The 541,773-nt window shown below is 40.5% G+C and overlaps 3 protein-coding genes, 3 long non-coding RNA genes and 3 pseudogenes across 50 annotated transcripts, besides 28 other annotated features; 6 read left to right on the top strand and 3 right to left on the bottom strand.

Moving 5' to 3' along the window:
• Positions 247-981: an enhancer, noted in NCBI's record as "OCT4-NANOG-H3K27ac hESC enhancer chr1:227038591-227039325 (GRCh37/hg19 assembly coordinates)". NCBI's record gives its function as "activates a minimal SCP1, AML or CMV promoter by ChIP-STARR-seq in primed H9 embryonic stem cells {active_cell/tissue: H9 hESC(primed)}" and the evidence as "EXISTENCE:reporter gene assay evidence [ECO:0000049][PMID:30033119]".
• Positions 8,360-19,907, bottom strand: LOC105373119 (uncharacterized). Its single transcript, XR_949226.4, has 3 exons — positions 19,719-19,907; positions 10,906-11,074; positions 8,360-9,793 (listed from the first exon to the last, which is right to left on the bottom strand). It is a non-coding gene; the product is annotated as an uncharacterized LOC105373119 (long non-coding RNA).
• Positions 12,731-13,279: an enhancer, noted in NCBI's record as "OCT4-NANOG hESC enhancer chr1:227051075-227051623 (GRCh37/hg19 assembly coordinates)". NCBI's record gives its function as "activates a minimal SCP1, AML or CMV promoter by ChIP-STARR-seq in naive H9 embryonic stem cells {active_cell/tissue: H9 hESC(naive)}" and the evidence as "EXISTENCE:reporter gene assay evidence [ECO:0000049][PMID:30033119]".
• Positions 19,776-20,375: a silencer, noted in NCBI's record as "silent region_1893". NCBI's record gives its function as "represses an Ori minimal core promoter by ATAC-STARR-seq in GM12878 lymphoblastoid cells {active_cell/tissue: GM12878}" and the evidence as "EXISTENCE:reporter gene assay evidence [ECO:0000049][PMID:35858748]".
• PSEN2 (presenilin 2) lies at positions 19,973-53,025 on the top strand. 11 transcript variants are annotated; one of them, XR_007061980.1, is made up of 15 exons: positions 19,973-20,006; positions 20,619-20,761; positions 24,722-24,907; positions 31,245-31,405; positions 33,062-33,276; positions 34,895-35,036; positions 37,448-37,515; positions 38,186-38,406; positions 39,392-39,490; positions 40,635-40,718; positions 41,100-41,201; positions 47,077-47,186; positions 47,696-47,803; positions 48,672-48,912; positions 52,859-53,025. XR_007061980.1 is itself a non-coding variant. In XM_047425596.1 (13 exons), the coding sequence occupies exons 4-13, from the start codon at positions 31,265-31,267 to the stop codon at positions 44,934-44,936; spliced, it is 1,347 nt and encodes a 448-aa protein (XP_047281552.1). In that variant the 5' UTR covers positions 19,973-20,006; positions 20,619-20,761; positions 24,722-24,907; positions 29,826-31,264; the 3' UTR covers positions 44,937-45,455. The 11 variants fall into 11 exon arrangements, 8 of the variants coding, with proteins under 8 accessions (XP_047281552.1, XP_047281553.1, NP_000438.2 ...); XR_007061979.1 differs by having other exon boundaries at positions 47,696-48,912; XM_047425596.1 differs by lacking the exons at positions 47,077-47,186; positions 47,696-47,803; positions 48,672-48,912; positions 52,859-53,025 and adding exons at positions 43,364-43,482; positions 44,781-45,455 and having other exon boundaries at positions 29,826-31,405.
• Positions 20,386-20,435: a silencer, noted in NCBI's record as "silent region_1894". NCBI's record gives its function as "represses an Ori minimal core promoter by ATAC-STARR-seq in GM12878 lymphoblastoid cells {active_cell/tissue: GM12878}" and the evidence as "EXISTENCE:reporter gene assay evidence [ECO:0000049][PMID:35858748]".
• Positions 31,511-31,711: a silencer, noted in NCBI's record as "peak736 fragment used in MPRA reporter construct". NCBI's record gives its function as "represses an SCP1 promoter by STARR-seq MPRAs in K562 erythroleukemia cells {active_cell/tissue: K562}" and the evidence as "EXISTENCE:reporter gene assay evidence [ECO:0000049][PMID:32103011]".
• Positions 32,231-32,390: an enhancer, noted in NCBI's record as "active region_2673". NCBI's record gives its function as "activates an Ori minimal core promoter by ATAC-STARR-seq in GM12878 lymphoblastoid cells {active_cell/tissue: GM12878}" and the evidence as "EXISTENCE:reporter gene assay evidence [ECO:0000049][PMID:35858748]".
• Positions 45,251-45,482: a silencer, noted in NCBI's record as "fragment chr1:227083595-227083826 (GRCh37/hg19 assembly coordinates)". NCBI's record gives its function as "represses an EF-1alpha promoter that drives an FKBP-Casp9 reporter gene in an ReSE screen in K562 erythroleukemia cells {active_cell/tissue: K562}" and the evidence as "EXISTENCE:reporter gene assay evidence [ECO:0000049][PMID:32094911]".
• On the top strand, positions 60,019-71,555 carry LOC107985354 (uncharacterized). 2 transcript variants are annotated; one of them, XR_001738506.2, is made up of 3 exons: positions 60,019-60,114; positions 62,660-67,017; positions 68,118-71,555. It is a non-coding gene; the product is annotated as an uncharacterized LOC107985354 (long non-coding RNA). The 2 variants fall into 2 exon arrangements; XR_007066910.1 differs by lacking the exon at positions 60,019-60,114 and having other exon boundaries at positions 61,634-67,017.
• Positions 88,321-89,012: an enhancer, noted in NCBI's record as "H3K27ac-H3K4me1 hESC enhancer chr1:227126665-227127356 (GRCh37/hg19 assembly coordinates)". NCBI's record gives its function as "activates a minimal SCP1, AML or CMV promoter by ChIP-STARR-seq in primed H9 embryonic stem cells {active_cell/tissue: H9 hESC(primed)}" and the evidence as "EXISTENCE:reporter gene assay evidence [ECO:0000049][PMID:30033119]".
• Positions 88,321-89,086: a biological region, named in NCBI's record as "H3K27ac-H3K4me1 hESC enhancer GRCh37_chr1:227126665-227127356".
• Positions 88,747-88,796: an enhancer, noted in NCBI's record as "active region_2674". NCBI's record gives its function as "activates an Ori minimal core promoter by ATAC-STARR-seq in GM12878 lymphoblastoid cells {active_cell/tissue: GM12878}" and the evidence as "EXISTENCE:reporter gene assay evidence [ECO:0000049][PMID:35858748]".
• Positions 88,987-89,086: an enhancer, noted in NCBI's record as "active region_2675". NCBI's record gives its function as "activates an Ori minimal core promoter by ATAC-STARR-seq in GM12878 lymphoblastoid cells {active_cell/tissue: GM12878}" and the evidence as "EXISTENCE:reporter gene assay evidence [ECO:0000049][PMID:35858748]".
• Positions 89,357-89,666: a silencer, noted in NCBI's record as "silent region_1895". NCBI's record gives its function as "represses an Ori minimal core promoter by ATAC-STARR-seq in GM12878 lymphoblastoid cells {active_cell/tissue: GM12878}" and the evidence as "EXISTENCE:reporter gene assay evidence [ECO:0000049][PMID:35858748]".
• Positions 89,651-136,901, top strand: COQ8A (coenzyme Q8A). Of its 10 annotated transcripts, none has more exons than XM_047425732.1 (17): positions 89,651-89,756; positions 89,838-89,937; positions 90,159-90,264; positions 110,734-110,919; positions 114,357-114,767; positions 115,028-115,094; positions 126,806-126,880; positions 131,384-131,506; positions 132,035-132,120; positions 132,251-132,391; positions 132,909-132,990; positions 133,118-133,211; positions 133,451-133,592; positions 133,905-134,012; positions 134,233-134,298; positions 134,611-134,697; positions 135,810-136,901. In XM_047425732.1, the coding sequence occupies exons 4-17, from the start codon at positions 110,743-110,745 to the stop codon at positions 136,092-136,094; spliced, it is 1,944 nt and encodes a 647-aa protein (XP_047281688.1). In that variant the 5' UTR covers positions 89,651-89,756; positions 89,838-89,937; positions 90,159-90,264; positions 110,734-110,742; the 3' UTR covers positions 136,095-136,901. The 10 variants fall into 10 exon arrangements, with proteins under 10 accessions (XP_047281688.1, XP_011542541.1, XP_047281701.1 ...); XM_011544239.3 differs by having other exon boundaries at positions 89,866-89,937; XM_047425745.1 differs by having other exon boundaries at positions 89,838-90,264.
• Positions 89,717-89,876: a silencer, noted in NCBI's record as "silent region_1896". NCBI's record gives its function as "represses an Ori minimal core promoter by ATAC-STARR-seq in GM12878 lymphoblastoid cells {active_cell/tissue: GM12878}" and the evidence as "EXISTENCE:reporter gene assay evidence [ECO:0000049][PMID:35858748]".
• Positions 100,625-101,124: an enhancer, noted in NCBI's record as "H3K4me1 hESC enhancer chr1:227138969-227139468 (GRCh37/hg19 assembly coordinates)". NCBI's record gives its function as "activates a minimal SCP1, AML or CMV promoter by ChIP-STARR-seq in naive H9 embryonic stem cells {active_cell/tissue: H9 hESC(naive)}" and the evidence as "EXISTENCE:reporter gene assay evidence [ECO:0000049][PMID:30033119]".
• Positions 121,191-121,391: a silencer, noted in NCBI's record as "peak738 fragment used in MPRA reporter construct". NCBI's record gives its function as "represses an SCP1 promoter by STARR-seq MPRAs in K562 erythroleukemia cells {active_cell/tissue: K562}" and the evidence as "EXISTENCE:reporter gene assay evidence [ECO:0000049][PMID:32103011]".
• Positions 123,185-123,798: an enhancer, noted in NCBI's record as "H3K4me1 hESC enhancer chr1:227161529-227162142 (GRCh37/hg19 assembly coordinates)". NCBI's record gives its function as "activates a minimal SCP1, AML or CMV promoter by ChIP-STARR-seq in naive H9 embryonic stem cells {active_cell/tissue: H9 hESC(naive)}" and the evidence as "EXISTENCE:reporter gene assay evidence [ECO:0000049][PMID:30033119]".
• Positions 128,002-128,750: an enhancer, noted in NCBI's record as "H3K4me1 hESC enhancer chr1:227166346-227167094 (GRCh37/hg19 assembly coordinates)". NCBI's record gives its function as "activates a minimal SCP1, AML or CMV promoter by ChIP-STARR-seq in naive H9 embryonic stem cells {active_cell/tissue: H9 hESC(naive)}" and the evidence as "EXISTENCE:reporter gene assay evidence [ECO:0000049][PMID:30033119]".
• Positions 133,903-134,081: a silencer, noted in NCBI's record as "fragment chr1:227172247-227172425 (GRCh37/hg19 assembly coordinates)". NCBI's record gives its function as "represses an EF-1alpha promoter that drives an FKBP-Casp9 reporter gene in an ReSE screen in K562 erythroleukemia cells {active_cell/tissue: K562}" and the evidence as "EXISTENCE:reporter gene assay evidence [ECO:0000049][PMID:32094911]".
• CDC42BPA (CDC42 binding protein kinase alpha) lies at positions 139,215-467,849 on the bottom strand. 25 transcript variants are annotated; one of them, NM_001387550.1, is made up of 40 exons: positions 466,362-467,849; positions 403,421-403,512; positions 362,493-362,576; positions 348,914-349,009; positions 343,143-343,291; positions 309,900-309,993; positions 296,716-296,916; positions 294,846-295,094; positions 292,302-292,381; positions 288,933-289,099; positions 278,466-278,588; positions 269,161-269,294; positions 262,028-262,270; positions 261,669-261,779; positions 250,349-250,596; positions 241,243-241,348; positions 230,250-230,374; positions 223,616-223,721; positions 223,221-223,369; positions 221,565-221,656; positions 219,134-219,210; positions 218,011-218,058; positions 208,730-208,768; positions 201,238-201,342; positions 197,284-197,367; positions 189,488-189,593; positions 184,828-184,964; positions 184,012-184,151; positions 182,691-182,772; positions 180,655-180,871; positions 179,765-179,827; positions 178,014-178,607; positions 175,412-175,509; positions 172,620-172,704; positions 166,284-166,407; positions 165,437-165,554; positions 160,235-160,420; positions 154,351-154,468; positions 144,180-144,337; positions 139,222-143,756 (listed from the first exon to the last, which is right to left on the bottom strand). In NM_001387550.1, exons 1-40 carry the CDS (start codon positions 466,537-466,539, stop codon positions 143,625-143,627), a joined length of 5,538 nt encoding a protein of 1,845 aa, NP_001374479.1. In that variant the 5' UTR covers positions 466,540-467,849; the 3' UTR covers positions 139,222-143,624. The 25 variants fall into 25 exon arrangements, with proteins under 25 accessions (NP_001352940.1, NP_001374479.1, XP_047288302.1 ...); XM_047432346.1 differs by lacking the exon at positions 466,362-467,849 and adding an exon at positions 368,620-368,777 and having other exon boundaries at positions 403,421-403,513; XM_017002580.3 differs by lacking the exon at positions 403,421-403,512.
• Positions 139,875-139,954: an enhancer, noted in NCBI's record as "active region_2676". NCBI's record gives its function as "activates an Ori minimal core promoter by ATAC-STARR-seq in GM12878 lymphoblastoid cells {active_cell/tissue: GM12878}" and the evidence as "EXISTENCE:reporter gene assay evidence [ECO:0000049][PMID:35858748]".
• Positions 141,949-143,148: an enhancer, noted in NCBI's record as "BRD4-independent group 4 enhancer chr1:227180293-227181492 (GRCh37/hg19 assembly coordinates)". NCBI's record gives its function as "activates an origin of replication core promoter dependent on BRD2, P300/CBP, MED14 and CDK7 cofactors, and independent of BRD4, by STARR-seq in HCT116 cells {active_cell/tissue: HCT116}" and the evidence as "EXISTENCE:reporter gene assay evidence [ECO:0000049][PMID:35650434]".
• Positions 142,711-142,911: a silencer, noted in NCBI's record as "peak740 fragment used in MPRA reporter construct". NCBI's record gives its function as "represses an SCP1 promoter by STARR-seq MPRAs in K562 erythroleukemia cells {active_cell/tissue: K562}" and the evidence as "EXISTENCE:reporter gene assay evidence [ECO:0000049][PMID:32103011]".
• Positions 144,026-144,172: a silencer, noted in NCBI's record as "fragment chr1:227182370-227182516 (GRCh37/hg19 assembly coordinates)". NCBI's record gives its function as "represses an EF-1alpha promoter that drives an FKBP-Casp9 reporter gene in an ReSE screen in HepG2 liver carcinoma cells {active_cell/tissue: HepG2}" and the evidence as "EXISTENCE:reporter gene assay evidence [ECO:0000049][PMID:32094911]".
• Positions 221,554-222,137: an enhancer, noted in NCBI's record as "NANOG hESC enhancer chr1:227259898-227260481 (GRCh37/hg19 assembly coordinates)". NCBI's record gives its function as "activates a minimal SCP1, AML or CMV promoter by ChIP-STARR-seq in naive H9 embryonic stem cells {active_cell/tissue: H9 hESC(naive)}" and the evidence as "EXISTENCE:reporter gene assay evidence [ECO:0000049][PMID:30033119]".
• Positions 271,181-271,330: a silencer, noted in NCBI's record as "fragment chr1:227309525-227309674 (GRCh37/hg19 assembly coordinates)". NCBI's record gives its function as "represses an EF-1alpha promoter that drives an FKBP-Casp9 reporter gene in an ReSE screen in phorbol 12-myristate 13-acetate-treated (for megakaryocytic differentiation) K562 erythroleukemia cells {active_cell/tissue: K562(+PMA)}" and the evidence as "EXISTENCE:reporter gene assay evidence [ECO:0000049][PMID:32094911]".
• Positions 363,231-363,431: a silencer, noted in NCBI's record as "peak741 fragment used in MPRA reporter construct". NCBI's record gives its function as "represses an SCP1 promoter by STARR-seq MPRAs in K562 erythroleukemia cells {active_cell/tissue: K562}" and the evidence as "EXISTENCE:reporter gene assay evidence [ECO:0000049][PMID:32103011]".
• LOC100418874 (cathepsin B pseudogene) lies at positions 383,548-384,711 on the top strand (annotated as a pseudogene).
• Positions 412,683-414,547, bottom strand: UBA5P1 (UBA5 pseudogene 1; annotated as a pseudogene).
• LOC100271842 (phosphatidylinositol 4-kinase type 2 beta pseudogene) lies at positions 427,802-428,880 on the top strand (annotated as a pseudogene).
• A 99-nt stretch (positions 467,850-467,948) lies between the features above and the next one.
• On the top strand, positions 467,949-469,418 carry LOC124904531 (uncharacterized). Its single transcript, XR_007066911.1, has 2 exons — positions 467,949-468,355; positions 468,471-469,418. It is a non-coding gene; the product is annotated as an uncharacterized LOC124904531 (long non-coding RNA).
• Positions 505,327-506,012: an enhancer, noted in NCBI's record as "OCT4-NANOG-H3K27ac hESC enhancer chr1:227543671-227544356 (GRCh37/hg19 assembly coordinates)". NCBI's record gives its function as "activates a minimal SCP1, AML or CMV promoter by ChIP-STARR-seq in naive H9 embryonic stem cells {active_cell/tissue: H9 hESC(naive)}" and the evidence as "EXISTENCE:reporter gene assay evidence [ECO:0000049][PMID:30033119]".
• Positions 506,013-506,696: an enhancer, noted in NCBI's record as "OCT4-NANOG-H3K27ac hESC enhancer chr1:227544357-227545040 (GRCh37/hg19 assembly coordinates)". NCBI's record gives its function as "activates a minimal SCP1, AML or CMV promoter by ChIP-STARR-seq in primed H9 embryonic stem cells {active_cell/tissue: H9 hESC(primed)}" and the evidence as "EXISTENCE:reporter gene assay evidence [ECO:0000049][PMID:30033119]".
• Positions 538,194-538,954: an enhancer, noted in NCBI's record as "H3K27ac-H3K4me1 hESC enhancer chr1:227576538-227577298 (GRCh37/hg19 assembly coordinates)". NCBI's record gives its function as "activates a minimal SCP1, AML or CMV promoter by ChIP-STARR-seq in primed H9 embryonic stem cells {active_cell/tissue: H9 hESC(primed)}" and the evidence as "EXISTENCE:reporter gene assay evidence [ECO:0000049][PMID:30033119]".

A 541,773-nucleotide genomic window follows, 5' to 3' on the forward strand; every position in this document is an offset into this window, starting at 1 on the left:
ATAAATAGATATTGTAGGAAAACCAAGTGTGTCCTTTAAAAAAATAGGTGAATAAGTTTTGTCTAATTCAGTTTATTTAAAGGTTATGTATAAAACAAGGTAAAAGGAACCAGGAAATAAAAAAATATGTAAAGAAAGTTATAAAAATAAAGAGGTATTTTTTGCGGTTAGAAACCTTAAAGAGAAATAATTTTATATGAGAAAGAATCTTGTATGGTAAATTTAGTCCTAAAATAAAATGACTGGTTGTTTAAGAAGGAGGGATATTCAGGATAAATCAGGAAGTATAAGTGTCAGAGGCATGTGAACCAGAGCAACTCCATCTTGAATAAGAGCTGGATATAATGAGGTAGAAACCTACTAGGCTGCATTCCCAGATGGTTAAGGCATTCTAAGTCACAGGATGAGATAGGAGGTCAGCACAAGATACAGGACATAAAGACCTTGCTGATAAAACAGGTTGCAGTAAAGAAGCCGGCCAAAACCCACCAAAAACAAGATGGCCATGCTATCTTGCTACACTCTGACCAGCGCCATGACAGTTTACAAATGCCATGGCAACATCAGGAAGTTACCCTATATGGTCTAAAAATGGGAGGCATGAATAATCCACCCTTGTTTAGCATATCATCAAGAAATAACCATAAGAATGGGCAACCAGCACCCCTTGGGGCTGCTAAGTCTATGGAGTAGCCATTCTTTTGTTCCTTTACTTTCTTAATAAACTTGCTTTCACTTTACTCTACGGATTCGCCCTGAATTCTTTCTTGCACGAGATCCAAGTACCTTCTCTTGAGGTCTGGATTGGGACTCCTTTCCTGTAACCCAAGTATGTCATGAACAGTCAGTGTAAATCACAAGATGATTTATTTTTTAAAAAAATGTTAATATGGATCAAATTGTCATATTATTATCAAGTTTCGGTTTGCTTAGAAAAAAACTGAGAAAAAAATTTTTCTAAATTAAGGTTATTATATCCATGTACCTCCTTGTATGTGCTTTTAAAGTCCTTGTGACATTGAGTAACAGGGATTCAACTCCTGGGTCTAAAAAGGACACCAAGTCCTGCTAAATCTTAAACACTGACAGCCAATTAAAGCCCTATCTTCAGGCCCTGTAGAAGATGCCAATCAAAATAAACTGCATTCTTGAGACACAGGGCAAGAAATTAAAGCTATTCAACTCCTCAAGGCCCAGGGACTATCGCAGAAGAGGTGGGCACGTATGATTGTGAGGGCTGATTTTGAAAGGTAAAATAAGTTCAGGTTTTCTATAAATTAATCATTAATGTTAAAGGCACACAGATGCAAAACCAGCATATGGTCCCCTGTGTCAGATTAACAAGGGTTTTTTTTTTTTTTTTTTTTTTTTTTGAGATGGAGTCTTGCTTTGTCTCCCAGGCTGGATGGAGTGCAATGGCCTCATCTCAGCTCACTGCAACCTCTGCCTCCTGGGTTCAAGCGGTTCTTCTGCCTCAGCCTCCTGAGTAGCTGGGATTACAGGCACGTGCCATCACACTCGGCTAATTTTTATATTTTTAGTAGAGATGGGGTTTCACCATGTTGGCCAGGCTTGTCTCGAACTCCTGACCTCAGGTGATCCGCCTGCCTTGGCCTCCCAAAGTGCTGGGATTACAGGCATGAGCCACCGTGACTGCCCTAACAAGGTTTTCTTGAAGTATTAACCAACTCCTTAATAAAGGTTGTAAAGGTTATAAAAGGCTTATGGAAGCTATATCATATGGTCAAGATTAAAATTTTATAGATTATTTATAAAATTTTGAAAAACAAATTTAATTGGCTTCATGCTGTTTTTATTAGGGCTTATGATTTGGAAAATTAAGTCTCCTCTCTCAAAGATAAAGGTTTTTGCTTTTTTTTGAAATCCTTGAGTTATCACTTTGGTTAAATAAATGACTTATTTTACAATGACCTGTGAACCTATTTTGTGATATCAAATGTTTAAAACCTTTGATATTTGACAAATTCTCCAAAATCAAATTATAAATTATATCTTTTTCTGACCTAATTAATCTTTTAAGATATTAGGCTCCCTAAAGTCCAGAAAATAGAAGTCCAAAATTTGGCTTATTTGGTACAAAAATTATACAGGAAGCATTATCAAATATGAAATTGTGTTGGGTTTTCTTTGGGTTATATTTGTATAAATATGTTATTGGTATATGTTCTAAAATTATGGGAAACTCCTGTAATTCTGACATAACAGTATATATTATCAGTAATAATCATAATTGTTATGTTAAAATTATTGTGTGCCACAGAGGTAACAAATTTCCTCATTAATTGTGTCTTTGATTGTGGCTGCCCTAAAACTTTCATCATCCATGGACAATTGTCCTGTTTTGGTCCTCTTTAGAAGGTAGTTTTATAATCAGCTATACAATTCTAACAAGTGCTCTTGAATGCACGTTTCTGATAACTTTGGAGATTGTGACATCAGAATAGAGGAAAAACTTTCAGGACTCATGGAGAGCTAAAATGTTTACGAGTATCAAGCAGAACAGGAATTAACAGCATGGTCTGAACTAATCTTTTTGACTTTTTGCTTAAAATGTTTGCTGATCCTAAAATCACAAGCATTCCTATACACCAATAACAGATAAACAGAGAGCCAAATCATTAGTGAACTCCCATTCACAATTGCTACAAAGAGAAAAAAATACCTAGGAATCCAACTTACAAGGGATGCGAAGGACCTCTTCAAGGAGAATTACAAACCACTGCTCAACGAAAAAAAAGAGGACACAAACAAATGGAAGGACATTCCATGCTTATGGATAGGAAGAATCAATATCCTGAAAATGGCCATACTGCCCAAGGTAATTTATAGATTCAGTGCCATCCCCATCAAGCTACCAATGACTTTCTTCACAGAATTGGAAAAAACTACTTTAAAGTTCATATGGAACCAAAAAACAGGCTGCATTGCCAAGACAATTCTAAGCAAAAAGAACAAAGCTGGAGGCATCATGCTACCTAACTTCAAACTATACTACAAGGCTACAGTAACCAAAACAGCATGGTACTGGTACCAAAACAGAGATATAGACCAATGGAACAGAACAGAGGCCTCAGAAATAACACCACACATCCACAACCATCTGATCTTTGACAAATCTGACAAAAACAAGAAATGGGGAAAGGGTTCCCTATTTAATAAATGGTGCTGGGAAAACTGGCTAGCCATATGTGGAAAGCTGAAACTGGATCCCTTCCTTACACCTTATACAAAAATTAATTCAAGATGGATTAAAGACTTAAATGTTAAACCTAAAACCATAAAAACTCTAAAAGAAAACCTAGGCAATACCATTCAGGACATAGGCATGGGCAAGGACTTCATGATTAAAACACCAAGAGCAATGGCAACAAAAGCCAAAATAGACAAATGGAATCTAATTAAACGAAAGAGCTTCTGCACGGCAAAAGAAACTACCATCAGAGTGAACAGGCAACCTACAGAATGAGGGAAAATTTTTGCAATCTACCCATCTGACAAAGGGCTAATATCCAGAATCTACAAAGAACTTAAACAAATTTATAAGAAAAAAACAAACAACCCCAGCAAAAAGTGGGCAAAGGATATGAACAGACACTTCTCAAAAGAAGATATTTATGCAGCCAACAGACACATGAAAAAATGCTCATCATCACTGGTCATCAGAGAAATGCAAATCAAAACCACAATGAAAAACCATCTCATGCCAGTTAGAATGGCGATCATTAAAAAGTCAGGAAATGACAGATGCTGGAGAGGATGTGGAGAAATAGGAACGCTTTTACACTGTTGGTGAGAGTGTAAATTAGTTCAACCATTGTGGAGGACAGTGGGGTGATTCCTCAAGGATCTAGAACTAGAAATACCATTTGACCCAGCGATCCCATTACTGGGTATATACCCAAAGGATTATAAATCATGCTACAGTAAAAACACATGCACACGTATGTTTATTGTGGCACTATTCACAATAGCTAAGACTTGGAACCAACCCAAATGTCCATCAATGATAGACTGGATTAAGAAAATGTGGCACATATACACCAGGGAATACTATGCAGCCATAAAAAAGGATGAGTTCATGTCCTCTGAATGGACATGGATGGAGCTGGAAACCATCATTCTCAGCAAACTGTCACAAGGACAGAAAACCAAACACCACTTGTTCTCACTCATAGGTAGGAATTGAACAATGAGAACATTTGGACACAGGGTGGGGAACATCACACATTGGGGCCTGTTGGGGTTTGGAGGGCTGGGGGAGGGATAGATAGCATTAGGAGAAACACCTAATGTAAATGACGAGTTGATGGGTGCAGCAAACCAACATGGCACATGTATACCTATGTAACAAACATGCACGTTGTGCACATGTACCCTAGAACTTAAAGTATTAAAAAAAAAAGTTAGCTGATCCTTTGTTTTTTCTGAGTCTAAAACTTTTCTTTTGAGCTATCGACAGCTTTTAACAATTTAGTATATTCTCATGAACAAAATTTGGGGCATATTTGTTTCTCTCTACTTGATATCTACAGAATTTGGAAACTATGAGTATTCGTAACTTATGGCAATACAGTTATTTGCATAAGTGCAATAAAAATCTGTTTTCATTTGTAACAGGACACAATTGGAGAAACTGGTTATTTTACCAAGGCTTTGACTGGAATAGTGTACTTTCCTTTAAGGAATCAACTTGGCTTATGGAGGAAATAAAGCCCGTGGCAAAACTGGCCTCATATTTTGTGTACGCAGTGCCTGTACAAGGTTTCTGACCTGTGGTAAGTAAAGAATGTCACTTTCTAACAAGTCCAGAAGCCCCAGGTTTATCTTGGAACCTCAACAGGAGAGGAAATTCACCCAACTCATTGATATTTGATGCGCAAATCCACGACTGGGCTTGGCTTTAAAAAAGTCTTATCTGATATCCCTTCTGTGGAACAAAGTTCCATCAAAGCCAATTAAAAAACTATTAAAAAATAATTATTCTTGCTGCACTGTATACAAATAATTAGGCCAAGTATAATAAGGCAAACCAGTCCTACCATGATTTGTCTTCAGCAAGGGAAACTGGAGAGAGAAAACTTATGTTTCAAAAAGTATAGTACACCTGTTGTTAGATTCTAATCCTGCCTAATGTTTTTCAATTTTTATTATTTCTACAGTTTGGGTTGAATTCTAAATTTTTTCTTGGCTACAAGTCTTCAAAATAATGTTTTCAATTATTTTTTCTTTTTTTCCTTCTTTTTTTCCCATTTTTCCTAATTGGGAATCACTGAAAGCTAAGCTGTGCTTTCTTAAAGCCCTGCGAACTGAAACTAGAGAACTTAAACTTCAGAAGAAAATAACAGCAACCTATTTACATACATAAGACACTTTCATACCTGCCTACTGATGTATAGACTTCAGAGGAATGTGGCCTGTATCAATTTTGCAGGATTGTTCTTTTGTTTGTTGTTGTTTTTCTCCCTTCCTCCTCCTATTTTCTCTTCAGAGGACACTAGACTTCACAATCTGCTAAAAATGAGCTTTCAGCACCTGCTCGTCTAGGAATAAACCATCCCAGCCATGAGAGATCAGATGAAACCTGAGACCAGAGACTCATTTTCTTGCAAAATGCTTTCTCGAAAAGATTTTAGAAAAGTTGGGAAATGTGAAAGGAAAGTATCTTGGGCCCCTTCAAGCTGGGAACCACTCAGGGCAAATCTGCCTCCCATTCTCTTCAAAGACATCCCTCTGCTCACAGAGATAGATGCATATTCTGATTACCTGCTTTGGAAAGACTTATCAAAAACTCAAAAGAATGCAACTGCTTATGTTTCACCCTATGTGTGACCTGGAAGCTCCTTCCCCACTTTGAGTCTTCCTGCCTTTGCTTCAAGTTGTGCTGCCTTTCCAGACCAACCAATGTACTTCTTACATATATTGATTGATGTTTCATGTCTCCCTAAAATATATAAATACTGGAACAATCTCTGCTTTGTGTAAATCTGGTTTAATTTGATTCTTTGTGTTAGCTCAGAAAATATTTATAGTAAATACCGAAATGGGGCGAACATCTTTATCATAAAAAGTTAACATAAATTACTAAGAAAAGCATCAAGAAACCAAAATATACACAGGTGAGGGCCATGATGGGTCTTTCACAAAGGAGAACATGAAACTGGTAAGCAAACATAGGAAAAATTCATACTTCCTAGTATTCAATGGAAATTAAAACACTGAGGTTTTTATGAATCTTTCAAATGAGCAGTTTTATAAAAAACTGAAACATTTAATAATGGCCGGGATAGAGACACTCTCATATCCTCCTGCAGGGGAGTAAACCTTAATTCAAGTCTTTTGAAAAGCAGTTTGAGAATATACTTCAAAAGCCCCATGCGACATAAGAAAAAATATATTGATCTCTGCCCCCAATTCCTGATACATATCTAAAACCCCTAGAATTTCCTGGGTGATAGAAGGATCTTTTGTTCTAATGAGGTGACTCTTGGTGGGCTCCTGGGTGGGCACCTGGCACCAGAAAGACCAAGACATGGTTAGGAGCTTGGAACTTTCAGCCCTATCCCCCCATCCTCAAGGGAGGAGAGTGAGGCTGGAGACTGAATGCACAATGGATCATGCCTATGAACTGAAGCCTACACCAAAATCCCTAATCTGCAGAGTTCCAAGAGCTTCCAGGATGCTCAACACATCCACGTGCCAGGAGGGCGGTGTACCCCAACTCCATGGAGACAGAAGCTCCTGTGCTCAGGACCCTTCCCACCTCACCCTAGGCACCTCTCCATCTGGCTGTACATCTGAATCCTTTCTACAAAACCAGGAGACGTAAGTAATGTTTCCCCTGACTTCTGTGAGCTGTTACAGCAAACTCTCAAACCTGAAGAGGAGGCTGTGGGAACCGCCAATTTGTAGTCAAGTTGGTCAGAAGTAGCAGAGGCCTGTGTCTTATGCTTGGCTCTGAAGTATGGGCAGTCTGTGGGGCCTGTGAGGTGTGCACTAACTCCAGGTAGGTAGTGTCAGAATTGAACTGAATGTCAGGACACCCAACTGGTGTACAGAGAGTTGAAGAAATGATTAAGAGTGGGGAAAATCCCCATACGGTTGGTCAGAAGTGTTTTGAGTAGAAAAACAGTGTTTTTATAGACCCCGATAATTTTACTTTGGCAGATTTAGAAAGAAATCTAAATACGGAAAAAGAAATCTATGGCCTAAAATTTTTTTAACTGGAAATAATCTTTAATAAGCACAACAGTGAGTATATGGTTATAGTGTGGTGTATCTATTCTTTGGAATACTTTTTCACTATTTCTTTTTTTTTGAGACGGAGTCTCACTGTGTCACCCAGGCTGGAGTGCAATGGTGTGATCTCGGCTCACTGCAACCTCTGCCTCCTGGGTTCAAGCAATTCTCCTGCCTCAGCCTCCTGAGTAGCTGGGACTACAGGCACGTGCCACCACGCCCAGCTAATTTTTTGTATTTTTAGTAGAGACGGGGTTCCACTGTGTTAGCCAGCATAGTCTCAATCTCCTTGATATCATGGTCTGCCCGCCTCAGCCTCCCAAACTGCTGGGATTACAGGCGTGAGCCACTGTGCCCAGCTCTCTTACATTATTTCAAATAATGTTTTAAAGACTACACAATAATACATGCATAAAATGCAATGTCAAGGGGGAAAGGCAGGCTACAAAATGCTCTACATACTGTATTTTTGATAAAGGTTGAAAGGAAATGCACCAAAATATTATTATTGGTCATCTTTGGAAGATGAAACTATTATTTTCTTCTTTATACTGCTTAGGATATCTAAGTTTTTGTTGTTGTTGTTGCTTTTTTTTTGAGACGGAGTCTTACTCTGTTGCCCAGGCTGGAGTGCAGTGGCGCGATCTCGGCTCACTACGACCTCCGCCTCCTGGGTTCAAGCAGTTCTCCTGCCTTAGCCTCCTGAGTAGCTGGGATTACTGGCATGCACCACCATGCCCAGCTAATTTTTGTATTTTTAGTAGAGACGGTTTCACCATGTTGGTCAGGCTGGTATCTAATTCCTGACCTCGTGATCCGCCCACCTGGCCTCCCAAAATGCTGGGATAACAGGCGTGAGCCACCGCACCCAGCTCTTTTTTTTTTTTTTTTTTTTCTTTTTGAGACAGCGTCTCGCTCTGTCGCCCAGGCTGGAGTGCAGTGGTGTGATCCCGGCTCACTGCAATCTCTGCCTCCCAGGCTCAAGTGATTCTCCTGCCTCAGCCTCCCGAGTAGCTGGGACTACAGGCATGTGCCACCACACCAGGCTAATTTTGTATTTTTAGTAGAGACGAGGTTTCACCATGTTGGCCAGGCTGGTCTCAAACTCCTGACCTTGTGATCCGCTCACCTTGGCCTCCCAAAGTGCTGGGTTATAGGTGTGAGCCACTGCACCTGGCCTAGAATATCTAAGTTTTCTTTAATGAATGTGTATCGCTTTACCATAGAAACAAAATCTGTAAAGCCAGAAAAAATCATGAATGCTAATTAGCGTAATACAATATTATCTTATAATTTAGATGTGGAAGCAAACAAAATGTAATGAAACTAAAAGTGTTATCCAGATGTATGCATTACTTCTTTTCTCTCCACTGTCAACAAAGTAATTTCTGGCTAAGTGGGAATAACCATCTGAGAGCTACTACTTCCCTTCATAAATCAACATGTGTATAGTAGCACACAGAACCCAAGAAAATGCAGAGAAAGCCAAGGAATTTTTAAAAGAAAAACATTTGCCAAATTGTCTACAAAGTACGTGTTGTGAATTTCATAAATCTCGTTAGAATATGACAATAAAGTGTGTGTGCACATCTTTGCAATGGTTTACAGAAACAGACACCAAAATGCTAAGCCCATGCACTACACATCATAGAAATATGGAATGAAGGTGGAGATGTCCTTAGATAAAATGGCATAAATAAGCAGTTCTCAAAGTGTGGTCTGCAGACCCCCAGGGTCTGTGTGGGCAAAATGGTTTTCATAATAATATTAAGACTTTGTTATCACTCATTTTCACTATGTTGATATGTGCACTGATGGAACAAAATCAGTGTTGGGTAAAACTGCTGACGCCTTAGCATGAACAAACTCTGTGACGCCAAACAGAGTAGTCGATGCTGCATTCTTCACTGCTATGATATTGGTGATTTTTTTAAAATGGCAGTCTCAGTTGAGAATGTACTTAATAAAGCAGTAAAAATTATTATTATTTTTTTTTATTTTATTTTTTTTTTTGAGACGGAGTCTCGCTCTGTCGCCCAGGCCGGACTGCGGACTGCAGTGGCGCAATCTCGGCTCACTGCAAGCTCTGCTTCCCGGGTTCACGCCATTCTCCTGCCTCAGCCTCCCGAGTAGCTGGGACTACAGGCGCCTGCCACCGCGCCCGGCTAATTTTTTGTATTTTTAGTAGAGACGGGGTTTCACCTTGTTAGCCAGGATGGTCTCGATCTCCTGACCTCGTGATCCACCCACCTCGGCCTCCCAAAGTGCTGGGATTACAGGCGTGAGCAGTAAAAATTATTAATTCCATCTAATCTCTGCCCTTGATCCTGTACTGTTTTTAATATTGTGTGTGATGCCACGGGACGTAGGCATAAAGCATTTCTGCTACAATTTGAAGTATCTTGGTTGTCTCCAAGAAAAGCACTTACGTCATTTTGTGAGTCGTAACCTGTACTGTTTTTTGCATAGAGCACCATCTTGAAAATATGACGGACAACCTGAAGTGATTCAGACTTGTGTATTTGGCAGACATTTTCTGAAAAATGAACAAAGTGAGCCTGTCACTTCAAGGGAAACAACTGATGCTATTTGTTGCCAATGATAAAATTTGAGCTTTCAAATGAAAGTGAGAATTCTGGAAAACTTGTATCTGCCATTATGAGTTTAATAGCTTCTCTGTATCTTTGGATAAGATTGACATTAATGAATGTGATCTTTTTTATCTTGTATAATGAAATGTGTCAACAGTTGGAAGATCTGCATAACTTAGTGAATCAGTGTTTTCCAAATGACCAGTACATCATGTTACAAAATAATGCATAAGTAAAAGATCCATTCAAATTGCAAGATGGGCCAATGGGTATTAATGTAACAGATATGAAAAGTTTGTTGATATGATTTCATGTTCTACATTGCAACTAAACTTTAAGAAATTACAACTGTTAAATTTGGTGTTATATCAAAGAATAATCCACAATGATCTGAAAAGGCTATTAAAATACTCCTATGGTTTTCAACTATAAATCTACATAAGGCCAAATTTTCTTCATATACTTCAACCAAAGCATCATATCACAACAGACTGAATGCAGAAGCAGGTGCAAGAATCCAACGGTCTTTGGTTTAGCCAGACACTAAAGAGATTTGTAAAATTGTTGGATTAATTTTTCCTTTTTCTTTGAGACAGCGTCTCTGTCCGTCACCCAGGCTGGAGTGCAATGGCGTGATCTCAGCTCACTGTAACCACTGACTCCCGGGTTAGAGTGATTCTCCTGCCTCAGCCTCCTGAGTAGCTGGGATTGCAGGCATGCGCCACCACACCCAGCTAATTTTTGTATTTTTAGTAGAGACAAGGTTTCACCATGTTGGCCAGGCTGGTCTTGAACTTCTGACCACAAGCAATCCACCCAACCTGGCCTCTCAAAATGCTGGGATTACAGGTGTGAGCCATTGCACCTGGCCTTGTATTAGTTTTTCTATTGCTACCATTAAAAATTACCACAAACCACAGTGGCTTAACAACACAAATTTATTCTCGTACAGCTCCGTAGGTCCGCTGTGTGACATGGGTTCTCACTGAGCTACCATCAAGGTATCCCAGAGCTGTGTTCCCTTTTGGAGGCTCTAATGAAGAATCTGTTTCCTTACCTTTTCTAGCTTCTGGAGGTCCTGTTCATTCCTTAGCTCTTGACTCCATCCTCAATCTTCAAGGCCAGCAATAGTGCATCTCCCTCTGAGCCTTCACTGTCACATCTCCCTCTCACCAGTTGGAAAAGGTTTTCCATTTTTCAGGAGCTGATGATTAGATTGGGTCCACCTGGATAATGAAAGATAATCTCCCATCTCAAAATCGTTAACCCTAATCATATCTGTAATGTCCCTTTTGCCACGTAAAATAACATGTTTTATAGGTTCAGAGTATTAAGGTGTGGACAGAATTGAGGGCCATAACTGCTCACCATGAATGTGAAACAGTACCATTCTTCCCACTAAATTTGTTTGCAAAATAGATTTTTCATTAGAATGTCATATCTTAACACATAATGGGTTTGTCATTCTAAAGTGAGTGAATATTTTTAAAAAATTTCTCAGTTTTGCTTTCTAACATGGTATCTTGGTCCACTTAATGTTGCTGTAACAGAATACCTGAGGCTGGGTAATTTATAAAGAAAAGAGGTTTTTTTGGCTTATGATTCTGGAGCTGGAAGTTCAAGAAGCACGGCGCCCACATCTGCCTGGCCTCTGGTGAGGGCTTCCCGCTGCATCATAACATGGTGGAGAAGCAGAAGGAGAAGCAGGCATGTACAAAAAAGGGACCAAAAACAAGGAGCAGCTTTGCGTTATAACAACCCACTATCATGGTAACTAGTTCAGTTCTGCAAGAACTAGCCGGGTCTCACAAGAAGTCCATCTTAACGAGCTAATCACCTCTGATACGCCCCACCTCCCAACACCGCTACACTGGCAATTCAAGGTGAGTTTTCACAGGGACAAACCACATCCAAACCACAGCATATGGTTAAGTATTGGTAAACATAAACCACATAAACAAAAGCTTTTGGAGTTCTGAATTAGTTTTAACAGAGTATAGAGGTTATGAAGCCAAGAAGGTTGAGGATTGCTGGCTTAAATTTTTGAAATGGTAAGAGCAGACCCATCCTAAGAGTGTCTCAAAATCACATAAACATCCTCCATGGAAAGATGAAATCATCCCATAATACAGAGAAAATGCTGGAAAAATGTGGTGGTAAGTGTCATTAGGTGAGTTGACCAGAATCTTTCAGATGATTGGTGCCAACTCCCAGACACACTGGCAAAAGCTCTAGCAAAGAAAGAGCTGCTTTAAGGTGTCCTTTAAGCATCCCTTCTGTCCCCAGTGTCACACATGACTGGCAAACCCTAGGGATGTGTCCCTAGTGCCTATGCTATGGCTGGGTTTCATGCATGTCGGACTGACCTTGCCCTGGAACCCTACTGGTGAGACTATTGTTGACATGGAATGTGGTTCTGCATGGCTCAAAAGAAACTACTTCAGGCTCACTCCATGGCAATCTTATGTCAGATATTGCTAGCACTTATCTACTCTTCTTTTTTTAGAGACAGAGGTCTCACTATGTTGCCCAGGCTGGACTCAAACTCCTAAGCTCAAGTGATCCTCCCACCTCAGACTCCTAAGTAGCTGGAACTTACAGGCATGAGTCACCACACTTGGCTTCATCTACTCTTCTATTTTTTTTTTCATGTGAAGCAAGGCTTCCAAATTTGTGAACAATAATATAGTCTATCATTTCAATGTCAAACAAAACCAAACAAAGCTCCTACCTCAAATGAGAAGAGAAGTAGGAGAAGGAAGACAACTAAAATTTGTAGAGTGCCTGCCATAATCCTGTCATTTTGACTGGTTTCTCTTTAATTCTCTCTATAAACCTCTGAGAGATATCATCCTATCCTCTCACAGGTGGGAAAACTGAGGCCCAGCAAGGTTAAGAAATCACCCTGGGTCAGGCAACAAATAAGTAGAAGAGACAGATTTCAGACCTGGGTCCATCTGGTTCTAACATTCACACGGGTTCCGTTCCCCCACGCTGTCTGCTAAGCAGTGTTGGGACCCTAGAGTGTGTTAAAAGAAAACACCATGCTCTGAACACCAAAACCCGAAGAGAGGCCATCCCTCCTGAACTGAGGCCAGGCCCAGGAAGAAGTTTACTCATCCCTCACAAATCAGCATGTGAAAAGCAGCTGACGACCTCAAAGGAAAACCACAAAGGGAATGAATTCATCAAAGATCCCTCAGCCACAGCCCCAGTGCATGCACTGCCATGGGACCTTCAAAGTGAAGGAGAGGGCCAGCCACTGCATTGGGCCAGAGGGACTTGAGTTCCACATCTGGTTCTGCTACTCATTATCCAAGCACAATTGGGAAACAATTTTGTCTTTGTAAACCTCCATTTTCCCATGTGTAAAAAAGCAATAATGCCCTCCTCTCCCTGAGTTCCTCCAAGAATTAAAATAAGGAATCCAAGACAGAGACAAGACACTCATGGGTAGTGAGAGAGACAAGTGAAGAAGACCCTCCTGATAACTCCCAGTAAACGCTGTGCAAAGAAATGGAAGCAGAGAGAGCTGCATGGCATTGAGCATAGCTAGTGGGGCATACAGCGTAGGAGGAATGTGGCTGGAAAGGCCGTGTGTGCAAGCAAGCTTTGATTTAACTGTATGTGAGGGAATCACAAAATTACAATGGCTTAAACAAGATAAAAGTGGTTTTCCCTCCATGAAACCAAGTAAGGAATTAGGCAATGCCAAGCTAGTGGCTCCACAATTGAGGACACAGCTCCTTCCATTTTGTGGCTTCACCGTCCTCATGGTCTTCATGGCCCAGCATGGCTACCTGAGCTCTGGCTATCATCTCCATATTCTCGAAAGGAAGCAGAATGACAAAAAAGACATGCCTCTTCTCCTTCCATCCGATTACCTGGAACTTAGTTACAGGGCTTCACCTAAAATAGTCTGAGGGATTTCTGAGTGCAGTGGCTTATGGGCAGTTGTCCATGTACCTAGGATTCAGGGAGAGGACTAAACATTCCTCATGTAGCTTGCTGGTGCCAGGGTGAGCAATATGGACTTTGTTCTCAAGTAATTGTGATTGTGCATTTTGACATGCCTGGCAGTTCCCTGGGGGACTGGTGCAGAGGCTTGTCTTTTCTTCAACCCCTCAGGCTGGTGCACCTCCCCAGGTGGCATCTTGTTTGTTTTTGAGACAGAGATTCACTCTCGTCACCCAGGTTGGAGTGCAATGGCACGATCTCAGCTCACTGCAACGGCACGATCTCAGCTCACTGCAACCTCCGCCTCCTGAGTTCAGGCAATTCTCCAGCCTCAGCCTCCCAAGTTGCTGGGATTACAGGCGCCCACCACCATGCCTGCCTAATTTTTGTATTTTTAATACAGACGGGGTTTTACCATGTTGGGCAGGTGGGTCTCAAACTCCTGAGCTCAGGTGATCCACCCACCTTGGCCTCCCAAAGTGCTGGGATTACAGATGTGAGCCACCGTGCCCAGCCTGTTGAAAACATTTAAAGACATAAACTCCCCATAGCTGTCTGGAGCAAGGGACAGCAGATGGGTCATGCAGCACATAGACCAAAAATCCTGGGAAGGAGGACGCTGAGGAGGAAGATGCTTGGGGAAAGAAGGTCGTTGAAGGGCTACTGCATATACCAGGGAACCCAGGCTGCAATGCACATGTCCAGGGCTGGACACATGCTCAGAAAAGATCTAAGAGGACCCTAGGCTTGCACCTGTGGCTGATCTTTGTATTCCATGCAAGCAGGAGGTAAAGTCTAGGGAAAATGGAAAGAGTGGCTTGGCTAAGTGTCTAAGGAATGCCTCAGCTCAGAGCCAATCTGCCAAGATCAGAAGATTTTTCTTTTGTGTTTGGTCCAGGTGTTTTTAGTCCAGGTATTTAAGGAAATCTGTGTCAACTGTGGCTGACCACTGAGGTAACAGATCAAAGACTTCAGTGTCTACATATAAAGAATGCAGTCTGCAAAAATCATATGGAAATGTCACTAAACAAAGAAGACTGCAGCCCTTAATAAGCAATAACAGCAAATCTTGCAAAGGGCAAAGAATCTGATTTCCAGAGTTATCACATTATAATATTCAAAATGACCAGTTTTTTTCTTTCAATCAGCTTCCTCAGGTTGAAATGTCGTTTTTAACAGCAGCAAAAAAAATTAGAAGGCATACCAAGAAAAAAAGAAAAGTATAACCCATTCACAGGAAAAAGAAACTGACAGAAGCCATCCGTGAGGAAGCCTAGACATTGAACTTGCCAGGCAAAGAGGGCTGGACTGTTCAGCCCTACCCCTTGACCTCCTGGGTCAATGATTTTATGGCCAATGATGTTGATCAATCAATGGTGCCTACGCAATAAAACTTCCATAAACACCCCCAAATGGCTACGTCTGGGGAGCTTCTGCTAACTTCAGGTACATATTATCAGAATTGAATTGAATTGTAGGACACACACTTGGTGTCTGGAGAATTGTTTTTGTGTGGAATAAAAAAACCACACACTTGGTGTCAGAAGTGTTGTGAGAAAAAATAGTTCAGAGAAGTATTCCCTCCTCTTCTATTTCTTAGTAGAGTTTGAGAATTGGTGTTAATTTTTCTTTAAAGGTTTGGCAGAAAATTCACCAAGCTGAAGCCATCTGGTCCTGCTTTAGGGGAGGTTTTTGATTACTGATTCAACCTTTTTTTTTTTTGTTTGTTTTTGAGATGGAGTCTCGCTCTGTCACCCAGACTGGAATGCAGTGGCTCAATCTCGGCTCACTGCAAGCTCCGCCTCCCGGGTTCATGCCATTCTCCCGACTCAGCCTCCTGAGTAGCTGGGACTACAGGCGCCTGCCACCACACCCGGCTTTTTTTTTTTTTTTTTTAGTAGAGATGGGGTTTCACCGTGTTAGCCAGGATGGTCTCAATCTCCTGACCTCGTGATCTGCTGGTCTCAATCTCCTGACCTCGTGATCTGCCCGTCTCAGCCTCCCAAAGTGCTGGGATTACAGGCTTGAGCCATCGTGCCTGGCCTTACTGATTCAACCTCTTATTGGATTCAATCTCTTTACTTTTCCTAGCTTGTTCAGATTTATTTCTTCCTGAGTCAGTTTTGGTCATTTGTGTACAGTTGTTCACAGTATTCACTTAAAATGCTTTTTTTTTTTTTTCCTGTAAGGTCCATAGTGATGCCCCTACTTTCATGTCTGATTTTAGTTATTTGCATCTTTACTCTTTATTTCTCAGTCTAGCTAAAGATTTGTCAGTGTTGTTCATCTTTTCAAAATTTTCATTTCAGCTATTGTACTTTTCAGCTCCAGAATTTTGATTTGGTTTATTTTTCATAATTTGTCTCTTTGCTGATATTCTGTTTATACATTTATTGTTTACCTGGCTTCCTTTAGTTCTTTGTCCATGGTTTCCTTTAGTTAGTTAAGCATATTTAAGACCATTTAAATAAACGTTTAAGTAAACTTTTAAACATTTAAATAAAAGTCTTTGTCTAGCAAGTTCAATGTCTAGGCCTCCCCAGGGATGGTTTCTATCAATTTCTTTTTCCTGTGAATGGGTTGTACTTTTCTTTTTTCTTGGTATGCTTCCTATTTTATTTATTTATTTACTTTTTGGTTAAAAACTGGGCACTTCGGGCCTGGCATGGTGGCTCACGCCTGTAATCCCAGCACTTTGGGATGCCGAGGTGGGTGGGTCACAAGGTCAGGCATTCGAGACCATCCTGGCCAACATAATGAAACCCTGTCTCTACTAAAAATACAAAAAATTAGCTGGGTGTGGTGGTGGGTGCCTGTAATCCCAGCAACTCGGAAGGCTGAGGCAGGAGAATCGCTTGAACCTGGGAGGTGGAGGTTGCAGGCTGCTGAGATCGCGCCACTGCACTCCAGCCCTGGTGACAGTGGGAGTCTCTGTCTCAAAAAAAAAAAAAAAAACAAAAACTGGGCACTTCAACCTGAAAAAGCTGATTGAAAGAAAAAAAAACCTGGGCATTTTGAATATTATAATGTGGTAACTCTGGAAATCAGATCCTGTTAATGCTTATTAAGGGCTGCAGTCTTCTGTTTGTTTAGATCATGCCTTAGTCTTTCTGGCCACCAGCCCCTATCCTGAAGCTAGTCAGGGGTCCCCAGCCACCAGTCATTTCATTAGCATACCAACAACATTCATCACACCTGAGATTCCAAAGGTTTTAGAAGCTTGTGCCAGGAACGGGGATAAAGACCAAATATTTATTTTTATTATATCACAACTTCCTAACTCATTTATTGAGTCATTATGCTTCACCTTAGGGCATATGCAGCCTCTTCACATTAGGGGAAATTCAGCCTATCAAGTGCAACACTGAAAGCTAAATAACAACAACACAACAACAACCAATCAGGGATGGGCGCGGTGGCTCATGCCTGTAATCTAATCCCAGCACTTCAGGAGACCGAAGCGGGAGGGTCACTTCAGGTCAGGAATTCGAGACCACCCTGGTCAACATGGCAAAAACCCCCTCTCTACTAAAATTACAAAAATTAGCTGGGCAGGGTGGCACATACCTGTAATTCCAGCTAACTTGGGAGGCTGAGGCAAGAGAATCACTTGAACTTGGGAGGCAGAGGTTGCAGTGATCTGAGATCGTGCCACTGCACTCCAGCCTGGGCGAAAAAGCAAGACCCTGTTTCAAAACAACAACAACAACAAACCAGGTTGGGGAGTTATTTCCCAGGAATTCTGTAGCAAGGGCTCATATGCATCAGTTAGAGTTGGACTTTGTGACCTTCAGGTGTCCTTCCTTTTCCAAGAATCGATTATTTTTATAATTCTGTTAAATGTAATTAATTTCTCAAATTTATCAAAGATCATTATTTGGACCATTATTTTCTTAGCCAAAATGCTGGCCTGCCCCAGTTCCATCCAGGGTTAATCTGCATTTAAACAGCTCTTTGAAAATATTTGGTTTTCCCCATCCATCTATGGCCAATTGATTTTTGACAAGAAGCCAAGACAATTCAATAGGAAAAGGACAATCTCTTCAACGAATGGTGCTGGGACAACTAGAAGTCCACATGCAAAACAATGAACTTGGACCCTAACCTCACACTACATACAAAAATTATCTTAAAATGGATCAACAACCTAAATATAGGAGCTAAAACTATAAAACTCTTAGAAGAAAACACAGGAGTAAATCTTCACAACCTTGGATTTGACAATGATATCTCACACAGGACACCAAATGCACAAACAACAAAAGAAAAAACAGTTAAGCTGAAGTTCATCAAAATTAAAGTTTTATGTGCATGAAAGGACATCAGAAAGTGAAAAAGACAATTACAGAATGGGAGAGAAATATTTGCAAAGCATATATCTGATAAGGGTCTAGTGTCCAGAATATATAAAGAACTCTTACAACCCAACAACAAAAAGACAACCCAATTTTAAAATGGGCAAAGGACTTGAATAGGCATGTCTCCAAAGAAGATATACAGATGGCCAACAAACACATGAAAAGGAGAATGCTTAATAGCATTAGTTATTAGGAAAATGTAAACCAAAACCAGAATGAGGTACCGCTGCACACCTACTAGGATAACAATAAAATGGAAAATAACAAGTGTTGGTGAGGATGTGGAGAAATTGGGATCCTGTACATTGCTGGTAGGAATATAAAATGGTTCAGCCATCGTGGAAACCACTTGGGGTTCCCCAAATAGTTAAACACTGAAGGCTGGGCACGGTGGCTCATGCCTATAATCCAGCACTGTGGGAGGCCAAGGCAGGCAGATAACTTGAGTTCAGGATCAAGACCAGCCTGGCCAACATGGGGAAACCCCATCTCTACTAAAAATACAAAAATTAGCCAGATGTGGTGGCACACACCTGTAACTCCAGCTACTCAGGAGGCCGAGGCAAGATAATTGCTCGAACCTGGGAGGCAGAGGTTGCAGTGAGCCAAGATTGCGGCCACTGCACTCTAGGCTGGGCAACAGAGCAAGGCTCTGTCTCAAAAAAAAAAAAAAATTGAATTACCATGCGATCCAACAATTCAACCCCTATGTATGTACCCTCCCCAAATAAAAATGGGCTCTCAAACAAATACATGTACATGCATGTTCATGGTAGCATTATTCACAAAGCCAAAAGATGCAAACAGCCCCAATGTCCATAGATGAATAAACTGTGGCATACATGATACACACACACACACGCACACACATATACATATACACACACAAACACTATTCAGTCATAAAAAGGAATAAAGTCTGTTACATGCTACCTGAGGATGAACCTCGAAAACATGCTAAGTGAAAGACACAAAAGTCCACACACTGTGATTCCGTTTATATGAAGTATCTAAAGTAAGTAAATATAGAGACAGAAGTAGACTGGTAATTGCCAGGGGCTGGGGGGGAAGAGGGCATTGGGAAGAAACTTCTCAATGGGTATGGGGTTTTTCTTTCGGAATGAGGAAAATGTTTTGGAACTAGACAGAGGTGGTGGTTGCACAGCATTGTGAATTCACTAAATGCCACTGAAATGCCCACTTTAAAATGGTAAATTTTATGTTATGTGAATTTCACCTTAAGTTAAAAAAAAAAAAGTAAAACTACTCAGACAACGCCAAATTATTGACAATCTCAACCTACCCCACAGACCCCAAATCCTGGAACCACAACCCCCTAGGCCAATTCTCAGGTCAGGCAGCAATTTATTCCTGTTCAATTTTATGCAGAGCTCCTGGTGGCTCTGAAGCGCCCTAGGGAACAGACCAGGAACATTCTCATGGTGTTAGCTCACATTGGGCCATTAGTGCTCCTTTAATGTGAGAACAACCGGGAGGAGGAGGGGATGTGGACCCAAAACTACAAGAAAGAGTGTCCTCGAAGCCTATGTCCTACCGCCCCACGCTGCTGCCAGGCCCGCAGGAAGATGACAGGCCCGGCCTCCACTCCTTCTAAGGTCGTCGCTTAGTTCCGACGTCGGGATGACCCTGTCATCCACGCGGCGTGAAGGCCACCCTCCCCGCGCGCCCGGGACTCCAGGTGGGGCCCCAGTGGACGAGGGAACGCGGCGTCGCCCACCGGGCGTGGCCTGGGCGGGCGTGGGGCGGGGCCTGGGCCGGCGCCGGGTCCGGCCGGGCGCTCAGCCAGCTGCGTAAACTCCGCTGGAGCGCGGCGGCAGAGCAGGTGAGCGGGCGGTGCCGGGGGGTGCCCAGGCCAGGGCCCTGTCGCCTGCGGCGCTGAGGGCCCGGGGTGGGGCTGCGCCCTGAGGGCCCTGCCCTGCCCTCCGCACGCCTCTGGCCACGGTCCCTTCCCCGGCTGTGGGTCTGCGGCCCCTGCGTGCGCAGCGCTCCTGGCCTCTGCGGCCAGCGCGGGGGCGGAGAGAGGAGAGTGCCCGGCAGGCGGCGGCTGGGCCGGCCCGGAACTGGGTCGTGGAAGGATCGCGGGGAGCGGCCCTCAGGCCTTCGGCCTCACTGCGTCCCCACTTCCCTGCGCCCGCCTGCCGCCGAGCCCCGGCTGGGGGTGGGCGCGGCGCGAGCGGTTAAAGGGCCGGTGCATTTAAAGGAGCGGTGCACGTGGGTCTCTGAGGCGTGTAGCAGGCGGGGGCGTTTTGTTCTTCTTCTCTCTCGCCGGAGACCTCCGTTGCGCCGAGTCCATTCGGCCTCTAGCACCGGGTCCTGGGCATGCTTTCCCCGGGAAGGAGGCGCGCGGGGGCTCTGCCCGCACGTGAGGGGCAGGGCCGCAGGCTCAAGCCTAGAGCCGGTTTCTGTTAGCAGCGGTGTTTGGCTGTTTTATCAGGCATTTCCAGCAGTGAGGAGACAGCCAGAAGCAAGCTTTTGGAGCTGAAGGAACCTGAGACAGAAGCTAGTCCCCCCTCTGAATTTTACTGATGAAGAAACTGAGGCCACAGAGCTAAAGTGACTTTTCCCAAGGTCGCCCAGGTACGATATAGCAGAGCCAGGCTTCGACCCCAGTGTCCTGGCTTCTAGATCTGCTGTCCATCCCTCCGAGCAGACCTCACCCCTGTTTATTGCCTTAATAAGTATTCCCTTTGAAAGGTATGAACGGTGTTGAGTGAAGTAACTGCATCCCTATTTACAAATGGAGAACCTGAGAGCATTCCATAGAGACGATTGTAGACTAACTTAACTCAGAAGCGACAGCCTGGGGTTGCCAAGGCTGTCTACGAAGTAACTTGATTAGGACCGACCCCAGCTTCCAGTAAGGAAGCCTCTGATGCCTCTGTAGCCAATTCTGCAGACACCTGAGCCTCCAAGGCCTTCAGCCAAGACCTTTGGCGGTAATTGGAGTCTCGGGATAAGCTGCTTCAGGTGTGTGAGCCTCAGGTTCTTCTCTCCTGAATGTGGTTGTGGGCAGCCGGTGACTGGCGCAGGTGCAGAAGGGGCCTGGTTCTTGGCCCCACCTCAGAGCTGCGTCCTCACGACGCCCACGTTGAGCCTTGGGTTCCAGGGCAGAGACTGGAGTGAGGGCTTGGGGGCATGTTGCTTTGAAGTGGGATGGATGTATCAGGTTTTTGGGGAAAACTCTGTACCCTTTGGTGTTGAAGTGCCCATGTGCCAAGTCTTGAGTCCAGCATGTTCACATGTGGGGAGTGAGTGGCTTGTTCCTGTCTATTTGAAAGAGCAGCAAGGAGGAGGAGGAGCAAGGGCTAGGGGCTGCTGCTGGGGTGCCTGGAGCTGTGGTGCATAATGTCACACCTGTCTCCCCTCCGTAGCTGCTCACCGTCCCCCCAAGGGGGGTTTGCCTCTTGCCTACTTTGGCCTTTCTCTGTTATCGATGTTAATAATGACATATATCTCGCTTATGAGTTGGTCATAATAAAAAGCTATCTTGTACAGAATATTAGAATTTAAGATCTTAAGAATTTCAATGACACTGAAATAGTTTATTATTACCTTTTTACAGAAGAGGAAACAAGTTCAGGGAGTTAAGCAGCTAGTCCAGTTATGTGGCTTCAGTGCTTTAAGCACCAGGATTTGAACATAGCTGGCTACACTGTCTTTATCTCTTGAGTTTTTGCGCAGGAGGTTCCTGTATTCAACTCCTACCCGTGTCTCTCCACTACTGCTGGGAAAGTTTTGTGGAGTCCCCATGAGCAACTTCCTGACAAACAAACAAAATTTTTTTAAAGAAACCAAAGCAGTGTGTGTAGGTCACATGCAGTGTGTCTAATGAAAACATCTCTGGCGGGTTTTCAGCTGTTGCTTTGACTTTCGGACACTGTTTAGTTGGGGACTGATAAGACAGCAAATATTTCTGCAAGTATTCCCACCTGTTCTATTCCCAGCTGCCACAGCTGCGGAAAGGCGGGGGTGAGGCTGAGAGGCCCCGAGAGGAACATTTTCCACTGGGCTCCAATCCTGGAGATGGGATGACCATCATGTTAATGTCTGGAGAAAAGAATGATTTCAGGCTGGGTGCTGTGGCTCATGTCTGTAATCCCAGCACTTTGGGAGGCCGAGGTGGGTGGATCACCTGAGGTCGGAAGTTTGAGACCAGCCTGACCAACATGGAGAAACCCCATCTTTACTAAAAATACAAAATTAGCCGGGCGTGGTGGCACATGCCTGTAATCCCAGCTACTCAGGAGGCTGAGGCAGGAGAATCGCTTGAACCCAGGAGGCGGAGGTTGCAGTGAGCCGAGATCGGGCCATGGCACTCCAGCCTGGGCAACAAGAGCAAAACTCCATCTCAAAAAAAAAAAAATGGTTTCACATCAGTCCTCAGGAAAGATCAGATGTCAGTGAGGGAGATCATTTCTTGAGAGCCTCTTCACTGAGTGGGAGAATGGGCTGCTTGTTCATCTTTGTGAAAATTCTAGAACGGGAAGAACAATTCAAAGGGTGTCCACCATTCTGCTGTACCTTAACCAGAAACTTACTGGACTCTTTTTAAAATAAAAGTAATTCATGTTTATTCTAGAAAATTAGGGAAAAAAAATTTTTTTTGAGATGGAGTTTCACTCTTGTTGCCCAGGCTGGAGTGCGATGGTATGATCTCAGCTAACTGCAACCTCTGCTTGCCGGGTTCTAGCGACTCTCCTGCCTCAGCCTCCTGGGTAGCTGGGATTACAGGTGCCTGCCACCACTCCCAGCTAATTTTTGTATTTTTATTAGAGGCGGGGTTTCACCATGTTGGCCAGGCTGGTCTCAAACTCCTGACCTCAGGTGATCCGCCAACCTTGGCCTCCCAAAATGCTGGTATTACAAGCATAAGCCATTGCGCTGGGCTGAGATAACCACTCTTAACATGCATTTCCTTCCACACTGTTCACATATGCATATTTATCTATTAAAACAATAGAGGGAGGGAACCGTAGGTGAAGTTTGTGTATCCTGTTTTTTCTGTTATGCCTTCAGAATTTTCCTTTTATTGAGTACTCATGGAAAAGCAGATTTGATGGCTGTGTAGAGCATTTGAATTATTTATCCTACCAGTCCCACAGCAGGACACTTTCCCACCCTCCCTTTTGCCCCAGAGAAGCAGTGCCCTCTGTCCTCCCCATGCCCATATGTGGGCACTCCCCACCATGGAGCCAAACCTACCTGGGCAAGTAGCAGAGGGAGAGCAGAGTGAGCCCTGGGGGCAGGAGAGAGACTTGAGAGTTTTGAGGTGACAGATGAGCTGGTGAGTGAGTGATTAGGGAGCATTTCTTGACACATACCTGCCCGTGGTGAAGGCATGTGTCTTGTGAGTGTGCTCCCAGAAAGCCTGTGTAGTGTGTGGTGGGCCTGCCTGTGTGACCAAACCCTGGCCACTGGGTACGTGACCCTCACAAGTGCTGACTGGGCTGAGAAGAGCTCCTTGATGGGCAGTTTGGAGACTTGAGTTGTAACTGTGGCTTTTGGCCATGGGACATTAACTGATTACTTTTGCCCCTCTAGGCTTCAGTTGTCCTTAATTATAATACAGGGAGCTGACTAGGTGGCGTTGATGGCCTTTACGGTCCTTGCCAGCTCTGACATTGTCCTATGGATATGTCCTTTCATTTGATAATATGTTTACGTGGCCATAGTGCCTGGGGCTGGGCCGGGAATGGAAACTTGATCTCTGGGGCCTGGCCTTTGAAGCCAGTTCATGTGTCTGGTGGTTCAGCAGATCCGTAACTTTCCAAGAGGCACATCCATAGGCTACCGTGTCCTTTCTCACTGTGTCCCTCCTCCATTTCATCTTCTTTATAACTACGACTTATTGAACATCTACTGTGTGCTGGACACTTTACAGGTTATCTCTAGGTTTTACGATAATCTTGCAAGGTATGCCTGTTCTGCTTTTTACAGCAGAGGAAATGAGCTGTGTCAGATTAGACTGTCTGAGGCCTCTTGGCCAGGGAGTATGTGGTTCAAATCACATAGGCAGGCGATCTGAACCCTGTCAGTCTCCAAAGCCTCTGCTTTTGACCGCTGACTTGCTGCTGCTTGTTTAAAAATAAATGTGTTTCTGGAGCCTACTCCAGAGGGGCGTGCTAGGGGCTCCCTCTCCCACTTCCCCACAAACCACCCTTTTCCCTGGCTGCTTCAGGAAATGAGAGAACTCTGCCTGGGCCCCAGGCACTTCTGAGTGGGACAGGGCTGTTAGAGGTAAGTCTAGAGCCTGGCCCAAAATTCAGGAGGCCCCATCAGAGGGCCCCTGGGGCCTGTGGTCCGGGAGGGTGGTAGGGCAGTACCTCACTTCCCTTTGAGACTCAGGCCCCAGCTCTGGCTTAGGCCAGGGAGAACCATCCCCAAGTGGTATGTGTTACTATATGAGCTGAGATGGATGGTCAGCTGGACCAAATACATAGTCGGGTACCCAGGGCCAGGGGGAGGAAGGTGAGCAGGGAAGCTGTGGGCAATTGTCTGGGTATCACCTGACCTTAGCAAACTCTTCCTTGTTTTAAGCGAGGACGTGGGACTTCTCAGACGTCAGGAGAGTGATGTGAGGGAGCTGTGTGACCATAGAAAGTGACGTGTTAAAAACCAGCGCTGCCCTCTTTGAAAGCCAGGGAGCATCATTCATTTAGCCTGCTGAGAAGAAGAAACCAAGTGTCCGGGATTCAGACCTCTCTGCGGCCCCAAGTGTTCGTGGTAAGTGCAGTGACTCCCAACCTGCTTTTGAACCCTCTTTTTCCATTAGGATTTTCTCCGTGGAGGCAGATTTCCATGGGAGTTTGCTGTGGCATTTTGAAATCTGTTTCTTACCTAGTTCCATTGGCCTTAAATGTTAAGGCCAAAGCCTTTACATTTCTCTGTAATGAAAAGAAGGTCGAGGAAATTGGGTCATTGGGTTTCCATAATGATTGCAGGAACTGCTGACACAAGCACGGCTGGGGAGATTCTCTAGGTCAGACTCCCTTGGTTTGGCTAATTCAGCAGTTTGATCCCATTCAGCTGATTAATGGGAATGTGCAGTGGCTTCTTTGGATGTTTGATTTTGCATCCTAATCCAAAGCAGCTATCAGCCTCAGCACTTCCTTGTTGGAAGGCTTTCCAGAACGTAGTCTATGTTGGACACTTCCTTCTGCCTCTCTGCATTTTCCTGCCACTTCTCTAGAGAATGGGGTGCAGGGGGTGGGAGACGGGGAAAGCTGGTCGCTGAGTGGCTGATGGGACTTGACATCACCCAGCCCCACCCCCACCTGCCCGTGAGTCAGCCTCCGGGGAGAGTTCATCGCGTCACCGGCACTCTAATGTGGACAGACACCTAGCAGTGTTGTTTATCTGCACACGTTTGGGTGGTGATTTTTCCCTCCAAGGATTTCAGAGCACCAGCAGGCTTCAGAGCAGACTTAGGTGGCTTGCAAAGCAGGCCCTCAGGAATTCAGAGGGTAGCAGAAGTCCATCCCAGATGCTCTGTTTTCCTTCAGGAGCTAGGTAAATCAGAGGGGCTGAGGGACAAATGAAAAAAGTTACAGCCTTTGAGTCCCATCTGCTCCTCCTGGCCAATGAGAGGGGATCTGGGAGGGGCAGATGTAGAGGAAAATCTGTCTAAATGTTGATGCTCGTTATTTTCCTTTAAAGAATTAATAGCCTAAAATAAACCCTACAGATACAGTCTGTGTTTATTATGGCGACTTAGAGAAATGCAGAAAAATATCAAGAAAATAAAAACCACTCTTGGTTCTACCATGCAAAGATAATCATCTTTAATGTTTTGTAATATTTCCGATCTTTTATATACATACATTTTATAAGGACATTCAGATGATCAGGTTCGTAAAGTTTTATGTTCGGTTAAATTTAACAGCGTGTCATTGTTCAGGTTATTAAATGTTTGAAATAAGATTTTTGGTGGTCCTGTCACAGTCTCCATGAAGTAGCATTTCAGGATCGAAAGGTATGCTGTGTTTAAAGTGTTGATTCTTACTCCTTTCAGTTAAGGCCAGTGCAGTTTGTCCAGGTAGTGACTGAGACCCAGTTTTTCCACACTCTCCTCCGCAGTGGGCATTGTTTTGGGCCTTTTTCAGCCCAAGAGCTCTCTTCTCCCCATGCCGCTCTGCTGGTCTGAGATTTTTCCACTCCTCCTCCTCCCTAGTTGCTCTCTGACCAGACTCTAGGTATTCAGGAGAAAGTGTTCATTGTCTCACTCTCTCATGTGGCAATCAAGTAGTGCCAAGCAGTGAGAGGGTGAAGGTGGGTGGGTGAGGGACACTCACCTTGCTGAGAAAGGGCCCCAGCCTGTTCGGGTGATTATAAAGCAGAGACAGTGCCAGGAAAAGTCTGACACTGGCTGAGAATCACCCGGGGACCAACCATCCCGAATGCGGATCCCTGACACTGGGTGAGGATGGAGCTTGGAGATCTGCATTGTTAATAAGCAGCCTAGCAGAGTGGTGAAGAGTCCAGACACACTACCTAGGTCCAAGGGTAACCTTGAGCTAATTACTTTTTGAGCCTCTGTTTCCTCATCAGTACCATGGGGAAGAATAGTAGCACCTTGCTCCAGGATGTTTAGTGCCGGCTAAGGGCTCAGCAGGTGCTGGTCCATCTCCACCAGCCCCCAGTGGCCTGGGCCACCTTTGAGAAACAGTGATCCTAAGGGATTCAGCATTTCCTAAGTTGGTGCCTCCCACCTGTCACCCCCACCCCACCAGGCTAGGAGGGTTGTGATTAGAGGGTGCCCTTGCTGTGACAGCTGAGACTAGCTCTTCCCTGATTATTCCTTAATGACAGCTCTCTCCTTCCCTGCTTTCTTGAAGTCTTGGTCCTCGTTGTTGTGGGCACAGCTTCAGGGGAGGCCTTGGAGGAATTTTTGAAAGTGGAATGAGGGAAGCAGCCTGCTCAAGGGAACACTTGTTTTCTGGTGAGGAGGCCGCATGTATGAATGACGTTTGTGGGTTAGAAAGCATGTTTTGTAGTTTTTCCTTGTTTCTTCCTGAAGACATGTCAGGTCTTGATGAGACCGGGCCTGGGCACAGGGCAGGCAGTCAGCGAGTGTGGATGATGACGACAGTGGTCACCAGGTCACTGTCTAGACCAGGTCACTGTCTAGCGCAGTGTCACATGGAAAGGGTATGGTCCTTTAACCCTACCCTCCCCAGCACAACTATCACAGATGTCAGGGAACCTCTGCTCACAGAACTGCTTTCCAGGGATTGTCTTTTTTTTCTTTTTCTTTTTCTTTCTTTTTTTTTTGAGACAGAGTCTCACTCTGTCGCCCAGGCTGAAGTGCAGTGGTGCGATCTCAGCTCACTGCAGCCTCCGCCTCCTGGGTTCAAGTGATTATCTTGCTACAGCCTTCTGAGTAGCTGGGATTACAGGTGCCTGCCACCATGTCCAGCTAATTTTTGTATTTTTATTAGAGACGGGGTTTCCCCATGTTGGCTAGGCTGGTCTTGAACTCCTGACCTCAGGTGATCTGCCCACCTCAGACAGGCATGAGCACCGCACCCAGCCCCAGGGAGCGTCTTATTAGTGGTTGGCAACTGAATGGAGACGTGGGAATTGTAAGGAACTGATTCTACTTGATCCTGGGTCCCCTGCTTCTCCATCTTCACCCACCCATCAGCTCCCTTTCTCCTTTAAACAGGCACCTTTGCTCTCTGCTTATCCATTTTTGTTGTGCATTGCTATTTGGGAGCCTAAGAAACACAACATCCTCTGAATGCTCCAGCTGTTGTGGGTCTGAAGGGTGAGCCTGCCCTCTGTCATTGGAGGCTGCAGCCTGTGGCTTTTTAGGTACAGGGACTCCCAGAACTGCTCCTCCAGTCATAGCAGAGATAAATCACAGGAGCTTAAGAGGCATGGGAAGAACAGAGGGAGGAGATCGTAGCTTCCCTGTTCATTCACACCCAAAACAAAACTGTCATACTAGAAAAGGAGGTATTAAAAGAGCCACCTGTACAGCCTCGTATCTCATCCAGCACACTGCTGCAGATGGAATATTATGATTTAGCTTGAGAAAATGCAGCAACTCTTTGTTGTGGTGCCCCTCTTTGAGTAAGAGTGAATTCCCCATTGCCAGAGTGGATAGTGAGGGAAACCCTGGGTCCAGGCAGGAGTCTGTTTAGGATTTATCTAGTGAGGCTGAGCCAGAGGAGGACCTTACAGTTTTTTCTCTTCAATTTCTTTTATTTATTTATTTATTTTTGTAGAGATGGGGTTTTGCCATGTTACCCAGGCTGGTCTTGAACTCCTGGGCTCAAGCGATCTGTCTGCCTCAGCCTCCCAAACTGTTGGGATTACAGGCGTGAGCCGAGCCACCATACCCGGCCCTTCTCCTGCATTTCCACCTGATAATTTCTCTCATTTCCATAGATGATGAAGGAACTAAAGCCAAGAACTTTCCAAGGTCCTGCAGCTCTTTGGGGGATGTGAAGCTGTGCTCTATTTGTATGGATTTTGCTGGTTCCCAGAACTTCCCTGTGGCCCTGGGGCCTAGTCTGAGGGTACTCTGAGTGAAGAGGGAGGAGGGCCCACACCTCTTCTGCAAAGGCTGCTTTTGTAAAGTTCACTTCAGTTCACATCTTCCTCCTGGTCAGAAAGCTTCGGGGGCTCTCCTCTGCTGCATTAAGCTCTTACTCCTCCATCAGGCACCAAACTCCTCCCTGGCATGGCCCATCCTACCAGGTCCCCACACTTGAGCCACATCCAATTGCTCGATATTATCAGGATAGGTTATGTTATGTTCCCAACTCATATGTTTACTTAAGTGGTTACCTCTTTCCAGAATGAGCCCCCTCCTCCAAACTCTGCCTGGTGAAATATTCCTAACCTTTGCAGCTTCACATCCCTCTTACTTCTTGTGACCTGAGGCATCTACTCCTGACAACTGATAGACTGTGTCCCCTCCTGTCGGGTGCATTGTCCTTGTCACTACCCTCCTGGCTTTTAGCTGGCTTTGCTTCCCGCTGTTGTTACTCCTGTACTTGTCTCATCTATCCTAAACAGAAGGTGCTGCAGGCTGGGGAGTTTGTTCATGTTGAAATCCCTGTGATGGAGGTGAGCAGAGGCAGTCTCTGCCTGTGCCTCTTATTTGGGGATGAAGTTAAAGTCCCTGTAGGAATAATCCAGGCCATAGCCGGGGTTGCTGTCTTCAGAAAGAAGGGCAGCCACAGGTCTTGTTAAGGGGATTGAAATTGGCTGACTTGGTGGAAGGAACCTGCCTGCTTTGTTTAAAAACCACATATAGCTGAGTGTAGTGGTTCACACTCTGTAATACCAGTGCTTTGGGAGGCTGAGGCAGGAGGATCACTTGAGGCCAGGAGTTTGAGACTAGCTTGGGCAACAACGTGAGACCCTCATTTCTACAAAATATTTTAAAAATTAGCCTAGTATGGTGGCGTGCATCTGCAGCCCTAGCTACTGAGGAGGCTGAAGTGGGAGAATTGCTTGAACCCAGGAGTTCAAGGCTGCAGTGAGCTATGATTGCACCACTGTACTCCAACGTAAGTGACCAGTGAGACCCTGTCTCTAGAAATAAAAATAAAAAAAATCACATATATTGTGGGGTGACTTACTTGGAGACGAACTTTCAGCAGAGCGCACACCTGCTATCCCTGCCCAGGGTGTGAAGCTCAGCCCTGAGGGTCTCTGGACAGCGATCACTCAGCCTCTGGACAGCGATCACTCAGCCTCTGGACAGACAGCGATCACTCAGCCTCTGGACAGCGATCACTCAGCCTCTGGACAGCGATCACTCAGCCTCTGGACAGCGATAACTCAGCCTCTGTCCCCGTCTGAGATGTTGGCAGGGACTGTCAGATTTGCCAGGCATTGTTTGAAGTTCTTCCCAGCCCAGAAACCTGCATGTGTAGATTTTGGTACACTGGGTCCCCCACTTGGTACTACTGTGTGAAACCCCACTTGGCACTGTTTTAGGGGGCAGGCTTCCCTCCTGTCCCCTTGGCCTTGGCCTTCCCCTGGGTCCCGCCCTCAGTGGCACTTCCCCACCTCACACGTCTGCTCTCATGGCTTAGGTCTCCACTTCTAACCTCAGGAGACCTGGTCCTCAGACACCTCCCAGACAGCTTCCCCATTTTATCCCATAGACACTCAAAGGGTGAAATTCATGGTCTTTCCCGAGACTCTCTTCTCCGGTCTTCCCTGTCTTAGTCCCCACCTGGCTGCCATTCTAGACTGTGTTTTCTCTCCTGCGTCAGGTCCTGCCCTTGACCTCTTGACCCCTTCTGGACTCTGCCCTCACTTGCATCCATCCTGCTGCTGTCCTCAGCTCTCCTCACCTGCCACAGTTGTCTCTGGGGGTCACTTTCCCTCTCTGGTCAGTGGCCAGACTGACTTTTATAAACCTGGTTCAGATCTTGTCTGTCAAGATTGTCCTCAGGGTGATGTGTGTCTCCTTAACATGGTGCCTGAGACCCTGATCATCTCCACTGCCCGCCCCACAGTGTGAGGCCCTCACTGGAACATTGTGCCTTCTGCCCTTCCCTCCTCCTGGGAAAACCAGTCTCCATCAGATAGGCTCTTCTCTAGAAAACATTCGTGATCTCTGAGATTTGGTTCCACTTTTGTGCTTCTGCACCTACCATCAAACACCCGGATTGTATCATTTGTCACATTAGATGATTTTTGTTTTGTTTTAAGACAAGGGTGTTTCTTACTCATCTTTTTATCCCCAGAGCCCAGCATGATCTTTGGTGCATAATAGATGCACCACAGATGTTTGCTGATTGAATGAATGAGCACACTGACAGTTTGGAGCTGCCCTGACTTTCGTGGCTATGCGTTTTGCCCCCTGGGATGTGAGTCACCTCAGGCCAGCCCCAGGCAAGGCCGCTGCTGCCTCCATGGTAACTCTCAAGGCCTCTTGTTTTATGGCAGTCGTTTGATTGACAGGCATCTCTTGGAAGCTTTTGGGGCAGGACTTGTGTCCAAGTCTCCAGGTCGCCTCCAGCCACCCCCTGAGTCCTCCACTGCCTTTGTCTCACAGGAAAGTGGAACAAGGTCCTTGTGCTCCTTTTTCCAGGTGCTTCCAGAGGCAGGGCTATGCTCACATTCATGGCCTCTGACAGCGAGGAAGAAGTGTGTGATGAGCGGACGTCCCTAATGTCGGCTGAGAGCCCCACGCCGCGCTCCTGCCAGGAGGGCAGGCAGGGCCCAGAGGATGGAGAGAACACTGCCCAGTGGGTAGGTCCCACCAGCAGCTGGGGGCCTTCAAACAGGTCCCTGCGGCTACTGTACCTTACAGATGAAAACCAGACATTCATTCCCTGATGCGGGAGGGAGAAGGGAAGTAATGATGAGGATTGGCCGAAAAGGTGGGTGGCTGGCCATGATGGACCTTCCATCTGCAGGGTTTCATAGGACTGCGCATTCACAGCCAGAGATGGACTTGGCAGTGGGCTGAAGGACGCTGTCCACTCTGCCACCTTGGGTTTACCTCTCTCATGCAGGTCACTGTTTCCACTGTAATAGGAGAGTTTGTTTGGATGCCTGGGTGCTAGGACAGGTAACACAGAAGCTTAGGATGGTAGCAGGGGAAGCATTTTTTGGCAGATGGCCAGACATGGTAAGTGTGAGAGGAGTCTGCCTGATACACGATTGACTTTTGAGCTGGGGATATTTGGGCTTCACTGTGATCATTCAGCCCCCAGGGGAGGAGATTGTAACGTTAGAAAGAGTAGGATATCGTTGGGAGAGCCACTTAGTTGTGTCCTTTCTCTCCCGATCAGGGCAGAACATCTGAATTTGCCTGAACCCTGTTCTCTGTTTTGCCCATTATAGAATTAAAAAATGTCTCTGTGTGGACTGTTTTCTTGCAGCCAGTCTTAATCCTGCTTGCTGAAATTTGAGCTCACTTCTCCATGTTCTCCTTGAGAACGGAACCATCGTCCCTAAGCCCTGAGTGAAATCACACCAGCTTAAGGCCACTGCTCTGCCACTCCTCAGCCTTTTCTTGTTTGTTATCTCCGGGAAGTTTTGTACACTTTGGTTGTTTCAGTTTCTGTTCATGAGTAGTCTTCTTTCTTGGCTGAACGTCTAGATTGGGACTCTCTCTGCAGAGAACCGGTACTGAAGCAACTGTCATTTTCAGTTTTTGTTTCATTTGGCTTTTTCTTTAGCTGTTCACCTCATTAGCAAGGCAGCCCATGACCTTGACTTGCCACAGTTCCAAAACACAAATTCTTACAGATCGGTTTGTGCTAGTGTCTGGCAGGTGTCCTGCCCTCCCTCGTTACCTCCTCATTTGTGCCTGCCCACCTTCCCAGAGCCTGCGTCTTCTCAGATGCTTAACACCTGTTTAGCCTCTCTAGTTCAGAGCTACAAATTTACATGCTTGATTCTGTGGGGCAGAAAGTTCAAAGTAATTTCTTCCTCTGCAAATTCCCAGTATCTTAGTCACACGCAAAGAGAGTGTCCCTGTGCACTGACTCCTCTAGCTAGTGATTTGTCAGCCAAAAATGTTTATTTATCTCCTGGCCTGTTTCCTCCCATATCAGTATGGCCACATGAACAGAATTGAGTGACCTCCTGAGTCCCTGTATTAGGAAGGGGAAAGATCTTTTGATTCATTAACCATTAAGTTGATTCATTAACCATTAAGTCTTGGGCCTGCAGACCATAGCAACCTTCCTTCCTTCATTTATGGTGCTTCATCCAGCTCCAAATCTTCTCTACTTTGTCCTCACAAACTTTTCATATGCCCTAGTAGCTCATAGACTGCTCCTTATATCTGGAAAGCAACATTCAAACTTCTCATTTCTGGTTCCAAAAATCCGTGCATTACATGGATAGGCTGCCGTGGGGGACATTCTGCGGCCCTCACGATGTGGTTTCCCACAGAGAAGCCAGGAGAACGAGGAGGACGGTGAGGAGGACCCTGACCGCTATGTCTGTAGTGGGGTTCCCGGGCGGCCGCCAGGCCTGGAGGAAGAGCTGACCCTCAAATACGGAGCGAAGCACGTGATCATGCTGTTTGTGCCTGTCACTCTGTGCATGATCGTGGTGGTAGCCACCATCAAGTCTGTGCGCTTCTACACAGAGAAGAATGGACAGCTGTGAGTTGGGGGGCTGGGGGGAGCAGGGTGGGGTGAGGGCTGAGTTGCCAGGGGGTGGGGGGCGCAGCAGCCTGTGTTGGTCACTGTACCTGCAGCTCCACACCAGCAGCGGTAAAGAGCAGGGATGAAGAACCGCCCAGGTTCATGGCCTGGCTCACTGCCTCCTGGATTGTGACCTACTTGGGCATGCTTTTAACATCCCTATGCCTCAGCTTCCTTGTTCGTATAATGGGTTGATAACGCAGTTACTGGGAGAATTAAGTGAGTTAATATGAGTGAAGGGCTTAGAAGAGTGTCTACTGCACGTGAGTGCTCAGGCAAGCTGGATCCTGCTGCAGAAAGCAAGCTCTTGATCCTGGGCATGGCTGTGCCACTGATCCCTGTGTGACTGCAAACAAATCACTTCCTCTCTGAGTCTCTGCTTCCCTGAATGTGAAACAAGGTGGTTGGACCAGATATTTCTCAGCTCACTTCCAGCCTTGTGAGGAAGACTTATAAAGCCTTTCGTTTATTTTAGTAAAATACATGCAGAGGCAGCAGCGTAGAAAAATGAGAAGCTTCCTCCACTTCTTCCCCCTCCCCTTTCTGTGGTCCTCACTGCTAAGCACCTTCTGTAAACTTTTTTTTTTTTTTTTAAAGTTAGGGATTTTTGTTTCATTTCGTGTGTGTTGGTTTTTTTTGTTGTTGTTGTTTCTTTTAAAGAAAGGAATAAGGCCAGGTGTGGTGTCTCATGCCTGTAATCCCAGCACTTTGGGAGACTGAGGTGAGAGGATTATTTGAGCCCAGGAGTTTGAGACCAGCCTGGGAAATGTGGCGAGACCCTGTCTGTACAAAAAATGCAAAAATTAGCCAGGTGTGGTGGTACATGCCTGTAGTCTCAGCTACTTGGGAGACTGAGGTGGAAGAACACCTGAGCCCAGAAGTCGAGGCTGCAGTGAGCCATGATTGCGCCACTGCACTGCAGCCTCAGCAACAGAGTGAGACCCTGTCTCAAAATTTTTTTAAAAAATTAAAAAAGAAGTAGAGTCCCATCCTCAGAAAGCTTATAGTGTGTGGGGGATTCAGCGCAGAACAGGTGAAAGCATGGAGAGAATGCAGCCAGCGGTTTGTTTGCAGCAGTCCAGGCTGGGAAGAGTGAGGTTTGAGTGAATTGCTTCCTGTGTCTGCTTCCTGAGCTTATGAGCTGCAAGGACAGCAGTTGCTTCAGCGGATGGGGGTCGGGTAGTAGCAGGTGGAGGAGTGCTGGGCTGGGTGGAGCTGGTGGAGAGGTGTGGGTGGGTGGGGGAATGAGAACTGGATGGGTGAGAGAAGTGCCTAGGGAGCCTTTAATCCCTGTGGGGGTGGGGAAAGCAGCAGGGAGGTCATCTAGCCCTCGTCCTCACTGCTGCACTGGGCCCAGTTGGCAGGCTGAGAGCCACAGGTCTGTGGTCAGGGTGCCAGGAAATGAGCTGGAGGACAGGAACTGCTCATGGGGATGGTGCCCGCACTCCATCAGGGCAGCATGTGGGCAGCATGGGCATCCCAGGCACCTCCCCTAGCAGGTCCAGAATCACTCAAGGTGGGGAGCCTCGAGGAGCAGTCAGGGCCGGGAGCATCAGCCCTTTGCCTTCTCCCTCAGCATCTACACGCCATTCACTGAGGACACACCCTCGGTGGGCCAGCGCCTCCTCAACTCCGTGCTGAACACCCTCATCATGATCAGCGTCATCGTGGTTATGACCATCTTCTTGGTGGTGCTCTACAAGTACCGCTGCTACAAGGTGAGGCCCTGGCCCTGCCCTCCAGCCACGCTTCTCTCCGTCTGCCCCACACCATGGCGGCAGGGCCCGTGAAACAGCCGCCTTTAGAAAAACACAAATTAGAGGAAAATAGACCCAGATTTTTTGTACTCCTCCCCACCCCATCCTGTCTCCCACCGTGGATGACCTAATACTGTTGTCTTTTATTTTTATTTATTTTCTTTTTCTTGAAACATGGTCTCACTCCATTGCCCAGGCTGGAGTGCAGTGGTGCGATCATGACTCACTGCAGCCTCAACCTCCTGGGCTCAAGTTCTCCCACCCAGCCCCTCAAGTAGCTAGGACTACAGGTTTGCACCACCATACCTGGCTAATTAAAAAATTTTTTTTTGTGCAGGCTAGATCTCACAGTGTTGCCCAGGCTGGTCTCAAACTCCTGGACTCAAGTGATCTCCCACCTTGGCCTCCCAAAGTTCTGGGATTACATGTGTGAGCCATTGCATCCAGCCTGTTGTCTTTTAAATTTACACATTATCCCACTTGAGTTCCTCATTGCAGTGTTCCAAGCATCATTTCTCATATTTCAAAGTTAATTTTGTTTTGCTTCTCTTTCTGAAGTTCTATTTTAGGCTCCCCTCACCCCGATACTTCCCCTGAAGATTTATTTTTAGTTTTCCTTTTCCTTTTCGGGCAAGGATGTGCAGAGGCCATGCTGAGGTCTTGCAGCCCTGGGAGACTTTTGGGTTGTAGCTGCCTATAGCTGCCGAGTAGCCCCAGGGAGTAGTGGAAGGGCAGATCCCATCTGGCCAGAATCATGGGCACTGCCTGTCCCCAAAGATGCCATAAGCTTTTAGACAGCGGCTTCAGGCTTTTCTCCCAGGTAAGGGGTTGAACCCCTAACGATGGAAAGGAAATTAAGCTGGGCATTACCTATTTTAAAACTGTTTACACACAGGTGCCTCACAGCATTTTTTGTTCAGGCCGCTGCCATCCATGGAGCAGGTAGATAGAAGTGCAGAGTGCCCAGGCTAGAGGGATGGGACAGGGACAGTGCAGGGAGGGAGCTGAGCCCCCTTCCAGCGGGGGCAGCAGAGGGGAAAGCCATGGGAGGGGCTGCAGGATGTGTCCTGAGCTGAAGCTTATCAACAAGTAATGAGTACCAGCTGGGCATTGTGGTGCACGCCTGTGGTCCCAACTACTTGGGAGACTGAGGCAGGAGGATCGCCTGACCCCAGGAGTTCAAGTCTAGCCTGGGCAATGTAAGACCCTGTCTCTAAAAAAATAATAATAAAATAAGTAACAATTACCTGTGTAACTGTGACGAGGCAGGGTTTGAACATTGCCGCTGGGAGGTTGGCAGATGGTGGGAAGCAGGGTGGAGGGCTGCTGGTTTGGAGCAGAGGATACAGATTGCATGGGGTCAAGCTAGAAATTGCGTGGCAGATGTGAAGAGCTGGCCCCACTGCGGGCAGTAGGTGTCTGGTGGCCAGTCCCAGAGGCTGTGAAGAGGGGCTCAGCCATCTGTCTAGTAGGGCTTCCTTGGAGGTTCCACGATACAGGCAGATGGTGGTGGCCCGGGCAGCCAGGTGGTGGCTGGGATGAAGAGGGTTGGCAGGTCCCAGAGGCAGCCCCTTCCCCTTTTGGCTGTGTGTGCAGCAGGGCCGTGGAGGCTGCTTTTAGTCCAGGTAGACCAGGGCCACGCTGAGGTCCCAGTGGGCTGAGCTGGTGACTGATGAGTTGGTCCTCAGGGGTGAGGCTGGTGGGAAGTGATGTCACTGTCCCGCCGATGGCCAGCTAAGGGACTGGGTTAGGATCAGCCCCCTCTTGTCCTTCACTCTCCCATCCTTGGCCAGGAGAAGAGGAACAGGTCTTTCTGAGGACCTGCTTGTAGACCTTTGGGTAGGAGGGGACTTCCCAGGTTCTCTGTTGAGGCCACTCTATCTAAAATAGCACCCCAGTGAGTCTCCTATCACTGTATCCTAACATTATTTTCTCCATGGCCCTCATCATTACCTGCTGATATACTGTATGTTTGTCTATATGTCATCTAACACCCCTCACACTGGAACACAATGCCCGTGGGCAGAGACTTTGCTAGCCTTGGTTCCAGAGCCTAGAACAGTGCCTGGCAAGTAGGAGACACCCAGCATTACCTTTCTAAGTGAACCAGTAGAGATGGGGGGAGACCGCAAGGCTATGCCGGCAGACCTGAGGGAGTCCTGTCTGCATGCGCTGCAGGATGACCTGAGGGGAACTCCTTGGACTTCTGTGCCCTCTTTATCTGTAAGGTGGCCACCTGATCCCTTCCAGCGTAGGCATGAAGTAGCCTAATGAAGAGCATTCAGGCTTGGGTATCAGTCTCAGGATCCTGGGGGCCTTAGAATTTGTGGCGCTTGGGGACACCTTGTGATCGTGCAATTTCTGTTGTCTAGTTCATCCATGGCTGGTTGATCATGTCTTCACTGATGCTGCTGTTCCTCTTCACCTATATCTACCTTGGGTAAGTGACAGATAAGCAGCAGGGTCCCTGGGAGCCCCTCTCCATGTGGCACAAGTGGACATGGGCATGAGGACCTGGGCGGGGAAAGATGACCATCGAGCTCCAGTCTTCCCCAGTGCCAGCCGTTTTGGGAACCCAGGCCTCCGTCGCCCTCTCTCATGGCCTTGACACAGGGGAGTGGAAGTGGGGCTGCATGGTGGACCACATGTTTCTGTCTCGTTCCTGATTTAAAATGAACCCTTCATGGAGAAGGCTCTCTGTGAACCCCAGGGGGATAGAAACCCCCCAAAATTTACATTCTGATTTTTAGGCTAGGCCTGGGTACTTTCTGGTTTGTGGGAAAAATTATCTGTTCTATCGCCCCTTGATTTGGGATATCAGCCTGACCCAGGGGCCCAAAGAGACTGGGAGGACAAGAGAAAACACTTTCCCAAGGACCTTTCCATGTGCACAGGGTCTTCCAGGTCATGCCCATGCACATTTCTGTGATCTGTTCCAAGCATCCCCACCTTGTTTTAGAAAATGCTGCAAATGGTAAATTGTAAGGACAGTGAAGGTCGGGGAAGGAAATGTTAGTAAAGAGGGCCAGGTTGGGACTGAATGGTGGTAAACTGCTAGGCTGTAATGCCTCCACTGAGTCCCAGTCACAGGCTCCACCTTGGTCCTGCAGGGAAGTGCTCAAGACCTACAATGTGGCCATGGACTACCCCACCCTCTTGCTGACTGTCTGGAACTTCGGGGCAGTGGGCATGGTGTGCATCCACTGGAAGGGCCCTCTGGTGCTGCAGCAGGCCTACCTCATCATGATCAGTGCGCTCATGGCCCTAGTGTTCATCAAGTACCTCCCAGAGTGGTCCGCGTGGGTCATCCTGGGCGCCATCTCTGTGTATGGTAGGTGGGCAGCAAGGCTGGTGGGGGCAGTGGGGGCGATGTCCAGGGCCAAATCGTCCCCAGTGCTGCACAAGGAGGGCAGGTGCTGAAGGGCTTGCATCCCTTTCTGCAGAGGCCTGGGTGGGATCCCTCCTGAGAGAGTCGCCTTTGTAAAACAGAGGGGGGTCCACTATTTCTGGAACACTCCTGGTGGTCTAGATAAAACGCAGTAGTCACTGAGCTCCTCATTTACTTTTTTTTTTTTTGAGATGGAGTCTTGCTCTGTCGCCCAGGCTGGAGTGTAGTGGCGCCATCTTGGCTGACTGCAACCTCCGCCTCCCGGGTTCAAGTGATTCTCCTGCCTCAGCCTCCTGAGTAGATAGGATTATAGGCATGTGCCACCACGCTGGGCTAATTTTTGTATTTTTAGTAGAGATGGGGTTTCACCATGTTGGCCAGGCTGATCTCGAACTCCTGACCTTGTGATCGGCCCGCCTCAGCCTCCCAAAGTACTGGGATTACAGGCATGAGCCACTACACCCAGCCTCATTTTCCATTATTACTGCTATGCTGATTGAGCAAGTGCACTGTTAAGCACTGGACACGCTGTAAGTGATTTGTTCATCAAGACAGTCCTTTGGGTACCATGCATATACATAACCCCAAATGTTAGCTGCTATTTGATATTAGCATGATTATCATTGCCAGTATTGTTACTTCCATTTTAAGGTTAAAGAATTGGAGGCTCAGAGAAGTGGGACTCCCCAGCCTGGCCACCGCGTCTCGGGTGCACAGCTCCTCCATGCTTGCAGTTGCCTGCGAGGCCCTACTCTGGCTCACACCAGGGCCTGCTCTAAGTTGTGACTGGAGAATGAGAATTTGGGATGCCAGCCCAGAGGCAAGGCATGCTCTGAGAGCTCCACCCGGGGCTCCTGTGCTACAGGGCAGGCTCTTCTTCAGGGGGCTGCCCGGGGATAGTTTGACAAGGATGTCTCTGTCTTCCTAGATCTCGTGGCTGTGCTGTGTCCCAAAGGGCCTCTGAGAATGCTGGTAGAAACTGCCCAGGAGAGAAATGAGCCCATATTCCCTGCCCTGATATACTCATGTGAGTGAGCCCCCCGTGCCTCTGCCTGACTCGGGGTCAGCAGGCAGCCTGTGGGGGGACAGGGGCCTGCTTCCTGGCCGTGGCTTTCAGAGTTGACTGGGCGATCCCAGGAGGGTCTCCACTTTCAGAAGCCAGGGAGGGCAGTATCTTGTTATTACACAGTAAGAAGCTTAGAAAGTTAGGACAGGAAGCAGGCATCTGCTGGGATGTGCTGCAGTCCCTGACTTCATCCCGTCCATCCTCCAGCGGCATGCTGCGGTGCAGGTTGCATTCCTGTGATCCCGCAGCCACCCCTCAGCTCTCCAGGCTCTTGAGAAGGGACTTTGGAGAGGGATTCTTCAGGGCAGGGGGTCGGGGAGCAAGGAGCTTCTGGGCTTCCTTGACAGCAGCGTGGCTGATTGGCATTAATCCTAACTGAAGGGAAGGCACACGGGATGGCCCCTGGCCTCGGGGTCAATGTGTAGAGATTTGGACTTACACATGCAGTCAACAAAGGCACATCAAGTCCCCATTTTGTGACAGGCACTGTGCTAGGCATTGGGGGACCCAGCAGGAAAGAAGACCACAGGGTCCCAGGCCTCATGGAGCTCACGGCCCTGTGATTGTGATGCCCTCGGTCTGTTGATGGCGGGGCTTAAATAGCCTGAATTTCTGGAGCTCTGGCGTCTGCAAGGTGGCCTGGGAAAGAGTTTATGGAACAGCTACAGAGTTCTAGGTACCTTCATGCAGTTGAGGATTCGAGCCCGTAGAGGAGAATCGCCTGCAGCGTGGCCCCACGGGAAAGCACATTCCAGGCGCATTCCGAGGATGAGCGGAGACCATGTATGGAAAGGTAGTGCCAGGACTGTCATGAGTGTCCCAGGGCTCGGGGGATTCACCCGTGAACTGTGAGGTCTTGGCTCTGATAGACCTGGTTCTTATGCTTTAGGAGGGGAGACAAACAGTAACAGAATAGACAAATGCAAGAGAGAGTGACTCTGGACCCCTCCCACAACGGCCTCCTAACAATGGAGCATGAGCAGATACCTGCAGGATGGAGGGTCCTGTGCAGGCTTTCTGGGACGCAGACTGGCCACCTCCCCCAGGCCCTGCAGGCAGCCACTGTTAGCACCGCCTGAGATGTGAACCTTTTCTCCTCCCCCAGCTGCCATGGTGTGGACGGTTGGCATGGCGAAGCTGGACCCCTCCTCTCAGGGTGCCCTCCAGCTCCCCTACGACCCGGAGATGGGTGAGTATCTTGGGGAGCTAACAGCCTCTCATCACTGGGGGGCAGCTCCCTACCTGCACCCAGCTCTGCTCGGCCTGGCTTCCCTGAGAGGCATGAGTTCAGGAGGGGCAGAGGGAAAGGTCCGTTGAAAACCAGCCGGACACATGCGGCTTGAAGATTCAGCAAGTGTTGGACCCTCGGTCCTCTGCCAGCCTCTGTTGCATCGTTCTGCTGGGCGTGGGTGGGTGGAGTGGGGGAAGCCCTGGTGTCAGGTGCTGGTGCTCAGGGGGACCCCTTCTTGGAGCTTTGTTCCCTGGTAACACTCTGACCAGCTGTTGTTTCTCTCTCTTGTTGTCCCCTCCTCACGGTGATGACGGACATCTTCTCTTCCTGGACACCCAGAAGAAGACTCCTATGACAGTTTTGGGGAGCCTTCATACCCCGAAGTCTTTGAGCCTCCCTTGACTGGCTACCCAGGGGAGGAGCTGGAGGAAGAGGAGGAAAGTAAGGTGCCCATGTTCACACGGCCTGCTTCAGCCTACGGCGGGAGCGGAGACAGAGGGTGGAGGCTCCCTGCAGCCTGGGTGGAGGAGGGCATGAGGGGAGGGGCCCCTTTTCCCATCAGAGGCATCTCTGTGAAAGTAGAAGATGCCTGCAGCGCTGGGGTCTTCTCAGCAGGCCCCATGTAGTTGTCCGGCATGTATTGAGTATGGGCCACGTGCCCGTGCTGTGCTGGGTGAGGCCCAGCCCTGGTGGGACCCACAGGCTAAGGAGACACGGGCAGTAATCACATAGACTGAGAAGCCAAGGACTATGAAGGGGGCCATGGGGTTGGGGAGGGGCGGCAGGAGAGCATGCCACGGGGCTTCTTGACCTGGTTGGCAGGGGTGAGAGAAAGTCAGCTGAGGAAGTAACTGCTGAGCTGAGCTCTGAAGGTTGAGTCACAGCAGTCACTAGAGGAGAGGAGCACAGGGTGGGGAGCATTTCCTGACAGACAGACTCAGGAATCAGAGGAAGCCGGGGCGGGATGCAGAGAGCAGAAGTGTGGGAGAGCCTTGCAAACAGGCCTGGAGACATGCGAAGATAGGAGTTCATCCTGGCGTCAGTACACGGTGCCTGCCTAACACCCAATGCCAGCCCACTGCTGCGTGCCAGGCAGCACCCTGGAGCAGGGAGATGCTGCACTGTCGTAACAGCCCCTGCCTTGAGAGGTGCCTTACGGGAGCAGCCTGGTGACAGTGGCTTGGCATACAGGACTCCAGTGACACGGGAGGGGCAAGCTAGGGAAAGATCACTCTGCGGTGGGTCTGGAAGGAGGAGCAGGTGCGCACCCTCCAGGCAGGCTTGGGGGAGGTATTTATTCCAAGGCCAACTGGTGTGCTGCAGACCAGGAGTTAGCACAGATCCCACGGGGCCCGCAGGACTGGCCTCCCTCCAGACACCAGCCACAAGCTCTAGAGGGTCTAGATGCCACTTGTGCTTCTGACCGGCTGCAAATTTAGGGCTCCCATGACCCCCTTAGGTTCAATAACTTGCTAGAATGACTCACAGAACTCAGGAAAGCACTACACTTAAAATTGCAGTTTGTTTTTTGTTGTCGTTTTGTTTTGGAGACAGGGTCTCGCTCTGTTGCCCAGGCTGGAGTGCAGTAGCACGATTGTGGCTCACTGCAACCTTGACTTCCTGGGCTCAAGTGATCCTCCCACCTTGGCCTCCTGAGTAGCTGGGATTACAGGCACGTGCTACCACACCTGGCTCATTTATATTTTTAGTAGAGACAAGGTTTTGACTTGTTGCCCGGGCTGGTTTCGAACTCCTGGGCTCAAGTGATCCACCTGCCTTGGCCTTCCAAAGTACTGGGATTATAGGTCTGAGCCACAGCACCCGGCCAAAATTAGTTTTATTATAAGAGATGCAACTCAGGACCAGCCAAATGAAGAGACAGTGAAGAAGTAATGCTGATGGATCACACCTGGTGGGGGAAGGAGGACAGCTGGGGCCAGGAGCAGGAGGGACACCTGCAGGGCTGGAAGGGCAGGGGAGGTGGGCCTCCATGGTTTGTGTTTATTGCATAACCATTTTTATTGTCTACAGTGAGCAAAGTTATCCTATAAACAAGTGTCAGGGACCATTGCACTAAAGAAAACAAACGAGAGCATTTTGGAAGCTCTAATTTCCTGATCAGTAATGGGTAGACTAATTCCCAGTTATATTTACCTGTTGTAAGGTGAAAGGTTCTTCAGAGGACCTCTGTCTTGGTGTTATATGGGCTTTTGAATGTACTGAAATTAAATTCCCTAAAAATCTGTGATTCAGACTTCATACTAAATTGTACAGCAGTGCCCAGCCCAAGGCCTTGCATTTCTATTTGTTGTTTTCTTTACTCTCTAAGTGCCCAACACTGGTTTTACCTGAGTTTCAGAACTGCCCGCTTTTCTCTGCCCAGGTTGTAAGTCACCCAGTCCACAGGTGTCCCCTGCTTTCCCACTGGCCACTGATTTGGGGAGGCAGCTGTCCATGTCCCCAGTCCACATCTTAGCTTCTAGAGGCCAGGTGGGGTGGGCTGGGCTGGGCAAGAGCAGCTGGGCCTTCTGGGCCAGAGTTTCTCTTCTTTTTCCATTCTGTGCACGCCTCTTCAGTACGGGTTACTGTCTCTCCTCACACAGGGGGCGTGAAGCTTGGCCTCGGGGACTTCATCTTCTACAGTGTGCTGGTGGGCAAGGCGGCTGCCACGGGCAGCGGGGACTGGAATACCACGCTGGCCTGCTTCGTGGCCATCCTCATTGTGAGTGGCTGGGGATGCGTCCAGCTGCCTCGTGGTGGGGGCCCCCAGGGTCCTCATTGTGGTGGGGGCAGGTCTCAGGATCCCTAGGGATTTTTCATTTCTTCTCTTCCCTCTGAGGGACAAGAGCAGGGAGCGGGGCTGGAAGGGTCAGCTTGAGACCAAGGCTCACAGGAGGTGTGCTCGCCCCTAGGTGGGCTCCAGCCTGTGGAGGACAGTGCAGGGGAGGGTGAGGAGTGTACCGGCCCCAGCGTGGCTGAGCACACAGCCTCCAGGCCGAGGACCCAGCTGACAGCTTTGCGCAGTGATGATACCCTCGAGGTGGTTGTGATGACATCAGATTTGCAGAAAAGAAAATTGCTTAAGGGCCTTGCCCATGGGCGCAAAGCTAGTGAGGACCATGTTTTCCCCCTCCTCCATGCCATTGGGACACCACAGGGTCTGAATCTGGGGCACTAGGGGTGGCCCCGTTACTGTGAACCACAGCAGTGAAATGTGGAGGCCCTGTAGTCAGTTAACGTGACCAGATACACATAATGGGGAGACGTCCTGCCGTGACTTCATCTCAGAGATTTCGCTGTCACGTTAGAGGAGGAGGAGCGTCTGAGCCGTGCGCTTGGCATCTGCCCCTTAGTGAAAACCCTGGGCATGGCATGATTAAGGTTGATGCTCCAGTGTCCAGAAGGTTTTCTTTTTGCCCACAAGTATATCAGGGATGGGATGGTGGACCCAGGCTCCTCCACCACCAGACTGCCTTACCTGAGCCCTGCTGGCCCCAAAGATATAGAAGGCACCCTGGTTCCCTGTGCTCACCTGGACCACTGCCTGCATCAGCTGGGTCAGGGGAGGATGGGCAGCCCCCACACCTGCTTCCCAGGGGCAGGTTGCCTGGCGGCTCTGATTCCCTTGGTGCCAGCTGCTGAGAACCTTACTGCCATTTCAGTTGAGCCCACCTAGCTCTCATATAAATACATGTTCCCTGAGGGCATCTTACCATCCCATGTGACCACTCCAGCCAGACAGGGGAGGCAGCACGGCCTCGGGGCACAGCACTGCTCCAGGAGTCAGGAGGCCTGCCTTCTGGTTCACTCACTAACAGGTGAGGTGATCTAATGGGGGTGAGAACTTCTGCCCTTAACACCTCAAGAGCTGTTGCAGGACCAGGGAAGATAATGGGGTGTCTAGCGCCGTTATCCGACTGGTCCTCGAACAAGCTCCTGTGCCCAGGGACTAGACCATGACTCACAGCTCCTGTCCACACCAGGGATCACCACGCTCACCCTCCCCTCCATGTCCTGCAGGGCTTGTGTCTGACCCTCCTGCTGCTTGCTGTGTTCAAGAAGGCGCTGCCCGCCCTCCCCATCTCCATCACGTTCGGGCTCATCTTTTACTTCTCCACGGACAACCTGGTGCGGCCGTTCATGGACACCCTGGCCTCCCATCAGCTCTACATCTGAGGGACATGGTGTGCCACAGGCTGCAAGCTGCAGGGAATTTTCATTGGATGCAGTTGTATAGTTTTACACTCTAGTGCCATATATTTTTAAGACTTTTCTTTCCTTAAAAAATAAAGTACGTGTTTACTTGGTGAGGAGGAGGCAGAACCAGCTCTTTGGTGCCAGCTGTTTCATCACCAGACTTTGGCTCCCGCTTTGGGGAGCGCCTCGCTTCACGGACAGGAAGCACAGCAGGTTTATCCAGATGAACTGAGAAGGTCAGATTAGGGCGGGGAGAAGAGCATCCGGCATGAGGGCTGAGATGCGCAAAGAGTGTGCTCGGGAGTGGCCCCTGGCACCTGGGTGCTCTGGCTGGAGAGGAAAAGCCAGTTCCCTACGAGGAGTGTTCCCAATGCTTTGTCCATGATGTCCTTGTTATTTTATTGCCTTTAGAAACTGAGTCCTGTTCTTGTTACGGCAGTCACACTGCTGGGAAGTGGCTTAATAGTAATATCAATAAATAGATGAGTCCTGTTAGAATCTTGGAGTTTGGTCCGTTGTAAATGTTGACCCCTCTCCCTGCATCTTGGGCACCCCTGGGATAACTTGTGCTGTGAGCCCAGGATGGAGGCAGTTTGCCCTGTTTGAAGGAACTTTTAATGATCTCGCCTCTCTGCACACATTTCTTTAACTAGAAAGTTTCCTAAGCAAAGGAGTTAGGAGAGCAGGGTGGCCTGACATCTGCCAGCCCTGAGCTGTAAGGCTGTGGATGCTGAGCAGGTCCCTGGACTCAGTTGTGCACGGTGGCACAGACACTGCCAGGTGGTTGCCAAAACATCCAGTGGTTCCTTCAGCAAGTGTTCACCCTCTGCAGAAGCCTGTGAGGGCCTGAGCTCAGAAACCACTCTCCTTTCCTTCTCTGGCTTTGGCCCTGGGCACTGTGGTGGGAGAGTGGACAGTTTGGCTTTGCCTTCTCTGTACATCAATCATGGGTTGCAAAGAGAATCTCAGAAGTGCCTCTTCCTGAGCACAGTGGCTCACACCTGTAATCCCAATACTTCGGGAGGTCGAGTCGGAAGGATCACTTGAGCCCAGGAGTTTGAGACCAGCCGGGGCAACATAGTGAGACTTTGTACAAAAAAAAATTTAAAAATTAGCCAAGCATGGTGGCATGCATCTGTAGTCTCAGCTACTCTGGAGGCTGAGGTGGGAGGATCACTTAAGCCCAGGAGGCTGAGGCTGCAATGAGCCGAGATCAAGCAGGTGTTAGGTATATCAGACAGCTGAGAAGACGCAAGTGTGCCCTGGGGTTCAAACTGGTACCCCTGTCTCCCTGTTCCAGGAATAACATGAGTGCCGGGACAATGCATCTTTATTATGAGAGGAATGAGAATTGTGTATCTTGACATTTGACAGGAGCTTGCTTTCCCCCAGGCTGTTTGAGGAAGGGCAGAGGAAAATGTGGTGCCCTAAGAAGGAAGGACAGAGGAGGCCGAACACTGGCGGGTGGAATCCCACTGATTAGTAGTGCAGGTCAGAGACCTGGGATGGGGGGCATTGCCGTCATGGAAGCCACAGCGGGGAGCGGGTAAAGCAGACAGGGATGGTCCCTGATGGTGACAACTCGCAAGAGGTTAAGGGGAAAGAAAAACTGAAAAGCTTATTCAATTTGGCAATTATGGCAGTGTTTATCTTCAGAAGAGCAGTTTTAGGGTGGGGTTTCCAAAGATGGGATTGGACATATATTTTGAATCATTAAGCTTGAGGTCTTTCAAAGGCCTGGCCAAGGGTTGCTGGGTGGAGACCACATTCAGAGGTAAAGGCAGAAATTGGGGGCCCTTAAGTAGACAGCGAGGGAGGAAGAAATGAAGGGGCCTGGTGATGGTTAGGGTGAAGTGTTAAGACTGAGAAAACAAGGACATGTGAGAAGACGAGGGAAGAGCATTGGAGAGAACAAAGACACTGGAGGAGATGCTACTTGGAGGTCCCCAGAGAGCAGGGAGACAAATGAACCCAGAACACAAATGGCAAAGAAGAAAAATGAGAGAATTTGTAAAAGACAGCATTCGAACATGCCGAACAAGAGCAGGGTACTGGTGTTCAAACACCTGTATCTCCCCCGTGTAACCCGTCAACTAATATCTTTCCATATTTGCTCCAGATTTGTCTTTAGAAATAAAACCCACGTTCTGAAGTCCTGTTTGTATGTGGCCCCAGTCCTGTTGCCTCCGCCTCCTGTCCTGAAGTCGATTTCTGCCCTTCTCATCTATGGTTAGTTTTGTTTTGTATGTTGGCATGTTTTCTTAACTTTACAGAAATGGTATCATACTGTACATATTTGATAATTTTTTAAAATATTGCATTCTGGAGGCATGTATAAATGTAGCTCCAGTTCATTTATTTTATTTATTTTTTGAGATGGAGTTTTGCTCTTGTCACCCAGGCTAGAGTGCAATGGCGTGATGTTGGCTCACTGCAACCTCTGCCTCCTGGGTTCAAGCAATTCTCCTGTCTCAATTTCCTGAGTAGCTGGGATTACAGTTGCCCGCCACCATGCCTGGCTAATTTTGTATTTTAGTAGAGACGGGGTTTCACCACGTTAGCCAGGCTGGTCTCAAACTCCTGACTGCAGGTGATCCACGCACCTTGGCCTCCAAAAGTGCTGGGATTACAGGCGTGAGCCACCGTGCCCAGCCCAGTTATTTTAACTATTGTATAGTGTTCCATTGTATGAGTTCTACTGTTTATATGCTATTGATCGACCTGTAGGGGTTTTGCAGTGTTTCTGTATTACAGCTGTGCTGCAGTGAGCATCCCATCACATTGTGTGGATTTGAGGAAGTATTGGAATTCCCCCAATTGACTGGACATTCCCAATTACCCTCCAAGTATGTGTCTGTTTATCCTTCCATCCGCAATCTGAGAGTTCCCCAACTCTATAATACTTGGTGTCATCAGACTTTTCATCTTGTCTGATTGGATGGGTGTCATTTCCTTTAGGTTTTATAATTATCTTTTCATATGTGTATTGGCTGTACAAGGTTCCTTCTCTGTTCATTATTATTAATTTTTTTAGACAGAGTCTCGCGCTGTCGCCCAGGCTGGAGTGCAGCAGCGTGATCTTGGCTCACTGCAAGCTCCGCCTCCCGGGTTCATGCCATTCTCCTGCCTCAGCCTCCTGAGTAGCTGGGATTACAGGTGCCTGCCATCACGCCCGGCTAGTTTTTTTGTATTTTGAGTAGAGATGGGGTTTCACCGTGTTAGCCAGGAGGGTCTCGATCTCCTGACCTCGTGATCCACCCGCCTCGGCCTCCCAAAGTGCTGGGATTACAGGTGTGAGTCACTGCGCCCAGCCCAAGTTTCCTTCTCTGTTACTTGTTCATATCCTCTGCCCATTTTTCACTTGGATTTTTTGTCTTACGGATATTTAAGCCTCTTAAAATATATATTCTGGAGAGATGCTAATCTTTGATTAATTATATGCATTGCAAATGTCTGGTACATTGTGGCTTGCCTCTCTTCCCTGCCTTTAGGAGTGTTTTGCTGGACCCAAGTAATTTTTAAATGTTAATGTTATTAAATCTATCAGTTTTTTGCTTGTATGGCTTATGCCATTGAATCTTGTTTTAAGAGATCCTTCCCTACCCTCAAGGTTTTCTAAATTTTTATTTTCATAATAAGATTTTTAGTTCATCTGAAATGTATTTTTATGATTGTATTTAGTAGGGACCTAATTTTGTTTTTCTTTGTAACCAGGTGTCCCAGCACTGTTTACTGAACAGTCTCTCCTTTCTCGCTGGTCTGTAGAACTCTCCTGACATATACCAAGTTTCCATAAGTGGGTGGATGGGTTCCTGAGCTCTCTACTGTTAATAGAACTTGCTCTCTCGCAGGCCAATGCCTCACCAGGTGATTGAAGCAGAGAAACTTAGGTGGTGAAAGGAGAAGATGGGGCCTGTCCTGAGAGTTTCTGTTCCTGAGATGCTAGAGGCAGAGGGTATGTAAATCTGAAGTTACACTGGATCTCCTAAAACAGTATAAAGCTACAGAAGTATAATAGTGTGGAATGGTGGTGGGAGTCAGTAAGGGTTAGGTCACTGCAGTGGTTTAAACAAGATGGGCTAGAATCCTTTCACAGGCACAGGCAGCTTGGAGAGGGTGCAATAGTGCATGGTATCAGGGGTCAGATGCCTCTTTTTCCTTTGAGATCAGTAAGTGGCTTTCACCTCATGACCTAGGCTGGCTGCTGTGTGCTAGCCGTCAAGTCACACTCCATCCAGCATGAAAGGAGGTTAGAAAAGGGTGCATTTCCTCTTCTTAAAAACATGTCTCAAAGTTGCACACAGCACTTTTGCCTATATTCAATTGGCCATTAGTCCCACGGCCATACCTGTCTGAGACTGAGAGACTGGGAAATGTCTTTATTTCAAGTGGCCATATATCCACCTAAACAAGATAAGGGATACGTGGTTATGGCGTGTCTTTTGGTTTACCAATGCAGATAATGAAGTTACCAAAACAATGAGAAAATGGGGTCGTGAGGGATCATGTGAATCACAAGCTGATGTCTTCAAAGACGGTGGAAATGGGCCCCGGGAGGCAGCAGATGACAGCAGTGGGGATTAAGGTAGACCTCCATCCTGGGGTTAAAATGAGGGGAAGGTGATGGAGCTGGACCAGCAGTCAGAATGGTCAGTGGTTAGGAGACCCTCTGCCCCCCACCGCTGCCACCATTGGCTCTCTACAGAATGCCTGCGAGTGGCTTAGAGTGACCAAGGATGAGGTGCAGATCCATGTGCACCCCCCTGCCCCCTCTGTGGACAATTTTCATGCCTGACAGCACAGTCTATGTGGATTGCAAGCCGATGAAACTATGCAAAGTAGAAGCATGCCTGCAGTTTGTGATTCGGTGATGTGTTTTATGCTTATGTGAGTCGAATGGGGCGGCAGGGTCCTGTGGTCACCCGCTGAGAAGGAAGGGTCCTGTAACCACTGCCTTTCTTTCAGCTACTTGAGAAAGGTGTTGTGAGGGACCGTGGATTTTGGGACAGCTTTGAATGGTGGTAGGGAGGAAGGGTCCGGTCTGAGTGAATGGCCAGAAAGCTGTGGGGAAGCTTTTAGGACATTGGCCAAGAGCTCCCTGAAGGCAGCCAGGGAGATACTTGTCAGTACATGTGACTAATGGCCAACTGAATATAAGCAGAAGTGCTGTGTTGCTGTGTGCAACACTGGACACCTTAGGAAGGACCTCGAGACAGTGGTTGTGGACTCTGTAGAGAGTAACAGTGACAGTAGCAAACCCTTACCCAGTGCCAACCTTGTGCTAGGCTCGCACTAAATGAGTTTACCTTCAATTCTCGTAACAATAGGAGGTAACTACTATTCTAATTTCCATTTTATAGATGAGGAAACTAAGGCACAGAGATCACTGACTTGCCCAAAATCAAGCAGGGAGTAGTTAGTATATAAGCCCACGGTATGTGGTTTGTAGAATAGGTGCTCTTGACTAGCAGAAATAGGTCCTCCCTGCAGTGTGTAATTGATAACAAGCATGGGCTGCCATCTTCCTGTCGAGGCCACTCAAAACACCCAACAGGCTACGCACGGTGGCTCACACCTGTAATCCCAGCACTGTGGGAGGCCGAGGTGGGCGGGTCACCTGAGGTCAGGAGTTCGAGACCAGCCTGGCCGACATGGTGAAACTCCGTCTCTACTAACAGTACAAAAATTAGCTGGGCGTGGTGGCGGGCACCTGTAATCCCAGCTACTCAGGAGGCTGAGACAGAAGAATCACTTGAACCAGGGAGGCAGAGGTTGCAGTGAGACAAGATCACGCCATTGCACTCCAGCCTGTGTGACAAAAGCGAAACTGTCTCAAAAAAAAAAAAAAAAAAAGTATGATTTTATAATCCCAGCACCTTGGGAGGCTGAGTCGTGAGAATCACTTGAGCCCAGGAGTTTAAGACCAATCTAGGCAACATGGCAAGACCCCATCTCTGCCAAAAATAAAAAATAGTCTAATTTTAGCTATTCATGTGTGTGTGAAGTGGTGTCTCTTCGTGGCTTTGATCTGCATTTCCCTAATGCTGACTAATGACGTTGGGCACCTGTTCATGTGCTTACTGGTCAGATATCTTTCTTTTGTTACATTTTATTAAGTTTTAAAATTTAAAGTCAAAGATTTCCCTATGAGAATGACTTTTAAAATGACCAAAAAGGGGAAGATAACATTAATTCTTGAAGAGAAGGCCTCTGAGAAAAATACAGTTGTAGCAAGCTGCTACTTTGCAAATGACCCATGCATTTTAATTTTCCCCTAAGGAAGGCCAAGGAAGAGTCTTATCACCTCAGGGCAGGAGATGTAGGGACTTGGGTCATTTAATAAGAGTGGTAGGTTTGAAAACTCAAACCCAGAAGACTCCTTAGAGTTTCTCCCAGGAGGTAGGGAAGGGGCCGCATCCATGGAGAGAGGAGGATGTGACTTAGAGCAGTGGTCCCCAATCTTTAGGGACCAGGGACTGGTGTCATGGTAGACAGTTTTTCCACAGATAGGGGTTGGGGGGATGATTTGGAGCTGAAACTGCTCCACCTCAGGTCATCAGGCATTAGATTCTCATGTGGAGTGTGCCACTTAGATCCTTGGCGTGCACAGTTCACAATGGGGTTCGAGGTCCTATGAGAATCCGATGCCACTGATTTGACAGGAGGCGGAGCTCAGGTGGTAATGCTCATCTCCACCGCTTACCACCTGCTGTGCAGCCTGGTTCCTAATAGGCTATAGACTGGTACTGGTCCATGGCCTGGGGGTTGGGGACCCCTGATTTAGAGGAAGTAAGGGCATGGCTTACCGTGGGCCCTGGGGTGTTCTGGGAATGGGGAGGATGGAGAGAAGAGAGGAGGTAGGGAAGACCTCCCCTTGCTCCCCATTTGGGATTTGGGGAGAAAGTCAGGTCTCAGGCTCAACAGTACCTGATCCTGTACCATCTTCCAAAGGGAAGTCAGTGGGGTTGGAAGGTAGGCAGGGGTTATCTTCTCTGAGCCACGGCACAAGACAGAAGTTTCCCACCATTCCTGAGGGGGCAGGTGGTAGGTCCCCAAGCAGAGAGCCAGCAGTCCCTCTCTGAGGCCTGCAATGGAATGGGGTGGGGTGTCCACTGAGCCAAGGGTCTGTCAGTGAGAGCTGGGGAGGCTGGGCTGGCTTGCAAGCACCTGTTATAACCAAACCAGGAAATCAGGTTCCGAGTCTTGCCAGCAAGGGCCTACAGCTGCCAGCAGAGATGGACAGCCAGGAGACCCCAATTGGCCACCCAGAGCCACCCTCCTCTGCCTACCCCACCCTCCAGTACTCCAGAGCCTACTCGGAGGGGAACAGAAACCTGAGAGGCTGAACACACACACATGGAGAAACAAACGTAGTAAAATATTTGGGGAATCAGGAAGAATTATTTGTACTATTCCTGCAACCTTTCTATAGGCTTGAAATTATCAAAATAAATTTTTAAAAATTGTAATAACATTCTCATACTAAAACACTGAGTTTTTTTCTTTCATTTTTTGATTTTTTCTTTTTGACTCCAGCATGACTTACTCTAACAATGGGTGGTCTCGATTTTGAAATACTTTCTTCTCCAAGCCTTTCATGACACCCTGTCTCTGTTGGTTCTGAAAATGTTGGATTTTGTCTCAGCCCTTGCTTCTGGAAACAGCCAAGGTTAAGAAAACCCCCCATGCTTTGTGTTCTAGCAGACAGCTTCCTGCAAAGAGCCATCTTCCCAGAGCACTTAGGCCTCTTAGATGTCTCCCTTGTTTAATTATGACAAGAGCACACACACAGACCCTCCAAATTCCCATTCTTAGTCTTCTAAATGATTAGCTGAGCTGCTTTTCCCCACTGATTAATCGGAATAAAATGCTCATTAACCAAACTTCCCTCCTTTCCCCAGGTCCCTAAACTTTCCTGAGTCGGCAGACATCCCCTCTGGAGAAGAGGTTGGCCCCAGAGTCGAACATCCTCTGATCTACCTGATCCTGCTGCCCTTCCATTCCACTTCCCCACATCTGTTCTTTCTGGTCGTGTTTACTCCCCTATTAAAAAAACAAAACCAGAAAACGTGTTTGCCTAGATCTTGAGACTCTGGAAGATCTTAACAGTCAGAGGTTCCCCCTATTTGCAATGATCTCCTTTCCTGCCCCTTCCTATCCTTGCAATAATCCTTTTGAATAAAGTCTCTCCTTACTAAATCCAGTTCCTAAAAATTAATTTTTTTAGAGACAGTGTCTCGCTTTGTCACCCAGGCTGGAATGCAGTGGCATGATCATAGCTCACTGCAACCTCGAATTCCTGGGCTCAAGCAATCCTCCTGCCTCAACTGAGGCTACATGCATGCACCATCATGCCTTGCTAATTTTTTTTAATTTTTGTCGAGACAGGGTCTTGCTATATTGCCCAGGCTGGTCTGGAACTCCTGGCCTTAAGTGATTGTCCAGCCTCAACCTCCCAAAGCGCTGGGATTCAAGCATGAACCACCGCACCCAGCTCCAATTTTATTTTGTTTGGCAGTTTCCTCCTACTCTTCTTCCCTCCTCCTGCTCATTCCTTGGCCATTTTCCAGCTGCTGCTCTGCTTTTACCCTAGATGCACATTTTCAGGGCTCAGTTCTCATTCCTCTTCTCTGCTTGCTCCTCCTCTCTTCCCAGTGTGATCCTATCCATTCACGTGGCTTTCACAAGCGAGTTGCCTTCCCCAGTATCCCTCCTAGCAGATCCTGCTGTGCTCAGGGTGTCCTCCTGCATATTTAGCACTGCTCACCTCCCAGGGTCCTGGGCACTTAGGAGTGGCCATGTGACTCAGCTCTGCCAAAGTCTAGTGCTTGGGTCTTCCAGAAAAGCTATTGTTCTCCTGGTTTTAAAGGCGGGGAGGGGCGCCTCAGCCATAATCTGCCATTTTTTCCTTGCATGGGACACAGATGTGATGCTTTGAGATGTCACAGCTGCTTAGCGACCACCAGGATGAAAGCCGCAGGCAAAGCGTGTATGACAGAGAAGGAAACCACAAGTAGCTGCCCCAGCCACCCCTGGACTTCTTTTCTGTTTGTTTGTTTGTTTGTTTTGAAATGGAGTCTCACTCTGTCACCCAGGCTGGAGTGTAGTGGTGCCATCTTGGCTCACTGCAACCTCTGCCTCCTGGGTTCAAGCGATTATCCTGCCTCAGCCTCCCGAGTAGCTGGGACTACAGGCACAAGCCATCATGCCCTGCTAATTTTTGTATTTTTAGAGAGATGGGGTTTCACCATGTTGGCCAGGCTGGTCTGGAACTCCTGACCTCAAGTGATTCACCCACCTAGGTCTCCTAAAAGTGCTGGGATTACAGGCTTGAGCCACCGTGCCTGGCCTGGTCTTCTTTTATGTTATTAATAGAAACCCCTATCTGGTTAAACTATTATAGTTGGGTTTCTAGTACGTGCAGCCACATGCAAGCCTGACCTACCTTTCAGTCAGACATCTCTGCTCACTTGGTATCTCTTCCACTTAGGTGTCTCAAAACACTGTTCTTCTCTCCCACCAACACCCCAAATCTGCTCCTCCAGTGTTTAACACCCCCAAAAAGCTTGTCTAAGTAGTTTCTCCAGAATTCTTCTTAGAAAGGGAGCTACTGCTGGGCGCAGTGGCTCACGCCTGTAATCCCAGCACTTTGGGAGGCCAAGGTGGATGGATCACCTGAGGTCAGGAGTTCGAGACCAGCCTGGTCAACATGGTGAAACCCTGTCTCTACTAAAAATACAAAAATTAGCCGGGCATGGTGGCACATGCCTGTAATCCCAGCTACTAGGGAGGCTGAGGCAGGAGAATCGCTTGAACCCGGGAGGTGGAGGTTGCAGTGAGCTGAGATCACACCATTGCACTCCAGCCTGGGTGACAATAATGAAACTCCATCTCAAAAAAAAAAAAAGCTGTATTTATTTAAGAAAACATCTTGATGAGAAGCATCAAGTAAAAGGTGAAGCCCTAAGGGCATGTATCAGAAAATTAAATGAATAGATACACTGCTTTGTATTGGAACAAGATTTTGAGGCTAGGGGATGTAAGGAGAAGAAAGTGTTTCTTGTAGCTGGATATTGCAATAATTTCACATCTGTTTCCAGGTAAATAAGCTGGGAGCAGAATTCATCCCTTTTCTCTTGTAGCAATGCAGCCATTCGTTCCTCATTGCATTCCTCATTATCTTGGGATGCATCTTAAGCAATGGCAACAGAGTTCTCCAAAGCTTCATCCTTGGTGGGAATAGCGTCTCCATCCCTGAGTCACAGGTGGTGGTTTTCTCAGACACTGCATCATCACAAACCATGAACTTTCACCCCTGCATGGGACGGTGATCACTCACCCCCTCCCACAAAAGGACATGGTGCCATAGTCACTTACATATTCCTTCTGAGGGTATGTTCTGTGCATCCCCACTGCTGGTACCAAATCTGCCTGCCTTCATTGGATTAGAAGGAGCAGAAAGCCACTTAGACTGCCTTAGGGAAACACAAGATTATTACGCACCTGTTAAATATATTTTTCTATTTATAACTCTCGCTTTTTAAAAGGGTCCTGTTTGGTGGCTTTTCTTCTACTAAGCACAGGGTCTGGTTAAGCAAGGGGAGCTGAATGTCTCTGTATGATAATACTTGGGGAGGGATTTGGCCTCCACTTGATATAGAAGGAAAAGGAGCCAATAGGAGGCAGGTGGCCACATACTATGATGTAACCTCGCCCCCAAGAGCCCCCAGAACCTTTGATCAGGTCAGTCCAACTCTGAAATAGTGACTATTCACAGAGAACTCACAGAGTCAGGGATGTGGATTTGATTCTTACTCATCCATCTTGCTCACCATTCCCTGTGCCTTGAAATCTGAATATTTGAGTCTTTATTCAGATCTTGGAAATTTTCTCCCCTTATTTATTTTCTCTGTTTTCTCTTTTTGAGATTCCCTCAAGACTGGTGTCAGATCTCAGAACTTGTTTTTTAGTGTCTCTTCAGTGTTGTCTCCTACTCTCCATCCCTTTGTCTTTTCCCTGCTCTGTATGCTAGGATTTTTCTTCTAGCCTTTTTAGATTTTATTTTTTGACAATCTTGTTTGTTTTTTTTTTAATTTCCAAAAACTCATGATCTTTACTTGCTCCTCTCTCATAGCTGTTATTTTTGATGGAGGCAATATCTTCTCAGCTCTTACTGAGAAACGAGTAATTCTTGAAAGGTTTTCTATTTGATTAATTGTCTCAGTTTTCTTTAGCCTTTTTGTTTATCTGTTCATCTTAGGTCCTTTTATTTCTTATATAACTCTTTGAAAATGGCTGATGATCCTTGCTTGACTGTTCACATTTATGAATGAAGAACTAGACTAGGTGTCTGGAGTTACTTTCCTTGGCAGATGTCAGTCTGGTGGTGGGTTAAAGTATTATCCAGTAAATATTCATTCCCTTGCCTGCTGGCCTCATGAGGGAAGCCTGATCCCAGGCCATGTCCTCTCACCCCTCTTCGGTGTTCTCTGTGGTGCATGGGAACTGCCTGCACTCAGTTCCTGTTCAGCTCTGCTGCTGGGGGACCAAATTGAAACAGGACATGCCCCAGTTTAGCCAATGTCACCCTCTACTAATTACCATCTCATTCAGCTAAGAAAATGTATCTTCCGGCCAGGTGCAGTGGCTCATGCCTGTAATCCCAGCACTTTAGAAGGCCGAGGCGGACGGATCACCTGAGCTCAGGAGTTTGAGACCAGCCTGGCCAACATGGTGAAACCCCATCTCTACTGAAAATACAAAAATTAGCTGTGGCCAGGCACGGTGGCTCATGCCGATAATCCCAACACTTTGGGAAGCCAAGGTGGTGGATCACAAGGTCAGGAGATTGGGACCATCCCGGTCAACATGGTGAAACCCCATCTGTACTAAAAATACAAAAATTAGCTGGGTGTGGTGGTGTGCTTCTGTAGTCCCAGCTACTCAGGAGGCTGAGGCAGGAGAATTGCTGGAACCTGGGAGGCAGAGGTTGCAGCAAGCTGAGATTGCACCACTGCACTCCTGGCAACAGAGCGAGACTCTCAAAAAAAAAAAATTAGTCGGGCATGGTGATGGACACCTGTAATCCCAGCTACTTGGGAAGCTGAGGCAGGAAAATCACTTGAACCCAGGGAGTGGAGGTTGCAGTGAGCAGAGATGGCGCCACTGCACTCAGGCCAGGGAGACAACATGAGACTCTGTCTCAAAAAAAAGAAAATGTATCTTTCTAAAGTATGTGTGTGTGTGCGTGCGTGCGTGTGTGTGATAGTCCCTTATAGTGACAGTTTCCTAGCAAAACAAAAGAGAAACATAATAAAATGTGTGGGAATTTGGTGTCTAGAAAGCTAAGTTATATTCTGCTATCAATAGCCATAACCATCTGGTCAGTTCACTTCTGTGGGCCTGTTTCTCATATTTATAAAGTGAAGGGTTTAAAACACATTCATGATTCCCAAACTAGGGATTTGGAGAGTAGTAAAGATTATCCAAATAGTCTTATAATAGTTTTTAAGAGCTATGACAAGGCCACTCAAGCTATTAGCTGATTACTGCAGGGAATGGAGGAGTGGAGCAGAATATGGTGCCGGGCAAAGAACACAGAACTCTTGGCATGTGGAAGGTGGGCCCTGGAGCACCTGCTGAGCTCCCCGCTCAGCCCCAGCTATAGGACCTTCAGCCGACTGTCCCAGGCTCAGCACCATGTGCCTTGAGGGTAGGGCAGAGGGGCTTAGGGGGCTCAGCCAGCAGTCACCACAGATGTAATCTTCCAGGGATATGCTCTGAGCTTGGGAGGAAATTCACTTCTTCATGCCGGGGAACGTATGACCCACTTTGGTGTATTCCAGGCAATGTGGAGATACAGAAATGAAAAGACTCAGTTCTCAAGGGGCTTGAAGTCTGATTCGCTGAAATAATTTTTAGTTTCCAGAACCACAAGACAGACCCAAGAGGGCTGTGTTGGCAAAACAAATGGCAGAGTGGAGCTGGCCAGAGGCATCTGTGCGTGGCGACTCCAAGAGAGCACCCGACTCCAGATGGCGACACTGCAGGATGGAGCGGGGCATGCCTGCAGACAGGTGTCAGGTGCGAAAAACAGAACAACCGGACGCTTCTGGCTGCAAGGACCTGAAGCCTTAGGGGGTGATATTGGTTAAACTGAGGTAGGCCTTGTGTTAATAGGGTCTCCACCTGACTTTGTCAGTTTATTTTCTCACTGACAAGAAGTGGAGTAGGGTGGCTCTGGGTTTGATTTATCCAGCAGTTCAATTCCATCTTTGATTTTTTTTTTTCCATTCTTTCCATTTTCCTCTCTGGCATTCTTTCCTCTCCCGCATTCTCACTTACATAAAGCCAAGTGCAGGGGGAGAGAGAGGAGAGAGACTCTTCCTGTGTCATTTTTTTAAGGTCAATGAAAACCATTCTTAGGAGCCCCTGGGCAGATTTCTCCCTGAATCTCATTGGCCAGAACTGTGTCACATCCCCATGCCTAAGCCAATCACTGGCAATGGGTGTGGGATAGTTGTGGCCAGCCTGGACCCATCAGAATGTAACCCTGAGTCTCAAGGGGGAGAGTGGATGCCAGAATGAAATCAGAGTTCCATCCACTTTCCATTAGAAAGAAAAGAATGGGAGAGGAGCAGAGAAGGCTCCAGACAGACAACTAACAGTGTTTGATACAATAACTTTCTTATGTTTCTGTAACTTAAGGTCCATTTTGTCTATTGCTAGCATATATAAGCTTAATGCCTGCTAGATTCTGTTGTTTACACTGTCCTCTTCTCCCTGGAGTAGTACCGAGGGTGAGGGAGCCTGTGGCCTCTGTAATATCAGGACATAGAGGATAGGGTTGCCGGGGGGCACATGTGGTCCCTTGATTGCCACGTTTCTATTTTGGTTTCTTTTCTTTAAAAGAAAACTTCTTTTATTTTATAGATAAGGTCTCATTCTCTCACCCAGGGTGGAGTGCAGTGGCGTGATCTCGGCCTACTGCAGCCTTGGCCTCCCAGGCTCAAGCAATCCTTCCACCTTAGCCTCTTGAGTAGCTGGAACTACAGGTGCACACCACCGTGCCAGGCTAATTTTTTATTTTTATTTTTTGTAGAGACGGGGTCTTGCTGTATTGCCCAGGCTAGATTTGAACTCCTGGCCTGAAGTAATCCTCCCACCTTGGCCTCCCAAAGTTCTGGGACTACAGGTATGAGCCACCATGCCCAGCCCTAAAAAAATTGTTGATTGTGGTAAACACATAGCATAAAATTTACCATTGTAACCATTTTTAAGTGTACAGATAATAGTGTTAAGTATATTCATATTGTTGTGAAACAGATCTCCAGAACTTTTTCATCTTGTAATATGAAATCCTACACCCATTGAACAACTTCCCATTCTCCCCTGCAACCCCCACAAGCCCCTGGCAACCACAATTCTATTTTCTCTTTCTATTAGTTTGACTACTCTAGATACCTCATGTAAGTGGAATCATACAGTATTTGTCTTTTTGTGACTGGCCCTATTTCACTTAGCATAATGCATAATGTCCTCAAGCTTCACGCATGTTGTAGCATGTGACAGGACTTCCTTCGTTTTTAAGGCGGAACAATATTCCATTGTATGTTTATACCATATTTTGTTCATCTAATCCTCCATCAGTGGACATTTGGGTTGCTTGTACCTCTTGGCTATTGTGGATAATGCTGTTCTAAACATGGGTGAGCTAATATCTTTGAGATCCTGCTTTCAATTTAGATGTATGAGATTTCTGGGTCATAAGATTTAATTTTTTGAGAAACCACCATGCTGTTTCTTTACAGTGGCTACGTCATCTTACCTTCCCCCCAACAGTGTACAAGGATTCCAATTTCCCCACATCCTTGCCAACATTTGTTATTTTCTGGTTTTTTTTGATAGTGGCAATCCTAATAGGTGTGAGGTGGTATCTCATTGTGGTTTCATGAGGTTTAAGTTGAGCATCTTTTCATATGCTTTTAGACCATTCGTATATATCTTCTTTGGAGAAATGTGTGGTGCAATCTTGGTTCACTGCAACTTCCACCTCCTGAGTTCCAGCAATTCTCCAGTCTCAGCCTCTCGAGTAGCTGGGATTACAGGCATGTGCCACCATGCCTGGCCATCTTCGCTCTTGAGCACCTGTGTCATGGTAGGTCAAGGACCCCTGACAGTCAGGGTCCCAGGCAGGAGGGGGCACATCCCTTCTATTATCTTGGATTCTACCACCCCCTTAGAGGGAGACTACAGACCCCCGGACTCTTCCCAGAGACCCATTGCCAGCACTTCATTCTGTTGATCTCCTCTTGCACTTCTGCCTCCCCCAGCCTGGAAAGAGTTTTAAACATCTTGTCCCTGGCAAGGAAACCCTGGCTCAGCCAGTATTCTTACCTAATTTTTCTGCCTCGTGTCCAAAGTGCAGCTGTATTAAATGTATTAAATAAAAGGAAAAACTTGGGCCAGAAGCGGTGGCTCATGGCCAGCACTTTAGGAGGCCAAGGTAGGTGGATCATCTGAGGTCAGGAGTTCGAGACCAGCCTGGCCAACATGGTGAAATGCCGTCTGTACTAAAAATACAAAAATTAGCCAGGTGTGGTGGTGTGCACCTGTAATCCCAGCTACTCAGGAGGCTGAGGCTGGAGAATTGCTTGAACCCGGGAGGCAGAGGTTGCAGTGAGCTGAGATCATGCCACTGCACTCCAGCCTGGGTAACAGATGGAGACTCCGTCTCAAAAAAAGAAAAAAAAAGAAAAAGTTGGAGGGCTTTACCATTTCTGCTGGGAAGTCTGGAGCAAAGGCCACTGGCAGTGCCACTCAGCTTGAACATAGTGAGGGTGGGTGGGAGGGCAGGAATACAGTGTTCCTTCACCAGGTTGCAGGTGGGCATCGACCTCTTGGTGGTCTGGCGCAGCCTCCCTGCCTGGGGCCGTCTGCCTTGGGCTCGTCACTGCCCAAGGATCAGATGAGCTGCTGGAGGAGGACCCTGAGCCAGAGTTAGTTCTTAGCTTAAACTCTACAGCCGTGCTTCTCAAAGTGTGGTCCTGGGGGCCCATGAAGTCAAAACTATTTTGTAATAAAACTACATTACCTTACCATTCTCCTTCTATTACAAGTGTACACAGGAGTTGTCCAGAAGCTGCATGATACGATATGTGATATCACAAGGGATTGACTCCAAAAGCAGGTCGGAGAATCCAGCTGTCTTCTTCTTCTTCTTCTTTTTTTTTTTTTTGTGGAGACAGAGTTTTGCTCTATTGCCCAGGCTGGAGTGCAGTGGTGCGATCTCAGCTCACTGCAACTTCTGCCTCCTGGGTTCAAGCAATTCTCCTGCCTCAGCCACCAGAGTAGCTGGAATTACAGGCACGCGCCACCACACCTGGCTAATTGTGTAGTTTTAGTAGAGATGGGGTTTCACCATGTTGGTCAGGCTGGTCTTGAACTCCTGACTTCAGGTGATCTGCCAGCCTTGGCCTCCCAAAGTGGTGGGATTACCGATGTGAGCCACCGTGCCCGACCTCACCTCCTGGGTTTTCAGCAATTCTCTCTGCCTCAGCCTCCCAAGTAGCTAGGATTACAGGTGCCCGCCACCATGCCTGGCTAATTTTTGTGTTTTTAATAGAGACGGGGTTTTGCCATGTTGGCCAGGCTGGTCTTGAACTTCTGACCTCAGGTGATCCACCCACCTGGGCCTCCCAAAGTGCTGGGATTACAGGCGTGAGCCACTGTGCCTGGCCGAATCCAGCTCTCTTCTATTAAGATATTCTTTTTATTCTAGTAAAGAGAATTGCAAAAATGTAAACAAATGCCAGTCTTCATGAAAGGTTTTTGGTTTGTAAAAATATAGCTATTTTCAAAAAACTTATTTATGTTAAAATGAAATGTTTATTTTTGTTATTTTTTAAAAAGTTGATACATAAATAAAATTCTCAGTTGTAATTTCTCAACAGGATAGAGCTAACCCACATAACAAAAGGTCTTTGCAGTCCTCAGTAAGTTTTACAAGTTTAAAGGGGTCCTGAGACCAAAACGTTTGAGGACCACTGTCCCTCCGGAAGGCTGCGGCTTTCTTCTGGTGGCTTTACACTTCTGCTGTCCTTCAGCCACGTCCCTTTCGCGTCTCCAGGGACTCCTCCATTTGCCTTGAATTTCTCCTGTTAGCTCCACTCCAGGGTGGCCACATGAGGGCAGCCGATTCCGCCCTGAGCCCTTGCGGGGGCCTCAAGCACAGGTGTTCACCAGGTCAGCCTTCAGCATCCAGTTCCTACCGAGTCCCTGGCTGGTGGTACTGGAGAAGCAAAGACGATAAACCAGGTCCTTGTTCTGTGGGAGGCTCAGGCCTCCTGTTCTCTCCCTCCCAGGGGCCAGGAGAGAGGCCCCAGCCAGAGCCTGAGCACATCATAGGGTTGACATGTTTGGTGAATGAACATTATCTCTGTGTTGTGCAGAGCTGAGCATAGAACTCCATCTTCTAGATCCTGAACTTTAACCTGGAAGGGTTAGGCCTTCTTGCCATTGCCTGCAGGGAGAGGTGAGCACCCTAGAACACTTACTGTTCGGGAGCACGTGGTTCTCATGCAGTAAAGTGAGAAGGGGAGAGGAGGCACCTTTTCTCTAGTCTTGGATTAAGGTGGAAGTAAAGGGCATATGTGAAGTTTTTCCCAAAACTAAGGCCTCATTTATTTTTTATTTTTTATCAGAACAAGTCATGGACATCTCTAGCAATGAAAGCAAAGCCCTGCAGTCATTTAACATAGACATACTCTCTACATCCTGTTAGCCAGCGGCTCCTACGACTTCTCCCAACAATCTTAAAGCAACCTGGCATGAAGGAGCTGGCTCAAATGCTGGTCAGTGGAAAGGGCATAAGCTCTGAAGTCACAACACAAGGGTTCAAATCCGACCCTCCCGGCTCCTGGTCTGTGCTCTCTCCCCCTTACTGTAATGCCAACTTCACTTTGGTTTTTACCCCTGCAAATATTCATCATTGTGTTGAGTCAACACAATGATACATAAAAAATCAGCAGTCTCTGATAAAGTGTGGCCTACTGGTTAAGAGGAGCAGGGCTTTGAAAGGATAGCCAAGGTAACACTCCTGGTTCCACCATGTGTTAGCTGTGTAACCTCGGGCAAGCTGCTTAACCTCTCTGAGTCTCAATTTTCTCAACTGTAGAAAGCAGACATAATATTACAGGGTTGCTGAGAGAATAATATGACATTAGGTTTCTAAAGTGCTTAATTCAGTACCTGGCTCATAGTAAGTGCTCAATAAACACCAGTTATAAACATCACTGCATTTGAAATTCACAGCTTTTTCAAAGTTAGAGTCAGAAAGAATTTCAGAAGTCCTGTAATTCAATGTTTTCCAAAGTGTGTTCAAAACACTCACTTCCCTCAAGATGCTCCATGAAAAAGGGTTCTGTGGCCAAATATGATGGGTTGTATATTAAAGCCTCAGAGAAGCCACAGAGTAAAGAAACCTGTTGAACTTTGATTACTCCAACCTTTATCAAATGGATTTGACTGTAGAACCCTCTTCACACATCACTTTTTAACTTCCAGGTTGCTGGTAGACAGAGCTCAGTCATTAACCATCATTAAGAATCATAACAAATACTGGATAACATTTATGGAGGGTTTGCTCTATGCCAGGCACTGTGATATGCACAAGGCATGTATTATCTCACTTTATTCATAACAACACTAAGAAGTAGTGCTATCATCTTTTACGGATGAAAAAATAGGCTTAGAAGACTAAGTAACTTGGCCAAGGTCACATACCAAGAAATCGTCAGCATGCAAACTCAGGTTGGCCTGGCTCTGGAATTCAGCCTTGCCACCTCCCTGTATGGTTTCCGCAGCCCACTGCATTACCCCTGACTGTTGGACAGTCCTTCCTTGTATTGAGCTGAAATCCAATTCCAGTTCCAATCACACTGTTTCTCCAGGGTGCACATAAATATATGGTGAAATGTATTATTTAGTTTCAATTCTAAATATCCTTTATTTGTCATTGTTTCTCGAATTGTATTTATTCTGTTCCCTTTTCTCTTGACTTGCTCAAGTACTTCAGCATTTCATTTGGACTAAAAAACTCAACACAATTCTGTCTGCTTTCTTATAGTATGATATTTTCATTTTTAGGAAGTGACACATTATCAAAACCCATAAGAACTAAATTTTTTTAAGAGGGGGAAAAAGACAAGGTCAGGAGGCTGAGGTGGGAGGATCGCTTGAGCCCAGGAGTTCGAGACCAGCCTGGGCAACAGAGTGAGACCCTGTCTCTACAAACACCACCACCACCAACAAAAAAAAAATTAGTTGGGCATGGTGGCACATGCCTGTGGCACATGCCTACTCAGGAGCCTGAGGTGGGAGAGTCACTTGAGCCCAAGAGGTCGAGGCTATTAGTGAGCCATGATCACACCACTGCACTCCAGCCTGGGCAACAGAGCAAGACCCCATCAAAAAAGAAAGTTTTAGATGTATACAATAACTAAGTTATTTTCCCTGCAGGAATTTTGATAACAAAGTTGTCTTTTATAGCTCTAGTAGTATTGCTGTAAAGCTATAAAAGTACCTCTGGCTTTTGCCCAAGTGTAGTAGTGTCTGTCTCTCTCTCTGTCTCTCCATAGCAGCACATTGTTAACTGTTTCTTACCAGTAGCACTACTTTCATTACTTTTATGACTCATTGTCTCCCTTATTTAGTAAACAAAGTATACAGCCACTAAAAGCAAGTAGCTGGGCTATTCACAGCAGCTTCTCCCCCATACACTGTGGTAGTTCCTAACTACAATCTGTTTGTGTCCAATAGCAGTTCCTAGTGATGCAAATAGTACTTTCCATTTAAACAATTTCATTATAGCCAATTCTAGTTCTGAAAATACCACTGGAAGAAAAACACTTGAGTTCTCAGTATGGTTTGACCAATATAGCTTGGAACTATCACTTTCCTTGTTCTGAACATTATACTTCACTAGTTCAGCTCGAGATCTCATTATTTTGGGTAACTGCATTACCCTATACCTGCTTGTGGAGTTTGTCTCCAACCAATTAATTTTCCCCTACAATTCTGCTATACATCAGCAGTTGTATTTTGGAGCCCACGTGAAAGGAAACTATACTTACATCTGTTCCAGTTCATCTGTTTAGGTCTGGCTCGTTGTTCAGCCTGTGACAATCATCTGGGAGTGGCGATCATTCTCCTTCAGCCCATGTCCTCTGTGAAACTGATAAACCTGCCCTAGAGCAGCACTTTCCAACAGAATGTTCTGTGAACATGGAAATATACCAGATCTATGCTGTCCAATATGGTAGCCACTAGCCACATGCAGGTTTTGAGCACTTGAAATTAGGCTCATGCAACTGGGAACTTAATTTTAAATTGTCTTTAATTTTAATTAATTTAAATAATCCCATATGGCTAATAGATATCATACTGGACAGTGTCGTAGCTCTAGATGTTTACCTGAAATGCAGGTAAAAATATTAAGTAGAACAGGGACCTGCTTCTGTCCCTGGAGTCCAAACTCTGGACTGGGGATGGCCATTCAAGGATTATCAACCACCTGTGTTTATAATAACTCGGTGCACAATTTTATCCACCAGCGTATATGAGTATCAGTGAAGGACTTTGTCAAATGCCTTGTAAAAAGCAAGATGGCCTAGAAATATGTGGCACTGCCCTGCTCTACCAGCCTCATGATTTTTTTTTCCTAGAAAATAGGGTGTGTTTTTTTTTCTATTTGTAGAAGTCATACATACCTACTGTGGCAAAATGCAGGAAAGTACCTAGAGGAAATTAACAATGACCAAAATTCTGCCATCTTGAGATAACTACTGTTAACATTTCAGCATTTTTCTTTCAGCTTTTTTTCTGTGTTGGTATTTTTCACATCACTGAAATCATACCTTCTCTGTTACCTCCTGTTTTTTTTAATTTAAAAAAATTAAAAAAAATTTAATCGACAAAAATATATATGTTTATCATGTACAACATGCTGTTACACTGTGGAATGGCTAAATCAAGTTAATAAGCACACACATTACTTCACATATATATCATTTTTTTGTAGTAAGGACACTTAAAACCTACTCAGCAATTTTCAGTACAATAAATTGTTATTAACTGTAGTTACATAAACCAAAAATAAAATTCTAAGGCCCTGCAACCATCTGAAAGGATCCCTCCTCCTGGCTAGGGCATTCCAAAGTTAGCCTAAAAACTGGTTCAGGCCATGATGGGAAAGGAGGGTCGGACATGCCTCATTATACTCTTCTGCCTTTGGGATTTCAGGAAAAGCTGACGAGCATTTAACATCAACACAGGACCTTAAGTCCGCTAAGAAACATTTACAATCTCTTCTCTGTGAAGCTTGCAACCTGAAGGCTTCACCTGCATGATCAAACTTTGGTCTCCACAACCCCTTATCATAATCCAGACATTCCTTTCTATTCATAATAACTCTTTCAACCAATTGCCAATCAAAAGTTTTAAATCTACATAGAACCTAGAATTCCCCTCACTTCAAATTGTCCCACCTTTCTGGACTGAAGCAATGTATATCTTACATTTTTATGTCTCATGTCTCTAAAATGTATAAAGAAGGTTGTGCCCCGACCACCCTGGGGACATGTTCTGAGGGTCTCCTGAGGGCTGTGTCTTGGGTCATTGGTCACTCATATTTGGCTCAGGATAAATCTCTTCAAATATTTTACAGAGTCTGACTCTTTTTGTCCACAACACCATGTGGTACAATAGATCTCTTGAACTCATCCCGCTTATCTAACTGAAATCTTGTATCCTTTTACTAACACCTTTCCAACCCTTGCCTCCCAGTCCCTGGCACCCACCACTCTGCACTCCGCTTCTACGAATTTAATGTGTTTTCTCGTTTGTTTGTTTTTTGTTTTTTTTCTGAGATGGCGTCTCACTCTTGTTGCCCAGGCTGGAGTGCAATGGTGCGATTTGGCTCACTGTGGCCTCTGCCTCCCGGGTTCAAGCGATTCTCCTGCCTCAGCCTCCCATACCAGTTCAACTTTTTCAGATTCCACGTGTAAGTAAGATCATGCAGTGTCTGTCTTTCTGTGCCTGGCTTATTTCACTTAATATAATGCCTCCAGGTTCATCCATGTTGTTGGAAATGACAGGATTTCCTTCTTTTCTAAGGCTGAATAGTATTCCATTGTGTGTATATACCACAGTTTCTTTATCCATTCATGCACTGATGAACACCTAAGTTGATTCCATTTTTGGCCATTGTGAATAATGCTGTAATGAATGTGGGAGTGCCGATATCTCTTGGACATACTGATTTCATTTTCTTTGTATGTGTATATATTATAGTAGCGGAATTGCTGGATCATATGGTAGTCCTGTTTTTAATTTCTGCTTTTTATATTTTCTTTATATTTTAAAAATTTTAAGAATTTTTATAAGTATTTCTTACATTATTAAATACTCTTTGAAAACAATCTTGAAGGCTGTATCAATGGTTAATAATTTGCATAGCAATTCCCCTGTTGCTGTACTTTCAGCTTGTATCTAAGTTTTTGCTATTACAAATAAAACTGTGCTGAATATCTTCTTGTACAAAATAACTTCCTGAAGGTGTATTATTAAAACTAAGAATATGAACATTGTTGAGGCTAACTCTTCTGAAAGAGGAAATAAGGTTATCCTGGACCACATGCTGGCTCTTAGTGGCCAATTCTTTCCCTTCTGAATATTCAAGGCCACCCATTTCATCCTCTCTTTTAGCCACTCATCCCATATTAATGTCAAGCTCACCTTAATATACTTTTTAGATTCTAATTTCTTAGCCTTTTTGAAAATCAGGAAGACATTGCCTGCCTCGTCAGTCTTCCAGCAATATTTCTGTTCATGAAGGTTTCTTAAAAATGAAGTCTCCTGATCTGTGAGCTCCCTCAGTAGCCTTGAATATGACATTTACAGGTCAGAAGACCTGAGTTGTTCTGAGGCAGCAGGGTGCTTTCTTACTGCCTCCTCCTGTGCTTGGAGCTTCAATTTCTCTTTCCAATAGTGCTCTTCAACTTTCCACCCTGACCGTAATTCTCTTTAATAAGGGAAACCACAGGAGTGTGTGGCAGAGAATATCAGCGCTGGGCAAAACTCATGCTCTCCTCTACTTCCCAGGCACACAGCTGGGGGACATCTCCCAGACTCCCCTGCAGCCAGCTGTGGCTATGTCATTGAGGGCCAGCCAGTGAAGCGTGGGCAGAAGTGATGTGTGCCTCTGCCGGCCTGGCCATTAAGACCCCCGCATGGAGTGGAGACGACACCCAGGGCGACCTTGGAAGTGGCATGATGAAGAGACCAGAGCTTTTGTGGAGCAGTAGTGCGGAGGAGGAGCACCTGCTGAACCACTCACTCCCCGACAGTTGTGTTGGATTGTGGACCTGTTTTCTCTTTGCCCACTCTGGGCTCATTTGCAATTATAACCTCGTTGCTTCTGCTTGAGCTATCTTTCCTTTGTCTTGGATCATGGGATCAAGCATGCGTAATTTTTCTCCAAATACCTTGGGATTCTTCTTCCTAACTCTTGGTACAGAGTCCAGCTGTCCCAGGCTCCTGGATGACAGGGAGCTTTCTCTCACTCTCATCTGACCAACAGGTTCCCCTAGCGGTACATAATTAGATCCAAAATGGTGCTTCTCTTTATCATTTTCTCTGCTTTCTGAGAAATGGAATTGTCATTTTGGCAAGAATTTGGCAGAAATTGTATTTCAGATTTTAATACAATTGAGAAAAAACCATTCATAACCACAGTTGTCTGGTACGTAATGAAGGTAGATCTTGCCGAATGGAACATCCTTCTCTGCAACTTGGTGGGTTTGAATGGCTGAGTTTGGCAGAAGGAATGGTAGAGAAATAGATGACTCTACAGAATAAATGGGGAAGGATTTGGAGTTCTGGAAGCAATATAAAAGGGAAGGGGTAAAGAGGAGAGATGGGAAGATGAGGAGCCAGCTGGATCACTCTGTAAGGGGAGCTAGCCTAAAATCCTAATGGGACCGGATGGCTCAAGAGCTTTTGAGAACACTGGTGTCCAATATTTCATTTGAAGTTGTTGAGTAGATCTCCTCCACTCCCCTGAGGGGTTGGTGCCAGGCTGGACAGGGACAGCACACAGATGGTGAGACAGCCCACAAGCTGAATTCTCCACTTGCAGAGGCTGAGAACCAGCGATGACTGTAAATGTGAGTCTCTGCCCGCCTTCTGCCCTGGCCTCCCTCCTGAGAACTGGCCAGACTTTTGAGGAGGAATTTAGACTTCCAAAGGGTGGAGAATAGAAGTTTCATCCAGTCTTATCTAGGGAAGCTCCCGCTGACATCCAAATTACATAATAAACACGGCCAGTAAAATACTACTGCTACTACTATCATAAAATAAAATAAGGAATTAAGTAGATAGGTCAGGAATTTGGCCCCTTAAAACACTGAGGCCAGAGAGATTACACAGTGTGCCTCAGGGATGTTTTGCTCTGTTCTCAGGTTATCTGGCTCCTATTCCTTGTGTCCTCAGTCCTTGCCTGGGAAGAGAGTGCAGTGAGCAGGGTAGCTCCTCACCCCCTCTCCTCAGGTACCAGGTGCTCCTGGGCCCTCAAGGGCTCAGCTCTTCCCTCCGCAGCTCCTGCAGGGGCTGTTGGGTTTATCAGAGACTGGTTCTGTCAAAGAGCTGAGCTCAGGGGAACATTTTGGGGGAGTGAGGTTCCTACCACCTTGGAGATAGCTTTTTCCAAACAAGGGGAAGCATTTGAGAAATATGTTCATTAGTAAGTTCGTCAGTGGTCATAAAGATATTTTGTCTGATGGCAGAAGGCCTGAATCTTTGTTCCCATAAAAGACTTACTCCTCTAACCAGAAGAATAAACGAAAGGTGGTGAGACACTGGGGACATCTGGGCAGCCATGGAGAAAGAGTTTGTGGATCTGACCCACTGTTCTCCTCTTGTCCAGATAAGGACGTGTGTTTGTGTGTTGACTGGTGAGGACAGGAGGAGGTTTCCTGAGTGCAGAGTGCCAAAGCACAAAGCCTGAGATAAAAAGGCATAAATAGACCTAGAGCCTGACCCAGAGCCAGGCCCAGTGTCCTTGGGCTGGTAGGACTTGCAGGCCAGGTCCCAGATGGGGAGGGGGTACTGGGGCTGAGCAGCTGCTATGGAAATTTCCATGGGCTGTACACCAGCTCTTGGTAAGCTCTTGCACTCAGCATGGCATGGGGAGGACATGGGTTATGAAAGAGGCACAAGACTTAGTCCAAGCTTATAAGGAGCTAGGCCTCTAGAGAAAAAACTCAGGCTTGCCAAAGCAGCAAGTAAACAAACAGGTTGGAAAATTTTGAAACAAAGTTGTAAATAAGGTCAAGGCATGGAACCAGTCAAGAAAAGTCAATATCGTATTCCAGTTATTAGAACCTCATTTCACCTTCTAAGGACAATGTTGAAAATACAAACTTCACATTAAGATAAAAATGGGTTTTATTACTTTAAATACTAATAAAGAGGTGACAATATATTAGTTTTTTAAAGAAAAAACTTTTTATAATTAATTGCCACTTGCCAGAGTTTGAGATTTTCTTAAGAATTCAGGTTAAACTTACAAAATCATTTTTAATACAGAAATCAATGAAAAATGATCCAAAGACATTAGTTTCATGCATTGGTAATCGTTACCAAAAGCCTTACAGTGTGCAATTTTGTAAAGTCAATGTTGCAACTATCCCAGGAATTGGAGGTCTGTGTTTTTCCCCTCTCTAGTAAGATTCAGGTCGTGTGTGTGTGTGTGTACAAGTGTGTTCACACGTGTGCATGTGCAATGTATGAACCCACAATGCTGACCATAATGCTGGACTCCCAATGCACTGGTTAGGATGCCTTTGCTTGTATTTAAAGAAGCCATGAAGAGGACATATTAGTTCACATGGCTGAAAAGTTAAGTGTTAGGGCAGCCTTCTAATAAGCTTTAATCAGGGCTCCAGTTCCATTTCTAATTCTGTCTGCCTTGCCCTGTTGTGGCCAGATTCCTTTTCGGGCTGGCTTATTCACAGTTGCAAGATGTCTGTGAACAGCAACTCAGCCAACAACAACTCGTCTAAGGAGAGAGGAGCTATTGTTTCCTACAGCCGTTGCATAGAAGTCCTGAGCTTCCTTCTGATTGGACCACCCCAGGACCAGTCATTGAGGGCGTGCCATGTGCTGACTGGCTGAGATTCAAAAACCTATCATCTTGTCAAGTGGATTGGGATTGACTTATATCGGGGGCATGATATGGTTTGGTTGTGTCCCCACCCAAATCTCATCTTGAGTTGTAGCTCCCATCCCACGTGTCATGGGAGGGAACTGGTGGGAGGTAATTGAATCATGGAGAGGGTCTTTTCCATGCTGTTCTTGTGACAGTGAATAAGTCTCATGAGAGCTGATGGTTTTATAAACGGGAGTTCCTCTGCACAAACTCTCTTGCCTGCCACTGTGTAAGACATGACTTTGCTCCTCATTCTCCTTCTGCCATGATTGTGAGGCCTCCCACGCCGTGTGGAGCTGTGAATCAATTAAACCTCTTTCCTTTATAAATTACCCAGTCTCGGGTATGTCTTTAGTAGCAGCATGAGAACAGACTAATATGGTAAATTGGTACCAGTAGTGGGGTGCTGCTGTAAAGATACCCAAAAATGTGGAAGCGACTTTGGAACTGAGTAACAGGCAGAGGTTGGAACAGTTTGGAGGGCTTGGAACTTCCTAGAGACTTGTTGAATAGCTTTGACCAAAATGCTGATAGTGATATGGACAAGTAACATCTAGGCTGAGGTGGTCTCAGATGGAAATGAGGAACGTGTTGGGAACTGGAGTAAAGGTCACTGTTGCTATGCAAAGTGGCTGGTGGCATTTTGTCCCTGCCATAGAGATATGTGGAACTTTGAACTTGAGAGAAATGATCTGGGGTATATCTGGCAGAAAAAATTTCTAAGTGGCAAAGTGATCGAGAGGAAGCAGAGCATAAAAGTTCGGAAAATTTGCAGCCTGGTGATTCCATAGAAAAGAAAAACCCATTTTCTGGGGAGAAATTCAAGCCAGCTGCAGAAATTTGCACAAGTAACAAGGAGCCCAATGTTAATCACTAAGACCCCACCCAAATCTCTTCTTGAATTGTAGCTCCCATAATTCTCACATGTCATGGGAGGAACCTGGTGGGAGGTAACTGAATCATGGGGGCGGGTCTTTCCCGTACTGTTCACCTCTTGAGATCTGATAGTTTTATAAAGGGGAGTTCTGCACAAGCTCTTTTGCCTGCCCTCATGTAAGACATGACTGCTTCTCATTGGCCTTCCACCATAATTGTGAGGCCTTTGCAGCCATGTGGAACTGTGAGTGCATTAAAACTCTTTCCTTTATAAATTACCCAGTCTCGGTTAGCAGCGTGAGAACAAACTAATAGAGGGCACCACCCCTAGAGCTGGGTGAGACCAATGCCACTCAAATTGATGGTGACTACACAATGGGGAGGAGAATGGGTGATAAACATTCCCAATGTCTACCACACCTTGGTAGCCATTTAAACTTTTTTTTTATTTAAAGCGTACTGTCTAGGTTTAAGGTACTGTAAGAGATATAAAGATACACAGTTGACAATCTATTAGATATAAAAAGACAAGCTGACAAATAACTACAATACACTATTATTAGGTGTAATGTAAAAATGACACATGTAAATGCTAAAACGAAGTACAGTAAATGTAAAGGAGAGAGACAGATTGTTTCTGAGGTGATCAGAGAGGTGTCGCATAGCAAATAACACTGGAATTAGGTCTTAAAGAGTGAGTGGGATTTTAATTATTATATGGGAGGCAGGGGAGCTTTAAGAGTAAAGCCCCAGAGGCAGAAAGCCAAGGGAAGAGTTGGAGAAATGGCCCAGGTAAGTTGGAGCACAAGTTCTAGAAGTTGCTGCTAAGGCAAGAAATGTTTCCCCAATACAAAGATATCTCAGAGTTCAGATAACACCTGAGGAACTAGGATAATAAAGTCAGGGTGCAAGGTGAATATGTCTTTATTTTCTCCCATAAAGAAACCTGGCTTAAGCCTCCATTTACCTGATTAGTGGGAAATTCAGTATCTCCTTCGTGGGGCTCCCCCAACTCCTTGTGTTCAACCCAACGCTTTACACAGTCCAAAGAGGGAGCAGGGCCAGTCTGACTTTCACATGCAGGCAGAGGCCACTGGTCTCTTGTCAGTCTGGTGGACAACACGCATCCCCAGGTCTCTGTGGCTTCTCAGGGAGGACAGTATCACTCATGTCACTTTGAACTTGGTCGTGAGTGTTCCTTTTCAGGATCCAGGGCCATTATCTCAGAGCTCTGCCCTTCAGTTAAATTCAGTTTCCCCATTTGCCAAGTCACTCGCTGTCCCAAGGACTTTGGATAAGAAGTAGCTTGGGATATCCATGTGGATGCAGAATTCTTTCATTTATTTATTTATTTAGAGACAGTGTCTCACTCTGATGGAGTGCAGTGGTATGATCCCAGCTCACTGTAACCTCTGCCTCCTGGGTTCAAGTGATTCTCCTGCCTCAGCCTCCTAAGTAACTGGGACTATAGGTGCCCGCCAGCATACCCAGCTGATTTTTATATTTGTAGTAGAGATGGGCTGGCTCATCTGGCCAGGCTGGTCTCAAACTCCTGACCTCAGGTGATCCTCCCACCTCAGCCTGCCAAAGTGCTGAGATTACAAGTGTGAGCCACTGCGCCTGGGCCTGGATGCAGAATTCCTATCCTCTGTTCCTCCCTGGGATCCACCGCACCCCAGAAAGTGGGAGATTTTCCTTGCTGGCTGTCCCCCAACCCCCCTATGGGCTTCCCCCTTGTGCACCCTTTCCTGGCCACACATACCCCCCTGGGGTTCGTGGGGTGGAGGCACCTCTCTGAAATGCTTGGCATCTTTCTCTGGTGCAAGGAAAGAAAATAAAACCCAAAGTTCAGACACCACTGGGACATTCTATTCTACTTGGATTTATAGGTCCACGCCTCTTAGTCTCTTCCAGGATTGCTTATTTCACCCAAGGGAGCCAGGCCCTCCTGTGCTCTTTTATTAAAATTTCATATTAACATTTAACCTTCTTGGTCATTGGCAAAATCTGTGTCCTTAGTCTGTCCTCACCTTGAAGTTGAAATTCTTTTATTTGCAGCCACTTAGACCCTGCCTTGATGGCATTTCCTGCCCACAGCAGGCTCTGAACTAAGTCTTGCTGTCTGTTTTGGACACATGGTGACTCTCTTTCTGAGATGGAGTCTCGCTTTGTCGCCCAGGCTGGAGTGCAGTGGCACGATCTTGGCTCACTGCAACCTCTGCTTCCCAGGTTCAAGTGATTCTTCTACCTCAGTCTCCCGAGTAGCTGGAAGTGCAGGCGCATGCCACCACACCCAGCTAATTTTTGTATTTTTAGTAGAGATGGGGTTTCACCATATTGGCCAGGATGGTCTTGAACTCCTGACCTTGTGATCCGCCTGCCTCGGCCTCCCAAAGTGCTGGGATTACAGGTGTGAGCCACTACGCCCGGCCAGTGACTCTCTTTTCTAAACTCCCCTTCACAATTTTGCTCTCTTCACCCTGCTTCTGTATACTCACAAGGAAGTGGGTAACAGATTGTCGGAATTAGGCTCGGCTCATGGTTTGCAGCTTCTCGCCTGTTTGCTGCTTCTCTAGTTTAAAAACTTGGGGTTCCAAATGTGGAAATTACTCCAAAACTTAGGTGAATTAGAAACAAGTATCCAGTGACTGTCTGAGGGAGAACAAAGTAAAATACATATTCAGCAACTAGGCAAGTAGGATGGCTTCCCCAATACAGTAGAGCATTTAAGAACTGGAGAATGGGGTGCTGAGAAGAATGTATATTCTGTTGATTTGGGGTGGAGAGTTCTGTAGATGTCTATTAAGTCCGCTTGGTGCAGAGCTGAATTCAATTCCTGGGTATCCTTGTTAACTTTCTGTTTCGTTGATCTGTCTAATGTTGACAGTGGGGTGTTAAAGTCTCCCATTATTATTGTGTGGGAGTCTAAGTCTCTTTGTAGGTCTGTAAAGGACTTGCTTTATGAATCTGGGTGCTCCTGTATTCGGTGCATATATATTTAGGATAGTTAGCTCTTCTTGTTGAATTGATCCCTTTACCATTATGTAATGGCCTTCTTTGTCTCTTTTGATCTTTGTTGGTTTAAAGTCTGTTTTTATCAGAGACTAGGATTGCAACCCCTGCCTTTTTTTGTTTTCCATTTGCTTGGTAGATCTTCCTCCATCCCTTTATTTTGAGCCTATGTGCATCTCTGCATGTGAGATGGGTCTCCTGAATACAGCACATTGATGGATCTTGACTATCCAATTTGCCAGTCTGTGTCTTTTAATTGGAGCATTTAGCCCATTTACATTTAAGGTTAATATTGTTATGTGTGAATTTGATCCTGTCATTATGATGTTAGCTGGTTATTTTGCTCGTTAGTTGATGCAATTTCTTCCCAGCATCGATGGTCTTTACAATTTGGCATGTTTTTGCAGTGGCTGGTACCAGTTGTTCCTTTGCATGTTTAGTGCTTCCTTCAGGAGCTCTTGTAAGGCAGGCCTGGTGGTGACAAAATCTCTCAGCATTTGCTTGTCTGTAAAGGATTTTATTTCTCTTTCACTTATGAAGCTTAGTTTGGCTGGATATGAAATTCTGGGTTGAAAATTCTTTTCTTTAAGAATGTTGAATATTGGCCCCCACTCTCTTCTGGCTTATAGAGTTTCTGCTGAGAGATCAGCTGTTAGTCTGATGGGCTTCCCTTTGTGGGTAACCTGACTTTTCTCTCTGGCTGCCCTTAACATTTTTTCCTTCATTTCAACTTTAGTGAATCTGACAATTATGTGTCTTGGAGTTGCTCTTCTCGAGGAGTATCTTTGTGGCGTTCTCTGTATTTCCTGAATTTAAATGTTGGCCTGCCTTGCTAGGTTGGGGAAGTTCTCCTGGATATATCCTGCAGAGTGTTTTCCAACTTGGTTCCATTCTCCCCGTCACTTTCAGGTACACCAATCAGACGTAGATTTGGTCTTTTCACATAGTCCCATATTTTTTGGAGGCTTTGTTGGCTTCTTTTTACTCTTTTTTCTCTATACTTCTCTTCTGGCTTCATTTAATTCATTTGATCTTCAATCACTGATACCCTTTCTTCCAGTTGATCGAATCGGGCTACTGAAATTGACCACATAGTTGGAAGTAAAGTACTCCTCAGCAAATGTAAAAGAACAGAATTTATAACAAACTGTCTTTCAGACCACAGTGCAATCAAACTAGAACTCAGGATTAAGAAACTCAAAACCGCTCAACTACATGGAAACTGAACAATCTGATCCTGAATGACTACTGGGTACATAACGAAATGAAGGCAGAAATAAAGATGTTCTTTGAAACCAACGAGAACAAAGACACAACATACCAGAATCTCTGGGACACATTCAAAGCAGTGCATAGAAGGAAATTTATAGCACTAAATGCCCACAAGAGAAAGCAGGAAAGATCTAAAATTGACACCCTAACATCACGATTAAAAGAACTAGAGAAGCAAGAACAAACACATTCAAAAGCTAGCAGAAGGCAAGAAATAACTAAGATCAGAGCAGAACTGAAGGAAATAGAGACACAAAAAACCCTTCAAAAAATTAATGAATCCAGGAGCTGGTTTTGTGAAAAGATCAACAAAATTGATAGACTGCTAGCAAGACTAATAAAGAAGAAAAGAGAGAAGAATCAAATAGACGCAATAAAAAATGGCAAAGGGGATATCACCACTGATCCCACAGAAATACAAACTACCATCAGAGAATACTATAAACACCTCTATGCAAATAAACTAGAAAATCTAGAAGAAATGGATAAATTCCCCGACACATACACTCTCCCAAGACTAAACCAGGAAGAAGTTGAATCTCTGAATAGACCAATAACAGGCTCTGAAATTGAGGCAATAATTAATAGCTTACCAACCAGAAAAAGTCCAGGACCAGATGGATTCACAGCCGAATTCTACCAGAGATACAAGGAGGAGCTGGTACCATTACTTCTGAAACTATTCCAATCAATAGAAAAAGAGGGAATCCTCCCTAACTCATTTTATGAGGCCAGCATCATCCTGATACCAAAGCCTGGCAGAGACACAACAAAAAAAGAGAATTTTAGACCAATATCCCTGATGAACATCAACGGAAAAATCCTCAATAAAATACTGGCAAACCGAATCCAGCAGCACATCAAAAAGCTTATCCACCATGATCAAATGGGCTTCATCCCTGGGATGCAAGGCTGGTTCAACATACGAAAATCAATAAACGTAATCCAGCATATAAACAGAACCAAAGACAAAAACCACATGATTATCTCAATAGATGCAGAAAAGGCCTTTGACAAAATTCAACAGCTCTTCATGCTAAAAACTCGCAATAAATTAGCTATTGATGGAACGTATCTCAAAATAATAAGAGCTATCTATGACAAACCCACAGCCAATATCATACTGAATGGGCAAAAACTGGAAGCATTCCCTTCAAAAACTGGCACAAGACAGGGATGCCCTCTCTCACCACTCCTATTAAACATAGTGTTGGAAGTTCTGGCCAGGGCAATCAGGCAGGAGAAAGAAATAAAGGTTATTCAGTTAGGAAAAGAGGAAGTCAAATTGTCCCTGACATGATTGTATATCTAGAAAACCCCATCGTCTCAGCCCAAAATCTCCTTAAGCTGATAAGCAACTTCAGCAAAGTCTCAGGATACAAAATCAATGTGCAAAAATCACAAACATTCTTATACACCAATAACAGACAAACAGAGAGCCAAATCATGAGTGAACTCCCATTCACAATGGCTTCAAAGAGAATAAAATACCTAGGAATCCAACCTACAAGGGATGTGAAGGGCCTCCTCAAGGAGAACTACAAACCACTGCTCAATGAAATAAAAGAGGACACAAACAAATGGAAGAATATTCCATGCTCATGTATAGGAAGAATCAATATCGTGAAAATGGCCATACTGCCTGAGGTAATTTATAGATTCAATGCCATTCCCATCAAGCTACCAATGACTTTCTTCACAGAATTGGAAAAAACTACTTGAAAGTTCATATGGAACCAAAAAAGAGCCTGCATTGCCAAGTCAATCTTAAGCCAAAAGAACAAAGCTGGAGGCATCATGCTACCTGACTTCAAACTATACTACAAGGCTACGGTGACCAAAACAGCATGGTACTGGTACCAAAACAGAGATATAGACCAATGGAACAGAACAGAGCCCTCAGAAATAATGCCGCATATCTACAACTATCTGATCTTTGACAAACCTGACAAAAACAAGAAATGGGGAAAGGATTCCCTATTTAATAAATGGTGCTGGGAAAACTGGCTAGCCATATGTAGAAAGCTGAAACTGGATCCCTTCCTTACACCTTATACAAAAATTAATTCAAGATGGATTAAAGACTTAAATGTTAGACCTAAAACCGTAAAAACCGTAGAAGAAAACCTAGGCAATACCATTCAGGACATAGGCATGGGCAAGGACTTCATGTCTAAAACACCAAAAGCAATGGCAACAAAAGCCAAGATTGACAAACGGGATCTAATTAAACTAAAGAGCTTCTGCACAGCAAAAGAAACTACCATCAGAGTGAACAGGCAACCTACAGAATGGGAGAAAATTTTTGCAATCTACTCATCTGACAAAGGGCTAATATCCAGAATCTACAAAGAACTCAAACAAATTTACAAGAAAAAAACAACCCCATCAAAAAGTGGGCGAAGGATATGAACAGACACTTCTCAAAAGAAGACATTTATGCAGCCAACAGGCGCATAAAAAAATGCTCATCATCACTGGCCATCAGAGAAATGCAAATCAAAACCACAATGAGATACCATCTCACACTAGTTAGAATGGCGATCATTAAAAAGTCAGGAAGCAACAGGTGCTGGAGAGGATGTGGAGAAATAGGAACACTTTTATACTGTTGGTGGGACTGTAAACCAGTTCAACCATTGTGGAAGTCGGTGTGGCGATTCCTCAAGGATCTAGACCTAGAAATACCATTTGACCCAGCCATCCCATTACTAGGCATATACCCAAAGGATTATAATTCATGCTACTATAGAGACACATGCACACAAATGTTTATTGTGGCACTATTCACAATAGCAAAGACTTGGAACCAACCCAAATGTCCATCAGTGATAGACTGGATTAAGAAAATGTGGCATATATACACCATGGAATACTATGCAGCCACAAAAAGTATGAGTTCATGTCCTTTGTAGGACATGGATGAAGCTGGAAACCATCATTCTCAGCAAACTATTGCAAGGACAAAAAACCAAACACTGTATGTTCTCACTTACAGGTGGGAATTGAACAATGAGAACACTTGGACACAGGAAGAGGAACATCACACACCAGGGCCTGTCATGGGGTGGGGGGAGGGGGGAGGGATAGCATTAGGAGATATACCTAATGTAAATGATGAGTTAATGGGTGCAGCACACCAACATGGCACATGTATACATATGTAACAAACCTGCATGTTGTGCACATGTACCCTAGAACTTAAAGTATAAAAAAAAAAAAGGAACAGGAGAATGAACTATTTTTTTTAGAAATGGAGCCTCACTCACTCTGTCACTCAGGCTGGAGTACTGTGACATGATCTTAGCTCACTGCAGCCTCCACCTCTTGGGCTCTTGGGCTCAAGTGATTCTCCTGCCTCAGCCTCCCAAGTAGCTAGGACCATGCGCCACCATGCCTGGCTGATTTTTTGTATTTTTAGTAGAGACAGGGTTTCACCATGATGGCCAGGCTGGTCTAGAATCCCTGACCTCAGGTGATCTGCCCGCCTCGGCCTCCCAAAATGCTGGGATTACCGGCGTGAGCCACAGCGTCTGGCCCTATATGCTTTTTTCAATTCAATGGCTACTTGCCTAATTTTGAATGGCCAAAATAACCTTCCAGTTATTTTCCCTTAATGGAATCAACCTAGAATAGTTGCCTGGGGAGAGGGAGCTGGGGGGCAGTGATTGGAAAGAGACATGAGGGAACTTTTTGGAGGGATAAAATTGTTCTATATTTTGATTTAGGTGTTAGTTACAGGATATTTTCATTTGTAAAATTTATGAACTGTAGACCTTAGATCTGTGCATTTTACCATATATAAATTATATCTCAATTTAAGCATAGAAAAAGTAAACCAATGATTGTGATATACTTGGCTAATGTCCATATGCTACAGTGTGTTGAAAAGAAAAATAATACCCTATTGAGAAGGTAGACATGTACTGCAAGCATAAGCTATGAAAACAGAGAAAAGCCGCAGACATTGTTAACGGACTGAGCTGGGATGTTTCCAGTTGTGGGGATTCTGAGCCTCTTTTGTAATGTGCTTAATCACTTCTAATTGTACAGTCAGCTAATTACAGTAATTAGTCTTGCCTTAGTTCAACAGAGTTGAACTAAGTCATTCTCTTAGCGGGACTGGGTTGAATTTTCCTGCATCTAGCGACTTCCTCAGATTGTGGCCTGCAATGGTGCATTCCCGGGGCTCAAGAAGTGATCTGTTTGTGCTGGGTTTTCACCACTGGGTGTTTGAGGGGTGAGGGATGTGACTAATCATGGAGCCAGTGAGTCACGCGTGTCAGGCCTCTGAGCACAGCAAGAGCTCTTTGGGCTCTGCACTGGCACCACTCTCGGCGTACTGACCCAGCCTTGCTTAGGTCCAAGTCAATCACATTGTTTTTTTTTTTTTTTGAGACAGAGTCTCACTCTGTCACCCAGGCTGGAGTGCAGTGGCATGATCTTGGCTCACTGCAAGCTCTGCCTCCCGGGTTCATGCCATTCTCCTACCTCAGCCTCCCAAATAGCTGGGACTACAGGTGCCCACCACCACACCCAGCTAATTTTTTTGTATTTTTCAGTAGAGACTGGTTTCACCATGTTAGCCAGGATGGTCTCGATCTCCTGACCTTGTGATCTGCCCGCCTCGGCCTCCCGAAGTGCTGGGATTACAGACGTGAGCCGCCACGCTTGGCCGTCAATCACATTTTGAAAACAGACAGGGTTATTTACTGCAGCACCGTTTGTAATACCAAAATAATAGAAACAGTCTGTAGGACAGGAGACTGGTTAAATAAATTATGGTTCATTCATATAATACTGACAAAAAGAATGAGGATGCTCTCTATGTACTGATCTGGAAAGAGCTTCAAACTATATTGTTACATGAAAAAAAAGAACTGAATGCATAGTAAGGCCATTTGTATAAAATATAAAAGTATAGGTTTGTATTTGCTTGTTTATGTATAAAGAAACTGAAAAGAGATAAGAAACAATAACAGGGAAGATGTTTATGTGGGAGGGCAAGGGAATTTGGGGCATGAAAGTTGGGAAGTGGGTGGGAAAGGGATGGAATTAGGCAAGACTTCACTGCAAACCTTTATAAAATAGATGTTTAAATATTCAAATGAATGTGTTATTACCTAATGAAACATTGAAATCAATTAATTAAAATGTACAAGAGTTTTTTTTTTTTTTTTTTTTTTTTTTGAGACTGAGTCTCGCTCTGTCACCCAGGCTGGAGTGCAGTGGCATGATCTTGGCTCACTACAAGCTCTGCCTCCCAGGTTCATGCCATTCTCCTGCCTCAGCCTCCCGAGTAGCTGGGACTACAGGTGCCTGCCACCACGCCCGGCTAATTTTTTTTTTGTATTTTTAGTAGAGATGGGATTTCACCGTGTTAGCCAGGATGGTTTTGATCTCCTGACCTTGTGATCTGCCCACCTCAGCCTCCCCAAGTGCTGGGATTACAGGCGTGAGCCACCGCGCCTGGCCAAGAGTTTTTAAAAATAGAAAAAAGTTTTAGGGGAAGAAGAAATCCAGTGATCACATAATCTAACATTTCCCAAATAGTGGTTTTTAAAGGTATAATGAGAAATTTGTGTATTTAAAACAATAGTGGGCAGGCCTGGTGGCTCACACCTATACTTTGGGAGGCAGAGGCAGACAGATCAATTGAGCCCAGGAGTTTGAGACCAGCCAGGGCAACATAGTGAGACTCTGTCTTGACAAAAAAAATTAAAATAAAATAGTCGAGTATGGTAGTGCTTGCCTGTAGTCCCAGCTATTCAGGAGGCTGAGGTGGGAGGATCACTTGAGCCCAGGAGGTTCAGGCTGTAGTGAGCCATGACTGTGCTACTGCACTCCGTCCAGCCTGGGTGACAGTGAGACCCTGTCTCGAAAAATAAAATAAAGCAATAGTGGAATCTGTTTTGACTCCTACTTTCTTATATTTAATGCATAATTGTTTCTTTTTGAGATGGAGTTTCGCTCTCGTTGACTAGGTTGGAGTGCAATGGTGCAATCTGGGCTCACTGCAATCTCCACCTCCTAAGTTCAAGCGATTCTCCTTCCTCAGCCTCCCAAGTAGCTGAAGTAGCTAGGATTACAGGCATGCACCACCACGCCTGGCTAAATTTGTATTTTTAGTAGAGACGGGGTTTCATCATTTTGGTCAGGCTGGTCTTGAACTCCTGACCTCAGGTGATAGACCTGCCTCGGCCTCCCAAAGTGCTCGGATTATAGGCATGAGCCACTGTACCCGGCCCATAGAATAATTTTTAAGCAATTGTTTTCCCATTATGACAAAACTCTGAGAGTTCCTGGGGTGTGGAGTGGACACAGTAGACAGCCATGGAGAGCAGGTGTCCAGGCTGTGACTTGGTTGATTAAGGATCTTTCTGCTTGAAAACACCTCTTCTTGTGCTTGTACAGTTATAATTTGTTTTTATTCTTTTTTTTTTTTTTGAGATGGATTCTCACTCTGTAGCCCAGGCTGGAGTGCGGTGGTGTGATCTCAGCTCACTGCAACCTCCGCCTCCCAGGTTGAAGTGATTCTCCTGCCTCAGCCTCTGGAGTAGCTGGGATTACAGGTATGCACCACTATGCCTGGCTCATTTTTTTTTTTTTTTTAGTAGAGACAGGGTTTTGCCATGTTGGCCAGGCTGGTCTTGAACTCCTGACCTCAGGTATTCCACCCACCTCAGCCTCCCAAAGTGCTGGGATTACAGGCGTGAGCCACTGTGCCCGGCCTGTTTTTATTCTTAACCATGTTTAATTAATGCCCCAAATGGCCCAAGAATCAAAAAGAATCTTGCTGTTGAACACAGCTAGGTAATGTGGAGCATGAAAATTATTATTCTACAAATATGCTTCAGGACTTTTTCTCCAGATCTGAAAACTGTGATTAATCAACTTCTCATATAGAAAATTCAGCCCTTCCACTTTAGAATCTATTGTTAATGAGAAAATATTGCAACCAGTGTATAAAATGATTTTCCAGGTATTATAAATGAAGACTACATTTGATGTGTCATTTATAAATAAAAGATGAAATTATTAAAGTTAACTAGTTGATTTTGGGTGTGCAAAATGTGAGAATTTCATATATGTATATTATCTGTGGAGCAGTAACATCATGATGACTTTACAAATTAGGAAAGTCACTAAACAAAGAACAACTATAACAAGGAGCAATAACTACAAACCCTGGGGAGGGAGTAGAGTCTGATTTCCAGAGATGTACATTATATTATTTAAAATGTCCAGTTTTCAACAAAAAGTATGAGACATGCAAAGATACAAGAAAGTATGGCCCATGCACAGGGGAAAATGCAATCAATAGGAACACAGATAATGTCTCTGCCATTAGATTTATTAGACAAAGACTTTAAGTCAGCTACTTTAAATATATTCAAAGAAATAAATGAAACCATGTCTAAAGAACAAAATAAAAGTATAAAAATTTTGTCTCACAAAATAGGGAATATCAATAAAAACATATAAATTATTTTTAAGATCATCGAACAGGTATTCTGGAGTTGAAAAATATAATAACTGAAATGAAAAATCTAGTGGGGCTCAACAGCACATTTGAGCAGGCTGGAGAAAGAATAAGCAAAATTGAAAATGGGTCAATTGAGATTATCCAGTTTGAGGAACAGAAAAAAAAAGAATGAAGGGAAAAAATGAACAGAGCCTCAAAAATCTGTGGGTTCCATCAAGCATACAAACATACTTATAATGGGAGTCCCAGAAGGAGAAGGAGAGAAAAAGGACAGAAAGAATATTTGAAGAAGTAGAAAAGAACTTCCAATTTTGATAAAAAGTACAAATAAGCATGTCCAAGAAGCACACTGAACTTCAAATAGGATAAACTCAGAGATTCACACCTAGACACATGATAATCAAACTGTTGAAAGCCAAAGGCAAAGAGAGGGTCTTGAAATCAGCAAAAAAACAAAAAAACCAACTCACCGTGTATCAGGATTCTCAATAAGATTAACATTTGATCTCTGGAGGCCAAGAAGGCTATGATATGACATAAAATGCTACAGAAAAAAAAAAAAACAAACATACCTGTCAACTAAGCATTCTATATCCAGCAAAAGAATCCCTCAGAAATAAAGGAGAAATCAAGGCATTCCTAGATAAACAAAGTGAGGAAATTCATCACTTAGCAAATCTTCCCTGTAAGAAATAAAAGGTGCTCTTCGGGCTGAAAGGACTTGAGGCATTAAGTCAAATTCACATGAAATGAAGAATACTGGTAAAGGAAATTACATAGGTAAATATAAAAGGCAGCATAAATATGCAATAATTATAAACGTGATGGGCATATAATGGATAAAAATGTAATCTGTAGGACAGTAACAGCACAAAAGAGGGGAGAATGGAGCTATATAGGAGCAAAGCTTTTGTATATTATTGAAATTAAGTTGCCATTAATCCAAACTAGAATGTTATAAGATGTTCATTATAATCCCCAGGGCAACCCATAAGAAAGAGGGAGGAGTGATCAACTGTGTCAAATGTAGCTGATAGTTTAAGATGAGATCTGAGAATGACTATTTCATTGGGCAACAGAAAGGTCACTGATGAGCAGTTTTAGGGGAATGGTGGGGACAGGTGGCAAACCTGACTAGATTGCTTTAGGTAGAATAGGAGGAAAGGAAGTGGAGATAATGAATATGGATAATTATTCCAGGAATTTTGCTGAAAATGAGGGCAACGAGAATGGAGGTGAGCGCAGGAGATTTTTCAACGGGTTTGTTTGCTCATGGGAATGCAGCAGGGAAAAACTGATTGTCTCCTCTGTCACTGTTATTAAGGGAGAAGTTTGAAGATCAGAGGAAAGTTATTGGAACATCATACTTTTCACCCTAAAGTCCCAGGCACAGGAATCTTTGGTTATTGGGAAAATACACACAAACACACATTTGTTTGAGTGGGTTTATATTACATAATACTGTACTCACAGATACATTTTAAAAAAATATCTTAACTAAGATGGCAGTATATGATCATTAACTAATACTTTCAGGCACAACAATCAGAGTGAGGTACTCCATGAATGAAATCTATGTTTCAAATGTTTTCTTGATAATTTTGGATTTTATTCAAAATTTGAAAGGCTGTGTTCTTATCAGCTACAGTTAGATCTATCCTTGCCCTTGCCTTGTACTGAGGTTAACAAGAATAGTAATGACTGTTCTTCACTGTTTTATTTTTTATTTTTTAATTTTTTTTGAGACGGACTCTCGCTGTCACCCAGGCTGGAGTGCAGTGGCGTGATCTCGGCTCACTGCAGGCTCTGCCCCACGGGGTTCACGCGATTCTCCTGCCTCAGCCTCCCAAGTAGCTGGGACTACAGGTGCCCGCCACCTCACCCGGCTAATTTTTTGTATTTTTAGTAGAGACGGGGTTTCACCGTGTTAGCCAGAATGGTCTCGATCTCCTGACCTCGTGATCCGCCTGCCTCGGCCTCCCAAAGTGCTGGGATTACAGGCGTGAGCCACCGCGCCCGGCCTATTCACTGTTTTCTTCTTGTTCACCCTGCCCACATTATTAGTGTTATCTTCAGGCTGGGTGTTCTTTGCAGATACCTTTTTTTTTTTTTTTTTTTTTTTTTTTGAGACGGAGTCTCGCTCTGTCGCCCAGGCTGGAGTGCAGTGGCGCGATCTCGGCTCACTGCAAGCTCCGCCTCCCGGGTTCACGCCATTCTCCTGCCTCAGCCTCCCGAGTAGCTGGGACTACAGGCGCCCGCTACCACGCCCGGCTAATTTTTTGTATTTTTAGTAGAGACGGGGTTTCACCGTGTTAGCCAGGATGGTCTCGATCTCCTGACCTCGTGATCCGCCCGCCTCGGCCTCCCAAAGTGCCTTGTTTTTTTAAAAAAACTTTTTATTATAGAGAATTGGAAACATATATAGGCAATAATATAATGAACCCCCCGTAGACTCATCATTCATCTTCCACTATTATCAACTTGTTACCAACAAAGCTGGTCCCCCATAAAATGGAGTCTTTCCCTCTTTGGTGTCCCAAAGCCAATTTGGAAAAACAAAAGCAAGTGTCAAGCAGTGCAGGCCTTGTTGGATGGCCAGGGAATTGAGAAGCAGGAGCTTGGTTCATGAATTAACTTCTCAGCTTGTGAAAGTCAGGAAGTCACAAATATAGGGCCTCTTTAATGAAGGGGTTGGGTATTAAAAGCTAGGGGATAATATTCATGTCTTTTTTGGGAATGGACAGAGAACTTCTCAAAACTAGAGTATTGCCTTCCTTTTTTTTTGTCCTTTTATGGTTTCCTTTGGTCATTGTCATGGTGATTATCAACTGTCACGGTGCTGGTGGGAATGTCATTTAGCATGGAAAGTAGATTATAATGAAGTTAGAAGTTCTTCAGAGGTCAAGTGAGCTGCCTTCTTGGATCTCAGTGTTTGGTCATGTGGGGCACCTTCTGACCACAGGTATCCTGTTTCCTAAAGGTAAGCCAGGGTAGAAATTCACCTGTCACATAGGCATGTAATGTAAAGAAACCCATGGCCTGTTCACTTCCCCCGTCCTGTAATATTTTGAAGATGATCCCATATATAATATTATTACATCTGATAATGTGTATCTCTAAAACATAACGACTCTCTTAAAAAATCTAACTATAATCCCATTATCACACTTGAAAAATAATTTGCAGGGAAAATCTTTGCACTAAAAGCCAGGTCAAGAAAGAAAGAAATGTGTCTTTAGTATAATAAAGCTGAGGTCATTATTTCACAGGGAGTAAGGTCAAAGTCGTATTAATTTGAGGAAGATCCTGTCTTTGCATAGACTAGCTGGAGGTCATTTCTCTAGTAAATCAGACTGGCAGTCCTTGAAGAAAAACTAATGTTTGTGGTGGTGGGTTATGCTTGTCTTCAAGGTACTTTAGGAGAGAAGCTGGCCTTGGCATTGCTGGTGGAGTGGGACTGAGCTAGCATGGAAGCCACCAATTCCTGCCCCATGTTTGTGAAACTGAAGCACCACATCCTTCCCCCACTTAGCAGAAGCAGGAGTTGATGACAATCACATTCTCATCCAGCTGAAATCTGATGGGCTAGAGTTCGTAAGATTCAGGAAGTAACGAACCAGGAACTCTCTTATTCCATGGACTGTGGTCTGGGTCAGTAGGCTGGGAGAGCTTGGAGGAAACAGGGAGGGAACAGCATAACCGTGTAAGGGAACAGTTACTGTAGGAGGAAGCAACGGCCACCCTTGAAAGGCCTTGAGGCTTGGTCTTTTTCTCCTATGTGGAGAAAGGGAGCCAGCTGACCTAATCAAGGCAAGTTGTCAACTGTTTGGGGCAGTTACTTGAAACTTTAGCCAAAATAACTCCTTAATTGTCCTTTAAAATTTACTTTGTATTTAGTGTGGTGGAGATGGGGGAGGCAGAACATGGACTGCGGGGAGGGCATGTGAATGTGCAGAGAGGAGCACCCAACAGCCGACCAGTGCCCAGCCACAGACGCCACAAGGCACAGTCTCCATTCTCCTTGGAAGAAAGGCCTCCCCTACCCCTAGGAAGAACGGAGCCTGACACAGAGCTTGTGTTCGCCCATATCACACACACTTAGAATTCTGTTCTTGGGAACTCAGGCAGATCTCTGGGGAGCCGATGGGGGACTGTGAAATTAGGTTCACTTCTGGATTTCATTATAATAAAGCAGGCCCCTATCCCCAATTTTAGGCATCAACATAGAACAGCTAACTTTAAATTTTTCCAAGTGATAATATAAAACAAACGACTTTCAATTAAGTTAAATGTCAATATTTGTGAACCGAAAAGTACCTGTATCAGTTTAGAAATTTATGTTGCGAAGGTGAAGGACTCGCGCCCAGAAGACAGGTCTGTGCCTTTCTCCAAAGATGATTTTGAGGGCTTCAATATTTAAAGGGGAAAAGCAGGCTGGAGGGGGAAGATGGAAGGTATGTTCACATTATTGAAGCCACATGTTGCGATAAAGGGAGCAGGTAGGGCAACAGTTATGTATTTGGCGCTCAGTAAATCGGCACTTTACACAAGATAAGGTGAACATAGAGTGGAGATACTTCACCTTTAATCTGTAGCTATCTGCTTAGGAACAAAAGGAAAGGCAGTTGCATGACTCAGCTTTCAGTTTAATTTTTTTTCCTTTTGGCAGAGTGAATTTTCGTTTCACAATACCAAAAAAAAAAAAAAAAAAAAAGCGGGGGGAGGCTCAGAATAAGGAACAATCCTTTGGCTTGAGTATTTCATTTCATGAAAAACTAAATTGTTATTTCTTTTTTCCACAAGAACGATTAACAGAGCTGCAGACCAGTGTTTGGGGTCATCTGAGTGGAAATTGTCGAGCCGACTTTGGCTCATACGTTCCTTTTCTCGTTAAGGAGGGAGTGACGGGGCAAATCTGCGTGCTGCTGGTGGCGGTGCCTCCCAGGGCTGCTCGGCGGGGACGCCGAGGGCTGCACCCGAGCTCCATCCCGTGTTGGCTGCGCGCCCTCCAAAACCCCGGCTGTCAGCGACTGCGGGCACCTGCACGCCGACGAGACCGGCGGGCGGACAGCGACTCCGGTGAGGGTACTATCTCTCTACCCTCGGGGCGCGGGTGGCAGAGGCTTCCTGTTTTGAGGATGGCGCCACACAAAACAAGCATCCTTAGCCTGAAGGGCCCCGGCCGAAGGGCCGGAAGTGGAAGTGCGCGGCCTTGCCCGCCGCGTTTCCCCTCCTCGGAGTGCTTTTTGTGGACCCTGGGCAAGGGGCTCTTGCTACATAGAGAGGAGCAAAGAACAGGCATCGCCCGGTCCTTAAAGCGGCGGCACCCTCCACGCCCCGCAGTCGCGTCTGCTTGGTCCACAGCCTCCCCTCCCAGGCCCGCGCAGAGGCCCAGCAAGCACCAGTCTGGAGGCAACAAGCACGCAGGGGTGCCTTTGCGGCCACGCACACTGCATCGCAGTGAAAAAGGCTCCCGTTCTCAAGGCGCATGCGCGCAGGCCAGCAACTCCAAAGCCAGGCCTCCAGCCCCGGTTTGCTAGAGAGAAAGGTAGCCGGGAGGTGGGGAAAAGGAGAACAGGAGGGCCCTGTCCGCTAAGGTAGCCTCCCATTGGCTCCTCTTGCTCCGCTCTCGGTCGCGATTGGCTACGGGCCGGGAGCACGGGCCGAGCACGCTCCCACGCGCAGAGCGGCATTCGGCAGGCGGACGGCGGTGCAGCCAATGGGAGCGGCCCGCGGGGCGGGGCTTGTGAGCTGGGGCTCCCCCGGAGCGGGCGAGTTGGTAAACAGATCCGGAGCGCGTGGCGGGCGTCAGCGCGGTGGCCAGCGCGCAGAGGCGGGCGCGGAGGCGGCTAGAAGGTGACCGCGGATCCCAGCTTCCTGCAGCCAGGTAAGGCTGCCACCCGCCGGCCCGCCGCGTGCCCAGGCGCCGTCTGGCTGCGGCCAGAGCTGGGGTCAACACCCACCTCAGCCCTTCTTGCATTCTCTTCATGTGACAGCGCAGCTTCCCCGCGAGTTTCGCTGGCCGCGAGCCTCAGGTCCGGACGCAGTGGGGGCGCCTCAGTTGCAGGGTGGGTCCTCTGCAGCCGTCTCACGTCCCTGGGTCCACCTCAGCCCCTCGTTCCTGCTTCGGGGAGGAGACGAGGGCCACGTGCAGAGCCTTGGGTCCCTGGAACACGCCCGCTGCTTGCCCGACCGCCTTCCCGCTGCCGAATGCCCGTTGCCCATGCCCTTTGGTCGCCAATACAGCTTTGATGCTTCGCTTTCTAATAATGTTGTTCTTCACTCCCAGACCCCCTTGCACTGTGTGTCTGGGGCTCTAGGCTCGTTGCCGCTGGCTGCAGGTTTGGGTGAGAACTTTGACTTCCTTGGCTGGAGCCAGCTGTTGGGCTTCGCAGGTGGGAATTTTGTGTGAACTTGGGACAGGGGATCCTTTTTGATCCTTTCTTCCTTTCGCTTTTCTTTGGCCTTTCCTCTTCTCCAAACTCTGGGGGGTCTTGTGAGTGGTTTGGGCTTACTCCCCTAAACTCGAACCTTTCCGAGGCTCATTCTCACCCATTGCACAGAGGTAACAGCCCCTCTGCCAAACCCTCTTTGGGCGATGGGGAGTGCTGCAGGGGCAGGTTTGGGTGTTGGGACTCCCCATTTGGGTGAGAGATGTCAGGTTCCTGAAGGGTGAGAGGCTTGTGTGCAGTCTTCCAGCCTGAGTCGGGCCTACAGCCTGTTGAAAAACTTGTGCACGTTCACTTGGGCCTTGGATCTACGTGACAGGATTGAGTAGCTGGTCATGCCAGGCCTACCTGATTGCCAAAGGATTTGAACATTCCTTGATGCCAGCCTGCCAGTTGTCACGCTGTGGATGGGTAGGTCATCCTGGCAGGAGGGCTCTTGGGAGACTCTTCTTTTGGAGGAAGGCCTTTCTCCCGAGGAGAGACAAAAGGGGAGCTACAGGAGCAGCATCTGTAAGACTCAGGCGGCTGGGTGCGGTGGCTCACGCCTGTAATCCCAGCACTTTGGGAGTCCGAGGCGGGTGGATCACCGTAGGTCAGGAGTTCGAGACCAGCCTGGCCAAAATGGTGAAACCCCGTCTCTACCGAAAAAAAAAAAATACGAAAATTAGCCGGATGTGGTGGCGGGCGCCTATAATCCCAGCTACTCAGGAGGCTGAGGTGGGAGAATTGCTTGAACCTGGGAGGCAGAGGTTGCAGTGAGCCAAGATGGCGCCAGTGCACTCCCCTCTGGGCAACAGAGCGAGACTCAATCTCAAAAAAAAAAAAAAAAGGCTCAGGCAATGGCTTAGAGTGTTTTGTTCAGCCTTGCAAATGGTGCGGACTATGCAGAATCGTAATGATTTGGGGCCTAATGTTGAGCAACTCAAAGGAAAAGTGAACCAGGCAGAATGGGCACCTCCCTCAGAGCCAGTGTGTTATCTAAGACAAAGTTTTTCAACCTGTGGACTAATGACATTTTGGACCCATAATTCTTCGTTGTGGGAGACCTGGCCTATACATTGTAGGATGTGTAGCAGTATCCCTGGCTTCTGTCTACTAGACTAGCACCGCTCCCCACCCCTTCTAGCCGTTGTGACCATCAAAAGTGTTTCCAGACATTGCCACGTGTCCCCTGGAGGGCAAAATCTCCCTTGATTGAGAACCACTGAGGTAAAACTCTAAAAAGAGTTGTCCTGTGCTGCCAGGGGTCCCTCTGGGACCTGCCCGTGAGTAGGTGAGAGGTTTAGGCAAAGGGTAGTGTTATGCCTCCTGCCCTAACCCAGTGGTAAAAGCCATGTAGATTGGGCTACCTGTGCACCTAGGAGGGCAGAGGCAAAACCTGCAAGCAGAAAGTTAGGAGGTAGACACCCATGGGCATGTACTGTGCCTGCTAAATGTGTGGCAGTGACTGGCTGGGTTGGGGGTGCTGGAGAATTAGAAGACTGGTAGCTTCTCGGGGATACTGCAAGACTAGGGGATTTGCACATGAATAACTATGGGCCAGTTTTAAAATAGGAAACATGCTTAAGCTGAGTGCTGGCACAAAGGCTAACTCAGCTATCCACAAGTGGTTCTTCAAGGAGATGCTTTATTCATCCTCACTTTTTGCTCAGACAGCTCTGTGTCTTGTGATGTGGGAGGGGCTGGGCCTGCATCTTCAGGGAGTGAGTGGCTGGGTGCATTTCAAACATACGTATGTGTATTTTTACACAGCAGCGTGGACATGGGTATGATTTGTGGAGTTCTTTTGTAGTTGCTTGAAGCATCAGTGTCAAGGTCAGTGAACCTTTTCTTTTTCTTTTCTCCTTTGGTCAGCCTGCTCACCAAAGAGACATATTTACGTGTGTGTGGAGAAAGATGCTTTACTTCTGAGTCTAAATTTTGCCTTCAGTGTAATCCAGAATTTATGCCCCAAATTTCTAAGTCCCAAACTGATTGGCACGCAGAAAAACTGAAAAACAGGGATTTCTTGCACAGGGCAAGGAAAACCATCCTAAGCCTATTCAGTGAGTTTCTTTTTCTTGCTGTTTTGATCCTGTGGGGATGTATCAGGATTTTCCTGTAACACTCCTTGGTCAGTTAGGGGATCTTTTGGGTGCCCTTTGTTGCCTGTAGAAAAGGATCAGGAAGGAAGGTCACTTCTCCTTTCTCAAAGAGAATTTTAAAGAAGGCTATTATTGGGAAGCTCAAAACTTGGCAGGATAATTTTCCAGTAAGAACCATGGACACTGAGTCATTATCTTTGTCCGTTGAAACAAGAGCTGTGTGCAAAATTAGACAGGAATATTTAGACAGAGAGTTGTCTTGATTTGACAGTGGCATCTGGAGATACTTCTGTCATTCCTGTTAAGCAACAGCCAGGAACTCGGGAGAGCCAGTGGAAAGGAGAGCTGGTGGGAGTGAGTGAGTTCGAGGGTCCTGCTCTTTCTGGAGTTGCACATATGGAGGGGTGGGAGCCCCACGGAGGTGGTTTGTGAGAAGTGAGGATGGCCCGAGTCCCCAAGGGGAGATAGAACTGAAGGCATGGATTCAAAGAAATTTATGCAGGTGGAATTTCTAGACTGACTACCTGACTGGATATATGGCTGAGATTTCTAATCAGGGGGAGGAGCTGGTTGATGGAGGAAGAGCTGGTTTGGGAGAAGGTGGTCATCTTAGTTTTAGACATGATGGGAGCCTATGGGACTTCTTTCCATCCTGTTTGATATAATTTGCATACGGTAAATTCATCCTTCTTAGTGTGCAGTTCTGCGCAGTTTGACAAACGCACATAGTCACATAACCCCTACCACAATCAAGCTATAGAACAATTTCATCACCCTCCGAAATTTCCCTGCACCCCTTTCCAGTTGCCTGTGGGTCTTTGAAGTGGTGATGCGGTATGTGTGTGTGTAACTTGGTTTGTTCTGGAAATGGGTTCGGTTGTTGAGAGGTCCTGCCTGGCCTGAGTGTGGGGAGGCATCAGTGCAGAGCCTGTGGAGGGGCTCTGGCACCCCAGGAGCCAGTGCAGATGGCAGGGAGGCAGGGGTGTCGAGGACCAGCCTGGGAACTCCCAGGCCTTGGAGTAGGTGGAGAAAGAGGAGCTGGGGGAGGAAGCTGAGGAGGTGAGGCCAGAGAGGAGGGAGGAGGGAGGGCTTCTGGGAAGAGTGTGGGGCCAGCAGGGAACACTGTGGGGCAGGGGGTGGCTGAGGAGACCCACTGGCTTGAGCCCTCAGGTGTCACAGAGGGGCAGCTTGGGGTTGGGGCCAGAAAGTGTGTGCCGAGGGAGCAGGGAAGATGGCAAGTGCACTCCATCCTTGGGAGATGGTAGCCATGTCCAGAGGGTGGAGGAGAAGCAGAGCCTATGGGAGGTTTATTTAAATGTTTGGTACAGGAGAGCAGAGAGTGGGCTTGTGGGCTTCAGGGGAGGGCTTTTATGATTGAAGGCAAAAGAAAAAAATAGGTCAGGGGCAAGGTCTTGTTGCGGGAAGGAGGAGGGATGGTCAGTGTGGGAGGAGATTGGACAGAGGCAGGGGAAGGGTCTGAGAGATGTGGCCAAGAATGTGCGGGCCCTCCTATCTGGTTGCCCCCATTTCTGGAGTAACAAAGGTCCGCTAAAGAGGGGTCGAGGCCTTCTGTTTAATGTGAGAGGGCCAGGGGTGGGGGCTTGAAGAGCCTTAGGTGCCTCAGCATCCTTTGAGGAGTTGTACCCTGAGAGAGAGAGAGAGAGAGAGAGAGAGAGAGAGAGAGAGAGAGAGAGAGAGAGAGAGTGAGAGAGAGAGAGTGAGAGAGAGAGAGTGAGAGAGAGAGAGTGTGTGTGTATGTGTAGAAGGGAGGCAGGAAGGTAGGTGTTTCCGGGTCATTTGGAAAAGCCCAGTCCCTTATCTCTCCCTACCTCTGCACCGTCCACTGGAATTTTCCATTTCCCAGAGGTGTGTTTCCTGAGAGACAGAGAGGCTGTAGCGCCCCTCTCTGCCTTTCTGAAGACAGCAGGGTTGGTCTGCCTCTTACCTCTCACTATTTCATAGAATCTCTAGAAGGATCAGTATCTGCGTTGTTTTGAGCATTACTCTTTCTAGACCCCGTTACATCCCAGCTTTCAGAACAGCCCTGTGTGTGCTCTCCTTGCTGACTTTCTGCACTCCAGGGATGCATGGCCCTTTCCTAATCTCTGGGAACTAGACCTCCTCCAGGTCAGTCGCCTCACTTACACATGAGGAAATGAGAAAACGCAGGCCCCAAGAGGAGAAGCGGTGTGCCTGAGGTCACCCGCGCTTGGTGGCCTTGCTGTTGGTCCTCCCCGTCGGCCCTCATCACAATATATGCGGTGTCATCTGGGAACTGGAGGACCTGGTGGCAAGTCCCTGCTGTTCACGGGGCTGGATGAGGGGTCCTGGGGACAGTCCACATGAAAAGAAATGTTAAAGTTCAAGCTCAGAGCCTGGGCCCCAGCCCAGTGTTTGTTCTGTGCTTGGCACATTTTTTGTTTGGCACTGATACTGGCTCAGAGGAGGGTAAAAGTAAGAGTCGATTGCCCGGTAAGCTGAAGGTGGTTACTGTTTGACACGTGCTTGAGCAAACATCTCTAATCTTCCCGAGATTGAAAAAATCCTGTGGCTCTTGCTCCCTAAGGTGTTTACAGCCAGCATGTGGTCAAGGGTTGGACATTGTGCTGCCGCGATGCCTGTTGTAGCTGCTGTTTACACCTGCTTGGTGCTCACGGTTCATGGGCCAGGGCTGATTGGCCTGCTGAGGAACAGCTGCCTGCTGGCTTCAGCCCCTCCTCTTTTCCCTCAGTCTTAGACAGGGACGGGGGTGACGCAGAGGAAGCAGTAGCAGTGACTGCGTCCCCTGCTCCCTCCCTGGGTCTGTGTGCCCACCATGAGCGGGATTATGAAGCTGGCTTGGAAACTCATCTGGCTTTTGCTCCTGTAAAAATCACTTTTTGAACAGGGTGCTGCTGCCATTTCTGTGGCTGTGCATGTTGGGGATTCAGGTTCCCCTGGTGCTCAGCCTCCTCGGTGGTCTCTTCAGTCCTGGGCTCTCGATGAGGGAGCTCAGGAAGCCACGGAGCCTGGGTGCCTGGGTCCTGCCTCACTGACTCATAATGCTAATAAACTCGTGTGTATGAGGACAGTGCCAGACCCCGTTGGGGGTACAGAACTGGGAAAGAGAGGGCCCCTCCCTCCGGAGCTTACCTTGCAGTAAGGGAAATGGGACAGGCACACACAGAGTCATACAGGGCATGGCGAGGTGACCTTAGGCCATTAAGAGATGAGGGAGTTTAGAGGAAAGGAGATGACTTGCCTATGGAGGGGTTTACCAGTCCAGCAGGGTGGCCAAGATTCCAGCAGGGGAAATGATATTCCATGGGGAGGAGGGAGCAGGATGTGGAAGCTGGAAAACCTGTGTGGGTGTTGGGCGGGGCCGGGGGTCCATTCTGGCTGAAGCGTTGGGGCACGGAGGCATCTAGCGAGAGGTATCGCTGCAGAGGTGTCTGGGGCTCCACAGTGAAGGGCCTTGCTGGCCAGGCCAGACCAGGGAGAGTGGAGATCAGCAAGGAGATGGCCACCTCTCCTGGGTCTGTGGTCCCCTTGCACCCTGCTGAGCCTCTTCTCATTTCTCGTTGCGTGTGTGGTTGTTGTCTGTCTAGGATTGCCCCTTGTCTGGGTTAACTGGGTGATTTTAAAAGCTATCGAGGTTTTACATACACATGTAGTGCCTAAGGGTTGTGTGTGACCTCAGGGCAGAACATGTTTATTTAACTTCCATACCAGTGATGTGTGCATGTCCACACCTGGCCTGTGTGTGGCATTTGGAGGTGATGCTAATAAAGGTTGGTGCTGGTGTTGAGTGTGGCAAGACTGAGGGCCGTGTGCCCGATGGCTCCTCCTAGCTCTTGCACACCCAGAGGCAGTCTTCAGTGTAGGGCGTCTGCCTCTTTCCACTATTTATGTTTAAGATCAAACTGGCTCTGGAACCAAGCTTTGCCTCTAGTGGGTAGGATCACTGGTGCTGAGAATTGTGATACCCTCAGTCCTGGCAGCTGACAAACTTTCCAGAGCAGGGAGTTTGGCCAGATGGCCTTTGAGAGCCCAGCTGGCCCCAGAATTTTTATGACTCAATTTTCTGTAACCAGGAAGACACATTTCAGGATGTAAACCTTGCTGATGTCTCATATTGAGTGACTATTGATTTAACAAAAAAGGAGTTATTGATTTGGGGCAGTGTTCTTCTCTGCTATCTCTCAGCTTCCTAGGCAGTAAGAAGAAAGGACTGGAGCCTGAGTCAGACAGGTGTGGAAGGGTCCAGCATCCCACAGCTTTGGCCCTTAGGAGATTGCTCAGCCTTGATGAGCTTTAATTATCCTATCAATGAGTGGGGATAATACCTCACCAGGTCTTTGTAAGAACTAGAGGTAATATAAAGTGACAGGCAGACAGAGGGGAATAATAAATGGTAGCTGTTCTTGTTATTATTCCTATTTCATTGAGATATTAAACCTGAAGTAAAAGTGTTTTGAAAGATTAAGAATATAAAACCGAGGCCAGGCACGGTGACTCACACCTATAATCCCAGCACTTTGGGAGGCCGAGGTGGGCAGATCACTTGAGGTCGGGGGTTCGAGACCAGCCTGAGCAACATGGTGAAACCCTGTCTCTACTAAAAATACAAACAAATTAGCCAGGTGTGGTGGTACCCACCTGTAGTCCTAGCTACTCAGGATAATCACCTGTGCCTGGGGAGGTTGAGGCTGCAGTGAGCTGTGATCATGCCACTGAATTCCAACCTAGGCAACAGTAAGACCCTGTCTCAAAAAAATATATATATATATATATCTATCTGCCTGGCATGTAGTATGGGCCCAATATAGAGAAAGTCAACAGGACTCCGTCATTAAGAACAGGAATGCACTGAGCTGTCTGTGGGGTAGTCTACCACCCAGCTTGGTGCCTCGCACTTGGTTGGCATTCAGTAGTATTTGTGGAGTGACCAAAGTTAATTTAGAAGAATGGTCTGGAAATTATTCTAGAATACAGCCCCTCTCCCCAACCCAAGGATCTGCTTTAATTTCCTATGGCTGTTGTGATAAATTACCACAAAGTTTGTGGCTCAAAGCATCATAAATGTATGATCTTACAGTTCTGGAGGTTAGAAGTCTGAAATTGGTCTCACTAGGCTAGAATCAAGGTATCAGCTGGGCTGGTTCATTTCTGGAGGCTCAAGGGCAGGACCCGACCCCTTGCCTTTTCCAGCCTAGAGGCTGCCTGCATTCCTTGGCTTGTGGCCTCTTCCTCACAATGGCATCACTCCAGCCTCACTTCTGTCTCCCATCACCTCGTTCTGACTCTGCCCTGCCTGCCTCCCTCTTATATGGGCCCTTGTGATTACATTGGGCCCACCTGGATAATCCCCCATCTCAGGATCCCTGACTTCATCATATCTGCAAAGTCCCATTTGCAGGTAACATTCACAGGTTCTGGGGATTGTGGTATGGGTATCTTTGAGACACCATTATTCAGCCTACCACAGCCACCCACAGTATTTTGGCCAGATTTAAAGACAACCCTGTAAGCGTCTGAAAGAAACGTTGAAAGAAACCCTTCAACCTCAACTTTAGGATCCTTAATTACCTTCCTGGGTGGCAGTGGTTCGTGAATTCAGTCAACGCTTGCGCTTGTAATTTGTGTGGGTGGATCACTCTGTGTGTGTGGGTGGAGTGGGAAGAGTCAGAGTTGTCTGAGACAAGAGCCTCCCACAAGGAGCTTATAGTTTGAAGAGAAGAGAGGTCCATGTGCAAGAAGAAGAGTAACTTACAATGTAGGAATCTGACCAGCAAGTTAGATCAGCTGTCAGGAGAACGTAAATATGGAAGAGCTGGGAATCAAGGGCCTGAATAGGAATACGTTCTTGAATTTATATGGTGCTTTAACACATTTCAAAGTATATCCACCCACCCCTCCATTTATATTGGACAATATAATAACTTATACCATCATTTCGAGGAGAGGAAACAGGTCAGAGATGGTTCGAGAATATGCCTGGAGCAGCCCAGCTGGTCAGGGCAGAGCTGATTCCCAGCCCCAAGGCCCCAAGGCCCTCACCCTTGGCTAATGGGTGGGTTTTCAGACGTACAGAGATGAAGGGGCGAGCGGGCCTGCCTGAGAAAGTAGGACCTGCAGAGTGGAGTGCGCTCACATGGCTCGCGCGTAGCTGGAGGCTGGAAAGGAGGCCGGGGGCCTGATTTCGATGCCTGGGACTTCAGGCGCAGGAGTTTGGGTTTTATATATATGTCTACATACATGTCTACAGGTAGAGGAGCCATTTGAGCAACGCGTTGGCATGATGAACGTGGGTTTTTTTATAGGGAGAGGAATCTGGCAGGAGAGTGTTCCATGGCTCGGAGCTGGGGAGCTTGTGGGAGTTAGAGGGGTTTTCTTCCCAACTGCCTCTCCCTGAATGTACCTGGACAAAAGCCTCCCATGCTGTTTTCTCCTTTAAGGTGAAGTGGTAAGGAATACCAGTGGACATTTGTGTCCCTGGTTTCGAAGCAGGCTGCCAGCACTTTGGACTGCCTCTCCTGAATGATGCCTCATACCACAGCACTAAATAAACCACACTGGTCCTCCCCAGCCCAGCCTTCCTCCCAACTCAGGTATGAGACTGTGCCTGGCAGGAACAACTGCGGGTTATCCAGACTGATCCCATTCACCCTAACCGTTGGTCTCACCAAGTCTGAACTTCATTCCAGAATGTCTGTGTGCTTGCAATACTACTACTAATAATAATGGCATTAGCTAATGGTTTTTAAGCACCTACTATATGTCCTGAATGCTGTTACATGGATTTATCCAGTCCTTTCAAGAACAGATGAGGAAACTGAGGCACAAAGATAAGCTCACATGACTTGATTTAGGTCACACTAGCAAGTCAGTGGCAGAGTCATGATGTGAACCCAGATCACCTAACCTCAGAGCATCTTAACCATGTCACCAGTATCACTTCCTGAGCCAAATATTTTAATTTAAATGTTTTAAGCAGTAAACTTCACTAGGTTTTTAGTCAGAAAACTAAATTGCCATCAGGACCTTGCGCTTGGCTGGTTGGCCTTTAAAAGCCTTGTGTGTCATCGGCTATATCAACTCACAGAGTGGGAGAGGCTGCTTGGGACCCTCTGTTGCCTGCCTGTGGTTGGAGCTCTGAGCCCATGCAGGTTCGCTCACAGTGTTGGGTCCTTCTCTGGACTATCATCAGAGGCTGGAACTTTGCCTTCTGCTGCTTTTATATCACCCCCAACCCTGCCCAGCTCCCAACCCAGTGCTCACCACAGGGCAACTCACCCAGGGAATCCTAAGAATATCTTAATCTTCCAATGGATGGAGAATGGAGGTTTGCAGCCTGGGACATCAAAAACACACTGTTTTGCTCTTTTTCTCCTCTTACCTGTTAAACAGGTTGCCTAGCTCCTGAGCCATGATGGATCCAGGTCCCAGCTTTACTTCTTAAAAGCTGTGTGACTTCGGGCAAATTACTTAACCACTCTGTGCCTTAGCACCCTCATCTGTAAAATGGGCATAATTTACCTTTTGAAAATGATTGAGTTAATACATCTTTGTGCTAAGTAGAACACTGAGCCCAGAGCCTGGCATATACTAAACCCAGCAAAAGCAGCTGTAGTTATCATTGGCATGGTGGGCTGGTTCTGCTGCTCACAAAATGAAAACATCTGTGAAACTGGTTTCATTCATGGGGGAGAATGTCAGTGCCTAGTTGCTTGCTTTTTTTTTTAAGAAAAAATTAGCAGTATGGGATTCAGTGCCTGCTTTCAACAAGCTCTTGTTTATGTTATTAGCACAAGAATGTATAATTTTTAAACAGTTCAAAGAAAAACCCCAGTAGTCTGGGAGCAACTTTCAAGGGAACTTGAAGTCCTTAGCCTAGAAGGCAAGTTGAGCCCTGGAAACTCCCTTTCTTACAAGGCATGACCCACTGGGACATCCAGAGGCTGTGGGTACAGACCTGTGTGAGGGCCATGGTGAGCTCAGACCTCTCTGCCGGGGCAGACAGGCCAGCGTATGTGGCTCACCAGGAGGCCACCAACGCCCTGCAGTCAGAAGGGACTCTATGTGGGGCATGGGGTGGAGGCAGCAGCGTGCGTCCCTGTCTGCCTCTGTGTCTCCCCTGACCACCCCCTGACCCCACACCCACGTCAGTGCTTGCCTTGCAAGGGGGTTCTTGTAAAGGAGGCTGAGAAAGTGGAGGGATGAAGGAATGATTAGATGGTGGATGATTTTATATCAGCCCAAGCCCAAGCCGTGGACCAACAACGTGGAGGGGAATGCGGGTGTCTGCAGTTAGGCTGTGAGCCTCCTGAAGCGACAGGAGGAGGGAGGAGAGCTGTACAGAAAGTTGGCATTGGACAACCCCTCCCAGCCCCCCAGGCCTGTCCCTTCATGAGCAGTACTTAGGGGCCACCCTGGCCTGGATAATACAGTACCAGGTGGCTTGCCTTTCTCTGGCTTCACCTGGGGGCCTGTGGGTGTTGGGCAGCTCTGTGTCTGGCGAGGTGAGCCCATTTCTCAGGGTCAGGAGCAGAACTATAATGGGGGGGTCCTTGCCCCAACACGAGCCTTATTGGGGTGTTCTCATTCAACTCTGGTGACCTTCCAAATTTCCTGGGACAGCTGTGGTTTTTACTCTTGCCCTAGAATATGAGTCGACAAATAGTAAATATTTTGGGCTTTATGGGTCATAGATCTTTCTTGCAACTGCTGAACTTTGCTGTTGTAGCCAAAAAAGAAAAAAAAAAGAAAGCAGCTAGGGACAATACATATGTAAACGAATGAGCTATACGTAATCTATAAATGGGTGAGCAGGCTGTGTTCCAATAAAACTTTATTGACAAAAAAGCAAGCAGTAGGACTGGATTTGGCTTGAGGACCATGGTTTGCTAACCCCTGCCCTGGAAGGACACTAATTATGTGTCTTAATTTTTGTTGCAAAAGATGTGGTCACTGCACCTACTACCCAGTTCTAAACTAGGATCCTGTTTTTTTGAGGATCGGGGGTAAGCACCCTTTCATTATTTCCGTCTTTTAACCCAGAGGCCAACATTAGGGAAGGCAGGCAGACCCGCTGCTTGTTCCAAGTGATTTTTTTCCCCACTGTCCCGAGAAGGGCAGTTGAGCCTCTCTCTCCAAATTGGAGGTGCCACTTTCCATCCGCCTGGTGGCCTGTTAGGAGCAGTTGTCTTCTGATGAAGGACAGTGGCTAAACAAGGAGAGGCAATGTTTATGCCATTCCAATCTGCTGCCTAACCCTTGCCCGTTCTGCTATGGACAAGCACTTAGGGGATGGGGAATACATTTGTGTGCTTGCTTACTTTTTAAAATTTTAATAAAAGATATTTAAGATTATTTTTATTTTATTTATCTTTTATTTTATTTTTTTTGAGACAGGTCTTCTTGCTCTGTTACCCAGGCTGGAGTGCAGTCGTGTGATCATAGCTCACTGCAGCCTCAAATCCCTGGGCTCAAGCGATCCTCCCACCTCAGCCTTCTGAGTAGCTGGGACTACAGGTGCAGCACCACGCCTGGCTAATTTTTTTGTTTGTAGAGATGGGGATGTCCCTGTGTTTCCCGGGTTGGTCTTAAACTCCTGGCTTCAAGCAATCTTCCCACCTTGGCCTTCCAAAGTGCTGGGATTACAGGCGTGTGCCGCTTCACCCAACCTGATATTATTTTTATAACATTTATTTTCTATTGTAAAAGTAGTTCATGTTCTTTGTAGAATATTTTAGAAAATATAGATACAGGTACAAAGGCTGTATCTATATACAAATCTTTCTATAAAGAAAGATTTGTCTTCCCACCACTGCATGAAAAGCAACGTTCCTGTTTTTGCTTCCTGTCACCTCCCTCCCTTTCTTCTCTCCTTTCCTGCTCCAAAAGGAAAGATGATAGTTTTGTGACCTGCTTTTTATTTCCCGGGAATATATAATAATACACTTTCTTATTTGTCAGTAAACACCTTTCACAGTGTTATTTTATTTTATTTATTTATTTTTTGAGATGGAGTCTGGCTCTGTCTCCCAGGCTGGAGTGCAGTGGCATGATCTTGGCTCACTGCAGCTTCCGCCTCCTGGTTTCAAGCCATCCTCCTGCTTCAGCCTCCCGAGTAGCTGGGATTACAGGCGCATGCCACCACGCTTGGATAACTTTCGTATTTTTAGTAGAGATGGGGTTTCACCATGTTGGTTAGGCTGGTCTTGAACTCCTGACTTCGTGATCCACCAGCCTTGGCCTCCCAAGGTGCTGGGATTACAGGCATGAGCCACTGTGCCTGGCCCACAGTGTCATTTTCAATGACTATGTGGAATGCCCTCCTATGACTATTCCACCGTTTAGCTAACTAATCTTAGGCAAGGTTGTGATGTTTACATTCTTGTAGTGAATGTTCACATCTGTTTTTAGGGAGATGTAATTTGACAGGTTTTGCCAGGCAGGGCCTGAGGAGAAGGGGAGAGGGGACTTCCTGGAAGATGTGCTCTTTGGGGCCAGCTCTGAGAGCCCAGCCCTGGGGTAGACTCTTGAGTACAGGCTCCTGGGCTCCCGCTGTGAAGGTCTCACTCAGCAGGCCTGTGCTGGGGCTCACTGACGGGGGAAGGACGGAGGCTTTTTTCCCTCTTTCTCATCTCCTGGGTTCTTCATGTGTTCAGTTGTCTTTGAAAACTGGTAGCAGGTGAGGATATTTCAGGACCTACTGACAGAGACCCTGAAGCTGGACCTCGCGAGATAGAAGCCGGGAGTTGCCCGAGATGTTTGAGTGATGCTCCCTGGTGTGTGATCATAAAGACTGAGGTGAAGGTTACATCTAAAGAGACTCATGGAGTTTGGTTCAGAAGTTTGAAGTCTTTGCCCCAACACATACATTCTTGTGAGTCCTTGGAGGAAACAGTCAATTGTTTTCTTTTTCTAAGAGTAAAAAAGGAAAAATTTCAAGGACGTAAAGGAATGTTTCAGTGCCCACACAGGCTAGAAATTGAGAATGTTCATGCCCAAAGTGAAAAGACAGTTCCTGGCTGGGAGGGGGGCAGAAGGCCACTGCCAGCCCCTCAGGGTATCCTGAATATCATTAAACAGTCCTTGCCAAAGCATCCTTGAATTGACAGTCTTGAGAGCCTTTGGAGGTCTGCTCTGTGGGTCACGGTCTCTAAGCTCATTCACTTTTGATTTCCTTTTTCTGTTTCTTGAAGAATAATGGAAAAAGAAGGGGCAGGTGGAAGACTTCCGCCTAAGGGCAAAGCCAGACTCTTGGGAAGAGGGTTTCAGGGGGAGACTCTTAGGAAAGGGTCTCTGTGGAGGCATCCTGCCTGGCCATAGGCATGGGCCACCTCTGCTCCCCTTCCCTCTCTTCCTCCAGAACCGGGGTTCTCAAAGTAAGTTCCTGGGACCTGCAGTGTCAGCAGCACCTGGGAACTTGTTAGAGATGCAGATTCCCGGGCCCCACCCCAGACCTGCTGAGACGGAACCCTTAGGGGTGTGGCCCAGCACTCTGGACTCGTCTTAAGGTGATTGAGACGTTCGCAGCAGCTTGAGGACCAGTGCCTCAGACCAGCCTCCTGAGAGGCCCTTGATTCTGTATGTGGAGTAAAAGTTGCCAGCAAGTGTGAGCCAGCCAGAGAATAGCAGGCTTTCTCAAACTTTGGAGGGACCAGCTGAGTTCATTTCCTTTGGCAAATATTAATGACCTGTCTGCTCAATCCTGAGCATGGTGTTCGGTGCTGGAGAGAGGAAGACAGATGTGGTCCTTGTCCTATGGCTGATGGTCCTTGTAGTCCTTGTCCTGTGGCTGATATCCGACTGGGGAGAGAGTTAGGCAGATTCAGGAAGTGGTCACTGCTGTGCTGGAGGGGATGGGCACAGGGTGCTGGGAGGCATGTTGGGGAAGCCTTCCCAGAAGAGGTGATGTTGGTGCTGAGATCCGGGAGGAGGAGAGGAGGTGTGCCCCCTCTGCACAGGCCTGCAGGAGGAAGCCTCTCTGGTTCCAGGAGTGGGTTGGCCTGGCTGGAACCTAAAGGCAGTGGAGGGAAGGGCAGAGCCATGGTGAACGGTTGCTGCATCACCCAGTGGGAATATCAGATGCTTGAGGGCAAGGGAGGAGGCTTGAAAGAAGCGTATGGTGGCCACATTCCTCAGGGTGGGAGCCCTGGGAGGATGAGGTGTGGGTGGTAAGGTCAGTTTGGGACGTACTTCCTATAGGAGGTACCTATAGGTGGTTGGGGTGCTAGGCTTGCAGCAGACAGCTGCCCTGGGGAAGGCTTCTCAGCGTGGACTCTCCCTGACTCCCACTCTCCCTGGCTCCCGCTTTTCCTGGTTCACTCTCCCTGGCTCCCACTCTCCCTGGCTCCCACTCTCCCTGGCTGCCACTCTCCCTGGCTGCCACTCTCCCTGGTTCACACTCTCCTTGGCTGCCACTCTCCCTGGCTCCTACTCTCCCTGGCTGCCACTCTCTCTGGCTGCCACTCCCTGGTTCACACTCTCCCTGGCTCCCACTCTCCCTGGTTCACACTCTCCCTGGCTCCCACTCCCTGGGTTCACACTCTCCCTGGCTGTCACTCCCTGGTTCACACTCTCCCTGGCTCCCATTCTCCCTGGCTCCCACTCTCCCTGGTTCCCATTCTCCCTGGTTCCCGCTCTCCCTGGCTCCCACTCTCCCTGGCTCCCACTCCCTGGTTCACACTCTCCCTGGCTCCCACTCTCCCTGGTTCACACTCTCCCTGGCTCCCACTCCCTGGTTCACACTCTCCCTGGCTCCCACTCTCCCTGGTTCACACTCTCCCTGGCTCCCACTCCCTGGTTCACACTCTCCCTGGCTCTCACTCTCCCTGGTTCACACTCTCCCTGGCTGCCACTCTCCCTGGCTGCCACTCCCTGGTTCACACTCTCCCTGGTTCCCATTCTCCCTGGTTCCCGCTCTCCCTGATTCACACTCTCCCTGGCTGCCACTCCCTGGTTCACACTCTCCCTGGCTCCCACTCTCCCTGGTTCACACTCTCCCTGGCTCTCACTCTCCCTGGCTCCCACTCTCCCTGGTTCCCACTCTCCCTGGTTCACACTCTCCCTGGCTCTCACTCTCCCTGGTTCACACTCTCCCTGGTTCCCATTCTCCCTGGTTCACACTCTCCCTGGTTCCCGCTCTCCCTGATTCACACTCTCCCTGGCTGCCACTCTCCCTGGCTGCCACTCCCTGGTTCACACTCTCCCTGGCTCCCACTCTCCCTGGTTCACACTCTCCCTGGCTTCCACTCTCCCTGGTTCACACTCTCCCTGGCTCTCACTCTCCCTGGTTCACACTCTCCCTGGCTCCCACTCTCCCTGGTTCCCACTCTCCGTGGTTCACACTCTCCCTGGTTCCCATTCTCCCTGGTTCCCGCTCTCCCTGATTCACACTCTCCCTGGCTGCCACTCTCCCTGGCTGCCACTCCCTGGTTCACACTCTCCCTGGCTCCCACTCTCCCTGGTTCACACTCTCCCTGGCTCCCACTCCCTGGTTCACACTCTCCCTGGCTCCCACTCTCCCTGGTTCACACTCTCCCTGGCTCCCACTCCCTGGTTCACACTCTCCCTGGCTCTCACTCTCCCTGGTTCACACTCTCCCTGGCTGCCACTCTCCCTGGCTGCCACTCCCTGGTTCACACTCTCCCTGGCTCCCACTCTCCCTGGTTCACACTCTCCCTGGCTGCCACTCCCTGGTTCACACTCTCCCTGGCTGCCACTCCCTGGTTCACACTCTCCCTGGCTCCCACTCTCCCTCGTTCACACTCTCCCTGGCTGCCACTCCCTGGTTCACACTCTCCCTGGCTCTCACTCTCCCTGGTTCACACTCTCCCTGGCTCCCACTCTCCCTGGTTCACACTCTCCCTGGCTCCCACTCCCTGGTTCACACTCTCCCTGGCTCTCACTCTCCCTGGTTCACACTCTCCCTGGCTGCCACTCTCCCTGGCTGCCACTCCCTGGTTCACACTCTCCCTGGCTGCCACTCCCTCGTTCACACTCTCCCTGGCTCCCACTCTCCCTGATTCACACTCTCCCTGGCTGCCACTCCCTGGTTCACACTCTCCCTGGCTCTCACTCTCCCTGGTTCACACTTTCCCTGGCTCCTGCTCTCCCTGGCTTCCGCTCTCCCTGGCTTCTGCTCTCCCTGACTCCCGCTCTCCCTGGCTCCTACTCTCCCTGGTTCACACTCTCCCTAGTTCACACTCTCCCTGGCTCCTACTCTCCCAGATTCACACTCTCCCTGCCCCCCCCCCCCCACCTCCCTGGTTCACACTTTGCCCAGAAGAAAGGCTTTTTGTGCCACTTGCTTCTAGCTTCTTATACCAGTCATGTCTAGGCTTTGGTGGCAGATATGACTGCAAGAGACTTCAGGACAGTGGGTCCTTGGCTTTTAGAACAGACACCATGCTTTGCTGGGGAGGAGCTGGTTTATAATGCTGTGCTCTGTATTTACGGAGGAGATTGAACAGTGGCTTGGTAATGCAGATGACGTCCCTGGCCTGCTGTCATAGAGGAGATGAGTGACAGACAGTGAGTTTTGGCTGTGAAGGGGGGACTTGGAGTGTATAAGGGATCCTCAGAGTAAAATTCCTTCCTTCTGGTGGGTCCTGAGTGGACAGTGTGTGATAATCTCATCTGCCGTCTGTCAGGATTGACTGTTGAATTCATTTTTAAAAAGGACACAACTCATTTTCCTATTGATATATCTTCTTGTATCTGGCCGGTTAGACAGCCCGTGGGGGTGTCTTTTGGTTTTGGAGACTAGATTTGAAGGTCCCCATGACCCAAATAATTTCCAGCTCGTGTGCAGGTCAGGATCCCCGAGTCGGAGCCTTGTCTCCAGCATGAGTGAGACGGTGTCCCTGAAAGGTCAGAGAGTGAAAGTTTGGCCAGAAAACACCCTCCTGTGGTGGGAACACAGCCTTGTGCAGCTTTCCTAACCCCTGTCCGTGGGGTTGGGAAGCTGCATTTATCACGGTTCTTTTTCTCTCTAGACACTTCAATAAAGACATTTATTTACTTTAATCGTGATCCCAACTCCATCGTGCTCAACTAGTCACCGAACCAGCATCAACTCCATTAATAGTCCTAATAATAAAGCCCCTCAGATGTCAATATTTGATCCTCATGTTTCAGGATACTCCTCAGTAGCCATCGCCATAGTATAGCCAAAAATAACCGTCATGCCACCCAAATAAATAAAAAAGACTATCAACCCCACAAAAGCCCGTTAGAGCAGGTTAGCACATTAGGACCAGAAAAGGGGTCTGATGAGGCACCCAGAGCCCTTCCGTACTGAGCTACTGAGGAGGGGGGAAGAGGTTGAGCCACACGCTGGGCAGCGGCAGCTGGTGGGTATGGGCCTGGAGTCTCACGTCCCGGCTCCAGGTCGTCGCTTCCACTCTGCCTCCGATCCTGGCGTGTCAGCATCAGTTGGCCCCTAGCTGTCTCCCTGGTGTCTGTGCCCATTATAGAGGTACGGGCATGCCACGCTGCCATGAGCCCTGGGCCAGGGCAGGTTCATCGGGGCCTGCAGGAACTAGCCCAGAGCCCTGGGAGAGGTCAGTGAACTTGTGTTGAAGGAACCTCCGGTTGACTTTTTATTTTGGTTTCATGCCTGGCTAGTGGACACTCCCAAACATGAGCACCTGTCTCCCACCCCCACTGCTTTATCATTTATGGTCACTCTTTTGGCTGCCCCTCCTCAGAGGAGAGCAGGCAGGCACACGGAGGCCTTCAGGAGGCTGCTGTACCAAGGAGGCACAGAGCCCAAACACTTCATTTCAGTTACTCACAGGCGAGACCCCCAAAACGTGCTCATGGAGCAGCAGGAAGAAGTAGGGTAGGTGGGAGACTGGTGTTCCTAGCGAGGGCCTGGTACTTGCAGATGAAGTCACGGTGCTGATAGGATTTTTAACTTGTGTATTACATGGTTTGAGGGCTTTTATTTCTTTAAAATCATGATGAAAATACCTCCTGGTGTAGCTGTGTGCCTGGTTCTTGGTACACCCCTGGAAGGGATTTGCAGCGAAATTGTGGGATCGTTGAATTATGAGGCACTTTGGGATTGTGGTGCATTAGAAGTAGGATTTTAAGACCTAAGTTTTGAAAACAGAAGGTGAGAAAAGTTCTGGACAGATGTTTCCTTCTGGTAGTTATTCCCCTTCCCTCCTTTCTACTTCTGTGAGAGCGTAGACTCCCTTGCAGAAAAATACCTGGTCTTAAGCTGGCATGGTGGTGCAGGCCTGTAATTCCAGCTGCTTGAGAGCCTGAGGTGGGAGGATCAGTTGAGCCTTGGAATTTGAGGCTGTAGGGTGCCATGATTATGCCTGTGAACAGCCTTGACACTCCAGCCCGGGCAACATAGTGAGACCCCTCTCTTAAAAAAAAAAAAAGTACCTGATGTTGATGAGGTGTGAAGGGTTCACTTTGCATGGTAAGGGGAGGTGTGGGTGTGGCCCCTAAACAGTAGGTCAGCGATATTTGTCAAAGGGGGGTGGGTACAGGCTGTGGTTTTGAAATGAGTCTACATGTTAGTCTGCTCACAAATGACAGACTGTGTTTATTAGCAGCATCTGTTTATTAGCAGTCTGTGTTTATTGATTTGAGAAGAACAGGTTTTGCATCCCAGTATGCAGGACCACATATCTATGGGGTATTTCCCCTATTGGGCCCTCCTTCCAGCGGAGTGGGTGCTCACCATCTCTGCTTCCTGGCTCTGGCGCCACTGTCTAGGGTGGGGCTTGGCACCAGTTGGGAGTTCACTGGGTATGTAGGATGCAACTGTTTAGGTAGGAAGAAAGACACAACCAAGTACTGTTCAGTGTGTACTTTTTTAGATGGCTTATATATTTGCCACTTTGAAAGTAGGACAAGTGAACTAAGAAAGCTACCCACAGTGCTCCTTGATGCTTCCTTTTTGATTCTGCATCATGTGGTAGTGCTTGGTGGTGTTGGTGCTTGGTGGTGGTGTTGGTGCTTGGTGGTGGTGGTGGTAGTGGTACTTGGTGGTGGTGGTACTTGGTGGTAGTGGTGGTACTTGGTGGTGGTGGTGGTGATGGTACTTGGTGGTGGTGGTGGTAGTGGTACTTGGTGGTGGTGGTACTTGGTGGTAGTGGTGGTACTTGGTGGTGGTGGTGGTGATGGTACTTGTGGTGGTGGTACTTGGTGGTGGTGGTGGTGGTGATGGTACTTGGTGGTGGTGGTCCTTGGTGGTGGTGGTGGTGGTACTTGGTGGCGGTGGTACTTGGTGGTGGTACTTGGTGGTGGTGGCGGTACTTGGTGGTGGTATCAGTGGTACTTGGTGGTGGTGGTGGTGGTGCTTGGTGGTGGTGGTGGTACTTGGTGGTGTCAGTGGTGGTACTTGGTGGTGGCGGTGGTACTTGGTGGTGGTACTTGGTGGTACTTGGTGGTGGTGGCAGTACTTGGTGGTGGTGGCAGTGGTACTTGGTGGTGGTGGTGGTGCTTGGTGGTGGTGGTGGTGCTTGGTGGTGGTGGTTGTACTTGGTGGTGGTGTCAATGGTACTTGGTGGTGGTGGTGGTGCTTGGTGGTGGTGGTGGCGGCAGTGGCGGTGGTGATGGTGGTGGTGGTGGTGGTGGTGGTAGTGGTGCTTGGTGGTGGTGGTGGTTGTTCATTTCTTTTGAATGGTGGTTAGGATCTTCCAAATTATTGCACTGTGGGTCTGGACTGCAGTTTGAAAACATTGGTTTGGTGAATAGTTGAAGCTGAGGGTGGGCTGACCCTGAGGGGTCAGGGAGGGGCTCTGGTTGTCCCTTGGTCTATGGATATCCGTCACAGGCCTCACTGGGCAGAGCAATGGTGGCTGGGCAGGGACAGGCAGCCTCAGCCCCTGTGGGTTTGGGTTGGAGCACCAATGCCGTGAGTGGTCCCTTGGACCTTGCAGGGAAGTTCTTTGGGAATTGGATGCTCCTCTCCCAACAGGCAGTTTTGGTCCAGAGGGATGAACCCTAGACTGGGAGTCTGTGCGCCTGACTCAAGTCCTGGTTCTGCTGCGAATCATGAATCACGCCACCTGTCTGTGCCTCAGGTTTTCCGTAGGGTGCTTGTGAGGCCCAGGTGAGGAAATGTGTGGGAAGCAGCAAGCACACCGCACCACTGACTCAACGGCCTTTATTCTGCTCCATTCCCCTGGAGTGTCCAGAGTCACGTGGAGCCTCCCTTGAGCCCTGGGCCCTTTCTTATCTCTTAGCAGAAGGGGAGATCAGTGGAAAAACCAGCCCTCTGGACCTTCTGCTCAGAGTTTGGTGTGGAGTTGGTAGTGTGGGTTTGGCCTGCAGAGGCCTGGGGCCTCCCCTGACTTGGCCTCCTCTCTTCCAGCCCTGAAGGATGGCTGCCATATTGGGAGACACCATCATGGTGGCTAAAGGCCTTGTCAAGCTGACCCAGGCGGCCGTGGAAACCCACCTGCAGCACTTGGGCATCGGAGGGGAGCTGATCATGGCGGCCAGGGCCCTGCAGTCCACGGCTGTGGAGCAGATTGGCATGTTCTTGGGGAAGGTGCAGGTAAGGGGGCCTGGCAGTGGGAGGGGTGCTGGCAGGAAGAGGGTGGGACCTGGAGCTCTGGGGGAGACCAAGGGCTGTGACCATGGCAACTGGTCTTTGGTGGCCAGGGCCTGAGGGCCCACCAGCTAATGTGTCCCACGGTCCTTCCAGGGTGGGACAGGGCCCCTGTGTGAGGCTGTGGCAACTATAACAGAATTCCATAGACTGGTGGCTTAAACAATGCACGCTTATTTCTCAAAGTTCTAAAGACTGGAAAGTCCAATATTAAGGTGCCAGAAGATTCAGTGTCTGGTGAGGGCCTGTTTCCTAATCCATAGATGGCCATCTTCTCACTGTGTCCTCATGGGGCAGGAGGAGGGCAAGGCTGCTCTCTAGGGCCTGTGTTATGAGGGCACCAATCCCATTGAGGAGGGCTTCATTCTCATGACTTAATTACTTCCCAAAGGCCCCACCTCCCAATACTATCACACTAGGGGCTAGGTTTCAGTGTGTGCACTTTGGAGACACACAATGCAGTTTTTACTGGGGCCCATGTGTCCATCAGCCTGGCTCAGCCTTCGAAGGCCCTTCCCACTGAGCCTGCTGAGCCTCCGCCAAGGCCTGGCCTCATTTTTCTCCTTCAGTTTGCTGAGGGTCTCTGCACTCCTGACTGGGGGCCCTCCTTTCCTTGGTGGCAGCTGGCACAGCCCTTCCAAGAACAGCTTCATCTCCAGCCTCTCTCTCATCCCTGTGCCATCTAGGGGAGGAGATGACCTTTTGTGCCAAGGTCCAGGAAGCCTTGATGTCTTACCTCCAAGGGGTGATTTTCAGTGAAATCGTGTGCTGGAGAGGTGACTATAGACAGGGCTGGCTACAGCAGAGCACGGCCCACCATGGCGTCACCTTGCACAGTTGCCAGCAGCTTCCCTGACAGTCAAGGAGACAGGGTGGGGGGTGTTTGTGTGCCTGTTGCGCGTGTGCACCTGTGTGTGTGCGCTTAGGCATGTGTGCATTGGAGGTTGTGTCGCAGCTTCTCTCCTTCCACGTCTGTTCTGTGGATGGCTGATTTCTGGACAAAGGTCACCGCCCTCCTGCAGGCTGTGAGGCCGTCGCAGCCCCCAGGCATCTCAGTCTCAGGTTTAGGACCTGCAGGCCCTTCCCTGCCGCTCTGGGAGGATCCCACAGTGATACAGTGGCTGTCACCAAGCATACCTGCCTTTAATGTTCAGAAGTCCTCACACCTGTGCTCTCCCCCGAGCCTCACCACTGTCCTGGGATGGGGGCCAGCCTGGACCATCACACCCATTTCTCAGATGAGGAAACTGAGGTGAAGCAATTTGCTGCAGGACTCATAACGAGTGACAGGACCAGAATTCTTGTCCCCTCCCAGCCTGGACTCCATGCTCTTGCCCTCCCCTTGCCTGATTTGGTGCCTGAGTGTGGGGCCTCGGCCTCGCTCTTGGGTGTTTTGCCTGTGGGACACTCAGAAAGTGAGGTTGCCCAGCTCACTTGGGCCTGCCCAGGAGTGGGACAGCCTGGACAGGCCTTAGCCCTAATGGCGAGCAGGGCCTCCTACTCGGGCACTCTCCAACCCTCTGCTCCCAAAGCATGTCTGGAAGGGGCAGGGCTTCCCCATCAGTCACTCGGAGGTAGGGCTGAGTGACGAGCCACACCACCCAGGAGGCACGGGAGCAGGGTAGGCACCGGAGCAGGGTGGCTGCCCGCAGTGCGCTGCCATTCACTCCCTCAGTGCTTCGCTTTTCCGTGTCTCCCTTCTCGCGAGGGGAGGAAGGTCACGGACTCCAGGATCCTGTCTCCCTCCAGCCCCTCAAGGTTGCTTCCACATTCATTCAGCAGATACTTACTGAGTCCGGGTCCCTTCGGGGCCCTGGGGACCCCCCCACTGGCCTTGGGCTTCCACAGTGACACCGACAGGTGTTAGTAGCACAGGGCCAGGGGACCATCATGGGAGTGATGGGGCAGAAGGAGGGCCCTGCCCAGGCTCCCTCACTGTCAAGCCTTCCCTGGGGGCTCTGTGAATTTAAATATGACTTCTGTGGTTTTTTATTTTTTATTTTTTTGAGATGGAGTCTTGCTCCATTGCTCAGGCTAGAGTGCAGTGGCGCAATCTCTGCTCACTGCAACCTCCGCCTCCCAGGTTCAAGCGATTCTCCTGCCTCAGCCTCCTGAGTAGCTGGGATTACAGGTGCCTGCCACCACGCCTGGCTAATTTTTGTATTTTTAGTAGAGATGGGGTTTCGCCATGTTGGCCAGGCTGGTCTCGAACTCCTGACCTCAGGTGATCTGCCTGCTTCATCCTCCCAAAGTGCTGGGATTACAGGTGTGAGCCATCGCACTGGCATAAATACAACTTGTTTCTACTCTGAGAGTAGTGCCACAGCCAGCAGGGCCAGCCTGGGTGTTGGATCCCGGCTCTGTCATTTGCTGCCTGGTGACCTTCACCAGCACATCAGCCGTCTTTGCCTCAGTTTCCTGTTTTTGAAATGAGTGTAACAGCCTGTCTCTCTCCTCCCTCCCATCCTGTGACATCTTAGACAGCAGAACGTGAGGCTTGGGTATCCTGCTGTCTGCATACCCTGCGCATTTCATTTGTTTCAGTTGAAGCCGAGAATCCAGGCCACTGGTCTCCCTCTAGAAGCCGGTGCTGTTCTAATTATAGGCTCCTGGGTGCTGTTTCCTGGCCCTGTCTGTGGCCTCCAGTAACTGTGACTGTGAGGAGCCCTATTTTCAGATGAGGAAGTAGCAGAGAAGGGTCAGGAGCTCACTCAAGGTCACTCCTGGTTCAGAAGCAGAAAGGACCTGGGCCCGAAGCTCAGGCCTTGGTGACCATCACAAAGAAAACATGGCGTATCCTCTCCCCTGCCCCTCCATTTCCCTGTACCCTGAGCTCTTAGGGACGGCCAGGCCTGGTCCTGGTTGTAACCACCTCTCCAGTGAGGATCTCTTACATGCATACCCCGGCTGGTGGGTGGCATCCATGTCTGCAGTAAGCTGTGGGCTTAGGTGGGCCCGTCGGTGTGCTTCCCTCACCCCTTGCTGGCCTTAGGCTGTGTGTTCACCTCTCAGAGCTTTCCCTGTCTTTTGCGCCCTGGTTTACCATCTCCAAAGCCCTGGAGGCCTTCTTGGCCCTGTTTTATAGGTGAGGAACCCGCTGCGGGCGTAGTGTGCACTTGGCCTGGCCCCGGCTGGGCACACAGTAGGTGCTCAGTGTCCCACCTAGGACCACACAGCAGAGCCCCAACAGAAGCAGGGCTGGAGCCCAGGTCCCGGCTCCCAGGCTGGGAAGGGTGCCGGGCCTCAGGTGCAGCACTGTGCCACCTCTGGAGGTGGGAGGGGGCGGGATGCTGGTGGTGTGCTGTCCTGGGCAGCAGGGGACAGGCAGGGAGGAGCTCCTGGCTCGCTCTTGCTCTCCTAATGCTGGCCTTTGCTCCCTGCAGGGTCAGGATAAACATGAAGAATATTTTGCTGAGAACTTCGGCGGCCCAGAAGGGGAGTTCCACTTCTCAGTCCCGCATGCAGCCGGAGCCTCCACAGACTTCTCTTCAGCCTCCGCTCCCGACCAGTCAGCGCCCCCATCCCTGGGTCATGCCCACAGCGAGGGCCCAGCTCCTGCCTACGTGGCCAGTGGACCCTTTAGAGAAGCCGGGTTCCCCGGCCAGGCCTCCTCCCCTCTGGGCAGGGCCAACGGGAGGCTCTTTGCAAACCCCAGAGACTCATTCTCTGCCATGGGCTTTCAGCGAAGGTTCTTCCACCAGGACCAATCCCCTGTTGGGGGCCTCACAGCCGAGGACATTGAGAAGGCCCGGCAGGCTAAGGCTCGCCCCGAGAACAAGCAGCACAAACAGACGGTGCGTATGGGAGGCCCCTGGAGGGCCGAGGTAGCTGCCACCCACAGCAGTGATGGCCTTGGGCTCTGCTCTAGGGACTTTTCCTGGGTGCTGTGGTCTGGGGTTTTTAGGAGCGTGGTGGCCTTCTCTTGGTGGAGTGTGCTGTCAGGCGGAGCTGCTGACTGTGGGGTGGAGAGGAGATGTGGGGGCAACAGGAGCCTCTGAAGGTTGGTCCTGTCCCCTTGGCTGATTCCACAGGTCTCTTTCTCGTCTCCCTCCAGCTCAGCGAGCATGCCCGGGAGCGGAAGGTGCCTGTGACGAGGATTGGCCGGCTGGCCAACTTCGGAGGTAAGGTGGCTGTGTGCCCCTGGACTGCCTCACCTGCCCTGCCTGGGCACCACGCTGCGGCCTGCATGGAGGTGGGGACCCAGCAATATCCCGGGGAGGGCGTTGGGGGAGCAGGTGGCGGTGGCCGCCCCTGCATGAGCTTTTGGGGAGCTGGAGTTTTTCATGGGAGGATGATTCAGTTACTGGATTCCAGCTCTGCCTGGCTCTCCCCTGCGGGTTGGTACAGGGCCGATGCTGTGCCAGGAGCTGAGTTTGGATTGCCCGGCAGGCCTCGCCTGGAGGCGGTGTCTGCAGCATCTCTGTTTCACCCCTGCCTCAGGTTCACTACCAGTCGGCTGCTTTGGAGGCCTCTCAGGAAGGAGGCTGGGCAGTGAGGAAAAGCTCTTCCCTGGGGCTGTTCAGCAACTCAGCAGGGCTTTCTTTCCCCCTGGGACCAGACATTTAGGGAGCCCATTTGCTGGGTCCCCACAGGCCTGCGGCTCATGAGTGGAGTGACAAGATGCCATGGCCTCCAGCTGCTGCTGTTTAAAGCCGTTTGTCTGTACTTTGGGGGGTTGAGTTGTCATTGTGCCCAGTACACATGCGCTCTTTTTATAGAAGTTGAAGGGTGATTTTATAGTGAAGGTTTATAGCAGTTGTGTCTGCTTTGATGGCATCATGTTTGTCATGCTGCTGCTAATGCGCTGGCCCAGATGTTCCTGTTAAAGTGCCATCTCCTTTGCTGTGGTACACTCTAAGTTAGTTACTGGGATTGCATTTCTTTAACACTCAGCTGTCCTCAGTAGGTTCTCCAGGTGATATAATTAATGGAAGCCACAGTTTTGGTGGCTTGATTTGGACCCTGACCTTGGGTGAGTGGTTAGTTCCAGGGCTGTAGGCAGCAGAGGTCTGAGTGGTCCATGATGGTGCTGGTGCTGGGTGGGGCATGGAGATGCACTCTCATGGGTCTGCCTGTCTCTTTGCTGGTTTATGTTTTTCCTCCCATACACCATCCATCATACATGCTGTTCCTCCGCTCCTGCCTATTCTCTTTTGGAAACCCCATCCTACTTGTTCAAGACTGGTTCTGGGCAGAGGCTCACGTACTGTGCTCCCCGAGAGCCTGGTATTCTGGGAGCTGCGTAATGTGTGTGGGTTCTGACATTGAATGATGGCTGGCCCCCCTCTCCAAGGTGCTGAGCAGACTTGGTTAACTGGATAGAATTTTCTCAGCAGTAAGGTTTTCTTTCATAATTTTTACCTTAATATTTGGCATCCACTGTACTTAGCCATTCAGGAATTTAGTATGAAGTGTCATCTATGTGACAGCCAAGAGTATTTGCTTATTTCCTTTTCCTGGGGTAACATTTCAAGCAGTCCCTCATAGAATATCACACCTCCCTGAGTTCTGCTGTCAGAATGAGTTTGAGAATCACTGCCTTGGTGGCCTCTAGTGGTCCTTATCCCCTGGAAGACTTGGCATGTTACTTGCTTTGCACATTGGCTTGTCATTGGGTAACATGTATTATTTCTTATTAAAATATTGAATGGAGGCTGTCTTCTTTCCCCATGATATTGAGGGCAGGAGCTACCCTGTTTTCACATCGGTACCTTTTCTCTGTCCCCTCCCTCTTCCTTTCACTCTAGACTCTTGGTGAGCCTGTCCCTGGAAGGCTGAGTTTGACGTGTTTCAGGACTGGTGCAGTCCTCACTTCGGAGTCTTTGTGGGGTGGGGAGAAGCGGTAGAGCTAATGCAGGCTGTTAGGGAAAAGTGGTCAGAATGAAAGTCTTGATGGTGAATTAGAATCTGGTGGAGCACCACGAAGTCCTGGCGAAGGAGGCAGTAGTCAGACCCTTTTGGGTGACGGGTTAAGGAAGACAGAGACTGATGTGGAAGGGGTTATATATAGGAAGATGTGTAGGAAGAAAAAGGTAGAGAGCTCTCCTCAGAGGGTGGGGGATTATGGGTAGCCAGAGGGAGCCTGGGTTAGTGGAGTTGAAGCCCTAGTCTTGGGTGCTTTGTAGCATCAGAAGCCTCTGGAGCCTTTGCTGACACCTGCCTGATGTACGGAGCCATCTGTGGGTGTCTGTGTGCTGGAGGATTGCCCACAGCTATGATTCAGAGATGCTCATGTTGTTGCCCAAGCAATTGACAGATGATGTTTCAGGCTTGGAGATGGCAGGATGGGAGCAAAGAGAAGCCAGGTCAGGAAAGAACGTGCCGTTCTGGCCCTAGTGGGGAATTCTGGGCCTTCTGGCTCACCCAGTTGAACCTTTCAAACTGTAGGTTATGACCCTTTAGTAACTGTGAAATTAATTTAATGCATCAGGATCAGCATATAAAAAACAAGTTAACTGTAATCTCAGCACTTTGGGAGGCCGAGGTGGGAGAATCACCTGAGGTCAGGAGTTTGAGACCAGCCTGGCCAACATGGTGAAACCCCAATTCCTACTAAAAAAATACAAAAATTAGCTAGGTGTGGTGGCATGTGACTGTAATCCCAGCTACTCGGGAGGCTGAGGCACAAGAATTGCTTGAGCCCAGGAGGGAGAGGTTGCAGTGAGCTGAGATTGCGCCACTGCACTCCAGTGGGGGCGACAGAGTGAGACTCTGTCTCAAAAAACAAGTTAAACAGAATGGAATTCAATAGAAAAGATTAGAATTAATATCGTACATCCTTACAATGAACTATACACATGGCAAGATATTTTAGTTTCAGAGACATACATACTATTTAAGTATGTTCTTCACTACAATGTGAAATATATAGCTTACTGGTGGGTCATCATCCAAACAGTTTGTAGTTGCACTGTTGCGCTTTGTTCTCCTAGAAAATACCTCTAGCCTTTCTTCCCTTCATGGAGGAAAGGTGTTTTTCAGGTGCAGACTGACAGACTTTAGGAAGTTTTTACACGGGGTTATGAAGGAAAGGGATTGCTCTAGGTCTCAGGGAGGTAGGGCTGCTGCAGGGACCCAGACGGGTTTTCAGCGAGGTTGGCAGTAGGTATTCAGCTATATAGAAGTGGAAGTCAAGGACTTTCCAATTCCAGGGGCTCATTTTGATGCTGAAATGGGGGCGGGGCATGAGTCCTAAGTCCAATTTGGCTATGGGACATTATGACTGTGATGCTATGGGCAGGATGATCTGTGGATATTAGATTTTCTTAAAGAGTGGTGTGAAAGAAAGGGTCATATATTGGATATGGGGTCAGAACTGAACTTTAGTTCATCATAATAGCTGTCCTTTGATTACAACTGTGCTTCCAGTGTGACCTTGGGCTCTACCGTGGTTTTCTCTTTTGTAAAATAAGGGTCTTGCCGTTGATTCCAAATGGGAATATTTTGGTAAATGTTCCATGTTTACCTGAAAATAATTCATGTTGAGTGCAGTGATCCGTCTATCTAGTCTGGTTTATTATTCATATTGATCAGATTTTTAAGTGATTTTGGTTTGCTTATTCAATAAGCTATCGAGAGAGGCATTAAAAAGTCTGCTATGATTGTGGATTTACCTACTTTTAGTCTATTGACTTGTGCTTTATATGGTTTGAAGCTATGTTATTTGTTGCCTACAGATTCAGAATTCTTTTTTTTTGTTTGAGACAGAGTCTTGCTCTGTCGCCCAGGCTGGAGTGCAGTGGCACAATCTTGGCTCACTGCAACTTCTGCCTCCTGGGTTCAAGTGATTCTCCTGCCTCAGCCTCCCGAGTAGCTGAGACTACACGTGCGTGATAAGTCTCGATCTCCTGACCTCATGATCCGCCCGCCTCGGCCTCCTAAAGTGCTAGGATTACAGGCGTGAGCCACCGCGCCCGGCCAGATTTAGAATTCTTCTTATATCCTCCTAGGGATTGACCCTTCATTCTTATGTTATGCCTCTTTTCATCTCTGTGAAAGTCCTCATTGTCTGATATTACTATAGCTACATTCCAGCTTTGTTTTGGGTAATGTTTGCATGTTACCTTTTTTTTTTCCCCTGTACTTTCAACTTTTAAAATGTCCTTATGTTTAATGCATATCTATGAGCAGCATATATAGTTGGTTTTTTGTGTGTTTTAAGTGTAGACTGATAATCTTACAATGAGAATATTTAGTCCATTTACATTTAAATGCAATTGTGGATGTATTGGAGTTTATATCTACTACCTTAGTTTTTGTTTGTTTACTATTTGACCTGTCTGTTATGTCCCCCTTTTTCTCACCTGTTTTGCCTTCTTTTAAATTAATCAAGGACTTAAAATTATAGTCATGCGTCTCTCTTTTTTTTTGGAGACAGTCTCGCTCGGTCACCCAGGCTGGAGTGCAGCGGCGTGATCTCGGCTCACAGCAACCTCAGGCAATTCCCATGCCTCAGCCACTCGAATAGCTGGAATTACAGGTGTGTGCTGCCATGCCCGGCTAATTTTTGTAGTTTTAGCGGAGACAGGGTTTTGCCATGTTGGCCAGGCTGTTCTTGAACTCCTGGCCTCAAGTGATCCACCTGCCTCAACCTTCCAAAGTGCTGGGATTAAAGGCATGAGCCACCGCACCTGGCCCTCATGTGTGTCTTAACAAGGATTCAGTCCGAGAAATGTGTCGTTAGGCAGTTTCATCATTGTGTGAACATCATAGAGTGTACTTACACAAACCTAGATGGTATAGCCTGCTACATGCCTAGGCTGTATGGCATAGCCTGTTGCTCCTAGGCTACAAACCTTTACAACATGTTACTGTACTGAATACAGTAGATAACTGTAATACAACGGTATTTGTGTACCTAAACATAGAAAAGGTATAGTAAAAATATGATACAATCTATCACTGTCGTATATGCAGTCCGTTGACTGAAATGTTACATGATGCGTGACCGTGCATGTTCTCTCTTTGTTAGCTCTTATGTTTTACATTCCTTTACGGTTCTTTTGGTGATCACTCTTGAGATTACAGCACGCATCTTGACTTATTACAATATAAAAATAAGTGATTATTTTTACTACTTCTCCAATGATGCTAATACCTTAGAACACTTTTTAGATATTAAGATATATTAAACACCACAAGAATTATTTCTTTGTACAGCCCATATGAATTTAGATTTACCCACATATTTGCCCTTTTTTGTGTTTCTTTCTTCCTGCATTTCTATAATTTTATTTGGTATAATTTTCTTTTTCTCTGAGGAACTCTCCTCTCTCTTACAGTGTAGTCTGTTAATCATGAATTCTTTTAGTTTTTATTTATTTTTTATTGATTTATTTTTTGAGATGAAGTTTTGCTCTTGTCACCCAGGCTGGAGTGCAATGGCGTGATCTCGACTCACTGCAACCTCTGCCTCCCGGGTTCAGGTGATTCTCCTGCCTCAGCCTCCTGAGTAGCTGGGATTACAGGTGCATGCCACCACACCCAGCTAATTTTTGTATTTTTAGCAGAGATGGGGTTTTGCCATGTTGGCCAGGCTGATCTCGAACTCCTGACCTCAGGTGATCCACCCACCTCTGCCTCCCAAAGTGCTGGGATTACAGGCATGAGCCACCACACCCGACCTAGTTTTTATTTTTTTGAAAATGTCATTATAGCTGGGCACGGTGGCTCATGCCTGTAATCCCAGCACTTTGGGAGGTCAGGGTGGGTGGATCATGAGGTCAAGAGATCGAGACGATCCTGGCTAACACGGTGAAACCCCATCTCTACTAAAAGTACAAAAAGTTAGCTGGGCGTGGTGGTGGGTACCTGTAATCCCAGCTACTTGGGAGGCTGAGGCAGGAGAATCACTTGAACTGGGGAGGTGGAGGTTGCAGTGAGCCAAGATGGCGGCGTTGCACTCCAGCCTGGATGACAGCTCCATCTCAAAAAGAAAAAGAAAAAAAAGAAAAAAGAGAATATATCATCATACTTTATTTTTTTAAGGTATTTTTGCTGGGTAGAATATTCGATGTTGAAAATGTGTTTCCTTTGATCACTTTAATAATATTCCTCTATTGTTTTCTTACTTTGATTGTTTTTTTGAAAATGTGGCTATCAGTTATATTGCTGCTTCTTTGAAAGTTATGTCTTATTTCTTTTCTCTGGCTGCTTTTACGATTTCCTTTTTGTTTTTGTTCTCTAGCAGTTTGACTGTGACATGCTTGAGTGTGGTTTGCTTTGTATTTATTCTGCTTGGGGTTTACAGAGCATCTTGAACTGTGGCTTCCATCAGTTTTGGAAAATTTTGATCATTTCTTCAAATACTGTATCTGTACTATTCTCTCCTCTCTTTCTGGGACTCCAATTACACATATGTTAGATCTTTTCCCTCTGTCCCCTGTGTCTCCTTTGCTCTTTTCTGTATTTTCCATGCCTTTTTCCATTTATCCTTCAGTCTTGCAGGTTTAGAGGAGATGACTTATCTCCTCTGTACCTATACATTGAGAAATGGACACCTACAGAAGTGAGACTTTAATGGATAGAGGAGGCACTAGAGAAGACTTGCCAGAAGGAGTTGAGCACTGCTTTGTGCATAGCTCTGTGGTGGTTCCTGGGGCCTTCACACAGGAACTTACAATCCACATCATTAAGGCAGAAGGGGAGAGAGGAAAAGGGGAGAGAGGAAGACAGGAAACAAAAAGTAAAGAAAGAGGAAGCAATAATATTATTTGATTCTGTGTAGAAAGGATTTTGAAATTTGACCTGTGAAAACAAGGAGATGCTCATATGAGAAAAAGCAGGTCAGTGGGCCAGGAATGAAGAGTAGAGGGAATGGACCTTTGGGTATCCTATTATTTTTAAAAGGTAAAAGGTTGGGGGTCCCTTACTCCCAGAAAAATACTTTGCTTTTAAATATAGCTTATGAGACTCTATTGGGTTTCCTAAGAGGTAAGGTAACTCTCTTATGTTAGAAAACAGGCATTGCTTAGGCTGTTGGCTCTTGTTGCTTAATTTCCCAAAGATGCCAGTACACTTCGGATACTGTTAATACACCAGCAGCAAAGCTCTCTCTGGGACCATTGTGCCCCATCCCCCCAAACTTTTGTGTCCCTCATCTCAGTGGTAAAATTTAAAACAAACATTGGGTGAATGGGCTTGGGGTGGTTATTTTTAAAATTTTGCATGTAAGGACATTTAAAACAAAGCACCACTTTATACCATCACTTTATTTATCTTTTCAAAAGGACATTTTAACAGTGCAAAAGTATAAAGTACGTGCTTTAAGACAGAGGAGAATAAATGGAATAACTTAGTTTTGTGAAAGACTCACAGTATCACTTGGTTTCTGGACACGGTTCGAGACCTGGCTGTGGCTTGCTGTGGCCTTGAGAGCCATCCCACAGCAGCAATGCTGTTGGACCCTTTGGCTGGGACCTTCAGGACCCCCTGCAACAGCACTGTGTGCCCTAACCTGCTGGCATGATGCCCCTTTGTTGACAGGGCTGCATACAAGGCCAGCGACAAGTGGCAGGCAGTGACGCCAGCCTGATTTGCTGAGGGCACACGCCATGCTTCCTGCAGTGCCAGTGCTCTTCTGGGTCCACTTTGCAGCAGGATAGATGTGTTCTAGATCCAAGAGTTCTGCACCCTCAGCAGGGGTGCGGGAGTGTAGTTTTTTGCCTTCTCAGGAGCCTCCTTGGAAAGGGGCTTTTCTGTGTATTTCAGGAGCTCTGTGTTGGAGATGAGAGAGGTTCTTATTCTCTCCTGTTACAGATGAGGAAGCTGAGCCAAGAAGAAGCATATGGCCCAGGGCCATATGGTTATTTGTGACATCCCTGGGACTAGAGCCCAGGCCTCTGTGGTGTGTGTGGAAGTCTGAGCCTGGCCAGGCTCTGTAATTAGGCCCCAGAGGGGCTATAGGGCTTCCCTTCCCCCACCAGTCCAGTTCTGGGAACAGAGGGACAGATCCTGAGAACCTGTGAGAGCAGCCGCTAGGAACTCCTCTCGCCTTCCCGTGCCCCTTCCTGCCATGCTGGGGGCTGCAGCCCCCTCCCCAGGCCCCCTGTCCTCCCCTGAGGCTGGGGGCAGCTGGAGGATGCCAGGTGGTGATAGAGAAAGACTGAACACTGGGGATTCAGGAACACCTTGAAGCAAAGGGAAGCCTCCTGGGCTGCTGCATTTTCTGTGGGGATTTCTTGTCTATTAGATGAGGATTGTTGGATGCCTCAGTAAAAGCTGGGCTTAGCGCAGCGCCTGGTTTATAGTTTGCTGCTGTTTAGCTGTATCTTTACCCCTTGCTGGTAGAGAAACTCCCCCGAGCCCTTCTCTGTAAACAGGCCTAGTTTCTGGCAGGTAAAGCCAAAGCCCCAAGGAACTTTACTTACTCACCCCTGCCCTTAAGCACTTTTCACCCAGCCTGCTAGGAAGGGCCCTGTTTGTTGGAAGTTGTTTGATGTTTTGCTTTTTTTAACCTCCTGGTGTCCATCTGGGCAGAAGCCGAGTGACTGCCCACAGGAGGGCCCTGTTTGGCTCTGATGACCTCCTAGAGGGACTTTTGGGAGGATGGGGCCTTGTGGGGGACTGGGCTCCAGAAGTCATAGGAGGTTGGCCTGCAGCCTGTGTTCCTGCCTGGGGGAGAGCCTGCCCCTCCCTCCCCTGTCATTCCTTCATTGCATAACTTCTCTCGGAGAAACATGTCAGAAGCTTTCCTGGAACAGGCCAGGAGGGAAGCAAGGCTGCTCACAGTGGCTTTAGAGCCTGGAGCTTGTGCTGGGGCTGGTTTTCCTCCAGGACGACCTTGCTGGCCACGTGGGCCAAGCCGGGGGCGCTCTTAGAATGTGGATCTGAGCAGGGAGAGGTGTGAGGTGTCCTGAGGGCTGTGGGGGTGCCGAGTGGGGTCCCACGAGGACCCGGGGAGTGCCGGCTGAGGTGCTCATCTTCTGGAGTTGCCTCCAGTGCTGGCTGGTTCTAATGGAGGGCAGAGGCTGGCCTGGGTTCCTGAGCAATGCGCTGAGTCTGGGGCGGGAGGGCCTCAGTTTATTCTGGGTTCACTGGTGCAGGAGCTCGTGAGGCCAAGGTCAGGGTTGCTGGCCAGCTGGGCTGGTTTCTGTCCCCTGGGGAGCCTGCCTGTCTGTCAGTGGGCAGCGCCTTGGCCTGGCACTGGGCTGGTCGGTCCTGAGGGACGTGTGGGGCCTGAGGCCTCCTCTGTGGAATGTTCTTTTGGTCATTTGTTTAATAACAGGTCCTTGCCAGTGGAGAGCTGTGTGCCTGAAAGTGGCCAGAGAACAGTTTGAGGGGGGTCCTGATGGAGGGTGATGAGGGGGACACACCTCTGCCTGCAGAAGGAGGAGCTCAATGTGGCCCACCCTACAGCTGTGGCATCTCCGGTAACCTGTGGATCCACCTGCCCCTCTCGTGGGCTTGTCTCTGGACTTGCTTCAGGCAGAGAAGAATCCAGACACAGAGAGACATTGGTGAAGGTCACTGCAGTGCACAGGCTAATGTTGCCTGTCTCCGTTTATTTCGCTAAGTCAGATCGTGTGCTCGAGTGCTGGCAGGGCAGAGGTGGGCAGGCATCAGGGAGTTAATGTTTAAACGGGGACTGTGTCTCCCAGCTCTGAGCCCAGGGCTTTCTACAGCGAGAGAAAGAGCTGATGTACCTGCCAGGCACCCCCATCCCAACACAGCAGACATCTGTACCATGTGTGTTGTCACTCCTGAGGGCCAGGAGGCTCAGCTTATCCTGCCCCATGCTGCCCAGTACGGAGCCGCCAGCCGCACGGGGCCTTGGAAATGCGGCTGGTCCACAGTGGGATGTGCTGAGTATAAAACACACATGGTGTTTGGAGACTTTGTGCACACACACAAGTGCAAAATATCTCTAATAATATTTATTTTGATTACTTGTTGAAATGATAACATTTTGGGTATATTAAGTAAATTATACTATTAGAATTCATTTTGCATGTTTCTTCTTGCCTTTTTCAGTGTGGCTGCTAGAAAAGTAACAATTATATGTGTGGCTTGCCTTCTATTTCTTTTGTTCTGCGCCGGCCCAGCCTTTTTGAATAGAGTCACGAGAACAACAGCAGCTGCTTGTGTGGCCTTTGTGTGTTCCTGGCCCGGCGAGTGCTCTACTCACGCCCGCACGACAGCCTGTGAGGCAGGGGCTGCCCAGACTGCTGGGGACGTGGAGGGTGCACTGTTGCCCAGGTGTGGGTAAAAATGTATCGCAAAAACATTTTTTTAAAAATTGAGTTGTCTTCTTTTTAGTTTTAAAATGTACTTTTCATTAAATTTTCAACAAGTTCTGTATTTTTCATAAAAGTCATGCATAATCACTGTAGAGAATTTGGAAACATGCAAGCAGATGCCAGTTTCCTTGCGCCTTAAACAGAGCGTCCTGGTGTGAGCCCTCTCCCCCAACAGCCCCCTGCTGCGATGTTGCCTGGCTGCCGGGCAGTGGGGCTGTGGCGCTGCGATGTTGTCTGACTGCGGGGCTGTGGGACTGCGATGTTGCCTGGCTGTGGGGCTGCGGGACTGCGGGGCTGTGGGACTGCGATGTTGCCTGGCTGCGGGGCTGCGGGACTGCGGGGCTGTGGGACTGCGATGTTGCCTGGCTGCGGGGCTGTGGGACTGCGGGGCTGTGGGACTGCGATGTTGCCTGGCTGCGGGGCTGCAGGGCTGCGGGACTGCGGGGCTGTGGGACTGCGATGTTGCCGGGCTGCGGGGCTGCGGGACTGCGGGGCTGTGGGACTGCGATGTTGCCTGGCTGCGGGGCTGTGGGACTGCGGGGCTGTGGGACTGCGATGTTGCCTGGCTTCGGGGCTGCGGGGCTGCGGGGCTGCGATGTTGCCCGGGTGCGGGGTGCGGGGCTCTCCGAGGCCGGCTCATCGTGCGGCCGCTCTGGTCTCAGCCCTGCCGGCCATGGTCACCGTGCCCAGCCAGGTGCTCTTCACCCTCTTTCTGCTCACCCATGCCTACCCGGAAAGCCAGCTACAGCTGGGTATAAAGGAAGAGAATACTGGCCCTGGGTGAGGTGTGGCATTAGTGGCACCTTCTGGGCTCCTGGGCAGGGGTGGGGAGTGGCTTTCTTGAGCAGCTGGGATCATTCATTGACTGATTTTTGGATAAATGAGGTGTTAGTGGACCTTGATTCGGAAGATTGTGAAAGAGGATAATGGGAAGGCCTGGCACCCCACGGTCCTCAGATGTCAGTGTTTGCCAGCCCCGCAGAAAGGGCAAGGTGGGCGAGAGGGCCTTCCATTACCCAGCGAGGGCTGCGCCTGAGCCCCGCGAGTTCCCCTGGCTTGGATTAGGGGGAGCCAAAAGTGTTCTCACTCTCACCACCAAGTGCTTTGTATGCCTGTGGCAACACCTTTCCTGTTCCAGTGAATTAGGGAAGTCTAGGTGATGGGAGGCTCTTCAGACAGACCTGAAGCGGGTGGTTGTGTTCTCAGGGTGCCCTGTGTGGTCGGGGTGACGTTGGTCTGTGGACCATCCCTGGTCCGTCTTCCCATTTGTGCTGGGTCCTTCCCAGGTGCTTCCCAGCTGGCATTACTTTGGGGTGTCCGTGTGCCCGTGAGCCTGTGAATTATCAAAGGTGATGGTGTGGAGTGGGGGATTCCTGAATCTTTTTCACTGAAACACCTACCTCGAGCCAAATGTTCTCTTAAAACAACAGGTGGCATCTCCCACCTTGTTCCCCACTTTTCAAAATGCTGGTGTGGCAGCGAGGGCCCCTGGTGCAAGCGGTGTCTGTGTGGTGCTGCCCCAGGCCTTGTGGGTGGGCGAGCGGGTGGCCCCAGCCCTGCGTGAGCACTGAGTGCCCGCCCCCTCCTCCTTGCAGGTCTGGCCGTGGGCCTGGGCTTCGGGGCACTGGCAGAGGTCGCCAAGAAGAGCCTGCGCTCCGAGGACCCCTCAGGTGAGCCGGGCCCTTCAGTGGGAGGGGCAGGGTGGGCCCCGGGAGGGTTGAGCCTGTCAGCCCCCAGCCCCACCTGTGCTCTGGGAGTGTCAGCCAGCTGGGCCGCATTTGCATGGGGTTCCACGTAAGTGGCGTCCCTGGGGTGATGAGGCTGTTCATACAGACAGATTGACCTGCTTTAGAGGGGGTGAGGCTGGAGGCCCTTCCTCCTCCCAGCCCAAAGTGGCCACCCAGCCCCTTCTTTTTGGCTGCCTGCACATCCACACGCCTTCTGCACACCTGGACACCTTACACACCCCCTGCACACCCACTGAACACCCACACACAACCCCTGCACACCCACCGAACACCCGCAGACCTTACCCCTTCCACACCCAGCGAACACGCGCACACCTTACACACCCCTTGCCCACCCACCAAACACCCGCACCTTACATACCCCTTGCACACCCACTGAACACCCACACACCTCCTTATACCTCCTGCACACCCACCGAACACCCACAGACCTTACACACCCCTTGCACACCCACCGAACACCCGCACACCTTACCCCTGCACACCCACCGAACACCCGCACACGTCACACACCCCCTGCACACCCACCAAACACCCACACATCTTACCCTCCACACACCCACGCACCTTTTTACATCCTCCACACACCCACCTCATACCTGCACACCTCCTTACACACCCTCTACACACCCACCACACACACCTGCTTACACAGCCTCCGCACCCACTGAACACCCGCACACCTCCTTACACACCCTCCACCCACCCACCACACACCTGCACACCTCTTTATCCTCCACCCACCCTCCACCCACCCGAACACCTCCTTACACACCCTCCACATACCCTCCAAACACCCGCACACCTTGCACACCCTCCACACACCCACCTCTCACCCACACACCTCCTTACACACCCTCCACACCCACCAAATACCTGCACACCTCCTTACACATCCTCCACACACCCACCGAACACCCACTGAACACTGCACCTCCTTACCCTCCACACACCCCCCACAGCCACACACCACCTTACACACTCTCCACACACTCTACCCTCTACACACCCGCCCACCTTACACTCCACACACCCGCCCACCTCCTTACCCTCCACACACCTGCCCACCTCCTTACACACCCTCCACACACCTGCACACCTCCTTACATCTTCCACACACCCACCTCATACCTGCACACCTCCTTACACACCCACCTCACACCCGCATACCTCCGTACACACCCACCTCTCACCCGCACAGCTCCTTACACACCCTCCATGCACACACCTCCTTACACACCCACCTCATACCTGCACACCACCTTACACACCCTCCACACACCCACCAATCACCCACTGAACACTGCACCTCCTTACCCCTCCACACACCCACCACACACCCACACACCTTACCCTCCACACACCCGCACACCTCCTTGTAAACCCACCTTTTGCTGCTGCCCTGCTCTCTGGAAGTCGCTGGTCTGGCCGGGTCAGGTGTGGCTGGGGACAGGCGAGGTGTGCAGGCAGACCCTGCAGGCTTCTCCTCACCAGCTTAGTAACCTGGGGAGGCTGTAGTCTATGCAGAGGCACCTCACCTCTGACGTGAAGGTCACAGCCAGGGTCAGGCAGGTGGTCAGGTCAGGACACTCATCCCACTGAGGTTGGTGGCCCGCTGTGGCCGGGCCCTCTGTGGAGAGGTCCTGCGAACGGACCACGCTGAGGCTTTGGGCATTCGTGCTGCTGTGATGAGGAGTGGGGCGCACTGAGTCCCTGCCGCCTTCTGCCTGTGAACACCAGGCCGGGCTCCTCCTCAGGCCTCTTCAGGCACGGGGGGCGGGCCAGGTAGGTGCGAGGTCAGCCCAGCAGGGGCTTTCCTGTTAGTGGGGCCTGGGGTGTGGAGAGCAGTGCCAAGGGAACCGTCTGCGTGTGGATCTTCCTCAATGCCTCTGGAGTTCTGGGCCAAGTCCCCTGGCCCCGGCCCATTCAGGGAATGTCAGCTCATTCTGGTATCACGCCCTTCCACCCCCGTCCATGGGGACCCCCAGAGACACCCAGTGTCTGGCCACACTGCAGCCCTCACAGCCCTGTCTTCCAGCCTGGGCTAGCCTCCTTTGGGGGCCCTGCCAGTCCCCGGACAGCCCCCCTTCACCCACCAACGCTGCCTTCTGGGGCAAGGGCACTAGTCCATCCCACAGGCCCGGACTGAGTCCTGGGGACACGGGCGGCATGCACGTCCTTGGAAGGGGCTGAGGACGGAGGGCTTAGCAAGGGTATTTTTAGCGTTGGTGCTGACACTCTCTGGGAAATGAAGCCTGGGTTTCTCTGGAAGGAGAAGCCAGCCTTCCCCTACTGTCCCCTACTGTCCTCTCCAAAGCTGGCTGTTCTCCAGACTACCTCATCCAAGCAGGGAAGAGGCCAGGCTGGCTTCACAGTTACAGCTAGTGTCCTTTGTCAGGGACAGTGGTGACCCCAGGCTGGGGGTTAAGGGGCCCAGGCATTGTTAGCCCTGAGAGGGGGACCCGAGGCTTAGGCTGGAGTGGGGTGGCCCTGGGCAGCCCCAAACTGTGCTCCAGCTTCCTGACCAGGCCCTGGCACCCTCTGGACTGGAGGACACCGGCCACCCTGGCTGAGCTCTGCCCTGGAAGGACCTTTCCTGAGCTGGGGGCACACTGCCGTAGCCCTGGGCCCATCCCCACTTGCCAGGTCATTCTCACAGCCAGCCCTGCCTGGGTGGGGGACATACCTCCAGCCTGTGGCATTGACCAGCTTTGCCAATGGGCTACCTGGGAAAGCCCGGATTGGGCCAGGCACCGTTCCCATCTCTCAGGAGTGCTGCTGCTAGCCTAGGCCTACTCTGTGTGTCATGAGGAGACAGACTGTCCCTCCTCTGGCCTGGGGCAGTGGCCTCTCCTCAAGGTTTGCCTCTCTGCCTGCCCCTCCCCAGGGACCCAGGCCCAAGCCCCCAGCCCACAAGTACCACAGGCCTAGGGGGCAGAGGGGACATTGACTGCCTTTCCTTTGGTGCTGGCGTCTGCTGCTGCCTAAGGCAAGGGGGTGGCCGAGGGACCCTTCTGGGCCCAGCCCTCTTGGACTCGCTCTGCCCATGGGTCATAGCTCAGCCTCCCAGGGCAGCTCAGCCTCTTCCCGCAGAGCTAACATCTCCCACCTTCACAGGTCCCTTCCTGCTGTCTGGGACCCTGGAGTGAGCCTGGCCCCTTTCCACGTAGCTGCCTGCATGTGTGGGCAGATGCGGGTCTTCTCCGAGGCTCCTCTTCCGGGCCCGCAGGGCCTCCATTCTCAGGGCGGCCCGCCCCACCCTGGTTTCTCAGGGGCCAGGCTGCACCCGGCTCCGGGGCAGAGGGCAGTGGCACGGTCACCTCTCTCTTCCCCTGCTGGGGACCTGGCTCCGTGCCACCCGAGCGCTGTGCCAGGCCTGAAGTGATTTGAACTGAGGCAAATGCTGGGTGCTGTGGGGGCCAGAGAGGAGGAAGCCGCACTGCGACCTCTTGGGGCTTGAGATCTAACTAGATTCACAGGACAGAAGGCAGGAGAAGCTCCGAATGTCACAAGGGCTGGAGGCCCGGCGACAAGGGGTGCTGAGGAACTCAGGGAAGGTGGAAAGACTTGGAGCCCCAGATCCCTGCTCAGGCCTCTGTCTGCCTCTGGATAGGGGCACCTCCATGTCTAGGCAGCACTGAACTGATGGCCCAGGATAGGGGGGAAGCTAGAGAGGACCCAGCAGCCCTGGGCCACACGCCTGCTGGCAGTTGACTTAGCCGGCCTTCTGCTGCTCCTGAGTCGCGGCCCTCAGCCCTCCCCTTGGTGGACTGGAAAAAGGCCACCTGCACCCTTGGGGTCACTGCATGCTCATCACTGGCCAGCTGGCTGCACTGAGCTGCAGGGGGCCTCTGTGGGTGGACGGGAGAGACGGGCACCCCTGGGCTGTGCTGCCCTTGGCCTGAGCGCCGTTCCCTTGAGGACAGCCCTCTGGCTGAAGCCACTTGGCCCCATGTGCAAATGCATGCCGACCCCACAGGTGCAGCGGGCCTTTGTGCAGTGCCCTGGGTGGGGGTGCACAGGGCAAAGGCTCGGCACCTCCTCACCTGGGGTCCTCTGGGTCCCTACATCCCTCTTGGTTCCCACTCCCACGCCCCTTCCAGCCACAGGCAGCACCATGGCCCTGTCACGGCCCGCCAGGTCCCCATATGGAAGGGAGAGGCCCTTTGTGTGTGTGCGTTTGTGTGTGCACATATGTACGTGTGCATGCCTGTGTGTATTGGGAGGCGCTGGCGTAGGGCCTGGGCATGTGGCTCACACAGGCTTGGGGAGGTGGACATGGAACAGTAGTTAGTTATGTTGCTGGTTTTATGGACGCCTGGGAGGAAGGACATTGTCTGAGCCTCCGTCTGTATCAGGTGGGGCTTGCCATCCCACTCCCAGACCCCCCCGAGTGCCGTGGTGACCCCTCTTGCCCGCCCACAGGGAAGAAGGCCGTGCTGGGTTCCAGTCCTTTCCTGTCCGAGGCCAATGCAGAGCGGATCGTGCGCACGCTCTGCAAGGTGCGTGGTGCGGCACTCAAGCTGGGCCAGATGCTGAGCATCCAGGGTGAGTGGGCGCGGGGGCTGCTGCCCCGGGACTGCGTGGGCTGCTGGGGGGGTCAACTTCCAGGGCCGGGAGCAGTGGCCCCACCAAAGCTCAGTGGGCAAGATGTGAGCAGGCTGGGGAGAGATCTTAGAAGATAATAGGCCTGGTCTCCAGACGGGTGGCTCTGGGTCCAAAGAAACACATGGAATAAAGAGCAGAGAGGAAAAATTGCTCTCTACAGGTGGTCAGAACACAGGTCATTTCAACATTTTACTATGTTTTATTTTCCAAATTTCTTTTGTAATTATGAAAAACTCTGCATGTTGAGTGTAAAAAGCCCACCTTCTCAGGTCACTGGGCGGAGGCTGGGGCTCCCGGGAAGCTGAGTGGCCGAGGGCGTGTGTGCGAGGGCTCCTGTCTTTCTGGCCTCACCCGTGCTCCTGGTGGGGAGGGTGTGGTGGCCAGGGCATCCCAGGAGTGTGCCCGCCCAGGTCCTGGGCGCACACTTTAATCCCCAGGTTCGCCCTGTGTCATTCTCCTGCCTTCCAGATGATGCCTTTATCAACCCCCACCTGGCTAAGATCTTCGAGCGGGTGCGGCAGAGCGCGGACTTCATGCCACTGAAGCAGATGATGGTGAGGAGCCAGGGGCTCTGCCCACTCTCTGTGGCCTCGGCCCCCACTGGGTGGAGGGGACAGACTTGGGGCTTCTCCCGGTGGCCCAGGCAGGGCATGCTCAGAGCCCCTCCCTGGCCCTGCCCTTCAGAAAACTCTCAACAACGACCTGGGCCCCAACTGGCGGGACAAGTTGGAATACTTCGAGGAGCGGCCCTTCGCCGCCGCATCCATTGGGCAGGTGCACTTGGCCCGAATGAAGGGCGGCCGCGAGGTGGCCATGAAGATCCAGGTAGGCGGCCTGATGCGCAGTGCCTGTCCCTATGGGGGCTGCAAGGGGCAGAGCTGGGGCCTGGCTCATGGAGGCCTCTACACCCCACGTCCCGCAGGGCACCCTCTCTCCTGGCAGGGCCATATGTGGTGTCTTCTGGCCCCAGTGCCTGGACGGCACCAGAAGCTTGGGAAGTATTTGCTAAATGAGTGACTTTGGGGGCACAGAGGGGCCCCCAGCAAGCTTGATTTGGGGTGGGCAAGGACAGGGGACAAGTGATTGCTTTTTGGGGCCAGAGCTGGTGGGAGGGTGGCCGTGAGCTGTTCCCAGGGGTGAGGTGAGGCAGGAGTAGGTGGACAACGAGGCTGTGATGGGGTCCAGGTCACGGCAGCATGGCTGGGTCTTAGCTCTGGTTCTCCAGGGTGTGGGCTGGGGCCAGGACACAGCTGGGAAGCCAGTTGGGGGTTGGGGGAGTGCCCCAGGCAGGGCCCACCCGTCTCCCTGGGCTAACTCCCCTGCCTCACCCATACCCCCACAGTACCCTGGCGTGGCCCAGAGCATCAACAGTGATGTCAACAACCTCATGGCCGTGTTGAACATGAGCAACATGCTTCCAGAAGGTCTGAGGCTAGGTGGTTGGGTCAAGGGCAGGAGTGGGTGGCAGGCATCTGTGTTGGGTTCTGGGGACCAGAGGGGGTCCTCCCTGCAGAGCCCCCTTCCTCGCTGATGCCCTCCTCCCTGGCCCAGGCCTGTTCCCCGAGCACCTGATCGACGTGCTGAGGCGGGAGCTGGCCCTGGAGTGTGACTACCAGCGAGAGGCCGCCTGTGCCCGCAAGTTCAGGTGTGGCCCCCGGCCGGGCCCCTTGCGTGTTTGCACCAGGGAGGCAGAAGGGACCATGTTCAGCAGCTGGTGAAGGCCCCTCCAGCTCTGAGGGGCAGAGGGCTGGGGTTGCAGCCTGGGCCGAGGCCATATCCTGCCTGGGGTGAAGGAGGGCCCTCTGCCTGGTTGGGGGGTGTGTGTGGGGGGGGGGACGGTGTGGAGGGCCTGTGGCTAGGGCGTGACCTCCCTCCCCTACCCAGGGACCTGCTGAAGGGCCACCCCTTCTTCTATGTGCCTGAGATTGTGGATGAGCTCTGCAGCCCACATGTGCTGACCACAGAGCTGGTGTCTGGCTTCCCCCTGGACCAGGCCGAAGGGCTCAGCCAGGAGATTCGGAACGAGGTTTGTCTGTGCCAGCAGACAGGTGGGGCCAGGGTGGCCCTGCTGTGTGGCTGTTTGGTGACCTAATAGTGTGAGCTGGGGACTTGGAGCCCTGAGGTGCTCCCTGGGGGTGAGGGGCAGTGAAGTAGCACCAGTGGGACTTAGGGGGACACAGGGGAGCTGCTGCCTTCCCTGGCCCAAGTAACACTGGGAATCAAACAGTCCCTAGGGTAGGGTGGGTAAAACAGGAGGCAGGGGCTTCTCTGGCCCCAGTCTCCCAGGGCACCAGGCAGTGTGGTGCTGCCTGACACAGACCCTTCGCGCTGTCCACAGATCTGCTACAACATCCTGGTTCTGTGCCTGAGGGAGCTGTTCGAGTTCCACTTCATGCAAACAGACCCCAACTGGTCCAACTTCTTCTATGACCCCCAGCAGCACAAGGTGAGCCCCAGGGTGGGGGCACCCGCAGCCAGGCCTGAGAGCTTCTCCGAATGGGGCACGTGAGGCCCTGGACTGCCCCTTGTCCTGGGAAAGTCAGCAGAGAGCTCAGGGCTCTGGGAGTGGGGATCCTCACTGCCCTCTGTTGCACCCCCTTCCCGGCCCCACACACCCGCACCATGGAGCACCAGGGCCAAACTTCTCCTGGTGTCTCTGTCCCCAGGTGGCTCTTTTGGATTTTGGGGCAACGCGGGAATATGACAGATCCTTCACCGACCTCTACATTCAGGTAACTGGAGAGGGGCCCTGGCCTTGGTCCATGTTTTTCTGAGGCTGGGACAGGATGCTGGGGGACTCGGGGTAGGGAGAATGACTGGGTTCCTGCCCTTGTGTCCCCATCTGCGCTGCCTGCCCCTCAGGTCTGGTGACAGCAGGCAGTTAGGCTGACAGCTGCCAGGCGTGGTGTCACAGCACTGGCCGGGGGCCCTGTGCAGGGAGAGGATGAGGGTGGGGTGGGCTCGGGTGTGGCACTTGGCTCCCTGGGATGTCGGGAGCTGAGCTTTTCATGCTGCCCACGGTCCCCTCCTGTGCCTCTCCCCAGATCATCAGGGCTGCTGCCGACAGGGACAGGGAGACTGTGCGGGCGAAATCCATAGAGATGAAGTTCCTCACCGGCTACGAGGTCAAGGTGAGCAGGGTTGCGGGGGATCCCCTGGGCCTGCTGACCCAGGGCCCGGCTCCCTGTGTAAGAATGGATGAAAGCACAGGGGGCAGCTGCCCTCAAGGGGCCCCCAGAGCCCGGGCCTCCTTGGGCACGGTCTGAAAGCTGGGGCCCACCCCGGCCCATGCTGCCCTGCTGAGCGTGAGATTTTCCGAGTGGGCCAGTGAGTTGGGGACTTGTCGTGAAGCTCTTGTTTCTGCCTCTCACTCTTGCCCACTTAGGGCTTGGGGTTGGGCCTCGATTGAGCCAACGTGCAGAGCAAGTGGGAAGGGAAGCCCCAGCCCTCCCCTCATCGAGCCTCCCTGGGGGGAGTTGGAAGAAACCTTAGAAGCCTTTTAAATAAAGGGGAACGGTCTGTGCTGGTGCCGCCTGAAGCCACCCACAAAGTGGCATTTTCCGCTTGCTGCTTGACAGTGGGGAAGGAGTTAAAGAAATCCAGGTCAAGCCTTGGGTCTGCCGTCTCATAGGAGTGTCATTTGAGGCTTGTCAGTATCTCTGAGCCCCCCTTATCTCAGCTGTAAGCGCTCAGCGGGCAGCAGCTCTCTCCCGCCTCTTCCTTATGGCCACTCGCACTGACTCGATTCCTGGCCGCCCCGTCCCTCTGACCACCTTGGGCTGTCCCTGGCGGCAGCTCCTCTCCCCTGCTCTGCTGGCGGCGGCTTCCTTAGGTTGCTAGTTCCCGTGGGCAGACACACGGCTGCTGGGTGTGTCTTGGGTGGACTCTGGCAGGCTCAGACACGCATGGTGGGAGGCCCTGCCAGCTTAGGCCCACGGACTCTGTTCTTTTTGGCCAGAACAGTGTTTTGTTAAAACTCTGTATGAGTGCCACGAGGCGGGACGCATCCTCTGCACTCTGCCACAGGCCCCGCCACTCCCTTTTGTATCACATCAGCCCAGTCCATGTTACCCTCGTGTTCCCGGCCCCTGTGGGTTTGAGTTTATGCCCATTACCATGATGTAATCCAGTTTACAGCAGAGCTTTGAATGAGAACTCAGCGCCCCGGGCACTGTGGGAGGAACCCGGGCTGGTGGAGGGCTCTGGTGTCTCGCCGCCATTTATCCTTCCTCTCTTGCCCCAGGTCATGGAAGACGCCCACTTGGATGCCATCCTCATCCTGGGGGAGGCCTTCGCCTCTGATGAGCCTTTTGATTTTGGCACTCAGAGCACCACCGAGAAGATCCACAACCTGATTCCCGTCATGCTGAGGCACCGTCTCGTCCCCCCACCCGAGGAAACCTACTCCCTGCACAGGAAGATGGGGGGCTCCTTCCTCATCTGCTCCAAGCTGAAGGCCCGCTTCCCCTGCAAGGCCATGTTCGAGGAGGCCTACAGCAACTACTGCAAGAGGCAGGCCCAGCAGTAGGGCTGCGGGCCACGCCCAGGCCGGCTCCGCGGGAACTCTCTCCCTCAGACAGGCCAAAAACCAGTAGCGAGGTCGTGGTGATGCTCTTTTTAACTCCTTTGCCCAATAAGGGGGGTGGCTGCCTGGAGCCCCGTAGCCAGCGCTTTCCACGGTTTCTGTTGCTAAATGGTTGTAGGGTGAGAAGTGCAAGAATGAAGATGAAGCCCCACTGCTCGGTCAGTCTGCCTCCGTGTGTCCTCTGAAATAAGCAGATGAAGATGAAAGGGCAACTTTGTTTTCTTCTTTTTCCTGATGTGAATGTTAAGCAGAAGGGAGAGAGTCCTTACTCCCTTCCAATCTCTGTTCAGTGCAAAACCCAGAAACATGAACAGATACGATTGTGGGATTTTATCATCTGTGTAGTAGGTGTGTGTATGTGTTTCTAGAGTGAGATTTGTGTTTTCTGCCCTTTTCCTCTCCAGCCGATGGGCTGGAGCTGGGAGAGGTGCTGAGCTAACAGTGCCAACAAGTGCTCCTTAAGCCTGCGAGGCCCAGGCCTGTGGGGCTGGTTCTCACCTTTGACAGCTGAATGTTCCTAAAGAACTGCTGCCCCACAGTGAGGGTGGGAGCAGCGGAACAGGGAATGCCAGACACAGGCTCGCTGCTGCTGGAAGGCGGGGTGGGACTTCCTTCCTCTGTCCGGAGAGGCACAGGTGTCACCAGTTCCAGCCAAAGGCTCCTCACAGGCGCTGTGAATTTTTGTACAAGTCTTGTAATTATCGAATCAACAACTTGTTTCAATTTAATAAAAATGCTCATGGGAAGTGCTTTGGCGCGTGTACCCTCTTCTGTATTCTGGAGAATGACGACCCGTATCTTCTAGCTCGTGGTGGTGGTTCTTTTCTGACCTGACGGTCAGCAGGTTCAGTGTCACAGCCCATTTGCAAGGGTTGGGACTGGTTCAGCGTGAGGCCCTTGGCCCTGAACCTGGAAGGCTCAGCCCCGTTCCCTGTAAGAAGGGAGGTGGGAGGGGTGGAGAACAGGAGGAGAGGTTGCGGTGTCACTGCCCCAGCCCCCGGGAGGCTGTACCACACTGCTGAAGCTGCTGTACCTGGTGATGGTGGCAACTGGGAGGACAGTGACACCTGCCAGCACGGCTGATGCCAGGTCTGCATCACAGTGAGACGTCTCCTCTCTAGACATCAGCTGCAGTTGAGGACCACGTCCTGAAAAGTGGCTTTTCCTGGGGCCAGACTGATTCCTAGATAACAGGACACACTGGACACTGAGCTGGGGCCCTTTCTACGGACCTGTGAGCAGTTGAAAGTGCATCTGCAGAATGCACAGGCCCAAAAGAGGCTTTGAGAGGTATAGGCTTTCAGGGTTCTTAAAGAAAGAAAATATAGTTTCTGAAATTTGGGATTGCCGAGTAGCAGACCCAGTGGGCTCCGGGACAGGATGGAGAGGCCTGGGTGGCGTCCGTGAGGCTGCCTGGCTAGCAGCGGCGCCCAGCACCACTGTCAGATCCCTGGCTGAAACTCTTGTGGCCCTCTTCTTAAGGGTATTTGCTGTTGTCTAGCAAACTCCTCTGCAGCACTCAGATCTGAAGCCATCGCCCTGCAGAGTAAACAGCAGGGGAAGAACCCAGGCCAGCCCCAGCCAGGGCTCTCACAGTCTCCTCTTCCTCTTGAACAACAAGCCAAACAAGTCAAGCAGCAGCATGCGGGGGGAAGGGAGAGGAGAACAACAGCAGCCAGCATTTGCTTCCCCAGGAACCACGACCATAACTGCTGGAACAGGAGAAGTTTTCTAAGGGAAAACTGGAATGTGGTTTGTGTGTCCTAAGTCTGAGAGCCGGCTGAGAACTAGAGCCCTCCCTGTGAAGACAGTGGGGATCACTGGATTGCAAATGACTTTAATCCCCAAGTAAAGCTGGCTCTGAAGCTGGCCACACATACTTATTCTTTTGTACCTATTTTGATTTTTACAGTATTGTGATGAATGACTCCCCGTGCTCACCCATTCACACTGAGACATGGGGCATGAGAACATGGCAAATCATGGCTTGATTTTCCCAGGGTCTGTGTCTTCGTGTCCCTAACATCTAGTGAAGGGCTGGACACCACACAACAAAAAAATATTTGTTACTGTAGGCTTTGGCGGTTACTCATAAGGACAAAACACTAAACCATAGGCTAGAAGTTAGATTCTGAGTGCATTAACTCCTGACACTCCAAGTGGGCCTTTTTACAGAGGGAAAAAAAAAAAAAGAGGCCCAGAGGTTAAGTGGCAGAATGAGGATTTGGAACAAGACAGTCTAGTCTTACAGTCTACACTAAGGGGACCAAACGAAGGGCTGGCAAACTATGATGGTCCAAGGGCCAAATCTGGCCCACTGCATTTTTGTAAGTTTTATTGGGGCACAGCCACTCTCGTTTATGTACGTAGCAGGCTAAGACTGTTTTTGCACTGAAATGCCAGAGCCGGGGAGCTGCAGCAAACTATATACACAAAGGCACAAGGATTTCTTAACTGGTCCTGGACAGAAAAGGGTTGCCAAGCCCTGTTCTAAAGCACTGCACAGCTGACACTACAGTAAACCAACATAACAGTATCAGCCACAAATGTCAATTCCATGGGCCATTGGAACCGGAAGTATTCTCCGAATAACTACTTAGCTGCCACCAGTTCAGGAGTTCCTTTAACCCCACCCCTGGACCTTCCCTGTATGTTCTTAGATGAACCATTCTAACTCCAGAAAAGCAGTAACAGTCCGTCTTGTTTAAGTGACACAAAATCAAACTGCTCCCACATTCACACTGTCAGGGCCACTCAGGAAACCTCACGCAGCCAGGGTTTGGTCTTGTGGACCGAAGTAACAGCAACAGCGAAGTTCTGGCCAGAAGAGGGGAGTTGAAAGCTTCAGGAGAATTGAACATCATTCTTACCCGAGCTAAGGAAGAAATTAAGAAAGTCCTAGATTAAACCACAGGGGCAAACTAACCCCATGTCCTTTTACGGCATAAAGAAGCAGCCTGGATGAGGAAGGAGGCCAGCAGAAAGAAGAGAAGTGACAGGCGGAGAGGTGGCACCTTTCTCTATTTCTCAGACTTTCAAGTGGGGGGAAAAGAGACAAAATACTCAATGCTAACAGTTCTCTGTTTTATTGCAATACAGCAAAGTCTGGTTAATATTAAGTGATATCAACATAAAGTATTGGTGAGGAGTCTTTTGTGACATTTTTTACCATCCCACCTTAAATATTTCTGTGCAAAAGAATCCACATCATTGTTTGGTAGCAGAGGATCTCTTAAAAAGTTCCCTAAGACACTGAGGGCATAAAACCAAACAAAATAAAATAAGGAGTGATAGGCTAAAGCAGTATCTTCCCCTCCATCCACATTTGTCAGCATTATATTCTAACCAAAAAATGATCACACCAGGCCATGCAAAACTGTACAATATTACGAGAAAAACCCTAAAAAATTTATAAAATGAATGATATTACACTATCAAATAAAAAGACAAGTCATTTTGTTTTCATGAGATTTCAAGGTTGATTTGAGTCAGCTTCCCCCGGAACTGCACGGTGTCCTGTGTGGGGAGGGCCCAGCGTGCTGCCAGTGCTGGGGGGCAGGGCTTACACTCCTTATCTAGCAGAAGTGCACAGAGAACTCTGGACTTGAGTAACAAAGTCATAAGGAAAGAGATTTTAAAATGGGCTCCATGAAATGCAGCTCATCTAGTTCAGGGCTGGGCCAGAGAGACGGGGGAGTGGAGTGCCCAATTCATTCCCTGTTGTGCTCACCAGACATGGGCTACGGCAAAGTCTGCTCTGAGCGCCCCTCTGTCTAGATTGGATGGGGAGCCTTAGGCTTGGCAAGGCCTACCTGCTGGGAGACTGCAGTGGTTGTGATCCCGGCCAAAGGCGGCAAATGGCCCTGCTGCGTCTGTGGTTTTGACCTCTGCTCACCCCTGCTCTGGCTTTTCCTTAATGATACCTGAGATGCCACATAAATGTAACCAGTCTTTCTCAGAAATAGACGTGGCCACTAAGTAACAAAATGACATAATTCTAACCTATGGAAGGAGAGAGAGGCTGAGAGCTAGCCAGGAATGATAGATTGTTGCTGTAAACATGACAGGAATTTCAGATTCTCCCCTGAAATGTGAGTACAATAATTGGCTGGAAAACCAAATAGATGGGCTCCTTTTAGTTGTATCTCATAGCCTTAAAGCTGTGCTCCCTAGGAAATAACAGAAATCACTAAGTGTGTTGGGGATGTGTATAAATACATACATAATAACAAAAAATGTAAGATCTACTTTAGCAATCATTTGACAAGAAGCAAGACTTTTGTTTTTGGCAAAAAGAATATATATGTATGTAATTTTAAATACCCAAAGCACAAACATGATTAGTCAGAATTTGAGGGTAGATAACTTGGCTGGACATAGATAGCACCAAATACTAACACAGATAGACTATCCCAGAAATGCCTCTGAATGTATTTTTTCTATTGAGAAACAGGTTTCTGCTGCCATATACGTTTTTAAAATGTCCTGCATGAAAACAAAAGAAAACTTCAGATAGTAATAAAATACTTTATCTGTGAGCTGTGCTACTGACTCCTCTGAATGGTCATTATGTTTTCTTTGCCTAGAACCCACTCCCTGTCTTTTCACATCATTCTTCTCAGAAGCTTCTGGAGGTAACAGGCTTCATATTTAAGGGTGGGATAAACCCAGTAGGATGACCGTTATTTTGGGAAAACCCTCCCCAAAACTATTCCCCCTGGCAGTGTTTCTCTCCTAAAGCCCTGCTTTTAGAATCTGCACGCATTCGGGACTGCTCTATTATGACTGATGAGATTACTTGCCATTGCAGTGGAAAAATCAAAGAGTGCCATGGTGCAATCCATGGGGTGAATATGGACAAGTCGCCCAGTTAGCCTGGCAACCTAGACAAGCCTCAGTAGCTCTCTCTCTCTGCCCTGTTGGGAGGCTGAAGAGTATGACCCATAGCAGTGGAGCTAGACTTTAGGTAGGGTTATTATTTTGATCTTAAAAGCATCCTTTGCAAAATAAGCACCTATAAGCAACAAAAATTCATAATTACTTGTCAAAGCTACAAACTAATGGCTTATGTCAAGTCCTGTTAATCTCGGCTTGGGATGGCCTCCTCCCTGCCTGAGAAGAGAAGGGAGAGAGGAGAAGGCAAGGGGAAAGGGAAGAGGAGGATGGGGAGGGTGGGGATGGGGAGGGTGGGAAGAGTGAGGAGGAGAGGAGGGGAGGGTGGGGAGAGTGAGGAGGGTGGGGAGAGTGAGGAGGGTGGGGAGAGTGGGGAGGAGAGGAGAGAAGGGTGGACAGAAGGGGTGCGAGCTGGTCACGAGCACCAAGCAGGGGGCCGGCTGGCTGACTCCCTTCTCTCACGTGAGGTGCTGAGGACAAGGATCTACCAAGTCATATGACAATGATCCAACTAAAGGGCCAACCCTTGGTATTCAGGTGAGAAAAGTATTTTTATACTTCATTCTAAAAAGCAGAAAGATTTGGGAGATTAGAACTGTGCTGTGAATTACACCCATCCAAAATAAAATATAATCAAATCTGAGCTGGCACCAAACTCAGAATGTTTAAATGTCAAAGCTGTTACATGAAAATTCCCGATTATAGGTGCTTACAATGGAATCCCCAGCAGGATCCTTTCTTCCCTCACTGCATCTCAGAACCTTCTCCACACAGCAGCATCACCTGGAAACAGCCTCAGCTCCCTGCACATGCCGCAGGCCAGCATGGTGGCCACCTCAGTGACACGCAGGTCACCTCAGTGACACAGACGTGGAGTCACAGACAGCAGCAGTGAAATGATGGCCTTAAACACTGCAACTCAGGTTAGCAACTGCAGGAAAACTTTCTTCATTTTCACTGAATTTTAAAGAGAGAATCCTGTCTCTATTTCTCAGAGAAACTTAGGTGAAAAGTAAAAGAGAGGCAAAATCTCTTTCCTTCATGAGATACTTTTATTTTTATCTCTTTCTCTACTCATGTGCTTAACTGGTGAAATGATTCTGTAGAAATAGATCCTTCTGATTCTGCATCTCATTTCCTTATGGCAACTACAACAGGAGGAATCCAGCTGGAAATGCCACTAACCCCACAATCCAGCACCTGAGAGAGGAAGCCAGTCGGAGCGCCGTGCTGGGCTCACTCACTCTGGCCTGCGCACTGGGGTTGTCACATCCATTTTCCACTGGCTATGGGGAATAATATTTGGTTAAGGCTGTTGAAGCCCTTGCTTTTGAGGTTTTACATTATTTGGTAATGAAAGCCGTTTTTTCTTCCTTCCCCAGGCTTATGTGAAGAAGCCCACGCCCACTCTCAACAAAACAGACTCCTCCTTGGGAAGCATCTCCAGCCCTGGGACAGACACCTCGCTGTGACTTAGGGAGGGACAGGATTAGCCCAGGAATAAAAGCATTTTTAGAAATTGTTTTCTGCACCTTCAGAAGCTACAACACTCCTTGTAACCTTTCAGATGGAAGGGATCAGAGGTGACAGAATCGTGTATTTCTACATTTATCTGCGGAAGATAAAATACAATAAAAAGTGAGAAGTGTTCAAATTCCACCACTAGGAAAAGAAACATCTTGGGTAGAGATGAGTTCGCCTTTTGCTGCTGCTGCTGAAGTGGCTTCAAATGTTAAAGCTCTGGTGCCCAGGGCATGCCCCAAACCAGCAAAACCTGGCTCTGCAAGTGTTTTCTACAGCTCCCCAGGTGACTAGAGCCTATGACCAGTTTGAGGACAGGGCAATAAAGGGAACTCTGATTTCTCTCGCTCTCTCTCTACAAATGTGAGCTTGAGGCCTTTCCACCCTTTACATTACATTACAGACAAGAAACAACATATTTCTTTAAATTAAATCATCTCTCTTATATATGCATCCATCTTTTGTTGAATACAAGAGGCTCCTTTTAAATATATACATTCAGTACTTCTACATTTATGTATTCATTTAAACTCTGTACTGTAGTAAAATATGCATTGTTTTAATTCATAAGGATTTCCTGGCAACAATCAGGTTGATACTCACTGCGTTTGCTGATTAAGAGCTTAGTGAGCCACTCCAGGGACCAATTCTCCCTTCTGGATGCGGAGAAGCCCATGAGCTATTTTAGGACTATAATGAGACTCTACTGTGAAAGCAAAATCTGTCTAATCTTATTCTTATCACTTACATTTGTGTAATCTGTCTATTTAAGCTACCTTTGGGAGTAGGGGTAAAATGTTACTGAAAGCAACTCTAAGTGCATGGAATGAAATCAACGTTAATCTAAGCTGCTACGGAAAGTCTGTCTTTGTTGTTGCTGTTAGGCTGGGGGCGTGGATCTGAGAGTCGTGTCGTCAGAACTCCTGAATCCCTGTCCTGCTACTGCTGCCAGCCCCTGGTGGCTTTCAGGCCGAGCAGGCGAGGTGGAGGGAAGAGATGAAAGTGAGAGGAGGCGAGTGGCAGGGAGCGGAGAGCGAGAGGTCCCAGTGCTGAGGCAGCTCACGGGTCCCAGCTCCCGCGGTCAGTGCTCTCCAGGGAGAGGCTCTTGGTTTTTCGGGGTGAAGCTGGGCTTGGGGGGCTGCTTAGGTTGGAACTGTTGGAAGCTGTGGAATGCCTCGGAGAGTCAGAGTCCTGTAAGGCCCAAAGTAAAACATTAATGAGAAGGAGGGGGAGAAAGGGAGGCAGAAGGGGCTCAGATTACCACCGCCCCCTCCAGCCACCCTGACCAAATAACCCCATGGGGCGGCCTCACTGTCGGTATAAAGCCCCTTCTATGAGCTGAGGAAGAGGCACGGAACATACAAGCTCCGTCCTTTCTGTAGGCCTTTACAGATGATGGTATTTTCACACAAAAGCCAGAAGTCTGAATGCCTCTGGGAAAACTGCAGTTTGCAGCCCGAGTGACTGGCCTAGCTGCCCGCTGGCCAAGAGTGAATGCTGGCCCCTGACCCCGAACCCTGCTGCAGCTGAGGCCAATCCCAAGGTGGTGGGATTGCCTGGGAAGATGCCCTAGTCTTTCTGATACATGACGTCTCCGGAACCCTGCCCACTCACCTCTCCGTCAAAGTCCCTCGCTGGGGCATCACTTCCTTGGTCCATGCCTCCAGAGGACAAAGAGCCCTCTGACGGGGAGGGCATGGGCTGCCGCTTGGCACTGTAGCTTCCTCCAGAGAATTCCCTCTTTAATGCGCTGCCATTCTGTGCGGATGACCCTACAGTACATCATGCAGGCAAAATTTTACATATGCAGAGGGGACAATACTCTAGAAAGCACACAGACTGCTGAGCTGACAGGCCATCCTTTGCAGGCCCCAGACCACTCCTCCCCTGAAGCGCAGTAAGTCCAACTGTAGTACCTTTGCCCTGAGCTCAACCCCGAATCCAGCAATCTCACTCGCTGTTCCTGTCCACCCCAGCCACGGGGACTCCCGGTGAGCGAGCACTCTCTAGGCTGTGCCATCTGCCCCAATGCCCTGCTTGTTAACAATTCCCCAGAATCCCTCAAGTCTCCACCTGCCTGGTGCTGCCTTGCACATCTTTCCCAGCCACTGACGGCTCCCAGCCATCTTTCACACATCTCTTTCATGGCATTTATGAAGTCATGTTATCATCATGTGCCTGTCATTCTCCCAATAGATGAGGTGTCTTTGCCTCTCCAGGGCCTAGCACAGAACATGGCACACGGCAGGCTCAAAACAGATGCGCTAAATGAGGAAGCTCGGTTGTACCATCCCGAGAGAGGCCATGCCACTCAATGAAGAAATATCGCTTATCTTCTAGAAAATTTTCATAAAACCATAAAGAAAACATAAAAGTACTTTTACTTCACAGGGCAAAGAGCCTGAGATGTAAAATAAAAGTGAGGTTTTCTTCAAACTCACTCTCTATTTTGTTCTCAGAGTTGGGGTAGGTAACAGTGGACCAGCAGCATTCACAGGAAGAAAAGGGAAGACCCAGAACACCCTGGGGAATCTCGGGGCTATTGTCAGTACCTATTTAAAGCTCTTAGCATTCCCTACTATGACAAGGTTTTTGCTTAAACATGCCTTCATCGTGCTGAGTTTCAGTATTAGGATGATTGGTCCAAAAGACTGTGTTGAGGTTTTAGCACAACTCTAAGGTACAGGTTGTGCTTGTTTCAACTTTTTGCGGGTTTAACATGTCTCAATTGTTTTTCACATTAAGAATTCAGTGAAAAATGTCAAAAAATGATAGTTTAAAGCAGCACATTTATCTAATGACCACCAAAATACACAAGCGTTCATAAATAAACTGAACAAGAGCCTGCCTGGGCAGACTCTGTCCTTGGTAATCCCCCTTCCACCTCCCTTCCTCAGCTTCTTTGCGAAGCCCCTGGGCTGCAGTCACAGGCTCGCTGGCATTTCCTCGACACTGGAACTGACTGACTGCAGATCAGCAACACTGGTGGTTTACTGTTTAGCGTATGATGGAGCTTGACAAACACCAATGCCCAGCCCTATCCCAGAACAATTTGCAGAGTTTCTGACTTAACTTTAAAAGTCCTCCTGTCATTTTTGCACATTGATTTTGTAACCTGAGACTTTGCTGAAGTTGCTTGTCAGCTTAAGGAGATTTTGGACTGAGATGAAGGGGTTTTCTAATACAATCATGTCACCTGCAGACAGAGACAATTTGACTTCCTCTCTTCCTATCTGAATACCCTTTATTTCCTTCTCTTGTCTGGTTGCCCTGGCCAGAACTTCCAATACTATGTTGAATAGGAGTGGTGAGAGAGGGCATCCTTGTCTGGTTGCAGTTTTCAAAGGGAATGCTTCCAGCTTTTGCCCATTCGGTATGATATTGGCTGTGGGTTTGTCATAAATAGCTATTATTTTGAGATACGTTCCATCAATACCTAGTTTATTGAGTTTTTAGTATAAAGGTGTTGAATTTTATCAAAGGCCTTTTCTGCATCTATTGAGATAATCATGTGGTTTTTGTCACTGGTTCTGTTTATGTGATGGATTACGTTTATTGACTTGCGTATGTGGAACCAGTCTTGCATCTCAGGGATGAAGCCGACTTGATCGTGGTGGATAAGCTTTTTGATGTGCTGCTGGAATGTTTGCTAGTATTTAATTGAGGATTTTCGCATCAATGTTCATCAGGGATATTGGCTTGAAATTTTCTTTTTTTGCTGTGTCTTTGCTAGGTTTTGGTATCAGGATGATGCTGGCCTCATAAAATGAGTTAGGGAGGAGTCCCTCTTTTTCTATTGTTTGGAATAGTTTCAGAAGGAATGGTATCAGCTCCTCTTTGTACCTCTGGTAGAATTCGGCTGTGAATCTGCCTGGTCCTGCCTTTTTTTAGCTGGTAGGCTATTAATTACTGCCTCAATTTCAGAACTTGTTATTGGTATATTCAGGGATTCAACTTCTTCCTGGTTTAGACTTGGGAAGGTGTATGTGTCCAGGAATTTATCCATTTCTTCTAGATTTTCTATTTTATTTCTGTAGAGGTGTTTATAGTATTCTTTGATGGTAGTTTCTATTTCTGTGGGATCAGTGGTGATCTCCCCTTTATCATTTTTTTATTATGTCTATTTGATTCTTCTCTCTTTTCTTATTAGTCTGGCTAGCGGCCTATTTTGTTAATCTTTTCAAAAAACCAGCTCCTGGAATCACTGATTTTTTGAAGGGTTTTTCGTGTCTCTATCTCCTTCAGTTCTGCTCTGATCTTAGTTATTTCTTGTCTTATGCTAGCTTTTGAATGTGTTTGCTCTTGCTTCTCTAGTTCTTTTAATTGTGATGTTAGGGTGTCGATTTTAGATCTTTCCCGCTTTCTCCTGTGGGCATTTAGTGCTATAAATTTCCCTCTAAACATTGCTTTAGCTGTGTCTCAAGAGATTCTGGTATGTTGTGTCTTTGTTCTCATTGGTCTTAAAGAACTTATTTATTTCTGCCTTCATTTCGTTATTTACCCAGTAGTCATTCAAGAGCAGGTTGTTCAGTTTCCAAGTAGTTGTGCGGTTTTGAGTGAGTTTCTTAATCCTGAGTTCTAATTTGATTGCACTGTGGTCTGAGAGACTTATAATTTCCATTCCTTTGCATTTGGTGAGGAGTGTTTTACTTCCAATTATGTGGTCAGTTTTAGAATAAGTGTGATGTGGTGCTGAGAAGAATGTATATTCCGTGGATTTGGGGTGGAGAGTTCTGTAGGTGTGTATTAGGTCCGCTTGAACCAGTGTGCAAAAATCACAAGCATTCCTACACACCAATAATAGAGAGCCAAATCATGAGTGAACTCCCATTACAATTGCTACAAACAGAATAAAATACCTAGGAATCCAACTTACAAGGGATGTGAAGGACCTCTTCAAGGAAAACTACAAACCACTGGTCAAGGAAACAAGAGAGGACACAAACAAATGGAAAAACATTCCATGCTTATGGATAGGAAGAATCAATATCATGAAAATGGCCATAATGCCCAAAGTAATTTATAGATTTAATGTTATCCCCATCAAGCTACCAATGATTTTCTTCACAGAATTAGAAAAAACTACTTTAAATTTCATATGGAACCAAAAAATAGCCTGTATAGCCAAGACAATCCTAAGCAAAAAGAACAAAGCTGGAGGCATGATACTACCTGATTTCAAACTATACTACAAGGCTACAGTAACCAAAACAACAAGGTACTGGTACCAAAACAGAGATATAGACCAATGGAACACAATAGAGGCCTCAGAAGTAATGCCACGTATCTACAACCATCTGATCTTTGACAAACCTGACAAAAACAAGCAACGGGGAAAGGATTCCCTATTTAATAAATGGTGTTGGGAAAACTGGCTAGCCATATGCAGAAAACTGAAATTGGACCCCTTCCTTACACCTTATGCAAAAATTAACTCAAGATGGATTAAAGATTTAAACATAAGATCTAAAACCATAAAAATCCTAGAAGAAAACCTAGGCAATACCATCGAGGACACAGGCATGGGCAAGGACTTCATGACTACAACACCAAAAGCAATGGCAACAAAAGCCAAAATTGGCAAATGGGATCTAATTAAACTAAAGAGCTTCTGCACAGCAAAAGAAACTACCATCAGAGAGAACAGGCAACCTACAGAATGGGAGAAAAGTTTTGCCATCTATCCATCTGACAAAGGGCTAATATCCAGAATCTACAAGGAACTTAAACAAATTTACAAGAAAAAAAACCAACCCCATCAAAAAGTGGGTGAAGAATATGAACAGACACTTCTCAAAAGAAGACATTTATGCGGCCAAGAAACATACAAAAAAAAGCTCATCATCACTGGTCATTAGAGAAATGCAAATCAAAACCACAATGAGATAGCATCTCATGCCAGTTAGAATGGTGATCATTAAAAAATCAGGAAACAACAGATTCTGGAGAGGATGTGGAGAAATAGGAACACTTTTTTTTTTTTTTTGAGACACAGCCTTGTTCTGTTGCCCAGGCTGGAGTGCAGTGGCGTGATCTCAGCTCACTGCAAGCTCTGCCTCCCAGATTCACGCCATTCTCCTGCCTCAGCCTCTCGAGTGGCTGGGACTACAGGCGCCCGCCACCATGCCCAGCTAATTTTTTGAATTTTTAGTAGAGACAGGTTTTCACCATCTTAGCAAGGATGGTCTCGATCTCCTGACCTCGTGATCCACCCACCTCAGCCTCCCAAAGTGCTGGGATTATAGGCCTGAGCCACCGCGCCCAGCCTAGGAATGCTTTTACACTGTTGGTGGGAGTATAAGTTAGTTCAACCATTGTGGAAGACAGTGTGGCGATTCCTCAAGGATCTAGAACCAGAAATACCATTTGACCCAGCAATCCCATTATTGGGTATATACTCAAAGGATTATAAATCATTCTACTATAAAGACACATGCACACGTATGTTTATTGCAGCACTATTCACCATAGCAAAGATTTGGAACCAACCCAAATACCCATCAATGATAGACTGGATAAAGAAAATGTGGCACATATACACCATGGAATACTATGCAACCATAAAAAAGGATGAGTTCATGTCCTTTACAGGGACATGGATGAAGCTGGAAACAATCATTCTCAGCAAACTAACACAGGAACAGAAAACCAAACACCGCATGTTCTCATTCATAAGTGGGAGTTGAACAATGAGAATACCCAGACACAGGGAGGGGAATATCACACACTGGGGCCTGTTGGGGGGTGGGGGGTTAGGGGAGGGATAGCATTAAGAGAAATACCTAATGTAGATGACGGGTTGATGGGTGCAGCAAACTACCATGGCACATGTATACCTATGTAACAAACCTGCATGTTCTACACATGTATCCCAGAACTTAAAGTATAATAATAATAATAATAATAATAATAATAATAATAATAATAAGCTCTCCTGATGATTCCAGAAGGCCCCTCGGACTGAGAATCACTGACAACCTCACTCCTCAGGAGACACGTTTCCCCTAACACTCCATCCCCACCACTGGGTTTCTCCACATGCACTGGTCTTCATTTGTTGACATATTTCTTGGGAAATATACTCTTTACTTTTTTGATGTGGAACGTGTGTCTCCTTAGATTACGAGCTAATTGAACGCCATAAAATATTTTTTGAGTTTTCTTCCAATTCCTTGTCTAGTTTAGTGCTCAGTTCAAAAAATAATGAAAAAATTACTTTAACATTTTGTTATTCTGCACAGAAAGTCAAACTGCCAGAGACTTCCACTGCTCTGCTTACTAATGGTGTGACCTTAAGCAAGTTATTTTACCTTCCTGAGTTTCCATTTTCTTCACCTTTAGGTAAAAAAATAAATTCTACCTTACAGGACTTTGTGGGAACAACTCACCACTCAATGCATGGAGAGTAACATGCAAGACAGAAGGTGTGTGCTGGCCCACACTGTGCTTCTGGTCTTTTCACTGCCTCCCTCCTTCCTAGTGATCATTTATAGAGCAGATAACTGAACTGAATCCCACCCCAGTGATTTCCAGTATGTTTTTTTCACTTTTAAACTTCAGGAATTTTTCTTTTCAAAGAAAGGTTACATTCAAACACTACAACCTTTAAAAAAAAAAAAAAATCAAGGCAGGGCTGTTTTGATTGAACAGCAAAAGGAGCCTGGGGACCCTCTGGCCTGAGACCACATACTGTACTCAGGATACAGCCCCTTCCAGAGAGTTTTAAGTGGTGACTCTGGGGACTGGGCCCTAAATCTCTTGGGGATGAGCAATATCCAACCTCTGCATGACTTCCAGGAGGGTCTGGGAGGCTCCCAGTGAGCCCCTACTGCTGACAGGAGCGGGTCTCATTCCTCAGGTGAACTAGGAAGGAGGGAAGGAAGCATGGTGAGCACCGCTGTTTCAATCTGACTTTGCATCATGAAATCGTTGAGTCTGGCTGTGGAAGATCCTGTGCTTCTTGCTGTAGAGACTGAACATAGTTGGCCTGTTCCTCTCTTGGCTGGCTGTCCTTCTGGAAACATTTTATATGAGCTGGGCTAGTCTTGAAGCCAGCAGGAGGCACTCTAAACACCAGATGCCCCTTGGCATTCCCGAGAGGGTCTTTCCTCTTATATCTTTACTGGACAAGCAGCTGGTAACCAGGGACATAAAAAAGGCCAAACTCAATGAATGCGTTAAGGGCCTTGACAAGAACGCCAGGCCAGCTCCAGTCTGTCGTTTGCATGCCATCAGCAGTGATATGGGAGCCTCACTTCAGCACTTCTAAGGAGATGGGCTGTCTTGGCTCTTTAAATCTTTGCAGTTTAGGGCCTATCTTTATCTGCAATTCCACAAATCCAAAAGTGCTGAAAACCAAAAGTTTTTTCACAAGCTTGATGCAAATTCATGTGATGACAAAACCTAATGTGAACTGGGCTGGGCGCGGTGGGTCACGCCTGTAATCCCAGCACTTTGGGAGGCTGAGGCGGGCAGATTACCTGAGGTCGGGAGTTCAAGAGCAGCCTGGCCAACATGGTGAAACCCCGTCTCTACTAAAAATACAGAAATTGGCTGGGTGTGATGGCACCCACCTGTAGTCCCAGCTACTCGGGAGGCTGAGGCAGGAGAATTGCTTGAACCTGGGAGGCAGAGGTTTCAGTGAGCCAAGATCGTGCCACTGCACTCGAGCTTGGCCAACAGAGTGAGACTCTGTCTCAAAAAAAACAAAAACAAAAAACAAAAAACAAAAACGCAAAACCAAAACAAAAAACAAAACAACAACAAAACCCAAAAAAATCCTGGAGGCCGATTTTAGGCTTTATTTATAAAGACTACATTTATTCCTATATTTACAGTGTAAACAGTCATAACTTTTGCTGTGTAAGTATTAATGTGTTCGTGGGAACTTAATGTGTTTGTTTGTCATGGATCTTGCTGGGAATATAACATAATATATGGTAGATCCCTTTCTAAAACATAAAAACATTCTGGCCTCAAGGGTTTCAGGTAAGGAATTATGGACCATCACTTAATTCCTAAAGTTGTAAAACCTTTGTAACTGACTTCTAGATAACTTATAGTTAGTAACAGCTTACATCAATCATCAAATCTAGCTATCGCTAATAAAAAGATTAATAAAAGTGGTTGTCATTTTCCCACTTGGCAAGATTTTTTCATTGTGGTCAGGGCTACATACTGGGTACAGATGATGTTAGGAGATAATGGCAAGAAAGTTGCAAACTGTACATTTCAACATCTTCTTGTCAATTGAAAGCTCCTTGAAAGCATGCTCTATGTCTGTAGCCAGGCTCCAAGATGATCGTCCCTTCTAGTATTCACTCGTATGTAGTCCCTTCCCACACAGTACCAGGGCTGGTCTGTGTGATCAACAGCATACTGAAGAAGTGGTGATACAGCACTCCTGAGGTTAGGTAGAACACTGCTGCTTCTGTCTCTCTGATCACTTGCCCTGGAGGAAGCCTGCAGCCAGGCCATAAGGACACTCAGGCACTGGGTATGGAGAGGCCCACATTGGCAAAAACGGGAAGCCTCCAACCAACAGTCAGTGAGGAACTCAGACGTGTCCACAACCACATGGGTGAGCCAGGAAACTGATTCCCTAGTCACAGCTGAGTCTTGAGGTGACTGTGGCCCCAGCAGACAGCTCAACTGCAATCTGATGAGAAACCCTGAACCAGAGCCATCCAGTCTATGATGTTCCCAGATTCCTGACCCTGAGGCAGTGTGAGATAATAAATGTTTGCTATTTTAAGCTATGAGATAATAAATGTTTGCTATTTTAAAGCTCCTAATTTGTGGGATAATTTCTTATGCAGCAAGAGATAACTAATACAGCATCATTCATCTTTATGTCGTCAGAATCTAAAAAAAAAATACCTGGGCACAAATTGGGTGCCAAAATCAGTATTTGCTGAATGAAGAGCAAATGAATGGAGGAAACTCAATCTGCATCAGAAGACTTGAATTCAAAATATGTAACATTCGAGAATAGAAGGGAACAAGTAAGTTTTCTGACTCAATGACTTTTAAATGTGAAATTGGATTTAGTGCAGTTACTTTCTCTTAAAGTTCATTTGCATGGAGGTGAAAAAAGGTTTCACTAAGTTGCACCTGGTACACTTGGGGACTGCACTTACGCTGGCACACTCGATCGACACTCTCTCTGATCTCCAAGCAAGTACCATGCTCCCGGGAAAGCACACACTTGAGAAAGTTACAGAAAAGCAACCTTCAGCCAAGAACATTCTTCCCCAAGTGAAGCTACAATGATCACTTGATAATCTACAATCGCACTGCTTATAATCCAGGAAATATCTTAGATCGCAGTGAATTTGACGGGAGTAAAATTTACTTTTTTAAATCAGCCAGATGTCCCATCTGTACATTTCTCTCATTTTGAGGTAAGTAGCCTTTAGCATCTTTGTATAATTTTATTCAGGCAGACAATATCTTTTTACACACCTTTCCTCCCCCACCAAAAAGCTGCTCCGCGACAGTAGCTGAACCTAAGTGCACCATGGAGCACAGTTTTTTCTCTCTATGGTCCCTTAGCTCAAGGTTCTAGTTTTAAAGTGTAAAAAAAGAGATGCTGCAGTTCCGAGTACAGTTAAAAACAAAAAACAAACAAACAAAAAAAACGGAGAGAGAGACTAATAAAGACTGTGAGACACCTGAAAGCAGGTACTAGGTCATGTATGTATTTTTACCCCCAGCACCTCAGCAGAAGAGTTGGTATCTAATGGAACCTCAAACATGTGTACTGCATGAATGTTATCTTTATTGTAGTAAAGGGTATATTCTTGAATCCATTCCTGGCCTTCTTTCAGTGAATCAAACAGATACATTTTTTTTTTTTTTTTGCTACCTCGGGACCTTTGGACATGCGTGGAATGTCCTGCCTCAGCCCCTTCTTAAACGGTGGTAAATGGGAGTAAATGGTATCATACTAAGGCCCTAGCAGGAAGTCTGGGAGTCATCTTTAACTCTCTCCCTTACTTTTCCATGACTAATTCATCATCAAGTCTTACTGCTTTTAACTCTGAAAATATATCTGGAGAATCTACCATCTTCTCTCCTTCTGCCCCTGCTGCATCCCAAGCCCTCATTGGTTTCCATTGGGACCACTCTAGGAGTCTCCTATCTGGATGCTGGCTTCCACTCTTCCTGCCTCTAGTCCATTCTCCACTTGGCAGCCCGCAGGATTGTTTTAAGAATGTAAATTGAAAGAAAATTCTTCCCTACTTAAAAGTCTTCCTTTTCCTTTTGAATAAAGTAAAAAATGTCTTACCTTGGTCTTCAAGTCCCTGCTGGTCTGACCCTTACCTGCTACCCCGCTCTAATTTTTGTTACTTCCTCACCACTACCATGTAGCCATACTAGCCTTCTTTCAGTTAACCAAACATTACTCAAACATGACTCCACCTCTAGGGAGTGATTTTCCTAATTATTCTGCCAAGTAGGGATTCATCCCTAACAGCTACCCCTTGTTATTCTCTATTAATGTATGCTGTTTACTTCCTTCAGAGCCTTTATCATCACAATTTGTAATCATATTTGTCTGTCTCCCAGATGGCCTGTACACTCTAGAAGGACTCTGGGACTATTTTCTTAACAACTGCATTTGTGCCTATTAGGCATTACCCAGCAGGGTCTGAGACACTGCAGCCACTTGAGAATGCAATGGGCACACGTAAGTGAAGGACATGTCACCCACGGGACAGGAGGGGAGGGAGCTGGGGGTCACCCTGTCTCAGAGGCACCTTCCTGTAGCCCCGGCACTTACTTGCTGACAAGCCACTGCTAGCACTCATGGAGCGGCCTGGCTCAGGGCGGGATTTGGTGATAGATGGAATACTGACTGAGCCACTGAATACTGTCCGACTTTCCTGAGGCCGAGGGTTCTATAAACAAAAGCGAGAGAGACATCCTTTAGCCAGAAAGAAACTGATTTTTCTGCAGAGATGTCTATTTTTCACTATAATTACCAAGAAATAAAATCATCTTGACCAGAATGACACAGAGTAAGGAATGGCAGATTATATAGTCTTTCCCACCCACAAAAGTAATAAAACCCTAACATGAAGTAAATCTCATCCTAATCAGGAATAAGTACTTATACTTACTGAAATACTTATCAGTAAAAAACAGCATTTTTTTGTTTGTAAACACAGTAAGTAAAAGCTATATGGTTAGATGTGACAGTGAATTGTAGAATTACATGGACATTTGCCGATAACTGAAAGCTTTTACTATGTATGACATTTTTATTTGCTTAACAGCTGATACGTCCATTTGGAGAAAATTCTACTAAAATTATATTCTTCTCAAGAAAATGTTTTATTGATGTGATACCAAATGTGCCATTTATAAGTTCACACCCCAGTCACCAGGCATCTTTACTGACTCACACCAATAGTAGTACTGGGATTAGAAATAAGACGCTGCAATACTCACAACCTAGGTGAAGTTAGTTAATTTGGGAATATTAGTTTGAAAACTAATTTCTGATGTAAATGGTCTGGATTTGATTTCAAAGAGTTTATAAACAGGTTTATATACATTTACTTGGAAGATTTACCTACTCCTTATTGATATTTCCATTTAATTATTGAATGATTTTAGTGTGTGAGGTAGGAAAATAGGCCACAGAATGTTTTGCAAATCACACACGCCTAAAGGATAGCCACATAGGTGGTGTGCAGGGTGAGCTGTCTGATTACGGTTGAGAACAGAAAGCATGCTGCCTCCCCAAAGGCCCCAATCTTTTTCAGACCAGGAGGATGAGATGTTGGGGCTGACACAAGTCCAGAGGAGGGAAAAATATTTTAATATTCTTTATAAATCCTGGAGAAGACAAATTACATATACCATGTTATTAACATCTTTTAACACTCATAAGGCTTTTCTCCATTTCTTCACATAATCCCAGCCTCATGTAAGCATCTTCTGATGCAAATGGTCTGGATTTGATTTCTTACAATTTATAAACAGATTTATATGTATTTACTTAGAAGATTTATCTACTCCTTATTGATTTTTCTTTCATAGCTACAAAAATGATGGTAATCTTACTAGCCTATTGTCAGCCAGCCTCTCCTTCATTGGCTGTTTGTGAGGGTGTGCCATAAAGGCAGCATGGTGGCTGTGAGCACAGGCTATGGAGGGATTTGGCCCACTACTCACATCTGTGCTGCACAGCTGACTGACAGCAGGGCTTGGGGTTGCTAAACTCTGTGCCCCAGTTCCCTCAGCTGTATTATGAGGATAAGAACTGCCTCCTGGGGCTTGTCTGAGGATGAAGCTAATTACACTAGCAAAAAGCAAGCATGTAGCCCAGTCCCACTATGTGCCTTTCTTTCCTCATGAGTATGAGTAACAACCTCATACAGCCATCTGCAGTATCACTTTCAAACCTCCTTTTAGTCACATCGAAACAGCCATTCTGGCCAGGCACGGTGGCTCAGGCCTGTAATCCCAGCACTTTGGGAGACTGAGGTGGGCAGATCACGAGGTCAGGAATTCGAGACCAGCCTGGCTAATATGGTGAAACCCCGTCTCTACTATAAATACAAAAAAATTAGCTGGGTTTGGTGGCACATGCCTGTAGTCCCAGCTACTCGGGAGTCTGAGGCAGGAGAATCACTTGAATCTGGGAGGTGGAGGTTGCTGGAGGAGCCAAGATCACGCCACTGCACTCCGGCCTGGGCGTGCACTCACTCTGCAGAGTGAGACTCCGTCTCAACAACAACAACAACAACAACAACAACAACAACAACAACAACCCCCCAGCAATTCTGCTTGGTGGTGGGGGGATCACAAATTTTACATGTGTTAAACAATACCTTAACTCTATAATGGAAATGCAATGAAAAAAAATCACACATTAAAAGCAGTAAAAAATTCAAGTTTTGTGACTTTTCCAAAGGATCAATTTGTTAAGTAAAGCCAAATAGTTTAATTCCAAGTTAAACTATAACATGCAACTTTCCTTTGAAAACAGATGTTCTCTTCATAGAATGCTATAGGCTACCATTACTATAGGGTAATCCTTTATCTTTTCTACATCATCAGAAAATCACACAGATAGTAATAGCCACTAAGACATAACAAGATGTGACTGGAAGATATATTTATTAACCTGGTGTTCTCTCAGTGCTAACTAGTTCATTAAAATTGTTTGCTTTTTTTCTGATTATAAAGGTAATACTCATGAACTGTAGAATATATAATGAAATTATAAGAGACCAAAAAAGTCACCTGTGAATTCACCAGATACTAATAACAATTTGATGTGTTTCCTATCTTTTCTTCCAACATAATTTAAGAGTTGATGATACTGTATCATGCTATTTTCAAATGCAACAGAACACCAAGCTAACTAGTGTATTTTTAAAAAAATGTTACAACTGTCTGCCTAATTTTGCTGTTTCAAAAACACAATCTTTTCTCATCATTTCGGGCTCAGAAAATATTACTCTTTCTTCTAGTAGCTTAACATAGAGAATACAATAGGGAAATTTATCCACATACCTGCCATACATTGATAAACTTTGTGGTATGACTTATGTTTATTCATGACTTATGCTATTTAACGTTAATAGAAATCTATCTTACCTAAATGGTTTTACAAGTTTCAGCAAGAGAAAAGGCCTAAATGCTTAAACTACATTTTACATATTTTACTAAACGTCCTCATACTTGCCCTTTAAACATAGAAACCCAGGGGAACACTGTTGGTAGGCACACCCTCCTCCACACTCACCACCTCAGGGTCCTCAGCTTTTGGGCTGACAGTTCAGTTTGTCCTGGTTATAAGCAGGCATATGGTTCCCTAGCCTCAGTTCTTTAGTCATCTTATAATTTCTTATACTGACTGTTATTACAACAACACTAAACTCTCCAGCACCTAAAATAGTTAGGTGCTGAAAGATATTTGCTGAATAAATAAATGGAAAATGAATAGATTATATCTGCAATCCTAATTTTCTAATTTGAGTATTGAGATTAATTCAGTTGGCAATGTAATTTCAAAATATGATCCTTTCTGTAAAACAGTGTTTAGTTAATATTGATTTGAAGTTACAGGCCTGTGTGTGTTTTAAAGATACAAAATAACATTTTATGCAAACACTTAAAAGATGACTATCTTCTTTGCTATAATATGGTATAGATTAAATAATTTAACACAGAATACAATGAAATCAGCACAAATACTTAAGGCTTTTGAGGTTAAAAGAAACAAGCAATAAAGAAATGTACTAATGTGGCTAAAAAATATTTTTAAGTTATAATAAAAGTCTAGAACTGGAAACTGAGTTCCCAGTTGCCATGCAATTGTGAAACTCACTCCAAGGAGAGGTTAGAGCTCAGAGAAAGTTTGCAGCACTGAGCTTTCCTACATGCACCTGAAATGCCTGAGAAAAGGTTATGGCAAAACAACTAAAAAAGGGCCAAAGCCAGCACTCAGGAAAACATGCATTAATACCACTTGAAAAGCTCCAAAGCATACATTTTGAAGAATCGCACATACTGAAAGTTGGCAACTAGTTGGCCCCAAATTTAACTGCTGCCATCTACATGCCATCTACATCAATTTGGTTCATCTACCAAATTTGCAAAGTCCATGTAATTCTTGGTGCGTTATTTAAAGCAAATGCTTTTTTTTTCTCTAAGAAAATAAAAAAATTAAAATGGAAATAGTCAATGCTAGCAATTCAACAGACACATATACAAGAGCAACCCTGTAAGACGCAAGCAGCATGTGAACAATGCAGCAAAGAAAAGCTCAAAGGAGATGGGAATATCCGTTTCAGGCTATACATTTTTTTATTGTTTTTCTGTAAACCTTAAGATACATTGATGTTGTCCTTTCCTATAAAACAAACCTATCCTAGAATAAATAGCAAAAATTAAGGCTACAAACTGTATCTGAAACTTAGTAACAACTTAGTAGCTTTATTACTTAGGCTGAAGTAATAAAGGAATGACAAAAAAAAGTTTTGTTAAAAAACAGTTTATCATTCAGTCCGCTAGAGTTAAATAAACTTCATTATAAAGTGACAAGTAACCTAAGCCTCTGGTCCTTTCAAGGTACAAATATGTATAAGATTAGGGTGAGACTTTCATTTGATGGCACAGTATTTCTAGTTATAGATGACTAACTAAAGCAACATTTCCATGGTCTTTTATATGAAAAGTTATTATTATTATTATTTTGAGACATAGCCTTTCTCTATCACCTAAGCTGGAGTGCAGTGGTGCAATCACGGCTCTCTGCAACTTCGACCTCCCAGGCGCAAGTGATCTTCTCCCCTCAGCCTCCCAAGTAGCTGGGACCACAGGCATGTGCCACCACATCCAACTAATTTTTTTATTTTTATTTTTTGTAGAAATGGGGTCTCGCTATGGTTGCCCAGGCTTGTCTCAAACTCCTAGGCTCAAGTGGTCCTCCTGCCTCAGCCTCCCAAAGTGCTGGGATTACATGTATGAGCCATCATGCCCAGTGAAAAGTTCCTGATTAACATATACAAAATTCCTCTGGAATCCACTCCCTGCAGTCTAAGCAAACTCAGGCTTATTTTATCGTGGTTAATTTAATTTTGTCAGATAAGATATTTAAGTGATATAATAATTTAAATGTCAGTAACATTTAAAACATTATAATTTAGAATAATTTTATAATACAAACAACAAAAAATAAACTTCCCATCCTACAGCTAATTTTCTAATTGGAAAATTTCTACATATATAAATACAAAAATTGATCTACTATTGTTGTAAGTTAGGGGACATTATGGGAAGTGGTTTGCATGATACAATATAAACATTTTATTACCTGCAAAACTAACTTCAGAAAATGTTCCCTTGAAGTTACTGTAAGCATACACCACTTGATGGACATATGAATATTCAGCTTTAATGGCCACCAGCTCTCCACCCTACTGCAAAGCCACTGGTAGCAAAAATACAAGCTGAATGGAAGAGACCAACAGCAGCTGCCACAATCCTTCAGAATACAGCATGCTTTTTAAATTTTCCTCTTTCTTTGCTTTAGTTTTCTTACCTTGGATCCTGGTTGGAATTACATGCATTTCAGTAACTCAAAGATTAGTAAAATCTAACTTATTTTTGGAATTTTTGTTACTCATTAATATTAATTTTTTAACTTTTCACTTTGGAGATTTTTAAGCTTTTCAAAAAGGGGTTTATTGTAGATAGGTCTGTGGATGGGTTCTACCACAGACTTTAACCTCACTAAATATAAAACATTTCACTGAATTGAACTGGTTATAGGGTAAGGAGCTAAAAAATTCAGAAATTCTGGGAGCCCTTTCCTGTTTGTTTTAACAGAATAGAGAGCTATTTCTTACAATGGGAAAAACTTTTATTAAACATAGATAAATCTTTAATACTGTGTTTCAAAAATGAAAATTGAAATCTTCCCTATTCCTCCATCTTCTTCCTCAAAAGAAGAAACAAAATAGAAATGGGAAAGAAGAGGAAGATACATGGAGGAAGAGGAAGAGGAGAAGTTTGGCAGAAGAGAAATAGGCCAAAGGAAAAGGTTCACAAGATGGCACCATTTCAGCGGTGTTACTTATTAAGCCAGGCAAAAGGAAATCCATACATGGTTAGTGAAAGTTAACACCTGACTCAGCTGTTCATACCCTCAGAGTCATAAAGCTTGGTGTACCAGGGACAGAGCGCAGAGACGGGGAATATTCAGGGTTTATGGAATCAGGAGAGAGAAATTTTTCAGCAGAATTAACAGTCATGTGATAGATGTGTTCAAAGTTGATCGGAGAGGAGATCAGACCGGAGTGATGATGAGGGGATGGATAAGGGAAACCTGGCTATCAAAAACAAAAGAAAGATGAAAAAAGGCAATAAGGTGATGAAAATGGATTCACATTTCACAAAACATGCACACAGAACAAATGGAATAGTATCTGATATCAGAGCTGAATCCTTAATGAAATACTTTTAGGTCTTAGAAAGTTAAATTTTGTAATACTCTTGCCAGTTACTTAAATAGTTGATTTGCAAAAGATCATTCTTTTTTATAAAATTATTCTTTAATTAAAATAAGTAAGGAGAAATTGGACTTTCAGAGATACAAGACTTTCAGAGTTTAGTTCAGTATTTTCTTATGTAATAACACAATCAAAATATGGCAAAAATCTATCAAAAACATTAAGGATAGAAAAAGCAAGAAACAAGCAAGAACATGAACAAGTGAACCTACAACAGCTTCTAAATAGACGTGTTATGAAACTGTTTCTTTAGAAATCTAAAACCATGTAAAAGCATTCCCTGATAATGTGTTTGTTTTTACTGATTTTATTTCCTTATAACAGTTAACCATGGAATATACTAATTATTGGTTTACCTTTAAGCAGCCCAAGCTTATCTCCATTTAGACACCCAAAAAGAACATGTTTGTTTTCTTAACAAGGTAAAAATCTTCCCTTCAATGTTCAGGTATATTTTTTAAAAATGAAATAATGTAATATCAAAGATATAGAAAAAAGCTTTTGAATCCAAGGACTATTTTTAGAGATAAAAGAACTACTTCCGATTACGCAGGAACTATCACTCAGTAGCCAGTCACCTTCTCTAATGGGAATTTTCAAGATTCAGTTCTTGAAGAACAGTTATGTTTCCAGAAAACATGATCCCTTCATTAGAGGCAGAGGGTGAATGGCGTGTTGGAGAGAGTGCTAACTGAATCCAGCATGGAATTCACGTTCCCATGAGCTGAGATGAACCTGCTTTGTAAAAAGATTGCATAAATTACCTAGCCTTAGAAGAAAGGCTCTTCTGTAAGGTCTTGTTTTTATTCTAGATATATGAATAAAATCAGTACCCTCTGAGGTTGTACTGACGTACATGAAACTTTGACTTTAAGAAGCAAAATTACATCTTAAAGCTCCAGGATGTCACTAAGCTCGAAAATATACTTTTATTAACAATTTTAGTAATGGATAAAAAGCTAGGAGAAATGTAATGTGCTAAAAATAAGTCTTCTAGAGGTAAAGTATTATTCTTGCATCCAAATTAGAGAAAAATTTGTTCTTTATCACAAATAGCAACCATGTATTAAAACGGTAAATTATTTTAAAAATTCAAGAAAATGAATATAGCATCTATTTATAAGCCACACACACCATCTTATATTAATGCTTATATTGTCTTGGCTCACTTAGATACAAATAAAGGTTTGCATCTGATAGAGGAATATGACTCCCTTAGCCTCACTTCTCCTTCCACATTCAAAAAGCAAACAATTCTGTTTCAAGAACATCTTGCACAAAAGCAACAGAATTAAATTTCTAAAGACATACAATAAACTTTCTAAGCTTATAAGTATTTCACAGGAAAGCAATACTGATTTGAATAAATTAAAATATAAAAATGTCTGGGACACATGCTCTCTGAATAGATGACAACATGTGGCTTTGGTATTTAAAAACATATATGTTAACTTTAGATAAATTTAATTCATCTTTATTTTATGAGACAGTTTGTAATAATTCCATTTCAATGGAAAGAACATATTAACAACTGAGAATACATTAAAATATCACAAGCTTTTCAATAGATACATACACAAGTACAGGCATGCATATTATTATTATTTTCAGACATGCATATTATTGTATTTACTAGTGTCTACTCTGAGATAAAGATGGTTCCGGGCACAAAGTAAGTGCTCAATAAATATTTGTTAGATGATTAAATGGATGCCTATAAAAAAGCCCCAGGTTATATGTCCTTTGGTAGTGAAATAGAAAAAAGTCATGTGACAATAAAATCTGGTTGTGAAGAAGAGGAATTCAGACAGATAAAATCTTTGATGCATACTACATGTACAGGTGAAGAAACAGGTTTCAAAAATTTACACCAACTTCTTGTCCTGGAAATACAAAAGCACTTACGTGATAAGAAAACATTAAAGCAATGAAAGGTACATTAAAAACTGAAATGCAATGAGAGGGCAAAAAGTCACTTGTGTTAATGCCAAAAAGAACGATTATCATGTGTTAACAAAATCAGGTGACAACAAACACTAAAAACCAAGCAGTCTAATGATTCTGTGGAAAATGCTATCTTCACTTGTTTTGCTTATCAATATAGACCTTATTTTGAACAAAAAATAAGATACAGATTTTTTCTTTTTATCTCTTTTTTTTTCTTAAAGTGGTGGAAGGAAGAGGGAAGAAAATGTAGAGGAGGGATCTCTGATAAAAAAAGTTCTTATAATGTTTGAAATCTGACATTTTGGCATCAAGGTGCATAGTCTTATTGGATATGAAGGTCTGAAAGAACTCTGGAACATTAGCAAACTGATTTTTCACCTGATGGCAGAAGGATACTAAGCAGAGTAACATTCTGTTAAACACTGTAGTATGCGGGCTAGAATAGAATGTCTACAAACATTTTCTATACTACTTCTAGCTACATTGTTGGAATGTATGAGATAAAAACATTCTTTTCTGTGTAAAATGAAACAAAAGTGTAAAAAATTTAAATTTTAAAAGACTATCTATTAAAACCTTGTAACTACTGAAATAATTTTATATTTGCTGATGTTTTGCTTTGCAACTTACATATTTGAAATTTGTATCCTGCTACCCCTACATAATTCTAACTACATATTATGTATTGAAAAAACTACTAACTCAATTTAAAAAGTTTAATTAAAATACTACACAGCACTTGACTTATCAAATATAAGTCATAAATATATTCACATTTCAATTGTTTATCACAATTTAAAAAATTCTTTACGGTATTTTGTGCCTGACATCCCACCTTCCATAAGGAAAAACAACATGCTTTGGACTCTATAGTTATGCTATGTTTACTTCTGAGGTTAAAGGAAAACCAGACTCAGGACTTTAAGCAAATGTTCCTAATGGGAAAAGGATGGAGAGAAATCTGAGATCTCACTCCCAGAAAAAGGTTGAAAAAAAAATAGTATAGCTTTTAAACATGATAGAAAAGTATAATAGTTTTAATATTTAATGTGCTTGACCTGAAAATTTTTAAAAGTACTATATCAAGATAAGCTGTAATCTAGTTTTTGCACTTTTTAAATATTTACTCAGCACAGCCAACCCTATTCCAAAAACATAAGTGATTAATGAGGCTGGTTTGAACTCCACAAAGAAAAGTATATTACTATGAATATATAATAATATTTTGATATTATTGGTAATGGTAATAAGAATGTCACATTCATTCATAAGCAAGCAGAGCCAACTGATGAACTGAGATATTTACAATGAAGAACTCAGACTTGAATGCAGATATGTTTTCTTCCCATGAAATAAATGCAAACCTCCCTTTAAAAGGCGTTTTTTTTAATTTAAAGAAACTTGACTGCACACCGAATTATATTATCAATCAATTTCTCTGTCAGTGATAGATGTTTATATCTTCTATCACTGTAGTGTTGATAATGTGGTTAATTAAGACAGATTTCCTTAGAGAGCAATTTGGGTCAAGATTCACAAATCATCTCCCAAATGGCCATGAAATATGAATTATACTTAAAATTCTGCGCAAAATTTAGCAGCTATCACTACCAATCAAAAGGGTCATTTTTAAAGTTTTAATAGTATGCTGAGAGAACTATGGTACTGAAATGTACAGAGCCTGGCTAATTCCACTAATATTCTTAATTTAAACATGACCGGTCTGAGAGCCTAATCTTCATATTGTTAAAACAGAATAGTTCTCCAATGTTGTACTTTTTTTTCTTTTTTTGAGATAGGGTCTTGCTCAGTTGCCCAATGCAACGGCAATCATAGCTCCCCGCAGCCTCAAACTCCTGGGCTCAAGTAACCCTCCCACCTTAGCCTCCCGAGTAACCAGGACTACAGGCACACATTACCATGACCAGCAATGTTTTTATAGAAATGGGGTCTTGGTCAGTCTTGGTGGCTCACGCCTGTAATCCCAGCACTTTCAGAGGCCAAGGTGGGTGGACCGCAAGGTCAGGGTTCGAGACCAGCCTGACCAACATGGTGAAACCCCATCTCTACTAAAAATACAAAATTAGCTGGGCATGGTGGTGGGTGCCTGTAATCCCAGCTACTCAGGAGGCTGAAGCAGGAGAATCACTTGAACCTGGGAGGCAAAGGTTGCAGTGAGCCGAGATCACACCATTGCACTCCAGCCTGGGTGATAGAATGAGACTCCATCTCAAAAAAAGAAAAAAAAGAAATGGGGTCTTGCTTATGTTGCCTGGGCTGGTCTTGAACTCCTGGCCTCAGCAATCCTCATGCCTTGGCCTCACAAAGTGCTGGGATTACAGGCATGAGCCACTACACCTGGCCTATGTTATACTTTTTCACGTACAACTGACCAGGTAACATGTTTGTAAATGGGCAAAGGAAAACGATTTAATTTCACAACTGTCGGAGAGATGTGACCATTAATAACCAAGCTAATGTGGTTCTCTGGGAAGAAGGAAAAAAAAAGAGTAGGCCAAATATCTGTATTGATTTGCTAACACGTAGTGAAATTTTAGTGATTTGGTAACCACATTCCAAATGTGGTATAGAACCTCTCCGAATTTGGTAGTTTCTTCCACCACCAATAGTAAACCTAGGCATGGGAGAAATTCTCCAATATGGAACTAAGTAAGAACCTGATTTGTTTGGCTTTTGACAGATGTCTAAATTTTATGTTTTGTTCATCAGGTATGTCATCATGTATCTTAGACATATTGTGGTATACTGAGAGAAACATTTCCTCATTACTTTCACATATCCTTTGAAGTCTACCCATGTATTTAAGCCTATGTATTTATACTCCCCCCACACCCGCCCTTTTTTACACTCACTCTTAATTCCTCTTACCATGGGCAGATCTTTCAGGATCTGTATTCCATCTCCAGGACCCATGTGTGCTATGTGATTAAAATTAGTTGGATTAGAAATTAATTTATTTCTCATTTCTGGATCTCGTAGCATTTCCCTGTAAGACAAGGCATCTGTTTAGATACTTTTTCCACAGTTAATTTATGTAGCTTATGAAAAAAATTAAGCTTAATTTTCTTAATAAAAATACAACTGTTAAATCACATTAATAAGAATATAGAGTAACAGAATATACTCAATTAAAAATGTACTTCCTTAGAATATTTTGTTTTAAATTTTAAAAGATCTTACGATTTTAGGTGGAATAGTAGAGGATCTTTTTAAATACTTAAGACATCAAAGAAGCTCTACTTTGTTTTACATATAATTCTGAACATTTTATGTATCTCTTTAAAAATGATTGGTAACACTTTAGAAACGGTCTTATATATAACTGTAAATACTACAGTCCTACTTCTGTTTGCTCATGAAGAGAGTAGTTAGTCTGAACTTCTTAGACATATACAGGTTTACTGTATGCACAGCTATGTCCTATGCTTATACTGTAGAAAGGTACACAATCCAAAAATATGACTATTCCATATACATAGAGAAGTGAATGAAGTGAATAAAAATATGGTACTTTAATCCAGTGCATACTCACAATTTTGAGAATATTAATTAAAATGACACTGAGAAGTTACATTCATTATTGCAGTTTTTGACACCACAGATCAATGAGATTTTCAGATACCCAATTTTCCTTCCAAATCAAATATAGTATCATCACCGAGTAGTCCTTGATGGTACAAGCAAGCATGGATGATACTACAGGTTAAGTATCTACCTCCTCTGCTGCATCCTTTCCTCTTCTGGGACTCTGAAGGAATAACGCCGCTTATTGTTAATGTTTCTAACCATTTGTTTCCGACTATTATCTGATGTTTCAGGTACTACCAGTTCGTCCCCTTCTGTTAAAATAAAAATACAAACGATAATGATGTTCTTTAAACTGTTAAAATGCTTTTTATCTATTAACCTCCAAGACAGTACAAACATTGATAGTACAAGTACATGCAATTCTGGTTTTTAAATGTTGTGTTGATAACCCAGTAAATAATATTTAACAGAACCTATGTAAACAGATAATATGCTGAAAGTAAACATAGCTTACAAAATATACTTTCACTTTTACTTGATTATAAACACAGTAGGACATAATTTTACTAGAAGAAAACTGCAGTTGCCTTGGTGTTCTGTCACTAATCAGCCACCCCACCCCAGTATCTCAATACTATATTTTCTCTCCCTCCAGGTATTGATTTCAATGGCTTAGGGTGTTGTTAAAGAGCTACTACTGTTACCCTGAACAGTAATCAGGCATAAATGGTAAGCCTGATTTACCATAAGTGGTAAATAACAATTACAACTATCTTTACATAATAAAAAAATTTCCTTTGCAAGGTTCAGTCTATGAGATACGGAGTAAAAAGAAGGAGCTGTGCTTCCACTACCCTTCCTTTATAAAAGGTAAGAATCTGTCGCTATTTTTCCTCTTCTGATCTTGGGGGTAGATGATGTTTAATCATATACACCTAGCAACCCAGTGATAGTCTTATCCGATGTCAGTTTTAATATCTAGAAGTAAACAAAACTGTCTGCCAGGGACTCCCAAAACATGCTGGGCTGTGTGAAAATAAGAAAAAAATAGACAACTGTATCCATATAACACAACAAATGGTGTCATTATCTAAATAAGATAAGGAAAAAGAGCAAAGTTTAGAAATTTTCAACACCCAAAAAGCTGAAGTGAGAAGGAGGAGGTGAGAAGAAGCCAAACGAGCCTAGAAGAAAACAAAGGTGATAATTAGCAGAAATGCAACATGATCCTCGTGGCATAATCATATGGCTTAGGCAGACTGCTTTCCTAACAGTAAATATTTTAAAAATAGAATTATTATTATTATTATTATTATTATTTATTTGAGGCAGGGTCTTGCTCTGTTGCCCAGGCTGAAGTGTAGTGGCACCATGATAGCTCACTGCAGCCTCGACCTCCTGGGCTCAAGTGATCCTCCTGTCTTGGCCTCCCAAAGAGCTGGGATTACAGGCACATGCGCCACCATGCCCAGCCAAAGAACAGAATTTTTGAAGTGAATGAGAATGTGGGACACAAATTTGGAATTTGAGAATTATGAGGGTAAAGCAGGTCTTGGAGACTCAGGGTGGCAATGGGAGATTTTGGACAGGCAGAGGGTTGCAGGAACACTTTGACCTCTTAAGAAATGATGGAGAAAGCAAAACACAGAAAAAGAAAGGACCTCTTGAGATGGGCTTTCCTTCCTTTGTCAAAGAAAAAGACAACTACATTAAAATTTTGTCAGGTCCCTCTTCTCCAAGATCTACCTCTACTCTTAGCCTAGAGTAGAAAGATGAAAAAGCATGGGAAAAGACAAGTCAGAATAGGTTTTGTCTTATAGACACATAGTGGGTATGAACACATTTATGACCAGCATAGTCACACACAGTGAGAATAAGGTGGAGCCAATCTTATACAAATATGTGGAGTTCCTCTAAGAAACAGAATACAGGCATACCTTGGAAAAAGTGCAGGTTCAATTTGAGACCACATAATAAAACAAATATCAAAATAAAGCAAGTCACACTATTTTTTTGGTCTTCCAGTGCATATACATTATGTTTACATTATACTGTAGTCTGTTAAGTGTGCAACAGTACGTGTCTAAAAAAAATACATACCATAATTTAAAAATGCTTTATTGCCAAAAATGCTAACAATCATCTTCACCTTCATGAGTCATATTCTTGTTGATAGTTGGAGGGTCTTACCTCGATGTGGATAAGCTGCTGACTGAGCAGGGTGGTGGCTGCTGAAGGCTGGAATGGCTGTGGCAATTTCTTAAAGTGAGACATCAATAAAGTTTGCCACACTAACTCCTCCTTTCACAAAAGATGGTTCTCCATAGCATAATGATGCTGTTTGGTAACATTTTACCCACAGTAGAATTCCTTTCAAAACTGGAGTGAATCCTCTCAAACCCTGCCTCTGCCCTATCACCTTAGTGTATGTAATATTGTAAATATTTTCTTGTTTTTTCAACAATGTTCTTAACATCTTCACCATGAGTAGATTCCATTTCAAGAAACCATTTTTTTTTGCTTACCCATGAGATACAACACCTCATCCAATCAAATTTATCATGCGATTGCAGCAATTCAGTCTCCACTTCTAATTCTAGTAGTTCTCTTGCTCTTTTCACCACATCTGTAGTTATTTCCTTCACTGATTTCTGGAACCTCTAAAAGTCATCTATGAGGGCTGGAATCTGCTTCTTCCAAACTCCTGTGAATGATGGTATTTTGACCTCCTCCCATGAATCACATACGTTCTTAATGGCATCTAGAATGGTGAATCCTTTTCAGAAGGTTTTCAATCTATTTTGCCCAGATTCATCAGAGGAATAACTATCTGTGGCAGCTATGGCCTTATGAAATGTGTTTCTTAAATGATCAGACTTGAAAGTCAAAATTACTCCTTTATCCATGGGCTACAGAATGGATGCTGTGTTAGCAGACGTGAAAATATCATCAATCTCCTTGTACATCTCCATCAGAGATTTTGGGTGACTTAGGTGCATTGTCAATGAGCAGTAATATTTTGAAAGAAGTATTACTTTTCTGAGCAGTAGATCTCAACAGTGGGCTTAAAATTTTCAGTGACATCCTGTAAACAGATGTGTTGCCATCCAGACTTTGTTGTTCTGCTTATAAAATACAGGCAGAGTAGAGTTACCATAATTCTTTTTTTTTTTTGAGATGGAGTTTCGCCCTTGTTGCCCAGGCTGGAGTGCAACTGCACAATCTCAGCTCACCGCAACCTCCACCTCCCAGGTTCAAGCGATTCTCCTGCCTCAGCCTCCCAAGTAGCTGGGATTACAGGCATGTGCCACCACAGCTGGCTAATTTTGTATTTTTAATAGAGACAGAGTTTCTCCATGTTGGCCAGGCTGGTCTCGAACTCCTGACCTCAGGTGATCTGCCTGCCTCAGCCTCCCAAAGTGCTGGGATTACAGGTGTGAGCCACCATGCCCAACCGAGTTACTGTAACTCTTAAGGGCCTAGGATTTTTTCAAATGGTAAATGAGTACTGGCTTCAACGTAAAGCCACAAGCTGCATTAATTCCTAACAAGAGTCAGCCTGTCCTTTGAAGCCAGACATTGACTTCTCTCTAGCTATGAAAGTCCTAGATGACATCTTCTTCCTACAGAAGTCTGTTTTAGCTAAACTGAATTTCGTATTGTTCAGTGTAGCCACCTTCATCAATTATCTTGGCTATGTCTTCTGGATAAATTGCTGAGCTTGTACATCAATACTTGCTGTTTCACCTTGCATTTTTATGTTATGGAGATGGCTTCCTTCCTTAAATCTCATAAGCCAAACTCTGCTAGCTTCTTTTCTTCTGCAGGTTCCTGATAGCTCTCAGCTTTTACAGAATTGAAGAGAAAGCTTTGCTCTGGATTAGGCTTTGGCTTAAGGGAATGTTGCGGCTGACAGTCTCTCCAGATCACTAAAACTTTCTTTGTAACAGCAATAAGGTTGTTTCACTTTCTTATCATTCATGTGTTCTCTGTAACAGCACTTTATTTCTTTCAAGAACTTTTCCTTTGCACTCATGACTTGGCTAACTGTTGCAAGAGGCCTAGCTTGCAGCCTATCTCGACTTTCAATATGCCTTCCTCATTAAGTTTAATCATTTCTAGCTTTTGATTTAAAGTAAGAGATGTGCGACTCTTCAGTTGAACACTTAAGAGTCTATTGCAGGGCTATTAATTGGGCTATTTCACTATTGTTGGTTCTCAGAGAATAGAGAGGCCCAATGAGAGGGAGGGAGACCAGGGAACAGCTGCTTGGTGGAACAGTCAGAACACACACATTTATCAATTAAGTTTGGCATCTTATATGGGCATGGTTTGTGGCACCCCAAAACAATTACAATAACCTCAAATTTGGATCACTGATCACAGATCACCGTAACAGACAGAATAACAGTGAAAAAGTTTGAAATATTGCAAGAATTACCAAAATGTGAAACAGAGACATGAAGTCAACACGCGCTGTTGGGAAAATGGCACTGAGACTTACTAGAGGCAGGGTTACCATAAACCTGCGACTTGTAAACAATGTAGTATCTGTGGAGCACGATAAAGTGGCACACAATAAAATGGGGGTATGCCTGTATAAAACTAAGTATGGGTCTTGGAAGTGAAGCATCTAAAGCTTACATTTCATTAACTTCACGGGGTATCCATCTCTAAATGAGAATCACTTCTAAAACCTGAATATACTTTCTTAAGTCATAATGGAGTCTTACCATAGACTTCTGCTATATTCACCAGCCTGTTCACCAAGAAACCTCTGGTTCCAAGACAATGTACCAATGCACTGAACCAGAAATCAAGCAATTTTGTGTATTCCAGTACTTAATAACACAAAAACACACCAACAAAATAAAACAAAACCAACAAAAATAATCACAGAAAAACTTCTGATGGATTTTTTTTTTGATAGTAGAAAACACAAATTTATTAGAGGAATATGGGGTAGGTGGGAGAAAACCATTAAGATAATAATTTCATGGCCAGGCGCGGTGGCTCACGCCTGTAATCCCAGCACTTTGAGAGGCCAAGGTGGGTGGGACACGAGGTCAGGAGATGGAGATCATCCTGGCCAACATGGTGAAACCCCGTCTCTACTAAAAATACAAAAAAATTAGCTGGGCATGGTGGTGCGTGCCTGTAATCCCAGCTACTCAGGAGGCTGAGGCAGGAGAATCGCTTGAACCCAGGAGGCAGAGGTTGCAGTGAGCTGAGATGGTGCCACTGCACTCCAGCCTCGCAACAGAGCGAGACTCCGTCTCCCCCGCAAAAAAAAAATAAAATAAAAATAAAAATTAACTACCCCAAAATAATGGGTCTAAACATTTTAATGTGTTTTCTTGAAGCCAGTATTTTTACTTATATTTGTCTACTTAAAATTATTTTAAATACTGGCCAGGCGTGATGGCTCAGGCCTATAATCCCAGTACTTTGGGAGGCTGAGGCAGGTGGATCATTTGAGGTCAGGAGTTCAAGACCAGCCTGGCCAACATGGTGAAACTCCATCTCTACTAAAAATACAAAAAATTAGCTGGGTGTGGTGGTGCATACCTATAATCCTAGCTACTCAGCAAGCTGAGGTGCAAGGATCACTTGAACCCAGGAGAAGGAGGATGCAGTGAGCCAAGATTGTGCCACTGCACTATAGCCTGGGCAACAGAGTGAGACTCCCGTCTCAAAAAAAAAAAATTATTTAAAATACATAATGTACTGTAAATACATCCTCGCTAACAGACTTGCCATAACAGATCAGAAATTTACAAATACTTCTATTATATAGAAATTTGCTGCTATGACACAAAAATGACTTTATTATATAGAAGAGGGCACTATAATAATGTTCGTTAAAAGTGAGACTTTAACTGTTTGGACACCCTGACAGGCAAACAACATTTAATTCTATGTGAACAGTCTCCCTGGCATTTTATGTGTGGTATGTAATGACATGTGTGACCTCAATATTTTGGTCACTGACCAAATATCCTCCCCTCCTGTCTGTAACACTCTGGGTCTCTACTCCCTCTCCTGATTCCAGGCACTCCCATGACTCTCCTCTCTTTCCTGCTTCTTCCTATGCTGACATCACCACTTTCGAAGTGCTAGGCCCTGTACACTGGCAGAAGATATGTTCCTGAAGACATATTCCTCAACTCTAGATGAGTGTTTATAATTTTAATGTTACAAATTTTGGTTAGGTTCTACAATATTGAAAATACAGAAGACATAATCAGCTACACTTTCTCTACTTACTCAGGTACTCCACAGAAAAATAACAAGGTACATCAGAATCAAATACTTAAGTGAGCTTAAACAGAACGACTTTTTGCCCAGTAATTTATTCTAATATATTAAGAATGTGATAGTGGCCAACATCATAGACTTGGAGTAAGATACACCTGTGTTGAAATCTGGACTCTGGCACTTATTATTAATGTGACCTTGGGCAGTTAGCTTAGAAATAATATTTCCAATGAAGCTATCCCTATGAATATATGTATTTTCTTACCTGCCATCTTATTTTTGAAATATATTAATCTAATGGTCTCCAACCCTAAAAGATTTAATGATCCTTCATTGTTTAAGGGTCGAACCTAAAATAAAAGACAAAATTAGTATTTCAACAAAACCTTTAAAAATTAAATTATAAAACTTTTGTCCTGCTTATAAAGCACACCTTATTAAGACTTCTCATTTATCTACTTCAAAATGCAGCCCTCTCAGAAAAATCAACAATAATTCTGACTGGAAAGGTATAATACTATCTAATTTGAACAAACAAACTTGCAATGATAATATTTTAAAGGAAGGCTATCCTAAGCAAATGAACAAATAAGTAGAAATACATTTAAACCTTAGACTTTTTAAAGCCATTAATGACCCAACAGTTATACTAAGCAGATATCAACACAGCTGATTTATGAATTCTTACTATCAAAAACTAAATGCATACATATGATGGAGATGGAAGGGTAGATCACTGGGGAAAGGAGGGACTGTCAATAAATAGTGATTGAGCAACTGGTTATACGGAACCAAGCATGAATTCCAGTTGGATTAAAAACATAAACGTAATAGGCTAAGCTTTACAATGTTTGGAGGCTGGGTATATACATTTAAAAAAGATTTTTTAAAAAAGGTAAAATGTTTGGAGGAGAATAGAATGTATCTTATGACCTTAAGGTAGGAAAGAGTTTCTTAAACAAGAGAAAAAAGACAAACATAAAGGAAAAGAAAGATACATTTAACTACATTAAAATTAGTAACTTCTGTTCAGCCAAATACAAATGAATGAATAGGTCACAAAGAAGAAAAAGATTTACATATCCATTATTAGCCAGTATCCACAATGTATAAAGAATTTCAATAAATAAGAAAAATATGGCCAATCCAATAGCAAAATGAGCAAAAAGCATGACCAGGCATTTTATGGAAGAGGAAATATGAATGATGAATAAACACACAAAAGACTTTCAACTACACAGTTAATTAGCAACATGCAAACTGAAACTTCAATGAAATACTACTTTGTAACCATTTACAAAACCTATGAATCCTGACAATGGAAAGTACTAGGATGTTGATAAGAATTCCTTTATGCTGTTGATGGGAGTATTGGTTGGTACAATTACTTTGGAAAATAATATGACACTATCTCATAAAGCTGACTGAACTCCCTATGTCCCATCAATTCTGCTCCTAGGTATATGACTCAAACTCCTGAAAACTATTCCAAAAAACAGATGCAGCAACATCACAATTGCAAAAAGCTAGTAAATAATTCAATGTCCCCCAGTCAGGGAACAGACAGTAGTGCTAAGTTCACCCAACAGAATATTTTATAGTACTGAAAGCAATAAACTATATGGTATATATAACAACATGAACGAATGAGACTCAGTGGATGAGTAAAGAAAGCAAGATAGAAAATGACTATATATTATAACATTTTCATAAAGCTCAAAACCAAGCAAAACTGAAAGATATATTATTTAGGGATACTTAAATATGCAAAAATTCTGTATTTTAAGAAAAGCAAAGGAATGATAAGCACAACATGACGCAGTTTGCAGTTATATGAGTGATGTTCTGATTCTCAGGTTAGGAGGTAGGTTCATGAGTGATCAGTTTATTATTATCTTTCACAAAGGCCATATATCTATTCTTTCACATACATTGCAAAAATTACATGATAAAAATCAAATAGGGCTGAGTGCAGTGGATCATGCCTGTAATTCCAGCACCGTGGGAGGCCGAGGCGGGCAGATCACTTGAGGTAAGAAGTTCGAGGCCAGCCTGGCCAACATGGTGAAACCCTGTCTCTACTAAAAACACAAAAATTAGCAGGGCATGGTGGTGTACACCTGTAGTCCCAGCTACTCTGGAGGCAGAGGTGGGAGAATTGCTTGAACCCAGGAGATGGAGGCTGCAGTGAGCTGATATCATGTCACTGCACTCCAGGTTGGATGACAGAGCGAGACCCTGTCTCAAAAACAAAAACAAAACAAAAAAATCCACAGAAAAGTAATAATGACCAATCCAAATTTACAAACTAGAGTATATTTTAGTTGCTTTAGATAATCTGGCAGTATTTACAAGAGCTTTTTAAACTGCTATTATGATTTTAAATGGGTGCTAATTTTGAAATATGATCTAAGCTACTTTCACATATTCTCTAAACCCTGTCCCCCAACTAATCATACATGCTATATATATATCACATCTATCTATATGAAACTATTGCTCTTCATTTTTGCAAACTAGCAGTTCTATAATTGTAAAAATTCTCTTTGTTATGGAAACAGGATTATATATTAAGAAAAATATTATGTTTTATTAGGAATATATGAAATATTTATTTTTCAATTATGGACACTTAAACAGTTTTGGTTCTAAGTTTAATTACTTTTCTAGCCTTTTAAATCTGTCCTCACAGGATTAAACACTGGGTGAATGACAGTTATAATTCATAATAATCATGTACTCTCTCAGAGCTCCTTAATCCAAAAGTAGAAGATAACACTGACATTTTAAGTTGTAGGATATATTCTAGTTGTTCATAATAATAACAATCATACTTTGCATAAACCAAATATAGTAAAATTAGTATGGTTTTAGTGAGGCATAAGGAAATTAACCAACTTTATTTCTGTTTCTATTTTCTCACTCTTAGCTAAGTCCCAAACTGCCAATTACACATTCCAGAAAATGTTGAATTAATAAAAAAAAAATTACTATGTAGTAATTTAGTGTTTTCACTTATACTCAGTTGGCTTAGCCCACATTTTAATGTTAAATTACCTTTTTGAGAGGAAGAGTCTGAATCCATTCCATGGAGTTCACATCAAAGATATCAACTGCATTTTCACTGTACACCGAGAGATATGGTGCATTGTAACCTGGGAGAAGGGAAGGGGGGGCAGCTTGCGGATTACTTTTAACTATTAAACCCCAAATATTTTGAAAGGTCTACACTAAATAACTGTAGAGTGGAATCCCACCCAAATCCTATGGGGCTATCATATAGTAGCCAAATCAAAACATTTTTGAAGCAAACAGAACATATATCGTAAATGAGGAACTGGTATACCATGATTCAGATTATATAGCCGTTATAATATAGACGGATTCTGTAAACACCAGGGGTATACTATTTCTTTGCCCAACATGAGTTCTATAAAGGAATTTCATTATATTTGAACTATTTGATTCCTAAAAGTAGTTAAGTTATTGACAGTGAATCAAACTTAGAAAGCAGAGAAATCTTCAGGTAAGTGTTCTAGTCCCTGTTAAGAATGTATAATAAAGCACTGTAGCACAGTTACATGAATAGGGTAGATGCTCAATATACACTTGTTGAAAGAATGAATATCAACAAATGGTGACACAAGCAAAGAAAGATTCAATGGTTTACTTAAACTAAGGTTACAAAGGGAATTATTGAAAGAGCTACACAAAAAAGTCAGACATTCCAACTCTGACTCTACATTAGAATAATCATAATTATTATCTGATTCAGTTACAAGACAGCATTTATTCCACTGATGAGTATGAGAGTGTGTGTGGGTTTGTGTTTTTAGAGATAAGGTCTCACTGTATTGCCTAGGCTGGAGTGCAATGGCATGATCATAGCTCAAGTGATCCTCCTACCTCAGCCTCTTGGGTAGTTGGGACAACAGGCATGCAACCACTACACCTGGCTAATTAAAGAAAATTTTTTATAGAGACAGGTTCTCGCTATGTTGCCCAAGTTGGCCTCGAACTTCTGGCCTCAAGCGATCCTCCTGCCTCAGCCTCCTGAAGTGCTGGGATTACAGGTGTAAGCCACTGTGCCCACCTAAGACCATATTTTTCAGAAGAAACAAAATATTAAAAATAGTTAATTCCCAAGATCTGCAGTTGAAAAGCTGGAAAGACAAAAAACAACAACAATAACAACAAAAAATAGTTAAGTCGTTCATCCCAGGATGGAGGGTGGGGGAAAAAAAAGTCTGGATGGGTAGAACTAGAGGTATTTTTCTTTTGTCCTGTTCACGCAGACTTTCTGATTTTTCTGTAATGAGCATGGGTTGCCCTCCCAAACTTTCTCGCACTGAACCTTTAAACTTGACTAGACCCATACCCATCACTCCTCCTCCTACCTTGTTACAAATGAAGAGGTTTTACTCCTCCTGCCCCCAAGTAATTCTTGCACCTGTCTTCTGAATTTTGTCCTCTCTGGCCTTCTTGGCGGTCTTACTCTATTTCCCATATAGACAACTTTTCCATGTAGTTCCCTAGGGTTTTTTTTCCCTTCAGCATTTTAACATGCTCAAGTATTTTTCATTAAAAACAAAACAGTTTGGATGAAATACTTCTATGTGCTTCTACAGAACTCTCTACTTCTGCTATCATAGCACTTACACTCTACTGCAACTACTTGCTTTATCACGAATCTTTTCCACTGCACCCCATGCTCTGTGGGGTTAAGACTGTATCTATTTTACTCATTGCTGTTAACTCATATTCAATGGCACATATTCAATAATAATTGGATTATTTTCAATAACCAAAGTATTCTATAATTAAAAGTATTCAATGAGTCTGGGTGTGGTGAGTCAAGCCTATAATCTCAGTGCTTTGGGAAGCCAAGTTGGGAGGATTGCTTGAGGACAAGAATTTGAGACCAGCCTGAACAACTAATGAGACCATCTCTACAAAAACAAAAAATAAAAACATAAGCTGGGTGTGGTGGTGTGCACCTGCTGTCCCAGCTACTCGGGAGGCTGAAGTAGGAGGACTGCTTCAGTGTAAGAGTTGGAGGCTGCAGTGGGCTGTGACGATACCACTGTACTCTATCCTGGGTGACAGAGCAAGACTCCATCTCTCAAAAAAAAAAAAAAGTATTCAATAATTTATTATGTCTTAATATTTCTTGAAGGGGTAAAATAAGCAATTATAAATATCTACCCATCTAGATAAAAGTGGAAAACTGAAAAAACACCTCTTATAGATGTTACATTATACCTTTACATACCTGATTAAATAACTCACTTAGTAACTACTTCTCCAGAATAAGTTCTGTGAAACACTGATGCTTACAAGCACCATATTTTGGGGGACCATGAGATAACAATTCTGGGTTATTTCAAAATATGATGTGGGGTAAAAAATCCATCTTAGTGAAATATTCCACAGAAAGATGTTTTGTTTAAATTACGTGCATGCTAATGCTGGCCCTGTTTGCCCAGGCCTAACTACATATGGTTTTTACATCAACAACATAATCAATACTGAGGAAAAGCATTAAGAATGACTTTTTTAAAAAACTGTTATCAACAATGACAACATTTGGGAGACGAAGTAGAAGGGAAAAGGAAGAAGAGATATAAAGATAAGACAGCCGTAAGAAAGAGAATCTTACAACAAGAGGAAGGATTTGCTGGCCACATCAATTCCTGTTGTCTAGATCTTCGGCCCTGGCAGTCAGTGTATATCCCAATGCTGTTAAAACACAGCAGATATTCTTTACTGGAGATCTCAACTGCGCAGATAGCATCCATTGGTTGATGTGCAATAAATGATAGTGTATGGTCATTTGAATGGAGCATACTGTATGGATTTCCTTCTCCATTCAAGGGGTATCTTAGAAATCCTGACTGGAATCCCACACAGAGTTGTTCACTGAAGATTGCCATCCACTGGACATTATATGGGACTTGAATTTCTTTAAATTTTCTGTGACGGGTCTTGCTCTGAAATAGTTCATAACAGAGGACCTGCCTTTTCATAGCCACACACAGGCATGTGAGAGCTCCATGGCGCACCTTTCCAGAAGTTACGGTTTGACACCCTTTAGTTTCTGACAGCTTGTAAAAATCGGTCTCTCGCCCATCCAATGCTGACATAGGAAAAAGTCGTACATGACGATTTCGTCCTGAGATCACAGCAACAAGCTGATCATTTGGAATGAGTTCAATCTGATGAATCTTCTTATTGTCACCAACTCTAATAATTTCTAAACACAGAAAGAATAATAAATCAAAATATAGTTTTATTGATTAATCATATCCCAATTATACTCAAAAGGATGTAAGTCAACTTACAGATGCACATACGGAAGAATAAGACATCAGAAGTCACAGGAAAAAAAGATTATCCAACCCATCATAAGATAATTTAACTCACCTATAGTACGTATTAAATTTGAGTCCTGAGATTTCTGGCAGCCAAGGCAAACCCCAAAGGATTCTTGTGTAAAAGTATGCCAAATCTTCAAGGAAACTTTTCTACTGGCACTAAATTCTAGGGAACGTCACCATAGGATTCCCATTTTTAAAAACAGAGAACTTATTTTTCAGAAGTTTTTATATGGCTAACAATGCATTGTTTTCCCATGATCTAAGTTGACATAAAGATAAAACTTAGAATACTGTATTTATGAATACCAAGTTATATTGGTTTCTCTTTATTTCACCCAGCATTTAGTTTTTCCCTAGAAGAAAAACCTCCAAACAAACACATTTTAATAGCTGTTGCCTCTTCTGGTACTAATAGAACAATGTGAAAATCAAGTTGTATATATTTTTTTTCATGTTCCATCTTTAGAAATGCAATCTGGGCTGGGCGCAGTGGCTCATGCTTATAATCTCAGCACTTTGGGAGGCCAAGGCGGGTGGATCACCTGAGGTTGGGAGTTCGAGACCAACCTGGCCAACATGGAGAAACCTCATCTCTACTAAAAATACAAAATTAGCCGGGCGTGGTGGTGCATGCCTGTAATCCCAGCTACTGGGAGGCTGAGGCAGGAGAATCTCTTGAACCCAGGAGGCGGAGGCTGCAATGAGCCGAGTTCGTGCCACTGCACTCCAGCCTGGGCAGCAAGAGTGAAACTCTGTCTCCAAAAAAAAAAAAAGAAATGCAATCTGAGTTCGTACAGAACTGTTAAATAAAATGATACAAGAAAGACAATACATATTTGAAGTTTTAAACCTCAGGGGGATTATAGAAATTTAAAAATAATCTTTTAATTTATAAACGTCAAATTAGGTCTGGAAAATTTTAGTCGCAGGATAAATAAGAGCAAATCCTGCTCTTTGTAGAATTTAGAATCTACAGTTTAAATTTTTTTAACACGATTTAAAATTACTCCAAAAAAAAAAAGTTTTCTCTTACCATCTTTGGTGACATGTACAACAAATAACCCTTCTTCGTTTCCCAAAGCAATTCTTTCATGATCTATGTAAGACATGAATGTGAAAGATTTTTATTAGGAAAAAAACCATGTAATGCTAATAAACCAGATGATAAGAACATTTGGTGCAAAAAATGGAAATAAAATGAATTACAATAACAGTTTACACTATTTCCTTTCAGATTATACTGGTAAATCTCTCATGTCTTCTAAAATAGAACAATTATTAAAGAATAATCCATATCAATACTTACAAAAAGAAGTAAATGTTTAATAAATGATGAAACAAAATGAAAAACCTAAGTTGTTCTACACTTATTGTTTTGGGAGGTAAAAATTGTGAATGGCATTTGAACCATACTCATTGAACTTTTCAGTATTTATGGAAAGTAACAAAAGAGTTAGATGCATACACAGGAATACAGCAAAAATTTAAACCTCCAGACACAGAAACTGCCATTTGTTAAGGGGATTTCTTTCTTATGCAGGGCACTCTGTGTTATGTATTCCATCTTATTTAAACTTCCCAATAACCTCAGCAAGGTAATTACCATCTGTATTTTATATATTAAACTCTAAGAAACTAACTTGTTCTAAATCACACAAGCAGAAAATAGATTAGTAGGCTAATGCTTAGCACTGTTGTTTTTTCAGGAAAAAAAAGGCACTTTGAAAGTGTATTTATACTCCTGTTTACTGAAAAACAAAGATCTGATATAGGTCTCATTCATTCAGTAAACATGTACTGAGCATTTATGATATGATGCACAGTATGTTGGACACTGGGGATTCCTAGATGAAAGCCAATCCCTGTTCTCAAGGTAGATTAGTAAACAATGATAATAATATGATAAATGTTATAAATTCATACCTATGATTGCGGCTGCCTGGGTTGTTTTAATGAGGGGTAGAGTGCTGTCATAAGCCTCTTTGGGAACATAGACTGAGCGGTCTCTGAATTTGTTTTTCTTCAAAATCTTGTGCAATTCACTCAGCACTCCCACCCACTTATTCTTCTCATTCTCAGTGTCTGCTAGCATCAGGATTGAACATTTGTTATTAGATGCTGAGAGCTGGGAAGCTGTGACCTAGAACAATTTAATCAATATTCATGATATTAGAAAACAGACACCCTTTATGCTAGTTTCATGATTATGTTAGTTTGCTTAGCACTCACCAATAAAATAAGCATTCATTAAATGATACCATTACTGGAGTTCAGCTATTCCTAATCAGAATAACTACCTTTAGCACTAGAATACATGACAAAGCAAAGGTGGCAGACACCATTTGAAATGTTAGTATCATTTTCATTTTCCTTCTGTAAAAGTGCCAGAACACTATCACTAAAGAGGCATTAAATATATAACAACAACAACAACAACTGACATTTATTGAGTAAATACTGAGCACCAGGTAGATCTAAGCACTTTACAAGTATTAACTCATTTAACTCTGTTAACATCGTCATGATTTAGGATGTACTGTCATTATATCCTTATTTTATATATGAAAAAAATGGTGATGCAAAGAAATTAAATCATTTCTCCAAGGACATACAACTACAAGTCTGGGATCTTGTGCCCATGCTCTTAAGCGCCACACCATACTGACTTGTGACTTGTTTTAAGGTCAGAAGTGCTCAGAAATATATTCTCTGTTACTTCACAACAATAACTCGCATTATCATTAAGATTTGACCATTTAAATTAATATTTAAATGAAGGTTTATCATTATACAAACAACACTATCAGAGCAGTTTTAAATTTTACCTATATGAATTCCTTATCATAAGTAAAGAATTCCTTATTAAGTAGCAGTGACAATAAACTCACACTATGAAAATCAGTTATAGATAAGTGGGCCTCTGTAGGCTCCCTTGGTGGCTGGGAGGAAAATAAATAGTTGTCAGTCTGGGAACTAAGAGACTAAGTATAATCTTTGCCTGACCTTCCTTAGATACAAGATTCATAGACAAATATAGGGAGATAGGCATAACAATTGGGCAGTAGTTTTTTTTTTTAACCTCTATTGTCTTAATTTACCCACTCAAGATTGCATCGTGGCAAGGGCCTCCAAAGACGCCTACCAACAAGTCCTCCTAAGGAATTCCATTCTTCTCATCAAGAGGTGGAGTCTATTTCCCCTCCCCTTAAATCTGGGCTGACCTCATGACTTGCTTTGACCAACAGAATGCAGAAGGGTTATTATACCTGTTTTGGGCCTAGTCCTCAAAGGGCCTGGCAGCTTATTTTGCTCTCTTAGAAGCCAGCCACTGGGAGCTCAGCCAGCCTACCTGACGACCAGAGACCACATGGAGGGAGTTCACAAAGAGGAGAACTGAGATCACCCAGCTAACAGCCAGCACCCAGATGTAAGAGCAAGGTCATTAGATGTTCTGGTCCCAAATGAGCTGAATGCAGTCACATCAGTGACACTAGCGGACACCACAAGAACTGTACAGCTGGTCCACAGAATAGTGAAAAATAGTAAATCACTGTTGGTTTAAGCTACTAAGTTTTGGAATGGCTGTTACAAAGCAGTAAGTAACAAACGCATTAATTTTTCAAGACAGACATTTTTATTTTTTTAAAAACTTGAGAAACCTCACACTTATCTAATTTTCCATGTGGTAGTATTTATTTAAAAATTGAATTGGAACTAAAAAATATTATCTACCAGGAAGCATATTTTATAAGCCATATATTGATGCTTTCTCCAGGTCTTTCACTAATTAAATACTTAGCACCAATTTTCTATACCTTCAAGTACTGGATGATATGGAATATATAAAAGAATATAAGATTTGGTTTTACTTATAGTGAATTTATGATTTATATAGGGAGGCAAAATATACTCATTAAAAACACATAATTCAGTGATCAAATTACAGCATACACACTTACCCTAAATATACAGGGTATATCTTTCCGACTTGCATGGATAACATCAGAAGCCAAGACTGAACTCACAGAAAATTCTTCATCCCTGAACGAAAAGCAAAGCATTAAAAGTTACTATATGTGGCTATGTGTGTGTGGTTTGGGGTGTGTATCCAAATAACACATACCCAAAGCTTAACTGCACCAAACACCCAAATTTAATTTTTTAAAAAAATTAATTTTCCCCCATTGTAATTAATAGTGCCCCAAATAATTTATCAAGAATAACTTCCTAGTGGCACATTATACAAGAGCTAGAAATCATTGCTGGCTTACCCACAGTCACAAGGCCAGTTAAGTATACACGTAGAACTGGGATTTGAACCCTGGTAGGTCTCTGGAGCCTCCAGTGGACCCTCTTGCCTCCCATAATAAATCTTAAGTACCCTCAACCCAGCTCATGTTATATTTTATTGTTCCTTCAACATCTACAACGTATTTCCTCCACAATAATTTCTTGTGATTCCCTTAATTTTGTTGTTGGTACCATGACTCCCTTAGTCTTACAGGCTTGACACCTTAGTCCTATTTGTGATTCTTTTCCCTATCTATATTCAGTCCCTTAGTAGGTTCTATCAGATTTTTCTTGCCAATATTTCTTGCATCTATCCTGTCATGTTCCATATTTGTAGGGGAAGATAATGCGTTTGAGATGCCAATGTGAAGTGCCAATTTGAGTCACAGCTAGAAATTCCGGTTTTGAGCAATGGATGGATATATCTGAACTGGAGATACAAGTCTGGGAGTCATCAATGCAGAGGAGATGGCTGAAGCTGTGAGTAAATATGATCACTCAAGGATAGTGCCTGGAGTTAGGAGAAAAGGTAAAGGAGAGAGAACTAAGGAACACAGGAAGAATCTGAAAAATGAGACCAGAAGTGTTCAAGGGCTGTACTTACTTAAATGTTTACTGATTATGTTTTCCAGAAGCCTTTCTGATTTTTATTTTCTTTCCTCACATTGAAATTATACTCTAAGCCTTTAGGTGATGTGATAATATAAACTTCACATGGTAGGCCTCCATTACCCCATTTACACAGGTCTTTGGGACACCAACTTCTTTTTCCTTAACTCCTAGCCCCTCACACTCAACACACATACCAACCTGTCCTATAAATACACCTTACTTCCTATTTTCAATTCTGTTTCTATAGCAATATTAGCAAATTAGAAAATACGAAATTAGTTCATTTAAATAAACCATGGCAACACAATTTTTGAAAATCAGAAACTTTAAAATTCCTATGTTGCAATGATACAAATAATTTTACCTTCAAACTCTTACCTCATGTCAATCACTTGACTAATGACAACACTGGGCTGAGATGCTTTTCCTTCAGCAATATCGTACAGAAAGAGTTTGAAGTCACACACTATAGCCAGTGCTCTCTGCCACCCTTTCTTCACTCCAGCTGGCTTAGGAATCTTAGTTTTGTTTTAGACAGACAAACAGCCAAAACAACTCAAATGAAAATATCCCTTAAATTACATATGTAATTGCATGGTGAAGACCTACAGATAATGTACACGTTTTATAAGTCTGCCATTCTGGTTGGTAAAGTAGCAGATGAGACACATATCATTAAGCTATGAGAAAATGTGAGAACACATTCTTCAAATACAGAATGACTTTTTATTCTGAGAAACATTTTAATGGTACCATTTTAACTTTCACTCATATTTCATTAAAATAACACTCATGGGTTTCTTTCTAAATAGCATAAAAGTCAAACTTGGTGTAAGATGAAGTTCAGCTTACATTGTAAATACTACCCAAGATAACAAGACTATGCCTTAATAGCTCATAATTCATAACCATATGCCACCTCTCTTGCAAGAGCAGGGGCCACAAACTCCTTTATGAAGATTTCATCACAAGATAGGAACAATATGGAAAAACTTGAGACATTTTATAACTTATTTCCATGTAAAAGCTAGGTTTTTGTTTGCAAATCATTATTCTAGATGAAATAAAATTATTAGATGAATTTTATTCATTTAATTTTCCATCAAGAACTATCCTCTTAAACTAACTGGATTTGATTTTAATTCATTAATAAATCTTAAAGGATTAATCTAAACCCAACTTAATCATACTTACCCTGACATGACCTTCATATGCTGTTCCTATTCCTTTCTGAGGATCTATACCCAGGGGACCTTTTGTCTGTTCAGGAGGAACTGGACAAGTGGTTGGAGCTTTGTTTACACAAGTTATATGGCATGAGAATCCACACACTTTTAGAGGGAAAAAAGAAACGTTTGATAAAAATTCATTTTAACAAAAAGAAAATTCGTAACACTCACTGCATACAAGATGCTATGTTAGATGAATGCTTATCTCCAATTTTATTTTAAATAACTGTTTTATCATTTGGGTAGCTGATTCATTTGCTTACCAATGACAATTTTAATGAGACATAGTAAATATTTAAAAAATTACTTGTATTACTGCTGTTCTGTATTGACATTAGTGATCAAAAAAAGAAGCAACAGACGAAGCATCTAACCTTGTGAATAAAATGATTGATTTAGATTTTCTAAAAGAGTGGTTTCTAGAGTTTTTTGCTCTTCATCCCACTGCAACTTGGTATCTGCCTTGAAATTTCTGTTGCAAGGGTCACTAGTGGGCATTAAGCTACCTGACATCTTCGGTTTGGCAAACTCTACCAATCCTTGAAAATGGAGTTTTTCAATGACTAAAAAAGTACAAGTTAAAGGTAAATTTTAGGAGTTATTATTACATATACTTAAACTACTACTAAAATAACAATAGTTAACTTTATGGAGTGCTTTTTATTTTTCTATAACAATCTAAGAGAGGTACAGTTACCATCTCTATAAATGGACTACATATCACTGATGGATACTGTGAAACCAGCAGAGAGGCAAGATGACAAAAATCATCCAAACATCTCAATGCACTTTATTTATTTATTAAAGAGAAGGTCTTGCTATGTTGCCCAGGCTGGCCTCAAAATGATCCTCCTGTCTTAGCCTCCTGAGTAGTTGGGACTATAGGCATGAGTCATCACACACAACTTCAATTCACTTTTTTTTTTTTTTTTTTTTTTTTTGAGACGGAGTCTCGCTCTGTCGCCCAGGCTGGAGTGCGGTGGTGCAATCTCGGCTCACTGCAGGCTCCGCCCCCCGGGGTTCACGCCATTCTCCTGCCTCAGCCTCCCAAGCAGCTGGGACTACAGGCGCCCGCCACCTTGCCCGGCTAATTTTCTGTATTTTTAGTAGAGACGGGGTTTCACCGTGTTAGCCAGGATGGTCTCGATCTCCTGACCTCGTGATCCGCCCGCCTGGGCCTCCCAAAGTGCTGAGATTACAGGCGTTGAGCCACCGCGCCCGGCCTTCAATTCAGTTTTAAGTGGAGTATCTAGCAAGTTATGATTTGTTTTACTTACAAGCAAAGGGCAGTGGAAGCAACAAAATAAGTATCCTATACTGGATCTAATTCCAACCAACCACAAGGAAAGGAACATGACAGGAATCTTTAGAAGCTGGAACCACATTATTACAACATTTACAAAAGCCTGGCAGACAAAGGCTAGGAACAGTCTCATGAGTCCCCATAGCTTCATAAAGTAGGCTTCAAAGGGTCTGAAGAAAAGATAGGCACAATTTCACAGCAAAAGACTCTAGAAGGGAAGAGAGTCTGAGAAGACCTCAAAAATTCCTACTATGAATTGCAAGTAATTGTGGTGCATAAAAAATGACATGGGACTTAAAGCCAGGTAGCTGGCCAGGATTCTTTCTGATAAACAAATTTTAAAATGACATACCATTACTGGCTAAGTTCCAAAATGAAACAAAGCTTGAAAACTACAAATTTTCTCCTTCTTTGCCTTCAGTCACACCTTCCTAGTCAACAATACAGGCGATTCCTTCTCAGGTTAACTTGGCTATCTTTTCCTGTTGCCTTCCCTTAACTATGTAAGAGACTCATGTACTTGCTCTCTTCTCAATCTACATGTACTTCCTGGATGTCATTCATGTTTATAACTTAATACACTCCTAGCTCTTAAATCTCTGCTTTCTTAACCCTGAACATTTTATTTGGCTTTAAACACACATATCTAATGGATTAGTTAAAATACTGCAATCTGGATCTTTCACTTTAGCTGTGAGAACTAACCAAACAGAATGCACTGCCTTAAGATGTTATTAATTTCCCTCTTACTCAAAGTACTCAGATACAGGCTAACTACAAGTCTATTATAAAGGAAACACATGCATCTGATGGGGATGGGCTACATTTCCTTTAAGGTCCCTTCCCATTCTAACAGCAGAAGAGACAGGAAATGGCAACTAGTATTAGAATTTGAGTTAGCAACTATTTTCTTGTCTTTTTCATAAGATACATCAATATGAGAGATCTTCAGAATGTTCATGGAAAATGCATATTATGGAAAAACTATGCATGGATTTAAAATTTTCTTTTGCACCAAAATAAATGCATACTAACTTGTTATAATATGTCTGAAAAGGATCTAGTTTGAGGCACTAAGAAGAATGAGACATCAATTTGAAAAGAGCCCCTATCAGAACAACATGAATTCTGCTAAAATTAAGTAAGAACAAATATAAAATTTACAATGAAGCTTGGGTGAAATCATTGATGCTTTACAAAAAGTTTATGGGGACAATGCCTGATATGGTTTGGCTGTGTTCCTACCCAAATCTCATCTTGAATTGTAGCTCCCATAATTCCCATGTGTCATGGGAGGGACACAGTGGGAGGTAATTGAATCATGGGGGCAGGTCTCTCTGTGCTGCTCTGGTGATAGTGATTAAGTCTCGTGAAATCTGATGGTTTTATAAAGGGGAGTTCCCCTGCACATGCTCTCTTGCCTGCCGACATGTAAGACGTGACTTTGCTCCTCTTTCACCTTCCACCATGATTGTGAGGCCTCCCCAGTCATGTGGAACTGAGTCAATTAAACCTCTTTCCTTTATAAATTATGCAGTCTTGGGTATATCTTTATTAGCAATGTGAGAAGAGACAAATACAATGCCTTAAAGAAATCAGCAGTTTACAAATGGATAACTCATTTTAAGAAGGGATAAGATGATGTCAAAGATGAAACCTGCAGTAGCAAACCTTCCACATTAATTTGCCAGGGAAAAAATTAATCTTGTTCATGCTCTGTCTGAAGAGGACTGATGAATAACAGCACAAACAACAGCCAATACCACAGACATCTCAATTGGTTCAGCTTACACAATTCTGACCAAAAATGAATGCTGAGCAAACTTCCTACTTGTTGGGTGCCAAAACCACTGCACCCAGATCAGCTACAGAATGTTCAACGGAAATTTTAAACAAGTGGGATCAAGATCCTGAAGGATTTCTTTGAAGAACAGCAGCAGGAGATGCAACATGGCTTTACCAGTATGATCCTGAAGACAAAGCACAATCAAAGCAATGGCTACCAAGAGGTGGAAGTGGTCCAGTCACAGCAAAAGTGGACCAGTCAAGAGCAAAGGTCATGGCAATAGTTTTTTGGGATGCTTGAGGCATTTTGCTTGTTGGCTTTCTAGAGAGCCAAACGATGATAGCACCTGTTTATAATGAGAGTGTTTTGAGAAATATAGCCAAAGCTTTAGCAGAAAAACGCCTGGGAAAAGCTTCACCAGAGTCCTTCTTCACCATGACAATGCTCCTCCTGCTCAGTCCTCTCATCAGACAACAGCAATTTTGTGAGTGTTTCCATGGGAAATCATTAGGCATCCACCTTACAGTCCTGATTTGGTTCCTTCTGACTTTTTTGTTTCTGAATTTCAAAAAGTCTTTAAGGGCACCCATCTTTCTTCAGTTAATAATGTAAAGGAGACTAGACTGACATGGTTACATTCTCAGGACCCTCTGTTCTTCAGGGATGGACTAAATGGGTGGTATAATTGCTTACAAAGTTGTCTTGAACTTAATGGAGCTTATGCTAAAAAAAAAGTTTATATTGTTTATTTTTATTTTTAAATTCTACTTTTCCACAAGCTTTTTGAAGTCCCCTCATATAAGGTAGTGTTGTAATGACAAATTTCATTTGATTTTTTAAAAAAGTATTCTTCTGAAACATTTAAAAAAATATATGTTCCATTATAATTTAAACCATTTTCACTTCAGAGGTCCTAGGAAAAATAAAGGAATACCCAAACAAATATACTTTCTTTTCTGTTCACATGACCCCTGACCCTCTCTCCTTCATCACTCAGAATGTGCGCTCTATGAGGGTAGGATCTATGCCTTTCCCCTATCCACTATTATGTCCCCAGTGCCTAGAAGTACAGTGGGTGTTCCATAAACATGTGATGAATAAATCATGGATGTTAGGGGAAAAAAAAAAACCTCTGCTATTAATACAGGAATAAAATATCTTTCAGACATAGTGGCAGACATTTAATATTTCTGAAAAGGTTCCCACACTGTCTACTTTTTAATAACAATTTCTCTAATAAATTAAACAAGGTTAAAATTCAATGAATTTTCTTCTGTCAGGTTAATGTTTTTTGGCAGGGACTACAAATTTAATAACAAAACAAAGACAAATGAACCATATTTAAATATATTGCCCCTGAAAAATATGTCTAGTTTCTCGAACATTCAACAGACAACACAGATTATTTCCATTCCTGTTATGCAAAAAAGCAAATGATTAAGTAAAACAAACATTTATACACCTTTGAAAGAGAATCAACTTATTTGATTACAATTTAGATAGTGAAGTCACATTTTCTTTCCTTTGTGTTCTTACCTTCACATGAACAGCCCTGTCTTATTAAACCCACCATCAAGGAGGTACACTGATGACACTTGGTAGGAGTAGTAAAAGATTTTACAAAAAACTGGTGAGTCTTGCGCTGCAAAACAAATTGATAAAAAAACACACAGATTGTTTAAAAGATTTCCATAATGTGAGTCCTTATGCCCCATACCACTTTCTAGAATGTTTTCTAAATAGGAATAGAATGAATTATTTCCATTTCTCATTACATCTTCTTATAGTTTATGGTCTTTAAACATTTTTATTAGGTAATTTGAACTGGACTAAGCTAAAATAATTAAGAAGTTAAATGATAATTGCTCTTCAATGCCATTTTAAAAGTATATAAAATAAACAATAGCTTTTTTGGGGGGCTCATAAATCTTAGCTTCAGAATTTTAATAAATTATCCAAATTATTGTTCAGCAAATAGTTAAGTAAAATATTGCATATTTATACTGATACAAATATAGGATTTTAATATGCTTTATACCTTCTTAGGAAAAAGAGTTATTTAAAATTATTGTTTCTACTGTAAATCATGCATTTCTCTTTCTGGGACCAAGGACAAATAATATGCTTCACGAATCAGTTTCCTCCTATGGAAAGAGGCAGTATAACACTTGAGCAGATAAGAATACACAAATATTATTCCAGAGACAGATGGCAGATTGAAATTTCTTATTGAATACACCATAGTTAAAGGTATCTTAGTCTTACCTGATTTACATGGTGGTAAGCAAATGTAGATTTTATCTCTTTGGAATATTCCTTTGTTTTCCAAATTAATTCTCTTAGCATGTTTTAACAATAAATGATGTATAATAAATAACCTTTCATTCTGTTGTGTGAACTTAGGAAAAAATTACTAAATTCCTCTCTGTCTCACTTTCCTTATCTACAAAACAGGATAAATAATAGTATCTACCTAACGGAGTGGTTAAATGAGTATTAATATAAACAAAGCCTTTCAAACAGTACCTGGTACATACTAAGTACTCAAAAAAAAATAATTTCAACTCTTATTTTAGATTTGTGGGTACACGTGCAGGTTTGTTACCTGAGTATATTATATGATGCTGAAGTTTAGGGCATGACCGATCCATATTACCCAGGTACTGAGCACAGTACCCAATTTTTTAGCCCTGGCACCCCTCCCTCCTTCCCCTTCTCTAGTAGTCCCCAGAGTCTTTTGTTGCCATCTTTATGTCCATGGGTACCCAATGTTATTTGAATTTTGCTATTTTTTTCTCTTGTAAATGTGTGATTGATTTAAACTACTAAGAACTCTACTCCATATTCTAATAAATTATGAATACTGATTTTAAAAGGTTATCAAGTAGCATTTATTTCAGTAGACACTAACATATGAACAAAAAACTAAAGGGAATATTTGAAGCTTTAAAATTCAAGTTAAAAATAAATCTTGTTCTTTTCAACTGGGATATATGATTTGTACACTACAAAAGAAATTAAAAAAATAGAAGTAGATTATCTTTTTACATAGAAAAACCTGACTACCAGCATTAGTCAGAGAATGGGGTGAGAGTCTCAAATTTAGAGTGGTCATGAGCTCTGGTCCAACCTCAAAGCATTGTGTTCTAGAAGTTCCTCACGATCTTTTGGTCAGTTTCAAAGCAGCACTAGGATTTGACTCTAAGTAGAACACAGTCTATCTTATTACTAACTCTGCAACTGCTCCTATAGCTTCTGAGTCCCAGTCAGGGTACAGACACTGTACCAGTACTTTACATAATTCATCTTATTTCATGCAAATAACCACCTTGGAAAGATAGATATTATTTCCTTATATGAAGGAATCTATTAAAATCATAAAATTTTGCTCTTTCTCCTGTATACTACTTTTTAATTTTTGGCTCTTTGAGAAACTATTATGAGTAAATTTTCTAGTGCTAACTTTTTCAATTGTTCAAAATGCATTAATGCAAAAGACGTGAAGTTATTTTACTGGTTAGTCCTAGAGGCTTTGAATACAAAGAAGGAAAAATTAATCAACTGCTCTAAGTAGGTTCATGTTTTTCTTCTTCTAAACAGTAACAAGACATACCTGAAACAGTAGCAATGAAACAACTCTAGGGTTGACAAATTTATTAGTAATTCTCCATAATACCTCCCGAATTGCACATATACATATATGATATATATATATATATATCATACACTTCCTCTCCAGCAAGAGATCTATTCAGGATGTCACAATTCTGAGTATGACAGCAGGGAAAAATATAACAACCCAGTGTTTTGGCTGAGCATTAATTTTAGGTAATAAATCATCCAACTGGTAGGTGCTGGTTAAATTATAGGAGAGGTTGTGTAATCCACTACTAAAGATTAACGGGTTTATATTTCACTAATCTCCACTAAGGATAGTATAACATAACATAATTAAAGATCGTTATTCTGAGGCCATCAATCTTTAGGTAATACACAATAGGATTTTGTTTTTGTTTTGGTGTGAAAATGTATAAAGAAAGACACAGGAATGATCGATCTTAGAGTCTAGATTCCTTGGCTTCTAATATCCCTGTTTCCTGCCTCCTGGTCAATATTTGATATCTAATACTTCCCTTTGTGGACAGCTGGAAGAAGAGAAAAAAATGAAAAGAAAAAAATCTAGTAAGAAAGGTATTAAAGTATGGACTAAAATTAGAATTTTAGATTATGTGATCATTTGGAGTAGAAAGAATTAACCATAACCTCAAATTTCAAAGTGGTGATTAGAAAGAGTTCTTTTCTACTCTGATTTTTTCTGTGTTGTAGATTTTAAGCTACACATTGGAGAAAGTAAAATGTTTTTAATAGAAGATGTAAGAGCCAAGTAGAACCAAGTACAACTCTTGGTGAAAGCTTAAAAATTTACTGTAGATAATTAAACTTTTACCACTAATAAATGACAAGTCAAAGAGTATCTCACACAACCCTTTCTTTTTTACAAAAAATTTTAAAATGTTTTAAAGAAATTAAATTTTCTGGCCAGGCACGGTACCTTATGCCCGTAATCCCAAGCACTTTGGGAGGCCAAGGAGGGCGGATCACGAGGTCCAGAGATCGAGACCATCCCAGCCAACATGGTGAAACCCCGTCTCTATTAAAAATACAAAAATTAGCTGGGCATGGTGGCATGCGCCTATAGTCCCAGCTACTCGGGAGGCTGAGGCAGGAGAACTGCTTAAACCTGGTAGGCAGAGGCTGCAGCGAGCTGAGATCACGCCACTGCACTCCGGCCTGGCGACAAAACGAGACTTCGTCTCAAAAAAAAAAAAAAAAAAATTTAATTTTCTTTTTAAAAATATTTTTTCTTCCCTTTTAAAATTTCTATTTTGAGATAATTATAGATTCACTTCTCTATCTTTTAAAAAACATGAAATAAATTTTATTTCTTGGGGAGAAATATTAGGTGCAACAAACTAAGTTAATATTTAATTCATAAAATAATATCAGCTTGATAGAAGCCTCACTCTAGTTTTATTTTGTCTTATTTTGCCTTTTCATCCTTGATGATCCAATACCTTGGACATGTATATATCTTTATAAATTAGATAGTCTGAGTATGTGTTTTTAATTTATATAAATGTGTTTCTGTTATATATCAATTACATTTTAGGAATCTTTCCCCTATTTCCAACTCCCTACTGCCATAAAAAATACAGTAATAAACATCTTCATCATGTTGCCTAATGAATCTGTATGGAGGTTTTTGTAAAGGAAAGAGATTTTTCTGATGAAATGAGATTGCTGAGTCATACAGCTTACGTATGACTCTACACTGTCTAGGTTCTCTCCAGAATGGCTGTACCCGTTTATACTTCCAGTATCCACGTGTGAAGCTGCCTGTTTCTCCACATCCATGACGTCATCTTACTTAATTTTATCTTGATTTTGAATAGAAAGTGATAGTAATTCTAAAATTAAATTTTAAAAATTTCTCCAATGATTAATGAAGTTGGACATTTCTTCACATGCTTGTTGACCATCAGGATTTCGTCTTCTGGGAATTATTTATATCACTTGCCAATCTTTCAATGGGATTTCTAGTCTTTTTCATATGGAGTTGCAGGAGTTTCTTATGTATTTTAGAAATAAGCCTCTTATTAGTGGTAAACATTGCAGATATCTTCCACTAGTCTGTCATCATCTGTTAACAATGCTTTCACTGTAAAAGCATTTTTAATTTTGATATAAAGCCCACGAATATTTTCACCTTATGCTTGTGATTTGAGATCTTATATTTATTCCCAGTCACAAAAAATTTTTCTACATTTTCTGTTTTAAATTTTTAAAATCAAATTAATACATACACATGGTTGAAAAAGTAAAATGGTATTACAATGCTTATGACAAAATCAGAAGTATTCCTCCTACTTCCTACAGGCAATTTCATTTAACTCTCCTTTTTTAAAAGCTATTTCCCTCCTTCTGTAATAGGTATCTATATGGGCGGGGCAGAGCTGGGGTGGAAAGCCTATACTACAGTTTTTTGATTTGAGACGTTATCTGTTCACTTCCTGCTATGGTAGAGAAGGATATGGCCCTTTTACACTATCTACTCCCTTTTTTCATTTTTCCCAATATTGTTATAGTAGTTTTAGCTTAAAATTTATATGTAATGTCTAAGTTATTATGACTAGAGAATCATTATTCACTAATAAGAAGTACACTATGGTTATCATCTTACTTGTATAACCTCATGATTTTTCTAAAATTAATAGTTCCCCTCCCACCCTCGACTTTTACCTTTCTGTATCTCTATCACTAAATCTTCCAGACTCTTCTAAGGAACTGTAAAATCCCCTGGAATCTATTTACCACATGGTCAAACACACTGGAAGCCTTTCAGCCCCCTTACCCCTTTCTATTGACCTGAAGACAACCCTGCTGAAGCCCTCTGGTTTCCTATTCCAGTCTTTCTCTTAACCGGTCTGTGTACAATTCCTTCTTCTATAGACCTCATGTCTCTCTTTCCTTGTCCCCTTCCTTGTTCTGGTAGAACTAATTAAGTTTCCTTAGAAAGTAGCACATGGGTGATAAAAATTTCTTTGAGATCTGGAATTTCTCAAAATGCAATTTTTTCCCCCCTGCAACTCGATGGGACATTTGACAGGGAATCAAAAATTCTAGCTTGAAATCATTTTACCTTCTAACTATTCTTTTCATTTTGCCTTGGGTAAGTATGTCATTTCAATTCCTGAATATGTGGATGTGATCTTTTTTAAATCTCCTTAAAGGTTTAAAAAGTTCTATCTTTGGTATCTTGAAAACTCACACAATGATGTGACTGGGGACAGGTATTTGTCATCCACTAGTGCTAGTAGGCACTGATGGAACTGTGCAATCTGGAAACATGTCTTTTAGTTACAGGAAAAAGTCTTTTACTTACTTGATAATTTCCTTCCTTTTCTTTTTTCTGTCTTCCCTTTCAGGAACTTCTACTTGTTGGATATGGATTTCTCATATTTTCTTTTCCTAATTTCTACCTGATTTTTTGCAATATTTTCTAAGAGAATTCTCAAATTTATCTTGTGACTCATCTACTGAATTTAAAAAATATTTATCATATTTTCTTTAACTTGAGACTTCTTGTTCTCATATTGCTCTGTTTCTTTCTGCTTTTTGCATTGTCCCTTTTTCCTTCAACAAAAACAGGAAATATTTATCTTTTTCTTTGAGACAGGGTCTCACCATGTCACTGAGGCTGGAGTTTAGTGGTGCGATCTCAGCTCACTGCAGCCTTGACCTCCCAGGCTCAAGTGATCCTCCCTCCTCAACCCCCAAGTAGCTGGCACTATAGGTGCACATCACCACGCCTGGCTAATTTTTGTATTTTTCATATAGACAGGGTTTTGCCATGCTGCCCAGGTAGGTCTCGAACTCCTGGGCTCAAGCAATCAGCCCGCCTAAGCCTCCCAAAATGCTGGCATTACAGGTGTGAGCCACCACGTATCCCTGATCTTTTTCCTTTGTTAGATAATTTTGAAATGTCTACTGACTGTTGGGAATCTTAACATTTTTAAGAGTCAGTAAAAAAGCTAAAGAGATTTTGTGTCTATCTATGTGTCCACATGAGAGCAAACATATGATGTGCTTGTTAAGAAAGGACCTAGCCATCTCATTAGGGAGCCCCAAATGACATTATCGATAGGTCTTTTCTGGGCCATTCAGTGGACCCGAGGATCCACTGATATCCTCTCCAAGCAGAGTGGGGAGGAGGAGGCTACAGTCCCAAGAGTCAGTATTCTGGGAGCTAAGCAGAGGAAAGGATTTGAAGTCTCGCCATTCAGTACATGGACTTTTGCCAAATCTCAACTATTTGTGGTTTTGCACTTCTTTCTCTCACCAACCAGTGAGCCTGGTTGGTGCCCTTAAATTTGTGATCTCTTTGGTTTAATTACTTCACAAAATTAACGTATTGCTGAGTTGGGGTAGTTGTCTGGTTTTCAGAACTGGTATAACACTTTATGTGGACTTTGAATCAATTCTCTAATTTACTCTAGACTCCTGCTTCACTCTTGCCTCTCAAAGTACTTGGTGTCTTATCATTTTGGTTGTCTGAAGCTTGTTCTCTAGCACATTGCTTGAGAAGGGGTATGGGAACAGTATTTCCTGAGCTCTTGCATGTTCTTAATAGTTTTCTGTGGCCTTCATTTTTGGAGTATGCTTTACTATCCTTAAAATATTAAATCCTTAAAAATCTTTCACTTGTACTTTCCTTGGGTATCTTAAATGTGTTATTTCACTGCTGTTGTTTTTAGCATACTGTTACTATGAAAAAATCTGATGATAATCTCATTTTCTTTCCCCTTTAAGTGACATATTTTTTGCCTGAATGCCCAATATTTTTCCTTTTATTTATAAACCTTTAGTTTACTAGAGTGTTTTCTTTTGGTTGGGTTGTCATATATCTTAACTTTCCTGTTTTTCATCTTATCTTCCCTCCTACTAACTTGTTTTTCTGTGATATCCATTTTACCCCTTCTACTATTAAAGTCATCTATTTAGTTATTTCAGCAGTTATGTTTTCATGTCAAGTATTCCCAATTTATTTTTCTTCCTAACTACCTTATCCTGCCTCATGTTACCAACATACTTCTTATCTCTTTAAGGATATTTTTTATGTTTATTTTAAATTCATGTTCTATCTGGCCTTAAAATTTTGCTTTATCTGGGCACAGGTTATTTCAGTTTGTCTTTCTTCTATATCAGTTATATTTTTTGTATATTTTTTCAGGTCTATTGACCTCTCTCTCTCATTTTGTGGTTTATCCAAGGTTTATGTTCTGGAGAGGCAGATCATTCAGTTTTCCAATTTCTGGAATTTCTTTGTGGGAGCTTGAGACAAGCAACTAAATCTTCTCATTCTACCATATGTAATACTTCAGTCATATTTATGTCAAATAGAATGGGAAAAAAAAGTCCACCTGAATTTTTCACTAAACGTTTTTCTTTCTCACTGGTTTATTGATTTCAGTCTCAGATTCTTCCACAAGTGGCCTCAACTTAATGCCTTACTGAGGCATATACTGCTTAGAGGAAGTGCTACTTCTTATTATAACAGACTTCAAAACATTGAATTTAAGAAGATGAAAAAGTGCTGTACGCTCTCCCTACCTTTCCTATTGGTGATTATTTGCATTCACACATAATTTATTTTATAAGTTTTTCTGTTTGTAAATTTGAAGAAATAATATCAAAAAAATCACAGCAAATGCATAGAGCAGATAAAATTCATTTTTTTTGGAACACACTATGCTTATAACTAGATTGAGTACCTTAGGTGGAAAGCCAGTTGAACCAGGACATCCTTTTTTCCTTAAGGTTGGTGTGTGAACTGAAAGTGGAGTGGAGTCTACAGTCTGAACCCAGGAGCAAAAAAGGAAATAAATGTCATGAAACACTCCATTAATTTCAAATATAACTAGAAAGAAGCCAAAATAAATAAAACAAAACATCAATAAGGCAAAAAGTTCTACTAATTAATAATAAAGAAAACCTCAATAAAGCTAAAATTCTCATAGTGTTGATAATTTAAATCTCTGCCTGCAATATCTACGAATGAAATATTTGTTCAATTAGTAAGTTACTTTAGTCTGGAAATATAAAAATAAATCATTTGGATCAAATGATTCAAATAAAAAAAGCCATAGCATGTGGCCTACATAAATATGAGGATATTAATTTTTACATTCATCTGAATTTGCCATATTCTAAAAAGTATCTCAAAATGATTTATAATAAAATATTTAGAAGATTCTTTTAACTACTCAACTTTCATACATAGAACATATATTACATATATAGAACACAGCTCTGGATGTGAATACATAGACAGAGACTGACACTGGGATTTTTGTGCAGAAATTAATTTCCAAAGAAGGGAATTATTTAATTTTATTGTAATTATTTAATATTATTGGAATTCTGACTTTAATACAAATTTAGTCACATACCATATCTTTCTTAGGTAGCTATGTAAAATATGGTCTTCTTTTATGGGGTTTTATTGTAATATTATTTCTTTGAATGCAAAGAACCAATCATTCCACTGGATGTTATTATGGGGAAAAAAGAGCCACTGCTTAATCAGCAAAGTAGTGAGAAAAAAAAAAAAAAAAAAGACATGGAAAGTAACTTCCTTTCAGGATGCCAAGCAAAAAAATAAAAGGAAAACGCTAGTCTTTGTATAAAGAACAGAATATTTTAAAATATTATAAGAAAAATGGATGGTCCTTTCTTTGCTGTTATTATACAACCTCATCTTTGTTGTTACTATACAACAATCTATCTTTGTTACCATACAACCTCCAAAAACAGAATATTTTATAAGCACTACAGCCTTAAAACAAAATTCAGTTGAGTTTCTCAGAGTTTTCTGTTTGTGAGTTTAGCTCTAATTTAGATTTTATTTACTTTTAAATAGCTTGAAAAAGTTTTAAACCAAACTTATAATTTAACATTTGAAAAGATACATATGAAAGATAAAAGAGAGGAACACTGAAAATCTATACAAAAGTTAATAAAAAACAATAGGAAACAAAGTCGTCAAATTTACATAGAAAGTCCAAAGGTTATTAGAATTAAAAAAAATTAAGCAAGGGTGCTGGATACAAGATCTAGAGTTTATAAAGACAAGGCAATGCACAGTAAGAAAATGTATTTAAAAAGAATCCCAGTCACCACAGCAACAAAAAATTTAAGGTACCTAGGAACAAATCTAACAAGCAATATGAAATACACTGAAAATAATGAAACTTTATTGAAGGATATAAGAGAATCCCTAATATGTATACCATGTTCATAGATGGAATACCCAGTATCATGAAAGATGTCAATTCTCCTCAAATAGATCTATACATTAATGCAATTCCAATCAAAAGCCCCATGTGAAATTTGACAAGCTGACCTTAAAAGTAATATGAAAAACTAAAAGGTCAAGAAGAAAAGGAAGAAGGTATGTGGGATGGCTCACCATACCAGGTATCAGGAATTATTTTAGAGTGAAAGTAATTGTAATTAAGACAATTTACTGCCAATGCAGGAAAAACCAAAAGAACAATGGAAAAGAATTGAGAGTATCCAAACAGATCCATGCATATAAAGCAGAAATAGCCATTACAAATCGATGGGGGGAAATATAGCAGGGTCACTTGTTCACATGGGAAAAAGACATTAGAAGCCCATTTCCCATTATACATAACAATATATATCAGTTTGATTAAGGTCCTAAACAAGTAAAAGCAAAATTTAAAAACTTTTAGAAGAAAATATAGAAGAAAATCTTTATAATCTCTGCATAGAGAACTGTTTTAAAAAGACATAAAAAGCAGAAGTCATAAAGAAAAAGACTGATAAATCTGACTATTTTAAAATCAAAACTTTTGCAAGACAAAAAGACACCACAAATAAAATTTTAAAATAAGCCACAGACTGGGAGAAAATATTTGCAATGCATATAGCTAGCAAAGAATTAGTATCTAGAGTATATAATGAACACAAAAAGCTATAAGAAAAATGATTCAATAGAACAACAAAGGACACAAACAGGCAAATCATCAATGGTCAATAAACATACAAAAAGATGCTGAATAACACTAGAAAACAGATGTAATACAAAAATGACACTTAATACCCATCAAGCTGGCAAAAGTTAATGTGTGACTGTGAGGTGAGGATGTGGGGAAATGGGGAACTCACACACACTGCTGGGGGAGTGAAAATTGGTCCAACCACTGTGGAAAACAATTTGGCAAGATCCAGTTAAACTTGAAAATGCATATAACATACAACTCAGTAATTCCACTAAGTATACATGCCAAACAAACTCTGTACATTTGCAAAAACAGATATTAGGATATTAATTTCAGCACTGATAATAATGAAAAATTGGAAACAACCTAAATATCCAACTGCAGGAGAATGGATAAGTAGTTGTGGTATATGCCACAGTTATAATGAATGAACTAAATGAACACATATCTGTAGGAATAAACCTGAAAAGCAGACTTCTGAATGAAAAAAATTACAGAAGGATACAGGTAATATTTATGTAAATTATAAACACATAATAAGCACTACTATGTATCATTTGTGGATACAAATGAAATGAACATCTAAAACCAAGAAAGGGAAGATGCACATCAGCTTCAGGATATTTAGATATGTCTGGGAAAGAAGAGTGGGGAACGGTATACACGAGGATGTTTCAACTGTTTCTGAAATATTTTTGAATAAAAACCTGAAAAACAAGCAAAATTTTCGTATCTGTTTAATCTGTGGGTGATATTTACATGGGTGTTTATATTCTCTGAATGCTTGAAATATTTTATCATTAAAACAAAAATGTATAATCTCAAAATATTAAAACAATTATAACTAAAAACACAAGAGGGTCTCATTAACTTAAACAATTTGGGGGAGTCTGTCACAGAGTTGGAAAAATCAAGTCAGAACCTGACTACAACCTCACACTTCACTTCAGACAACTCTTCAGATTGGACTATCTGCTTCTATTGGAATGCTAGACACAGCTCTGGAGATTTAAGAAAAGGAAAGCAAAGGAGCTTTGTCTGAATCCTGATGCTGAATGAAGAACCAGAGCTGATCTTAAGGTAGGATGGTATGGACTGAGGTACAGCATTCTTTTGACTTGTGGAAGAAATGATCTCTGTTAAGAAAATTGGCCTATTGGCTATTTAAAACCATTGATTGACATGAAGTGTAAACACAACACAGTTTTTTTTGCACTATTAAATGTCAGGATTTAGTTGACTGTTACCAATTTAGCAGTTAGAATGAACTATTCAGTTGCCAGAAGTGGCTATTTTATTTTTCAGCTCTATTTATGATGTAACAGGTTAGTTATATCATGACCTATTACATTTATTAGAAGAATTAAAATATGAGAATGGCACCTGCACTGCCATTTGCCTAGAGTTTCTAATAATTCAAAAATTTACATAATTAATCTTCTGTTCTACATGGTTCTCTAATTAAAATAAAGACTATCTTTCTAGTTAGTTTTGTCTATTTCAGATTGACTATTTGAGGACAATGTGCTCTTTAGTTTTTTACTTCTACCTACATTATCAGTTAAATGTAATGATCTCCAATAGACTGTAACTTATTACATATTTGGTTAAGAGGAGAGAGACAGACTTGTTTTATTCAATTCCCTCTTTTCTGACACAAGTGAAAAGTTGGGGAGCAGGGATGCTCCAATAAGGCACCTTAACTGGCTCAGCTTCACTAGATGTGGAAGGAGATGTGGACCGTGACTGGATGTGAAACTTGACGCTCGGGTTCCATACATATGTGTTCTCAACGGGATCAGTCTAGGAAAATAAGTCGGGAAAAATAAAAACCCAAAAAATCACTTTTCAACAATGTGCAGGCTTAGCAAATTTCTGTAAGGCATGATTATGACAACATTTCTTGAGAAAGGAGGATAACAAACTTTAGTTTGAATATTCACGTTAGGGATACATCATTATACAAAAGCATAACCACTACCTTTAATGTAAACAAGGATTGACAGAATAGTTAACCAAAGGCTCCTCCCTGATCTTCACTGTTGATCTGTTACTTTGAGCCCTGGTCCTACTGCACATTCTATGTTGGTATTCCACATGGAACTTTTTATTTCACAAAAGGAATCATACATGTGAAATAAATGCCGGGTACTTAATAGAGATACATACGGCAGATTAAAGATAACTTTGTCCTTGATAAGAATGAAGTTTGGTCTTTTACTACTCATTAACTGAAAGTAAAAAAAACCTAACCTATCAGTTTTGTGCAGGACACTAAAGTAAGTCTTCCCTTTATTTTGCATCAGTAGAAAAACCAGCACTTATATTCAGTCGCATCCTTTTACACCAAGTATTTTTAGAAATTAAAAATGCTTTGGGTTAAAATTTAGCATAAAAGATCTTATGAACCATACTGATTGAACCATACTAGTCTGTATGGCAAGTTTCAGAGTTACTAGGATTGAGTTTTTAAAATGAAAGGACAATGAAGGTAATTTGGAAAAGTGGTTCAGGAACTTACTTTGAATATGTTGTACAGCAAAACAATGTTTAGATCAGAAATCACAAATCATAAAAACACCATCAGTTTAAGAATTTAAACATGAACTTATAATTATTTTCCTTTGTTCTTACTATGGCTATATTTTAGAGGGAAGACATGATGATAACGTATCCCTTAGAAATGCCACTGCTGAAAGAGTCAGGTGCAGTTGAGACTGCTGGCAAAGTAGAACTATTAAAACAATGAATTAAAATACAATGCCCTTGTACTCAAAACTAAGTGAAAAGCAAAATTTCACTTTGAATGAATGATAAATAATTGAGAGTAGAAACACTTGGAAAAGAAGGTTCCCCTAGAAATTAACTTCATAGATTTGTTTTTAGCTCAACAGAACTCTGGGCATGTGGCTTCAATCTCTAAGGGCACAAATTGTTTTCTCAAGTTGGGGATATTTTCCTATTGATAATTAATGTAGAATACTATCAGCAATGTATGATATGTTGCATATGTTAAAAACAGTCAACTTCTGTTCAATGTGGAGAATTTAAAACATCTGGCAAGTGTATGGGAAGAATAGGCTAGCAGGCTGGGAAACACTATCGTGCCCTCCATTGGTGCCCACCTACGGCCTTCCTGGGTGGTGGGCATGGAAAGGTATTCTGGTAACCACAAAGCCACCACCAGGCCATAAACTTTCAGCTACTGGATTTGGGAGGAGTAGGGAGAAGAAGGGTGAAGGCATTAGGGGTCTTGGAGCAGCAACCACTTACCAACTGCTAGGATACTCAATATTTAAAAAACTGGGCCACTGAACTAAAGCTTACCAGCTGAATATCAGCTCTGTACATGTGATGTGGCTGATTTCATGAAACTAGTATGCCTTGTGAAGTTGGAGAGCCAGGCCTGTATCCCAACTCAAGTCCAAATTCAGCACTATTTTTGTCCTACCAGAGGCATCTCCACAGCAGAGTAATTTACTCAAAGTAATTTAATAATCAAGGAGGCTAAGTTATATTATTTCCTTTCCTGATAGTAAATTTTGACCAGGAAAAGAAAAAGTAGAAGAAAATGGGACTCAAGACACATTTTGGCCCAGTTTACAATTTTATTCAGGGACAGCCATGGAGAAAGTAATCAGTTTAGATTATAAATATGAAATATGACTCTGAGTTGGGAATATGGCAGAAATGTCTTTTAGTTTCTAAAAATCTCCTCCTCCTAGTTTTCATAAGATTATACACATTGCAAGAATTAGGTGTCCATGGAGAGGGGCTTTAGTTAAAATGGAACTGAGAAGCAAAGCAGAATTGATACATTTTATACCAGTAAGAACTTAAAACTGACTGAAATGTCATCTCAAGAAGTTTTAAGGTATCTAAGTAGGGGACTTTCTATGTGTAAGAAACTGAGCCATCTTAAGAAAATTGTAAAGTTTCTGACCTGTTGCAAAAGGCTTTATTTAGCCCCACAGCTTGACAGAAAGACACAAAATGCGAAGTTCCTGTGTGAAAGGTAATGCTGTGTATATGTGAATAGCTGATATAACGGCTTTGTATTATCTGGGTTTGATTATTTCAAAAACTCTTTAAAAATGGGAAAGGCCAAGTATTTGCTGTTTGCAATAGCACTGGTTGAAATTTTACAGCAGGTCTGCTCTTTGAGCTGTTTAAACACATGCTGACAGAAGTTGGGCATACTGTCTTCTACTTTCTCGCATTAAAATTAGAAAATACTGCCTTAAGCCATTTTGTCAGTATATGGACTAATGGAAGGTTATATCATGAAATCAGTGAACCTAAAAAGCAGGGCTTTCTCTAGTCCCAGAGCTGGTTGTTAAAACATTTACCAGCATGTTTGCTGATCCTATGAAAATGTGGTATTATGACAGTGGGATATTGGAGAAAGGAAAAATACACTATCAATTTAATTTGCAACTACACAAATTAGTAACTCTTTTCTTGAGGCTTTTAACACACACCTCTTGGCTCCTCTGTCAAGTCTTATTCTCCTAACTAGTTTTTCTCCAACAATAAAAATGAAAGAGAATATGGATATGGACAAATTTAAAAGTGATTTTCTTTGCTGAATGAGGTAAAAGGTGGTTATTCAGAAATAGAAAATATTTAATTTAAATGAAAATATTTAATTGTAATAAAGTAGAATAATGAAATTTACCATACTAGCTTTTTAGAACTATATACTCTTAAATAAAAATCAATTTCAGAGTTTAAACAAAATCAAGTAATTTTTCCTATAAAAAATATTAAAAATAAGTGAAAATACTGAAATATTTTGAGATGGTATTAGGCATATTAAAAAGTTGAACTATGCCATTTATAGTGATAGTCATATCTTTAATTTTAAAAACCTATGAATATAATAATTAAAATTTAAAAATTACCACTTTACTTTCAAAGTGTGTTTCTTTTAAAGACAAAGGACAAAGCTTGGTAAAGGTGAATAAACTCAGGGCAAAAACCATTTCAAATATAAAAAAAAATGTCCAGGCCTTTTAAATGAAACTAATGCTAATAACATTAATAGATTTAAGTATTTCATTTCTCGGTTACCGCCAGTGTAAACAATATCTCAAAAGTGTTACACCACAAATCACTTATTTTCTTTATTCAAGTTTTAATTATCGCCAACCAGACTGGAATTTTCAGGAAGTTACTAATTTTAACCACAATTAAATGCCTACCAATGCATTTATAATTAATGGCTTATTCTATCCACTAAAAAGCAATTAATTCTATTAAACTTTCAGAATATTCAATGAATACATGCTGGCATTTAAAGACAGCCTATGATTCAGTTTAATTATGAATTGGCAATGACTCTGATATAGTATAGCAGCAAAGCAACTGATTAATACCATTAGTTATTTTATTACAAAGTATTTTAAAACCTTAAAAACAAACATAATCATTATTAATATTTTAGCCATGGAAGTTAAAATATTCTTTTTGTCATTTTTTATGTGCTAAAATACTATAGCATTAAGTATAATAATGCAGCAAAAGCTAATAAACATACATAAGTAGCAGAGATATTATAAATTCAATATAAGAAATATCTTTAAGTAAATGCAATTTTTTTTTGTTAGCTAATTTTCTTTTCCTAAGTAAACATACTTTAAGGTGTTACTCTGACGAACAGTCATTAGAAACATCTACTATATTTCAGTATCATTTTACTTAATGCTCTGTTAAAAAAAAAAAGAGGAAAAGCTGAATATTAGTGGTACTGTCCATACTGCAAAACATTTTAATGCAAAATGTTCATAATGGTCCCTGAAGCTGTTAGGATTTTTCTACTAAAAGATCCTCAAATGTATTTTTACAGTAGTACATTTAAAAAGGTCCCCCCGCCGCCCAGGATCACAGAACTGGTTTTTAGATGACCCACTTATCAAGAATTCCTCAAATTATGGACAGCATGGTTTTCCTATAAATAATAAAAATAACTAAAACCACTCATCTTGAATATGTATCAACAGGCCTTTTCTACTGCCTAAATAATTACAGATTTGCACAAGTAACAACCCCTCTCATAAGAAACCTTGCTTCAAAGTAAAAAACACCAAGATGTGATATGGATTATATATGGTCAACCTACTAAAAACTAGCTTGCATCTAACAAGTTGTTTGTTATTGGTAAACATAAACTGTAAGTTAAAAAGTCCCAGTTTCTTTTCTTTTCTTTTCTTTTTTTTTTTTGAGACAAGGTCTTTCTCTCTTGCCCTGGGATGTAGGGCAGTGGCACAATCACGGGTCACTACAGCCTTGAATTCTTGAGCCGAACTGATCCTCCTACCTCAGCCTCTAGAGTAGCTGTGAACACAGGCATGTGCCACTATGCCTGGCTAATTTTTAAAAAATTTTTTTGTAGAGGCAGGGTCTCCCTATGTTGCCCAGGATGGTCTCAAACCCTGGGCTCAAGCGATTCTCCCGCCTTGGCCTCCCAAAGTGCTGGGATTACAGGCGTGAGCTACCATGCCTGGCCAAAATCCAGTTTCTATCAATTTTCTTTATCCTCTAGCTAGAAGTATTTTGAAAACAAAGTAGAAGGTAATTTAATATTTTGTATTGAGAACAAGTATAAACTCAAATCTTTTAGTGATATATTTATTTCTGTTAATTGAACTTATGATACAAAAACAGTATTACAGAAGTACTATATCATTTGGAAAACAGTAAATACATTTTATTGCGCTAGAACAAATCCTAACAAATGACTAAAGGTTGTGACCAGTAAGGGTAAGCTTACTAGTTATACATAATGCACCTTGTTTCCCTTTAAGAAAATTTATTCTCAAGTTATTTTCAATATACTGATTGGAATATCTAGTCTGGAGAATTTACACATATTCTAAGAAAACATAAGAGAAAGTTAAGCCATACGTGGGCTATAAAATCTCTGCTCCAAACTCTAAATGAACAATCTGAAATAATACATTCAGTGTTTCTCACTATTAATGAAAGCACTGTGGAAATCTCTCTCATCATTTGTATTTGGACATTAACAATACTATCAATAAAAACTTTTTCTTCTACTATACTTAATACTATTTATAAAGAAAATCATTCAAACTGTAAATGAGGTTTAATAGCATACTAGAAACAAGAATGCAAGAAACATTATTTTGTAATACTACCTCATTCATATGACATTTCATAGTTAATTTTAAATTTATTAAAATACTGCATATTTTCTTGTCTAAAAACATGGTATATAACATAAAATCTTATGCTACTGTTACAACAGAGGCCATTGTTAAGAATGGTAACTGCATGTGTCCTACTGAAATACACTGATGTCCCAGGGAACACTGAGGTTCTACACTATACCACTGAGATGCTTCTATTTAACAGCTGAGTAATTTGTAATTCTTCAAGCATCTTCACAGGCACTATTACTTTTCAGTGGCTGACTTTTTTTGTGAGATACTTAACCAAAGAAAAATTGAAGGAGGCCAGGAAAGCAGATAACCAAGCCTATTATATCTACGTTTAAAATAATCATATGTAATAATAAGTCAATAGATTATGGTTAATTATAGTTTATTCATATCTCATAGAATAAAGACATAGAATTAAGGAGAGACCTTATAACAGCTATTTCCCTCCAAAATTTTTTTCTTATTTCAAGATTCACAAAAAATGTTCTAGGTGTCCAAGGCCCCAGAAAGTCTGCAAGGCAAGTGAGACATAATTAATCCATAATAAAATGAGAGAAACAAATCCTAAATTATAACCTTATTGAAAAAACAGCAAGTAGTTAAAAATTTAGTCAATTCACGGGCTGGTGATTTGACCCTAATATAACTGGGCACACAACATATTGGTTTTCCCTTCTAGAGGTTATGTAATGTAATCAACATATATTCAGATTCATTTGATAAATCCAAATATCTAATGGTTTTAAGTCTCTACAAGTTTCAAAATAATCAAGCAATCAGTTGAACTAGTAATCTTTCATAAACACAATAATTAATGAGATATCACTTGAATGCAGTTCTACTGGCCATAGTACAGGTATCTGAAATGCTTATTCATTATTAAGCTGTAATCCGAAAATATTATATATGCTATATTAGAGTTATTCATGTTTATTTTACAACCAACCCTCCAACATACCAGAAAGACAGGACCACAGGAAGCAGCAGGCCACCCCTACTGCTTCCCATGCCTACCACAAACCACAGAATTCCCTCATCTAGAACTTTCCGAGTCTAAGAATTCGGAATGTAAAGTGTTGATCAGTCTCCACGGAGATGACTGGTGAACATTACGAATTTGTATCCATCACTGACTTTCCTTTTGAATGTTACTATTTTACATAGTATATGAAAATCCCAACACTGTCAGCTACCCTGTCGCTTTTCAAATAGGGAGTATGTATGTGTGTTTATGACTAGTGTTGGGATGTGGCTGGTTTAGAAAAATTCCATCTCTGGGCATGTCAGAATCTTGTAGCACAGAGGTAGTGGCTGACTCATTTCAAGTTGAGAAACACAGAGCTAGGATTAGTATAGGAAGATATTTACAGTTTGTTAATAATACATATATAAATAATGTTACTGATATTTTTTAAATCTTGGAATTATCTTAGAATAGAAAGGCTTTATTATTAACATTATTTCCTCAGATCTAGATAATTAGTTTGGGAGATTCCTCTGAACTACATTAAAAAAAAAAAAACAAGATTTCTCTAGAACTGATTTACATAAATTATAGTCAATAAGATGTATAATTTGTTCCAAATCATTTTTGAATGTTGTACAACATGAATGATCAAGTTTTCTTTCTACATAATTAAAATCTCTAAGAAACAATCTACATACTTGCTTACAAAAGATTCTTAGGAGCTCATGTACTTTGACTACTTAGAAGGCATACTTTAGGATCACTTTTCCCCTTGATCAAACTAAAAAAGATATCATTTTAGTAGTTTGGTTATAGTGATTTATATGAACATTCCTAAAGCTTTGCGGCCAAAGCCAAAAAAAAAACATAAACAAAAACATAAAAGCAGCACAGCAACAGCAGGAGCAGCAGCACAAAGCATGCAATAGATGTAATAATATACCACAAAAACATTAACAGGTTCCGCAATCACAGGCAAAAGGATGAGAGAGGGGTAAAAGGCCTCAGGATGGGTACATAAAGTGCAAAAGTCTCTTACACGTCTGCCTTTGCTAGCTGGAGTACAGGATGGAGAGCGCTTCAACAGAGAAAGGAGAATAGGACATGTTACAAATATTTACACACATAAGACTCTCAAGGACTACTATTGTATTAACAGACAAAGTATATAAACATACATATAAAGCCACAGTTTTGGATAGGTTGAATGTACATGTATTTTTAGGAAAAACTGGAGGATAGGATGGTAAAGAAACAGTTGTTTGGACTACGTCTAAGGTTGACAAACTTTTCACTGGCCCATGTACAGTGACCCACAAAATAAGCCTTCATCAAGTGATAGACAATTTCTTTTCTGGAAAGGTTGGCAGTAGCAGACTGGAACAAATGAGAACAAAAAGGATCTAGATATTTCTGATTTAGTGCTGGCAAACATTCAATAAAATAATGAACTAGCCTGGCGTTAGACATTTACCTAGTAAATTTTTACTCTTTTCAAAAATGATTCTTTTAAATGACAAGGGCTAAGTTAGGATTTCAGAATTAATGATAATAAATTAAAATTAAAAGTTATTTGAACAATACTCCATCCTGACTCAACTTCAGCCATAGTCAAAAGAGGGACTTTCACCTTTCTAACATTAAAGAATTAAGTAATTAGGAAAAAAGGAACAATTATCTCAAAAAGTTTTTTTTTGTTTTTTTTTTTTTTTTTTGAGACGGGAGTCTCGCTCTGTCGCCCAGGCTGGAGTGCAGTGGCGCAATCTTGGCTCACTGCAAGCTCCACCTCCTGGGTTCATGCCATTCTCCTACCTCAGCCTCCTGAGTAGCTGGGATTACAGGTGCCCACCACCACGCCCGGCTAATTTTTTGTATTTTTAATAGAGACGGGGTTTCACCATGTTAGCCAGGATGGTCTCGATCTCCTGACCTCGTGATCCACCCACCTTGGCCTCCCAATCAAAATATTTTTGTGATGCTCCAGCAGTAGAGCTTCACTAATATGAACCATATCTACTTCGGCAATTTCTAACATTCAGTGCAACCTAACATTTGTTGTGAGCTCACAATACGTTGGATACTAAGCCGACTTTGCAAGGGATTGAAAGATAAACAAGACATGGAAGTTCACAGACTGGTAGAGAAGACATCATGCCAGCAACAATGTGACAAATGCTATCACTGAGATATGTACAAGGTTTGTATGGGAACCTAGAGGAGGGACAGAGAAGATTTTCTTGGGGACCTAGAGGAGGGAACTTATAGACTAGGTCTACAGGAGTTATAGAAGATTTAAGAAAAAAGGAAAAGTTCAAGAATGAGAAACACTACCAAAAATTCAGTATTAGTGTTACAATAACTCTGGCAGGTAAGTAAATAGGTACTTTTTTTTTTTTTTTTTTTTTTTTGAGACAGAGTCTTGCTCTGTCACCCAGGTGGATGCAGTGGTGCGATCTCGGCTCACTGCAACCTCTACCTCCCAGGTTCAAGTGATTCTCCTCCCTCAGACTCCCGAGTAGCTGTGATTACAAGTGCGCGCCACCATGCCCGGCTAATTTTTGTATTTTTAGTAGAGATGGGGTTTCACCATGTTGGCCAGGCTGGTCTCGAACTCCTGACCTAAGTGATCCGCCTGCCTCGGCCTCCCAAAGTGCTGGGATTACAGGTGTGAACCACCGCGCCTGGCCAGAAATATTCTTTCTTTCCATAGGAAATGGAATGGAAGATAACTTGAACACTGTGTCCTGCAGAGTTAATAGTAAACCAGGATTAGAAGGCCCGGAGAGTTCTAAAGAAGTTTTTCCATTATGGAGGCTAAAGTCTCAGGTTCAAACCTAGTTACTTTTCCTCAGTTATTAATGGGAAGAACCTCTCTCATTCCTTCTTGCCCCCAAAACCAAACAACCAAACAATAAACAAATCAACTCCAACTCTTCCTCTAGCTATCATCTATCTCCCTTCTTCCTTAATAATCATAATAACATTTATTATGTGCAGAGTATATGCAGATCGTTTTCCAAAGTGCTTTACATATATGAATTATTTTAATTCTCACAGAAACCCTATAAGGTAGGAATTATGATCCTCATTTTAAAGATGTAGAAGATGGATCAACTTGCCTAAGGTTATAAAACTATTAAGTGGTAGAGCCAGGATTCAAAACTTCCTCAGCCAGATTTCTGAAAAATGGTATACAAATGCCGTCTGTATTTTCTAAACTCCCAATTAACTTCTAATACAGTGCAATTCAGATTCTGCTTTGATCTGATACTCAGGTCAGTATTTCTGGTTTGTCCTATCTGACCAACCACCTCTGCCATACCATCACACTGACCATTCCCCTCCTTAAAATTATCTGCTCTTCTAGTTTTTCTGACAGGTACTTTCCTAAGTAACCACATACTTCTCAACGATTGCTTTCTTAGCTTTTGTGGAGTCCTATTCCTTCACCCTTTCTTCAATGGAGATTCCAGGTTTCTGTCCTTGGCTCACTGCTACAATCTGCCCCTTGGGGAATCTCATCCACTTTCAACTCTGATTATTTCCAAATCTCTGTTGCCAGTCCACTCCTCTTCCTTAAACTCCTGACGCATATATTAAATATCTGACTGTCTGCTGGACATCTCCAACTGGATGTCCCTTAGGAATCTCAAACTTAACTTGTCCAAAATGAAGCTGTCACCTTTCTCTTCTGTTAAATCTTTTAATAATTATTACATATGGGACTGATTAAACCTAAGCTCTGTAATATGAAGTATAAAGTTGAGAAACATAGACCCTTATTCTGGCCTTTGCCCATGTCTTCATACTCATTTCTCAATCCCTTCCTCACCCTTTTTGTTTGCCAAGCAAGGGACAATTCTAACTAAATTGAAATCTCCCTCTGTCCACAATCCCGTAACTCCCTGCTCCCTCCCCCCGCAAGTTCGCTCTGCCTGTCTAGAATATACTCCTCTTATGTAGTTGTTTTATGATTTTGCTGAACATACTCATCTGTGAAGACCCAGCTCAGGCATTATTTCCTTTAATAAGCTTTTCTGGATCCTCCTGGTTCAATCAGAAATCTCTCTTCTTTGTATTCCCATGATATACGATCTTTATCTTTTATTACTATATTTCCCACATGGTGTTATAGTTATCTGGTTATATATTTGTCTTTCCAATTAGACTGTCAGGGCAGGAAATATTGTATTATGCTTAAGGGCAGGAAATATTACGCTTAAGGGCAGGAAGTATTGTATTTTGCTTAGCATAAGACTTCAAACTTAAATATTCTCAATAAATATTGAATGAATCCTTCTGAATGTCCATAGTACTTAGCCTAGGTATTTCTCATGGCATTTATTGCTTTCCACATTGCATAGTGTGTAACTATATAATTATTTTTCTAATTATAAAATAAGTACTTTGAGGTCCATTTCCACATCTGCTTTGTCTTTGTATCCATTATGCCCAGTATATTACCACCCATGTAAAAAGTGCTAAAATGTTTAACATAAAAAAAAAAAAAACTTTTTTGGCTATCTCTACTTCTAGACTAGAGTCTGGAGTATGCTAAAACCATGGAAAAGAGCATGAATATCTCAAAATAAATATATTATCACTATACTAAAAACAAGTTAAAATGTCTCCCGAAACTATCTTTGAAAATGAAGGACAATACATTTTCTAAGCCAATACCATTTAAAGCTAATAATGATACTATCACCACAGCAATGATTTCTTACCAAAGTGTTTACTTAGAAATTGTCTAATTTTTATGTTTTCAATATTGTTACGTTTTCAACTATTTTTATGTTTTCAACAGAAAAGGTGAGTTAGAGGAAAACACACCCACACACTTTCTCTCTCATATATACCTACACACACTGTGGTTTTTATAAACACTGAAATTGAATTCATGGCAAACACTATAAACCAGCACCTTGTCTTAATGTGCAACCAAATACCACTTTAAAACATGTATTTCATATATAGGTCCATGACATGCCAACAAAACTTTAAGACTGAATATGAAGGTATGCACACAAGCAGAAACCAAAAGAAATAATCTCAGGAGTACATAATTTGGCTAATAGTTTTTAAGGTTCAATTAATCCTAGAGGTCTTATTTAATAAAATACCAAAGAAGAAATGGACTATGTAATCATGGTTCTTTCTCTTTAGATTGTCTAAATATATTATTATATTATATATGCGATAAAATACGTAATATATACAATTATATTCAACATAATATATTGCCTAAGTTGAGGAAAAAATGCATGTAACTTTCTGAAATATGCAATCTTCAGGTAGGGTTGTGGTGAATATGTGGATAGAAATTGTAAAAACAAGAATTGAATGAGCAAATTTCAGGAATGCCAAAGAAGCTAGGTCTGATTTTGGTCATAGGACTAAAAATCTTTAAAATGTATGTTTTAAAACTCTATTTCCTACCAATTCTCACATACAATTGACCATTCCCCCAAGTATCGCTGAAACTATGCTGCCAAGCCTCAGATTTCTGTAAAAGCCTCGGATTTCTGTAACTGATTGTAACAGAATGTAAAAGAAGCTGGGAGATAAAACCATGTGAAATCAAGAGATAAATTAAAGAAGTTAGAAGCCATGACTGAAATTAAATATTTTGAAGCATCTTAGTAAGATGTTATACAAGGTTAAAATCAAGTCCAGAACTCAGCCTGCCAATGTTGTCAGACTACTTGCTTTTCTTATATGCCAGAATATAAGAATGGAAAACAATATTAGGGGGACCAGACTGTTGGGCTATAGATACTATCTCTGTTTCTCTGTGTCTGACCTTTATATTCCCGAGCTTAATCCTTGATTTACTCTTTCATCAGTATATCAGAGTAAGAAAACTCTGAAAAACCAAGTTGAGTACATTCTCATTTTCCAGGCAAATGGGCAATTTCTATTTTTGTGAACTGGGACTAAATGAACAAAGTGTAGAATTGTAATTTAATCAAATTCAAAACTTACTTAGCACATATTTAATATATGACAATACGTTTCTCAAATATAAAGAGCAAGCAGCTAATTTATATGATTGTAATTAGTATTATCTATAATACTCTCAAGCCAAGCTTTTTCAGGTTCGGCTGAAAAGAAAATGAACTGAAGAGAGTATAGGAAGTTGCTACAAGCTTGGTGTGATGATCCCTGGATCTGTTACTATTGGGATGAAGGGAATAGATGGGGGAAAGAAATGGGAAAATCTAAGCAGCTGAGCTCCATTTGCTCCTCACCCTGTTTATTACCTAGAGAAAGAGGCTGGGGCTAACATGGACTAGACAGTCCAAGACTGGGCATGCACGGTTGAAGGAAAAGATGAGGGTAGAAGTGGGAATAATTTCTACAGCAGAAGGGATCTTGGTATCTCTGTTCTACTGCTTTCTTAATAGGTTGAATGGAAATGCCTTTCTCAAGAGACCACTTATCAAAGTAGTTTCAATTTCTTTTAAAATTAACTCAAACCCAGTCAGGCATGGTGGCTCATGCCTGTAATCCCAGCACTTTGGGAGGCCGAGGTGGGCAGATCACGAAGTCAGGAGATCAAGACCATCCTGGCTAACACGGTGAAACCCCATCTCTACTAAAAATACAAAAAATTAGCCGGGCGTGGTGGTGGGCACCTGTGGTCCCAGCTACTCGGGAGGCTGAGGCAGGAGAATGGCGTGAACCCGGGAGGCGGAGCTTGCAGTGAGCTGAGATCGCGCCACTGCACTCCAGCCTGTGTGAGAGAGCGAGACTCCATCTCAAAATAAATAAATAAATAAATAAATAAATTAACTCAAACCCTTCTTTATCTGTCCTAAAGAATATTTTACATAACAATGTATCACCACACTGTCCTAATCCCCAAAGATTGAGAACTTTAAAAAAGTCACTCTTAAAAATGGGAGAGTAACCTATCCACTCTTAATAACAGAAGAGTGCTGTAATGGTTAAAACAACTGGATTAAATACTTTCTAAGGTTTTCTCCTTCAAAACTCTATGATTCTACATGTAGAAAAGCCCAAATGCCTACATTCCCCCAAGTTAGAGAAGCAGAGAGTGTTGAGAATATGCTCTGCTCTGCCTGGTTGCCTCCTTTCATTTTCCCAGAGGGAAGGGAATGACTGGTATTACATATATTTCTTCTCTTCAAAGCTACTCTTACACATACAAGTATTGGCCAAACAATGTGACTTAAAAAGGAAAGCATGTTGCTCCGAACATCTTCCCATTGTGCCAAAAATTCCAGCATTCATTTGAATTTTGAGTTAACAGGCAAAACATGTGGAGGAAAAAATAGGGATGGGAACATTTTAACTTAAAACCGTACTGTTTTAAATAAAGTAACTACACTTAGAGGCCTGTGTGGAAGGGTAAAAGTAGGAGTAAAGAAGGTAACTTTGGAGGAGGAGAGGCACTGGTGGTAAAGCTCCAACAAATCAGAGGGCAGCATGAGAACACTGGGTTCCCAGAGACAGAGGGAGAAGAATGATAATATGTTGATACCAAAGGACTTGATTCCTGCAATTCTAGTCAATACTAGTCTTATTCCCTTCTATACGTACAAGTTCCAGCTGCAATTCAAACTTTAGGTCTTCAACATAATCTCCTCTATAGCAACGAGACAGAAAACAAAAAAGAATGTCCAGAAGGATGTGTACTACTCATTAGAGCCTTACCGCAAAGGGCAGGCATATAAGCATCAAGCACAATATAACTAGATTTGGCACAGAGAACAACAGAGACCTGATTTGCTCCTTAAGAATCCAAGTGCAGCCGGGCGTGGTGGCTCACGCCTGTAATCCCAGCACTTTGAGAGGTTGAGACGGGCGGATCATGAGGTCAGGAGTTCAAGAGCAGCCTGGCCAACATGGTGAAAGCCCGTCTCTACTAAAAATACAAAAATTAGCTAGGCACGGGGGGCATGCACCTGTAGTCCCAGCTACTTGGGAGGCTGAGGCAGGAGAATCGCTTGAACCTGGGACGCAGAGGTTGCAGTGAGCTGAGATCGTGTCACCGCACTCCAGCCTGGTGACAGGGTGAAACTCTGTCTCAAAAAAAAAAACAAAAACAAAAACAAAAAAAGAATCCAAGTTCCTAGCAGAAAAAGAGCTACAGAAGAACTTGAGCGTTATGCGAAATATCTTGGATGCTGAACTCAAGTATGTCAAAGATTGAATACTGCTGTTCAAAACATCATTCTGCTATGACTTTGAGGATCAAATGAATGAATGATAACTCTGGGAAGGGAGATCATAGGTACAAACTCTAAAGAGAAACACAAAGTTTGTGCCATAAAATATTGGTGGTGGATAGATGACTGAGTGATGAAGAGCTAAGAAAGCATTTAAGTGAAACTGAACTGATGGATGAGAAAAGAAGCTAAAGAGAATACAGAAAGGGAGGGAACCAGCTTATTAAAAGTAATAAGGGCATTATTACTGACGGCATTACATACACTGTTTCCTTAAATCTTCAAACAACATTATGAGATTAGTTATATTATTATTACTATTTGCCTGATGAGCAAATTTAGGGTGTAGAAAGGTTAATTTCTTCCAAACCATACACCTAGAAAGTTGTACAGGCAGGATTTGTGCCTGCTTATGCACTTAACCAATAAATTGGGAGAATGGAGCTTAGAAAGCACATGAGTGGGAAATCATGCCTTTTAGGAGGTGGAATATAAATAAAAGATTTGGCAGCTCTTGTGAACTCAGTTCCTTTTTACTTCATACTAGGAGTTCCCTTGCAGTGCAATAAAATTTACTTTTATATTTATACTGAGCTCATGTTGCATTAATAGAGGGTAGAAGATGAGAAAGGATATTCCTGGAGGAAAAGTAACACTGGGAAATGGCTGCGGGGTGCTCAGGCATTACAGGTGGGTGGCAGCAGTGGCAGAGTGCCTGTGAGAGCAGAAACAAGCTGAGGACCTGGCTGGGGTGTGCATTCCTGAAAGGTCTGCTGAGAAGACCTCATGTATTTGCCAAAATACATACTGCTCTTAGGTTTTACAATCAAATATATGTACATTTTTTTTTTGTGACAGGAAAAGGGATGGAGAGAAGTTTGTTAGAAATAAAAAGGTTTTCTAGTGGAAAGAACAACCAAAATAATTTACTCAAACTTCCTTCCCTTTCTTTTTTAAGGTGAATAATATCTGTATGGAAATATCATATTGAATATTTTAACATCCTGAGCAGCAGATTATAACATGCAATACCACTGTACACGAGGAGAGTTCTCTTTTTATCACACTATAGAGTTAACCAGAGTAATTATTTGTTTTGAGAATAGCAAAACACTTTGTTTAGAATGAAAATGTGCAAACTTCAGTATAAATATTCCAAGCATATTCAAAATCACTTTTTTGTTCAATAATTTTTAAACATCTAGATCAAGAAGTTCCTTTAGCAGAACATTATGCTAACTACTCTTCTGACTATAAGTATCCTAACAAAACAGAAAGAATAAAACATTAAAAAATCTCCCGATTTAAAAAACAATTCTATGCACAATATTTGCATTTGAATCCATTTTATTTCCCCATTTCTGTAAAGACTATTCAACAGGATAATAAATGCTTTAGGACAAGAATTACTGTGCATTTAATGTGGAATAGAGAGAATGTTATGCCAGGTAGTAAAGAGAATGAATGATACACATTTAACAGGAACTTCTAAATTATTAAATTGATAGAATTCAGGAGAGAAAGTGATAATGCAGTCAATTTATAGTGCATATAGTGAATATGTTAACTAAAATCACTTTGCACATTAGAAGAGAAATTCTGTCAGCATTAGAAATAAATCAATTAAACATTGATTTATTTTAAAATCAGTACTCTATTATTGTCATACAATAAAACCTACTGGAGAAATTAATTAAAAGTAATTTTTTTTTATTATACCACCAGAGGTTTATTTTTAACCAACATAGAAATTAAACAGTAAAGTGCTGAAAAGAAAAGGGAAAAGTAAAATAGAAATCGCCAGGAAAAATAAAAATAAGCAATTATTTATATATATATAAAAAATAATTAAATAAGCATTCTAGTTTTAGAATTCTTACAAAGACTGAAAATACTGGGATTCTACAACAGTCAAAGCATTTTTGAAAGTAAATTTTTACTTCATTATGTTTAATACTGATAAATCCTTCATTATATTTAAGATAAGAAAGAAGCATATTTTGGCTCACATAAATTTTCAAATGTGGTATTTCTAAAACTGACTGCATTACTAGGCAAATTCTTCAAATCAATTCACTGATCTTTTTTACTGAAGGATGCATTGGTTTGAAAATCAAAGACTTACGTCATCCAAAAAATCAATCAGTGAAGATGAGGAAGAAGAAAAGGAATCCTATTTAACGAATACAGCAATAAAAAAATAGAAAATATGGATGAAGCAATTTAATAAGAATAATAAATCAAAAACTTTGTAAAACAATTGAAAGGCAAATGACATTAATTCAAATAAATAAATGAGAAAAGCAGTCACTATCATTGTTCTTGAGAAACTTAAGAGATTCATTAATTACTTTTTAAAGAGTGATTATTTTTCCTTTTCCTAAAGGAACGAAACACAATTCACATACTGTGCCCAAAATGTAATAAAATGAAGCTCATGACAAATAATTAATAATCAAATTAAATGTAAGTACTTTTGAAGTAACAACTAAAAGTAAGCAATGGAATTCCTGAGGCTTCTAATTCTTCCCACTGGAATGTAAGTTCTAGTGGGAAGGACTTTGTCTATTTTGGTCACTACTATATCTCCAGCACTTACAACAGTGCCTTGCACAAAGCTACATGATTATTATTTGTTCAATAAAGATATAATCACACTTAAATTTACTGAGACAAAAATATACTTGATAACAGTAAGTTGATTTTTTTAAAGCAAAGAATTTAAATACCAACGAATGATCAAGAGTTACATAATCACAATTTCATTACTGTGTGATATGCCTAACAGAGTCTATGTAACACCTTTTAACAAAAGCACTTCTTACTGTATAGTTTTTAAAAGATGAATTGATTTGAAATAAGAACCAGCAATACCTTATTGTCAGCTTTGACATTTTCTCACTTTTTATTGTGGCACTATGCTTTGGAGAATAAAAAAATTGTCAAATTATTTCAAAAGTTGGGATTTGTTCTGCTCTTAATGTTTCTTAAGGGAGATGAAATTGCTTTTAAATCTTATAATGACTCTCATGATTAAATCTTTCTTAGATGTTTTGTTAAACAGAGGTGGGATTATAGTCTCCATAAGAATGCAGAACATATTCCTCTGCTAATATGTTTTTGTTTATTTAAGATTCTAGGTCCTCTGATGTGGGAAGCAATAAAATGGTTTTATTATAAGTGAACTTTAAATTACAAAGTGAATTTTAAATTGACCCCAGAGGATATGTGACATGTTTAATACTTACTTCAAATTGATCCAGAGCATCGGTAGGCGTATTCAAAAATGCCAAGAAAGAATGCTGTGAGTCTTGGTGCTCTATACCTAGAAGACAGCAGCAACTTTTTTTAAGGCTACAACAATTAAAATTGATTTTAATGGATAACCTTCCCTGTCTGAATCTACTAAAAGCAGTTCACAAACTACTGTATTTCAAAGTTGATCACTATAATTAACTCTACATTTAAACAAAACTAAAATACACTAGTGTTTCCTAGAATATCACTTAATAGTTCAATTACATCAGTTTCCATGAAATGCTTATTTATGTTACTGAGTTTCTTTCTTTTTGTGTATAGTAAATAATAAAAAACCACATTAAATCTTTTGGTAGGCTTGAGAGAATTTAAAAATAGGAGTCTGTTTATATCTGATTTTTCTAAGCTAATTCAACACCAAACAGGCTTATGTTTTGAAATACTCTTATCAAAGCACAGAGTATGCACTAATAAGAATAATCCTTTATAAGAAATTAATGCAGTGATGAAACAAATACACTTAATTACAAAAAAACTGCCAATCTGATTTCAGGTATTTTTTTATTGACAGGATGAAGACTCCAAACCCCAGTTTTTCTCAGATGAATTTTTAAAAATTCATACATATCTCTTGACTATGGCATTAACTTTAAATGCACAATTTCCCAAGTAATTCTTACAACATACAAATAAAAATACTAGGTAGAAAAAAACCAGAAAACAGCCAATCCCACATTTTTCACTTCCATATCCTTAGGAATTGACATCAGCTGATTTGTGTTTTTCATATTACTATCTAATAATATAACACAGTTATCAGGTAAGGCAGTATGTTCAGAAATTCATTCAAATATTGAGAGTGTGCCAGACACTGTCCTAGAGACTTGGGGAAATAATAGTAAATGAAGCATTAAAAACATCCTTGCCCTCATACTGTAAATATCACATTATATTACTGAAGTAGTAGTATACATTATGTTATACAATAAAATTTTGTTCTGCAATATTCAAAATCCAAATTAAAAAGCTGTGGTAAACATGCCTTCAGTGATAAACTTAAGTCTCTTTCAAGTTTAGGTCTATTCTAAAAATGATGCAATCAATGTCATCTGGCGTGCAAGTCATATTCTGCACTAGTCTCTCTCCTATTTGCCATTAGGGCCACGAGTTGTCCATGTCTTACGAATTCTTTTTCTTTTCCTCACTAAATAATGTATCTTCTTTCAAATTTCCATTAATTAAAACCTAGCTTGATTTTCATTTTGGCATGATGGCTTGTGCTCCTAATCTGAATTACTATTCACTTTTTCTGGGCTCCTTCCTTTTGTTGTTAATTAAGAAATTCAATCCACAAGAATTTATTGAGCATCGACTATTTGTAAAGGCTTTTTCTTGTTAGCTTCTTTATGTGATTACTCTCTGTTCTCTATCATTTTACATGCAGATGCAGAGACTCCACCAGTTTTATCTCACTGTGTTGCATGGCTGAGAAATGATAGGAAAGCACTTAGACCTAATAAAAAGCCCATTAACGAGTTCAGTATTCAGTGATGGCCTTTGTCAGGAAAATCAATTTCAAATAAATGTATATAAGATATCCCTTTATTTTAAAAATATCTGAATTTCTTTTTATTAAATCTTCACTTTCTTAACATCCACATTAAGGAAAGTTTAAGAAGTTCATGTAATACAGCTATGAAGCACTCTGACTAAGCTTTCACATGAATGGAAAAATGTTCAAGTAAAGTTTTCAAGAAAATGGTAATAAATCCGGGATATCCTACAGGACAAGCAATTTAAGTGTCAAACTGGAAGAAGACATTAAAATGCCCCCCAAAATTTTCCTTACTGAATTGCTCCATTAATACTAAATTAATCTTCAGCTATTTCATACATTGTTTCCTCAACTACCCTGAAAGTGAATCCCACCCCCCCCCCCCCAATTTTTATACATTCTAGGCACATAAAAAGTGCTAGGAAATACTTGTTCAAGTACCCTTACCAAGTTCTGGATGTTAACACACATTGCCACTGTCAGAGTGATAACCTCATATCATAGCATTTGAGAATATTATAAAGTACATTATAAAATAAAATTTTTTTCCAATCACAAAAATGTTATTCATGAAGTAGTCCACTGCACTGAAAAAAAACGTCAAATTTATGGCAAAGTGTCTTTTTCTGTTACTATGAAATCATTAAACAATGCATATTAAGTAAAACAAAATGACTCAGAGGTCAGTCTTCCAAATGTGTGTGTATGCACATGCATCATATATACACACGTATATTCATAAATGAGTGCCAGAATTGCTTATGTCAACAATTCTCCCACCTATGCAATGAATTGATTCTTCTGTAATAAAATATATTTATAACATAACAGTAAGTCCTGAGTGAGGCAAACACACACTCCCATACCCTTTTCAGATCTAAGCTCTTCAGTGTCCTTTATCAGCTGTTCGATTTCTGAGAGTAGTTCCAAGTTCTTCTTCTCTGAATCTTTTAGTTTACTTAAATAAGGAGAAAAAAGGAAAAATGTCATTAATTTTTATTGCTGGTTAGTGAGCCATCTTGGATGTAGCCAAACTTACTTGGTTTAAATGTCAGGCATGGTAAATTAGGGGACTATAAATTACTGCGGGAAGAACAAATACAGCTTGCTACCTACTTTCATGTAGATTAACAGTTTTACTAGAACACAGCCAATCTCATTCATTTAAGTATTGACTATGGCTGCTTTTACACTACAATAGCAGAGATGAGAAGCTGTGATGGAAGCTAATCAAAGCCTAAAATATTTACTAAATGAACCTTTACAGAAAACATTTGTGGACCCTGAACTAAATTATTAAATTTAAAAATGTTACAAAATCAAAGGTTAATTTTAGAATTCTGTTAGACTTTGTTAGATATTATACCATTACAGGCAACCATGAAAGTGGAGCACATACAGGAGTAAGTTTATAATTTTTCAAACTGGCTCATCTTCCTGACTTATGAACAATATGTAAACTCATCTGTCCTAGGCATAAGGAGAAAAGATATTACTTATTTCAAATTACAACACAGAGAATGATATTCATTAGCTCTTTATGCTGGGATCAATTCACTTTCTCCAGAAAAAGTTTTCCCCTCCTCAATGCCACATAAGCACATTTAAGTAAAACATACAATGTCTGCATTATTTATAGCAAAAAGCTTATAAACCAAAAGTTTATAATCCAACAGAAGTATCATGTATCTGGCCTTTGATTTGATTAAAAAGATAAACAATTGCAGTTTAAGGACTATGACTACACACCATTAAAAACTGAATTCATGGGCCTGCATTTCTTTTCAGGCTTTTGGAACTTTTGGTATTCTCAGCAGTCAATGGATTTTCGTATTTGTAGTTTCACTTGTGATGTGAAGTTTCTATTGTTCCTCTATGTCACTTAAACTGGCTTATTTTGAACCATGTTTATAATCAGTCTAACTGTGAATCATTTATGTATTCAGAGTATGATTCACTCTAGTGTTGTGACCAGAATTGACGAAATGTGTTCATTAGCTAACTGCTTCAGAGACTGTGGGATACACTTTTTCTAAATACATAAAGAAACATGAAAAACAATAATTATACTTAAAAGATATTATATCATTATGAAATTTGCCATCAATAGAATTTTCATTTATAAAAGACCTATGGTAGAGGCCACAATTTTCAAATGATTATATTTTGTTCTCACCATATGTTGTATTATTATACAAATATAATATTCCTAAACATGAGAGAATTTTAGGTTTAATAAAATTTGAGAGTCAACTAAATTTTATGAGGAAAATTAAATAATGGAATATTATTTAATACTATTAATTCTACTTTATGGACAAGCCAGAGGAAAACAAGGCTATATTAAAACCTCATCACTATCTACAAGGCTTAAAAGCATCTAGTTATTTTCAAATCTTTGTAACATATTTGGCCATCATTTTTCTAAAAGCAAGCAATGGAAACTAAACATGTAACTTCTCTCCAAATAATTATGACAAACTTAGAAATTATTCTAGTGGGACTATATGATTCAATCTTACCATTCTGTTATGATATTAGATGCTTTAACTTTATTCAACTCTTCTTGGATGGCCTGTTTGGCTCTTATTTCTGCATCCAGAGCCGACTGCAACTCCAGTCTAGCTGACATATCCAGTTTCGCAAAACGACGCATTTTCCAGGGCATATCCTATGAAATAATGACTGTGTTTTTAGTTCCATCCTATTTTTAACATTTAAATTATTATAGTTAACCAGCTGTGTGTTATGTTTTTCTAAACTGGAAAAGACCCAAACTAATAGTTTTCTCATAAAAAACTCTTTAGTAGGCTCAAAGTCTAAACAAACTGATATAAGTAATTGGATTTATTATAGTGTTTTTTAAATCTCTTTTTTCTAATATGATAAGCCTCCATGCAAAATCATAGAAGCTTACTGTTGCTCGTGTACCCAAGCTGGAATTTCTTAATGCCTCCAATTCTTCAGTCATTTTAGAAGCTAAGGCCTGAAGATACCCTCGTGCATCCTTTTCATCGCTGACCCTAGAATATATAAAGACAAAGTACAAAAGTAAAACAAAAAAGCTTCAGTGCAATATATGTTATTTTAAAGCTTCCTAAAGAAATAAGTGGTAGGAAATTCAAAGATAGTCTTAAATAATTTCTTTGAAAAGGTCTACCATAGTATACTACCTGTCAACAACTGGGAAGAGGTTTATGGAACTGTTCTTTTATGTACATGGTAGAGCAGGTGATGTTTACAAAAGTCCAAGTTACTCATAGCTGATACATTATTAAAACTTCACCCTTGAAACACAGAATTAACACTCTTTAAATCTAACAATTAACACAGATGCACAAATGTGTGAGGTTTTCTAAATAATAAGATTTCTCAATTGGATTCTGCCATTTTATATCATAAAAACAACATACCATTCTTAAAACTGAAGTGTATATTAAATTTAGAAAGTTTAATGTAGGATATTCTGCAAAAATCAGGGTTATATTGTAATTAAGCTCTTCTGTTTTCTGAAATGATCAATAAAATAACAAAGAGGGAAGATTAAAGTCTACCAAAACCTAATTTCTACTTACTGTCTTAAGGCTATCTAGCTAACGATACAATTATAATTTTAGACAGAAAGTTTTCAAATTATATTTAGTAAGACAAATTCCACATTTTAGAATTTCTCAAGAAAACGTCTGCATTTCTTACACTTCCCTCAAGTGGGGAGAAGGTGAGGGGAGGAGTCCAGCATATCTACAAGAATCTAAAAAAGAAGGTCCTATTCTCAGGAAGAATGAAAACCACTGGTATACAGAAAGCCATACTGCACAAACAAAAAAAATGGAGTTGAAATTTGCAATGCTCACAAGTGTATTCTAAACACACTTTGGGGAAGACAATTTGTCTTTGTGCAGGCTGGTTGTCTTCAGATAAAATCCAGGTCACTGAAGCTATGAGGAAAGTATATTTCAGGTAAATCAGCATGTATCCGATGCATACAGCAGACATGTTTAACTCCTGAGCTCTGCTTTAGTATCTCTTAGAATGTAAACTCCTGAGGAGTCAAATTTATATATATCTTAAAGAGGCCCTTTAAAAGAGGCTTGTTGCTCTCTCCTCTTAGATGGGAGATTGTCTTTGGAGTATAAGCAAAAGAAAATATGGAGATGCAATAAAACCATGGTAAGGGACAGTTACACATTCCTAGGCTCTATCTACATGTACACATTTTTATTGCCTGTTAAAGAAAAATGGTTTTGGAAATTATTTTAAGAATGTTTGTGTAGCAAGGGTTGTGTCCTTCTAAAATTCTTTGACTACAAGTGACTGTAATCTTTTCATTTAATTACCTGATCTATAGTGTAGAGAATAAATTGGGATGAAGGAAGATTATCTTTTTTAGAATACAAAAAAGATACTTATATAGTAACAATAAAGAAAACTGTATTATCCTTTAAGTGCCCAGGCTAACAGGTCTCACCTAGTGCTGGTTTAGTATCTACCATGGCTCAGAGATCTTAGTTTATGCACATTTCCAAGAAACTGTGAAGTCCAATGTGTTTAATTAACTTTGGAAATCAACCTCTTGTAAACTGACTTTAAGTTATTTGGAATTTTATATGACAATCTCTTTTTTCTAACTTTGCTTTTTATTTACATGTTGAACACATTACATGTTGAACACATTTATTTACATGTTGAACACCTTACAACTGCAGTCTTCCACTAATTCCTAACTTTTGATTAAACCTATTTCTCTTTTTCTTGGCTATAGAGAATTACTGGTTTGGAGGGCAACTCATGCCATTTAAGTTCCACTGTACTCTAAGTCTCACACAACTCCTTCTCATAATCATTGCTATTTGTCTATTTTTCCACCTCATTAAAAAAAAATCTTACTTTCTCCAACCCCACCACTATCTTTCTCTCTTATTTATTTATTTTTTTGAGAGAGTCTTGCTCCGTTGCCCATGCTAAAGTACAGTGGCACAATCTCAGCTCACTGCAACTTCCGTCTCCTGGGTTCAAGCAATTCTCCTACCTCAGCCTCCCTAGTAGCTGGGATTACTGGCACATGCCACCACGCCTGGCTAATTTTTGTATTTTTAGTAGAGATGAGGCTTAGCCACGTTGGCCAGGCTGGTCTTGAACTCCTGACCTCAGGTGATCCACCCGCCTCAGCCTCCCAAAGTGCTGGGATTACAGGCGTGAGCCACCGCACCTGGCCCCAACACTATCTCTTGCTCCTTGCTTGTAGGCCATTTGGTTAAGTTTATTCATATTCATTCTCTTAACTTTTAAAACCAGTTTTAGAGGTAGGTGTCTTATCTTTTATTTGGCTAAATCATTCAAATATTTCTTAATAACAGTTATTATTACTATACATAATCACCCTCCCTACTACACCTCATATTTTCAATTTCATTATTTCCATTGGTTCCTTTAAACATGTACAAACTCTACCAAATCCAAAAGTTCCCTGTCCTCCTCACTGACAAATCCCCAAACATCCCATTTTCCCTCTTTCATTGTTACACTCCATACGTGTAATTGCTCTAGTATTAAACCCTCCATTCACTACTCTATACTTCCCGAAGTCTAATTCCTGCCTCAACTATTTTGCTGAAGCTAATCTGTTAAAACTCAACTACAGAAGGCCAACTTAGATCTATGTGTTCTCTTGGCACATTTAATCCTTCCCTTCCAAGTTCTCTCAAATGATCAATTAGTTAATACTTATTAAATACTATTGCATTGGGCATATTGAGAAGACAAATAAGGGACAGTTCCTGAAAAGTTGGGGCATATATAGTAATTAGGAACTTTGATTCTTAAGTCATATAGACCTGGTTTCAAATCCTAGCTCTGGTGCTTACCAGCTGTGTAACTTTGGGCAAATTACTTCTCTTTGTTATCCCACTTATAAAATGGGGATAGTAAAAATATCTATCTCACAGGACCGGTGTAATAACTAAATAAGAATACATGTGAATTTCCAGCCTAATGACCAGAACACTCTTATGTTTTAATCAATAGAAGCTATTACTATACACAAATGAGCATTACTGAATGAGGAATGTTTCAAATATGTGAGTGGATTTAAATAAAGAGAGACAAAGGTTTCATTACTGAAACGCTTTGTAATTATTAAACCCTTCTCCTGGTTCTCCTCTACAGAGCTGTTTCATCTAGCTTTTATAATATAGCCCTTACCATCCTCCTTCTTTCTTGTCTCCTTAAAAAGATCTCAACCACTTCACTGGCCTTATTCACAAGGAATTTAATTCCCAAATTTACATTTCTAATCCTAATCTTTATGTTAGTTTTTCAAAAGCATGAGAAATCTCTACTAAGATGTCTCAGGATCACCTCAGTCTTACCAACAAACAAAATAAAATAACAGCTAAAATTGATTGTATCATCTTCCCCAAGGGTGGTTACCCCTCTTAACTTTCCTACTTCAATGATGCCATCATTTTCTTAACCTCCTTAACTCACAATTCAGGAATACTAATTTCTCCTCATCTCTTGCCCTTCATTTGTAAATAGTATTAAGTCCTATAGAGTTTTCTTTCACAATGTCTCCTGCATTTGTTCACTTTATTTCCAACATTACCTTCTACTTCATTCTGAACATTACTGTTAAGAGCTATTTGCCTAATCATCATTTTAATTAACACCATTACCTTTGAAAAACCTTCTCCATCTTACAAATAAGTGAAGGTAAAATTCTTACCTAGTATTCATGACAACTGTGTTGCAGTAACTTTATTACTCTTATTTCCTACTATTCTTTTACAAAAATTCTCCAATTTGGTCAAACTAGGTGTAGGATATTTTACTAAACTCAGGGTTTTCAGAACACACAGTCTAGTTTAACTGATTATTCCCACCCTTCTTGAGCAACTAGTCTGAGATAATTTTCTCAACACTACATTCTTATTTTTAAAAAGTCAGTATCTATTCAATATGTAAGGCATTTATATTTAAGTCTCATAAGTTATCTCCAGCTCTGGTCAAAATAGTTTTTAAACTTTAAATGTTTAGTTACAAGTTACTTAAAGAAAAGTACTACATTTATAGATCTCTGTATCTCTTATTGTACCAGAAGAATGCCTTATGTGAGGAAAACACATTTAAAAAATAAATCTTATGGACTAGCCTATTAATCTAACCTCTCTTTGTAATATTATTTCAAAGAGAAAACGTGAAGTCCTCTGATGAGCCAATGGCGAGAAGGAAGGTTCCTACTCTAACGGCGGTGAGAAGATGTCCTTGCTCTAAAAGAGTTTCTGATGAAAGGGATATTTCATAGCAAAAGAGAGAGGAGGTGGAGTTCAAGAGCCATTAGAAGTGACTTCGTAAAAGGTTTTATATACTGCAGTGTTTGTTTTGTATTAAAACTGTTCATTTGTCCCAGGAAACATTTAAAGTGCTATATGTCATGAGGTCCTATAATCTTGTTTGAGCATTACCTCATTTTTCAAAAGAAGGTTGAGTATTCCTAATCTGAAAATCCAAAATCTGAAATGCCTCCAAATCTGGAACTTTTTGAGTACTGACAAGATGCTTAAATTTTTGGATTAGGGATGCTGAACTGTTAAGTATAACGCAAACTTCCCAAAATCCAAAAGAAATCCAAAATACTTCCGGTCCCAAGCATTTTGAATAAGGAATACTCAATCTGTAAACTAAACTCAAAAAATGAAAATAACTCAGTCTTCTGACCTTTATAAACTTGGATATTGTATCTCACAGAGTTAACTTTGAAGTGGTAAGAAAGTTGAACAGGGAATATATATTTTACTTTTTCCCTTTGGGTATTTGCCAATCTGCTATCTATTACTCCATTTCTAAATAAAAAGTAGGGTTAATAACAGCTTTCATGCAAAGTGACTTCCTCGTATTTCTGATTTCTGCATATTTCGTTTGAATGTGAAAAGTGTATAGTGAGTGTTTTGTGGCATCATATAAAACTTTCATCTTCACCCTTTCTATTAACCCTTTCTACAAAGCCCACATTGAAAGCTTCCTTCCATTACTAGCACCACTTCCCATTCCAGCTGAACTCATCATGCCAGACACTTGAAAAAATCAGTAGTCTAGTATCACAGGTTTTGACTCTGTCTTCTGAAGTCATTTTCAGCTCCTCCTTACATATATATTTGATAACATAAAAATGGAATCACAAATATCAAGTCATAATTTTTGATATTATAAACTTGGTTAAACATTAAAATGGATTTTGCTTCAGAAATGCAGACTTGATGATATAGATATAAATTAATGAACCAATAACTGTACTGTCTAGAACCCAAATAAATTTCCACAATCTGCATATTCCCTTTATATGCACTGAATAGAAACATTATAAGCATTAAGAGCTCTTAATGGAAAAACATTTGAACCAAAATATGCATACAGGAATTAAAATTCCCTACAAATGACTGATCTATAAATATATGATGAAACTATAGGCTGGGTATCCTTTACATGAAATGCTTGAGACCAAAAGTATTTTGGATTTCAGGTTTTTTTTTTAAATTTTGGAATACCTGAATATACATAATGAGATTATCTTGGGGATGGGACCCAAGACAAAACACAAAATTTGTGTTTTATATACATCTTATAAACATAGCCTGAAGGTTAACTTTTTACAATGTTTTATAATAATTTCTTGTGTATGAAACAACATTTTGACTGTGACCCATCACAAAGTCATGTCTAAAATTTTCTACTTGTGGTGTCACGTCAGCACTCATAAAGTTTCACGTTTTGAAGCATTTCAGATTTCAGATTTTCAGATTAGGAATGCTCAACCTGTATTTGTTTTGATATAAATTAAACACCTACCATTTGCCAAAATGGATTTCAAAAGTTAAATAAATATAAAAAGTTAAGTTACCTATTTTTACTTGGAAATACAGTCTTCATTAGATTCTACTTTCCCCATGTATTATTAAAATATGAAATTTTTTTACCAGCACCAGAATAATCGTTTAATAAATGAATATGAAGGTTACTAAGATGAATATTCCAAACTAAATCCCAAGAGCTTAAGAAAGAGCTGATAAAACTAAAATGTAACCATTTAAGGTTTTAAAAATGCCATGTGTGAATTAATCTGGTATAATCATGATACAAGATAACAGTACAGTATCTTTAGCTTCTAAGTTTTTTTTGCAGGCCTTCCATTTCTTAAAATACTCACAAATACAGGACTTTTGGTCTTAGAAAGAAACATCCATAGGTAGCAGATGAATTCCAACTTTGACTCTGAAGGTGGTAACATTTTCTTAGAAAGTAATAATAATCAGATTTCAATGAAGCTGTGTTAAATGCTGGTATGGGACATTTGTTAGAGTTAGGGAACAGAGGAATGTAACAGAAAACACAGTAGAACACAACAGATCAGTAATAAAACTGTGCTTTTCAGAGTAACTTATTTATCACATCTGACAAATGAGATAAAAACCATTATTAGTAGCCACCTGGAATTCATACCAACTTGGCCACATACTCACAATCATCCACAAAAAAACGTTTAAAAGAGCACTCACCACTGAATTATTTCTGTGATTTGGGCTTCCCAATGTGCAACTGATTCTTTCTTGTCTGCTAGATCTTTAACCTCTTCTTCTAACTGCTGGTTGTGTATACTTAAGTTCTCATACAAAGTAGTAAGCTGAAAGATAGTTTTAAGACATGCATGACTTTTAGGACCAAGAATTCGAGGTGTTCAGACAGGTATTGTCAAATTTGATTACTCAACATCATCTACCCAAAAATGCCTGTCTTATTATAATAATCCCTTTTGCTCACTGAATTTGGATATCAAGTACTCTGAATTCTCCTGCTACCTTTGCTTTTCCCTTACAACCTACAGTGACTTGGTTCTGTGAACATTCTCTACTTGGCTTAAGAATTGCCCATTTCTGTTGGTAATAGCTTTTTTTTTTCTCCAAAAATGTCTTTATGTCATTTTTTCTTTAAAATAGCATGTAATTTCAAGCATATACAGAAAAGGAAAATAAAAATGAATTCCCATGAGCCCCACTACCTAATTTCAACAATGATTACTTCAACATCAATCTTGTTTCACTTGTACGCCTGTTCTCTCTCTCTTTTTTTTTTTTTCAGACAGAGTTTTGCACTTGTTGCCCAGGCTAGAGTACAATGGCACATTCTCAACTCACTGCAACTTCTGCCTCCCGGGTTCAAGCGATTCTCCTGTCTCAGCCTCCCCAGTAGCTGGGATTACAGATGTGCGCCATCACGCCCGGCTAATTTTTTGTCTTTTTAGTAGAGATGGGGTTTCACCATGTTGGTCAGGCTGGTCTCAAACTCCTGACCTCAGATGATAAGCCCACCTCGGCCTCCCAAAGTGCTAGGATTACAGGTGTGAGCCACCACGCCTGGCCTATACGCCTGTTCTCTTATCCCCTCCTCCTGTACTATTCGGGAACAAATACTAGACATCATACAATGTTATCCATACATATCACTGTATGTATCTCTAAAGAATAAGGATCTCTCTTTTAAAATATAACCACGATAGCATCATACTACAAATTTCACAAATTTCCTAATATCACATAAATAGTAATAGTTCAAGTTTCCAGTTACTTCAACATATCACAAAACTTGTTTATTAAACTGAATCATGATACCAATAAGAAAACCCAGCTTAATGGCTGGATATATGTTTTTTTTGAGACAGGGTTTCACTCTGTCACCCAGGCTGGAGTGCAGTGGTGTGATCTCAGCTTATTACAACCTCCACCTCCTAGGCTCAAGCAATCCTCCCACTTCAGCCTCCCTAGTAGCTGGGATTACAGCTAAAAAAAATTAGTATCCAGCTAATTTTTTATTTTTTTATTTTTTAAATTTTTTTGTACAGATGGGGTCTTGGCATGTTGCCCAAGCTGGTCTCAAGATTCCTGGGCTCAAGCCATCTGCCCGCTGTGGCCTCCCAAATTACTGTGATTACAGGCATGCACCAGCATGCCTGGCCCGATACATCTTTTAAGTCTATTTTATTTATAGGTTCCCCTGCAACACCTTTATTTTTCTTTTGACTTGAAGAATGCAGGTTGTCCTGGCTGGGCACGGTGGCTCACACCTGTAATCCCAGCACTTTGGGAGGCTGAGACGGGTGGATCACGAGGTCAGGAGATCGAGGCCATCCTAGGTAACACAGTGAAACCCCGTCTCTACTAAAAATAAAAAAAAATTAGCCAGACGTGGTGGCATGTGCCTGTAGTCCCAGCTACTCAGGAGGCTGAGGCAGGATAATTGCTTGAACCCGGTAGGTGGAGTTTGCAGTGAGCTGAGATTGCGTCACTGCACTGCAGCCTGGGTGACAGAATGAGACTCTGTCTCAAAAAAAAAAAAAAAAAAAAAAAAAAAGAATGTAGGTTGTCCTGCAGTTTTCCACATTCTGAATTTTTGCCTTCATTTCTGGAAGGCATTTTTTGCTGTAAATAACACTGTAAGTTGGCAGTTATTTTACTATAGCACTTTTAGGACATTCTTTTTCTTCTGAATTCCGTTTTTAATTTTTCTGTTGGGAGGTCAGTTTTCAGTTGAAGTTTCATGCCTTTGAACGTAATGTGTCTTTCTTCTCTGGTTGCTTTTAGAATTTTATGTTGGTTGGTTTCTGGCCGCTTTTCTAGGATTTGTCTAAGTGGGGTCTGATTTCTATTAATTATTTCACTTTTAGGGTTTGTGGTATTTCTTGAATTTGTGGCTAAATGTTTCTCATAGGTTTGGAAAAATTCTGGGCCATAAACACTCTTCAAATATTGCACTGCCACCATCTCTCTCCTTGCCTTTTGGGAAACCAATTATTTGTATGTTAGAACTTTTCATCACATCCTCTATGTCTTAGATCCTCCTTTCTATATTTTCTATTCTTTTTAATCCCTGACTACACTTTAGTCTAAAAAATTTTTTTTTAACATATGCAGTCCTTTTCTTTGTTTCTCTCCAATCTGTTTTTAAAATGTTCTATTGAGTCTTTTAGTTATTTAATTTTTTGCTCCTGGAAATTCTATTTGACAGTTTTGTATAGATTCCAGTTGTTTGCTGAAATCCTTCATATGTCTACTTTCTTGAACAAATCACACGATTAAAGTCCATTCATAAAAATTTCATACTGCGAACTCCTGCGGGTCTGTTTCTACTGACTGCCTGGTTTTTATTTTCCCTTTTTTGATTTTGTTTTTGCTGTTGAATTTTTCTCTTGGTTTTCAATGATTTGGTTGTGTTTGCTGATATGCCTGGTAATTTTTTACTGCATGCCACATATCGTGTATACAAACTTTAGATAATTTTAAGACTCTGGATAATATCTTCCTCCACAGAGTATTTACTTTTACTTTTGGTAGGCAATCAGAGTAAAGATAGATCAAAGATTGAAATACTTGGAGACTGGGTTTCAGTCACTGAGGACTCATGTTTCTTACTCACCCTTACTCCTAAAATGTAGGCTTTCAATGGGTTCAACTGAAAGTTTGAATTATTTACTAAAGATCCTGCAACTTGATAGGCAATGCACTTCCATTTTTCTCTCTCCAGCCTTGTAAAACTGTGGAATACCATGTTCAACTTCCTAGATTCTGAGGTTTTTCTGCTTTCATATCTGCAAATGCCTAAAGAGGAAAAGTGGCACTAAATGTTGGGCTCACTGCTCTGTACTATTCTTCTCTTTAGGATCTTGGTCAGTAAAGTCCTGGTTTCCTTGTTGTCACTCCAATGACTTCTTACAGATGAATACTGTAAGTGGTATTCATATAGTATTATTTTTAAAATCCAGCTTTATAGCTCTTCTTGGTGAGGTGGTAGGATGTAAGCTAATCTGTCACAGAAGCAAAAAGTTCTTGCTTTAAGTTTTTAGAAAATTCATGAAAAAGGCTGGGTGTGGTGGCTCACGCCTGCAATCCCAACACTTTGGGAGGCCAAGGTGGGAGGATCACCTGAGGTTAGGAGTTTGAGACCAGCCTGGCCAACATGGTAAAACCCCATCTCTACTAAAAATAAAAAAATTAGATGGGTGTGGTGGCACATGCCTTTAATCCCAGCTACTTGGGAGGCTGAGGCAGGAAAATCGCTTGAACTCAGGAGGCGGAGGTTGCAACGAGCAGAGATAGTGCCACTGCACTCCAGCCTGGGCAGCAGAGTGAGACTTCATCTCAAAAAAAAAAAAAAAAAATTTTTTTTTCATGAAAAAATATTTGCATACTACTTTATTTCAGAGCTACATTTTTTTCTGATAAATGGTCTCACCTGCTATTTATTACCACTCCTTTCTTCCTTTTTTGTATGTTTGTAGAGATACCGTGCTAGTTTCTTCTTGATTACTCAACTTTGATGAAGGTGAGTTGCTCCTAGAGGATCTATTTACAGGTTTTTAGGGATAAAAGGGCCATGTGATTGTCAACTTGACTGGTCCACAAGGTGCCTAGACATTGGGTCAAACATTATTCTGGGTAGGTCTGTGAGGGTGTCTCTGCGTAACACTTGAATTGGGAGAGTGAGAGAAGAACCCCCTCCCTAATGTATGTGAGCCCCATGTGATCAACTAAAGGCCTGAACAGAACAAAAAGGCTGAATGCACCAATAGTAGGGGGGAACATCAGCTGTGACATCAGCTTCTCCTGCCTTCAGACCTGAAACGAGGCAGAAGCTTTTCCTGAATGTTAAGCTTGCCAAGCTTTGGGACTGGAACTACAAAATATACTCTCCTGGGTCTCCAGCTTGCCCAATGCAGATCTCGGGACTTGTCAGCCTATATAATCACTTGAGCCAATTCCTTATAATCTCCCCTGCTCCCAACACACATACATATACCACCTCCCACCCCCCACATACACTCACTCTATTGGTTCTGTTTCTCTGTGGAACCCTAACTAATACAGGCCACAACCATGTTCTAAGTCAAGGGTCTGCAAACTTTTCCAGTAAAGAACCAGATGCAAGTATTTTCACCTCTGTGGGCCACATAAAATCTCACATCATCGTCATCTTCTTTTTAAAAATAGCCATTTAAAAATGTAAAGATCATTTTTATTCTGTGGGTCAGACAAAAACAATCTGGGAGCTAGATTTGGCCAGAGGCCATAGTTTGCCAACTCTCAATTCTAAGCTATTAGGAATTCTACTGATGACACAGGATTTTATTGGTGTGCATTTTGAACCTGTATTTCTGTGCAGAGATAGGCAATTTTGGCACAAATCACAAAGCAAAGTTTCATTTCTTCCCCTCTGGCAAAACAACAACAACAAATTGTTTTATGCATATAGAGTTTGTCTGTAATACCCCATTTAATCCTACCTCCAACCTCCTTGTCTTCCCAAAAGGAAATGAGATCCAGGGAAGCTATCACTCACTGCTGGCACACACTGATTTGCCTATTGCAAACAAGAGATTTAAGTTTGTACCTTAGGGTGTGCCATTTGCCTCTGAAAATATAGTTTACCAGTTTTTTTTCACACTTTTACTGAGGTATAATTTATATAACATAAAATTCACCCATTATAAGTGTATACTTGAATGATTTTTAGCAAACTTCAACAGTTGTACAGTGATTGCTACAATCCAGTTTTGGAACACTTCTAATACTCAAGAAATATCCCCATGCCTATTTATAATTGATCTTGGTCCGCACTCTGATTTCTCTAGGCATCACTGACCTGCTTTCTGTTTCTGTAGAAACATTTTCTGAAATCTTCTATCAATGAAATAACAGAATATGCAGTCTTTTGTATTGGACTTCTTTCACTTAGATTATTGAAGTTGAACCTCAATACTGTTGCATGCATCAGAATTTCACTCCTTTTTACTGCTGAGTGGTATTCTAGTATATGGGTATGATATGCTTTGTTTATCATGCACCATTGATAAACATTTGTACTGTTTCCAGTTGTTTACTATTATGAGAATATTATGCTATGAAAATTCATATGTAAGTCTTAAGGGGACTATGCTTTCAATTCTTTTCAGTAAATAGGAGAATTGCCAGGTTGTATGGTAAGTATATGTTTAACTTTTTGAGAATTTTTGGAACTATTTTCTACAAGTGCTATGCCATTTTATACTCCTATGAGCAGTGTGTAAGTTCTAGTTCCTCCATATCATCATCAATAGTTGATACGGTCACGCCAATTGATTACAGCCATTCTCGAGGGTATACAGCAGTATCTTGCTGTGGTTTTAAGTGGCATTCTCCTAATGACGATCATCTTTTCATGTGCTTATTTGTTATTCATGTATCATCTTTCATGAAATGTCTATTCGGCTTTGTTACCCATTAAAACACTGAGTTGTTTATATTTTAAGAGGTTTTTTTTTCCTTTTTTTTTTTTTGAGACAGGGTCAAACTCTGGGTAGTGGTGTCATCTCCACTCACTGCAGCCTTGACTTCCTGGACTCACATAAATCCTCCCGTTTTAGCCTTCCAGGTAACTGGGACTACAGGCATGCACCACCTCACCCAGCTAATATTTAAAAAAGATTTTGTGTAGAGATAAGGTCTCACCATATTTCCCAGATTGGTTTTGAACTCCTGGGCTTAAGTGATCCTCATGCCTTAGACTCCCAAAGTGCTGGGATTATAGGTATGAACCACCACGTCCACCTTAAGAGTTCTTTACATATTATGAATACAAGTCTTTTTTCAGATAAATGATTTGGAAATATTTCCTCCCCATCTGTGCACGTCTTTTCATTTTCTTAATGTTCTTTTTAAATTTTGATGCTCAATTTATCATTACTCTTCTCTCATGCACTGTGCTTTTAATGTCATTATCTTGACATTTTTAACCCTGAATCACAAAGACTTTCTCCTATGCTTACCTTTTATATTTCAGATTGTGATCCACTTTGAGTTAATTTTTGTATAAGGTATGAGGTAAGGATCCAAGTTCATTTTTTCTCACATATGGATATCCAATTGTTCCAGTACTATATGAAAAGATTATCCTTTTTCCATTGAATTGCCTTGGCACTTATGCAGAAAATCAACTGACCATAAATGTAAGAACTTATTTTTGGACTCTTCGTTTCATTATGCCAGTACTACATGTTTTTGATTACTGCATTTTTATAGCAAGTATTAAAATTACATAGTGTTAATCCTCCGACTTCTAACTTTACTCAAAATATCTGAACTATTCTTGGTCTTTTCTATTCCTCTATAAGTTTAAGGGTAAGCTTGTGAATTCCAACAAAAAGCCTACCAGAATTTTGATAGGGATGTCCCAAAACCTATAGATCAATTTGGGGAGAATTGCTATCCCAACAATATTGAGTCTTCCAATCCATTAACATAGTTTATCTCTCCATTTGTTCAGATAGTCCTTAATTTATCTTAGCAGTATTCTGTAGCTGTCATCTTCCTCTGGTTAACTCCAAGACTTCTGAAATGATTGTTTTTGACAATTGCATTTGCTTTTTAGTATTTTTTTAGAAGATTAATCAATTTCTTCATATTAGCATAGCCAGAAGTCTATCAGCTGTTTTTGAGAGTTGTATGTGCAGCATCTTCTCTTACATTAATTCCTGCACTAATATCCATTTTGGATTACCATTATTTTTTATAGCCCTTCCACATTTGTGGTTGGGGTTTCAGTTGGAGATTTGCAAGAGAAGGAGGAAAATGCAAACTCTGCACTGTCATATTACAACAGTGACAAGCAGTTTTCAATAGATTGCTTAATGTATGTGGAATCGGTTAGAAAAAAGTTAATCTTTGCATTATTACCAAATAAAAGCATGGACTCCGGAGCCCGACTACCTGTACTCAAATCCTACTTCTTATTCTTGTGATTGGGAAAGTAGTTTAACCCTTCTTTGACTTAGTTTCCTGATCTATAAAATGGCAAGAACAAAAGGGTACACCTTAGAGAGTTATTGTGAAAATTAAATGAGTTATATGAAGTAATTCCAAAGATGACCTGCACATAGTAAATTTTAAGTATTAGTTCATTTTTCATGTTTGAAAATGAGGTTTTACTATTTGTACATTGACACATTTGACTTATAAGAAGACTACATAGGAATACGAAAAAATGCTCTTAACATTTTAAGTGAAAAGGCAGATTAGTAAGTGGATTGTATACATGATTGCAATTATGTAATAATAAGGATATACCTGGAAAGGAACATACAAAATTAAAATACCTGTTTTGTGGTGATCACATTATGGGTAACTTTCATGTTAAATATTTTCCACATTTTTTGAAAATATTTTAAAAACAAAACAAGTTTTAAAAACAAATTACAACTTTTCTTACTGTAAACAATTAATTTTACTCACTGGCATAAATGGCTGATTTTTAAAAATTTGTTATGAGATTGAAGGAAACCAGATGGCTAATTATATTTGCAATGATATATATATATATTTTTTGAGACAGACTGTCGCTCTGTCGCTCAGTCTGGAGTGCAGTGGTGCGATCTCGGCTCACTGCTACCTCCACCTCCTGGGTTCAAGTGATTCTCCTGCCTCAGCCTCCCTAGTAGATGAGACTACAGGCACGTGCCACCGCACCCGGTTAATTTTTGTATTTTTAGTAGAGATGGGGTTTCTCCACGTTGGCCAGGCTGGTCTCAAACTCCTGACGTCAAGCGATCTGCCCGCCTCGGACTCCCAAAGTGCTGGGATTACAGGTGTGAGCCACTGTGCCCAGCTGGCAATGAATTATCTTTTAATAGAAGGTGGGGTTTATAAGATTTACAAAAATGTCATCTAATTTTTAAAAATTTATTTAAACGTTTTTATTTTTGGAATTTAAAAACGTGAAAATCTGTAATATGTACCTTTCAAAATTAACCTAATAATTGCTTTCTGACTTCTAGATCTGTAATTCTGTCAAGAAGAGATCCAGTTCTCTTCAAGCTGGTTCCCAATGGAACAGTTGGTGTAGCAATGGCAAATGCTTCTGTGGTCATCCTTGGGGAAACTACCCACTTCTAACCAAATTGGAAAATGAATAAATGGAAAGTGAAGATGTACAGTGAAGTTCAGCTTATCACTACTGAGACAGACAGAATTAAAAAGGGAAAGGTAGACTGAGAATTAGGAAGAGAGAGATGCAAAAATTGAACAAAAGTTTGAGAAACAGAGCAGAGGTTCAAATGGAAATAGAGATTCCAGATCTCTCCCATTTCTTCAGGAATAAATACTGCCCTGTAACCACTGGACATTAAATATTTACCTACCATATGAATTTGCTCTTAAGGTGCTACTCATATCCTACCTATCTTTCAATTTAGCAAGAATGGGTAATTCCGTTTTTTTTTTTTTTTTTTTTTTTTAAAAACAAACTATCCTTCAGGCCTCATCAAGGAGGCTTCATTACATATACTAGGCCTAAGTATGTCCATTTCTCATGGATGTATTAGACTGCAACACAATTTTAATCAAATGAGAAGTTTTGAAAAATTCTCTCTAAATATGTATTTTGGATAAACTCAGCAGAAATGTATGGCTAACAATGAAATTAAACCAATAATTGAATGCAAAAATTTGATCTACATTCAAGTTATTTTCCAATACAATTTTTCTTAAAATGTAATAACATCTTTTAGTAGGTAACTCAACAGAATCTTAAAATTCTGTCTTATAGGACAAAATGACATTAAATTTTGTAATCAAATTAGTCAACACATGAAATAACAATTATTGACCTGCTTGGATAAAGTTCAAATATTGTTAGTCTTATTTCAATGGAAATAACTGTTAAAGTTCATGCACTATTCATGGCTTAAAAAATCAATTTATATTACTTACTGTTCAGCCACTTCCTACAATGTTTGTGTATGTTAGCTTTACAAGACTTTATGATGTGAACAGTATTCTTTCTCAAGTAGTTTTCAACTAGTCATTTTTTAAAGGCTTAGAAAACAAGCAGTCATTTAAAAAATGTTTTAAATACTTATTTAGCATTTTAAATGCTGAATAATCATGGGGAAAATAGTGAGAAATACAGAGCTATACAGAAAACAAAAGGAAGAGTCTCTATTTTACAAGTCAAGGTCTTTCAGTCTGTTATTGGAATAACTAATAATTGAACATAATATTTTTATTGGAGGAAAATACTAGATATCATTATAAAATACAATTAACCAGCCCTTATTATTTAAATTTAAGTAGAATTATTAAAACTTCTGGGCTGGGCGCAGTGGCTCATGTGGCCAGGCATGGTGGCTCACGCCTGTAATCCCAGCATTTTGGGAGGCTGAGGTGGGCGGATTGCTTGAGGTCAGGAGTTCAAGACCAGCCTGGCCAACACGGTGAAATTCCAACTCTACTAAAAGTACAAACATTAGCTGGGTGTGGTGGTGTGCGCCTGTAGTCCCAGCAACTCAGGAGGCTGAGGCAGGAGAATTGTTTGAACCCAGGAGGCGGAAGTTGCAGTGAGACGAGATTGCACCACCGCACTCCAGCCTGGGCGACAGAGCGAGACTGTATCAAAACAAACAAACAATAAACTTCTGGTTAATATTAGGATTTTTACAACTGCTTGCTAGGAATTAGCACAAGAAATGCAGAATGGTGGGAAGTTGGGAAATTTGAGATACTAAGTGGGAAAAAAATTCCTTTAAGTATTTGAAATTTTGTTCATGAATATGGCTACTTCTCAGTTCAATACATGATTCTGTATGCAAGCTAGAAATCAGGCTGAGATGGTTTCTTTAGATATCACCTACCCCTGGTATCATTTCTAGCTTTACTAGTTCTTCTTTGTGAATATGAATCAGCTGTTACAATTTCTCCAGGTTTGGCCTAATTGTCCCTGTTCTTGCCAAGGGACAGCCTTAACTTGGCCTGAACTTATTAGCCATCCGTGACGGGGTAAACGATGAATATATGAAAAAAAAGAGTAAGAAAGAGAACAGATGGTGATATGACTTCAATGTCTGTCTCCTTCGAATCTCAGGTTGAAATGTGATTCCCAGTGTTGGAGGTGGGGCCTGGGGGGAGGTGACTGGATCAGGAGGGCAGGCCCCTCATGAATGGTTTAGCATCATCCCCTTGGTGATAAGTGAGTTCTCACTGAGATCCGGTTGTTCAAAAGTGTGTGCACCTCCCCAGTCTCTCTCTTGCTCCCTCCCTTGCCCTTGCACCTTCTGCCATGATTGGAAGCTTCCTGAGACTCTCACCAGAAGTAGATGCTGGCACCACACTTCCTGTACAACCTGCAGAACCATAAGCCAAAATAAATCTATTTTATTTGTAAATTACCCAGTCTCAGGTATTCCTTTATAGTAACCCCAAAATGGACTAATTGGATGGAGAGTGAAATAAATAAGAGGCTCAAAAAAATATATGGGACAAAGAATAAAAGGAGATAAGCAAAACTCTCTCTTCAGAAGACTCCTATCAGATTATTATAACAAAGAATTGCATATATCATAGAAGCAACATAACTCAGGAGAAAGACTATTAAACAAAAATGTATGTCAAATATAAAGTTATACCCACAATTCCTATCAGTGTTGAACATCTAGCATGTACTACTCAATTAATATGAGATTAAATCACTCACCTTATCAAGTTCACTCGTCAGCTTTTTATTTTCTTCAGTTAACAACACTTTTTCTCGTTCATATTGTTGTTTGAACTCACTTTCAAATTCCTCCCTTTCACTTTGACTAACACAATTCAAAACACAAAAGGAAAAAGGGGAATTAAAGGTCATTTGAAAACTTGAAATTATTTTTCCAATAGTTACATAAAACACAAAATATCAGATTGAACTGCAGAAATGTTGTCCCCATAGAATACAGCTTGTTTATATATAATGACAGGCCTGGTGAAAGCATGTTCCAGGAATTTATATTACAATAATACTGATTTGTTCATTCATTTACCAACTATTTATGGAGTGCTTACTAGGTGCCAAGGAATTGTTGCAGGTCTTGACAGCTACTGCTCTCACAGAGCTTATATTCTGGTAGAGGCAGACTGCCAATGAAGAGTGAGTAAAATGAACTAATTTCAGATAATAAGTTCTAAATTGTATATATATGGCAATGCAAAAAGTATTTGGGAGAGGGTGGCTACTTTAGATTATATAGTCAGAGAACGTACATCAAGGTTGATAATGGACCAAAATGAAAATAATAATTGCCATTTGCTTCACATGCATTACGTTCTATCCAAAGGCAAATTAGTTTGAGACCAAATTAGATACTTTTCTTTGTGTATTTCCACCACAATATTCTTACAAAATACAAAGTTGCTGGGCCCTTATTTAGTATTAGGCCAGAGCCACTTCCTAGTGTTATCAATTTGATTAACAATAGTATTCCAAACATTTTGTTCATAATTAGAATTTATGAGTTCAGAAATTTTAAAAAATTTACTTCGAAATAATTTCATTATTATTAGCAAAGTTACAAGAATAGTACAAAGAATTTTTGTATACTCTTAACCCAGATTCCCCAATTGTAAATATTTTACTGCATTTTCTCTATTATTGTGTATATACCGATTTTATTAGTGTTCTTCAGAACCACTGAGAGGCAGCTAGCTGCAGATATTATGCCCTATTACCCCTAAATACTCCAGTGTGTATCTTTCAAAGTCAAGGACACTCTACCATAATCACGAAGCAATCCTCTCAATTTAAAAAAATCAACATTACTAGAACACTTACCATCTGAATTCACAGACACAATTCAAGTTATCCCTACCATGTCTCCTTTTCTTATGAAGCCCAGGATCCAACTGAGAAACATGTGTTGCATTTAGTAGTCATGTCTCTTCAATTTTCCTTGGTCTAGAACAGTTCCTCAGTCTTCCCTATCTCTCACAACAGTTTTATAATGTATAGGTCTCTAATTATGTACAGTGACACTCAACCTGGGGCCATCTGATGTTTATGACTAGTCTCAAAGAATTCATTTTTGGCTGGAATACCACAAGAACAATGTTTCTCAGTGCATCCCATCAGAAGGTGCAAAATGTTGATCTGCACAACACTGACCAAACCTCTTAGGCTAAGGGTGTGGATTCAGAATGAGTGCAGTCCCCAAGACATGAGATGTGAGAAAGAAAAGAAACTTTTTATGAGAAATGCGAGCCCCTTTAAATTAGCAGGGCCAGACAGGCACTGAAATGTGACTGCAGTCACATCTTATTCTCCCAGTTGAGCTAAGTAATCTACCAGCTATGTGGACTCCAGACTGAGTGTCACCAATAGCTATAAATTAACCCAACAATGCCATATTCTGGACACCATAACTCATACCCTATAGTTCAACAATGTACAGCCAATCATTAATCAATGTTATTTCTGCAAACCAGTGAGAACTCCTGACCAAAGACTTTTGTATGTTCCCTCTCCTGATTTTTCTTTAAAAACCTGAGCCTCTTTTTTGTTCTCTGGAGCACTTCTCTGTGTTTCCTGGGCTGCAGTCCTCAACCTTGGCCCAAATAAACTCTATATTAATTTTGTCTCAGTTTCTGTCTTTTGGACAACATATTGGAACCTTCAGGCAGCAAAAGACAGTGCTGAGAACTCTGAACTCTCGTATTGCTTCAAACCTCTGCAGGTAGAAGCAATCTCATCCCCTTCCTCAAAGCAGCTATAACCTGAGGCAACCAACCTGTTTTTGCATAAATCATTTATTAACTTCACCTGAAATAGTTACATCAAAAAGGGAGGCCAACTATCTTTAACACCTACCCAATCACTTGTCATTGTCTTCAGGCCTATGATGACAGTTAAGATCACAGCAGAGACTAGATATAAAAGCAATGAAGGTGTTAAAGCATTTTGGCAATTTATATTGGAAGGAGTATGGGCAGCATACAGAAATGAATTCTAAGAGCTGAGAAAGAAAATAAACTTTTTTTATCTGAGGAATGTGAGACCATTTAAATTATCAGGCCCAGAGAGGTATTTAAAATGTGAGAGCAGTCACATCTCACTCCCACCTTGAGCTAAATAATCACCTCTTGAGGCCACTTGCTATGTGGGCTCTAAACTGATGCCAAGTAGCCATAAAATGCCATACACTGGAGACCATGACTCACACGCTATAGTTCAACAATGAATAGCCAGTCACTAATCAATGTTATTTTGTAAACCAGTGAAAATGCCTGTCAAACAACTTTGTATCAGCCCAGCCCTTGCCTCCTTTTGCTTTTAAAACCCTACTTGTAACAAAGACCTAATGGAGCACTCCTCAAGGTAACCTGGAAGTGTGTTCCTGGCAGCTGTCCTCACTTTGGCTCAAACAAACTCTTTAAACATATCCTGTGCCTCAGCTTCTTCCTTCAGGTCAGAAGGGTGTTACCCCAAGGTGGGTAAATAAAAAATTAAATACAGCCAAATTTATCAAATGCACATACTCATCTAGGATTTGTGGTTTAATGTGTTGACTCAATATTCAGGTGTAGTTTTTCACTGCTAGGCTGAGTAATTGAAGCCTGGACTTTGGACCCAATAGTGGCCTACAGTCAATTAGCTCGAGATATTTGACTTACTGAGCATAAAGGGTCTACTGGCTCAAAGAGATGAGAATGTCAGAGTGGACCTATTATGTGCAACCTGGTCAGCCACCCACAAAGCACTCCTTTCACCAAGGCATTAATAAATACACCAGTGAGAGGGCACATTAGCATCCTGGAGAAACACTATGGTAGGTGTCTTCAGATGACAGTCTGCAAATGACAGCAGAAAATGCCAGAATGGAACTGCATTGCCTGATTTTATTGAAAATAACAGTATTCCAGATTGGCTATTGCACCATCTGCTTTACTTATAGCCTGATGCTTCCAAATCCTCATCCTTTCCCTTAAAATTAAAAGTCACACTCATTTACTTTTAATGAGTTCAATGAACGTATACTTAATAACATCTATTTGTGTTTCATTTGGAAATCTGAGGAAAACATCTGTGATGTGTAGACTTCCTATGCTCACCTTATTTGATTATGTATATACTAGAAAGCATGGTGAAAGGAGAGGTTAGGGAAAGAGGATATATGAACCACAAAATGATTCCTTGTTCTCAACCCTAGATTGTATTAAAAGTTCAATTAAATTTCCAACAGTTCTATCAATACTTTCAGCCATTCCTTCTTACATCTACATATATACACATTATTATTATAATATTACAAAGCTTATTTAAAATGATAGTTCTGTGGATCATGATGACTTATTTACCCTTAGAAGTAAACACAGTTTTAATAAGACTTAAAAAATCTTCTAAGGAAAAAAGGGGAATAAGTTCTTTGGTTTTTTTTTTTTTTTTTTTGAGACAAGAGTCTCACTCTGTATCCCAGGCTGGAGTGCAGTGGTGCGATCTCAGCTCACTGCAATCTCCGCCTTTCAGGTTCAAGCAATTCTCTAGCCTCAGCCTCTGGAGTAGCTGGGATTACAGGCACATGCCACTGTGTCTGGCTAATTTTTGTATTTTCAGTAGAGATGGGGTTTTACAATATTGGCCAGGCTGGTCTCGAACTCCTGACCTCAGGTGATCCGCCCGCCTCAGCCTCCCAAAGTGCTCAGATTACAGGCATGGGCCACCGTGCCCAGCAAGGAATAAGTTTTTGAAGACTATATTGTTATGTGACAAACAGGCATATATCTACAGCAATTTGATGGATGCTATAGGATGTTAGCAATAAATGAAATTCCATGTGGATCAGTTCTGGGTAATTTTATATGATTGCTTTCTGGTGAACAAACAATGTAAGTAATGGTTGATCTTAAAAGTGTAATCTTAAAAATCTCCTACATAACATTATTGAAGATAAATTATAATTTAAATGACAAATTCAAGGAAAATAAGCCAACCTCCATCTCCAAGCAAATTTGTCACTTCACTACTATCTATAGACAGATGTTAAATTTAGTTATGTTTAGGAAGCTTTCCTAACACAGAAGCAACTTCAATAAAAAAACTGCAAAGACTTTCAGAAAAATATGTACACAAATAAATTGAGTAAAATTTTCATGTAAAACCATTCTTTTTCCTGTTAGCATTAAACAAGCTTAAGTCTCTTCCATATTAAAAATAAAGAAACTCTCCCCATACCCTGTGTCACAATTCATTTCCTAAATCCTTGTCTTCCCACTCACTGGTAAGCATCCTGAAACAGATTCTGTAACTACTTTTTCATCGCTTAGTTGCTCTCCACCACACCAAAATCTGGCTTCTGCCTCCACCATCTCAAGAAAACAGCTCTCTCAAAACTCAACACTGCCTGTGATTACATCCAACCTGCTGGCCACTTTTGACAGTGTTGTCCACTCTTGCCCTCTTGACATGCTGTCTGGCTTTGACTTCAGGGATCCCATGCTCTCCTAGTTTTAGTCTACATTCCTGGCTTCTTTTCAGCTGTCTTTGTGACTCTTCCATCCTTCCTGTAAATATCAATGCTCCTCAGTATTCTGTCTTAGGTGCTGTCTCTTCCCTCTCTACACATGCTGCCTGAGTTAGCTCATCAATGACACCAGCTGGTTTTATTTATGTATTCAGCTGATGATCTCTGAATCTACACTTGAAGCTTTTGTGGCCTTCAAACTGACCTGACATCTCCACAAAGATGTCTTCCAAGCACCACAAGTTCAATATGCCCAACTCAACAAGAGAGCTCAACACACAGACAAGTTCCCACCACCCCATCTATGTCCATATACTCTACTTTCTCTTTTCATGATAGGTTAAAAAAAACAAAACAGGATCGAGTAAGGCCAACCCCTTCATTATGAACATCCTCAAGTACTTTGCTCCAGTACTTTCCTCCTCTCCTCTCTCCTCCAATCATCTATAATTTCTATCAGATTACAAGCATGCTGTTATTTTTTCCATCTTAAAACACACACACACACCCACACAACAAAGTACAATAGTTTTACCTCTATGTTCTGCCTCTAACTGCTCTCCTTCCAGTCTCTTTTGATCCTACTGTGGGGTCTCTGCCTCTACTTTTCCACAAAATTGTTCTTATCAAAGGCACCAATGACCTTCATATTGCTATTGCTAAACTCAATGTCATTATTTAGTCCTTATCTCATTTGATTCAGAACTCATTTTATTTGACATGCTGACAGACTTTATATGCTTTCTTCACTTGGTTTCCAGTGTTACAGTAGGCAGTCAGGCAGACATAAGCAGGACAGGAGGACACCCCCAACCAGGAATGGCCACATCAGGTGATGATCAGGTGGTTGTTAAACTGTCTCTCTAAAATAATAATTGGTCACACCTGGTGCCAGGAAAAGGCAGTCTACCACTAGATAGAAAAGCCTGAAACTGGTGATCAGCAGCTTCCCAATAAGACTCAGGAGTTAGGCAAGTGGGCTCAAGCATGCACACTAAGAGGCAAAATGGTGGAGTTTAACTGGTGGCATATGACCTTCTTCTAGGAGCACTCAACCAGTCAGGGAAGAATGCCTCAAATGAGCACGTGTACAACTTCAGTAAACACACTGTGCATGCAGCCCCTCCCAAGTGCTGGTAGGTCACTGTGCATGTGGACAGCCCACCCCAAGGGAAGAATCAGAGAAGGGATGCAACCCCACAGAAGCATGCCAAGTCAAAGGTTAAACACCAAGTCAAAGGTTAAATCATACACTTGAATCTCTCAAGTCACCCACTTAGCCCAATTCCAAGTGTACTTTGCTTCCTTTTATTCCTGTTCTAAAGCTTTTTAACAAACTTTCACTCCTGTTCTAAAACTTGCCTCAGTCTCTCCCTGTCTTATGCCCCTTGGTCTAATTCTTTATTCTGAGGAGGCAAGAATTGAGGCTGCTGCAAACACATATGGATTCGGCGCTGCTAACACAAGGACACTAAATTTGCCTGTTATTATGCTGTCATTCTCACTGCCCTTTCTCTATCCACTCTGCTGGTTCCTCATCATCTCTTGACTTCCAAAAATTGGAGTACCCCAAGGCTCAGTTCTAAGAAATTTTTTTCTATCTATATCCATTCACTAAGTGTTTTCATACAGTCTCAGAGGTTTAAATGCCATGGAAGTGATAAATATTCTCAGGATTTTACCTCCTGCCCCCAAATCCAGGCTGGTCTATACATCAGCCTATTTGACATCTCCAACTGAATGTCTAATAAGCATCTCAACTGTAACTGTTTAAAATGAGCTCTTTCTGTTTATGAAAGAGTCTTGTCAGGGGAAAAAATGTGCCCTTGATAACACTCCCAATCCCAAACTTGCCTCTCCTGTAGTCGTCCTTTCTAGTAATATATTCTCCCAACTGCTTGGACCAAAAACCTTAGTATCATCCTTGAGTCTTCCTTTTTCTCCCTCATCCCATACCTAGTCCATCAATACATTGCTATCTTTACCTTTAAAGATCATTAAAATTCAAACCCTTCTTATCCCTTTTGCCACTACTCTAGGCCAAAGCCACTGTCATCTTCTGCTTGGATTACTTCAATCGTCTTCTAAGTGGTCTCATCACTTTTGCTCTTACCTAATTCAGACTACTCTTAACCTAGTATTCAGAGTGATCCTATTAAAACACAAATCAGTTGTCACTTTTCTGCTCAGAATTCTACAATATAGTCATGTAATGCATAATGACATTTTGATCAACTATGGACTGCCATTAGTCCATAATGCATTAGTCCATAACTGCGTAAATTTTTCAACTTTATTATAATCTTATGGGAACACTATGTGGTGTTGAAAAATTCCTATTACCTGTGATATTGTAACTGTTTTAAGTACTAATGTAAAGCATTACTCACGTGTATGTGGTGATGTCAGTGTAAACAAACCTACTGTGCTGTCGGCAGTATAAAAGTATAGCACATACAATTATGTACAGTACCTAATACTTAATAATAAATGACTGTGTTACTGGTTTATATATTTACTATACTTCGTATCGTTATCTTAGAGTATACAGCTTCTACTTAATATTTTTTTAAAAGTTAACTGTAAAACAACCTCAGGCAGGTCCTTCAGGAAGTATTCCCGAAGAAGGCACTGTTGTCATAGGAAATGACAATTTCATGTATGTAACTGTCCCTGAAGACCTTCTAGTTGTGACTCACCGAGAGCAACTTCCAGTCCTGTAAGCTTCATTCATGGTAAGTGCCTTATATAGGTGTACCCTTTTTAAAAAAAATCTTGTATATAATCATATAACAATACCTTTCTCAGAAAATATCCCTGGTGTTAAGCAATGCATGACTGTAATTCCCTGCAATAGTTTTACTCAGAATAAGAAACTATGCATCCACTAAATATGACTTACAAGGCTTTACATGATGTGGCCCCCTGTTGCCTCCTCTCTCGTCTCTACTATTCTTTTCCCATCATTCTACTTGAGCCACAATGGCCTCCTCACTATTTTGTAAAAAACTTATTCTTCTCCATGTAGAATGCTCTTTTCACACATCTGTATAAACATCTCTTCTTGTTTTAATCTTTAACTAAGAAATCAATCACCTTCTCAGTATAGTTTTCCCTGGCCATCCTGTATTTATATAATTTAACCCTCCCTTGAATGCTTCATAGAACGGATTTCCTCTTACTTTTTTGTTCTTAGCATTTATCATTATCTAATGTATTCTATGTTTTACTTATAGAAAGTTCTATGGGACAGGAATTTTTTTCATTGTTATTGTCTTTTTGTACCAGTCCCTACAACAGTGCGTCAGATATGGTAGGTTAAAAAATATTACTGAATGAATAAATGCACCAAATTGAATAAATTTGGGCTTCCAATATAAGCTGAGAATGACAATAACATATATTCAGTTGCCTGAAATCTAGAAAGCTGAGTATAACTGATAATTTCTCCTGCTCCCTCATTTCTCACAGCTGCTTATTACGTTCTCCAGGTTCTATCTTCTTAGTAGATGGAATCCATCCACTTCTCTCCATCTTCACTATCACCACCTGAGGCCCACACCTCATCTCTCGCAGCTGGATTCCTACCTCCAGCCTGCTCCTCCCACTTCACTCTCCACACAGTAGCAAGAGTGGTGATTCAAAAATGTAAATATAATCATGTCACCTTTCTTCAATGGCCTGAGGATAATGTGCAAATGCCTTGTATTCTGTCATGACTTTGCCTCTATTTTACTTTCCAGCTTCATTTCTCACCACTCTCATCTATTTATGTTTCAGTCATAGTAAACAGCTATCATTTTCTGAATGTGGCATGTCCCCCTTTTCCTTTAGATCTTAGCACATCCTCCCTGGACACTCCTCCCTAGCTACTTCTTTCTTACTAATTATATCTCAGCTTAGAAGTTTATCGTTTCTTTCTTTCTTTTTTTCCCTGGTAGAGATAGGGTTTTACTATGTTGCCTGGGCTGGGCTTGAACTCCTGGGCTCAAGTAAGCCTCCTTCCTCAGCCTCTTAAGTAGCTCAGATTATAGGTGTGTGTGTGTGTCTGCCATCATACCCAGCTAGTGTGTGTGTGTGTGTGTGTGTGTGTGTGTGCGTGTGCCATCATACCCAGCTAGAAGTAATTTTGTTCAGAATTATCATCCCATTTGCTTTTCTATCATGCTGTATTATAATTTTCTATCTGCCAATCCTGACTTTGGTCTCCTTTAGGTCTAGGATATGTTTATTGTCTATGTATCTCCAATACTTGACACATAACAGGTACTCAGTAAGTATTTACTGTATAGTAAATAATGTGATTCTTACCTTTCTCTTCTGGTTTTTTCCAATTTGTCTTTTAAAATCATAATTTCTTTGTTGAGAGCAAGTTGCTGACCTTCTGAATCATGCAGTTCTTTCTTAAGATTTTTTATTTCATTTGCATGTATTCCTTCTCTTTTAGATAATTCTTCTTCATAAAAGATACTTTTCTTTTCCAAATCAGTCTTTAGTTTGGTTATCTCTTGCTGATGTTCTATGCTGCATACTCCTGGTGAGTAACTAATTTGTTTTTGCTATAGAAATAATAACAAAAGATTAGTGCATCTACAAGAATAATAAAATATTTAAATAACTTCTTTCTGTAATATAAATGAGTATTCATATAACTGCATTTTTTGTACATCCTAACAAAAATAAAATTCTATGTTAAATCTACTAACTTTTTGCCTGCCATATATTGCAAATATTTTCCTCAGTTTACATTCCTTAATAGTCTGTCTTTGTTGCTGTTTTTAAAAAGTTTTCTTCACACAAAGATTACATATTTATTCAAATTTTTGGCTGGGACTTACATGATTTCTTGCTTTACATTTAAATTTCTAATTTATTTACAATTATTGTTGGTGTATGGAGTGAGAGAAAAATCTAACTGCATCCTAAATCTGATGAAGAACTGATAAAAAGTTTTAAGGATATCTGTGTCTTAAAAAAATTAAAATGGGCAAAGGAATGGTAGAGTAGAATGTACAAAAATAAAGACAGAAACCTTTTGCAATAGTCCTGTGAGAAATGGCAAAGGTCTAAACTAACATCTCCTTCATATCTACACTAGAAAAAAAACGGTAGGTCTCTTCACTTTTAGGTATGATTAAGAAGGAGAAGAAATTGGGTTGAAATCTACCTTTTTAGAAATAAGGCTGAAATATCCTCTCAGTAATAAGAAAGAAAAGAAAATGTAAAGTCCAAAGATTCTTCCAGGTACTGCCTAAAGGGTAAACAGAAACATACAGACTACAGATTATGACTGTAAGATTTCCTAAGCTTTGTAATTTTCCAAAGGTCATTAATTTGTTATATCTTATCTGTCTCCCCAGTTGCAATAAAACTTTTAAAACTAAAAGAATCTATGCACTTAAGTTTAGGGACAACAAAGAATCAAGATCTGGAGGTCACTGTATTCTTTTTTGAAGTCAGTCATAAGGGCAATAAAAACTGGTAAGCGTAGTTGACTTAAAGTAGAAGGAAAAATACCCTGACTCCTTCATGTTTGAAGTATATAATTTAAAAAGAGCAAAGGAAGTGATGTGGGCCAGAGAAATAGCCCTGGCGTGTCCACTGCAATATTAACCATTTATCGAAAAAATACTTTTCATGTGCCAGATCCAGATCGTCCAATGGTTTATGAGGCAGCCTAACATGCAAAAGTCTGCTTAACTTGAGAAGAACCAGAGCAAGGCAGATTCTTGCTCTGAAGCATCGCTATGAAAATGAGAACTAAATTGACATCTGTGGCACTTACCACTGACCCGTACTATTCTTGCATTTTTCTAACTACTTAAAGAAAAGAACACTTTTAGTTTGATGTTCTGTTTATTGTGATGACTGTTGGGATGGCAGCAGCATGTACAGTAAGTTTCAAGAAAAAAAAATTCCCCTGAAATCAAAACCTAACAAAGATACCAACAATTATGGTTACAGATGCATATCACTTATTGATAAGAATGTGAAAAGCCAAATAGAACACAAATGATATTATTAAACCATCTGTAAAAAAGAAAAACCTACCAAGAAATAATAGGTTTTATTGCAGACACCGAAGATAATTTAATGTCAGCAAACTTATTAATAAATGTGTCATAAAATGAATTATTTTAATAGATTAAATTTTAAAATCCAAATGATAATCTCAGTATGTAAAAATCCAAATGATAATCTCAGTATGTACCCCTACCCAATAGCATTTTATAAAATCCAGTAATAATTCCAAATACTACTCTAAGTCCCACAATAAAACCATTACATAAAAAAAACCAGTAATTCTTTTAATTTAAAAGTATCCATTTTGAGCTATCAAAATACTATTTACGTGAAACATCAGAGATACATCGAGTAAATTCAGAAATATCAACAAAAAGGATGTCTTCCATTACCACTCTTATGCGACATTCATTTCAGACCAACATATAAAATTGTCTCTCTGACCAACATGTAAAATAGTTAAAAAAATGAATATTGTAAAGAAAAATAACATATTTATCATTTCTATTTAATTGTTCACCCAGAAAATACAAATAAATCTAGTGAAATGTGTTAGAATTGATAGTTGAGTAAAGCAATAGCATATAAGATAAACACAAATCAATACTTCCAGATATTAAAATAAGCAATAAACATAACAAAAATTTCATTGTTAATTGAAGGATAATAGTGAGAAATTTCTGATTTATATGAGAAACCTACAAGTCTTGAAACAAAGTATTTAAAAGGGAAGATTAAATGTACATATTCAATATTTTTCATGTTATCTTCCACATAATTCTAATTAAAAGTTCTTTATAAATGTGGAGATAGAAGGGCATGGAGACATGTTTCTACTCCGTGGATAAGAATAAACTGGTAAAAATGTCAAAGAAAATACCAAGGGGTGCATGGGAAAATATACTTTTCAAATATTAAAACATACTATAACTCTTTACTAAAGTATCACTATGACAGATCTGCTCCCCGAAATAATTTAATTCAATATATGAGACATCTTCAGTCATTGGGTAAGGCAATGATTAATAAATGAAATTGGAATCACCAGCTAGCAATAAAATAACAAAAATCAATCTCATGTCATACCATTTAGCAAAACAAACTCCTAATAGATTAAACAGTTAATTATTTTTAGACCCAACAAACATCCAAAAGAAAGCAGAATTAAATACTTATCAAAACTCTGAGAGAAGGACAAGCCAAGCTTTGAAGCGACAGAAGAAACACTGAGAAAAACCAACAAATCTTCTATAATTTTAAAAAGAAACAAGATCAAAATTAAGGGATACATGATAAATTGGTTAAATAGTTGCTGAAAACACTTCAAAAAGTAAAATTTTTACTGTGCAGAGAGTTTTATGAATTGGTAAGAAAAACATTAAGACTACTAAATTAAATTAGCAAATAAAGAGAGAATTTATGAACAGAAAATATTATTAATAAAACAATCCACTAATAAACCAAGAAATAAAGAGGTACAACTTTTTTGGCCTCTCGTATTTGCAAAGATTTGTGGGATTTATCACATAAATTAGCCTTAAAATAATCGCTAACTTCGTTTCTGGGTGCCTGTTCTAAGAAAATGATACAGAAAAAGCAGTGCATAAAGGTGTTTTTGGCAATTATAATACTGCAAAGAATTTTTAAAGGTAACAATAGAAAATTGGTTATGCGGATAGTCTTCTTGAATTATTTATAATCACTAAAATTATGTTTGTGATAATTTTGTAATAACAAATAGAAATAACTAGGTATGTGAAAATTCTTCTTGAACTACTTAAAATCATTAAAATTATGTTTGTGACAATTTGGTAATGAAAGTAAAAATGCTTATTACACTATTAAGTGAAAAATGTAAGTGTATGGGTTGAACTGTATTACCTTCAAATTCCTATGTTGAAGCCCTAACCACCAGTACTTCAGAATGTAACCTTATTTTAAAATATGGTTTTAAGAGGTAAATCGAATCAAAACGGTAAGGCACACCCCTAATTCATTAAGACTGCGTCCTTATAAAAGGAGAAATCTGGACACAGACACACAGGGAGAACTCCATGTGAACATGAAAGCAGAGATCAGGGTGATGTATCTTACAAGCCAAGCAATACCAAAGACTGTCAGCATGCCACCAGAAGCCAACCATACCAATATCTTGATTTTGAACTTCTAGCCTCCAGAACTGAGACAGTTCTGTGTTTTAAGCCACCCAGTGTGTGGTACTTCACAACAGCATCCCCAACAAACTAACACAATAGGGAAAAAAAAATACCTCTAGTAACATCACAGCATCATATATAACAACTTAAAAGTTTTCTTTAAAAATTTTTTTTATTGAAATGTGATTCACATATCATACAAATCACTCATTTAAAAGTGTAAAATTCAATTATCTTGTTATACTGCATTAATAGTTTTTAAGTGGTAAAACAACATACAACAAAATTTTCCATTTTAACCATTCTACATGCACAATTCAATGGCATTAATTACATTTGCAATGCTATATAAATATCACCAGTATCTATTTCCAAAATTTTTTCATCATTCCAACAAAAAATTCTGTAACCATTAAGAATTAACTCCCTGTTCCCCACTCCACCCAAACCCTGGTAACCTCTATTCTACTTTGTATCTGTGAATTTGCCTATTCTCTTTTTTTTTTTTTTTTTTTTTTTGAGACAGGGTCTCACTCTGTTGTCCAGGCTGGAGTACACTGGCACAATCATGACTCACTGCAGCCTCGACCTCAAGCAATCTTCCCACCTCAGCCTCCTGAGTAGCTGGGACTACAGGCATCTACCACCATGCCCAGCTAATTTCTTAATTTTCTGTAGAGATGGGGTCTCACTCTGTTGCCCAGGCTGGTTTTGAACTCCTGGGCTCAAGTAATCCTCCTGCTTCGGCCTCCCAAAGTGCTGGGATTACAGTCATGAGCCACTGCATCGGGCCTGAATTTGCCTATTCTAAATTATTTCATATAAGTGGAATCATATAGTATTTGTCCTGTTGTGTCTGGCTTCTTTTACTTAGTACGTTTTCGAGATTTAGCCATGTTGTAGCATGTATCATGACTTCATTCCTTTTCATAGATAAATGATACTCCATTGTATTTATATACCACATTTTCTTTATCCATCTGTTGATGAACACTTGGATTGTTTCCACCTTTTGGCTACTGCAATAATACTTCAATAAACACTTGTGTAAAGCATCTATTAGAGTTCCTATGTTCAAATATTTTGGGTATATACCTAGGAGTGGAATGGCTGGATCATGTGGTAGTTCTGTTTGACTTTTTGAGGAACCACCACATTGTTTCAAAAGTGGCTACATTATTTTATACTTTCTTTAGCAACATATAAGGGTTCCAATTCTCTACCTTCTTGTTAAGACCTACTTTCTTTTTCTTTCTTTTTAATTTTAGCTATCCCAGTACATATGAAGTGGTATCTCATTTTGGTTTTAATTTGAATTCTCCTAGTGATTAGTAATGTTGAGCATTTTTTAATTTGCTTATTGACCATTTATATATATCTTCTCTGGAGAAATGTCTATTCAAGTCTTTTGCCCATTTTTTGATTGAGTTGTCTTTCTGTTGTTGAGCTGTAGTTCTTCATATAATCTGGATATTAAATTGTTATCACATATATGATTTGCAAATATTTTCTTGCATCCCTTAAGCTGTCTTTTTACTTTCTTAATAATGTCCTTTGATACCATACACATTAAGTTTTAATTTTGATAAAGCCCAATTTATACTTTTTTTGTTATTTATGCATCTATATTAATAAGAAACGTTGGTCTGTAATTTTGTGATTTTTTTGTCTGGCTCTGGTATTCAGGGTAATGCCAGCTTCACAGAATCAGTTAGGAAGTGTTTCCTCCTCTTCTATTTTAAAAAGAGTTTGAGAAGGATTGGTGTTAATTCTTCTTTCAGTATTATTTCTAAGAATCCATTATCAAATCCAAGGTCTCTTGAGTTTTATAGTTGTAGCTGTAAGATTTCAGTTGCTGATCCAATTTGAGTTAATTTGTATAACTGGTGTGATGCAGGTGACCAATTTCATTCTTTTGTAGGTTAATATTCAGTTGTCCCAAAACATCTGTAGAAACTATTCTTTCCCCATTGAATGGACTTAGTACATTTGTCAAAAATTAATTGACCATAGATACATGCATTTATTTCTGTATTCTTAATTATATTTTATTGGTCTGTATGTCTATCCTTATGACAGTACCACATTGTTTTGATTACTGTAACTTTGTAGTAAGTTCTGAAGTATGACTCCTCCAACTTTGTCCTTTTTTTATGATTGTTTTGGCTGTCCAGGTCCTTTGCAATTCCATATGAATTTGAGGATCAGCTTTTTATTTCTGCAAAAAAGACTTTGAATTTTGATAGGGACTGAATTGAAGCTGTACATAACTTTAGGTAGTAGTACTGCATCTTAACAATATTAAATCCCACTATTCATAAACATGAGATGTCTTTCCATTTATTTAGATTTTCTTTAATTCCTTTCAGCAATGTTTTGTCATTTTTAGTTGGATAAATGTGTCCCAAGGGATTTTATTCCTTTAGATGCAATTGTTAAGTGGAATTGCTTTCTTAACATTCTTTGCAGACTGTTCGTGCTGCCTTATAGAAACACAACTGATTGCTATGTGTTGATCTTGCAGCCTGGAACTTGGGTGAATTTATTTTAAGCTCAAGTCTCAAGTACCTTTCCTTTTGAGACAGGGTCTCACTCTGTCACCCAGGCTGGAATGCAGTGGCCCAATCATGGCTCACTGAAGTCTCGACCTCCGAAGTCTCAGGTGATCCTCCTGCCTCAGCCCCCAGAGTAGCTGGGACGACAGGTGCCTTCTCAAAAAAGAGTTTGGGAAGGATTGCTGTTAATTTTTCTTTAAGTGTTTGGTTCAATTCAGCAGTGAAGTGGTGTGGTCTTGGACTTTTCTTTGTTAGAAGGTGGCCTGTCTTTTTTTAACAAGCCGCTGGAGTGGGGTTGTGGAGTGCAGGAGGGTCTGTCAGAAGGTTTTTGATTACTGATTCAATGTCTTTACTTGTTATAGGTCTGCAGAGATTTTCTATTTTGCCATGAGTCATACTGGGTTATTTGTATCCTTCTAAGAATTTGTCCATTTCATCTAGGTTATCTACTCTGTGGGCATACAGTTGTTCCTCTTATAATTCTTTTGTTTTCTGTTGGTCAGTAATAAAATTTTCCCTTATACTTCTGATTTTAGTTATTTGCAACATCTCTCTCTCTTTAGCTCTTTTTATTGGGAAGGGGTCAGTCTAATTAAAGGCTGTCAATTTTGTTGACTTCTAACCAACTAACTTTTTGTTTTATTGATTCTATTATTTTCTAGTCTTTATTTTATTTAGCTGTGCTCTACTCTTTATTATTTCATTCCTTCTGCTATCTTTGGATTCAGTTTGCTCTTCTTTTTCTAGTACCTTAAGATATAAAGTTAGGTTAGTGATTTTTACTTTCTTCCCTTTTAGTCCTTCCTTTTAATACAGGCATTTATAGTTACAAATTTCTCTCTTGAGCACTGCCTTTATGGCATCTGTAAGTTCTGGTGTATTGTATTTTCATTTTCATTCACGTATTTTCTAATTTCCCTGGTGATTTATTCTTTGACCTATGGTTGCTTAAGAGTGTGTTCATTGATTTCCACATATTTTTGAGCATTCCAGGTTTTTTTTTTCCCTGTAATTGATTTCTAGCTCCATTCCATTGTGGTTGGAGATGATACCTCATACGACTTCAATCTTCTTCCATTTACTAAAATGTTTTTTGGCCTAACATGTGGTCTATCCTGGAGAATCTGCCATGTGTACTTTAAAAGAATGTATATTTTGCTGTTGTTGGGTGAAAAGTTCTATATATGGTTGTCTCTCAGTATCCATAGGGCACTGATTCCAGGACCCTACTTGAATACCTAAAATCCACGGATGCTCAAGTCTCATATATACAATGGTACAGTGTTTGCATACAACCTACACACATCCTCCCATATACTTTAAATCACCTCTAGATTACAGTCACATATTGCTAAACGACAGGGATATATTCTGAGAAATGCATCTCATTAGGTGATTTTGTCCTTGTGTGAACATAAGTTGTACTTCCACAAACCTAGATGGTACAGCCTACTACACACCTAGGCTATATGGTATAGCCTATTGCTCCCAGGTTACAAACCTGTACAGTATGGTACTGTCCTGAATACTGCAGGGAACTGTAACACAACAGTAAACACTTGTGTCTCTAAATATAGAAAAGATACAGTAAAAACATCATATAAAAGATAAAAAAGGTATGTCGCATATAAATATGGTATAAAAGTAAGGTATAAAAAATAAAAAATGGTATGTCATATAGAGCATTATGAATGGAACTTAACAGGACTGGAAATTGGCCTGGATGAGTTAGTGACTGGTGAGTGAACATGAAGGCCTAGGACATTACTGTACACTACTGGAGACCTGATAGATAAACACTTTATACTTAGGCTACACTATTTTTAAAATTTTACTTATCCAATAAAAAACTTGGCTTACTATACCTTTATAAGCTATTTACTATTTTAAAACTTTCTGAACTCTTCTGTAGTAACACTTAAAATACAAACACATTGTACAGATGTACAAAAATGTATCTTTTTTTTTGAGACAGAGTCTCACTCTGTCACCCAGGCTGGAGTGCAGTGACTCAATCTCAGCTTACTGCAATCTCTGCCTCCCAGGTCCAGGCGATTCTCGTGCCTCAGCCACCAGAGTAGCTGGGATTACAGGCATGCGCCACCACGTTCAGCTAATTTTTGTATTTTTAGTAGAGACGGGGTTTCACTATGTTGGCCAGGCTGGTCTCAAACTCCTGGCCTCCAGTGATCCACCTACCTCAGCCTCCCAAAGTGCTGGGATTACAGGTGTGAGCCACCGCACCTGGCTATCTTTCTTTATATCCATTTTCTATAAGCTTTTTTCTATTTGTAAAATTTTTATTTGTTTTACTTTTGAAACATTTTTGTTAAAAATTAAGACACAAACACACACATTAATATAGGGTTTACACAGGGTCAAGATCATCAAGACGTTACTAGATGATAGGAATTTTTCCAACTCCGTTATACTCTTAAGGGACCATTGTTGTATATGCAGTCTGTGGCTGATCAAAACGTCACGATCTCTACTTACAATACCTAATGTGATATAAATGCTATATAAGTAGGTTTTACATTTGGAACAATGACAAGAAAAATCATCTGTACATGTTCGGTACAAATGCACCCATCTAATTTTCTTCCTCCAAATATTTTTGATCCATGGTTGGTTGAATCCACGAATGCAGAACTCATGGATATGAAGGGCTGACTCTGTATCTGTTAGGTCTAGTTGGTTATAGTGGTGTTCACAACCTCAATATCCTTATTGATCTTGTGTGCATATGTTCTATCCATTATTAGAAGTGAGATATTGAAGTCCTTAACTCTTTTTGTAGGGCTATTTCTCTCTTTAAGTCTGTCAAAAGTATTCTCAATGAAGTGAAGATTCCTACAATCTTTAAAAGGGCCAAAATATGTTTTAACCCTTTACTACATGCCAGGTTCTGGTCTATACATGTTAAATGCATTAACTTATTTACTAGGTAGGTGTTATATTATCTCAAATTTCTAAATGACACAGAGATGTGTTTGGCAAGTAGGTAAACATGATACAGAGTCTCCAATGAAGTAATGTTTATTGTAGAAAAAAATAAAAAGCAAACCATTAGATAAATCATGTGAATGAAAGTTAGAAAACCTGGGTTTACATTGTACTCTATCACTTATGACTCTAAAATATTTAACTCTTCTGACCCTCAATTTTCTCAAATAAAAATAATGCCTAAGATTTCTTCCAGTTTGTACTTTATTATTCTTATCATCCAAAGCACCCAGAATAGTGCTGGAAACAAAGCAGGCCCTGACTGAAAAGTATCTGGGATGGTGATGTAATTACTTCTACATACTAATCCTGCTCTAGAGGTATATAGAAGACACATCTCTACTTCGTAAAGCTAACCAGGACTATGAATTCATGATGAACTAAAACTCCCAAAACAAAAACAAGAATAAAATCAAGAGTTTATATTTCTATTTACAGCAAAGGAATTTGACTTGCAACCACTGAAATTCAATTGTCAGACAAAGTAAGCTCTGACCAATTCTACCACATGATTCATTCATTAACTTAACAGGTTTATTAAACAAGTATTCAATATCTGGTCCTTTGCCAGGGCCAAATTAACAATATAACTGTCTGTGTTTTCAATAAGCTAGGTCACAGTTTAGTTGGAAATATACAGATTTGCAAATAAATAATTACAATAAGAGCTAAGCTACAGGTATTAACAGAATTCCAAGAAGCAGTACAGGAGTATGTAGATTTTAAGGAGTATGATTCTTACATGTTATGGATAATTAGACACTAGACTAAGCATGGTCCTAAAAGAAGTAGGTGAAATGGGGGCTGACAGATATAGCAGAGAAAACAGGATGGAAAAAGTTTCCAGTCAAAAAAGATAAAAGGCAGATACCACACTCAGACTATTACTTAGTATGGTAAAAATATCACGTCAATTTGATCTTAATTCACTCACTGTAATATACATAATACTATTATACTAACAGTTACTGAACACTTATAATGTGTCAGCTTACAAATGTATGTATGTACTCGTGACATGAAATAGTTTTATAGAGGAGAAAATTAAAGTATAATGAGGTTAAATGTTGTTTTGTTTTGTTTAAGACGGAGTTTCGCTCTTGCCCAGGCTGGAGTGCAATAGTGCGATCTAGGCTCACTGCAACCTCCACCTCCCGGGTTCAAGCAATTCTCCTGCCTCAGCCTCCTCAGTAGCTGGGATTACAGGCGTGCGCACCATGCCTGGCTAATTTTGTATTTTTAGTAGAGATGGGGTTTCGCCATGTTGGTCAGGCTGGTCTCGAACTCCTGACCTCAAGTGATCTGCCCATCCCGGCCTCCCAAAGTGTTGGGATTACAGGCGTGAGCCACTGTGCCCGGCCCCATAATGTTCTGTCCAATGTTACATGTTACACAGCAAGTAACTGGTGAAAGCAAGAAGTTAAGAATAGGTAGTCTAACTCCAGAACGGCTCAAGAATTTCCCTTGCAAAGCACCTTCTGCTGAGATGTTTTAGACTATGCCCATTATCATCTTATCCTAACAGACACAAGTGTCTGCAAAGCTACCCCTGAGCTTCTCCTGAGTCATTTATGAGATATATAGAGGGTCTGGATATCTAACCATGACTCCCATGCAGATTACCAGTACATCTTGTGTAGGTCTGCATAAACATTCTAACTCCCTCCTGATAGATTCATATTTCCCACTAAACATAGTCCTCCATTTTCTTCAGCATAATTAAGAAATCTGTATTAGCTTCCTACTGGTAAGAACGAGAATTATGAATAGTAGGTTTGAAGAAAGGCTAGTTTTCACTGCACACCGAATACAGTATACAAGCTAACACTCCTAACAAGCCTAAAGAGAAGAAAATCAATTAAGCTTCATAAATGTGAAGTCAAAAGATACCTTCAGTCCCTCCAATTCATTTTCCAGTTGCTTAGAATAGTGCTCACTCTGTTCACGTAGCTTCCTGTCTTTAGATGCTTCAGCAGCTAGAGCTTCTGTATGAACTTCCAGCTTTAAAACAGAATGAAAAATGCAGATTTCACGGTTATAATTTTTTTCCAAACAAAACATTTATCCCAATGAGAATTTACCTTGTAACAGGAAGATAATTCAAATGTTTAAATCCATATTAAATAATATTAATGAACTATAAAAATAACTTTAGAAATATTTTAAAAATTATATATTATATTACTAGTCTCAAAAAGCAGCTTTAATCACTATCCCATGGGCACTACAAAATTTGCCTGACTACTAACCTCTTTTTTGGCTCTTTCTGTTCTGCGCAGTTCTTGCCTTAAGCTTTCAACTTTTTGCATCACCAGGTCCACCTCTTCTTCCTTATCTCGGACATGGCGAGCAAGTTTCTGTTTTTGGGTGTGCAATTCTGTTAGCCGCTCATTGATCTCCATGAATTCCTGCATGGCCAGTTTCCTCTGACAGTGTGCGTCTTTCAGCTCTTTGGATTGGTTTTTTAATCGCTCACTAGCCTGGACTAGTTCCTACAGTTTTGTAAAAAGAATATAAGTTACCAATTCTGCAACCTAGAGACCAAATTTGGCCATCAGAATAGCTATCATTAAGTCAAGAAGAGCCAAAATTATTCACCTTAGGACAAATTAAAAGAAATAAACTACTTCTGAACAGATATTAACGGCATGGTGTCCTGATATAGTCTCAATTCCTTATGCTAATACAGTAAATGCACAGGAGCTGCTGATTTAACCTTATAGTACCTTAGTTTCCACAAATGAGGAAAAAGTTTAGGAATAAACGATATGATGGTCAAAATAAATATTTGTGAAATTTAATAAATATGTGTGAGGTTGTTTTCATAAAAAACAAGTGTTGCCCTTGACATGGAGGCTACGCCTCAAGCCAGAAGCAAGGAGATAGAAACTAAACCGGAGACTCCCTAATTAAAATGAGAAACTTAGAGGAGAGCTAAAGTGGACTCAGGGCAGTACCACTACCTGCCTCCCAGCAAAAGGAAATGCAAATTTTCTTTGGGGGAAAGAAGTGCAATGAAATCTGAATTTTTCACATATTAAGAACAAACAAGAATGAGCTCACAACCACAGATTCCAAAATACTCAAAGAACAAAGCACCACAATCAAACAACAAAAACAATAAAAATAAACATCAAAGGTATCTTGGTATTAAAATCATTAGATATCAACACAAAATTGCTACATATGAAATATTTCAAGGAATAAAGGATGAAATAATAAAAACAAAAAAATGACAAAAGGCTATTAAAAATGACCAAGCAGATTTATAGAAGAACTGTATGGAACATTTAGAAATAGAAAACATAAGGCCAGGCACAGTTGCTCTCATCTATAATCCCAGCACTTTGGGAGGCTGAGGCAGGAGGATTGCTTGAGCCAAGGAGTTCAAGATCAGCCTAGGCGACATTGTGAGACCTTATCTCTACAAAAAATAACAATGTAAAAAAAAAAAAAAAGGCCAGGTATGGTGGTATGCACCTATAGTCGTAGCTACTAAGGTGGGAAGATGACTTGAGCCTGGGAGGCTGAGGCTGCAGGGAGCTGAGATCACTCCATTGCACTCTAGCTTGGGCAATACAGTGAGACTCCAACTCAAAAAAAAAGAAAAGAAAAGAAGTGAAAAAATATAAATGTTAAAATTAAAGACATGCATCCATCACCACAGGAAGCTCTACATTTATGAATCAAGAAAAAATTTAGAAAACCCAAACCAGAAGTGTTCAAAAAATGACGCTGGGTAATACCAAAGAGAAATAAAAGACCGTAAAGAAATCAGAGGGAAAGAAAGACAAATCACCTATTCCCCATCCTCAAATAAGGCGGGGAGGAGGAAAATTAGACTAAGAACAGACACTGAAGAAGTAACAACAGCAACAGAAACAGGGTAAAATATTTTCAAAGATATGAGAAGATAATTAAAATTATATACCCCAAAAATTACTTTTCAAGTCTGAGGCTTCATATAAACAAAACTGACAGAGCTTACCATAATCAGATCTGCACTAAAGGAACCAGTAAAGCTTTATTTCAGGAAAAAAAAAAAAAAGATTTTAGAGATCTAATGCAAGAGAAATGAAGAGCTAATAAAATGGTTAACATGAATGTGAATGTAAACAAATGTGTATATAAGATTATACTATAAAAATGTTAACTTTGTACAGTAAACAAAAGATAACAGCTAAAATACTGGCCAATAACAACACATAAAGCTGTAAAGAGGTAATACAGCTTGAATAATCCAAAAAATTTGAAATCTGAAATGTTTCAAAATCCAAAACATTTTGAGTGCCAACATGATGTTCAAAGGAAATGCTCACTGGAGCATTTCAGATTTTGGATTTTCAGGTTAGAAATACTCAATTGGTATAATGCAAATATTCCAAAATCCAAATGCTGGTCCCAAGCATTTCAGATAAGGGATACTCAATCTGTAAAATTAAACGTCTTTAAATTGTTTGTGGGAAATAGTTTTAGGATATTTAACTTAAACTTAAACTTGGTTAATACACATGGTAGAAGCCAAGAGTAACCACCAAAAGACTAGAGAGTAAACTAAAATGTCAACAACAACAACAACAAATTTCAGTGAAGAAGAAATGATTTTGCAAACAAAAAGAGTTCTGGAGACTGCTGCACAAGAATGTAAATACACTTAACATTACTTAACTGTGCACTTGAAAATTGTTTAGATGGTAATTTTATGTTATACGTATTTTACCACAGTTAAAAACTTTTGAGAAGGGAAGAAAGGAAATAAAAAGCAGCATGCAAAAATCATGACAAACAGAAAAAAAGATAGTAGAAACACATCCATATACATTAGTAACCAGTTAAAGGCCATCTATTATACTGGATTAAGAAATGAAATCTTGACTTCAGTAGAAAAAGTATTACTAAGGATAAGGAATATCACTACATAATGATAAAATTCAATACACTAAGAAGAAATATTATCCTAAACTTTTGTGCCTTCTATAAGAGAGTCTCAAAATCATTAAAAAGAAACTGTTAGAACTTCAGAGAAAAATTGGTAAACATCACTATAATGAAAAATTTTAATTTCTTAGTCATTAATAGATAAACCAGGTAGGCAAAAAAAAAAAAATAGTGAATATAAAGACGATCTGAAAAGCTTCATACACAGAAGCTTGCTCTCTAAATTGGAACACGAACTATTTTCAAGAACACACATTGAATGTTTTAAAAATGGAACAGGCTACGCCATGAAGCAAGTCTCAGTAGATTTCAAAGAACAGATACCACGTAGAGCAAGTTCTGTAATGACACTGCAACTAAATTAGAAGTCAACAAAAAAAGATAAAACTCCATATATTGAAAATTTTAAAAGATACTTATAAATAACTCATTGGTCCGTGAGAAAAAGCAGGAATGCAATTCAACTCTTTCTATGGACCAGTATAATCTGAATATCAAAAAAAAGAAAAGAGGAAAAAAAAAAACACGTCAATCTCACTTATAAAAAACAGTGAAAACCCTTTTTGAAAATTAGTAAATCAGTTCCAGTGATATATAAAGTAGATATGCATGAAGTCTGGAGCTAAACTCCTTGTGCTGAAAATCTAGCTCCACCACTTTCTATTTCTATGACCTTGAGCAAGTGAACTAACTTCTCTGTGCTTGGTCTCACCATTCATAAAATGAGAATAACACCTAACTCATGGGGCTGTGATGGAGATTAAATAATTTAATATATGTAAAGCATTCACAACAGTGCTATTAGAACAGATATTTGCTACATAAATGTTATCTATACTATCACAGTATTATAAGAAATTTGGGCTTAACCCAGAAATATAACAGTGGCTTAATATTAGAAAAAGTCTACAAACGTAGTTCACCACACCAACTTATTAAAGGACAAGAATCATATAATCATATCAATAGAGCACAGAAGGGCACATTTAATAAAGTCAGTATCCATTCTAAATAAAAGGTATTAACAAAATAGGAATAGAAGGTAACTTCTTTAACCTGATAAAAATTATTTATTAAAAACTTACAGCAAACATTATTAGCGATGAAATATCAGAGGCAGTTTCTTTAAAATCGGGGAACAAGATGGGGATGCCTGCTATTATCATTTCTAGTCAACACTGTACTGAGGTTCTAGCTAATACAGTAAAACAAGAAAAGAAATGAAAGTCTTTTCTGTATGAAATTTTATGGAAGAACATTTTAAAAGAACTTTAAATATATGGAGAGATATCATGTTTACAAATAAAAAGACTTTAGGAATGCAGAGAAACTTTTATGTTTTTGCAGCTGGTCCCTTTTGAACAAATTTTACCGAAACCTGGGCTAAATGAAAGTCTTAAAAAGTAACTTATAACTGATTTAGTAGTGAGAAAACTAAGAGATTTACCTTCTGGAGGTTATGTGTTTACATTTCAAGGTGGGGTGGGAGAGAGTAGGAGCCTGGACCAAGGGGGCTTCCTTTGATGGAGCAGGAGACTCTGGGCTTATATTTCCAGAGGGAATATTTATCTATATTCCAAAGGGTTAGAGAAAGAACCCAAGATCCTTCTCTTTAGATTTCCAAGGAACTCTCTCAGAACAGGAGAAAGCAGGAAGCAGTTGCTTCTTTCCTCTATATAAGCACCTGCATAAATGTTTTCAAGGCTCCTCATTTACAACACAGACTCCTTATGTGTAGGGTTTTATCCTGCCAGCTCTCAGGGTATTTCTCTTGGGGTAAGACTTGGCACAGAAGGGAGCCATGTAGTTATTCTTTGCTGTATGTAAGTAATAACAATCCGTTCTATTCTGGAAATCTGTGTGTATATTCAGAAAAATAGTAATAAATATAGATAGTAAGAACTTAAAGACAATATTGTAATGATGTTAATTCTCCCTAAATTGACCTATAAATTCAGTGCATTTTTTTCCCCCTGAGATAGGGTCTTGCTCTGTTGATCAGGCTGGAGTGCAGTGACATGATCATGGCTCACTGCAGCCTCAATCTACCAGGCTCAAGTGAACCTCCTGCCTCAGCATCCTGAGCAGCTGGGATGACAGGTGTGCACCACCCAGCTAACTTTTTTATTTTTTGTAGAGACTGGGTCTCATTCTGTTGTTGCCTAGGCTGGTCTCAAACTCCTGGACTCAAGTGATCCTCCTGCCTCAGCCTCTCAAAAGTGCCAGGATTACAAGCATAAGTCACCATGCCCAGCTGATTAAATGCAGTTTTAATCAAAATTCCATCTTCACAGTTTTCAAAAAATAGTTGAGATACAGACCTAAAAATTTAAAACTTTAAGATAAAAATTTAGGAGAATTTTTTAAAATCTCAGATTTTTTATACAAGACAGCAAATACACTAACCATAAAAATATTGATAAATCTGGCCACAACAAACCTAAGAACACTTTTTAATAAAAAGATTCCTAAAAGCAAAAAGATAAGCCACTGAGAGATATTTGTAACACATATAACTCACAAAAGATTAGAATGCCCAAATATTTCCAAGAATTCTTATAACCAGTAAGAAAAAAACCCAACAGAAAAATATACAAAAGATATTAAGAAGCATTTCACAAAAGAAATGTAAACGACAATAGACCCATGTGAAGATACTTGACCTCATTACTAATTAGAGAAATGCAAATTAAGACCACAACCAAACATTTTCTAAAACCTAAAATCTCAATTTAGACTAGATTGGCCAAAAGTAATAAATCTGGAAATATGAACACAGAAACTCTACACTACTCGTGGAAATGGAAGTTGGTATGCTAGAAAACAGTTTGGCATTATAAAAAATCAGAATATTTGCTAACTCAATCAAAAAATGGGCAAAGGACCTCAGTGGACATTTCTCTAAGACGACATACAAATGGCCAATAGGTATATGAAAAAGTATTCAACATCACTAGTCATAAGAGAAGTAAACATCAAAACCATAATGAGCTGTCACTTCACATCTATTGGAATGGCTATTTTTTTTAAAAGACAAAGGATAACAAGTGTTGGCAAGGAATGTGGAGAAAAATCATTTTCTACTGCCTATAGGATATTAAGCAAATCACTCAAAGTCCTTTATTGGTATAATCTGTTTCTTTTCGTCAGCACTATCATCTTCTCAAAATATATAAAAAGGATTTTTAATACTAAAACATTAAAAATTGGTGACCACCTGTCACTATAAATCTAGCTATCTGATTTTCATCCTCTTTCCAAAGGGTTAGAGAAAGAATCCAAGATCCTTCTCTTTAGATTTCCAAGGAAATCGCTCAGAAGAGTAGAAAGCAGGAAGCATAACGCCGATTATGTTAACTAAATTTGGCTGAGTAATCCTACCAATAAAAATGGTAAACCATTAATATTACTATAATATTATTAAAGCAAATAGAACACTAACAGTTTTAAATGACAAATATTATTAAATTGGCAATGAATTTAAATGGACCTATACAAAAAAATTGCTTGAAACCTCATTAAGCAGAAAGTAAAAATGTACTGGTCTATTTCAATCTATTCTTTAATAGCGTTCTCTTTTAGTCCTTTTGATTAGTTTCATCAGCTAAAGGTTATTTGTTTTATTTTTAATTCCCTCCATCTCCTTCCTGGCACCAAGACTTTCAAATCTTCCCCAGGAGGACTTCATTCATTCTATATTATCAGTGCATTATATTAATATATTACATCATTGAATACAACTTATGCTATGCCACAAACTACTGATTTCTTGTTTGCAATGGCTAGTATTAGTCCCAACATTTTTCTATTTGTTAATGAAAGTCACGGTGCTTAGCAGCATGTGGTTCAAGAAAAGTGTTTTCTCTAGTGCTTGAATATTATTTACCCTATTGGGCTGTGTTACAGAGGCTTAGCTATCAATAAATTTTTTTGATGTTTAAAATAATGTTTAAATGTTTCACAAAGTTCTTATGAAAATAACTTTAGCTTATTTACCCCTGCTGCTTTGAAAGATAAAAACTGACATTTAAAACAAATCACCAAATAAATTTTAAATTATAATATTTTAAGAATGTTCATATCAGTAAGTTATAATGAAAATATGCCTGTATTTTAAATTTTTTCTATAGATGCTAAACAGTTTCTACTATTTTCTTATTTCTTCATGTTTCTTTTTCAATAACATTCTTTTAATCTAGTCCTTTGACTATTAACTTTCTAAAAGAACAAAAGATTCTGAACTTTCAAGCTTCAACAAAGTTTCTTAATTTCTAGCTACTAACCAAATAACATACACCAAAATAATCCTAAATTTTTAGACCAACTTTTAAGAAGATAAAATATACTATGTATTATTGTAATTCATTATGAATGCTTTCAGTATTCTTATTATACAAGATTCAAAATAGAGAAAAAGCTTTAATGATCTAGTCACATATTTTACCTTATTTAGATCTTCTCTTTCTTGTTGTAACGTTTTGATTTGTTTTTCATAAGCCTTGATTTGTCTAAAAGCATCATCTAGTTCTTGCCTCACAGCATTAGCTTCTTCAAGTTGCTGTTCCAAATGACTTGATTCTAAAAACAAAAGACAATGTTTCTTTTACTATTTGTATAAAAGCAAATGATTGAACCTAAGGTAAAACAACTAAAATTTTTTTTAAAATTGGTATTTTCAATTTAGTGTTAGATCTGACAGTGTATACCAGTATGACTCTTGACAAATTAAATGCATTATCAGTTCACTGTAAAGACGGTGAATGGTGTATGCCAGTGTGAAGATGTGCAACAATGCCTTACATACTCATTAGGAAAAAAAAAAAAAGCATGCTTCCAAAAACAGCACCTTCGGAAAAATTAAAAATTTAAAACTAACAAGCAACAATAAAACCAACCAAAAAAAGGGCAAGTTTTACTGCAGTGTTGGTAAGCATCCTAGTGCTGATGTTAGTCAAATTACCGTGTAAGACGGTTTTGATTCTAACAGGGTGGTTCCAAATCACTCAGTCTAGTTTCACCACTATTTATCTGAAGAATAAACTCTGATTTCTAAAGAGCAAATATCTGAAAAACTCCTGATCTAAATCAATTCTCCTATTTTTCAGATGAAGAAACTCAGGGAGTTGAATAATTTGCCTACAGTCACATTGCAAAATGTGTATCAGAGCTAAGACTAGAGCCCAGGAAATCTTGCACTGACTTTTCCACCTTACAAGATAATGTTATTAAATAATGTTTAACATTCTCAGATAAGAGGGGCTTTTAAGAAACAACATTATTGATTTTAACCTATGCCTCAAAATGTAATAAATTGATAGGAAATGTTCCTGGTATCAAAAGTAAACTAGTAAAGAATTGAAGTCAGTGATACAGAGAAATCTAAACAACACTCATTATCGGTTCTGCTCTGGATATTTTCTGTTCTTTACACATTATTACTCTAAGTCAGCAATACCCAACCTTTTTGGCACCAGGGACCAGTTTTGTGGAAGACAATTTTTCCACAGCCCAGGAGTCCGGGAGATGGTTTCGGGATGAAACTGTTCTACCTCAGATCATCAGGCATTAGTCAGATTCTCATAAGAGGCATGCAACCTAGATCCCTCGCATGAGCAGTTCACAATAGGGTTCACGGTCCCATGAGAATCTAATGCCACCGCTGATCTGACAGGAGGTGGAGCTCAGGCGCTAATGCTCACTCACCTGCCATTCACCTCCTGCTGTGCGGCCCAGTCTGCTGGTACCAGTTTGTCGCCCGAGAATTGGGGATCTCTGCTCTAAGTAACATCCCCAGACAAGTGACATGAGCATCCCCTAGGAACTTAGATATGGAGAATCTCAAGCCCCAGTCAAGACCTAATGAAGCAGAATCTATACAGTATCCTCAAGTCATTCATTTGTACATTAATGTGTGGGAACCAGTGCACAAAGTGTTGTATATTGTTGAGACTGATGCTTTCAATAAATGAAGCAGTGTTAATATGTTAGTCCTATTGGGAAGAGCAATTCACTTGTGTAGATGAATCCTGGAGTCTAAAAATTACTTAAATGTATTAGTGTATCATGCATTGTATAGTTCTACATTCCATAAATAACTGATATCAGTGCAATAAATTGATAGATTTAAAACCTACTTTGAAAGTATAGTTATTAATAGCATAGTTAACTTTTGAAGATGTAAAGTTGTATTAACTGGTTTTCATAGTATCTGAACAGTATCAATTAATGAATGCTTATGTGAAGAAAACTAAAAATCATAGGGTGTTTAATCTTAATCATGGTGTTTAGTCTTATATTCAGAAAACTGTATTTTATCACTTTATCAAATTTTGGCATTTCATATGGGAATATTTCTATTTAAATCAATTTCTTTCAAACACATTTAAATATTTTCTAGTTTAAGTTTTTAACATTTTTAGGATACCAACAATTTCTTTTTTTTCTTTTTTTTTTTTTTTGGAGACGGAGTCTTGCTCTATCACCCAGGCTGGAGAGCTATGGTGTGATATCGGCTCACTGCAACCTCCGCCTTCCAGGTTCAAGCAATTCTCCTGCCTCAGCCTCCCGAGCAGCTGGGATTACAGACACTCGCCACCACGTCTGGCTAATTCTTGTATTTTTAGTAGAGATGGGGTTTCACCATGTTGACCAGGCTGGTCTCAAACTCCTGACCTCAGGTGATCCGCCCGCCTCAGCCTCCCAAAGTGCTGGGATTACAGGCATGAGCCACTGCCCCTTGCCCGGATTTCAACAATTTCTAAAGTAAATATTAATTTACTTTTGTTATTTCTCATAATTAAGAGTAAAAATGTAGCCTGTAAGGCAGCTGACTTCTGTCACTTCCTGGTTCATTTTAATCTAATCTTATGGTTAAGGAAAATCAATTTAGAGTAGCAATATAGTACATTTAGTAATCCATTCTGAGCACACTTTCTTTCTTCTACTTCTGAAGTGTTCTTCTCTAACATGTTGTTTTTTCAGAAATTATTGTTACTGACTTATTTCAACAGCTCTGAGAAACAAAAAATTCAGTATTTCATAAAATTTCTCTACCATATAAAGTTTGTAACAGATGATATCACAGGGGATAGCTTCTAAAAGCTTTAAGGATATTTTTACTGATTTGTTTCAATATAGTGTTAATTTCAGTTCTCACCACAGCCATTTCATTCTGGCTGCTTTGCAATGGAGTTGTTAGAGAATATATGTCAAATTTCCCTGTTTTATACTTCAGTCACTTTTCAAAAGTGAAAAAAGCTCAAAACATTCATTTAAACAACAGTATGTGAATTATGAGAAGTAAAAAATAATGTACTAGATTAAGAAGTGTTGGAAAAGATAACCCCTCCCCTAATATTTAATAAAATCCTCCATTATGGAGAGAAACACAGCACTTGTAATTTGGAAAACACAGAATGTTGCATTCCCAAAAGATGAAAACCCCATATCACGAAAAATCCAGAATGCTCTGAACTTTGGTCAAATACTATAAAATGAGTAAGGCAGCAGAGCCTTTACTTTCACTACAACAAATAGCAAATATGGCTATAATTCTGAAAGAAATCCAGAGACTATTATAAATACCCAACACAATTAGCCATGACATTTAGATAAAGTTGTTAAAAACTAATTATAGTGAACAAATAGAAAAAGCTGTACTAGGCCGGGCACCATGGTTCATGCCTGTAATCCTAGCACTTTGGGAGGCCGAGGCTGGCAGATCACCTTAGGCCAGGGGTTCAAGACCAGCCCGGCTAACATGGTGAAACCCCATCTCTACTAGTATTACAACAATTAGCCAGGTGTGGCGCACACCTATAAACTCAGCTACTCGAGAAGGGCTGAGGCGGGAGAATCACTTGAACCTAGGAGGCGGAGGCTGCAGTGAGCCAAGATTGCATCGCTGCACTCCAGCCTGGGTGACAGAATGAGACTCTGTCTCAAAAGAAAAAACAGTACTACGAAACTGGGTTAGCTGATACCAACTAAATGGTTCTTAGCTCACGGGTGCTATTTAGGACTATAAAATTCAACTTGTTAGTAATGAGGACTTAATGAAGGCATCATACATATGGGGTTATTTTCTTGGCACTGTATGGCATGGAAGAGAAATATAAAACATGGAATCTGTCTTGAAGGAGGTAAGTTAGACAACAGCAACACTCTTTAAAAAAATAATAAAGTAGAAAATCAAATGCAAATTGTGTGGCAGGCTGTATGTGCTATAGGAATTGAGGTCAAAAAATGGGCATGATTAAAGCAGTATTCAAAGTGGAACACTATAAACTGGAAAGGAGTTAAGACTAGACCCAGTGGGAGGTTGGCAGAATAACCAAAACATCTCCCTGATCCACAAGATGGATAGTTTCATTTTTCCCATTATGTAACTCTTCTGAGATGCGAAGAAACTTTATTTCTAATTATAATCAGTAAAAATAGGCTCCTTTATTATCAATGCCCCTATTCACAGGAGGTAGGGAGGGGAGAGAGAGAGAGAGTGTGTGTGTGTTAGTTTGGGGTTGGAGAAACAGAAACAGTACACAGAGGCACATATCCCCAACCTCAAGGCAACATAAGAACGAGAGTCTCAGAAGTACATTATAGATTATAATAAATTTTTCATTTAGGAGACAAAAAAATTCTATTTTCTCATACAAAAATATTAAATGAGGTATGAATTTTTTATTTAAAAAAATTTTATTTTTGTCTGCAGATACTCAACAAATATATATATAGTGTCAGTTATACAATACTGGCAATAAGCTTGGCACTAGGAATATAGTGGGAAAACCTACTATAACCTACCCCTAACCTTTAGAAGCTCAGAGTATGGTAAAGAAGCAAATATTAAAAAGAAGTTGTCAATAATTATAAAACTGTCGCATTTTTTTCCAGAAACTTAAAAATATTGGAGAACACTGCTGCTGGGAAACACAAGAGAAACAGTCATTAATGGTGGGTATTTGTATACACAAAGACTTTGCTCAAGAAGTATCTGGAGGAATGACAGATTGAAGGTATTTTTTCTTTGGAGGTATATTTTTTTTCTTCAGAGGTATATATTATTCAGAGGTATGTATTTTTCTTTGGAGGTATATATTTTTTCTTTGAAGGTATATATATTTTTTTCTTCAGAGCCAAATTAAAGTTGGGGCTACTCATCAGGCAGGTCCTAAGGGGAGACTTCAATTTGTATTTTTTTAAAAAAAGGGAAGGAAAGAAAGAAAGGGTAGGAAAAAAACAGTATGTGAAGGAAGTGGAGCATCACTGGGTGATTCAGCATGGCTGGAATCACTGGGCAAGGAAGTAGTAACAAGAGACAAAGCTCGAGAGGCAAATACATGCATAATAATGAAGGGCCTTGTATTAGAATTGAGAAATTTCTACTTTATCCTGGAGGCAATGAGGATCCACTGAAGATAGGTATGTTGAAGCTGTGACCTCAACAGACTTATACTTTAAAAGCTTACTCTGGAGACTTCAAGTTCTGGGAAGAAGGAATAGATATATTTCCCATTCTTCCCATTTTAAGTATAACTTAAAACCCTAAGACATTATACATAAAACAAACATAAGACGACTCCGAAATGTGAAGAAAAAAACTTCCTCAGGACACTGGGACCTGATAAACAACATAACGGTGAGTTTTCTGGGGTTTCTTCTTGGTTCATATATCCCAGAATTAGAACTAAAGAAGATGGTAACCCATAAATGACAACAGCTGTAAAGAGAAAAAGCCCCAACAAAAGCCTGCTCTTTCTAGCCAAAGGATTAGGAAAGGGGTAGACCAGAAAGACAGACAACTCACAGAAAGTAACAATTCTACTTGAGATAAACATCACAGAAAAAAAAAAACTGGCCCCATGTCACCAATGTCAACAATGGACAAGTGCAGGGGGAGCTAGATTTCCAACCTCATGAGGCTATAATGAGATGCTCAAACACATCTGCAAGAGTGGTGTCAGAAAAATGCTGGGTGTGGTTACTCATCCCAAAAATCCCAGCACTTTGGAAAGCTGAGGAGGGCGAATCACTTGAGGACAGGAGTTTGAGACCAGCCCAGGCAACACAGCGAGACCCCGTCTCTACTAAAAATACAAAAAATTAGCTGGGTGTGGTCCCAGCTACTCAGGAGGATGAGGCACAAGAATTGCTTGAACCTGGGAGATGGTAGTTGCAGTGAGCTGAGATCGCGTCACTGCACTCCAGCCTGGGGAACAGAGTGAGACTCTGTCTACAAATTAAAAAAAAAAAAAAAAAAAAGAGTGATGTCAGAAAAAGACAGGACATTAACCCTCACTGGCTGACAACAAGCCTCTCCTCACACATTGTCAGTAGAAACCACACGGGGAACCTGGACTTCTACCTCCAACCTGGGTTGGGTTTCGGATCCAAAGCATACTGTATTTTCAATCTCTATTTGGTTGGGAAAAAAATCTGCATATAAGTGGATCCACACAGTTCAAATCCATGTTGCTCAAGGATCAACTGTATTTACAAATTTACAGCATATTTAATTTTACTTTAAAATAAATCATAAATTTATAATAAATGTATAATTTTATAATAATTTTATGTTGCCTCAGCATCCACTTTGAATGCAGGTTTAGCTTTCTTGTTTCAGAGGCAGGGTTTAGTCACTCTTGATGCAGTTTCCAGTTCTACACCACACCCAAGGGGCTCAAGCAGGAGACATCTCTCCCACCTAGCAGACTGGGATCCTGCCTTCCAGCTGCCTCCTCTAAGGGGACCATTCAAGCACTGGCTTACAAACTTAAAGTGACCTACACCCTATTCCCTAATATATACTGCTAGTTGCCATGCTCTCCTGCTCAAAGTTCTCTGTCTGCCTGCACTCCCTGACCTCCAGGTGTGTGGCCTCCAGGGGTGCCACGTGCCACAAGGTAAGTACTAAAAACTCTTAAATGTTCACATCGAGGTTGTCATTGACACTGTACCAGCAATCTGACTCCTGACTGCAAGGTTGCTTCAGAAAGGATGCATGCAGGTGGATCCCCTGCTGGTACTCTTTTGTTCAGGCCTCTGGTGGCTGCTGGTGACAGGAGCCACCAGCTACGTTGACAGAGAAAACAGGCAGTACAAGAAAGGAAGGAAGGAAGGAAGGAAGGAAGGAAGGAAGGAAGGAAGGAAGGAAGGAAGGTAAGAAAGGAAAAAGAAGAAAAAAAAGGAAAACTAAAGACTAATATCCTTCATGTATATAGATGCAAAAATCCTTAAAAATATATTAGGAATGGAATTCAGCAATATATAAAAATAATTGTACACCATGACCATGGTTTACAACAGGGATGTATGGCTGGTTCAATACTTTAAAATCAACCAATGTAATTCACCATATTAACAGGTTATTTTTTGAAAATCGTATGTTCATATCAATTGATACAGAAAAAGAATCTGACAAAATTCAGCACCCATTAATGATTTTAAAAACCCTTAGAAGTACAGAAACAGAGGAAAATGAATGCTTTTCCCCAAGATTAAGAAGCTAGAATGTTCTTCTCATCATTCTTCTTTTAACACAGTGCTGCAAGTTCTTGCAATAAGGCAAGAAAAGGAAACAAAAAGCATATAGATCAGAAAGGGAGAAATAAAACTGTTCCCACCTGCAGGTGACATGATTGTCAGAATTAAAAATCCCAAAGAATCTATTTTTTAAAAACCCTCCTAGAACTAATAAGTGAGTTCAGCAACACTATAGAATACAAAATAAACATATAAAAATCAACTATATTTCTATATATTACAATAAACACATGAACAATAAAATTAAAAATACGATACCATTTGGAATTGCTCAGAAAATGAAATTACTTATTATTATTCTATATATACTGGGTTAGACATCAACAAAGGTTTCCTTTGGATAGTGCCAGAACATTATTGTGAATGACAGCAAAACGTTTTAATATTTAAAAATTCAGCTCTTACATAGAGCTAACAAAGAAGCTCACAACTATTTTAGTGAATGACATAACAACTAGATTGTTGATTTGAATATTTTACATCAATACCATCTATTTCAAGGCAGTTTTAAAATTAATTAGCAAGCTTTCAAAAGCTACTGCCATTCAAAGCCACATTCTACTATTAAAAAGAGGAGAGATATGCTTATGAATAAGTTTTCCAAATCGATATCGCTTCTCTGAAGACGAATCACTGACCATTCTAGCTGGTCTTCTGTTCTACTGCTTTTTTAGTGTCATACAACTCTAACACAGACATTCAGTGGCACTCTTAATGTTATTGTTGGTACCAAAGCAAACTCCATGATTCACTTATCATGTTCCCAATCTACAATAACTTACTTTTGGAAAGATAAAGTAACAGAGATTAGATATATAGATATTTCTTAGGAGGAGAGCCTCTTAAAAACACAAAATAGCATTCATAAATTATGCTCAAAACTAAGATCTCCATATATTTAATATAAACAAAGTATTAATATGGCATTTTAAATAGTCATTTTTATAAAAGATGCTACATTAGATTATTTCTTCTCTTTCACTTATTTTTGCCTAAAACTACCTTTCTGGAGAGGCCTCACCATTCTCGTTAAAATAGTACCTTCTGCTCTCTCTCCCTATCCCTCTGCTTATTCAGATCATGTAATGCCTCTAAACCCTGCGAAAAACTGCCATTTCATTCTGAGTAAAAACCAAAGACCTTACAACAATCAGTAAGGCTCTACTGATCAGGCAACAAGCCCATTTCACCCCTTTAGTTCTCATTTCCTTCCATTCTCCCTGCCTGCTCATTCTGCTCTAGCCATCCAGTACTCTCTGTTTTACTTGAACACCTGGGGCACATTTGATTTTAGAGTTTTTGCACCGGCTAGTCCTTCTGCCTGGAACACATATTTTGCAGATAACTGTATGGCTAACCCCCTTGCCTTCTTTAAATTTTTGCTAACATGTCACCTTCTCAGTCAGGCCTACCCCTGGAGCACTATATTTAAAATGATAAAACTCCTCATTTTGCACATCTGACTAATTCTCCTTATTCTATTCTTATTTTTAAAGCACTTATTACCTTCCAACATATTGTATCATTTACAAAGTTATATATTTACTGGTTTCTGTTTTCTGTCCTTTACCCAGGCCAAAGCAAAGAATTTTTGTTTAGTCTGTTTTGCTTAATGTTGAATCCCAAGAGCCTAAAACAACACCTGCTACATAGTAGGTGCTCAATATATTTATTGAAAAAATGCAATAAATGAATAATAGGTATACGAACACTTGTCAAATTTAGTTTTAATCTCAGTAATACACTGAAAAAATAATTGCATTAACAAAGAAAATAAATTTTCTTGATGCCTGTATACATGCACTCTGCTTGTCTCTAGTGTCCTTCTTCCTCACTCCTAACTCACCTTTTCCTCTCCTCACAAATATGCTTTGCCAGACAAATTCCAAAATGAATAGGCCTTCCAAAAAAGCCATCCTTGTTCACGTAAGTCTGTGTCAGGTGATCCTCCTATGTACTCTCCACGTACCTCCATTTATTTTTCCTGATAGCCTTTTCATATGTATTGCAATAACTGTTTATCTGTTTCCCAGACCAAAATGTGAACTCCTTGAGAGCAGAACCCATTCTTATTTGCCCTTCCCTGACTAGCATGCAACTCACATCACATAACACAGACAGGTTCTCAATAGATGTTTTTTGTGTGAATAAACCATTTTTTAAACATTTCCTAAATTGAATTAACAGTGAATCACAGATATTTACCTGTTACTTGTTTTCTTAGTTTTTCAATTTCTTCTTTTAAGTTTTTTATTTCTAAATCTTTGCTTGCTGTTAGTGGACCATCAACAGTTGAATACTGCAGAGCTTGGACAGTCTGTGTTGACTCTTTAAAAAAAAGGATAAAAGAAATAAAAATATCACCATACTCTAAATTCTTAAAACTAATAACATTATTTTTTTGGAGAGAAATTCTTATACAATTTTATAGAACAAAACATCTACTCACTGACAAAAAGCATGTGAATACTCAAAAATTAAGTCATAAAAAATCAGACCAGGCATGGTAATCCCAGCACTTTGGGAGGCCAAAGTGGGAGGATCACTTGAGTACAGGAGTATGAGACCAGACTGGGCAACAGAATGACACCCTTTCTCTACAAAAGATATAAAAATTGGCAGGGCATGGTGGCACATGCCTGAAGTCCCGCTACTCAGGAGGCTCAGATGGGAGAATTGCTTGAGCCCCGGAGGTTGAGGTGGTAGTGAGCCTTGATCATGGCACTGTACTCCATCCTGGGAGACAAAGTGAGACTGTATCTCAAAAAAAAAAAAAAAAAAAAAAAAAAAATCCACTGCATATATATATATACAAAAGAATCCACCTTCTAATAATTTTTGGTTTTAAATACTATTGGCGTACTCTGCCAATGAATCAACTACATAGCTCCTTTTTCTCCTAGTAGGAACATCACCATGTGATAACTCAAAAGCCTGGTATGTCAGTCAGATGCTATACGAAGAACTGAATCTGGTTTACAAATGGAGAGTTAGGCATGTTAATATACATATGCAGAAATGCTGGCCTTCCAAATTTTATGTCTGAAAGTTGAGGCCCAGCTACAGGTAACCATGGCTCAACAATTTAGCTAAAATATTTAGTTAAAATAGAAAATATTAATTTATCTTGCACTTCTAATTAAAAAATACAAGGTTTTAAAAAAACAATAACTCTATTGAGGCTTATTCCCAGATATCATCAAAAGACATGGAACAAAGAAAACATTTTTTACCATTTTACATCAGAAATGAAATTGCCCTTTGTTCTAAAATAGGTATTCTGCTATTTATGGAGGGATTCTCACATAATAAGTCTCTCCCTTACCATAATTCTTTATGAGTTAGTGCAAATCATTACTGATTACTTTGTGTGTGCATATGTACGTGTGTGTGTGTGTAAACCATAATCCCTATATGTTTGGCAGTCAATAAATATTTGTTAATTTGAATTAAAGGTATAAGATATACTAGATTGTGCATCTGATGTTGATTTTCTGCATCCTATAAGTATTTCTTATACATTTCTTTCTCTTTGGGTTCAAAACATACTAAAAACTGGTCCTTTCCGTATTTATTATTTTGAAAAGAACATCCATTGTTTTTATTTTTTAAGACATCTAAATTGGGGGTAGAAAATGGGGAGACATAAAAATACCCAATGCAGGGGAGGTGTAGGTGCGGTGGCTCATGCCTGTAATCCCAGCGCTTTGGGAGGCCAAGGCAGATGAATCACCTGAGGTTGGGAGTTTGAGATCAGCCTGGCCAACATGGTGAAACCCCGTCTCTACTAAAAATACAAAAATTAGCCACGCATGGTGGTGCATGCCTGTAATACCAGCTACTCGGGAGGCTGAGGCAGGAGAAACGCTTGAACCTGGGAGGCAGAGGTTGCAGTGAGCTGAGATCATGCCACTACACCCAGCCTGGGTGATAGATCGAGACTCTGTCTCAAAAAAAAACAAACAAACAAAAGACCAAAGAATACCAAATGGACATTAATAGGAGCTACTTTTCCTCCTGTACCCCACCTACCACAGGTATGAAGGTGGGGCAGGCATCCTCGCTCATTATTGCCACCTCTTTCCTCAAAATTCCTAGGTCTACTGAAATGACCATTTCCTGCTTATGTGGTTATCCACTTGTCTTCCCTATCTTACTCTTTTTTAAATAAGGATTTTACATGTTGTTCTCTGCTGTTCTTTCCATTACTACTCTTCTTATTATTCTTAGTAACTTTAACATCAAAATAGATAATCCATCTAACACTGACTTCTGAGGCACATAAATCCCCTACGGCAGATACTGCTTGTTTTTACCCGACATCTATTCATCTCTTCTGTCTTGTGAACCAAATTCAATTATCAGGCTACAGTGTGCACATGTAAGGTGGGCCCAGTCAAAACTGGCTGGTTTAAGTTAATCATAATAATTCCATTCTACATTGCAAGTGTTGGTCAAGAATTAGGTATGTGACCTAGTTAGAACTTAAATGGTACCTTGAGAAGAAGTCCACTAGGGGGCTTCAGGGAGAGGTTTTAATCTCCCATTAAATGAAAGATGTATGAAACTAAATGAATCTTTCCACTTTCTGGGTCTCTGGATATGTGCAGATATGAAGATGGAATTCTTGGTGTACTCTGCCAATGAATCTACTTAGCTCCTTTTTGTCCTAGCAGGGAACATCACCGTGTGATAAATGAAATGCCTGGTATGTCTGTCAGATGATATATGAAGAACTGAATCTGGTGTATGAAGGGAGGTCTTACCTTCCAAAGTTTACATCTGAAAGTTGAGGCTTACAATATTGTGGAATCATGTAAGGAAAGCCAAGAAATTAATAGGGAAGCTACCCTAAAATTGGCACTGAAACCATTTACTTCTGACTTAAGTGAGAAAATAAATCCATATTATTTAAGAATTCTCACATCTGCAGCCCAAAACAATCTAGCTGATAGACTTCTCTCCAGCATAACCATCAGATTAACTGGCCACATCCTAAACTAGTGGTTCTCTACTGCAGGTGGTACCATCACCTTATGTAAGGGGACAGGAGAACGGGAGTCAGTTGTTGACACAGCACATGAGGAGACTGCTACAAGCATTTAACATCTGGAAACTCAGAATGTTCAATATCTCAGAGTGTGAAACTCTCTCTCATGTGAAAAAATTACCTCACCCCAAATGCTTGTGGTTCACCAATTAAGAAATTCAACCCTCTCCCTCTCCCTCTCCCTCTCCCCACGGTCTTCCTCTCCCTCTCTTTCCACGGTCTCCCTCTGATGCCGAGCCAAAGCTGGAGAGTACTGCTACCATCTCGGCTCACTGCAACCTCCCTGCCTGATTCTCCTGCCTCAGCCTGCCGAGTGCCTCAGGCGCGCCGCCACACCTGACTGGTTTTCGTATTTTTTTGGTGGAGACGGGGTTTCGCTGTGTTGGCCGGGCTGGTCTCCAGCTCCTAACCGCGAGTGATCCGCCAGCCTCGGCCTCCCGAGGTGCCGGGATTGCAGACGGAGTCTCGTTCACTCAGTGCTCAATGGTGCCCAGGCTGGAGTGCAGTGGCGTGATCTCGGCTCGCTACAACATCTACCTCCCAGCCGCCTGCCTTGGCCTCCCAAAGAGCCGAGATTGCAGCCTCTGCCTGGCTGCCACCCCGTCTGGGAAGTGAGGAGCGTCTCTGCCTGGCCGCCCATCGTCTGGGATGTGAGGAGCCCCTCTGCCTGGCTGCCCAGTCTGGAAAGTGAGGATCGTCTCTGCCCGGCCGCCATCCCATCTAGGAAGTGAGGAGCGCCTCTTCCCCACCACCATCCCATCTAGGAAGTGAGGAGCGTCTCTGCCCGCCCGCCCATCGTCTGGGATGTGGAGAGCGCCTCTGCCCCGCCGCCCCGTCTGGGATGTGAGGAGCGCCTCTGCCCGGCCGCAACCCCGTCTGGGAGGTGAGGAGCGTCTCTGCCCGGCCGCCCCGTCTGAGAAGTGAGGAGACCCTCTGCCTGGCAACCGCCCCGACTGAGAGGTGAGGAGCCCCTCCGCCCGGCAGCCGCCCTGTCTGAGAAGTGAGGAGCCCCGCCGTCCGGCAGCCACCCCGTCTGGGAAGTGAGGAGCATCTCCGCCCGGCAGCCACCCCGTCCGGGAGGGAGGTGGGGGTCAGCCCCCACCAGGCCAGCCGCCCCGTCCGGGAGGGAGGTGGGGGGGTCAGCCCCCCGCCCGGCCAGCCGCCCTGTCCGGGAGGCGAGGGGCACCTCTGCCCGGCCACCCCTACTGGGAACTGAGGAACCCCTCTGCCTGGCCGGCTGCCCCGTCTGGGAGGGAGGTGGGGGGGTCAGCCCCCCGCCCGGCCAGCTGCCCCGTCTGGGAGGTGAGGGGCGCCTCTGCCCGGCCGCCCCTACTGGGAAGTGAGGAGCCCCTCTGCCCGGCCAGCCGCCCAGTCCGGGAGGAGGTGGGGGCGGACAGCCCCCCGCCTGGCCAGCTGCCCCATCCGGGAGGTGAGGGGCGCTTCTGCCCGGCCGCCCCTACTGGGAAGTGAGGAGCCCCTCTGCCCGGCCACGACCCCATCTGGGAGGTGTACCCAACAGCTCATTGAGAACGGGCCATGATGACAATGGCGGTTTTGTGGAATAGAAAGGGGGGAAGGGTGGGGAAAAGATTGAGAAATCGGATGGTTGCCGTGTCTGTGCAGAGAGAAGTAGACATGGGAGACTTTTCATTTTGTTCTGTACTAAGAAAAATTCTTCTGCCTTGGGATCCTATTGATCTGTGACCTTACCCCCAACCCTGTGCTCTCTGAAACATGTGCTGTGTCCACTCAGGGTTAAATGGATTAAGGGCGGTGCAAGATGTGCTTTGTTAAACAGATGCTTGAAGGCAGCATGCTCGTTGAGAGTCATCACCACTCCCTAATCTTAAGTACCCAGGGACACAAACACTGCGGAAGGCCGCAGGGTCCTCTGCCTAGGAAAACCAGAGACCTTTGTTCACTTGTTTATCTGCTGACATTCCCTCCACTATTGTCCTATGACCCTGCCCAATCCCCCTCTGCGAGAAACACCCAAGAATGATCAATAAAAAAATAAATGAATAAATAAATAAATAAATAAATAAAAAAGAAATTCAACTATACACTTTGTCATTATCAATAACTGCATGGCCTCCAAAATCATCTCTCTCATCTGTACAGCTTACTACTCTAGGGACCACTTCAACAATTTTTCATTCCAACCAGAAATGCCAATCAATGTGTTCCTAACATTTTCCATTTTTTTCCTCTTTACTTTCTTACTTACCCTGGTTAGATTCTTTGGTCCATCACTGTTTTGCAAATACCTTCAATTTCTTTACCCTTCTCTCCTCCATTGTACTTATTCTAGAAGGCCCTCTATCTTGGATAATTTCTACTCTCCTCCTACTGTATGATTTTACCCAAGTAGCTGAAAATGGCTGAAAAAAATACACAGTCATTTAAAACTCATGATTACTGAACTTAAATAACTTGGAAATATCTGGCGATCCTAAACTATTTCCCTAGCTCATTTACTCTTTTCGTCTCCATACTGACCATTTCACATTTTCTCTTTTTCTTGTCAAATATCTAATATCTCCTCTACCTTCCTAACTCTCAGTGGATGACCCTACTTTGTATGTGATTTATTGTCTGTCTCCTCAAAACAGAATGCAAACATAACAAGGGGAGGTATTTTTGCCTTTATCTGCTTTTTATTACATTCCTGGTCATGGGCAGTACAGCTCCTGGGCTGTTTGATACTCAATAAACAGCTAATAAATGAATGAATCAGTTTAAATGTTAATCTATGTCACTGCTATGAAACAAGTATTCATACCAAAAGGCAATGATCTTACATTTTTGTTCACTTTGCTCTGTGCAAACGATACTACACATGTAAAAATACCAAGAACAAATTAAAGAATTCAAAACATTTAAAAAAAACCCAAAACATAGGAAATTCTTAGTCATAAGGGGATGGACTAGGAAGCAACAGGTCACTGCTTTGTTTCTCCTGCCGTAGAAAGTAAAAATTCAATACATAATTTGAGAAAATCTTATTTTTAAAAACATCTTTGGTTTATTTTACTTAGTTCTCTTTGCTTTTTCAGTTGGAGTTGGGAAAGTGAGCCAGGGAAGTGAGGCATTCTGAGGTGAAGAGGCTATTACAACTGCTTCTTACCTGGAAGCCTTATCCATTTCTGTGAGTGTACTTAGGTCAAGCCTGGCCTTTAAATTGAGAGATAACATGCTGGAAAGAAAAACCACTGAAGCTTCTGGAGGATGTGTGGGGATGGTGCAACAATTTGGAAATCTCAAAGTCCCTAAGCATATGGTGCTTTTATTCCCATGGTATATTTTAATTGATGTACTTGGGGGCTGCATGGGAAGTTAGGGAGCTTTGAAAAGTCAGACAGAAATCTCCGATAGTACAGAATTATTTCAGAGACAAAGAGCTGCTTGAGGAAGAGAATCTGCTTCAAATACATGGCCAGTCTCTTCATCAAGACACCAAATTTGGAAATGGTATAGGGCAGAAGGCTGAAGAACAGAATAAATCTCCCATAGTTTAGGAAGTGAAGGAGAAAGAGGCCCAACTAGGCTCTATCCAGCTCCCGATTCTGGGCATTTGAAATCAAAGGTAGGGTTGAGTCTAATTAAAAATGCAATTTAGGGGCAGGCACAGTGGCTCTTGCCTGTAATCCCAGCACTTAGGGAGGCTGAGACGGGCGGATCACGAGGTCAGGAGATCGAGACTATCCTGGCTTACATGGTGAAACCTTGTCTCTACTAAAAATACAAAAAATTAGCCAGGCATGGTGGCACGTGCCTGTAGTCCCAGTTACTCAGGAGGCTGAGGCAGGAGAATTGCTTGAACCTGGGAGGCGGAGGTTGCAGTGAACCGAGATCACACCACTGCACTCCAGCCTGGGCGACAGAGCGAGACTCTGTCTCCCAAAAAAAAAAAAAAAAAAAAAAAAAAAAAAAAAAAAAAAAAAAAAAAGCAATTTAGTCTTGTCCAAGCTCAATTCTTGATGGAATGAAAAGGGAGAAACCTCTCTGGGGCAAAAATAATATAAACTTCCTTCTCTGTGTTATTTTTATTCATGACATCTTTCACATGAGACATTTGGAAAAGCAGAAAAGCATGACAAATGAAAGAAAAAAACAGAAAGGCAGGCTCGCAGAAGATTCAGTTGTTGAAAGTAACAGATAAGGACCTCAAAATATTAAAATGTTAAAGAAAACAGAGAAAAAAATACATAAAAATATGGGGAAATTTCAACAGAAAACTGAAACTGAGAGAATCAAATGAATAATCCTTAACTAAAAAAGACAATATCTGAAATTAAGACTAATTAGATGGACTTAACAGCAAAATGGATAAAGCAGAAGCCAGAACTAGTGAACCTGAAGGCAGATCAATAGAAAATATCTTAATGAAGCACACAAAAAACAGAAAGAACGGAAGGAACAGAACAGAGCATAAAGGAAATGTGAGATACCATCTAACATATACACAATTACAGTCCCAGAAGGAGAGGAGAAAGTGCATGAGGCAAAATAATATCTACAGAGATTATGGCTTAGAATTTTGCAAAACTGATAAAAGACATCAAAGAAAATTGCAAAAGCTCAATGAATCTCAACCAGGATTTTCTGTTCACATAAAGAAAGCGACACGTACGTGAATCACAGTCCAACTATTTGAAATTGAAGTTAAGGACATAATACTGAAAGCAGCCAGAAGGGAAAACATACACATTACATTCAAGAGCTTAAGATTAACAGCTGGCTTCTCAAGAAATATTATGGAAGTTATTATAGAAAACAATGAAATAATACAGTAGAGCTCTGAAAGAAAAAGCTGCCAAGCTAGAATTCTAACCCAGCACAAGTATTCTTCAAAAATGAAGGTAAAAATAAAGACATTTTCAGATCAACAAAATCCTATCAAGAATTTGTCACAACACATTCACATTACAAGAAAACAATAAAGGAAGTTTTTTAGGCTAAAGAAAAATGATTCCAGATAGAAACATGGATCACTAGGGAGAAATAAAAAGCACCAAACGGGTAAATATATGGGTAAATAAAAAGATACTTAAAATTAATGAGTAAAGAAAACATAAAGCAACAATGGAGTAAAAGTGTATTAAAAGATTTATAACACAGATTAAAGTAAACTATGTAACAACAGTCATACAAGGAGTTGTCTAAAGGTTTCTACGTTGTTTGTGAAGTAGTAACATACAAATTATTAAGAAAAAGATATATAAAGACCTAATAGAAAAATGGGCAAGAACCTCGAACCAAAACTTCACAAGACTAGATATCCAAATGGATAGTAAATACATGAAAAGATATTCAACCTCATTATTCATCAGGGAAATGCAAATTAAAATCATGGCAGAACATCACTATACTTCTACCAGAATGGCTACAAGTGAAAAACGCGGACGATAAGTTCTGGTGAGGAGTTGAAGACAGTAGAACTCATACATTATTAGTAGAACTATATATTGGTATAGTCACTTTAGAAAACTCTTTGAAAATATCTTCTAAAGCTGAAAATCCTCTACTATATGGCCCAGAAATTGTACTCCCAGGTATATATCTGAGAGAAATAGTACATAGGACCACCAAAATAAATAGATAAGTATATTTGCACGAACTTTACTCACAGTAGTCAACATCTGGAAATAACCCAAATATTTACCAACAACAGACTGGGTAATTTTTTATTGCTGATATACAATGAAATACTAAACAGCAGTACAAAAAAAAAAAGAGCAAACTGCTGATATATACAAAACATGGGTGAATTTCAAAAAACAAGTGAAAGATGCCATACACAAAAGAGAATATACTGTATGATACCATTTATATGAAGATCAAAAACCGGTAAAAATTCATTAATGGTGAAACAACTTAGGATGATGTTTATTTCATAGTGGTAGGTTACAAACTGGGAAGGGACATGTGAGGACTTTACCCTATGCTGGACATATTCTACACATGAATATGGGTGAAGGTTACATCAGTGTATACATATACAAATATTTATTAGGCTTATACTTAAAAGTAGAATGCTTGCACACTTTGCTATATGTGTATCACCACAGGAAAAAAAAGAAACAGAAAAATTTCAGTCACAAAAGGGAAGTAATTCATATGCAGAGATCTTAACAACTTACGGAAAAACAGAAAATAGTCCATTCTATTGATGTCTACACAGCCTTTTTCTCTACTGGGCCTCTAAAAGTATGACAGTAAAGTTTTGTGATTGTAAAACTTTGATTAGTTACAAAAGTTCCTGATTATTTGTCCATAAATACATTCCTTCATTCACAAAATATGTAAGTAAAATATGTTACATCCTTTATTTTAGAGAAAAAAGCAGAAAAAGGAGACAGTAGTACTGGGGATATATATATGATTAAATTATAAATAGGATGGTCAGGAAAACCTTCACTGAAGGCCTCATTCAATTAGAGACTTGCTTCAAATAGAGAATATTCTAACATTCAAAGGTCGAAGAGTTAAGGAAAACTTAGCAAAGGAGACTGGGAAGGACAGGTTTATGAGGAAAAAGAAAACCAGGAGATAAAGTGCCCCAGAAGCCAAAAAAAAAAAAAGAGAGCGTTATCAGAAGGAATAAAAGGTCCATAGGGTCAAATATTGCTGATAGGTTAAAAGGTGAAGACAGAAATCATCACTGGATTTTACAACACAGGATAGGGAAATAGACTAGGGGAAATAGCATGAAGAGCTGACTTGAGGTGAGTGTCTGTGAATCTGAATTAATATTAGTCAGCACGTTGTGGGTGTTTTAAGCAAGCTGTCTTCAGCTGGATAGTTGAAGATACAAAGTTGTATTCAAACACAGTTGGGGTTCTGCCAAAGGTATTTGACAAAGAGAAAGAGGAACAATAGATTTGAAGGTATATGCCAGGGTATGACTATGGCTGACCAGAGAACGAAAAATGAGGGTATAAATAGCAGAGTTAAACGGTGATAGACTTGTAGGTAACGGTGGCAGTGAAGAAATACTGGAGTTAAGGGGTCAGAGAGAGAGCACTAAAAATTATGAGCAGGAGATTATAAAAGATTTGCTGGAAACTGCGATTAAAGAAGAGTTTTAGGTATTGTAATCTTAAGACATATCTTATTACCATAGGATGGACTGGATGAAACCAGGTGGAGTAAACAATCACTGAAGGTGAAGACTCAAGAAACTCACTCAGAATCTTAAAAAGTTTATGTGTATGTGCATTTTAAAATCACCAAATATGGCAGAAGCAATGCTGCAGAGAATGACAGTGTGAAAGGAGCTAGAGCTCTTAAAGATTGAGCAAATAATATAGGAAAAGTCATTAAAGTGCTATAACGAAGTGAGGAGGGTCCCATTTCCCCATCCCCAAAGGTATTCCCACACATTTTTATAAACATAAATATGTACCCACAGGAGACCAAAGCTATTTTGTTGTTGTTTACTATTAACTGTGTGATTTTACATAAATGGTATTATGCTGTGTTCTGCATACATCTCTACAACTTGATTTTTCACCACTTAAAATAATTTTTTTCAAAGATAAAACAACCACTTATAATAAACAGCTCATAACACTGTGAGTACAATTCAAAAAGTGAAAATATATTTAAAATATATTTACCTTGAAGTTTTCTACTGAGTTCAAGTTTTTCTTGCTCAAGGCGCTTAATTCTTCTTTCATAAGCTTCAGTTGCTAAGTTGTTGTCTAGAGTCCTCTGAACATTAACATCAAGATCCAGTGAGGTGGGACCAGCCGTAACTCTTAAACAGCTCCGATCAGAAAGTACACTGAAGAAAAGAAAAAAAAATGTAGGTTCATACTGTGATAAAAAGCTTGAAGAAAAACGTTAACATTTTTTAAAAATTGTTTTTAACTGACTCCACATTTATGGCAAAAACATTTTTAAATTGCTCATTTAAAACACAGATCTGAATATCTTGCAGTTAGCCAGCTGGAATAATTATAAAAATTTGTTTGCAAAATCACCATAAACTGTTTTTAGAAGCATTTTAAAAAATGAAAACCTAAAATCCCCCAAATTATTATGATTTTAAAAACCCCACAAATTATAAAATTAAGTTTGCTGAAGGGTTACTGGTAGTTTAAAACAATTTGACCACCTAGGTGAAACAGTAGTAGTCAAAAGCACCAACCACGGCCCTCTTTACTAGAATTTGAAATTCAAAAGCAAGTTTCTGTCTTTAATTCAATACAATTTAAATAAAAATGCTGAAACTGCTGGACATTTGGTGGTGAACAAAACAGACAAAAATCCTTGCCCATATAGAGCTTATATTCCAGTGACTGAGACAGAAATAAAGAAAATAATGGAGATATTCATTACATTAGAAAATGTTAAATGCTAAGGAGAAAACATAAAGCAGGAAAGGGAGAAATAAAGTATTGAAGAGGAGGAAATAAAAATTTAGATAAAGAAGTTAGGAAAGCTGTCACTGCTAAAGTAACTTTGGAAAAAGCTAAGTAAGGGTGAGGGGACCAGTTAAGGGAATATCAAAAGAAAGAATGTTCCAAGCAGATGAAACAGAAGTACTAAAGCCCCGAGACAAGAGTATGTCTGGCATGTTCACAGCCCAGAAAGGAGGCCTGTGTGGATGGAGTTGAGTAAACAAGGAAAAATAAACTCAGAAAGATAAAAGTAAGGCAGTCATGTAGGGCCTTGTAAGAAGTTTGATTTGGAGTTAAAATATGAAGCCACTGGAGTTGGGGATGGGTGGACTGGTTCTGAACAGGGGAGTGACATGTTCTGATTATCTTTTAAGAGGATCACCTGAACAGGATCAGAGAACTAAAAGAAAGTTATTTACATAGTAAGTGGGTGGTTAAGACAGATTTTTAAGTAGACGAGAGGAGAGGTCTCAGTTGGAGATGCACGTTTAGGAGTCATCAGCAAATCTTTGGGAGAACACTACAGAGTTTAGATGGAAAAGAGAAGTCCAAAGACTGAGCCATAGGACACTCTGATATTAACAAGCCAGGGAAATCAGGAGGGATCAGGTATGGAGACTGAGAAGGAATGACCAGCAAGGTGAGAGAAACTCAGTCAAGTGCCCTAGAAGACAGGAGAAGGTGGTATTTTAAAAGTATGGAGCTGTGGCAAATAAGATGAGACTAAGCAAATAAGTAAGACTAGGACTGACAAGTGATCATTAGATTTAGCAACATGTTGGTCAACAGTGACATCGATAAAAGTAGTTTGCATGAAGTGATGGGGGCACACACCTGACTGGAATGGATTCAAGAAACAACAGTATGAGAAACATAAACAAAATATAGTCAACAGTTGAAGTAAATTTTCTATAATGTAAAGCAGAGACATGGTTGATAAGAGGTAAAGGAAGAGGAATCCAGATTTTATATTTTGCATTAAGATGGAGAACTGACATTTGTAAGCTGATAGAAATGATCTGATGATGCAGATGACACAAGAAGAAAAAAATTCATGACATGAAAGCAAAACATGCACTAGACTAGCCAGGAAGGGATGGAAGATACTGGCCTTACTAGAGGCTTGCACAGTTCATCCATGAAAAGAACAGAGAATTTGGGTCTAACAGTAAGTAGGCGGTAAATATGGTAACTGGAGCTTGTGGAAGTTGTCTGCGGTTTGCCTCAATCCTTTCAGTGAAAGGAGATGCAAGCTGAAAGTGAGGATGACAGAGGTTTCAAACTCAAGTAGAAAGAAATAGGCCAGATGCAGTGGCTCACATCTGTAATCCCAGCAACAGGGGAGGTTAAGGCCAGAGGACGGCTTGAGGAGTAGGAGGCTGTAGTTATCTATGACTGTGCCACTGCACTCCAGCCTAGACAGCACAGCAAGACTCCATTTCTAAATCGTTTTAAAAATTAGCTGGGCATGGTGGCTTGTGCCTATTGTCCCAGCTACTCAGGAGGCTGAGGCAGGGGGATCATTTGTGCCCAGGAGTCTGAGGCTATAGTGAGCTAGGACTGCACCACTGCATTCCAGCCCTTCTGCTGCCCAGAACAAGACCCCATCTCTTAAAAAAAAAGAAAGTAAAAAATAGTTACTAGGTGAGTGGAAGAGTGAATATACTAGGGTAATACAGTACATTTGTCAGACAAGGGGGACTTGAGGTTGGTAATCATGAATTTAAAGTAGACCAGTAAGAATAGTCAGCTATTTTTTCTAGTCATTTGGAACTGTACAGGTAGAGAATAAAATTGTAATAGTTAATGTTCACTTAGCAAAACAAATATAACAGAATGAGAGACAGTCAAAGGAACTGAAATGGCATACAAGGAGTGATTATAATCATTCTCAATGGAATTTAAACAGGGTAAGGGGGAAATAGGGAATATAAGTGAAGTGAGGGTCAGTGAAAGGATGGTAGAATTAATGGGTTGAAAGTTCTCCTGCTTGACATCTAGAGAATATTCAACAGCGTGAAACTCTTCTAATTACTGCTTCATTGGTAAGGATTAGATTCTGAGCTCTCTGTTCCATTCTTTCCCCTCCAAAACGAGTTAAGATTTTCATGCGTTCTATTCATTTTGTAATGCTTAACTTTCTATTTCCAGCAGTAGGCTCACTCTATTTTTTAAAAAGTTTTAATTCACAAAGTTTTCTCATACATCTTTTACGAACCTCAATTCAATTTAATTTGCTTTAAATTGTCCAAACTATGTTAACTTTTTTTTTTTTTAAGACAGAGTCTCGCTCTGTCACCCAGGCTGCACTGCAATGGCGCAGTCTCGGCTCACTGCAACCTCCACCTCCCAGGTTCAAGTGATTCTCCTGCCTCGGCCTCCCGAGTAGCTGGGATTACAGGCACCTGCCACCACGCCCACCTAAGTTTTGTATTTTTAGTAGAGATGGGGTTTCACCATATTGGCCAGGCTGGTCTCGATCTCCTGACCTCATGATACACCTGTCTTGGCCTCCCAAAGTGTTGGGATTACAGGCGTGAGCCACTGCACTTGGCCCAAACTATGTTAACTTTTCAAACTTACCAGCTACTAGTATATGTAAAACCAACAAATGGCAGATGGTGGCCAGAAAATGCAGTATGTGTTGGTGGGGGCATCGTTTCCTAAAGGAGGAAAAAACATCTGGTAAGAAATAGATAGCTATATGATCTGTAGGCTTGGCTATAAATATAAAATGCCAAAAAGAAATATTTAAAAAAAAATTGTGACTGTTCAATTTTAAAACACTGGTAAGTTTGGTATAGTTGTTTAGTGATATAAAATTTAGACCATGAACACTGCTACTCTAAAATTCTAATTAAAGTAAAATGAAGATTCAAAGTCTGATATTGAGAATACAGTCATTATTATTCATGTATTCTGTATTTGCAAATTTGTGTAGAAGCTAATATTTATTTGTAAACCCCAAATCAATACTTGTGGTAATTTTATGATCATTTGTAGACACGTGCAGAGCAGAGAAAAATTTGAGATGTCCTATGCTCACATTCCCAGCTGAGGTTGAACAGGAGAGGCTCTGCCTTCTCATTTAAGCTCTCATATTATAAACAAGTGTCCTCTACAGGGTCTCTTTGGTGTCATGCATTTCACATTTTTGGGCCCTCTGTATGTGATTCACTGCTTGCAAAGGCTCCCAAGCATAGTGCTGAAGCGCTGTCTAGTGTTCCTAGCGCCAGAGGACAGTGATGTGCCTTTATGGAGAAAATAATGTGCTAGAAAAGCTTCATTCAGGCACGAGTTACAGTGCTGCTGGTGGTGAGTTCAGTGGTGAGTTCAGTGTTAATGAATCAACAACATATGTTATATAAAGTGTCTTTAAAGAGAAGCACACATAAAACAAGACTATATATTGATCAGTTGATCAGAGGCTCACAGAAACCTAACCCTGTATTTCCCTCAGAGCAATGGTTCAATATTAGCTAACAGTGTTCAAGGCAACTATATAGAACATAACCTCCATGAATAATTAGGATCAACTGTACTATGTATTTAATTTGGAATGATTCATAATTTGTTAACAGTAAATATAATTCTATTTATAAAAAATTGGTAAGAGAAGTCAGTTTAATTATTCTTTGTGAAGTTTAGACAGGAAAGTATGAGAAATTTTTATCTGCCTTGAATACAGTACTAGGATGGTTTTACAATTATCAGTTATCAAACAGTGATCACAGCTTATTGTATTGAAATAGTATTCACTGTTTCAGTGAAAAGTTATATAACGTGTACCGATTATGTACCCACAAAAATTAAAAATAAAGATTTTGTTAAGTCATATAACATTAACATAAAAATTTTTAGTACAGGATTAAAGCCATAGTAAATAAAATAACTGAATAAAAATAAAAGCTCAAATTAAGAAGGCTAAAAAGGGGCCGGGAGCAGTGGCTCATGCCTATAATCCCAGCACTTTGGGAGGCTGAGGAGGGCGGATCACAAGGTCAGGAGATCAAGACCATTCTGGCTAACACGGTGAAACCCCGTCTCTACTAAAAACATAAAAGTTAGCCAGGTGTGGTGGCGCACGCCTACAGTTCCAGCTACTCAGGAGGCTGAGGCAGGAGAACGGCGTGAACCCGGAAGGCGGAGCTTGCAATGAGCCGAGATTGTGCCACAGCACTCCAGCCTGGGAGACAGAGCGAGACTCTGTCTCAAAAAAAAAAAAAAAAAAAAAAAAAAAAAAGAGGAAGGCTAAAAAGGCAAAAAACTCAAAAATTTTAAGTTCTTATTTTCCTAAATTTTAATCTCATATAACCTAAAGGGTTATAGCAGAGGTCAATATACTATGTTGGCCTGTTTTGGCATGGCTCACAAGTTAAGAATGGTTGAATTATTTGGCTATTGGACTGGCCGAATAATTGGCTTGAGGTCTGTATTCACCTCAGGCAGGGCTATACCTCAGAGCTATACCACGTCTGTGGACTATTTTCCCTATTGATTTCCTACCAAGTTTGCTATTGTTAGCAGCAACACACTGGGCTTGGGTATTTAGTCCTGGAATCTGCCCTCTGTATCAGCAAAGCTGCTGATTTTTCTATCCAGTTCCATGCTACTAGTACTACTGTCCCAGACCAAGTCAGTAGTGGGGATGGACGTGTGTGGTATATGTGACTTTAAACTAAAGTTCAGCAGTTTTTCACAAATAAATGCTTCTCAATTTATTTCTCTTCAATTGTTGTATCAGGCCCTGACATGGTTGATTTTGATAATTTTGTCCAGTTTTATGGTTTTAGGGAGAAATTTGCCAACCTCTGCACTTTACAATCATAAAATCTGCTTTTTTAAATATCTAATTTGTTCTCTTACGAAGCTTAATGGCATAACTTATCTAAGAGGTAAAACTTTGAATTTTAATTTTGTTCTTAGTCACAAATAACTATGTTCACCTCAGTTAACTTTCTTCTTAATTTGATTTGTGACAGAATAAGCACCAGAAGCCATGATCACTGACTAATAACTGATCATTGTAAAATCATCCTAGCAAAATACTTATAAACCAAAAAATTACTATATAACCATAGTAGAAAGAAACAGAGGGACAGAACTTCTTCACAGTGTCATACTTACAGAATTTTTTAAACAATCATCATCTACATCAAAATTCGATGTATCTGTTGGGCTACTAACTTCTGGAATATAAGGTGCTTCACAGTTCCGAATATTATCCCAATCAATTCCACTGAAAAATGGGTGTTTCTTAAAGTCTTCTATTCCATTTTGACCAAGTCGATGTTCTCTGCTACAAATGAGCCTTCGAATAAGATCCTTAGCATTTTCAGACACATCAGTCACTTGGGCTGGAAACTGAAACCTCTCCTAAACAGAGAAAAACAGAAACAAAATATAAATCAGTGTTTAACATACTAAGTAGTTGGTTGACTTATTTATTTTCTTAAAAATACATTTTATTTTAAATATATCTAATAACTGCATGTTGGTGCAAAGTACTAATACTAAAGGAATACAGGGATGAATGACAGAAGATCATTTTCCTAGGACTTTTAATTTCATATATGACTCAATCATGCATGCGCTATAGAAAGAAGAATACATTGTACCTTAGATATCTTAAACTGCTATCAGAATGAAGAGAAATTACTTCAAAGTAGTGGAATTTGACTCTATTTAAATCAAGATAGATGATTGATAATGGTCATATAAGTTACATACTAATGATTAACTAATAATAAATATTTTTAAAGGACATAATATGTATCTGACACTATTTAAAGTACGTTACTCATTTAACCCTCAAAACAGTCATTTTAGGTGGGTACTCCTACTATGCTAATATTATAGAAGAAATAAAGACACACAGAATTCAAGTAACTTTCTCAACATTACACATCTAGGAAGTGGCAGAACCAGAATTTGAACTGAAGCTGTAATCTGTGCTGTTAAATATATACTACAATATTTTTTTCTAATTCAAATGATGTACATGCTATTTACAACCCTGCTGCTATTTCCAGTCTTTCAACTCTTTATAACTATATGAAACATTATCTTTGCAAACAGGAAGAAGAATATAAACCCTATAAAACTGATTTTTATACATGTAAAGCAACTAATCATAATTGCTTCACTAGAACAAATTAAAAAGAATAGATTATCATTCCCTTCTATCGGATATTCATATTCTAAGTATTTGCAACTGCTCACAATCTTCTAAGACTGCTAATAAAACCTTTCTTCTTATTATTATGAACAGTCTATTTCACTTAGTACTAAATATATTAACGTTTCATTAATTTGTTCTTGTTGTGTGTCTGTGTTGCTTCTAGTGTTCTGTGATCATAAATAACGTTAGAATAGGTATCCTTGTACATATATCTTTGTTCTACTGAGAATGTCATAGGGTAGATTCCTAGACTGAAGTTGCTCAATCAAAACCTCTAACCATTTTTTAAGGCTCTAGGTGCACACCTGTAAACTTCCTGAACAGAAAGGTTACACCAATTTATATTCCTATTAATGTCTTAGAATGCCCATCTCACTGCATTATTTATGGTACAGAGTACTATTTTTCTTTTGATCTTTGCTAATTTGACAAGAAAAAAAAGTATCTCATCCTTATTTTAAATTTGTATTGCACTTATTACCACTAAAGTTGAAAATTTTTTTACACATATTCTAGTCATGATTATACATATACTATAGTAAGCAATGATCTAAATTCTCTACTTACGACCTTTGTTATTCTACTGGGGAGACCACTTAATTTCCTACTTAGCGGCATCTCTAATAAAATACAAGAAAATTAGAACTAATAACTTATGAATAATTTATGGATTTTGACTATTTATGTTGTCCTGTCCCATACTAGGATAGAAATGTGATTGTTCACTGTTTTTAGAAAAATATTTTCTCTTTAAAAATGGTTTTATTATATGTGTTATTTACCACATTAATTTGAACAAAAGTAAAACATACTAACTTTGTGGTTCATGATTTTTCCGTATGTCTCCACCAGCGATTCTGCATAAAATGGTGTTTCTCCGTAAAGCATTTCATACATACAGACCCCCAAAGACCACCAGTCACATTCAGGTCCATATCTCCCTTTTCCATCTTCCATGGCTTGAAGGATTTCAGGAGAGATATAATCTGGAGTTCCTACAGCCACTGAGGACTGAACCTGAAGAAATTTACATTTTTATTAATCTCCTATATTAGAAATAAAATATTTTAAATAGTTACTTAAGATACACAATAGACATTATTATCTCATAAACACATCTTTGTCATTATCTGAAAAATAATAATAATCCTTGTATATATGTTAAATTGTATATTATCCCCACATTAATAGTTTTCAGGATTTCATAACACTATAGAACTTTTATTATAGTGTTACTTAACTGATGACATTGAGAGGAACAATTTAATTTAAACCATCATACCAATTAAGAACAAACTGAATATTTGGTTTAGAACACTCATTATTGATAATTACCTGTCAAACCTATACGTGTAAAAAAAAAAAAATGAAACCGTCAAAATTGTACAATGAGATGGGGGGAAAAAGCTCCTGATATTTAGGCCAACACTATGAGAAGCCTGGAGATTATGTTCAAACTCCTTAATAGAAACCTAAGAAAATACACGTCAATAATGTACAACAAACTACTTACTAATTTAAAAAACTATAAAAGAAGAGGTATATCCTTCAAAATCTAAAGTTCCAATAGAGAAAAAAAGTTGAGTACTTGTTATAGCAGGTTAGGTTTAATTAGAAAACAGGTAATTAAAACCAGGCATGGGAGCTGACATCTGTAATCCCAGCACTTTGGGAAGCCAATGTGGGAGAATCACTTGGGCCCAGGAGTTTGAGACAAGCCTGGGCAACACAGCAAGACCCTATCTCTGTAAAAAAGTGGAAGAAAAAATAAAACAGGTAACTAGAAAAATCCTGGGTATGCATGTTGTAAGGTACTTTGAAGTAAAAGAATATTAGCCCTTTACATGTTTTAGAAGAACTTATCCAAAACATGAACATTCCTAAAGTAGAATACCAGTTAATATTTTGGATTTTCTAGACTACATTTCCAATTCTGAATAATTAGGATAAACTTACATTTTAGCAATACTGAGATTAAATGACTTGAAAACCCTTCCATTACAAACTCTTAAAATGCTAGACAAACACCCTGTCTAACACAGTGAAACCCCATCTCTACTAAAAACACAAAAAAATTAGCCAGGCATGGTGGTGGATGCCTGCAGTCCCAGCTACTCAGGAGGCTGAGGCAGGAGAATGGTGTGAACCCGGGAGGCGGAGCTTGCAGTAAGCCAAGATTGCGCCACTGCACTCCAGCCTGGGCGACAGAGCAAGACTCGGTCTCAAAAGCAAAAAAAAAAAAAAAAAAAAAAAAAAAGCTAGATAAAATATAACAATTATTTGTATAAACATATAAAAGAACTTTTTTACAAAGAGAGATTCTTAGAGGTCAGTAATCAAGAAATGCTTGAGAATCAGGATAATAAGCATTAGAGATGAGTAGGGTTGGGGAATTGTTGGTTTTCATTTCCTAGGTACTCAAATTTTAACATACACAAAAGCGAGTACCTTATGCTTATATGAGGTAAGAACAAAAGAAAAGACCTTATCCTTAGCTTACATGAGGGGGCGAGTTTGAAGACAAAGGCTGCCCTATATACATACCTTTTGCCTTAAAACGTATACTGTAAGAAAAACGGTACATTATAAAAATCTGCCACAAAGCAGAGACGGACAAGACATTTCATCTATCTTGACTAATGTGTGATGAATGAAAAATATTGTTCCTGTAGAAATTCGTAACATTACATCACATAGTCTCAACATTTGGGATTCAAATGCACACCGCTTCTGTGGTTGAAAAGTTCCCAAGCCAAGAAACCGGCATTAACACTGACCCAAGGTTAGTTGCCTCTAGGAAGCAAAACAAATTCAAATCTACTCTGGAGGACACATGCTCAAATTTGGCAGATATAATTCTTAAACATAAAATCTTGCTGAATATGAACTCACAATCCAATAATATAAACCAAATGAGTAAACTGTCTATTATGAGTAACTCAGAAATCCCAACAAACAGAACAATAGATCCCTAACAACAATCAGATCCACTCTATGAAATAAGCATGTTTAAAATTATTAAAGACCTAAAAAAATCAACAAACACAAAAGTTTTTAAAAATCAAACGGAAGTCCTAGAAATGAAAATAGTCACTGAAATAAAATAAACGTAATAAATAGGTAAACAGTGGATTAGATACAGTTGACGAGAATAATAAACCTGAAGAAGAGCTGAAGAAATTACTAGCATCTAATATGAAGACTTAAAAAACGGAAAATTTGGAAGAAAGGCTAAGACGTACAGACCCTAGAATGGACAAGTTCAACATAGTATAAGAGAATGAGATAAAAGAGAGAATAGTGGAAAGCAATATCCAAAGAGACAAAGCTTAAATTTTTTCAAGAATGATATAAGACTCGAATTCCTGGATGCAGGAAGGGCATAAAGTACTTAGAAGAGGTTGAGCGCAGTGGCTCACACCAGTAATCCCACCACTTTGGGAAGCTGAGGCGGGTGTTTCACTTGAGCTCAGAAGTTGGAGACCAGCCTGGGCAACATCGTGAAACCACATCTCTACAAAAAATACAAAAATTAGCTGGACATGGTGGCACATGTCTGTACTACCAGCAACTCGGGAGGCTGAGGTGGGAGGATTGCTTGAGCCTGGGAAGTTGAGGTTGCAGTGAGCAGAGATGGCATCACTGCACTCCAGCCTGGGCGACAAGAGTGAAACCCTGTCTCAAAAAAAAAAAAACAAAAAAAACAAAAAGTACTCAGAAGATAAATAAAACCAGACTCATGTCTATACACATTGGAATTAAACTACAGAATACCAAAGCCAAAGAGATTTTAAAAACATTAAAGAATAGAGATTATCTACTAAGAAATGACAATTAGACCAACAGCTGAATTATTAATAACTAAGAATTGCAGTCAGAAGAAAATGAAGTTGTACCTTCAAAGTGATAAGAAAAAATAATTGTCAATATAGTATTACCTACCTACCTAAATTATGATACAGAAATGATACATTTTCACACAAGACTGAGTAAACTATCGCTAACATTTCCTTTCGGCTAAACAAGCACTAAAGGGTATACTTCGGAAAACAAGAAATTTAACCAAGATGGAAGAATGTGATACTAGAAGCAATTATGAACAAAGATATTAGTAAACTTTACTAATACATTTAAATGGTGGTTAATTGGATAACATAATGAAGAAGAAGGAGGACAAGGACTAGAAAAAGAGGCAGGAGTAACCACCTTAGGGCTGAAAAATAAGTTTACCCCATAAATGTATTCAACTATAATTTGTCAGTTTACAAATAGAAAAATAAAAATTTTTAAAAACCACCCACTTTACCTCCCTGAAAAAAAAAAAAAGAAAAAAAAAAAGAAGTTGGAAATTAAACACTGGAAAAACAAAAACATATTACTGAGGGTGTAAACAGGATTCAAGTATTCTAAATTTCTTAGGTTTTTTAAATTTTTAATTATTATTTTTAATGGTGGTAAAAATAGACATAAAATTTACTATCTTAATGATTTTTAGAAGTGTGCAGTTCAATGGCATAAGTACCTTCACACTGTTGTGCAACCAGTCCCCACCATCCTTCTCTAAAATTTTTTCATCTTGGAAAATTTTAACTCTGTACCCATCAGTAATTCCCCCATTTCCCCTTCCCCTAGACCCTGGAAGCCACCATTGTACTTTGTTTCTTTGAACTTGATTACTATAGTTATCTCACATAAGTGGAATCATAAAATATTTGTACTTTTCTAACTGGCTTATTTCATTAACATAATGTCCTAAGGTTTCATCCATGTTGTAGCACGTGTCAGAATTTCCTTTCTTTTTAAAATTGATTGATATTCCATTGTATGTATACAGCACATTTTGTTTATCCATTCATCTGTCACCCTTTGGCTACTGTGAACAATGCTGCTCTAAAAATGAGTGTACAAATGTATGTTCAACTCCTTGCTTTCACTTCTTTTGGGTATATACCCAGAGGAGGAACTCTGGATCACGTGGTAATTCTATTTTCAATTTTTTGAAGAGCTACCTATACCATTTTCCATATTTTACATTCCCACCAACAGTGCCCAAGGATCCTAATTTGTTCACATCCTTGACAACACTTGTTATTTTCTGTTTTTTGATAGTAGCAATCCTGCTGAGTGTGAGATGGTGTATCCCTGTGGTTTTGTGTTTCTCTAATTATTAGTGATGTTGAGCACCTTTTCAAGTGCTAATTGGCCATTTAAATATCTTCTTTGGAGAAATGTCTATTTAAGTTCCTTGTCCCAGCACTTTGGGAGGCTGAGGTGGGTCAATCACTTGAGGTCAGGAGTTTGAGACCAACCTGGCCAAGAGGTCATAACCCAGTCTCTACAAAAAAAAAAAAAAAAAAAAAATTAGCTGGGTGTGGTGGTGCATGTCTGAAATCCCAACTACTCGGGTGGCTGAGGCAGGATAAGTGAGCCGAGATCACGCCACTGACACCAGCCTAGGCGACAGAGCAAGACTCTGTCTCTAAAATAAAATAAAATACAAATAAATAAATACCTTGTCCATTTTTTAACAGGGTCCTTTGTTCTTTGTTGCTGACTTGTAGGAGTTTTTACATATTTTAGAGACTAACCTGTTATTAGACATATGATTTGCAAATATTTTCTCTCATTCCATGTTGCCTTTTCACTCTGATCGTGCCCTTTGATGTACAGAAGTTTTAATGGAGATATTGCCGAATTTATCTATTTTTTTCTTTCGTTGCCTGTAATTTTGTGTCATCCCCAAGAAATCACTGACAAATCCAAGGTCATAAAAGTATCCCTTCTATTTTTTTTCTAAGAGTTTCACAGTTTTAGTTTTTGTATTTAGGTCTTTGACCGATTTTGAGTTAATTTTTGTTGTGAGTGTTACACGTTGAGTTAATTACAGTGTGAAGTAATCTAAGTTTCTTGTTTTGATAGGGAATGTGGCAGAAAAACCGATAAACTCTAGACAGCAGGTAAACTACAAATGTTTAAAAATGTAAAGATAAACACTAAAATACTTAGAAATGTAACTTCCAAACAAAGAGAAATTTAAAAGCTAAACTTGATCAAGTCAACAGAAGGCAAGAAAGAAGAAAACAAACTCAAGCATACATGCAAAGAAACAAGCAAAACCAATAATAAACTGCACGTAAGATACTAGAAATAAGTATATTAATAATCACAAAATTTATACATGGATTAAATTCACCTGTTAAACAAACCTGTTACACAGGACAACACACAAAACCAAAATGAACAAATGGGAAAAACATCAGCAATAATCTGTTTAAAAGGGATGCACTTAAAACATAAGGACGCAGGAAAGTTAAAAGTAAATGGATGGAAAGGGATATATCAGGCATATGATAAAGAAAAGAAACTTAAGGTAGCTACAGTAATATCAATTAAATATATCCTCATGCCAAAATCATTGTGAGATTTTTTAAAAATTCATTAATATAATATAAAAGAAAATACCCTGGAAGAAATGTCAATTCTGAATAATATATACCTAACAGCAAAGCTACAAAAGAGCTGTGCAAAACATTGATGATTACAAAGAAAAGTTAACACATTTACCATCATAAGGATTTTTAAAAAACGAATAAATAGATCAGAGAAATAAAATGGTTAAGAACACAAAAAAACTGAATGACAAAATTAGCAATTTTAATCTTATGGGCATATACATCTGTACCCAAAAGTTAGAAAAAAAAAGTATTCTTTTCAAATAAACATAGAACATATAAAAACTGGCCTGTTACAAAATCACAAAGCAAATTTCAAAAAATGCCAAAAAAATCTGATACCAAATAGACCCAATCTACAGTAAACTGAAACCAGGAATAACTAACTAAACAAATAAATATAATACTATGAATATTAAAAAGGCATATCACTAAATAGTGGCCCATAGAAGAATTCTAACTTAAGTTGGAAAATATTTAGAATTGAACAGTAGAATGCTCTGTATCAAAACTTACGAAGGAAAAGAGAAGCACAAATAAACAATACTAGGAAAAGGGGGGCAAAATGACACTGTAACAAAGATGTTAAAACTAGGAAGAAGGTGGTCTGAACTACTTTATGGCAATACAATTGAAAACTCAGAGAAAATGGACAATTTTCATTGAAAAGACTATAACGTATTAAAACTCAGGAAGAAAGAGAAAGTCCAACAGACCTATAATCATTAAAAATTTGAATCAATAGTACAAAATCTATCTGCAAAACAAAATAAAATAGAAGAAAACAAAACTTCACCCAGGCTAAGGTGATTTAAAAGTAAATTCTACCAATGACATAAGTTAACAGACAACTGTACTATAAACTGTTCTAGAGCCAAAATGGGTAAGGGGAAAATATGGGTCCTCTGTTTATTTTATAAGGCTAAAATGACCTAAACCTAAAAATCAGACAAGAACAATTTAAGGAAAAAAAATTATACTCCAGTCTGAGATATGACCAATGTCATGTATGAATGCCAGGTAACAATACTATATAAAATAGTAGTAGAGTCAACTAGGAATGTGTTAAAATACTGCAATATAACATCTTGATAAAGTCATATTTACTCAAAGAATGAATGATTTAACAATGGAAAAGCTGTCATTTATCAGATTAACTGATTAAAGGAAAAACAACCTAACATCATCTTGATGGATGCAGAGAAGTAATTTAGTTACAACCAGAATCATAACAAAAAAACTCTGGTAATCAGAAATGAGAAGGGATTTCTTAATTTGATAAGATATATATACCAAAAGCTAACTGCAAACATTAAATTAATTTGAAGCTACAGAAACATTACTGCACCTATTTAACATTGTACTGAAGGTCATTAGACTCCATGGTAAGAGAAAAAAATAGCACATATAAAGATTGTGAAGAAACAAACCCAAAGTTTCTCATAATTTACGGATTACATGATTTATTATATGAAAAATCTAGAAGAATCTATAAACTATTTTAAACCGATAAAAAATTAGCAAGATTGCTAGATTCAGGATGAATATACAAAATCAATTCTAATCCTAAAGAAGAGCAACACACTATTAAACTGCAAATTTAAACAAGTATCATTTATAATACAGGTAACATTAAAAAATCCATAAGTCGTTTAGGAGCAAATCTAACTCATCTAGGTAATGGATTAATAGTAAACATCATGGAACTGTATTAACAGACATAAAACCTGAAACAATAAAAAGAAACACAACATTCATAGATGAGAAGATTCCATGTTATAGACATAAATGTTCCCAAAATTAAGCTAATTTCAAAGCAGGTCTTAAATACATAAGCCAGTGTTTATGAAGGATTGTTCACATGTATGTACATGTATGGATATAAACCAATATGCTAATTCTAACAATCACATAGAAAAATGAAGGGCCAAGAATAGCCAAGATAATTTTAGAGCAAGAAAAAGAATTATAGCAAACACCTCACCATCAGAAATTGACTTCTTAAGGTAAATTGATTCAGCTGGTATGGTTTTGACCGAGATATAACAGAAAAAGTAAGTTGAAACTTAATTTGAAAGTCACAAACTTGGGAAAAGCTCGTAGATTTGAGGCAGCTGTCCAGATAATAAATAATGACCCACACAAAGTCAACAATCATAACATTTCAGGACATTGGGAATAAATAAAACATTCTAAAAGCTTCCAGATATAGAGAGAAAGGCTGTAATAAAAGGACTGAGACTCAGAATGGTGTCAGATGTCTTAACAGCAACACTGTAAGTTAAAAGACAACATAATGCCTTCTAAATTCTAAGAGGAAAATAGTTTCAAATCTAGAATACTATGTCCAGACAAACTATCAATACAATATGAAGGCATTTTTCAGACATGGAAGATTATGAAATATTTACTTCCAATGGAACCTTCCTCAGGCAGCTATCACCACACAGGATCCAGGAAACAGAGTCCAATACTAGAGAACAACATAAATTCCATGAAGACGATGAAAGGTAGTCCTAGGATAGTACCTATGCAGTAGGTCTCTAGAACGAACAGTCCAGATTAGGAGAATGCAAGACTCCAGTATGAATATCTCCATGGGAAAAAAAGGAACTGCTAAATTCCTTTTATTAAGTAATTCAACGTGGTGGAGAGTTTGAGGATAAATTGGTGACAATTACACGGGAAATTAAGCAGAGCAAAGTGGTCACTTACACCAGGAAGAATAAAAAGGTTCTGAAGAAAAGAAATGCAATTTAAAAAAACTATGACACGACGATGAGTATTTGTATTGTCATAATAAAATACCAAACAGGATTTAACGAGGTATTGTGTGATAATTACATTGGGAGGATAGAGAGGATGTGTACTGGATGGGCAAGAGCAGAGCAAAAGACCTGAATCCTCATCTACCATGGTAGGATAGTATGAGTTAGTATCTAAAAATAAATAATCAAGAGACAGCAGCACAAATATGGTTATGGGAAATATGTAAGTAAATGAAATGCTCAAAGCACCACTGAACTTGCGTGGGTGATAGAGCAAGACCCTGCCTCAAAAAATAAGACAATAAAATCTAAAAATTAATTTAAAAATCTGAAATAAAATAAAGTTTCTTCATTATAGTTTTTTTTTTGTTTTTATTTATTTTTATTTTTTATTTATTTATTTTTCTGGAGTCAGGATCTTGCTGCCACCCAGGCTAGAATGCAATGGCACCATCACGGTCACTGCAGCCTTGACCAGGTCCCAAGCTCAAGCGATCCTCCCATCTCATCCTCCTGAGTAACTGGGACTATAGGTGCATGCCACCATGCCTAACTAATTTTTTATATTTTTTTGTAGAGATGAGGTCTTGCTATGTTGCTCAGGCTGGTCTCAAACTCCTGGGCTCAAGCAATTCTCCTGCCTTGGCCTCCCAAAGTCTCAAAGACTTTGAGAGGCCTGCCATAGGCCTCTCAAAGACTTTGAGAGGCCTGCCATAGGCCTCTCAAAGCCTATGGTTTTGAAAATGGAAGTCCAACTTGATATTATGTCCAAGAAAACCATTTTGAGTTCATCAATAAGTATGCTAGAAACAAAACATAAAATATTATCCTATTGTCCAGAAAAATCAGAATGAATGACTGGGAGGACACACCAGACTTTCAAGAACAAATATAATTGGAGGAAACTCAGAGACAGAAATATTACTCATGCATTCTGGAATTTGCATTTCGAATGCATTCAAAAGCAATTTAGAGAGGCAAACATCAGACTACAGGGACTCTATCTCCAACTTTGAGTCCATCGGGCTTGTAATATGCAGGACTGGAGAATCACTAGCTCTCTCCGTGGAGTTATTTTTCCCTGCAGCTCTATCCTCTCTGGAATGGTGGCCCCAAATTCCAGATGCTAAAGCCTCCCTGATTTCAATCTCTGTTTTCTCAACTCAGCAACACCACCATGCTATTTCCCTCTTCCAATGTCATACCTGGCACTACCCACTTCTCACTTTATATTTCCTATATACAGTTATCCTAGAGCAGTATAATTCCATATACATATCTTCCATTGTTTATGTGACTATTGTCATATCCTTTACTTCTACATGTCATAAACCCACATTACAAATAATTACATATTACATTATTTTTGCTTTTAACAGTTAGGTACCTTTTATGTAAATTAAATAAGAAAGACAGTATAGACATTTTATTTACCCACTTATTTATTGCATATGATATTTTTATGCTATAAATCCAAATGTCCAAACAGTATCATTTCCTTTGACATGGAGGACATTCTTTAGCATTCAGGCCTGCTAGAGATTAATTTTTCTCATCTTCCATTTATCTGAAGATGTCTAATTCACTCTCATTTTTGAGGGATATTTTTCTTAATACAGAAACCTCAGTTTACACATTTTTTTCCTTCAGCACTTTAAAGACATCACTCCATGATTTCTCATGACAGGTCAGTAGTCCTTACCATTTCTCCTCTGTACGTAATATGTCTTTCCTTCTGGCTGCTTTTAAATGTTTTAATCTTTAGTTTTCGGCACTTTAACCACATCTGACATGGCCAGATGTGGTTCTCTTTATAGGTTTGAGATATGGTAAAATTCTTAGATCTGAGTTTTTCATCACATTTGGGAAGGTTGAGCCATTACGTACACATTTTTTTTTCCCCACATCTCACTCTCTTCTTCTATATGGATCCCTAAGCCTCTATTTATTTAGTCTCAATATTTTTCTCTGTTTTTCACATTGGCTCATCTCTACTCATCTGTCTTCAAGTTCACTGGCTGTTTCTTCTCCTATCTCTAGTCCACTTTTAACCTCATCCAGTGAATTTTAAATTTCAGTTACTGTACTTTCTAATCGTAAAATGTCCATTTGACTCATTTTTCTGCTGAAATTCCTTATTTGTGTAATCTTTAAGGCTACATTTTCCTTTGTTTTCTTAAATATTTTTATAACTTTTTTTTTTTTTCTTTTTTGAGACGCAGTCTCATTCTGTTGCCCAGGCTGGAGTGCAATGACACCATCTTGGCTCACTGCAACCTCCACCTCCTGGGTTCAAGCGATTCTCCTGCCTCAGCCTCCTGAGTGAGTAGCTGGGATTACAGGCATGTGCCACCATGCCTGGCTAATTTTGTATTTTTAGTATAGACAAGCTTTCACTGTGTTGGCCAGGCAGTCTCAAACTCCTGACCTCAGGTGATCCACCCTCTTTGGCCTCCCAAAGTGCCGGGATTACAGGCGTGAGCCACTGTGACCGACCTATGATCACTTCTTTAATTCTCTGTCTGCTAAGTCCAACATGTGTGCCAGCCAGGCCTCTACTGACTGCTTTTATCTGACTCTGTATCACTATCCACATGCCCATTTTTGTTTGGTTCAGTGATTTTTTTTTTTGAATCCTTGTCATTGTGAATAAGATGTTATAGAGAGTATTGATTCTATTATCTTCTTATGAAGAAAAACAATTCTTATGTAAGCACATAAAAAAATTACTGACTGATCTCCTTGACCATGAGTTAGCTTACAGATACACTCTGTGATTGTAGGTTCATACAAAAATCTAAGATTTGTCATAAGCCCCTCTACTTGGAAGGAAGACTTCCAAACTCTATGGATCTAATCAGGGCTTGGACTTAGGTTGTTAGAGAGTAGGTCTTAGGTGATACAAAGGTGTTAGCTGGCTCTCCAGGGATGAAAATTCAATTTCCCCTAGCACTGTTTCCTGCCTGGGAGATCTGCTTGATCATTAGTATTCTGGTCTGTTTTCAAATGCTATCATCTGCTATTGTCAAGCCTCATATGGTCTTGTGGTACAATGCACAGCCCAACCTTCATGAGGCACTTTATGCCCTCTCTCTGCACAATTCCCTCCTCTCCAATGCCAAGCCCTGCATATTCCAGCTGCTGCAGGTAGTCCAGCTCTGCTTTCACTCTAGCTTTCTGCATCAGAGTCAGGAACTGCCCCAGTCTTTGCGCAATCGTGAGGAATACCTCACGAGTTCATTTATGTCAGGGATAATAGTATTATGCTGCCTGTTGTCCACTGCTGGAAAACAGTAGCTTCAACTATTGTATCCAGTTTTACAGTTCCTTACAGTGGGAGTGCTAATTTGGTACCAATTTAATCCCTCTATCATGGCCAGAGACAGAGGTCACATAATTCTTTTTAACAAAGTTATCACTGTAGGACAAATTTTCCAAAGTTGGCCGGGCACGGTGGCTCACGCCTGTAATCCCAGCACTTTGGGAGGCCGAGGTGGGCAGATAACCTGAGGTCAGGAGTTTGAGACCAGCCTGACCAACATGGTGAAACCCCATCTCTACAAAAAATACAAAAATTAGCCAGGCGTGGTGGTGCTTGCCTGTATCCCAACTACTTGGGAGGCTGAGGCAGAAGAATCACTTGAACTCAGGAGGCGGAGGTTGCAGTGAGCTAAGATGGCGCCTCTGCACTCCAGCCTAGGCAACAGAGACTTTGTCTAAAAAAAAAATAATAAAATTTTTCCAAAGTTAAAATTACTGGTCTAGAGTAATGTGACATTTTCATGGCTTTTGGAATGTATTATACTAAACTGTCCTCCAAAAAGTTTCTGTCAATTAAACTGATATATTTTTGGACCTCTCCTATATGGCCAGAAAAAAATGAAGTTAAAAAAAAAAAAAAACAGAATAAAACTGTGGCATATAAACTTTTTTTTTTCTTTAAAACAGAGACAGAGTATCACTATGTTGCTTAAGCTGGTCTCAAACTCCTGGACTCAAGTGATCCTCTTGCCTCAGCCTCCCAAAGTGTTGGGATTACAAGCGTGAGCCACCATGCCCAGCCTTTTTTTTCTGGGTGGCTCTGGGGGAGTGAGGGGGTGGGAGACAGGACTTCACTGTTGCCCAGGCTGGAGTGCAGTGGTGCAATCTTGGCTCACTGCAACCTCTGCCTCCCATGCTCAGGAGATCCTCCCACCTCAGACTCCTCAGTAGCTGGGACTACAGGCACGCACCACCATGCCCAGCTATTAAGTAAACAAAAAAAACCAACTGACGGGTTTAGGGTTAGCAAAAGTTAAGCAAATGGGAACATGAAACTAAATCAACTTGTGAACTTTCTGAAAAAGGGATTCATTTGTTGAACACTATCCCTTAGAATAACTAAGCAATTTAGGAAAGAAAGACAAAAAAGTAAAAGTGCGGGCAAAGCTGCGTTTTCTTTTTCTATGTGAGACTTAGTTCTTTTACCCCCGGTGAACTTTGAAATATCTAAAGTACAACAGAAGTCACCAACTAAAGAAGGAGCAAACAAGGGTCTCATAAAGGGTATATTTTATCAATCTTAAGATCACTGATATAAGCAGCTGAAATGGCTTGTGACTTTTTAGACAACCCCACTGTAAGTATGCCCAAATGCCTTTGTGGAAGGAGGTGGCGCATAGATAGACAAATGGATGGATGGGTAGATAGTATAAATAGATGGTTTCTAAAACAGATATATCAGACAAATAGCAAGGGAAATGTCTGTGAACAAAATAATTTAGGATTTATCTTTATTTACCGTTCCATCTTCCATCAGCTTCAGACAAGAACCAAAATCTGCTAACCGAATATGTCCATTCATATCCATCAGTATATTGTCAGGTTTAATGTCTCTGAAAAAATAAATAAATTCAATTTTTAGTGGAAAAATAAACAATTCATTGTTTGGTAAGATATTCTTTTTGTCAGAAAAAAATCTCAACTTATTTTAAAAGTAATATTCTAAGAAAATCTATTTAATTACTTTATTAATTCAAATCCTGGTTCTGATTCATATTAAAACTTTCTCAAACACATGTAATTTCAGTATTCTTCTAGAGATAAAAAGTAGTGTGGTAATTTTCATTCTGGTTAAATTAATCTTACTATCTTTCCTTTTGATTTACACAGATTCCAATGTGACTATGGTAGACCTACTTTCTGCATACAGAAGAGTCAACATTACCTGATAACCACAAAAAATACTATCCTCTAGCCCATGAAACTGGACAGGGAAAAATATACTTTCTAGACCTTAAGATAACTGCAGATAGATAAAGTCTCAATTACTGCAGGTCATGACAACACAAAGAAATTGCTTCATAAAGTTGATTTTACAGAAGAACTAAAACAACTGCCTAATAGACTGTCTATATTATTTAAAGCTTTCATTGTCTTTGGATGTTAAGTCAATGGTGTGTAAGATACCCAAATCTAAACTATATCATATACCAGCTTTTGTATTTGTTTTTGCATGTGAATGCAAACCTTAGAAAAATAATCATATATAAAATGGTTCTGTAAAGAAGATTCTCAGGGACTTAACAATATTAAGTTTCTAATCATAGTAAAGGTTGTAATTGTGAATAACTAAGAGATTATACCCACCCAACTCACTCTACTTTTAGAGGGAGAAAAAGAATCTCTGGAGAACCTATATATTTTTTAAAAAATTACATTGCCATGTAAATTACAGGAATATGGGAGGGCTACTTTAACCTGAATAATGCCATTTAAGATCTCTATGCTTCAGTTTTACCACCCATAATAAGGGTAAAATATTATAACAGTATTACTTTGATTACTGAAGCAATTTCTCTGAGTGTGTTGTATATCACGAGTTAGTAAATTATGGCCCACGGCCAAATCTGGTTTGCTGCCTGTTTTTGTAAATAAAGTTTTATTGAAACACAGCCATGCCCATTCATTTAGGTATTGCCTATGTCTGCTTTCACACTACAAAGGCAAAGTGAGTAGCTGTGACACAGACCACATGGCCTACAAAGCCTAACATATTTACTCTCAGGCTGTTTATAGAAAAAGTTTTCAAACCCCTATTGTAGATGATAGATGGTTGCTAAAGAGAGACAGGGTGATTGAAAACAACAATCTGTATAGGGTATTAGCTTTATAATCCTCAACATTTGACTGTATTCTAACCTGTTGAAAAAGATCTGCTGTAGAGGAAACATCAAAGAAGTACAGTTTAGTTCTGGAAGGAAGCTTAGCAATTACTAAGACCATTTTTAGATGAGGAAAAAATATTTTATTCTTTATCTTAAAAATTAAGCTATACAGTCACTACGAATTACTTCTACTGGTATAGTACTTCTTAGATTGTAAAGGAGATTAAAGGAACTGCAAAGACAGGATTTATATGCATCAATAATATCTTTGCTTATTTTATAGATAGTAATTATAAACTATATACATATACATAAAGCATATTATGTGAATATATTTTATTCATAATACTATATAAATAAAATAGAAAATACTAAAAATTAACAAGACATTACAGATAGTACTGAAAAACATAAGTATTCTATTACCATTCCTGATCTCATCCTCTCCCTCCACTACCCAGACATAGCTACTATCCTAAATTTGGTGTTTACTGTATCCATGCATATTTTACACTATTATGCCTATATACAACATCATAAAACTATGTACTTTTTAAAATGTCTTTATAAATGACACCAAACTGTGCATTGCCTTTTGCAACTTGGTTTATTCAAATATTATGCTTCATCAGCTGGGTGTGATAGTTCATGCCTATAATCCCAGCACTTTGGGAGGCCAAAGGAGGCCGAGGAGGGAGGATTACTTGAGCCCAGGAGTTTAAGAACAGCCTGTGCAACACAGTGAGACCCCTTCTCTACAAAAAATAAAAATGAAAAATTAGCTGGGCAGGATGGCACATGCTTGCGATCCCAGCTATTTGGGAGGCTGAAGTGAGAAGATCACCTGAGCCTGGGAGGTCAAGGCTGCAGTGAGCCGTGACTGTGTCACTACACTCCAGCCTGGGTGATGGAATGAGAAACTGTCTCCAAAAGAAAAAAATAAAATAAAATAAATATATATGTGTGTGTGTGTGTGTGTTTCCAAACATATATGTGTGTGTATATGTGTGTGTTTCCAAACATATGTGTGTGTTTCCAAACATATATGTTTCCAAACGTGTGTATGTTTCCAAACATGTTTCCAAACATGTGTATGTTTCCAAACGTGTATGTTTCCAAACATATGTGTTTCCAAACATATGTGTATGTTTCCAAACATAAATGTGTGTATGTTTCCAAACATGTGTGTTTCCAAACATATATGTGTGTATGTTTCCAAACATATGTGTGTGTATGTTTCCAAACATATATGTGTGTATATGTTTCCAAACATATGTGTGTATGTTTCCAAACATATATATGTGTGTGTATATATGTTTCTAAAACATCTATTTTGGGACATATTGTTTTAATTCATTAATTTTAATTAATTTTAATTATATACATATCAAAATTTATCAATTCTCCTGATAACGGAATTTTGATTGTTGCCCATTTTTATTTTGTTAAAACACAGAATGCTGGATGAATATTTTAATAAATGTCTTCTAGTACTCATATATGAATGCTTCTCCAGACTATAGATGTAGAAGTGAAATTTCTGAGATGAAAGATATGGACATCTTCAACTGTGCTAGCATGATTACGAATACAGTTGAGAATCTTTTCATATTATCACTGGTATCATTGGTCATTTTACATTCCTCTTCTATAAAATGCCTGTTAATATCCCTTGCCGTTGTAAAAATTGTGTGTGCACTGTTTTTTGTTTAATCTTCAGGGATTCTATTTACTCGAACTTAGTTCTTCATGATGTGTTACAAATCCCTTCTCCCTGCATGTGGGCTTGTTTTTCCATTGTTTTTAATGTCCTTCTTATTTGTAAAAAAAAAAAATATATATATATATAAAATACTAATGTAGTCTTATAATTTATACTATGATTTCTGTCTTCCCAGACATCATAAGGATGGTGTCCTAATTTTCTCTTGTGTAAGTTTTAAAGTTATGCTTTTCCAGTTTTTAAATCTACCGGGGATTAATTTTTGTGTGTAGTGTGAGATAAAGGGCAGTTACATTTCTTTCTACCCCAGCACCATTTACTGAATGATATCCTTTCACCACTATTATCTAATACCACATACGTCATAAATTTAGTGGGTTTGTTTCAGGACTCTCAAGAAGAGCAAAAATATTACTGTATTACTCTATTTTTTTTCAGTTGACAATCTTTACAGTGAAAGGGAGCCTATTAATAATTGCCAGGATAACAGGCATAAATTGGAACTCTCCCACACAAGCCAAGATGAATGGCCACCCTATCCATATGCCTCTACCTGCACCAATACCACAGTGTCTTAATTATAAAATAATGAGCTTCCTATCGGCAGAGCATATTTTTTAATTGCCATTACTCTTCTAGATCAATGCTGGAATTAGCTTAATATGTTCTATAATACATATTGAAATTTTTATGGGAATCATGATTTTATAGATTAATCTGAAGAGAACTGACATCTTTGCAATGTGACACTTCCCATCTGTATATACACTAAACCTATAAGTCTTTTTTTATATTCTTCAGTTATGAATTATTTTCCACAGAGAACTTACATATCTCATCTATAGGCAACATAGTGAGACTCTGTCTCTATAAAAAAAAATATTAAATCTTAGGCATTGTGGTGCATGCCTGTGGTCCCAGCTACTCAGGAGGCTGAGGTGGAAGGATCACTTGAGCCCAGGAGTTCAAAGCTGTTGTGAGCCATGATCATGCCACTGCACTTCAGCCTAGGTGAGAGCAAGACTCCTATCTCTTTTCAAGTGCGTGCGCATGAGCGCACACACACGTGCACGCACACACAAACGCACACACACACACCCCTAACTAAATTTTTAAAAATTCAGACTCTGGAAACCAGATCCTAGTTTCAAAACATTCAGTAAACTCTCAATAAATCACTAAAATGCAAAGGGCTCAACATTACTCTTATCACTTCACATTTTCTTCCAAATCAATACATAGTCTTCTTGTATAAATAATCTTATGTTATATATTAGCAGCTGAGAGAAAGACAGGTTTTAGGAAATAAAATTTCAGGATCCCATAAGCATGTTGGGGGTAGAGTGAGGGTTGGGATAAGAATGTAACAACTGACAAAGTAAAACATTCAATAAGCATTAATTAAACATTTACAGCATGCAACAGCACTGAATTAAATGCAATACTATGCACTATAGGAGTACATAAAAGTAGAAAACAGAAATCCTTCTTCTTATTCCCTCATCACCCCAAAAATATTTATGGGAGTAAACATGTTTATCTCTGCTCCCTCCAGAACTACAGTAAAATGACAATACAAGAACTAAAAGGTAGAAACTCACAAGTGAATGTAAGAAAAGACAATGGAAGATGATGGGTGTCAACACAATTTTCAAAGATGGAGAACATACATATGATAAATAATGCAGAGCCAAGGAAGCTGAATTATAACTGCCTACAAGGTTGGGAGAAAGGAACTAAATTGACTTGATACATGATTTGATGTACTCGAATACTTGAAAATGTACTGTTAGGCATTTAGTACACATAAAAGGAAATTTTAAGAGTACTGACAAACAACTGAAAACAAATTTGAGCCTATTATTAATTATAGGAAAAATTGTTAGATAAGAAAGGAAAAAATTATAGTATATTTCTTGGCTCAGCAATAAACAATATTTACAAAGTCTCAAAAATGCAACCATTATCTACCAAGAAGATCAAAAATAGTGATAAAAGTATAGTGAGAGAATGCAGGGAGGAAAAGTAGAAAGAGGAATACAAACAGCTAAATCCTCCACTAGCATAGAAGGCAGGCAAAAGAAGTCTTTACAAACTGTCCAAAATTCGCAAATCTAGAAACATCAACATATCAGGACATTAGAGATATGGGGCTAAATAACTTTTAAAAAATAGAATTGAATATAGCTGCCACTAGGGAGCAGGCATAAGAGGTATGCTGGAGAGACTACTTTTCAATATAACCTTTTTTTGTATTAGTTTTTTCTTTACTGTGTTAAGTATTGTTTGATTAAAATTAATTAAAAACCAAAAATACATGTGTAAATGTCTGAATCATTTAATCAAAGAATATGAAAATGTTTTCACTAAGCCACTAAGATCATCTGCAGTCCGCAATATATTTTAGTCCAAACAGTTAATGGTTATCAATATCACAGATAAGCACCATGATGTTAAAATGACAATATTAATTGGTCTCTGTTTATCCAACAATGAGTACAATTATACATTTAATAAAGTATGTAGCCTACTGACTCACTCCACATCCTTACTCATTTTATTCCATGGCTGAAGTCTCTGTTCTTAAAATGGTCACTATTTGGGCAGACGGAAACTCTCCTAACCTTCGAAATAACGAGGCCTCAGGAGGGTGGGCTATTTCTTCTCCCTAGTCATCTGTTGTGTTTGAAAATATTTAAGTTTTATTTTTGTTTTGGGGGTGAGGCAATATAATAGATAATGCTGGTATGAGGCAGAATTTGAAGGATTCATAGGGTAAAAGAGAAAATGGCTTTTCCATCTAGCTGGCCTGAATATTTCACTAAATTACCAGGTGAAAGTAAGGCGTAAAACTTACATAAATTCACATACTTTATCACCTCGAGCAAAAGAAAACATTTGACCAAGACTATAGCTTGGCCTTCTGAGGTTTCCTTTTTCCTTCAGACTTACCTATTATTTTCATTTAAATCTAAATTTATAGTAGTCATAAGAAAAATGTTTGGGGCAAAGTATGATGTGAACTAAGCTGAACTTATACAAGGACCACCCTGGTTCTTTCTGTACTCTAAAGTGTAAACAAAGTGAGGAGAAGCCACACATTCCAATTCCCATTAGTGCTCACTAGGGGCGGGAGTGGGGGTGCCTCAATGCCTCTGCTGACCAACATCTATCAACTGAGTAAAGAAGGCTCTTAATTACTCCATAAGGATGTTCTCAATAGGCAGTAAAACAAGCATAGATACTTCATTCAAACTTGGGGGAGGGGGGCTCAAGAGAGGAGGAATAGCAAGAGCTCTCTAGTGTCACCTGAACAGAAAGAAGGTTACACTTAATTGACAGTACCCACAAACCCAAAAGGTTCCAACATCTTGAAGAAGTAGGATCAAAGAAAAGTAGGTAGATAAACATCTACCTATTCTCTGTACAAATAATTTGATCACTGAGCTAAGATTTTGGCATCTTACAATACTACATAAGAATAAAAACTAGAGGCCTCCTAGAAAATGTTTTGCATTCCATATTTGGTAAAATCTTTTTAAATAATGAAGGTCATAAGTATAAAGTTACCTATGATTATACCTGCTCCAAGAAAATGCAAGTCCTCGTCCTTACATTACCACTGAAATGTATGATCAATTCTTAAAAGGAATTTGAGTGCTGAAAAGAAGTTGTCCAAAAGTTTTTTTTTGGCTTTCCCTTTCCCTATTCATTATGCAGAAAATACTCTTTAAGATGACAAATGACCTTTTCACTGCCAAATCCAGTAGCATCTTTTTAGTTTGAATCCTGTAATGACTTCTCTATGACATCTGACACTGCTGGTTATTCTCCCAACTATACCACTTTCTTCTCTATTTTTTCTCCCATCTAAAATTAATGCTTCTCAGTTTCCTTTCCTGGTTCCTCTTTTCCCAGAAGCATAATTTCCATTCCCCTAATGCTGCCCTTTCTTAATATGCAGCTCTCTGCTCTCCTTTGTACCTCAATGATCTTTTCCTTGGAAGTACCTGTCATTTCTTAGATTTCAGGTTAGTTGGTTGCCCTATGACCTCAAATCTCTGATGAGTTCAAGACAATGTTATAATTTTTGCTTTAAGCAGTCATATGGTTTGTGAAGAAATTAGTAAGAATAAAAAATTTATAGTCTAGTATGTATATCTAGACATTTACAATTTTAAGTGCCTTGGATTCCTTTCTGCAGATCCAAGCTTTCATGTAGTATCATTTCCCTGCAGCCTAAAGAACTTCCTTTAGCATGTCTTACAGTGCAGGTCTTCTGGCAATAAATTCTTCTGTTCTTTTTTTTTTTAGACGGAGTCTCACTCTGTCACCCAGGCTCAAGTGCAGTGGCATGATCTTGGCTCACTGAAACCTCCACCTCCTGGGTTCAAGCAATGCTCCTGCCCTCAGCCTCCTGAGTAGCTGGGATTACAGGTGCCCGCCACTAAGCCTGGCTAATTTTGTATTTTTAGTAGAGGCAGGGTTTCACCATGTTAGTCAGGCTGGTCTCAAACTCCTAACCTCAAGTGATCCGCCTGCCTCAGTGTCCCAAAGTGCAGGGATTATAGGCATGAGCCATCACCCCTGGCTTCTTGTTCTTTTTGTTCTTCTTTTACTTAAAAATATCATATCACATTTATTTTTGAAGGATATTTTCACTGGATATATAGAATTCTTAAGTCTCTCTTTTAGCTTCTTTATTTTCTAATGAGAATTCATCTCTTAATGGAATTGTAGTTCCCCCAAATGTAACTTGTCATTTTTTCCTTGCTGCTTCCAAAATTTGCTCTCTGTCTTTGGATTTCAATAGTTTCACTATAATGAACCTTGACATGGCCTTTTTCATATTTATCTTCCCTGGTGTTTTTTTTTTTTTTTTGAGGCAGAGTCTCGCTCTGTCACCCAGGCTGGAGTGCAATGGTGCGATCTCCGCTCGCTGCAAGCTCCGCCTCCTGGGTTCACGCCATTCTCCTGCCTCAGCCTCCCGAGTAGCTGGGACTACAGGCGCCTGCCACCACGTCCGGCTAATTTTTTTTGTATTTTTAGTAGAGAAGGGGTTTCACCGTGTTAGCCAGGATGGTCTCGATCTCCTGACCTCGTGATCCATCCGCCTCGGCCTCCCAAAGTGCTAGGATTACAGGCGTGAGCCACTGCACTCGGCCCCCTGGTGTTTCTTGAGCATCTCAAATACATAAAATTATATCTTTCATCAAATTTGAGGCCATTATTTCTTCAGGTATTTTTTCTGGCCCATTCTCTTTCCTCTCCTTCTTGATCTCAAAGTACATGTACATAAAACCTTGTGATATTTTCTAACAGGTCCTTGGACTACTATTATTTTAATCTTTTCCTCTCTGTTACCTTCAATAACTTCTGGCTTATTTAACTTCAAGTCTTTACTTTGTCATCTCCACTAGGCTGTTAATTTTTTGCAGTGAAAATTTTCATTTCAGATTTTGTATTTTTCATTTCTAGAATTTCCATTTGATTTGTTTCTAGTTCTGTGCTGAGATTTCCTATTTTTTCATATATTGTGAACACATTTTATTTACCTTTACTGAGAATAGTTGTTAACAGCCACTTAAAAATCCTAGTCTGCTATTAATAATTTCTACATCTGGGTCATTTCAGGGATACTCTTTTCTCTTGTAAAGGAGTTACATACTCCTTTTTCTTTATACATTGGGTAATTCTGAATGTTCCCTGAACATAATAAATGTTAAATTTCTGAAACTCTGGATTCTTTAATTTTTCTCCAGTTAGCATTTTTTTCTTTCTTTTTTTAATCAGCTGATTAAACACATTTAAACTGCAAACTGTTTCTTGGGAAGAAGTTTCTTATCTTTTGTCTTTAGCTGAGCAGCTCTGAGTGAAGCTATCACTCAGGGGTCATGTGAGCTGTCAGTAGACAGATTTTGGATCCCCTCTCTAACAAACATAGTTTCCCCAAATTCAGCTTTCACAGGCCATAGAGACCAGAGTTCTTCTACTTATCTTCTTGTTATCTTCTCCCATGCCACAATGTACACCATGCCATTTTCACCCAGCCCCAGGCTGAGAGCTGCAAAACATGAGATGTCATTTCATATACCTCCATCTTCTTTGAGGATGTATTCCCAATCAGGTTCTCCCCGCTTCTGTTCACTCTTTAGTGCCTTTAGGATAATGGTCTTTGTGCTATGCTCAGATTTTTAGTTGCTTCTGTGAGGGCCGTAGCCCAGAAGGACCTCATTCAGTCACTAGCCCTCCTCATACATTTGGACCATTATTAATTTGAATTTTCTAAAAGATGTAGCCAATCCTATTTCTAATTAAGGCACCCTGAACTTTTAAGTTTTATGAATACAGAAAACCATATTTTTCAAACATGGCCTCAATAATATCTCTCACTCCACATTTTCATCTAGAACCTTGCCACTCACCCATCAAGAAGATTGTCCCTTCAGCTTGAACCTGGATGGACTCTTGTGACTGTCTCAATCAATACAGTATGATAGAACTTAGGCTGGCTATGACGTCCAAGGCTAGGTCATTAAAATGTCATGCAATTCTGCTTTGTTCTCTAGAGACACTTGCTCTAGAGAACATACTTATCATGTTGTTAAGAAAGTCAAGCAGCCCACATGGGAAGAACAAAAACCCCATGCCCACAGCTCTGGCTGAACTCCCAACTGATGGGCAGCACCAATTGGCTAGCTATGTGTGTGAGCCATCTTGACAGTGATTCTTCCAACCACAGGTGAGCTACTGCAACTCATGCTGCATAGAGAAGATACAATTAGGTGCTGCCTAGTCCTGCCCAAATTTCAGACTCATGAGCAAAAAAAAAAAAGAAAAAAAAAATTGTTGTTGTTTTATATTAGTCACTATAGTGTTTCAGGGTGTATGGTGGACAGAGATGTATTATCTTCTCCCTCAATGATGAGCTTTGCCCCAGATGTCAACAGATAGCTCCCCACTGCCAGGTTCCTTCAAAGTTACAGAGAGCCTCTTTAAACAACTGCCTGTGTTTCTTGGAGAACTTCATATGCATTGAATGACTGATAAGGAAATAAGAAAGACCATGCCATTTCTACTAAACTAGCAACAATTCAGGTGACCACAGACGCTTCAGAACTCCTAGTAGGGCTGACTGAAGCTTTGGCCTCAGTGTAATCTGACTTCTCCTCCACCCAAACCTGCTTTCTCCAATTCCCTTCTACAGGTGTTAACCCCTAATAAATACCCTGCATGACACATTCTGTCTCAGTGCCTGCTTCTGGAGAACATAATGTGTTACACAGCAATTGTTAAGTGGAACAGTAGCCCAACAAATTCCATTTTCTGGAAGAAGCAGCAAAATAACATCTGGCATTCAAAACCACTCTGAGTCAGTGACGTCTTGCAAATAACGTGGCAGCCAGACAACCAGATACTAAGAATTGTCAATAAAAGGAGTGAAAGGAAAGTTCAGGTAAAACATTATTTTCAACTTTGATAATTCATGAAAACTGAGAAATGTTTGGAAGAGATAAAATATCTATTACTGTAAAAACATTATTCAAGTTTTCCATAATTTGAATATTAGTCAAAACATGTACACTAATTAAAGTTTCTAAAATGAATAATTTTCCTTGTCCCTAAACAAAAGTAAATAAGATTTGGGTTAAAAGTTTTATGATTTTAGTTTTAAAATAATAGTTTTAAAAACTTTAAAAGCATTCTATGCTGGGCACAATGGCTCACGCCTATAATCCCAGAACTTTGGGAGGCAAGGCCAGTGGAACACTTGAGTCCAGGAGTTTATGACCAGCGTGAGCAACCTCATCGCTACAAAAACTACAAAAATTAGCCAAGAATAGTGGTCCACGCCTGCGCTAGTGGTCCCAGCTACCCAAGAGGCTGAGGTCAGAGGATCACCTGTGCCCAGGAGGTCAAAGCTGTAGTGAGCCGTGACGATGCCACTACACTCTAGCCTGGGTGACAGAGCAAGATCCTGTCTCAAAAAAAAAGCATTCTAAAACAACGATTACATTGAAAGGGCAACATTCTATGGGTGATTTTTTTTTTAACTTCACTAGAACATCAGTACCAAAAGCATGATTATTACAAATATTACCCCCATAAGACCAAAATGCGGATACGACATTAGTTAATCTATATAGTTTCAATTCTGGCTGGACACTGAATTCAACTATAGAGGGTTATTTTAATTGCATGTACCTTGGCCCCAACCCAGACACCACTAATCAAAATATTGCACAGGGGATTGGTCCCTGACAACCACTAATTTAAGACAGGCATTTCTCTTCCCAGCAACATCACATTAATATCTCCCATTCGGTTCCTTTTTATCATTTATATAGGTTAGGGTAGTGGACTCTTCTAAAACAATACTTTTATTTTCTAATTTTCCTACTCCTCCTTTTTTATACTCATAAAAACAGCATACTGCATTATATTAAAATGAAACTGCTTTTTGAAATTGTCTCTTAATTTTGTCAAAGAAATATTACATCAGTAATAAAAGAAAGTCCACACTGGTAAAATTACATCACCAACAGCCTTTCTGTCAGTCAGAAATTAGAATTCTTTATGGAACATTAATTTGGGGTTCATCCTACATTTGAGAAAACAGTTATTCAAAAAATTCTGTCAGTAAACTTTTCTCAAACTAATCTTTTCCACTGGGTAGTGAAGCTATTATTTAAGAATTATGGGAATAAAAAACTAATGATTCTATAATTCCAGGTACTGCAAAATAATGGTGGTTATACAAATCCTAATCTTTCTCTGCATCTTTCCAAAAACCATCCAGATACAATCAACAAGGAGAACAAGTAAAACAACCCACATACCACATTTAAAATGTAATTCAAAGAAAGACTACTATGAAATTCAAATTATGTGTAATTATGAAAATAAACATTCAAATTCAGCAAATGAGAAAAAGAAGAGAAAAGCGGGGAGTAATGGGGCAATAAAATGCAGATTAAACCACTGCCCACTGAGACGGAAGGAAGAAGTCCTACCATGAGTAGGATAGATAGTATAGTTGGGGGAAACTGGGCGAAAGGTACATGGGACCTTTCTGTACTACCTTTGCAATTTCCTGTGATTCCAAACTTATTTCAAAATAAGGTTTTCTAAGCTAAAAAAAAATCATCTTGAGCAAATTTATAGAATTATTTTATGCTTCTCATTATCCTGTTATATATTAACATGTCTTTACACTAACTCTCTTTAACAAATACTTGTATGTAGATAAATAATATATCACTAAAAGAAAAACCTTCTAAAACTACAGTATAGCCAATAGCATCTGATCTCAGGAATACTCACTGGGAGATTCAGTTAAAGGCTCCTCAGGATCTAATCAAATGGCCAGCCTGAGGAATAACTACATTTAGCTACCTATCAAGTAACTTCTATGCTAAATAGTTCTGTACAAGTACAAATAGTGACAGATAAAAGGAGGAAACAAGTAATTACATTAGTACAAAAATATGAAAACGTATATAATGGCTTTATAGGATAGACCAGAAGTTTCGTTCAATTACCCTGCATTGGCTCCTCCAAATGACAGATACATTCAAACCGATACTATTGCTGTATCTGCCATATGAACATTACACTAAATGAAGATGTCCAAATATCATAGGAAAGCTTGCCTAAAGACCACGGAATTATCTGTATAGTGAAGGCCTAATCTTGCCCAAAGAGAGGTCTGGCTTTTATCCTCAGCTACTGGAAGATGGTCGCTAGGCTCCTGGAATAGCACAACTGATAGGAGTGTCTTTGACTACTAGACAATCTACCAATGTAATTTATGATACATGTAATTTATTTGAGTCATACTATGTTTTGCCTCTGGAAAGGACTGGAGACTAAAGCTATCAGCCCAACATTTGGGAAGGGCTGGAGACTAAAGACAGTCACACAGGCAGTAAGTAATTGAGGCCACCCTAAAAAAACTATAAAAACTAAAGGCTTAGGTGGGCTTCCCTGGCTGGCAATACTCGGTAAGCACTATCATATATGTATGCTGGGCTGTCCTAATTCCACCAAGAAAGAATGATGTAAGCTCCACATGTGGTATTTTTTTTTTAACTCTACCCTATATATTAATACTTCTTCCTCTGGCTGATTTAAATCGGTATCCATGTAATAAAATCGGTATTCCATGTAATAAAATACAACTGTTAAGTATAACAGCATTCAGTGAGTTCTGTGAGTCTTGCAAATTATCAAAACTAAGAGGTGGTTTTGGGAACCCCTCGAACTTCCAATTGGTGTCAGAACTTGGAGTGGTCTAACTGGAAGGTTTCCTCTAAAACTCTGTAGTTGCCCCAAATTCCTTGTAGTTACTGAAATACCAACTGAACTGTAATATAGTAACTATATTTATATTTAAAAATTCCTAATTGTGCACATCCTGAGTTCACCTATACTCTAGTGTAACAGTTTTTAACTATATTTTTAACTATAGATGGTCCCTAACTTACAATGGTTCAAATTATGATTCTTCAACTTTATGATGGGCTTACTGGAACATAGCCCACTGTAAGTCGAGGAGCATCCATATAACATTACCTATTCTTTAATAGTTTCACAATACTATAAAAATAGTTCCTCCATTAGCAATATGAAAAATTCCAATTTTGAAATGTGACTCAGGCCTGTAAGAGACTGAGAGAATTTTGAGTAAGCCTTAGGCCTCAAAATATTTCTATCTCATTGTAAAAGTAATGATTTTACACATTCCAAGAGGATAACTGCCAAATCATACCCACAAATCTAAGCTGAAAGAGAAGAAATCAGCGCAAAGCTCTGGTATAGGCAAAGCACATACCAATCCTTCATGAAATTCTTATGGGATAACAGATGAAAAACTCTCTAGATATGAATTATGTGGTATTTCCCCCCCAACAAATTCTATTAAAATAGGATTGCTCTATTTCCTATATCGGTACACTTTACTCAACCACATTATATAAAATATTATCAACATTAAAGAGATGAGGTTAATAAAAGCTGTAATCAAAAATCTTGACTATGAAACTACATGAGATAAAAAGAGTTATGAAGAAAACCATAAATAAGTTAACTGGTTTTTCATTTTAGTTTTTTGGACTAGGGTAAAGAAAAATTACTTTAAAAATACATTCCATCCTAAGAATCTATTCAATCCAGTATTTAAGATTTAAAACAAAGATAGGAAAGCACGTATATTCCACTAAGTTTCACTAAGTTTCATGTAACCTGCTTGCCCTCAGGGAGAGATTCTACGCAACAGAAAGCTGGTGTGCCTCAAGCATATGACTCGACTTCTGTTCATTATTTCTCCTTGGTTTGGGGTCTTCATTTTAAAATATAATTTCCATTTTGTGATTCTTTATTCCTTTTTATATTCTGCCATTGATTTATTGCATGCATTCTTATTTCTAATTATCTAAATTCATTATGGAACACAGTGAAGATGAAAGGAATAAATAACTAGATAAATAATTTGATTATCAGGAAATATATTTTCGTGTACATTCCATGCAATCATGACTGATATAACCCCTTTTGGAACTTATATAGAATTCATGGTCTAAATTCCAGATATAACAGCAACTGTTCCTAAAATATGACTTGACAACTGTAGTGCTGTGTTGCAGCAACCTATTAACCAACACCCAGAAAGAAGCCCTTGAAACCACAAGGCTGCAGGTCTAGATGAAGAAAACCTCCAGAGAGACATCATAAAATATATCCACTGAGTACAATAGAAAAAAAGTCATAGTCTATGCCTCTGCAAACTTGAAGTCTAATTTAAATATATATATATATAAATAAATAACTGGATAATGGGTAGTATCCTATACTTTAACACAGCATATGATAAACTACCAAGTAATCATTCATTACATGTACTGTTCATATTTTCAGTTCATCTCCAAGGCACTGAGGCTGGTACAGGTACATTATGCACTCATTAAAACTCATTAATACAGGCACATCTGATGAGTTTCTATTTCTTTCTATTATTATCCCTATTAAATTTGAAATTTTCCCATCTTACGCCACTAGTAACCTTTCCAATTTGACTCCTGTATCCTTCAAACATGACCCTAAAAGTCTTTGAAAGCTTATTTGCTATTTGGCATGACAAGACATACAGGGCTCATCTTGTACACTTCCTATCTAGATCTTGAGTCAGCAATTTCTCCAAGTAGCCTGTTTTCCCTGCAGTAGGAAATCGTATGTGAGGACGATAATCTGTCAATAGGGATGCTCACTGCTACGTGCTGGTCACTGTTTCTAGTTATTTTCACCACACAGAGCTGTATGTATGGTGTACTGGGTGTGTGTATGAAATACTGCAGAAGTTCATACTGACATAAAGTGCAGTGGTGCGATCTTGGCTCACTGCAACCTCCGCCTCCCAGGTTCAAGCGATTCTTGAGCCTCAGCTCCTTGAGTAGCTGGGACTACAGGCGTGTGATACCATACCGGGCTAATTTTTGTATCTGTAGTAGAGACAGGGTTTCACCATGTTAGCCAGGCTGGTCTCGAATTCCTGATCTTAAGTGATCTGCCCGCCTTGGCCTCTCAAAGTGCTAATATTACAGGTGTGAGCCACCATGCCCAGCCCACAATGATATCTTCAATTCAAATTCACGACATTAGGGTTTTTAATGATCTCTTCCAGATTACATCAGCATCTCCTTTCTTCTACACCAAGAATTCTGATTCTTAACATAAGGGATAAAATTAGAATACTCCATAATCATTCTGTTTCATTTCACGTTATAAACACAACAATGTCAAAATAACAGTAACTATACTGTCACCACTAATTTGATTACTGCAAACAGTTTGAAAAAAATTTTATATAAATTCTCCCAATTATCACTACCTACTTTTACAGTTATACTACATGCTCATGCCACAGCATATAGCCATTAATCCTGTGCTCACTCCTTTTAACTTTTTTCTGCTTTAGTTCTACAACTGACTATTTAATGAGCAATACCAGTCCTTATACTGATATCTCTATAGCCATGTTAGTCATCTGAAGCTCATTTTCTAGTAGGTTATACTAGAAAATGTATACTATACTAACTAGTATATATTATTACACTATACTAACTAGATTAGTATCTTCTTCAAGAGGAATTCATGGAAACAACATTCCTAAAATTCTTGTATTTGATAACATTTGTACATGTCTTTTATACCTGAAAGTCTGTTTTGTTCACATTTTCTTTTCTAGGGTATTATAAATCTTTATCATAAAGCTTCATCACTGGGAAGTCTAATGATAAAGTAGTTTTCTCTCCCCTCTAATCCACTGGCTCTTTATGCCCCCTACTTTTTTTTTTAACTTTAAAGGTAAATAATTATTCTAGAATTTGTTTATGCCCTACCTCTCTCGATTATCTCATAGCTGTCATATACATTATGTATTCATTCAATATCCCAAAAAACAACTTTTACTTTAAAGCCATATATTTTAAAGATGTAAGAAAAAAAAAATATATATATATACAGTATTTCATATACACTGAGATATTTACTAATTATTATTCTCTTTCTTCTTTCCTAAAAATCCAGGTTGCCTTCTGCTATCTTTGCCCTACATTCTGAAGTGCTTTTTTCAGCATTTCTTGTAAGGAAGGCCTGAAGCAATGAATTCTTTTGGGTTACCTTTATCTGAAAATGTCTCCCCCTCACCCCCACTTCATTACTGAAGAAAATATCCCCAGATACAGAATACTGCATTGATAGTTTTCTTCCTCTCAATACTCTGAAGATGTTAATTACCTTTTAGCCCCCGTGGTCTTGATGAGAAATCTGAGATCATTCCATTTTTTTTTCCCTGTATGTGATATACTGTTTTCCTCTGGTGCTTTCAAGACTTTTTCTCTATCCATTGTATTCTGTACTTTGATTTTGATGAGCTAGGTGTGGTTTTCCCAGAATTTATGTTGTTTTGGGTTTGCTGCAATTTTCTTCCGTGGGGTGGAGGGCAGGGGAGGGTTCTGGTGCAATTCTAAAAGAGCTGTAACACTATGCAATTTTTTATTCTACAAATTCATGTATTTCTCCAAACATGGGAAGTTTGGAGCTATTATTCTTTTCTGTCCTATTGTCTCTATTCTCTCTACCTGGAACTCCAATTACTTGCATGTTACACCTTTTCATTCCTGAGAATCTGCTCATTTTTTCAATCTTTTTGTCTGTTTTTCATGGGATAATTTTTATTGATCTATATCCAAATTGAATTTGAATATACTTTATTCCTATGTAATCTCCTTTGTCCTCTCAAAGACATTTAATTTTTTTTTCCAATACTGTATTTTTCCGTCCTAAAATTTCCATTTGTTTCTTTTATAGTTTTTATTTTATTGCTGAGATACTTCTATCATGTCTTTCACCTGGAAGAAAACAAATGTGTTTTTCTTGAGTTCATGGAACATATTTAAACTAAATGCTTTAAAGTCTTTGTCCAATAATTCTCATACGTGGATCATCTTGAGTTGCTGGTTTAGCTCTGTGTCCCCACCAAAATCTCATCTTGAACTGTACTCCCAGGATTCCCACATGTTGTGGGAGGGACCCAGTGGGAGATAACTGAATCATGGGGGCAGTTTTCCCCATACTGTTTTCATGATAGTGAATACATCTCATGAGATCTGATGGTTTTATCGGGGATTTCCACTTTTATCAGGGTTTCTCATTCTCTCTTTGCCTGCTGCCATCCATGTAAGATGGGACTTGCTACTCCTAGACTTCCACCATGATTGTGAGGCTTCTCCAGCCACGTGGAACTGTAAGTCCAATTAAACCTCTTTCTTTTATAAATTGCCCAGTCTTGGGGTATGTCTTGTCTTTTTTGTTGTTGTTTTTTGAGATGCAGTTTCACTCTTGTTGCCCAGCCTGGAGTGCAATGGCATGATCTCGGCTCACCACAACCTCTACCTCCCGGATTCAAGTGATTCTCCTGACTCAGCCTCCTGGGTAGCTACGACTACAGGCATGTGCCACCACGCCCAGCTAATGTTGTATTTTTAGTAGAGACGGGGTTTCTCCATGTTGGTCAGGCTGGTCTTGAACTCCCAACCTCAGGTGATCCGCCCACCTTGGCCTCCCAAAATGCTGAGATTACAGACATGAGCCACCAGGCCTGGCCAGATATGTCTTTGTTAGCAGCATGAAAATGGACTAAATACAGTTGCCATTAGTTGTTTTTTCTCTTGAGACTAAATCATAATTTCCTGATAGACTGAGTAATTTTGGACTGCACTGTGTATGCTATGAGCATGTACACTTTTGGTTCTTTCTCAAAACTCTGGAAAATGTTGGTGTCTTAGTCTTACCAGGCAGTCTACCTGGTTGAGATCATATGTCCTGACATATCCTACAACATGACTGAATCTTGAAAACATTATGCTAAGTGAAAAAAGCCACTCAGAAAACCGCGTGTTATATGATTTCATTTATAGGCAATGTCTGGAATAGGCAAATCTACAGAGATAGAAGGTAGACTAATGGTTGCTTAAGGCTGGGGAAATAGGGAAACAGGGTGTAGAGACTTAAGGTATAGAGAAGAGTGTCTTTCTGAAATGATGAAAATATTCTAAAATAGATCATAGTAATGGTTGCAAATATCTGTGAATATACCAAAAACCACTGTACACATTAATGAGTGGACTGTATGGTATATGAATTTATCTCAAAAAGCTATTTTAAGGCCGGGCATGGTGGCTCACGCCTGTAATCCCAGCACTTTGGGAGGCCGAGGCGGGCGGATCACAAGGTCAGGAGATTGAGACCATCCTGGCTAACATGGTGAAACTCCGTCTCTACTAAAAATACAAAAAATTAGCCGGGCGTGGTGGTGGGCACCTGTAGTCCCAGCTACTCAGGAGGCTGAGGCAGGAGAATGGCGTCAACCCGGGAGGTGGAGCTTGCAGTGAGCCGAGATTGTGCCACTGCACTCCAGCCTGGGCAACAGAGCGAGCCTCCATCTCAAAAAAAAAAAAAAAAAAAAAAAAAGCTATTTTAAAAGACTATTTACAATTTAATCTCACAATAATTTTTAATGAGGATCCACTGAATACCACTGGCAAGTTATACAAAAAGGTAGACATCTTTCCTCCAAAGGGCAAAAAAGTTTGAAAAAAAAAAAGTCTTAAGAAGTAGTAATATATAAATGACTACTATTAATATTAACTATCAAGGATAATATCTAGTGTTATTATGATTAAAGCTAATAAAGAAAAGTTCACCATTTTTAGATCATTTTTTAAAACTGCCTTTGGACAGGATGCGGAGGTTCACGCCTGTAATCCCAGTACTTTGGGAGGCCATGGAGGGCGGATCACTGGGGTTAGGAGTTCAAGACCAGCCTGGCCAACATGGTGAAACCTGTCTCTACTAAAAATACAAAACTTAGCCGGGCATGGTGGCACAAACCTGTAATCCAAGCTACTCAGGAGGCTGAGGCACGAGACTCGCTTGAACGCAGGAGGCAGATGTTGCAGTGAACCAAGATCATGCCACTGCACTCCAGCCTGGGTGACAGAGTGAGATTCCGTCATAAATCAATCAATCAATCAATCAATCTGCCTTTGAAGGGTTTAAAATAAAGAAGGAATTCTCAATTTTTTCCAAAAAGCTGTTAAATATTCTACTATTTCCACTAAGAACTTTTCAAAAAAAAATTAATATAAAATTTCATTTTATGAAATGACAGGTGATCTAAGAAAAGAAACTGTTATCCTCTCTAATACACAAGCTTAAAGCATTATATATTTTACAACAATAAAGATTCTCTTTAACAGACCAATACGCCAACCAGCAATGACCCTTCTCAATCAAAATGGCTTCTAATAGGGTCCTTCCAGTTTGAAGGCAAAGTGTGCAACATTGTTTAAATGGTGATATTGTAGGAAACTATACCACAAACAGAATCAAGGTAAGATCTAAGTCACTGAAGGACACACAATATCAGTTGGTAACATTTTGGTGCCAGAAGCCAGAATCAACATTCTGACTATCTATGTAAATTATCTACGTAGTGCTGAAAAACACCACAAAAGTTCCTCATCTTCCCATTTTTGTCATCTAAAACTGAAGCGCATGATAATCGAACATAACATTCTAATCAGATGAAACTTAGTTTTTCTTTCTTGTTCTAGTAGGATTCTGTGTCTTAAATCATTAGCATTTTTGAAGTTATAGTTCACAATCTAAATAGCAAGTCTAGTGCTGAGTTTAAACATGGTTAGAAATAACTTGGGGCCTTTTTTTTTTTCAACCTGAAATTAGGCCTTACATTACCACAACCTATTTGGCATAAACTTTAATCAACCTTAATCAGACATACCACATGATGCTGTTAAGTCATTAGAAATAACCTCTACTCCCAAATTTTGTATTTGAACAAAAAAATAATTGAAAAGAAAGGGTACACCCTTAAAATGCAAACTGCCTATGCAGCAAATCAAAAACAGTAATGCTAGGATTCAAACTTTCAGCTGAAATTAAAGTGCATCTATTCACTTTACAGATGCATAGTGCATAGATGCACAAATCTAAGTTTACAGATAATTGAAAAAAAGATATGACTGCCAAAATAGTATTTCAATTAACACAGGGAAAAAAACCCACCATTTTGTTAAAAAGCATAAAGATGGACATATTTTCATAATATTAAGATCTTCATATTGCATTTTTCTATGTATTCAAGTGACATCTTTAACATTAAAATAATGATAAAATATTATTTCAGAACCTCAATGGTCATTTTTTGTACATATTATTTACTTTGGTCCTCCTTCTTTAAGCTATTTCAATTTTTTGAAGTATCTTCTTCCTATGATAAACATGGCTTTTTCCAAGAGATCTTCCTGATTCACTTGTTCATCTACTATTTTCTTTTATTTTATATGGAGACGTAAAAATAGTTTTTGCAGCTTTTTGTTTTAAACCTGTTTTGGTTGTCGCTTACTCTCTATTATAACAGTTAATCTTCAAGTAGCTCCTCTAAAGAGTATTTCCTCCAGTTCTATGGCACCTCTTACCCAAGAAAATAGCTAGAATATCAGGAAAAACTGTACAGCCTAATACGTTCATGATAAATGAATGAATTTACAAAATTAAAATTGAGATGAACATCTGTCCAACTTGGGCACAACTATGAAGTAGAAGTATTTTCTTAAGCTTTTATCATTTCCCCAAAGACAGTAAATTGAAGGTAAAAAGTATATTACTTACATAAAAGCAGGCAATACCCTACAGCCTTCCCTACTTCAACCTCCAACACCCAGGACACTAGCATCCACAGGAAAAACATAATAAATGTTTGCCTGAAATGCATCCATTAAGACATTAATGTAATTAAATATAAGGGGAAAATGATTACTTTTATTTTCCGTAAGACATTGTAGGTATGCTCTCAGCTATCATGATTTTCCTCCTAACCTCTGACTGCTCCTTCTTAGTTTTCTTTATTGGCTACTCTTAATCTATCCAGTCTCTAACACCTGGAGTCCTCATGGCTCATCGGTCCTGCACTCTCTTTATTACCTACTCTGTTTCGCAAAGTGAATTCATCTTATCCCATGATTTGCATAGCATCTACATGTTAATAACACCCAAAAGTTTGAATTACAGATCCCAGCCTTATAGCTGGTAAGAAAAATCACTTCCTTGTAGGCCAAAGAGCCTAACCAAATTTGGCAATCTTGAGGAACTCACCAAATTTATATGCACTGCAGGTGAAATATAAGGTACAGAATTTCTTGGGCTTGGTTTCCAGTCTTTAGAAAAGCAAGTCATAGAGGCCCTTCCTTTTCCTAAAAATTTTTATTTTGAAATAATAGGCTCACAGGAAATTGAAAAATAGTTCAATGAATCCCTTGTACTCTTCCACCAGCTTCCCCCAATGGTAACATATGATAACTGTAGCACAATATAAAACAAAAAAATTGACAATGGTACATTAGTGTTAGACTAGACCTTATTTCAGTTTTCACCCTCTGATAATTAATATTAGGTGTCAGTGTGACTGGATTGAAGGATGCCTAATTGGCTGGTAAAGTATTGTATCTGGGTGTGTTTGTGACAGTGTTACCAGAGGAAACTGACATTTGAGTCAACGGACTGAAAGAGGAAGACCCACCCTCAATGTGGGCAAGCAGGTGTTAGAAGGTGGGATAATTCTGCTTGCTGAGTCTTCTGGCTCTTTCTTCTTCCAGTGCATGAAGCCTGCTTCCGCTTTCCCTGCCCTGGGACATCAGACTCCAGGTTCACCAGCCTTTGGACTTGCACCAGCAGCTTCCCGGGGAATCTCAGGACTTCAGCCACAGACTGAAGGCTGCCATGTCGGCTTCCCTGGTTTTCCGGCTTTCAAACTCGGACTGAGCCATTACTGGCTTCTCTCTTTCCCCAGCTTGCAGATATCCTATCATAGGACTTCACCTTGTAATCGTGTCAGTTAATTCTCCCTAACTGACTCCCTTTTATATATACATATATCCTACTGGTTCTGTCTCTCTGGAGAAGCCTAGTACATGCCATTTTAAAAATGTACATGTGTGTACATGTATAGTTCTGTGCAATTTTATCTTGTGTATAGATTCATGTAACTACCACCACAATCACAATATATAACTGTTCCATTATCACAAAAGAACTCCCTCACACTGACTGCCTCTTTGTATTTCTACTTACTCCCCCATTCATTTTCCCCAGGCCCTGTCCCCTGGAAATTATTCATCTGTTCTCTATCTCTGTAATTTTGTCATTCAAGTATGTTATATAAATGGAAACATACAGTATGTAACATTTTGAGATTTAATTCTTCTCACAAAGCATAACACCCTTGAGGCCCCTCCGGGTTATTGTATATATCAGAAGTTCATTCCTTTTTATTGTTCAGTAGTACTCCACTGCATGGATATACCAGTTTTGTTAACTATTCACCCACTGAAGGATACCTGTGTTGTTTCCGGTATTCTGCTATTACAAATAAAGCCTCTATGAACACACAAGTACAGATTTTTCTGTGAATATAAATCTTGACTTGTCTGGGATAAATGCTCAAGAATGTAACTGACAGGTCAGATCATGTTACATGCTTAACTTCTTTTAAAAAATGTCCAACTGTCTTCCAAAGTAGCTGTGCCATTTTCTATTTCTACCAGCAACATGTAAGAGATCCACTTTCTCCATATCCTTGCTAGCATTTAGTATTAGCTACTTTTTATTTTAACTGTTCAAACAGGTGGGTAATAATATCTCATTATGGTTTTAACTGGCATTTTCGTAAAATTCAATATCAGTATATTGAACATCTTTTCATGTGCTTACTTGCCATCTCTATCTCCTCTTGGGTGAAATGTCTATTGTCTTTTCCCTATTTTGTAATTAGATTGCTTGGGCTTTTTAATTGTATTTTGAGAGTTCTTTATATAGTCTAGATATAAAACCTTTGTAAGGTATGTTGACAACTATTTTCTCCCACTTTGTAGCTTGTCTTTTTATAGTCTTACCAGGGTCTTTCATTGAGCACATAATTTTAATTTTAATGAAGTCCCATTTATTCATTTTTATTGATTTTTTTTGTCATATCTAAAAACTCCTTACCAAGCCCTAGATCCAGAAAATGTTCTCCAATATTTTCTTCCAACAGTTTTATAGTTTTATGTTGTACATTTAAATCCATGACCCATTTTGAATTAATTTTTGTATTTATGAGAGCTTTGGGGAAGTTATTTGGGGTTTTTTTTTTGGTCTCTTATTTGAGCACCATTTGTTCAAGATTATTTTTGCTTTTGCACCTTTCTCAAAATCAGTTGAAAATACCTCTGTTAGCCTACATCTGGGCTTGCTAATGTCGTCCAATGATCTGTGTGTTTATTACATCGCAATTATCTCATGGTCCTGCTTAAGGTGGCAATATAGCATGGCTTAATATCTGGTAGAGTGATTCTTTCCACTTTATTCTCCTTTTTCAAAATCTGTTTAACTACTCCAGTTCTATTGCCTTTCCATATAAAATTTAAAATAAGCTTGTCTCTATCTAAAGGAATCTTGCTAGGATTTTGAGAGACTGCAATAAACCTATAGATTTGCCACCTCATGAAAGAACATGAAAAAAAAATAAAGAATAAAGACTAAGTCTGTAGATCAATTTGGGAAGAACTGACATCTTTAATGCTTAAAGCATTTCAAATCTACTAGCCACTCATTATTTCTACTTCCTCCAAACAATATGCACCAGTATTATTAGCTGCTCTACTAATACCATTTTTCTTCACTCCTCAATACCACTGCATCATTTCCCTGCCTCCTTCAAAAGGGAGAAGGCTACTGGGGTAATTCTCAGTAGAAAATAATAGTAATAGCCCCTTTGAGTGTTTATCTTTATAACATCATACCGTTCTTAGGTTTCTCAATAAAATAACAAGCTGTTATTTTTCCAGCTAGTCATTTAACACTTTAATTAGCATCTTTGGAAATCTTTTCATCTTTACAAGAAATTTTTTTTTTTAAAAAAACAAAGTTCTTGGTTGCTGTACCCTCAATTGAGGTAGGAGTTATTAAGAAATTATTTTAGGCACATAGGAAAAAAAGGGGTCCTTGGAAGATTTTTCGCAGCTCTTATCTAGAATGAAAGCCTTGGGTCTTAGACCCGGGCTGGCAACCTTTGATATGCAAATGTTAGCCATTAGAAACTGGGTCCACCTAACATGGCGATTCCCACCGTTGTCCTCTTGCCCTTGCCCCCACATGTGCCTGGCAGTATGGCTGCCCCTACATATCCCCACGTGTTTGGAACATCATGGTGCCCCGCATTTGCATATTAAAAAGAGAGGGTGGGAGGGCCAGTTTTTTCGCCGGCTACGTGAATGACATGCCTGGTCAAACCAATGCCCTGAGCTCTATGCAAATCAGACACTGCCTCCTCCAGCCTTCCAGTATAGCTGGTTGATACTACCTGAAAGTGGGGTTCTGTCTCTTGGCTTTGGAGCCCCCCTCCCTCTGTCTCTGTAGAGGCGAGCTTTTTCTTTCTTTCCTCCCCCTTCTCTCTTGCCTATTAAACTCCCTGCTCCTTAAAACTACTCCACGTGTGTCCATGTCGTTTTTTTTCTAATTCAACTTAAGAGGAAGAATCTGGTGTTCCTCCACTCATCAGAGCCGTATCACAATGATAAAACATGTTGTTTTGAAATCTAAGTTTTAAAAGATTATGGGGAGACTTCCACTTCCAGTATGTAAGGAGTCCAGAAGTCACCACAGCATCCTAACAAAAAGTAAAAACCTGAACAAACTGAAAAATCAACAACTCTTCTTAGATATGTAAGAGAAGTAAGGTCACAGGGCAAACTGTTGTCCCCAAATTGGACAGACAGGTGGCTATGGAGAATCACAACTTGGCAGTTTAAAAACCCACAGCAGAAACCTTGCAGAGAACCAGTGCCTGGTTAGGAAAACCTAAACTGTGACTGAAGAATTGCTGGAGGTTCAGTGTGGACAAGCCTGAAAGATTAAAAACTCCAAAGGCAGCCCAGTCATAGGGAGGCCGCACATTTATTTTTGAGTTTTACCACTAAGAGCTCAACCAGGTCCTCATAGTGAATACCAGAGAAACATACCCTCATGCTTCCAACAGAGGGAGGAGAAAAGAGAATATCTGCTGCATTCTGAAATATGCCAGAGTATTCTCTTCTTAAGAAGGCCTGCCCTCAGGAGAAACTATTTTAACAGAGCCTAATCTGTTTGGAATTTTTCAGAGCCTAACCTGCTGGGGTATTATCAGAGACTAACCTACCAGAAGGAGGGGCAATACCCAAGTCTGGCACCTTCTAGCCATCCTGTCCCAACTAAGCAGGAAGGCAGGAAGGGAGGTACAGAGGTGGCAGGGGTACTGAGAAGCTGAGAAGCCCTGGTGTTCACTGTGCAGTCTCAAAGCCTCACTAAAGATTGGGACCTAATCATAGGACCACAGAATGGCCCCTTACCAACACATACATGCACACACACGCCCCTTGCCACTACATCACTCAAGGCCCACTTACTGCAATTCCTTTTGCCCAATACATTGAGAAAAGAAAAAGAGCTCAAAGCAGTCTGAGCTATGTGAGGCATGCAAAATTTAGTAGGCCCAGAGAGACATGAATATGGGACTTCAGTCACTGGCCCCTCAAACCCAGGGGCAATTGTTTGAAGGCATTTTACTGGCTACCTGTCTCACCCATCGTCTTCTCGTTCCTGGAGTTTGTGATACAAAGAACGAATGTATAGCTAACCAAGAGCTTCTGATATTTTAATGTAAATTCTTGGTAACAACTTAGGAACTGCCTTTTCTTTTTTCCTTAAAAACCCACTTGTAACACTGCTAATCAGAATGTATATTCAAGGCAAATAGAATCTATGCTCTCTGGTGGCCATCCTCAAGCTTTGGGCTCAAAGTCTATACTTATTTTCTAATCTTGTTATTTAAGGTTAACAACATCATATCTGTCTTTCAACAAAAAATTACAAGGCATACTAAAAACGGGACAGAGACTGGACAGACATCAGAATGAGAGTCAGATATGGCAACAATGTTGCAATTATCAGACCAGGAATTTTAAAAACTATTATTAATATGTTAAAGATTTTATGGTTAAAGTAGGCAACACTCAAGAACAGATAAATAAGATGGAAAGTCTAAGAAAGAATCAGAAATGCTAGAGATCAAAAACACTAACAGAAATAAATAATATTTTTGATGAGCTCATTAGTAGACTAGACACCACTTAGAAAAGAATCTCTGAGCTTGAGAATATAATAGAAACTTCAAAATGAAAAAAGCAAAGAGAAGACTGGAAAAAAAAAAAAAAACAGAACAGAATATCCAAGAACTGTGGGATTACTACAAAAGGTATAAGTTACATGTAATGGGAATACCAGAAGGAAATGGAATGAAGCAATAATGTCTGATAATTCCCCAAAATTTTCCTACATCAAACCACAGAGCCAGGAAATTCAAAAAATATCAAGAAGGATAAATGGCACCCCCCACCCCCCCCCCAAAAAAAAAAAACTATACCTAGGCACACCATTTTCAAACTACAGAATATAAAAAAATAAAGAAAAAAACCCTGAAAGAAGCCAGAGGAAAAAAACACCTTATGCATAGAGGAACAAAGATAAGAATTATATCTGATTCCTTAAAAATCATGCAAGTAAGAAGAGAGTGAAGTGAAATATTTAAAAGAAAAAAAAAGCCTCACCAACCTATGATTTCATATACTGCAGAATTATCCTTCAAAAGTGAAAGAGAAATACATTCTCAGACAAACAAAAACTGAGGGGATTTGTTGCCAGGAAAACTATATTTCAGGAAAAATTGAAAAGTTCTTCAAAAAGAAGAAAAATGATACAAATCAGAAACAGAACTATGTAAAGAGAGGAACAGCATCAGAGAATGAATAAGTGAAGGTAAAATAAAAACTTTTACCTTTTATTTTTAATTAGTCTAAAAGATAACAGTTTGATCAAAAGAATGCCAACAATGTACTCAAATATGAATTATTACTTATGCATGAAATAAATGACAGCAATGATACAAGGGACAAGAACAAGGAATTAGGATTATTCTGTTATTACAAGGTACTTCACTACCTATGAAGCAGTACCATGTCATTTCAAAGTGGGCTGAGATTAGTTGTAAATTTATATTGCAAACTCTAGGGTAACCATTAAGAAAAGTTAAAAAATAGAAGTATAATTGAAATGCTAAAAAGAGAGAGAGGGAAAAAAAAAAAGCAATCATATAAAATGCAGCTTCATTCACAATTCCCAAAACTTAGAAGCAACCAAGATGTCCTTAAGTAGGTAAATGGAAAACTATGGTACATGCCGACAATAGAATGTTACTCACTAAAAAGAAATGAGCTATCAAACCTTAAATATTGCTAAGCGAGAGAAGCCAATCTGAAAAGTCTATAAACTGTACGATTCCAACTATATGATATTCTGGAAAAGGCAAACCTATGAGACAGTAAAAAGATCAGTCATGTCCAGGGGTTAGCGGGAAGGGAGGAATAAAGAGGTGGAACACAGAGCATTTTTAGGGCAGTGAAATTATTCCGCATAATACTATTATGGCGGATACACGTTGTTCTGCATTTGTCAAAGCCTACAGAACGTACAACACCAACAGAGAACACGAATGTAAACATGTAAACTATGGACTTAGGTGATAATGAAGGGTCATTGATGTTAACAAATGTGCCACACTCTGGTAAGGCATGTTGATAGTGGGGGAGGCTGTGCGTGTGTGTGTGTGGTGGGCGGGAGTAGATATAAGGGGAACTCTATACTTTCCACTCAATTTTTCTAAGATCCTAAAACTGCTCTAAATAAGGAAGTTTACTGATTTAAAAAGTATATATGAAAAGGGTATTCACTTAGAAATTGAGCTTTCATTCCTATCCCTGTCCATCCCACTTTCTCTCCACCCTACTCTCTTTAGGCAACCATTTTTACAACTGCCGGTGTATCCCAGTTGTAAAACTTTCCTTAGGAAATGCAAGCAAATTTAGAAATATATGCTTATACCCCTGCATTTCTTAAATAAAATTTAGCACACACAAAAGCTTATGAAAAATACTGCCCAAAGAAAGGAAGGGAAAATCAGAAATGAAAACTAAGTAAGAGTAAGAAATATTCTCAATAGACCTAGACAGAAAAATGTATTTAGAATTATAGAACCAAAGGATGAAACTATCTTATTTATAATAATTTTAATGCCTCAAATTTATAATGCAAAAAGATGTTTCCCTAATTGCAATGGCATATTGTCTATACTGTCAAAACACTTTCATATACACATTTCATCTCACCTTCCCAATAGTCTGGCAAAACAAGCAGAGTAAACATTATTTATTATCCTCCTTTAACACATGGGGAATCTGATAGGTGATGGAATTAAATCTTCTGATTCCTAGTCCAGTGCTTTTTGGCTACTCAATGTTATTAGAAAATATTTTACTTTAATTATTCGTACCATTTGCTATTTTCCATTGCTCTTGTTAAACCTTTGTGCAAATTTTTTCATATGCGAGTTTTTGTGCTGATAGAAGACAAACAACATACTTTTACAAGTCTAGAAATATATTTCCTTAAAAAGAACACAAGAAAAAGGAGAGTATCTCCTTCCTTAAACACAACAGTCTCACTAGTCCCTTGTTGTATTCTCCACATCCCTATATTTTAAGTTCATGAATTATAACACATTTGGAAATTTGATAAATTTCATAAAACTCTAAGACATGAAGTTTACCTTCAAATTTCATTGCCTGAAATTCATTGTAGTTTATTAGCTACCAAGATACAAAGTCTGTGACATTCAAGAGTTCCATGATAAGAACCAAAATCTCTTTACAAATTAATCTCCTACTAAACTCAACATGAACTCTTTTCTCTAGCCAAACTAGTCTATTAAGTATTTTCCAAAACTACTATTTACCTTCTTATGTGCTTTTCTCCTACCATTCACCTATCTTGAATGTCTTCCTATCTGCCTACAGAGTCTTCTCATCCTTCAAAGCCCCTCCATTAAAGTCTTCTATGGAAAACATGATGTTGTGCAAAGAACATAAATCTGGAGACAAGCCTGACTTAGATTTTAATCTAGGCTATGCTACTTACTAACTAATGTCTCTGAAGCTGGGTTTCCTCATCTATAAAATGGGGCAACGTCGATTTTAGATGACATCTGAATCACAGAATTTGTGTTAGAATACAGTGAATAGCACAAAGAGTTAAATAAGGATTAGAACTGATCATTAGAAATAAACTTATTACTCATTTCTTGAGCTCACTGTAATTTGCTTGTATAACTCATTTAGCAATCCACAGTCTGGACTCACTCCATCATCTCTTATACTTTGGCCTTAAATGATTATTTAACTTGTGGTATTTTAAGTTTTATTTCTATCTTAGGTTTTGTGCCTCCAAACAACTGAAACCTTTTCAAAAGCCACAACTATATGCTATACCCACTTACTTACAATTCCACATAGTTTAGCACAATGTTACTTATAAAAGAGGACTCAAAAAATATTTCCTCAGTAAAGCATTTGCTGAAAATAGTCTATCCAGAAAATGAGAATAACATTTTAAGGAGCACATTAACACAATGGAGCATCCACAGAAAGGTAAAAGTAGAGAAAAGGAGGGAGGGAGAAGAGGTGTAGGAATGGGCAGAGTGTGTGGTGGGGGGTTAAGACAAGGAAGGTAGGAAGTGTATACAAATTGTTATAACAGAGAAACTAGAGATGTTTAGATGTTTAACCTAAAGAAGACTTCAGAAAGCATGATAACTAGAAGAGAAATAAATTATATGTGACTCTAAAAGCAAAACTAGAACCAATGACTAAAATAAAAAGAAATTCAAGGCCGGGCACGGTGGCTCATGCCTGTAATCCCAGCACTTTCAGAGGCTGAGGCGGGAAGATCACCTGAGGTAGGGAGTTCGAGACCAACCCGACCAACATGGAGAAAACCCACCTCTACTAAAAGCACAAAAAATTAGCCAGGCTTCATGGCGCATGACTGTAATCCCAGCTACTCAGGAGGCTGAGGCAGAAGAATCGCTTGAACCCAGGAGGCGGAGGCTGCAGTGAGCCAAGATCGCACCACGGCACTCCAGCTTGGGCAACAAGAGCAAAACTCTGTCTCAAAAAAAAGAGAAGAGAAGAAATTCAGCTTAATATAAAATAAAATTTTATAATATTAGAGCTGCCCAACAATGGAATAAATACGATTCATTTAAAAGTACCTTGTAAAATTAGATGTACTTAAGCAGAGCTCAAGGTTGAAATGGTTTTCAGTCCACATAACAGTATCTCTAACAAGCCTGGCAGAATGAAAGATACTACAAATACCTCATATTTACTTTCACCAATCTAGGCATATAATTTTCAGAAGCAGTTATTCCTTCTCAAGAATTACATATAAACTGGGTGAAATCTCTCAATTCCACAAGCCTAAGACTCTATGTTTAGTAACATTCTTCAAATATTCAACGAAATAGTATTTTCTGTAAGTATTTTTAAATGATAGTCCTCAGCTAGGATTTTGGATTACTGTTTAAGCCACAAAATAGCACTTTCGTTTCTCATTCTATAACTGACTCTTGAGACCACAATACCATCTTTAAGGCTGCACTGTGGCAAGAAGTGGTAGCTATGCCTGTAATCCCAACACTTTGGGAGGCTGAGGTGGCAGGATCACTTGAGTCCAGGAGTTCAAGACCAGCCTGAGCAACACAGTGAGACCCCCATCTCTACAAAAATTTAAATTAAAAAAAAAAAACTGCATTGTACAATTTTCAAAGCATTTCCATATCTTTATTTTCAATAAAAACTGTGACAATCAGATACCCACAGAGAAAAGCACACGAATAGGCAAAAGCCAAACAGAGATCTGATAAAATACAAATTGTTTAATTAAAGTAGTCTTCCTTTAATAATGTCTTAGAACTTCAATACTAATTAAATGAAACAGCAATTAAGACACCCACATCTTAAAAAGCAAACACTGAAACAGAAACATTCTACTCCTTGCCACATTCATGTTCTTCTCAGAGATCACTCTCACCACCCAAAACTTAAAAGAAACAGTCACTGCTGTCTTAGAGCATAGTTCTGAGTGTGGTCACTACACCAGCAGCAGCATCACCACCTGGCAACTTGTTAGAGATGGCAATTCCCCAGCCCGACCCAACCCACTGAATCAGCACTTCTGCAGCTGACTCAACAATCTGGGTTTCAACCACCCTTCCTCCATAGGATTCAGATGCATGCCAAAGTTTGAAAATCACTCTTAGAAAATGGTTTAGTTTATTTCTAACTTGGCAGTATCCCTTTACGTACTTCTCCTCAGCATCTTTCTCTTTCTCACATTTTGCACCATCCAAAGATACTCTCATTTGAATGATTAATTCACCAACAACGTTCTGCTGTTTCCTACTTTCCTCTTAAAATGTGAGGGTACCTTTTAAATCATCCAATATATCCTTAATTTATTTCTTATTTTTTGTGTGTCCTTCCAAATTCATGCTGGTATTTTTAAAATTTTTAAATATAAAGTATTAATAGTTTATAATTACTCCATGAACATCAAAATTATCACTTTCATACAAAAAAAATCTCTTTTGACACATACAATCCTTGAAAGTATTTTCTTGAGAAACATAAAATATATAATACAGGACTTATTTAGCAAATGAACCTATGACTTATGGTCTAGAATTCCAGCTAATTTAAATATGTAAGACTCAACTATAAGGAAACTGACCAATGCATACTCCTTTTGAGATGGAATTCATATGTACATTTAAACAAGAGTGGTTTTTTAAGAAGTGATTTCTAGAAATGCTGACTGGAAGTGAGAACTTTTTTTTTTTTTTTTTTTTTTGGAGACAGAGTCTCGCTCTGTCACCCAGGCTGGAGTGCAGTGGCGGGATCTCGGCTCACTGCAAGCTCCGCCTCCCGGGTTCACGCCATTCTCCTGCCTCAGCCTCTCCGAGTAGCTGGGACTACAGGTGCCCGCCACCACGCCCGGCTAATTTTTTTTTGTATTTTTAGTAGAGACGGAGTTTCACCGTGGTCTCGATCTCCTGACCTCGTAATCTGCCCGCCTTGACCTCCCAAAGTGCTGGGATTACAAGCGTGAGCAACCGTGACCGGCCGAGAACTTTTTTTTTCATAGATTTAGGGGGTACAAGTGCAGCTTTGTTACATGGACATATTGTGTGGTTGTGAGTTATGCAATATAGTGTACCCATCACTTGAATAGTGTACCCTGTACCCATAGGTAATTTCTCATCCCTCACCTCCTCCCACCTTTCCTAGTCTCCAATGTCTATTATTCTAGGAGTGACAACTTTTAGATACTATACATGTACATGTATGTATAAGCAGGCACATCGGTTCTGTAATGCTGACAAATAATAACAACAACAAAGCAAAACAACCAAAATCATCTCAAAATAATTTTTTTTGGTTGACGATAAATGTATCCAAGACCATAATTAATAAATCTGGCAAGAAATAGGCCTCTGTTGCTAGATATTACATGGTAACTCACAGCCAGGTACAATGAAGGACTGTTTTACCTGTGTACATAATGTAGCTGATGAACTGAGTCAATTGCTATCACCATCTCAGCCAAGTAAAATCTAGCCATATCTTCAGGCAATCTATCTTCAAATTTGCTGAGTAGAGTAAGCAAATCCCCACCAACATAATAATCCATAACCAGGTACTGTGAATGAAAAAAATAAAATGTACTCAGTAAACTAATAAGGGTGAAAAATCAATATACTGTATCCCAAGGTCAACAGGACTGGGTCAAATATTTATGCAGTTAATTACATATGCTGCTAATTAACAAGAAACTGTGTAAGATGATGATCAGCAGTCATTACAAAACTTCTAAATTTCATACAGCAGTAAAACAAAATTTTTAAAGACTGGGGCAGAGAACAACACAGGGTTACCATTGTTGTATTTTGCAAAGAGCTAATATCATCATTATTATCATCTTCACCTACAACAATGGAACACAGCTTTCCAAGATTTTAGAAGAATGAACATTTGAATCCACCCCCTCCCCCAAAAAAACAATGAAAGAAAAAACTTGGAATACAGGATAGTCCCTACATTGAAAGAAATTCATATTATCATTATGTTTTCCTTATTTCACCTTGGATCAGTAAGAACTTTATTAGAACCAGCATCAGCCTATAGATCAGCATTTAGAAACCACTACTACGTAGAATATAGTAATTATCACCATATGTGTCTCTTCCCATTTCTAATACTGTAAAAATATCAGAATGGGCTTTTCTCAGGTGTATATAATAAACAGAAGCCAACTAATTTTAGATATGGATCCTTATGGGTATGTATGTGGTGTAAAGAAACGATGAGAAGAGTACATCAAACTGTTCACTGAGATTCTGTAGGTTGTTAGATTACAGCTGATGTTATAACTTTATGTTCTACATTGCTTTATAAGCATGTATTACATATACATGTGTATTTGTGTGTACATTATATATTATTTTTAAGTGAGGGAGAAAACTAGACATAGTGGAAAAATGGGTTTTGTAGTCAGAGAAACCTGTATTCAAATACTGACTCCATGTTGTAAGTGGATGTTGAAAAATTAATCTCTGTGACATTTCATTTTCTCATCTACCTAACTACAATAATGATAATGTAGCACTTAGCATGAAGGCTAGTGAGTACAAGACACATGAATGCCTTGAAATTAAGGTTTTATTACAGAATGAAGATATTGTTTCAGGGATATTACTGAGTTGACATTAAGATTTAAAGAGTCTTGAAAAAATTCAAATTCCTTTTATTACTATATGTTAAAATTACAAACATAGGAAATGTGTGTTAAACCAAAGAAACTAATTTCGCATATTTAAAGCCTTGAAAATTAGGGAAGCAGAATATATTTAAAATCCTGTGTCTTTGGCCTACTTGCTGTATTTACTAGGCCCAACGTTTTTGTTTGTTTGTTTGTTTTGAGACAGAGTCTTGCTCTGTCGCCAGGCTGGAGTGCAGTGGCGCAATCTTGGTTCACTGCAACCCCTGCCTCCTGGGTTCAAGTGATTCTCATGCCTCAGCTTCCCAAGTAGCTGGGATTACAGGCACGCACCACCACACCCAGCTAATTTTTGTATTTTTAGTAGAGACGGGGTTTCACCACGTTGCCCAGGATGGTCTTGATCTCCTGACCTGGACGTCCCAAAGTGCTGGGATTACAGGCGTGAGCCACCACGTCGGGGTACCCTAACGTTGAACTGACCCTATCCTGACAATTTACTTTTGATTAAAGTGTGAAGACTATTTTCTTATAGACAGAGTCTATAAGACTAAAAGTCTAAAGTAACAGTTAAATAATCCATTCTTTCTCCTCAATTCAAATGAAATGTCCCTTCGTCATATTTTAAGATCCCAAATATACTTATATCTGTTCCTAATCTATTCTGCTATGGTTACCTATTCCTATATTATTATATCATATTGTTCTGATTGGTTAATTTTATAGTAAAATTGAATATTTGGTACTCCTAATCACAAACTACTTTTAAAATATTACCCAATGTAGCTAAGGTATATTTATACAAGTTTTTAAAAAACATAGACTGAGAGGTAATATTCATAATAGGTCAAGGATATAATCCTAAAATAAAGAGCCCCTTCCAATTGTTAAGAGAGGGACAAACAATCCAACAAAACTAGGCTAAGAATATTAACAGATAATTCACATAAGAGGGAACACAATCAGCCAATTAATACATGCTGAACCTCAATAGTCACTAGGGAAATGAAAGCCAAAGCAACAATCATTGATTTGAGGAATCACTGGTTAAATTACTAAAAAGACCATGGCAGCTTTGGGGATTTTTTTTTTAAAAGAGCTCCAGTCCAATGAAACAATGCTAAAACATCTGAAAACATGCAATAAATGAGTTATGTGTCCCAAAATGAGCATTTCAAGGAACAGATATAATTCTAGAAGTCTTCGTAGGAATATCAGGAAACTCTTTTAATTCTCATGCTGCCATAACAAAGAGATTAACAGTCAATCTTTAGAGCCTCACCTTATAGTTAATCCTCCTTGCTTTCTTTTTACTATTAAACAATACTTTTTTTTTTTTTTTTTTTGAGACAGAGTCTCCCTCTGTTGCCCAGGCTGGAGTGCAGTGGCGTGACCTCAGCTCACTGCAAGCTCCGCCTCCAGGGTTCAGGCCATCCTCCTGCCTCAGCCTCCCCAGTACCTGGGACTACAGGCGCCCACCACCACACCCGGCTAATTTTTTGTATTTTTAGTAGAGACCGGGTTTCACCGTGTTAGCCAGGATGGTCTCGATCTCCTGACCTCATGATCCGCCCGCCTTGGCCTCCCAAAGTGCTGGGATTACAGGCATGAGCCACCGTGCCCGGCCCTAAACAATACTTTTCTTAAAAAAATTACTTTTCTAATAATTTCTGTCTTCACAAATTGGATTCCTATAAAGAATTTAGAGTTCATATGAGTTACTACAATTAATTTAAAATTCAAGTATCTTTCACCTTTTAAACAAGTTACATATGTCAGTGCAAGATATTTTCCTTTTTTTCCTCAACCATAAAGTAACTAATCAGGAAACAATTAATAAGAAAGTACAGAACGAACAAATTTCACTGGTTCATTATATTCTAGTGTTATGTAAGTGATAAAAATTTTATGTGTCAATGTTGATATAACTAAGCAGCTTTGTATTTAATGAGCTTTTCTTAAAGAAAAAAAGATCTAATCACATAATAATATCTACCATTCATTAAATTATGTGCCTTTTTCTGAAACACACAAAAAGTCTACTTGCTATAATTGCAAATTTTTTCATAAACTATTGTAGTAAGTAGGTTAGAAATGAAAGTTATTTGCCACAGCTTTCTAGAACCATATAGCATTATAAATTATGTTCTTTACTTGGCAATTTAAAAGCTATCAGGGTTAAAAGTTACTTTGAAAAACAATTATATATAATAAAATTTCCTTTTTTGGTATCTAAAATTAGCTTTGTCGACATTTTTTAATGATTTTTGCTAATATTGTATAAATGTTCAAAAGGCAACCTTTGATGATAACCAAGACCTCTGACTCTTGAGATGAATGAATATATGATGAAGGCTCCCCTAAAGAAACACTGGCAAGTTACAGGAGATTTGACTACTAGAGTGTTTCATTCCTCCTCCAGTTACGTCTTTAATTCTATTTTAGTAATTATTGAGGGGTATATACAGACTATTTTTCCCTGAAAAATGTCTTTGAAAAAGAAATGTTAATCCTAATGTCAAATACGAAGAATGCAAATAAAACTAAACAAGAGGAGAGAGATAAATCACAGTTCAGGCTTTTTTTGCTATATAAAATTTGGTATTTGGGTACTTTATTTCTATTAATATACCTACAAAATTATATAATTATTTCTATATTTATACCAAAATGTAGACTTTTAAGCAATGCACAAATCTGCAGTGTTAAATTTATCTATTACAGAATACACTGTCATAGTGGATTTTATTCATTATTTGAAAACATTTTGAAAATTATCATGATACATTGCTATAATTTTTCTAGGCAAAGATGTGGGATGTGTTTTAATTTGTTCTTACAAATGTTATTAACAAACCCATGCAGATTATCTTTGCATGATACATTCATCCCTAAAATTTTGTATATTAAGTATAATAAATCCAGTTAAAACATCATTCTATTCAATTTAACAACTATGCATCTAGCACATACAAAAAACTCTATGCTATGGTTTTTACACAATTCTCACTATAACCCACAATAATATATATGGCTTATATGATAATTCAGTATATTATAAAAGAAATGTGTCATGAGACCATATTCACTCTTACTACTTACTTGTCATGAACTCTGTCATTTTCTATTCTATTTAATCTTTAAAAATGTTCCTTATGGCTGGGCATGGTGGCTCATGCCTGTAATCCACACACCTTAGGGGGTCAAGCTGAGAGGATCACTTGAAGCCAAGAGTTCAAGACGAGCCTGAGCAACAAACTGAGACCCCATCTTAACAACAACAACAAAAAAATTAAGTTAGTGGGGCACAGTGGCACACACCTGTAGTCCCAGTTACTCAAGAGGCTGAGGTGGGAGGGCTGCTTGAGCCCAGGAATCAGATACAGCAGTTAGCTCTAATTGGGCAACAGAGCAAGATCCAGCAAACAAAAAAAAAAAAAAGAAAAGAAAGAAAGAAAGAAAGAAAAAAAATGTTGCTTGTAACTAACTTGATTTTATTACCCACTAATGGGTCACAATCTGTAGTTTAAAAAAACATTATTATACTCTATAAGCATGTAAGGGATATAAAAGACTAGTAATGACACTGTTTGAACACCTAGATCTGGCCTGAAATCAGATAAACCCCATGAGCATTATAGAGTTGCATAAACCTTTATTTTTTTTCCTTGTTTCCAGTGGGGTTGGAAAAACCTTTAATTTTATTTTAGGTAAAGATGGTACAGTCCATGTAACATATTTAAATGTGTTTTTTTTTTTTTGAGACCGAGTCTTGCTCTGTCACCCAGGCTGGAGTGCAGTGGCATTATCACTGCAAGCTCTGCCTCCCAGGTTCAGGCTATTCTCCTGCCTCAGCCTCCCGAGTAGCTGGGACTACAGGTGCCCACCACCACGCCCGGCTAATTTTTTTGTATTTTTAGTAGAGACGGGGTTTCACCGTGTTAGCTAGGATGGTCTCAATCTCCTAACCTCATGATCCTCCCGCCTTGGCCTCCCAAAGTGCTGGGATTACAGGCGTGAGCCACCGCATCCGGCCTATTTAAATGTTTCTTAAAGTTGTATCAAAAAAAATCAGAGATACATGTGTTAGTTATGTAATAAAAATAATTTAAAAATGTAAAGTTAGAATGAGATGAGAAAGATTAATTTCAGTGGAAAATTCTGGAAATGATTATTTTAAGATGAATTTGAGCACAATTTTAAAGTACTAGCTGGACTTCAACAGGAACAAGGGAAGAGGAATGGTACTGGTGTTAAAGGTATCATGAAAAACTCCTGAAGACCGTCTATAGAACTTAACCAATGGAAATTAAATGTTTGGATTTAGTTTTGACTTGCTTATTAAAAAGCATAAAGAATTCCAATGAAAAGGTATCAAATTTCCAGGGAGAAAAAAAAACACCACATATCAAGTGAACAACTTACCCTGTATGAAATGCACTTAATTTTCTATATGAAACCTACATTTAAACAATGCTTAAATAAAAATAATGCTAATTCTTCCAACAAAAAAACAGTATATAGAAATACAAAAATGATTCTTACTAAGTTATTGTCATCCTGGAAAGCATAGTGCAAGGTTGTAATCCATTTATTGTCTCCATTCACTAATACATCCCTTTCTTCACGAAAACATGCTGTCTGAAACACAAAAAGAAAATTTTTAGAGCATACTTTATGTAAAACTAGGAAATATACAAAGAATTACTATGTTTATTATATTATTTCTGTTCTGGAAAAGGAATACACCTGATATTATAAGACATTTCAATAACACAAGTTTCAAACCACCCTCAGAAACTGGGCTACTGGAATAGTACCTTTTAAAAATATATTTTATATTAAATAATACTTTTATAGTTCAAAACAATGAGAAAAATGCACAGAATAATTTAAGAACCATGGACCAACCCACCATCCAGATAATATAAATGTCTACATTTTGCCATATTTACTTCTGATCTTTTTAAAGAAATAAGATGTAAATTGTATCCTTCCTACTCCAAACTGTGAACCCATTCTCTTCCCTTTCTCCCCTGCTGTAATAATCTGAAGTCAGTGGATAGTCCAATTATATGACTTGATCACACATGTATATGTCTACAAACAACAGATTTGTGTTTTGAAAATTTTCATGGGCCGGGCGCAGTGGCTCACGCCTATAATCCCAGTACTCTGTGATGCCGAGGTGGGCAGATTGCTTGAGCACAGGAGTTCAAGACCAGCCTGGGCAACATGGTGAAAACCTGTCTCTAACAAAAATACAAAAATTAACAGGGTGTGGTGGCATACACCTGTAATCCCAGCCACTCAGGAGGCTAAGACGGGAGAATTGCTTGAACCCAGGAGGCACAGGTTGCAGTGGGCCAAGATCGCACCACTGCACTCCAACCTGGGTGACAGAGTGAGACCTTGCCTTAAAAAACAAACAAACAAAAAAAAAACGAAAGAAAGAAAGAAAACAAAAACAAAAAAAATCTATGTGAATGGTATAATTTTATCCTTTTGCAATTTGATTTTTTTTTTTTCTCAAGAATGACTGTTCTTCTTTTAACTGCTATGGCGTACCATTGTTTGAATGCACTATAATTTATTTATGCAACCCCCAACCGTGGAAACACAGGTTATTTCCAGTTTTGTATTATTATTATACAATGTTGGAATAAACATATTTGTACAAATGTGCAAGAGTTTCTCCACTGTATACACTTAGAAGTAGAAATGCTAAATGAAAATTTCAACTCCACCATTTAGCCAATTGTCTTTCCTGAGTGCTATACCAATTACTATCTCCACCCAGAATATGAAAGCTCTGCTTTTCCCCACATCCTCAACTATATGTGACATTATTAGACTTTTAAGTGGTTGCCAACATGACGGGTGTGAAATAATATCATTATTCCTTTAATTAACATATTCCTAATTACAGGTGCAGATAAATAGCTTTATATACACTTACTGGACACCTGAACTTTGTCTTTTAATTGTTCACTTCCCTTGTCCATTTTCTCTAATGGATTGTTTTTTCAAATTGATTTTTTAAAGTTGTAGTTTATTCTGAGAATACACTTCCACTACTATAAAAGTATATCCCGAAGAACCTTAGAAATATATGAACAAAAATAAAAAAATAATTGTTTAACCTTTTTTTTTGAGACAGGATCTCACTCTATTGCCCAAGCTGGAGTACAGTGGTACAATCACAGCTCACTGCAGCCCAGGCTCCTGGGCTCAAGTGATCCTCCCACCTTAGCCTCTCGAGTAGCTGGGACTACAGGTGCACACCACTATGCCCAGCTAATTTTTTTTATCTCTTTCTAGAGACGAGGTCTCACTATCTTGCTCAGGTTGGTCTCATACTACTGGGCTCAAGCAATCTTCCAGCCCCCTCAAAGTGCTAGGACTACAGGCATGAGCTACCACACCCAGCCTAAAAATCAATTTTATGTATCATAATTTTGTAATACATTAACTAAAAAGAAACAAAAATAACACTATGACAGAAACTTCAAAGATAACTCTAAGAAAGTAAAAGTCTCCCTGAGTCATGTTCCCATAGTTTCATTGCCCAATTGTTGTGTGCAGAGGTTACCATTATTAACTCTTTGGTCAAAATCCTCTCAGAAAATCTGTGTCTATATAAGCATGCATGTGCACGTGCACACACATACACACACACACACAGATTATATATTCACATGGTATCCCACCTCCCCTATATTTTTTGGTCTTTATACAAATGAGATTATAGTGCTCTGTAAGTTTTTTTTTTTTTTCAAGTAACAATGAATTTGAACATCCTTCCGTATCAGTACACAGAAATCTACCTAATTTTTTCTTAATGGCTACACCATATTCCAGATACACTAAAAACATTATCACACAGTATGCTATATATAATAAGTGATTATTATTTCCCACAAGGAAAATTCAACAGCCATGATCCACAAAACAATTAAATTACTAAAATCTATACAACACTATGCTTTGGTTCTTTTTTCTCGCTCTGTCGCCCAGGCTGGAGTGCAGTGGCGTGATCTCAGCTCACTGCAACCTCTGCCTCCGGGTGTGAGCAATTCTCCTGCCTTAGCCTCCTGAGTAGCTGGGACTACAGGTGAGTGCCACCAGGCCCAGCTAATTTTTTGTATTTTTAGTAGAGATGGGGTTTCACTGCGTTAGCCAGGATGGTCTCGATCTCCTGACCTCGTGATCCGCCCACCTTGGCCTCCCAAAGAGCTGGGATTACAGGCGTGAGCCACCACACCCGGCCGCTCTGGTTCTTTTTAAGGGGAAAACAGAAAGCACTTTACATACTTACTACCAAGTCCTGTTTTATGATTTAACCAACCTGAGGTTATGGTTTACTGCTAACATTTTAGAGAGTTTGTAAAGACTGTCAGAGCCTAGAAGACTACTTTCTCCTGGCTTCATCTCACTATAATAGCAATCCGAAATTTTATAAACATTCTAGTTAGAATTTAATAAACATTCGTTATTTAATTTGACTAATAACTCAAAACTAAAAAAAGCTCCAAAGACTTTAGTCAACAGAACATATTAAACTTTGAGTTCTAATCTATGCTAATCTGTTTAACTAAAAAAATTATTTTTTAAAAATAAAAATAATAGGCCAGGAGTAGTGGCTCATATCTGCAGTCCCACGCTTTGGGAAGTGAGGTGAGAGGATCGCTTGAGGCCTGAAGTTTGAAACCAGCCTGCCTGACATAGCAAGACCCTGTCTCTACAGGCAAAAAAAAAAAAAAAAAAATCAGCCAGGCTGGTGGCATGCACCTCTGTAGTCCTAGCTACTTGGAAGGCTGAGGCAGAAAGATCACATGAGCCTAGGAGTTTGAGGCTGAAGTGAGCTATGATCACACCATCGCACTCTAACCTGGGCCACAGAGCAAGACTGTCTCTTCAAAAACATTAATTAAAATAAGAAAATAAACAATATAAACTCTTTATGATACAAAATTTCAAACGTATACAAGGGTAGAGAAACTAGTATAAAAACCCCCTCCTACTAATGAACTCAACTTCAACAATTATTTTCTTGGTCAATCTTATTTCATTTAGACCCTCACCTACTTACTACCATCCCCTAGCACCACACACACAGGAGCATATACATATTTTTAAGCAAACCCCAGACAGCATATGATTTTATCCATAAATATCTAGCTATTAAATGATTCCTATCAATGCCTTGAATCCTGAGTCTAGATATAAAGCACAGGCTACGTTTTTGCTTCAACATATCACACTGCTCTCAGTTGCTTGTCACAATTGGGAAAGGATGGGTTCTACCGGCATTTAGTGGGTAGAGGCCAGGGATACTGCTAAATATTCTACAATGCACACGACAACCCCTCCAACAAAGCATTATCTGGCCCCAGTTGTCAATGAAGTCCCTGTTGAGAAGCCCTGTTCTAGATCAATATTAACCAAATCATGATGCACATATACCCTGGGTATATATATATTCATAAAGGTGCTCTGTGGATTCAACATGCTTAAAGGCTTTAGTAACATCTACTTCATTACCTTTTTTAAAAAAAACTAAACAATATCTCCCCCCTTTAAAAACAGAATATTTGATATCTAAGAATGTATTAATAACAAACATGTAGGAAGGGCTACTGTAGATCATATCACTTCCTCGGATTCACTCACTTTCTCAACCAAATGTTCATCCAAACATTCAGCTTGCCACAGTGATGTTTTCAACTGTTATACAGTTTTCCTTTTTAAAAAATATTCAGTCTATATTATTTAAATTTTATCCTTAATGGACTATTGGGATAAACAGGAACAGGAATGCCTATCTTGAAACACAAGTTAGTAAGGACTACATACATAAATGGTAATTCTGGAAAGTTGACACAGGATTCTCTTCATCGTATTGATAAGATGCACTCATCAGACTAACAAGCTTATACTGCTCATCAAAATTGCACAGATACTTGGAAAGCATGAGTTAAAAAGAAACAAAATCCACTGATGATTATATCTACTTTGGCTTATCATTTAGTAGGAATAAAGACTTCACTCTTCCATAGAATACTATCACAGAGAAACTCTTTCAAATAATAACTGAATCTTTCTCTAATATTTGAGGGAAAGAACAACATTTTTCATTTTTAAAATCTAAATCAGTGAAATTTTAAATTGCAAAATGTAAGAATTCCAAGTATTACCATGGCATCAATTCACTTTTAAGTCTTCATTTTAATATATATTTCATGGCCAAATCAAACATGAGATGTATCATTTTTAACTTATTTTTCAGTAAAAAGTTTTAAATGTAATTTTAAATATAGAAATAATTTGGTAACATCCGCAACTGCCAAGTGTGTGAGAAAACAGACATGTTTACATACTATGAGTGCAAAGATAATAGTCCAACTTTTATAGAAGATAATTTTATTGGAACAATAGCTATCAAAGTTTTAATGTCTCCCCTCCCCAACTAAAATCCCAGAGTTTGACTAGCAAGGAGTTTAATTTAGGGAGTGGATAAGTTCTAGGTCAAGCATAAAATGATAATCCCTTCATGTAAAAATTATCCTTGAAATCATTTCAACTTCAGTATACACAAGCTGAAGTGCCTCAGGGTAGCCCACACCAATATCTCTAACAGCATTTCATAGTAAAATTTTTTTAAATTTTACATGGCATATACTTTTTGGGTAGCATGACTAGTTTTGAAGCACTAGTTTCTCTCCTGTTTTGAAATTTCTCTTGGCCAAACACATGCAGATAGATAAATGGTAAAATAATGAAATGTATTGACAGTTTGACACTTCATCTTTGTAAGAATTCACACTACCGATAAACTCACAAAAGTTTATCCAGTATATATAAAGATTTTTACAACATGGTTCAAAATAGTAAAAATAAGGAAACAATCTAAATTCCCATAAACTTAAAAAAAAAATCAACCTAATAAAAAATATAGCCATTCAGGCCGGGCACAGTGGCTCGCGCCTGTAATCCCAGCACTGTGGGGGGCTGAGGCAGATGGATCACCTGAGGTTAGGAGTTCAAGACCAGCCTGGCCAACATGGCAAAACTCTGTCTCTACTAAAAATACAAAAATTAGCCGGGTGTGGTGGTGGGAGGTACTTGGGAGGTACTCAGCCAGCTACTTGGGAGGGTGAGGCAGGAGAATCACTTGAACCCTGAAGGAGGAGGCTGCAGTGAGCCAAGATCTAGCCACTGCACTCCAGCCTAGGCAACAGAGTGAGACTCTGTCTCAAAAAAAAAAAAAAAATATATATATATATATATATATACACACACACACACAGAGAGCCATTCAGTATAATGAAGCTATTAACAAAGAATGAGATATTATAAATGTATTAAATACATAGAAGTGAAAAAACAATACATATTTTAGTGAAAAAGCAATATGAAAAATCAGCCTTGTAATATGATTTCATTATAATAAAATTTTCTGTTGAGGATAAATAAGAAACCCTTACTAATGATCTACTTAAGACAGAAGGACTTAGGGGTATTTGAGGGAGAAAAGGGAACTTGCATTTGTTCATTTTTTACTTTGTGTAGTACTTTACTAACAATTATAAAAATAGCCAAACAAGGATAACAACAATAGAAAAACTAATAAAACAATAGGCATAAATCAGCACTGTCACAGATAAACTAAGATATACTGTTACCCTACTTATGAGACCTTATTATCTTCAGTTTATACATGAGAAAATTGAGCCTTAGAAAGGTTTAACTCTCAGCCCAGTGCAGTGGCTCACACCTGTAATCCCAGCACTTTGGGAGGCTGAGGCAGGCAGATCACTTGAGCCTAGGAGTTTGAGACTAGCCTGAGCAATATAGTGAGACCCCATCTCTAAAGAAAATACAAAAATTAGCTGAGTGTGGTGGCATGTGCCTGTAGTCCCAGCTACTCCCAGGCTAAGGTGGGAGGATCCCTTGAGCCCAGGAGGCAGAGGCTGCAGTGAGCCAAGATCCTAACACTGCACTCCAGCCTGGACAACAGAGCAAGACTCTGCCTCAATAAATAAAATGTTTTTAAAAGGTTTTATAAAAAGGTTTAACTCTCAAGACAGTGAGTGTTTCTGTAAACTATACCGCATCTCCTCATGAAATGAGTAAGGACATCTGTTAATGAGCGAAGTCAGTACTCACTGAACAAATGTGAAGACAGAAGTAAAATTTACAGAACAGATTGAGAGCAGTAGTTCATTTGTTAATTTAGGAGGCTGTTGATAAACTAGCAAAGTCTGTAAATGATGAACTTGTAGAGTTATTGGTGATAAACTAGCAAAGTTTGTAAATGATAAATCTGTGAAATTATTGGACATTATATTATTATACCTTTCTGCCCAGGTATAGAAAAGAGAGGAGGCTTCCTAGCACCTTTGAGTAACCCGTATATCATTAATTATATATTTGACATATGGCTTGAAACAGAATAAGGTAAATAAGTTGTACATAAACCTCTGAAAAAATTGTTTTAAAGCATCAACAATACACAAATAAAAAATAAGGAATTTTGCTGCTCATTTGTAATTTATTAAGCATCACTGGTAGGTCTTGTTTTCCAAAGTTGGATAAGTCATGGTCAGAAGGATTTTTAGAAATGTTTTTGTTTTTAAAAAGATCTGCTTATTCAAGAATAGAAATACAATTTCTATTTTAAAGTGAATTCTTCCTTAAAAGTTTCAATGCAGAATTTCTGTCTAAAAGATAAAAGTTTTCTCAAATAGTTTGAGGAGAGTACCTTTCAAATATGGAATCAGTCTTGCATCCCAACAATAAATCACACTTGGGCATGGTATATAATTCTTTTAACATATTGCTAAATTGTATTTGCTAATATTTTGTTAAGGATATTTGCATCTATATGCATGGGGACTACTTATCTTTTTTATTATTTTATTTTATTATTATTATACTTTAAGTTTTAGGGTACATGTGCACAATGTGCAGGTTTGTTACACATGTATACATGTGCCATGTTGGTGTGCTGCACCCATTAACTCGTCATTTAGCATTAGGTATATCTCCTAATGCTATCCCTCCCCCCTCCCCCCACCCCACAACAGTCCCCCGGAGTGTGATGTTCCCCTTCCTGTGTCCATGTGTTCTCATTGTTCAATTCCCACCTATGAGTGAGAACATGCGGTGTTTGGTTTTTTGTCCTTGCGATAGTTTGCTGAGAATGATGGTTTCCAGTTTCATCCATGTCCCTACAAAGGACATGAACTCTTCACTTTTTATGGCTGCATAGTAATTCCATGGTGTATATGTCACACATTTTTTTTTTCTTTTTTTACTGGCATATCTTTTTTTCATCTTTTTTTTTCTTTTTCTTTTTTTTTTATTATACTTTAAGTTTTAGGGTACATGTGCACATTGTGCAGGTTAGTTACATATGTATACATGTGCCATGCTGGTGCGCTGCACCCACTAAATCGTCATCTAGCATTAGGTATATCTCCCAATGCTATCCCTCCCCCCTCCCCCCACCCCACCACAGTCCCCAGAATGTGATATTCCCCTTCCTGTGTCCCTGTGATCTCACTGTTCAAGTCCCACCAATGAGTAAGAATATGCGGTGTTTGGTTTTTTGTTCTTGCGATAGTTTACTAAGAATGATGATTTCCAATTTCATCTATGTCCCTACAAAGGACATGAACTCATCATTTTTTATGGCTGCATAGTATTCCATGGTGTATATGTGCCACATTTTCTTAATCCAGTCTATCATTGTTGGACATCTGGGTTGGTTCCAAGTCTTTGCTATTGTGAATAATGCCGCAATAAACATACGTGTGCATGTGTCTTTATAGCAGCATGATTTATAGTCCTTTGGGTATATACCCAGTAATGGGATGGCTGGGTCAAATGGTATTTCTAGTTCTAGATCCCTGAGGAATCGCCACACTGACTTCCACAATGGTTGAACTAGTTTACAGTCCCACCAACAGTGTAAAAGTGTTCCTATTTCTCCACATCCTCTCCAGCACCTGTTGTTTCCTGACTTTTTAATGATTGCCATTCTAACTGGTGTGAGATGGTATCTCATTGTGGTTTTGATTTGCGTTTCTCTGATGGCCAGTGATGACGAGCATTTTTTCATGTGTTTTTTGGCTGCATAAATGTCTTCTTTTGAGAAGTGTCTGTTCATGTCCTTCACCCACTTTTTGATGGGGTTGTTTTTTTCTTGTAAATTTGTTTGAGTTCATTGTAGATTCTGGATATTAGCCCTTTGAGTAGGTTGCAAAAATGTTCTCCCATTTTGTAGGTTGCCTGTTCACTCTGATGGTAGTTTCTTTTGCTGTGCAGAAGCTCTTTAGTTTAATTAGATCCCATTTGTCAATTTTGTCTTTTGTTGCCATTGCTTTTGGTGTTTTGGACATGAAGTCCTTGCCCATGCCTATGTCCTGAATGGTAATGCCTAGGTTTTCTTCTAGGGTTTTTATGGTTTTAGGTCTAACGTTTAAGTCTTTAATCCATCTTGAATTGATTTTTGTATAAGGTGTAAGGAAGGGATCCAGTTTCAACTTTCTACATATGGCTAGCCAGTTTTCCCAGCACCATTTATTAAATAGGGAATCCTTTCCCCATTGCTTGTTTTTCTCAGGTTTGTCAAAGATCAGATAGTTGTAGATATGTGGCATTATTTCTGAGGGCTCTGTTCTGTTCCACTGATCTATATCTCTGTTTTGGTACCAGTACCATGCTGTTTTGGTTACTGTAGCCTTGTAGTATAGTTTGAAGTCAGGCAGTGTGATGCCTCCAGCTTTGTTCTTTTGGCTTAGGATTGCCTTGGCGATGCGGGCTCTTTTTCGGTTCCATATGAACTTTAAAGTAGTTTTTTCCAATTCTGTGAAGAAAGTCATTGGTAGCTTTATGGGGATGGCATTGAATCTGTAAATTACCATGGGCAGTATGGCCATTTTCACGATATTGATTCTTCCTACCCATGAGCATGGAATGTTCTTCCATTTGTTTGTATACTCTTTTATTTCCTTGAGCAGTGGTTTGTAGTTCTCCTTGAAGAGGTCCTTCACATCCCTTGTAAGTTGGATTCCTAGGTATTTTATTCTCTTTGAAGCAATTGTGAATGGGAGTTCACTCATGATTTGGCTCTCTGTTTGTCTGTTGTTGGTGTATAAGAATGCTTGTGATTTTTGTACATTGATTTTGTATCCTGAGACTTTGCTGAAGTTGTTTATCAGCTTAAGGAGATTTTGAGCTGAGACAATGGGGTTTTCTAGATATATAATCATGTCGTCTGCAAACAGGGACAATTTGACTTCCTCTTTTCCTAATTGAATACCCTTTATTTCCTTCTCCTGCCTAATTGCCCTGGCCAGAACTTCCAACACTATGTTGAATAGGAGTGGTGAGAGAGGGCATCCCTGTCTTGTGCCAGTTTTCAAAGGGAATGCTTCCAGCTTTTGTCCATTCAGTATGATATTGGCTGTGGGTTTGTCATAGATAGCTCTTATTATTTTGAAATACGTCCCATCAATACCTAATTTATTGAGAGTTTTTAGCATGAAGGGTTGTTGAATTTTGTCAAAGGCTTTTTCTGCATCTATTGAGATAATCATGTGGTTTTTGTCTTTGGCTCTGTTTACATGCTGGATTACATTTATTGATTTGCGTATATTGAACCAGCCTTGCATCCCAGGGATGAAGCCCACTTGATCATGGTGGATAAGCTTTTTGATGTGCTGCTGGATTTGTTTTGCCAGTATTTTATTGAGGATTTTTGCATCAATGTTCATCAAGGATATTGGTCTAAAATTCTCTTTTTTGGTTGTGTCTCTGGCCGGCTTTGGTATCAGAATGATGCTGGCCTCATAAAATGAGTTAGGGAGGATTCCCTCTTTTTCTATTGATTGGAATAGTTTCAGAAGGAATGGTACCAGTTCCTCCTTGTACCTCTGGTAGAATTCGGCTGTGAATCCATCTGGTCCTGGACTCTTTTTGGTTGGTAAACTATTGATTATTGCCACAATTTCAGCTCCTGTTATTGGTCTATTCAGAGATTCAACTTCTTCCTGGTTTAGTCTTGGGAGAGTGTCACACATTTTCTTAATCCAGTCTATCGTTGTTGGACATTTGGGTTGGTTCCAAGTCTTTGCTATTGTGAATAGTGCCGCAATAAACATACGTGTGCATGTGTCTTTATAGCAGCATGATTTATAATCCTTTGGGTATATACCCAGTAATGGGATGACTGGGTCAAATGGTATTTCGAGGACTATTTATCTTAAACTTTCTTTGTATGGTCCTTGTCAGGTTTTTCTATCAGCATAATACTGACCTCCAAAATGGGTCTTATACCGTAAGGTCCTGAGGTCCCTAGCTGGTCTACCTTATTCTCTCTACCTTTTGGGTTCTTCTAATGTTTGCTTTATATATAAATGTCCAGAATCTTCAGCTATACTTCACAGGAGAACAGGGAGAAGTGAGTCTATTCCATCTTGTCTCAGAAACAGAATATATAAATACTTGTTAATTGAATAAAATATTTGATTTTAAATTATACTGTTTTATTTTGAATTTTGCCACTTCCAGCTGTAATGAAAGCTAACCCAGTTATTCATCCTTTTCACAATTCTTCCCCAACATATCCAGCTTCATTGAAAAAAGTATAAACTTTAATTCAATTTTTTAAAAGTTCTAACTCTGAAACAGTAAACTGACTACAGTTGTTATTTCTGCTAAACAGAACATAATTATTTACTCTTTTGTAATAACAGGATTTGTTGCTCTAGCTGCTGATGCTGTCACACCTTCAGGGTTTGCATCAGCTGAAGAAAGCCTACCAGTCCAAGGCCATGTCCTTCAGGGGTAGCCCATGTCCACTGACTAGTAGAGGCAGGTGTATAAAGGTCTAGACATTTTGATCCAATGTAGGACACTTCTCAAGAGCCATTTCTGCTACAGAGCTCCCAGTGGAATCAACTGAGGCTGATGGGACAACTGTACAAATCCTATCTCCCTCCCTTCCCTTCTACAGGTAGGGATTTCTCAAAAGAAATCCCAAACAAATATCTGCACAATAAACTCAATCTCGGTATTTACTCCTTGAGAAATCCAACCAGTGACAGTAAGGCAATTCAGTCTTAGGGAAATTAAAAGTAAAAACTAAGGTGTTGAATATAATGGACACTGGCACATATCCCAGTGATACATGTGACATTAAAGCTCCCAGATACTTTGTCAAACAGGATATTACTATACAATAATTACCTCTGGGGGGATGCAGATAAAAAGGAACAATTATACACTATTAGTAGGAATGTAAATTAGTATAATCTTTATGGAAAACAGTACGTCGATTTCTCAGAACTACCATTCCATCCAGCAATCCCACTACTAGGTATCTACCCAAAGGAAAAAAAATCATTATATCAAAAAGATACCTGTACTTATATGTTTATCACAGCACTATTCCCAATAGCAAAGTCACAGACTCAATCTTGCTGTCCATTAACGCAGGACTGAAGAAAATGTGATGTGTGTATACATATATGTATGTATGTATGTATATATGTGTGTACATATACACATAAATAAATATATGAAATCTTATCTTCTGCAGCAAGATGAATGGAACTGGAGATCATTATCCCAAGTGAAAAAAACTCAGAAAGCCAAATACCACATGTTCTCATTTATAAGTGGAAGCTAAACCATGAGTACACATGGACATACAGAGTGGAATAATACATTGCAGACTACAAAAGGTGGGAGGGTGGGAAGGGGGTGAGGGCTGACAAGTTGCCTATTGGGTCCAATGTTCACTATTTGGGTGATGGGTTCACTAGATGGGTATTTCACCACAATGCAATATATGCATGTCAGCAATCTGCACCTGTATCTCCTAAATATATAAAAACAAAAAAAATGTTTAATGAAGAAATAGTATTTTAAAAGTAATAATGACCTCTGGGAGTTAGAGAAAGGATGGACTTGGGTGGTGAAAGAACACTTTGGCTTTATCTGTAATATGCTATTATTTGTTTTACAGAGAATATATTTGTGCTTCACTTCTGAGGGTTTTTGTTTGTTTGTTTTTTTTAGTTTAAAAAAAAAAACTAAAAGCAAAAACTTGGCCAAAATGTTATTAGTTCTGGGTAACAGAACAAAAGTGATTATTAGTTTCTTCTTTGTGTTTTCAAATTTCTCCAAATAAATAAATAATGAAGTATTTACTTTCACTGCCACCATATCTGTCATCATGGAAACACTTTTTGCTTTTCCCTGTATGTTTGTTCATCTTTGGGTTGCTACAAGTACTGACAGATAAAGATTTCTAAAGGCGAATTTGTCATTATTTTCTTACTAATCTTACTAACTTCCAGGGCTATTACTCAGCCTGCTCGTCAGTATCACCTTTTACCAGTTAAAATACTGACAGAATTCTACACCAGTTAAGTTCTGCTTCCCTGAAGCCCCAGAATGCCTATCCCATTCAACCCTTCACCATGATACAGCACAGCAGCGGACCCCCCAGAAGTCCACTCCAAATCTATGTGTGACAGCAGTTCTGACCAGGCCATACCAGCTGCTGGATATTTTTAACATCACTCCAGTCAATCCTTCCCTCAAATCTACATAAAAATGCAGGCAGTTCTTCCATTACTAGATTTTACTACAACTCCTGTAATATAAAACAAAATACAAAGTGACTGCATAATCAGCATTAAACAGAATTTCTAGAGGGCATGTTCAAAACTCCTGCTGACTTTTGCTTGTAGCAGAATACAGATAAATACAGAATAATATAAACAAGTTACGTCACGTTAGAAATCAACCATTACAAAATGTCTTTCTATAGAAGAAAGTAGTTTGCAGACATCCTTTAAATATAGCTGCATAAGCCCCCCATTACAAGGGTTTCCATTTAGTATTCCACTAATATTAAATTAGCATTATGGATTGTAACCTTTATCATAATTATATCACAATTGTGTTGAATTTGTCTTTTATGCCTTAAAAAATGTCACCACAGACAAAATGTTACCAAGTAATATTTAATGAGCTCTATGGAATTTTATAATTCCTGAAAAATATTTCTAAAATATTTATATATTCCAATACATAAGACTCTTACCTCAGCTCTTTTCAGCATTTCCCATTTATTCAATATTTTCATGGCAAACACTTTATCTGCATTTTTTAGTTTTACTACAGCAACCTAGAAAAGATAAAGGAAATATAAATTTTAAAATAATGACAAATAATTTTTTCAGCCATCCATTTTCCTTTTTCCTCTGTAAAAAAATAAATACCAATTATCAATTATGTCAATGCAGTTCAAATTCTAAGATCCTAAATTAAATAATGTTGCCAGATGAAAAAGTTAGTGAACATGTGCCAAACTAATAACTGTATTTGTGAATGCTGTATTAGTTGGTATTTGTGAACGCTGTATTAGTTGGTATTTTTGAACACTGTATTAGTTGGTAATTACACATTAATCCCCCTTTCCAACTTTTCTGCCCTGGAATTCAAACTCAATATCTACTATCACTAAGAAACTGAACAAAATGCTCAACAGGAAAGAACTAGAGCTTATTAAATAATGCATGCAAAATTCCAACACCATGTTACAAGGAAGGCCAGCTGCCAAAACAAATATGTTTTGTGAGGATCAAACAATATGAAATAAACTGAAAACGATCCTATTTTTCATATCACATACTCTTACATACTATACCATAACCCCCAAACCACATACACACATATACATACGCATAGAGAGCAATTAAAACTAACGATTTTACAAAAACTAAACTTTACACATCCCTTCCAAAAAGAAAAAAAAAGGAACATCTATTTCTGTATTTTATATTTCAATTGCAGATCAAAAACTATCAAATACAATAAATAAAATCCCTTTCTCACTCTCAACAAATTGATTACATTTCTATCTCTCTGCTTCAGTTTAACCAGATAATCTGTAAGACCACTTCCAGGCCATTGGACTTGCCATAGGCCACAGGCTAGCCCACAAAAGAGGAAAACAAAGGTTGAACGAGGATGTTTCCAGTTACTGGGGGTTGGTGGGGAGGAAGAGAAATGCTACTCTAATATGCAGAAAGGGAGGTCAAACTATATACAGCAGATCTTCAAACTGCTGTTCAACGGGATATTTCCAAAAACAGAGTATAGGTTTAAATTCAAGTGCAAAAAAAAAAAAACTTAATAGCAAATGTGCATATCAAGGTTATTTAATAAATTTATATTTGGATCAGACTGCAATAAAAGTAACATGACCATATAATTACAGTAAGTGTATACATACTAAATATTTCTTGGTAATTGTTATAAGTGGTTATAATGACTGTGATTATAGTTTTTCATCAATTAAAATGGATGAGAAAGAAAAGGAAGTATCTCAATTTCAAACAATTAAATTGTTCTCCCAATGGGCTCATAAAGAGGGCTGTAATAAAGAATAAGGAAAAACTTGAAACGTTGTTTCACTAAGATCTCTGAAGCGGTGAACACACCACGTGAGCTATTGCTTAGACTCTAAAATCAAACCCTGCACAACTGGGAGTGCACATGGATAGAGGGACAGGAGCACTAAGCTATACAAGACTCAATTTAGGGCGGGGAAAACACACAGAACACTATGACTTACACCCTCTTATTCTGATTGAGGGAAGAATAGCTGAAAGACTCCAAAACTTAGGTGTCTTCCCCTCCCAAGGTCACAGTGTGAGAAAAGTACTAACAGTACTCTACAATTCACCAGTTTTCTGTAAGTATGTATCTGATGATAACTACTAATAACAGTAGTGGTAGTAGTAGTACCCACCCAATACTACTAGTATAAATCTAGTAGAAGGAGGAGTGTGTTCTAAATGCCAGGCACTATGGTAAGAGTTTTATACAGGTCCATAATCCCTTATCTGCAATTCTCAAAGACAAAAGGTTTTCATAACTCATTTGGCAGCATGTAGTGACATCAGGCTATTAATATTCTTGCTTTTTAATCTCACTTAGTATAAAAACAAACATGCTTCACTGAAGAAACGTGAATGTATCTGTTTATGAAGGGCTGCTCCAAACCCCAATGAGAATGTTACATAAAATAGAGTATACAAACTAAATTATCTTTCTAAAATCCAAAAATATTGGAACCAAAACCACCTCTGGAATATGCAACTGTGCAGTAGGAATAATGATGACGCCTAATATTTATTGAACACTCAAACACTTAGCTAGCATTTATTGTGGCTGTTTTGGGGAGTGGTGATAGCATGGATTCTGAAGCCAGACTACTTGGGTTTGAATCCTAGTTTTGTCCTTAGCTGTATAACTCTAGGCAAAAAACTTAACCTTTCAATACTTCAGTGTCCTTGTCATGATCATGGGGTTAATAACAATACTTATATCATTGTGGTAAAGATTTGAAAAATTAATACAAGTATAATCCTTGTACTCGGGATTATTGACCACTAACTATTGAGGTATTGTGGTGTAACTGATCAGGGACAAAATGAGACCCATTCTACACACCTGTGCAGTCATCAGGGATGCCATGCTGCCACAGGGTGAAAAATAATTTCAAGTTTTTCAAGGGTCTGGTGCTTAGTAAGCATTCAATAAGTGTTAGCTATGATTATGTGCCAGGCATTGCACTAAGCACATTACAGCCCAATCTCTTCACTGCCAACTCTACCTCTAATATGTGGCAAAGAATATAACTCTCAATTTCTTCAGTTTAACTACCAAAATAAAAAAATCTTTCATCTCTTTAATTTCTAACTTTCTGTAATTTTAGACTTATGACAAATATATTCACATAGAAATATGGATAGAAATACCCTCAACTGAATATATCTATATACAAATAAAAACTAAGCCACAATATTCACCACAGTGTGGTTTTCAATAGTAAAATATTGAAATGAACTTAAATATTCTACATGATCAATTTGACTAAATATGGTATCTCACAGTATGACAGAAAAATTACTCATACACTTGAAAAAATTACTGAGGAATGTTAATACGGAAAAGTTCACAGTATAATGTTAAACAAATAAGTTTATTAAAGTATGTACACTGTGACTTTTTCTCTCTCTATATATATATATACACACACACACACATAAAATATGTACCATAAATTTCTATGCTTTATCAAAAGATCAGGTATTTCTAAGTGATGCAATTTCTACTTGCTTTTCTACATTTTCTATATAAAACACATAAAATTTGAAGCATGGAATGAGGTAGTATGGGATACCACACATCACATCCTGGTCATGAAATGACCGCTAATTATCAAGGTATTGTGGTATAACTGATCATGGCTAAAATGAGACTACACATGTATGTGGTTATCAGGAATGCCATGCTGCTGCAGGGTGGAAAACATTTTCAAACCTATCTTATAACAGTTTCATGAGCTACCTAAAATCTTTTCTGGAATAAGGTGAGTGTGGTGAAATAAAAGTCAGTTCAGGAAATATTCTTGAATTATTGAATTGATAAATGATGAGAAAAGAATATGAGGCTTACAAAGTAATACAATAAAATCAAACTGATCTTGCTTTTCTCCTTTAACACTGCAAGTCATACTGATATTCATTTCAGTAGCTAAAAATCAAGAAGAGGAGGATTCTCTTAGAACTCTAACCTCAGGTCCTGTATTTTCAAGAACCACAGCTTAACATATAACAGTGTAGTCTGTTAAAATGTCCTTTCTTGTTTAGCTTGATCAAAATTAAAAGTACATTTAGTATGAACTGCAAGACTATAGTTTAACACAGAACAAAGATATATTTTTAAAAACACTAGCAATGTCTTGAAAGACTTCATAGTAAAAACATGATGTTAGAAAACCTGTAATAATAATTCAAGAATTATTTCTGTAAACACTACAGAAATAATCACTAAGTGACAAATGTATACAAATCAGTTCTTAAACACAATGTATTATCATTTGAAGCTACAAACTAGTTACAAATTGCAGTTACAGAATGCTGTAACAGTATTTTATGTTCATTCTTAAGTTACAGGTTGTAGAATACAGAAACAGTTGCCACGGAGTTCTATAAATCTAGTCTTCCTGCATATAGCAAGAATTCATTCACCATATCTCCTCTGTTCCAACCCATTCCAAGCTACTATTACATGGCTCATGTCTGTAATCCCAGCACTTTGGGAAGCCGAGGTGGGTGGATCACCTGAGGTCAGGAGTTCGAGACCAGTCTGGCCAACATAATGAAACCCCATCTCTACTAAAAATACAAAAATTGGCTGGGTGTGGTGGCGGGCGCCTGTAGTCCCAGCTACTAGGGAGGCTGAGGCAGGAGAATTGCTTGAACCCGGGAGACGGAGGTGTGGTGAGCCAAGATCACGCCACTGCACTTCAGCCCGGGCTGAAGTGAGTGAGACTCTGTCTCAAAAAAAAAAAGAAAAGAAAAAAAAGAAAATCTTGCCTGGATTGTCCTACCTGACCTCTCTACTACTTCTGCCCTCTCATCCCACAACCCATCCTCAACACTGAAGCCACAGTTGATCCTCTTGAAATGTAGCTCAGATCATGACACTCCTCTGCTCCACAGCTTCCAATGGTTTCCCATCTGTCTCCAAGTAAAAGTCAAAATCCTTACTATGCCTTATAGGGCCAACATGTTCTGGCCCTCCACCTTCCCTGACCTCGTGCTACTCTCCCCCTGGTTCACTATGCTCCAGCTATAATGATCACCACACTCAATCCCAACTAGCCTTTGCACTTGTTGATCCCTAGGCCTGGAATATTCTAGCCCCACGAAGCCACACAACTTTCTCTCTCACTCCTTCAATGAAATGTCACTTTACCCCTTGACATTTTCTAACCCATTTCTTTGCTTCCCTTTACCATTAGTTGTCATTATTTCATGAACTATGTATTCTATTTAAGTACTTTGTTCATTGTTTGCTTCATTCACTACAATATAAGCTAATGAGGGCAGGGATTTTTTTTTCCTATTTGTTCACTAGTACACACCTAGTAATTGGGAATCTATAGCTACTCAATAAACATTAGCTGAATTAATGATGAATGACTGGTAATCTATGTGGGTGTATATACATGCAAAGTTTACAGCATCAATATTCTCAGCTGCAAGTATACAACTAAACTGACACTAAAACTCAAAAATAAGGTATTATGACAAAAGAGATACAACTGTGTATTTTGTGATTTATTAAACATCTATCAGCTTATTCCAGCTCACTCTGCTCTCTTAACAGGCATCGAAGTCCTGACTTCACAACTTGGCCTTTAATATCTTTTGTCTGTTGCTGCTCATTACTTATTGTCTTTTTCACCTTTTAATTTCCCCTACATATCATCTACTATCATTTATGATTAATAATAATAACAAAAAATAACTCTTATTTATAAAAAGCTTATTCTGTGCCTAGCACTGGGCTAAGCATATTACATATATTACCCCTCATTTAATCCTTACACCAATCTAAAGCAGATTCTACAATCCCCACTTAAATTAGTAAACTAATGTTTGGAGAAGTTAATTAACTTACTCATAGTGACAAAATTAATAAGTAATAGAACCAGAATATGTACCTGGCTGTCTGATAAGAGAGCTAGTATACTTTACTACTCCAAGTACTGAATAGTTATATAAGTACTGAAGAGCTCTTCCCATTCATCATACCTATAATTCTGATACCTATTGACACATGTTAATGGTGATCATTACAAAATGTATAGAAATCACTGTATCTGCATTTTTAAAAACTGTTCTGTGAGCGACCAATTTGTGTTCAAAATATTTATTAAAAATGGGGGAGGGAACTAAATATTATCTTTAATAAGCAAACTAAAAACACTACAAAGAGTTTATTAAACCAGCTAGAGATATCCTTTCTATGGAGACACAATTTATATATTCAGTAGCAATAGTCAAAATACTTTAAAATTGGGACAGCATGGGCATCAACCAATCAGAACAAACACTGGCTATAAAATACAGTATGCCCACACCAGTTTGCCCCTACAGACTGAAGACTAGCACCATCAAAGGTGAATCATGCAATATAACTTCTTACTCTCCCATGAATGCCAGGAGGGCCAAAGTAAAAGATCTTTTAAAGAAGAATGAATGGCTAAAGGTAATTCTCCTTTCAGACCCTAGAACTGGATTATGCAGACACGTAAGGGCCTAGTTATAGTAATTAGAGGAAGCAAGCTAATTAAAAGCTTTTGACACCTGAAGCAGGGGTAGCAGGCCAAAGCAGCAAGCTTTCACAACAAGCTCTGAAGCCCAGAAGCCTTGAAGCTGCCGGAGCAAGGCTGGAGCAGGCAGAAGCGGTGAGCCACCAGGAAACTGTTGACAGGCAACACCCAGGGCGTAAGTTAAAGGTTTTCCTGAAAGCAAAAAGGAAAACCCAGCGTTAAGTTAAGCAGTAACTAACACAATTGAGTTGTAGAGAGAAGGTTCGTAACTCACTGAGCTGCTGAATTTCAATTATATCTTGCTCACTGTTTCCCATGATTTATGCATTTCTTATAAGAGTTACATAAATGATGCGTTTATTTTCATGTTTTTTTTTAAGAAAGAGCATAACTGATAGAAATGCTCCTATCAAATATTCATGCAGAGGTGAGCCTACCCACTGGGCCTATATATCTATTGACAAATTCCTGGTAGAAGACAAAACATCTTGGAGGAAATGATTATCTCTCTAGGGTCTCTTCATTTCTAAACCTACTAGTTCATAAACACTACAGGGTATGTAAGCCCAGCAGAGATATTTTCATCAGGAATGAATAAGCAGTAAAGCTCATAATCCAGCCAATACTACCTTTCTATACAAAATCAATTCTGTCTTGAAATAACAGAGTTAATTACCAGCAACCTGTTGCTTTTATTTTACATATTTTAATCAGTACACACATACAGCAAGAACACACCAAAAAAAAATTTAAAAAGACACCTCACACTAAATCTCAAATATTATCAGTCATGCGTCAAGTGCTCTGACTTGATCCTGGAGGTTTAAATGGCACTGACCTGTGACCAGGCAGGACTTGACAGACTGCTGGACTGCTCTCTGCTGCCACCAACTCCCCAGCCCTGTACCCCATTCTTTAATTCTTCCAAGTATCAGGACAGTAGAGCAAATTTGGCTGTCCTTAAGTAACTGCCTTACATATCCTAATGAGCAACTACAAGTAATTTTTCAAATCCCTTTTTTTCTTCAGTCTCTTTAATGAAAAAAAGTCATGTTATATATATATATATATATATATATATATACACACACACACACACATACATATATGGATATATATAAAATAAGGTTATATATAAGGAAATATATATTATGTAAGGAATAATATATATAAGAATATATATATACTTTGTCTTTTTATTATTGCTTTTTATTTCCATAGCTCAATCTCAGCTGAACCCTCAAATCTACCTGCAGTCCTAACATTAATTCTATCACTCTCAACAGAACTTTACTAATCTTCCAAAATGTCCTGTGCCACCCTGCCACCACAAACTATCCCATTCCTGTCCTATCTACTCTTCACCAGCAATTAATGACCTGGTTGCCTACTTTATAGATAACAGACCTTTTACATTCCCTCATGCCAACTCTAAATGTTTTTGCGCTTCATACCTCTTTTCCTTTTGAACCCTACCACTTTTCAGGGCTAACAGTATCATTTGACATCTTGATCCCAAACCCTCTCCTTCCTTCCCTTCCTGTCCTTATTCCATTAAAAATTTCTTTCCTGCTTTCAATCCCCCTTTCTCCTGGATATCAATTGAAAAACTTTTCCAAGACCATTCCCCATCCAAGAACAAAAATATGAACAAAAACGTCACCCCCATTTTACCTTTTCCTCAAGGAACTGATACCACATCCCTTTCCACAACACATTTCTCCAAAAAGCACATTTTGAAAGAGTAGTACATGCTTGCTTTTTCCACTTGCTCATCATTTGTTTGCTTCTCAACCTCTTTCAAACACCTATTTCAATCTAATTTCTATTTCACTCTACTAGACTGAAACTATTCTCTCAAAGTTCAATAACAACTGTCTAATTTCCAAATAAATTGTTCTCAATTCTCATCTGCTTTACCCTTTCTTCATTACTGGACACTGCTGACAATTAATATACTTCTCTAATCTTTCTTTTGCTGTAACCTGTTAAATATTGTTCCCCAAGGATCTCTACTCCACCTTTTTTACATCTCCTCTCCTTCCTGACTTATATTATCTATTCCAAAGCCTCAGTTAATACCAATATGCTGGCAACTCCTAAATCCCTATCTCTTACTATCTATACCCTTATTTGTAGTTGCCTACTGGTCATCTCTCTAGCATGTTCAGCAAATGTCTTAAATTTAAGAAGTCAACAATCTGTATACCAAACTCACTCAAGTTGCAAATCTCATCATCTATAAATTACATACCTTTAACTTATCACTAACATCCAAAGTTGACTTTTTTGAATGTTTCTCCCACCCACCCTCCCTTCCCACTACCCCTGGCCTAGTTCAAGACCTCATTATTTCAACAGAAAAATAATAGGCTTTTTTTTTTTTTTACCACATTACTATATGCTATACATTATGCTAACTGCTGAGAACACAAAGCTGAATAAAAAGTTTGTTGGGCTCAGAAAACAATACTCCAAAATGAAGGACTCAGCTGCATTAGACACAGAAGTTTTTCTTTGACCTTCTCCTGCTCTGTCTCTCAGTCCCATTCTCCCCCAAGGTAAGCCATAGAAACTAGAATCCCTCTTCTCTAGGTCACAGAAACTAGAACTCCCTTTCCTCAAAGCCAGCCATAAAACCTAAAAATATTACTCTAGTTTTCCCTCAGCCTTTTGGTATAAAAACTGGCTACAAAGAAATTATTGCCAGCCATGGTGGCTCATGCTTATAATCTCAGCACTTTGGGAGGCTGCAGAGGGAAGATTACTTGAGCCCAGGAGTTTGAGACCAGCCAGAGCAACATAGGAAGACCCTATCTCTACCAAAAAAAAAAAAAAAAAAAAAAAAAAATTAATTAGTCAGGGATAGTGGTGCATGCCTGTGATCCCAGCTACTTGGGAGGCTGAGATGGGAGCTTGGTCAAGACTGCAGTGAGCTGTGATTGCACCACTGCACTCCAGCCTGGGTGACAGAATGAGACCTTGTCTTTAAAAAAATAGCTGGGCACGGTGGCTCATGCCTGTAATCCCAGCACTTTGGGAGGCCAAGGAAGGCGGATCACTTAAAGTTAGGAGTTTGAGACCAGCCTGGCCAACTTGATGAAACCCCATCTCTACTGAAAATACAAAAAAATTAGGCAGGCACCTGTAGTCCCAGCTACTCGTGTGGCTGAGGCATGAGGAAGGCTTGAACCCGGGAGGCTGAGGTTGCAGTGAGCCAAGACCACGCCACTGCACTCCAGCCTGGGGGACACAGCGAGACTCTGTCTCAAACAAAGAAACAACAACAACAAAAAAACTATCAGATTTTACCTGTTTCATTGTAGGTCATCACACCCCCGTTCCAGAGAGGGTCCTGCCCCATACCTGGAAGGAAGGAATGCTGCACAGAGAGGCCAAGAAGACTTTAGACACACAGGCCTTGCTGGGTTTCCCCACTCAGTCTGTTAGCATTAGATCATACCCTTTTTCTTCTCCAATCACATTTCTACACAGCTGTCTATACTTTATTGAACCTAAGTATAAGAATGGGCAATTTCCCCTGTATTTTGGGGTCATCATACAGGTTCCCGCGGATACATGTTAAATAAATTTGTATGCCTTTTCTCCTATTAATCTGCCTTGTGCATGTTCATTTTTCAGCAAACTTTCAGAGAGCCAAAGGTTGGACCAATAACAAGGGCTGGACCCTTGGCCCCCACAAGTTCCTGCCCCCCAAATTCTCACAGTCCATTGTGCAAAACACACCTAAACAGTAGTACACAGACAGTACCATAACAGTACTACAGGGAAAGGAGAGATAAAAATCAGGGTCCTATAAAAAGTAAAGAAGAGAGATCCTTGACCCCAAAGTGGGAGTAGAGGAGGAAAGTGTATAGTATGTGAATACGTATGTTAAAAGTTTTTTTAAATGAAGTGGCTGACACCTGAGTCTTACACAGTGAACTCCAGAAAAAAGGGGACTGAAATGGATGTGACTGAGGATGGGATAGTTTGGGAAGTAGGGACAGCATAAGCAAGGCACACAGGCAGGAAATATTTGTGGGGGAGAAGATACACAGGACAATAAGCAGCTTCCTTTCCTAGGAACATAAAGAGCACAACAGGGAGTAGCAAGAAATGGTGCTGAAGGGTCCAAAGAGCAGAGAAGCTGTATGTCATGTTAATAAACTAGAACCTTAAAAATACAGATAACAGGGGAACCATTCTGCGCAGATAGTTTTAGCTAGATCACTCTAGCAGCTCTGTGGAGAATGGTTTTAAGGCAGGGAAAGACATTGGAAAGTTATAGCAGTAATTGAGGTGAGAGGATCTAACTAAGAAAAAGAGGAAGAAACTGAAGAAATACTGAGTCAGTGACTGGTGAGATATGGAGACTAGAGAGTGAGAAATCTAGCACCTCCCTTTGTCCCCTTCTCTAACCAATCCTTGCTCAGCACTATCACTATTACCTTTCTAGAAGAGTTCTAACTATACCACTACAGATGATGTCCAACTTACAATAGTTCAACTGATGATTTTTCAATTTTTCAACTTTACAGATGGTGCAAAAACAACATGAATTCAATAGAAAGCCATATGAGACTCTTTCAGGATGCTGGTCAGTTGCAGCGAGCCACAGCTCTCACGCAGTCATGAGGGCAAACAACCGACACTCTACACTGTACAGTATTGCTAGATGATTGTGCCCCACTGTAGGCTAATAACATAAGTGTTCTGAGCACGTTTAAGGTAGGCTAGGCTACGGTAGGTAGGCTATGATGGTTAGGTATATTAAATGCATCTTCAAGACTTATTTTTAATTTACAGTGGGTTCACTGGGACATAACACTTTCAAAAGACAGGTGGCATCTGTACTCTGCTTTTTTGTATTTTGTTTTTATTTATTTTATGAAGTTTTTGTATTCTGCTTATTAATAGTTTATAGGACTCCAATTCCTGCAGAATAAAGGTCCTTAGCATAGCATACCAAGCCATTCACTGCTTTGCCCAAGTGATGTTTCTTCCTTTTTTTTTTTTTTTGAGATGGAGTTTCGCTCTTGTTGCCCAGGCTGGAGTGCAATGGTGCAGTCTCAGCTCACTGCAACCTCTGCCTCTCAGGTTCAAGCAATTCTCCTGCCTCAGCCTCCCAAGTAGCTGGGATTACAGGTGCGTGCCACCACCCCGGCTAATTTTGTATGTTTAGTAGAGATGGGGTTTCATCATGTTGGCTAGGCTGGTCTCGAACTCCTGACCTCAGGTGATGCGCCCACTTCGGCCTCCCAAAGTGCTGGGATTAGAGGTGTAGCCACCACACCCAGCTGTGACCTTTCAAGCCTCATCTTTCACCACCACCAACAAAAACCTTATATTCCAGTTAGAAGACTGCTCACTGCTCTCTGAATAAATAGAAATGTACTTAAAAGAAAAAAAATAACTCTTTTAATCCTAATATGTTATAGAAAATTTATAAAATTAAAGTGTAAAGAAAAATAGCCACAGGTAACATTATTGTGGATTAGAAAACTAATTTGAAATCATACAACCTTTTCTATGTCTTTTCAACTGGCAAGTCCTCTTCTAGAAATTTATTCTTAGAAAATCATTTGAAGTGTAGTGAAAGCATTAGGTACAAAAACGTTTTATAAGGCATTTATAATATGGAAAAAATAGAGCACATTCTTTCACTCATGCTACAAATACATATTGAGCACCTACTACGCACTAGACACTGTTGTAGGTACTGGGAAACTGCAATGAGCTAACAGAGGGAAAAAAAATCTTTATATTCATGGAGCACACATTCTAGCTTAACAATAAGGAAATGGTTAAGTAAATTATCAAATATCCACATAATGGACTTCTTTGGGGCCATAAGAAATCAGATTTACAAAGAAATATTTCAATACATGGGAAAAAGACTAAATATTTGGTAAGAAAAGTTCATTATATTAATGTTTATAAAACTACATCAATTTTGTTACCTGTGAATAGAAATAAAATTGGAAAAATATCCCTCAAATTACAGAAGTGGGTATCAATCCTGTGTACCTCTCCCCCTTGCTGATTAAACTGCAACCCTACTCAAGGGCATGTAAATTACTGGATTACAGTAGATGATTAATAAGTATTATTTTCATTAGTCAAAAGAGGGAAGCATGAAAGAAAAAAAGAACTCCATTTTCCTGTTTTTAGCCCTTGATTTAAAAAATTACATTTAAAAGCACTGTTCTAAGTAGGGAATAAAACAAATAAGAGAAATTCACTCCCTGGCCTCACAGAGATTGCACTTTATTGGTGAACACAAACATTAAACACATAAATAAGGAATTTAATAGTTGTTAAGTATAAATACCAGGAAGAAGTTGTATAGGTGTTCTCATCTCCCCATTAGAACAATAAAAGTATTTTATATCTTTATTCCCATTTTCATAAACTCATTCATCTCCTGACTTTATTCTTGTATTCAGTTCCTTCACTGATTTCTTTCTGCCGCAATTCTTTCACTGATTTCCAAATATGGGATAATTTTAAAGAAGCAATTGGTCATGACAAATACATTTAGTGAAGCAGGGAATACCTCTGATTTCCTTGAAAACACAATGACTAGTACTAGTGGCCTTAAATATAATGCATTAGTCATTTCAAAGTATCTGAAGGAACTGTATCAAAGGAGATGAGTGCTTGGGCAAAGCATGCTGCTCTACTTCCCTTTTCTGTAAAATTTATCCTGCTACCTTTTTCTTCCTAGAGTTCAAGTTACGAGTATGTGGAAACACCCTGCCTCACAAGCAAGAGAGGCTCCACCCTCTCTCTTGATTCAAGAGGCAAATGTTGAAAAACAAAAATGAGTAATTCCCTTTCACTTCACTTCTGTCCTTGTAATAAACTCAAATGGATTAGGACTCAAGATCTGTCCTCTTGCAATTGGCCTGGATGCCCATATTTCAATACTGTTCTCTGTTCCACTAGCCAATTGGTTTGTAAGGCTGGCTGGAAACCTTAAGTCAGCTAGCTGGATACATATACTTGGAGTCTACTCCGAGATTCCAAGTCAGAACCCAACTTTGCATTTAGGAGAAAATAATTGGAAATCTCCAGTTTGGCTCCAGGTTTAAGTCTTGATCTCTTTTAACAGAAAATCCGGTAATTTTGAACCTGATCTAGCTCTAGTATACTAGTTAAAACCCAGAAGCAAAGAGAAGAGGTTTGAACCTCACCTCCTTACAGCTCAAACAGGATGCAATTATATCATAGTCCATAGATGGAAAGTATCAAAACTTCCAGGATCTATGGTACAAGGAATGAAGACTTTCATCAATGACATGTAGAGGCAGAAACAGGAAAGATTTGAAGTTCTCAAAGGACAGAAACACTGAAGCAGTATAAAGAACCTCAGCTGCGAAGACCAGCCAAGAAATATTCAGTTACTGAAGAATAAGAGCCAGGAACATTGACTTTTGTTGATGTTTTCTTTTTAAGTTAGTATTTAAATAGTCTAAATAGAGTCTGTTTTGAGATGGCAAACTAGACTCATTTACTTCCCTCCCACCTTCAAGCTCATGAGATGACAGACAATATAAGTTGTCAAAAATAAACCATAATAAACTGGAAAGTAGTAAGAGTAACATCAGCTGATTAGATATTTTAAAGAATTCCTGAAATCTAAGGATGAACAGAATAGGGTTAGATGGAGAGAAAAGAAAATGGAGAAACTACACTGCAGAATAAAATTAATGCACAGGTAAGAGCAATTACATAGAGAGTTAAAGCTGAAAATAAAAACTCAAGGAGTCAAGAGAGCTAATAGGGAAACTCAATGTACAGACTCCCAATTTTATTATTTTTGGTAGAAGACACAATTGCATAACTAAAAAAGTATAAAATAAACAAAAAGGAAACTACTAGAAACAAGGTAATTTGTTAAGGTAGCTGGTAACAAAGGTAATTAATATTAATGAAGTAGGATATATAAACAAATGCCTTTCATATTTTTCAAGAAAAAGAAAGAAAAAAACATAGTAGAAAATATCCCGTCAACAGCTACTAAAAAAATCTAGTAAGGAACGTAAGAAACAAGTAAAAAGTTTATAAAACTGGCCATCTCTCTTCTCTGAACTTATAAATCACATTGTAATCCAAAGAGGACTGGACTTCAATTCTCCTTTCATCTGTAAATTTCAAATTATCCCAATGAAAATAACACTTTTTTAAGCAGACAAGTTGAGACTAACATTCATATGAAAAAACAAAAACTTCAACTTCTGTCAGTATGGAAGATCAGATACATTGAATTACTTTCCTATATATCATAAATGTGAGAAACTGTTAAAATAACCATTTAAATACATTTCTGAGTGAGATGAAAGAAACTGGCATGGCATCAAAATTAAGTGCATCTAAGAATACTAATGGATATCCAGGCATCATAGCTGGCCTTCACTCTGATGCTTTCTGCCAAACTTTGGAGACTTTGAATTTTCCCTCTGGTGACCATAAAACTGGTAAAGACAGGAAATAAAGGTTAGACAAGATAGAAGGCGGAAATCTAACACGGGACCATATACAAAAACTGTGTCCTAAAACTAAGTGGATTTACAATAGTTACAGGATACAAGGTCCATATTAAAAAAAAATCAACTGCATGTCTATACACTAGTAAATGATAAATGTTCCATGTGTACTGAACAAGAAACAAGTAGTCATCAGTGATTCAGTATAATGTTCTATGTCAATTATGTTGAGGTTGTTCATATCCTTTATCCATTACTGATTCTTGTCTACTTGTTCTATTGGCTAACAGGAACAGAAAACCAAACACTGCATGTTCTCACTTATAAGTGGGAGCTGAAAAATGAGAACACATGGACTCAGGGAGGGGAACAACACACAGTGAGGCCTATGGGGTGGGGAGGTGGGGGCAGGCCGGGAGAGGGAGACCAGCAGGATAAACAGCTAATGCATGTGGAGCTTAATCACCTAGGTGATGGGTTGACAGGAGCAGCAAACCATCATAGCACGTTTACCTATGTAACAAACCTACAGATATTTCATATAAATGGAATCATACAATATGTGGCTTTTTGTTCTGACTTCTTTCACTCACCATGTTTTCAAGGCTCATTCATATTGTAGCATGTATCAGTACTTCTTCATTCCTGTGTGGCTAGATAATATTCCATCATACAGATATACCACATTTTGTTTATGCATTCATCAGTTGATGGACATTTGAAGTGTTTCCACTTCCTAGCTATTATGATTAAGGGTGCTATGAACATTCATATACAAGTTTTTGTGTGTACCTACATTTTCAATTCTCTTGCGTTTGTACACATGTCGGAGTAGAATTGCTGGATCATATGGTAATTCTATGTTTAACATTTTGAGGAACTCTCTAATTTCTTTACAAAGTGGTTACACTATTTTACATTCTACCAGCAATGCATAAGCTTTCCAATTTCCCTATATCTTCATCAATACTTGTTACTGTCTTGCCTATTACAGCCATCTCAGTGGGTGAGAAGGGGTATCTCACTGTAGTTTTGACTTGCATTTCTCTAATGACCAGTGATGTTGAGCATCTTTTCATGTACATATTGTCCATATGTATAACTTCTTTGGAGAAACAGCTATCCAAATCACTCATCAATTTTTAAATTAGGTTGTGCTTTTATTGCTGAGTTGCAGAGTTCTTTTAACACAGACACTGGGCCCTCATCAGATACATGATTTGCAAATATTTTCTCCCACCCTGTGAGTTGTCTTTTTCCTTCCCTGATGGTGTTTTTTGGAGGCACAAAAGTTTTAAACTCTGATGAAATCTTATTTTTTGTTTTTTCTTTGATGCCTGAGATTTCGTGTCATATTTAAGAACCATTGCCTAAGCCAAGGTCACAAAAATTTACACCTATGTTTCCTTCTAAGAGTTTCATAGTTTTATCTGTTACATTTATGTCTATGATCTATATTGAGTTAATTTTTGAATATGGTATGAAGTAGAGTCCAACTTCATTCTTTCACATGTGGATATCCAGTTGCCCCACACTGTTGGAAAAAAAACTGTTTTACCTCCTTGGTTTCAGCACCCTTGTCAAAAACCAATAGTCCATAAATGTAAAAATTTATTTATGGACTTTCAATTCTTTTCTCTTGATTTATATATGAGCCTTATGCCAGTACCACACAACCTTGATTACCATTGCTTTGTAGTAAGTTTTGAAATCAGGAAGTGTGAGTCCTCCAACTTTGCTCTTTTTCAAAATTGTTTTGGCTATTCTGGAACTCTCAAATTTCTACATAAATTTTAAAATCAGCTTGTCCATTTCTACCAGAAAGGTACCTTGAATTTTTATAGGGATTGCACTGTATCTGTAGATCAATTTGGGTAATACTGCCATCTTAAAAATATTGTCTTCAAATCCATGAATATGCAATGTCTTTTCGTTTGCCTAGGTCTTCTTTTAGCAATATCTTCTGGTTTTTGCCTTCATTTAAAGATACTGCTGCCGGGCATAAAGTCTTAGATTGATGGCTTTTCTTCTTTCAGTAGTTTTAAAATGCCATTTTTCCATTATCTTCAACTTCTATCATTTCTGTTAGAAGTGAACTGTCTTACTGCTTTCTGGAAATTACATGTCCTTTTTCTGCTAGGTATTAACAAATTTTTTATCTTTGGTTTTCAGAAGTTTTACTGATTATGTGTCTGGGTGTAATTTTCATATTTATCCTGTCATGGAGTCTTAAGAACTGATTTGATTGCAACTGAGTTTCTGTCTTACAATGGCAGACTCGTTTCCATTTGTCTTTACACCTAAAGGTGATAGGCCTTCAAGGATCGAAACTGAATACCTAGGATACTTAACAGAGCCCTACTCTTTACTGAAACCTGAACTCCAAGTTATGTTTTTCCTGCCTATGAGATTTCTAGCTGTTCTGCTACTGCCTAGGTAATGGCAACTGCCTGAAAGAGAAAGGTAGGGCTGAATGTTGGGAGTTTACCTCTCTGATTTCATAGTTCTTATACCTTCAAACAGATAAATTTATACTTTAGTCAAGGTTTTCTAGTTGTTTTCAGCAGAACAGCTGGTGTAATATAAGCAAAAGTGTCATAATCAGAATCAGAAGCTCCACATAAATTATTTAATAGTTCAAATTTCTCAAAATATTCCACTGGATTTTGATTGACATTTCATAGAATTTATAGATTAGGGAGAACTGATATCGTTACAAATATGTTGTACTATCTTTGAATAGGGTGTATCTGGTTTTCAAGTCTTTTGAATAATACTGTAACAGAGTTTAAAATTTATTCCATGTAGATCTTATGCATTGTTAGGTTAATTCCCAGATCCTAGAGACATGATTGTTTTTGCTATTGTGAATGACATCTTGTATCATCATCTCTTCTAGTTAATTATTTTGAATACAGAGGAATTCTACTGATTTTTGTAAGATGATCCCTTAACTGAAAATACTCAGTTATCTTATTAACAAAATTTTTATCTATTGCATCTATACATTTTTATGTGTAGGTGGTCTATTAATACTTAAAGATTTATCTCTTCCTGTCCAATCCTGCTAACTGATTTCTATTTCTTTTTTCTTTCTTTCTTTTTTTTTTTTTTTTTTTGAGACAGAGTCTTGCTCTGTTACCAGGCTGGAGTGCAGTGGCGTGGTCTCGGCTCAGTGCAATCTCCGACACCCGGGTTCAAGCGATTCCCCTGCCTCAGCCTCCTGAGTAGCTGGGACTACAGGCACGCACCACCAAGCCTAGCTAATAATTTTTTTTATTATGCTTTAAGTTCTATGGTACATGTGCACAACGTGCAGGTTTGTTACATATGTATACATGTGCCATGTTGATGTGCTGCACCCGTTAACTCGTCATTTACATTAGGTATATCTCCTAATGCTATCCCTCCTCCCTCCCCCCACCCCACGACAGGCCCCAGTGCGTGATGTTCCCCACCCTGTGTCCAAGCGTTCTCGTTGTTTAATTCCCACCTATGAGTGAGAATATGCGGTGTTGTTTTCTGTCCTTGCAATAATTTGCTCAGAATAATGGTTTCCAGCTTCATCCACGTCCCTACAAAGGACATGAACTCATCCTTTTTATGGCTGCATAGTATTCCATGGTGTATACGTGCCACATTTTCTTAATCCAATCTATCATTCATGGACATTTGGGTTGGCTCCAAGTCTTTGCTATTGTGAATAGTGCCACAATAAACATATGTGTGCATGTGTCTTTATAGCAGCATGATTTATAATCCTTTGAGTATATGCCCAGTAATGGGATGGCTGGGTCAAATGGTATTTCTAGTTCTAGATACCTGAGGAATTGCCACACTGTCTTCCACAATGATTGAACTAGTTTACAGTCCCACCAACAGTGTAAAAGCGTTCCTATTTCTCCACATCCTCTCCAGCACCTGTTGTTTCCTGATTTTTTTAATGATTGCCATTCTAACTGGTGTGAGATGGTATCCCATTGTGGTTTTGATTTGCATTTCTCTGATGGCCAGTGATGATGAGCATTTTTTCATGTGTCTGTTGGCTGCATAAATGTCTTCTTTTGAGAAGTGTCTGTTCATATCCTTTGCCCACTTTTTGATGGGGTTGTTTGATTTTTTCTTGTAAATTTGTTTGAGTTCTTTGTAGATTCTGGATATTAGCCCTTTGTCAGATGAGTAGATTGCAAAAATTTTCTCCCATTCTGTAGGCTGCCTTTCACTCTGATGATAGTTTCTTTTGCCATACAGAAGCTCTTTAGTTTAATTAGATCCCATTTGTCAATTTTGGCTTTTGTTGCCATTGCTTTTCGTGTTTTAGTCATGAAGTCCTTGCCCATGCCATGGCCTCAATGGTATTGCCTAGGTTTTCTTCTAGGGTTTTTATGGTTTTAGGTCTAAAATTTAAGTCTTTAATCCATCTTGAATTAATTTTTGTATAAGATGTAAGGAAGGGATCCAGTTTCAGCTTTTTACATATGGCTAGCCGGTTTTCCCAGCACCATTTATTAAATAGGGAATCCTTTCCCCATTTCTTGTTTTTGTCCGGTTTGTCAAAGATCAGATTGTAGATGTGTGGTATTATTTCTAGGGGCTCTATTCTGTTCCATTAGTCTGTATCTCTGTTTTGGTACCAGTACCATGCTGTTTTGGTTACTGTAGCCTTGTGTATAGTTTGAAGTCAGGCAGCGTGATGCCTGCAGCTTTGTCCGTCCAGCTTTGTTCCGTTGCTGGCAAGGAGCTGCGTTCCTTTGGAGGAGAAGAGGTGCTCTGATTTTTAGAATTTTCAGCTCTTCTGCTCTGGTTTCTCCCCATCTTTGTGGTTTTATCTACCTTTGGTCTTTGATGATGGTGATGTACAGATGGGGTTTTGGTGTGGATGTCCTTTCTGTTTGTTAGTCTTCCTTCTAACAGTCAGGACCCTCAGCCGCAGGTCTGTTGGAGTTTGCTGGAGGTCCACTCCAGACCATTTGCCTAGGTATCACCAGCAGAGGCTGCAGAACAGCAAATATTGCAGAACGGCTAATATTGCTGTCTGATCCTTCTTCTGGAAGCTTCGTCTCAGAGGGAAACCCGGCTGTATGAGGTGTCAGTCGGCCCCTACTGGGAGGTGTCTCCCAGTTAGGCTACTCGTGTGTCAGGGACCCACTTGAGGAGGCAGTCTGTCCATTCTCAGATCTCAAACTCCTTGCTGGGAGAAGCACTACTCCCTTCAAAGCTACTCAAGCCTCAGCAATGGCGGACACGCCTCCCCGAGCCTCTCTGCCACCTTGCAGTTCGATCTCAGACTGCTGTGCTAGCAGTGAGCGAGGCTCCATGGGCGTGGGACCCTCCGAGCCAGGTGCGGGATATGATGTCCTGGTGTGCCATGTGCTCAGTTGGAAATGCAGAAATCACCTGTCTTCTGCGTCACTCACGCTGGGAGCTGCAGACTGGAGCTGTTCCTATTCGGCCATCTTAGAACCGCTATTTTTTTATTTTTATTTTTATTTTAGTAGAGATGTTACAGAATTTCACCACGTTGGCCAGGATGGTCTCAATCTCCTGACCTTGTGATCCGCCCACCTTGGCCTCCCAAAGTGCTAGGATTACAGGCATGAGCCACCACGCCCGGCCTCTATTTCTTTTCTTAATGGACTATCTAGGACCTCCAGTAACATATAAAGCTGTAATAGTGTTAACCATCTTTGTCCTGTTCCTGATCTTAGACAGAATGCATCTAAAGTTTCTCCATAAAAGGTTTGCTTTAGGTTATTGGCATAAATCCTTTATCAAGTTAAGGATATTCCCCTTTATTCCTATTTTCTGAGTTCTTGTAACATATACCTATCAAAGTTATGTTTTTCCTTTATTGAAATAATCATGTGATTTTCCTCCCAAGACCCCAACAATTTTTAAATATCCTATTAACCCTTTCAAAGAGCCATTTTGGGCCAGGCACGGTGGCTCACGCCTGTAATCACAGAATTTTGGAGGCTGAGGTGGGCAGATCACCTGAGGTCAGGAGTTTGAGATCAGCCTGGTCAACATGGTGAAACCCCATCTCTACTAAAAATACAAAAATTAGCCAGGCGTGGTGGCGGACCCCTGTAATCCCAGCTACTCAGGAGGCTGAGGCAGGAGAATCACTTGAACCTAGGAGGTGGAAGTTGCAGTTAGCCGAGATCACACTGCTGCACTCCTGCCTGGGTGACAGGACGAGACTCTGTCTCAATTTTAAATAAATAAATACATAAATAAGCTAGAAAAGAATGTGTAGTCTCTGCAGCATGTAGAATTCTCTATTTATCTTTTAGGTTCAGCAAGATAACATGTCCTTAAAATATTTTTTTATGTTGTTCAAGTGGCAACAGTGGTGGAGGTGGGTTCCAGGAACCAGGTATTAGGACTGGACATGGCATCTTCAGGCTCAGGGTATCTGCGGTTTCAGTAAATCCAGGATCCAGAGCCCAAAGAGTGGGTCTGGCCACCTTTTCTGCCTTACGGTGCTGACTAATACCCCAATTTCACACCCTGCAGATAAACTGTTGAGTCTCCATAATGCCAACATGAGCTATGCAAATTAACTAGTGGAAACTTTCCTGGATAGATCCAAGCTGCCTCAGAGAGTACAGTTTGTTAAGAAAATGGGTCTGCCCAAAAAATGCTGATCCAGGAACAGTGGCCAAAATGTCTAACAATTAAAAAGACATCATCAACAGAGTTCATGTAGCTCTTCCTGAACATCTGGGGCCATGAAAACCATTTCTGACCAGGTGTACATTTAGACCAATAAGAACACCAATGTGGAGATGTCTGCTGAAAACTGCTCATCTATTGTGCAGTGTGGAGATGGCTGTATGTAGGCTTTCCTTCTCAAACCTAGAATTTCTGAACCAAGAAAAGCCTGTTCTCTCTCAGGTAGCCTCTATGACTCCCACGTAGCCTGAAGACCCTATTCTATCCACCACGTGAGCACCATTTCAATATGGCTCTCAGCTCCCATGTGACGGAGGCAGACAGACATTCCCAAGTTCAAAATTTGTAAGCCTCACTACACGCCTTCCTACAAAGATGACAAGCACTACAGCAATGGTTATCACAGCAGGCTTGCCCAACCCGTGGCCCACAGGCCGCATGTGGCCCAGAACGGCTTTGAATATGACCCAACACAAATACGTAAACTTTCTTAAAACAGTATGAGATTTTGTGATTTTTTTTTTTTTTTAGCTCATTAGCTATCGTTAGTGTTAGTGTATTTTATCTGTGGCCCAAGACAATTCTTTTTCCAATGTGGCCCAAGGAAGCCAAAAGATTGGACACCTCTGTTTTACAGTAAACCTTCAAGTGTAGAGATCATGGCTGATATTTACAAGAATGGTCCAGCAGATGGAGCCTTCTCTGTGTATGCTGATTTCCAGCAATCAAAGTCTGAAGGGTCCAACATGACACCAAAGAAATGAGGAGAACCTACACCATCTGCAGCCTGGTCTGGGAGAATGAAGACTGCCACCCCCTACTGGCTGACTGTCAATTCCTAGAAAACTGACTAGGGTGACAATGCCTTCTTCGAATTCTCTCAGAAAAAGGCCACTATGGAATCAAATCAGAAATCCTGGTTAGAAATCTCACACACTGATCAGTACTAGAAAAAGTTTTAGTATGTAGTCTGTCCAGCCAGTCCTGCAAAAGTTTTTTCTTAAATATGGCGAGTTGAGTATTTTTTTAAATATGGCAAGTTGAATATAGCAAGTGGGGATGGGTGAGAAGTCCTTTTATTCTTTTAGTTCAGATATAATTCAAGAGTTTAGACAATGGCTAATGTGCTTCAGGGCCTGAAGAACTGGACTAAACCAAACTTTTGTGTATACTATTTGAATTATGTTTTGGGGGTTAGATAGAGTTCCCTAACAAAGGAAATAACTCCAAACCTGGCTACCTCTCAGCCTCCTTGAGGGCTGATTTTCACCGCTGACAAGGCAAAGTGAACCCTTTTAATTTCCTAATAAGGACTTTCACACAGACTAGCATTCTACGCAATGCTTGCTGCTCCAACTCCTACTCCAACCAACCTCCCAACCAGAGCATCTCCAGAGAGTAAAACTCTGTGAGAACCTAAATGGTTTGATTTCAGGTTTTCCAAAAGAATTGCTAGTGGAATTCCTAACAAGGAGGATTTAAATTCCCATATATAATCAGTATCTCTTGGCAAGTACTTTCTTTCTAGATTTGGAATAAGTTAACAGGAGAGATGGTAAGTAGCTTTTTAAATGAAGAAAGCCACTTTCTCCTGGGGTCCCTGAATCAGCTGAGTCTTCCTGTGTTGTATATATATCCTCTCTGTTCTTTTCTGTAGCATAATTCTTTTAATAGAAGCTTTATTTTCTATGTACCTCAGGTGATTCTGTGAATGAACATTTCTAACACTTGTTAGAGCTGCAACTCTGCTAGTTGCAGACTATATATCCCAACAGACTAGCCTAAAACAAAACTGGGTGGTCCCTACTGGATATAGATTTGACTGAATGACAGACTGACCTCTAATCCCTTGGGGAAACTAATTTGGGAGAAACCAGCTTTTGCTGTTTTTAAAAATCACTACTTTACCAATCATCTTAACGTGGAATTGGAATAACTGTGCCATTAAAAGTTTCTCCCTTCAAAAAAAACAAATACCTCTATGTCTTGATTTTTTATCTGCTTATCAATTTATGATATAGGAATATTAAAAGTGCTAATCTTAAACTATTCAAAGTTTTTGTATTTCCTCATACAAGTTCCATCTATCAAGTGTTAGTGTATATATTTTAAAAATAATTTGTAAGACATATGTTCCATAATTATTAAACCTTTTTAAATTATCTTATACCATTTATAATTGATCATAACATACCTACATACAACTACAAAACAAATTATGTTTATACAATGATAAAGTGAACAATATATAACTAAAACTCAGATCAAGAAATAGAACATGCAATAACACAGAACCCTGCCCCTACAGCCCTACCCGATCACAACCCCCACCTTTCCAATGGAGTTAACCATGATCCCGACTTTTGTGACAGAGGCATATCATATAAGGCCGGGCACAGTGGCTCATGCCTGTAATCCCAGCACTTTGGGAGACCGAGGTGTGAGACGAGCCTGGGCAACATGGCAAAACTCCACCTCTACAAAAAATACAAAAGTTAGCCAGTTGTGGTGACACATGCCTGTGGTACCAGCTACTCAGGAAGCTGAGGTATGAGGATCAACTGAGCTCAAGAGGTCGAGGCTACAGTGAGCTGTAATTGTGCCACTGCACTCCAGCCTCGATGACAGAATGAGACCCGGTCTCCACAAAAAAAAAAAAAAAAAAAAAGCGTCTCATATGTATTCTTTCCTATGTTGCTTCATGTCAGGTTTTAGAATCAAGGTCATTCTAGTCTCATAAAATGACTTGGGCAATGGTCCTTCTTCTTCTATTATCTGGGGAAGTTTAAGTTTAGAATTACTTCTTCCTTAAATGATTCATGGAACTTGCATGAATTCAGCTCAATCTGGAAAAGTTATTACATGGTATCTTAAAATGAGTAATACATTTACATGCTTTAAAAAATCAGAACAAAAATAAAAAGGCTCCCACTTATAAGTGTCACTCCCACTCCTGTCTACCCCATTCCCTCGACTACCTATTATTGTTACTGTATAAAAATACAAGTGTAAACAATATTTCTACCTACCTCTGTTTAACAAAAAAAAGACACACTTAAATACTATTCTGCATCTTATTTTATTCACTTTACAATACATTCTGGAGATCGCGCTACATAGGTACAGTGAACTTTCTTGACTGCAGCTACACGGTATTCTATTCTATCACTATACCAATAGTTTATTCAACCGGTTGCCTAATGTCAGATATTTGGGTTGTGTTTCTCTTATTTTTTACACTTGAATTTTGATCCATCTGTGGTTTGTCCTGGAATATGTAAGAGTTTTAACTTGTTCCACAAATGGACTTTTCCAAATGGTTATCCAGTTGTCTCAGGACCATTTATTAAAAGTTTTATTGGCCAGGCGCGGGGGCTCATGCCTGTAATCCCAGCACTTTGGGAGGCCGAGGCGGGCGGATCACCTGAGGTCGGAGTTAGAGACCAGCCTGACCAACATGGAGAAACCCTGTCTCTACTAAGAATACAAAATTAGCCAGGCGTGGTGGTGCATGCCTGTAATCCCAACTACTCGGGAGGCTAAGACAGGAGAATTGCTTGAACCCAGGGGTGGAGGTTGCAGTGGGCTGAGATCGTGCCATTGCACTCTAGCCTGGGAAAGAAGAGCAAAACTCTGTCTCAAAAAAAAAAAAAAAAAAAAAGTTTTATTTCTAGCGGAATACAGTGGCTCATGTCTGTAATCCCAACACTTTGGGAGGCATAGGCAGGAGGATCACTTGAGGCCAGGAGTTCAAGACCAGCCTGGGCAACAAAGTGAGACCCCCATCTCTATTTTTTTTTTTAATTTTTAATTAGCCGGACATGGTGGGGCACACCTGTAGTCCCAGCTACTTATGAGGCTGAGTGGGAAGATAGCTTGAGCCCAGGAGTTTGAGGCTACAGTGAGCTATGATGGCACCACTACACTGGCGAGACCCTGTCTCATTAAAAAAACAAACAAACAAACAAACACGACATCTAAACCAGGTTTCAGCAAACCATGGCCTGAAGGTCAAATCTGGTCCATTACCTGTTTTTAAAAATAAAATTTTATTTGAATACAACCACATCCATCATTCATTTGCAAACTGTCTATGGCTAGTTTTCACACCACAATGACAGAGAAGAGTAGTTGCCACAGAGAACATATGAACTGTGAAATCTAAAATATTTACTGTCACTTTACAGAAAAAGTTTGTTGACCCACAGTCTAAACAGTCCACTTAAAATACAGATTATCAGAATATGTAAAAAATATAAAACCTAACTATATGAAAAAGGTTAATATCATAAGAAAGCTGGCTATACTGAGGCAAATCAGACTATGACAACGAGTACTACCTTGAAGGGAAACATTGCATGATTAAAGGCTCAGTGTATAAGAAAGATGAACAATTGGAACATGTATGCACCAATTAAGTTTCAAAATGCATAAAATAAAAAGAGAGGAAACTACAGGGAAATACAGACATACCCACAATTATATTTGAAAACTTTAAAACCCTCTTCTCAGCACTGACAGAACTAAACAAAAATTAGGAAATTATGGAAGAGCTTAATGACTGCATCAACCGTCTAGAGCTAACTGATGTATAAAACACAACAAACAATAAATGTAGAAAAAACATTCTTTTCAAGTGTACATGGAATGTTCAATGCACACAGTGTATCTAGACAATGTAATATTATTCAGCACTAAAAAGAAAAGAGCTATCAAGCCATTTAAAGATGTAGAGGAACCATAAATTCATATTACTGAGAAAAGCCAATCTGAACAGGCTACATACTGTATCATTCTAACTATTCTGGAAAAGGCAAAAGTATGGAGATTATAAAAAAAGACCAGTGGTGGCCAGGGGTCAGTGGTGAGGGAGAAATGAATAAACAGACAGAGCACAGAAGATTTCTAGGGCAGTGGAAACTACTCTGTTTGATACTACAATGGCAGATACATAACATACATTTGTCAAAACCCACTGAACGTACAACATCAGGAGTGAACCCTAAGGTAAACTACAGACTTTGGGTAATAATAATATGTCAATGTAGTTTCCTGGATTGTAACAAATGTACCATTCTGGTTCAGTGTTTTGGGAGATGAAGATTGGGTAAGTGTGGGAACAGGAGGTATACGGGAACTCTGTATTTTCTGCTCAATTTTGCTGTGAACTTAAAACTGCTCTAAAATATAAAGTCTATTAAAAAATTAATCAAAGTAATCCACTATGTCAACTAACTGAAAGAAAAAATCCATATAATGATTTCAATAGATACAGAAAAAGCATATGACAGAATTCAGCACCTATCAATAACTATATTTTTTAAATGCTCAGCAAACTATTATAGTAACAGAAGACAATATCTTCAATCAGATAAAAGGCACCTACCAAAATATTGCCTAACAATAATTTCACCATACTTAACAGTAAAACACTGAATTCTTCCTCCCTCAGTTCAGGAATAAGGTAAGGATGTCCACCCTTGTGACACCATTTCAACACTGTATTAGAGGTCCGAGCTAGTGCAGTAAGTCAAGACAAAGAAATAGAAAGTCTACAAAGTAAAAAGGATGCGTCCCTATTCTGAAAATCCTATTATCAGACAGCAGGACTGCTTACACAGAAAAACTAAGAAACCAGGGACCAAAATAACAACAAAACTACTAAAAAATAAATGACTTTAGTAGGTAGGAAATAAAGTCTGATACAAAAATCAACTATATTATCTACATATTAGCAGCATAGTGTTTGAATGTAAAAATTTTAAAGATATCATTTATCAGAGTCAAAAAACTTAAATACTTAGGAATAAATTTAAGAAAATATGAAGAAGACCTATACATTAAAACTATAAAACATCCTTGAGAAAATTAAGTTAGACCTTCAAAAAACAAAGAGAAATATCTGCTTCAGAGACTAACAGACTCAACATTATTAAGATATTGGTCCTCCCAAAATTTATCTATGTACTCAGTGCATACTCAATTACATCAGTAGGCTTTTATAAAAATTGATATATTGATTCTAAAATGCAAAAGTCTTCGAATAATTAAAACAATCTTGAAAAAGAACAAAGTAGGACTCCATACACTCAGAGTTCATTACACAATCTCAACATTAGTATAAAGCTATAGGAATCAAGACTGTGGTATTAGCATAAAGGCAGACAATGAGATAAAGAGAATAGAGAGGACAGCAATAGAGCACATGGTCTTTTTACTAAGGTGCTAAAATGACTTAATAAAGGGAAAACAGCCTTTTCAACAAATGGTGCTGAAACAACTGGCTACAAATACAAAAAAAAAAATGAATCTCAATGCCGATATCACATCAGACATGAATTTGAGATGGATCACCAATCTAAATATAGTAGCTAAAAATAGAAGGCTTTTAGAAAAAAAAAACATAGATATCTTTGTGATCTGAGTATAAACAAGGATTTCTTAGAACACAGAAAATACTAACTGTAATAGAAAACAATTGATAAAATTATACCTTCAAAATTGAAAACTTCTGCTCTAAACGATAATTTTTTTAAAAAATGAACAAACCACACAGTCTGAGAAAATATTGCTAAAACATCTGACAAAGAACTCCTACAGCTCAACAATAAAAATACAAACATTTCAATTTCTAAAGACTGAGCAAAAAATTTGAACATATACCTCACAAAGGAAGATATAAAAATGGTTAATAGGCACACAAAAACCCCATGATTATGCTGATATATAACACAAATGCAAACAACAATGAAAATTAAGACCACAGAATACCACTACATACCCACTAGAATGGCTAAAATTAATATTAACAACAAAAAATATTAGGCAAGAACAGGGCATAAGTAGGAATATAAAAATGGTACAATCCAACTGGAAGTAGTATGCCAGTTTCTTTTAAATTTAAACATGCAACTACTGCCTAGCATAGCAGTTCCACTTCTGGTTATTTACCCAAAGAAAACAAAAACATATTTCCATAAAAACCTGTAGGAGAATATTCATATCAGCTTTATTTCTAATAGCCAAAAAATTGGAAACAAATGTTCATCAATAGGAAAATGAATAAACTGTGGAACATTGATAAAATGGTATACTGCTCAGTAATAAAAACGATTAATACATGCAATTGCAAGGATGAGTCTTGGACATTATCCTGAGTGAAAGGTGGACACAAAAGAGTACATACTGTATAATTCCATTTATATGAAATTTTCAAACAGTCAAAATTAATCTACAGTTAAAACTCAGAACAGCGGTTGCCATTTGATGGAAGCTGTGGGGAACCAACGAGGAAGAAAACTTCCCAGGGTGACAGAAATATTCTGTATCTTGATAAGGGTGATCCATTTTCCAAAACCTCAAGGAACTGTATATATACAATTAGGGTATTTCAATGTATGTAAAATTTTCCTCAGAAGATCTAAACAAACAACAAAAAGATTTTGTGCTCCTTGTTCATATGGCTTCACCAGTGAGGTCTTCTTGGCATTATTAAAAAGAAATAACACCAATCTTACACAAATGCTTTCAGAGAATTGAGAAAAAACACTTTCCAAATTGTCTTATGAGCTTAAATAATATCGTTCCAAAATGTAAGATTATAAAATAGACAAAGGCCAATCTGTCTCATGCACATAAACAAAAAAATTATAAACAAAATATCAGCAAATCAAACCCAACTATATATTAAAAGGCCAACTGAATTTCTATAGTACTGTAATATTGGTATATTTGAAAATTATAATATCAATATTAGCCAAATATCATAGTAAAATCATATCAAAACAGATATAGATGGAGCTTTTGATAAAAGTTAGCTCCTATTAATGATAAAAGCTATCTACAGACTAGGGCAAGAAGGAAAAAGAGTAATCATTTTTTTGAAAAGTAGTAGTAGCAAACTTCTTAATCATTAGTAAAATGCTGAACACTTTCTCCTGATTCACAAACCAGACAAGGATGATGCCCACTTTCAGCACTTAAATTCAACATTTTATTAAAGATCTTCTCTATTACAATAATAGAGGAAAAAGAAATAAAAGGAATAAATATTGGGAAGAACAAATGCTATCATTAATTGAAGATCAAGATGAACATATAGAGAATTCAAAAAATTTATGTACAAACTAGAAGAAGTTAATATAATCAAGTTCCTTAAATAAAAGATTAATATTTTTAAAGCCAATTGTATTTCTACCACAGCAAGAAAATAAAAAATAGAATTCTAAAACTATCCTTTACTAGCTTACTAAAAAACATCAGACTCAAAAAAATTAAATAAAAAAAGAATTGGATTGGGGCAGATAAAAAAAAGAAATCAGACCCATAAATTTAGTGAAACATGAACAAGACATCTACATTGAAAAATATTCCTCAAAGAACAAAAACAGAAACACCATTTGACCCAACAATCCCATTACTTGGGTATATACCCAAAGGAATATAAATTGTTCTCTTATAAAGACACAAGCACACATACATTCACTGCAGCACTATTCACAATAGCAAAGACATGGAATCAACCTAAATGCCCAGAATGGTAGACTAGATTTTTAAATGTGGTACATATACACCATGGAATGCTATGCAGCCACAGAAAAAAAATGAGATCATGTCCTTTGCAGGGACATGGATGGAGCCGGAGGCCATTATGCTCTGCAAACTAACACAGGAACAGAAAACCAAATACCCCATGTTCTCACTTGTAAGTGGGAGCTAAATGATGAGTACACATGGACACATAGAAGGGAACAACACACACTGGGACCTGTCAGAGGACAGAGGGTGGGAGGAGGGAGAGGATCAGGAAAAAATAACTGATGGGTACTGAGCTTAATAGGGCGATGAAATAATCTGTACAACAAATGCCCATGACACAAGTTTACTTATTTAACAAACCTGCAAGTGTACCCCTGACCTTAAGAACTGTTTTTAAAAAAGACTTCTACATTGAAAACTGTTTTTAAAAAATTAATAAGTGGCACACATAGGGGCCCAACTTAAAAGTTTCTTTGCAATTAAATGTGAAAAAGGTAGTCTTTAAAACAAACAATAATCAGAAACCACAAAGAATAAAGTGAACTTTGACCTATACCTCAGAAAACACAAAACAGTCAATACCAGAGAGATGAGACATCTAAATGTGAAAGGTTTGTCTTGAAAGATCAAAGAAAGAATTTATTTTAATTATTGGAAAATATGTTCATGACCTTGAGGTTAGAAAAAAACTTCTTAAAAACACAAAAATCACTAATTATAAGTAAAAGTTTAATTAATTGCACTCCATTAACATTAAGAATTTCTGTTCAATACAAGATCTTTGGAGAGAGGGAAATGCCAAGCCACGGAAAAGATTTGTCACACACACACACACACACACACACACACACACACACGTGTGCACATCTCCAACAACAGATTTGAATCTAGAATATGACGATAAGTCAGACAACTCACCCATGCAACTCCTACTTACCCAACCCCAAAATGTGTACTTCATGGAAAGGATATCTAAGTGATGTGAGGTGATATGAAAATGTGTTCAAATGTAGGCGCTATCAAGAAATGCGAAATGAAATAACACAATACGGCCACTCACTCACCAAAAAAAAACTAAAGTAAAAAAAAAAAAAGACCCATGTTAGCGAGGTTATAAAGCAACTGGGACCTTTATACACTGTTGACGGGAATATAAATCATTAACCACTTGGGAAGTTATTTGGCATTATCTGCTAAAGCTAAATAAGCCTACCCTGTGACCCAGCAATTCTAAATTTGTATCAAACACAAATAAGTGCTCATAGCTCCCAAAAGATATGCACAAAAATGTTTCTAACAGCATTATTCATAATGGCCAAAAACCATAAACAACTTGAACACCATTAATAAATAACTTGTGACATATTCATATTAAGAAAAATACTGTGAACCAGTGAAAAACAAGAATGAATTACAAAAGTGTACTGTTGAGCACAAGAAGCCAGAAACCAGAGTATATATTACATAATTCCATTAACATAAAACTCAAAAACAAGCAAAAAAAATCTATGGTGATAGAAGTCAGAATAGTTAACAAGGAAGTGATTATTCACATGGTGGGGGGGGGCAATGGGAGCCTATCAGAATGCTAGAAATGTACTATATCTTGATCTGCTTGATGGTTTATACAAACTCATACAAATGTAAAAATCTGGCTATGGCCAGGGGTGAAGCAAGGTAGCAGAATAGAAGCCTACACCATTCAAGCTCTCCCACACCATGCTGGAACAGCAAATTTTAAAAACTATCTGCAAAGAGAAAAGCACTCTCACAAGAACCAAAACTCAGGTAAGCAATCACAGTACCTGGTTTTAACTTCATATCTTGAAAAAAAGGCATTGAGGAAGACAGGAGAGACAGTCTTGAATCATGGATGCCACCCCTATTTCCTATTCCCTGGCAATGGCCATGAGGTAGAGAGAGAGAATATACTTCAGGGAGGGAAAGCGCAGAGACTCAGTGCTGCCCTGTCACAGCAGAGAATGAAGCCCTGCTGGGCTCAGCCAGTGGCCATGCTTGGAGGGGCATTTGACTAGCTCTAGCCAAAGGGGAGTCACCCATCCCAGCAAGTCAGAACGAGTTTCCCAGCAAGCATCACCACTGCAGGCTGAAGTGCTCTGGGGTCCTAGGTAAACCTGAATGGCAGTCAAGTTGGGTTCTAACAAGGACTCCAATTCCTAGGCAACTCCTAGTGCTTAGAGCCAGTGAACTAGGGTTGCTCATGACCTAGGGAGGCATCAGCTGTCCATCCCCCAACCCAGGCAGTGCAGCTCACAGGAACCAGACTGACTCCTTCCTTCTGCTTAAGAACAGAAGAGCAAAGAGTAAAGAGGACTTTGTCTTGCATCTTTTTTTTTTTTTTTTTTTTTTTGAGACGGAGTCTCACTTTGTCGCCTGGGCTGGAGTACAGTGGTGCCATCTCAGCTCACTGCCAACCTCTGCCTCCCAAGTTCAAGCAATTCTCCTGTCTCAGCCTCCCGAGTAGCTGGGACCACAGGCACGTGCCACCTCACCCAGCTAATTTTTGTATTTGTAGTAGAGACAGGGTTTCACCATGTTGGCCAGGCTGGTCTCAAACTCCTGACCTCAGGTGATCTGCCCACCTTGGCCTCCCAAAGTGCTGAGATTACAGGCGTAAGCCACCATGCCCAGCCCCGACATTGTCTTGCATCTTGGATACTAGCTCAGCCACACTAGAACAGAGCACCAGGCAGAGCCATGAGGCCCCCATTCCAGGCCCTAGCTCCCCAATGATATTTCTAGACACACTCTGGGCCAAAAGGGAACCGGCTGCCTTGAAGAGAAGGATCCAGTCCTGGCAGGACTCATCACCTGCTGACTAAAGAGTTCTTGGGCAATGAATTGCCACTGGGCACCAGCAATACCCAGGGAGTATGCTGTGGGCCTTGAGGTCTGAGACTACTTGCTTCAAAGGAGACCCAGCACATTCCCAGTTGTGGTGGCCACTGTGAAAGACTCCTTCTGTCTGAGAAAAGCAGAGGGAAAAGTAAAGGGAACTTTGTCTTGCTTTCAGGTATCACAGTGGGACAGAACAAAAGGCAGGCTTTTCAGATCCCCAAGTCCAGCCTCTTGGACACCATTTCTGGACCGGCTCTGGGCCAGAGGGGGGCCCACTGCCTGAAGGGTGAGTCCGAGGCCTGGCAGCACTCACCACAAGCTGATGAAAGAGCTCTTGGGCTTTAAGTGAACACTGGTGGTGTGGCCTGGCAGAACTGCTCATGGAACAGTCATGGTGCTGGCCACAGAGAGACGCTCCTCCTCTGCATGTGGAAAGGGGAGAGAAGAGCGGGAAGAACTTTTTGTATTGTGGTTTGAATGCCAGCACAGACGTAGTAAAAATAAAACATCAGGTAGATTGCTAAGGTTTTTAACTAGAATCGCAGGCTACCAGACAGCATCTCTGGACACACCCGGGGCCTGGGGAAACTCACCACCCTGAAGGGAAGGGCCTTGGGCAAGGCCCAGTGCTGTGCTGGCTTCAGGTCTGACCCAGCACAGTCCCAGTGATGGTGGCCACAGGGGTGCTTGTATCACCAAATCCCCAGAGTTCCAGGTGGCTCGATACAGAAAGAAAGACCCAATATGTTTGGAAGAAAGTAAAGTAAAAGAATAAGAGTTTTTGCCTGGTAATCCAGAGAAAACTTTTGGATCTTATCCAAGACCACCAAGACAATACCTATATAAGACTGCAAAAACCACTGTGTTATTGGCCTTTGAACCCAAGTCCCTTCAAATACCTGGAATGCTTTCCCAAGAAAGACAGGTACAAACAAGCCCAGACTGCAAAGTCTACAATAAATACCTAACTCTTCAATGTCCAGACACCGAAAACATCTAAAAGCATCAACACTATCCAAAAAACCTGACCTCACCAAATGAACTAAATAAGGCACTGGGGATCAATCCTAGAGAAACAGAGACACATGACATTTCAGACACAGAATTCAAAATAGCTATTTTGGGCCAAGCACGGTGGCTCACACCTGTAATCCCAGCACCATGGGAGGCCGAGGTGGGTGGATTACTTGAGGTCAGGAGCTCGAGACCAGCCTGGCCAACATGGTGAAACCCCATCTCTACTAAAAATATAAAAATTAGCCAGGGGTGGTGGTGGGTGCCTGTAATCCCAGCTACTCAGCAGGCTGACATGGAAGAATCACAGAACCTGGGAGGCAGAGGTTGCAGTGAGCCAAGATCGTGTCACTGCACTCTAGCCTGGGCAACAGAGCGAGACTTTGTCTCAAAAAAAAGCTATTTTGGCCAGGTGCAGTGGCTCATGCCTGTAATCCCAGCACTTTGGGAGGCCAAGCAGGCAGATCACTTGAGGTCAAAGACCAGCCTGGCCAACATGGTGAAACCCTATCTCTATTTTTAAAAAAATACAAAAATTAGCCAGGCATGATGGTGCACGCCTGTAATCCCAGCTACTCAGAAGGTTGAGGCAAGAGAATGGCTTGAACTTAGGAGGCGGAGGTTGCAGTGAGCTGAGATCGTGCCACTGCACTCTAGCCTGGGTGACAGAGTGACAGTCCATCTTAAAAAACAATAGCTACTTTGAGGAAACTCAAAGAAATTCAAGATAACACAGAGAAGGAATTTGGGATTCTATAAGATAAATTTCACAGATTAAAATAATTAAAAACGGGGCCAGGCGTAGTGGCTCATGCCTGTAATCCCAACACTTTGGGAGGCCAAGGCAGGCGGATCATCTGACGTCAGGAGTTCGAGACCAGCCTGGCCAACACTGTAAAACCCCATCTCTATTAAAAATACAAAAATTAGCCAGGCGTGGTATGCACCTGTAGTCCCAGCTACTCAGGAGGCTGAAGCAGGAGAATCGCTTGAACCTGTGAGATGGAGGCTGCAGTGAGCCGAGATCACACCACTGCACTCCAACCTGGGTGACAGAGTGTGACTCCATCTCAAAATAAATAAATAAACAAACAATAATTTTTAAAAATCAAGCAGAAATTCTAGAGTTGAAAAACTCAACTGACATGTTAAAGAATGTATCAGAGTCTCTTAATAGCAGAACTGATCAAGCAGAAGCAAGAATTAGTGAGCTTGAAAATGGTCTATTTGAAAATACACAGAGGTGACAAAAGAATGAAAAAGAATGAAGCATGTATAAGATCTAGGAAACAACCTCAAAGGGTAAATCTAAGAGTTATTGACCTTAAAGAGAAGGTAGAGAAAATAAGAGTAGAAAGTTTATTAAAGGGATAATAAGAACTTTCCAAATCTAGAGAAAGATATCAATATTCAAGTACAGCATAGTTCTTTAAGTATTAGCTAGAGCAATTAAACAAGAGAAAGAATGAAAGGTGTCCAAATTGGAAAGAAAAAAGTCAAATTATCCTTGTTTGAAGATGATATGGTCTTATATTTTGGAAAACCTAAAGACTCCACACACACACACAAAAAAACTTATTCAAACTGATGAACAAATTCAGTAAAGTTGCAGGATACAAAATCAACATACAAAAATCAGTAGCATTTCTCTATGCCAACAGTGAACAATCTGAAAAAGAAATGAAAAAAGTAATCCCATTTACAATAGCCACAAATAAAATTAAATACCTAGGATTTAAATCAGCCAAAGAAGTAAAAGATGTCTACAGTGAAAACTACAGAACACAAATGCTATGGTCAAATGGCATAAGAATAAAATGCTATTATTTATTTGTCCCCTACAAAAAAATGTAAAAATTCATCAAGTTATCTATGTGTATTTTTTAATTGAAGTATATAAACATACATGTGAGGTATGCACACACACACACATACATCAATATACTGATGAAACACTGATGAAAGAAACTGAAGAGGACACAAAAAACTGAAAAAATATTCAATGTACATGGGTTAGAAGAATCAATACTGTTAAAATATCCATATTGCCCAAAGCAATCTACAGATTCAATGCAATCCCTGTCAAAGTATTAATGACATTCTTTCACAGAAATAGAAAAAATAATCCTAAAATTTATATGGAATTACAAAAGACCCAGAATAGCCAAAGCTATCCCAAGCAAAAAGAACAAAACTGGAAGAATCATATTACCTGACTTCAAATGATACTACAGAGCTACAGTAACCAAACTAGCATGGTACTGACATAAAAACAGACACATAGATTAATGAAACAGAATAAAGAACCCAGAAGGAAATCCACATACATACAGGGAACTAATTTTCAACAACGGTGCCAAGAATGTTAGGGAAAAGACAGTCTCTTCAATAAATGGTGCTGGGAAAACTGGATAACCATATGCAGAAGAAGGAAATTTGATCCCTATCTCTCACCTTACATAAAAAACAAATCAAAATGGATTAAAGATTTAAGTCTAATACCTCAAAGTATAAAACTACTAAAAGAAAACATTGGTGAAAATCTCCAGGACACTGGTCTGCACAAAAATTTCTTAAAACACAGCCAACCAAAGCAAAAATGGACAAATAAGATGACACGAAATTAAAAAGCTTCTGCACAGCAAAGGAAACAATCAACCCACAGTGAAGAGACAGAATCAAACCACAGTGAAGAGACAACCCACAGAATGGGAGGAAATATTTGCAAACTACTCATCTGACAAGGGATTAATAACCAGAATATACAAGGAATTCAAACAACTCTATAGGAAACAATCTGATAATCCAATTTTTAAAATGGGCTAAAGATTTGAATAGACCTTTCTATAAAAAAGACATACGAATGGCAAACAGGCATATGAAAAAAGTGGTCAACATCACTGATCATCAGAGAAATGCAAATCAAAACTACAATGAGGTATCATCTCACCCCAGTTAAAATGACTTTTATCCATAAGGCAGGCAATAACAAATGCTGGTGAGGATGTGGAGAAAAAGGAGATGGGGATGATTAATGAGTACAAAAAAAACAGAATGACGAAGACCTAGTATTTGGTAGCACAAGAGGGGGACTGTAGTCAATAATAATTTAATTGTCCATTCTGAAATAACTAAAAGAGTACAACTGGATTTTTTGTAACACAAAGGACCAATAATAATTTAGTTGTCCATTTTGAAATAACTAAGAGTACAACTGGATTTTCTGTAACACAAAGGATAAATGCTTGAATGTCCATTTTGAAATAACGTGGATATCCAATTTTCCATGATGCAATTATTAAGCATTGCATGCCTGTACCAAAATATCTCACGTACTCCATAAATATATAAACCTACTATGTACCCACAAAAATTAAAAAAAATAATAATAATAAGGCCAGGCATGGTGGCTCACACCTGTTAATCCCAGCACTTTGGGAGGCCAAGATGGGTGCATCACCTGAGGTCAGGAGTTCGAGACCAGCCTGACCAACATGGTGAAACCACATGTCTACTAAAAATACAAAAACTAGCCAGGCATGGTAGTGGGCACTTGTAATCCCAGCTACTCGGGAAGCTGAGGCAGGAGAATCACTTGAACCCGGGTGGCAGTGGTTGCAGTGAGCCAAGATTGCACCACTGCACTCCAGCCTGGGCGACAAGAGCAAAACTCCATCTCAAATAAAAAAATAAAAAATAAAAAAAGAATGCTATGGTCAAATGGCATAACAATAAAATGCTATTGCTTGTTTTGTACCCTAAAAAAATGTAAAAATCCATCGAGTTATATGTGTGTATATTTTTTGAAACTGAAGTGTGTGTGTGTGTGTATGTGTGTGTGTGTATACCATAATATACTTCAATTTTTTTTAATTTTAGGACCTCAAAAAATATATTTTCAGACAAATAAAATCAGATAATTTGTTATCAGCAGACTTACACTGAAGAAATACTAAAGAGGGCCAGGCACAGTGCCTCACAACTGTAATCCCAGCACTTTGGGAGGCTGAGGCAGGAGGACTCCTTGAGCCTTGGAGTTTGAGACCAGCCTAGGCAACGTAGGAAAACCCCGTCACTACAAGAAAATTTACAAATTAGCCAAGCATGCTGGTGCACAGCTATAGTCTTAGCTACCCAGGATGCTGAGGCAGGAGGATCACTTGGGCCCAGGAATTCAAGGCTGCAGTGAGCTATGATCACACCACTGCACTGCAGCCAGAGAGACAAAGCAAAACTTTGTCTCTAAATATTAAAAAGAACTATTAAAGGGAATTTTTAAGTCAAAAGGAAAATGATCCCAAAGGGAAGTACATGAATGTGAAGAGCAGAGAAAATACAAATATGTGGGTAAACCTAAATAAATAGGTACAATATATATGTTGGGGTTTCAAATATAAATGGAACTAAAATATATGACAGCAATGAAAAAAAAAAGGTAGAAATTGGGTAAATGGGAATTGGCAAAATATAAATTTACCAAGGATACATGTGGTAATTGCCAGGGGAACACATAAAAGAAGATAAAATTGGGAGGTATGATTTAAAATATTCCATTAATCGAAGAAGAAGCAAGAAATGAGAGAAAAACAACACAAAATGAGCAAAACAAATATAAAACAAGTAGTAACATCATTACATGTTAACTGATTAAAAAACAAAATCTAATTATATTCTACTGAACAGTAAACATACCATATGCTTATAGAAAGCTAAAACGAAAAGGACAGAATAAGATATTTAATGAAAATACTAATAAAAAAGAGCTGGAGTAGTTCCACTAATATCAGATTAAGGAAAATTTAAATCAAAAAACACTATAGAGATCATGGGAACACTCCATAATAGCGAATGAGTTAATCACCAGGAAGATATAATAACTGTACATTTGTTATCAGCAAAAACTGAAAGAAATAAAGAAATCCTCCCTCAGGAAATGACAGTAAGGATATGGAAGATTTAAACAAGATTTTGAACTTGACCTAACTGATATTTACAGAACACTGCAGAGCAAATTTCAAAGGATTCTAATCACATAGAGTATGCGTTCTAACCACTTTTAAATTACATTATAACTCAATAAGAAAAACTAGAAAATTTTCTAAATGTTTAGAAATTTTTTTAATGAACTTTAAATTCATAGATCAAAAACAAAAATTTAAAATCACACTGTATTTTAAGCAAAAAATATATACATATATATGACATACCAAAATATGTCTGCTATAGCTAAAAATGCTTAGAGGAAAACATATAGCCTTAAACACAGGTTTGAAAAGAAGGGCTAGATATCAATGCTATTTTGAAAAATCAGAAAAAGAATAGCAAGATAAAACCAAAGAAAATATTATAAAGTGCAGAAATTAAAGAACCAGAAAACAAATCTACAATAACAAAATTCAAAAGGCCAAAAGTTAATTCATGGAAAAGATAATAAACTGATAAACCCCTAGCAAGAAAAATAAAAAGAGAGAGAAATGATCAATACAGTAACAAGTTTTAAAAATTAGATGAAATGGATAAACCTAGCAAAACTAATACATACACAGAACAAGTCATTTTATTTCCATTAAAGAAATTAAACATTATTTAAAACTTTTTCACTAGCAACCTCTGGTCTCAGAGGCTTCACCAGTTAAATCTTGTAAGCATATCAGGAAAAAAATAATAACAATCTTCACTAACTCTTCTGGAGAATACTAAAGGAGGGAACATTTCCCTCTTCTTGTAAGACCAGTATAACCAAGATACCAAAATCTGATCAGAACATTCGAAGTAGGAAAATTACAGGCCAATTTATCTGAAGAACACAGGTGCAAAGATCCTATCAACACACAAAAAGCACATGAAGTCCGTTGGTACATATAAAGGGGGTAACATATCACAAGTCAGTTGGGCTTATTTTAGGAATGCAAAGATTGTTTAACATCTGAAAATATAACAGCATAATTCAACACATTAACAAAGTAAAGGAGAAAAACCATGAGTGTCCCAAAAGATGCAGATAAAGTATTAATAAAATTCAACAAAATTCCTATTTGAAAAGTATAACAAGGTATAAGATCAATAAAATTAAATTCTACTTCTAACTACTACCAAGAAAACAATTAAGAAATGAAATTTCACAAACAATTCTAATTAAAATAATATCAAGACTATCACATATCCAGGAATAAATCTGCTGAAAGATGTGGAGGTCTTCTATACTGAATGAACACTACAAAACGGTATTGAGATAAATTTATAAAGCCCTAAATAAATGGAAGAATATACCACGTCTATGGATTAGGTGACTCAGTAGTATTGTTAAAATGCCAATTGTCTGCAAACTGATCTCCAGTTTCAATACAAACTTTACCCAAATTCCTGGAAAAAAGAGAGAGAGAGAGGAGACAAGAGAAGAGAGAGGAGAGAGAGAGGAGGGAGAGAGAGAAAGAGAGCGAGAGAGAGAGCGAGAGAGAGCGCGCGCGCGTGCGCGTGCATGTGTATCTTTACAAGTGAGTCGAAATTGAAAAACTGATTCTAAAATACTATGAAAATATCCTTTAGGAGGACAAGGTGGGCAGATCACTTGAGGTCAGGAATTTGAGACCCGCCTGACCAACACGGCAAAAACCCAACTTGACTAAAAATACAAAAATTAGCTGGGCCTGATGGCGGACGCCTGTAATCCCAGCTACTCGGGAGGCTGAAGCAGGAGAATCACTTGAATCCGGGAGGTGGAGGTTGTAGTGAGCCAAGATCATGCCACTGCGCTCCAGCCTGGGCAACAGAGGGAAACTCCATCTCAAAAATAAATAAATACATACATACATACATACATACATACATACATACATACATTCATACATAAAATAAAATACTATGAAAATATCAGGGGAGGAGAGATGGGAGAGGGGGAGAAAAAGGAAGTCAGAGTATATACACTACCAGGTATCAAGATTCCTTATAAACTAGAATAAGACAGACCAACAGAACAAAAGAAGAGTCTAGAAACACACTCATATTTACATTGACATATGAAGTACATGTGAAAACATGATCTTAGAAAAAATTCCCAGTAGAAATATTTCATTCAACACTTTATTTTCTGAGCTATTATATCAATCACAACAGCACAATCAATCACATCAATCACAACTTAACAAATATTGTTTAACAAGTAACAAGTAACAATACTTGTTAAATTCTCTCACAATTGTGTTCAACAGCTTCCAAAATAATTAGCAGACCTTCTATCAAATCTTAATCTCTTACCTCCCCAAAAGCTCCTCGACCAATCACCTTTAATATTTCAAAGTCTTCTCTATGTAATCGCATTTGTTTCACTTTAGAAGTAAATGGTTTAGCTGAAATGAAAGAGCAATATCAATTATTTTCTTAATAAAATGTGATGCAAATTAGATATAAATAATGGTGTTTCTTAGTTACACAAAAATTCAAATTATGATTTAAGAATTGTCAAAATATTTAAAAATCCCAAACTATATGAGAATAAACAGATTTAATTTCCCTAAGAAAACAATATATTTTCTTTTATTTCTTACATATGAATTACATTTTTGGTGAGAAATGTATGTTTAAACTCCAAATAACATATAAAAGAATGCAAAGCAAGGGGGATGTAAAAATGAGACCAGTTTTAACATTCTATCAGCATTAAATATATATTTTAACACAAAGATATAAAAAATAAAAGCAGATTTCATGGCACCAGAGAGCTCTTCAGCAATTCCCACCAAGTAAACTCATGTTTCTTTCACGCTCATTCATTTGTTCCTTTAAAATGCGTTAGCAAACGTCTACAGTATACAAAGCATGGTGGCAATGACTGGAGTTTTTAAAAATTTGATTATGATATGATACTTTCCTTCAAGAAACTCTTAGTCTTCATTCAAGAAAGACAAGTATGCATATATGCAGACACAAAATTTAATAATGTGATAAAGTTTTAAGTGCTTCAGAATTAGTGAGAATAGAACACTAATTATGTGGATACTAATGCTTCACACAAAGGAGATAACAGATAAATTGAACCTTGAGGACTAAATAGAATCTTGCTGCTTTGCCTGGGTTTGACAATGTAGATATTCCAGGCAAGAGGGAACAATATAAGCAAATGAAGAGAGGCGAGGAAGTGAATTTGGGGTGTTAATGGTAAATAATCCATGGTAAAGAATTGTGAGAAGAAATGCAAAGAAATAAGAGCTAGAAAATGGAAAAGGCTTTGAATTTCATTAAAGGAATTTAGATGTAATCTTATTAATAATTTTAACTGGTAAATTAAAAATGTTTAATGATTAGAGCAATTACATATTCTGCTGCCTCTAAGAGAAGTTTAAACGTGTCTCCTTTCCTCTCCTCAGGTCCCTCTTTATTCTAACACAAAAAGGAACTGATATGATTAAAGGATCATAATACATGGGTGTAGCTGTCTTCTCTCTTCCTTCCATGGAGCCAGAGTGTGATAAGATCAAAGATACATATTTGAGCATTAGGGGAGTGAAACAGATAGGTCATACAGTTTGCTCTGATCTAAAAGTATGCATTTAGCTCTAACTAGCTTCGAAAACGGGTATTCCACACTGCTTAGTCAAGTCCACTAGGGATTTCTGTATTTGTGTTTTGTAAGGAAAGGAAAGAGAGAGAGGATTTCTATCTGGAATTGACACAACAGAGAAGAGAAAGAGAAAAAAATTAGCTGAACGTGGTGGCATATGCCTGTAGTCCTTAGCTACACAGGAGGCTAAGGCAGGAGGATAACTTGAGCCCAGGTATTCGAGGCTGCAATGAGTCATGATCATACCACTGCACTCCTGCCTGGGCAAAACAGCAAGATCCTGTCTCTTAAAAAGCAGTAATAAAAGAATTAATAATAATAAAATTCCATTTGCAACAGCATCCAAAAGAATAAAGTACTTAAAGATAAATTTAACCAATGAGGTGAAAGACTTGTACATTGGAAACTACAGAATATTGCTGATAAAAATTAAAGAAGACTTAAATAAATGAAAAGACATCCAGTATTCTAGATTGGAAGAAGACTTAATATTGTTAATATGACAATGTTACCCAAAGCAATCCACAGATTCAAAGCAATCCCTATCAAAATTACAATGGCATTACAGAAATAGAAAAACTCATCCTAAAATTCATATGGAGAGAGAGAAAAGACAACCCATAGAATGGGAAAAGTATTTGCAAATCATGTATCTACTAAGGAATTAATACCAGAATATACAAAGAACTCCTACAAGTCAACAACAAAAAACCCCAATTCAAAAATGGGCAAAAGTTTTAATAAACATTTCTCCAAAGAAGATAAATAAAAATGAAAAAAGAATGAGTTCATGTCCTTTGCAGGGACATGGATGAAGCTGGAAACCATCATTCTCAACAAACTAACACAGGAACAGAAAACCAAATACCACATGTTCTCACTCATAAGTGGGAGATGAACAATGAGAACATACATGGACACAGGGAGGGGCACATCACACACTGGGGCCTGTTGGGGTGGGGGCCAAGAGGAGGGAAAGCATTAGATAAATAACTAATGCACGCGGGGCTTAAAACACAGATGACAGGTTGATAGGTGTAGCAAACCACCATGGCACATGTATACCTATGTAACAAACCTGCATGTTCTGCACATGTATCCCAGAACTTAAAAGTAAAATAATATATATATGAAGATATATAAAAATGGCCAAAACACATATGAAAAGATACTCAACATCACTAATCATTAAGGAAATGAAAACCAAAACCACAATGAGATACCACTTCACAACCTCTACAATAGCTGAATTTTTTAAATTAATTAAATAAAACAGAAAATAACAAGTGATGAAGAGGATGTGGAGAAACTGGAACCCTCATTCATTGCTAGAGGGGATATAAAATGTTACTGCTGCTTTGTAAAACAGTTGGGTAGTTCCTCAAAAAGCTAAACATAGATTTACCAACATATCCCAGCAATTCCATTCCTATGTACCCAAGAGAATCAAAAGAAGAGATTCAAACAGATATCTGTACAATGATGTTCATGACAGCATTATTCGCAGTAGCCAAAAGGTGGAAATTATCCAAATGTCCATCAAGAGATGAACAGATAAACAAAATGTGATATATATATACAGACACACACACACACACACACACACACACACACACACACACACCAGTATGTTAAGCAGCTTTAAAATGAAGTTAAGGTCTGATACGTGCTATAATGTGGATAAATCTTGAAAACATGCTAAGTAAAGTAAGACAGGCATTAAAAGGCAAATATATTATGTCACTTAAATGAAATATCTAGAATAGGCAAATTCATAGAGACAGAAAGTAGATTAAAGGTTACTAAGGGCTGGGGGACAGGAGAATGAAAACTTATGGCTTAATGGTTACAGAATTTCTCTTTGGATAATGAAAAAGTTTTAGAGACAGCTATGTGATGGTTGTTACATAATATTATAAATATAATTTAATGCCACTGAATTGTACATGTAAAAGTGGTCAAAATGGCAAATTTTGTTATATGTATTTTACCACAATTTTTAAAAATTAGTAAGATATCAAAACCACTGAATTGTATACTTCAAACAGGTGAATTGTTTGGTATGTCAATCATGTCAGTAAAGCTGTTTTAAAACAAAATAGGAAGATGCTGGGCACAGTGGCCTGTAATCCCAGCACTGTAGGAAGCCAAGGCGGGTGAATCACCTGAGGTCAGGAGTTCAAGACCAGCCTGGTCAACATGGTGAAACCCTGTCTCTACCAAAAATACAAAAATTAAATGGGCATGGTAGTAAATGGGCGCCTGTAATCCCAGCTACTTGGGAGGCTGAGGCAGGAGAATCACTAGAACCCAGGAGGCGGAGGTTGCAGTGAGCCAAGATTATGCCACTGCACTCCAGCCTGGGCGATTGAGTGAGACTCTGTCTCAAAAAAAAAAGGAAGAAAACTTTTTTAAAAATCACACGCAAGTTTGACAAGGTGGGTGAAACCTTTTTTAAAAAAAATTACACACAAGTTTGACAAGGTGGGAGATACATACAGACCTACTAGAACTAAAAATGGGGCCGGGTGTGGTGGTTCACGCCTGTATCCCAATACTTTGGGAGGCCAAAGCAGACGGATTGCTTGAGTCTAAGAGTTCAAGACCAGCGTGGGCAACGTGGCAAAACTCTGTCTCTACAAAAATACAAATATAAAAATCGGCCAGACACGGTGGCTTGTGCCTGCAGTCCCAGCTACTCAGGAGACTGAAGTGGGAGGGCCACTTTAGCCCAGGAGATGAAGGCTGCAGTAAGCTTAGAGGGCGCCACTACACTCCAGCCTGGGCAACAGGGTGAAACCCTGTCCGGGAAAAAAAAAAAAAAAAAAGAACTGAAAATGGGAGCCTGACTATCCCCCCAAATAATTGTAACACCAGTCTTCTATACTTAAAAGCAGTTTTGATTTCTACTATATCACAAAATCACAAAACAAAGGCATCCTTAAACCGAAACCTAGCTCCCCCACCCAGACTAAATCAGAAATTCAGAAAAAGTGTGCTGCAGAGCTGACACTTCAGGTAAATTATACCTATTGACTATTCTAATTTGGGGTAAATATGAACACAGAACAATAAATATTAACAATATTAAGTGTCTATACAGGGGTATACAGTTATCTTGTCATATGATGATACCCTAAGTAGTATAAAGAAAATGAATCAAAACAAAGCTAAGGGTTATACAAATCATTACTGAGCACTCCATTCATAATGTCTGGGATAATTTAAAAGATGCCTTAACAAGTTATAGCTGAGAGTTCAGAAATTCAATGATAGAACCAAAAGAATCATGTATCAATTACTTGAATATTTCTTATTTCTATGCTGCATTTGAAAAAAAACTGATTATACGTTCAACTTATTCCTGAAAAAAGTTCATTAGCAATATTTAACAAAAGTGCTTTTATACAAAGATATGTTCTTAAAAATTATATCCACCAAAAAGTTCATTTCAAGCACACTCTATGATTAAAATAATTTTGAATATAAAAGACAAATTGCAAAAGACTTTATATTCATTACAACAATTGAAAAAGATATAATAATCACTACGCTACTGCCCTTGACAAAAATCAAGGGCATATAAGGGACTAATCAGATCTGTTGCGCTGGTAGATAAATGACATGCTATTCTGAATAGATGCTATTAGTGATATTTCACAAAGTACTACATCATCTAATGATAACAATACCTTGACTTTCTTCAGTGCTGTATACTTAAATGACTTCACTTGTGGCACACACTTTCTGAGGTATCTGCCACGCCGCCTCCCTCCCTTTTTCTGAAAATCTCCCCCTCAGTTCTCAGGGGTGGGCCAAGTGCATATTGTGAGGCCCCATTTAACTGGCCAGTGTTAACTGAACCAATATGGAAATCTGACCTAAGCTGGGGGACAAGTAATTTCAAACCTAACTCAGAGTCAGTCTCTGCAGATGATTACAAGAATTAACATACAAACTCAGCAAGTGTTGAGGCAAACATCCTACTATGACTCTAAAAGCAAAAGAGAAAATCAGTTCCACATAATGAAAGAGAAAAACAAAGCAGATGCATAGAGAAAGGCAAAGACAATGAGAAAAGGAAGTGTTCCGATAGCTTCCTTATTCCCGGTGTTCTGGCGATTCCTGACATTTGATTGCATCCCCGCCTTGTATTTCCCGAACAAGCCTGAATCTTACACTAAATACTTGGTTTTTAGCTCACAACTAGACACGGTTAGCTTCCAAACTAATACGTAATTTAGTTATCATAAAATCCATAAGGTACATATTATTAACCCTCATTAATATTATAAGGCCTAAACATAGTATGTGACTTGCTGGCCTAAACTTGACTAGTAAGTCACAGTACTACTATGACACTGCTAGCTCAGAGAAGGACACACCAACTTAGAAGTAATAGCTTAGAAGTAATAGTTTTATGTAAATTATGACAACTTGTCCAAACTTCAAGAATGTGATATAAAAATAAACAAAACAGAATCCTTTAATCATTGTCTTAATGTACTCTAGTTTTAAAAGTACTTCTTGGCAAAACAAAAACAAAAACAAAAAAAATTGATTTGGTACTAAGGACAAACTTTCTGTGTGATAATAATAATCTTAGCAGGCATTATTTTATTGGGAGCCATCTAAGCCAAGTACCATACTAAGAACTTCCCATTTTACAGAAAAAAAAAAAAAAGGTTTAGAAAGATAATATAAATTCCTGAATATTAAATACCTAGTAAGTGGCAAAGACAGGATTAAAACTCAGATCTATCAGGCTCCAAAAGCCTTTCCAACATAACAAGTTGCCTCTTTATTCCCAAAAGGTTTGAAATAAATACAGATGCTGAAATTAAGAGATTCAAAAGTGAAATAATTCTAAGTTAAATAAAAAAGATCTCTGAAACTGAAAAGAACAAAGTATGTTTCTATGTGAGTTCCTAAAACACTGCCTGGGGTTCATTGTTTACTGTTTAATGAACAGATAAATGAATAATTCTAGAAGAAAAAGAACTCAAAGTTCCAATACAAAATGCCTGGTATACCTTGCAAGGTACATCTTTCTCCCTACTCTGTGTAGCCCAAGATCCAACAACAGAGTCTCCTTCAATTCTCCCATCCAACCTCCTTCCTCCCTACAACTACTGGCCAGGTGGTAGGAACATAGATTGCAAGCCACTAGTGATAGCTACCATGGTGTCAGAAAGAAAGTGTCCAATAGAAAGAGAGAGTGGAAAGGCAGAGGCATAAGTGAGAAGAAAAGATGAGAAATGAAGACAGAGTCTGAAGGAGTAAGATAAGGCCTGGAAGAGAACAGAGAGTGCTGGAGCAAGAAATTTTAACCTTCCCTTCACCCATTATTTTCCTTCTTCTCTTTCGTCTCGAATTTCTCCAGTGGGTTTCCATTCTACCATTCTTCTTCTCCCTTATCTGCAATGGAATAACATAAGAATCTGGAACCAACAGTAGGGCAGGAAAAGAGAATAATCCATGCAAAAGGGAGACTAGAAGAGAATAGGGAAGAATGAGAAAAGAGTAGTTAATAAAGCCATGTTAAAACTGTTATCAATTATGCCAGGCTCTGTGTCTAAATTCTGTAATACTGTGACTATACATTAATGAGTTAAAATATACAAAGAACAAAGTTACAGGTGGTATATTTGAGACTTTTTACAATCACAGACACATGAAGGTTAAAAACAGTATTATTCACCTTTAAGCACCAGTATCTTTCATATTAAAATTTTTTAACAGAATAATTGAGTTTTTCTTTTTTTTTGAGACAGAGTCTCGCTCTGTTGCCCAGGCTGGAGTGCAGTGGTGTGATCTCACCTCACTGCAACCTCCACCTCCAGGATTCAAGCAATTCTCATGCCTCAGCCTCTTAAGTAGCTGTAATTACAGGTGCGTGCCACCATGCCCAGCTAATTTTTGTATTTTTAGTAGAGACGGGGTTTCACCATGTTGGCCAGGCTGGTCTTGAACTCCTGACTTCAGGTGATCTGCCTGCCTTGGCCTCCCAAAATGCTGGGGTTACAGGCCTGAGCCACTGCACCTAGCCTGAGTTATTATTAAACAAAGTTTCAAAATAGTCCTTGTGCATATATGGGCTTGACAACACAGTAAGCAGTAACACAGACCCACACATACACAAATACACATAGAAATGCTAAATAAAACAAACAACCATGAGAGATTTTAAATATACAATCAAACTAATGAAGGAGAAGAAAGGAAGAGAAATCCCCAAGAATTAGAAATAAAGAAAAATAATCAAAACTTTAAACACAGGAATAGATGCTGCAAAAGCAAAAGTCCTGGACACAGGCCCTAACAGGTGCCTGTTAGGGATCATTCGATCCACAACGAATGAAGGTATTGCTGGTGGCTTAACAGAGGTAGAGGACTGGAATGATTACCTCTCATTAAAACCAGGACCCTTTCCCCATGTCAGGGAATAATAAAAATTCTGATTCTTGTCCAGTGAAGCAACCTAGGGTGTTGGTGGGGGGCAGCATAAGAGGAAAACATGAGGGTTTGGAGTCTGAATCCATACTGCCCATGTGGTAAAGAAATCCTCTGCCAAGAAATTAATATTAAATCTAGTTCCTATCCCACAGAAGCAAAAGCATTCAGAGGGAAAGGAACTCATCCCAGAAAAATCTACCTCAGTCAAAAGTGAGCTCACAATTGAAAAAAAATTAAACTAAATGAGGAAATAGAACACCAAAATGGGGAAAGTTGGCAATCAAAACAAATGGGAAGATTAGTACCCTCAAGAACTCAAGAGAATAATACAATCTGAAAAATACCATGAAGTGGGTAACAATGATTCAAGAGATAGAAGAAATACAAATAATGAAAGAACAGAGATTTGAAAATTAACCAAGTAAAACAAGAAATGAAAAATACTGCCACTGAAATGTAATGATATATTAACATGTGCATATAGGACAAAATAATGAATTTTTAAGTCACTGATTTACTTCTCTATGCTGTTTAAAGTACTCAAACTTAAAAAAAAAATACTCTGAAGCAATAATTGAAAAACAGGGGAAAGTACAGAGAGAGAATCATACACTCCTCCAAGAATAGTTTAAGGCTATGAATTCCTCCCAAGAAAAAGCACATTTACCTCCAATTTTATATATCATGTAAAATGTTGCTAGATGCCTCATAAACTTTGACTAAGAAATAATGTTCTAAAGGATACTAAGAATATAGCCATGTATTCTGGCCCTTATTAAGTATAAATTTAAACCAAATTATAGACAATCACAGAAAATATCACTGGTTAAAAAATCGGCCTTTTAAGTCATAAGATACCCTGAGAATGTTATTTTCACATCCGCAATCCCAGCATCAATAAACTCTACCTCCTGTGACACACTAGAGGAACAATAAGGAATTAAGATACGGTGTTCTAATTACTGGGTGAACTATAAATATACTACACAGATTTTAAAATATAACTCACCTAAACATTAATCTAACACATTCCCATTACTGCAATAAACTTGCAACTTTAATCACAAAGAGTTAATGAAGGTAACAAAGCAGCTACAGATTTTTAACAATTTTTATGAAATCATTTTTGGCTGGGTGCAGTGGCTCATGCCTGTAATCCTAGCACCCTGTGAGGTAGAGGTGGGCAGATCACTTGAGGTCAGTAGTTCAAGACCAGCCTGGCTAACATGGTGAAATCTCGTCTCTACTAAAAATACAAAAATTAGCCAGGCATGGTGGCACACGCCTGTAATCCCAGCTACTTGGGAGGCTGAGGCAAGAGAATCACTGGAACCCGGGAGCTGAGGCTGCAGAAAGCCAAGATCGTGCCACTGCACTCCAGCCTGGGTGACAGAGCAAGACTCTGTCTCAAACAAACAAACAAACAAAAATCACTTTCTCACACAGAAAAGCTAAAATATTGTAGTTTACATAATATAGTAGTTTATATAATAATTTTTTTAATGGTTACACCTGCATGGTATTTATTAGCCTCCAAACAACTGGAAATTTATTTCAGCCAAGGTTCTCTTAAATCTTCGTTATTTGTGTGTAACTCCAGAGAAAGTTAATTTATATCAATTTACAGCATAGTGGTCATGATCAGGGAAAATGATACTCTTCCACTGACTACAAGTCATTGCAGAGGCAATTTAGAACTTTTCTTTTATGCCCACTATACAAGACAAACCTTGCTGATATCTCATTACCTTGAGAATCAATTTTTTTTTTTTTTTTTTGAAACGGAGTCTCGCTCTGCACCCAGGCTGCAGTGTAATGGCATGATCTTGGCTCACTGCAGTCTCCGCCTCCCAGGTTCAGGTGATTCTTCTGCCTCAGGCTCCCAAGTAGCTGGGATTACAGGAGCCCACCACCATGCCCGGCTAATTTTTGTATTTTTAGTAGAGACGGGGTTTCACCATGTTGGCCAGGCTGGTCTCGAACTCCTGACCTCAGGTGATCCACCCACCTCAGCCTCCCAAAGTGCTGGGACTACAGGCATGAGCCACCGTGCCCAGCCAAGAATCAAATGTAAATGAAGTATCCAGCAGTGGCCTAAAGAATGAGTGTAATCTGGATGGATTTTAGTCTAAATTCATGCCCTGCTCTTTAGTATAGTAACTCCAGATATATGTTCCACAGATGCAATAACTTCTATTCTTTGGTCAGTGCAGAATATAATTTATACTTCCTGAAAGCAACTTTTGTCTATTCATGAAGACAGCTGCTTTTTATTTGCCTTTGTCTTATTTTGAATATATAATCCACAGGTTTATAGACTTTTGCAATGAATACATTTCAACTTGAATTTCATCAGCAAACATTTGAGAGGATGTTATTTCACAGGCAATTTTAAATTCATTTTTGGTCAAGTTAGTAGTAGAGGGCAAAATTTTCTTATAGAAAGCAATTCCAAACATAATGAGCAGATGCTTGCTGGCTCTAATAAATAAGCTATATGCCTTGTCCTTCTCCCTGTATCTGAGGATCATGTACTGCTTTATTGTCCATGTCCCTCAGGCAACAGACACAAGGGATTACTGAAAAGAAAAAGATTCCAGGATCAGATTTGTCATTCCCCAACTCCAAAAGGCCAAAACATTTCAATGGCTATATTTTCAAATAAGATTTATATCCTACAATATCCTTTGAGGTTTTCTTACTAGAATGAAACATACATTTTAGGAGAGTTAATGATTTAGTTGGAGTGGAGAGAAACAAGCAAGTCACGGGATTTTCAAAAAGTATAACAATTCAGTTAAGAGTATACATTAATTAATGTTGCCCTAAGTTTTACCAGTTTTAAAAATTTTTTAATTTCAAGGTAAGAGGCTTTAACATGAGAAATAAAATATATGCCAGTCCATTATGTACATATTCTTAATCTTGGCCATGAGGTCTTCCAAGCTTTAAAGAATCTTCCACTGTTACCTCAGTGACAGAATCTTCTTGCTTTTTTGGAATTGTGTATGCCACTGTAATTCCTTCAGGTAAGTCTGGAACTGGACCTGAAGAATTTTTCAATTCCTCTTCTGAAACCTCAGATACCAGCTCAATACCCCACTCGGTATATTCATGGATTATCTCTTCCTCTTCTTGTATAACCTCATTTGGGCAGTGCTGCTACCTTTTTCTTACATTCTTTCTGCAATTTCTGTCATCACACTGAGGATTTGGCTTCATGGACGCAGCAGGAAAAAAATCCTGCATTGCATTGTATCCAAGGTAAAACTAACAGTACCAAATTTTAACAGAAACTTTAACATGCTGTGTACTAAGATTCCAGCAACCACTTCCACAGTGGTAGGAAGACCAGCAGCACAAACACCAAAGCGTGCTAAAAGTGCACACTTTGGCATCTAACAACCCTGAGGTGTTAGTTTGATTGCCGCTTAGTAGCTGTGAGACCTTGAGAAGTTATTTAGACACAAAAGGCTTCGTTTCCCTACCTGTACAGGTACCTATACCTCATAACCCTCACAGGGTCATGAGGATTTAATAAAACAATTTATGAAAAGTAGTTAAGTACAGTACGTGGGGCATAAAAAAAAGTTTCAAAAATTAGGCCGGGCACAGTAGCTCATGCCTGTAATCCCAGCACTTTGGGAGGGAGGCCAAGGCGGGCGGAATTGTGGCATGCACCTGTAATCCTAGCTCCTCAGGAGGCTGAGGCAGGAGTATCGCTTGAATCCGGGAGGTGGAGGTTGCAGTGACCCAAGATCACGCCACTGCACTCCAGCCTGGTGACGACAGAGCGAGACTCCGTCTTAAAAAAAAAAAAAAAAGATTCAAAAATTATTAACTGATATTACAATTAGAACCTCCCATCTATTTGAACTTGGGTATATTATCCTCTAGACCCTAGTTTCTCCTTCTCTCTGAAACTAGAAATACTAATACATAATTGTAAAAATAAAACATTTTTAAGTGAATGTTTTTCTTCTAAGGAATGTATTTTTAAAAACTGATGGTCCAAAGAAGGTCCTCGTTTGAACTCTAACACTTATAAGCATTCAGGAGACAAGAAAATGCATAATAATATCCCAACAAAAATGGCATCTCTTAAACAGAGAAAGAAAAAAACTCAAGAATTCCGGGGATTAAGTCCGCTTTGTTCACTATTTTAAACCTTGTTACTTTGTAAGTTACTTAAACAAATGAATATCGTATGTGGCAGACTGCCTAGTTACCTAACAACTAATCTTCCCTTCTTCCTCATTGACAGACCCTATTTCTGGGTAGTGGCAATTTGTTTTACCCCAGATGATGAATTATAATTGGTATATGCCAGTATAATTGGTATAAGCCCTTTCCCCTTTTCCATTGTTTGGTCAGGCATCTGTGTGAAACTTGCTTTATATTATTTTGACCAGTAATAGAAAGGGCCTGAGAGCTTCTAGGGTCTTTCCTTAATGAGTAAGAAGAACAAGGAGAAAGCCCTTTCTCGAATGCTCTCTCTCTACTCTATATATTACTATGATGATACGCTCTTTTAGGAGCTGTCTTGCAACCATGAAAGGAAAAACAGAAGAGCTTCAGAGACCTGGCAATCTAACACTGACACTGCTGAGCCAGAGAGCCAACCCTGGGATTGCCTGCCTCAAGACTTATTTAGTAATAAATGTTCTTGTGTTTTCGATCACTGTTAGTTGTATTGTTATGGCCAAGCAAATGCTCTTAAAAAATATTAAGCATGAAGTCAAAATATAATTCTATCCAGTGAAAGATAATCTTACCTGGAAATTTTGCCAAGTTTATCACTAGTTTATAACTTATCTCTGCATCTGTAAATTGAAACTACACGTTTGTGGCACTTTTTCTCAATTAGGCTATCAGAATAGGACTCATAATCTTCAGATTAACTCCATTTAACAAGCTTGACATTTTATGTTTTGCATACCAACTTGTCCAAGACACACAACAAACTATGAAGATAGGTAGCATTACTAGCTTCATTTTAAATGAGGAAACAAAATAATTTAAGTTATGTGACCTAAATAGTCCATTTATTTACGTTTTTAAACTAATTTCTGACAATTTTGTTGGCCCTTAAATACTCAAATAAATGAAGGAACTGGGATTTACAACCAGATCATCTAGCATACAGTCTTTAGCATGAGATCAGAAAGAGCAGGAAAACATTGGTTTAAAGTTGTTGGGGAAGGCATAAAGAAGTAAAGCTTTAAATGTCTATAGAAGGATATTATAAGATTAGGAAAGAAAAGTTAGTCACTCTAACATATCACAAAAAGTTTGGTCCTACTAAGAAAATGCTTAATTTATGCATTTTTATAACAAAATAGATTTTGTTTCTATAAGCTCCTTCAGCCAAGAATTTGCATTTAGTGTTGAATGATAATTTATGAATGAAATCCCTACTATATCCAATTTAGTTCTAATCTGTTACTAAAATACATAACAGAATACATAATTCTACAAAATAAAATCACTTTAGGAATCCAGTGATCTCTTAAAGCTTAGATAAGATCATCTACTAGAAGACCTGTGAGAGGGGAAGGAATAGTATTACTATATTTTAATGTTTTAGGAATGTTTGCTGGCCCTTAAGCATTTAAAAAATGTACAACCCAATCTATATCATGTCATGTATGTAACTCACATAGATGTTATCAGATAAAAGGTGATAGATGCCTGCTAATGAATATCTATACCCATCAGACAGGCGATTTTCCAGTGTATTAGTCTGTTTTCACACTTCTATAAAGATACTACCTGAGACTGGGTAATTTATAAACAAAAGAGGTTTAATTGACTTACAGTTCCACATGGCTGGGGAGGCTTCAGAAAACTTACAATCATGGCAGAAGGTGAAAAGGGAAGCAAGCACCTTCTTCACAAGGCAGCAGGAGAGCAAGCAAGGGCAATGCCACTTTTAAAACCATCAAATCTTGTGAGAACTCCCTCACTATCACAAAACAGCATGGGGGAAATTGGCCCCATGATCCAATCACCTCCCACCAGGTCCCTCCCTCAATACGAGGGGGTAACAATTCGAAATGAGATTCGGGTGGGGACACAGAGCTAAACCATATCACCAGACAAAAGACATGGGAGAAAGAATCTTGGACAATTCATACTAGTAGCACGTATTTATTGTACACCTACCATGTCCCAGGCACTGGAGCTAGTACCATTACTTAATCAAGTATTTTAAAATGGCAAAATTGTAGATAAAATGTAATCTCTGAAAAGTAACATTTTTTTAAGTTCACCTTAAAAGAAAGCCTAATGTGGTATCTGATTGAAGTTAACTATTTCTGAAGTTCAGGTGCAAAAGGAAATGCAGAATAATCATGAAAAATGTTTAAAACACAGGTGTTTTTATTGGAATAAAGCCCCATCCATTTGTTTATGTATTGTTTTCGTTTGCTTTCACGACATAAGGGCTGAGTTGAATAGCTGGCACACAGACGGTGCAGCTCACAAAGCCAAAGTATTTATTGTAGCCTTTACAGAAAAAGTTTGCCAATTCTGTTTTAGTCGGTTTCTTTTCCAATACCAGACTCTATTTTTACTATAATTTATTAGTTTTGATATCTGGTAGGAAAAGACACACGCCCCCACCAGGGTGTATATAAATAAAATAAAATATTGTGATATGGGGAGGAGACAGACATACCCATTAATACACATTTATATGTGTATTTTGTATGTGTATGTATATATGTATACTTTTTTCTGTATATATATAGTGTATATATATATGTGTATATATAGTGTGTGTATAGTGTGTGTATATATATAGTATGTGTATATATATAGTGTGTGTGTATATATATATATACATATATATATATACACACACACACTTTTTTTTTTTAAAGACAGGGTCTTGCTCTGTCATTCAGGCTGGAGTGTACTGGCGTGATCCCGGTTCACTGCAGCCTCAACCTCCTGGGCTGAAACAATCCTTCCACCTCAGCCTCCCAAGTAGCTGCGACTACAGGCACATGCTACTACGCCTGGCTAATTTTTGTATTTTTTGTAGAGACAGGGTTTGCCATGTTGCCCAGGCTGGTCTCAAACTCCTGGGCTCAAGCAATCCATCTACCTTGGCCTCCCAAAGTGCTGGGATTACAGGCACGAGCCACTGGGCTCAGCCCATATTCATATTTTTATTTAAAAAAAAGTCTGGTATTAGAAAAGAGACTAATTCAGGGGTTGGCAAACCTTTTCTGTAAAGGCCACAGTAAATATTGCAGGCTTTGTGAGCTCTTTAGTCTCTGTGCCAACTATTCAACTCAGCCCTTGCATAATCAAAACAAAAACAGTATGTAAACAAATAGGTGGGGCTATGTTCCAATAAATCTGTATTTACAAAAACAAGGCAGTAGGCCAGATTTGTCTTGTGTGTCAGTCTGCTGACCCCTGAACCAATAGAACAATGAAGCAGAAATGGGCTCAGATATAGGTATTTTAAATGAGTGGGAGAAAGATGAACTATTTGGAAAAAAACTTTAATCCATAGCTCACACGACTCAAAAAATAATGCCATAATTAGAGAAACAATTTTTTAAAATCTACAGTAATACTAGGAAAATATAATGGAGCATATTCACATAACATTGAAATGGAAAAAGCTGTTTTAGCAACACAGAGCCTTATAGCCAGAAGTATTAATAATAAAAAGAAGATTTATCTATATGAAAACTTAAGTCTCCTGTAAGGTAAAAGATAACACGAACAAAGTTTAAGAAAAATAAAACAACATTGGAAAAATATATTTGTAACAAATATTTACGTAACAAAAAATTAACACATAGAACATACAGATTTTACAAATCACTAAGAGAAATATTAATATTAGAAAAATAGGCACTGGCAATTCAAAACAAAAGAAAACCATATGGAAAATGTCTAACATCTGGAAGTAAATCAGAGATTTTTATACTAATGTAACAAGTATCAATTACTGACCATGGGATAGGCAAAAAAGACTGATAATACTCTGTTCCTAGGAAACAAGGACTCTCATATCCCAATGTTAGAAGTTTAAACTGGTATCCTTTGAAGTGGAAGAAATATTATATTGCAGTAACTAAATATTTTAAATGTACATTCCTTTTGCCCAAAAACTCCACTTCTGAGTATATGTATAAGCCCTGAAATACTGTATGTTAGAATGAAAAACTGGAAACTACCTAGGAAATACCGAAATGGTATATAAATTACGGGATATCCATGCCACAAAACACTATACCCACATATATCCATACAATGAAACATATGCAGCAAATAAAATGAAGTAGACCCACATGAATTAATAGAAACATCTCTAATGCATACTGTTAAATGAAAAAAGCAGTCACATAAACAATGTTAATTATGCTGTGTATGTAAATTAATGAAAAAGTTGTACACATTTATGCACATAAATACTTAAGTAAATGCATAGGAAGAGGGTCTAAAAGGATACATGTCAAACAATTAAGCAAAGAATCAGAAGTAATTTCTGTGCAAAAGAATGGAAATAAGGAATAGGAAAGACGGCACCTCCACTTTTATTTCTGAAAGCAGAGAACCACCTGATTAAAAATATGGCATCTGGGGTCAGACAAACCTGAGTTCAAGTCTAGATGCCTGTCACTTAACTACATGAACTCATACTAGTTACTTATTTCTTCTAAACCTCACTTGTAAAATGGTGATAATAGTAGAACCTAGGTCATGAGTTGTTTGAATTTTATTTTGTGGAAAAAATACATAACATAAAATATGCCATTTTAACTATTGTTAAGTGTACATCAGTAGCTTTAGTTACATTCATAATGTTGTACAAACATTAGGATCACTATTTCTACAATTTCATCACCCCACACAGAACTCTGTAAACATTAAGCAATAATTCCCCATCCCCTCCCCGACCCACCACCACATCCCATGCCTGGTAACCACTAATCTACATTCTGTCTCTACGGAATTTGCCTATTCTATATACTGAGTATAACCAGAATCATGTATGTCTGGCTTATGTCACTAGGCATGTTTTCAAGGTTCAGTGATGTTGCACAGCATGTGTCAGAAATTCACTCTTCTTATGGCTAAATAATACTCCACTGTATGCTTATGCTACAGTCATTTTATCCAACTACAAGTTAATGAAGACTTGGGGTGTTTACATTTTTTGGCTATTGTGAGTGGCTATTACATGCCAGTGCTATGAACACTGGCATGTAAGTACCTGTTTGAGTCCCTCAATGGGTTAAAAATGGGTTTTTAATTAAATAAGAATATATAATACTTAATGTGATATCTGGTGCATAAAATGGCTCAATAAATGTTAATTATACTGTTTTTTAAATAAACATATATTCATGTACAACTTGTGTATTTTCTTTTAAATAATTATGACTAAATCAGAGCAAGATCTAATGGTGAGCTAATGACACAGCTAAAGAAAGTACGTGGCCAGGAGGCAGATATTATCAGTAGAGAAAATCTGTGAGTGAGAAATTTAGGTAGCAGTCTTTTGTGCACAGTAGAGGGATATGTTAAACACTGGGCAAAAATATTAATCCACTTGGCACATCATTCCTATCATGCTATCAGAACTTAAATTCACTAAAGTAGCTATCCTTATTCCAGTTTCATTCTTCAAGTAAACATCTGATAAAATTTTTCCTGTAGGAAAAAAAAAAGCAGTGGGGAGAACGATACAAATGACTCTGATGGCTGATAGATATATTCTTTATTGGAAATTCCTAACTGGCATTCTAGTTCATCTACTTTGCCTCCTATAAATAAGACTACTGAATATACTTGTATCTCTGATTCTGATCAATAAGGCTGAAATTACGAGCTTAGTAAATTCACCCAAAAAAAGTCTTCAGTATTCATTTAACTCTTCATGTATTTAACTCTTTACTGAGCACCTATTCAATACCAGATATTGTACTAGAAATGGGAAACATTCTGGGTAGTTACCTACTCAATCTTCCCATAGCAACAATCTCATTACATGCCTTCTTTCGAGCATCCTCAGTTATCACACCACTAATAATGTATAAATCAACAACTGGTTCACCATAAATTTTACAAAATAGCTTCCTAGAAGATAAATTACAAAGAAAGAAAAAATAAATATAGGTACTAAGTAAATGTATTTCTATCCAGCTGGTAAGAACACTATTATAAATTAATGTTTAACTCTTTCATATGTTTAAAATATGACAAAAGTGAAAAGCAAAGTTTGGCCACTTTGTTTATCTTTTTAAAAGTTCTTCCAAATTAGATTTTGGAAAAAGAAAGAGAATGTAAAGATAATTTTAAGGTCACCTATAAGAATAAATGTAGGAGAAAAGCCAAGAAAACATTTAAAAAGAAATATTAAGGTCCTTACCCTACTGCTCTTAAAGTGTGTTCTAAAATTATCAGTTCCAATATAGACAATCTAAAAGTAACCTACATATACCACAGATATATCAGAATTGGATATTTTTATGTTCTTTGGATGGGGAAGAAGTTTTCTAAACAGAATGCCAAAAGAAAAACCCTAAAGGAAAAGATTTAACTAAATAAAAGATAGTTTTATTATGTACTGAAGTTTTATTTTTAAAAATACTCTAAGTTAAAAAGAAAAAATACAAATGGGGGAAATATATGTAATCTATGATGGTCAGAGGGTTGCTATCCCTAAAATTCAAGGAGCTCTTACAATATAGTAAGAAAAAAAAGAACACTATAATAGAAAATTGGGCAAATGTGTAAGGTGTTTTTGATTTTAGATTTGGGATCTCACTATGTTGCCCAGGCTGGTGTCAAACTCCTGGTCTCAAGTGACCCTCTGCCTCAGCCTCCCTAATAGCTAGTATTACAGATGTGAGCTACTGCTCCTGGCCCTGTAATTTCAAAAATAAATTATAAGTTGATTTTAAAACATATTTTTAAAGTCATAAACCAAGAGTATAATGAACAGAATAATTATTTTTTTAATGAAGTATATCAAGTAATTGAGAGATATGGTTTCAGAGTCAGAAAAAGTTGACTGCAAAACCTGGCTCCATCATTAAATAAGTTACTTAACCTATCTAATTCTCCATTTCTTTGCAGAGACTAAACTATTTACTAACTCAAACGTATTGGCAAGATAAGTATTTTATACATAAGTGAGATAAAAACTTCAAAGAGGGGTTGGGCACGGTGGCTCACGCCTGTAATCCCAGCACTTTGGGAGGCCAAGGTGGGTGGATCACCTAAGGTGAGATCAGGAGTTTGAGACCAGCCTGGCAAACATGGTGAAACCCCATCTCTACCAAAAATACAAAAATTAGCCAGGCATGGTGGCGCATGCCTGTAATCTCAGCTACTCGGGAGGTTGAGGCAGGAGAACTGCTTGAACCCGGGAGGCAGAGGTTGCAGTGAGTCGAGATTGCACCACTGCACTCCAGCCTGGGTGACAGAATGAGACTCTGTCTCAAAAAAAAGGCCGGGCATGGTGGCTCACGCCTCCAAGGCGGGCAGATCACCTGAGGATTGGGAATTCGAGACCAGCCTGACAACATGGAGAAACCCCATCTCTACTAAAAAAATACAAAATTAGCCGGGCGTGGTGGCGCATGCCTGTAATCCCAGACACTCAGGAGGCTGAGGCTGCGGTGAGCCGAGATGGCACCACTGCACTCCAGCCTGGGCGACAAGAGCGAAACTCTGTCTCAAAAAAAAAAAAACCAACAACAACAACAAAACAACTTTAAAGAGGCAAGACCTGGCTGTAAGATGACTGATAAAAATAGGGAGGAGTTCAACTTATAAGGAAAAGAATGATGCCAGTGGAGACTTCAGAAGAATATTTTAACCTGCTAAAATATGTGGGTGGGACTGAGACAGGTAGCACATGTGATCTGTCCATGGTCCTGAACCTCCATGAAATGTTAGGACAATAGTTCGTTCTAACTGTGAAATACTGATGACACTTCCTCAAAGTTCCGTAGGAATTCTCAGATAAGCACCAAAGGAAAAGAATGGAAGAAACAAGGAAAAAAAAAAAAAAAACACAAATAACCCAAAGCTCTTGGAACAGCTTAGCCAATGAGAGATGACAGGTTTGGGATTGGGAGGTGGTGGTGGGGGGAGGTGTTTCCTGGTTTGATAGTTTTCAAATATTCGTATACACCAAAAAAAAAAAAAAAAAAAAAAAAAAGGAAGAGTATTTCCCCCACCCTGTAAATTTGAGAGAAATAGTCTTACAGAAAGACTATGGAATTACATATATTTGGGTTTGCAGCAATTCCGTAGTATATATCTCCTAAAATGGCTGATAAAAGTTAACAATATACAGTTCATGAATAGGGTAGTAGAGATGCAAGGAGTGAAGGAAAGGAACCCCCCAGTGGCCACATCTCCACAAAAATTCTCCACCTTCCACACCTTATAATAGCTATGATCCAAAAGTAGGCACCTGACCCAAACTATTCCAATCAGATTATCTTTTTCTAAATTAAAAGAAACAGAGACTAGAAGTCACAGGAGAGGATCCTTAGGAAGAGCATAAAAGAAAGTGATTACTTTCATAACTTAAATGTGGAAATTTCAACTGGGCAGTCTCAAACCGAAGAGAAATGAAGTGTTATGTCTTCCAAACAACTAGAGGGGAAAATTAAATCTGGCAAATATACTGAATTAATCTAAAAGACAGTGAGAACATACGGAAAAATAAATATAGAAAAAGCTTTTTAAATGGTAGAAATATATCCAAATAAATCTGTATTTATAATAAATCTAAATGGCCTCCCTGCTCCATTAAAATACAAAGATTTCACACCACAGGAGAAAAATCCAGTTATATGCTGTTTCCAAAAACTATCCAAACACAAGAATACAGAAAGAATGAAAATAAAAGTATGGACAAAGATAAACCAGGTAAATAATATCCAAATAAAGGTATATTATTTATATTAATATGAAGAGAAAGGGGAAACTTTAAGGCAAAAAGCTTCACTACAGATAATGACTGTCATTAGAAAAAGGTGCAATTCATCAGGAAAACACAGAAATTCTACACTTTATATACCTAACTGACCTAGCCTCAATGTATAAAATGGGCAAAAACTGACAAGAGTTACACAGAAAAATTGGCAAACTTGCCATTAAGCTAGGTAATTTTAACACCTGTCTCAGTAATTGATAAGTGAAGCATACAAAAGTTTGAACAATCTAAGTAACAACCTGAATCTAGTAGACACAAATGCAATACAACTACAAGAAGAAATACTATTTTGAAAACCATACAGAACATTTTTAAATCTTAAATACTGGAGTATGATACAAATAAAAAATATTTTAAACTAATGGCTCTTTTAAAAAAGCATTGGAAATTAAGACATAACTCTAAACAATTCACAGGTCAAAAATAAAAATTAGAAAGCAGAGGGCATTTAGAATGGAATAATAATAAAAAGACAACATATCAAAACATATGAGATGCAACTAAGGTGGTATTTAGAAATCTAAAGTCTTAATACTTACATTAGAAAACAATAATGCTAAAAATTAACAAGCTAATCATAGAACTTTAAAAGATGGAAAAGAGAAAAGTAAAAGAAAGACAATACAGATGAGAGTAGATGTTAATAAAATTAAAACAACTATTAAATAGAGAAAATCAACATTACCAAAAATTCACAAGATTGATAAACCTCTAAAAGGAGTGCTGGAAAAAAAGACAGATGACACAAATAAACAATATTAGAAATGAAAAAATGTTCCCCCTCCCCCTCCCCCTCTCCCCCTCCCCACGGTCTCCCACTTTCCATGGTCTCCCTCTGATGCCAAGCGGAGGCTGGACTGTACTGCCGCCATCTCGGCTCACTGCAACCTCCCTGCCTGATTCTCCTGCCTCAGCCTGCCGAGTGCCTGGGATTGCAGGCACGCGCCGCCACGCCTGACTGGTTTTTGTATTTTTTGGTGGAGAAGGGGTTTCGCCATGTTCGCCGGGCTGGTCTCCAGCTCCTAACCGCGAGTGATCTGCCCGCCTGGGCCTCCCGAGGTGCCGGGATTGCAGACGGAGTCTCGCTCACTCAGTGCTCAATGTTGCCCAGGCTGGAGTGCAGTGGCCTGATCTCGGCTCGCTACAACCTCCACCTCCCAGCCACCTGCCTTGGCCTCCCAAAGTGCCGAGATGGCAGCCTCTGCCCAGCCGCCACCCCCTCTGGGAAGTGAGGAGCGTCTCTGCCTGGCTGCCCATCGTCTGGGATGTGAGGAGCCCCTCTGCCCGGCCGCCCAGTCTGGGAAGTGAGGAGCGCCTCTTCCCGGCCGCCATCACGTCTAGGAAGTGAGGAGCGTCTCTGCCCTGCCGCCCATCGTCTGAGATGTGGGGAGCGCCTCTGCCCCGCCGCCCCGTCTGGGATGTGAGGAGCGCCTCTGCCCGGCCGCGACCCCGTCTGGGATCTGAGGAGCGTCTCTGCCCGACTGCCAACCCGTCTGGGAGGTGAGGAGCGTGTCTGGGAGGTGAGGAGCGTCTCTGCCCGGCCGCCCCGTCTGAGAAGTGAGGAGCCCCTCCGCCCAGCAGCCGCCCCGTCTGGGAAGTGAGGAGCGTCTCCGCCTGGCAGCTGCCCCGTCCGGGAGGGAGGTCGGGGGGCAGCCCCCGCTCGGCCAGCCGCCCCGTTCGGGAGGTGGGGGGCAGCCCCCTCCCGGCAGTCACCCCGTCCGGGAGGTGCGGGGCGCCTCTGCCCAGCCGCCGCCCCGTCTGGGAGGTGTGCCCAACAGCTCCTTGAGAGCGGGCCATGATGACGATGGCGGTTTTGTCTAATAGAAAGGGGGGAAATGTGGGGAAAGGAAAGAGAGATCAGATTGTTGCTGTGTCTGTGTAGAAAGAAGTGGACATAGGAGACTCCATTTTGTTCTATACTAAGAAAAATTCTTCTGCCTTGGGATGCTGTTAATCTATAACCTTACCCCCAACCCTGTGCTCTCTGAAACATGTGCTGTGTCCACTCAGGGTTAAACGGATTAAGGGTGGTGCAAGATGTGCTTTGTTAAACAGATGCTTGAAGGCAGCATGCTCGTTAAGAGTCATCACCACTCCCTAATCTCAAGTACCCAGGGACACAAACACTGCGGAAGGCCGCAGGGTCCTCTGCCTAGGAAAACCAGAGACCCTTGTTCACATGTTTATCTGCTAACCTTCCCTCCACTATTGTCCTATGACCCTGCCAAATCCCCCTCTCCGAGAAACACCCAAGAATGATCAATAAATACTAAAAAAAAAAAAAAAAAGAAAAAGAAAAAATGTGTACAATTATGGACATTAAGAGAGTAAACAGAAAAACAATCATTGTGAAAAAATGTACGCCAATAAACTTTAAAATTAAAAGTGGGCAAATTCCTAGAAAAACTCAACTTGCCAAATGACCAACAGAGAACTTAAACAATCCTATCTCTAATAAAGAAATTGAATCCATAATTTAAAATCTTTCAAGAAAACTCCAGAATGAGATGGATTTATCACTAAATTTTTCCAAACGTCTCAATATTAAATGTAGAAATGGCACCATTATTTGAGGGACTACATCTCATCCTTTTTTATGAGGACAGCATAATGTTAATACTTAAAACTTACAAGGACAGTATTACAAGACTACAGACTAATCTCTCTGGCAAACATAATCCAAAAAATATCCTAATCAAAGCATTAGTAAATCAAATCCAGAAATACGTTATCCATCACAATCAAGATGAGTTTAATCCAGGAATTTAAAACTGATTTAATATTCAAACTTCAATGTTAATCACCACATAATGGAATTTAAAAACTGAAAAATCATTAAGATCCTCTCAATGCATGCAAACAATTGATAAAATTCTGTAACAGTTTTTACTAAAAATTTAAAATCTCTTAGAAAACTAGGAATAGATATACTGGATAAAACTTTTGTTTGTTTGTTTCTTTTCAGACAGTCTCACTCTGTCGCCCAGGCTGGAGTGCAGTGGCGCAATCTCGGCTCACTGCAAGCTCCACCTCCATGGTTCACATCATTCTCCTGCCTCAGCCTCCCGAGTAGCTAGGACTACAGGCACCCGCCACGACGCCCGGCTAATTTTTTGTATTTTTAGTAGAGACGGGGTTTCACCATATTAGCCAGGATGGTCTCAATCTCCTGACCTCGTGATCCAGCCACCTCGGCCTTCCTAAGTGCTGGGATTACAGGCGTGAGCCACCGCACCCAGCCACCCTTAGTAGTTTTTAACTTAACTTCTAAGCCAATATTGCCAGAGAAAAGATTCAAACTAGGCCACTAAGACTGACTTTAGAGCCCAGGCTTTCTCCACTACACTACAGCAGTGGTTGTGAAATTTTTCTGTTGTTGTTACACTGTCTCTACAAAGCTTTTGAAAAGCAATGTACTGCCTTGAACACTTTTAAATTATAACTCAAATGTTTAATTATAGGTTTAAATGGATGCAGATGGTGTAATTTCTAACCTATTTCAGATTGCGTATGTGCTTTAAATAGAATTCTATCAAAACCTGGAATTTATGAAAATTTATGGAAAATGTCCACAACATAATCTAATTGGCAAAGCCAGTCCTCACTGTCAAAATGACAAAAGTAAGACTTGTTCTCTAACACTCAACTGAGACTTGAAGGGAATACTAGGAAGTTAAGGTAGAACCCCAATGTTCTGGGATTCCAAAACAGCCTTTAAAATTCCCTTTTGTTTCTTGCATGGGATCAAGTTATTGGGATTAGTACTACAAAATATTGACCTTGTTCAATTTAGTACTTCAATTAGTATTAAACTTTACTGAGAAGTAAACCATACTCCAAATTGTATATCCCTAATTGCGTTTTGGGGTCCTAGGTCATGAGTTCTTAAAAAGAATAGTAGTACTTGAAATAACATATATTATTATAATTATAATCAACTTTAGCTCATCAGGGTAAATTAAAGAGGAGCATGACAGGCAAACATATTTATATTTGACTTATTTTTGTACTTTATTTTGAATATCAGTATGTCTGACATTCTTGGAATTTTTAGCACTGTTAAGGCATTAAGTGATTTAAATTTAAATTAGCCCAATATGAAGATGTGATTTTAGAGAAGCAGAAGTTACATTCTTTTCTTCAGGCTTAAAACCAATAACATCACCATTCAGACTTAACTGGGCAAGTTGTGGTCCTAGCCTTTTTTTTTTTTAAGCTTACTGTCTTGTAATTTTTTTTATTTAATGAAGTGTTTTGTGCAGAAGGTATTTCCTGAAGGTTAAATTAGGATGGAAGACAGATCCGTAGTTCTCTCTTCCATTACATCTTTCTTTTGGTCTTCATGGATGTGAGGATCCTGCTGCCTTGATGGCATTAGTTGGAAACCTGTGTTCTCCTAACTCCATCAACTCTTCATTAGCTCAATTTTGAGATAATGAAAAATTGACTGGAAATTTAAAATTCAAACTACTATCTTTAAATAAATTCTGGTCTCTTTTGAAGATGTATTCTAAAAGAAAGGAAATAAGTTACAGTGATGGAGGTACTGCTTTCATAAAACAGTTTTTTCAGTATTTTGATAATTTCTATACTAATTTTAATAATAGAAAACTTAGTAGACTGCTACTGTTTTATATCCTAAAGTTAAAATAGCATGGAAATATCTGTAAAGGTCTGACCATACCAGAAAATTAAAGTTGAGATATTTAACTATCATTTTCTTACTTCACATATTAAAGTAATATAATTTATATTATAAATTAAGTGGTTTAATTCTTTGTAATTCCAAAAGATATATTTAACTGAAGGCTTTATATTTGGAGACATTACTTTTATTTAATTAAATATGCTGCCTTATCACCCCAGAAATTTGTCAGCAATTTAAGCCTCTTTGTGGAGATACAGTTTTTTGCAGACTTGAAAATAATTTGATTCACACACACACAAAATTTAACATACTGTACTAAGGCCGGGAACGGTGGCTCACACTTGTAATCCCAGCACTTTGGGAAGCCAAGGTGGGCAGATCACTTGAGGTTAGGAGTTCAAGATCAGCCTGGCCAACATGGTGAAACCCCATCTCTAATAAAAATACAAAAAATTAGCCGGATGTGGTGGTGTGTGCCTGTAATCCCAGCTACCTGGAAGGCTGAGGCAGGAGAATAACTTGAACCTGGGAGGTGGAGGTTGCAGTGAACCGAGATTGTGCCACTGTAATCCAGCCTGGGCCACAGAGCAAGACTCCATCTCAAAAAAAAGAAAAAAAGATACAAAGTACTGTACTAAATGGAATTAAAACCTTGTATAAAAAAAGACTTATTTTCTATTAGAATAAGTCTGACTTTAATTTTTAATTCAAATGAATGTGTTATTACATAGCCTGGTATCAACCATTTTGCTTCAGAGTTCTCTGAAAGAAGACGGATAAGAATTTTGCCACTGGTTTGTAAGCTAGTGAAATAAAATACCTGCTTCAATACTTTTTATAGAAGCTCTTTTTCTTTTGCCCTCTTTCAAGAGCAACACATTCTCAAACAGTCCCTTTTGTTTTACACCTAAGAGATCTTCACAACACAAGACAGTACCATGGGAACATATGAGATGGGTGAGAAATATGCCTTTATTTTATAAAAATGGGAGATGGTTCATTGTGAAATGGGAGTGGAAAGAAAATCCACAGAGTTCAGACTGTTCTCAAACAGATGGATTTTAGAAGACTAATTAGGAAAGCTAAAGACCTGAAAATTGATTCCCTTAAAACTATATGCATCCGCATATCCCTTGGAAAGTCTTCACGCACCAAGGATACAGATACCACAGTTTGAAGACTATTACACTAAATTATCTCCTGAGCTTTAGTAGATCTTTTAAAAACTAAAATTGCCAATTTATATTTTAACAAAAAAAATCTGATCTTAATTGACTCTCCGGTATAAATGAATGATAAAAACTTACAAATGGACTGCATTCTGGAAGTTCTGTTTCCTAATAGGGATCGTCTGCAGTATGCAAGAAGGATTGTTTTAGCTGAGACAGAGATCAGTTTCTTAGCCTGCTTCTCTTCTAAGGTAAGCATGCCAAGCCAGGGATCCCAGCACAACAGCTCAGGGGGTCAGAACTGCCTCTCAGGGCCTCTGCCTCTCTGGGATAGACCGGCTGCTACTGGTAGCCAAGACTCCATCAGCAGTTATGCAGTGCCTGTTCCATAGCCCAGATACTGCACCAAGTCAGCTGTCTCTCTCCTCACCACATTCTCCCAAATTCCAATCCTTCACTTCCACAAACACCATGGCCCATGTGAATGTGGAGAATACTGAGCCATGTGAAAATCTAGGCCAAGCCAAACTGAGAAAGTTAGCCTAGCAAAACCCTTTATTGCTGTGGTTTAAAGAAAGAAAAAGGCAGTCCTTTTAATCAATCATTAGAACGCTTTCTCGTGATTGGCTGCTCTGGTTTTACACAAAACCAGGTGGGGTGTGAGTAGGTCATTGCCCTAACCCTCAGAGTCACTTTTTTCCCCCACTCTCACCCCAGACATGCCAGGGAAACTCCAAAGCTCCTCAGAGCACAGCTCCTAAAGGGATTACCAGGCCCAGTTCTCCAACCTGTACAACTGCCAGCCCCATTCCAGGTCCTGTGATTTCAGGCAAGGGCTCTTCTCTTGGATCCCATGGTCCAGTAGACATGAGGCCCTCAAAAGCAGTTGTCCCAGGGCCCCTGGAAGCAGCTCAGAGCCCCCACGCTTGCCAGTCTCCAGCTGGTCAGTCTCCTGTGGCTGGTTCCCCATGCCTGTACTGAGCCAGAGGTAGTGGGACCTGGAGGCCCTGAGCACCAGGCAGCAATTAAGTCTCTGAGAACCCTCCCAACCACTAGCCTGAGTTAGAGCTTTTGCAAGTGCTCCAACTCAGACAATTAAGTTTTAAGACAAAGCATGAGGCTGAGCAGAGGAGTGAGATCAGCACTGCCCAAAGACTCAGGAGTCCTGAACCTCTGCACATGTCCCTTAATAACAAAATGGGAAGGGGAAAACCTACCTGGCTCTGGGTAAAACCAGAGCAGTCAATCAGGAAAAAAGAGTTCTAATAATTAAAAGGAAGAGAAGCCAGGCATGTTGGCTCACGCCTGTAATCCCAGCACTTTGGGAGGCTGAGGCGGGTGGATCACTTGAGGTCGGGAGTTCGCGACCAGCCTGACCAACATGGAGAAACCCCGTCTCTACTAAAAATACAAAATTAGCCGGGCGTGGTGACACATGCCTGTAATCCCAGCTACTTGGGAGCTGAGGCAGGAGAATCACTTGAACCCGGGAGGCAGAGGTTGTGGTGAGTCGAGATTGCGCCATTGCACTCCAGCCTGGGCAACAAAAGCAAAACTCCGTCTCAAAAAAAAAAAAAAAAAAGGGAAAAGAAAAATTTTAAGTGAATTAGAGTAAACATTACCTAGAATGGCAGAATTAATATTCTTAGGGTGAGAACAGAGATTACCTAAAAATTATTTTATGGTTCCTATTCAGTCCTGTTAAAATGTGATTTCATCACTTCCTAGGAGTTTAAACCAAAATTAATTAAGCGGTTGTTTATATAATACTCTAAAATGTCTGCATAGAAAATAAAATAACTTCCAGTGTTTACTGTTACACATGTGGGATGTGAGGACTGTGATAGCAGCTAAGTCAAAAAGACAGCAGAATTCCTCTAGCACACACTGCAGCAGCAACAGGCTCTCTGGTATTACCGGCAGTTATCTAAGATCTTGATTAATATGTTATTTTTTAAATGCAGATAAATAATTTTTCAAGTATTTAAAACAGTAATACTGTTTGCTTAGGAGCAGGTAAAACACAAACAGCAAAGAAGCACAGCTCTACCTTACTCTTTGCTAGTGGTTCTTACATTTATTCAAGTGCAGAACCAGTGAAATAAGCTAGTCAAAAAAGGACAAATACTGTTATGATTCTACTCATGAGGTACTTAAGAGTAGTCAAATTCATAGACAAGAAGTAGAATGACAGTAGCCAGAGGGCAAGGTATGGAAAGTGGGAGTAAAGTCATTTTTAATGAGTACAGTTTCAGTTTAGCAAAACACAAAATGTTCTGAGATGGATGATCAGGATGGTTGCACAACAATGTGTATGTACTTGATGTCACTGAACTATACACTTAAAAAAGATTTAAAATAGTAAATTTTATGTTATATATATTTTAACACAATTTTTTAAATAACTTTTTATAATTCATGGGATGAAAAACTTTAAATTGAGAAAATTCTACCCATTGACTTAATCTTTCCTAAAAATTAAAGATTTCTATTATTCTATTTTAGTGGCAGAACATCACTACTCTAAGGACCATGACTTAAAATACACATATTGATACAACAGTATGTTCCTGGAAAAGTACATATAGTCTCATTTGTACTTTTTGTACATATTTTTGTAAGCAAACATTTATAAATCTGTTGCTATTAAATGCTACAGAAAGTTTTATATAAGCTTTCTATATACACATAAACGAGAGAAATATAAATGAGTGAAAAGTATTGACCCACCAAAAAAATGGCAGGCTTACTCTTCATATCCTATGAAAATACTATGATAATATTTACTAATAGTTTATAAAATTTTATCATAATCATTTACTACTCTCTCCACCTAAAAATAGAAAAAGCAAATGAAAACCAGGTAGGAAGATTCTATTTGTAATGAAAATGTTTATGCTATAATTATATTTATTTTCAAAATGCTTTATAAGTGGGAGCTAAACAAAGGGTACATATGGAGATAAAAATGGAGGAAAAAAACTCGAGACTCCAAAGGAAAGAGGACAGAAGTACGGAGGGTGGAAAAATTACCAATGGATACAATGCCCAGTATTTGGGTGATGAGTACGGAAGCCCAACCCCCCACCATTATGCATGTAATATCCATGTAATAAATAAGCATATGTACCCTTGCATCTAAATTTTTTGTTAATGCTTTATTAGGCCAGGCATGGTGGCTCACGCCTGTAATCTCAGCACTTTGGGAGGCCAGGGCAGGCAGTTCACTTGAGGCCAGGAGTTTGAGATGGGATTTTGCCATGTTGGCCGGGATTTTGCCCAAATTAGCTGGGCATGGTGGCGCATGACTGTAATCCCAGCACTCGGGAGGCTGGGGCACAAGAACTGCTTGAACCCAAGAGGTGGAGTGGGCTGCAGTGAGACAAGATCACACCACTGCACTCCAGTCTGGGCAACACAGACTATATCTCAAAAAATATATATACTTTTTAATTAAGTGCTTTACTAGATTGTTTTAAATAACTAATGAATAAACCATAAACTATCTTCTATTAATGCTTTGTCTTGACACATCAAATGTCATGATGGTATGGTTTGATGAGTATTAAATAGGATATTTTGATATTTTATAACTAAAAATATAAGAATTTGCATTTCCTAAAAAGTAATGATTTAATTTTTTATATTTTATTCTCCTTGAAATGAAAAGCTGAACTTAAAGCAATTCACAACTTATGAACTAGTCATAATCTAGAAATTTAGTTACAAATAACTACTTTGGAATTTGGAATACATTATCTCAAAGATTATGTTATAAATACTGGTTGGTTTTCCAGTGAACCACATGTAAGTCCGTAAGCTTTAAATCTGAGGCCCAGCAGGTGATTATCAAGTATTCTACCCACCACCATCCCCAGGAGAGGGCCTAACCTTAATACTAATAGCACTGGAGAGAATGTACACATTTTCTTAATCTATGATTCCTAAAGAAATACTAAGTTGGTCCCTAAGCCCAAACTTCAGAGCAACATTTGATTGCATTTTTCTCTTGCTGGAAACCCAAGTTCCCCTAACTGTTAGAAATCCACTTTGTTCTAGGCCAGGATTAATTACATCTGTAATCCCAGCATGTTGGGAGGCCAAGGTGGGTGGATCACTTGAGCTCAGGACTTCGAGACCAGCCTGGGCAACATGGCAAAACCCTGTCTCTACCCAAAATAGAAAAAATTAGCCGGGCATGATGGTACACGTCTGTCATCACAGCTACTCAGGAGGCTGAGGTGGGAAGATCGCTTGATTCCAGGAGGAGAAGGCTGCAGTTACCCAAGGTTGTGCCACTGCAATCTGTCACTGGGTGACAGAGTGAGACCCCATCTCACAAAAAAAAAAAAATAATCCCCTTTGTTCTGGATCAAAGCATTCTCTGGTACATACCTCTGGATAGAGAAACATGGTCCAACGTTCTCCAGTCTACCCAGCCAGACACACACCCCACCTGACAAAATTCTTGTTTCTTGTGCAAAACAGGTAGCAATACAAACTATCTACACAGTTTCATTAATGGAGAGTCCAAAACTTATAAAAGGACTAAGCTAACATTAAATGGTCTGGAACTATGATTCTTAATCAGAAGAACACATTGGAATTAACAGGGAAGCATTTTAAAAACTCACATACACTGACTTCCATCCTGAGTTAACTGAGTCATAATCTCTAGAAGTGAGTAGCAATCATATATTTTTTGAAAAAGCCACTAAGTTATTTGGATGCATATATCAAGTTAAGCACCACTTCTTCTGAGGACTTTACATCTTACGTAATTATTTAATAACCACAAATTGCCTATGAAAAGCAAACAAAAATTTACATTATTGGTTCTATCCATATGCCCCTGAAATAACAGACCCAAATTCCATCCATCTAGCCAGGAAATTACTAGGCCAAAACCAAGCCAGGTAATGGCGTCCCATAAGAGGTCACAATGAAGGACTGTCAGTATCTGATACTCTGCTTATCTTGACAGGTTATTCCATACAAATTGTATCCTCTGTGAGTCCTAGATGGTCCTGTCACTAGAAAGAGGATCATTTAGGGTTTACCATGGGATTATCGAATGAGAATAAAATCCACAAAATCTCCACCTGTTTCTCTGTCTCACGCTAGTGTAAAAAAAGGAGCCACCTCATTTCTGAACAATTCAAATTATGTCAGCAAACCCTAGTTAAAACTGTAACTCTGCCTACTCCTGAGTACTTGGATATAGGTAAAGAAAAAAAAAATCACAATCATGCTTTTATTAATCCAGCTGGAGTCAGAGAGAAGAACAGCATCCTGAGTCGGCACAAGGCAGTTGAAGCCCTAGGCCTGGCCCCTTGAAACCATTCTGTCCTCCTAAGCCTCTGAGCCTATAATGGGAAGGACAGCCTGGAAGATTTCTGAAATGCCTTCAGGGCCTTTTTCCCACTGTCTTAATATCGGCACTTACCTACCTTTTCATCATGCTACTCTCTCTAGCAAGTGGTTGCTCCACAGCCCCCTTGGATTCCTCTCCTGAAAACACTTCTTCCTTCTTTACTACTGCACCAGACTGAGATTTTTCCAAAATTTTATGCTGTTTCCCTTTTTATTATAAGCTCCAACTTTAAGTCATTCATTTGCTCCCATATTTGATCACAGGCTGTTAGAAGCAGTCATATCATTCTCGAATGCTTTGGTGCTTAGAAATTTCTTCTGCCAGTTAGTCTAGGTCATCACTCTTAAGATCAGCCTTTCACAAAGTCCTAGAACATGGACACAATGCAGTCAAGTTCTTTGCTAAGGTGTAACAAGGGTGAACTTTGCTCCAGAGTTCCCAGTAAATTCCTCGTCAGCTTGGGCTTTGTTGTCCATTCTTCTATCAGCATTTTTATCAGAGCCACTTAATCAGTCTTTAGTAAGTTCCAAACTTGCCCTGTCTTCCTATCATCTTCTTAGCCCTCCAAACTCTTCCAACCTCCGTACGTTATCCAGTTCCAAAGCCACTTCCACATTTTCAGTTATCTTTATAGCAACATTCCACTCCCGGTACCAATTTTCTGTATTAGTGTATTAGTCCATTTTGAACTGCTATAAAGGAATATCTGAATGGCTGGGTAATTTACAAAGAGATTTATTTTGGCTCACAGTTCTGCAAGCTGTACAAAAAAGCATGGCACCAGCATCTGTTTATGGTGAGGGCTTCAAGAAGCTTTCATTCATAGTATTAGGTTGATGCAAAAGTAATTGCGGTTTTAGATGGAGAAAAGAAGCTGGCATGTCACGTGGCAAGAGCGGGAGCAATGGGGAGTGGGGAGGTATCAGGCTCTTTTTAACAATCAGATATTGGGAGAACAAACACAGTGAGAACTCACACATTAACCACAGGAAGGACACCAAGCCATTCATGAAAATCTGTCTCCATAACCCAAATATCTCCCACTAGACCCCACCTTCAACATTGGGGGTCACATTTCAACATGAGATTTGGTGGGGAAAAACTTCCAAACTACATCAATGCTTGCTGATAAAAGTCATCATCACACATTTTACATGAACACACATTCCTGACAATCTCAATACTCTCTCCTAGGATGGTCTCTCTCCAATGCTCCAAAAGTACTGTTTCGTATTGTGCGGAAAAGAGTTACATCACAGACCTGAGACTGCTATTTCTTAGCAAGGCCTATTTGCAAGGTTGGTCTATGGCTGGCATCTGGGAACTTAGATTTTGGGAGTGTTCTCACAATCCTAACTGGTAAGAATGGCTCACTGTACCTGAACTATTTCTGCAAATAATATAATTTATGCTGAAAATCTACTATCCTTCTGGAAGTCCAGAAGGAATGATAATAATTCAATTAATATTAATAATTCAATTAAAATACCTCTTACCCTGATAATTCTCTTCACAAGTAAAGTTTTAACAAAGTTAGAATTTTGATTTTAGAATTCAATGGAAAGCAATATGATTATGACCAAATTACTTAATACCTTGTTGAATCTTCAACCTTGTTGAATTTCAGTATGTGCTAGGCAGAGGCTAGGCAGAGGGTTCCTACGTGACTAGCCACCAATAAAAAAATAAACTCAGTGCCCAGGGTTTTTAATTGACAAATAATTATACATATTCATGGAGTACACAGTGATGTTTCAATACATAAGACGTATGGTGATCAGATCAGGGTAATTACAATATCCATCATCTCAAACGTTTATCATTTATTTGTGTTGGTAATGTTCAACATCGTCCTTCTAGCTATTCAAAACTGTAGGGCAATGAGTTTCTCTGGCAGACAATACTTCACACTATACATTAAAATTCATTACTGAGGGGATTAAACACATCCTGTATGATTCCAATGGGAGAGGATCCTTGGAAGTATGTGCTTGGTTTCCTCCGGCTTTGCTCCATTAGCCTTTTCCCTTTGTTGATTTTGCTTTGTAGCTTTTCACTGTAATAAACATTAATCTATGAGTATCATTACATGCTTGTCCCATCAGTCCTCCTAGTAAAGCACCTAACATGGGGATGGTCTGTGGGATCCCAAACATACACAAATCTTCTCTTCTCTCACTAAATGTCTAATCACCCATTATTTCCCAATATCCTCAGCTGATTACATTTTATCAACTTCATGAAATAATAAAAGCAATCAGAAGTGAATGGGAGGCAGAGGTGGGAGGATCACTTGAGCCCAGGAGGTCTAAGCTGCAGTGAGCTGTGATCGTGCCACTATACTCCAGCCTGGGCAACAGAGGGAGATCCTGCCTCAAAAAATAAAAAAATGAAAAATCTTAAAATTAAAATGATATCGGCCAGGTGCAGTGGCTCATGCCTGTAAACCTAGAACTTTGGGAGGCCAAGGCAAGTGGATTCCTTAAGGCCGGGAGTTCAAGACCAGCCTAGCCAACATGGCAAAACCCCATCTCTACTAAAAATACAAAAATTAGCCGGGCGTGGTGCACACCTGTGGTCCCAGCTATTGGGGAGGCTGAGGCAGGAGAATTGCTTGAACCCGGGAGGCGGGGGTTGCAGTGAGCCAAGACTGCACCATTTCACTCCAGCCTGGGTGACAGACCAAGACTCGGTCTCAAAAAAAAAATTTTTAAGGCCAGGTGTGGTGGCTCATGCCTGCAATCCCAACACTTTGGAAGGCTGAGGCGGGCAGATCACCTGAGGTCAGGAGTTCGAGACCAGCCTGGCCAACGTGGTGAAACCCCGTCTCTACTAAAAATACAAAATTGGCCAGGTGTGGTGGCAGGTGCCTGTAATCCCAGCTATTTGGGAGGCTGAGGCAGGAGAATCACTTGAACCCCAGAGGTGGAGGCTGCAGTGGGGAGAGATCATGTCATTGTACTCCAGCCTGGGCAAAAAGAGCAAAACTCTTGTTTCAAAAATAATAATAATAATAATTCAAAATAAAAAAATTAAATAAAATGATATCACAAATCTCCATCTCCCCTACTACAGCCCAACTTCAAGGCACTACTCTCTCTCTCACGTGTACTGCTACAAAGGTCCTAACTGGCATGATTTTATTCACATGACAACCACAGTTACCCTTTTAAAGCATAAATCTAGATATCACCCTTCTGCTCAAAACTCTGCACTGGCTTTAACCCTTAGAGGAAAATATAAACTCCTTTCCAGGAGAAACCTCATACCCTACCACTCTCCCCTTCACTCACTCTAATCCAGCCACACTGGTCTTCCTTCTGTTCCTTTTTCCATCTTAAGGACCCAGCACTTACTGTTCCCTCTACCTAGGGTGCTCTTACCCAAGATAGTCACATGGCTGGCACCTTCTCATTTAACATCAGTTCAAACATCAAATCCTCAGAGGTCTTCACTAACCAACTCATCTAAATTACCACCCAAAACACTCTGTCACAGCATCCTCTTATTTTCTTTATAGCTCTTACCATTATCTGAAATAATCTTATTTACATGTCTATTTCCTGACCTCCCCCCAAATTATAATGTAAGCTCCATGAGAGCAGAAACCCTGCCTGTCTCGTTCACTGTTGTATCTCCAGATTTTTATGTCTGTCACATAGGAGGTATGCAATAAATATCTGTTAAAATAAATGAATTAATGTGTGTACTCCACAAACACTGTATCATGGCAAAAAACAACAAATCTTAAGGGTACTTATGTTTCGGCGGAAAATAATTTCCAAGTCTTCTTGCTTTAAAAAGAAATACATGGGATGCCAAAGTGGGAAGACTACTAGGGCTAGGAGTTCCAGACCAGCCTGGGCAACATGGTGAGACCCTGTCTCTACAAAAAAAAAAAAAAAAGCTAGGCATGGTGGTGTGCACCTATAGTCCCAGCTACTGGGAGGCTCACTTGAGCCCAGAAGTTTAAAGCTGCAGTGAGCTATGACTGCAACACTACACTCTAGCTTGGGTGAGTGACAGCAAGACTCTACCTCTAAAAATAAAAACAAATATATATATTCAATGGCTTCCCACTGTCCATAGAGTCAAATTCAAATTAAGTAGTAAGCCTTCTGAAATGGCCCCAATCCACCATTTCAACTTTATTTCCCACTATGCCTCAACTGCACCCAAGTACTATGCTCCAAGCACATGCCTTTGAGCTTCCTTTCCATCTAAAATGCCCCCTTTTCTCTGTTTCACAAAACATTAATTCCTTAAGAGTAAGCTCAAAATGTCACTTCCATGATTGAGCCTTTCTACTCCCCACACCAAAGTAATCTCTCTCTACTGCCCCCTTTATTACATTTAATTCTGTTTAATTCCTTTAGGGAAGGAACCACATGTTGTTCATCTTCATTGCTGCTACACTCCATTATAGACATAATACTTTACTGTACATTTAAAAAATTTATTGAATTGACTTTAAATCTTCTCTTAATGACACCTTCTGCAGATACCAGTAACACAGATATAATAGAATTTATTTGTCCTAGATATACAAGAAATGATCCTGGTATGACATACATAAAAAGACAATAAATAATCCAAGATTCATATTGGTTTCCAAATGAGCACTATAAACAAATTTTATAGGCATTCAGAGGAGGGATATGCCAACAAAGGATGGCATGGCTGAGAAAGGTATCATTTTAATGACTATTTATAATTTTAAAATTAAAATTTAATTATACATATCTATAATGCATCCTTTCCTCTCTTACACACAGTAACACTGGCCCAGAATCCCTAAATCAAAAACACATTATTAGGGAAGGTGTTAGTTACAGGTGGTGGGGTGGGAAGGGGAAACACAAAGTATAGCATAAAGCTTTACTATAGCACTAAAAATTCCTTTCGAAAATGATACAAATAAACTGTAGGCCACAATGCCAACTATAGGGGAGACTGTTTGTTGTCTAGACAGAATCCATTCCGTCTTCCTAAACAGAATCCTAACTTTGTTAAGATCACTGCACTTCCCATACACAGCCCATATACCTCAATAATCTTATTGGCACCAATACCAATTATATTGGTTCAGGAATAGAGAGGAGACCTAATTTTGGTCATTGAGAATGGAGGGAAGACTTTCTAGGTGCTTCCATGAAATAAGAGGGCTACAGGTAGCCTTCCTCCCTCCTCCCCACCTGAACAAAAAATCATGTTGCTCCGGTGCCATCTGATAACCCTGAGGGAAAACAGTGTTAAAAAAGAAGTCTAGGCTGGGCGCGGTGGCTCATGCCTGTAATCCCAGCAGTTTGGGAGGCCGAAGCAGGCGGATCACTTGAGGTCAGGAGTTCAAAACCAGCCTGTCTAACATGGTGAAACCCCGTCTCTACTAAAAATACAAAAATTACCCAGGCATGGTGGCACGCGCCTGTCATCCCAGCTACTCAGGAGGCTGAGGCAGGAGAATCGCTTGAATCCAGGAGGCGGAGGTTGTAGTGAGCCAAAGTCACACCACTGCATTCCAGCCTGGGTGACAGAGTGAGACTCTGTCTCAAAAATTAAAAACAAAAACAAACAAAAAAAACACCCAAATCTATACTACAACAACAGTGAGACTGAAAGACTTTGGATATTTGATAATACTATAGAGCCACTAAACCAAGAAGTCTACCCCACTTTTGCTCTTGATAGGTTAACTAGTAAAACTTTCCATATTCTTCAAACCAGTTTGCATCAGGTTTTCTGTTCCAACCAAAAGCACACTATTAACCCTCAACATTTGTATTGTGTAATCAGCTACCTCTTATTACTGTACTATCATTTAAACTTTTTTTATTCCAATACTGAAGTTAAGACATGTACCACCAGAAATTGACCTGTTTCTTCTACAGAATCATAAATTCAATAAATAAAGTACAATGTTCACAAAATTCAAGTTCATTTTAAAGACAATTTAAAAATAACAAATAGCCCTGAGGTCTATAACAGATAATTTTTTTTTTTTTCAGACGGAGTCTCGCTCTGTTGCCCAGGCTGGAGTGCAGTGGTGCGATCTCGGCTCATTTCAACTTCTGCCTCCCAGGTTCAAGTGATTCTTCTGCCTCAGCCTCCCGAGTAGCTGGGACTACAGGCACACGCCACCATGCCCGGCTTATTTTTGTATTCTTAGTAGAGATGGGGTGTCACCATATTGGCCGGGCTGGTCTCAAACTCCTGACCTAGTGATCCGCCTGTCTTGGCCTCCCAAAGTGCTGGGATTACAGGCGTGAGCCACCAAGCCCAGCCAATAATTTTTAAAGTATCATAGTGTTAAAGAAAAAATATGAAATCAAAAATGATTAATTTTAATTTCAAATGAAAACCACATTTCACTAAATATTTACCTCTAGAGACATAAGCGTTTCCATATTTTTTCCACAGAAAGATAAAAGATAGGTATCATAATGATTATTTTTAAAAATCTTGCTCCAATTATTTCTACACAGAATGGCAGTAAAACTTTTTAAAAATATTTTATTAACAAAAGTCTCAACTACAAAGTTCACTGAATTAAAATCATCTTTATCACTTAGAAGATACAGTGAAAATTCAACAAGGTATTAAGATAATTTGGTCATAATCATTGCTTTCCACTAAATTCTAAAATCAAAATTCTAACTTTGTTAAAACTTTACTTGTGAAGAGAATTATCAGGGTAAGAGGTATTTTAATTGAATTATTATTATGAGGAATATGTCTTACTCACCTACCTTCCACAACTATACAATAGCTAGCACAAGGTAGACATTCAATAATTTATTGAACTTAATTACTGTCATTATTTGAATGACTACCCTTTGACCTTTGGCCCATATTTCTCTCTCCTGAACATTCTACCTGGATGTTTCCACTATCATTCAAACAAAACCAAAACCCTAGAGTTAAATACTTCATCTCTAAATTGCCCTCCTTGTTATATTTTACTATATTCCCCCCAAATCTCTGCAAAATTGTATCTAAAGTTGGAGTTTTAGATGTTATTTCTTCATCATAGCTACTGACTCAATGTTGAGATTTAACTGTATCAAAACATTTTATTCCCTATTTATTTGCTTAACTCCGTTGTTCACTCACCAATTCTTTCATTAATCAAATAAATATTTATTGAGTGCCTACAATACACCAAGCACTTATGTTAGGTATTGGGGAAGAGCTGGTAAGCAAAACAGACACAGTCCCTGCTCTAGTAAGGAAGATCAATAATAATCAAATAATTGCAAATATATATAATTAAAAACAGTGATAAATGCCAGAAAATAGTGACTATGGCATATTCTTAATCACCTTTTAACACTTAAATGTTTACAGTTTCTAAAAATTACCACAAAAAGAGAATTAAACCAAACTAAATCCTCAAGCTTACAGAACTTATAATGTGTTATGAGAACTGGTTATACAATCTGTGACTATTATTATTTATTGCAAAAGATATCTACATCCCAATTGCCATCAGATTCATATACAAAGCTACTATGGTAAAGTCATTAAAAAAAAAAAAAAAGATCTATTGCTGGGTGCAGTGGCTCACGCCTGTAATCCCAGCACTTTGGGGAGGCCTAGGTGGACGGATCACCTGAGGTCGGGAGTTTGAGACCAGCCTAACCAATATGGAGAAACCCCATCTCTACTAAAAATACAAAATCAGCCGGGCATGGTGGCTACTCGGGAGGTTGGCCTGAGGCAGAAGAATCGCCTGAACCTGGGAGGTGGAGGTTGCAGTGAGCCGAGATGGCGCCATTGCACTCCAGCCTGGGCAACAAGAACAAAACTCCGCCTTAGAAAAACAAAATCTATTTCACATTTTCTTCACTACCTTATAAAATAAGGGATAAATGCTGCTTTTAAAAGTGTCTCTAGCTTGTAATAAAATGACATTTAATCATAGATCAGTTTATAATAGCATTATTTGTAACACCAAATAAATGGAAGTAAATTAAATGTTTAAAAAAATTTTAGGCCAGGCACGGTGGCTCACACCTGTAATCCCAGCACTTTGGGAGGCTGAGGCGGGTGGATCACAAGGTCAGAAGATCAAGACCATCCTGGCTAACACAGTGAAACCCCGTCTCTACTAAAAATACAAAAAAATTAGCTGGGCGTGGTGGCAGGCACCTGTAGTCCCAGCTACTCGGGAGGCTGAGGCGGGAGAATGGCATGAACCCGGGAGGCAGAGCTTGCAGTGAGCTGAGATCGCGCCACTGCACTCCAGCCTGGGCGACTGAGCTAGACTTCATCTCAAAAAAAAAAAAATTTAGTATCTAATAAATAACTGTGTATTTATTTAATGAAATAATAAGCAGACTTTGAAGAGCGTAATTATCAAGATTTTACAATAATATAGAAGAAGAGCTTAAGATCACACGATATTAATAATGGTAATGATAACTAACATTCATTGAGGGCCAGGAATTCACTACATGTTGGGCACTGGTCTAGCATTTTACTCCAATATTTTATTTAATGCTCAAAACAACCCCACGAAGCATGTGTAATAACTATTCCCATTTTCAGAGAGAAAGAAACTGAAGCAAAAAGAGGTTAATTGGCCGGGCGCGGTGGCTCACGCCTGTAATCCCAGCACTTTGGGAGGCCGAGGCGGGCGGATCACGAGGTCAGGAGATCGAGACCATCCTGGCTAACAAGGTGAAACCCCGTCTCTACTAAAAATACAAAAAATTAGCCGGGCGTGGTAGCGGGCGCCTGTAGTCCCAGCTACTCGGGAGGCTGAGGCAGGAGAATGGCGTGAACCCGGGAGGCGGAGCTTGCAGTGAGCCGAGATCGCGCCACTGCACTCCAGCCTGGGCGACAGAGCGAGACTCCGTCTCAAAAAAAAAAAAAAAAAAAAAAAAAAAGAGGTTAATTAACTTGCACTAGATCACTTTATCACATTAAGTGAAAAAAAAAAGCAAGGTATAAAAATACCAGAAATGTTCCTATGTAGAAAACTAAGTATGTATATAAAAAATATTCAACGGGTTAGCACAAAAATGACAAATCTGCTATGTTACAGCAGTGAAAATTTTTTTCTGCTTTTTAAAAAAATGTTGAGGCTACATTTAAGTTAAAGAACGTTTTAGTATTACATACTAAGGAAAAATAATTTTAAAGTCAAATTCACAATACATATATATGAAATATAATTTTTTCTTTTTGATACAGGTTCTCACCCAGGCTAGGGTACAGTGGTGTGATCTCAGCTTATTACAACCTACACTGCCCAGGCTCAAGCGATCCTCCCACCTTAGCCTCCAGAGCAACTGGGACTATAGACGCACACCACCACATCTGGCTAATTTTTGTATTTTTGTAGAGATGGGGTTTCACCATGTTGCCCGGCTGGTCTCAAACTCCTAGGTTCAAGTGATCCACCCACCTCAGCCTCTCAAAGTGCTGGGATTACAGGCATGAAACACCATGCCCAGCATGAAATTAAAAAAAATTTAAATTAAGTATAGTTCCAGCAATTCTGGTAATATATTATCTCACTCCCTCACACAGTACACACAATGAAGAGATAACCAAGTTAATGTAGTAGGAAAAGTGTATAAATTAAGTTTAGCTCTAACAAAAAACTCAACCCCAATTTAAACAAAATGAAAATATATTTTCCTTTCAAGTAAAAGACATTTGAAGGTCCAATGCTGGTATGGCAGTTTCACAAAGCTGTCAGGAATCCAGGATGCTTCCAGCTCACTGCTGGGCCATCCTTGGAGTATGGCCCTCATGCCCTCATCATCACAGTCCAAGCTCTGAAAACATCACATGTGTTCTGTGCAGCAGACGGGAATAAAGTGGGGAAAGCCTTCCTTTTAATGAAGCTTCTGGTAAGCATCACACATCACTTTGTACATCAATCAGCCAGAACTACTGACGTGACCACACCTAACTGGAAATAAAGCTAGAAAACACAGTCAATCGGGTTTTGTTAATAAAGAAGAGCCCTAACAAAATTCCAACAGCCTTTTCTGCAGAAATGGAAAAGCCAATCATCACAATATGGAACTGCAAGGAGCCCAGAAAAGCCAAAATAACCTGGAAAAACAGTTTAGAGGACTTACCCTTTTCAATTTCAAAACTTACTACAAAACTATAGCAATCCAGGCTGTATGGTACTGGCAGAAGGATAAACATATAGATCAATGGAATAGAACTGAGAGTCTAGAAAAAAATCCAAACATCTAAGGCCAGTTGATCTTCCACAACGATGCTGAGTCCATTCAATACAGAAAGAATAATCTCTTTTCTATATGGCAAATCTGGAACAATTGGAATTTCCACATGGAAAAGAATGAAGTTGGATACCTACTTCAAATCATATATAAAAATTAACTCAAAATGGATTCATAACAAATATAAGAAGTGAAACACAAAACTTTTGGGAAAAAAATAGGCCGGGCATAGTGGCTCACACTTGTAATCCCAGCACTTTGGGAGGCCGAGGTGGGCAGATCACTTGAGGTCAGGAGTTCGAGACCAGCCTGGCCATAATGGTGAAACCCCGCATCTACTAAAAATACAAAAATTAGCTGGGCATGGTGTCACATGCCTGTAATCCCAGCTACTTGGGAGGCTGAAGCAGGAAAATCGCTTGAACTCAGGAGGCGGAGGATGCAGAGAGCCGACATTGTGCCACTGCACTCCAGCCTGGGAAACAGAGAGAGACTCTCCCCACATCAAAAAAAAAAAAAAAAAAACTTTTGGAAAAAAGCAAAGGGTAAACCAATATGACATTGGATTTGGCAATGGGTTCTTAAATATCACACCAAAAGCACAAGAAAAAAAAAAAGGGACAAATTGGATTTCATCAAAATGAAAAACTTGTATATCATTAATGCACATTATCAAGAAAGTGAAAAAGCAACCTACAGAATGGGAGAAAATATGTGTAAATAATATACATGACAAAGAATATCCAGAATGTATGAAGAACTCTAACAACAAAAGATAAATGCAATTTTTAAATAGACAAAGAATAGGCGAGACTATGCATATGGGGAGGCTGGAAATCTAAGAAATTTCTATACCTTCTGCTCAATTTCACTGTGAACCTAAAACTTTTCTAAAAATAGTCTATCTTTTAAAGTGGGCAAAGGGTTAATCAGACATTTCTCCAAAGAAGATATACAAATTGCCAATAAGCACATGAAAAGCTGCTCGTTATCAGTAATTATTAAGGAAGTAGATCAAAGCCACAATGAACCACCTACCACTTCATACCTACTAAAATGACTAATCAAAAAACAGAAAGTACCAAATGTTAGCAAGCATGTAGCAAAACTCAACCTTCATACATTGCTGGTGGGAATGTATGACGGTACCACTGCTTTGAAAAACAGTTTGGCAGTTCCTCAAAAAGTTAAACATAGAATTACTATATGACCCAGAAATATCACTCCTAAGCATATATGCAAAAGAGTTAAAAATAGGGACTCAAACAGATACTTGTATGCCAATGTTCACTGCAGCATTATTCATAATAACCAAAAGGTGGAAACAACGCAAGTATCCATCAACAAATGAACAGATAAACAGAATGTGGTATAGCCATACAATGGAATATTATTCAGCCATAAACAGGAATGAAGTTCTGACACATAATGCCACATGAATGAACCTTACGAATAGCATGCTAAATGAAATATGCCAGACACAAAATAATATTAAATGATTCCACTTATACAAAATATCTACAATATGTAGAAATTCAGAGAGACAGAAAGTAGATCAGAAGTTACCACAAACTGGGGAAAGGAGAGAATGTAGAGTTGTTGGTTAATGGATACAGAGCTTCTGCTTGAGGTGATGAAAAGGTTTTTGAAATAGTGGTGATGTTATACATTTTGAAATGTAATTGACACCACCAAATAATACACTTTAAAGGGGCTAAAATGGCAAATTTTGTTTTATGTGTGTGTGTGTGTATATATACATATACACACACACACACATATATACATATATATACATATATATACATAATATATACATACATAAATATATACATACACCAAAAGAAAGCAGACTGAGAAAAAGCAGTGTGACTATATACAATGTTTTTTTTTATCTGTCTCAAAAAAAATCTCTCTTTCTCAGTGTAGTAGGTAAAAATTTCACACATATGGCATTTTCCAGAATACCTCCCTCCCCAGAGTCGTGCCACAATTCCAAATTCATATATATTGCCAAGGTACTGAAGACAAGCAACAGTTAAAGCACATCCAAGAAATATACACAAACACATAAAAAATAACAAGTGAAATTATGACAAAATAGTACCAGAAATTCAACCACTATTATAATTGCCCTTACTCAACTTGAGGCATTTTTTTTGTAATAATATCCTCAGGTAAATAGTTTCTTTTACTTTTCATAATTTGGCTAAACATGTATATAAACAAGCTAGTGTCATTAGTATGTTGGTGCTATAACCTAAAAACTCAGAAGAAAATTAAGGAGGGCATGGAAATCCTCCCCCTCTACTCCCTTACCCTAAACCTTGCCCTACGCATCACTTCCATTTGGCTGTCCCAGAGTTTTGTCCTTTATAATCAACTGTTAATATAGATTCATACTTCTCCAGCAAAAACATGCTTCTTTTAAGGAAAAAAGCCATTTGAAGCTATATAACAAAAAGCTTGCTGCATTCTGGCAAATGAAAGCCAAGGACTATCTGGCATAAGCAGATACAGACAGCAGCCGCTCAGTGGCTTATAGGTTTCAGTGACAAAAACTGAGAACTTTACAGAGAAGAAAGCACATGAAATATCTCAAACACTGCCTTTTCACTGAATTATAAAGATAATTCAATATCCATAAAAAAGGAAAATTAATCAAAACTAAGCTGAACAAAACACACTGCTCATCTATAACTTCACCTCAATATGCTAGAATAGAATCATATATAGCTCTTTACATTCTAGAGGCTGGTAACTTTCACAAATGGACAGCTGTAGAGTAGCATAAATAGAAATCAAGTGAAACAGTTAAAGTGAAAGTCATTCTATGAAAGAAGAGTAAATTTGAACTAAACATTTTCTTGGCATTTCTTCATAAAGCTTACTGGATTTTCAAAAGAAATTCAGACTCAAATACAGTTTGAGCCATGTGCAGAGAATTTTGGAAAGAAAATGAAACTTGACTTTTTAACTAATATTTAAGCAGCTTTATGTAAAAATTCTTAGGGTTGACGAACACTAAACAATTAGGGTTTTCAAAAACTGAATTTAATTGTCTGTTAAAAAACTAATGCCCTCTCACAGCAATCATCTTTGTATATCTGAGAACTGAAACATAAATGAGAAACACTGTTGCAAAGGAAATACTTCTACAGCTGGAGGGAAAATTCCTTTGTCATTTCCAAATACTAGTTATATTACATCATCTCCTTTTACTTCTTTTTTTAAATGGAATGGTTTACATGTTTTTTAGTAATACACCTAATTGAAAACAAAATATACTAAACTGTCATAAATATTTCATCCTAACCCTATTTTAAGCTGTAAATATATAATGTTATCTAGATACACTGATTAATATCTGCTTTAAATTCTATTGATTCTCAGCAAAGACATTAAATTTAGAAACTAAAATGATTACAGATTTATTATGTAAATTTTTTATGGCTTTGCTACTATTTTGATGTTTTTCCCTTTAGATAAAATGCAAGATAAATTTTTAGGTATGCAATCATGAACAAAATAAATGACCCACAGTCTGGAAAATAAAAACGACCTTGAGCAACAGAAGTAGTCAACAAACTAAACAGAATGATTTCTCATACAAGGAAGCAAAGTATTACATAATTCAATAATAATTTCTTTTGGGGTGTGTTTTTCAATATGCATCTGAATGTAAAGAGTCATAATGTTAAAGTAAATAAAGACGTCATTCTCGTCCTCTGAAAACCTGACTCAGGAGTAGTTAGAAAGCGGACCAGTTTTCTCAGAGTCCTACAGTTCAGCAATCCCCTGAAACAAACTTCTCTTAACCTTGCCCTAAAACAGACATGTAGGGAAGAGCTGGTCAGTTCTTTAGATTTTCAAGGGATTTTCTCTAGGAGAAGTTGAAATTCATTACAAGAGGAATTTCATTTAATATAAGGCACCTCTCATTATTAAAAAGTCAAAAACAACAGATGTTGCTGTGGATGTGGTGAAAAGCGAACACTTATAGACTGCTACTGGGAACGTAAGTTAGTACAACCTCTATGGAAAACTGTATGGAGATTTTTTAAAGAACTAAAAGTATATCTACCATTTGATCCAGCAATCCCACTGCTGGGTATCTACTCAAAGGAAAATAAGTCATTACATCAAAAACACACCTGCACACATATGTTTATTGCAACACAATTCACAATTGTAAAGATATGGAACCAACCTAAGTGCCCATCAACCAATGTAGGGATAAAGAATATATGGTATATATATACACACATACCATGGAATACTACTCAGCCATAAAAAGAACAAAATAATGTCTTTTGCAACAACTTGGATGGAGCTGGAGGCCATTATTCTAAGTGAAGTAACTCAGGAATGGAAAACCAAATACCGTATGTTCTCACTTATAAGTGGGAGCTAAGCTATGGGTACACAAAGGCAGACAGAGTAGTATAATGGAGGTGGAGACTCAGAAGGGAGAAGGAAGAAAGGGGGTAAGGGATAAAAAACTATATATTGGGTAAAATGTACAGTACTCAGGTGACGAGTGTACTAAAATCTTGGACTTCACCACTATACAATTCATCCATGTAACCAAAAACCTCTTGTACTCCAAAAGCTATGAGAATTTACACACACGCACACACGGCATTTCTTTGCATTTACAAGTATCAACTTGAACATCAGAAGAGCGGGTAAGCGCTGCTAAACCAAAGCTACCTTTGCAGTTGTATAGTTGACACGTATTCTGATGCCTCCTCATAGCACCTGGCAGCTCCTTAGTTTTAAGAAATAATAATCATATCCATCCTTTGCGTCATTTACATCATTTGTGTGATTTGTCTTCACTGCTCTGTTAGTGTTCTTTTGCTGTGTGTTCACAGAAGTATCTGTGTATCACTAACGAATTTAACCTACATAGGTTTTTTAGGAATCAACTAAACTCCTAAGACAAAGACTATAAATTGCCATCATAAGAACAGAGAAATAACTGAAGAAGAAAAAGACTGATCTGCTCAAAGAATATACTCATAAATTCTAACACAAATTTCCCATTCCCTCTATCCAGTTTTGAGCTCCTCGATTACAGGACTTAGAAATACCTCAAAAAGAAAAACACAAGTTTGAAAATAAGATCAGTGAAGTAGGAGTAAAGGATGTAGACATTTTTTTTTTTTTTTTGAGACGAAGTCTCACTCTGTCGCCAAGCTAGAGTGCGGTGGCGCGATCTCGGCTTACTGCAACCTCTGCCTCCTGGGTTCAAGCGATTCTCCTGCCTCAGCCTCCAGGGTAGCTGGGACTACAGGCATGTGCCACCATGCCCAGCTAATTTTTGTATTTTTAGTACAGACAGGGTTTCACTATGTTGGCTAGGATGGTCTCAATCTCTTGACCTCGTGATCTGCCCACCTCGGCCTCCCAAAATGCTGGGATTACAGGCATGAGCCACTGTGCCCAGCCGGATTTAGACTTTTTAATTCTGTAAAAACTACAGCTGTTTTTAAAATTTTCATTTTTATCAGTTATTCATAAATACACATTCAATCATCACTTAAGATTTAGGAAAAACATTACGCCCCGTACCTACTATCACTTCCACCAAAAAAAAAATTCCCTTTCCATACCATCCTCCCAATATGGTTACAGCATAATTTTAGTTAGATAAATATTAAGTGTTTCCATTACTATAACCATATAAGTTATTACTTTTCCTTTCCTAATTTCTATTTTTCTTATTGTTTTCTCATTTGCTTCATTTCCTAAGCAACCTTAAACCCTCCCCAGATTTTCTAATCTCCTCTCAAGATGTTCATCCATATCAGATACTTAAGTCTGTCCTGAAACCTTCTGAACTGCATCCTGTCTGTTATGGTTCACCTCTATGCTTGGTGCAAAGTTGTCATTTTGTATTCTCCCTTCATTACAGTCTTAGGAAATCCTTTCTACTCTCTCCTGCATTGTATCTCCTGCTTCCTATATCCTGTTACTTCCTCATCTTCATTCACTCCTTTACCTAGTTGCAGCTAAGGCAATCAACTCATTCCAGTTTGCCTAAGACTGTGCTGGTTTTAGTAGAAGTCCCACATCCTGGGAAGCTCCTTATCCTAAGTAAACCATTTGTAGCCCACAGGTTACAGAATTTTTAACACCTTCATGCCTAAAAATGTCCTTATCCCGCCCTCATACTTAAGAATTTGTCTGGATATAGAATTTCAGTTTAGAAACTGTTTTCCTTCAAAATATGAACACTGTCTTCTAGCTTCTAGAGTTGCTGCTGAAAAGGCCAAAGAGTTTCTGATTCTTATCCTTTGTATTCACACTCTTTGGAACCTTTTGGGGTCTCTTGTTTGTCCCCAGAGTTTTAGGAATTGCAAAATATATTGATTCTGAACCTTGATGCGAATCTATTTTCATCCACTGACCTAGGTACTTGGTAGGCCCCTTCTATCTAGGAACTCGTGTCCTTTGGTTCTACAACATTTTCTTGTATTGATGATTTTTTTCCCCCTCTGTTCTTTCAAAGTGCTCTTTTAGAATTCCTATCATTCATCAGATTATTATTCAGGCCTCCTCAATTGGTCCTCTAATTTTCTCCTCTATCTCCTCTTTTCTATCTCTCTGTGGCTTTTTGCTCCACTTTTCTACTTTCCAATCTTGTACTGAGGTTTCCATTTTAGCTATCATAATAATTTCAAAGAACTTTTTTCATTCTCTTTTGCTCCTTTTTATGGCATCCTGACTTCATGATTGCAGGATTTTCTCTCATCTCTGGAAAATACTGATAGTTTTATGTGATTTGGTTTTTTTGGGTTTTTTTTTTTTTTCGAAGTTATGCTTTCCCTGAAAAGTATGTTTCATGTGGGTTGCTTTCTTTGTTTGGGACTGTACCCTATAGAGGCTTTGAGGATCCTCAGATGTCTGGCAATTCTATTTTCCATTCATATTTAATTACGAGAACTAAAACATGATGTGAAGCTCCAAATCCTTGGGTGAAACCCCCTGATAACAAATCTCACTGTAGTGTGACTGCCTGAGCCCTTTACTGAGAAGCCTCTGATATCTGCATCTCTAAGTTCTTTCTTCTTGGGGAGAGTCAGATTCTCCAGACAAGACTCTTCTAATCTTCTAATCTCCTGTCCTAATCCCAGTTGCCAGCATTCTGGGAGCAGAAGTAAATACAAATTTACTTAATCTCCTTATTTTCAATATGAAATGTCCACCATAAACTATGCCTATGTTGCCCAATCCAGAAAACCTCTGTTGTACTAAGAACATCCAACATTTGTTTGAGGAGAGGGATAAAGTAACCCAATGGCACTCAACAGGGGAATTGCTCTAGAGTTTCTACTGCTTCTAAACCAGCCTCAATCAATCCTCTGTACTTTAGCCCTACCCATACCTCAACTTCCAGAGGTTCCTAAAGATAGCAATTTCTAAAACTTCTGAAGATTCTGCCAAGTAAACTGAACAGGTCCTCAGCTTTCACCACTGCTAATTTGGAATCTGACTTTCTCAGACCTCCTAAGTCATTACCACTCATCTACCTGCTTTTCAGCTTCCAAAATTTTGTTTCTATAGTCTCTTCTACCACTCTTATCATCCTTAAAGGTTTATGACTCTTTAAAAAAATTATTTTATTATAGTGTTAGTGAATTGCAGAAGGAAATGAAGTTATATTTGTATGCTCAATCCATCATCACCAGACTCTAAAGTTTATGATGGACATTGTGCAAATAAAGTTAAATGCAGAGTTAATCTAAGAACTTTTACCTTGAAAAATTTGAGATTATCTGCATTTTACCTCATTCTTTTAAATAGCAGCACCCTCTTCTCCTTACCTCACCACCATGAAGTACTTGTTTACAAATTGCCAACTGCTAGGGGATAATAAATGACTACTCATATAAGAAATCACTTTTGACCACATGTGGTGGCGCCTGTAATCACGCCGGTAATCCTGGCACTTTGGGAAGCCGAGGTGGGCGCATCACTTGAGGCCAGGAGTTCCAGGCCAGCCTGGTCAACATGGCGATACCCCCTCTACAAAAAAATACAAAAATCAGCCAGGCATAGTAGCACATGTCTGCAGTCCCAGCTACTCAGGAGGCTGAGGCAGAAGAATTGCTTAAACCCAGGAGGTAGAGGTTGCAGTGAGCCCAGATCACACCACTGCACTCCAGCCTGGGCAACAAAGCAAGATTCTATCTCAAAAAAAAAACAAAAAAAGAAAAACACAAAAACCACTTTTGAATTTTTATTATCACTATTTCTAATTATTAAATAATTTTAAAAGGAAAAAATTACTTTGAAATAAAATAGGGTAAATCAAAGAAGAAACAAGTCCCTGGCATTAAAAATATGAGTTTCATACAATGTTTCAAGATTAGAGCTACTGCTTCTAGCCCTGCATATAACAAGTATAACGGCATAATTCATTCAACCTACATTACCAAATGTCTCCTATGGGGTGCAGTGAAAGAGGAGTTTCCAAACAATTTAACCAATATGTGAAAAGTCATGAATAATCAAAGTTATGGTTTAATTAGTAAAAGAGTCAAATTCATTTATAGCTGGAGTAAAAGATGAGTGTGGGACAAAAGAATAGCACAAGAGAATTTTAGGGATGATGGAACTGCTCTGTACCTTGACTATGGTAGTGGTCACATGACTTTACATTTGTTAAAACTCACAATATACACACCAAAATAAGTGAATTTTACTATAGGTAAATTTCTTAAAGAACTTTAAATAATTTTTAAGATGACAGTGGAAAATAAATATAAAATTGCACACACACACATACATACATAATAAGTGGCCATTCCCTTCTCCTTCCTAAACAATTCAGCCCTAAAGATTAGATGACAATATACACCAATGTTAATTTCTTCATTTTAATAGTTGTATTGTGGTTAGGTAGAAGAATGCAGAAAATATATGGGGATGACAGAGCATTAGGTAGGCTACTTACTCTCAAATGGTTCCAGAGGAAAAAAATTATACTATACTTGCAATGTTTCTGTAAACTCGAGATTATTTCAAAATTTTTTTAAGTGAAGAAAAAGCCAGGCATGGTGGCTCATGCCTGTAATCCCAGCACTTTGGGAAGCTGAGGCAAACATTTTTTTATCTTAAATCCATTACTCTGTATAGATTACTCTTATTCTTTACATTAATCCCAAAATGGATAGGATAAAAGTAACTCACATTTGTATAATGTCTGCATTGTGGTTTGTTGTCTCAAGAAACCTCGTCTTCATTTCTTGTTGTTTACTCTTTCATTTTTCTTGCTGTCAGAGAAGTCTCTTAAGGTTGGTCTTTCAAAGATTACTAGGTCCTCTCATACCTTTAGATGTCATTCTTATTAAGCTGACTTTATTCTCTTTCAACGAAGTTCATATACTTCAAGGATTATGAAAATTATTTTCTTCATCACCATCATCAAATTTGACACCACTTTTTCAGCCATTAAAATATCATAGCATCTGCCGGGAGTGGTGGCTCACGCCTGTAATCTCAGCACTTTGGGAGGCCAAGGTGGGTGGATAACCCGAGGTCAGGAGTTTGAGACCAGCCTGGCCAACATAGTGAAACCCCATCTCTACTAAAAATACAAAAATTGGCCAGGCATGGTGGTGGATGCCTATAATCCCAGCTACTCGGGAGGCTGAGGCGGGAGAATCACTTGAACCCAGAAGGCGGAGGCTGCAGTGAGCCAAGATCGTGCCATTGCACTCCAGCCTGGGTGACAGAGCGAGACTCCATCTCAAAAAACTAAATAAATAAATAAAGTGAAGAAAAAGAGAAGTAAACAGGATCATATTAAAAATTCTGTATGGCATGCTAAAGAGGAGTTCAAATGTCATTCTGAAAGCTTTCAGTAGTCACTGAAGTATATTAAGCAGGATGTTGACATGATCAAAGGATCATGTTCTAAGTGGTTTTTTTTTTTTTTTTTTGCTTCCTTCTACAAAGGTCTTGGATGTGTAGAATTCACAGTATTTTCAAGTTAGAGGTACATGTAATAAGGAAGTTGTTATTGCTTAGTATTTAATGGAAAAACAAACATGATTAATAAGATCAGTAAGATCCAGGAACGTAACCCATTTGTACATGTTTAATACAGAGAAGTCAACTGAGCCAGATGCACACAGAGGTTGAATAAAACCAGAACTCATGAGCTACTACACTTAACTGGGATTACCAGAGGTACATAGGCAAAAGAGACAAATATGATGATCACACTTAATCACAGCCTCAAGCAACATAACACAGCAAAGGACTCTTAGAAGAAACTGTCAACTTAGCATGTATTAGTCAGAAATGGGTAACACATTACGAACGCATGCAACAAAAAGGCAGAAACAGATACTACAGTAGACCTGAAAATATTATTGTAGTTTTAACCATAAACTCTAGGAGAATCTCTATAAGTAGAGAGTATGGAAAAGCTTTATGATATCATATGTCAGCTTCACTACATACCCGAACTTAGTCTGTTGTTAAATGTTTGTTAGTTATGCTTTTAGCTCAGGGCCAGATCACAGGTAGCTAGCAATACAATCTCAAAAAGGGGCTTTAGTCACTGTTTCATTGCGGGGGCTTTTCCTAATCTTTTCAAACAAGTATTTTTTAAATCTCAGGGCATACCACTTCTAAGTAGATGCTTGAGTGCTTTTAATAGTATCTGAGTCAACTTGGGGCATTGCATTAGCCACTCTAAGTAAACGATGATACTTAAGGATGGGATTCTTGCTGTAGCAAGATAACTATACTGCTTTTACAAAACTTTCATAAAATCTAATTAGCATTGTTCTATTTCACAGCCATGACAATATCGATCCCAAATTCTGTACCAATGGTTAGAGAGGTAACTGGATTAGAACATAATAAAGCTTTACTGGAAAAAAACAAAATCACTAGCTTAGCAGGTGCATCTTTGCAAACCAAGAAGTGCACATATAAACTCCTCGAAGTCATGTATCAAGTCTCACTGTCCTTTCTTTGTAAAGATATATACACCCCATGCAAAACTCCACACCAACTTAATATTGCTTAGATGACATAAACAGATACGCTAAAAAATATGGAAAGGATAAAGGCAAACCTTCAAACCTTTGCCTTTGTTTGGAAATTGATATAAATTGTGACAATTTATGTGTTAGAAGACTTTATTAACCACTTTCTGTCACACAACCAGTTTAAAGGCTCTCACACTACCTACGGTTAAGTATATACCAGCATTTCCCAAACTCTGTCAGCTGTTCTTCATAAGGAGTTCCAATGTTAAATTACTCAGGCAAATTCTAGGTAAAACAAAGTTTAAATGGTTTCTACAGCAAACTTTTTGAAACTTTTTCTATGATAATGTGCTTTGTAATATCCAAAGAGGCATACAAAAAGCACTATTTTCCAATCTTACACAGCCACTGAACTCTTAATTTTCAGAATATTCATTTATATCTCTAGAAATATAATTTAGGAAACACTAGTGTACATTAAGTTTCTACATACCACACCACACGTTTGTGTCGTACTGTCAGGTCACAAATACATTTACGGGTGCTGCATAATCTTCAATACATAAAAAGTCCTAAATGAACAACACATCAATAATTTTTCATGATGATTTTAACCCTCTGCGTTGAGGTCCAGAACTCTACCACTGATGTGCAGATTGGAGATATATAAATATAAAAATAAAATGTAATTAGTCATCTCATATTTGTTGTTGTTGGTGGATGAATGAGCATTAACTTGATACTTACTGAAGAATAATTATATAACAACAAAATGTTCCAATGCAAAAAGCTTATCCTGTAAGATTTTTTTGCATAGTCACACAGAAATATTGGCATCTTCAATCCCAATATAATAAAATACTATCAGTAAGATACAAATGTATGTTAATAGTAAAATAGTTATTTACATCCTTATATTAGTATAGCTATGCATTTCAGTTATTATTTACCAATAAATGGCATTTTAATTATTCCTTTATCAAAATTTTAAAAAGCAAAATGGGAGGACGGGCATGGTGGCTCATGCCTAAAATCCCAGCACTTTGGGAGACCTAGCCCGGTGGATTGCCTGAGTTCAGGAGTTCAAGATGAACCTGGGCAACATGGTGAAACCTTGTGTCTACTAAAATACAAGAAAAAAATTAGCCAGGCATGGCAGCGTGCACCTGTAGTCCCAGCTCCTTGGGAGGCTGAGGCAGAAGAATTGCCTGACCTCGGGAGGTAGAGGCTGCAGTGAGCTAAGATCACGCCACTGCACTCCAGCCTGGGCAACACAGTGAGACTGTATCTCAAAAAAAAAAAAAAAAAAACAGAATGGGAAGCAAGCTGACAAAATACAACCATAAATCACCAGAAAAGGAAGAATCCTAAACCAACTTTTAACTTTTTAGAAAAATAAACTATTAGTCTTATGTCCATTTTTCATAAAGAGACATAGGGAGGTTAAATAACTAAATCACCCAGTTAATAATCAAAGCAGTCAGTCTTAATCCAAAACCCCTTGCTCTTTTCCAGTATATTGGTTTAGAACAGAAACATTTCAGGTTAGGTGTTCTACTTGTAGATATTCACCATGGAAACTCTAAGGAAACTGGATTAAGTGTTATCACTATGAATAGACCAAATTAAACAGAAGGTGTTTTTGTCTTTGATTAAGCCTACAGTGACGTTTAAGCAATCTGAAATAAAACTGAAAGTTAACACATGATTGCACATGACTGAAATAATTCACAATCTTTTCAAAAGATTGTTTTCATCCATATAAGTAGTACTTTGCAGTATAATTAGATCAGGAGTGGGAAGAATGGCACTGGTGAGGAAGAGTTAAAGAGAAAAATAAATCTAAATCAGAAAAAAGAAAAAAGGCCAGGTGCGGCTGCTCACATCTGTAATCCCAGCACTTTGGGGAGGCCAAGGTCAGAGAATTGCTTGAGGCTAGGAGTTCAAGACCAGCGTGGACAACATAGTGAGACCCTATCTCTACCAAAAAAAAAAAAAAAAAAATAAGCAAGAAAACTAATTTTATTCCCCTATATGCTGTCTGTCTTTAAACAATGAAACTAGATTGTCCTCTATGATTATTATCTGGCCTCCCAAAAACTCTGAACAAAAGTTAATAGTAACCACAGCTTTAATTGTTCACACAATGCCAAAATAGCACCAATTATGTTTTCTCCTTAATAAAAGTATATATTTTCTAGTTTCCTTAACAGTATATATAAATAGTTGCTGGCACTAGAAACACAGCGCTTCATGGATGTAATAAATAGTAGTAAAGTTCCCACACTAGTCCAAAAGTCTGAAACCAATGGCCTAGCCAAAATGTGTTACACTGCAAAAAACAATACTTAACACTGTAACAGGATTTTAAAACTATGAGTCCATGATATTTTCCTCTTAAAAATCACAAAGTAATGAATGTAATCTCTTCAGATAGACAATAGTTTTGCAACATCTACAGTAATGAAAGCTGTAAAAAATAAAGTGACAATTTCTGTATTTAATGTAAATGCCTACACATAAAGAAAAGTAAGCTTAATTAGAGCAGGAAAAGGTCATAATTAAGAGATCTCTCAGTAATTTCAAGGACTTTAGGGGTTGACAGCAGTGGTTCATTATGATGTCAAATTTCACTCTACTTTTTAGGGTGCTTTTCTTAGATGTAATTTTACCAACAGCATCACTCATGTTATTTCACCATGATTAAATTTATCTTTCAGTGCACATGACTTTCACACAGAAAATGAAGTTCACAGCCACTAAGTAAAATATAACCTATTCAGATTTGGATTCTCTCTCCAATCCACACGATATCCCAAATTTCTCTCAAAATTTCTTTCTAACCCTGCTACTCAGGAAGTTACAAGGAAAACCATGACCTTATACTGGAAGAACATTTCCCAAAGCGTATTCTGTGAAACACTGGTTGCCAGCCATCCTCCAGACGCTCTGAAAAAAAGCCTATTCCATAGTCAGATAAACTTCATAAATTCTAGGATAATCTGCTGTATTTTTAACATTAAATGTTGTCTAAAATCTTTTCCCAAACTGATTTATTCATATAAACCTTTCCCCTTGCTCAAGCATCTATTAAATATCCCATGGATTTCCAGAACACACTTTGAAACTAGGGAGGGAGGTTAGAGTGAAGAGGCCCTAATCCCAAAAGAGAAGCAAACAGTTCCATGAGGAAGAGTAAAGGCAAACAGTGGGATTGGAAAGGGGGAGCCAGGTCTTTGTGCCCCGTTAACATGAAAGCTAAAGTGCTGCTCTCATACAGTGATAGATAAAGAAACACTAGCCAATAGAAGATTAGCCATTCCCTACGTACTGATTAGAAAAAGAGATGGCAGTCATAGGAAGGAAGTGTGTAGAAGCTAGCTAGAAAGAATAATCCTGGAGTTCTACTCACCATTAATGGAGAAGAAAAGGAAGTCCCCCAGATTTGGAAAGGAGTTTTTTTTTTTGTTTTTTGTTTTTTTTTTTGAGACAGAGTCTTGCTCTGTCGCCCAGACTGGAGTGCAGTGGCGCGATCTCGGCTCACTGCAAGCTCTGACTCCTGGGTTCACGCCATTCTCCCACCTCAGCCTCCTGAGTAGCTGGGACTACAGGCACCCGTCACCGCGCCCGGCTAATTTTTTTTTTTGAATTTTTAGTAGAGACGCGGTTTCACCATGTTAGCCAGGATGGTCTCAATCTCCTGACCTCGTGATCCGCCCACCTCGGCCTCCCAAAGTGCTGGGATTACAGGCGTAAACCACCGCACCCGGCCAAGGAGTTTTTATATACAACAAAAAACTTGTGTCTGGGATAATCCATACTTACAGTGTGGGTAATTCAAAAACAAAAATCACACGAAGTGCAGATGATCACACTTGCAATTCCAACACTTTGGAAGCCCAAGGCAGGCGGATCACTTGAGGGCAGGAGTTTGAGACCAGTCAGGACAACATAATGAGACCCCCCATCTCCACACACACAAAAATTTTTTAATTAGCTGGGCATGGTGGCACATGCTTGTAGCTCCAGCTACTTGGTAAGCTGAGACAGGAGGATCCTGAGCCCAGGAGGTTGAGGCTGTAGTGAGCCATGATGGTCTCTCATAACAATTATTATGCAAAGACTTCTTGACTCATCAAGACAGGGCAAAAGGAGCTAAGCAATTCTTGGTCCTCGATACCTAAAACTGGCAGTTTCCTGAGCAACAAATGATGAGAAAAAATCTGATAGAACTAGCAAATCCTCACCTACATCTACCCTAGAGTTCAGCTGAAGTGATGAGAAGCTAAAACCAAGAAACTACTACCTTTGTTTATAGGTCATATGGTTATCACTCAAACTCAAAAACGTATATACCTCTGACAATCAATCAAAGTCAATGCCCATTAGCCCAAACTCAGAAACGGAAAAAAACAAAGGAAGAGACAATAAACCATTGAAAGAAATACAAGAGTGAAATTAACTCCCCTGCCCATTAAGTTCTTTTAAATTAAAAATACCCAATCATAAAAAAAAAAAATACCCTATCATTCAACAAGTCAGACTGAAGTAGCAACTCAGGAACACAGTATTCATTCTCATTCTCTGTCTCCCTCTCCCTACTCATTCTCTTTTTCTCCCTCCCCCATGTCTCCTCTTCCCATCTATTTCCAAGTCTGTATCTTGCCCATACCTTACACTCTTTCCCTTCACTAGGTTCTTGAGTAAGTCCCTAATCTATCGTGTGTCCTTTTTGAAAAAATGAACTGTCTATATTTTCACTGTTTAACAGTCAACATAGCATAGCTGCACCTACACTGAAGTATTTCAAACTATTTTTATCTCAACCTATAGTAAGAAATATGGGAATAAGGACTACAGGAAAACACAATGTTTTGCACAACAATACTTATTCCTTCTATATTTGATGTACTTTATATTTTCTATTCTAGTCTTTAATTTTTTTTAAATGCTGGTTAGACTTAGTAATTGGTTTTAAAACCTATCACAACCAGCAGGAGAAAAACAATGAGCTACATACGTAACATACTGTCAATAAATGTACCAAATGAGAAAAAGGTCAGAGAATAAATTTTTGACTGCCATAAAAGAGTGGTACAATAAAATATTTATTTGAGCTAAATTATTTTATCCTAAAATAGCCTGAGCTTACTGTGTAATAGTATTCAAGTCCTAGGAATTATGGGACATTTCATAAAATTTCCAACATACTGCACTATTTGTTTTTATATACTGCTATACTAAGGTATGCCTTACATTTCCATATAAAATAAATATATGTCTAAAATTCCTAAAGTGTTAATCCTGACATCCTGTTTTCACTCATGAAGCAATACATTCCTTTTTTAAAAAAGCTGGGTGTGGTGGTGCATGCCTGTAATCCCAGCTCTTTAAGAGGCTGAGGTGGGAGGATCTCTTGAGCCCAGGAGTTCAAGACCAGCCTAGGTAACACAGTAAGACCCTTGACATGGTTTGGATTTGTGCCGTCACCCAAATCTCATGTCAAACTGTAATCCCAGTGTTGGAGGAGGGACCTGGCGGGAGGTGACTGGATCATGGGGGCAGACTTCCCCTTTGTGTTGTGATAGTGAGTGAGTTCTCACAAGATCTGGTTGTTTAAAAGCGTGTAGCATCTCCCCCTTCTCTCTCTTCCTCCCACTCCAGCCATGCAGGACGGGGTCGGCTTCTCCTTTGCCTTTTACCATGATTGCAAGTTTCCTGAGGCCTCCCCTGCATGCCTCCTTGTAGCCTGCGGAACTGTGAGCCAATCAAACCTCTTTTCTCTATAAATTACTCAGTCTTAGGTAGTTCTTTATAGCAATGCGAGAACAGACTAACAAAACCCTGTCTCTAAAATAAAGCAATACATAAAATAAAAAGAGTAATGTTCCTAAAAACAATTATAATACAACCCTGTCTCTAAAATAAATCAATACATAATATAAAAGGGTGATGTTCCTAAAAACAAAAAAATTACTAATGAACATCAAGTATTTCAAAGACTTTAGGGGTTAACAGCACTAGTTCATTATACCTAAGTTCACTCTACTTTATAGGGAATTTTTCCTAGATGTAATTTTATCAACAGCATCACTCCTATGCTATTCCATCATGAATGCCAGTAACCAGTATCATCTGGCAACTACCTCTAAGTGTAATTTCTCTTAAAAAGAGAGAGACAAACAGAAATGTTATAATAATAGCCATTACATCTATTGAACACACTTCTACCATGTGCCAGCATTGTACTAGATAAAATAATTGTAATTACTCATTATCATTCCTAGAATAGAATATTAGGTGGCTAGTATAAAGGAAACAAGTACCCAACCAATATTGCTGATTATTCTAGTTGAGAACTTAAATAAAATAAATGTAATCATCTGTATTAAGTGAACATTTTGATAATTCGGACTGATTAATTAATAAATTCTACTCAGGAAAAGCTAACAATGAGGAACAGCATATGTGAAGAACAAAAGTGTCCTAGAAAAGATACATATCCATCAACACCTCACTTAATTAACACTCGTGTCATAAAAAAAAAGTGAACAGCTTTAAAACTATACTAATAAAAAGAAAAGCTTAAAGCATAGTACCTGCTGATATGCTCTAGGTACAAATTTATTAAACAGACTATTTTCTATGTATATACAAAATCTGAATAAGCTATAAAATTAGTTATTTAGTGATAATTTCTGTATGTTACAAAGTCCAAAATTCAAAAAGCATCAAAATAGTTATCCATGTACAGACAGCCTTGCATATTTATTTTGTATTAATATTATCTTACATTTATTAAGTAAATTGGTAAATAATTCCCCAAAATTCCAATTTCCCATTTCAAAGTAGGGGGTGGCCGATTTAACGAATGATATACTAATTCAGTCATTACTAGCAAATTAGTTTACAATGTGGAAGTTATTTTTACTTCTACAACTCCACTGTAATTTATTCTAGAGTTATGCTGACATCGACTATTACTGTATACACAAACATACAAACCATAATCATTTCAACAACTTAAAACTAAGCAGACAAAAAACATAGTCTTTCAAATACTATTTACTATAAATGAAAAATAATACATCTTATTAAATTTAAATGTGATCTATAGTCTTAAGGCACTTTTATTCCCTTGCTCTAGTGATCATTGGCTTAATCCTCTCTTTCTCTTTCCACTTATTTCCTCCCTCAAGCCATCAGCACCAAAAGCAAGAAAGGCTGTCAAAGAAAAACAACATATCTGACTTTGAATTGTCAGTTTTCTTATTGTTTTGATACTGCTATGAACAAAACATTAACTGTACCAATATAAAAATAAAATGGACTAAAACTAGGAATAAAATGAAATTGATAGAAATGAAGCTGAATACAGCCGGTAAGAATCTTGGCTGACTGTACTTTAAGAGTAATCTATCATCAGCATAAAGATAAGTAGCATCTAGCTGACACTTTCATTAATATAAATAACGAACACAAATATGTAACAACTTGTGTTATTAATACTGCGTTCCTGTTGCAAATAGTCTTTTAAAGATTTAAATAAAAGACAATATTTTTTCAATTATTAAAAATTAAACTTAAAATTACACCATTTAAGGCAAATCTAAATTACCAAATTTAACCCCAACAACAATCCCTGTAAATTTCCACCAGAGTCCCAAAAAATAATGTTTAGAACACTGAACTGAGGTCAATTCACAATTTGGAAATATTCTTAGTCTTAACTGATTTTCACATATTGTTAAGTAATTAAAATAAAATAGGACATTTCCCCAAAATGCAGTTATCAATTCATATGAAGAACATCTGATCTATTTCAATTCTTAAATAGACTGGCACTCTTAACCTAAATTCTCAAATAACTTAAAGACAGCAAATACCACTACTCACTACGCAACTCCTGACAGCCTTTTCCATTCTTAACTTTCTTTTTACTCTTTATCCAGACTTCCATACTAATAAAAATAATACTCAGCCAAATACTTATTTGATATTTGGCTTATATAAAAATATACATAAATGAGGTGTTCTTATACATATATAAGAAACAACATCCAAGAAAACATATTTAATGGAAAATATATATAAATTATTCTGATAATACAGCGAAATATCTCATAACATAAAACTACTTACCTAAACTCTAATAATCAGAAGGCAATGGAGGATACAGTTTTCTCTTTATCATAAATCATTTAAAATTATATTTACTACTGGTACATAGAGTTCTCCCATAGCTTCGCAGATAGGAAAGAATACTAAATGACAAAAATCACAGACTAGAGTGTCATTAAGGAACCATAACTTAAGAACTCAAGTTCCAACTCTAAAAGTACCAAAACCCTTTAAGTCTTAAAAAAAAAAATTAACACTACAGAATTTCTCAATTTGTGAAACATGGGATGTAAAACTACATATGCTTTACAAAATACTTTATTCAACAAATAAAAGACGTATACTCACAAAACCAGTACCAAAGCCAAAATTGTCTCACTCTTAAGTGAGAAGTTACTTGAAAGATGGTTTAGATTTCTTACATTCCCAGGATGAGTCTGGCAGTCTGTTTTGAAAAGTTATTCTATTCACATTTACATATTTTTTTAAACCTTATGACATCACATTGCTAGAAACCTTCTTATACTGGCAAATTGAATAATTAAAGTTATTACGTGTAGACATTCTTGTATCAGTGGTTTACCTGAGAAACTAACTTTGAATAAATTTCAAATCCAAAAAAAAAAAAAAAAAAAGACACAATCAGCACTTGACTTTTACTTCAGGAAAATAAAGTTTTACTTGGGAACAGATATTTTAGCATAAGAACTTAGCATAAGAACAAACTAAAATGATTAGTATTCCAAAGGTACAAAATCATATTTGGCCAAAATCCTTCAAAAGCCAACGTACCACTACTACAGACAGATCTGGGTGACGATGCGTGCTTATTGCAACAGTGAACTTCTGGACCTTAGAATGTGCCCTGTATGTAACAGCAGACGCTGAAGAACTTGAGCCAAGCCTTCAAGCTTGAAGGTCATGGAGCGTTTGCTCACATCATTGATCTATTCCACTACAGTAGGTCTTCTAAATCACATCTATATTTAGAAGAATGAAGCCAAAAACCTAACCAGTTTAGATTTAAATTAACTTTCGAGTAAAATCTAACTCTCAAGTGGAAGCTGCCCCCAAACATTCTCTAACTACTATCACAAGATTTTTAAACTATGTCATTTAATCTTACAAACATAATTTTTGGAAAGTCCATGTTTAGCAGTTTCCTTTCCTTGTACTATGTAGAGATGAAATAAAACCCACTGATCACCACCTTCAGCTTTCTGTTGACCTAAGGCAAACACAGATATTTTAATATCTCCTCCTATTTTGAGAATAATTTCCATAGTCTGAATGTTTCCACCAATAAATACCTTTCAAATGAAGGACTATTATAGTGCCATGTATTAGGCAACTGTAACCAATAATCCACTTTTGCCCATCACAGAATTGATTTAAAATCTCTTACTGTTGACCTAAAAACATAAGTTCTTCATAGCCAAGTTCCACATTAGCTAGGCCTTAAATCAAGGCAACAATTGAGCAGCACAATTCTACTCCTGGGAAAATATTTACCAAAAACTAGCGGAAAATCTTGAATAACTAGTGTCTGTTTTTTTATTGTATTTTTTCTTTGAACGGAGTAGAGTTTACTCATAACTCTCTATACCAATTAAATCATAATGACCAGCTAAAGATTAACAGTTTCTTTAAAAATTACAAACTTACCCCATTCTAGGTATTCGAGAATGTTCTTCTCTCTTCTCAATGGAGAATTATTGCATTCATCATAAAGGCAGATGAGTATATCCAGTAATGTCTCCACACTGAAGCACTGCCCATTGGTCTGAGCGGGCCCGTCCAAAATAAACTGCTCCAACTGCCTCAAACGCACTTCTCCAGACATGTTTGCTTCGATTTCTGCTGGTTTTCCTTTAAATTATTATGATGACTTTTACTATTATCTGAACCTAAATTTTAAAAGGTATGGTTTTAAAAATAAACCACTTGTTATTCAAACAACTGTCATGCAATGCTGGTGCTGAATTAAACATCCAACACACCAGTAACCTCACTTAACTGAAGCGTCTTCAATTTCACCCATATACATATATTTTGAGGGTAAATTACCATAAAATATATACTTAATGCATTTTTAAAAGAATACAATTAAGTCGTATATTTAAATAAAATAATAATTAAAAGTACAACGAACTAGAGAGTCAACACTTCTTTAAAAAAAAAAAAAAAAACTCTTCTCCTTCATTCAAAATTCAACTCGTGCAACGTAATCCTGAAACGAATCCGGTTGCATCATTAATGAATAAAGTCCGATTTGCATCAGCAATTCACTTCCCGGGAAGAAGAAAAACAGAAAAGGGAGGAAAAAAACAGAATGCATAGAAGGGGGAGGGAAAACCAAAAATGTTGCTGCAAATCCTCCCAACCACCACTTGGATAATGCATCAGCGGCAATTTCTCCAGCGGGAAAGGGAGGGGGCGAGGTCCCTGAAGCAGCCCCTCGGCTCGGAGCACGCCAAGTCTTGCCCGGAGGCGGCTTTTCGTTTCTCCTCCCGAGGTCCTTCTTTCTTTAAGGCTTTGCAGTCAGTCCTATTTTCAACGGATTCCGGTGAAAACTCTTCATTTTCCTCCCGGCTTCACCCTAGGGCCTGACCGGCGGCGCGGCCGGGGGTGGAAGGCGGGCTGCGGGCGGCACTGGCACCGGGCTCCGGAGAAGCGGCTACTTGGCCGCCCGAGCCCACTCCATGTCGGTGGTCGCTCGTGGGCCGAGCCGCGCCGCGCCGCGCCGGGCAGAGAGCCCGGTCTCCCCGACACCCGCACCGGGCCGCCGCGCCGGAGGCTCCCGACGCCCCAGGCGGGGGGGTGCTTCTCTGAATTCAAAGGACACAAGCAGCAGCAGCTGCGGCGGCGGCGCGGGCGGCTCTGGCAGCTACTTCTCCCCCTTCTTCACACCCCTGGGCTAAGGGCATCTTTCCACAGCGAGGAGGGAGGCGGCCCGGCGCAGGAGGAGGGGTCGCTTCCGCGGCTGAGGAGACTAGAGGCTGCGGCAGCCCGGCTCCCAACCACTCCCTTCCTCTCCCTTCCAGCCCTCCCCCGCCTTCCCTCTCCTCTCGCGCTCGCGCCCTGGGCTCAGCGAGGCTCCTCCAGTCCCGCCGCACAGAGGCGGAGGCTTGCGGACGAGTCTGGATCCAATATGGCGGCCTGGCCCCCCGGCCCCGGCACACGCGCGCGCACACGCCCTCCACTCCCCGCCCCCGCCCTGCCCGAGCCTCAGCCCCAGCCGGCGGCCAAGCCGGGCGGGGTCCGGCCGGCGCGCCCAGCGGAGGCCCCCAAGGGGGCGCGGGCTCGGGGCCCGAGTGGCTGCGCCAGCCCGAGGGGAGGGGTGTGGACTGCCTAGGCGGCGAGGCTGCGGCTGCCGCAGCGTGGAATGCGGAGCTGCGGGAGGGCTGAGGGAGGCCCGGGCGGCGGTGGCGGAGCATATGGAGGCGGGATGACCGGGCCGCGCCGGGAGCTGCGGCGGGACTGGGCGCAGGCTGGGAACTGCGCCACCGCCGCGCCGTGGCCCCGGCTCCCCGAGGCTTCTGGTGCAGATCGCGAAGGGGGGCTCCTGCTCGTCCTCGGAGACATCACCTGTCTGGCGCGTTTGTTAAGGGCGCCCAGAAGCAGAGGGCTTTAGGCTTCCGACAGAGCTGGAGGAGACGGTGCCTTTCAGCCCCTTACCTGCTCCCCACCGGCCCCCCAGATTCGGTTCGCGCACACTCCAGAGTAATCGTTTCTTAGGTGTCTAATTACAGCACTTCGTGTGTCATTTCCCAGGACAAAAACAATGACAGACTTGTCCGAGCTACCATCGAAGTCTTGGGTCTGCACGCAAAGGATGGAATCCCCCATCTCCATTCCCAAAAGTTTCCCTACGGGAGCCTGGTGTTGTCTCCTCCGGAACTGTCCTCGCGGCTGCCTGTTTTTCCCTAGCCATGGTTACTGCCTGCGGGGGATTCAGCCTGTGAAGGCAGTCAAGGCAGTTCACCACTGTCATCAAACCTACACCCCTGTGTGCATGCGCACACACACTTGTAACCCAGTGGCACAATGCAGGAATTAGGGAAGCAAAGGCAAATCGCTGAATAGCTAGGGCACCTGATCCCTGTAGGGCCCTTCCAGGTTTTTGTGAATCTCGGTTTTAGGAGAGCTCCCTTTATAAAATTCTCATGGAAGATGCCACATTTAAATTAACACCACAAAACTAGGTCATTGCAGTTCTGTTACTTTCTCTCAAAATTGCCATCTCCTTTATGGTCGTTCTCTAAAATACAATTATTTTATATTCCTTCCCCACACCTGTGAGGCGGTTGTGTTTCTATGTTCATGTCCACAATTGCATCTTACATCTTGATAATATGGAAGCTGAGGAAGAATTAGAAATGAGGGCCTAGACGTAAAATGAAGGCTAACAGAAGTCGATTCAAGTTGTGATTCATGAAATAGTGTGAATCTTTTATGAAATCTACAACGTCTACACTTGCCTGGCTTAAGAACAGCATTATTTTCAATGCGGTCTTGACATGAATGATACTTAGATTCAAACAAAAGGTCAGTCATTTCCAGCCATGACATCTTTATATGGGTGTGTGTTGTCTAATTCTAAAAGTAGTAGAAAAGTTTAATCCTAACACAGATAATAAGCAATATTTTGGTGTTTATTATTCAAGTCTTTTTCCTATGCACTTTAACAAAAATGATACATAATAAAAGAGTTTTATAGCCTCTTGCTTGCAATTAGCAATATATTATGGACATTTTTTCAGTTCAACAAACATTCTTCAACAACATGGATTTTAATGGTGAAGCCAATTTTAACAGTTTCATTTGACCATAAGATGCGGTAGCAAAGAAGGAAGCAATTTCTTCTGCTTTTTCAAGTACGGTTAACTAAAGAAATGGCTCCAAGATACCTGCTTTTCCAACTTACAAATAACTAGAAAGAAGTTTAAAGGAGAACCTAAAACATGTTAGGTCTCACTAAATGCTAATTGACAATGGAAGTATATGAGATGTAGATACTTTTTTTTTTTTTAACAAAAGAGTCAAGCTGTCAGTTCTTTACCTATTCTATTAGCGCTTGGGTACCACCCACAGTCCAGGGTATTGATGGTTGCTAAATAACCCTTTCCACATTATTTAGAAAGTAGAGAGCAGAATTTATTTTTATTTTAAAAAACACACACACAAAGAGAAGGAAGGAGCTTGAACCCAATCAATTTTGCTTGAATAATTCAAGCTCAGAGACTTAATAATTAACTAGACACTAAACACATTGTGCGGGTGTTATTTTAAATGTTCCGGTTGAAGTGTGAACATGCTTGTTAATGAAACCGGTCTTAAGCCAAAGAAAGGCACAGCCCAGCAGCTGTACAGTGCTTGAAGTGTTCCTGCAAAACAAGAGTGCCACAGGCTGCCTCGCAGGGTATTCTTTGGGGAAAAATAGTCTGGAGGAGGTCTTCTTTGTGAAATTCTGCTTGGGGGCCTGGAGATTAGATGTATACCACTGCAAACACCCAATTTGTTTGAAATAATCAGAGAATGTTTTATGAAGATGCTGGGAATTAATCTGACCATTCAGAAAAGAAAGAGGACAGGAGAAGACAAGAAGGTAGGAAGGTGGAAAGAAGAAGGCAGGACAGAAATCATTAAGCCTAGTCCCCAATACAAGCTCTCTTCAACTAATCCTCCAATTCAGGGCTAAAAGCAGGAGAATTAATCCACCAATTAATATTTATAACAGTCAGCCTCACTCTCACCTTGGTATATCTAACTTCAGAATAACTATAGGGTCATTGCTGGAGAACGGAGCCAAAAACAAGGTGCGTGCCACAGTAGGGCTTAATGTATAGCAACACTGAGGATGTTTTACCACATCTCCTTTTAGCCTAGCCACATCCTGACCCTGCAAATGAATGACTTGGCTTAGTACCCTCCCAGGATAAAATGCCAGCAAATGCCTGTCCTGTCTTCATGTCAGGCTCCTGACATGAGTGAGATCAACTGCAAGGGCTTGTATATAAAAAAGAAACTTTCTGATTAATAATTGCTTCCTTTACAGAACACTTAACAACCTGTAAACACTGTCCTGGGTAGTTTGAGCTCATGTTTTATTCAATCATCATAACCATATGAAGTAGGGAAATTACCTCTATATCACAGACGATGGAAGAAGCTGAGGCTTAGAGATCTTAACTTGTGAAAGATCACACAACTAGTAATTGACACAGGAGCTACAAGTCAACACCAGGCCTGTCTCATGCCAGTGCCCATGGCTTTAATCACAAAGCAAGTGAGGTCTAAAAAATCTGCAGGTTCTATAAACTCAACTTTTCCTTCCTATTGTAACAAGGAAGAAGTGGGATGTGTTGTTAATTCACATATTTGGGCATTAGAAGTTGATATGAGGGCAAAAGAAAGAACTACGCACATGATTATATCAGAGTTCAACCAAAAAAGCAGAAATCACCTATTTATTTAAACCAGAGAAAGCTTTTTTTTTGAGACAAAGTCTCACTCTGTCTCCCAGGCTGGAGTGCAGTGGCGTGATCACATGCTCACTGTAACCTCCATCTCCCTGATTCAAGCGATTCTCCTGCCTCAGCCTCCCAAATAGCTGGGACTACAGGCACATGCCATCACATCCAGCTAATTTTCTTTTCTTTTTTTTTTTTTTTTTGAGACAAGTCTTGCTCTGTTGCCCAGGCTGGAATGCAGTGGCACAATCTCAGCTCACTGCAAGCTCTGCTTCCCGGGTTCACACCATTCTCCTGCTGCAGCCTCCCAAGTAGCTGGGACTGCAGGCACCCCCTACCACACCTGGCTAAGTTTTTGTATTTTTAGTAGAGACGCGGTTTCACTGTGTTAGCCAGGATGGTCTCGATCTCCTGACCTTGTGATCTGCCCGCCTCAGCCTCCCAAAGTGCTGGGATTACAGGTGTGAGCCACCGCGCCTGGCCCACATCTGGCTAATTTTCTTGTATTTTTAGTAGTGACAGGGCTATGTTGGCCAGGCTGGTCTTGAACTCCTGACCTCAAATGATCCTCCCGCCTCAAATGCTGGGATTACAGGCGTGAGCCACTGTGCCCGACCAAAACCAGAGAAACCTTAATTCTGACACATGGTTCCATGGATGGTGGAAGAGCTGAGGAAATGCAGGGCAAGTCAGGTAACCCAGTTTGGCAGCAGCAGGAAGCTATTCCCACCCCTAGGCTGGTGGAAGCTAAAACCAGGGCTGGTGGGAGATGGAGCCACAGAAGAGATGCAAATGCTACAGGGGAGGCTGCCATAGTCAGAGAGAGGGGAGGAGAATCCTCTTACCACAAATCTCCTGTCATTTGAAGCTAACACGGAGCCTCTGAAAGGGAGGCTGCATGACTGGTCCCCAAAGACAGAGTAGAGCAGGCAATGGGTAAGAAATGAATGCAAGAGCAAACAGGCAGAATTTGCACACATATAATCAACACAGTTATAGTTTAACCGAAACTATAATAAAATCAATAAAACAAATGTTTTATCTCTGAACAACCATTAAGTAGATTTTGACGTGGCATTATTTAAACATAGGAGAAGTTTTTACCTTTTCCTTTTCAAATTTGTTTTTTGTTTTGTTTTGTTTTGGTTGTTGCTGTTGTTGTTTTGTCCCTCAAGAAGTTAAAAAACAATCCAACCCTCATTAGGGCAGGTTTACTTAGGTATACAGACTAATAGTTTCCACTTGCTTGTCAATGGATCTTGTCCATCTTGCCCTATCTTTAAATTTATCATTTAAAATCTCTCACTAAAGCTCTACTATAAATGGGACTTTCCAAAATATGTTTAGAATCAAACATTATAATACAGATATTGTCGGCTATTAGAGCTACTTAGCAAATTTGAACACTGCAAAGATAAGTGGCATTCTTTCATAAATTCTATCAGCAGAAAACATTTGATAAAGACTGTATTGCAACGTGTGGTGACAAAACCAAACCAATTAAGCCAGTGTGAACCTTCGGTCCTGAGGTGGGAGTGGAGGTGACACACCCAGGACCTACAGAGGCTGGCAGCCAAGGAGGTGAAAGTTGACGAATTCAGTTACCACACTCTGGAAATTGCTCTGGCCAAGATTGCCAGTGACTTCCACATTACCAAAGTTAATAGGCAGTCCTCAGTCCGCATCTCATTTGCCGCTTTAACAGTATTTCACAGTGCTGATCACTTCTCTTAACTAAAACACTTTCCTTCACTTAATTTCCGCACTCTCCTGATTTTCTCCTACCTCACTGGCCACTCTTTCTCAGTCTCCTTCGCTGGATGATCCTTATCTTCTTGATCTTCAAATACTGGAGTGGCCCAGGGCTCAGAACTTCACCTCTTTTCTAGCTACACCCATTACCTAGGTGATCTCAATTAGTCTTAAGGCCAAAAATACTATCTATGATGGTTTGAAAAACTTGTCATAAATTCGACACTCCCATTGAAAGATTGGGTCCATATCCTCTTACCTTGAATCTAGGCCAATCTTGGTGACTCACTTGTCCTAAATAGAATGTAGCATAAATGACTGCTTACCTTCCTAGGCTGATCCATAAAAGGCAATGCAGTGTCAGCTTGTCCACTGGAACACTGTCACTAGAACCCTACATTGCCATGTAAGACATTCAACTAAATTCAACTGTCCTAAGGCTGCCATGCTAGTAGGGAGCCCAAGCTGCATGCAATCACCCATTCAGCAGCTCCAGGCAGCATCAGCTGCTGGACATGTGATTGCAGACACCTCCAGATGATTTGAGCCTGCAGCTGTCAATCACCCTAGCCAAGACTCCTAGTCTTCTCATCTGAGGCCCCAGGCATTGTGGAGCAAAGTTAACCTCTCATCACTGTGTCTTTTCCACATTTCTGATGCATAACATCCATGAACCTGATGAAATAATTGCATTAAGCTGCTACATTCTGAGATAATTTGTTATGCAACAGTAGTAAGTAGAACAATATCTTTTTGTTGTTGTTGTTGTTGTTTTAGGCAGGGTCTCACTCTTCACCGAGTCTGGAGTGCAATGGTACGACCATAGCTAACTGCAGCCTCCACCTCCCAGGTTTAATTGATTCACTCACCTCAGCCTCCTGAGTAGCTGGGACTACAGGTGCGCACCACCACGCCCAGCTAATGCTTTTTGTTGGGGGTAAGGGTAGAGATGGTTTCGCCATGCTGCCCAGGCTGGTCTCAGACTCCTGGGCTCAAATATTCCTCCTGCCTCAGCTCCCAAAGTGCTAGGATTACAGGTGTGAGCTACCACGCTTGGCCCAAATGGTCTTTACACTCATTGAATCCTCTTTAAAATCCTATAGAGGAGAATCTATTATTATTTCCACGGAGAAAAACTGAGAGAGATTAAGTAACTTTTCCAAGTTTACAAAGCTGATTATTAGTATCAGGATTCCAGCACAGGTGGGATTCATTCTAAAGCTTGTGTGCTGAAATGCTTTCCTCACCTACCTCATAGCAAGGTAAGAGAAACTAATACCAGCTACCTGATTAATATTTAGACTATGCCCTATTGTCTAAAAAAAAGAAGAGAAAACGGAAATGACTTAGCTATAACCTGGAAGCAGAGAAGACATTCTTTTGCAGAGATTTTTGTCCATTGTTTTCCTTATTAGAGAAGAGCAAACAAGAGAGAACAGTTTTATTAAAATAGGACTTATTTCATGGAGACAAAAAAATGAAACTCTTCATTATCAGGATGGTAATGGATGATAACTCTAAATTTAAATACAAAGAGATTGTCAAATTGTAATCTGCAAAGATTTTTTAAATGATTATTTCAATTCAGTTCCAACAGCCACCTCTCTTGAATGGTTTGGAACCCACCTGCCAGAAGGTGAAGGGACCAGAACAGATGCGCTCTCCAGGCCTCATTCAGCAATAAGATTCAGCGCTTCACACCAGTATGGGGGACTAATTAAACTCACAGTTGTATGGTGGAGCCAGCGATTATGTTTTAGAACAGACTGTGACCTCTCTCTGACCCAGAGGATAGCAAGCATCAGCATTTACAAGCCAAATGAAATAAGGCACTGTCAGCAATGTTCCTTACAGTAAGAAATATAACAATAATAATAATAAAAAGCACCAAGACATAAACCCACAAATAGGATGGTATCTGGAGACCCCAGGCATCCATGAGAATAAGGGAAGTGAAAATTCAATAAAATTCAATCTGAGATCTTAACAGGGGCTTTCCTCAAATAAGAAAGGCCCCCAAGCCGGTACAGTGGCTCATGCCTGTAGTCCCAGCACTTTGGGAGGCTGAGGCAGGCAAATCACCTAAGGTCAGGAGTTCGAGACCAGCCTAGCCAACATGCTGAAACCCTGTCTCTACTAAAAATACAAAAAAATTAGCCAGGCCTGGTGGGACGGGCCTGTAATCCCAGCTACTCAGGAGGCTGAGGCAGGAGAATTGCTTGAACCTGGAAGGTGGAGGTTGCAGTGAGCCAAGATCGCACCAGTGTACTCCAGCCTGGGCAACAGAGCAAAATTCCGTCAAAAAAAAAAGAAAGAAAAAATAAATAAAGGCCCCAAATATTATAAAAATCAAGGAAAAATTCATGCAGAGGACAATAAACAGTACAAAAGACTTCATAAGTATTAAAATGTGGGACCTTGTTCCAACCACTTCTTCAGATACTAGCATGACATTGACATAGGTCAGGATAAAAAGCTAGAGAACAATATCAAATAATGTCAGAAAAAAATTAAGTATTTTTTATTACTGTAACATTAGGTTTTCCTGTTCTTTGGAACGTTGTTTCTCATAATGATAACGTGTTATCCTATATAAAAACAACTAACTGATGATTAGTGGATTATTTTCTCAGCAGTGGAACTGAGTTTTCTCTAAACCATCTATATCCATACTCTTGTTCATCCTGCCTTGTGAGAAGGGCATGATTTATTTAATGACTACTTTAGTGCAAGGTACCATGTATGACTGTGAAACAAATACTACACAAAAATAAATTATCTAGGCAGTGATAAAACTACCATCTTGTCCTCATTCGTACCTCATACTAAAAATGGAATTAATCTGCCGGACACACTGGCTCACACCTGTAATCTAAGCACTTTGGGAGGCCAAGGGGGATGGATCACCTGAGATCACACCACTGTACTCCAGCCTGGGTGACAGAGCGAGAGTGTCTCAGGAAAAAAAAAAATGGAATTAACCATCCCACAAAACTACTAGATAATCATTAACAAGTACTAGAGCAACCATTCCCAAATTCCTTTTTTAAAACCACTATTAAGATGTTTCAGTTCATTCATTCAGTCACCAATGAATGTCATCAATGAAGTACTTACCAAGCCCCCAGTCTCCACCAGATACAGAGTATAAAGTATAGGTGGATGATGTCCAACTTTCATTGTAGAAATCTCCAAGATAAACTTACAAATTGTAAACAAAGGTATCATAATATTGTTAATGTCCTTTTAGTTGGAAGGGGAAGGTTGGTTGGTGGAAGGTAATGAAGTAGAGAAATTTCCCTGAAAGCTGTATTGTAGTATACCTTTTGGTACACTTCGGTTTGCTCGGAACAGAGTAGACAATAGAGAGGATTTTTCCAAGAGAGAAACGAATAAGCCACAACTATTATTAAAAAAATGAAATCATGTCCTCTGCAGCAACATGGATAAAGCTGGAGGCCATTATTCTAAGTGAAATGACTTCTTAGCCAAGAAGGGGTAGCCTCCAGTTTCAGCAAGGAATGGGAACAAATACTGCATGTTCTCGCTGTGGTATTTGGTAACTAAACCATGAGTACACATGGACATAAAGAAGTAAATCACAGATACTGGAGACTCTAAAAAGAGGGAGACTGTGGGGGTTAGGCTTGAAAACTTGCCTATTGAATACAATGTTCGCTATTTGGGTAATGGGTATACTAGAAGCCCAATCCCTGCAAATATGCAATATAACCATGTACCCCTTGAATCTAAAATAAAATGAAAATTAAAAAAAATAAATAAGCCAACTTCAGGGCTGTGGGAAGCAATATGGGACAGAAGAATCAGGCCCCTCCAGGAAAAGACAGAGGTACAAATAACCAAATCCAAGCATGGCTAAGTGAAATCTAATGAGGGTGATTAAATCTTCAAGTGGTGGCCAGGCACAGTGGCTCACCCCTGTAATCTCAGCACTTTGGGAGGCTGAGGCGGGCGGATCACCTGAGGTCAGGAGTTCGAGACCAGCCTGACCAACATGGAGAAACCCCATCTCTACTAAAAATACAGAATTAGCCAGGCATGGTGGCGCATGCCTGTAATCCCAGCTACTCAGGAGGCTGAGGCAGGAGAATTGCTTGAACCTGGGAGGCAGAGGTTGTGGTGAGCTGAGATCGTGCAATTGCACTCCAGCCTGGGCAACAAGAGTGAAAACTCCATCTCAAAAAAAAAAAAAATATTCAAGTGGCTCAGTTCCACAAAGACAGGGTCAGGTAGAGCCACTCCTGAGAAGAGATGGTTATAGTTGTCAAGTGGGGGCTAGGATGATAGATGGATGATGGTGGTCCTTCTAGGTTAGAGGGGCATTGGTTACTAAGGGGTGGGAAGAGGACACGTGGCAGAAACCCATAAGCACTTCCAGGTCTTAGCCAAGAAGGGGTAGCCTCCAGTTTCAGCAAGGAATTGGAACACACATCAAAAACCAAGATGCAAAGCTACAAATACAAGCTAACCAGGTAAACTAGGGGTCAGCTGGAAGCTCTCTGACATATCTGAGGCCTAAATGTTACTTTGGGCCCACTAGACCAGTGGTGTGGAAGCAAGGACCCATTTTAAGATCTCACCAGCTATTGGTCAGAGTTCTCAGTGTGCACTATAAGGCCAGACTAGCCCTAAGCAAGGGTCTATATGGAGTAGAACTTGAAGGTTGTGATAGGAAAATAAAAATCCAGGACCCCAATTCGCTCTGCCAAAAGGAAAAAAATGAAGCTGAAAGCTGAGTTGTGCAAGAGCTGCCTTTCCTTTTGTTCCTAAGCAGATAGTCACAGATAAAGGGTTAAATATCTCCACAGGTAGCTATTCTATGTTCACCTTATCTTAGGTAAAGCTTCAATTTACTGAGCACAAGAGGAATACATAATTGACTATTCCCCTACCTGCTCCTTTTCTCTTGCAACATGTGGATTCAGTAATGTAACCACCTCTCTCCCCTCCAGCCCACTATTCCCTCTTTAAATATTGAAGCCCTCAGACCATAGACTGTTTCGCAATTCTGTGTTTGTTTGTTTTCCTCCTGGACATGTCCTTAACCTTGGCAAAATAAACTTCTAAATTGATTGCGACCTGTCTCAGATGCTTTTTGGTTTACAAGGTCATCACTGCTGGCATCTGGTTAAGACTGAATAGCCATGAACTTATGCTGCCAACCTAAAACTACTCCCTCACTGTGATGCCTAACACCTCGGACAGTGTGGCCATCGCTTTGAGTTAAGGTCGAATCAGGGAACATCTTTCACAGGTTGGGTACAATCTAAAGCTTGGATTGACCTGCCCACTAGCAGACTTTGACCTGCCCACTAGCAGACTGATACTTATTACTTAGAGCACTGGAGCTAAAATGCAAATAATGATTTCTCCCTTAATTGGCTGCTGTGGTGATCCCATTCGGAGTGGAAGCACTGAAGGTTAAATAATAAAGAGCTATTGTGGAGCTATAAACCATGGTTTAAAAACAAATTACCCCTTTAAAGGAAATGATTAGAAGAGATAGCTAAGGTATAATACCCTCTGCCCAGTGAACAATAAGATGGACTAGAATGCCTAGATAACACGTTAGAACGAGCTATTGACTATCTCTTCCATACACTCTTTCATTCAGCAAATATATATTGAGCACTGACTGTATGCTGGACAGTATGCTGGGTCTTTCTCAGGCTTGGAGAATACAAGCAATTCTTCTCTCTCTCTTTCTCCTCTCTCTCTCTTTTTTCTTTTGGACAGGGTCTCACTCTGTCACCCAGGCTGGAGTGCAGTGGCACGATCACAGCTCACTGCAGCCTCGACCTCCTGAGCTCAAGCTATTCCCCCGCCTCAGCCTCCCAAGTAGCTGGGACTACAGATACGTGCCACCATGTCCAGCTAATTTTTGTGTTGTTTGTTGTTGTTGTTGTTGTTGTTTTGAGACAGGGTCTTGCTCTGTCCCCCAGGCTAGAGTGCAGTGGGGCAATCTTGGCTTACTATAGCCTCCGCCTCCCGGGTTGAAGTGATTCTCCTGCCTCAGCCTCCTGAGTAGCTGGGATTACAGGCAGGCACCACCATACCTGGCTAATTTTGTATTTTTAGTAGAGATGGGGTTTCACCATGTTGGCCAGGCTGGTCTTGAACTCCTGATCTCAGGTGATCCACACACCTCAGCCTCCCAAAGTGCTGGAATTACAGGCATGAGCCACCATGCCTGGCTAATTTTTTTTAGTTTTTGTAGAGACAGGGTCTCTCTGTGTTGCCCAGGCTTGTCTCAAATTCACGGACGCAAGTGATCTTCCTGTCTCAGCCACCCAAAGTGCTGAGATTACAGGTGTGAGCCACTGTGCCAGGCCAAATTCTCTCTTTCTTATACTCACTCTGGCTTTCTCTCACTCTATTCCTCTGTTTCTGCCTTTTCCTCACTACAGACTCTGTGAATGTATCTTTCAGCAGCAATTTGTTTATCTGTTTTTTCCCCTTTTTCCTCTGCCTACCTATCCTTCTCCATTTGTCCTTTCTCTTCTCTAATCTTTTCTCATCTTTCTGTTTTATTTCCTTACCTTTCCACTACCCTCCCTTCCCTTAACTTCTCATAATGCTGAATGAAAACCAGTTTTAAAATATATTAATATAATATATATATAATATAATATATATTAAATATAACCAATCTCAATGAGGGAAAAAGTATCCTCTCAAGGGAGCTCCTGTTAAATGCATTACTCTTGGGACAAATAACATAAAGTTAGCACTTATTTGCGCATTTATATAGACACAGATGAATATCCTACCTAGAAGAGACAGGGCACTGAAGGAAGAGAATCCCAGGTGTTTGACTTTTTCTGGCCATTGGTGATGGTAGAGGGAGGAAGGAAGGGTTTATGCATGGGACACCCCCTGGGGACAGTGAGGAAGTGTGTCATCAGGGCAAGTGGTTTAGTGAAGAGACTGTCCTGAGCCTTTTCCCCACATCATTTTTCTGATTCTCACAACATCCCTACGAGGTAGACAGCATTATTATCTGCATTTAAGGAAGCAGGTGTAGAAAGTCAGTGATGGAGCTAGAACAAGGGCCCAGTCTGTCTGATACCAAAGCCCATGGTGACAGAACAAAGCTGGCTGAACAGTTCTGTCTGCCAGAACAAAGCCAAGTCATAAAAAGGAACTGCGGTAAGATGTTCTGAGGGCTCATGGTCCCACGGCACTGCTCTCATTCAACTTTGCACGCGTGGTCCCTAACAGTGTGCTGGCCCAGGCTTGGAGCTCAATAAAAGATTAGTGAATGCATGAATAAGATTCAAAGCAGCAACCACTAGAAATTTCTGAACTGGAAAAATCATTATCTTACCCAATTCAGGAATCATGCGGCCCCTGCATAAACATTCCTAGGACAATCCTACAAAATAAGAGTCGTAATTTGGCCACATTTTTGATACAGCAGTTCAAGGCCTTAAGCTTCTGTATAAACAGAGGACTTAAAATACTTTTCCTATACTATCACTTTTGTAAAATTTCATCTATCATAAAATCTTGAAAATCATCAGAATGTGGCTGGGCACAGTGGCTCACACTGTAATCCCAGCATGTTGGCAGGCTGAGGTGGGAGGATTGCGTGAGACCAGGAGTTCAAGACTAGCCCAGGCAACATAGCAAGACCCTGTCTCTACAAAAACATTTTTTAAAATTATCTGGGTGTGGTGGTGTAAGCCTGTAGTCCCAGCTACTTGGGAGGCTGGGGCAGGAGAATCACTCAAGCCCAGGAATTCAAGGTTACAGTGAGCTGTGATTATGCCACTGCACTCCAGCCTCAAAGACAGACAGACAGACAGAGAGAGAGAGAGAGAGAGAGAGAGAGAGAGAGAGAGAGAGATACCATGTCTCGAAAAAAAAAATTTTTTTTTGAGACAGAGTCTGCTCTGTTGCCCAGGCTCACTGCAACCTCTGCCTCCTGGGTTCAAGTGATTCTCCTGCCTCAGCCTCCTGAGTAGCTGGGATTACAGGTGCCCGCCACCACACCCAGCTAATTTTTGTATTTTAGTAGAGACGGGGTTTTGCTATGTTGGCCAGGCTGGTCTTGAACTCCTGACCTCAGGTAATCCACCCGCCTCAGCCTCCCAAAGTGCTGGGATTACAGGCATGAGCCATTGCACCCGGCCATAAAAAAATATATTTTTTTAAATCATCAGAATGTAAATATATGTGCATTCATGACATTTGGCCAGGCTGGTCTCGAACTCCTGACCTCAGGTGATCCACCCGCCTTGGCCTCACCAGCTCCCAGCCACATCTATTCTTTCAGAAGTTTTAATAACTCATATTTCTCAGCCAGGTATGGTGGCACTCATCTATATTCCCAGTTATTCAGGAGGCTGAGGCAGGAGGATCACTGGAGCCCAGGAGTTCAAAGTTGCAGTGAGCTGTGATCACACCACTGCACTCTAGCCTGGGAGACAGCAAGATGCTGTCTCTAAAAAAAAACCAACAATAGGTTGGGCACTTTGGGAGGCTGAGGCGGGCAGATCATCAGGTCAAGAGATCGAGACCATCCTGGCTAATACGGTGAACCCACGTCTCTATTAAAAATACAAAAAATTAGCCAGGCGTGGTGGCGGGCACCTGTAGTCCCAGCTACTCAGGAGGCTGAGGCAGGAGAACGGCGTGAACCCGGGAGGTGGAGCTTGCAGTGAGCCGAGATAGCACCACGGCACTCCAGCCTGGGCAACAGAGCAAGATGCCGTCTCAAGCAAACAAACAAACAAAAAACCCAACAACAATAAAACTCATATTTATCTTCAGGATTCTGTGTAAACATAAATTTTCTACAGTAGCATATGTTATATATATATATATATATATATATTTTTTTTTTTTTTTTGAGGCAGTGTCTCATTTTGTTGCCCCCAGCTGAAGTGAGCACAATCATGGCCTACTGAAGCCTTGACCTCCTGGGCTCAAACAATCCTCTCACCTCAGCCTCTCAAGTAGCTGGGACTACAGGCATGCACCACCATACCCAGCTTGCTTATTTATTTATTTATTTATTTATTTACTGAGACAAGGTCTCACTATGTTGCCCAGGCTGTTCTCAAACTCCTGGGCTCAAATGATCTTCCTGCCTCAACCTCCCAAAGTGTTGGGATTACAGGGGTGCACCACCATGCCCAGCCATACATATCTTATACTTTAATCAGTTTGATCATTTGTCTTCTGACTTGATTATTTCTTCAATGATACTTTTACTTGGGGATATTCACGCCTTAGGTGATATATTTACTAAGATACTCTCCTTACGAGATTTATTCTCCTTGTGTGATAGTATGTTGTATATATCTAATCTATTTTGAGTTCTCAGCTCTTTAGAAGGAATATGAAATTAACTTATACCAAGTATCAAGTTAGAGAAGTTTACTGTGCCTATTTTGCTAATCATGAAACAAAAACTCAAAAGTGTAAGGAATTTGCCTGAGGTCTCACAGCAACAGTGGGAAGATATTGAAGACATGACCATGACTTAGAAGTTGATACTTGTGTTTCAGAATCTATTACGTGTGTTACACTCTCATTATACAGCCAGCTGGCTTCTTGAGTCTAAGAAGCTCAACAGATTTTTTTATTTACTTGGGAATATTTTAATGCTAATGTGCAGAAGTTTTCTTTATGGGAAGAAGAGGACAACACATTTAGTACATTTTTCTGCATTTAGAGAGATAGATGAATACAACTATCATACAGTAGGATTTTGGAATTGTGGAACTGAAAACTCTCCTCACAATCATTTCTCAGGTACAGTATAGGAATCACAGAACCTCTGCCTGGTGATCCCTGTGACAAGGATTTTATTGCTTTTCAAGATTGCCTTTATGGCTGAATAAGTCTATTTTTAATTGTGCATAGTAAATAATATAACAGTTAGCTATTGCTACTATCACATAACAATTCACTTCAAAATTTAGCAGCATAACACACCATTTTCGTGACTACAGTCAGCAATTTAGGCTCTGCTCAGCTGGGCGGTTCTTCTGTTAGATTCCTTCATGGGTCTGTGGTCAGCCACAGATTGGTTTTGCCAATCTTGGCTGGGCTCTCACACATGTCTGGAGCCTCAGCTGGGACAACTGAGCTGACTCAGCTCCGGTCCAGATGATCTGTCGTTCTCTAGCAGGCTAGCCTAGACTTGCTCATATGGCAAAGGCAGGGATCCCCATAAAGCAAGTAGAAATGCACAAGGCCTCTAAAGTCCAGTACTGAAATTAGCACACCATCACTTCTGCCACATGGTATTGGCCAAAGCAAAATCACAAGTCCAGCCTAGAATCAAGGGGTGGGGAAATGGACTTCACCTTTGAATGGGAGAAGACATATTATAAAGTGTTTGGAGGGCTAGGGAAAGTGGCTCACATCTGTAGTCCCAGCTACTCAAGAGGCTGAGGCTGGAGAATCAGTTGAGCCCAGGAGTTTGAGGCTGCAATGAGCCAAGGTCATGCTGCTATAGTCCAGCCTGGGTGAAAGAGTGAGACCCTATGTCTTAAAAAGAAAGGTTGGGGGGTGTTGGATATAAGAAGGTCTAAACAACTGTGAACATTTTTGCAACCTACCGCATATATTAAAAATTGCAGCTGGGTGACCGGGCACGGTGGCTCACGCCTGTAATCCCAGCACTTTGGGAGGCTGAGGCAGGTGGATCACGAGCTCAGCAGATCGAGACCATCCTGGCTAACATGGTGAAACCCCATCTCTACTAAAAATACAAAAAATTAGCCGGGCGTGGTGGTGGGCACCTGTAGTCCCAGCTACTCGGGAGGCTGAGGCAAGAGAATGGTGTGAACCCAGGAGGCAGAGCTTGCAGTGAGCTGAGATCATGCCACTGCACTCCAGTCTGGGCAACGGAGCGAGACTCTGTTCCCCAAAAAAAAAAAAAAAAAATTGCAACTGGGTGCAGTGGCTCACGCTTGTAATCCCAGCACTTTGGGAGGCCAAGGCGAGTGGGTCACTAGGTCAGGAGTTCGAGACCAGCCTGGCCAACACAGTGAAACCCTGTCTCTACTAAAAATACAAAACTTAGCTGGGCGTGGTGGCAGGCACCTGTAATCCCAGCTACGTGGGAGGCTGAGGCAGGAGAATCACTTGAACCCGGGAGGTGGAGGTTGCAGTGAGCTGAGATCACGCCACTGCACTCCAGCCTGGGCAACAGAGCTAGACTCCATCTCAAAAAAAAAAAAAAAATTGCATTTAGGGCCGGGCGTGGTGGCTCACACCTGTAATCCCAGCACTTGTGGGGGCTGAGGCGGGTGTATCACCTGAGGTCAGGAGTTAGAGACCAGCCTGGCCAACATGGTGAAACCCTGTCTCTACTAATAACACAAAAATTAGCTGGTTGTGGTGGTGCATGCCTGTAATCCCAGCTACTTGAGAGGCTGAGGCATAAGAATCACTTGAACCCAGGAGATGGAGGTTGCAGTGAGCCGAGATCATACTGTTGTACTCCAGCCTGGGTGACAAGAGTGAAACTCCATCTCCAAAAAAAAAAAGCATTTAGGAAGGAGGTGTTGAGTATATTAACAAAATAAGATATAATATTCAAAATGCCAAAAGGACAACAGTAGGGCATGGACATTAATCAGTCAGAATGGACAGTTGTAAACAATAGACATGGCCGAATTAATGTATGCTGACTGACCTGAAAGATGTGATATTATGATGATATTTCACTAAGAAGCTAGGAATACCCAAATTCTATCCTTGTTCATGACTTTCTCCCAAGAGAAATATATACCCAAGAGACACAGCAAGGCACTTTATCATTGGCTGGAGCTTTGGCCCCAACTCCTAGCAAAGAACTCAAGTTCAGTCTGAATAACCTCAAGCCAAAATATGCGCAAAGGCTTGCTGTGGTTTTTTTCCCACTGGAAGCCTGAACCTGAGACACAGATCTTTTCACTCCACTGCACGAACAGGTCACATCCACCAGATGGGAGGCAGAAGACCCAAAGGAACAGAGAGCAGAAGAGACGGTTTGCCCCAAAGCCTACACCTGTCTACCTCAGGGCTTCTCAGATCAGAGCAGAAGCACTTCTCAAGTAAGTTACAAAATGGGAGGGGTCAGGGGTAGGAGCATCTAAAGAGAGGAAGAGGGTCAGGGTTTATTACACCAACTGCTTCACCCTCTGGTGAGGCATGAGATAACCGTGGGTGGGTCTCCACTCTGATGACGGGAACTATAAGCCTTATCTCACATCTCTAGCTTTCTAGAGGGAAGAGGTCAGAAAGAAACCTATCCCTGTAAACCAGACATTTCAGCACAGCACATAGTTTCCATTCACTGGTACAGTGGTGAAATAATTGTCCTTAAACTTGTATGTCTGTACCATTTTGGTATAAAGGGTGGGGTGAGGGTGAGGAGCAAAGAGAAGACTAGAGACAATACCATATAGCACTGACATTTTGCAAAGTACTTTCACAAATAATTCATGCACAAACTCTCTTACCACCATCTTGAACTTTCAGGACTCCATGTGAATTTTACTTTAATGGCCAAGGTTACATAAAGTGTCTCTAGTCACTGAATTCATGAGTGTCTGCTGGGGTCCTATTGTTGCAAGGATAGAAACCAATTATAACTTAAAGACTTTACTGGAAGCTTATCAGATAGCTCATGAAAACAAAGGAAAGGCAGAAGTACCAGGACAGCTGTAGGATCTAAGCAGTGAGAACCAGTGGTTATTTCTTCCAGGTGCCAATGACAAGATAAATCAGCTCCAACATTTCTGGCTCTGACCCAGCAATTCCATTACTGGGTATATACCCAAAGGAATATAAATCATCCTATCATAAAGTCACATGCAGCCGGGCACAGTGCCTCACACCTGTAATCTCAGTACTTTGGGAGGCCGAGGCAGGCAGATCACTTCAGCCCAGGAGTTCAAGACCATCCTGGGCAACATGGCAAAACCGCGTCTCTACTAAAAATACAAAAATTAGTTGGGCCTGGTGGCGCATACCTGTAGTTCCAGCTACTTGGGAGGCTGAGGCATGAAAATTGCTTGAACCTGGAAGAGGGAGGCTGCAGTGAGCCAAGATTACACCACTGTACTCTAGCCTAGGTAAGCGAGATTTGGTCTCAAAAAAAAAAAAAAAAAAGACATATGCATGTGTATGTTCATTGCAGCACTATTCACAATAGCAAAGACATAGAATCAACCTAAATGCCCATCAACAGTGGACTGGAAAAAGAAAATGTGGTACATATACACTATGGAAAACAACACAGCCATAAAAAAGAACGAGATCATGGACGTTGCAGGAAAACGGATGGAACTGGAGGCCATTACCCTTAACAAACTAACGCAGGAACAGAAAACTAAATACTGCATGTTCTCACTTATAAGTGAGAGTTAAATGATGAGAATACCTGAACACAACATAGAGGGGAACAACACACACTGGGGCCTACTGGAGGGTGGAGGCTAGGAGGAGGCAGATTATCAGGAAAAATAATGAATGGGTACTAGACTTAACACCTGGGTGAAGAAGTAATCGTACAACAAATGCCCATGACACAAGTTTACCTATGTAGCAAACCTGCATATGTACCCCAAACTTAAAAGTTTAAAAACAAAAATTTCAGGGAAACACTATCTGGATGACCTAGCTTGGTTGTATGTTCATCCACTGGACAGAAAAAGCCATGGCCTCTAACAAAGGACTATTTTGGTGGTTCATGGGGAGAGACTAATTTCTCATTTTCCAAAAGAATAGGTAAAGTTGCTGGGCCATCCAAAACAATCCACAATGTTATAGCCACTGCATCATTAAAGTACTGAATAAAGACATGCAGCAAGGGTAGGGTGGCCTGGGGACTGTAGTGTATAATAAGCTAGTGAGCAACCTCAGAAAATGTATTCAGTTGGCGCAGTCTAAGGGGGTAGTTGGGAAATTTGCTTATCACCATTGTTCTAAAAAAGTACCCAGCACTTGTGTTGAGCTGGTATAGTAATACACACAGACATAAAAATGATTGCCATGATGGAAGAAGTTTTTTATTATAATCACAGTCCCTAGAAAGAGGAGGCACAACACACATGCAGGACCACACAGGGAAGCACCAAAGCTAGATGAGCAGGCAGGGAGAGACAGGATCTGTGGGTGGGAGATTTAATTGTAGTTTATGCAGGAAGGAATGGGCCAAGCAAAGTAGGCAAGCAGTACAAGCTTATGGTCAGAGAGTCTAAATAATTTCAGTGGGCTCTGGCGCTATGTTGGTGGTCCCCAGTTGTCTGGTACTTGGCCCTGCGGTGATTAAGGTAGGGGATAGAGTCCCAGACAGTAGGAGTCTGATAAAAGGTGACATATGGGCAATAGAGTCTTGGAATTGGTTGGTTTGCATATTAAAGGCATACTGGCAGGGAAGTTCCTTATCTTTAGGAATTAGTTAATCCTCGGAGGGGTGGTTCCCAGGGTCCAGAAGACCCCAAATGCCAGGGCATCAAGAATACAGAAAATTAGCTGGGTGCCGGGGCACAAGTCTGTAGTCCCAGCTTCTCAGGAGGCTGAGGCAGGAGGATCGCTTGACCCTAGGAGTTTCAGGCATAGTGAGACCCTATCTCTTACAAAAAAAAAAAAAAAAAAAGAAGAAGAAGAAGAGGCTGGGTGCGGTAGCTCACACCTGTAATCCCACCACTTTGGGAGGCTGAGGTGGGAGGATTGTTTGAGCCCAGCCTGGGCAACATAATGAGACCTCATCTTTACAAATAATAAAAAAGAAATAGCCAAGTGTGGTGGCACACAGCTGTGGTCCCAGCTACTCTTGCTAGAATGAGGTGAGAGGATCACTTGAGCCTGGGAGGTCAAGGCTGCAGTGAGCTGTGATCACCCCACTGCACTCCAGCCTGGAAAACAGAGTAACACCCTGTCTCACAAAAAAGAAAAAAAAAAAGGAATACAGAATATAAGAAAATACAGCTAATACAAAATATAGTGGTTTTTTGTTCTTTTGGGTTTTTTTTTTTTTAATAATAGAGATAGGGTGTTGCTCAGGCTGATCTTGAACTCCGAGTCTCAAGCAATCCTCCTACTTCAGCCTCCCAAAGTGCTGAGATTATAGGCATAAGCCACCATGCCTGGCCCAAAATATACTGAATGTAACTATAGGCATAACTTGAGATACTGCAGGTTCAGTTCCAGACCACCACAAAAAAGTGAATATCACAGTAAAGCAAGTCACACAAACTTTTTGGTTTCCCAGTGCACATAAAAGTTTATGTTCATACTATACTGTAGTCTATTAAGTGTGCAATAGTATTATGTCTACAAAAACAATGTATATACCTTAATTTAAAAATACTTCATTGCTAAAAACTGCTAACATTAATCTGAGCCTTCAGTGAGTTGTAATATTTTTGCTGGTGGAATGTCTTGTCCTGATGGATACTGACTGACCAGGGTGATGGTTGCTGAAGGCTGGGGTGCCTGTGGCAATTTTCTAAAATAAAACAATAATGAAGTTAACTCCATCAATTGATTCTTCCTTTCACAGGAGATTTATCTGCAGCATGTGGTGCTATTTGACAGCATTTTACCCACAATACAACTTCTTTCAAAATTAGAGTCAATCCTCTCAAATCCTGACACTGCTTAACAACTAAGTTTATATAATATTCTAAATCTTTGTTGTCATTTCAACAGTGTTCACAACATCTTCACTGGGAGTAGTTTCCATCTCAAGAAACCCCTATCTTTGCTCATCAGGTAAGAAGCAACTCCTCATCCATTCAAGTTTTATAATGAGATTGCAGCAATACAGTCACATCTTCAGGCTCCACTGCTAATTCTAGTTCTCTTGCTATTTCCACCATATCTGCAGTGACTTCCTCCACTGAAGTCTGGAACCCCTCAAAGTCATACATAATGGAATGAATTTCTTCCAAACTCCTGTTAAACTCCTCCCATGATGAGAATCATGAATGTTCTCACTGGTATCTAGAATGGTGAATCCTTTCTAGAAGATTTTTAATTTACTTTGCCCAGATCCATCACAGGAATTGCTATCTATGGCAGCAACAGCCTTGCAAAATGTATTTCTTAAATAATAAGACTTTAAAGTTGAAATTACTTCTATAGAATGGATGTTCTGTTAGCTGGCATGAAAACAACATTTATCTCCTTGTACATCTCCATCAGAATGCTTGGATTAACTAGGTGCATTGTCAGTGAGCAATAATATTTTAAAAGAAATCTTTTTTCCTGAGTAGTAGTTCTCAACAATGGACTTAAATTATTCAGTTAACCATGCTGTAAACAGATGTGCTCTCATCCAGATTTTATTTTTCCATTTATAGCGCACAAGGAGAGTAGATTCAGCATCATTCTTTTTTTAATGACATGAAATCCTGAACTTCATTAGCATAATTCTAAAGGACCCTAGGATTTTTAGAATGGTAAATAAGCTTTGGCTTCAACTTAAAGTCACCAGCTACATTAGCCCTTAACAAGAGAGTAAGCCTGTCCTTTGAAGCTTTAAAGCCAGGCATTGACTTATTATTGACTTCTTTCTTTTTTTTTTTTTTTGAGACAGAGCCTCATTCTGTCAACCAGGCTGCAGTGCAGTGGCGTAATCTTGGCTCACTGCAACCTCTGCCTCCTGGGTTCAAGTGATTCTCCTGCCTCAGTCCCCCAAGTAACTGGGACTACAGGCATGCATTACCACACCTGGCTAATATTTGTATTTTAGTAGAGACGGGGTCTCACCATGTTGGCCAGGCTGGTGTCAAACTTCTGACCTCAAGTGATCCAGCCACTTTGGCCTCCCAAAGTGCTGGGATTATAGGTGTGAGCCACTGCACCTGGACTATATTGACTTACTTCTAGCTATGACAATTCTAGATGGCATCTTCTTCCAATAGAAGGCTGTTTCATCTACACAGAAGATCTGTTGTGTAGTGTAGCCACCTTCATCAATCATCTTAGCTAGAACTTCTGGATCACTTGCTGTTTCACCTTGCACTTTTATGTTATTAAGACAACTTCTTTCCTTAAGCCTCTGAACCAACTTCTGCCAGCTTCAAACTTTTCTTTTGTATCTTTCTTACCTCTCTCAGTCTTCTTAGAATTGCAGAGATTTAGGGCCTTGCTCTGGATTATGCTTTGGCTTAAGGGAATGTAGTGGCTGGTTTGATCTTCTATCCAGACCACCAAAACTTTCTCCATATCAGTAATAAAAAGTTATTTCTCTTTTTTTTAGTCATTCATATGTTTATGAAGTAGCACTTTTAGTTTATTTCAAGAACTTTTCCTTTGCACTCACAACTCTCCTGTTAATGCAAGAGGCCTTGTTGGCCAGGTGGGGTGACATATGCCTGTAGTCCTTTGGGAGGCAGAGGCAGGAGGATCGCTTGAGGCTAGGAGATTGAGACCAGCCCGGGGAATATAGCGAGACCCCATCTCCACAAAAAAAAAAAATTTTAGAAGTCTGATAAAAGGTGACAAGTGGGCAATATGGTCTTGGAATTGGTTGGTTTGCATATTAAAGGCATGCTGGCAGGCAAGTTCCTTATCTTTAGAAATTAGTTAATCCTTGGAGGGGCAGTTCCTGGAGTCCACAAGACCCCAGATGCCAGAGCATCAAGAATACAGAAAATTAGCCAGGTGCCATAGCACAAGCGCCATAGCATAAGCAGAATATGGATGAAAAAAATTTTTTAATTAATTGGGCATGGTGGCATGTGCCTGTCCCAGCCACTCAGGAGGCTGAGGTGGCAGGATCACTTGATTCCAGGAGTTTGAGGCTGCAGCGAGCTATGATTGTGCCACTGCACTCCTGCCTGGGTGACAGAGTGAGACCCCATTTAAAAAAAACAAAAAGGCCTTGTTTTTGGCCTATCTTGCCTTTCATCCTCCTTTCCCCTGTAAGTGTAATCATTTCTAGCTTTTGATTTAAAGTGAGAGATGTGTGACTCTTACTTTCACCTGAACACTTAGAGGCCATTATAGGGTTATTAATTGGCTTAATTTCAATATAATTTCATGGGGAATTGGAGGCCCAAGGAGAAGCAGAGGGATGAGGGAAGGGCCTGTCCATGGAGCAGTCAGAACACATACAGCATTTATCTAAGTTAGTGTCTTATATGGGTTCAGTTCATAGCTCCCCAAAACAATTACCATAGTAACATGAATGATCACTGATTACATATCACCATAATAGATATAATAATGATTATTTTAAAGTTGGACATATTGTGAGGAATACCAAACTATGACATGGAGACATGCAGTGAGCATGTACTGTTGGAAAAATGGCACCGATAGACTTGGTTTATACAGGTGCAAGTTTCTCTAAAGGGACAGAACTAATAGGACAGACGTATATATGAAGGGGAGTTTATTAAGGGGTATTGACTCACAAAATCACAAGGTAAAGTCCCACATAGGCCATTGGCAAGCTGAGGAGCAAGAAAGCCAGTCTGAGTCCCAAAACCTCAAAAGTAGGGATGCAGCCTCCAGTCTGTGGCTGAAGGCCAGAGAGCCCCTGGCAAACCACTGATGTAGGTTCAAGAGTCCAAAAGCTGAAGGACTTGGAGTGTGATGTTTGAGGGCAGGAAGCATCCAGCATGGGAGAAAGATGAAGGCCGGAAGCCTCAGCAAGTCTGCTCATTCCACCTTCTTCTGCCTGCTTTATTCTACCTGCACCGGCAGCTGATTCGATGGGGCCCACCCAGATTGAGGGTGGGTCTGCCTCTCCCAGTCCACTGACTCAAATGTTTATCTCCTTTGGCAACACCCTCACAAACACACCCAGGAACCATTCTTTGTATCCTTCAATCCAAACAAGTTGACACTCAATATTAACCATCACAACAGGGTTGCCACAAACCTTCAATTTGTGAAAAATGCACTGTGAAGCACAATAAAGTGCAATAAAATGAGGTATGCCTGTGTATTCTTTGGGCAGACATACAGCCATATGAAGATACTAGATAAATGATACAGAGTATAGAATGAAGCCTACAGAGCTCCTATCTAGGTTCAATTTTACTGACCATGCAATATGCTACAGACACAGTCTGCTGAATCTCCTTCCACCACTCCAGCTCCTCTTCCTTTCCTTCAGCCTTTTTCATCATGCCCAAACTCTTGGGTTTATTGAAGCAGTTGCTATAGCCACAATTATTGCATGAATCTATTTTTCAGCATGACAGTATGGTATGTGCAAGTGTACTTTAAGATACTTAAAAACTCAGTTATATTATAGATTAATGGATGTGTGATCTTCCAAATTGATGCCAACCTATAAATTCCCAGTCACTGAAACTATTTAGTATGTGAAACTAGTCCAATTTTTTTTTTTGAGATGGAGTCCTGCTCTGTCACCCAGGCTGGAGTGCAATGGCATGATCTCGGCTCACTGCAACCTCCACCTCCTGGGTTCAAGCGATTCTCCCACCTCAGCCTCCCAAGTAGCTGGGATTACAGGCACCCACCATCATGCCTGGCTAATTTTTGTATTTTTGTAGAGATGGGGCTTCACCATTTTGGCCAGGCTGCTCTTGAACGAACTCCTGACCTCAGGTGATCTGCCCACCTCAGCCTCCCAAAGCGCTGGGATTACAGGCATGAGCCACTGTGCCTGGCCCAATTTTTTTTTTTTTTTTACTTTGATATTCCTCAATCTTCACATTTATTTCAATTCCTCTACTAGAATCATATTCTTATTTATTTTCTCTCATGCATTCTTGAAATATTTCTGCTCAGTAGAGAAGCAATATGAAGCTTCAGTGTTTTATTAACTATATCAAACAGCAGACTCTCTAGATGGTGAGCCAAAAGTTGCTGAAGGGTGTATTTTTTTGGTCTGCTGTGAATTATGCCTTCAGGCTCAACAAAGTGGTAAAGACTGTTTTAAATTATTAGCTGAATATGTGAGAACTGGCTGTTGCAAAATCTGACTGTCATGTAGCATTATGCTATCATCAAGAGAAATTTTAGCATTTTCTGTTTTCTCCAAAGATAAACTGCTTGTTTTCTTTAGCTTTTCTTCTATTGAGGTTGATTAATCCTTTTCAAACCAGGAAACTCAGACTTAACATATGTAGACTTTGTTTTGCACAAAATCTTCTATATCTTGCATTTAGGGGCACACAGTCCATCTGTCATTTTAACTGTGCTCACACAAATTGTGCTGATTTATACTTAACCATAGCTAATTTCATTTGTGTTTTTGAGTTTGTTTTTTGATTTTCAAAAGCAGCTGAAAGTGAGTTGACATTTTAGTACTTTGGTCTCTTTTATAAAGAGTGATGATATAATATTCATCCATAATTATAACCTTCAAAGTTATTTAATGTCATGTTCATAGAAAAGGAAACTGCTGACATTGACTTTCTACACTTTAAATCAATTCTTTAGTATCTTCACATAAGTCTCCCCCTAAATTTCCGGTTTTTAGAAGTGATTTTTATACTTACCCATTGCATAAACCTGGACAAATTCTTTTCTTCATTTATTTCAATTTCCCAATATATAAAAGAGTTAATAATGTAGCTACCACAGAGCATATTGTGAAATTCACTGAGAAATCACAGAGATATGCTGCTTTGGGAAGAGCAGGAAGAACTCCGTGAATAATAGGTTGTACCAATCTTCCTCCAAACACTTCTCTGACAAGCACACAATTCTGACACATATTTCTGCAGAGCTCTAGGGTTTCAAGTTTTCTCCTTTTATGATGTAATCATTCTCCATGAAGTTTAGTCATATGCTGCTCATTTTCAGTGTCTCTATTTTCTAAATAAAGGCATGAATAGAATTAACTCTTGGATTCTAGAAACTACAATAAACCTAAATGTGTTTAAAGAAAACTTAATGAATCATCGTGCTACCCCTCCCCCATAAGACTGTAGAATGTTAGCTTTAAAAAGAATACAGGGAACATCCAGTCCAATCTTTGCATTTTATAGACAAGACAACTGAGCTTTTGGGAGCTTAGGGAATCTTGTGATTTTGTCAAAGTGAGAAGATTAGTTAAGTGGCAGATCTGTCTGTGTGTGTGTGTGTGTGTGTGTAATTTCAAAAACATGCAATACTAGTGTATTTTTCATTTTCATTGGTTTCTTTTTTAAAAGTATCTTCAAACTAATATACTTGGTTAAACTTTTTAAGTCTCAAAACACAACTAAAATAACCTGCTGTGTTTCATTTTTTAACCAAAAAACTACTACTGAGGCTTCTGCCTTTAAGAATAATTTCTGGGGCCAGGTGTGGTGGCTCATGCCTATAATCCTAGAACTTTGGGAGCCGAGTGTGGGAATCATTTGAGGCCAGGAGTTTGAGACTAACCTGGGCAACATAGCGAGATCCTGGTTCTCCAAAAAAATTTTAAAAGCTAACCGGATGTGGTGGCATGCAACTGTACTCCCAGCTACGTGGGAGGTTGAGGAGGGAGGATATCTTCGAGGCTGAAGTAAGCTATGAAGGCCCCACTGCACCCCATCCCAGGGGGCTGGAGTGAGACCCTGTCTTAAAAAAAAAAATTCTAAGAAATGGTATATTCAGAGGTATTTCAACTTATTTAATAACAGTATATCATGGGCACTGCCCAACAACTGGTGTGTCTGTCCTGGTTCTACCAGCTGCACATGAGCCTGGGTATATTACTAAAAAATAGGCAGTGCCATATGCTGGAAATAAAGATGTAATCCTTGAACATTGTTATACCACTATGAAAATGTAACAATACCCAGTAAAGCTATATTATTTTCATTATTAAATTTGTTCAACACTATTTGTTTTTGTTTTTTTTTTCACAAAAAGTTGAAAAGAAAACAGGATTTTTTTTCCTATATGATATTTCTACTGGATTAACCACTAGATTTAGGTAATAGTAACAGAGCTGAACCTCTGGACCTGGTAACATTGTCTCTTCAAGTTAGCATTTTCGATATATTATAAAATAAATTCTGGCAATAGTCATCTACATATGTAATTTGAAGAGCTGTTATATTGGGCTTGGTGAGTAAGGACAACATATGCGCTTTATTAGCAATGTTAAATAGGTGCCCAATTAATGTTTGCTGTTATACTACAGAATTTCATAAACAATGGCAACAAATTTTTCCCAAAATCAATATGGAAGTGAGTTATGAAATTTGCTTTACTGAACAAGTCTTCATTTGTGGCAGGAACGCATTTTGGTTTTTGTGTTTCCCTGCTGTTTGAAAGAACAGATTGAGTGTTCCTTTGTTTTCTTGCTCCTACATAGAAGACATTTAAAATAATCATAAATTATTAGTACTAGAAGGAAACCTAAAAATCTAACTTCCCACACAATGCAAACCCTCAGTGATTCTGATGCATGCTAAAGTTTGAGAAACATTGCCCTATGTAACACTCCACGTAGCCGGGTGCAGTGGCTCATGCCTGTACTCCTAGCACTTTGGGAGGCTTGAGGCAGGCGGATCACCTGAGGTTGGAAGTTTGAGACCAGCCTGGCCAACATGTTGAAACCCCATCTCCACTAAAAATACTAAATTAGCCAGGCGTGGTGGCAGGCACCTGTAACACCAGCTACTTGGGAAGCTGAAGCAGGAGAATCAGTTGAACCAGGAGGCAGAGGTGGCAGTGAGCTGAGATCGCACCACTGCACTCCGGCCTGGGCGACAGAACAAGACTCTCTCAGAAAAAAAGAGAAAGACGCCACACGACAGAATTGGGTTGCAGATATCAGAAATCTAACTATAAAATTAGATTGAGTGTAAAAGGGAATATCCTAGTTCGTGAGGCTCAGGATAATGGAGTAGCTCATAGGATCAAGGGATTGATCAGGACCTACAGGACCTGGGCTTCTGGGACTGGAAAGAGAAATGTTTCACTTCATGTTTGCTCATGAATGCTCACAATGGCTCCGTCTCCCACCCACCCTCAGCCCATGTATTGCCATTTCTCTGTCTCTGCTCGTTTTTATCCTCTTTCACTGCAGATAGACTTCTGCACATGGTGAAGTTGGCCACCTCCTCTACCCTGCAACCTGCACGCATACATACCTTCATATCCCTCTAGGACTTGACCTCTGAGGCAAGGCTATTCCTCTCCAGGCTCCAAATCAAGAAATCCCAGGGAAGAACTCCAAGGGCCAGAAATGTTAATGGAAGAAAAGTGTTGGGAAGTCTTGCAGAGGAGATAAATAACAGTAGCTACTGCAGCCTATTACATAAACTATAGTCAATTTTACTTTGAGAAAAGGAAGTTTAGAAAGATCATTTGCCTTGCCCAAATCACTAAGTCAGTGAAAATCAAAACCAAAAAAACTCAAAAATAGTAATATTTAAGACCATACCATAGTCACTCATTTACTAAGGAATTTCCTAGAAAAATTTAGTTTAGGTTTTAGCTCTATACATTTGCACTGAACTTTCTCCCTCATGGGAAAAAAAAGTTAGTTTTATAAAAATAACTTCATGAGTCTGTAGTAAAACAATGGTGAAAGAAATATAATTTTTCCTATTGCAGACAGACGGTTGAGACTTTTTTGCATTTATGTCATTCAAACATGATTGTTACAAACTTTAAACTTGGTAGCAATGTACTCCCAAAGGAGGAAGGGAAAAAAATCAAGCCAATCTAAAGCCATGAAGATTTAAATAATGTATTTAAGAAAAAAACACAAAATAGAACATTTATGGTTTTTTGCAAGAACTTGGACTTACAGCTTCCTGATGCGAAAAAAAAAATCATTTAAGAATTCTACTTTAGCAAACAATTACTTTTTTTGAAAATGTGCCTTCTACTTAACCCCAGAAAAATATATAATAATGAAGCCTACAAGCTAAGAACATACATAATCAAAGCATCAGTTTCCAAAGCTTTTCGTATTTTTTTGAGTTGGAGTCTTGTTCTGTAGCCCAGGCTGGAGTGCAGTGGTACGATCTCAGCTCCCGGCAACCACTGCCTCCTGGGTTCAAGAGATTCTCCTGCCTCAGCCTCCTGAGTAGCTGGGATTACAGGCACACACCACCCATGCCCACCTAATTTTGGTATTTTTAGTAGAGACGGGGTTTCACCATGTTGGCCAGGCTGGTCTCAGCTCCTGAGCTCAAATGATCCACCCATCTTGGCCTCCCAAAGTGCTGGCATTACAGGCGAGAGCCACCGTGCTCAGCCTCCAGAGGTTTTCATAGCGCTATTTATTTGATCTCTCCAGCCATAAACTGGTCTTCCCATTTTCCCTTTAAGAAAAATCATAGTCCATTATGGCTTTTATTTTTAGGGCATATTATAAACCCTATTAAATGTGCTATATAGCTGAATCAATATAAGAACCTTAACTCTGGAATTTCCTGATCCTTGAATGTCTAAATTCGTAACATTGTTGTGTTACACCATTTGTGGACAGTTTTATGAAAATAAGCACCATTCTAGGTTTTGCCTTTTCAACTTTACATTTGCTTCTGCCAGTTGGGCTACTGTAGCTCCCCAAGACAGCCTGAGACTGACTAGGGCTTATGACAAGCAAAGGAGAGTTGAGCTATTGTGGCACTATGTAGATTCTGAGACTGAAGCTCTTATCAACATTTGAAGAAGATTCTGTACAAAGTAATTCTTTTTCTTTCTTCTTTCTTTCATCAACATTTGAAGAAGATTCTGTACAAAGTAATCTTTCTTTTCCTTCCTCTCCTCCCCTCTCCTCTTCTCTTTCTTCTAGATGGAGTCTCGCTCTGTCCCCCTGGCTGGAGTGCAGTGGCGTGATCTCGGCTCACTTCAACCTCTGCCTCCCAGGTTCAAGAGATTCTCCTGCCTCAGCCTCCTGAGTATCTGGGATTAGAGGCACCCACCACCACACCTGGATAATTTTTGTGTATATATATATACATACACAATATATATATTTTAGTAGAGATGGGGTTTCACCATGTTGGTCACGGCTGGTCTCGAACTCCTAACCTCAAGTGATCCGCCCACCTTGGCCTCCCAAACTGGTGGGATTACAGGCATGAGCCACCATGCTCAACCTATGCAAAATAATTGTTTTTCAATTCTTTTTTTTCTTTATTTTTTCTTACTTGCCTCTATATTTAAGACTCAGTTTTTCAATTTTTTTTTTTTTTTGAGACAGGGTCTCACCGTGTTGCCCAGGCTGGAGTGCAGTGGCATGATCTCGGCTCACTGCAACTTCTGCCTCCCAGGCTCAAGCAATCCTCCCATCTCAGCCTCCCAAGTAGCTGGGACTATAGGCACATACTACCATGCCCAGCTAACTTTGTGTGTGTGTGTGTGTGTGTGTGTGTGTGTGTGTGTGTGTATTTTTGGTAGAGACAGGGTTTGCCATGTTGTCCAGTGTGGTCTCCAACTCCTGAGCTCAAGTGATCCGCCTGCCTTGCAGTTTTTCAATTATTATTATTATTTTGTTTTTTTTGAGACGGAGTCTCACTCTGTCGCCCAGGCTGGAGTGCAACGGCGCGATCTCTGCTCAGTGCAAGCTCCGCCTCCCGGGTTCACGCCATTCTCCTGCCTCAGCCTCTCGAGTAGCTGGGACTACAGGTGCCCGCCACCATGCCCGGATAATTTTTTGTATTTTTAGTAGAGATGGGGTTTCATCTTGTTAGCCAGGATGGTCTCGATCTCCTGACCCCGTGATCTGCCTGCCTCAGCCTCCTAAAGTGCTGGGATTACAGGTGTGAGCCACCGCGCCCGGCCTGCAGTTTGTCAATTCTTAAAATCATTATTGGCTGGGCACGGTGGTTCACGCCTGTAATCCCTGCACTTTGGGAAGCCGAGGTGGGCAGATCATGAAGTCAAGAGATTGAGACCATCCTGGCCAACATGGTGAAACCTCATCTCTACTAAAAATAGAAAAATTAGCTGGGCGTGGTGGTGCAGGCCTGTAGTCCCAACTACTCCGGAGGCTGAGGCAGGAGAATCACTTGAACCCAGGAGGCAGAGGTTGCAATGAGCTGAGATTGTTCCACTGCACTCCAGCCTGGCATCAGAGCGAGACTCCATCTCAGAAAAAAAAAAAATCATTATTGCCTCTTTCCTCAAATTTCTGTCAAACAATCAAGCAGGACAAAAGGATGTTGCAAAAATAAGAAAACATTAGTAGCTCATATGTAAAGGTCAGATCTTGATAAAACATGAGCTCTCTGTTTTTCCATGTCCTTTTGCAATAAATGTTAAATCTGAAACTGCGTAGAATAGAGAGATTAAACCTGGTTTCCCTTCACTCATAATTCCATTTAAGCAGATAAGTGGTAAAAATAAAATCAGAGAAATCCAGTTCCATTCTCCATTTTGGACACTAAATAAGTCCACCCACACCATTTTGCCATAAGTAGATTACTTACAAAATGCTAAATTCCAAATCTCAATATGGAGATTCCCCCAAACCATCTGAATCTACTTTCACCTGTCACTTTCTACTGGGACTCAAAACTGGTGACATCCTAGAATGAGTTCTTGTTTTAACAGAAACATACGTAATGCCTCTGGCTAGGGTCAGAATCTTGCTTTAGAATGGGTTTCCTTATGTCTCATTGTATGCTGGTTCTGTGTAGTAACTTACTTCTCTATTCTGAATTCCTGACTAGTGGGGATTAACATATATCATGATAATTTTGATGATAAGTATGATGAGAATAATGAAGACAGTTGGGGTGTGATGGCTCATGCCTTTAATCCCAGCACTTTGGGAAGCCAAGACAGGAAGACTGCTTGAGCCCAGGAGTTGGAGGCTACAGTGAGCCATGACTGCGCCACTGCACTCCAGCTTGGGTGGCCGAGGTGAGATCCTGTCTTAAAAAAAAGAAAAGAAAGAATAATGAAGATGACTTCACAATCATTTAAGGAGCACTTACTATGAACCAGCCCCTGTACTAGGGACGGTCTGTTCTGCTGCACCATCTATATCTATCTTGGAAATTAGTCCACACATAAATGATAAATCCAGAGATATCACCAAAATCAAGATTGCTTTCATACGTGATTTTCCCCAGCATGTTAATATTTTGCAGCTCTAAGTTGTGTGCAGTGGCCCATGCCTGTAATCCCAGCACTTTGGGAGGCCAAGGCTGGGGGATTACTTAAGCCCAGGAGTTTGAGACCAGCCTGAGCAATATGGTGAACGCGCATCTCTGCAAAAATACACAAAAATTAGCTGGGTGTGGTGGCACACATCTGTAATCCCAGCTACTTTGGAGGCTGAGGCAGGAGGATTGCTTGAGCCCAGGAGGCCAAGGCTGCAGTGAACCTTGATGGCGCCACTCCACTCCACTCTGGGTGACAGAGTGAGACTGTATCTGAAAAAAAAAAAAAAAATTGCAGCCCTATGCACACGTTACTATTTTGCAGCTAATGTACCCTAATAAGCTTTTAAAAAAAGAAACCATGAAGTAATCCAGTACTTAACATGGTGCCCATTCACCCCACTTTCTTGGCTCTATCTTGGAGGTACTCACTGGGTCTCACTGCATTTTGCCCTCATCTCTGTAACTTGGCAGCATCAACCCTCATTCACAGCCTCTTCCATCAAGTAACCATTGCCTTTTCTTAAAGGCAAAGGCAATCTTATAAATTTACTTGATAGTATTTCTTCTTTTTAGAAGCTTAACTATGGTGCATTTTATTAGGATGGATATTGTTACTGTCACTGCTTTGGTTACAAAGCTGCATAGGCCTTGAATGAACTGCTTCAAACCTGTTTTTTCCATAAATCCTCTTACTTTTAGTGCACAAGTCTGAAGAATGAGTGGCTTGTTGTTCCTGCACATACTGCAGAAACATCATCCAATATCCATACAGTCTCATTCAGTTCTTGCCACTATTTCATGGCATAGATATTATTCCCATTAGCTGATGGAAGGAAACCAAGGCTCAGAGAACTTAAGTAACTTGCCCAAAATGAGGAGGCAAGATGCCTTTGAGTCATTATATACACCTCACTTATTACCTTGCCTCATCGACCTCTATTCAATTAGTCCTTGCAGCCTTAAAGAGGACCAAAGTGAAAACACAGGCAGTTGAGTCATGGGGAGGTCAGGGCAGTGATCTGCACTGCTGTTCTCCAAGATTGACAGCACTTCCTTTCCATTTATCCTGGAAGATATCCCAGAATTTTTTTTTATTGTTCCAGAAAAAGGCCCATAAAAATAAATTAAATATGTGGGTCAGCTGCAGCAAGCTACTGATAATGTCACATGAGGGAGGCTGTGGAGTTCTGTACAGGGAAAAAAAGGACAGACCAGGCCTGATCTGGTCCTGGCTTTATGGTAGAGTGATATATAGCACATTCCAGAAGAAAAAAGTTGGATGTTGAAAATTCAAATAAAAGGCAATCCCAGAAAAGATTTTCTATCATCTATTCAGTTCTTTTTAGAAACTGAATGTGATTTCTCACAGATGAAAATAGTGCATTTTAAAAAAGAAATTGTGTTACACAACAGGATCCTATTTTTATCAAAATAGAATACACACACAAAACCTTTAGATGATAAACATCAAGATATTAATGGTAATTATTCATCTCTAAGTGGTAGAATTATAGTGTTTTTTTCTTTTTGCTAATTTTATGAACTCTCTAAAATAGATCAGCATAATTTTTCTAACAAGAAGTTATAAAAGTTACTTTTGAAAACAAATTTTTAGGATAATTTGTGATTTTCTTTTCTGGAAACAATTGATTTTATAACTGGGACAAATATTCATAATTGTTTCCAGGTAGAACAGCCTTTTAAAGATTGATGTCACTCAGCATTGCTGTCCTCCTTATAAAATGTCACAGACTCATATTGATTTTTTTTTTCTATTCTCTCATTTCAGCTTTTCACAACTCTGCTTCTCTCACTTTCCCATGCCTTTTTTTTTTTTTTTTTTTTTTTTTGAGACTGAGTTTTGCTCTTGTTGCCCAGGCTGGAGTGCAGTGGCATGATCTCGGCTCACTGCAACCTCCGCCTCCTGGGTTCAAGTGATTTTCCTGCCTTAGCCTCCCAAGTAGCTGAGATTTCAGGCACCTGCCATCATGCCAGGCTAATTTTTGTATTTTTGTAGAGACGAGGGTTTCACCATGTTGGCCAGGGTGGTTTCAAACTCCTGACCTCAGGTGATCTGCCCACCTTGGCCTCCAAAAGCTCTGGGATTACAGGCGTGAGCCACTGCGCTCGGCCTCCGTGCCTTTTATCTCATCCACAATCACTGGTTCTCGGTCCATTCTGCATTGCCCTACTTTGGGCTGCTTTTCACTTCTCACCCTCCCTCATGCATAACTGCTTGCCTGGAACCCGCCACCTCTGTGCTGACTCTTGCATTCTCTTCCACCATATGATGCCAGCGTCCACACCTAATTGCACACTCCTGTAGTTTTTCACATCTTTTTTATTACCTTGTTCCTCCCAACATAACAGGGACTATTGTCTGCTTCTAAGGAAATCATGTCGTTTGGGCTTCCTGGCAGCAACAATAAGAAGACAAGATTCCCCCTAGAAAATTATGCACAAAACAACAACAAATCCGTGTTTGTAAGGTTCTTTCTGATGCCTTTCTCTCATTAGTTCCTAAGTTGCAGCAGCAATATGATCATACCTAAAAATCAGGAGACGGTAGACACAAAAGGTTATTGTAAACTATGTGCCCCCAATCCCGAAACTTTTCCTTTCTTTTTATTGTCTATTATGGGTGAATTACAATAATATACAGACCTACTATCACTAGTAGCTTTGTAAGTTCCATGGAAGATTGCTATAAATCCCCAGAGCTTGTCTGCAATTACATCTTAATGTAGATTGGCTTTGTGACCCTGCCCAAACCACGTGTTGAATTGTAATCCCCAGTGTTGGAAGAGGGGCATGGTGGGAGGTGACTGGATCATGGGGGCGGATTTTCCCCTTGCTGTTCATATGATAGTGAGTGAGTTCTTATGGTATCTGGTTGTTTAAAAGTGTGTGGCACCTCCCGCTGCTCTCTCTTCCTACTTCTCCAGCCATGTAAGACGTGCCTCCTCCCCTTTGCCTTCCACCATGATTGTAAGTTTCCTGAGGCCTCCCCAGCCATGCCTCCTGTACAGCCTGAGGAACTGTGAGCCAATTAAACCTTTTCTTTAAAAATTACCCAGTCTCAGATAGTTCTTTATAGCTCTGTGAGAATGGACTAATATAAATCTACTTCCATCCATGAATGCTTGTGGTGTATATCTTCCACCCTTTGACACAATTGTATTTACTAGGGCATCCAAAGTTCTCACCAATTCCTGCTGAGTCAAAATGGGCCTGATGTCATTAATTCAATAAATCGGCATCATGTTCTGCTTCCACAGATGATTGAGATGGTCAAGTTCCCTGTGGGCTACGTAGTAACAGAAACAAGAGTTGACACAGCAAAACGGTGCCAAGGTAGTGACTATGTCCGGCTGCCTTGTAAAAAGAAGTTGGTTTTAAAATTTTCTTTACTGATGGTGATGAGAAAGAACACATTCACTCCATCAACAGTTGCATTCCAAGTGCCAGGGTCTGTTAATCTATTCTAGTAAAGATGCAGCATCTGGAAAAAACAGCTGCAACTGGGTGCCCCCATCTCCACCTACCTTAATCCACCTGGTGCTCACTAGAGGCATGCAGGTGAATTGAATAGAGATTTGGTGGAGGCCACTACCCTCGCATCCCTTTGCCTACCTCTGCAGTTCCTTCTGGGATACAGTATTGCCTTGGTTTACTATGTTGCCTGGAGGAGAGCAGTTTCAGGCACCTTCACTTGGCTCTTCCCTCTATAATAGCTCTTACTCCATAGGTCAGGTATTTAATGTAAGATTCTACCTGCTGTTAATTTGCATCCTAATTACACAGTTGGGAACCAGGGTAATAACCACAGGAGGGGGCTGGAGACTTACTGGACCACTGTCAGACTTGAGCCAGGATTTCATTTATTGCCTTGTTTCCATAAGCTTCCACTATAACTGGGGGATCATAATGGTGTTTTGAGTGCCCTCTATCCAATGGCTCTCAAAAGGCTGAGCATTCCCTTTTCTCCTCTGTATCCTTTTTTTGGTACATGACCACAGGTCCATTTAGGGAAGGAATAAGAGAAATAATGTCTATTCCTGTAGTGTCATTATAGAGTCCTTTCTCAAAGGGACCCAGACTCTCCTTCAATTGATGGCCTCTGGGAGTGAGAACTGATTCAGACCTGAGGGGTCATGATTTTCCACTTCTGCAATTGATGTAGGTTCACCAAGCTCTCAAGTTTTTCTTGTTATATAAGTGAAGTAACTTCTTAGTCATTTGCCTACCTACCTTGTCCCTCCAGGATCACTATGGTCTATTTGTTAGCCATTGCCACAAAACCTTTTGAGAGGAGACACCTGGCTGAGATTTCAACCTTGCTGCCTGTTTCTGTTACATCCACCTTGCCTTTTGTTAAGTGCTACCACCTGGACCGTGCTATTCTGGAATTGTCACCATCACTGATACTACTAGAGTCTTACAGTTACCTCTGCCCTATGGAGGATAGCCAAAACTGGGCTTCTCAAAGATGTGTGCACCCCTCTCAGCAGCTCATCCTTATTGCTTCCATGGAAGGGATATTCCTTAGACCACATGCTTAGGGAACAGGTTCTCTGTATCACATAATAAATCCATTCCTATATTTCCATCTCCCCAAGCTTTCTAACCTCTTCCTCAGAACTCCGCAAGACAGCTGGAGTACCTCTGGCCTTACTGCAGGTCACCATCATGTTCAATTTTTAGGGAGCAATCCCAGCACATCCTGGGACTGGCTCAGATGTCCTTGCTAGTATGTGAAACTCCTCATCGTAGGAGGATGCTCTTATATCAATGAACTCTCACCTACCCAGCCTTAGATGCTACCCTCTCTAGCCCACCTCCCTCAAGATCCACCTGTCTGTACACCTTCTCATTTCCTGCCGGTTCATATTAGCCAGCTCTTGAGGCAATGAAGGGAGCCAGGCATGGGTCCTAAAAAGGACACTCACCATTTTGTGAGGCAACAGCCTCAGGCGAGGTTTTTGAAGGGTCTTTTGGAGAGGAGAGGCTCCTCTCCGCCAGTGTGAGATAGTGAGCTACTTCTGCTAACCTCGACAGTTCAGGAGGGCCCGGGGCCTCAAGATTCTCTGGTTCATCCACTCCAATGCCCCCTTTCTATGTCCCAGAGTGTAACCCTGGGAGACCCATCAAAGTTGTGCAATCATTATCCGTTGTAGCACTGCTGTCCTGGGCCCCAGTTACAGAAGACAAGAGCCCTTTAAAATGCCTCCATGAAGGCATGTCTTAAGACAGCATGCCTTGAGTTGATAGTTGACTAACCTGAGCCTATCATTTTCTTTTTCAAGGTTTCTAATTCTGTTAACAAGACCCAGCCAACTCCACATTCATATAATACACATTGTTACCAGGCTGTTCAAGGACCATTACTATGACATAATACAACGCTTCAGCATTCACCGGCGTCTCACCTTCGTCCATCACTGGGTGAATTCTTAGGGATTAGGATGCTGCTGTAAACCGGTAGTAATTAACCACTTAACACCAGTCACGGGTTCTTATCTGTGATAAGGACTGTTAAAGGACCCTGAAAGTTTCCTTTTTAGGGTCACTTCGGTACAACTGTCTTAGCCTGAGTTTCCTTAACAAGTAGATTCCATGGCTGGGTGCGGTGGCTCACACCTGTAATCCTAGCACTTTGGGAGGCCGAGGCGGGTGGATCACCTGAGGTCAGGTGTTCGAGACCAGCCTGGCCAACAGGGCGAAACCCTGTCTTTACTAAAAATACACAAAAATTAGCCAGGCATGGTGGTGTGTGCCTGTAATCCCAGCTACTCGGGAGGCTGAGGCAAAAGAATCACTTGAACCCAGGAGGTGGAGGTTGCAGTGAGCTGAGATTGTGCCACTGCACTCCAGCCTGGGCGACAGAGCAGGACTCCATCTCAAAAAAAAAAAAAAAAGATTCCATGATAAGGGTTTGTATGCAAGTAATTTATTTTGGGAAGTGATCCAGAAGAATAGGAATGAGGGAGTAGAAGAGTAAAACAGGAGAGAAAGCAATCCAAGGGCCTGCTATTAAGCTGGCCATTATCATGTGCAACTGGGGCTCCATCCCTCTGGGAACGCTCTATGGTCATGTAAATTGTGACCATCTCCCACTGGTCAAGCGTTGCCCCAGGAAATGAAACTCCCTGCCAGGTTTGCACAGCCACTGTGTGACAGTGGCTGAACAGTTCCTATAGCCAGCCAATAGGGCAGGAAGTGAGATCAGTGGAGAAAAATGTGATACAGCTGAGGTAAGCTGCTGCCGGCCTCACCTGCACTTCATTGCTGGTGAAGTTCTTAGTGATTAGGATACTGCTGTAAGCTAGCCCCACCTGTCCCCACTGACACCAGCCACATCAATGGCTAGAGTAAAAAGGTGAGCTGAGCGGATGGAAGATGCCGTACAAGATGTGTCTGATAAGTTGCCTCTCACAGAACATTGCCTGATATTATTCTCTTTGCCCAAACCTTCTATTTCATTTATCCGTCATTCTGATTCGCCTCTGGACACAGTCTCAACAGGGAATCTTCCTCTATCTGTAAAGATTAACCCAACAACACTCTTATTATCTAATAGCACTATTCATCCAGTTCCTCTGCAATTTCCTTTGTGAATTATCAGATGACTCTTTCCTTATGTTGTGTCTTACATTATTTAACTTATAAATTACAGTAAATTGATAACGTTTTCTTAGGTCAGGTCCCCTGAGACAGACTCTGAGACAGATTTGCCTGCTGGAGGTTTACTGGGGTGTGTCTTATGAGTCAGCACTAATGGGCATGGAAGGAGATAGGATTGAAAAGAGGGAAGAGCTGAACTGGGGAGCAGCTGGAACAAAGCCAGGCTGCAGTCAGAGGGGAGCTCTGGATAGCCCATCTTGTCCCACCTTGGTGCAAAGGGGGATGGGCCTTTATACTGCCTCCCTCAGTCAGTGGCTGGAGACTGACCCCAGGCAGGGAATGTCCTTGGGCGAGGGACTGAGAACATTTCCTGGAGAGTGACTCAGCTGAAAGCCCTTCGGCCAACACTTCCGACAGCTGGGGAAATGGTATCTCAGTCCTGCAGGGAAGTTCTGGGCAGTGCATAGTATTAACTACAGTCCACCCTTTTCCGCTGCTTGGATTTTTTTTTTTTTTTGTAAATTAGTCTTTGCAAATAGTTCCTCCAAGATTCTGACTGGTTCTTTTTCTGGGAAATTTAAGGAGAGGATTGGCAGGAAAAACCACAGCTCTGTCACTACAGCAATGGATCCTGAGAGGCCAGCTGATTATCTCACTCTTCTACCCGTTCTAGAGTCCCTTCACCCTTGGCTATCATCTCTGTTGGTTTCGGTGGCTTAGCTGCTGGGGTGACCTAGACCCTCATCTTTGATGGGTCTGAGACCCTGGTTGTCACGTCCTTCTCAGGCTGCAACCATGGCACTTGGCAATTTGCCATCAAAATTGGTAAAGGGAGTACAAGGAGATTCTCCTGGAGATGTCCCGGGTGCCAAATATTATATACCTTTCCTGGCACTATTGTATATCAGCAGTTTTACTTCCTCTTAGTGATCAGAGTCAATGACCCCTGCTGAATCCCCAATATGACACATTCCCAGAATGGTGACTCCTTTTTTCTTGTCTCTTATAACAAGAAACCTAAAGTAATTAGGCAGTAGCTATAAAATTTAATGGGACTGGCCGGGCGCAGTGGGTCACGCTTGTTATCTCAGCACTTTGGGAGGCCGAGGCAGGCAGATCACTTGAGGTTAGGAGCTCGAGACCAGCCTGGCCAACTTGGTGAAACCCCATCTCAACTAAAAACACAAAAAATTAGCTGGGCATGGTGGTGCGCACCTGTAATCCCAGCTACCTGGGAGGCTGAGGCAGGAGAATCGCTTGAACTTGGGAGGTAGAGGTTGCAGTGAGCCCAGATTGTACCACTGCACTCCATCCTGGGCAAAAGAGGGAAACTTTGTCTCAAAAAAAAATTAAGTTAATGGGACTACTGCTGTGTCCCCTAGTGTGTTTTCCTTTAGAATATAAAACCTGTAAACCCACAGAGTACAAAGCTGCAAGGACAGAAATCACACATTCCTAATAGTCACTGACAGTGATGATAAGCACAGCCACTTCTATTTTCACCCTGTTTCCTAGACCCAAGTATTCTTCCCAATGGGGATGCAACACCATAGAGTGGTAGCTGATTTAGGACATGTCCTGCAATCTGGAAAATGATGCCCCAACTTCTTAGGTTGGCATCTCCAAGCGTAAGCTTCTGTGGCTCCCTTACAAAGACCATTTTATCCCCTCAGCAGGCTGGCAGGGTCTGGGTGGTAGAACCAGTTGATCTCCCCACCACGTGTCTACTTTTACTCTCCTTTGCTGTAAAGTGGGCTCCTTGAATTAATAGAATGTCACACGGCATTCCATATTTCTGGATAAAAACTGTAATTATTCAGAAGGTGGTGCTGGCTGACACACTGTGGGTAGGAAAAGCAAACCTACATCCATATGTATCCATTTTTATCGAGATTAACTACTGCCCCTTCCAGTGTAGAAAGGATCCAATGTAATTAATACCAAATGGTTAATTGGTCGGCTGGTACACAGGGTTAGTTTGTGTTGCTGGCAGGTTGGACATTGGGCAGTTGCAGTAGCAGGATCAGCCTTGCTGAGTGGGAGTCCCTGCTGTGAGCCCATGTACAGCCTCCATCCTTGCCATCAGGGCTGCTTGGTTCATGTGCCCATTGTGCCAGCACTAGAGCGTGACAGGGTCTGGCTGGTCATCCTTTAGTAGATGACCAGTTAAGTCATCCTGTCTACTTAGTTCTTCAGTGCTTCTTCCATGGGGGATGCTCACTTATGGGCATTAACAATGGGATTCAAAATCTTCACACTTTGGGCCATGGCCATAGGTCCATCGACACACCTCTTCTTTAAATGTCTTTCCACCAATCTTCCAGTCTTTCTGCCCTGCTCTTAACAAGCCAGCCAAGCTAACCACCAAAAATATTTGACCAGGCCAGGCACAGTGGCTCACGTCTATATTCTCAGCACTTTTTGGGGGCCAACACAGGAGGATTGCTTGAGGCCAGGAGTTCAAGACCAGCCTGGTCAAAATAGTGAAACCCCATCTCTACAGAAAAAAAAAAAAAAAAAAGTATTTGACTAGGTGCACTGCCCAGAAATCTGCCAGTTGGTAGGATTTCCTTTGCCATCGTCTTCCAGGCTCTCACACTGCAGGGCTACAATGAAGCTGTAGTGCAGCCAAAGACCATTTTCATGTTGCATCCACACACCAAGCTGTGGTCCTGGCATGGCCTTTTCCCTCTTCTGTCAGCTTGCCATAGGGACCCTCTACGGTCCATAGGCATGAGCTGACAGAGAGGAACCAGTGCAATAGAGGTGGATAACCTGAGTTCAATCTCTTCTGGGACTCCCCTTCTTTTATATTTAAGACTTGGGCCTGATCCTCAGTTTTTTTTTTTTTTCTGTGTTCCAACTGCAGAATAAGAGTCTCTTTATTATGAAGCCAAGGAGAGCTTCGGCCTTTCTGATTGTTGATTAATCACTCTCAGCCTTTCATTGTTCTTCTTCAATACATAAAATGTCAACAGTAACAGCCAGCCATTTCCATAGTTCTTATAGTTATGACTTCCCTTGAACTTCTCAAATGCCTGAGGCCCCTGCACTGCCTTCCACCAACATCTCATCCCAGTTTACGACCATGAAAGTTTTAGTCTCCCTCTGTCACCCAGACTGGAGTGCAGTGGCGCGATCTCGGCCCACTGCAACCTCTGCCTCCTGGGTTCAAGTGATTCTCCTGCCTCAGCCTCCCAAGTAGCTGGGATTACAGGTGCAGCCACTGCACCCGGCCTACTACCAAGAAAGTTTTAACAAGCACGTGGCTACAGCATGCTAAGCACTGTCCATGCTCCACCTACCCCCAGGGATGATGTTCTCACTGCTGGTGACCCATTTTACACTTGGCTTCCTCAGACCATTCCTGGAATGAATTATCGCAGGTCAGATTCCCTAAGAAGCCGACTTTGAGATGCGGGTTAGTATACAGTAAATTCATGGCGGGGAATGGGAGGTGTCATCAGACTGACATCAATAGGAGATGAAAAAAGAAGGATTTAACAGAAGGAAAAGATGAACTGCATTGAAATCACAGAGGCCTTAGATGGTGTCACAGAGAGCTCTGGGTGCTAAGATGTGGGCCACCCCAGGGAGACAGCGTGACTTGGGCAAAGTGGCTATCTTTGGTTAACGGCAAGTCACAGAAAATAATTCAAACAAGAGCAGTCAGCCACCACAATTTCCAACGGCTGGGTGAATGAGGGCCTCAGTCTTAAAAGGGCCTTTGGGTCCCACACCATAGCATCCATCAGATGAGGCAAATTCTTCTTTCTCAGATGAAAAGAACTAATAAGCATATAAGTTTCTCTGTTATAAGGAAGGAGACTTAGCCCAGAAAAATTAGGCCTAAAAATATCAGCAGTATTAATAACATGGTAATTGTGAATGACTTCATATAATCCCAGGTCAAAAGGAAAAACATATCTTCTCTCACCCTGAGAATGTTCTTTTTATATTTTGAATGTCCTTTTCTGTATGAATGGTATGGCAGAGAAGCAAAATCCTGTTTAAACGTCCTATAAACTTTTAATATCACCCATCTACAAAGACAAGACTTAAAATCTCTCCAATTTTTGACACAGACCTTTTTAATTTTTAATTTATTTATTTTTGAGACATAATCTTGCTCTATCACCCAGACTGGAGTGCAGTGGCAGGATCATGGCTCCTTGTAGCCTCAACTTCCCAGGCTCAAGTGACCCTCCTTGCCTCAGCCTTCCAAGAAGCTGAGACTACAGGCATGTGCCACCATCCTCGGCTATTTTTTTTTTTAATCTTTTGTGGAGACGAGTTCTCACTGTGTTGCCAGGACTGTTCTCAAGCTCCTGGGCTCAAGCGATCCTCCCTCTGCCTCCCAGTGGAGGTGGTGCAGAAACAAGAAGACCAGTCCTGAAGTCAATAAAGTAATCTGGGAAAGAGATGATAATTAGTTTGGACCACAGTTGTAGCAAGAGAGATGGCTAGTGGTCAGATCATGAACATATTGTGAAGGTACAGCTGATAGGATTTGCTGATGAATAGGATTACAGGCGTGAGCCACTACTCCCAGCCTACAGACCCTCTTTAAATGTACCCTCCAGCAAAGTAATTCTGGAAGAGTTGAGGGTAGGCTACCCTTTCTAAATCACTCTTTTCTTAATGAACAATATTGCTGTCACACTTGTGTACCTTGTCAATTTTAGCCTTTCTGCCAAAATGTCCTTTCCAAACCTTTGTCCAGAGTTCCATTCGTTCTTCAGGAACCTCACTAAATATTCATTCATTCATAAGGTTACCAGATTTAGTAAATAAAAATATAGGATACCCAGTTAAATGTGAATTTCAAATAAACAAAAATTTTAGCATAACATGTCCAAATATTCCATAGGACATACTTATACAAAATAATTAATTGCTATTTATTTGAAATTCAAATTTAACTGAGTGTCCTGTATTCTATCTAGCAACTTATTCATTCTTCAAATTCAAATACTTGTTGAGTATCTACCACGTGCCAGAAACTACTGAATGTTGAGATTACAGCACTGAACAAAATAACTCCAAATTCCTCCTCTTGTTGAGTCTGCATTCTAGTGGAGGGAGTCATTTATACACAAGTATTTATACAAGAAAATATACAATAATATTGTTGGAGCATAAATCTGTGCCATGAAGAAAAATAAAGTGAGGACAAGAGGATAGGGAGTGTCAGGGCTGGGGGCTGGCAGTGCTGTTTCATGAAGGTCTTACTGATTGGTTGAAACTTGAGCAGACACCTGGAAGAAGTGAGAAAGTGAGAGCCGTAAGATTTGGGGGATGCATATTCTAGGCAGAGCGAGCCCCAAATACAGAGTGCCTAAGGTGGAGGTACATTTGAGGGACAGCAAAGAGGCCATTATGGCTGGAGAATAGTGAACAGGAGGGGTTAGCTAGGAAATGAACCCAAAGCCAGACCATTTTCAGGCTTTGGGCCACTGGGCAAGTTTCAGCATTTACTCAAGGGAGATGGAGCAGACACTTGACTAGATTTCACATTTCAGACACAGCAAATATTCATTTAATAAATATTTTTTTCTTTTTTTCTTTTTTTCTTTTTTTTTTTTGAGATGGAGTCTCGCTCTTTTGCCCAGGCCGGAGTGCAGTGGCGCTATCTCGGCTCACTGCAAGCTCCACCTCCTGGGTTCACGCCATTCTCCTGCCTCAGCCTCCCGAGTAGCTGGGACTACAGGCAGCTGCCACCACGCCCGGCTCATTTTTTGTATTTTTAGTAGAGACAGGGTTTCACCGTGTTAGCCAGGATGGTCTCAATCTCCTGACCTCGTGATCCGCCCGCCTCGGCCTCCCAAAGTGCTGGGATTACAGGCGTAAGCCACCGCGCCCGGCCCATTTAATAAATATTAAATAAATGGAAATTACCTCTTCTTGTTGGGAAGGGAGGTGGTGTAGAAACAAGAAGGCCAATCATGAGGCCAAAAAAATAATCCAGGAGAGAGATAATGATTAGCTGTAGCAATAGAGATGGCAAGTTGTTGAATCCTGAACATATTGTGAAGGTACAGCTGATAGGATGATCAGATGAATTAGATGTGGTGTGTAAGTAAGAGTCAAGATAGAGGCTTGAGGCCAGGCATGGTAGCTCATGCCTGTAATCCCTGTGCTTTGGGAGGCTGAGGCAGAAGGATTGCTTGAGCCCAGGAGTTTGAGGTTACAGTGAGCTATGGATTGCACCACGGCACTCCAGCCTGGGTGACAGAAATTAGGAGTTCAGCTTCAGACTTGTTAATTTTGATATGCCTGTTAGAAATCCAAGTGGAGATATTGGAGCAGCAACAAAACGTTAAAGTCTGGAGTTCAAAATAGAGATGTGGCCTGGCTAGAGATATAAATTTGGGAGCCATCAGCACATGGACATAGCCAGTATACTTAAAGCAGGGGGTCTCAACGAGATTCCCTGGGGAGTGGGTATAGCTAGAGTGGGCCAAAAACTGACCCCTGGGATCTCTGAGTATTTAAAGATTGGGAAGATAAGTGGAAAAAGAATGAGGCCGGGCGTGGTGGCTCACGCCTTAATCCCAGCACTTTGGGAGGCTGAGGTGGGTGATCACCTGAGGTCAGGAGTTCGAGGCCAGCCTCACCAACATGGTGAAACCCTGTCTCTACTAAATACAAAAAATTAGCCATGCGTCATGGCAGATGCCTGTAATCCCAGCTACCTGGGAGGCTGAGGCAGAGGAATCACTTGAACCTGAGAGGTGGAGGTTGCAGTGAGCTGAGGTTGCCAGTGCACTCCAGCCTGGGCAACAAGAGCGAAAAACTCCGTGTCAAAAAAAAGAAAAAAAAAAAAGAATGAGTCATCAACTGGACAGAAGGAGAATCAAGAAAGTCTCACAGAGGCCGGGCACGGAGGTTCACACCTGTATTCCCAGCATTTTGTGGGGCTGAAGAGGGAGGATCGCTTGAGCCCAGGAGTTCTAGTCCAGCCTGGGCAACAAGGTGAAACCCCGTCTCTACAAAATATACAAAAAATTAGCCAGGCATGGTGGCATGCTCCTGTAGTCCCGGCCACTCAGCAGGCTGAGGTAGGAAAATCGCCTGAGCCCTGGAGGTCCAGGCTGCAGTGAACTGTGATCGTGCTACTGCACTGCAGCCTGGGCAACAGAGTGATACCCTGCCTCAGAAAAAAAAAAAAAAAAAGGAAAGAAAGTGTCTCAGAAACCAAAGCGAAAAAAGTGTTCTAAGAAAGAAGGCATGATTACCCTCACTAATCAGGTAGAAGAGGCCTGAGCATTGGGTTTAGCAACCTGGTATTATGGACTTCTCGATAATAACTATTTCAGTAAGATGGTGGGAAAGAAAGCTTGATTAGAGTAAGTTCAAGAGAGAATGAGACAGAAAATAGAGAAAGCAAAGACAGACAACACTTTCAAGGAGTTTTGCTATAACCTGGGGATGATCCAAAAAAAGTGAGAAGGAAAATAATGACACTGGGGATGAGGGGAAAGATACTAGGAGCAAAGCCCTTGAACAGGGGAGAGAGAATGGAAAAAGAGAATAAGTGGAGATGTTGGCCTGTGACAGGAACACAGGCAGACCATGGGAGGGGAATGAAATATCCTATGTGGTCAGAGATGCAGGCAGGTAGGTGGCAGAAGCAGTGGGAGGAGCAATCACGTGGGAGTTTTTAGGATTGCTCCTGTTTCCTTGGTGGAATCAGAAGCAAGGTGGGAGTGAAGAAGAGGGAGGATGTGCTGCTAGTTTGGGAGAGAGGGGAAGGTGTGAAGTGGTCAGCTAGGAGGGTGGAAGAGTGGACTCGAAGTATAGTAGGATGGCCAGGTAGTACTTGGGGTACTTGAGATTAGTGGTTGTGAATTTAAATTGTGACCAACAGCATGGTTGTGTGTTTTTCTTCAGCCATATTCAGCTGTGCAAATGCAGGCAGGGAGTAGTTCAACAATTGGATATAGGCAGGGGTGGAAATTTTGACAAGGAAATATGTCAAAGTGAGACAGGAGCCAGGGAGCCCAGCGTGTAGGCAAGGGAACATTCACAATGACTGCCCAGGAGACCTAAATCCAGTTACGAGGGAAATGAGGACATCAGAGTGTGAGAGACAGTGAACAGATGGGAGCATCAGTGGATTGGAGCGTCCAGTGGGATTGAAGGGTTACTGGAATTAGGGTACCAGAGAGACGGAGAGCTGAAAAAATAGAAAGTGGTAGTCAGAGTGGAATCCCTGAGAGTGAGTTTATGGAGGGTTTGCTATTATTGGTAATATTAAGTCTAGGTTATGACCAAAGTAATGAGTGACTGAAGCAGAGATCTCTAAAGAAAGAAAATCGAGGAACTGAGAGGCCTGAAAGCCGGGTGGGTCCTCTATGTGTATATTGAAATCATCAGGTGTGATTTTAGCAAGTGCTCTAGAAAAAAAATAGAAAGCAAGGAAGGAAGGGAAGGAGGAAGGAAGAAAGGGAAGGAAGGAAAGAAGGGAAGGAAGGGAGGAAAGGGATGGAAAGGAAGAAAGGGAAGGAAGGGAAAAAAGGGAAAGAAAGGAAGAATCACCAGTAATTACACACTGCAGAGACTGACAATGAACCAGTATGTTAGTTTTCTATTGCAGCTCTAACAAATCACCACAAACTTAGCGGCATAAAACAATACAAATTTATTATCTTACAATGATAGAGGTCAGAAGTCCAAAATCAGCCTCACTAGTCTGTAGTTGAGATATCAGCCAGGCTGGTTCCTTTCTGGAGGCTCAAGGGCAGGACCTAACCCTTTGCTTTTTCCAGCCTAGAGACTGCCTGCATTCCTTGACTTGTGGCCCCTTCCTCACAATGGCATCACTCCAGTCTCACTTCTGTCTCCCATTGCCTCCTTCTGACTCTGCCCTGCCTGCCTCCCTCCCTCTTATATGGGCCTTTGTGATTACACTGGGCCCACCTGGATAATCCCCCATCTCAGGACACCTAACTTCATCACATCTGCAAAGTCTCTTTTGCCACTTACATATATTCATGTATGAATACATACATATATTCGTGTATGAATACATGCATATATTCGTGTATGAATACATGCATATATTCGTGTATGAATACATACATATATTCATATATTCTGGAGATTAGGGCATAGGCATCATTGTCAGGGGGGCGGGGATGGAGGGGGCATTACTTAGCCTATGACAACCAGCAATATATATTTTCCTCGGTGGAGATTTTCCAGATTCTGGTCTTCCCACTCCATCCATTCCAGGCTAAGTTGATGAACAATCCTTTTGGGTCACCTGCTTGGATTCCCGTATTAGAGGATACGCTTTCTTTATTTGAAACCATATTTACTGTGCTAGGTTCTGGGTTAATTGTTGTTGATACAAATAGGATACAATGTCTTAAAAGTTCATTCCCCTAATGCAAATGTTTGTTGATGTGTCTGTCTCCCCAGGTAGGGGGCAGATCATACCAGGAAAGGAACTACTCACATTCCTACCCATGCCCTAAATGCCTACCATGGCACCTGACCTATAATACCCTGGGGACCTTTTAGAATGAATAAATGAACTCTGGTTGCACTTGGTAACATAAGCACTTTGAGCGATTTCATGCACACCAAAATAAACTTTTCATAATTCTAATCCAGTTTCATGAAGATGCTAAATTAGTATGCCTTAACATTCACGTATATCATTTAATAATCTGCATGCCCATCACTCTGATTTCTGGAACCAACTGCTTGTCTTCTACATAGTATGTAATATATTATCTATCAGCTAATGTATTCATTTAGGAACACTTGGACATCAAAATTTGCAATGGTTCCGCCAAGGTATATTTAGAAACTTTAGATTGGGTCATATCTCTAGGGACTTTTCCTGAGTTAAAAAGGACAGTATCATCCATCTCTTGTTCAATCACAACAATTAGAGACTGATAAAAAACACACAAGCAATCATACAAAAACCCAAATCCCTCAAAAGCAGCTGGCAAAGTAATAAATAACAGCACGTACAAAAATCAACTGTAGTCACTTATTAAATTCATATCCTTTTATAATTATTACCTCAAAGAGTTAGATGACAGCAGATTTCAATGGAGATTGTGATATCTACAGTTATAGATCATGATGAAATTAGATTCTGTGAATGCATTATGAATCTTTTGTAAATTGGTTTTTCAAAGCATAAATCATGTTTTAACTAGACAAGTTGCTTCCTTCGGCCGTGCAATCCTACAGCTGTGGATATGTCTTTTGTGGATTGTAAAGACCTACATCATAACTCCATTCTAATAGCTGACCAGCTACCCAACTGAAAAAGGGCCAGATTTCTGTCATCAAAATTATTTAGACTCTATCCTGATTTATAATTCCCAATCCTTGCCAAATTATGACACCTAATTAATACTAGGGGCATTTTCCCATAGAATGTAGACAGATGTTTGTCCACTCTATTTTTAGAAAATACTCGTGAAGTTACAAGCTAGTGTACTGGGTATTCCTTCAAAACTCCAGGCCTATTTCTTTTCAACAAATCCTAGGGTCAAGACTGGGCGCAGTGGCTCATGCCTGTAATCCCAGAACTTTAGGAGGCCAAGGCAGGTGGATCACCTGAAGTTAGGAGTTCAAGACCAGCCTGGCCAACATGGCAAAACCCTGTCTCTACTAAAAAAATACAAATATTAGTTGGGCGTGGTGGCACATGCCTATTATCCCAGCTACTTGGGAGACTGAGGCAGGGAGAATGGCTTGAACCCAGGAGGTGGAGGTTGCAGTGAGACAAGATTGCACCACTACACCCTAGCCTGGGTGACAGAGTGAGATTCTGTCTCAAAAAAAAAAAAAAAAAAATGCTAGGGTCATAGGTTCTAAATTCAGAATTTGTGTAAAGAACAAACATATTTCAGGCATCAGAGGGGCACTGAGCACAGTTATTCTGTTTTAGCTGCTTAAGCAAACAATGTAGCCAGGTGTGGTGGCTTCAGCCTGTGGTCCTAGCCGCTTGGGAGGCTGAGGTGGGAGGATTGCTTGAGCCCAGTTTGAGGTTACAGTGAGCTTTGATCCCACCACTGCATTCCAGCCTGGGCAACAGAGCAAGACCCTGTCTCAAAAACAAAAACAAAATGCAAAATAATTTAAGGAGGCTATTACTAGCATTTACCAATCATTCATCAGTCTTTGATACCATAGACAAAAGCCATCCAAAGACCAAGTTGTATTGTCCTAATATAAATACAAGACACTAATGTTTCTGTGGAGTATCGTCTTACCATTAAAATCAGAATGGGTCTAGGTATCTACCTGAGAAATGAATGCACACGTGATTAAAGGGACATGCACAAGTGTGTTCATTGGAGTATTGCTGGTAACAGCAAAAGTGAAGGAGGTCAGATTCCATTTACATTTGGGGAAAAGTCGTGACTGGATGAGGCACAAGGAGGGCTCTGGGTGCTGGTAATATTCTAATTTTTTTTTTTTTTTTTTTTTTTTGAGACAGTCTCGCTCTTCCACCCAGGCTGGAGTGCAGTGGTGTGATCCTGGCTCACTGCAACCTCCGCCTCCTGGTTCAAGCAATTCTCATGCCTCAGTCTCCAGGTAGCTGGAATTACAGGTGCGCACCTCCATGCCCAGCTAATTTTTGTACTTCTAGAGCCATGTGGGCCAGGCTAGTCTCAAACTCCTGGCCTCAAGTGATCTGCCCGCCTCGTCCTCCCAAAGTGCTGGGACTACAGGCATAAGCCACCGTGCCTGGCCAATATTCTAATTTTTGATACAAGGGCTGGTTACACAGATGTGTTTACTTTTTGAAAATACATTGAACTTTGATAATTTGTGCACATTTCTGCATATATGTTATACTTCAATAGTAAGTTTAAAAAAAAAAAAGAGAAAAAGAGCGAGGGACTTTCCCTCCAGCTTTCAAGGAGCTGGCCTTACTGCTCAATCAAGTGCAGGCCACCAGACTCACAGCCTTGACATCTCCCAGGCACACACCAGAAACTTAGACTATCAGGCCCCACCTCGAACCTGCTGACTCAGGAACTGCATTTTAACAAGGGCCCCAGGTGACTTGAATGCACAGTGATGTTTAAGAAGCACTGATCTGGAACACAATCTTGCAAGCAGAAAAGTACAATATGAAAGTGTCCTGAATGGCACGGGGGAGGGAAGCACAGGGCACCAGAGAAGCCAGAAAAGGCACCTCTCACCCAGGCCAGCTCAGTTCCCCCGAGTTTGCTCCTAAGCCCAGCAATCCTGGGAGTATCTAATTGCCAGATATGTTAGTGGAGAACCTCAGGTTTACTACCTTCCTTATTTACGGCTTAGCATTTTAGTCAAGAGCAGTAATTGTTTAGAATCAATACCAAAGGAAGCCTGAATTTCAGGCCAGAAAGTGCTGCTGTGACTCTGCAGTTGTTTAAAAAGATAAACGGTCTCTACATTTTTTTTTTTTTGTCTTCAGCTAGGGACAAAGAAAAGTAGGACAAGCACGAGGAGAACCTGATAGAGGAGTGCTTTGCAAATAATTAGTAGCTAATTTTAGCTGATCAGCTTACCTATTTTTTCATTATTCTGTAAAACTGAGTTCCAAAGTTGTAAAATTTGATCCTGTCCAAAAGCCCCCAAAATAACATTTAAGATCCAATGATGCTATCTCAGGTAACAGACACTGAAAGCAGGGCCTCAGCAACATCTCAAATGTGAAGAGTTATTATACTTTTGTCTTTCTTCTATTTGTCATCCGTATCATCACTGTTATTGTATTTCTCTAGAATATTGGCTTTTTAAAAAATGAAATCATAAAAAATAAACTCCAACTGCTCATAATGCTAAACACCATGAAGAGATGATTTCTTTTCTTTGCATAGCACACTTTCTTTAATTTATCCTTGAGTCACAAGGAATTGTTTTAATTATATTACTACATTGCTAACTCATTCTGTTTGTTGTCCACTCTGACTGGAAGCACTTTCTTCTGCATTTATGGCTCTTCAGCCTAATGCCACCTTGAGTCTATATTTCTAATTTCTAAAGCTTTTAATGTGCATTTGTCTCTGTTGAGATTAAAAGCAAATTTTGCTATTAATGGATACATTTTCTGATGTTTCAGAGTCATATTGAAATAAACGATCAAATTGATATCATCCACTCCCTGCAAATGAGTGCCCTCTCCAAATTTAGTGACCACTTTTAATATTTTCATCTAAATTGGTGATAAAGAACAATCCCTAAGGGTGTCCTTGGGTTGATAAGGAACCACTGATAATTACTATTGAGGAGTTTTCAATAAGCTTATAGTATTACCAGTATCTCAGCTCCTTGCTTAGACTATCGTGTGACACAGAATCAACTGCTTTATTTGTATTCACACGGGCTGATTCACTCACCCCACCCTCCACCCTCCACCACCCACCACCATATACCCGGCCCCTTTAGCACAAAAGGAAATAACATTGGTCTGGCATAATCCTCTTTTCACCAAGCCATGCCTTGGCATTAATCATGTAAGGAAATAAGACCATATTCTCTGCATCATAGCCGAGGCCCTCTGCAGCAAATCCAGTGCGGTTTCTGAGCAGCATTGAATAAGTGGAACAGGGGACAGGCTGGGTCACCCGGTGCCTGGAAACATGCACAGGGTCTGCTTGTTTTTGTTAGTATTTATTAGTAAAAGTGGCAAGGATGACTCGAGATCTGAGGTCAGCAGAGTCTGAGAATAATGGATTGGAGGACAGACAGTCACCCTGGGTAGAATCTCACCTTCTTCCGCAATCCCGCTCAGCAGTCCTCTGGCTCAGAAGCAGCCAAGGGAAGCTCTCGATTTTTTAATCTAAAACAGAAATGCAGACAATCAGCAAGCAAAGACAACTACATACTCTATAACAAGAAAATATACATTGCTCTGTGTTAAATTATACCTTAACCGTGCACAGGCAGGCCTGTTAGAGGGTCTGATAATTCTTCTACTCTGCTTTAACTGGTCCTGATAATTGACTTTTTGGATGAAACCCATGCCATTTTCATGGGACTCCCTGAGGAATTATTTTTACTCACTAGAACCACCTCCTTTCAAGAAATAAGCCTCATTCTTCCTTCTCCAGTTTTGACTTGATATCACATACACACTGTTTGTTCAGGGTCAAATGTCTGCTAGTTGCATATTGAATTCCTTTTCAGTGTCAGAATCATTGTTTCAACTGTAACCAGCTAGATGTCATAGTCTTTCTCTCTCTCTCTCTCTCTCTCTGTGTGTGTGTGTGTAAATTATTCTCTTAATACAAGTATTCTTCATCCTGTAGCAAAGGGAAAACGTCTGCCAAATTTCAACATTAGAAAATAAAGCAAGCAGCCTAAGCAACATGGTGAAACTCTGTCTCTACTAAAAATTCAAAAATTAGCAGGGCATGGTGGCACATGCCTGTAGTCCCAGCTACTCAGGAGGCTGAGGTGGGAGGATTGCTTGAGCCCAGGAAGTTGAGGCTGCAGTGAACTATAATCACGCTACTGCATTCCAGCTGGGCAAGAGAGTGAGACCTGTCTCAAAACAAAAATTTTAAAAATGAGGGGAAAGCAGTGATAGTGAAATGCAAAGGGTATTTTGGGAGCTCAGAGAAGAATATCTTACCCATCTTGGAAGGGTTACGGAAGACCCTTGGACAAGGCTGGCATGAGATCCAACTTATTACTTGGTATGAAGCAAATCTAGAATTAAGACAGCAAATGAAACCAAGTTACGTGTCAGAAAACCAAGTGATAGCCCTATAAATGTTCAGCCAACATATGGAAGAGATTTATATTATACCCTTGACCAAATATACCCAATCTTCAGCAGGCAGCTTCTTGCTGTGAGCACATTGGTATAAAAGGTGGTATGAAAATGTTGGTTTGTGGAAGTCGTTATGTCCTTGGGAAATGTTTTGAGGATTCCAGGTCCACTTTATCTGCCCTGGCTCATTAACTATTTTCATAACAGATCTTCAGAGGAACCAATATACTAGCGACTGAGCTGTTGCTAAGAGATGATCTCTTAAGTCAGAAAATTTGAACATGGACTCAGGGACTCTCCTGACAGAACTGTATCCAGAATCTTTCATATGTAAAAATGCCTGAAAGGGTGACATTAGCCATCTACATCCACATGGATACAAGCCACAGTGCTGATCTACTTAGGCTTGCTGCTTCCTACAAATAGAGAGAGGAGAAAACAGCTTCCAGTCAAAATGAGATGAACTCATCTGACCCATAAAAAAGAATTCAATTAATTTAAAATAAGACAATTAAGGCAATTCCCACGGAATAAACTAACTTGGGCTTTTAACTAATCCTGGGTAAAACTTGGAGGCCAAGTTGATTTAGATGGCAATCTACACATTTACATGTTTATTTGGATTTGGGTCTCTTATAGGAAGGGTCCCTAATACTTTCTTAATGAAAAGTTCTTGCATTTTCCTAATTTTTGTCATTGCCAAGCCCCCAGAAGGCAGAAATGTGTCTTATTTTTTGTATCCTTGGTATGTAACTCTTAGAAAATAGAAGAAATTTAATAAATGTTTACTGAATGCATTTTTAAAACCCCAAATTTGGAGACAGGATGAAAGGAGAGGGAGGAATAATCCAATCTGTTTGCACAGGGTAGTGAATCATGTACCCTGGCCTGGCTCCAACCATCTTAACCCAGAACTTAAGAACAAGTAATAATCCCTGCTCAGAATGTCAATATTTAACATTGTATTTATTTGCTGGGTAGGGTCTCCATTTGTTTATGTTTCTCTCAATGTTGTGTATCTCTGTTTGTCTGCCCTTCAACATGTTTGTCCACCCTGATGGAAAGCTTAGATGGAGTGGAAATGATGCCTATTTTAATGGCTTCATGGCACTCAAGTGGGTACTTAAAGACGCTATTTTGAATGGAGCCTTTGGGAGACCCTAATGAGTGACACCATTCTAAATGAACTGAAATACCAAAAGAACAGCCTCTCTCTTTGGAAGAAGAATACTGAATGACATCACTGTTTCTTCAAAGCACAACACCATCATTTAGAAAACATTCCTCATTACTTCGGAAGTCTTTCCTTCTATGCTCCAGTGCCCATTTCCCTGAAGGGGGATGTCTGGGGTTAGCAGAGGGAGGCGAGGTAGAAGTGGAGGAGACATTGCTTTGTCACTTCTTCTTGGGGCCATGACACTGTCACACACTTTCAGTATATAAATGGCCACCCTTATACATACTTTCACCCTCCACCTCCAACAAACATCCCAGCAGTGGCACTCCAGCTGCGGCATCTAGGGAATCTTCAGTTTAGTCAGGCTTCTGCCCTGCTGTAAGCCAGCATCACTGAAAGATGGAATCAGAGCTGGGAGGAACTCTTCTTTTTTTTTTTTAATTTTTAGAGACAGGGTCTCACTCTGTTGCCCAGGCTGGAATGCAGTGGCCTGATCATAGATCACGGCAGCCTCAAATTCCTGGGCTCAAGTGATCCTCCTGCTTCAGATTCTTGAGTAGTTGGAACTACAGGTGTGTGCCACCACACTCGGCTAATTTTATTTTATTTTATTTTTATAGAGACAGGGTCTCACTATGTTCCCCAGGCTGGTCTTGAACTTGTGGCCTCAAGCAGTCCTCCCACCTCAGCCTCCCAAAATGCTGGGATTACAGCACCTGGGAGAAACCTTAGAAAGCACTTGTTAAACATAAAATTCCCAGTGGCCCTCCCCCGGAAATACTGATCCAGTGGGTCTGGAGTAAGGGCAAGAACTCCAGGAGATGCTTGTCATTAGGTAAGTTCCAGAATCGCTGATTTCATTTCCATCCATTTAATCTTACAGATGATGAGATTGAAGCTAGAAAGATGCAATGACTTTGCCAAGGTCACATAGCAAATCTATGTTCAAGCCTAAGCTAGACCACCAAGGGCCACTTTTTTTCACTTTATCCCCCAAAGATACTACATTAATACCTTAATTAATTAATCTGTAAGTGATTTTTTTAAACAAGCAGTTTGGTCATGTTGATCTTTAGTAAGCATATGTACCTGTGCTGGCACATGTCATCTTGTGTATTCCCACATGAGTGGCTGAATTAGACAAAATATCTGCATGGGTAACATCTGCTTCCAGAATGTGCACAATTAAAGGTAATAAAGGCCAGTGCTGCATGAGTGAGGGATTTGCAGAAAGAAAAAGACAGTAGAAAAAGTAGCAGGCCAGGCGCATGGCTCACGCCTGTTATCCCAGCACTTTGGAAGGCCTAGGCAGGTGGATCACTTGAGGCCAGCCCAGCCAACATGGCGAAACCCTATCTCTACTAAAAATACAAAAATTAGCCGAGTGTGGTGGCTCACACCTGTAATCTCAGCTACTCGGGAGGCTGAGGCAGGAGAATCGCTTGAACCCGGGAGGCGAAGGTGGCAGTGAGCCAAGATTGCACCACTGCACTCTAGCCTGGGCAAAATAGCGAGACTCTGCCTCAAAAAAAAAAAAAAAAAAAAAAAGGCATAAAAAAGCATGCTTTCTCCTAGCTCAGCTCTGTCCTGCACTGTTTGCAGAGTTACCTTCCTTTTGAGAAGCTGATTGTCTTTCACTGGCTCCCCTTTGCCTCTAAGGGAAAAGCTGGGATTTCTCAACAGGGCATGCAAGAACCTTCAGGGTAGTTTTGCCTATCATTTTGCCCAATTCCTCACCACTCCCCCAGTCAACCCACCTTTTTGCCAAATTAATTCACTATTGTCTGAACTCTCCAGGCTTTCCTGTGGTTTTGTGCCTTTACATGCACTGTTCCCTGAACCTGGAATTCCCCCTGCCTTCTTTCCTTCTTTTTCTTCTTTCTTTTCCTTTTCCTCTTTCTTTCTTTCCTTTTCCTTTTCCTTTCCCTTCCTTCCTTCCTTTCTCTCTCTCTCTCTCTCTTTTTCTTTTTCTTCTTTCTTTTCCTTTTTCTTTTCTTTTCTTTCTTTTTTTTTGAGATAGGGTCTCACTCTGTCACCCAGGCTGGAGTGCAGTGGTATGATCTTGACTCACTGCAGCCTCGACCTCCCAAGCTCAAGTAATCCTCCCACCTCAGCCTCCCAAGTAGCTGGGACTACAGGTGTGCACCACCATGTCTGGGTAAATTTTGTACTTTTTGTAGAGATGGGGTTTTGCCACATTGACTAGGCTGGATTTCTCTTTCATTGTGTAGCAAACTTCTACTTGTCCATCATCTTTTAGTTTAAACACACCTCCTCTGAAGAGTCCTCTCTAACACCTTGGGCATAGTAACTTGTTCTGCCTCCTGGGCTCCTGCAGTGCTTTGTTTGAGTTTCAGTTGATCTATTTCTGTGAATGGCTTCTTCACTTAACTGTGAGTCAAGGTACTTAAGGGCAGCATTTTGTTTTCTCTAGCTTGGCATCTACACGTGTAGCACAAAGAAGCTGAAAAGCAAATGATGGAGGACCATAATACTAAAGTGATAGTAAAATGAGTATTTCTAATTATATTTTTTTATCAGTCTTATTGGGATGTAATTAATATACTACACAATTTACCCATTTAAAGTATACAAGTCATGGTGGGCGCCGTGGCTCACACATGTAATCCCAGCACTTTGGGAGGCCGAGGCGGAAGGATCACTTGAGGTCAGGAGTTCAAGACCAGCCTGGCCAACACAGTGAAACCCTAGCTCTACTAAAAATACAAAAATTAGCCAGGTATGTTGGCACGTGCCTGTAATCCCAGATACTCAGAAGGCTGAGGCATGAGAATCGCTTGAACCCGGGAGGCAGAGATTGTAGTGAGCCGAGATCACGCCATTGCACTCCAGCCTAGGGGACAGAGCAAGATTCTGTCTCCTAAAATAAATAAATAAAGTATACAACTCAATGGTTTTTAGTAAGTTCACAGGGTTATACATCTACCATCATAATCTAATTTTAGAACTTTTTTGTCCCCCGCAGAAAGAAAACCCCATACCCTTTAGCTACCACATCCTCAAGACCCCATTACTCCCCGCTCAGCCCTAGGCAACCAGTAATCTACTTTCTCTATAGATTGCCTGTCTTGAAGATTTCATATAAATGGAATCATAAATATATGGCCTTTTGTGACTGGCTTCTTTCACTTCATGTAATGTTTTTAAGACCCATCCACATTGTAGCACGTGTTACTACTACATTCACTTTTTATGCCCAAAAAATATTCCATTGTACAGGTATCCCATATTTTGTTTATTCATTCATCACCTGATGACCATTTGAGTTGTTTCTAATTTTTGTCTATTATGAATAATGCTGCTTTAAGCATTCATGTACAAATTTTCGTGTGGACATGTGTTTTTATTTCTCTGGGGTAGAACTGCTAGCCACGGAATTGCTGGGTTATATACTAACTCTATGTTTAACCTTTTCCAAAGCAGCTGCTCCATTTTATATTCCCACCGGCAACATTTGAGGGTTCCAACTTCTTCTCCTCCTCACTGACACGTGTTATAGTCCATCTATTTGATTACAGCCATTCTGGTGGGTACCTCACTTTTATTTTCATCTCCCTAATGACTTATAATTTTTAGCATCTTTTCATATGCTTATTGGCCATTTGCACATTTTGTTTAGAGAAATGTCTGTGAATCCTTTGCCCATTTTCAAATTGAGTTACAGGTTTTTTTATTGTTGAGTTGTAAGAGTTCTTCCTATATTTTGGGTTTTTTTGTTTTTGTTTTTGTTTGTTTGTTTGTTTTGAGATGGAGTCTCTCTCTGTCGCCCAGGCTGGAGTGCAGTGGCACGATCTCGGCTCACTGCAACCTCCGCCTCCTGGGTTCAAGCAATTCTCTTGCCTCAGCCTCCCGAGTAGCTGGGTCTACAGGCACATGCCACCACACCCAGCTAATTTTTGTAGTTTTAGTAGAGATGGGGTTTTGCCATGTCGGCCAGGCTGGTCTAGAACTCCTGACCTCAGGTGATCTGTCACCTCGGCCTCCCAAAGTTCTGGGATTATAGGCATAGGCATGAGCCACCATGCCCGGCTATTTTGAATACAAGTTTCTTATTGGATAGTTGATTTGCAAAAATTTTCTCCCATTCTGTGGGTTGTCTTTTCACTGTCTTGATTTGTCCTTTGAAGCACAAAAGTTTTTAATTTTAATGAGTTCAATTTATCTATTTTTTTTTCCTGACATTTTTGCTTTAGTGTCATATGTGAGAAAGCATTGCCTTACCCAAGGTCATAAAGATTTACCACTATGCATTCTTCTAAGAGTTGTAAACTGTTAGCTCTTACGTTTAGGTCTATGATTGATTTTGAGTTAATTTTTGTGAATGGTTTGACATAGGGGTCCAATTTCATTCCTGTGCCTGTGAATTATCTCAGCACTATTTGTTGAAAAGAGTATTCTTTCCCCATTAAATTGTTTTATCCCCTTGCAAAATCAACTGACCATAAACATGAGGTATGTGGACCCTCCATTTTTTACATTAAGCTATATGCCTATTCTTCTGCCACTACTAATTAAAACCTTTTTCTCTTTAATTATGGATTGAAAGACTTTGCCTGTGCCAATAATTAAGTTGCAAGCAATGAAATTCGAAGCACAAAGTGTGCCTAAAATTAAAGCAACCTCAAGGACTTGAGAGAAACTCTCAGAGGGTACAAGGCAATGGGCTTCCACTGCTGAAGGCCTGTGCTTGGACACTGTTGAGGTCAGGGAATCATAGGTCACCCATTCTTTGGAAGTGGCTGGGCCCCTGCTCAGCAGGCTTTCTCTCTTCAGGGAGTCTCACTGAAAACTTCCTTTCTTCTTCTGCTTCAAAACAAACCCCACCCCATTCAAATCTCACTCTCACCCTTATCCCAAGATTCATATTTTGAGTTTCTCAGTATGCGAGGTGTGGTTTTCAGTAGGGTATAATTCGTTTTTTCAACATATATTTATTGCGCATCTGCTCTGTGCCACATTTTGTTCTTGGCTCAGGGAATAAAGTAACAAAACAGAAAATGCCTTTCTCTCAAAGAATGTATGTTTTAGTAGCACAAATTAGCAAAAAAAAAAAAAAAACCTCAAGTAATGCAATAAATAAATGAAGTAATTCCAGATAGTTATCAATGCCATGACAAAAATAAAAAGGGATAACAGAACTGCAAGTAAAAGAGAGGTCCTATTTTAGGTAGGCTTGTTAAGGGAGCTTTGCCAAGAGGGTGGTTGGTATTTAAGGACTGAGGAGTGAGCTATGTGAAGATCTGAGAGGAGAGTAATCCAGGCAGAGGTAGCAGCAAGTACAAAGGCTCCAAGGAGGGTATGTGGAGCGGCAAGAAAACAAATGTGGCTGGAGCAGAATGAATGAGGGAGAAAGGGGCAGGGGGTTGAGGTCAAAGAAGAAGCCGAAGGCAAGATCATGCAGCACTTTATAGGCCTGGATTAGGAGTTTAGATTTTGTTCTAAATGTGAGGGAAAGTCCTTAGAGAATTCTAAGCAAGGGAGTGATGTGATCTGATTTACACTTTAAAAAGAGTACTCTGAGAGAAGAAACATTAAAATCATTGTGACCTTGAGTTAGGCAAAAATGTCTTAGATACAATATGTAAAAGCTTGATCCATAAAAGAAAAAAATGGAAAAATTAGATTTCAAAAAAATTAAGAATTTCTCCTTCCTTTCTGAGAAACATTGTTTAGAGGATTAAAAGACAAGGCACCATCGGTCAGGCATGTAAGGAGCTTGGAAGTCGTCACTCCATCCAAACAAGTAAAAAGCTGAACAAACTGAAAAATGAATGAAATGAAAAACCAATCAGCAGGAACCAGCATGGGGAAGGAAAACTTGAACTGTAATTGACAAATTGCTGGAGGCTTAGTGTAGACAAGTCTCTGAGTCAAAAACTCCAGGGGATACGGCCAATGGGATGTGGGACACTTTTGAGTTTTACCTCCAGGAGCTTGACAAGATTCTCACAGTGAATATTGGACAACAATTCCCTCATTCTCTTGGTAGGGGTGGGGAAAAATGAATCATTTGGAAATACACCAAAGCATTCTGTACTTCTTAGCAAGGTCTGCCCTCAGGACGTGCTAAGGACCCCTAACCTCCTGGGGTTTAATCAGAACCTAATTGTCCTGGGGGAAGGGAAATACTCAACTTCAGCCCACTTTAGCTGTTCTGTCCAACTAAGGCAGGGAAGAAAACACTAACACTTCTAAAGTTCACAGTCAGTCCATGGGCACAGGCTCACCAAAAGACCTAATCTTAGGACTACAGATAAGTAGTCCCCCACCACTTACAGGGAACTTCCTTTCCTTTCACACCTTACGCCTACATGACTAAAGGTCTATTTATCATAGTTCCCTTTACACTGTACATCAAGTCTGGCTATCAAGATAAAATTACAAGGCCATGCCTGTAATCCCAGCACCTCGGGATGCCAAGGTAGGCAGATCATTTGAGCTCAGGAGTTAGAGACCAGCCTGGCCAACATGCTGAAATCCCATCTCTACTAAAAATACAAAAACATTAGCCGGACGTAGTGGCTCATGCCTGCAGTCCCAGCTACTCCGGAGGCTGAGGCAGGAGAATCACTTGAACTTGAGAGGTGGAAGTTGCAGTGAGCCTAGATCGCGCCACTGCACTCCTGCCTTGCCTGGGAGACAGAGCAAGACTCCGTCTCAAAAAAAAAGATAAAATTACAAGGCATACTAAAAAGCAAAAAGCATAGTTTGAAGAAACAGAGCAAGCATCAGAACCAGATAGATACAGCAGAGATGCTGGAATGATCACACTGGGAATTTAACACAAATATGGTACATAGGCTAAGAAAAGTAGATAGCATGCAAGGACAGATAGGAAATGTAAGCAGACAGAGGGCAATATTAATAAAGAATTAAAAAATGCTGGAGATAAAAAAACACTGTAACAGAAATGAAAAATGCTCTTGACAGGCTCATTAGTAGACTGAATATGGCTGAGGAAAATCTCTGAGCTTGAGGTCATCTCAAGGCAATTTTGAGTTTTCACCTCAAACTTAAAAAGCAAGAGAAAAATGTCTGGGAAAACAAAGAAAGAAAAGAACATCTAAGAGCTGTGGGGCAACTACAAAAGGTTTAATGTATGCATAATAGAATACTAGAAGGATAACAAAAAGATATATTTGAAGCAATATTGACTGATAATTTCTCCTAAATTAATGTCAGACACTGCAGATCCAGGAAACTCAGAGAACACCAAGCAGGATAGTGCCAAAACAAACAAACAAAACAAACAAACAAACAAAAAACAAAACCAACAACACCTAGGCACACCATATTGAAACCTCAGAAAATCAAATATGAATTTTAAAATCTCCAACAAAGCCAGAAGAAATAAACACCTTACCTATATAAAAGCAAAGATAAGAATTATATCTGACTTTTCCTCAGAAACCATGAAAGAAAAAAGAGAGTAAAGTGAAATATTTAAGCTATTGAGAGGAAAAAAATGAAACTAGAATTCTGTCTCCTGTGAAATTATCTTTCAAAAGTGAAGAAAAAAATAAAGATTTTTCATACAAATGAAAATTGAGGGAATTTATTGCCAGTTGACCTGTTCTGCAAGAAATATTGAAAGAAATATTAAAAATGTGAAGGAAAACGGTATAAGTCGGAAATTCAGGTCTGCAGAAAGAAAGAAAGAGCATCAAAGAAGAAATACATGAAGGTTGAATAAACTCTTATTTTTCTTATTCTTAATTGATCTAACAAATAACCATTTGTCCAAAGAATAATGGCAACAATATATTCAAGTACGGATGTGTGTGTGTGTGTGTGTGTGTGTGTGTGTGTGTGTGTGTGTGTTGATGCTTATATATAAATGAAATGAATGATAGCAACAATACAAGGAACAGGAAGAAGGAATTCAGATTATTTTGTTATAAACTACTCACTATCTGTGAAGCAGTATACTTTTATTTAAAGGTGGACTTAGGTTAGTGGTAAATTAATATTGCAAACTCTAGGGCAAACATTAAAACAAGTAAAAAAGAAGTATAACTGATATGCTAAGAAAGGAGAGAAAATGAAATCATTTTATAAAATGCTTGATTATAACCAAAAAAGACAAAAGTAGGAACAAAGAAAAGGGCAACAAGTAGAAAACAGTAACTAACATGGCAAATCTTTTTTTTTTTTTTTTTTTTGAGAGTCTTGCTCTGTTGTCAGGCTGGAGTGCAGTGGCGTGATCTTGGCTCACTGCAACCTCCGACTCCCTGGTTCAAGCAATTCTCTTGCCTCAGCCTCCCGAGCAGCTGGGATTACAGCCCACTTAATTTTTATATTTTTAGTAGAAACGGGGTTTCACCTTGTTGGCCAGGATGGTCTCAATCTCCTGACCTCGTGATCCGCCCGCCTCGGCCTCCCAAAGTGCTGGGATTACAGGCATGAGCCACCGCACCTGGCCTATGGTAAATCTTAATCCAACTATGTCAGTGATCACTTTGAAGATCAGTGGTACAAATATACCAATTAAAAGACAGAGATTGTCTGTGTGGGTCAAAGAACAAGATCCAACTATATAGTGTCTATAAGAAATCCACTTTAAATATAAAGACACATATAGATTAAAAGTAAATGGGTGACCAAATATTTAAGGAAGAAATCATACCAATTCTTTACAATCTTTTTCAGAAGACAGAAGCAGAGGGAATACTTCCTAACTCATACTGTGAAGCCAGTATCACCCTAAACCAAAATCAGAGTAGACATTACAAGAAAAGAAAACTACAGAACAATATCTCTCAGGAACACAGATACAAAAATCCTTCACAAAATATTAGCAAATCAAATTCAACAATGTAGAAAAGGAATTATACACTATAACCAGGTGGAATTTAACTCAGGTGTGCAAGGATGATTCAACATTTAAAAAATTCAACTAAAATCAACTAATGTAATCTATCATCTCAACAAGATAAAGAATAAAACTAACATTATCATATCAATAGATATAGCAAAAGCATTAGATAAAATCCAACACCCGTTCATGATAAAAACTCTCAGTAAACTAGGAACACAGAGGAATGTCCTCAAGTCCCTTCACAGGGACTACTAAAAAAAAAAAACAAAACAGCTAACATCGTACTTAATGGTGAGAAAATTAAGCTTTCCCACTAAGATCAGGATCAATACAAAGATGTCCGTCACCTATCGTTCATTGGTTTCTTTCTCCTTCATTTTTCTTCCCTCCCTCCCTCCCTTCCTCCCTCCCTTCCTTCCTTCCTTCCTTCCTTCCTTCATCTTTCTTTCTCTTGCTCTGTCATCCAGGCAAAAGTGCAGTGGTGCAAACCTGGTTCACTGCAGCCTCGACCTCCTGGGCTCAAGTGATCCTTCCATCTCAGCCTCTCAAGTAGCTAGGACCACAGGCACGCAACACCATGCCCAACTAATTTTAAAAGCTTTTTTTGGAAATATGGGTCTCCCATGCCCAGGCCAGTCTTGGACTCCTGGGCTCAAGTGATCCTCCTATCTCAGCCTCCCAAAGGGCTGAAATTACAGGCATGAGCCACTGCACCTAGCCATACTACCCCTTTCAACATTATACTGGAAGTCCTAGCTAATGCAATAAGATAAGGAAAGAAAATAAAAAGTGGAGTGATAGGAAGGAAGAAATGAAACTGTCTTTGTTGTAGATGATATGACTGCCTATGTAGAAAATCTGAAAGAATTGCCCCCAAACTCTTGGAATTAGCCAGGTGTGGTGGCTCATGCCTGTAGTCCCAGCTACTTGGAAGGCTGAGTTGGGGTGATCACTTGAGCCCAGGAGTTTGAGGCCAGCCTGGGCAACATAATGAGACCTTACCTCTTTTTTTTTTTTTGGACGGAGTCTTGCTCTGTCGCCCAGGCTGGAATGCAGTGACGCGACCTCGGCTCACTACAAGCTCCGCCTCCTAGGTTCACGCCATTCTCCTGCCTCAGTCTCCCAAGTAGCTGGGACTACAGGTGCCCGCCACCATGCCTGGCTAATTTTTTTGTATTTTTTAGTGGAGACGGGGTTTCACCGTGTTAGCCAGGATGGTCTCGATATCCTGACCTCGTGATCCGCCCACCTCGGCCTCCCAAAGTGCTAGGATTACAGGTGTGAGCCACTGCGCCCGGCACCCCCTCCCCACCTTTTTTTTTTTTTTTTTTAAAGGAGTCTCGCTCTGTCGCCCAGGCTGGAGTGCAGTGGCACGATCTCAGCTCACTGCAAGCTCCGCCTCCCAGATTCATGCCATTCTCCCGCCTCAGCCTCCCGAGTAGCTGGGACTACAGGCGCTCGCCCCTAAGCCTGTCTAATTTTGGTTTTGTATTTTTAGAAGAGATGGGGTTTCACCGTGTTAGCCAGGATGGTCTTGATCTCCTGACCTCGTGATCTGCCCGCCTCAGCCTCCCAAAGTGCTGGGATTACAGGCGTGAGCCACCGCACCCGGCCAGAGACCTTACCTCTTAAAACAAACAAATAACTGGGGGGCCAAAACGGGCAGATCACCTGAGTTTGAGAGTTTGAGACCAGACTGACCAACATGGACAAACTCCATCTCTACTGAAAATACAAAATTAGCCGAGTGTGGTGGCACATGCCTGTAATCCCACCTACTCAGGAGACTGGGGCAGGAGAATCGCTGGAACCCGGGAGGCGGAGGTTGTGGTGAGCCGAGATCGCGCCATTGCACTCCAGCCTGGGCAGCAAGAGCGAAAGTGTCTAAAAAAATAAAAAAATAAATAAAAATAAAAAATAAAGAAAACATTTAAAAAATAAATAAATAAAACAAAAACTCCCGGAATTGATATGCAATTATAACAAGATTGCAGGGTACAAGCTTAATAAACAAGTCAATTTTTTTCCTCTATACCAGCAAATAAGTGGAATTTGAAAATAAAAACACAATACTACTTACATTAGCACCCAAAAAATGCAACAATTAGTATAAATCTAATGGAACATATACAAGATCTATATGAGGAAAACTACAAAACTCTGTTGAAAGAAATCAAAGAATTAAATAAATGGAGAGATAGTCCGCATTAACGGAGAGGAAGACTCAATGTTGTCAAGATGTCAGTTTTTCCTAACTTGATCTATAAATTCAATGCAATCCTAATTTGTCATTGACAAAGTAGCAAAGGCAATGCAATGGAAAAAAAAATAATGTTTTCAACAAATGGTGCTGGAATAACTGGACATCGACAGGCAAAAAAATGTATTTAGACAAAGACCTTACACCCTACACAAAAATTAACTCAAAAACGGATCTAAATATAAAACACAAAACTATAAATTTCTAGAAGATAACATATGAGAAAATCTGATGACTTTGGGTTTGGAAATGACTTTTTAGATAAAATATCAAAGGCATAATCCATGAAAGAAAGAACCAATAAGCTGGACTTCACTAATATTAAAAATTTTGAAACATACTGTCAAGAGAAGGAAAAGCTAAGCCACAGATGGGGAGAAAACATTTGCAAAATAAGTATCTGATAAAAGGCTGTAATCCAAAATATAAAAATAACTCTTAAAAAGCAACAATAAAAAAAAAACAATTTAAAACTGGGCCAAAGATCTTAACAAACACCCCACAAAAGAAGATACAGAGACGGCAAATAAGCACATGAAAATCTCAGCATCATACCTCATCAGGAAATGCAAATTAAAACAAGACACCACTGCACATCTATTAGAATGGCCAAAACCCAGAACACTAACCCCACCAAATACTGATGAGGATGTGGAGCAACAGAAACGCTCACTCTTTGCTGGTAGGAATGCAAAATGGTTCAGCTACTTTGGAAGACAGTTTCGCAGTTTCTTGCAAAACTCAACATACTTGGCCGGGCGTGGTGGCTCATGCCTGTAATCCCAGCACTTGGGGAGGCCGAGGTGGGCAGATCACGAGGTCAGGAGATCGAGACCAGCCTGGCCAATATGGTGAAACTCCGTCTCCACTAAAAATACAAAAATTAGCCAGGCATGTTGGCACACGCCTGTAGTCCCAGCTACTCGGGAGGCTGAGGCAGAGAATCGCTTGAACCCAGGAGGTGGAGGTTGCAGTGACCTGAGATCAGGCCACTGCACTCCAGCCTGGGTGACAAAGCCAGGCTCCATCTCAAAAAACAAAAAAACAACAAAAAAAACCCTCAACATACTCTTAACATACAATCCAGCATTCACACTCCTTGGTATTTACCCAAGTGAGTTAAAAAAAAAAAATGTCCACACAAAACCTGCACGCAGGTGTTGATTTATTCATAGTTGCCAAAATTCAGAAGCAACTAAGATGTCCTTCAGTAGGTGAATGGATAAATAAACTGGTACATCCAGACAATGGGGTATTATTCAGCACTAGAAGGAAATGAGCTAACAAACCATGAAAAGACATGGAGGGAAGTTAAGTGCATGTTACTAAGTGAAAGAAGCCAATCTGAAAGGCTATATGCTGTCTAATTCCAACTGTGTGACATTTTGGAAAAGGCAAAATTATGGAGACAGTAAAAAGATCATTGGTGGCTAGGGGTTGGTGGGGAGGGAGGGGTAAGTAAATAGAAAACGGAAGATTTTTAGAGCAGTGGAATACTTTATATGACACTATAATGGCAGATACATGTCATTGTATCTTTGTCCAATCACATAGAATGTAGGACACCAAGAGTGAACCCTAATGTAAATGCAGGACTTTGGGTGAGAATGATGTGTCAGTGTAGGTTGATCAGTTGTAACAAATGCACCACTACAATGGAAGGTGTGGAAATGCACTGGGAGAAGCTATGCATATGTAGGGGCAGGTTTATATGGGAAATCTCTGTACCTTCCACTCAATTTTGCTGTGCTAAAACTGCTCTAAAAAATAAAGTTTATTTTTTAAAACATACAAGGCATACACTGAGAGAAAATATTTTCAAATCACATATCCAACAAAGGACATATATCCATTTTCTAAAAAAAAAAAACAAAAACAAAAACAAAAAACAAAAAACACCTTTCTAAACTCTACAATTAGAAAAATATCAAATTAGAAAATAGTGGTCAGGCACAGTGGCTCTTGCCCATAATCTCAGTACTTTGGGAGGCCAAGGTGGGAGGCTCATTTGAGCCCAGGAGTTTGAGACTAGCCTAGATAATATAGTGAGACCTCACAAAAAATTAAAAGATTAGCTGAACATGATGACACATGCCTGTGGTCCCAGCTACTTGGGAGGCTGAGGTAGGAGGATCACTTGAGCCTGGGAAGTGCAGGCTGCACTGAGCTGAGATCGTGCCACTGCACTCCAGCCTGGGTGACAGACTGAGACCCTATCTCAAAAAAAAAAAAAAAAAAAAAAAAAAAAAAAAATATATATATATATATATATATATATATATATATATGTATATAAAGACTTGGATATTTCACTAAAGAAGGTATATGAATAGCTAAAAAAGCATATGAGAAGATGTTTGACATCATTAGTCATTAGAGAATTGCAAATTAAAAGCACTATCTCCTACACATCTTGTAGAAGAGCTAAAATACAAAACAATGATAATATGAATGCTGGTGAGATTGTGGAGAAACTGGATCTCTCATACATTGTTGATGGGAATATAAAATGGTACAACTACTTTGGAAAACAGTTTGGGAATTTTTTATAAAGTTAAACATATACCTTAAAACCTTGATACCAGGCCAGGTGTGATGGTCACGCCTGTAATCCCAGCACTTCAGGAGGCTGAAGAAGGCAGATCACTTGAGGCCAGGAGTTTGAGAGCAGCCTGGCCAACAAGGCAAAACCCTGTCTCTACTAAAAACACAAAAATGTGTTGGGTGTGATGGTGCGTGCCTGTAATCCCAGCTACTCAGGAGGCTGAGGCACAAGAATCACCTGCGCCCGGTAGATGGAAGGTTGCAGTGAGCAAGGTTGTGCCACTGCACTCCAGCGTGGGCGATGAAGCAAGAACCTGTCTCAAAAAAACAAAAACAAAAACAAAAAACCTTGATACTACTCTTGAGTATTTACCCTAAAAGAAATGAAAATTTATGTTCACTGAAAAACCTGTATATGAATGTTTACAGTAGTTCTATTTGTAATCATCAAACACTGGATAGTCCATTCTCACACTGCTATAAAGAACCACCTGAGACTGGGTAACTTATCAAGAAAAAAGGTTTACTTGGCTCACAGTTCTGTACAGGTAGCATGGCTGCAGGGGCTTCAAGAAACTTTCAATCATGACAGAAAGGGAAGGGGAAGCAACCACGTCCTATGTGGCTGGAGCGGGAGGAAGAGAGGGAAGGAGGAGGTGTCACACACTTTTAAACAACCAGATCTCGTGAGAACTCACTCACTATCACGAGAACAGCAAGGGGGAAATCTGCCCCCTGATCCAATCACCACCTACGAGGCCCCTTCTCCAACACTGGGGATTACTTTTGACATGAAATTTGGGCAGGAGCACAAATCCAAACCATATCACAACCTAAACATCCTTCACTGGGAAAAGGGATATACAAACTGTGGTACATCCATACCATGGAATACTGCTTAGTAAGAAAAGGGAAAGGACAATTGAAAGGCACTCCAACAGGAATGCATCTCAAATGCATCATGATAAGTGAAAGAACCAGAAAGACTCATATCATTAGATTCTGTTTATATAACATTCTGGAAAAGGCAGAACTATAGCAATAGAAAATAAATCAGTGGGCCAGGCGCAGTGGCTCACGCCTGCACTTTGGGAGGCCGAGGCAGGCGGATCACTTGAGGCCAGGAGTTTGAGACCAGCCTGGCCAACATGGCAAAACCCCGTCTGTACTAAGAATACGAAAATTAGCCGGGTGTGGTGGTGGGCTACTGTAATCCCAGCTACTCAGAAGGCTGAGGGAGGAGAATCACTTGAACCCGGGAGGCAGAGGTTGCAGTGAGCCGAGATCGCACCACTGCACTCCAGCCTGGGTGACAGAGCAAGACACCATCTCAAAAAAAAAAAAAAAATCACCATATTCATGTCGCCTATGTTATTTCTACACTGGGCAGCGTTGGTACAGACTACTAAGTGCATTTTCTTCATTAGTCCTGAAATAAATGGAGATGAGACAGAAGTTATTTCCTCCATTTTATTCAGGACTTAATCTAGGTGTACCTAGTCAAAGGCAAGTGCCTGTAAGCAGAACCTTTACCTTTGAACAACCTATTTTGTGAGTGTTAAGTTGCAGTTCAAAACAGGGTGAAAAGCCTCGAAAATGTGAACCACTGTGGACTACAAAGAATGCCAGATTTGATCGGTCCTATAAAAGTGATTTATTATACATATGTATGTGTGCATATGATTCATAAGCATTTTCAGCCTGTTGAAAACGAAAACACATTTTAAACATATGAAAATCAGCAGAAATAAAAATGGATCGGGAAATAACATACTAGATTTGTGGCTTTATGTAAATAAAAAAAGAGAAATTACTTAAACAAATCCATCCTGTGTAAATACAAAGTTAACAAGAAAAGCCAGCTCTAATTTACCCTATGTTTGCACTTCTAGAGTCACAAGCATTTTATTTTTTGTTTTGTCTTGGAATTTGTTCCCTTATATAATGCATGTCAAAATAGCTGGAAAAATATGATTAACTACTGCCAGCTGAAATTCTTGTCCCACAAAGACAACTCCCTCCTGGCTCCTAATTTTCTTTTCATATTTTGGGCACTGTGAGATAATGGTTGGAGCACAGGCAGGAAGGCAGTGTGGCTCTACAGGAGAGAGAATTCCAGGTTGGGCCTTCTAACTTTGCAGCTATCATTAATTTACTAAGTCCTCCTGGCAGAGCCTCTTAAAGACTGACTGTGGTCTCACACAGGGTGTGGTCAGCAGGAATTTTGCCATAGGCTAGGTTTCCACAGGAGCTCAATCTTGCTAAAGTGTAATTTGGGTGCTAAAGGAAGAAGGAAAAGTAAACCAAAATACTTTCCATAGACCTAGGCATGACACTAACACCTTTGCTTTTATTACCTCATCCACAAAAGCAGGATGGCATTATATACATTCAAGAGCCTACCTTGAGAAGGTTTTAAACAAATATGCGACACATTCTTATCCTACTTCCACCAAATGTGCTGTTTTAGGTACCTAACAACTCCTCAATTTCCCAGTAAGTTATCTACGATGAGGTTCATAAACATGATCAGAAAGTTTCTTTGGTAGGCTAGGTGTGGTGGCTCAGACCTGTAATCCCAGAACTTTGGGAGACTGAGGTGGGAAGATTGCTTGAGCCCAGGAGTTTAAGATCAGCCTGGGCAACATAGGGAGACCCCATCTCTATTTAAAAAATAAAAATAACAATAATAAAAGTTTCTTTGATAGAAGACCCTCTTAGGAAGGAATACGTTCAAAATGGCTAACATAGTGTTGCCACCTGCGTACTCTGAAAAATTGTTTAAATTGAGTTCTTTAGATGACTAATACTAAATAATACGAACGGGCGTTTGTGAAACAATTATGGGAATAAGTGAAATAATTCTAAAAGTCCTTTAGTCTTTAGGGTGCTAAGTAAATCTTGAGATTTTGACAACCCCCTTCCCTATTTCTCAGATATTGTCCTTTCTTGCTCGTACTAGATTCCTTTTTTTTTTTTTTTTTTGAGACAGGGTCTCACTCTGTAAACCAGGCTGGAATGCAGTAGTGCTATCACAGCTCACGGCAGCCTCAACCTCCCGGGCTCAACCTCAGCCTCCCAAGCAGCAGGGATTACAGGCACACACCATAATGCCCAGCAAACTTTTAAAAAAATTTTGTAGAGACTGGGTCTCATTATGCTGCCCAGGCTGATCTAGAAATCCTGGCCTCAAGTGACCCGCCCACCTTGGCCTTCCAAAGTGCTGAGATTATAGGTGTGAGCCACTGCTCCCAGACCATTTTTCCACCTTAAATCAATCAATTGATTAATATTTATAGAACATTTACAATATAACTGGCAGTGGAATAGGCAACAGGGAGGATCCAGAAGATATGGAATGCATGGTCCTTACACTCAAGAAGTTTATAATCTATTTAGCAAAATCTAAGATTCAAAATAGCAGCAAACACCATACACCTAGGCATTAGACATTTATACCCTGGTGCTTTACCAACACAGTCAGATTCTGAGCAAGAAAGATGGGTGAAGATCAGAGTGCTTAGGAAAATCTTTAGGAATCTCATCTTTCTCCTGAGGAGAAAAGTGGGGAAAGAGGAATGTAAGGCATGGAATCTTGAAGGCTGGAGACTTGAGGACAAAAATGTCATTTCTCACTGAGCAGCAGGCCATCTAGAATTATGTAACCAAGTTGAATGGGACAAGACAAGTGAATTTATCAAAATGGGGTGCCTAAAACCATGCTGTACAATGTGGCAGCTGTTAGTCATATGTGGCTATTTAAATATAAATTAATTAAAGTTCAATAAAATTAAAATTTTACTTCTTCAGTCTCACTAGCCACATGTAGGTGGCCAATTGCCATATGTGGCTAGTGGTACCATATTGGATAGTGCAGATATAAAACGTTTCCATCATTACAGAAAGTTCTCTTGGACAATGAAGTTCTAGAACCACAGAAGTGTTGAGCAACAGGCAGAAAGGCATGGCTCAAAAGAATTCCCCAAGCCAACTGGCATGCTGGGGTTTCTGGCTTACACATGATTTCCATGACCACAAGTTGTGCAAAATGTGAAAGGGGTCTAATTAATTTAACAAATACACATTGAGCACCTACTAATACAAGAAGGCTAGGTGATATGAGAGACACAAAAGTAAAGCAGGTTCGAGTCTCAAAGAACTGGACATGAAGAGAGGAAATAAAGGCCTGTACATGAATAACAATAGTGCCAAATAAAAAGTGATAAGCAACCCTGTCTGTACTAAAAATACAAAATTAGCTGGGCGTGGTAGCACATGCCTGTAATCCCAGCTATTCAGGAGGCTGAGGCAGGAGAATCGCTTGAACCCGGGAAGCAGAGGTTGCAGGGAGCCGAGATCGCGCCATTGCACTTCAGCATGGGCAAAAAAACCGAAACTCCGTCTCAAAAATAAACAAACAAACAAACAAACAAACAAATAAATAAAGGGATAAGCATCCGAGGGGCTGCAATTCAAGCATGCAGGTGCTGAACGAAAGGACAGATTACTTCTGTTTGAAGGTTTCAAGAAGACTTCTTAGATAGGCATTATTTGAACTAAACCTTGAAGAAAGCAGTGGGGTGCGGTGGAAAGATCCCAGGGGACCAGGAGTCCAGAGATTATCTCTAGGCTCAGTTATGTCCTAATTAACTGTGTGATCTTAGGTAAGTCAGGCTCCAGGCCCCACTGTCTTTATCAATTGGGTAACAGAAGCAAAGAGGAACTAAATGTCCAGGCCGGGAGACCAATAAAAGCAAAAGCACAGGGATAGATTGATAAGTGTAGAGGAAATCAAATAGTCTACTTAATAATGAAGTGTAGCCATAGTACAGCTATCTTATAACTTGTACCTGGGCATTATATAATTCTTGAACAACCCCAAAAACGTGTATATAAAAATGAAAAGTCACCATCACAAAAAACAAAAGCTAGATTTTGGTAATGTCTTGATAGTTTAGATCAGATATGAGAAGCAAAGCAGATAGAATGGAAGTGATTGTATTTGCATTTAAATATGGTTGTGAAGTGGAGCTGGAGAATAACTACTATTTTGGTTCCCTTTGGGAAAAGGCTGTCATTCATGAAATTATGAGCAAGTGCCACACTTCAGGAAACAATAAATAAAATTACAGGACATTTCTGAGGGGGAAGAAAAGCAAGCTAGAATTTGAAGCTGAGAAATCACTATCGAACAGGTGGTTAAAAGGATAAAGCTGACATGAAAAGAGTAAAGCCAAGAACTTGGGAGTTAAAATGAAATGTAGATCGTATGTGGAATGTGGAGCCCCTTGTTAAAAAGCAGACAGAAAAATAGTGCATAAAATACCAGCTCAGCAGGTTTGTCGATCTTTATCTCTGGAGCGAACATGAATATACATAGAGAAATATTTGCATTTTGCAGCTGTACCAAAGCATCTGTCAGTAGCTCCATTATCATTTTCTTGTGTATATATTTTCATATCCACATAGAAACATTTGAGTAGGTAAAAATATATGCTCTGTGTGTTCAAATATACTAAAATATTTACTTAATGGTTAGCATTAAAAGTTCCTAGTAATTGTTTTTCTAACCCCACAGCTTCCTACTAGCTAAGGGCACATTTCTTAGTTCTTCCTTTTTTTCTCTAAAATCCTGAAAATAAGATCCAATATAGCCA

The sequence above is a fragment of the Homo sapiens genome, chromosome 1, assembly GCF_000001405.40.
Source record: "Homo sapiens chromosome 1, GRCh38.p14 Primary Assembly".
Taxonomy (NCBI): Eukaryota; Metazoa; Chordata; class Mammalia; order Primates; family Hominidae; genus Homo; species Homo sapiens.

What these genes read in the sequence shown, in the direction of transcription:
- PSEN2 (XM_017001835.2), top strand. Translation starts at nt 31,265, where the DNA reads ATGCTCACATTCATGGCCTCTGACAGCGAGGAAGAAGTGTGTGATGAG. An exon ending in GAGAGAACACTGCCCAGTGG is followed by an intron (nt 31,406 to 33,061) that starts GTAGGTCCCACC and finishes GGTTTCCCACAG; the next exon opens with AGAAGCCAGGAGAACGAGGA. An exon ending in GCTTCGTGGCCATCCTCATT is followed by an intron (nt 43,483 to 44,780) that starts GTGAGTGGCTGG and finishes CATGTCCTGCAG; the next exon opens with GGCTTGTGTCTGACCCTCCT.
- COQ8A (XM_047425745.1), top strand. Translation starts at nt 110,743, where the DNA reads ATGGCTGCCATATTGGGAGACACCATCATGGTGGCTAAAGGCCTTGTC. An exon ending in TGTTCTTGGGGAAGGTGCAG is followed by an intron (nt 110,920 to 114,356) that starts GTAAGGGGGCCT and finishes TGCTCCCTGCAG; the next exon opens with GGTCAGGATAAACATGAAGA. An exon ending in GCCAGGAGATTCGGAACGAG is followed by an intron (nt 133,593 to 133,904) that starts GTTTGTCTGTGC and finishes CGCTGTCCACAG; the next exon opens with ATCTGCTACAACATCCTGGT.
- CDC42BPA (NM_001387550.1), bottom strand. Translation starts at nt 466,539, where the DNA reads ATGTCTGGAGAAGTGCGTTTGAGGCAGTTGGAGCAGTTTATTTTGGAC. An exon ending in CAGCTAGCAAAGGCAGACGT is followed by an intron (nt 201,343 to 208,729) that starts GTAAGAGACTTT and finishes TTATTTTCCTAG; the next exon opens with ACTGATCCCGTTGAGAACAC. An exon ending in CGAGGGACTTTGACGGAGAG is followed by an intron (nt 143,757 to 144,179) that starts GTGAGTGGGCAG and finishes TGGGCCTTACAG; the next exon opens with GACTCTGACTCTCCGAGGCA.